The following is a 502,184-nucleotide window of genomic DNA, read 5'->3' on the forward strand; positions in this document are numbered from 1 at the left end:
AATACAATAACAACTTATAGGAAAATATCTGTGGAACCTCACAGGTTGAAGAAACTATCTTAAGCAACACTGGAAACTCAGATGCCTTAAGGAAAAGACTAAGCACTGCACCAAGTGGCACTGTTTACCCTAGTCAAATTCCAAAGACTGAGGGGATATTTGCATGTATGTGTCAGTAAAGGGTCGAGTGCCTCCAAACACAGAGGTATAAGTATAAAAATGGTTTTTTAGCACTGTTCGAAGTGGGAAATTTTGGACATCATCTGAATGTCAGTCAACAGGGAATGACTGAACGATTTATGGTATAACCATTGTATGACTATTATCTAGCAGTTAAAGATGAGTTGGACCCGCATACTACCCCAGATAGATGGCCGTGACAGTAGGTGAAAACCAAGTTGCAGAATGATATACAGCGCGTATCGTTCCAGGTCACAGCACTCTGTCGCGGTCACCCGACTTACTTGTTGTTTGTGTGTTCTGCTGTTTTCTTGATTATTGTCTGATTCTCCCACTGGGCTGTAAATTCTGTAAATTTCTTAAGCAACAAAATCTGTTTTGTTGGCCTTTAAATCCCCGACTCTTGGTATAGTGCTGTACCAAGACAGAAGGTGATTATTACATATATGTTTAATGAAAATTCGTGGTAAACCTCTGGTATGATACAGAAAAATTGTTCAGAGTGATTTTCTTTAGAGAGTGGGGGCTACATGTCTCAAGGCAAGGGTGAAAGCTTTTTAATTTTTACCTTATACCTGTCTGAAGCATTTGATTTTTCACCATAAGTATATATTACTTTCATTTAAAGAGACTAAGTATCAGGGTAATGTATCCAAAACCAGTTGTGAAATTAAAAAATAAAACTTACAAAAATCTGGTTAATGAGAAACAGATAACAAGCAAAAAATTTTCTCCATGAAATACACCCCTTTACATGGCTCTTCTGTGACTGAAAGTGACTAAAGGCTGAACCCAAATGAGAAGCTGTAATCCTGTAGGGGAAAAATGACTGGAAAGAGGCCTAATATACCGAAGTGTTAGTTATGTTATTTGGGTGTATGTATTACTTTTATAAAGAGAAAAAAAAAATTTAAACACTGACAAAAAGCAGTAACTACCATCACTGACATAAATAAGACAGGGCAGAAAATGAGCGTTCTGGAAACATCTTTGCCGTAGGTGCTGTGTCTGCCTCTCTTGAACCTGACCTGACCTTCCCCGGGACCTCTGGAAACTCCATGTCACTGTAAACAATTATTTTACTGCAGTTTCCACCTTATTCTGTATTTTACATCTGTTTTCAATACATAACGCAGTCATTAGGCTTTGCGTTTCCGTAGTAAGTACGTGGTACGTGCTCAGTGTGGAGCTGCTGAGAGATGCGACTCGCATGGCCTTTTCTACACCTTAGCGGTTCTCTACGGGAACTCTACGGTTCGTGCCCTGCAGGTCTTGGATGACATTTACCTCTTTCCCACTCCAACTATGCTTTGTATCTTGTCCTCTCCAGGTCTCTTCCCTGGGGAGTTGTTTTTCTTCTCTTGTCAACAGACTGGTTGAAGCTACATCTTCTATAACCACCATTATCATGGGCAAAGCCTACACATGCATTCTGTGACCATATGTACACTTAACCTGTTTTCCTCCAGTCTCACAGGACCTGGGTCTATTCCTCTTCAAGGCTAGACCGATATTCTGGATCCTTCTCTTGTCCCTGCCCAAACTTACACTATTCCATTTATAGATTTAACCTCCCCTTTCCAGAAGCTTCTGCACCTTCCCTCTTAAGTATATCATGGTCCTGTTTGTCTTAAAAACCAAAAATAATAAAAGATACAACTTTCTCATGACTTGGCATTGCCCTCTGGGTGCCATACTATCTTCTTTTCTTTCAATAACCACTCCAACTATGATAGCATTCTGCATTAATTGAAGATCTGTCCCTATTATATGCCAACCACCATAGCTGACACACCATATATGTTTTCTCATTTAATTTCTAGCTGAAGGTCACCTGGGTGGCTCAGTCAGTTAAGCACCTGCCTTTGGCTCAGGTCATGATCTCAGGGTCCTGGGATCGAGTCCTGCATCGGGCTCCTTGCTCAGTGAGGTGCCTGCTTCTCCCTCTCCCTCTGCCTCTCCCCCTGCTTGTGCTCTCTCTTTCTCTGTCAAATAAGTAAAATCCTTAAAAAATAATTTATAGCTGAGCTTATTGCTGCATTTATTGCTTCATTTCCTACTCATTTCACTCCCTCATTTAGCTTTTCTCATCATTCTTATGCTACTCACATTGTTTTCCAATGTCTTTCTTATTTATTAGCCCATTGGGCTTTTTTTTTTTTTTACTTTTTTGCAGCATTTTTGGTTGTCATTTGTTACTAATTCTTGATGCATCCCCAGCAGGTTGCAATGGGTCCTTTAAAAATAGAGTATTTTTAAATGCATAATAGTATATGATATACTAGAGAACTTCAAATAAAATTTACTAGAGAGAAACTATATTGAATGATGGAAAAAATCAGTGAGTTTATAGCACTGAACTTGAACTAGTCCTCAGACTGCATTTTCCTTTGGCTTCAGATTCTTTAATAAAACATTTTATTTATGAACAACACTTAGCTTTTCCTGCATTCCATCACTTCACCGCCGGCACCTACTAACTTTTACAATTCCTCTTCTAAGAGTTTTCTCCAAACTTGAATCCCATGATACCAATGTCTCTGGAGATACTCTCTTCATATATTCCTGGATCATTCTTGAGCAATCCTTCTTCCTGCCTCTTACCTCGTGTTAGCTCATCTACCCTCAAGGCTTCAACTACATCTTGATGACTTCAAAACGATATCTCTGGCCCTCTCTACTCCCAGGAGCTCTGGATTCACTTTTCACTGTCTACTTGGTATCTCCATGAGAATCCTAAACTCAAAATACCTAGATTGAACTCCTTATAAATCTGTTCCTCTTCTTGATTTTTCTATCCGAGTTAGTAATGTCACAGTCTATCCAATCACCCAGCTTAGAGCACTGGGAGTTGTTCTTCCCTCTCTCTCATATCTGCTTCTGAGACATCAATAAATGGTTTTAATTCTGCCACCTAAATATATCTTGAATCTTTGTAGTTCTGTTACCCACTGCCACCCTCAGATCTTTATTTACTTGTACTATTGGATTTTAGTCTTAACTGTCCTTGGCCACCTCCAATCTAAATTCCACACCAAAACCCAAGTAAGCACTCCACAACACAATTTTCATATCACTTCCCTGATTTAAATCTTCAGGAACTCTTGGGAACTCTGCATCACCTGAGATACTGACTGAATCCATTTTCCTCCAGTTCTGACTTTCCGGCCCCCTATTTTGACTTTGCCCAGCTCATGGTCAGGTGCAGCACTGCCTACAACAATGACCGACACACAGTAAGTGCTTGTTAAAGGCTGAATTGTGTCCCCCTCCCCCTCCCACAGTTCATATGCTGAAATCTTACCTGCTAGTACCTCAGACTGTGACTGTATTTGGAGACAGAGACTTTAAAGAGGTAATTCAGTTAAGATGAGGTTATCAGGGTGGGCCCTGATCCAATATGACTGGTGTCTTTATAAGAAGCAGAGATTAGGGTATGGACATACATGGAGGAAAGACCAGGTGAAGACACAGGAAGAAGATGGTGATCTATGAGCCAAGGAGAGAAGCCTCAGGAGAAACCAACCCAGCTGACACCCCGATCTTGAATTTATAGCCTCCAAGACTGTGAGAAAATAAATCGCTGCTGTTTAAGCCACCCACCTGTACCACCTGTGGTACTTTGTTATAACAGCCTTCCCAAACTTATACAGTGCTCAATGAACTATTTCTGGAAGAAATGAACAACTTTACCGGAGAAAACTATTAATGACTCTTTGGTGACAGACTTTCTCTGAAGCTCTGAAGCTTGCTTTAAGGAGTGTGCAGCAGGCTGGAGCAGGTGGGCCTTTCCAGCTGCCACTTACAATATTCCAGCAGCAAAAGACAGCCCAGCTTTTGCATCTAAGTGTTAAGTGTTTACTCTCCCATTCAAAAAGCTAAAGCATTAGCAGTAAAGTTCTATCTTTAGCAAATTCTTCTCCTCTTTCGAGTGAAGAAACACTTACCACCTGCATGTGTGGTGATAGATTGTATGCAGCTGGGGATGCTTAGAGAGGCCCAGAGGCGGAAAACGGTATTATTCACCCTACAGAATCTACACTCAGTAGAGGTTAGTAAAGTAACAAGTATAAGGCCTAATGTAGGCTTGAAAACCCTCTAAGCTTTGAGAAAATAAAAAGCAGGCCCAACATCATGAAACTGGCAGGAACTCACAGCTAGGTCTTGGGTCTTTCTATTGAACATTAACAACTTCGTGGAACAGCAACACAAAAGAGGCAACTCTGGAACCATGAAGGACTGAGACAGGGACAAAACTGCCCCATTGTCTTGTCTGAACACAAACATGAACATTGTCCAAGCCACAGAAATGATCCAGTAGTCCCTTCCCTTGGCTCAGGCGAGTGACTGCTGCTTCTTGCCAGTTTACAGCTTTTACCTCTATCCAATCTTCCTGCCCTACAGATAAAATGTAGTAATCCACAACAATGCCTAGACATTCCCCAAAGTCACCTAATGCAAAGCCTAAGTCTGATGGTAAGTTATCTCTATCCTCTCTTTACCGAAGTACCCCGTGGTTCCCTTTGTTGCAACAGCAATACCCCACCATGTTTGACCGTCGATATGTTCCTGGTGGTCTGTGGCTGGGAGGCATTGATGTTTTATGTTTATAGATAGCTATATGCGTGTGTGTGTGTGTGTGTGTGTTCACAACATAAACCTGGAAATATAAATAACATAACGTTAATAGTATTTGCCTCTGGGTGGTAGGTTACAGGTTAATTTGATATTCTTATTTTTTTGTTTATTTATATACACTCTGAGTTTTCTATAATGAAGATTACTGCTATGTATAATAAGAGGAAAAAACCATGTAAATTAGAGAAATGACATGCAAGAGTAGAATGGAAAGAAGACTATTTTAATAAGTCAAGAACATCTTGTTCAGAAATGGAATGCAAAAAAAGGAGTTACCAAGGCAAGGGTTGGCTCTCTTCATCCCCTCCAGCACCATATGAAAGCAGGCAGGCACGGCACACTCTGAAAGGCCCACGTCCACTGAACAACCATCGTATGAGGAGGATAAGCACATCAGGCCATCTGAGCCTAATAATGAATTCAAACATACCCTCTTAACTCCATGCTCACAGAGCAGCCTTTTGAGCGGTAATTCAGCTCCACTGGTAGCTTGCTATATATGTAACTGCTGAGTAACTGAACTCTACATCTGAAACTAATGATGTACTATATGTTGATAATTGAATTTAAATGAAAAAAACCCATATTCACATTTTAAGCAGTGATTAGTTTCAGCAACATATCATCTGTCACATTAACAGGTGCTGACAGATACAATTTTATTGTTTTTGTTTCGTCTTTGGTTTTCAGTTGTTTCCTAGTTTTGTAAACATAAAGGACTTATATTTAGCTTAACATTTGTACAAATTTAAATAATAAAGTATTAAAACCAATGTGAAAACGTTCTTAGGACCTGCAATATATTTTTCCTTTAAAATAGACTTATTAAAGTTTTGAGAAAGTGTCACAACTGGTAAATCTAAATGTTGCTTAAAATAATGCCTCCATTTATGTTTAAGAACCATAATTGATAGACTTCACATTTTTATCACTTCAAAAGTTAACTATGGTTTTCTTTTTAGAGCCATTTAAAAAAACCTAATAGACTATTTTTAAGAAAAGTTTTAGGTTTACAGAAACATTGAGCAGAAAGTTTTTAGAGCTCCCATATATTCCCTTCCCACACATACAATTTCCCTTAGTATTAACATCTTGCATTAGCGTAGTACATTTGTCACAATCGATAAGCCAGTATTCCAGATTTTGCCGTGTGGAATCATCTCTCCTTCCTGGAGTTGGTCAGGTCCCGTGCCTTCTAGGAATTTTGGAATGTTGTTTAGTACTAAAAAAGAAAAAGATACTTGAGACTGCTGATATAAGGCACATGTGCAATATTTAAAATGTATTCACTTTCAGAAGTATTCATAAACAATGTCAATTTTCTTTTACTACAATCTTACCATGTCCTAACATCTAGCGATCACCAGTAGTTTCCTGAACTAAAAAAACAAAAACAAAAGCAAAAGGAAAGCCAAAACCCATTAAGGTGACTTTATCTGAAGAATAGAGTCATCTTGCTATATTCTACTTTCCTCACATATAAGGGGGCGAGAAGGACTTGACAGGAGGGGAAATTTCTCTTAAGCTACTAAATTTCCATGCTCTCTGGGGTATCAGTAAGGTTTACCAGAGTAAAAAGCCACATTCTTGGGTGCTTGGATGACTCAGTCAGCTAAGCATCTGCCTTCAGCTCAGGTCATGGTCCCAGGGTTCTGGAATCGAGTTCCACATTGGGATCCCTGCTCATCAGCGAGTCTGCTTCTCCCTGTACCCCTCCCTACTGCTTTTGATCTCTCTCTCTCTCAAATAAATAAATAAAATCTTTAAAAAAAAACCCCACATTCTTGGAGAGTATACTATAGACACAGATTTCAACAGAATTGATATTGATGACATTTAGAACCAAGCAAGTAACCTTTGATTGCAAAATGGGTCTAGCCTCTTTGCAAAAAAAAAAAAAAATGGTATCCTTTACATCTTTTTCCTATCAGATTCCTGGAGAATGTAGACTCCAATCTGATGAATTTTGTGGGGCTTCTATTTGATATATTTGATTAAGCATTATCATTAAACTGGGAGGTGATATGTCAGAAATTGTAGCTCTCATAACGAATTTTTTCAACTACAACTATTTAGTAATCTATCCAGAATAGTAGCAATCCATTTAAGAAAAAACTGATAAAAGGTAAGGTTAAATAAGGAAGCAACATTTTTGTGAAGTCCACATTAATTGGTGGATTTTATTTTCCAAATTTTGATGAACAAAGCACCCATGTTTGATCCTGACTAAGCCCATGCTAACTTGTATCTTTAGAACAGTGACTTCCAACAGGAGATGATCTTATGCTGGGGATATTTGGCAATATCTGGAGACATTTTTGATTGTCACATCTTGGGTGGGGGCATGCTAACAGTGTCTAGTGGCTGGAGGCCAGAAATGCTGCAAAATGTCCTCTGATGCACAGGACAGCCACCCTCCAGTGTTAATAGTGCCAGGGTTGAGGAGCCCTGCCTTGGAGGAATACACCATGAAAACCACACTTTACTTATTTTTCACTAATTTCAGTAAGTATATAGATATCCTATGGAAGGCTCTTCTCAAAACCCAAGCAAAAAGCCATTTCTACATAGAACATTCTCTGGTCAATGTACATATAAGCTGAAAAAATTTTAAAGCCTTCTATTACATTAAAGGGCATACATGGAATATATTTATTGCATATGTTTATTAAGCATATCAGTAAGCATATTTCCCAAGTAAAGCACACCAGTGATCCCCTTGTTTATCTGCTACATAACAGGACAGTATGTCATGATTTACTGCAGTTGATGTCCTATCACAGCGTAGCTGATCAGAAAGATGTAGTTACTTCCTTTTGAAACGATAGCTGCAGCTCTGCCCTCTGGCTCACTTTGCAAATTGGTGCTTCTGAAAGCTTAAGATACTATTTTTACTCTTCTTATTTGGCTGTGACTTGTGTAACTATGTTCCTACTTCTCATTTTCCTTGGTTTGGTCACACTGGTGGGGAATGGGTGTGTGTGTGTGTGTGTGTGTGTGTGTGTGTGTGTTTGTGTGGTGTTTTAGGACAAGGGGAGGGGTTGTATTCCCTCAGACAAGGCTCAGATAATTTCTCTTTCAAGATTAACTTCCCTTTGAAAACCAGAATTTTTAATTTCACAAAATCAGATTTTCCTTTCAGATATGTATTCTTAAATAAATATACAGTCTCTTCCTTTAACCATTTTAAAAACAAGGAAAATGATAATTTGAATATGTTGGGCAAAAAAAAAATATCCATGCTTAAGATCAATTTAGAACAAAATTATGAAGTGCTCTATCTATAATTGGTCTAGATGCAAAAAGAAGATATCATTTTAAAAAGTAACTTAAACATAGTTGTCTCTTCCTAAGAATGAGAGCTGAAGTTGATCAAAGTGAACTAAACAATATATTTTAGAGAAAACATGAATTTATATGAACCATTCAGAAGCAACCATTAGAATATGTAAAAGCTTATTTCAAAAGAGATCACAATAGAAAAATAATTTGACTTCATTTCAATATAACGAAGATTAAAAATTTTAATTTGCCAGGCACCTGGGTGGCTCAGTCGGTTAAGCGTCTGGCTTCAGGTCAGGTCATGATCCTAGGGTCCTGGGATCGAGTCCTGCATCAGGTTCCTGCTCAGTGGGGAGTCTGCTTCTCCCTCTGCTCCTCCCCCTGCTTGTGCTCTCTCTCAAAAATAAACAAAATCTTTAAAAAGTAAAAATTGTAGGGGCGCCTGGGTGGCGCAGTCGTTAAGCGTCTGCCTTCGGCTCAGGGTGTGATCCCGGTGCTCTGGGATCGAGCCCCACATCAGGTTCCTCCTCTAGGAGCCTGCTTCTTCCTCTCCCACTCCCCCTGCTTTTGTTCCCTCTCTTGCTGGCTGTCTCTGTCAAATAAATAAATAAAATCTTTAAAAAAAAAGTAAAAATTGTAATTTGCCTGACACTGGTACTGAGCTTTACTTTAAAGCAGGTATTGTGTGAATAGACATGTTGATAACCGTGTTTAGAGTGCTAAGTCCCATGAGGTCATCCATGTATGAGGCACTTCAAGACTCCACATGCTAAACATGTTGACATGAAGTTTTAGGTTCTACTATGTCACTGTGCATATTTAGACTCATTCCACACGAGAAGAATGTTCAAGATGCCATAGCATGTCACAGTGTCGTAGAATGACAAGATCTATGCCGACTAACCTCCTCTTTTCTAATAGAGATAATTTTCATCAAGTACTAGGTGCAATATTCTCAGTTACTTTATCATTCAAATGATTCATACAATGCCAACAGCATTTCTGCATTAAAGTGCCTTGACACTGGGACTTTTTGGAGATTGAATAAGAGCCTGACGATGTTTTAGTATACCAGGTTTTTAGCTGGTATTTGGAGTCCCACAGTTACATATATTTTTTCTTCTCTGGTGAATAAAGGGAACATTCTATGAATGCCAAGGAGTGTATTATTCTCACCAATGAAAGTTCTTTTTTTTTTTTTTTAAGAATTTATTTATTTATTTGACAGAGATAGAGACAGCCAGCGAGAGAGGGAACACAAGCAGGGGGAGTGGGAGAGGAAGAAGCAGGCTCATAGCGGAGGAGCCTGATGTGGGGCTCCATCCCAGAACGCCGGGATCACGCCCTGAGCTGAAGGCAGATGCTTCACCACTGTGCCACCCAGGCGCCCCCCACCAATGAAAGTTCTTATCTGCCTATTGCTTCGCAGGGAATTTTCTTTAAATTTTATCCTAAAATTTAGCTGACCTCTTGATCATTTGGCCCTCAAATACCAAGTCCTTGGTAATATCATCTGCCTGTACTAATGAGAAAATCAAGAAGCACTTGTGTGTTTACTACCCCTTAGAGATCAGTGAGAGCTGGAAGCACTTTCAGAGATGGTGTAATTTATACCATTATTCACAGGCAAGGAACGTGAGGGTCAGAGATTTTAGTTGCTTAAGTCCTCAGAGCTCTTCTGTAACAGAGCTAGGATTAGAATTTAGGTCTTTAGCTCTTTAAAAGAGTAGTATTTAAGAGGAGTAATACAGAATAGCTGATATCTTTAAAACAAGTGCTCATTTCTATATGAATGCAAGATGATTAAAATAGGCTTAAATGTGTGACATATTTTTAAAAATCAGGTTTCACTATTTTAATAAGCATTGTTTAAGGATTTCGATTAACTTGTAAAAATGTACATGGCAGCCTCAACAAAAAAGCCTATGTTTATCCAATTTAAGAAAGATTCAGATGCCTGCAGGTTTCTCAGAGCAGCATTAGTAGAGGGACTGAGCTTTCTCTCATCTACTTTATCTCCAAATGGCAATTCTAGATTAGACATGCAAAGTCATATCTATCATTTAAAAAGTTAGAATGAAAGTGAAAGTGAACCTTGGTTATAATTTATTTCTGATAATGTATACAACCAGTGTCATATAATTTAAATACCAATGATACTCATTTTAAATATGTGTGTCAATGTTATTAAAATAGACATAAGAACTTTGTATTGTATGTGGGGTCAAAATACACTTTCATGTGAATAACATGAAAAGCACAGTTTCCTTGGTAATCTCTATTCAGAGAAATGGCAGCGGTAGATCATAATCTTCTAAAAATCAGATTGCTTAGTCTTATTGCACAGTGTTTCAGTGAGCACACCGTGACTCGAGGTTTTAGGTCATTTGAAATAGTACACTCCGGGGACTCAGCTTATACTTTCCGAAGAACATATAATGTTGGCATGGACTTATTGGCTATTTATGCTCATTTGTGGGGCATATAAATCTGAATGTAACTGCAAGTAGTTTCTGATTTTTCCCCCTAAAGAAATATATAGAGAATATTTTTCCCATTCTGAATAAACCTTTGGCGTATTTTCGAACAGCCAAGATCTATAGCCACTGTGATATGCCTGACCTGCTATGGCCTTATGAGGCTTAGTAGGGCAGCGCTGTGGGTTTGGAATAGAGAAGTTTATTATTCTTCTGGTACCTCCTGGTTTTGCAGAGTTCTTGGTGGTGTTGGCCAAATCCTACACATTGTCGAAACTATCAAATTAAACATGTGGTGCCTAATCTGAATTCATTCTCAAACAAGACTCTACCACTCTCAGAGTGGTCTGTATCACTCTAACTTCTTTTACTGTTTCTTCCATAGAAATCTGTCAATCTATCTCAGTGTTTCTGTGGAAACCAATGTTGAATTCTTCCATTTTGAATCTTACAAATTTGGAGCACAGATGTAACCAGTATGAAATTATTGCATTCAAGCTTGAACTCTTTAAAACTCCAGGTATTTTCTAAAACAGTGTTTTTCGAACTTTAATATGCATGAAAATGTCTTGAGAATCTTGCTAAAATGCAGGTTCTGATTCAGTAGGTCTGGGGTGGAATCTGAGGTTCTTCATTTTCAATAAGCTGCCAGGTGATGCTGATGCTGCCGGTCTTCTGTAGCAAGGCTTTAAAAGATAACAGATAAAAATCAAGCAGTTGACTTATAGCAACTTATTTTTAGGATATGTAGTTCCATAGCAGTTGTGAAAAAATATTTTTCTCCTACTTTATATTAACTCTTAAAGAAAATCAGATATAAAATGCTGGGGGGCTGCCAAGTGTAAATACACAATGGAGAAATGTTCTTCTTTTCTATCAATCTGAAATTTTGCAGATTGGCTCACACAGGCTAAATCGTAGAGGTTTTCATCACAGTGTCTGCATACTAACATGGAGGAAACTTAGATGAAGCTAGCCCAAGGGTTCTCAGGGTCAGTCCTGATGGAATGGTCATATGGAGACTCTGAGGAAGTCTGGGATGATTTTCTGCACCAAGTTTTTGTAAGACTTTCAGAGGACAACCATTATGGACACAGATACAATTAGGTGCATTCATCTATGAGTTTCTAGGTATATATGGATGTGTATGTATATGTGTGTGTTTACTTCAAAATAGAACAGAAAAGAAGGAGGAGAATACTTTTTTTAAAAAAGAACCTAATGCCATAGGGAAGAACACACAATTGTAACTGGGTTCGCATTTCCCCTCAGCCCTGCAATGGTTCCCATCCTTCATCCATTTGTCATTACATAGTATTGTTATAGCTATTGTTTGTCATCTTGTCTGTACCTTATCACCTGTTTATTGCCTTAGATAACATTTCCTGTTTGTGTCTCACATGGAATTCCATTTCAGTGAATTTCACCACCACGGTTCCATGAACCTGAAAAATATTTAATGTGACCAATGGATTAAATGATCTATGCAGCATACGATTAGTAACTTAGGGCCTGGCAAAACAGATTCACTATTATTTCATCTCTCCTAGACATTTTCTCCTTAAAAATTAATGACATGGCAAGAAAATATAGGAAAAATTAATTCAACAGCTAGTTCTTTTTTCATAGAGAAAGGATATGCTCATCTGTGGGGCACATAATTCCAAGTGTAACTACAAGTGCGTTCTGATTTTTTTCCCCAAGGGAGTTTTAAATAAAATGAATATTTATTTTCCCATTCAGAATAAACCTCTGGCATATTACCAAACAGACAAGCACTTTATAATATGCCTGGCCTGTTGTGACCCTAAGAGACTTAGGGCCACAGTGTGGGTTTGGAACACAGAAGTTTCCTATTCTCCAGGTACCTATTTTTCAGAGTTCTTGGTGGCGTTGCCTAAATCCCACACATCATCAAAACTGTGATTAAACATGTGGCGCCTAAATCTGAATTCATTTTCAAACAGGACTCTACCACTCCCGGAGTAGTTTCTTGTGACAAATGAGTAAACTTGACTTCAGAAAACTGTCCTCACTTGCTTTGATTACTGTCCGTTCATAAAACAGATCACTGTTCTACAACGGGATGTTAAATAGGAGCATATTTCCTATCAGATATTAAACACTACGAGGATTTTTCCTCTTGAATTGAGCAGCTGCATTTATTAAGAGCATTTGTGAGGCAATATGTATACAAGAATAAACACCCCCTATCTGCAAGAGGCTGACTGAAATAATCAGATTAAATGTATTACTTTTACAGAGATTTAATATTGAGTTACATTTTAAGGAGCTCTCAGTGGAGCAAAGGAACAGGTAAGTAAACTCTATTGTTTCTAGGTACTTAGTAGACATAATATACATTTCATTATCCACATGCATAAACCATTAGCAGTAAAAAAAGAAATGAACACACAAAGCATTTGTTCTTGAAGTAATCATGTATGCTTTAATAACTTTAAGAAATGAGCTAGAGAAAACCGCCTTTAAAGACCACATTCAGTACTTCATATGGAAAATTCAAATACAATAGCCAATGGATTAAAAGAAAACCCAACAGCAGCTTCTTAAGCATGATTTATGATATTACATTTAAATAAAAGTAACCTTTAAGTTCTATTTTAGAAATAATTCTTTTAGAATTGCTATCTATGAGGAAATTAAATGGATTTATATTTGAAGTTGATATATGTGTTATAGATCAGAATAGTATTTTCCTGTTTTGATCTGCTATTTGGTAATTCTGTTTGAAATATACTGGTTTTTAATTATACATTTATAAAACTGGAGTTTTGCTGAGTATTTATCTTGCAGAATGCATATAAATACATGTCTGTATTTTACCATGCTAAAATAAGAAAAGTCTGTTTCTTCATTAACTCTTGGTCATCAGTTGCTCGTAGTACTGGTAACATCAAGTGTTTTTCTGACCTCATTACAACATACATCACCTGGGCATTTTATATATTACTTAATTCATACAGATAAGAACTCATACTAACAAATAGGTACACACACACACACACACACACATCTGTATCACCAAGATTGAAAACACTTAAATGGTTTTTATTAATTCATAATGATACCAATGGCATGTGATATGCTGTGCTATATAACCATGGTTAAGACAACCAAGGATAATTTCTCACATTGAAAGAAGCCATATAGATTTTCCTCATTCTAAGCCTCCCTGTGAGATAACATCATTTCCTCTAACTGGCTGATGGGTCAGACGGGTCAGATATCAGAGCATGGAATGGAACTCATGTGCCAAGAAAACTAGGCCCTATACCTTAGACTGTGGTCCTGACTTGTGCATATATGCTTTTCATGATCCATTTTTAATTGCAATAGTAAATTAATATTTGTTCAAATATATAATATGTTGCCATAGGTTTGAACAGAAACTACAATGAGTACTCTGCTTGAATATCCATTTCTAAGTTCTAGATTGGATCTTTACAATACTTCACTGTTTATAGTTATCTTTACAACGCTTTTGGTAAAATAACAGTCCAGTACTTGGCTTTGTGGTGCATCAGTTAGTTTTCTTTTAAGTGATAAAGAATAATACCATTCTATTTCAGACAAATGATGTATATGACCAAAAATCACCTTTAAGAACATGGAAATAAAGAAAGCACTTATAGTTAACATCTAGAAAATACAAAATGATTAGTTTCATTAAAGTTTCCAACTAAATGTAGGTGCCAAAGTAGTCATTTGTATTCTACCCTTCAATTAATTAATAGACCAAGATATGACTTTATGGAACTGATTACTTTTAAAAGTATAATACAATGTCTGACATATTTTAGCTCTGGTTTCTATCAAAATATCTTAGAAATATACTAGCAGCGTGAGCTTATCCTTGCTGGTAGGAAGTACTAATTCATGAAAGATACATTCATTCTTGCAGTGTAGCAGAGTACCAGCTGATAAATCATCCACTCTGGGATTTGATGTCAGAGGTCAAAAGGACTCCTTTTCTTCTAATATTAAATTCATTGTTGTTGGAGAAAGCTCAGCTCTACAATGCTATAATTACAATGACTTTCTAATTTTTCTCTCTTGGTCTGTTGACAATGACAATGGCCAACAAATGATCGAATTTGATTTATGTTCCACATCAAGTCTCCCCTTGCTCTGGTGAGCATCATCTCCTTCAAATAATTTATCCCTTTTGAAATCCCCAAAATATCATAGAAAGCTGCAAGAAAAATCAAGTGTGAAATGTTGCAAGTAGATGACAAATATCATGATGTCTGTAACAAATTTATGGAAAAGGGACAAATTCATGTTGCCTGCCCTTGCCCCTGCCTCTGAAAATGCTTGATTCACTGTGATTTATTTATTCCTAACTCCCTGTCTTTCTCCTGGATGCAACTGTTGCAGACCTGCCTCTGGTAAACTTGCCATGTTCACTAATTGGTTCCAAGAGTTTTTGGTAGATTCATTGGATTTTCTACATAGAAAATCATGCTATCTGCAAGTAAAGATAGTCTTATTTCTTCTTTTCCAACCTGCAAAACTTTTATTTCCTTTCCTGTCTTATTCACTGGCTAGGACTTCCAGTACAATGACGAATAAGAGTTGTGAGAAGACATTCTTACCTTCTTCCCAAACTTAGGGGCAAAATGTCTGGTCTCTTGCCATTAGTGTGATGTTAATTACAGGATTTTTGTAGATAATCTTTATCAAGCTGAGGAAGTTTCTTCTGTTTCTTTCTCTTTTTTTAAGATTTTAAAAATTTATTTGACAGAGAGAGAGAGCACAAGCAGGGAGAGAGGCAGAGAGAGGAGCAGGCTCCCTGCTGAGCAGTGAGCCCAACGCGCCAGTCTCAATCCCAGGACCCTTGGATCATGACCTGAGCTGAAGGCAGATGCCTAATTGACTGAGCCACTCAGGCACCTAGGAAGTTTTTTCTGTTGCTTGTTTTCTGAGAGTTTTTTTTTTTTCTTAATTATTATGAACACATGCTGAATTTTGTCAAATGCTATTCCTGAATCAATTGACATAAGCATGTGATTTTTCTTCTTTTGCCTATAGATGCAGTGGATTATATTGATTGATTTTTGAATATTGGACCAGCCTTGCATACCTGGAACAAATCCCACTGGTGTATATAATTTGACTTATTCATTGTTGTATATGATTTATTAGTATTGTGTTGGGAATGTTCATGTCTATATTCATGAGAGATATTGACTATAGTTTTCCTTTCTTTTAATATCTTTATCTGGCTTTAGTATTGGGTAATTCTGATCTCATAGAATGAGTTTTAAATGTCCTCTCTACTTCTATTTCTTGAAGAGATTGTGATGAATTGGTATTATTCTTTCCTTAAATATTTGGTAGGTTTACCAGTGAAACCATCTGGGCATAGTATTTTCTTTTCCGGAAGCTTATTTATTATTGATTCAATATCTTAAAGAGATATTGGGCAATTCAGGTTGTCTCTTTCTGCTTCTGTGAGTTTTGGTAGTTTATATCTTTCAAGGAATTAATCCATCTCATCTCAGTTGATCAAATTTGTGGGCTTAGAGTTGCTTATAGCATTCTTTTATTAGGTTTTTAATATCCAAGGATCGGTACTGGTGTGTTTTTATGTTTTCCAAAATATTTAAAAATTTCTCTTGAGACTTATTTTTGACCCATGTGCTATTTAGAAGTGTGTTGTTTAATTTCTGAATATTTGGAGATTTTTCTAGCTATCTTTCTGATGTTTAGTTTAATTCTGTTGTGATCTAAGAACATGCTTTGTATGATTAGTATTCTTTTCAATTTAAGTAAGGTGCATTTTACAGCCAAGAATATGGTCTGTCTTGGTGAATGCTCTATGTGAGCCTAAGAAGAATGTGTATTCTGCTGTTGGTGAATAAAATACTCTACAAATGTCAATTATATCTAATCGATCGATAGTGCTCTTTTAGATCATATATATCCTAAAATTTAGGTGTAAGTGGTCCCATTTATTGAGCTTCTCTCTTCTTCCTTACACTATGTCATACTGCACCTTTGTACTTTGGTTCACATTTCTAACCACAACTTCCCTTTGTCTTTCCCCCTACTCCAGAGGCCATTTTTTCTCACTTTGATTACATATTGCCTTGTTTTTTCTTTTTCTTGTTTTTGTATGTGCATTATCATCAAGCAAGTAGTAAATCATTAGGACTTGTCTTGAAAGACTTTTTCTTCCTTTAGAACTCCTAGCATTGTGGTGCACGTAGGGGGCAATGTTCACACGGCAGATGGATATAGCTGCTGGTTGATTGGAATGTGCCAAGATCCCCCAAATCAAGAAAAGAACTGACACCTGCCAGCATACTCCAAGAGTGCTGGTTTGAAAGGCTGGTTGGTGTCTATCAATGAATGTCTCTGGGAATTTTTTCACCAGAGAAAGGCTTGAATGGACTTTTCTAGAACACGGTACTTGTATTGGTTTCCCGAGGTTGCTGTGACAAAGAACCATAAACTGGGTGGCTTAAAGCAACAGAAATGTACTCTTTCTCAGTTCTGAGGGCTAAACGTCCAAAATCAAGGCATCAGTAGAACCATGCTCTCTCTGAAGTCTCTAGGGAAGAATAGTTTATTACCTCTTCTTGTCACTTGGGGTTGCAATTTCTGGTGCTCTACAGCTTGCAGAAGCTGACACTGACACCAGTCTCTGCCTTTTTATCACATGGCCTTTTCCTGTGTGTCTCCTTTGTCTCCATGAATGTTATGGTCTTCTTAGAAGAACACCAGGCACTGGGTTTATGGCCACCCGGACACTATTCAATCCAGTACAGTCCTCTACTTGGGTAAAGAAAAATGTCATGCAGACATATTTTATTGTGGTCTCTAATTCCCTCTCAGGGGGTCCCCACATGCATTTCCTGAATCTAGAGGAAATTCACAGTGAGAGGGAGGATGAAACCCACAGCTGACACTCGGTTTCCTCACCCTGATGTTTGACAATTTTTCCTTCCTGTCCTACATTTCCCAACACTTAGTAGAACATAGCATACAACTCTTTCAGGTTCCTGCATATCCCATTTCCTCACAAGAATTTGTCTTTTTTTGGTGGGGGACACATTCCTATTTAATCTGATAACTGAGACCAGGATATGATGAGAAATTCTATTACTCCTTTAAGAGTAATAGAAATAATAAATATTCATTTTAAGAGGCATTTTCTGGAGCTGCATTAACTTTAATCAAAGGCAGGCCTCTGAGCATCGACATGGCAGTGGCTGCTAGGGAAGACACTTCAGAGCAGATGGGCATTTTAGCCTTCCCGATCCTGCCAGGTAAATCGTTTCCTACTTTGTCTGCATTTCCAGTGGCCCTGTTTGCCAATAGCTTGTTTGTGTGTGGGTTTGCATAATACTTATTACAAAGAAAGACTCTCTGGCATCATGAGAATAATATGGGTTGGAGGCTATTCACCATGAATAAATTATATTTCTTTATATTTCATCCTTTGAATTTTTATCTTCAAAAGATTTCATTATATGATTTTTAATGCTAACATGAGATAAAAATACCATTTTGTAGTTGTTTGGATCAATAAGGTTCTTGGAAAAGAACAGTTGTTGAATGTCAAAGGGAAAAGTTTATTTCATTAGCTAGCTCTGGAGCTGTTATTTCACAAGTATTGATATTTAAGTGGGTCCTAAATGGAAAAAGCCATAGCAGGAAGCCATCTGAATACAGATTGAAAACGTCAAAGTATGTAACTATTATTGCTCTGGTTTAAAGAAAAATCAGGTTGGAAAAATGTTTTCCAGCTACTCCTATGGTTAAAATATGTTTTGATTTCAGCCAGTCTTTATTGTGCTAATTGGGAATACATGCACACAAACATTCTTGTCTCTACAACTCTTTGCATTTCCTCATCCTTTAAGGAAAATAAGGTGTTGATTTTATGATATAAAAAGGAGAATCCAAAGAGTTGGATTTGCCAGGTCCTGGCTTATACAGATGAAACTGCCATTGAACAGAAGAAAGAGCTATCTGGCCAAACACTCAAACTCCAGAATCAAAGATTTGTTCATCTGGAGGAATGTCATGCATCCAACCTTCACCACTGATGCCTGGGGAGTTGATGATGTTATATAAACACTCACCAACACAAGGAACAATGATGTGGGAATTCATGGGTAAAGGCCAAATTAACAGCTTTGTGCTTTCCATTTTAAGGATGAATTCATACACAGCTGATAACATTCAAATCTCAGCTCATGTAATGAGAGCAGAGAAAATGAATTGTTTTGCTTTAAGCGGGACACTGTTTCATTTAGTGAATGCAAATCTTTTGGCTCTTTGATACAGCTCAAGATTCTGCTAATGGAAAACAGTCTGTCATGCTTTGGCATTTGCATTGACATGCACAATATCAGAGAATACTAGGAGGATATATTTTATTTTGTTTCAAATAACTTATTTCATGGTCACACTTAAAATAACGTACATACCACAGGAATGTCAAAAGCTTCAGATGGCAATTTCTAGTAGGGAATAGTCATAAATAAAAACAAAACCAGTGGAACAAGATGCAATATTTTTTCCTTTGTTCATTTGAAAATCAAATAATGTAAATTCTTGGATTTGGCTTTTTAAATATTTACATATGTGAATGAAATGCTGGTTTCAAATAAGATACAACCAGATTACCAAGATTATTGATTGCTACAATAAAATACTGATAATTTGTGTAAGGTTCTAAAGAAGTACATAAATTCTGGTTTTGGCATTTCGGACATAGTCATTGTAGTATCCCTACATACTTCATGACTAGAACAAGATTCTGATTGGCCAATGTCCATAATAAGAAAGAATAATCAGGTAACAAATACATCTTTCTCTTTTTACATTCCCCCACCAACTCTCCAGAAAAAGAAAAAAAAAAAAACAAGCTAGGTTTATCTTTGTTTACCTCCAACAACAATTCAAAAAATATTTATTGAGTATGACTGTGGCTTAGATGCTAGGAACATAATGATGAAAAGGGCTGTCACAGATCCTGCTGATAAATATTTCACACTCTAGCCAGAGGAGACAGATGCCCAAACATGCAATTTCAATGCTTTGTATCAAGGGACATGACATGGACAGCTCAGGTGTTGACAGTGTACATAGCAGGAACATCTACACTGGACTTGATGGGGCAGAAGGCTTCCTGGGGGAAGTTGTGTCTCAAATGGACCAAGAAGGATATGCAGGGGTTAAGCCACATAAAGATAGGCTAGGATATAGTAAGGGAGATCTGGGGAAGAAAGGACTAGAGATAAGAAAGAGCATGATAGATTAAAATGATAGGTTAAAAACCTGAAGTAAAATATCACTTTGTGGGGGGATCAGAAGGGATGGAACAGAGATTAGGAAGGGGAGGGCAGGTATTAAAGGACCTTGTGTACTGCTTACACAAGAGACTTAAACTTGAGTGAAGTGGTTAGAAGGTTCTTGCAGTAATCTATTTTAAGCCTGCATCTTGATTATAAGTGAGGGTTAGCATTGAATAAAATAACTAATTGTTTACGGCTTCTTTTCCCAAAGATTTTAGATATTTTAGAATACATAGAGATTTGAATGTAAGGATTCCTGCCGTAGATTTCTCTTGGAATTGAATGTGAAAAAAATTTTACCACCAAATGTTTATACATTTTTTATCAGAAAATCAGAACTGGAAAGCTCAATGATTTTGCGTTTTAGGAAGGTCAAAACACATTTTGTGTTGCGTTCCTTCAGGGTGTCAAGTACATGTTCTTTTTAATCTTCCTTGTCATTTACATTTTCTTGTCGAGAAGTGTTTTGATATTACTAACTGTCCAGAATTTTCTTTAGAAGAAAATGGGTATAAATAGTATATATACCTTAAAATAGAAATATCTTTTGAATTTCCTAGGTTTTTCATTTTTAATCAATAATTTTAGTTCATACTTTCAAAAGGAGAATTCTTTGATCAAGGCAGAAATCCTAGCAAAAGGAAAATCACACTTAAGTCTTTGAAATTAAAATATAACTGGAAGAATAACTGAATCGCTAATTATTCTTCCCTGCTGTGGGAATTACTAGATAGTCAACTGATAGCACAAAAGAATGGGTAAGTGAGTAGGTATATAAATAGATGGATGGATGGATTGACCAGATGGATGGGTGGATGGATAGATAGATAGATAGATAGATAGATAGATAGATAAATGAATGATTGGACAGATAGACTGATGTACAGATAGCTAGCTGAACTATATCTTGAATATCACCATAATGCTTCTTCCTAATATTTGAGCTCCCTGTGTGTGTGCATATATGTGTGTATATATATTTGATATATGTTAAATACATATTATATTTGGTATATGAACCAAATACATCAGGGGTTTATACCTTATTTAGTCACACACTATGGATGGATGGATATATGTATATATCCCACCCTGCTGCCCACTAATGCTCCCCATTAGCCATTAACTGGCATGCAACAGGTAAAGCAAACAAGCAAGTCCCATGCCCTAACAACCTCTAGCCACAAATTCAACCAAGATGACAAAATGGGAAAGGGGATCTTACTAAATTAACAAGAAAGAGACAGAAGGTGGGACAAGAATTTGTTACCTGGTCCTGCCTGCCCCCTTTGGACATGATTAGATTTTACTATTTAGCCTCAACGTGGGAATAGCAGTTAGGCAAGATATGTAAAATATGAGAAACTGAACAAAATGAATAGGAGACTTAAGAAACTATGAGTTCCCTAGGACATTGTATATATAAGCTTTTAATCGGTTTCTGATGAAATTTGGAAGAAAATAAGAGATTTAATTGTTTAATTAAATTGATGCACAGAAAAAAATGTCAACTTTACTTAGCCACACATTTCATACCTTCAAATATGAAGATATTAATTAATATTAATTAATATTAACTTGAATATATTACATTTAAATATTTTATTATTGTAGACAGTCTTGTAACAACATAATTAATTCCTTCCATTCATCAAAAATCTATAATAAATTATTCTTTCAACTAAAGATTTTGCTCTACCATGATAAAACTATGTTTAAAATTTAAAAACAAATGCTTCTCTCATTCATGTTTACTTTTAAAGGGAACCAAAAAAAGGTCCTTCTGAATAATATATTTCAGAAATGCATAGAAAATTATTCAATGTTAGTGATAATTAAAAAAAAAGAATAGAATTCACCTTATGTTGTCTTATTATACACTTTTTCCCCTATATCATACTAAATGCATCCTCCTAAATTTAATTTCAAGTCTTTGAAAAGATGTAATCTTAAGAAATTAGAAAGGAATTTAAGTTCCAATTCATAAAACATCACCTTCCCACACGGGAAAGGTTGGAAATCAGAGACTAATACCTCTCCTTTAATATGCTAAAGAAAGAGCATCTGAACAAAAATAGTGGGCAGGAGACAGTGTGACGATAAGTTGCATCAAACAATATAATTACCTTCAGCCTTCATAGAATGCTTTCCATTTTTCCAATCTTTATAAGACATGAAATGAAAACTCTCAATTGCCCGAGAGGTAGATGATGAACCCATTTTCCAAATGGGAAACTGAGTCATTGAGATGTCTTTACCACAGGCTGCAAAAAATGGTCAGCAGCAGAATCAAGAGAAGATGCCGGAGGAACAGGTTGCCGTCGTATATGTGTGGCTGCCCAAAACGTGACAGTGGCCGACCGGAGTTATGTTGGTCCATCTGCAGCCTGTGCTCCATTCCGCTCTATGACAGGTACAGCCGATGGAAGCTTGAAACCCCATCTGAAGTTGACAGCACCTCTACTCGCCATTGTGAAACCCGCGAGCTCAACATGAGGAGTGATTTTTTACAGTGGCCTCCTCAGACTTAGGAAGGTAAGCGAGGTTGAAACTACATAGAATGTATTTCAATAAATGAGATCAAGACATGAAGCACAATGAAAGGACAGCTTATGCGATAAGGTAAATTACAGCTTCGCTGCAATGTTTCTACTGTTATTCTACGGAGACATTTATGAGTACAATTGAAAATAAATTATCAAACAATTGGATTTGAAATTTAACTCACATCTCTCTGCTGATGTGAGCCTTGATATACATGCTCTTAAATGAGGAGGGAATAAACATAGTGTAATTTTACTGGGCTTTATATTGAGCACATCTTTTTCTAGAATACAAAAATGTATGCTTTTCCACTGCTAAGAATTTACCAAGCCCCTCAAATACACTAAAACACTAAAGAAAGTGTGATTATTTTGCTGAGTTTGGTATTAGCCAAACAAACAACATGGCTAGAATGGGGGCACACTTGAGGAGAGATGCAGGAAGATGGGGGAGATGCAGGAAAATAAACAACCGCAGTGTTGTTCTTTACACTCGTGAGAATGACGACCAAGAGTGCCAACCCCACAGTTACTGTGCGAGGATCCAGTACATTAGGGACACACTAATATAGATGACACACAGTGTTACCCAGTTTATTCTTGTGATTGGCGGCCTGTGGTTACCTGTCACATGGAGGATGACATTGGAAGAGAGAATGCCACTAGAGTTTTGGGCCCGAGCCACATAGAGGCCTGCGTCTGCCTCACATACCTTCGGAATGAACACCGAATGTCTTGTCTCCTTGTGTAAAACCTGTAAGTGCCCATCTGCAGACAATTTCTGGCCCTTCTTGTACCTGAAGCAGAGAGTCAGTTTTTAAAGTCAGAATCACTGTATATTCACATCATTTCCAAGCTCTAAAAGCCATTGCAAACAAGCCCTTTACCATTGCAATACTGTCTCTCTAGTATTAGCAGGAGCTCTGCAGCTACCATAGATCCCAATGGGGCCACTCATCCTTCAAGCAGAGGTTGGAGACTTGTGGCCTGAGAAGTGCTTGATGGGGTCAGGCCATACTTTTCAAAAAATTGAATTTTTCAACAAAATTGAACAGTTGGAATATTGCACATGAAAATTCAGATATCCAACTATTCTTTAAAAAAACCAAAAAAACAAAAAAACAGAGTGCTTGGCTGGGTCAGTTGATTGAGCGGCTGACTCTTGATTTCAGCTCAGGTCATGATCTCAGGGTGGTGAGATCGAGCCCCTTGTGAGGCTCCGCACTGGGCCTGGAGGCCGCTCAAGATTCTCTTTCTCCGTCTCCCTCTGTCCCTCCCCGCCCCCCACCTCTCTCTCTCCCTCTCTAAGACAAACAAACAACAACAAAAAATTCCAGACCATCTGGTCACAGAGGGCCACCATTTGCTGATGGCAACAATTACCTAGAGTGTGAAATGGCACCCCTCTATTTGGCTCCTGTCATCTTTCAGCTGCTATGGGATTGCAGCCTGTGACTTCTGGGGATCTGTATGAGTGAGACTCATCATCTCATCATATTCACCCCATAAGATCCATGTGAGAATAAAAATATGCTGTTTTAGAACAAGGTACTTATACAACATTTCCTGGCAAAATGAGTTCATTTCATTTTTATGAATTAATTTCATTAGAATTATAAAAGACATTTACATAATTGGATTATTACTGTTAATGACATGTTTCTAAAAGTTTCCCATGAACACGAGTATTTAGCTGTCTCTTTTTAGAAAGTAAACAATTTATTTTATGTATTCTAGATTCTTGTTTACTTATACCCATGTTCCTTCACCTAAGAAGTAGTGACAAAACTGAATCATTTTCTGTTCCCATTGCCTATGTGATAATTTTGCATTTTTATGAGTGTCCTAGGAATGTGTATTTCCAAGAGGTTGCCAGTTGCTAATTGAGCAAAATTGTTATAAATCCAAAAGCAAGATATTTTTTCACAATATTGTGATAATTCTTCAACAATAAATACTAACCAAGTTATTTGTTTTGTGGCTAAAACCAAGAAACACTGCAGACAACATTTTTCTTTGGGATGAACTGATATTTAATAATGAATTAAATATTTTTTAAATTCATAAATATGAAATTCCTGATCTATAAAAAAACCATGCAATTGTAAAAACAATAAAATAAAACAAAAGCACAAAAACACTTGTGCTACAGTGCAGCCTCTTTCCATCATCTGAGAGACTAGAATTTTCTTTTACATAACCAACTCACACTTTAAGCATCGTCAGTGGGCACACGCAATAGTTGAAACTGTTAATGTAATGTCTACTGAAATACTATGATAAATAAATGCTATTTTACTTATCTTAGTTTATGGATATGAATTCAGTCTCACCTATTTGTAACTTTGTCCTCCGATAAATCTACTTACAGATGAAAAATTTCTAAATGTTTAGAAGTAACCCACGTAGGGAGAAAGTGAGAACTACTTTTAAAACAACAGTGATTCAAAACCTGTGTTCTGCAGTTTACTTTCTATTAAAACAAATACGCTAAAAAATAATGTCTCCAGAGAGAAATCCTATTGTTCACAGCTCAGTTATTACACCACCTTTCAAAAATGGGTTTATTACCTGTCACTGGGAGCAACTGTGAAAGAAATATTTTTTTTCCATCTCTCACACTGAAGAAATTTATGGAAAGAAATCTTAAGTGAAACACACAAATATTACAAAAGTGATGTGTGACTTCTGTCGGGAAGAGGGAAAAGATGAAAAAGGTAAATGAAAGAAAAGGGGGAAAACCCAGATCTTATGTTTTTTTATTGAATATGGGATGTTAAGCTAAGAAAATGTCATGCTTATCTAGAAAAAAGCAATAGGAAAGAATTTCAACCCACAATCTTCAGAAATGTGGAATGTTAAACTAATACCAAAAAAACATACAAAAAAAGAAAAAAACACCCCACAAAAGAGCACAGCTAAGTTGCAGTGCTTTTGGAGTTGGTTAAGTTACTATTTCCTGTGGTTTCTTTTGTTTCTTCCAGGTATTAGCCATGCTGTGCCTACAGGGAGGGTTGGGGGATGGTGAAAGGTTGAATCATGCAGAGTTGCAGTGTTGCAGAGTATTAATCAGCTATCCCTAGCCCTTTAAATTAGCGCACACAGAATGCTTTGCTCAGTCATTCAACGTGTTTATGACTTGTCATTATAAGCTACCCACCATGTCAGTGCAGGCTCTGGAAATCCTGTTACTTCAACTTCCAAAGTCACTGGAGAGCCTTCCATGACAGTTACATTAGACAGGAGCCTGGAGAAATTAGGTGCCTGGCCAGCAAGGCTGACCGCAGTGTTCTTTGCTGTTGTACATTTCATCTCCTCCTGGGGGACCATTTGCCTCTGATAGGCCCGCCTGGGGCCTGATGGAAACCCAAGGCCTGAGCATGCATCCTGGGAAGCATGCAGCCTGTCTCGGGTTTTAGGGACGTTATTATCAACATGCACTTTCTCCCGTGTTTCTAGCAAACTTCCCTGAGCCTGAGGGTGCTGCTGTGAAGCTCTCTCATGCACTTCACTCGGCATGCTCTCTGGATGTTTAGCACTGATTCTGCAGAAGGCAGTACTTTTTTCCAGAAATCCTTGGGAGGTTAATGGGAGCTCAGCTTTGAACTGGGAGTAAGGCCTCTCAAAATGACTTGAGAATGTTTCTCTCTTATTGCAAGCATCAGCAAAAGCAGCAGGTGGTGGGATGCCCGATTCCTGGGCCTCCCCGGGACTGCTGGCCCCAGTCTGCATCCTGTGGCTGCTCATGTGCAGGCTGAGGGAAGGGCTGGCGCGCTCCTCCACTTCCATGTCAGCCAGGGCAAGGGGGGAGCCGGGGCTTCCTGGGAGTGGAGGCAAGGAGATGTCATTGGGTGAGACACATTCACATTCTTCTCCTGAAAGGGTGTCTGCAGGCAGGAGCCGGCCTTGGACAGCACCCTCTCTGTCAGAGGGCAGCTGCTTCAGGTGCCGTAGGTGCTGACCGTCTCCTGTTCCACTGATGGCCAAAACACCTGCTCCCTGAGCCTTCGAAACAGAAAAGCCAAAGCTTCGGGTTAGTCACTGAGTTTTTTCCAGGTCTCAAACTCCATCAGATGGACAATCTGAGAAAACCTACAGCGAGTTAAAGCTTAGGGCTTTACACAAGCGGTACAGAACTTGAAATCATCGGTCTGTTTAATCTGGGCCCAGTCCCATGCCCTGACTAAGGAACTGGTAAACTGACCTCCAGTCTCTGAATGAAATGTGATAAACCTTGTGAAACAGAGGTGAGAAAGTCCTAGTTTTCATCTATAATGAAGTGGTTGAAATGGATCAGTGTCTTCCAAATCATGATCTGAGGAATCTCCTCCCACCAGCAAATTCTGCTCTGTTTTATTTGTCTACCCTCAATGGGGACTCATAGTTCCTAAATCTCAGAGCCTCCCTTGTTAAGCAATCCCTTGGACCCTCCTAAGAATAACCCCTCTTTCTTTCTTAGGAAAGCTATTCTTTATTATTATTGTGGTGGTAAAACATGTACAACATGACATTCTAAGCATTTTTGAGTGTATTGTTCAAAGGCACTAAGTACACTCACATTGGTGCAACCATCTGTCATCCTTCTCCAGAACTTTTCCAACTTTCCAGACTGAAACTTTGTACCCATTAAACACTAAATTTCCCATTCCCCCGTCTCGCCAGCCCCTCCTACTTTCTGTCCTTATGAATTTGACAACTCTATGTAGCTCATATGGAGAAAGCCATTTTTAATGACTGGTTTTATTTTCTTAAAGCCCCTTATTTTTATTCTTCTACTGAAAATATCTATTGAGCACCTGTTTCATACCAGGTACCATGCCAGGCATTGGTGAGATGAAATGAGTAAAAGTAAACCCAGTCTCTGCCCTCGGGGAGATAATAGCCTAGTGGGGGAGGTCGATATTAATGGGACAATCACACGTTATGGTCTTTCACAAGAGAACACAAGATATAAAAGAGGAACACCTGCCACTTATCATTCCATGCCATGTGAAGCACACGCACCGTGAACAGCATTACTTCACCTCCTGCTTATGCTGATCTAGTACTTCTGCCCACTGATCCACGTCCATCTCTGGTTTCAGAAGATGCTCAAATATCCTTTCTGGCATAGACTCAAAAGAGCATTGAAGCTGAAAGGGGTCTCATCTATCTCAACCTGTTGTTTTACATCTACTTTTTTTTTTCTTTTGCCTTTCCTCAGTATTTCGGTGCCTTTTTACTTACTTAGCAATTACCAGGTTTTGTCCCATTGCTGCTGGTTGCACATAAGAAAGTGAGGTCTTGCCTTGACTTTGAGTTCTTCATTTTAGATCATTGTCCTGCCCCTGACATATACTTTCTAAATAATTTTTGAGAAAAAATGTGTTTTCAGGTTGAAGATCAGAAGCAAAAACAAAACAGTGTTCCTTCTACTCCTCGAGAGATATGAATTATACTCAGAGTAAGCATAAGCATAGCTTTACAGAAAGTGGTTTCCTTTAGCCATTTAGCACAAGTTTACATTCTGGTTCTAAAAGCAAGCCAGAAGTCCTTGTTATTTTAAAAAAAATTACTACATAAGCACATAGCCAGTAGGAACTGCCCTCCTTCTTTTGGTTTTCCTACTTTGGCTTAGCTCTGCCTTTATTTTCTTTTTCATGGGGACTTTGATCCAACTTCCTGTTCAGTCTAGGAAATCTCTGTGACACTCTGGTAGCTTCTGTCTGAACGCTTTTTCTGAAAAGGTGTTTTCTTTGAAAAGAATTTTATACTTTACTTGTGTTAAGAATCTCTTCCTATATTTAGCAAAGATATGCCTTCACTCAGTATCCAAGAATGCATCTGAATTGGCCCTCCTAGAACGACATAGATGTCTAACTGCTCTCCTCTTTTAGCAGCCTTTTAACTATTTGGAGAATTGGTGCCACAACCTCTCAGTCTGTTTCATTTACTAAAACCTCCAGGTCTTCATCTGCCTTGACTCTAGGACTTTTATCATCCTGGTCACCTTTTGGGAAGTCCCACTCCTACTGGGCTATAAGCTCCTTCACAGCAGGGACATTTGTTGATTTGAGGGTCATCCATGGCCAGGCAACTTCTTAATGACTTCTTTGGGTAACCTATGTCTCTCCAGAGAAGAATAATATTTAAGAATTGTCTGAAAATTTGCAACAAGCTTAGGAGAGAAACTTGAATAAAAATCCAGTCTAGTCTCCTCACTCCTCCCTCCCTTTAGGGGAGGAAATGACTCAACCAGCTGCTGGTTCAGACTGAGCATGCTCAACTCTGACTTTTTGAGGCCTCTCTTGTGGAGCTGCCTTCCAGCAAATGTGTGTATTCACACTGGCTTTAAAGTCTGAAAAGCCCTGTACAGAAAGCCTGTGTTTGTCTAGCTGTGCACCCAAGTGTCGGGGTAGGCAGTTTATCCAAATCAGCGATGAGGTTTTAGGAAACACCCTAGAAAAGTCCAAGGGTTGTTCTCTAAGCCAGCTTTTACTAGTGATTGATTCCTGACTCCTGTGCCTCTTGTTCAGATGGTGTCAAACTCAGAAGGAAACCAAGGAATATTATTTTTTTTTTTACCCCCTACAATTCCTAAAGGAGAAAAATACTGTCCACAGAAAATAACACTACCAGATAATTTTTACTGACAATAAGAGAGGAGTGTTATCAAATCTTTTTCAAGAATCATTTCAACTTATTAATGCTCCCCCTAAATATGTTTATTTCCAGGATTTATTTACTTTCAATGGGAACTAATCAGTGGACCAACATCTCCTTGATCTACACGATATATTTTTGTTAAAGTGATGCTATTAGTTCTTTTTTTGTTTCTATAAGAACCAGATGTGACTATTGAACTTTTAATCTGCTAAAATTTTCTACCTTCTCTATTAATGCCATTGACAAAATTGTTGAACACTGCAGAGTTTAGGACAAACTCAGATGTCTCCCTAAGGCAAGGCACACTGTCTTCCCGGTTGACACTGTTGAACTACCTAACATTCTTGGAGCATTTATACCCTGACCAAACTCCTTTAGTTCACATCTTTCCACCTACTGTAAGAGAGAGATCATGAATGTGTTTATCAAAGGACTTTTTGAAATCGCAATAAATTTTGCCTATGGCACTAACCTAGAATTATCCATTAAATAATCATCTCACAAAGCAAAATAAGGTGAATTTAATACAATTTTTCCTGAGTCAATCCATGTTGGCTCCTGGCACTTCTGCCTTTATCCTCAAAAGCAAATAAGCCTTCAGTTTTTAAGTCATTATAGAATTTTACAAAAATTCCTTTTTAATTAATTAATTTTTAAAGTTCAAATATGATTAACATACAGTGTTATATTAGTAATGCATTGTATGGTAAGAGATGGTAGCTACACTTGTGGTGAGCACAGGATAACATATAGACCTGTCGAATCACTGTTGTACACCTGAACAACAGTACTTCAACTTTAAAAAAAAACAATAAATTATAAAGCAAATGATAAAAAGGACCTACAATAAATATTTTTGATGCTGCCAACTGTAATTAAGCATTATTACTATGTGCCATTATTTTTTTCTTTTTACAGTGATGTAATTTATCCAGGCAGGTGGATCCAGACAACTTTCTCTGTGTGGTGAGAGAGTATTGATTAACCTGTGGGTCTTATGTTCTACTCCATCTGAGCAACTGACCCCCCATATTAGTCTGGTTCTAAGTCTGTGGGGGGAGTTAAGTAACCGATTCTTAAATTTTTAAATTGTTTTCTCTATGATATGTTACCTCCAAACTGGACTCTCAGATAATGTATATTGAAGAGAACTTTGAAAACATAAATTTGTTTTATATTATTTGCTCTTCTTGGCATGCAACAACAAAATATCACTGTGCGGTGCGGGAATGATGCCTTCACTGACTGTGTGTCCCTGGCTCTGAGTCACACACGAGAGGATTGCTATACCTCCTTGCAAAAATGAACTGATTCTATGTAAGTATGTAGTTTAAATGAGCTCAGTTCAGAAAAGGCTTCCAAATTCCCTGCTTTTGTTGGCAGTATTTTCAACCTATGAGAATTAACTAGTACACCTGCATTTTAAACTGGTAAATCATTTCCCAGCTATCATTTCCTTTGTGGCCCAGGAAAGCCCCTAACTTACAGCTCGTTTATATGCAGCAGTTCCTTGTTCTCCTTTGGTCTTGGGGAAAAAGTCAACATGTCTGAAATTCAGGAGAATGGGGCTGCCTGCCCAGTTCTGACATTTCTTTCTGGGATTTGTGGAGGCCAAAATATTTGCTCTCTTTTAGTCTCAGTTTCCTCAACTGTACAATGAGATTTGATCATATGATTGTTAAATCCCTTCTAGCACTTGAATGCTGTAACTCTAAATGTGGGCATTGCAAGCCTGCATCCTCTACCGAATAGTTCTGTGATGTTGTGGGAGTCTCTTTATATTCTGGGCGTCCATTTAACCTGAGGAGTTTTCAGATATTACTATGGATTTAGCTACAGTGCTCACCTTGGAAGTAAAGTACCATCACTAATCTGTCAGCAGTGCAACGGTCACTGCATTTACTAAATTGCCTAATTCCACCTGCTGCATTTGGGGATTTGAAAAATGAAAAGCACTTTATTAACTCCAAGAAAAAATCCTGTGATGAATATATTCTTTAATAGTCTGGTGGAATTGTCCTTTTTTTAAAAAAAGTTTTTATTTAAATTCCAGTTAGTTAACATACAGTGTAATATTAGTTTCAGGTATAAAATATAGTGATTCAGCACCTCCTGGTGCTCGTCACAACAAGTGTACTGGTTAATACCCATCACCTAGTTCACCCATCCCTCCCCCCCCTTAACCATCAGTTTGTTCTCCGTAGTTAAGAGTCTGTTTCTTGGTTTGCCCCCCTCTCTCTCTCTTTCCCCCTTACATCCTTAAATTCCACATATGAGTGAAATCATATGGTATTTGTCTTTCTCTGACTGATTTAGTTCACCTAGCATAATACTGTAGCTCCATCCATGTCCTTGCAAATGGCAAGATTTCATTCCTTTCTATGGTTGAATAATATTCCATTATATAATATATATTTGCATATGTATACATATATTAGGTATATATGTATATACATGTATATGCATGTATATATACATGTACATATATGAGTATACATGTATATGTATGTGTATATATGTATACATATTATATATATACAAACCACAACTTCTTTATCCACTCATCAGTCGATGGACACTTGAGCTATTTCCATAATTTGGCTATTGTAGACAATGCTGCTATAAATATGGGGGTACATGTATCCCTTTGAATTAGTATTTTTGTATTCTTTGGGTAAATACCTGATAGTACACTTACTGGATTGTAGGGTAGTTCTATTTTTAACTTTTTGAGGAATGTCCATACTGTTTTCCAGAGCGGCTGCACTGGTTTGCATTTCCACCAATAGTGCAAGGTGGGGGGTTCCCTTTCTCTGCATGCTTGCCAGCACCTGTTGTTTCCTGTGTTGTTAATTTTGGCCGTTCTGACCCGTGTGAGGTGATATCTCATTCTAGTTTTGCTTTACATCTCCCTGATGACCAGTGATGCTGCACATCTTTCCATGGGTCTGTTGGCCATCTGGATGTCGTCTTTGGAGAAATGTCTGTTCACGTCTTCTGCCCATTTCTTAACTGGGTTATTTGTTTTGGGGGTATTGAGTTTGGTAAGTTCTTTATATATTTTGGATACTAACCCTTTGTCAGATATGTCATTTGTGATTATCTTCTCCCATTCTGTAGGGTGCCTTTTAGCTTTGCTGATTGTTGCCTTTGCTGTGCAGAAGCTTTTTATTTTGATGAAGTCCCAGTAGTTTATTTTTGCTTTTTCTCCCTTGCTTCAGGAGACATATCTAGAAAGAAGATGCTATGGCTGACGTCAAAGAAGTAACTGCCTGTGTTCTCCTTTAGAATTTTAATGGTTTCCTATCTCACATTTAGGTCTTTCATCTGTTTTGAATTTATTTTTGTGCATGGTGTAAGAAAGTGGTCCAGTTTCATTCTTTTGCATCTTGCTGTCCAGTTTTCCCATCACTGTTTGTTGAAGAGACTATCTTTTTCCATTGGATATTCTTTCCTGCTTTGTTAAAGATTAATTGACCATATAGCTATGGGTTCATTTCTGGGTTTTCTATTCTGTTCTGTTGATCTATCTATTTTTGTGCCAGTATCATATTGTTTAATACTACAGCTTTGTAATGTAACTTGAAGTTTAGAATTGTGAGGCCCCAACTTTGCTTTTCTTTTTCAAGGTTGCTTTGGCTATTTGGGTCTTTTGTGGTTCCATACAAATTTTAGGATTGTTTGTTCCAGTTCTGTGAAAAATGCTATTGGCATTTTGATGGGGATTGCATTAAATCTGTAGATTACTTTGGGTAATATAGACTTTTTTGTTGTTGTTGTTGTTACACAGGCTCCACACCCAACATGGAGCCCAATGCAGGGCTTGAACTCACAACCCTGAGATCAAGACCTGAGGGAAATCAAGAGTTGGATGCTTAACTGACTGAGCCACCCAGGTACCCCAGGCAGTAGAGACATTTTAACAATATTTATTCTTCCAATTCATGAGCACAAAATGTCTTCTATTTCTTTGTGTCATCTTCAATTTCTTTCATCAGTATTTTATAGTTTCCAGAGTATAGGTCTTTCACCTCTTTAGTTAGGTTTATTCCTACGTATATTATTGTATTTGGTACAATTGTAAATGGGATTGATTCCTTAATTTCTTTTTCTGCTGCTTCATTATTGGTGTATAGAAATGCAATAAATTTCTGTGTTTGATTTTGTATTCTGCAACTTTACTGAATTCATTTATGAGTTCTAGCAGTGTTTTGGTAGAGTCCTTTGGGTTTGCTATACAATGTATCATGTCATCTGCAAATAGTGAAAGTTTGACTTCTTCCTTGCCAATTTGGATGCCTTTTATTTCTTTTTGTTGTCTGACTGCTGAGGCTACAACTTCCAGTACAATGTTAAATAACAGTGATGAGAGTAGACATCCTTGTCTTGTTCCTGACCATAGAGGGAAAGCTCTCAGTTTTTCCCCATTCAGGACAATGTTAGTTTGGGGTTTTCACATATGGTCTTTATTATAGTGAGGTATTATTCCCTCTGAACCTACTTTTTTGAGGGTTTTATCATGAATGGATGTTGTACTTTGTCAAATGCTTCTTCTGCATCTATTAAAATGATCATTTAGTTCTTATCCTTCTTTTATTAATGTGGTGTAACACATTGATTGATTTGTGAATATTGAACCATCCTTGCAACCCAGGAATAAATCCCACTTGATCACAGTAAATGATTTTTTTGATGTATTGTTGGATTGGGTTTCTTGTATTTTATTGAGATTTTTTTGCATCCATGTTCATCAGGGATATTGGCCTGTAGTTCTTTTTTTTAGTGGAGTCTTTATCTGGTTTTGGTATCAGGGTCATGCTGGCCTCATAGAATGAACTTAGAAGTTTTCCTTCCTTTTTTATTTTTTTGTAACAGTTTGAGAAGAATAGGTACTAACTCTTCTTCAAATGTTTGGTAGAATTTGCCTGTGAAGCCATCTGGCCCTGGACTTTTGCTTATTGGAAGTTTTTAGATTACTGATTCCATTTCTTTGTTGATTATCAGTCTGTTAAAGTTTTCTATTTCTTCCTGTTTCAGTTTTGGTAGTTTATATGTTTCTAGGAATTTGTCCATCTCTTCCAGGTTGTCCAATTTGTTATCATATAGTTTTTCATAATATTCTCTTATAATTGTATTTCTGTGGTGTTGGTTGTTATTTTTCCTGTCTCATTTGTGATTTTATTTATTTGAGTCCTTTCTCTTTTCTTTTTGATAAGTCTGGCTATCCTTATCAAATTATTTTATTAATTTTTTCAAAGAACCAGCTCCTGGTTTCATTGATCTGTTCTATTGTTTTGTTTTGTTTTGTTTTTTTAGTTTCTAGATCATTTATTTCTGCTCTAATCTTCCTTCTACTGGATTTAGGCTTTGTTTGTTTGTTTGTTTGTTTGTTTGTTTTTTCCAGCTTCTTTAAGTATAAGGTTAGGTTGTTTATTTGAGATTTTTCCTGCTTTTTGAGGTAGGCCTGTATTGCTATGTACTACCTCTTAGGACAACTATTGCTGCATCCTAAAGGTTTTGGACTGTTGTTTTTTCCTTTTCATTTGTTTCCATGTATTTTAAAAAATGTCTTCTCCTGGTTGACCCATTCATTGTTTAGTAGGGTGTTGTTTAACCTCCATGTATTTGCGGTCTTTCCAAATTTTTTCTTATGTTTGACTTCCAGCTTCAGAACATTGTGGGCAGAAAAGGTGGTATGTTTTCAATCTTTTTGTATTTCTTGAGGCCTGTTTTATGACCCAGTAGGTGATCTGTTCTGGAGAATGCTCCATGTGCACTTGAAAAAAATGTGTATTCTGCTGTTTTAGGATGGAATGTTCTGAATATATCTGCTAAGTCCATCAGGTCCACTGTGTCATTCAAAAGCATTGTTTCCTTGTTATTTTCTGTTTAGATGATCTTTCCACTGATATAAGTGGGATGTTTAAGTCCCCTACTATTCTTGTATTATTATCAATTCCTTTATATTCATTATTAATTGTTTTATATATTTGGGTGCTCCCATGTTGGATGCATAAATACAATGGTTATATCTTCTTGTTGGATTGCCCCCTTTATGATTATATAGTACCCTTCTTTTTCTCCTGCTACAGTCTTTGTTTTAAAGTCTAGCTTGTCTGATAAATATTGCTACTCTGGCTTTCTTTTGACATCCATTTGCATGATAAATGTTTCTCCATCCCCTCATTTTCAATCTGCAGGTATCTTTACGTCTAAAATGAGTCTCTTGAAGGCAGCATATAATGGGCCTTTTTTAAAAATCTATTCTGACATCCTAACTGTTTTGATTGGAAGGTTTAGCCCATTTATTCAAAGTAATTATTAATATGTATTTATTGCCATTTTATTACTTGTTTTGTCACTGTTTCTGGAGATTTTCTCTGATCCTTTCTTGTCTTTGTCATTTTTGGTCTCTCCTTTGCTTCAAAGAGTCCCCTTTAATACTTCTTGCAGGGCTGGTTTAGTGGTCATGAACTCCTTTAGTTTTTTTGTTTGTTTGTCTGGGAAACTCCTTATCTCTCCTTCTATTCTGAATGATAGCTTTGCTGGACAGAATATTCTTGGTTGCATATTTTTCCCATTCAGCATGTTGAATATATCACGCCACTCCCTACTGGCTGGTCATTTTTCTGTTGAGAAATCTCCAGCTAGCCTTACGGGTTTACCCTTATAAATTAAGAACTTCTTTTGTCTTGCTGCTTTAAGATTTTCTTTATTGCTGTATTTTGCAAATTTAATGGTAATATGTCTTAGTGTTGGCCTGCTTTTATTGATTTTGATGGGAGTTCTCTGTGCCTCCTTGATCTGGAGATCTGTCTCTTTCCCCCAAATTAGGGATGTTTTCAGCTTTTCTTCTTTCTTTCTTTCTTTCTTTCTTTCTTTCTTTCTTTCTTTCTTTCTTTCAGATTCTTTATTTATTTGAGAGTGAGAGAACACAAGTTGGGAGGAGGGACAGAGCGAGAGGGAGAAGTAGTATTTCTGCTGAGCAGGGAGCCCAACATGGAGCTCAATCCCAGAAACCTGGGATCATTACCTGAGCTGAAGGCAGATGCTTAACCGACTGAGCCACCCAGGTGCCCTGCTATTATTTCTGCCAATAAATTTTCTTCCCCCTTTTCTCATTCTTCTTCTGGGACTCCTATAAGATGAATATGAATATTATTATGTTCGATGGAGTCACCGAGTTTCCTAAGTCTATTCTTGTGTTGCATAGTTCTCTTTCTCTCTTTTGTTCAGCTTCATTTTTTTGCAGTATTTTGTCTTCTAGGTCACTAATTTATTCCTCTGCTTCTTCCAGCCTGATGTTCATTATATCAAGCCTATTTCCAATCTCATTTATTGCACTCTTCAACGCTAATTGATTCTTTTTTAAGTCTTTTCTCTGTGAAGGGTTTCACTGATGCTTTCTATTCTTTTTTCAACTGCAGTAAGTATGCTTATGATTTTTGCTTTAAATTTTCCATCAGGCATGTTACTTATATCTGTTTCACTAGATCTCTGGCCATGGCCTTATCTTACTCTTTCATTTTGGGATAAATTCTTCCATCTTCACATTTTGTCTAAGTCTCTGCCACCTTCTGTGTTAGAAAAGACATTATGTCTCCTGCTCCTGAAAGTAACAGCCTAATGAAGAAGAAGTCATGTAGTGCCCAGTGCCTGGCACTTCAGGGAGTGTCTCTGGTGTGTGCTACATGTGCTCTGATGTTGTGTTTTGGCTGCTCTATCCTTCAGGCTTGTCATCTAGAGAGGCTCTCTTGCTTGTTGTGGGCAGTTTTGGTCCCCTGCCTGCATGTGGTGAGTTTTAACTACATGTGCTCTGGTCTGCTTGTGAAATGAAACCAGACACCACCTCCACCAGAACTGAGGCCCTGCAGAACTGTCTGGTTGGGAGACATGGTGTGGGCAGGAGTTTGTACTGGTGTTCAAGAGAGGGGCTGCTGTGCTAGGACTGAGTCAAGCTTGATTGAGAAGGGCAGTCCTGTGAAAGCACAGGGGTGTGGGACTTGGTATAAGCAAGTTAGGCAGCTAGTGTTGGCACTGCACTGCTTCCCATAGACGGCTCTCTATGCTGAGGAGTGGGGGAGGAAAAAGGTGTCATCCAGCTCCTTTGTTCCTGGAGAGGCATTTCCATAAACACTGACTCTCAGGGATTCACTCCACTCCAAGAAGAGTGAATAATCTCCCCCACTGTGTGGCCCAGGTGTTTTTCAGATTGCTGTTTCCATGCTGTCTGTCCCCAGGTTGTTTGCCTGCCTTCTCTCTAGGAGCAGGGCAGTGACCTCTGGGCTCTATTCCAGCCAAGCCTGCTGATCTTTTAAACTCCAGGTTTTGAGCCCTGCTGGTTGCAAGAACTCACAAAATTCAGCCCCTTTTGTTTTCCAAGCTGGTGTCTTTGGGGAAACGTTCTCTTGTGCATTCTCCTGTGTGCTCTTCTCTCAACCTTCTTTCCATCCACAGCACCCTGCCCTCCACAACACCTAAGATCTGTTTCTCCCCTAAACCACATTTTTTGTACTTCTTACCTTCTTTGATATGGCCTCTTCTCTCCCTTTAGTTGTAGAGTTTATTCTGTCAGGCTTCAGGTCAATTTTTGGGATATTTAGGATGATTTGATAGTTATTTAGTTGTGTTTGTGGGACAAGAGGAGCCTAGCTCTCTCCTACTCTGCTGCGATCTTCTTCTGACCAAACACTTCTGGAATTGTTCTTTCTGAGTCAAATAACTTTCCAAGGAAGATCAACACCATTTGGGTTGGACACAGAATTGGACACAATGATTCCCAGATAAGCTTTTTTTTTTTTTTTACTTGGTGATTTTTGATATCTGTCCATATGTTTTTTTGGGAAATCATTATATCTGACCCATTATATAAATGATAGAGACATTTAAACGGCAAATGTGATTGAGCTCTTTAAAGGAAAGATTACTGCCACCGTTTCATTTTGCTATCTGTGCCAACTGCACCAGAATGTATATGTGAGATGGTGTCAGTGAGAGTTCTTGACAGCTATCATTGTGGGCCTTCACTTTTATACTAAATAATAGATGACCTTTTAATTTATATTAAAATAAAATTGATTTCTCAATGAAAATAAACCTTGCTTTTTTATTTAAAGGAATCTGTTCCTTTAATTTTTTTCTAAGAAAAATAAATAAAAGCAAGAAAATCCATATTTACCAGGTATAAATGAGTGTGTTTGCTTTGGTAGCAATGACTTTCATGTCAATTCTTAGTAAATGGGTGTGGTTGACAGTGTAGATAATGTGCAGAATTTAAAAAATAAGTTGAATTTAGTATCTCTTAGAAACCTAGTTAAGAAGGGGCACCTGGGTGGCTCAGTCAGTTAAGTGTCTGCCTTTGGCTAAGGTCATGATCCCAGGGTTCTGGGATCGAGCCCCACGTCGGGCTCCCTGCTCAGTGGGGAGACTGCTTCTCCCTCTCCCTCTGCCACTCCCCCCTGCTTGTGCTCTCTCTCTCTCTCACTCACTCTATCTAAAATAAATTAATAAAATCTTAGAAAAGAAAAGAAACCTAGTTAAGAAAATGTGATGCATTGAATGTTATTCTTTACTATTTCAACTAGTTAGTCTCAATCAAGGGTGATTTTGCTCCCCAGGGAACATTTGGCAATGTCCATGGACATTATTTAGTTATAACAACTGGATGAGTATGTGGGGGGAGGGGGGGCTGCCACTGGCATCTAGTCGATAGAGGCCAGTGATGTTGCTAAATATACTATAATTCACAGGACAGCCTTCCACAACAAATAATTATCTGGGCCAAAATGTCAATAGCACTGAGATTGAGAAACACTGATAGACCAATCACAGTAACCAAAGACGATTTGATATACGACTAAGATTCAATAAAGTGATCAAAGTTTGGCAGCTGTCCTTTGCTTCAGAGTAGAATCAGGGTTTAAATGCTTCAAGACCATCCCACAAAAAAGCCAGTTTGCATAATTATACTTGCTGCCTGGAGATTGTATAATTCCAAGAGACCTTGACATAGATTTAACCTGTGGAAAAGATTATGGAAGGTTATATAGAAGATCTAAGAATTGTACTGACTTCAAGGAAAGACAATCTTTCTCCATGAGATAACTATAAGTGGGGAGATATTTATTTTAAGTTCTCATGTCACAAGAAGTATACTTTATTAATTTGGGGGCAGTTGAAAATAATGTTGACTCTGTTCCTTCAGTTTCTTGGGAGAAAGAGAAACACTAGAAGCAAACTTGGCAAGGCAAAAAGATAGGAGCTAATTATAGTCCAGCATCTATGAATAGAGAGTGAGCAACTTATACTGAAAATCTGTAATGATGTGATTTAAATAATGCTTTTGAAATCATGAAACATTAGCATTTTGTGAATATTTGCAGTTTTTGCTACATGCTTAATTTATCTGTAATACATAGATTTTAAAGTAATTAAAATATTTCTCTACTTTAGTATTTATATTTCAGTTGGATTCTATGTTTTGGTATATGTACCTGGAAATACCATCTTAGAGATAGCTTTAGTGGAATAAGACACAAGCTAATTTCATGTATTAAGGTTTTCCAGTGGGTAGTATAAAACAACAGAACTATAGCTTGGTGGTATGATAGAGAGAAGTCAAATTTGAAATTAGGATTGACTATAACAAGTAAATGGGAAAGGCAGCTACAGGTGGGAGAAATAGAAGTGGTTTGGAGTGACAGTATGGTGACTGAATGGCTGTCCCAATACCACTGCACAATGCTGTGGTCCCACTATTAAATAGGAGGTGCTCGGAGGGAAATAGCATAGGTGGAAGAAGAAGGACTAAGTAAAAGATAGAAAGGAAGTACAGGATAAGGATACTCACATTGCATGTACATTGAAAGATTTGATTCAGATATATAAGAAGGCTTTAATTCACTTTTTTTTCAATGAACAAGGACTCTAACATCAAAACAAAATGAATAACTGAGATCACATAGTTGTCTTTACCTTATCCCTTTCTCCATTGAATAGTGTCTGTTTGTTTCTTGCTGGTTCTTTTAGCAGGTCGATAAAGTCATCATGGAAGTCTTCTAAATTCACATTTGTCTTCAAAATGTCTCCCTGCTGTACAAAGCAAAGGTTAGTGAGAGCCTGGGCCAGGAAAGTTGGAGGTACAGCGCTACACAATAACCACTTGGAAGAAAGCATAGGCAACTTGGAACCTTTCAGCGAATGTATTCCGTAAGAGACTGACTACTCCCATGATGTGATTTATAAAATTATCTTGTCAAGCTCACAGTTCCCCATCTACCTCACTCCTTTCATAAAATTCATTGCCAGTAAAAACTGGTTGTTCAAAAGCCCTGCCAGAACAAAGTCATTATTGCAGTAGGATATACTTGCAGGAGCGTTCTCTAGAGAAAGGAATCATTGTGCATGGCAGTCTAAGTCATTAGGAGAGTCTGGGGGAGCAGTGCTGAGGAAGAAATGTCTGAAGATTTTGGTGGAGAAAAGAGGAAATCCAGAGAATTTACATAAGCAAATGTTTGGGAGACTCATGAAGAGAGGAAGAAAATAACTGGGTATGGTAAAGAAAAAAAAAAAGAGAGAACAAAGCGTTCTTCCTGTGGGTGACGACATTTTGCTCCTGTAGTTCATGGAGCTGCTTTAGTCATGGAAGTACAGGGGTTTGCTGCTGGGGAGCCCCTGTGAGGGCTCAGAAGACCTTGTAAAGGTGAAAGGAGCCTCAGGTACACCAAGTTTAGGACGATGGATTATATCATACCAGAACATTCTCTATTCCACCTGGAACAGGGCCGTTAGATAGGCCTTAAAGAAACAGCACACTCCTCAAAGTGCATGCACTGCTCTATGGACTCAGAGAATTAACAGGGAGAGATTCAGGTTTTAGTCTACTCTAAAACATAAGCTGGTTGGTGTTAGTGGATAAGTTACTCTGCTTAAGTACACACTTGTTATCTAATTTCCAAATGGCTGCTGTTGTGGAAAGAATGCTAGATTTTGAACTGTATTTAATTCTAGATTACACCACTACTGATGGTGAGGCCCCAGGCAAAGCAATTTTTACGTTCTTTGAACTGTACCTCTAAAACAAGGAAAACGGGGCACCTAGGTGGCTCAGTTGGTTAAGCATCCAACTCTTGGTTTCAGCTCAGTTCATGATCTCAGGGTTGTAAGATCAAGCCCTGCATTGGGCTCCACACTCAACACTGAATCTGCTGGTGCTTCTCTCCCTCTGCCCCTCCCCCCTCTCATGTGCTCTCTCTCTCTTCCCTCCCCCAGAATAAATAAATAAATAAATAAAATCTTCAAAATAAATAAAATAAGGAAAACAACATTTGCCTTACCACCATCATGAGGTTATTTGGAAATCACTGAAGTAATACATATGAAAAGCCTTTGTAAATCTCAAATTGTTACACAGAGAGAAAGGATTATTATCACTATTTCAGCCTTGATAGGGTTCCTCGGCCTATTTTTAATAACCCCTACAAAAGAGCCATAGCATCAACCTTAAAAACATAAAAACTAGACATTTATGCTCTCATGCAAATATCTGTACAGTATTAGTAAGCATTCTTTGACAAGCTTTTGTTCAGGCTCTGACTTGTAAGAGCCTTGCTGTTGCCCATAACCCCTGCCAGAGAGGCCCTTCCTCATTTTTATATCCACCCAAATCTAACCTTTTTGAGCTACTGAATGATTCTTCTTCTCTGTAACAATCCTTTGAGTTTTTAACTACAAATGCCAAAACTCTTTCTGGAGAATTTGCTTTAGGCAAAGCACAGTGTTAAATGTTGTGTGGGACCCTGATCTGAACAGAGCCATAGGGTTTCCTCAGGTGCAATCAAGTAGGTGGGTTGGGGTAGTGATGGTAGTTACATGTGATGGTTATAGTAGGAAAGAACACAAGTGTTCTGGGGTACCAGAGAGGCAGGGACACAGCCTGAAAAGGAGTTGCAAAGGAGGCAACATTTGGGTTTGACTTGGAGAGATGGTAAAATCGAGATAAACAGAGAGAGAGGGTCATGTACATGAAGTCTTAGAAGCAGAAAACTCAGGAATGTGGTGAGACAGGGACCTACAATGAATATAGAAACACACTAATTTGGAAAGACACTCCGCCTCTGAACATTGGAGGCCTTGAGTTTCAACTTTATTTGGTAAGCAATGAAGAGTTTGCAGTGAAGTACTTTGAGTGTAAAAACGATAATAGCATTTAGGAAGGGTCTAGGAAGGGTAATCTAGCTAGAGTGTATAACTAGGAGGCTTCTGACTAGAGCAAAAGAGAATCCAAGTGATGGGTTGAAAATGAGAAAAAGATGGGGCGCCTGGGTGGCTCAGTCATTAGGCATCTGCCTTCAGCTCGGGGTGTGATCCGGGGTCCTGGGATTGAGCCCCGCATCGGGCTCCCTGCTCCACTGGGAGCCTACTTCTTCCTCTCCTACTCCCCCTGCTTGTGTTCCTCTCTCTCTGGCTGTCTCTCTCTCTCTGTCAAATAAATAAATAAAATCTTTTAAAAAAAAAAAAAGGAAAAGAAAAGAAAATGAGAAAAAGAGGGTGCAATCCTGACTAAGGGGTGTGAAATGAATAGGGAATGAGGAAGTGGGCAGAGGGAGTGGCAAGAGCTTTCAGAAAAATGGCCATGAAGGTGAAAAGCAGACAGGGATAAGACAGTAAACTTTGGGGGCGCCTGGTTGGCTCAGCTGTTAAGCGTCTGCCTTCAGCTCAGGCCATGATCCCAGCGTTCTGGGATCGAGACCCGCTTCGAGCTCCCTGCTCGGTGGGAAGCCTGCTTCTCCCTCTCCCCCTCCCTTTGCTTGTGTTCCCTCTTTTGCTGTCTTTCTCTGTCAAATAAATAAAATCTTAAAAAAAAAAGAGTAAATTTTGTTAATTGGATCTCACTTGAAGATGTACAACAGAAATGGGAGGGCTGTGTAGATAATAAAGAGCAAAGAGTCAGAGGAAACAGTGATTTGGAAGTCAGGAGAAGAAACAGATCCTTAGAGGGTTGGGTGGAGGTGGAGAAGAAATGATTGTTGTTAAAAAAGATAATATGCATATGGCACATTCATACATTACTGGTGGCTTTAAAATTATAAAATGTTTATGGAATGTAATTTAACATATGTATATTAGAAACATTAACAACGTCATGCTCATTTACCTAAATCTCTGGAGAGTTTATGGGTAGGGTACAATACAAGAGAAAAAAAAATTTTATGTGCGAAGATGTTCATTGCAGTGTTATATAGAATGGTAAAAAAGTTGAAAATCTAGTTTCTTAAGGAGTAGAGATAATTCGGTCACCCCTCACTATTTTGAACAGACTGAGTACTCAAATTTATGACATGGAAATTCATACAGAAAAAATGGTTGCTAGAAATATAATTCTTCCGTGAACTATAAGAGCATCCTTATGTCTCGATACCGACAATGATCACAATAATTATGAGTGTCTTCACATTTCAAATCTTTGGGTTATTCTGTGATTAGGTTCGCCTATTCACTCCATTGTACAGACCAAGAAACTGAGATGCAAAGAGATGAAGTAATTTACCCCAAATCACAAATTCAATAATTTGGAGAATTGGTATTCCTCGGCAGCTGTGTTTTATTCTAAAGCCTATGCTCTTAATTACCTCACTATTCTCTCCATCCTAAGTAACCAGTTCTTTCAGCCAGTTGTTAGAACAGTACTAATGAAGCTAGTTTTCACAAAATACAGACAAAACAATATACGCATTTCTCTCCTTAACTGGATTTGCCTAGGCATTAGATATCAACATATTTTCTTTCTATTCGATAGTCCATCAACTTTTATTTCATGAAGGATGCTAATGATTAGTTTAATACTTCCACGAAGCTAAATGTTCAATAAATATAATACCTGAAGATTTAGTTTTATTTTCTCTGGGGCCACAATTTGGAAGGGAAAAAACCTTCCATTTATTATTTGGGAATGAGAACATAAGGCTACTTAATACAGACTTTACTTTGATTTTAATGGCACACATTTATCCTTTAGGATGTGATCCATGAAAATGTAAATAAGACACCTTAATTGTGTTTAGCCCTCCTTCCCAGCAATATTTTTCTCTGCAGTGATGGAAAAGAAACAGAATTAATTATCAGAAACACCCAGATAATTATGTTAGAAAGCTGTGAAACAAATGTGCACATTATGTCCCTTGAGAATTTCTATTAGAACATCTTTGCACTAGAAGACACTTATCAACACATTTTTATTTATATCACTTGAAAATACATATTCTGGGAAGAAGAAATTACCTTCAGCTTTTCTTCAAGCTCTGTGAGAGAGACACATAATTCAGTGATAGATTCAAGAACCTCTTTGTGTTTTGCCACTATTTTCTCAGCGTATTTCTGCCCGTCTTCAAAACCTGGGGAGGAGAAGGGACAAAATACTATTTCTGAGGTCAAATCCTTATCAGAAAAAAAAAAAAATCCCAGGCATTAATTCACCTCCCCAGCATCTGGTGTAAAGGCTGGTAGACAGTAGGCGCTACCACGGAGCGAGTGCTTATTATTTGACTATGACTAAGCACTTTATATGCCTTAATGTAATTCTCCTTGGATTCTCTAGGCTCTAGTGCATTTTACAAATGAGGAAACTGAGGCTCAGAGAGCCTCTTTAGGTTACCCAGACAGTGACTGCAGGAGCAAGGATTTGAAACCGGGAATACAGACTCCACAGTTGAGACTAAGCTATATTTCACGTTGTCACGGGCTGAATTATGTCTCCTCCAGAATTCGTATGTTGAAGCCTCAATCCCCAGTATCTCAGAATGTTATCACTTTGGAGATAAGATCTCTAAAGAGGTGATTAAGTTAAAATGAGGCCCTGAGCATGAGGCCCTAATTCAGTAGGACTGGATCCCACTGGTATAAGATAAGGGAGAGACACCAGGGTGAGCGTGTGCACTGAGGGATGCCCATGTGAAAACACAGCAAAAAGACAGCCAGCTGCCAGCCAGGGAGAGAAGCCTCTGGCAACACCAACCCTGTCAGCACCGCGATCTTGTGATCTTGGACTTCCAGCCTCCAGAACTGTGAGGAAATGAATTTCTCCGGTTTCAGCTGTCCAGTCTGTGGTAGTTTGTGATGTTAACCCTAGCAAACCAATACACACTTTGCATACTTTTCCTACTGCGTTTACTGTAACATGGCTTCTAGGTCTAGGCTGTGGATTCCTGAATGAAGGAACTAAGTTTTATTTGTCTTTATTTCAGCCATACCTCCTCACACATAATTGGTACTCAAAAAATTTTTTTGAGATAAATTTATTTCCATTACAGTTCTGGGTCCAGTGGTGCTTGGGAGGCCTGTAAGACTTAATACAATATTCCTAAAGCTTCTTACTTATTGCAAATTCTAAAAATTGCATAGCTTCCATACTGAGCAGATGAAGATTCATGCCATTTATTTGTCCAAGGTTTTCACTCAGTGATTCATTTATTCACCGCATATTTGTTAAGCACTTAGTATGTATCATGAAGCAGTAAACTAGCAGATAAAATCCCTTCTCTCATGGAGCTTACACTCTGGTGTAAAAGCCAGACAACAGACAAAAAACTATACAACCTGTCGGTTGGTGACAAGGGCCAGGAACACAAAGTGGGGTGCAGGCTATGCATGAAGGGACGGGAATTTAACTAGTGTCCATCTTTGTGAGTACTTACTGTGTCCTGAAATGGAATAGGCACTCAAATACAGTGACAAAATATGCTTCCCTTGCCCTCAAGGAGCTTATGGTCAGTAGAGAAGACAGATGAACAAGTAATTTCGCTGTAGTGTAGAAAGTACAAAAATAGAGGGAACCATACACAATGCTGTGGAAGCAGAGGTTGCTCACAATTTTTAGTACACTTCTCCAGTAACTGCAGTAAAAGTGAGACATCACAACTGTTTTCATTAATTTTTCAATCTATATGTTATTATTTTTATGTTTCTATCTTTTTCCCTTGGAAAAGCATCAATAATTTATTCTCAATAATTTAATATTAGGTAGTACAGTATATATGGTTCTACACATTTTTGTGGCTACCCATGGATAGAGATTTAAGTCACATGAGAAGATATCCCCCTGGCAGCAATGTGGGCAGCCAGCTGAAGCATTTTGTGATACCCGTTGCTGTCTTCTTTCTGAGCTAGATTTGCCTGGCCACTGAGGACTACCCTTGGTCTACAGGAATAGTATCAGGGGATTCATGAAACTTATCCCTCAGCACCCCCAAGGGCTGTCATCACCCCGGAGGGTTTCTTAAATGAGGGCCTCCTTTAGAAAGATTCCTGAGACTGACAACCGTATTATCTTTCCCGGTCATGGAGAAGAGAAAAGCAGAAGCAGTGAGATGATAATTTGAGTTCTCTTGTTTATTCCACAAGGGAGAGGAAGGCAAGGGAACAGTTCCTTAAATCCACTAACCACACCCCTCATAGAAATATGAGGCCTGTAGATGTCGATTTTAGCTCAACACCCACTTAAAGTATTATGGGAATTTTGCATGGTTTTCAAGAAACACCCTTGTGGAAATGAGGTTTTGTTTTTTGTTTTTTGTTTTGTTTACATAAACTGTTCTGGTTTTATTACCCTGGGGATGATCAGCAGGAAGAGCCGAGAAAAGAGAACAAAGGAGGGTTTACAAAAGATAGTTAAAATCCAAAGGCTTCCATTCCTGCGGGCAGAAGTTCCTTCCTCTATTCCCTACTGTTTACTTTGTAGATACAGAGTCTCTTGCCTGAATAATTGCTGTAGTGAGGACCCTGAGGGCTTGCCATGCTCTGCTTTCTGCTGGGTTAGGTTCACCATAGATTTGTTCAACGGCAAATTGCTGGATATTTTAAAAGAGACCTCACCATATAAGCGCTGAGCCAGGTCATTGATCTCCTGAATCCTTTCTTCTTGCTGAGGCACTGAGGGCATGATATACTTATTGAACTGCTGGTGGAGAATTTCCACAGCTTCCTTTGTCGTGCACTCTGTGGAATATTTTCCAACTCTTACAACTGTGGCACTTGCATCTTCATACCAAAAGTGACACTAAATTAAAATGGGATAAAACATAGATTAAAGAGACACCATCCTTCTAAATTTCTTCATTTTGACCACTGGAGTATCAAATTTCAATTTCCTCAAACTTTATAATCACATTAGTTTGAACTTTCTAAGTCATAATAAGGAAAATGTCAAAATATGATCATAGGCTTGTGCACTAGGGTATTAGAGTTAGATAGGAAAATAAAAGTATGGAAATTCATTTGATTTTCCTGCTTTCTTAGATTTGCCTGAAATATACTTCTTAAGAACATTGCAGACTTACAAGAACAGGAAATATAAAAAGCATATGGCACTAAAAAGAATTCAAATATCAGCTAAAAGAAAAAGAAAAAAGCCCAAATATACAAAATCTTGCCTAAATAATTGAAATAATTAACACTACATGGATAAAGTACTTCCTGATTAACACTCTAATAAATAAATTCTCTTTTAAGAATGAGATTTAGTTTACTGGGTTGAGGAAGTATCATCTAAAGAACAGCAGTTGACTTTTTTTTTTTTTAATAGAAGGTACTCAAGTCATGTTTTCAAAGCACAGTGGAGAATTGAGACAGTTTCTCACCAAAAATACTAAATAACTGTGATGGAAGGAATGTGTCTGACCAAGGCCAGAGCAATTATGATGAGTGAGAAATAGAAACACATGACTCTGTTAGATGCTGGCTTTAAGCGCAGCCACGGGGCCACAGCGAACCTATCGCTCAAACAGAGAAGAATGATCATCCGCATCTTCCTTACTGCGGTGTTAAATCCAGAAGCTGCTGCATCCGTGGTAAAAAGAGACATTCTGTGTCACAGAACAATGCACCACAAAGAACTTCAGGTGTGGAATTTCTTCAATATGAAGTGTGCAACTAGTAACTTTAACTTGTCAAATTTCATATAGTTTATGCATACTCTACCATTTATCCTCTTGACAAAAACAAAAATAACCCCAATAACAATTTTTGTACCTGAAATATCCCAGTATCACATTTCTTTCTAAACATTTTCAAATTCTGTGAAATAAATATGTAATTTTGAATATTTTAAACAGATATCCAGCAATGAGCGTAATTCCATGATGGTTAAACATCTTGAGTTGATGGAGTTAAGGAGAAATGAGAAACTCTCACATGTTGCTGGTAAGAGTAAATTAGTAAAATCTTTCCGAAGAACAATTGGACGATGCAATCGACCTTGTAACACTCATCCCCTTTGGTCCAGCAATTCTACTTTAAGAAATTATCCTAAGGCAATAATCATGAAAAGGAGGATGATGCATAGATTTAATGACAAAATTAACTGCAGTAGCATTGTATTAAAGTGGCGGAGCAATGTTTCAAAACATTATGTATGGACAGCATTACAACAAGAAGAGGATACCTCTTCTGTCATCTCCTGGAGATGTTCGGTCAGGTCCAAATTCATCTTGTAATCCGTCACAACTTTGTCAAACTCATCCACATGTTTTTGTAAATCCTTCATGGTTTCCAAAAGACCATTAACTTTGTTATTTGGATAATTTAAGTAAGAATCGGAAGTTTTATTCTCAACTTTTTCCATTTTCTTTTTCAAAGCCTGTACAAAAAAGAAACAGTTTTAAAAATAAGATTCAATTTTCATTTCTGAAGCTAGCTAGTGATTACATATTGAGAGAAAAACTTGGGGAAATTTTTGCAGTTTCTCCATGTTAATATATTAAAATCATAATGATCACAAGTGTATTTTGGAAAGAATGGGTTTTCTTCCACATAGTTTATTGATCCATCATTAAAATCATATAGAAAATTCCCTATAGGGGCACCTGGGTGGCTCAGCCATTAACTGTCTGCCTTCGGCTCAGGGTGTGATCCCAGGTCCTGGGATTGAGCCCCTCATCGGGCTCCCTGCCCCGCTGGGAGTCTGCTTCTTCCTCTCCCACTCCCCCTGCTTGTGTTCCCTCTCTTGCTGACTCTCTCTCTCTCTCTGTCAAATAAATAAATAAAATCTTTTAAAAAAAGAAGAAGAAGAAGAAAAGAAAATTCACTATATACCAGGTCCTATTCCAGATTTTGAGAATGATATTATGATTTCAAAAAAGACAATGATCATAAAATAAAATATTTTCTTGTCTTCAGGAAGCTCACTGTCTCCTGGGAAAGATATTCAAATAATCTAACTGGTTCATGTGGTAATTGAGATAGTGTAAGGGGTTCTGAGAGCAGTGGAGGAAGTTCCTGACATAGGCATGTGCAAGGAAAGGAAAAGGGGTGTATAAAAGGTGTGTACATGCATGTGCGTGTGTGTGTGTGTGTGTTGTGGGGAAGAATGGAAGCAAGAGGCTGGGTAGGTTTGGTAGAATCCATTCTAGAGCTGCCTCAAGAGATAAACTAACTTATACATTTTACATGAGGAACTTAACAGTTACAAAGGCGGAAAACTACCTTCTGAATCCCAATACTGCAAAAAAGCCCAAGGGTTAGACATCTAGAATTGAAATGCAAGCTGATTTTGTAATAATTGTAGTGGTGCATGCACGCGCATACACACAGACACACACAGATACACCACCTGCACTTTCTCTTTACCTGTATTTTTTCGGCATGTACATCAACTTGTTGAATTTGATATTTAAGGGCCTTCAGATTCCGAGCTTTTTCATTTTTCTTCGTGTAATTAAACTTCAAATTATTGAATTTCTTTTTGATATCTTTGAATGACTCTTTGAGCTGCAGTTCAATAAAAAGAAAGAGGTTATTTCCTTAAAAGGAAGACACTAATATTGACTTGTAATAAATGAAAAAATCTTAACACTTCAAAATATTTATAATCAAAATGTATTCAGTGATTTTTCAATAGGAAACAAGTTTGCTAAGCAAACACATAATAGGAATTTAAACGTATCCCAAAAATATAAATCGTTCTTTATACTTTTTGACATGTAATTTTTTTTAGAGAGGGTGGGGGAGGAGAAGAGGGAGAGGGAGAGGGAGAGAGAGAATCCTAAGCAGACTCCATGCCCAGTGCACAGCCCCATGCAGGGCTTGATCTCAGGACCCTGAGATCATGACCTGTGCCAAAATCAGAGTCAGATGCTTAAGCGACTGAGCTACCCAGGTGCCCCTTGATTTGTAATTTATGATTAGATTTGTAAGTATAGACCATCCTTTGACTTCCAAACAAGACAGTTTTTAACATGTCATAGATTATCAACAACTCTAATTTTCTTATTTGTAGTTATCTGACATTACGTTTCCCATTCATTCTGTTCTCTGTGTGCTAGCATTTGCCCCAGATCCTTCTGCCTCCCGAGGCTCTCTTACAGTATTAGGCATGAATCTATTAGGCTCCAATGAGCTGTTCCTGTTGCAGAGATCAATGAAGGGTTGACATTCAGACCACCGAGGACATTAGTGGGATAGAAGAGGAGACAGACCCACTATGAGATTTAGTAGGAAAAATACTTTACTTGCCCAAATCCAGCTAAAAAATTATTTTTTATGAGCAGTTTCCAGAAGAGATTTCCTTCTTAGATACAGGCCACTAACTTCAGATGTCCTTCCAAACCAGAAAGTAAAGTGACAGTGTCACCACTGATGGCAGTGCTAACTTGTGTATAAACAGAGCATATGGCAATGAACCGAAAGTAGGGCGTGCATTATGACAGCCTTAAGAACACACAGTTCAACTTTACCAGTGAACCAAAGCTCTAAGCAGTCCAGTTCCATTAAACACACCACTTTCTGTGCCCTTTTCCATATTCAAGAAAGATAAACATATTGACAGGCAACTCTCTATATTATCAGCAAAGAGAAGTACAGAGAAAACAAACGTTCTCAGACTATGTGGAAGCATTTAACAGCAAAAAATGAACAATGTCATGGTTGATAAATTTGAGCTATGATAAGAAAAGTCAGAAACACACTAAAATTCTTTTCAATGACAGCAAATAAATTATTTGGAAGGAAATAAAGGCCGTATACATGCTAGATTTTAGACTTGTAATACATAAAAAACGTATCTGCCCTAAAAAAATTTGCTTCTTCAAAATGCTGATTTCAAATTCTGCATATTGTAATAACAGAACCTTGACCGTATCTTTAACATTTTTTGGAGACAATTATCTATAAAGGCCCTAGCAGACTTGCATACATGGAAATTATTATGTTGATGCAATTTTTGCCTCTGACACACCTATACTTAATCAGTGTTGTTTATTGTATATGGTAAATGAAATTGTTGAATACTAGTTTTAAGCTACCAATTAAGCCAACCACAGAGACCATATTAAACATTTAAATTGATAAATCAGTAACATTCTAGAGAGGTGGAAAGAACTATAGTTTCAAAATTTGAAAACTTTTTCTCCATTAGAACTCACACAAATATTTGAGATCATATTCATTTGGTATACTTATGAAATAACCAACTAATATTTAAATTCTTTGACATTCAGTGTTTTAATATGCACATGTTTGATTTTAGTAGGAAAAGACAAATGGGATTGAGATATAAAGGGACTACATCCTGAGTTACTCACATAAAACTGTGGCAGGAACTCTTCCCCCAGTGTCATAATCTGCAACTATAGGTGCAATTACTACCACATCTGAGGGAGGCCCCAGTAGAGGGTTGTTGTTAATGGGTACAGAATTTCTGTTTGGGATGATGAAAAAGTTCTGGAAACGGATAATGGTAATGGTAGTAGACAATGTGAATGTACTTAATGTCGTTTACCTGTACCCTTAAAATGGTTAAGGTGGTAAATTTTATGTTATGTGCATTTTACCACTATTAAAAATATAATTTTTATTTTTAATAAAAATAAACAGAATAAAAGAAAAGGGAAAATATATGTCCTGTCATTAATATGTATCCATTGGAAAATACAATTTTATATTCTTTTTTCTCTTACTGGAACAGGATATACATTACAAACTTCAGTCTAGAGAAAGGAAGAGGGGCTCTGTCATCGATCTGACAATCACTGGGTTACATCTGCTTGTTTCAACGGGAAAGATCAACTTCTATTTGAAAACTATGTGATGAACGGAGAAAGGCTGAGCCCGAACACTGTAATTCTAAACCATGAAATTTTAAATCTACTTTGGATCAAAAAATTTAAGACCGTTAAATGAGCACAATTTTATTTCTGTGGCTTCAGAATGTATGCACTTCCACTGAAGATGATTTATAAGAGCAAAGAGTGTTCGTGGTGCTGTGGGTATATGAAATGGAATCAGCTTCTTTCTGACACATGAGCACCTTTCACAAAGCTGCTGGCACTTTTCTCTCTCGGTCCCACTGGGAATGCATTTTAAATCTTGTGCCTTCCCCAGCTTGAATTGAGGACTATTGCAGATACAAGTGGAAGGCAGCATGAATGAACTACCTTTAGCAACTAGACTTTCAGGAAAACCCGACCATGCCTGCACTGTTTACCTGCACATTCCAACATGAAAACTTCACTTCCCATCTAGTCCCCATACAACTTGTCATCATAGTTTTAAAGGAACTGAGTGCCATGGTTGCTTGGCTATGGGATCATTGTTCCTGCAGCTGTTTCTAACTTTAGTTAGCTTGTCAACAACAGGGAATGGTGGAGATGGCAAGACAAGTGCTCAACCAGAGCACGTGAACAGAAAAAACCCCCACAGCGGGGGCAGGATAGTTCACCCTACTCAAAAAATTTAAATGTTGTTATAATCCATATTACCAAAATTTCTAAAAGTCTTTAAAAAACCAGGAGGATTTTTTTTTTTCTAATGAATAATGTGATTTCCCGGTCTTTCCACTTGTTCGGCTCCTCCAGATTTGTTATGGAGTCAGCAGACTAAGTTAATAGAGCTGTACTTAGGAATAAAATGAAGACTTTAAAATGGTAGTTCTTCTGAAACTAGCAGAACGCACATCTTCACCATATTTCCCAGGGAGCAGTAAGTTTCTCTCAGGGTTAGGAATGCACAAAGCTTCTCTGAGAAGAAGCAGAAGCAAGAAGAGGCTGAGGACTACAAGGCAGGGTTGCTATTCTTAGTCTTGACTAAGTCGGTTGAGGCTGCTTTGGCATAAGAATGTTACACACCGTGAGTCTGGTGCTGGCAAGGCCAACTGATGTGAGGGACATGGGACATTTTAAAACTAAGGAAACACACTGAAAACAAAAGCCTTTCCGGGCCCCAGGGTGGATCACTCAGTTAAGCGTCTGACTCTTGATCTCAGCTTGGTCTTGATCTCAGGGTCCTGAGTTCAAGCCCCACATTGGGCTCCATACCCGGCGTGGAGCCTACTAGAAAATGAATAAATAAATGAAAGATAAAGTGTTCATTGCAACTATGGCACAGGTTTGGCCAGATGCAAAAATACAAAACAAATAGTCCATTTCTCTTCGTGTCTACTTCACGAGCTTCATTTCTTGCTCATCCTTTTGCTCACTCCAGAAATAAGTTTTCTGATGCTCATTTTCCATAACAGAATGCTTCACAGTTATCACCTCCCAGGGATGCTTGCATTTGAAATGAAAGGATCCAAAGATTCACAATTCAACCTGAATTATTTGCTACGATTATTATGGCTAGAATATTAAGCCTAAATCCTGGAGAGACTCCGGGACAAGGCTCCCTTGGCCTCCTTTCACTTGGCAACTGTGCGGCTGTCCTCCTGTGCTCAAGGCCAGCGCTGTGACAGCAGAAGTGGGACAGCCTGCAGAGAGAAGACGGTGGCTCCGTTTGACAATGTGTCTCAGCAATGGCTCTTGTCTCCACCCTGCAAGTTCTGTGTGTTCATATTATGTTTGCTTTATTTTCTGGACATGATAACTATGATTTTAAACTTCAGCTCTCTATCTTCTTCAGGAAAGAGTCACTTCGCAGATATGAAACACCAAAATTATAACACATTTTACCTGCCTATGGGATGGACATTTTCAGAACAAATACATCTTTTCTATTCTCTTATGTATACCCTCTGAATGGACCCATGGTGTGGCCTGGTCGTGACTGGCTGTGACTTGAAGTCCCATGGGCTTTAATTCACTCTGGACTCCGCGTTCCTTGAGGGCTTTTACATGTTTATGGTCCAGTATGCAGTAGCCACATTGGCAATATGTGTTGAATGATGATAGTTTAGTCTTTTTTCTTAAAATGACGAGTTAGGGTTATTGATCTGGAAAATAATAATCCCCCGTACCATAGCACAGTGCAGCCTACCATGTGCACTCTTTATCTGCCTCTTATCCTGCCAGCGGGGCACTCCCCACGATCATTGTGTCAACAGCAAAGTGCTATACGTCAGGAAGTTCGATTTCATTAGTCAGATATGTATCTATTTCCCTTTTCTAATTTGCTGTTTCTCATCTGCCTTGTATCCCTGGAACTCAGATGACCGACTTATCCAAATTGACAAAAAAATTTGTGTAACTGGAACATGAGACTCTGACATATGGAATAGGCCTATATATACACCAAGTCCTTTTCTGCTTCCTTCCTGATGGGTAGGATGTTGCTACAGTGTAAAAATTTCAGGCTGAAGTAATATAATTATATGAAAGCTTCTGTTTGCAAAACTTATTTTGAGAGAATGGATACCAACCCAGTTCTGTCATTGCTGTTTTTTTTTTTCAGCAAAGTAATTGTGACCCATAATGAGACTCCAGTTACAAATTTCCATTAGCATTATGTTAATGTAAAAGTAATTTTTTTGGTCAGGTTGCAGATAGAAAACATGCTTAATATTAGCTTATTACGTTTCTAAATGAAGACATGTAAAAGAATAAGTAATGATGTTCTGTCACGTTTTACCACAGAGAATGTCTGTAATGCTTTGTGTATTAACAGCTTATTTATGCTGCCAGGCAAGAAAATATACAGTGAAATTCAACATTCATGCATACAAATGTATCTTTGTGTGAAATGAGTGGAAAACAACAACAACAACTCCACGAAATCTGGCAGTCTGAAGGCTGTGAAGGTAGACATGGAGAAAATGAGATTTTACAATTTCCTATGTTTTATGTAGTATATGAAGTGAGAAAATAATAATATTTCACCCAAAGATAATCAAGGCACAGAACCATGGTTCTTTGTCTTTAAAGAATATCACATCACATAAAAAAAGAATCGCATTTAAAACATCTCACTTTATTTTGCCTTGAGGTACCGAGCCCTCTGCCAGGGGCCTTTAGTGCAGTCATAACCGTGTAATTTGGTTAGGGCATCATCAAAAAGTAATTTGGGTTGAAATGACCAGATGAACTGTGCTGCTGTATCAGAGCATCCAAACAGCTTGTCAGGGCTATGCCAGGGAGCGCAGAGAAAGGGTACGTGGTGCATCAGACCATGTCGTGGTTGAATGGGCTAAAGCAGTGAGTGACTGGGGACTCTGAGTTTAGCAAGTGACAACGTGTTGGTGCCCAATTAAGCCTGAAGACCAATAGATGAGCTTTTGGCCCAAAGCTGACTCCTCAACACACCATGAATGGTAGCTCTGCAGTCCTGGAACACACCGCTCAAATGCAAATCGTACACACCTCAGGTTTCTCTTCCTAAAAAGGAAGATGTATTGAAGTCGGTATCTTCCCAAATCTATTTCCACCCAGAGTCTGTGGACTTCCAAGAAGCACTTGGAAGCACATTGGAGGCAAAGCAATGTGTTTCCAAATCAACTTAAAAAATAAAATGAATTGGGGAGCCTGGGTGGCTCAGTCGGTTAAGCGTCTGCCTTTGGCTCAGGTCATGATCCCAGGGTCCTGGGATTCAGCTCCGCTTCAGGCTCCCTGCTCAAGGGGGGAGCCTGCTTCTCCCCCTCCCCCCTGCTCATGCTCTCTCTCTCTTCTCTATCAAATAAATAAATAAAATCTTTAAAAAAAAAGCAATGTTTGCTCTAGTTCCCTGGTGGGGTGTCTGACTTCAATGTTTTTATATACAAAAAGGTAGTGTAACATATTGCTTTTAATTTTTTATAATGTTTTAAGTGTCTATGCCAAATATTAATAATGATAAAAATGTCTAGGTGTATAAATATTATCACCACTTGGAATCTACCTGCACTCTGATATTCACAAAACAAACTAGAGTGTATGTATATTTATTTTACTAAATTGGGCTAAAAATATTCCTTCTGATTATCTTCCCATCAGGCTTGGAAAGTCCACGGTGTGGATGCTACACTGACATGCCTACTATATTTCTACAGGAAAGAAAGGAGGAAAGGACCAAAGATTTTCAAAGATCTTTTAAATGTGAAATTGTAAGTTACATCAAAGATTAGTTGGATATGAAGTAGAAACAAATGGGAAGACTAGTTCTCTTAATGTTTCAGATCATGTTAAAGTGATATCTGATTCCTAAATCAAACCCACAAGTATCTGCTTGCTCATTATGGTACAGACAATCCTGGGGTGTCCCGACTGTGACTACAAGGGACATCTGTCATCCCAGCTAGCTGGCTCCCAGCAGAGGCTCATCACGAGGCAGCCTGTAAATAGAACCACTGTGGGAAGGGCTCGGACAGGGAGACCCAGCTCCATAAACGCCAGAGCGCTTCAGGAAGATGGAGACTGAGCTACAGGGAGCTGGGAGCAACCCAGCTCCACCTCCATCGTGGTTTCTGTTAGTATAGAGTTGTGCATCCCTGCAGGGAGAGAGATGTTTGTGGCAAAACAAAAGTTTACCAAGGAAGAAGGAAGAAGAGGAGGAAGGGGAAGGTTAGGGAGGGGAAGAAGGAGGAGGAGGAAGGGAAGAAAGAAGATAACTTTGGGGAAAGACAGGAAAAACATTGTTTGCAAGCCTGCAATTCTAAATGTTATAGCCTTGGGGAGAATAATGTTTTCTTTAATATTGTTTTCTTTAACAAGACCCGAATGAAGTGCTGTTAGCTGAAACTGGAAGAGGCCATAGAGGGTAGGCGACTCTCCGGGTTTAACCCCGAATGAATCTCTAGTCCAGAATGACTCCCTGGAACATGGAGTCTGGGCAGCCACTCTACATACGGTCCTGCGGCACGTTGCTAAAAGGAAAGTCGTCCTTGATGTTCCTGTTTCTCTCCTGGGATCCACGTGGCCTCTCCAGCTCTCTGCCCCTCTCAATTTCCTTCCAGCCCTGCTCCCTTCCTGCACCTGCCCATGGTCTATAAAAGTGTGCCCTGCAGGAAGGAGAACTTCAGAGCTAGACCACCATTCAAGTTTAGTTACTCATACTTTAGTCCGTGAGCTATGTTGTCTGATATTTAACACTTGCTGGGCCCAGATTGTGTAAATTGGGCATAAACAGAACATTCGAGAAGGTTTACCACTTCCTTTTCCTCCACCCGCTTTTCTAATGGACTTATGACTGATGGACTCAGAAACATTTTGCTCTCAATGGAGCCAAGTCTGGAATTACAGTACTCTGTATCCTGCTGTTAATTCTCTGTCAAAATCAGGATCTGTGTTTTGCTATCCTGAGCTATGTTTTCTCCCCAGAATAAGTTTATTTAAATGGAAAGTTGAACTAGGGGAGGGTTATCGTGGCTCACTGCATGACTGGGGGGTGGGGTTTGGGTAGAATTGAGGGAGAGGAGGTGGAATTATGTGTTCGTGAGTCGGTGCATGGATGGAGAGGACGACTTTCATCTGTTATTCCTTTTTCTCTAGAAGTTGTTCTGCCAGTAAGCCACTCCATTTGAGTAAATATGAAACCAGCCACTTGACTTTGGTGATAATCCTTTGTAGCCTCTGAGGCAAAGAGCCTGCTCCCCTGGCCCTTGGCACCCCCTTCACTATGAGTCAATGGTACTTAAATAGAATCTCAGCAGGTCGGAGCTGGCTTCATGGGGACGGCATCACACTTTCTGTCCTGATGGGCCATATCCACTCCAGCAAGCAATTGCTGTACAGGCTTGGGGGGGGGGGCAGGAAGAAAGCAAACAAAAAACCATGATAGTGTATTCTAGGTTTCTCTGTGCACTGACAACATACTGACTTGGGTGCTTGAAATTCACTCAAAATTTCAGAGCCCTGAGACCTTGCTTGGTGGATGAAAGGGCATGGTGGAATGAAAGGTCTCCTGATTTTGTGTGCACACGTCCAGACACGAGACGCGGGCTTTAGGTTCAGAACAGCTTTTGACAATTTTGGTTCTCACCCTGCCACCCCACCTCGTTTATATTGTCCCGTGTGGTGCAGTACTCCAAGCTGCGGGTCAGGGTCCGTTCATACTCCTGGGCTTTGGCGCGCCAGTTCACACAGTCCCCCTCAAGGATGTCCAGCTGCTGCTGCAGGTTCTTTGCAGAAACGTTAGAGCAGTTCTGAAAATGGAAGAGAAGAGGAAGTGACAAAGGGAGTGGGCAAAACAGCAATGAGACGAATGTGCTATTTACCTGCACTGTGAAACTCATAAAGGACACTAAAAAATAGGTTCCTGGCTTACTTTATCTTAAGCATATTTGAATGCAATGATTTCGGAAAGAAGCCAGACACCAACATGTTGGGGAAGGCAAACCGTCGTATTTCCAGTATTGAAATTTCAGTTTCGAAGATTTGCTCATCACACCCAACTCTTCAGAGACACCGTTTATTATAAGGTATAATTTTTACTTCAAAAGGCATAAAATATGCATTGGAAACATTCAGCTTCTGCACTATAATTTTCCTGTCAACTTGAACTTAACCTCAGGTTCATTATGCAAGTGCACCAATCTCTGCTCAGCACAGAGGGTTGCTGAGGCCAAGGCCAGATGAGGGTTGGAGAACAATTTATAATATTATTTGTGCAAAGTGAGACATCTTATTTTTTTCTTTCTTTTTAAAATAAATTTATTAATAAAATAGAACTCTTTAAAAAGAAAACTCCTTCTTGGTAAAAACCAATTCTATAAACAGGGACAGATATTTTGTATTTCTATGTCTTTCAGTTAAAAAATTGAAAAAGAAAAAAAAAACCTTTAGGTTCATTGCGTTCCATATCATTTAATGGAGATCTTAAATGAACTTTAAAGTAAAATTGGCCGTTATGATTTTATTGTTATACATATTGGAAAGAATAAACATAATCTTTTCTTCCCTCAAATTAGGAATTTGGAGAAGGATTTTTTTTTTAATCAGAGTCCCATGTATTATTTATAAAAACTTGATCTGGAAATATTTTCTTCTTTTTTAGGCTCCTTTGTTAAGGTCGGTCCAGTGGCATAAAGCAGATTCAGTGACAAGTGTCCAAGCCTTTGGTGAGGCCAGGAGGCTCCTCCATTATGGGATTTTATGGATAAAGCAGCTTTTCTTGGCCTCAGATCCATCCTTGTTTTATAAAAATGAGTGTCCTGGGCTAGATTATCTCTAGGATACCTTCCAGATCCAAAATGCTAAAGCAGCATTGGTCCAATCAAAATGAAATCTGAGCCACATGAATAACTAAAAATTTTCCTGTAGTTATATTAAAAAGCAAAAAAGAAACAGGTGCAATTAATTTTCATAATAATTTGTTCAACCAAATATCATTATTTTAACATAAATGTAAAAAATATTAATACAATTTTTATACTAAGTCTTTGAAATCTAGTGTGTATTTCACACTTACAAGCACTTCTTAATTGTTGCTAAACTTCTATCAGAAATACTTGATCTGTATTCATATTTCATAGTTTAGAGTTTAAAATGTAGATTCACATATCCAAGCTGTTCCCAATGTACTTAAAAGTTTTCCCATAATTACACTGTCAGTTTTAAAATTTAAATTAATTAAAAATAAATAAAATTAAAAGTTTAGTTTTTTAGTTGCATTAGGCACATTTCAAATGCGAAAAACGGACTGCCATATTAGACAACACAGTTCTACAATTCTGTTTTTTAATTAGCAAGAGAATAGATAAGTATTAAACAAGACTTTTATAAACAGATTTTTCTCTTTAAAAGTTTTTTCTTTCGTTATAGGTGGTAGATACTCACCACAAATAACTATCCTAATGGTTTAATGTATTTTTAAATTTAACATATACTAGGCAATCTGCCTGGTTTCTCTGATATTATCCCCAACTCTCAGCTTTAATTAGGTTCGAGCGATGGTGTTCTAAGTTGCTTACAGGCCGCTGCACCGACGAGATGATGTCCACTCCCAGGGAAAGGGCCAGCTGATGGAGATGATCAATATGTGCCTGCTTTTCCTGAGAGCGACTGAGGTGAGCCTGGGCTTCGTGGGCATCATCCAGATCCTTCGGCTGTGCTAAAAACTCCATTTCCCTTGATTTGTTGAGATGACCCAGCTGGAATTTAGGACATTAACAATTAACATGGATTTCCTATTTTTATGAAGACAGATCTTCTTAAAAGCCTACCTGCTATAACCAATTTCACTACCTGGTCAAAATGCTGCCAAGCCCATCTCTAATTATTAGTGTCATAAACAAACAAACAAAAATGTTACAGTGCTTCAAATTGATAGGGTAAAATGGAGGCATTAACATTGTCAGCTCTGTTAAAGAATATTAAAGAAGAAAATACTCTTTTTGGTCAGAGCCTAAAACCTTTGCAAGATCGAGGTTTGTGATCTGAGTAAATTCAGAGGCTATTTTAAAGGGATATCGATATATCTCCATTTTCTGTTAATAGAGGCTAATAACTTTGAAGCTCTACTGAGCACTCCAAAATGTCAGGTAGTTGAGATACAAAAAAAAAAAAAAAAAAAAAAAAAAGAATTTTTTTCTTCCCTCAAATAGCTTACACTTGAGTTGGGGGGAAAAGTACTTAAGACTCAAGATGCTAGGGGGCGCCTGGCTGGCTCAGTCAGTTAAGCATCTGCCTTGGGCTCAGTCATGATCCCAGAGTCCTGCTCCCATGGGGCTCCCTGCTCAGCGGGGAGTCGGTTTCTCCCTCTGCCCCTGCTCATGATCTCTCTCTCTCTCTCTCTCATGCTCACTCTTTCTCTCAAATAAATAAATAAAATCTTTAAAAAAGAAAGAATCAAGAAGCTAAGATTGACAAATGTGTGAAATAAACAATGAAAGTTCTGGGAATTTAGAAGAAAGACAAATCATTCTAAGTGACATAGGTTTCTTGGAAGCAGGCGCAAGGTTTAAATGGTAGAGGGGAGAGAAAAGGACCTGTCAGGTAATGGTGCCTAAGAGTCCAATCTTGGAGTTAGGAATGTGTGCACTATCTTTGAGGGACAAAGAAGAGCTCAGTTTGGCTGGATCATAAGGAAGGATAGAGACGTAGTGAGAAAAAAGTTAAAGGCCAGATTGTGGAAGGCTTCTAATACCAGAATAAACAGTTTGGCCTTTATTACACAATAATTCATTTTTAATTTCATAGTTTAAAACTGAGGGTCTTCCAGGTATCTGTGACACGTCTTACCTTTTCCTTGACTTGGTGAAATTGGACCACCTTGTACAGGATATCTTCGTAATCTCGGATTCTCACTTTCTGTGTTTGATGGAGATGAATAAGCTCCTTCACTTGTTGAGACTTCTCTTTCACAGGAGCTCCTTTGCTACTTAACTCTTCTGATTCTCTTATAATGTACTGAACTTCATCATTCAGTTGCTAAAAAAGTTAAAAGCATTAAAAGATACCCAGCTTTTAGGGAGCTTTTTACTTTATGACTGACTATAGGAAGATCTAAGTCATGAATCCTTCTCTCACTTAACAATTACTTATTGTCAGCCTCACCCCATCCCTGCAAATCCAAGCTTTCTGCTCTCTGATGCTAAGGGTACATTATTCTACCCCCATCTTCTCAGAAATTAAAAAAGTATATATCAGCAAAGCAAAACACATGTTTCAAAGCTAGCTGGTAACATACAAAGTCCCCTATTTCTGTGGCACACCAAATACTCTAGTTATCTGTTAAGTGAGTGTATTTGAGATATTTTGTGAACCCATGACTATCTCTGATATTTAATACAGACTAGAATCAGGCGGTATGGTAAAAACACCAAGAGAAGGCAAGTCTAAAAATATATTGGGGGAATTACTTGTCCTCTATGATAACAGAGTGATCAGAATGAACTACCAGCTGAGCAACGTGGTAGGTATGCTACTGTAAAAACGGTCATCCCAGAATCCACAAATAGCCATCACATGTAGGGAGGGATAAAGCAGCTTCCTTTTTACCCAGCACTGCTCAGATATCCCTTATAGGAATCCAGATTCTGGGACAGAACTTGCAAAGTGTGGACACCTCAAAAAGGAAGCCACTAAACATCAGGGATGGATCTTCTGTCAAGGGGAAAAGTAATGGAAATGATTTAGGCTAAGGAAATAATTTGCAGAAGAATAGCAGAAAGGTTTTCAAGTTGAAATCAAGCATGGGGGCATCAAATATATGCACATCACAGTGACAGAACTAACAAAGCTTGGGAATGGCCCCTGACTTAGAGGGATTTACACACTCACGCATGTGCAGGGGCACGTGCACACGTATAGACATGAAAGGCAAATAGGCATATAACACAGAGTGTATCAAAGTACCTAACACGTAGGCTAGTTGAATTTTCTAAGCATTTACAGGAAATCATTCACCATGGGCTACAATGGTGTGTTTTTGTGTGGGGGGGGTAGGGAGGGTTGGCTATCCACCATAACAGTTTTACTTTTAAAGAATCTAAAATAGATATTCCCTAAAGAAATCTTCAGTTTTCTGAAAAACAACACTGAGAAAGTGGTGAGCAACAGAAACGCAGAGAGCTTGACTTTGCAGCAAAGAACGAGAAGCCAGGCAGGAGAACAGCAGGAGGAGGTGGGGGGGACGGAATGCATTCACAGTCAGGGCCGGGAACATGACTCATGGGTTTATCTCTCATACGCTGAGGGCTCTCTGAGAGGGAGAACGGGAGAGCACAGCAAGATTCCTGGGAGGGTGGTGGGAACCTGGGGTGCCAGCGGGTGGGGACAGTGACATCACAGTTATAATTCTGGGGACAAAGGGTGGCAGGGCCTCTGTGTCAGAGCTTGTGAATCCTTGCTCTGAGATGTCTTAATCTAAAATGGGTCTATACCTCTTAGGGAATAATTAGAGTGAATATATGTGATAAATACATTAATAAGGAAATCATTTAATGCAAATTAAAATAATCTAAGATGAGAATATATTAAGGACATTTTGTAGCCTGAATGTGTATTATCAAATACAGAACAATGCAGAACAACAGTAGGAAAAATGTCTTTTTAAAGTGGAGTTTTAGACAAGCAATGTTTTTGTTTAAAAAAAAAAAAAAGTAATTCACCCGTCTGTGAAAATTAATTAGGTAAACCTCGACTGAAGAGTTTTTGATTTTTTTTCCCATTCACCCAATTCCATCGGTGTGTTCCTTCACCTGGAGCTGAGGCTTCATTTCGTTCCATTTTTTCTGTAGACCTAAAATGGTCTGGAGGCTCCCCCCAAGGTCAAGGGCAGACACAGGCATAAGTGCTTCCTGAAGAAGGTTTAAGTTGTAAGTAGTCTGAAATAAACATTAGATCGTCATGTGTTTGTTGTCTTTGACACCAGCAAATACATAATGATCATTCCAGTGATGACTGGTATGTCGTCGAACTTTTCCATCCCCATGAAGACACTCACTACCTCAAGTGAGTTTGTGGCTCTAAACCACCAGTGATCAAAAGCGCAGGCCCTGGGTTTCCTTTACTTGTTTTTGGTTTTAGTGTGGTAAATATATATATAACAAAATTTACCACGTTAACTAATTGTTAACTGCAGTTTGGTGGCATTAGGACATTCACATTGGTGTGTATCCACCACCACCATCTAACTCTTTATCATCCCAAACAGAAACTCTGTACCCGTTTACCAGTAACTCCCATTCCCTCCTTCCCTCAGCCCCGCTAACCTCTATTCTGCTTTCCCTCTTTATGAACTTGACTCTCAGTACCTCGTGTAAGTAGGAGCATACGACATTCATCCTTTTGTGACTGGCTTCTTTCCCTTAGCATCATAGTTTAAAGTCTCTTCTATGTTGCAGCATACGTCAGAATTTCCTTTGTTTTTAAGACTTGATAATACCCACTGCATGTTTCCGTACCTTCCTAAGTTGTTCTTTGAACGCTCCCCACTGCTGTTTCACAGGCTTGCTCGCAATGGCGTTAAGTTGCCATGTCATCCGAAGGTGGCTGAGTTCTTCTCTTGCTGCCTTCTGGCTTTCCATAGTGTTCTCCATAAAGTGCACTTCACTTTTTGCATTTAATATTTCATCCCTTTTAGCCTGTTAAATTAATAATCCATATAATGGTTTTTCTTTCCCAGGAGACACAATCTTTTGCACACACTATTTTAGGAGGCAAACACCTGATCGTAGCCAACGCAGAGCATGGTTCTGATATCAGGACATGTCTGGAATGCCTGTGCGAAGGCACAGTGGGGCTCTCAGAACCTATACTCTATGCTTGGATACCAGGTCCTGAGTTCTTCAACAGCCCAGTGGTGTTTGAGTCCCCACCCTCACACCCCTGGCCAGGGTCTGGTTACTTCCTACAGCTTAAGGAGTAATACAATGAGCATCAGGATCCAGAAATGTTGAAGTCAAGATTATTTTAGTGTATAAGTTTTGAAGTGTAGTCCACTATTTATTTTAACACACTCATTAGAATGTGTCGAAGTCTCAGTATCAGGAATATGAGGGGTCTGTTTTTCTCTTTAAACTAGCCCATTGTTTATACTACAATTATTTTAAATTTTCCTTGTGAACAGTGCTTGAAGTTACTCCCTTTTGTGAGAACTGAAATGTACGCCTATATATCTCTATATTTGTAACTCTATTATGCACCAGAATTGCAATATTTAAATTCAGAGCCCTCTTCCCAACTTCTATATGTTCTGGTTGACTGATTGGAAAGCTTTAAATAGTGCTTTTCAACAAGGGGAAATTCAATTGGAGGCAGAAGGATAAGAGAAGTAAACAGCAAGACCGTGTGTTTTCTTTTTTTTTATGTTTGCACATGAAAAATGTGATAGTTGAATATTTGGTTGACAAAACAATGGTTTTTACTTTGATGGCCAGCCTTTCTCAATAAATCCTTGAATTTCTAAGGAGCAAATAAGCCTGGATGTCCATAATTGCAATTACAGCTAGGTATCTAAAAGTCAAGGGATCTTTTAAATTGTAGTCAGAAGACAGTGTCATAAACATGTAACAATATTTTAAAAGACCATCTTATTTTTAAATTATTTTAAATGACATTAATATTTCATATTTATATTTTTGTATCAATTTAGACATAATAAAGTACAGATTAATTACAAAAGAATATAATTGCAGGTCCTAAGTGAGATTCCCCCCATGAATTTGGGGGTTCAGAAATAAAATGATATATGCTGTAATTATGGTTAACAAGATTCTAATATATCATAAAAAGTATTAGACAACTTCAGCAGAACCCATCCCAAATAATATTTTTTAATCTATGCTATAAAGTTAGGGTATCTTTCAACATATTATTAAGCAGCTATTAATCATAATATAACATATAATTTAAAGTAAACTTGGAAATTGCAGCATATCAGTGTCAAGCATAATCACCAGGATATGATTTGAGTGAGGTCTGGAAAAGGGAGAGCACAGTAGTATTTGTTGCTGTGTAGGCAGCAGGATTCGAGAAGAGTGATGATGTACTTGGCAGACTTAAATATTTTGACCACTCAGGAAGATTAAATAATTAGTCCAAGGTCTAGTTAGTAAACACAATACTTATTCTACTTCTGTGTCGGGTCATGGAAAAATGTTCCATAATCTTATCTAATAAGGTACCAAATTACCCATTTTCCATTTGAATTCAGGCACAACGAATGGTGTGTTTTGTTTTCTAGATACGTTGATAACAGGAAGGCAGTATCCTGGATAGCATCCTTGATATTCACAGCTATAAATTAGTCAATTGGCACTTACATCAAGATATCTGCCAGATTTCTCACCTAAATTAATTTGCCTGATCTTGATGATTTTTTTAGATGAACTGAAATTTTTTCAGTTTCAAGCTTGAAAAAATAAGCCACAGCAGCCCAATCAAGAGCAGAACACTCAGTGGAAAAGGCCAGCTGCCCTTCTTCCTTTTTAACAACGAAACTGGTTACCACATTTCAACAATAATGTTTGCTTAAAAGCCTAATGGTCCAAAAAATATGAAGAGAATTTAAAAAGCGTTTTACTTGCTTTACCAATAATTTCCTATTTCAGAATGTCACTGAACCAATAAAGTTAACTATTACGTGAATCTTAATTCTTATCAATAAAGAGGAATTTATTATATGAAAGCAGTAAGGACCTTGGGGTAAAGCATGTGTTTTACACATAATGTCTGAGACTTGATAGATGTGATTCGTGGGTCCTGCCAACACAGGACTACATGACTGGAAACCAAGAGAAAAGTAGACAACAGAAACAAATCCAGGCCCACATGTTGGAATTAGCCGACAAACATTTTAAAATACCCATGATTAGTATGGTCAAGAAAGTACAGGAGAGATGCAGAGAGGACAAGAGAGAGAATTTCACTGGCAATTGAAATCTAATAAAAAAGATCCACTGGACATTGCAGAACTGAAAAATAAATTTCTGAAATGATGTTAGTAATAAAAGGATGGACACAAAAATGTAGTTTGCAAATATTTGAATTCCCTTGTGAATACAAATTAGAGAAGTACACAATCATGAGATCAAAGACTGTAACAAAGTAAAAATGTAAAAGATGATAGATAGATAATACATGTTCTAAATGTTCCAAATGAAAAATAATTAGTTTCTACAGTAAAGCACCTGTATAATAACATAAGAACACGGGCAAATAGCTTAGCAAGTTGTCTCTGATGCTTAAGGATAGCATTAGATAAATTAGCACTATTTAATATTTACTTTGTTTCCATGTAGATTTAATAAGAATAATCTTCAAACAGCGAAGGTGGAGATAGAGTTAGATAAAGAGAAAATCGTAGCTCAAAGTGGATGAGATTAGTTATAGAACCTAACTCTTCCAAATGAATTCAGACTCCAGATTGAGACTCATCACATTTCAGAGTATTGGAAATTGCAGGTGTCAGTTCTCTTTGCAAACTGACAGAAAATTAGAGATGGGCCAGAAAGTTAGAGAAAGGAAAATGCCCTGATTTTCACAAGGGGGAAAAGGATGGGCTACATCATTTACAGATTGGTAAGCCTTACACTGAAAATCAGTGCAATAAGTTTATCGTGGCTCAAGTAGTTTGTGAGCACTTTGGAAAGAATTCTTTGATCACAAGGAGTCAACCTGATTTATGCCAAATTATACTTATGTAATTGATAGGATACTTGGTAGGCAGGCCTTCCTTGGAGCTGTCTCTCTCACCACAGACTTAGGAAAAAAGTTGTGAATTAGTGGTTGAAATGAAGTACTATTGGAAGTATCCATGATTGTTTAACAAACAGGTGAAGTGATGGCTTAATGGATTCAGAAGTCGACTTGCCCCTAGACACTTTTATTAAAAATTTACTTGCAGCCACAGAAGGCCTACTTATCAAAGGTATAGAATTAAATTCAGAAAAGATGGCTAATGCAGTAGATAGCAGGTTCAGAATTAGTTTAACAAGATGGAATCATGGGTGAAGACCAATAAAATGAAATTAAATAGGAATACATATAAAGGCCCACATTTGTATGTAGAGGATAAATGACTGAACAATGTAAGAAGGGAGAGAAGTAGCTCGGTAGGAATTGCAATGAAAACATTAGGGGAGTTTTATTTGATCACAAGCCTAATATGAACCAGCAAAGTGAAATTACTGCTAAAAATGCTAGCATAATGTTTCCTTAGTAAAGAATGATGTCCTTTGTTGTACTTTGTGTTGAAGTTGGACCTCACTTTTTGGTTACATTTTATGAATGATTTTGACAAACCACAGAAAGTTCTGGGAGGGAGAATTAGGATGGAAAGAGAAAAGACACTATCTCATAAGTGATAGGATTTCTCTGTGGTTAGCTACCGGAAAAACCCAGATTAGATACAGCAACTGTTTTCAGTGTTTGAAGGACTTTCATGTGTGAGAAGAATGAAATATTAACACTTTCTTCCCCTGCATAGTTACAGAGGGTTAGAAACAGATATGAAGACAGATTTGGCTTAACATTAAAAAAAAAAAAAGGTTTTTAGTGGCTGGCATTTTGTAACAATGAAATGAGCAGTTTCATTAGGAAGATACGTGAGGTATTAAAGGAGAGGTGGGTTAACCGTTTTTTTAAAACTCTGTACAGAACTTTATATGGATCAGAGGCTGATATAAAGATTCTAGAGTATTTTACAGATACAACTCAACAACTAAAATTTAGAGTACATTTTTTTTTTAAAGATTTTATTTATTTATTCGACAGAGATAGAGACAGCCAGCGAGAGAGGGAACACAAGCAGGGGGAGTGGGAGAGGAAGAAGCAGGCTCCCAGCAGAGGAGCCTGATGTGGGGCTCGATCCCAGAACGCCGGGATCACGCCCTGAGCCGAAGGCAGACGCTTAACCGCTGTGCCACCCAGGCGGCCCTAGAGTACATTTCTAAATATAATGGAGCTTCACCACGAAAAGATCTGCTATAGTAAGAAATTCTTCAAAATGATGATTCACCCTAGATGTTGTCTTTAACCCCTGGAAATTTTGTAAGGACCTTGTTGCGTGCTCTCAAAATAACACAGAACTTTCGGATGGACTTCTACTGAGGTTTCTATGTAATAATGGCAATGTTGTATTCGAATTATAGTCCCTCTTCTTAAGAGTTAAAATAGCCTTCATTAGAAAAGAATAGAAGGTCTAAGACCAAATAAGCATATAAGTGCTCAGCTTTAGCACTGTTCTAGGTTGAATAAAGCTAAAAAAATAAAAAACAATATAAAAAAAATAATAAAAACCAAAACCAAAACCAAAAACAATTTTCTAACCAGCAAGGCTGATTAGCAGACAAATGGACTTATGAATTTATGGTTTTGACTTTGACAAGGAATCCTTGCAGAAGGTGTTAACACATTTCATGCCATTCTTACCATATTTATTAAATTAAGGAACTCAAGCCCTAGATCTTGAGTTAAAAAACTCCTCTTCAAAAATAGCTGCCATTGCTTCTCTGCGGTGTCAGATCGATGCCTGGCTTCAGCATCACCCTCTTCTTTCTGCAGGATTTCAGTTTGGTAAAACTCCTTTAGGTTCTGACACTGCTTCTGTACCTAAAACAAAAAGAAAAAAAGGAGAATGTAAATGAAAATTAAGAATACTTAAAAACGTTTTTAAAGAAAAATAGTAGATTCTAATAGAAGCCTATATAAAAATTGAACAGAAACTACATTTCAGAATTCTTTAAGTTATTATTGAACATTGTCAATTTACTGAAAAGACATGAAAATCTATTTAGGTTGTTGACAAATACGACTACCCCTCAGTAGCAAATTCAGCTGACAAGTTTGTTACCCATTAGCCCTAGGTACCATAGCCAAAACCGTAGTTATGTATTACATATGTGCATGTTCTGCAACTGGGGACAATTTGTGTCAAAGAGTAGTGTGATTCCCGTTAAAGCTGAGTTTTGTAATTCGGAAGGAAGATATACACACACGCACACACACAGACAGGAAATACAAATCAGAAAGAAAGAAATGCAGCCAGTGAAAAATTATTTGTAATTATTAATCACAATTTCCTTCTAATCAGTGATAAACCAGAATAAATACAATTACTAATTTTCTGTGCAGGTATTAAGATGCCTCCGTAAGCTTATCGTACTGAAGTACGTTACTTCACCTGCCTAAAATTATATTTTCTCATTTGCTAACCAATGTTAGCAGTACTCAATTATTTTAAATCACTCTCTTTGATCAGAGCTTATATAAAATCAAATGCACTTGTAGAACTATAGATTAACATGTAATTGGGTAATGTAGAAATAGTAGAAAAATTTTGACACAAGCTTTTATGCATTGTGAGTAATATTTAATGGCCAATAGAACGAGACTCAAAGAGCTCATAACTACCAAAAGCAATCTAAACAGGGTGAGAAAGTTCAGGCAATGGTTAGTATTTTAAAGATGTTAACATCATTCATCACTTAAATGAACGTAATAGGTGGGCCTGAAAACGGTGCTCAGAAATAGAAGTTCTACCCTCATTTCCCATTTTCCATTTATTCATGCTTCTGTTTTGCTGATGCTTGTTTCCTCAGCCTAGAATGAGCTTTCCTTAATTTTCTGCTCCTACTGATCCTTCATGAACTACCGAAAATGCTACCTCCTCCATGGAGGCTCCTAAGATTCCCTGGGTTCCCAAAGATAGTTCTGGGAGAAAAAGAACTGTAAGCAAATTATCGTAACACAAAGATAAGTATACACACAATATTATGGACCTGCTGAGGAGGGACCACCAATTCTACTTGGAGTAAATAGGGAAGAACTTCCCAAAGGAAGCGACTTTTGATCTGTGTCTTTCAGAATGGTCCAGGGTGAGAGGCAGTCGGAGGGGATCCCAGATGGAAGGGTTAACAAATGTGAAGGCACAAGTGTGAAAACATGGCTGATTCAGAGCACGATAAAAGATCTTAGTGTGCGTGAAGTTCAGGTTGCACGAGCTGAGTGGTTAAAGAAAGAAACTAGAGGGATCACCGTGCTGCGTAAAGCTGGCCAGCAGGTTTCAACTTGTTTTCGACCGTAACCAACATGATGTGACAGATTCTCATGAGTCTGAAACAACTGATAGCTGTCACAATGGTTGAGAATCAGCGTGACAACTACCAGCACTTCTGTGGTGTGTATGCTATAGGCTGGGATGTCAATTTGATGGGCTGTCGGGTATGTGCAACTCTCAAAACATAAATTTTAATTCATCCTCCTTTTCCAATGGCTCAAAAAAGCCCTGAATGGAAGAGAGAATGATGCCATTATAGGAATTCCCTTGAATCTGTACTAGTTTATGTTTTAAGGGAATTAATGATAAACTTTAATACTTCATCCGTTTTTGGTAAAAGTTATTTAAAATTTGAAAAAAAAGTTATTTATAATTTGTTTCACAAATTACATTTGTCATATTACCTGAATGTCAGGAGGTAACATGATCACATTTACTTTAGAATGACCATTTTTTGAAAGGAGTGAAGCAGAGAATTATAGGAAGAAGACCAGGCAGAAGACAACTTCTTTAAGCTGAACAAGAGCTGGTGAGGGCTTGAACTGAGGAAGTGATGGTTCAGGCAGAGGGAAAGGGGAATTCAGAAATCTTTTGGGTTGTCCCAAAAGGTAAACAAGGGGTAGCATGACCTTTGATATAGGAAAAGACAAAAGGAAGGAGACTAGGGATTAAACTTCTGCTTTGACATTAACTAGCTGCTTGATCTTGGATACTAACTTCTCAGAGTCTCAGTTTCCCTGATTTGTAAAAGAGGGATAATAGTAGCTAAACATAGCAGTGTTACAAGGATTAAATAAATTCAGGAATGAGGGCACCTGGGTGGCTCAGTTGGTTATCTGCTTTTGGCTCAGGTCACGATCTCAGGGTCCTGGGATTGAGCCCACCTCTGCCTCTTCGCTCAGCGGGGAGTCTGCTTCTCACTCCCCGTCTGTGCCTCCCCACCACTTGCACTCTCTCTCTCTCTCACTTTCAAATAAGTGAATATAATCTTTAAATAAATAAATGAAATCAGAAATGAAAAGAGTGGGGCCTCATACAAAATAAGTGCTCACTGAGAGAGGTCTTAGAAAAGACTTTGAAACTTCTACATAGGACTTCTGAAAAATGATGGGGTCATTAATCCAGTGCCAAGATACAGAAGAAAAACATGTTTGGAAAATAGATAACTGGCAATGTTTTGTTGAGCTTTAGGAGCCTATAGGATATATAGGGAATTAGTATGATTGGAAGTTGAAAGCATTGGTCTGGGGCTTGGAAGTGCTGGGGCTGAGGAACCATTTTTGAGTTATTGGTGAATTAAAACCAAGTCAGGGGTGTGATTTTTGTACAGAAAGTGTATAGAATGCCCAAAAGAGAACACAGGTAAGAGCTCCATGACTCACCACATTTCAGAAACAGAAAACTAAATGAAGAAAAAGGAGAAGGAACAGATAAAGAAGTAGACGAGGTGATGCCACTTATGTGGATATCCAAATAAGGTAAATCTACAGAGACAGAAAGCATTTCCGTGCTTGCCTGAGGCTGGAGGATGGAAGCCAGAATTGACTAAAAATATGCAGTAGGCCTCTATTTAGGGTGATAGAAATATACTAACACCGGAGTGCAGTGATGCCTGCACAACTCTATAAATATACTAAAAATCATCACACTCTATAATAGGTGAATTTTATCCTCTGTAAATTGTACTTCGACAAATCTGTCTTTTAAAAAGTCACGGGAGGTGAGAGTGAGTGAGTGAAATAAATGTGGCAGAGAGATTAACGGGGATGAAGACTGAAAATACAGCATCTCATTTGTCAACTAGCAAGTAGCTTATCAGAACACTTTTGATGGAGGGAAGAGGTGGCAAATGGCAGGACTAAAAAGAGAATACACTAGAGGCAGTGGGGTGAGGCTTGGGGAGGACAAGCAGGCAGAGGCGAGAAGTGTTATCTCCCCGTTCTGAGAGTGCAGGTGCGAAGGGAAGGACAACTACCGAAGGGCAGTCTTGGTGAGGGCAGCACCACTGGCCATGGCTGTAGACCCATGAGAAGGAAGCAATGGAAAAGCAGATGTGAACAATTGGAGGATGGATCTAGCTGAAGCTCGATTCTGAAGAGCGTAGGCGTGTGTAGGGAGGGACTGATGGCTGATTCATGTAGGACACAAATAGAGGCTTCACTTTATTGGCAACTGGGGGATGCCTCATGTCAATAGGTTTGGAAGTCGAAGGAAGTCAAGGTTTTTTGTGTCATATGTGTCAGTCACATACAAGGAAAGGGCATTGGCTGAGATTTAGGGATGGAAACTGGGGTAAGATGTTTGAGAATCACAACTGAATGGGTGCCAACAAGGGAGCACATGGGGACCCCAGCAGAGGCAGAGACCCATACATTGTAACGGTGCCAATCAGCACAGTTTTATGATTTTCTGTAGAAGCATCTGAAAGCTTGGAAATGGAAGCTGAGTAAACAGTGTTGGGTTGGCCTGGTGTTGGGAATTGGCAGGGAGAGTCAGGGTGGACAGCAGGGACATGTTGGCATGGAGAGTGGGCTGGAAATGAATAAGTAGGAGCTGGTGAAGAAAAAAGGAAAGCCTGAGGGGGTCAGAGGGTGACGGACTGAGAGTACCACCAAGATGAGAAGGACAGGAGGCTCTACCAGGGAGGGAAACAGATTTAGTGAAAGCAGGGACGGTGGAAGGACATGAGGTCTTTCTGCAAAAGTGTTTCTTGCAGAGCTAAAGTTCCAGCCCTAGGGAGGCTCTTGGTCCCAAAGGCTAGAGTGGGCCATAGATGCTGAACTAGAAGCCAAGCAGGTGGATATTTGGCAATGAAGACACAGAAAACAGGATTTCTTTGCACCTTGTCCACCATTTCAAGTTCTGAACAAAAGTGTACAACAGGATAATCCTGTCAATTGCAATACCTCTCCCAAATCATGAGGGGTTGCGGCTAAGAAAAACTAAATAAAAGTTTAGGTGACAAAAGGTGGAATAAAGACGTGGAACAGGAGGCAGTGGTCACCTGAGATTTGCAGGGACTGCTCGTGGCCTTCCTCCCGAGTGGTGAGAATTCAGAACATTACAGAATGAGAGCTGACAGAGGAGATGTGCTTAGGCAGGACACTGGTGGTAGGGGGGAAGGGTGACAGAGGGAAGGTGAGGGGAGAAAATGGAATTCGAGCATGCTCCCTAACTTTGGTTGGCTTTACCCCAGAGTGGACCGCGTGGGCTCCACCTCCCGCTAGGCCAGTGCCCGCCACTCTTAGAGCAGCAGAGTTCGCGTGCTCCTAGGTGGCACTCCCACCCTTTTCCATGACTGATGTCATCTCCCAGAGACTGGGACCTCTGAGAGCTGGAATCGTAGTCTACGAGAGGGAATTTCACGATTCTCTAGTACAGCCCTGTCAGAAGAGCGCCTCAGAAGAAGCTCTCCGAGGTAAAGCTGTTAAAAGGCATCAAACAAGACAGATCTGAGATGACCCGAAAGTCTGTAATTTCTAATTCTGTGTATGTATTTTAAATGAGTTGCACTAATTACATGAGTATTCAAAGAGATCCATGGTGGAAGATGACTTGTTTTTAAATAATTTTGTTCTATGTTTAGGATATTGTAAATGCTTGTAGGCCACAGTGAAAAGTGTTCCAACACAACCACTGTGCTTGTGAATATATCTTCTACTCACTTGTATTATTTTTTAGGAAAACAACCTATTCTTTGAGTCTTTGTATGGCGCCTTGGAGAATAAAGGGCCAGTAAGTGAGTACCTGCGTGGGAATGGAGGGTACGGGACTACCCACCGCGGCTTCTACCCCCAGAGAAGCAGGAAGAAGGCAGAGGCCACCTTGCTGCAGAAGGTCAGAGCGTAGGCACCGTACCTCTTCTGAGGACTTTAGAAATGCCACATAAGATTGCAGGACTTGTGACCTGGAGCCGATGCTTTGGCCAAGTATTTTTAATTCTTCCTCTAGCCATTTAGCTTTAGAAGAAAGCAATGCCACTTCGTCAGGTTCAAATTCATTTTTCTCTGTCATAAGTTTTGCAGCTGCTTCTAATTCATGTGCTGTCTCCTATGAAAGCAAAGCACAGGGGGTCAGAAGCTGACAGGGGAATCATGAACATTCACATTTCATTACCTTCTGCACATCCATCTATTACAATTATTAATTGAACTTGTACCAGAACTCTCCTCAATGAAAGAAAGGCACAACTTTCAAAACTTCAAAAAAAAAAAAAAAGTTACCTTAAAATGAAAACCATCTCAAATTATTCTCTCACTCTCTCAGCTCTACTTTTCATTTGGAGCATTCTATTTTTTGCGTCACAAAGAGAGAAGAAAAGCTGTTTGGTAGGAAAAGTTATAAAACAAAATGGCAGAAATGTTTGAAGTAATTTATTCAACAATTATACATGAGGATTACTTTCTGAAATTTAACAATAGCTCTAGCAAATTCCTAAACTAATTTTGTTATACAAGAGATGGCAAGTCTATAGAAATTGTTTACTCCTTGTTTAATTTATAAAAAATGGCATGTCACCGATGCAGTCTTATTTAAATCTCTATCTAGAAGGGGTTTTGAACAAGGGTAGGGAAAATGTTATATATGAAACCTAACGAGCCCACAGGGTTGCTCTTCTGGGTTTTTTTTTGGAGTGCAATTTCTGGCAGGTAAAATCTCATGGAGAGAATGATAAGCAGGTATGGTAGGCATAACATCTACAATTGCCACGGAAAGAGCCATGTAAAATTTTATGGTGAGCCTGAGCTAGGAATCAAGCAAAAATGAAAGAAAAAAAACTTCACTGTCATTTGCAGCAAGAAGGAATTGCTTCCCTGCCTGTATTTAATATGCTTCCCAAGTACTGCACTGAATGAAGCTAATTTTCATTTCCAAATGTTGCTTCCAGATAGCACTCTGGGTAGGAGGAAGCAGGGGAGTTTCTCCCTGTGCCATTTCCTCCCGCCTTCTAAAATTCTTAAAATAAAAAAAATGAAATTGAATTCAGACATATGTTTTATTGTAAACATTTGAAACAATGATTAAAAAAATTCCATGTAAAAAAATCAATATGTCTTTGACAAAGGTCACCCAAATGTGAAGAAGGTCCTCTGGCTGAGAACCGATGGAGTAACAAGGCCATTGCCTACCAACCTGGGTGAGCCTGGAGAGGTGCTAGACTCACCTTTCTAAACATCTGCTGGGGCCGGCTGGGACTCAGTGCAGATGTAGAGCTACCAGCAGGAATGTCTAATCCTAAATCCCAGGGGAAAAGGGTGAGGGGGAGCTAGAGAAGGTGCCAGGATGAGGAGGGTATTTTCTGTCCCTGAACATTGTGCTTGCAACAAGATTGTGTTTTTATTTGCTTCCTGGAATCTTGCATTAACGCATGTTGCTTCTGGGAATTTTCTTTTGTAACTTACTCTAGCAGAAACTCACAAATAGTCTTAGAGAAGCATTCTCCCTGCATCCTGTGGCTTCCCAAAAGGAATTGCCAACATCTCCCAGGCAAGGAAAAGGGGCCAAATGAGTGTTTAATACTACGTTACAAAGTTTCAGTGAGCTCAAATACCCTTATAAAAAATAAATACTTATATACCCACATATGTATAAATAATTTAGATACACATAATAGAAGTTTTAAGTCATTATTTACCACAATATTAATTTAGAATTGCAACCCTCAAGAGAGCTAGCATTAAGTTTTATAGCCATGGAATATAAAGAAAAGAAATCATATTTACAAAATCATAACCATAAAAATAACTCCTATTTAATTTACCTTAGCTTGGTTATCTAGTTCCAAGTATTTACTCAAAATCTTCCCTGATTCAGAAAGGCTGGAACCGATATCCATTGCATTAGAAAGTACTGGACTGATCTTCTGAATTGACATTTCCACCTTTAGCAATAAAGAATATATTGCAGTCTTAGTAATATGTATTTGCATACACGTTTGCATATGTATAGGAAAGATAAATACTACTCTCTCCAATCCCGTTGTACTTTAAATGGATATACCAATTTTCATCTAAAAATAGTTTTAAATATTTTAGAATGCCATGATTAAATTAATAATGTTGCTCTTCATATGAGGTAATACTACTGACCCACCGAGAGAGGGTATATGTTTAAAGACATAAATTTATTAACAGACATATATTTTATTAACAGCAATGAGATATAAACAATCACCCACATCTTCTAAGAACTTATCACCTATATTACCTAGAAAGGACAATGCCCTTGCTAACACATCAGCAGAGATGAAATTTATCTGATTAATTAACTCATAATCATCCACTATAAGTTGAATGGGGCCCAGTTTACAGGCACATCTTGAAGTAAAGATCCAAAGCCTGGGTATTAAATCACCCTCGGGGTTGCTATATTTAGGGACCCTGGGGCAGGACCAAACCCTGTACATGTGACCGTAGAACACAGGGACATGCTTGGGCCATGTAATTGATGAATGTGTGGGACTACGATTTGATTTTTAGTACACACTAATCAATGGAAAAGGACTCTTTAAAGGATTCTATTAACATCCAAGTTATGTTCTTCATCTCCTGGCTCTCCCCAGAGTCCATCCTTCCCACAGGCAAGTTGGCTCTGAATTGGCAGGAAGACAAGGAGCAACAGTTGTCTGAGTTCCTACTGTGTTGTCCACCACCCCCAAATTAGCTTGAGTCTCAAGCTCCAGGGAATGTGGCACCACAGCTGCTGCCATATTTGGAATCTCCCTGGACCCAGCCATCAGAGCAAGTCTCAAATTCCCAAGTTTCTGGATCAATAGCAGGGGGAAGGCAATGTAGATAGAGACGTGGTTATTTAATGTCCTCTCCTGTGAAGTCTACTAGTTCTACTTGTTGAAGTCAGTCGTATGACTCCACTGTAACAGATGAAGGCAGCACTGAAAATCTGAGACCCAGCAGGGGCATCAAGGTTCATTAGCATTAACGTCACTGAGATAGTTTTTACTGTATGTCCCAGCTACACATAAGCAATTTTTTATTTAACCAAATAGTAGCTGCTTGGTTTTATTCCTCTTTGAAAATAGGAAATACATTTCTCCCATACTGAGCCATTGTATCCACTCTGCAGAAAGAGGATTTTCACATGTATGTTTTTATTCAGAATGACCACGTCCTCTGTACTGACCTCCTTCAACAAAGTATGATAATGACAATTTATCCCTGGAAATCCCTAAAACATCATTTTTGGTATTTACGTGGCATCCTTGTGTGGTATGATACCATGTTAACTGAAATTGTGCATCCTGGAAGCAGGCAAGGACCCACATAAAACAAGGACACAGGCCCAATATGCACACGGTTGGGTTCTGTGCAAAGCAAGTGCTGCCTTTGTGTGTGCATGTTCAGGGCTGGCTGGCGTGGTGGTAGGATGACACAGCAAGTCTCAGCAACCCGGGACATGAAAGGTTGCTGAGCAACACTGAACTATAACTCTATGCTGCTCAATGATAAAACCGAATGTTTTTATCATTATCAAGCCAAAGGAGACGTGCCGAGACCCTCCCACCGTGCCCCACGCTGCAGGTACTGTGCTGTCTAGGATCACCAAGGAAGGAGTTGCATCTAGGTAGGAGCCAACGGAGGGCACATTGAAGAGACTACCTTCTTGAGGAGGCCCTCCACCGAGGCAGTTAGCTGCTGTTTCTTAAGAGCAAATTCTTTGTGCGCGGAACACTGTTGGGTCAGATGGTCCACTCGTCTCTGAATACATCCCATCATCTCATGGACTCCGGTCCCCTGAGAGCTGAATGCAACAAGTCAGCCATTAGTTCACTCCGCCCTGACAGAGAAGCCCCAGGAATAGGGAACATTTCAAAGTGGGTCTGCTCTTTCATGATAGGGATGAGTCAAGAAAAGTTATCAAGCTTCAGGCTTTAAGATAACAGAAGCTAAGTAATACCAAATTATGTTCCCTTGTTTAAATCAGTCACTCTTGAGGGAAAAGATGAGTTATGGGTTTTTGCAACCAGGTCTAGTCTTCTTTTGTAAAGGTTTACTTTTTAATATTTCTCTAAGATATTTTGAGAACCCTATGGCAAAAAGCACAGGCACATCTTGAAGTAAAGATCCAAAGCCTGGGTATTTTTGCCAAGTATGTTTGCCAAGAGTTTTCCTGGGGGTGTGATTTGAAAGCTTCATTTATCTAAAGATGCTCTTTGAATAGAAATGTGGATCAGTCAATTAACAAACCATTTACTAATCCAAAAGGGTAAAATATTTATGTAATACTAAGTTCCTTGTTCTCGATGATGACGAATGCTCAAGGCTATATTCATTAAGTGAAAACCAAGTTATCACCAACAATTAGGAATCTAATGTACTTGTTCATAAAAAAGAGACTGAGCCTCACATTGTCATTTTTCACCTCTCATGTGAAAGAAAAAAGTGACACAAAAGCTCATTAAACGCACATGACTTTAGAACAACAAATGACCTTAGAGTCAGATCCCATTTGCTCTGGTCTAAAGATAAATTAGCAAGTTTCCTACCGATGTCCAACATAGGCCCACCAGTCATGCAAGACAATGAAGGGAGGCTGCTGGTGGAATGAGCACCTTTTAATTTGTCCACCTAGCCCTAAGACAGAACCTCTCCGACTACATAAGAAATTGAAGGCTTTAATTTTGTGTCAGTCATTTCCTTCAAATACTAATAAAGATTAACATGATAACTCTGAAATTTAATTACCCAGAGTTAAAAAAGATCTTGGAGTGAGGTATAGATTTCAGTAATTTTACCTCAAATAATTAATTTATGACTCTGTAAAAACGAATTTAATTAGTAATGAAATGAGGGCGAGATCCCATATGACTGAGAGGTAAAGTAACTTCACAGGAATGACAAGAAAGCTGCCAAAGGGGTGAGAGTTCATCAGGCAGCTTGAGAATCTTGTCGGATGTGCGTGGGATTCACGTGTGGCCTGTGGGTACCACTGGAGCCCCAGAGAAGTTTAACTGGGGAGAGAACACGAAACCACTGTGATGAATCTTATTCTTGACACATAATGTTCTACAGATGCTACACTTAAAACAATTAGTTTTGCATTTTAATAACTCAGGGACGGTTGAAGAGTATAATGAAGAAATCAGGAGGGTTTTACAGAAACAATTCTAGTGATACTTGAGTCCACAAATTTTGTAAATAAAAGCAGTGTATTGGTAATACCAACCATATTTTGGTTAGGTTTTAGACTTTGGGACATTATATACTAAAAAAGCACTTGAAAGCCCAGTTGTCCTATGTATTATAAGTTCCAAGCTTTCTGTAGAATATGCAAATCTAAATGAGAAAGACCAATAACACAGAAAAGGGAAGTAGTAGCAATGTGGAAAGAAGGTGCAGAGAGCAGTTTGTGAAAATAAACATGTAAACATATTCTAAAAACAATGATTGAGTGCTACTGTGGCAAGGCAGCATTTTTAATGTTTTAAGTGGTCTCCTTTCTAATACTCATAACTGTCCTATCATCTGGGTGTAATTGTTATCTCCATTTTGCCGATGAGAAAACTGAGGAGGGAAAAGGCTCAGTAACTTGCCCAGGTCACCGTTATTAAGTGGCAGACCTGGGATTTGAACCTGTTCATCTGATCTCAGAGTCCACACTCTTGACACATGACGGGATGAAAGGGTATTCGTCCTCTAAGATTTCACCTTCCCTCGAGTTGACTGTTAATGGAAACAGGATTAGCCTGGCTAGCATGTTCTTTTGAAATTGGCTGGCTTCTCCAAAGCAAATATCTGTCTGTAGTTTGCGAAGTGGCCACTAGAGGGACACTTGTCCAAGTTCATGCTTTAAAAGAACCTTCCAGCACAGAGAACAGAAATAGGGAAACAAAACCAAATCAAGCATTCCTTTTGTGAAAATATTGCTCTTTAGCAACTTACAATTTTAATTTAGATGAATCACAACCAAGCAAATGCAATCTCTCTGTGTCTTTGGAGGACGATTCCTTTTCAATTTTTCAATGACCCTGGAGGTTTGGTCTTATTTTGTGGTGATTTGTGCCTTACCATATATATCTATTGCATTGTAAATTCTTTTTTGGGGAGGTGGCTGGAGGGGCAGAGGGAGAGGGAAAAAGAGACTACTGGAGCCTGATGCAGGTCTCGATCCCACAACCCTGAGATTATGACCCCAGCCTAAAACAAGAGTTGGGTGCTTAACCCACTGAGCTGGGCAGGTGTCCCACATTGTAAATTCTTTAAGGGAAAGGACAACATTCTTTTCATCCATATATCCTCTGTAGCTCTGAGCACGTTGACTTGTTAGTGGATCGATGCATATTTTCAAATTAAATAAAATACACTTTAATCAAAATTTAAGGGAAGAGAAGATATAGATTTAAGAAGAACATATACACAGAGAGTTACTGTATAAAAATGTCACTAGTGAAGTCTCCAATAGTTTTTAAACAATGATGATTTTGCCCTTTGCCCACTTACAGAAGTTTTAAACTATCCAAAGACTGCCCATTTTCTTCTTGGATGTTTGGCATTTATCATTAGGTTGAGTGACCTCTATTTAAAGCCTCAGAGGGGCCCACTGAAGCACCTGGTTTGGCTGTGTGTTCCTGCCTGTCCAGGGTGAGCTCCACTCTTACTTGCGGCTTAGACCCCTTCCTCAGTACAAGGAGTTCTGAATTATCTTGCTTATCCTAGCCCGCTCTGGTTTTCCTTTCCCTGTGTCAGCTAGATCATCTGTCTGATCAGGCAGTAATCTCTTCCCTCTCCCTGATTCCCAATGGGCATATATCTGTCACACCTCTAACTCAGTACCACTCCCTCCCTCCCTCCCACAGTTCTTTCTCACTGAAAACCTAATGTGCAGGTTACAACCAGCCTTCATTCCATTAGTTTCAATTAGAAACATTAAACACTAATTCCAGACTTTTCTTTTGAACATTCCAGAACATTTAAAAACATGTATAGCATGCATATTGGCAATTTTCTCAGAGCCTGAAAAGCAGATGGTTTGATCAAAGGAAAAATATGACCTCACTCTCTGCCAGCAATTCTTACATGAACTGAAAATAAATTACTAGAATTCCATCAGTCACTGAGGAATGAGTCTTATTCCTTCCCAGGAATATTCACTGAATGATAGGGCAAGAACTGAGGGCAGATCACAGAACTTGGCTGGATGAAGTGCCCTATCATTTCGTGCTGACTCTGAAGCCACCTGCTGGTGTACTGCCTCACTGGGTGGGAGAGGGGCTGACAGCAGACTTCTGGGTCTAGCCATCTGTGGCTCTATAATTTGCATTGTATATACCGATTGATCTTTGGGTTTCCTCTATAAGAATGGATTAGATGGCGCCTGTCTGTGGCATGGACATGAAGTACACTAGATTATTCCGATGTTGACTTTGACTTTTCCAAGCACCACAGATACTCAGAGATGACAGACTGTGAGGCCTTCTTCAGACATCTGTTAGAAACTCCATCGTGGGAGCATTTTCTCCCCTACTCACTGAGCCAGTAGAGGAGAGGGAAGGGGGAAGAAAAATCCTTGACTTTTTTTTCTAAAGAGCAGAGACATATTGACTCCTGGCTCAAAAATAGACGGTTCTATTTGTTGAACGGAAGCAGTTGCCCCATCTCTGCATCTGTTGCAAATTGCGGCTGGGGGAGGGGAGCAAATCCCAACGTTAATGTGGTCTAATGATTCTTTCCGGAGGACGGCAAGTTGCTTTCAAACCTTTCATAAATTACTATTGGCAGCCCATCTGGATTAGGAGCTGAACCAGATGGTAAGCACTTGACAGCTTACTCTCTCATTCGAAGGAATCAGCTGATCATAGTTTTCTTTTTGTCTATGAACAAATTATACTCTGAAAATGGAAAAATATATATATTTTCCTTATTTTTAGCTTGCTGCTTCTTTTTTGACAGGGACCTAAACAGTGTCCCTTCATGTTCACAATCTTTATTTTGGAGGAAATAACGGCTACTGTCTAATTTTCATCCCTACTTTGAAAAAAGTGCCATCCATACCGTAGAAGGGAAATAAATGTGTGTTTCTACAGTTTTTTTCCTCTGACTTAAGTTAGTCACATTGCGAATGCCTCACCACCAAAAAGCAGTAAGTGGGGCTGAAACTACGGGTCTCTGGGGTTCTGGTCCAGAAGCATGGCAGGGAGAGCCACGAGCTCCACTCCCAGGAGGACACAAACAGCAAAAGGTGCCCTATGAGAAGGGTACCATAGCTAGGATTCTACCTGAAAAGAAGTTTGGAAAACACTATCGCCAACTGGTGCTGGGGCCAAGAAATCAGACACATCGGGGCAGTTGGGAACCCCGCCCCACCTCCTGCTGCCTCTCTGAGAGCCACAGCGTCTCTGTGGGTGACCCTGACCAGACAACAAAGCTGGAAGGAAGACCCTCAGTTCAGGGGGAGTCATGGCAAAGCTGTTATGGAGGAAAGAGCGAAGAGTAGAGAACAAAGCACAGAAAATAAGCGAAGAACAAGCGAGTACAATCAAAAATTTCAAAACACAAGAGGAATATAAATCCCAACACAACATAGCTCAAAAATCGAGGGATAAATGTACTCTATCTGAAAGGAAAGTCAAGTAGAGCAACCTGAAAATGACCTTAACACAAATACACCTGAGATCATTAGAAAGACAAAGAAAAAACCAACACCCATGATAAAAGAACAAGAAGCTCTGAAACGAAAACAGTCAGAAATAAGACAAAAGTAGATATAAAAAAAGTGAGTTAGAGATCTCAGAAATGAAATCAATATGGTTATGAAAACTAGAAGAAAGAAAAAAAAAATCTACCAAAGAGAAAACCAGTGTGAGGGATTCCCTGAGGGCACAGGGCCAAGAGCTGAGGGTATGACAAGTGGGAAGGCAGTTCAGAGTTCTGAGAGGCAGACCCAGAGGCTCTGACTTCTCTACCATGAGTTAAAGGAGAAGAGAAAAGAGAAAACAAAGGAAAATCAATATTTAAAGAGATAATCACTGAAAATTTTCCATGATTGATGACATAAATCCTCGGGTAAAAGGCACACAGCAAGAACTAAACAGACCGATATTCTCATTTAAGATATTTTGGAAAATATGAAATTATATTTTAATGTATTTCTTTCCAAAAAGTTTTTCTCTTTGCAGTCTTTTCTCCCTCCAAACTTAGAATGATACTATCTACACAATTTGGATCCTGACATTACATGGCAAGGCTACTCTCTGTCTTCAAAGAATCCTCAAAAACACACTTTCCATATTGGCTTAGAATATTCCGCAATGTGCCTGCCCTGAAACTATTCAAACATTTCCCTATTTTCTGGGACTATTTAGGGGGTCTTCAGGTTTACAGTATTATAAACAGCACAGTGATGAGCATTTTATTCATAAATAGGCCTGCCCACTTCTCTCCCTTGCTCTTGTCTGTTTTGTTTTGTTTTGTTTTCCTCTCTAATCTGAGAGAGCTTCCCTACAGTCATCCAGCATACAGATTTCTGCCCCTTTATCGACCTTCCTCTCTAGAGTCTGCAGTTCCAGATCTTCTTACTCTGGGATGCTTGCTACCTCACATTACATCATCAACAGCATAAATGAATACATTCATATTGTAGTGAGTGACTCCTAGACATTTTACCAGGAACCTAATCTAATTACGCCTAGATTTAAGGGGAAGTGTGAACTTTGCATGTTTTCCATACTAACAGTTTCAGAATCATAAAAGCCTGTACAATGTTACCAGGCCAAGATTTGCAGTTATGACATTTACTCAACCCCTAAAAAGAGCAACTTAATACACACTTGAAAATATTTGGAAAGTGGCTGAGTTAACAGCCATCAATGAGAACTAAACTTTGTAATATCCTAAATTTCAGTATCTGACATTTACCATCTAAATGCATCATCAAACTTTTATTGTAAAAAAGTTATTTTAAGTCCTTAAATGCTTGGCTGAACTCCTCTAAATGGCAACCATAGATTATCAGGTGAAGGAAATTTCTGTTTTTGTTTCTTTGTTTTGTTGGAGGGTGGGGATTATTTTTGTTTGTTTTCCACTTGGGATTTTTAAAAAATATTTTTACTTTGATAAAAGCTTTCTTTTAATATCATACCAGCACCATAACATTTCAAATCAAGCCACCTAGTTTGTAAATACTAAGATAAGGAACATTAAAAAAAAGGTTTCCCACCTGGTTGAGCTTGAAGGCTGATCTCAAAACAATGTCATGAGCTGGAAGAGGAGGCGACACTGTTACAAGTCGAACAACTAAAGAATGATTCACAACACCACCGAATGAAAAGTGAATCCATGAGATAGAGCTGACCAATAGAAAGGAATTCAAAAAGTATTGGATAGTAGATATTGATTCTCTTCCTCTTGGCTAGATGTAGAGCCTTCATCCATCTTAGGTTATCAAATTCAACAATGGCCTTCTTAAATCCTTCACTTGACCTATCCTGATCATAGAATCTAGGGATCGTGTCTCCCTTCTGTGAAGAGGTGGACTCAACACCCACTGCCCCTATGGCTTCCTCGTGCCTAGAGCACACTCCCTTTTGTTGCTCCTTGATTAGCCATTAGTAAGGTTCTAGAGATTCAGGGCCAGGTTTATATATCTTTGACTACCCTTGAAGCTTGGTGCTGGTATGTCATATGTGATACCTATTCATAAGTTCAACAACTTTTTAAAAAAACTGAAAGAAAGAGAAACTTTGCAGGGAAGAGGAGACTTGAGTTGAAACCTAGAGTACAATTTAAGCATGCCAGAATTAAAAAAAAGAAAAAATCCATGTGCCCAGCCTCCTCATTATTGGTTAAAGTGGAATGAAAGGAATAGACAGAGAACTAGCCAGCTAACATAGTGGTTCAGACCTGCATTCCGGGACTCACTTCACCTCTTACTACCATGTGACAGGTGGCAGGGAAAGTTACTTAACCTCTCTGTGCCCTAGCTTCCCCGTCTGCAAAACAGAGGCAATGATAATAGTAGAGCTCATAGCACAGGGTTGCTTGCAGGACTAAATTTTTTATTTTATTTTATTTTAAGATTTTATTTATTTACTTGTCAGAGAGACAGAGAGCACACAAGCTGGGGGAGCAGCAGGCAGAGAGAGAAGCAGGCTCCCCGCTCAGCAGGGAGCCTGACACGGGACTTGATCCCAGGACTCTGGGATGATGATCTGAGCCAAAGGAAGCCGATTAACCAACTGAACCGCCCAGGTGTCCCAAAGGACTAAATTTTTTAATGTATATAAAGCACACAAGTGTACAAGTGCTTGCCATTGTTGCCAATGAGTGTTTGAATAGTCTAACTTGCAACTACTCTGATCTTGTCCTCTGCTCCTCTCTCCTGTCACCTTCTCCTCCAGCCACACTGCCCTCCCTTCTGTTACATCTTTGCTGTTGTTCTGCCAGGGCCATTCATCTCCCAGCTATGTGTGTGGTAGCTCCTTCTCTTTGAAGCATCTTTCCCTGACTGCAATGTCCACAATGCTCCCTTCCCCACAGTAACTCTCTATCCCAGTTCACTTCTAGAGCACTCATTGCCATGGAAGAGCATCTCATCTCCTGATTCAGCTGTTGGTTGGTTGTTTCTTCCCAATAGAATATAAACAGCTTGAGGGCAGACGTTTCCCCTACTGCAGTAGATGCATGGGAATACCGGATTTATAAAAGATGCTCAATAGTATTTTTGGGATACATAAATGACTAAATGAAAGAATAATGTTCTGTCTAAAGTTCGTTACCATTCACCATATCAAACAACAGAAGTAGTGGTGGCCAACATAAATGAAAATTGTGAAAAGAGAATGCAAAACCCCAATTAACTCCTGTTTTTATTTCTTTATAAAATATAAATATATGAAGATTAACACTAAGTAAGTAATAATAAGTGTTAGATCAAAACAAACAATACTTAAAGTTATATTGCAGGAAATACTCAGTCAGGATGAGGTTCATAAGCTTAAATTCACCATAACAAGGTAGAATGAAAACTGGTACAGTCTCTTATGCAAAGATAGAGATTGAGTCCACACTGAAGCAAGTTTACTTGTAAATCTTAAGTTAATTTTAGCAAATAGGAAAAGGCGAATGGATATTGCCCTAGATGGCCTTGTACATTTTTTAGTTCCGCATTGTTAGCTATACAGAGAGAAATGAGGAGGTCCCTTGATTTTGCCCAATTATGGAAAACTTCACCCTCACACAAGGTCTCCAACCTAGAACTTCCCATCACCACAGCTTCCTGTGGCTTAAGGAATGCAGAATTCTGCTAGTAGCAGGCCCCCTTTGGCCTGTCTTTAGACGTGCTGCTCAAAGATGATGCCAAGTGAAGCTTCGGAAGAGGTGAGGGGGGCTGGAAGCAGGAACTTTAGCTTCACTGTAAGTCTAAGTTTGACCATTATCAGATGCAGGAACTTGGATCATAACTAAGTGCAAATGTTTGCACTAAAATATCTTTAAAATTAAAGTGTAGTTACGTTAGATGACAGATACTACACTTTGAAAAGATAATAAATTATTTAGCAATGATTCAGAATTATCACCCGATTACAGGGAAAAAATATAACAGCAAGGGAACATGTAAACAGCCATTACTTATTTTGTGAGGCTGCTCAACTTCAAAGGTGCTTGATTCCAGGATAGAAAAACAGTGTGGATCTGTTCCTAATAAGGCAATAGTTACAGAAAAGTAACAATAAAGGTCTTTACTGGGAAGAATCGTCTCAGATAAATGTGAACTTCTGACGTCCTATTTTGTTGACTAACAGGAAAAAAAGTTAGATCTAAAGGTCTCTGAAATTCCTATCTGCCCCAATACTAAATTTGGCCTTTTATTACCTTAAAATAAATGCTTATCTGCCCTATTTCAAATATAACCTTCCCCGGTTTGTAAAAAGGAATATAATAGGGTGCAGCTGACTCTGTTGTGATTATTTGAAATAGCCATGTGACTCTTCGTATTTTGCTTTTAAATCTCTTCGTGAAGAAGGTTAAAAAAAAAGTGAACTAATTGCTAAGAGTAGTGGTTTTATTCAATTTAAAAAAAAAAAAAAGCCCTCCGTTTTACAGAGGAGGAAACAGGTTCAGAAAAGTTAAGTTTAAAAGTCATGGCATTGTTTTGGTCCTAAGAATGCATGAAATAGAACTCTTTTGGTACTAAATCTTAAGTTTCTTATCCACACCTGTTTTCAAATGTCTGATTATGGGACCTTAGTCATTTGTGTCCTCGTAGTGTGGCTGACGTTCAGAAGTCCAGGACGCCATTGCAATGTTCAGGGACATGTACTTTTCTCTGCTGAAATTGGCAGTATGTTTACTCCCATTGCCAATGTTCTAAATTCCACCTTCACTCCAGTGTCAGCAACCTGAAATCTCCTTCTTAGGTTCTGCTTCCTTCCTATGATGGTGACCCACACCGTTGAACAAATGAATCATTAGATGAGGAAAGGAAGCAAGTTTCAAATGTAACGCATGGGATTGAGGTCCGTAGCCATGTGTGGCTTTAGTTTGCCACCAAGCTTCTAATGCATTTCAGTTCAGTTTTTAATGGATTTCTATTCTACGTCTACCTTCTGAATCAAAAATGTCCCTTGCCAGGTAACAATTTCACTTTACCTTCAGTTCCTCCTACAAAATGGAAAAATAGTATTGCTTTGCAAAATATTGTGAAATCTCGGGGCAACCAAACACCTTGGAACTACTATGAAAGCTTGTGTATCTAGGATATTGACAGAAACCATACTGATACTAATAATTATTTTTTAATCTAGTTACCTGACAATTTTAATTCAGGTTTCTTGAAACGGTCCCTAACTATTGCTTCTTCTACTAAGACTCAGTCTGCAGTCTGAAGAAAAGAACTGTAGATGCCCCTTCAAAAAATAACATATATATATGATTATATAATATATACATATAACATGATTATATTATATTATACATGTATAAATTAAGATTGGAAAGGAGGCACAAAGAATGAGACTAGCTCAGTAAATAAACATGTCGACCATGACAAAGTAGGTAGCCAAGAGCAATTACTAAAGCCCTGAAAACAGAATTTGAGATAAAATATAAAATATAAGCACTTCTCCTCTTATATTTAAGTACTGAAGATGAAACATTACCAATTAGGGCAAACAGCATAAAGCTTAAGGGTAATAAATTGTGACCAGCTTTCCAACTCCAGGAGCTAAGCATCAACACTGAATAGGGAGCTTCAGTTTCTGGCCAGAAGCAGGGACTAGATTTACCCTCATGCCTGAAACAACTAGAAGAATAGACAAAGTATATGAAACAATAGTTCTCAGACACTGAACAATAGGTAGCCCAGGACAGTGATGCCTGAGAGAAGGGAAGTGATTGAGATATGTCTTATGATTACATCAGCTTACCACCTGAGAGGCAATTTCTAGACCAAAGCTCAGGGAGGTGGAACCCAAAGAGAGCCCCGAGGTCTTGCTAAGTTGAGGAGACAGGGCTCAGGCTTTGGGAGGCTGAGGCACCTGGAATTTCTGGGGCAGTGTACCAGAGACAGACTTCCAAAGATCTAGGGAAGGGTCTTGGGCTGCCGCCTCATCTACCCATGCATGAAAGGAAACTGCCCAAGGCCAGGGAAAGCACCACAAGTAAAGAGTAGCCTAAACAGAGTATCTGTGCTTTGAGACTCACTTGCAAAACTGACATGGGACCATTCCCCAAATTCCAACTGGAGACCTCACCAACTTAATCCAATCATCACATGACTCAGATCAGTGTCTGACATGTACCCTGAGTCCAGGCAGCTCACAGGATAGTTTCTGCATGGTGCAAGACACATACACATTCTGGAAGACTGGACCTTTAAGCAGGGGAGAAGAGAAAGGAGTGTGCCCACACTTTGGGGCCAGACATGGGTGTTCTGTGGCTCCTGGAGCAGAGCCAACACACCATCACCTGATATATGGCTTGGAGTGAAAGTGAAGACACTTAGTAGCTACAGTTGTTAGTTTTCAAAAGGGGAGAATCATTTGCTCTTCTCATAGCTTCAGCTGTTTGGCTCCTGTTGGAAGACCCTGGATTATTTCTGATCTTGGCTTTACATAGTCCCATAGCAACCATCACAAGCCCCTGGCTAAATATCTCTGACCAGATTCAGACTGTCTTCCGAAAAGAAAATTCCCTAAACCCAAACTTACCAAATCAACACTTTTTAACACATCTAAAACAGAGTAGAATGAAGATTTAAAGAGAAATCGTCTTTTTAAAAAAGTAAAATATGGGGAGGGCACGTATTGCATGGTGAACTGCGTGTTATACGCAACTAATGAATCATCGAACTTTACATCAAAAACCAGGGATGTACTGTATGGTGACTAACATAATATAATAAAAAAATATTTTAAAAAAAGTAAAATAAATAAATGAAGAGAAATAAAGTAATTTTTATCATATTTGACCTATTTAATCATTATTCAAATTTAATGTCTTTGAGTTTCAAGAAGATTGTTGATATAAAAGAACAACAACTGGGTTTATCTCATTTGCACAAATCTTTTTGTCTCCTTCTGTTAAAATGTAAGGCCTGCCTTCATTTCTTCCTAGATAATATACGGTCTACCATCTGCCCCAGCATCTAACTTTTCTCTTCCAATTCTTTTCTTTCTCATTTGTTCCCATTGCATCCTCTTTGTGTTTCTCAAGGTCTTTCTTTCTCATTTCCATCCAGATCTAAACCCACTCCTGATACACTCACCAAATGTGCTCATAAAAACAACCTGCCCTAGCAAGCTGGTTAAGAGGAGGGGGTCTAGGGCCCATGCACTTGGTTTCAAATTCCAACTCTGCCACTAACTGGCTGTGTGACTTCTTGCAAGTTACTTAGCCTCTTTGTGTCTCAGTTATTTATAGAAAGAGAACATTAATAGTTCAATGGTCCCTTCCTTATCTGCAGATTTGTTTTCTGTGGTTTTGGTTACCCGTGATCAACCATGGTCTGGAAGATGACTCTCCTTCTGACATATCATCAGAAGGTCAGTAGCAGCCTAACACTACGTCACAATGCCTACAGCATGCACCACCGCATCTCATCATGCAGACATTTATCATCTCACTTCATCACATCAAGAAAGGTGAATACACTATAATAAGAAATTTTGAGAAAGAGAAATCACATTCACGTAACTTTCATTACAGTATATTGTTACAATTGTTCCATTTAATTATTAGTGATCACTGTTAATCTCTTACTATGCCTAATTTATAAATTAAATTTTATCACAGGTATGTATGTATAGGAAAAGACATATATATATATGTGTGTGTGTGTATATATATATATATATATATATATATATATATATATAGTTTGGTATTCTCCGTAGTTTCAGGCATCTGCTGGGGGGACATACACCCCATGGATCAGGGAGTCTACCCTTGTGTGTCTTGTAGAGCTGCTGTGAGGATTAATGACAGAGTGTTTCTAAGCCTCTTGGCACAGAGCCTGGCACATGGCGGACTCTCAATTTTCAGAAAAGTGAGCTATTGTTATTATTAATAATGTCACCTTTTATTTAGGGTTCTGCTTGGTGAACCACCAAGGTCATAAATGAAAGGGAATTCAGGTACTCAATTTTTTTTCCAGAAAAGAAAAAAGGAACATGACAGATTCAACGTTCATGATTTAAAAGGGAGAAAGAAACCCCACAGAGGTGCTGGGCTATGAAAAACATTGAGAATTAAGCTCTGTTTTTTCTTTTGTCCTTTCTTTCTCCCCTTCTCAGAAACTCATAGGGAAAAAAAAAAAAAAAGCTTTCACATCTTCAGGTCCTCAGGCTCAGAATATGGACTCACTTCTGGATGAGCAATGCTGTATTCAGAATCACTTGGTGACCAAAATTCAATAGATCCTTTTAAGCCATGTCATAATGCAGCAAAACATCAGAAGCAGAAAAAAAAAATCGTGCAACTTATTTTTTTTTAAGAGTTCTGGAAACTGTGAAAAGCTTGTTACACTGAGGAAGAAATAGACTTACCTACAGGAGTCTACTTGGCTGATTAAGGCTTGTCCCTTTTGCAAAGCATCAGCTGTGCAGTCTTTAATTTCTCTGTGTAATTCCTCATGCCTTGCTGCCAAGACAGGCAGACTTAAACCCTCTGATTTAAGGAGCTTAAGGTAAGCTTCAACTCTCCCAAGTACATCAAATGCCTGCCAAAGAAAACATACTTTCATTTTCTGCTTTTCTAGTTTAAAATCTACATTGATGTGTACATGAAATACTAGAGATTAAACCAGTCTATTCAATTTATTAGTTTGATCATAACCAAAACCAACAATCTTAGTCTGAGAAAACAGCTGTGTAGTTTTAAGGCTTCATTTAGGGAAACTGATCATAGCTTAGCTCAACATAGATAAATGTCAACATCATAAAATTAGCAAAAGAGTTTACATTGAGAATGTACCTATACAACACAGTTATAACTGTATAGAATTTGGAGAGCCAGGCTTACTTTTTGCACATTTTGTACTATATACAAATAATGGATGAGATATTTTAAAAATATTATGCAGACTTTCACAACCTGAACGTCTCTGTGATGCTCTGAAAAGGAAATTGCCTAGCAAATTGCACTTTGAACTGGAATCATTATAGAGAAATATTCAAGAATTACCCCTTGTCTTTCCAAATATAAGACCTTCTCCCTGCTGTATCCAAGACATCTATCTGTCTACAAAGATTATAATTTGGTCTGAAGCTGTGCAAAGACTAAGACCAAGGTAATATTTAGCTTCTGACACACAAAACAGGATTATGCAGAAAAAACATTGCTTTGCAAACTGAGATATTGTCTTAAGAGAAGTTTTTGGTTTTTTTTTTTTAATTCCTTTATTTTCTTCCTTTGTTTAGCAGATCAACAGCCAACTGTGGAGGATCAAGTTTATGGAGTTAACAGAGAGTAGAGAGAAGCTGTCCTTTTGTCCATTAAGTCTTAGTTGGCATTAAGATGGAGGAGTATATGATATGAAAGCAGTAAAAGAGGGCCATGGTAATATGAGGAAAACAGAAGGAGAGCAAAGTGCAATGGTCTTCATAGGTGTCCTGAGAGCACATTTCAGACTTTGGGCCTGAAGAGCAGGAGCCGAATTAGGTAAGTTGAAGAAAAGCTGCATGGCAAGAGAGCTCTTGCCGTGTTGCCCTTTGGCACTCCTGGAAGAAGCCACTGAATGGGATGCTCCGTACAAGTCTGGAGAACACTCCTATCCCAGTAAACCTGATGGTGCCACAGTCAACAGGCGCCTTGAAAGCTAGCCTTCCTGGACTGGTGAGTTGGAAGCCAGTGAGCTTGGTAGGAGCCCACCAGGTGCAGTAGGAAGAGTCCACAGAAGACTCATAAGAAATGAAAGTGGACAGCCTTGTGGGTCTAGTTTCCACTGAGACCCGAAGAGGGACCAGAGGAGCAAGGCTGAGTTAATGCTGAGGGAACACAGCTTAAGCCAAAGGTAGAGGCGACAGCCATGGATCTGTGTGAAACACAGCTGCACCTGGCTGCCATCTAAGGGAGTGAGTTTTAATGTCAGAATCAGAACTGGATAAAACTTGAATTTACAAATGAAATCTCTCCAACACTGTCCCATTACTTATATGTTGATATTCTGTAGTCCCATCAATTTCCTCACGTCTCCTGAATCTGTTCTTTCTGATCACTTAAAAGGTTTAACACAAAATCATTCCCCTTTATTTAGATAATAGGAAGTAATAATATCAACTCCAGTTTAATGAGAACTGACTTGTGCTCCTTCTATACTCTGTGTTTCATGTTTACCTTTCATTCAGCCAAAAACATTTTTGAATGTCTGCTGAGATTCAGGCACATTGTCCTGAACGGCTCTAGATGGAAGTGAGAAATGATCTCCATTGGATGACAGGGGAAACTGAGTCTCAGAGAGATTAAATAAATTGCATAAAATGATACTTCTACTAAGTGGCAGATTTGGTCTCTATCCTCAATTTGCCTGGCCCTCAGGCCCCTGCTTTTAAACCCTGGCCCATGGAACCATGCGGCAAAAGATTACCAGGGGAAGCTTAAGAAGGAAGGGGCATTTTCAAGAAGCCCATTCATCTTAGGCGGAAAAAGTGAGATTTTGAAACTTAACTTTTTATAATTAAGTGTCTACCTTTCCTTCTTATAGGTGAGAAAAGATATGGAGAAAAGTTGAGTGATTTCTCTTACGCTGTATAGGACTGGAAAAGGAAGATAGTTTAATTAAAGAAACTTTGAACCTGAAGACTCTTCCTTATCTGATCTCCCTCTTTTTTTCTGCAGTTGGCAATAGAGCCAAATGTGTCAAGGTGTTGATGTTAGAAAAGATTATTTGAATTACTTTCTCAATCTTTCCGTGACACATTGAAATACCTCTTGGCAATAGCCACTGTTCCTGGAATTTTGTTTTATATTTTAAATTTTTATTGCTTCTTTTGAATGGAGTCTCATGTTAATCAAAGTTTAGTTTTAAAGTTAGCCCCGAAAACAAAAATCTGGTGTAGTCAAAATTATCATGAACTCCTTTAAATCCTGCTTAAAATTTAGTGGGTGTGAACTATTGCTTATAGTAACACATATTCACCTTGAGGACTGGAGCCACCGAGCTCGACCAAAGGAAGAAATAAAGAGAAAGTGTATATATGTAGATGTCAGGGCATTTGCTTCTTTCTTCCTTTAAGATAATTCTCCCAATTCCTCATGTGAATGGGGGAAAGAATAAATTCCAAAGTGCTTTTTCTTCTTTTCTCTTGACTCCACTCTGTTTTAGTATTAAGCCACTATAACCTTAAATATATGAAAGTTAGGTCGTGAGGATGTACATGGAGTAAGCATTTAGAAAATATTTTCCCATAATTACTCTAAATCTTGATGGGACACATCTTTAAAAAGTCCCTGAGAAGAGCAGGACCACCTGCTGCCTGTCATTCACCCTGCTTGGGTCTTTCCTTCTGTGGCCCCAGGGAACAGCTGCTACTCTCATATCCTTGGGCATTGGTCTCTTCTTCATAGGAGTTAGATTCTAAAGCTGCACGTACGTTAAATGCATGTGTGAGGTGACTCTACCCCCTTCCTCAATGTTATCATAAAAGTATTATATATCAATAATGTGGGAATAAATCAAAGGGCTAAACAGTCACTAGAAGGAGGTGGTATATCAAGGACCAAGGTAACCCATTACTTAGAATCAAAATAGCCAAATTTTCTTCTAGAGTTTTTTCTCAGAAAGATCAAAGTGTTAGGAAAGCATTGACTTATGAATTGCTCTATGTATCACACTTGACAGAATTATGGCAGAAGAAAAGAGGTGAGTGGTTGCGTTCCGTCATTAGCTCAACAAATTCATTTGCAAATAAGATGAGCTGGATACTGTAAGAGAGCTTATTCTTTATCCTTAATCCTAACCTGACCCTAATGGGAATAATCTAAACCCACAGAAATGTTAAATTAATGATTTTAATGATTTAAGAGGAGTCCCTTTCAAAAAGATTATACTGTCTGTGATTGTCAGAATCCTATGCAAAACTCCTTTCTCTTATCCCCATGCAGAATTTGATGAGGAATCAACATAACAATTCCAGAATGATCTAAATTTCATTGCTCTCACTTAATCTATCCCCAGAACAGAACTGAAAGCTTTTCTATTTACCATAACTATAAGGAACCTGATATACCAGATCCAGCCTGGAAAGAATCTCTTTGTCTCACATATGGTATAGAACAGGTTATTTTTGGCAATGACACTATGACCCCCATATAAACTCCCTTGGAATTAATATTTCCTCATTAGTTTTCTCTTCACATCCCTCTTTTTCTTCAAAGCTGGTCAAATACAGGTTTTACGACTAGAGGCAAAAAGAATATAAGCACAAGGATATTTTCTCCCTCTCAGTTCCAGCCCTTCTTGACAATTTTATATTGTACCACCCAGTTCTTAGGCAGATGAGGAGACCAATCAGCTCTTTTGCCTAAGGAGTTGCTTGGGTTTTTTTTTTTTTTAAGATGCTAATAAAGATCTTTTCTTTTTTTCCATTGTTAAGATCCAAAACAGTCTGGACCAAACCAAATAGAGATGGTATCAGGACATGGCACATTTTACTCTCTTTAAAATATCTATGAGATTAATAAGTTAAGGAAGAACCATGAGTCATCCAGGATAATTATATCACTCTGTATCACAAAGATGCTTAATAAGTAGTATTGTTTGCTCCTAGACTAACTTATTGGAAGAGAATCAACATTAAAACAAAACAAAAAAAAACCTTGAACACAGCAGAACTTTGAAATTTTCCTTTCATGAGTTCCAAGGCTGGAGAATGAGTTTGGTTGGAACATTTATCACTACGGAGGACACAAAACTCAGCTTTTCATTAGAGTACCGAATCCCACTGTCTGCAGAGATTTCCTCTGGGTTCAGTTTACATCAAGACTCAAAGCTTCCATTTCCTTTCCTAAGCACCATCTGAGATAACTTCTTGTGGCTCCCCGTTTGGCAAGCTGATACTTGATTCAGGTCCTGCCCAATCTGCCCAGGCTTTCAAATACCAGAAGGGCAGAAGCCAAAGGGTGATGTGATTTTCAGCTCCCAGTATTTGCTGCTCCCTGCTGGTGCTCCCGCTCATTCCATGCCTCTCCAAGGTTGTCGCTGCTGGGCCCCAGAACTCCCTCCGCGTTACTAGTGTTAGAAGGTGGCTTTGTGGTGTTAATGAGAGATATGTAAAATCATAACTTCCTAAAACTGGTTTTGGCCTCACAATCTGAAAAGCTGAAAAAACATTGGAAAAGGAGTTTTGGATTGAAAATGGCATGTATCAACACGGAATGGAGGAAGTGTATGTATTGACAAACTCTTACTTTTTCCTGAGATAAGCCCATCTTTGAAATGGGTAAACTAGACCCATAAGTAGAACGCTAGCCAGCTAGTCATTGTTTATACTTTCTGGTTTCTTTTATCTAAATTGACCTTAATAGTTTTAGGATGATCTTGGGAATATTAACATTTCCCAAGGGAAGATGTCCCTTTACAATGTGTGAAGCATCTATTTTCGTTCATTTGTTCAACAAACATTTATTTAACTCTATGGAGCATGTATTCTGGTACATGCTGGGGATAGGAAAATGAACAAAGCATTTAAGTCACGTTAGAGTGGCTAGTACAGTATTAAATGCATATATAATGACAAAATAATGGCTGGAACGTAGCGAATGCTTAGCCCTTCTACGCACTAGTCCTGTATTAACTCATTTAGATAGCTCAATGACTCTGTGAGGTGCACACAATTATTATTTCTATTTTTCAGATAAAAAAAGCTGGATGCACAGGGAAGTTAAGTAAGTGCCTAAGGTCACAGAGCTAATAAATGTCTAAGAACAGATTCATACCTCAGCAGCCTGGCTCCAAAGTCTACTATATTATTTTAGAAAAGTGTCATCCTAACAAACATTTTTAAATTTTACTCAATACTCCACAATTCCATTTATTTATTTATACTCCACTCTATCCTGAAAAGATTTTGTATATTTATCGCCACTTGCAGGAACTTTTATTACTGAATGGTATTCCCTGAAGTAGATAAGGATTGTTAGACCTACTTTAGAAAAGAGAACACCCAGGCTCAAACTGTAAATTGACTTGTCACATGGCCAGTCATTTATTCGTTCATTCAGCAAAATTTGCTGAACATTAGGTGGCATGCAAAGATGTCTAAGACACAACCTCTCTCTAGGGAGCAAAGAGAAATACTATGAATAATGAAAAATAAGCAATTAATGCTGCCTGGAGACTTCTTGGAGGAGGTGGTATGGGTGATGGCAAATCTCTTCATATAGCATTACTGCCCTTCTCCGCTGTGACACAGAGATTGAGTTGAAATTTGTGTTCCTCGTGTATTAAAGTAATTAAGCTCTCCTCTTCCAAAATGATCTCATACCAATGACCTTGGATCAATGTAATCTCTTATGAAAATGTAATGTAGTTGGACTTGAAACCCCACAATTTCTAATATTTCACTGCTTTCAATCATTCAAATAAGTATCGAGCATCTACTACCTGAAAGGCACTGTTCTAGGTGTTCTGTTCTGGTGAATGCAAAGTAAAATAGACATGTTTCTTGCTCTCAAGGAATTTTAATTTGGCAAAGGAAAAGAAATCTACCCAGAAATGTCTATGATACAAAGAAGAATGTATTTAATGCCAATGGAGAGATGCAAGAGTTTAATATTTTACGTGGAAGGGAAACCAATAAATACACTCATAACTCACTTAGAAGTCCCTTGATAGCTTTATAGAGAAGGATACTCATGAGTGACAATAAAACTGAGTGTCTTTATTATAAGACTAATTAAATATGGGCTGCGTTGTGGGCTCTTGTGATAAATGTAAGATGTTTAAGGTATTTCTTGTTTTTGGTAAGTTTTCTATTATATATACATAAATAATTTTATGGCCATAGTTTAGTCATATTTATCGAATATTTGCTGTGATTTAAATAGCTTATCCTTTGTTAAAAATAGAGCTACCCTATGACCCAACAATTGCATGACTAGGTATTTACCCCAAAGATACAGATGTAGTGAAAAGAAGGGGCGCATGTATCCCAGTGTTTATAGTAGCAATGTCCACAATAGCCAAACTGTGGAAGGAGGCAAGATGCCCTTCAGCAAATGAATGGATAAAGAATATGTGGTTCATATATACAATGGAATATTACTCAGCCATCAGAAAGGATGAATACCCACTATTTGCATCAACATCAATGGAACTGGAGGGGATTATGCTAAGTGAAATAAATCAAACAGAGAAAGACAATTATCATATGGTTTTACTCATACATGGAACATAAGGAATAGCTCAGAGGAACGTAGGGGACAGGAGGGAAAACTGAAGGGGGAGAAATCAGAGAGGCAGATGAACCATGAGAGACAATGGACTCCAGGAAACGATCTGAGGGTTTCAGAGGGGAAGAGGGTAGGGGGATGGGGTAGCCGGGTGATGGGTATTAAGGAGGGCGCGTGTTGTGATGAGCACTGTGTGTTATATGCAACTAATCATTGAACACTACATCAAAAAATAATGATGTACTATACAATGGCTAACTGAACATAATAAAAAAAATTAAAAATAAATAAAAATAAATAGCCTATCCTTGAGTTCTAAAACCAAAGGTGTCTAAACCATTCTCTCAGAGGGAATACAGGAAGAGAGTAAATTAAAACACCATTTTCTTCTATATCACGAGGTTTGCCTCATCATGATTTAAGTCCTTAATATCTCTTCATATTAAGGATATGTTCAGCCTAAGAAACTTCTCCTTTTAAGGAAAACATTTTATGTATGTATGTATTTATTTATTTGAGAGAGAGAGAGAGAGAGAGAGAGCGAGCATAAGCAGGGGAAGGGACAGAGAGAGAGGAGAGAGAGAATCCCAAGCAGACTCTGCACTAAGTGCAGAGCCTGACTCAGGGCTCGATCTCAAGACCATGAGATCATGACCTGAGCTGAAATCAAGAGTTGGACACTTAACTAACTGAGCCACCCAGGCGCCCCAACATAGAAACTTCTTAGCATGCTATTCAAGATCTTCCTGATCTCCTGACTTCTCCTATCACTTGTCTGTCATCATTCTGGGCTTCCACTCTACATTCTTGACAAAATGAATTACCTTAGGCTCCCCAAACAAGGCACTACTCTGAACCACTCAGTCCACCCCCAACTCCTTCTTGCCCCAGCTTTTCATATTTAGCTCAATGTGCATCTCCTCTAGAGAAGTCTTCCTTGACTTTTTTCCTGGTCCTCTCCTCTGTGTTCCCTAATGCTCTACGTTCACTCCAAAAGTTCTGGGCTTTTCCCAAAGCACACAGAACTTCTGTTCCTTGCCTCTCCTCCACACTAGACTGAGAGAGTCTTGAAGGCAAGGATTGTATCTTTAATTGCTTTAGCTAAAGTACATATATGATACATGAAAACATCAGGTATACAGCACATTAGTCAAATGGAAATGTAGAAGAATGGAGGGAGTTTTTTAAAAAAAAGATGCTTTAGTTCTTTATAAGAGAAAGGGAAGTTGTTCTAGAAAAGAAAAATCTGAGACAGGCTGCCTAAGAATTACGGAACTGGAAATATCAAAGAAAGTGATGTCCACTGACAGCTTAATTTCATGAATTCATTTATATCATCTTAACAAATTCCCTTGGATAATATTTATTAGGTCCTCTACTTGGACATTCTTCAATCTGTACAACAACTTCTACTTAATTGTTTTCCACATCTGGGTTAAAATGTATCTATTTTGAAAATGCAAGAATAGATTATATATAAATAAAAAAAGTACTGAACTCCATCCTTAATTATTTTGTTTTTATCTGAAACAATTATGTTGCTGTAGGCATAACTGGTTTGCATTGCTGTAAATATCTTGAAAAAGCAACAGTATATTTTTAGAAGACATGACACTTTCAGCAGTGATGGCAGAAGCAGGAGAAGCTATGACAATCATTACATTTCAAACTGCTTTTGGTGTGTTGCTCTAGCTGCCCCAGATTTTGCTCTACCTTTGCTTTTAGGTTGACCACCCAAAAACCACACCATGTAGATTTGTCCTCAGTCTTCACAGCTTGCTTTCCCCAAAGAAATCATGTGCCTGAGAACGGGAAGCATGGGATATGAAACTTTATGACCAATCAGCCATGTGTTACAGCGTCAGGTTCAATCATTGCGGTCATATAAATATAGGCTCACATTGTTCTGCCCTTGAAACATATATATTTATCTGTTTGGTTCGAATCACATTCTCTAAACAATGATAAATACTTTTTGGGTGATCGACACATCTTACCCAACTCCTTTTTTGTGAACTTGCTAGAAATATAATAAATAAGATTATCTATAATAAAGAAAGATGAAAATTTGGGGGGATCCAGATGAGTTACTATAATAGGTGCTATGTTCATATTTCATTCCATGTCCTAATAACTTTTAGCAACATCTGGTAATTAGAGAAACTCTTCTTCTATCAGCTATCATCCCACATTGACAATCAACCCTTCTTATATTTGTTGCTAAGTGATTTAGCAGTAACCTCGCCAACACAGTAGATAACTCTAAAATGGAAAAGAAGGATCTCAGGTTCTTAAGTTAATGGCTCAATCTCCACTTGAATCCAGTGGCTGGTTTGTGACCCCGTCGGTAGCAACATTCTGAGGTCCTGTGTGCTAACATCGCCACCTACTGTTCACTCCAGGTACAAACTGCCAGACCTCAAGCCAAAGCTCTAGACACTATAAGAAAAGACTCTTGAGCCTTGGGTAATCATCAACCCCAAGCAGGATTAAAAGGTAATCAATTTCACTCCTGAATCCACAGAGCAAAGGCAGTGGGGCAGTCTTGTCAATGTGGATAATTAGGTGATAATTATATTTTATTGAATTTCACCAATTGAAAATATATTCTAGCTTTTTTTGGTATGTTTTGTTCTCTGCTGTATCCCCGAAATTTACAACAGTATCTGACACACAGAAATTCTTCAGGAAAAATATACTCAAGAAATGAATCCTTAAAGAAGGGTAGTTATTCACCACACTACTTACTTAGAGACTTCACTAAAAGAAATTATTATTACTTTTTTCTAGTAAATAAGAATATCCGTATCTAAAATTGATAAAGAGGGGAATGATTAAGATGAAGGGAAAGGGGGGGAAAGGGAGAATTTCCAGATGCTTGCAACAAAACACCAGCAACATATGATAAAAATCCAGATTAAAAAAAGAAATATATGCGATATGGAAGCATTAACAATAGTCCATTCTGAAGATGAGATTATGACATCCTTTTTATTTTAACAAAATTTTAAAAAAGTGAAAGGTGTATTTTTAAAATCATATACTTCACTTTTTACTGAGCAAATACTCCAGCTGTCACATTCAGTCATTCATATATTACTCATGATACTAGCACATTTTCTCACGCTGGTATTTGGCACAAATATCGAAGGGGAATATTGACCTAGCTTTAACAAATTTAGAGTAAGAGGTTGTTTGCTGAACAAATAACTCACTTATCAAGAATGGAATTGGTTTTCAAAGCAAATATCGTTTTTCAAAGCACTGACTTCCTCTTTCTTTCACGGTGCTGTATGCGTTGGGAGAGTCACTAGTGCTCCTGCCCATCATTACTGGTGTGTCAAGACTGCCTACCACTGACCTCTCTTTATCTGGGCCATTTCTCAGTGTTGGGTTTGCAGCCAGCAACCTTCAGGGCTGAGGAAATGTCTCCTTCTGAGACAAAGAGCAGGCTGGATTATTGTTTGCGATCCAACAGAAGATGCCCCAAGCTTAGGGTTCCCCTCCTGGAACACCACCTGCTGCACATGCTGTCACCCAGCGGGGCCTATTTTCATTGCCCCCCCCCCAACCCCCAGGATTGGGACTTGGGAAACTGATACAACATGTTGACATTTCGATTCTTGTTTTTGTGAGTCATAAAGTCTTTTAGAACTGACACAGAAGTCACACGCGTGCCTTTTGTGAACATCCACAAAACTTTGGTAAATTAGCATGTTAGCTTGAAATTTGGGTAAAATTTCAGATGCCTCATAGTTCTTGACAACATGACTTCATCTAGGGATAGGGATACTCACAATTAGAAAAATCCAGTACACTCAAGGTACAGTGAAGTGAATTTTTTAAAAATTTATTTGAGACAGAGAGAGAGAGAAAGAGAGAGCAAGGGGTGGGAAGGGGGAGAGGGAGAGGGAGAAGCAGGCTCTCCACTGAGCAAGGAGCCTGATGTGGGACTTGATCCCAGGACCCTGGAATCATGACCTGAGCTGAAGGCAGACGCTTAACTGACTGAGCACTCAGGCACCCCAGTAAAGTGAATTTTTAAAAGGAAAATTCAGTGCTTCAGAGATAATAAAAATCGAAAATACCTCTTACCTAGTGTAAGTGGAATTTTCAGACTAGAAAAAAAAATTTTAAGGGATTTTTAAATTATATTAATGTTTAAATCCAGCTCTGTATTTTAACTAGGGTTATTTATATGTGTTATGCCAAAAGTCGGGCAAAATGGTGAGAATTTTAAAAAACATGCAGAATCCACAATATAAATAAAAGAGAAAAATACCACTTACAAGTCTAAGAAAGAGTTTCCTTCTTTAATTTAAATAGATTTACCCACTACATTATTTCATAATTTATTGCTTCTTAATAATATGATAAATATTTCATTTCAAAAGTCATGATTTAAGATCCACTTTCTACACTCTGGCTTCTATTTTTGCTGAGGTAAAAGTATCTATCACCTTCTCACATTGATTCTTAAATTTGGAGTTAAAAATTACTTCCTTGATGCTTTGAAAAGGGAGAACAAATTCTAAACCTTTCTAAGTGACGCTTAGCTATAGAGAATGCTATAGTGTGGATAATATAGAACGGATAAATCCCAACGAAACTAGTTATAATTTAAATGCCATGGCATTTCAAATAATGAAACAAGGAATCTAGAAGTCAAGTCTTGGGGGTTAAGAAATATAACTTCTTAGGATTCGACCTGAATTACTATATGAATTTGAGAAAGTAACCACTCCGTTTCTTTTTTCTTTTCTTTTCTTTCTTTCTTTTTTTTTTTTTTTTTTTTTACTATTACTATTACAAGAGATGTAATTCTTTTTCCCTCAAGGCCCAGAAATAATGTGAAGAAAGTCTCCCTGGGAAGTTACCAGATAATGAGAACAGAGAAAGCAAGAGCAAGAGAGTAAGAATTAAGGAGAGAGGGAAACACTGCAGAGCTGAAACTATAGGGTTGGTTCATTCTGGAAGTGTTGTTTTATTACAGCAACATGTTCTATAACGGTCTTCCTTAGAAACAGCTTTAACTGACTGACAGATGACCCACTCCTTGTGTAGAACGAGGGTGTACTGTACGTTAGAAAGTCTCTTAGTCGAAAACAGGACTGTTGAAGAGGAACTTACCTAGCACCCTACCATTTACTTAGTTCAACAGCTCCAGTAACATGCGCTCTCTCTTTTCTTAAAACAAAGAAACCCCAAACAAATGATTTGCCCGATATTTCCTTAACACTTTTTTTTTTTTACTGTAATTCTGGCACCTCTATTTTGGAATTCTAGTATTCATCCTTTTCAAGTTTCCTATAAGTAAGGAAGGTCAAAATAAAGTAACTATTTTAATATATACCAGGACGTTGTATTCAGATTGTTGATATCATGACTTTAAATCACAATATACCTGCCTTCTGGGAGTTACCCACTCATTTCCTGTCACATTGTCCAGTTTCAAAAACATCAGTGATATTTAAGGTATTAAACAATTCCAACTGGGCAGTTGAAGGTGTATATGAGCTTGGAAAATGTAGAAGAAATTTTCACATAATATCACCAGCTTCAGTTATACAACTGAGGTAAACATGCAGACATTACCACTCACTAAGAACCCCCTGCCACAACCAAATGAGTCAACCAGGAGAAGCTGAGCAAGCACTTCTCCAACTCCAGAAGACCTGGAGATGGTCCAAAGCAAGATTTCCCCTTGGCTGACTTTGAAAAGCAAGATCAAGGCAGGCCAGTCAGGAAGAGGCTCTGCTTCTAGCCTTATGGTTTGCATGCAGAAGGCTTGCAACATTCATGTATCTTTACCTGATAAATGAAAGAGAAGTTTTCAAAGGGAAACTTTTTTTTTCAGTAAAAGTTTCAAGGTGTTTTTTCACCTTGATATATTTCATGATAATTCCCTTACTCTATGAGAAACACTGCAGTGTTGGCACAAGTGTCCCCCTCAAACGGATCGATGAAACTCGATGAAACTTTCATGGGGATTTCTTTTAACATGTCAAAACATAGCGTCCCCTCGTTTTGAGAACCAAATAATGGCCCTGATAGGAATACATTTTAAAAGCTCATTTTCGCTGCTATTAATTTTGAAACTTCATGTGGAATCTAGACTTCTGTGATATGCTCCAGCCTACTGAAGTAATGAGTCTCTTACTGGTCTGCCCTGATTACCTAAAATTACCAACGTGAACTCACACTGACCTTATTAGCGCTGCTAAAAAAACCATTTGCCTTTTTTAACCAAGTTTTCCTTTCTGCCATGAGCCGACCGCATTCTCCTTGAAGCTGATGCAGTTTCTGGTTAGAGAGCTGTAGATGCTCTTTCTCCACGTAGCCCTTGGACAGCAGAATCCCAAGTGCGTCACTCTTCAGCTTCTCAATGGCGGAATTCCATTCCTACAAGAGATCACTCCAGTTTATTTTACACATCTTCCCCTTCGTAAACTCTGATAAGACTCGCAGAACATTTCGATCTGTTGAATGTATCAGAAACCTGTCACTATATTTTCAAATCATGATGAAGTAAATGCTACATTCCAGGTTTGAGTACCAAGATGTAGATAAAAAAAGAGAAGGACAAAGGGAAAGAGGCTAGACAGGGAGTGGGATGATAGCGGGAAAGGTCAGGGCAGTTGGGGTGTGTGATTGATGGAGTGTCCTGTTGCCCCAAACACAGGCCACTTCCCCTTCCATTAATACTGTCTGAAAACATATCCCCAAAATAGTCAACAGCGTTTTTCAGTCTCTTACTTATTGTGACCTGTTTTCATTCATTTAAATGTAGGAAGTCTATCTCCCACAATTCAGTCTCATTGCCAAGGTGGGCAAATGTGTACAAGAAAGGAAGGGAAATCTCATATTTTATGCCTGTTGTTTTCATATGTGCCTACACTTAGAACTGAAATTAAGATCTGTTAGTGTCCACAAAATTAATAGCTGTTATTGTGCAGTATTCCCTACTTCCTGACCTGAGTCTCTCCTCTCAATACTTCATTCTTAGTGGTATATAAACATTTCAGGAAAAGAAAAGAGGTAGCTTTTTACTTTCTGTTACATGAAGAAGAAAAACAGTAAGTAGAGAAGAACGAAAATAAATTTGCAGTAAACCGAACATATTAACAATTTATTGAAAAGGAAATTTAAATTTCTTGCAGAAGAACTGAAGCCAGATTCAGCTTCATAAAATAATGCTTATCTCTAGCATGACAGTCTTTTGAGTGGATTTTCTGGTACTCATCTCAGCTGAGACTGAGCAGTACGCATAGGCTGTTTGTTACAGCATCAGAAATTTAGCGCCAAATTTCAAAAATTACAGTCTGACTCCATCCTGGCTTGTTCCCCAGGGCAAAATGTCCTGTTATTAAGTTACATTTGTTATATTATACTGTGCAAAATAAGTATAATTTTAGTGCAATTTACCACTACTATTTCCATTCATTCATTTCAGCAGACATACTAAATGCTATGCACCTAGCACCATGCTAGGATAGATGGCTTGTAGAATACAAAGGAAGAATAAAATGTAGTTCTTTCCTTTAATAATCTAAAACTGCTATTTTACATCACTTTCATATATACTTACATTATCAGCTGTATGAAATACATGCTGGTCCTATAAACACATCCTGATGACTCAACTAATGGAAAGAGCGAATGTGTGATTCTTCAGCCTGACTACATCAACAGCGGCAGTGCGGAAGAGCGCTATCATGGTTGATCATACGCTCTGCCTTCTGAGAGAATGACCAAAAGTAGTGGGAGGGTTGTTAAAATAAAAAACAAATGGAGACCAGCCCTAAAAATTGCCTGCACAGACAAAAACAGTTTAGTCATACAAACAAAGCTTAATTTAGCTTATTTCGTGAGACTGACTTGACCTGGGTCATTTCTTGTTTATGCCTCTGGAAATTACAAGCAAAGCTTGAACCTTTCCCAAGGTTGATATGAGGTAACCACTGACCAATTCCCTATCATTTAAGAAAATTCTAATATTATAACCAATAATTGTGAAGAGTAAGCAGTCCCTGCTTCCTCACTGCAAAGGCTGCTTTATAATAATATACCCCTGAGCCTTGTTCCATGTTTCGGGGTGAGTGCTGTGGTTTGCAAACTGTCTTTTTGGTGTGTGCACAATAAACTTTTACTAATTACTACTTTGGCGAGTCATTGGCTTTACTTTCTTTATTTATGAACTTTTGACACTCCAGATTTCTCAGTGAGTGTAAAATCAATATTCTTAGGCATGAATATGGGCTACGTGATTTCTCAAGATCCTTCATTTTTTAAAGAGCTATTAGGCCCCCACTTAAAGACAGCTAATATGTGCCATGACATTCTTTCGTAAAGCACTGTAAATATCCCTCCCACTTAAAAACTATTATCTTAACCTTATCAGGAAAGAGCAAATGTTTTTAAAGCAGTACCATTTCTGGCACATGTAATCGGCATTCACTAAACATTAGTCCCCCTTTACATTCCATCAATTTTATCGTGGTTCACTAGCTCCCCAAAATTTGTTCTTTATGGGAATTTCTGTTTCTCGGCTCTAAAATAATGGTAGTGGGACGCCTGGGTGGCTCAGGTTAAGCGTCTGCCTTCGGCTCAGGTCATGATCCCAGGGTCCTGGGATGGAGTCCTGCATCGGGCTCCTTGCTCAGTGGGGAACCTGCTTCTCCCTCTGCCTGCCATTCCCCCCGCTTGTGCACGTTCTCTCTCTCTCTCTGACAAATAAATAAGATCTTTTAAAAATAAATAAATAAAATAAAATAATGGTAGTGAAAGGGTTCTCCAAATGTTATTGACCAGTGTTATATATTGATCAGTATTATGGGATAAACAAAATAAAGCAGGTTTCTTTACTGCTGGCCTTCTCAGAAGCCTTCATATGTTAATGTGCTTTGAGACTCTTAGCTGAAAACGTGGTTTGAAATATACTGGGCAAACTGTTTTGACCATGAAACCATGCGTTTACTGACTATCTCGGGGACCAATGCTCCAGTTGGAACAATATTGGGAAATTCTGTTCTTGTGGCTAAAAGCAGATCAGTCACCTAGGAGTTTACCTGCTTTCACAAGACTGTCTGTCTCTTTCCTCTTTTGTTTTGTCTCTATCCCTCCAGCTACCCAACTAGTCCACTTTCTATTTTTTGTACCCATTCTCTCACTTTCTGTTAAGATCCGTGGGGTATGAATCCTCAATGGACTCAAGTGAAGAAATGCTTAATGTGTTAAAATAGAATAAAGCAGGTAATTCTTTCAAAAAAATTATCATTGACCAGAATCTTCTTACTCATTAGCGGAAGACCATTTAACAAAGAACCTGGGGAAGACCTAGAGAGCTAGGGTGAAGGAAATGGAAAAAGAGTTAGGACATGGAAAAACAGGTTATGGCCATTATGTGCTCAGCCTGAACAACACGAAGCCCTAAGGTGTAGGTATCCTAATCGTCTGCAAGATAGTACTGATTTTTCTTTCTGTATGCTAAGCACTGTGCTAAATGCTTTACACGTATCATCTCATTCACTCTTCACCACATCCCTATAAGGTAGGAACTGTTATTATCCTCATTTTACAGATGGGGTAATCAAGGTTTAGAGGAATTAAGAACTTGACCAAATTCTCAACACTAGTAAGTGAAAGAGCCAGAATTCAAACTCAGGTAGTTTAACCCTAGACCCCATTTCTCAATCAGTATACTGACCTCAGCACTTCAGAAAGAAGAGGTGATGGAAAGTGTTTTTTACAGCATAGAAAGATTAAACCTATTGGCTTAGAATTACGGAGGTGAAAGTTCTATGAAACCTGAATAAGGCCTTGGAAATGAGAAATCTTATAGGACCCTGAGATTTTTTGGTTTAGAATCAGAAGTTTCATTATTTCTAAATAAACAATGCTGTTACATATAGAACTGAGAATTTACAGCCCAAACTCAAGCTTAATTTTGCTTAGCGAGTGGACCAAAATAATAAAACTCTTCTCTATGAATTTCTCGAGAAGGGAAATACCTGTTCTCTAACGGTGTTCATAAATCTGCCTTTAGCATAAATTTTGCAAACATCATTAAAGAAAGACCTCTGGAGTGGAGCCAAATCTTTGAAAACACACTTCAACTCTGTGCTTCACATCACGTTTATAAAAAGTGGGCTATGACCTTGCAAGGAAGCTGTAAAGGACCATTTTGTGGCTCGTATCTTTTCTTATTCTCCATCCTCAGTCTTCTTAATTGCATTTCACATGAACTCTGTGGGTATTAAATGAAGTTGGGTCCATTCAATATTTCTATTCAATCTTCTCAGAAAATTGGTTCTGTTTTCTTTGGGCAATCCATGGGTAGTTTCTGATGCGTTTCTGTAACATTCTGATGATGTATTTCCCCAGTCATTTTTCTTCAGAGATGCGTCCACTATTTTATTTTAACATAAAATGTTCCAGAGTCATCAGAATCCATCAAACTATTTTTAAAAACTTAGCTGTCACTGTTGTCAGGGCTGACAGAACCCAATGGAGAAAATCGCGGTCCGTTTTCTCTAGCCGTTGCTGCCTGCCTGCTAAGTGTTAAGCCTCTGACTGAGTTTCAGTCACTGCAATAAAATATTTCCAGTACCTATCTCTACCAGCTGAAAGCCAAAGCCTGCCATTTCCTTGGCTTTTCAGCCTTGACTGAGATATGTGCATATGTCTGACCGAGTAAAACGTGTGGAACTGTGTGCTCCTGGGCTCGGGGTGTCTCCTCAGGTCACTCCATTTTTTTATTTTTCACTCTCAGTGGTTACCCTTTGACATGACGCCTTTCACTGTTCCATCTGCTGAGGAAACTGAGCTTCTGTTGGATCCCTCGATTGAAAGGGTACTTTTAAGAGGATTAGTGTTGATAGACAAGAAGGTGAAAACGATTTCTTCGGTCTTTTCTATACTCCCAGGTTATCTCTTCAAATGAAGTTATGGATTGGCATAAAAATTATCCAGCAGGTAGTTTCAAAAAGTAGAAAGTAGAAAGATTAACTATTTGAAAAGAAACAATAGCATCACAATATGTTTAATAAGCTTTTATTCACAGGAAAACTTCACTGTAGATGAGGGGGTGTAATGACCCAACGCCATGTGGTAAATTATTTTCACTATAAACTTGACTTCAGAATGTAATTTTTAAGTGGGGGAAGATGGACAAGAAAGAATAAAGGACATATTTATAAACTACTAAGAAAATATCAGCTGTGGAGATGACGGGCCCAAATCACATCTGGCCGAAGCATGTGTGGAACTCATGTATAGTCCGCATAGCATGGCTATTTCCTAGGACATCTCATTAGACACAGTCCATTTCTTGTTCAGTCTCTAAATCTACAGTCCCATTTGGTTCAGCACCAAGGAGAATTAACTCATTGACACAAAATCATGCAATTGTACATGATTGCATTAACAGCTGGTACAAACAAAATAAACCTGGCAATTTTAATCAGAGAATATTTTAAAGTCTGTTTTGAGCAGGAATTTCTTTTTAGAGGAAATTTTTAAGCTTTTAAAGAGTGGCAGTGAGCCCCTAAAGAGCTGAAACTCTGATTATGCCGAGTTGGATTGCAAACTGGGCCACAGTTCCCTCTCCTGCTCTGTTACCAGGCATTTCTACACTGACCTACACAAAAGCAAGGATCTTACTAGAGAGCTGGGTCCCATCCCACTATTGGATAGTGCAGAGTTCAGTGTCCACAGGCCGTTTGAACTTGGCCCTCACTGTGATGCATTTCCGCAAAGGCACTGATTGCAAACAGGAAGAACTGCGATTTTGTGTCAGTTAAGATAAAAGAAGTGTGGTGTTTCACCTCCCAGCCATTAGGCAGAGAATCATAGCTACTGAACCAGGGAGAGCTTGTGGGTAAGAGCAGAGAACTGGAGCTAGAAATACACTTTTTATTCCAAACTTTGTAAGTGGTCTCAAGCAGGGTATTTTGCTTCTCCAAGCCTTACTTCCCTGCAGTGCAATGGCAGCCACCACCACACATACGCATCCGCTTCTCTAGTGAATCACCTATAAACTGAGAGATGAGTTAGCTGTGCTTCAAATTCCCAGATTTTAGGACCTACCAAAATTTGGGGTTTTAGCTGTATTTCCCATTCCTATTGGGATTGGGACTGACAGACTATAGTGGAAATGACAGATCAAAATAATTTTTGAGTAATAGTTGTTTTCTTTTTTCTCTGCCCATTCAAGTATTCCAAACGTCACAGGAAAAACCATGGCTTGGAAGTTTCTTGTTTCCCTTATTCTGTTCAATACATGGCCACCAAGTGGAGCTTGTTGTTCGGCTACTCAGAACAGGGTGCTTTGCTGTTAATACTGAAGCAAATGGATGTGCGGTGGAATAAATTTTTAAAATAAAATAAAATCTTAACAAATTGTACTTAAGAGCAAATCTTCAAAATAATGATTAGAGCAACAATACATTTATTTTTTCTTCCTTAGTTCAACATAGTTTTTGGATGAAAATTTAATTACATGGGAAGTCAGGGAGACATTTTCTGAAGATTTGTGTTTTCCAAGAATTATTATTATTATTTGCTATCTTGTCCTTGTTGTTTTTTTTAGATTTCTTGTTCCTCTTAATCACATTTTCTTTGAGTTAAATAAGTAAGGAGCAGAGCCAGATTTGTGGGCATTGATGTTTCCATTTTTAATAAAAATTAATAAAGTCTAGCTGGCCAGATTATTTGCATCTAACACAATTTGCCTGCAGATTGTGCCACTAGCTGACTAGGTGGTCCCGGTTTATATTAATGTTTTCAGAAGCCGTATTGTTTAATTTTCTAGAGCGTGTGTTGGAGATTCCTTCAGAATCTCAACATATAATTCAACTATGGAGGGAATTATTAGGTTTGGATGTTCACCTCTTGTGAGGATTCTCCTAAATGAAATAGATTAAGTTGGGAAATGGGGGGAAAATCCATATATATTACATCCATAATGAACATCAGATATAGACTAGAACAATGGCTCTTAAATCTGGCTGACTATCAGTATCTCCTAGAAAAAATTTTAAAACACGCTTTCTCACACCTACCCTATATTCATTGAATCATGATTGGTAGGGTGGAAGAAGATGTATTTTTAAAAAATCTGTGGCATTTTATTTGAAATCGGGAACAAACAAATAATACTTATGATCTGTCAAATTTTGGAACTGGACCAGAATATTCCAAAATATTGAATGACTAGGTAACAATAGACCTATAAGAGTTTCTGTGTAATCATACCAATAAATGAGAAAGAATGATTATATAATAAAAGTGGTTTTAACCTTGCAACTTAAAGCTAACTTGACTCTATAAAATTACATTTTACATTAATGACTCCCAAATCTAAAATTTAACTTCTGTTTTTTTAATTACTTCATTCATTCAATAAGTATTGTGTAAGGCTGTGGAAGATACAATGACAAATAAAATATTTACCTTACACTCCTTAAATGATTAATACACCAATCCATCATGAATTTAAAACAGCCCTGCTGCAATGTTGAACATCATTAGTCTTAATTCATAAAGAAGAAATCAAGGCATTTCTTTCTACTTTGTACATTCTTCATGTTATTGTGTCAGGCAAAGGTGCCACTGATTTAAAAAGGGAAGCAGAAAGTTGGGAAAAAAAGAAAAGAAAAAGAAAAAAGCTGAGAGAAAGTACAAAACTCATCCAGTTTACTTCCCAAATTCTTCTATACATCTATATGGTTATCATTAACATTCCTTACAAACTTTTTATAACCATATTTGTAATACGTATATTCTTTATTATAAGAAAAGCCCTTACTCTAATGATGTGGAAGAAATTACTTTTCTTCTAACAAAATCTAGTCAAAGCTAGAATTTCTTCAACTCATCTCCCTTTATTTTGGTTTTCAGCTAATCACTATGTATATGCATGGGATTCTCTCTCCATACTTTCTATATTCAATAATCTATGAATCAGCAGCAAATGATACTGGGATAGACACTTCATAACTCTCCCATACGGAAAATGGTCTAATCTAAAAAGCATTATGTGACTAATCTTAAGAACATCTAACTAATACAACATAGATCATTGTAAGTGCAAATGGAAAACAAAACAGTATTCAGTGGAAGAAAAAAATAAATTCTGATTTGGGAATCTGGGGAGACCTTTTATAGGATCTTAATTATGGGTGAGACCTTCAACTGATGAGTGTAATGTGGGATTGGGGAGAAGGCAAGGGCTGGTTTGAGCAGAAAAGACAGTGTGAGCAAGAGCACGTGGGCAAGGGTGTTTGTTATTATTACCAAGGAGATGAGAAGTATGATCCTAGATCATAAGAAGATAGAACTATTCAATTTAGAAAATTAATAAGTATTTCTCATAGGAAATGATGTCTGAGCTGAGACCTAAAACAAAAGGGTGGGAGTTACCTAGGCAGAAGAGGAGTGGAGGTGGGGTGGGGAGTGAAGAGTGAGCCCATGGGCAAACATCTAAAAGAAAGCTAGTCACTACCAGATAGATAAGAGTGGCCCTAATCAAAGACATAGATTTATGAATAGCACTTTTTAGAGAGAATTGTTGAAAGCAAAGCACTACTCACTAAAAAGCAGTGTGATAAATGAGAATAGGAGAGCGCTAAGGGCAAAATAGAGGGATGAGCCCAGACTCATGTAATGGCTGGAGAATGGGAAGTTCATACCAGAGAAAGAAATAGGAGAAGAAATTATACAAGCAAACCAGGAGGGTTTTTACTAAGAATTGTACGTGACAATCAAATGCAATGAATTGTTCTCAATTTGAGACAATTTGAAAACATTTGAAAATGAACAACAGGGGCACCTGGGTGGCTCAGTCAGTTAAGTGTCTGTCTTCAGCTCAGGTCATGATCTCAGGGACCTGGGATTGAGTCCCACATCAGGCTCCTTGCTCAGCAGGGAGTCTGCTTGTCCTTATCCCTCTGCTCCTCCCCCTGCTTGTGCTCTCTCTTGCTCTCACTCTCTCTCTCTAATAAATAAATGAAATCTTAAAAAAAGAAAATGAACAACAGAGCAGAAAATACTATTGTGTCAATGTTAAAGTTATTGAGTGTAAAACCAGAATACAGCCGTAGGAGAAACCATCCTTGTCATTAGGATATCTGTTGAAATATTTAGGGTGAAAATACATGACGTTCGCAACTTATTTTGAAATGATTCAAGACAAATTATGTGTGTGTGTGTATGTGTGTGTATATATATATGTGTGTGTGTGTGTATATATATGTACATATATATACATATATATGTATATACACACACACACACACACACACACACACACACACACATATAAATACATACCAAGAGAGAAAGGAAATGTCAGAAAATTTTAAAACTGATGAAATCTATTTGGGCTTTCATTGTACTATTCTTTCAAATTTGCTGTGTGGAGTTTCCAAATTAAAAGTTAAGGAAGAATAGGGGTGCCTGGGTGGCTCAGCTGATTAAGCGGCCGACTCTTGATTTCAGCTCAGGTCATGATCTCGGGGTCCTGGGATCAAACTCCATGCTCAGTGGGGAGTTTGTTTGAGGACACCTCTCCCTCTGTCTCCCCCCACCTTCTCTTAAATAAATAAATAAATAAGTCTTTTAAATGTTAAGGAAGAAGAGTTAATACAGTTAATAATAGAAAGTTAAGGAAAAAAGAAAAAGAAACTAAAAAAAAACTACAAAAACTCAATTTTTGAAAGCAATAGGAAAGGTCAATTATTGAGGGTAGTTTAAATAAATACATCCATACAGTGGAATACTCTGTAGCAAAAGCATCAGAACTCTGCCTATGTACTAACATAGAAGAATAAACAAGTAATAAAAACAAGATGCAGAAGGGTGAGCTTAGTAGGCCACTAATGAGGTAAGGAAGGGACAAAATAAGAATATATAGTTGTATTTGTTTAGATAACATAAAGAAACTGGGCAGATAATAAAAAACTAATAACAGTGGTTACTTTTGACACTAGGGAGGGGGATTAGGTAGGTGAAAACAGAAATATTATATTTTAGGTTTTTCTATGCCCCTTTAATATTTTTTAACAATGGCAATATATTGGTCAAAAAGTAAATTAAATGCATTGAAAAACAAACAAATGCAATTCACCAAATAAATAAAATAAAAGAGAAACAGCATATGATAATCTCAGTAAATGCAAAAGAGGCATCAATAATATTCAGTGTCCATTCATGATTTTTTTTTTAAATCCAAAATGTAATAAGGGACAGATGAAAAAACCAAACTAAAACAAAAAAATTTAAAAATTAAGAAACATCATACTTAATGATAAAGCATTTGAATCTTTCTATTTAAAGTCAGGAACAAAACAAAAATTCCCTCTACCACTGCCTCAACGAAACTGAAAAAGAAGAAAAAATTGAAACCTCTCGATTCACAATGCAGTGAATTTCCATGTTACAAGCGCCAGGTTTACAGAGAACTCACCCTATCCACACTATTTGTGCCTGCATTCCCATCAATGCCCTATTACCATCATAAGATGTGCTAGATTTCAGCTTTAGAAGATAAAGTGGTGTTTGGGACCAAAGGGTATTACGTTAACTGAAGTACGCCAGACAGAGAGAGACAAATACCCCATGACTCCACTTACATCTGGCATCTAAAAAAAACAAAACAAATGAATAAACAAACTACAAAAACAGGAAACAGAAACAGACTCAGAAAATATAGAAAACAAACTGGTGGTTGCCAGAGGACACAGGGGTGGGGAATGAGCGAAATAGTGAAGGGAATTAAGAAGTACAAACTTCCAAGAAGAAAAGGAAAAAAAACCAACCACCACAAAGCAGTGCTTTATCTTTATAGTAAGTAAAACTTAGAGGCAGCATTAGGTTTGGGCACTCTGCAAATCGCTTCACTTTTCAATTCCACTCTTGTGTTTGGGTTAATAAACATTTATTTTAAAAATTAGAGGTGGGATCGCGTGGTGGAAAATTTTAAAAAGAAATAAAAACGGGGCACCTGGGTGGCTTAGTCTATTGTCAGACTCTTGGTTTGGCCCAGGTCATGATCTCAGTGTTGTGAAAATGAGCCCCTCATTGGGCTCTGTGCTCAGCGTGGAGTCTGCTTGAGATTCTTTCCCTCTTCTTCTCCCTCCCCCTCTGCCCTGCCCCTCACTCAAGTGCTCTCTCTCTCTCTAAAATATAAATAAGTAAATAAATAAATAAATAAAAGAAAACCAAAAGTAAAGGATAGTTAAGAAGTTGGTAGACATTCACACATTGGTGTGAATCAGATTGCTTTCCACTTAACACTGGAGAATTGCAGGACTGAATCCTTCTTTCACAAAGTTTTGATCATTATTTCTCTGTTGCTTTAGAATCAGGTCTTCCTATCAAATCTTGTTTAATCCATAGTCTTGATGATAATTAGGCAGTAGAGAGAATGACTCATGACCTCCCAGCCAAACTGAAAGTCACTTAAAAGCCACAGCAATTTAGAAGTTCAGCAAGGGCCAACATGGGGTAACATGTTGCTGCCAGCTTCCTTTGTAATAGAGTCATCCACTGACCCAACAAACACTAGGTGTCCCAGACCCCTCTTCTGGGTACTTCAGTAAATCCAGAAATGAATATGCCATGGCCCTGTTTTTAGGAAATTCAGAGCTGTGGAGAAATCAAACTTGTGGAGAAATCAGATATGTGAACAATTGAAATGGAAAAGATGCTTTAATTAAACAATAAGCAATGCTTTGTGAGAAAAGAAGGGGAAAGCAAGAGCCGGGGGATCAAAAAGCTTCCCAGAGAAGGAATCTAGACTGACACTGCATCCCGAGATCACCTGACTAAGATTTGCATAATTTCACCCTTGAGGCTGGAGTGGAGACAGAGCTTTCAATGGATCCTCCCTGCTCAATGTACTGACCTCAAAATTTTGCCTAGACATCTTAAACATGAATGCTACTCTCTTTGTCTTGTTTCTTAGCTAACTTCTGTGGGGCCCAATCTTGAAGTACATACCAAACTCTTTAAGAAGACAGTCAATATTTTCCAAGTCCCTTTTGCCTCAGTGAAGTTCATACTAAGACCCAAAACAGAAGTCACCTGCAAGATATTTCCCCTCCTGCTTTTTATAAAAAAACAAAACAAAACAAAACTAAGTCTATGGAAGATATTATCATAGATGTACTGAAGGAGAAGGAGATTGAGGTGAGGTTTATCAAAAGATGGGGAGATCTGGCCAGCACCAGAGAAAAGGCTGGATGGGAGAGGAGGCATGAGGAGATGGATGGTCCCCTTAGGGCAGTGCCATGTGGAAGTACAAGGCTTCCTCAGGCATGGCTGTGAGTTCCCTTCCAGGACACTGGAAGCTGGGCCATCCTAGAGCACCAAACCACCACAGAAGCAGCAGAGTCACTGAATCTGCAGTCTCCATAAAGGCTGAGACAATGATTGTTCGAGGGAGTCAGAATAGACTGATGAGTAGAGGGACTTCCTGATGCTAAGATGCTACAGGAGCCCAGGAACACTTGCAAAACCCTGGGGTAAGGGAACTCCAATAACCACAGAGATTGAGTGTCCAACCAGTCAGAGGATGGGAACTCAGAATCAGGCTTATGTTGATTAAAAAGAAAAAAAAAAAAGATGTAAAAACAGACAAGCAATGATTCATGCAAAAATATTGTAGTTTGTAGGCTCAGATTCATACTACTACTCAACATAATTATAATAGTCTTTGTCAAAGATTTCAGGCACCCAAATTGAAGTGGTGGGCTGGGATGAGAGGAGAAGGAGATGGGAGGTAAGAACAGACTCACACTGAGAGGTCATTTGACCTGAAGGGAGAGAGGGAGAGAATGAGGCTCTAATGTGACCCTGAAGTCTCTAACCTCATGGCTGAAGGACTGCAACATCTTTAGCCAAGAAAGAAAATGGGAGGGTTTGAAGGGGAAAGTAATGATACTAGCTGAGTTAGAAGTGCCAGTAAGAAGTCTATGTGTAAATCTTCAACAGCTATTTCTAAAAAGAAGACTGGAATTGAGAAAAGACATATGAATTGGAAATTTTTTTTGAAGTCTAGAAATCATCAAGATAAAAGTGATGTTGTCATCATAGGATTAGATAAGACCACGTGAAGAATGCAGGCAACAAGAGAAGAGCCACAGACTAAGCACGATAAGCAAAGGCAGACTGGAGGAAGAGATGGCATTGAGCAAGATTTAGAAGGAGCCATTCCAGAGATGGGAGAACTAGAGAAAACAGTGTCTCAGAGGCCAAGTGCATAGAAAGGGTCCATTCATTAGTTACTTGAGAAAGAGCAGTTTCTCGTAATGCAAGTAAAAGATTAGTGGGGGAGCAGGGGAGGCAGGAGGCAGAAAATGAGGTAGTTGCATTAGTTTCCTAGGGGCTGTTATAACAAGGTACCACAAACTGGGTGTCCTGGACAACAGAAATGTACTCTTTCACAGTCGTGGAAGCTAGGATCTGAAGTCAAGGTACATTGGTTCCTCCTGAAGGCGGTGACAAGAGGACCTGCTCCCAGCGCCTCTCCTGGCTTTGTCAATGGCCATTTGCCCCCTGTGTCTCTTCACATCATCTTTCCTCTGTGTGTGTCTGCCTCTGGGTTTAAATGTCCCCTTTAAAAAAGCCACATAGAACTAGCGTCCACCCTAATGACCTCATTTTCACTATTTACATCTGCCATCAGTCTGTTTCCAAAAGAGGTCGCATTCTGAGATTCTGGGTGTTATGACTTCAATATAGAAATGTTGGGAAGGACAATACAAGCCATGACAGTAGCCAAGGAAAAGGTGGAATATGTCTTAAGGATTGAGCAGCAATGTTTTTGTTTTCGATATTGTGAGACTAAAATGTAATTGAGGGAAGGTGAGAAGGAGTGACTGAAAATTGAAGAGAGATTCAAACTGAAGAGATGGGAAAGGTGGGGGGGTTGCTGGAATGGTGGGTTAGATTTGGAAATGAAAGGAATTGGAGAAAAGGTGGAAAAGAGACAACAAGGGCAGGGAAGAAAAGAGTCAAGCAATTTCACCTTTCATGGCCATGTGACTCTGAGGTTAAGTAAGGCCTGGCTGGGTGTTTTAAAAGAGGATAAAAGTTTTGGACTGATTATTATGGGGAATGGAGCCTGGAATTAACAGATGATAAGTAAAGGAATTCATAAAGCCAACTGATAATAGATTTCCTTTTAAAATAGATCTAATCAGAAAAATTATGCAAGTGCTTCATCTTTTTCTGAAGTAGAAACAGAGAAAATGGGTGGTTGAGTTACTCACAAGTAGCCCTGGTGGCCGTCACTGAAGAGTATAAGAAGGGAAGCCAGGAAAAGTGAAAGGAAAGGAGATGTGAGGAGAGCAGGGTCAGTGATGCTTTGGAACCAGTGCGGCCACAGAACTGGGAAGCTGAAGTGAAGGCCTTTAGAGTGATGAACATCAAGGAGATCTATGGCCACAGTACTGAAAGTCTCCAAGAGAATGCTGAAGTAGCACAGAAAAGTTGTAGGGATTTAAAGTGTGAGAATGTTAAGCCCTAAGAAAATGCCTTCTCTGGTGTCCACTTCAAATAGACTACTTTCGCTATTATGATTATGATAGCAGTATTACCTCAAGTTGTAATAATAGTAACTATACAAATCCATGTTTTGTGGGAATTTTATTTAAGGGCTGATAAATGACAAAGAGGCTGAGGAAGAGAGGAGGAGGAGGAGGGGGTAGATGATGGGGGGAGGGAGGGGGCAGGAGAGAGGGAGGGGAGAGGAGGTAGGAGGAGGGGGGACGAGGGAGGAGGGAGGGGAGGGGATGGAAGAAAATGCATAAAGAATTATTGTAAAAGTCATAAGTAGAAGAGAGAGAGGGGAAACTTTCTCTAAGAGGTTAAATTTAACGAGCTGGTGAAGATTCTGTAAACAAAATGACAGCAGGTAGTTTTAAACCTAGTGATCGTGGAATACAATGTTCTTTATTTGCTTCCTTAACTCATCCCCTTCTTAGATGGGCATAAACATTTCTGAGGGACTTTCTAAATCAAATTTCCCCTGGAAATGAAAGCATATGGTTCACTAAGCTTTAAATTAACCCACAAGTTAAGGCTACACACTGCTTGTGAAAATCCCATCACACTGCTTGCAGGCAAAGGCAGTACTATTTATACTTATTTTGCCTGTTAGTAATGAAATTGTTTCTAATTTATGTTCTGTGAAAAGTGACATCTGCTTTTAATTGGGAAGTTCATTAAGAAATCAGACAAGTAAAACAAATTATTCACTAAAATGAAGACAGAGGAATTGAAATGCACTAATGCAGGTGCCTTTACTGTTTGGGGACTCACTTAATTTCTGCCTTGAGACATTTCAGATCCAGACCCCACTTTATTTTTGAAAATACATAAAACATTATAAAAGAAACAAACTCTGCTTCATTTTATGCATTTTCCTTATAATCATCAGAGATGATATAAGCTGATTTACTGAAGTAATATGTTTTATAGTGGTTTTATCATTTTCTCATGTACCTTCAGTGAAAGAAGTTGGGGATGTAATTAAAGTTCAAATAGCAGAATAGTCAGCTTCTTTATATAGGTTAATATGTGCCACAATGAGAAGAAAAATGATGTATGATATATTTACATGGTTTATCAACATGCAATCATTAAAAAACATTTAAAATACGCATTTAAATGGAGAAATGCTTATGATATAATGCTAATTGGAAAACTCACACTGCAAAACAATACACAACTTTGTATATAAAAACACACATATATAGTGTATTATACACACATACATAGTTTGGGGATACTCAAGTTTATGTATAGTTTATATTTCCTTCCCATTTCCATATATACCCACACAGTATGAATGATTTTAGTTTTCTTTAGTTTTATGTATTGTCTCATTTTTCCAAAATGAAAATGTACTATGTAATCAGAAAAATAAAACAATAGGGACGCCTGGGTGGCTCAGTCGTTAAGCATCGGCCTTTGGGTCAGGACCTGATCCCAGGGTCCTGGGATCGAGCCCCACATCCAGCTCCCTGCTCAGCGGGAAGCCTGCTTCTCCCTCTCCCACTCCCCCTGCTTGTGTTCCCTCTCTTGCTGTCTCTCTCTCTGTCAAATAAATAAATAAAATCTTCAAAAAAAATAAAAATAAAAAACAAAATAAAATAAATAAAAATGAATTGAGAGAGATTGTTAAAAAAAGAAAAAGAAAATAATAAACATATTTTTTATTTAAAAATTTTTTTAAATTTTATTTATTTGAGAGAGCGTGAGTCACGTGTGAGAGTGTAAGCACAGAGAGGGGACAGAGACAGATTCTGTGCCAGCATGACCAAGGCAGGGCTCTGTTCGGTGGGGGTTTGGGGGGTGGGCATGCCGTTCAGGGCTCAATCCTGCCACCCTGAGATCACGACCTGAGCTGAAACCAAGAGACCGAAGCTCAATTGGCTGAGCCACCCAGGTGTGCCCCTAATTTTTAAAGAACCATTTCCTTGTAGTGATTCTATTGATGAGAATTATGCATTTAGAATATTCCAATAAGCTTGCAAGAGATTCTGCTTTACTTCCTTATCTTATAAATATTTTGTAAATCTAAACTTGACTTTTCCTCTAAATAAAGTTTATGTGAGACCTAAGCAGTGGTATTTTTCTAAGGTCTCCAAATAATATTATTTAAAGGAACCTGAGGCCAAGATCACAAATCTAATTTATGAAATCACTCAGCAACAACTGGAAAGTATTTTCAATGACTTGGAAAATCAGATTAGATGATGAATCATGGAAGATGGTTTTAATCTTGAAGCTGAGGAATGTGAATTCTACTATATTAAAACATTGAAGATGATGTTTCTATACATGTCAGAATGCCAAAGATCATTGTTAATCAAGGACTTTATAAACAATATATAGTCATCTGGAAAATTAAGGAGGATATGGACATACATGAAATAGATGTGAAAAAACTCTAAGTTAGTGCCTCTTAAACTTTAATGTCAGTTCAAATCCTCTAGGGAAATTTGTTAAAATGCAGATTCTGATACAATAGGTTTGGTAGTTAAAGTTTGGGATTCTGTATTTCTAAGACTTTCAGATGCCGCCGCTGCAGTCTGGGGCCACCCGTTGAACAACATGGCTATAAGTCTCTTTCAAGCCTTTAAGATGGTAGTCAGTATCCTCCATCTCAAAAGATATCACGCTCTACCCAAAGTTTCATCAAAAGTTCAATAGCTTTCTAAGTGACTTTTCTGTCTTCAATATCACTCCCTCTCGTTCTTATCATTCACAGTTTCCAAGGTAATTTACAAAAATGTTAATCAGTTTAAGCCACTACTACACTTGAATGGTACCTCATTGCCCGTCCTATCTCCAATCCAAATGCCTACAGGGGCCAGGCACATAATGTGAACGAGATGAAGCAAAGGTGGGAGGGGAGGTAGTAATGAGGAATGGTAGGGACTGTGGAAAACTGGAGTGCACATGTCTTTTCTAAAGGAAATAGCTATTATAGGGCTCCTGACAAGTGTTGCTATGTCTGTATGGAAAGGCAAGCCTGACATTGCCAGATCTTCTAGTTTTTTTAGAAGGAGAAGAAAATCTGGGTTGCTTTTTTGATAAAAACATCACCATTTTAAGATTGATGATAGATTTCCTTTAAAGATTTATTTATTTATTTATTTATTTGAGAGAGAAAGAGAGAGAATGAGTGCAGGGAGGGCCAGAAGGAGAGAGAACCTTTAGCAGACTCCTCTCTGAGCTTGGGCCCATGTGAGGTTTGATCTCATGAACATGAGATCATGACTTGAGCCAAAACCAAGAGTTGACGCTTAACTGACTGTGCCACCCAGGGGCCCTGACAATAAATTAAAAAAAAAAAAGAAGAAGAAGAAGTCCTGATGCCCCAAACTACCTAGAATTTCTGAGTACGAGATCCAGATTTCAGTATTGTTTCAAATCCCTCAGGTGATTCTAGTGTGCACCAGCTACAAAGGGTCTGAACTGAACCAAGGTCTAAAGCAGTATTAGCAAGAGGATTTAAGGTCCACCACAGTGGTATGAAAATTACTTTAAACTGAAAACAGCTGAACAATCAGCAGGCACAGCCATATTACCTAAACTTAAACAGAGTCTCCTGAAAATACAGCTACCATTGACCCTCTTCCCAGGGAATTTCCTAATTGAAAGAACACTGACCCTTACCAGCAGGAAGTACAAATTCAGCTGCCATTAACTCTTCCCACTGGGAAGAAGACAGACTGCCCATTTTATTAGCATCAAAAAGCCCAATAGATCCTTCCATACTCATCCATTGAGGCCCTAAGCCCCCCACAATCCTTTTTTGTTAAGTTGATACACATGTAAACCTCAAATTCCGGCTATCCCACAAATTTTCCATTACTGGGACCTCCTATGCACGTATGAAAATAAACCTTGTCTTTATTCCTGTTAATCTGTCTGTTGTCCATTAATTTGCAGGGACCCAATCACTGGAACCAAAGTGGAAGAGGAAAAGTTTTCCTCCCAAAAGAAGTACAAGTTCATTCCTGAAGGCAGTTCTTATATGAGCATCATTTCTGATGTGTGGAAGAAGGAATGATTATGCCTTCTCAAAAGACATAATAAGGAAGTGTTTTTTTACATATTATTTTAATACATCCTAAAACCAACTCTGAGCTCCAAAGTTTGAATTCAAGCCTTGGGGAATCAAATTAATACATGATAAAATCTAAGAGTATTTAAGATCTTAACTAGAGGATGGTTTATAATCATCAATGTCTGCTATTTCTTTATCTGCTACATATGTAAAAGGAAAATATTTTTCATATTTAGTAAAGAAAGTATAATGATTTAACATAATTTATTCATAGTCAAAGGCTATAATAAAAATTCCTTTAGTTCATTATTTCAATACATTATAAATAAGGCATCACATTTATTAAGAGATAGAAAGTTTTCCATATTTCTTATTGAGTATATTCCAGTAAGAAATGATAGAGGTATTTTAAAAATTTATTTTAAAAAACTTACTGCTTATAAAAAAGCAGCTCCCTGCTGCTCAGTTTAGCTGTGGGGAGCAGAAACACCTACTTTTCCTGTGTTACCAGATTATTAATGTGTTTCACTAATGAATCCCCAGCTTGAGGCCTTATTTATACGTAAAATCTCCTTTGAAAGACACATTCCATTTTCCTCTCCTCATACTCACACCCAAACAAAGCTCCCAAAAGTAATATGGTAGTTCTTATTTAAGGCCATATAAAAGTTGAATTGTCTGTAAGAACAAGGAATGAGATGGTTGAAAAAGCACAGATGAAAACTATTTGAACATTTACACCATCCATGGAAAAAGAAAAGCAACATTTTTGAGCCACTACTAAAATGTGGGTATTTTCACAGATATCTTCTAATTGAATTTTCATGCCTCCTCCTTATAGATGAGGAAGGTAAGGCTCAGAGAGGTCAAATGTTCCCAAAGTTACATAGTGAGTGATAGCAGGGATTTATTTGAACCTGTTTTTTCCATGTAGATGTAACCCATTATAACATTGTAATCTATTTTTAGAAAACTTGCTCATCTAGGGGGGAAGAGGTCAGTAAAGGTAGCTAAGGAAAGCATCTAACTAACAAAGGTTTGTAGGCCCTTCCAGAAATCTTAATACTGTAAATAGGACTGGCTCCACAGGCAAAGGACCCATGTCATCACAAGGGCCCTGAGTTTAGAAGAGCCCCGTGCTTGGTTTAATGCTCTGCTGTTGCTCTATTGAAATTTCGATAATTTATTAAGAAAATCCTCCATATTTTCATTTTGTACTGGGTCCTACATATTATGTAGCTGGTCCTTCCTCTATAGGCCAACAAAGTGAGAATAAAGTTTATAGATATGAGAACTTTCCTTAAGGAGCCAAAAGGTGGTTGGGTCTCAGTGTCAGGGGCATATGGCTTAGAATAGAATAAGGGTAGATACAATGACAAGAGATATGCCAGGGGAGAGCTTTCTGGGTATGTTTTCTTTCCCCACCTGCTTGATCAGTGCTTGTGAATGTACCTTTTCCAGGACAGAAGATAGTAGCTCCAGTCCAGTAGCATCCAGAGGGAGGAAACAACATCAGGCTAATACTGGAAGCTACCAGGTAGATAGGTAATATATGAGAGGTAATCAAACTGATCTGTTTCTCAGTGAGCCCTCTCCAACTCTCACTAAGTGAACAGGATAGAATGTACCCCAGGGAAATAGGTCTTGGAACAAAGCAGGATTGAGAGTCCAATTAGCAGGAGGTCCTCCAAGGGATCCCCTCCTTTATATGTGTCTGGGGTAGAGGGGAAAACCACAAATGGTTGAATCTTAATTATAACGATAGAAGCTCTCTGCACTCAGGGGCACCCAGCCCCCCACTAGAAGGGGATAAGTTGGAGCACCAGCTGTCACACCTCTCATGCTTTCCCAGTCAAAAAATTTTTTTTTAAAGATTTTATTTATTAATCGACAGAGAGAGAGACAGCCAGCGAGAGAGGAAACACAAGCAGGGGAAGTGGGAGAGGAAGAAGCAGGCTCATAGCGGAGGAGCCTGATGTGGGGCTCGATCCCATAATGCCGGGATCACGGCCTGAGCCAAAGGCAGACGCCTAACCGCTGTGCCACCCAGGCGCCCCCCCCCCAGTCAAAATTTCTGATATCCCAACGGAATACTAGCTCAGGGGAAAATAACATCTGATGAGCACAAGCAACACACTGCAATACATGAATCAGAGGAAGTAGAGTTAAGGCACTGGACAGACCAAACAGTTAATGTGTGAATAAAGTACCTTAAGATATAAAGAAGAACATTAGATAAATGAAGCAGGTAAAAACAATTAAGAAGCAGAATCAGTGTGAGGCATTGGGCATGAAAAATGGGGTATCGCTGAAGTGAAGAAACTTGGCAAGAGGGCTGAATAACAGAAGAAGTGCGGTAGGAGAGTCAGTGAGCTAGAAGGTCAGGCATTTCAGAAGGGATAAAGGAATAGGAGCCAGCTAAAATTATGAAGGGTAGAAGTAGAACATTAATATCTATATAATAGAACTTGCCAAAGTCCTATTAGAACTGAGGTTAGATGTCAACAAATAATTTCTCCACACTGTGAGATTTTCCTCAGGGCTATGAGAAACCATGATTAGTCCACAGTTACAGGGAATATAACCCCAAATATAACTAAATTATGTCAATAAACCATTTTTGTTTGCTTTAAAGAAGACAACAATCCTGCGCAATTCAGGTCATCTTTTGTGCTTAGCATTTAGGGATTTTGGTAGAATTTTCACTGATAAAACTTGAGTTTGACACCCACAGAATAAACTGCTGTTTAACTTCAATGAAAAAAATTTAATTTCCTAAACAGATAAACCAAATCCTGAAAAATCTTGAAAAACTTTAAAAAATCATCAGTCATAGCAATCTTCTGTAAATGCATCTTTTATCAATCTGGCAAATATTCAGACCAAACACATAAAATACCTATGTATACAACAGTGTTCAGAGAGAAGCCATAAACAAACAAACAAAAGCATCATGATTCCTATGAAATTTCAGTCCAGATAAATGCAGTCTACTGCTTCCCCTGCTTGCCTGTTCCCCCATCCCCTACCACCAAACCCATCCTCCCAAGCATGTAAATATTTATTTATTTGTCTTCCTTATTTTCAGCCCTCATCTAGTAGTGCTGGCCCATTATTTCCCAGAGCTTCAAGACTACCTACAACCATCAACCACTCAAGTTATTAATAATAGAAAGTTCTAAGTCTTGATACTGATTAAAGTTTTCACTGTTCTTATTCAATCTAATACAAATGGACTTTCGTTTCCTTAGAGATCAAAATGGAGCACTTGTAAAGAACTTTGGTAAGTATTTATAGACCCCACAGATACAAATAAGTCAATTGCCAAAGAAGAAGACACAGTGGGAGAGGAGCATCTCTACACAGCCCCTCTTCTCATCTTGCTTTCAGTACTTCATGATTACATTCTGCACATTCCACATACCTACAAGTGGTTGACTGCCTGGTAGCCATTACTTTTTCGCAAAATGAAGACACGTGAAGCAAATTAAGGAAATTAGGAAATGTAAATGAGAACAGCAAGCAAACTATACCTGGAAATCATAAAAGTAATAGCATAATGAGACCTTAGTGTAGAAAAAAAATTTTTTTAGAAAGCTAGCAGAATGTAGGTTTAAGAGCTTTGGGCCTTGGTGTTACATAAGACCTGAATCAAATTCCAACTCTGCCACTGACAAAATATATTACATTGGTCAAGTTACTTTGCATCTCCAAGCCTCTGTGTTTTGTTTGTTTTGATCTGTAAAACAATACCTACCCCTTAGTGGTTTTGTGATAATTTAGATAATGCATCTCTTATACTCAATATAGTGTTTGGTTGATTCTAACTATTCAAAAGAAGATAGTTATTATTATTGTAGAGGCTGTTTTGCTCCTTATTATTCTAGAAGCCCAGTCAGTAGATAGTGTATTAGCTAATGCTATCAGAATCTTTTCTTTTTGTAAATAGTGAATTATTCAGAGAGAGTTTTAGTACTTCTCTACATTACCTACAGAAGCATATTCAAAAGAAGACCATGCATTTAAAAATTACTTTTAATGTGTCTCTTACCTTTGCTTTTATTATCAATTCTTCATGCTTACAGATTAGCTCCTCATTGTCTGAAAGTGATGAACCTAGACTTTGTTCCTGTAAATCTCTTATGGTTTTCTGAAACCAACAAGTAACCTAGGTAAGAAGCAAGAAAGAGAGACCAAATTTCAAATGATTAGAATAAGTAAGTCGAAATTCAGAAATATTTCCTTAAGCTTTTCAAAACTTAAGCTATTTCAGTTTCTTTCTGCATAAGCTCATCTCACGTATTAAATTAATACGATCGGGTTTGTTTTTTCTTCATTTCAATCTCTACATAAGAGAAAAAAAATAAAGTAATCCCCTAAAAGCATGAAAATGATATATCAGTTCAGTAGATTACATGGAATGAAGGAAATAATTCAAAATCTCCTAACAATGAAGAACCAGAATAGATTCCCACAGTCTATAAATCATGCATTATTTTAGAATATAAATCTTCCCTGGATAAGAATATGAATGTGAGTATAGTTACATAAACCTACATGAAGACATTAGACGGCATATGTAGAATTATATTTCCACTATAAAAAGACAATGCAAAAATATTTCAGCAATGCCATTGCTGCAATTGCTGCAAATCTGTATTCAGAAAATAAATGGAGAAGTTATTAAAATTCTACTGATATTATAAATAGCTAAGGGTATGACTCACATTCATTTAGCCTTGATTTACAATACGTGATTTACACACTGTTGAAACAACAAATAACAAAGGACTTGAAAGGAGCTGTACATTTTTAAATGGTGACATAAGTGGACATGGGATCGATGACATGCAGCCTCTGGATGCAGATTCCTTATCCCAGTTAAAGCAAAGACAGTTTTATTCTCAAATCCTACACAGTGTTATCTCCATGATCACATCACAGCTACTAATCCGTAAGAGCCCACAACATGCTAGATGGTTTGCTACTTGTTTCTTGGGCATCATCTCTATTTCTCTCAACAACTCTCTAACAAGTATGATATCATCATTGTAGAGATGAGGAGAGGTGAAGCAGCTTATCCAGGGCCACATAGTAAGTGGCAGAGCCAGGTTTGTCTCCAAACCTACATTATTCCAAAGCACATGCTCTTTTCAATGTGCCCTCCTGCCATCTTAGGTAATCTAAAGTCTTACAGCCCTGGTCATCAGGGGAAACTACTTCAAGCCTGAAGAATGGATCCTGGCATACCATTCAAAATGGTGGGCAATGCCCAAACATTGTACTATGGTTTTTGTTTTTGTTTTTTTTTCCTCCCAGCCTAGGTTGTCTTGCCTGCAACAAGCTCGGGATTTCTCTGAACTTCTATAACATAGAAAATGTGTAAATCAGGTGGTCATAGAGAAAGTTAGGTTAGTCCTGAAGCTCCACATAATAAATGTACACCTCCCTTCCCCCTCCACACACACTACACAAAAGTTGAGTTAGGAGTTACCTAGAATAGGACATTCCATTACCATTACAGGGCTGATATCACAAAGCTGACTGTGAGATCAAATGGTCAATACCAAAACACTTAGCATTTTTCAGCATGGAATAAGCAGTACAATTTGGGGTAAGAGGGTTTCTCCAGCTTTCTGCTAACTAGAAATCTTTGCTAACCAGCATTTTTGGCTAGTATCAGTGCAATTAAAAAATAATGGTAACCCTGTAGCAGTTTTCATATAAAGTACATCTCATTTTTTTTTTCAGAATATTTGGTAACCTGTGCACAATACACACATTAGCCAATCTCCATATCTAAAGTATTATATAGGTATTTACAATTATTTGAAGATAATCTGTCTTTCCGTTATCCCAATTAGAGCTAGGTGATATGTACAATAGGCATATTAGAACCCACAGAGACTATTTTATCAAGAGCTATAAAATTTATTCACTAATTTATTTAATTTTTATAAAAATAGTTTCTCACAAAAGATGCAGTGAACCCATATAAAACCACAACTAGAGGAATGATTTAAAGGTTTCATCAAAGAAACATGGATCATGAATATAGCTAAGTTTAAGAGAGCATTTACTAAGTACTGGGAGTGAGTTTTATTTATTCTTAGCTAACATGGGAGGAACTCAGAAATCTCAAGAATGCTTTAATAGGGAAAGTTAATATGGAATCTGAGTGAATAAAAAACGGATACAAACAGGTGTTACCTAATCTCTAAAAACAGGTGAGAACTCTGAACCCTCAGATAATCCTATTCAATTTTGTGAGTCAAAGACTTGTCATCTAGCACATGCCAGCAGTGATGAAAACCAGGGAGGAGTGAGTTGTTTTGATTTTTAAAAGGTATCTACTGACCTCATTCCCTAGATTTGGCAAATACTATTTCAACCCCCAAAGAATACTATTCCTTTACGGAATACTATTCCCTATAAGAGAATGTAGTCAAAGATCTATGTTGGTATTCTGTGTATTCTGATCACATACCTTCCTGATAAAGCATGCTGACTCTTTAGATCTACACATTTTTACTACCAAAGGCACCCTGGGAGGAAACATAAAAACAAGTTGGCATAAAACTCAGAAGTAAATAGTTCATCGTCAGGGTGTTACATCTCATCACGAGGCATCACACACATGAGCAGCCTTTTAGATCAGATTTACTATGTGGTACTGGGGGATACACACAGAATAGGCTCTCAGAGTCCTTCTGATGTAAAAGCAGAACGACTAAGCTACTGAGAGTATGTCAACCATAATATCCTGCTACCCAATAAATCAGTCATTGCATCCCACAAGTAGCTACTGCAGACAGCTGCATAGATATTCCAAGAGCACTTTTTATAAGTATTTAAATTATATCAGCTGCTGTCCAAGAGCTTGAGTGATAAGTGCAGTAAATGATGCATCAGGACATTCTGTAGAACATGGTCCTTGCAAAAGGATGAAAACATGAGTCAAGGGTTCAGGGGATACAGAAAGGAAGGAAAAAAAAAAAAACATTCAGAGTATGTCCTGGAAATCAATTCTGGGCAGTGATGGGTTAAGGGGAAAATTAGAACATTTTCCCTCTCTCTCTTCTCAGTTCCTACCTTTCAGCTCGAACTAAGCAATGTGTTCATGTTTATCGCACCATTATGACGTGACATTCTAGGTACTCAGTGCCCAGCGGAGGTAGAACTAAGAGAAGGAATAGAGATTTTTTTTTTTTTTTTTTTTGGTGGGGAGAAGAGGAATACCTATCAGAGAGTGAAGGGAGATAGAAAGAGAAAGGAAGGAGCGCCTGGGTGGCTCAGTCGTTAAGCGTCTGCTTTGGCTTAGGGCGTGATCCCGGAGTCCTGGGATTGAGCCCCGCATCAGGCTCCTCTGCTGGGAGCCTGCTTCTTGCTCTCCCACTCCCCCTGCTTGTGTTCCCATTCTCGCTGGCTGTCTCTCTGTCAAATAGATAAATAAAATCTTAAAAAAAAAAAAGAAAGAAAGAAAGAGAAAGGAAGTCAGTAAAGATTCAAAGTAGGAGCAATCAGGAATGTTCAATGAAAACCAAGAGCTGCCTTGGAAATTAAAGAGGAGTGCCAGGAAAACTCACTCAAATGCTGTGTGTAGCCCTGCACTGTCCTGTATGGTAGCCACTAACCACACATGGCTATTGAGTACTTTGATTGTACCAAGTCCAAATTGAGATATGCTCTAAGTATAAAATACACAGCAAATTTCACAGACTTTGTTTAAAAAATAATATAAGTACCTTGTTAAGAATATTAGGATTGATTAAATATTGAAGTACTATTTTAGATATGTTAGGTTAAATAAAATGTATTATTGTTTTTTCACTTTTTATGTGACTTTTTAGTTTCTTAATGTGGCTACTAGAAAATTTAAAATCATATGTGTGACTTGAATTATATCTTTATTGAATGATTCTGCCATTCAAGGATATTCAGACTATCCATGATGGTTAAATATAGACCTAAGGACTGAGTCTTAGTTAAGGGCAATTTAAAATAGCAGAGTCAAGAATGGTGAAATGAGATCTCAGTTGGTAAGCATTTATGGACCACTGGAGGGGAGGACAGGAAGTAGAACTAATGACACTTCCAAAGAAGCTTATTGGTTCAGTAAAGGAGAGATCTGATGACAGCTTTAAGGAAGCAGAGGGAACAACGGGGCCTCTACCTACCTTTTTTCTTTATTTGATTAGACGAGACTTAAGCATTTTTTGCAGGCACAATGACTGAAGATATATGAAGGAGAGTGGATGCAGGAACATACCAGGAAGAGGGGAAGGGTTGGAAGAGAGCACTAACTGGGCAAGGAAGGGCTAGTTTTTGCTTATTGGACAACCCATTTCCACCTCAACACCCTGCTGGGAGATGAGAATGAAGGAAGTAAGAGAAATGAACCCTTTCCCCTTTGGCAGAAAGGGGTCAGAGACTACTTGAGGCAGGTTACAAGTCACCTCATGCAATCTCTACATCCCTCCTCTATGGAGAGATTTTCCTTTTCAGCAAATGAGGAAACACACCCAGCAGGTGTGTTACGAGTTTAGCAACTTGCTTGTCACACAACCAATAAGAGGAAAGTCTCACAGACAGAAATTTCATGGTCAGAATTCACGTTTTCTTGTCTAACGTTTTTCTTTTCATCACCTCCATCTGCAGAACCAGAGGATTCCAGAGGAGAGAAATGGTTCTTATCAGGCTATTTTACGAACATTCTTAAGATAAAAACCAAAATGCAACACCATAGTTAGAGTCTAACACAGAAATACGTTCTGTGTACTACCATGGGGCTCAGTGGAAATACTGCATTCGAGAGCACAGATGTGGGTCAAGCCCATTAGGAGCAGTGCCTGAGAGGAAGAGGCTGGCTGTGGGCAGAGGTGAAAGCAAGCACAAACTGAGAATTCCAAAGATAGGATTAATACATGGAAGGGCAAACAATAGAAAATTCACTCTGACAGTCAAGAAGAAAAACTCAGGCGGCAAGAAGGTGAACTGCTGCTGCAGCCCAACGTGATGCATCAGACTGCCAAAAACTACCAGTCTCTTTTTGTTCAATTTGTTCTACAATCCTAGATCAGATCTTCTTTTCTGAACTTTGTTTAAAAGTATGCTGGAGGAAGGGAGCCAGCAATAAGCAATTCAAACCACCTTAACAGAAATGCTTAAGGGAAGATGAAAATCTCTTCAAATTACTTTCATTTTCTTTTCCATGTGCAGAACAATTCTTGACAAATAACCAGTTACTACTAGAGACAAAACTGATAAAGGAGAGGAAAAGGCATCAGTTATTTATCTTCTTTAACCCAAGACTTTTTGATAGTCTCTCTTACAAATATCGAAAATGCACACATATACAAATGTGTCTTCAATCACAGTGGATGGCCACAGGTGACACTTCTAACATCTACTTTGTTTTTGAAGGCATGTTAGTATTATAACAACTATTTTATCTCCCATAATTTTTTTTCTTTTTTTACAGAGGGAAATTATTTCATATTAGGCCATATGGTCAAATGTGCTCTGTATTTAATTAGGCAATAATAAAACTTCAAATATCCATTTGCTCCATTGGGTGATCACGTATATTAGGGAAAGAGACACTGAAGTTGTGTCATTAATGTTTATAACTGAGGACTTGGGAGCAGGGGAGGAAAGAAGAATTACGGCCAAAAACGTGGATTGGGTTTCTTTTTAGATGCATTCTGGAACTAATTATTGGTTTAGGAATATTTCGACTTCATTTCATTGATTCTAAGAGGATAATGTTCACAATGTTTCTTTTGTGGAATTTGGAAACTCTCCATGAGTTACAGAAGTCAACTGCAATGTATTAGTATCTCCTCAACAAATTATGGAATCCCAGTACTCTCTGTTGATTGGTAGTAGGAAAGCTAAAATATGTTGTTTGTCATGAAGCAAATTTTTTACTTTATAAACAGTGTTACGGATAATCTATTTCCCTGTCACAACTTTATATATTTAATTATTCTGATTTGTGTTGACATATCATTTTTCTTCTCACAACTATATAGCAAGAAAAATGGCACTAAGGACTTCCCCTTCCCAAGACTGGCCTCAACTCTTGTTTATGTTTATGGTAAGCTCTTTACTTTCAACTACTTAATGGAAGAAAGCTGTTTAGTCCAGTAGCGAAAATCAGTATGGTGGATGTTTCTGGGCCTCATTTTATTTCTAGCATTGCCTCTGACTCATTGGGGCAAATCGTCCCAGCAAGAAGAAAGCCTTTATTTCAAGAAAGGAAACAGAGACTAGCCCAGTGTCCCAGCAATGCGCATTTCTGCCAAAAATATCTAAGGCACACTTTTCCCAATATAACCTAGAGTTCCATCGTAAGTGATCTGGAGCTAATTATATTCACTCTGTGTGTGTGTGTGTGTGTGTGAGAGAGAGAGAGAGAGAGAGACAGAGACAGAGACAGAGAAAGAGAGACAGAGAGCAGACATTACAGAGCTACTTAGGAGTGGGACCAAAGTGTGACATTTTCACATTACCATCCTAGTTTCTAAGTCATGCAGCCAAATAGTTTTCATACTGAAGCTTTGGCCTAGATTCTTGGTTGTTGGAAAAAAATGAGAGTCAGAACCTATCATATTGACAGGATAAATAACAGCTAAATTTTAAGGGATGTTGTCATTCCTTGAGGAGGAAAGAAAAGCCAACAATGCCCAGCACCAGCAGCAGGGAGGAAACAGAGCCCAGGGTAGTGGAAGGAGATCCACAGGCAGTCCAGGTCTCAGCCTACAGCTTGGGTAGTGGCAACTAACCCTGCCACAGGACAGGAGGGTTTGAAGATCAAGGATCAATGCAGAGCCCTTCCCGGGGAGCACCCTTATCAAACAGCTTTGTCATCAGTCCTATTACCACAGAGCGTGTCATTTGGTCACAGTGTCTGTCCCCCAGTCTTCTCACAACTGATTAGGGGGCTTAAATCATTATGTCTAATTAAAATGTTGGTAAGCCAATTGAACAGTATGTAGAAATGACAGACTCAGCTTCATGATTACATAATTGGCCATAAGAAGTACAAAAGAGCTAAAAAAAATAGTTAAAGGGTGAAGAAAGTTAGAGAGAAAAAAATTAATTTTAAACTGTATCTTACAAATAAAGTTGACTTTTTGAAAATATTAGGCTGACTACCAAGACATGAAACGGCATTTATTTCCCCTCTACATCATAACGTTTTAGAAAGCTAAGATTACTTAGTCATTTAGAGAATTGGTGTGGGATCTGGCCAACACGTAGGATTTTATGTGCCAGTGATTATCCAGTAAAGCTCAGAAAGTGCCCACCAATAGTATATAGTGATATGGTGAAAATCCGAATATTTATGAAGTACTTACTGCATGAAAACTGTGCTCTAAGCACTTTTACATATATAACATGGTTTATTTTTATAGAAAATGTATAAAAATCTATAGATATGATTACTAATCCCATTTTACAGAAAAGAAAACTGAAGCATAGAGGTAACTAGTAAATGTAAAAGCTAGAATTGATATCCACACTATCTGCACAGAGTCCCTCTGTCAGGACCTGTGACATGCAGTGTCTTTGTGCTGCACTAAGACAACAGTGTCTTAGCATGAATGCATGCTAATCACTTTGCAATAATGGTTAGTGTGCATTCTATGTAGGAGGGGGTTCTATTGCTTTCAAAATCATATGCTTCTCTTGTACTTTCAGATACTTTGCATCTACTGCTGGCATGTCTTAGAGTAAATGCTAGCAATAGCTTATGTGTTAAAACTCTGCAATATATTTTAATCTACGAGTGCCTGGAAAGTTATATATGTTTGTTACTGGGCTAAGCTACTGGATACCAATATCTCCAAGATAATTCAACCTTTATTTTGGTTTTATGCCAGTCAATGTTAGAAAGCTGTGTTCAGAGAGATTTTTTTTTTTAAGATGTATTTATTTTTGAGAGAGCGAGCAAGCAGGGAGTGGGGCAAAGGGAGAGAGAAACAAGCAGACTCCACGCTAAGTGTGGAGCCAGATGCGGGCCTCAATCTCACGACCCTGAGATCACGACCTGAGCTGAAATCAAGAGTTGGAAGCCTAACTGATCGCACCACCCAGGCTCCCCAGAGAGACAGGAAAAAAAGAAAGAAAGAAAGAAAGAAAGAAAGAAAGAAAGAAAGAAAGAAAGACCTACTAATAACTAGGGACTTTTATGCTATTTTATGTTAATTTAAGCTGGTCAACCATTCAAGCTCTAAGTCCTATTTAGAAGATAGCATCGTATAAAGGAGAATATACTTGTACATATGTGTATGTGTGTGCGCACACACAGAGTTTTATAGCTGCCCACCAGGTACAAGACTGGTGTCCTGAGGCTGTGCTTATATGTGCCATCTTTGATGTCATTTTAATTGCCTATTGACAAGGAATATGATTAGATATGGTTACATGATTATGATATACATGGTACTCAAATTATAAAACCTTCCAAATGTGAATTCTATTACCCTTTCTCCCCCCTGCAAAGATTTGTATCTTATAAGTATGTGTGATCTGGATAGTAAAAAGAAATTATCTGCCCTTATGTCTTATACTTAATTCTCTTAGATGTCCTTGACACTGTCTTGTACAAAGAGACCATGAATAACTTAGTTTTAATTTATTTGTTTGTCTCACTTATGCCTGATTGGAGCAATTGAGAAAAATTACATTCATAAATCTTCTTGCCAAGATAATTAATTATGCACGAAATATTCCAAGCTGCTTCTGATTTTCATTAATGAAGCAGATTATCTGCAAAATAAAATGCTCCTGGAGTTGGGAAGAAAGGTCAGCCAGCCACTCATTTTTAAGTGTAAAGCAAGTGCACATTTTTACATCTGAAAAACAATGATAAAGAGAGAACATGCTATGATTATGTTTATCAGAACATGCTATCACATCCCAATTAAGATAGAAAGTATGTGGTTTTCATTTGTTTTTTCCCCTGTGATTGAAATAAATCCTACATCACCATCGTTCTGGTCAGTTAATTTCTTTTCCAAAGGAAAATTAGCTGAACTATATAGTTCAAAGCATTAGGCCATAAGCACTTAGAAACAGAGAAGCACTATATGCACCTTTTAAATGGCCCTTATGAGAGAAGATGTGTCAGATATTCAGACATCCAGATTATTATTCACCAGTAATCTTTGCTCTAATTCTCTACTTAATTTTCCTTTTTCTTAAGTGGTTATAATGATTGACAAAACTGGTATTTCATCACTGTAAGATTTGACAGCTGTTCTGTTCCTCTAAAATAAGTACAGAATTGACAAAAAAAGTCTTTGCCTTCCAATGAAACTTGTGCCTCTGTATCAACTCATAGTTCCACAATGTTCTAGGCTTCTCAGGTAGATCATCCAGGAACATGAGAGTCGTAGAGCCCAAATTACTACCTAACAGAGTCACACCTGACTTGGTGTTGCCGCTGAGGCCACCCTTCACCACTGCATCAACAAAACTTTAAAACAGAACATTCCAAAAAACTGAAAAACTTAGGTAAGAGAATTATGCTTATATCTACCTGAAATTTAAAATACTTCCTTGTTCACACAATTCTCAATACACTAAGCCTGAATTGTTTATAATATTGAGAAACTGGAGAGACCCACTTCCTCATCAATAACATTTTGTTTAAATTGTGTAATAGCTTTACATCGTGACACATGCTAACTACACTTATCCTGATGAGCACGAGCTTCACATAATATACAGAATTCTCAAAACACTGCTGTACACCTGAACCTGGTATAACATTGGATGTTCACTATACTTCAATGAAATAAAAACCCTATGTTACAAACAGTGAACACTATATTAAAAGGATTTACTGTCCTTTTGACCAACAATATACCAATGATTTGTTCAATTTAATTTAAAAAATCAGGTAATAATACAGCATGCATAAGTTAATTCCATTAATTTTTATTTGTTTGGTTAGGTGTTGCTTTAATAAGTGTGTGTGTGCCTGTGACTGTGCTCATGCTTGTATAAAGATCTAGAAGGTGGCAGTATGCCAAATGCTAATAGTAATTATATGGATAGTGATCTCATCTACATTTTTAACAAATCAGCATTATTAAATGACAAGCAGAAAAAATGCAACTTTTTTCTGTTTTTTTTTTTTAAGAGAATGAGAGAGAGAGAGGTGGGGGAAAGAGGAGTGGAGGAAGAGGGAGAGAGAGAATCTTAAGCAGGCTCCACATCCAGCACAGAGCCTGATGTGGGGCTCAATGGTCTCACAACCCTGAGATCATGACCTGAGCCAAAATCAAGAGTTAGATGTTGAACGAACTGAGCCACCCAGCTGCCCCTCTTTTTGTTTTAAACTACTCATTGAATGCCCATTGAACAAGTATGGCTGTTGAGATCATAAAAGTAAGTTTTATTTAATCATACGTTTTAGACTCAAGACAAATAATGAGATTAGCCTTTAATACAAGAATAGTCTTTACTTGAGTATGGTGGTAGAGCTGGGTAGGAGTATAGGAGTGTGTAATATGTTGGGTCTTCACTGTCCTTTTCAGATAGAATAAGAAAAAATGCTAATACTAATATAGCACTTATATGTGGCAGGTACTCTTCTAAGCACTTGGCATTGCAAGACCTTACTTGATGAACCTAACAACACTTTGAAGTAGGTACTACTATATCTATGTTTTACAGAAAACTGAGTCTAAGGGAGGTTAAATAATTGCTCAGTTACTCAGCTAGTAAGTGACGGAGCCAGGACTTTAACTCAGCCAACAGTCTGGACCCAGTATCTTTGCTCTTACAAGCTAGCACACAGAAGCAACAATTACTTTATTAATTACTCCAGCTGTTGTCACTGGTGTTAACAAGAGAAAGTATAACATGGGGTATTTTAAGATTAAGAGCCTGAATTTTATATTGATGGAAATTACTATCTTATTTATTGGCCAATTTTATTAAAAATAACATTTATTTTTATTATTATTTTTACGTTGATTTTTGTTTGGGACTGTTAGGAATGGAGTCTAATTGAAAGCCTATTTCTCTTAACCACAAATACACATTTTTAAAGCTTTACTTTACCTAGAGCAGCCACCAAGAACTAAACGGTATTAAGAGACCTCAACATATATACCAATAATAATGGCAGGCCCAGAGGAAAGAATGTAGACCAGATGAGAAAGAATTCATAGGTTGTAAGACTTAACAAAACAGAGGCAAGACAAGGAAACTAATATTTTGTAAGCTCCTCTTAGAGTGTTAGGCATTGTGTTACATGTTTTATACATGTATATACATGTTCTTTCATTTAATCCTTAGAACAACTCTGTGAATGAAGAGTTATCATTCCCAATTTAAATATGAGACTCATTAAAACAATGAGATACCACTATACACCTATCAGAATGGCCAAAGTCCAAAACACGATCATGCTAAGCAGGATGTGGAGCAACAGGAATTTTCATTGCTGGTGGGAATGCAAAATGGTACAGCCAGTTTGGAAGATGGTTTGGCAGTTTCTTATAAACATACTCTTACTATATATGAGCCAGCAGTGTATTCCTTGGTATTTATCCAAATAAATTAACACTTATGTCTACACAAAGATTTGTACATGGATCCTTGTATTATTCATCATTGCCAAAACTTGGAAGCAATCAAGATCTCCTTCACTAGGTGAATGGGTAAATAAACTGTGGCCAATCCAGACAATGGGATGTTATTCAGCACTACAAAAGAAATGAGCTATCAAGCCAAGAAAAGACATGGCAGAATCTTAAATGCCTTTTACTAAGTGAAAGCAGCCAATCAGAAAATCATACATACTGATTCCAACTATATGACATTCTGGAAAAGGAAAACTATGGAGACAGTAAAAAGATCTGTGATTGCCAGGGACTGGGTGAAGGAGGGATGAATAGGCAAAACACAAAGGATTCTTAGGGAAGTGAAATTATTCTGTATGCTACAATGGTGGATATATGTCATTATACATTTGACTAAACCCATAGAATATATCATACCAAGAGTGGACCCTAATATATACTATGGATTTGGGATGATAATGATGTATCAGTCTAGGTCACTGATTGTTACAAACGTACCACTCTGGTGCAGGATAGTGATAGTGGAAGAGATTGTGTATGTGTGGGAAGAGAGAGTGCTCTGTATTTTCCACTCAGTTTTACTGTGAATCTAAACCTGCTCTAAAGAATAAAGTCTACTTTAAAAAAGCACCTCCTCAATAAAAACACTCACTCCTCCTAAAAAAGATGAGACCCCATAAGTTAGAGGACTCATTGAGTCCTTCTGCAATACCTTACCTTAGTTATTATCAAGACATCTTTCTGATTTCCAGGGATGACAAGGTACCTGGATTTCTCATAAGTATGTGACTGGGTTAAAATGTTCATTTTGAAACTTGAAAACCCTAGAGGTAGGGGTTTGGGGTTATGAATTCAATGCAAAGAGATAAGAGGAAGGTCTCCTGAAGTGCACAGCAGCTCTGAGAACATGGGGTCAGGTCAGGATTAGGGAAGAGAAGAGAGGGACAGGGAGAGAGAAAGAGAGCGGTATAAAGAACTCACTTATGATAGGGAAGACAGGGAACTTTGGAAACGGTTGTCTGATGAACAATCTTGATTCTTGTCCTAAGATTCTTGTCCTAATTTTCCTTGTTATGTCAGAATCCTCAGTAAAAGAATGTTGCACTGGATAATAGTATTCTGGGTAAGGAGCATGTAAAGGTAGGGTGGTCAAAGAGCTAAACTGGGGAATGGCTGAGGGTTGGCAAGCAAAGCACAGCAGAAGCAAGACAGCAGCTGGCAGTAGTCTGGGCAAAAAAGGCTGAGAGTGGAGGTGGGTTGGAGAGTGTGTGGTGACTTGAGGGGCAGGCAATAAAATTCAAGCAGAATGTATTACTGGAGGCCTCTGCATTTGGGTCTAGGCTCTATGACATCTCCTCAGAGAGGTCTTCTCTGATTAAAAGTAGACCAACACAAGACAAATTCATTGCACTATTCGATTTTCTTTATAGCAGTTATCATTGCTCATTTGTTTATGGTATGTCTTTCTCATTACATTAGAACAGTGGTTCTTAACCGGGGGTAATTTTGCCCCCCAGGGACATTTGGCAATGTCTGGAGACGTTTCTGGTTATCATAACTGGAGGACATTCTGCAGGCATCTAGTGGATAGAAGTCAGGGATGCTGCTCAACATTCTAGAGTGCAAAGGACAGGCCCCCAAAATTATCTAGCACCAACTGTCAATAGTGCTAAGGTTGAGAAGCTGCATTAGAAAGGAAATTCCTAGAGGAAAAGGACTTTGTCTTGTGTGTTGTGATTCCCAGTACTTATAATAGCACCTGGCACATGGTAGGTAATTGATAAGTATTAGTTGAAGGGTTGATTATTATTGAAGTCTTCATTTTTCCAGCTTGAAATAAGAACCAGTTTCTCCTGGCCTTATATATGCTCTCAGCTATAGGTCTGTCTCCCATCTGAATTAGAGCAGTAATAGAAAACATGTGAAGAGACTCCTTCTGCATGCATCCAAACCAGGAGACCTCTTCCACATATTTCTCCCTGAAAAGTCCCTCTACTTACTCTGTAGATTCAACATGGGACTGGGACAGTTAGAAATATTGCAATAAATATCCCACCTATTTGAGTTGAGGGTTTGCAAAGAGAGTTCTATCCATGCTTACCCTTAAGTAATTGGAACAAAAGGAGTGCATAGCAAGCATACTGACAACTGACCAAACCCGTGCCTGCAGTTGGGGTAATGAGCTCTGACAAGCCTGCAAACTCACGAACCTCTTGCCCCAAAGTCCTCTAACCATTAAGCATCCAGCCACAGGTCAAGGTTATATTTCTTCCTTCCTATTTACACATTTAGATTCCTTACAGTACAATTTATTGTTAACATAAAGGTTATATACATTCTTCTAAGAACACTGATTGGGGCTGACAGACCTTTCACTGGCATTAGCAGCAATGTACTACAGTTCAGCACCATCATGCCTCTCTAACTTTCAAGAAAGGTACAATTTATATTTCAGAATTTCAAAGAAATGCGTCTAAAAGTAGTAACCTTGAAGGAGGTGAGAAAGAGTTTCCAATAGAACACAGTCATTTTCAAAACTACCCACAGTAGTTTTGAAATCTCCCATTTATAAAAGCAGTATTATGATGAGAGAAAATAAAAATCTTTGCTTTTCCATTTAACTTATGTGGAAAACAACATGGCAGTTTGGACGAAAGACCAAAGAATTTGACCATAACAACTGAGGAACTATCCCAGGAAACAAGCTAGTCCCCATAACAATCAAACTTCATTAGCTGAGGTCAGAACATCATCAACTCCCCTTTGCGTTACCTGATTTTCTTGCTGGTCCCACTGACATATCTGCAGAACCTGACCCAATTCTTGTCGCTGTTGCTTCAGGTCCTTGTCGAGTTGCCGTCTCCTATCTTGTAGAAGCTCAAGAAGGCTGTCAATCTTCAGACAGCTGTTATGAGCTCCCTGAATCAACTCCGGATTCACATTAGGTCCATCACACTTGAATTTTTCTATGAAGTCAGTGAGCTGTTGACTTTTGTTTAAAAGGGCCAGAGATCGTTCTAAGAGTTCTAGAAGAAAATTAAAAAGAAAAAAGAATAGTGATATGAGCAAGCTTTTCTATAGTAATATTCAAACTCTTGGTATAATTTAAAATGTATATAACCTTTATGTTAACAATAAATTGTGCTGTAAGGAATCCAAACGTGTAAATAGAAAATGTCTGTGATACACCTGATCAGATAACATGACCTAAAAATTACTGTAACATTAACTGCCAAAAGATAGGATGTTGCGGTTCAGTGACAGTGTAATTCAGTACAGGAAGCGGAAAGATCGTGGGACTTGGGCACTGTTTCAGTTGGTTTTTAGTGATGTGCTACTCATTAAGGTGCCTGCGACCCTTGATGTGTTCTACGTTCTGAAGTGAATGGACTAATTCTGAAGTATAAAGGCTACGACCCAGGAGTCATCCATGACACATTCCTCTCCCTCGTTATCAATACATGTCAATTCCACCCTCTGTCTCCTGCGTGTGTTTACTGCTCTCCATCCCCACTACACAAAACATTATTTGTTGCCTGGACTTGTGCAGGCACCTCTTAATTGCATCCTTCTCCAATCCACTCATCTATTCTCTATATGTTAACCAGACCAATGTTTTCTAAACACACTATGTCTGTCTCTCTTTCTCCCTCTCTCTCTCTCTCTCTCTCTCTCTCTCTCTCTCTCTCACACACACACACACACACTGGCTTCCAATTGCCTTAGAATTCAGAACAGTCCCCTTGACATGATTTTAGGTCTGGCATGGTCTGGTCCCTTTCAGATTATCTCAATCTCTCTACTCTTCATCCCTCTCTTTTTAACTACATCATAAATCTGACATTCCCTTCTGCCTCAGAACTTTTCACTGTGTCCCCTGCCAGGGACACCATTTTCAACCCCTTCCTTCTCCACCTTTATTTTACTCATACTTCAGGTCTTACTCAGCTGTGAATTCCTCAAGGGATAAACCAGACTGAATCAAATCCTATATCAAATCCTATACCAAATCAAATACTATTAATTGTTCTCATTAACAGCTCTTATCAAAACTATAGTTTTATACTTATGTGTTGGGTTAGTTGATTGATGTCTTCCTTTGCCACAAGGTTCCAAGGCAATATGAAGACAATGACCATGACAATATCTCCAACACTTAGCATAGTGATTGGCATAGCAGAGATGTTCAACAACTTTTGTACAATGCTTGAATGAGATCAAATGTATTAAGAGGGGGGAAGAATTAAGAGAGCTGGAGTGCTGGAGATCAGCGGTTCTCTAGAGATGTAAAAAGATGTCGAGAAAGCATGAGATTTTGTGATGGGAAAGTGATGGAAACAGAAGCCAAGTTACCAGGTTGAGAAGTGGGGACATAGTCATGAAGTCAAGTCAACAAGACAGGGCAATCTCTGAGACATTTGGTGTTAGAGGGGAGAAAAAAAAGAAGAGAGTATCAGCAGGGTTGGATATACCGTCTTTTATTTTTAGGACAGGGAGAACTATGAAGAACACCCAGAGACTAAGTACCCTACCAAGCATCACACAACTAGAATTGGACTAAGGAGTGGTAAAAACCACGTGTTCTGATTAGAAGCTCAGTGTTCTTTCCAGTCTCCCATGGCACTCTACGTTAGCATTCTAACATTCAGCAGTTAACCGCACAGCAATAACGAGGCTGTAGTAGTTGGGCCAGTTGTCTCTTTTAACTTGACACCTTTTTTTGGAGAGATGGAAGAGAGAATGAGGTAAGTGAAGATACTATGAAGAGAGAGTTTGACATGAAAAGGAAAGAATTTGAAGTAGTTTATGTCACATGACCTAGATCTGTCCAATAAAGTATTAGGTGCTGTTATCTGCTCAGAGTGAGGAAGGTGTGATTATGTGCACTGGACAATTTGGGAGTTAACAATGCAAAGCAACGAACAGCAAAAACAACTTGAACCAAAAAGAGGATGAGATCATTCAAACAGAATAAGAAAAGGCAGGGAGAACATTTGAATAAATCTCTCAAAGAAATGGAAACAAACATGAACAAGATGGGAGAGGCAGGGGCAGGGGGAAAAAAAACCTACCTGTCTAGAGCAAGTTCTTATGTAGAAGGGAAAGATAGAATGAAGTGAAGACAGATTATAGAGGGTCTTGTGTAGCAAATGAAGAGTTTTATTTGTATAGCCTATGTGATAATCAGTATGACTGATTCTCCATATATATGCATACATATTTCCTCTGCATTGAAGAGTTTGTTATGATGTGCAAACTTACACACACACACACACACACACACAGGGAGGAAATGTGGGCAAGTGGCAGGGTTTCCACATAGTATTTATTTTCTTCCTTTCCATAACTAGTTCTTACACATTAGATTTTTCAAGTCAGAGAGGGAAGCATAGCTCTAAGTGCTAGACGTGGCAGACTCACCGTGGAACAGGCCAACCTGTTCAGATTCCTACAGAATACATATAATTAGCTACAATTCCCATTTGTCATCTTTATCTGGTTCTCTGTTTCACATCTGCCAGAATAATATAACTACTACCATAGTACCCTTAGGAACAGTCTCTGGCCAAAACTTCTTGTAATCTGTACCCAAGGTAAAATCAGTCTGTTACTGTTACCATGATATTAAAGCGGACAAATTTTTCCCTCAGTTTCCTCTGTCAGTCCTTTGGTTCTTCCTCTGTTGGTTTCTTATATCTTAATGTTTTTATTGTTTATGCTTTCCTAGCAATTTATTCCATCGGTTGATCTACAAAGTGACGTATTTTTCCTCAAGGGTAAACTGTCTAGATAGAATATCATGAACTTCAAGAAATACAAAATCTCTATGGTATGTTTATTTTAGAGATAATATTTTTGCATACCTAAAACACTACTTTCTGACATAACGCTTTGTGATGTGGGGCAAATAGATATTTAATAAATTTTTATTATTTGTTTTGACTGTCATTATATGTAAGAAAGTTTATATTAAAGTAGATTTCATACTAATACCTATACAGTGCCATACTTAAGTATAAATTACAAATTCAAGATGGGTAAATAAGGGATGTACATAACTTAAGTGAATTTGTAACTTGCTAAGCAATCTTTCCAAAAGAGTAGTATCTAAAAAGTGTCAAAGTCACAGTCTTGGCATTGAGATCATCGGTGATATTTCTTCCTAAAACATTTTTAAATATTAATATTCCAAATGTTCCTTAGTGGGATTGTGTTTCCTAAGCTCATTCAATGGGCACTTTCAGATACACACAAAAGTAGAGAAAATAGTATAATGGACTCCAATGAACCTATATCTCAGCCACATTTAAAACATATATTTAAGAACGTTTAAGAACAAATAAGTAACAATATGATTGTTCCTGAGAGGAAGCTTCTTAGGTATTACGTTCATTTCAAAAAGACATTGGAAAACTGGAGGGTTCAATTGTGATCCTTCAGGGCTTAGAATCAATTTTTTCCTCCTTAATGTCCCTGTAGTGCCTTGTTATTGCTCCAGTTTATAGCATTGTATTGTGTCTTACATTGGAATTAAGTGCAAATAACACTCAAAAAACGTCTTCAGGTTGGATGCTACTGTACATCGTGGAGATTCAGATATGGACTAATCCCCACCCTCCAGAGTCTCACAATCTGGTGATAGAGGCAAATACGGAAATGAATCGTTACTACGTGGTATGCTGGGCGGTGTAACAGGGACCCACAGGTAACCTGCCAATACATGTGTACATGCCCCAACCAGACTAGGCCTCCTGAGGAAAAAGTCCTCTACCGCCCCCTCTCTTTTAGTAACTGTAATAGTGGAAGACAATTTTCCTTATCCAGAGCTGTTATTTAAAGGCTGATCTTCATTTCCTGACCCCGAGAAGGAAAATTCATTGAATTCAACCATTTATTCAATGAAAAAATATTTCCTGAGGATCCCCCATGTGCCAACACTGAGCTAGATGCTGAGGATACAGGAAGAACAAGGTGGGAATGGCCCCTGACCTCAGGAGCTAAAACCCAGCAGATTGAATAACTGAATCTCTGAAGGCTGTTCCTCTAACAACCCCTTAGAATCATTTACAACTATGTCTTTTTTGAAGCAAATGACCAGAAATAAAGCTTTATTTAAACTTTCTTGGAACAATTTGAGGTATGAACAGATAAATTTAAAATACATTGTCACACATGAGCATTCTCACATGAACATGTTATTAAACCTCTAAAAGCTGATGTGAAGAATAAACATATTTCTTGCCTTTTGTGTGATGTTCATGAAGCTGAAGAAGTGATTGTAAGGACTCCGCACTCTCAAACTCCTGGGTGTTCTGGAGGAAATCTTCAGCTTGGTCTATTTTAATAGCAAACTACAACACAAATACAAGGGAAAGACATTTGAAAAAATAAAAATCAATGTGCCGCTTAGGGTGATTTGTAGATGATTTTCATGAATTCATGACCTAGCTGACTGTATATGTGTTTGTGTGTTTATATGATGATGTGTGTGTTTGTGTGAGTGTGTGTGGGGTTAGGGTGTTTGTATGAGGTTGTGTATTTATATATAGTCAATTTACAAAGTGCCAAAGAACTTTCTTCTCCTTCCTTTGTATTCCTTTCATACATGGATACATGTCATATATGCAGAAATAATTTAACTTGTACACTGATAAGTATCTGTTGAAATCTTCAACTAAAATTGTTATGTCTATGTAACAAAGCAGCCACTTCCAACATATAAAGCAGTTTGTCAGAAAATAACTAGAAAGTTTGCTAAAAATAAACAAACGAACAATAAAAGTTTGGTTAACCAGTAACCTATGTACTTATAAGTGAATATAATTAAAGAATCCACTTAGAGGGAAGGTTGAAATACAATTAATGTTTTCCTCTGTGACTAGACCTAGAACCAAAAAAACGTAACTTTCAAAATAACACAAGTCTAATCCCCTTTCTACACTTGATCTTAACAAAACGCCTAAGAAGTAATGTCCCTAATTTCATTTCTTATACAAAATAAGAAAGTGATCTGAAGAGATACACACTCCTTTATGAGAAGGAATGAGATTAAGGATGGGGGGGTGAACTTTTACCTTTTAAATCTATAATTTGTAATTTTGTTTGCATTTTCATCAATGATTTTATGCATTCTTTATATAAATAAAAATGTGATTAGATATAGCAAGAAAGAAAAATGAAAAATTTTTCCTCTGTTTCAAAAAAAAAAGGAGCAATTTTGCATTTTAAAACGTGAGGAACATGACCCATCTCTCTGTTTCTCCTCGAAGGAAATATGAAGGGGAGGTATTTGAAGTGATGGTAAAATTCTCAGGGGAATAATCTTAGAAACAAATTTTAGAAGAGGGTAAAACATATTTGGTTCTATCAGTACAGTACATCCATGATTGTAGACATAGTAGCAGTCTAGCTAGACAATAGCTGGTTTGTTCTGGCACGCAGATTCAAAAATGTAATCAATATGTTTACCTTTGTATCAGGTATTGGATAAACTCATAAAGGTGAGAAAGACACAAAAGCTTATCACATGCTTATCTTTTTTTTCAAGTTTTCTCCAAACTATCATCTATGAATTTAGTGATTTTTAATATTTTTATGTAACTATTCAATTAACAAGATCTACTATATTTTGACTATTACAATGGTCACATCAAATCCAGTTATAAATGGCATGGAATGATGAGAAAGAGACTAATGAGCATGTCCTCTTTAGAAATATGGAGTAGGCCTCCACCATCCTGCTAGAACAATCTGGTGGATATCAGCCACTGTCACTTAGGGACAGAGTTTCTAAATTGCAGCATGGTGTCTAATAAGAGAATAACCTGTCTGATGGTTAAGTCTGTGAGTCTGAAACGGTCCTGTAAGAACTATCAACCCTGCAATAAGAAGTCATTTCATATTTTTATGGAACTGCATTCATCATAGTTCAATAAGGGGATCCTATCCACACATCATTTGCATCTCTAATTCATTCCATTTTTAATAGCTTATTTTAAGGGTCTTCCTCAAAGAGAAGTTTCAAAACAAACAAATGAGCAAAACCAACCCTAGGAAGTAATTTGGTTTTTCTCTATAGAACATTACAAAAAGTTTTGGAGTCACTGTATAACTTATAACTATATTTCAACTGTTATTTGAAATTAAAATAAATAAATATGCAAATAATGCTTTAATCAGAAAAGTTTTCCCTAAAGTTCTATTAACTTTTACCTATGGATATTTTCTATTGTCCATTTTTCTTTTTGCATGTTGCGTGGCACAGAAGTGGCAACAGTGGGACACTTTGCAAAGACCCTATTCTCTTCTTTTTTATTATTATTAATCAGTCATGAAAACAGTTTGGCAACACAAGGGGCAGGAAAGGAGTTTGCCTTCAGCTTAGTATTAAGTGACCCACAAACCTGGAAGCAGGATAATACAAGAAACAATATCTTTTCACTAAAAATCAGAGTGGTGGGCTGAATTATGAGTTGACTTAGTATTTCTTTTTACTTCATGCACTATCTGGAAATAATTTCTCATCAGAGAGAAAATCAGCGGGCATTTATGTTACTACCCGTGAGAAACAAATATTGGGCCTAATGTTTGAAGAAAGATAATTTTCTGGGCTCATATGAGTTGAATTTCAAGGGCAGTTGACATCTATACCCCACTTACTAAGACGGAATGAATCAGATGTATCTACAATTTGACCCTGTAGGTGCATTTCACCTGGTTTCTGTTCAGGAAAGAAAACTATGCATGAAACTTTTCCCCAAGATGATCTGTAAAATGAATTGTAGTTAGACTTCTGTATTCAAACTGTGGAAAACAGAACTTAAAAGTTACAATAAGGTTTTTGCTCCTCCTTTTTACTTTTAAATGAGTTCATGATGCATGAGATTGTCTACCCCAGTTTTTATGTTCTATTACTAATCTTCCTTCTTTCATTATTTTGGATTTAAGACCAAAACTTTGAGTTTGGAAATGTCATATTTTTCAAAGCTAGTGCTTTATCATAATGAAGCAGTGCTCTCACATCAAAATGCATGTACTGCCACTTGACAGAGAAGTTCAAAGTGAAATTTCCAATAACTGTCTTACACCAAATACAACAGCTCTTTTGATAATGTTCTTTGAGTCTCGCATTTTGAAATTGGGAACTGGGAAAACATCTCAGAATTCAAGAAAAGTCACAGGAGGAAATGACCTTCTTAGGTCCAGGACTTTTCTTTCCTTAAACTTTTAATGAGTTTAAACTATGAATCCAGCTATATGCCTTAGGAAAGTATTTTATAAAATGCTACACTTACAAGTCAAATATTCTATGGAATATTCTGCAATTTCCTTTTCATAAATAGCAGAAGAAATTCTATCCTCCATCTTTAAGTCAACAAGAACACTTTAGACCAATATTTCCTAATATTCATAAAATCAGGGAAAATTGTTTGATTTAGTAACTATATTACCATCTTCTAAAGAAGGTAATAAATCATAGTGACTTATGGATAAGAGTTTCTATTTTTACTTAACATTTTACTGAATTTTAATTAGCTGTACTTAAGGTTTTTGAAAAATATTTTATTTATTTATTTGAGAGAGAGAAAGCACAAACGGGGGTGGGGGAGGCAGAGGGAGAAGCAAACTCTCCACTGAGAAGGGAGCCCAAGATGCTGGATGCTATCCCAGGATCCCAGGATCAGGACCTGAGCCTAAGACAGACCCTTAACCGACTGAGCCACCCAGGCACACCCTTAGGGTTTTTTTGAAGGGCTACATTAAAAATATTAACAATTTTATGTTTGGGCAATCAAAAATTAAATGTATTGTATATAACTTGGCCATCTTGCCATTTTTAACTGATTGCAAAATCTATTTGTGGAAATAAAACATTTTCAGGAGTGCTGTCTATTTGCTCTGATGTGAAAGTATTTTTTTTAAACACAAACCTCCAAGGCATTTTCAAAAAATTCAGAGGTCAACCTGAGAAGCTCCCTTCTTCTTTCAAGCATGGAGACAAGGGTTGCCCATGCTTCACCTAACGTGTTGGCCATGGCATCATAGACCTGACTCTGATCCTTGTTCTCTTCAGCTGTCTTGTCTGCTTCCTGCAAGAGTTCCCATACCTGATCTTCCAAAGCCTAAGTGCAGGAAAGAAAAGAGTGTCATTCAATGCAAGAACCTGGAATCATATTTTAAACATTGGGTATTTTAAACTGCATGTGGTCTAAGAAGGTTTAGAAAGAATTTATAAACGAAAACTACAACGCAGACAGTTGGATCAAATAGAGATAAGGGAGCAATGGAAATTGTGATAAGCTAGAAAGCATGGCGGGGCTAAAGGCATTCACATTTAAACATTGTTCAAACACTGTAGAGATTTATCAAAGGTACATATTTACATTCCCAGAGGTCCAGAATATTACGTTGATCTCACATTTCAAAAAAAAGGAAAACTAATTGGAACACATCCAGAAGAGAGTGATAAAGAAAAAAAATTATGAAAAATGAACCTCATAAAACTCACTTTATTCTAAATAATTATTATTGTTAATATGCTTGTGAAGTTTAATGTAAATGCCAAAAATAAGTTCTTAGAATATTGATAATGTAAAAATTAGAATATCTATAACTGGTAATACAGATTGTTTGAACAAAATATGGAAGATAAAGAGGACCATGTGCTTACATAATTATTTCATTTAGGAATAGGAGGAGGATCTCACAGATTCTGTTTCATTCTTAAAGTTGGCACCAAAATAATGGGAAAAACTTTAAAAACACAATAGATTAAAAATAATACGAATAAATTCTAAAATATCAGTAGAAAAGGAGACTAAAATGTGATAATACAAAAGAAAACAAAAGGCATAAAGAGCATACAAATGAGGATACAAACAAACAAACAAAAAAACCAAAATGTAGTAATATGATTAAACACCAGTTAACACCAAAAAAGTGGATGCATTACCTTTCTCAATTAAAAGGCAAATATTATCAGGTTAAGCTTTAAAAAAATCAACTAATTTATGTTTACTAGAGACATCCCTAAAGACATAACTTTTGAAAATAAAAAGATGCAATATACCAGGCAAAGACAAAATAAAAGAAAGACTAACAACATTAATGGCAGACAAAATGGAAATGTAAACAAAAAAACACTGGTATTTAAAATGGAATTTTATTTTGATAAATGATGCAATCTATAGTAGATATGTGGTACTTATGAATCTTTATACTTATGGCATCAAAATATTTAAAGTAGTTATATCTAGTCACAATGCAATAGGTAGAAATAAACAACAAGAAGTCCAGGTAATAAAACAAATCTCTTAGAAATTCTAAGATAACACTTTAAAGAATAATTCTTAGATCAACTGGAGAAAAAAAACTACTATTGTAGGCTGTTTTGAGAAAAATAAATAATGAGGCTATTGTGTTTAATAACCTAAGATATCTAGCTAACTTTAGGCTCATATAAAATTCATAGTATTGAACAACTTTGTTTTTAAAGAAAAAATTCATTAATTAAACATTCAAGCCTAAATTATAGAAAAAGAATAATAAAATAAAATAAGAATTAAGAGTTATTAAGTTCAAAATAATAAATTATAAATCAGAGAAAAATATAAGAATTAATTAAAAAGAAGTTGGTTTATTAGAAAGCCAAATGAAACATAAAAATATCTGACAGATACACATAAAAATAGCAGAGTAGATGGCTCCAACATTTTATCCCTCTACAAAAACATTGAAAAAGCAAGCAAAACTGTCTTAATCAACATTATCAGAACTCTGGAAAGTAGTCGGAGGTCAAAGCAACTGGGGTGACTGATAGCACAGTTAAGCATCCAACTCTTGGTTTCAGCTCAGGTCTGATTTTAGGATTGTGAGATTGAGCCCCTCATTGGGCTCTGTGCTCAGTGTGGAGTCTGCTGGGTGTTTCTCTCTCTCTCCCCCTTTCCCCCTCCCACCCCTCTCTAAAATAAATAAATAAAAGCTTAAAAAGAAAGAGGTTTACAGCAACCAAGTGAAAACTGACACCAAAAAGACAACTTAAAAATGGTAAGAAAATTTTGAGACATTTTTGCTTGCTGAAACAGCAAAACTATCAAGAGTGGAAGCAAAAATGAGACTATATGTCATCTGTAAGAAACCCACTTTCAATATACAGGTATAGAGAGATTAAAAGTAAATGGATGGAGAAAGATATACAATGCTAATATTAATCTAAAGAAAATTAGAGTAGCTATATTAATTTCAGAAGAGCAGATTTCAGAGCAAGGAATATTATGAGAGATTAAGATGGGCATTCCATAATGATGAAAGGATCGATCTCCAAGAAGATATAACAGTGTTAAATGTATTTGTGCCTAACAACAGAGTATCAAAATACGCCAGGCGAAAACTGATAGAACTATAAGGACAAATAGACAATTCTACCATTATTGTTGGAGCCTTCAATACCTCTGTCAGTAATTGACATACCAAGCAAACAGAAAATTATTAAGGATATAGTTTAATTGAGTAAACCTATCAATCAACTGGATATAATTAACATGTACAGACTACTATGCCCAACAAGAGCTGAACATACAGTCTTCTCAAGCTCACATGGAACATTCACCAAGATGATGCATGAGATTGTCTATTCACAAAGATAGACCCATATCCTGGGCCATAAAACATATCTGAACAAGTTTAAAAGAATAGAAATCAAAGTATGCTTTCATACCTAATGGAATTGAGGTAGAAATCAATAACAGAAAGAAAGTTGAAAAATTCCAAAACATGAGTAGGTTAAACAACACACTTTTAAATAACACCTGGGTCAAATAAAAAGTCTCAAGAAAAATTGAAAAATATTCCTAATTATAAGAAAGTAAAATACAACTTCTCAAAATTTGCAGCAAAAGCAGTGCCAACAAGAAAATTTATAGCATTGAATACATACATATATATATATTCATATATATATATTCATATATATATATATTCATATATATATGAAAAGATCTAAAATCAATACTCTGAACTTCTGTCCTAGAAAACTAGAGGAAAGAAGAGTAAATTAAATATAAAATAAGCAGGATAAAAGAAGTAGTAAAAATTAGAACAAAAATCATGAAATCAATAGAGAAAATCAATGAAATCAAAAGCTGGTTCTAAAAATCTATAAAATTGTTAAACTTCTAGCCATGTTAAACAAGAAAAAAGAGAGAAGAAACAAATTACTAACATCAGAAATGAAAGAGGGGTCATAACTACTGGACCTATAAACATTAAAAGGATAATAAAAGAATATTACAAGTTTGATAACCTAGATGAAATAGACAAATTCCTTGAAAGACATAATCTACCAAAACTTACACAAGGAGAAATAGATAAATAAATAAATTGAATCAATAATTAGTAACCTTCTAAACAGGAAGGCACTAGGCCCAATGGTTTCACTGGTGAATTCTATTAAAATTTAAAGAAGTTATACTAGAGCTAATTAATTCAGCAAGGTTGCAGTGCAAAAAAATTAATACACAAAAGTAAGTTGTGTTTCTTTTATACACCAGAAATAAACAATCTAAAAAGGAAGTTAAGAAAACAATTCCATTATAATATCATCCAAAAGAATAAAATATCTAGGAGTAAGTTTAATTAACCACGGAGGTGAAAGACTTGTATACAGAAAACAAAAACAAAATCATCACTAAAAATATATTAAAGAAGACCTAAATAAATGAAAAGACATCCCATGTTCATGGATTAGAAGATTTAATGTTATTAAAATGGCAATACTACTCAAAGCTAACTATAGATTCAATGTAATCACTATCAAAAATCCAACAGCTTTTTTTTTTTTTTTTTGCAGAAATCAAAAAGCTAATCCTCAAATTCATATGGAATTATAAGGGGATCCCAATAGCCAAAACAATCTTGAAAAAGGAGAACAAAGTTGAAGAACTTACACTTTCAGATTTCAAAACTTAACTACAAAGTGACAGTAATCAAAATCATGTTGTACTGTCATAAGAATGTACATATAGATAGATCAATGGACTAGAATTGAGAATTTAGAAATACAACCATACAGCTATGGCCAACTGATTTTCAACAATGGTACCAAGACCATTCGATGAGGTAAAAACAGTTTCTTTAACAAATAGTACTGAAACTACTGGATATCCATAATTATAAGAATGAAATTGGACCCTTAACTTACACCATATAAAAAATTAACTCAAAATGGATCAAAATTTTAAATGTAAGAGCTAAAACTATAAAATTCTGAGAAGAAAATAGGGGTAAATCTTTATCATCTTGAATTTAGCAATGATTTCTTAGATATGACCTTGGAAGCATAAGAAACAACAACAAAAAACAGAGAAATTACACTGCTTCAAAACTAAGAACTTTTGAGTATCAAGGGCATTATCAAAGAAGTAGAAAGAAAACTTATAGAATGGAAGAAAATATATGAAAAACATTTCTCTAAAAGGGTCAAGCATGCAGAATATATAAAAAACTCTTCCAACTTAACAATTAATGAAAAATACCTCAACATCATTAATCATTATGAAAATGCAAACCAAAACCACAATGAGATGACATTTCACACCCACTAGGATGACTACAAATGTTTTTCACAAACAGAAAATGGTAAGTGTCAGCAAATGTGTGGAGAAATTAGAATCCTTATACATTCCTTGTGGGAATGCAAATAGTGCAGTTGCTAGAAAACATGCTGACAGATAGATGGTGGAAAGGCTTGGGAGGGGAGAATAAGAAGTCACTGCTTAATGGGTATGAGGTTTCATTTTAGTGTGATGGAAATATTTCAGAACTAGATAGAGGTGGTAGTTGCACAGCATTGTGAATGTACTAAATGGCACTGAATTATACACTTCAAAATGATTAATTTTATATTCTATGAATTTCACCTCAATAAGAAAAAATTTAAAAAACTAATAGATTTAAAAAGGAACAAAATGACATACAAATAACAAAATTATAAAATATTAAGATTAAGGGACATAAATGCACATAGTAAGTTTTGGATTTATTTTTAGGTATAAAAGAAATATTTTTGTTAATAAATGTCAAACTGCGATAAAATGGAAAGTTTCCTTAAAAAATATGTTAAGAAAATTGTCTTAAGAAACTCTTACCACTATTGCCTTCATCATCACTATCATTACCACCATCACCATAGAATAAATTGAATAATTTCTCAAGAAAGTAGGTCCCCAACAGGTACCAGTCCCAGAGAGGTTTTGTGCTTTTTTTTCTCTTTTTTTTTTTTTTTTTTTTTGTCTTGCTTTATTTTAAGCCAAATCCCAGCTACTTTCAAGAAACAGAGGCAGACGGGTGCCTGGGTGGCTCAGTAGTTAGGCGTCTGCCTTCTGCTCTGGTCATGATCCCAGCATTCTGGGATGGAGCCCCGCATCAGGCTTCCTGCTCAGCAGGAAGCCTGTTTCTCCCTCTCCCATTCCCCCTGCTTGTGTTCCCTCTCTCGCCGTCTCTCCCTGTCAAATAAATAAATAAAAAATCTCAAAAAAAAAAAAAAAAAAAAAGAGAGACATTCTATGCTGCTTAATCTTCTTTGGACATAAAAAAGAAATATTCTCATTCATTTTACAATGCTAGTGTGATTCTGATGTCAAAACTTAACAAGATAGTACCAAAAATCATATGAGGTAAAAACAATTTCTTTAACAAATAGTACTCGTGATTATATTATTATAAATAAAATATAAGCTTATATTGTGATTATATTATTCTAAAAAATATACTTGTGATATTATTCTAAATAAAATATAAGCAGATTAAGTTCCACAGTATATTAAAGCATAATAAACATAATTGTATGCATTTGTTAAAACTCAACAAGCCATGCACTTAAAAAGTGAATCTTACTGTGTATAAATTATGCCTCAATAAAATGGACTTAAAAAAAAAAGAATACACCATGACCAAGTTGGGGTTAGTCCAGAAGAGCAAGGTTGGCTCAATATTTGTAAATTAAATTAGTAATATAATACTTTAATAAAAATTAGAAAACTTGCACTGAAAAAGTCTTGGGAAAAATACAGCATTCATTTCTAATCAAAATTCAACTTGGGAGACGAAAAAGAATATTTCCTTAATTAAAAAGAACAGTTATTTGATTCCAAGATTAAGTATCTTCCTCACTGATAAAAATTTGAATCAGTCAAGAGTACTGTCAAGAATTCATTTCTGGGGGCGCCTGGGTGGCTCAGCTGTTAAGCGTCTGCCTTTGGCTCAGGTCGTGATCCCAGGGTCCTGGGATCGAGCCCCGCATCAGGCTCCCTGCTCAGCGGGAAGCCTGCTTCTCCCTCTCACATTCCCCTTGCTTGTGTTCCCTCTCTCGCTGTCTCTCTCTGTTAAATAAATAAATAAAATATTTAAAAAAAAAGAATCCATTTTTGCTTATTAAACATTGCTTTAGAATCATCAGTCCACATGATTAAGGTAAAAAATGTGCAATATGATTGTTCATCTAGCACACCCAAGAAAATGAACTAAATAATTATGTAACTAATTTTAAAGTCCAATAAATAACCTGATTACAAGATAACCAAGAATCTGAGACTTGTCAATAATTCAAAAATTAACTTTATTGAAGTTATAGTTTCCATGTAATAAAATGTATCATCTCATCTTCTCAAAGAACTTTGGCAAATGTATACATCTAAGTAACCATCACCATAATAATTCTATTACTCCAGGAAGTTTGCTTATAGCCCTTCCCAATCAACCCTGTCCCAGGATGCCACTGATACACTTTCTGTCACCTAGGATTAGATTTTCCTTTTCTGGAGTTTCACATAAATGATATCACACAGCATGTAATCTTTCCTATCTGGCTTCTTTCAATCAGCATAAAGTATTTGAGATTCATTCATGCTCTTGCATGTTTTCTTTTCATTATGGAGTAGTATTCCACTGAATGAATATACAATAATTTATCTAGTTACCTGTTGACATTCGGATGTTTCCAATTTTAAGCTACAATGTATAGACCTATTATGAATATTTATGCATAAGTTTTTATATGAATATATATCTTCATTTTGCTAGGTATTTACTTAGATGTTTTCTACTGAATTTTACTTTCTTATTTATGCCATCTTTAATTTTTTTATGAGAATGTTATTTTTATCATTGGGTAAAACGTGATGTTCATTTTTGCAATTATATAAAATAGAACTATTCTGAAAAAAGCAAACCAAAAAAGCTATGTCATTGTTTTACTGGAAACAAGGGACCTGAGTTATTTCCAGTTAGAATTCTAGAACAGTACTCTTCCTTGCACTTTTAAATTACACCCCAAGACACATTATACACTTTAATTGTATTATTGTTCCCAGTTACTTGCTACTTCCTCCTGTAAGAGGATTATATTCTCATGCCTCCTAACATCAGACTTGTTCATGTGATTTACTTTAATGAATGTGAACAGGAGTTTTGTGTGCCACTCTTGAGCAGAACTTTTAAGAACGAATGAGTGACTCTACCATATTTCTTTTCATAGAAGGGAATGTTCCTTCACCTTGGATCCTAAAATAAAGAAGACATGCAAAACTGAACTGTAATTACCATGAAAGCAAGATGTAGTATGAGTAAGAAATAAAATCCATTACTCTGAGCCACTGCTGCTGGGAGACTGTACCCTAGCACTGCCAGATACATTTGCAAAGGTAAAATCTTGTATTATACATCCAAGTTTCTCTCATGCTTAATAAAGAAGGAAAACAGAATTCATAATGCAAAAAAAAAGGAAAAATCTAGACCAGAGCCTGATAATGTCATAGTTAATTCAAAGTCTCAGGCAAACTGGGTTGCATGTGTCAGTGACCTCTTCAGAGACATGTACTGAATATGTGCCAGCTCTGATCTCCTTGGTGTTTAGGCTAAGTGGACAAATGCTTGTCTAAATTGCCAGAAGAATTAGATGAAATGTGTATACGTTCTTATCTAGTTATTGGAAAGCACAGTATCTGGGCATTTTCTTCTTATGTGACAAGTTTTAGATTATCTTGAGGGCTGGCTAGTTTTGTATTGTGCATGTTTTTTTTTTCATTTTATATTTTTTGTCATTAAAAGGGAATGACTTGGCCTTAATTTCTACTTACAATGGGTGTTAGCTCAAGAGTATGTAAGGAGAAGAAAGAGATTATATTAGGAATTTTAAATTCTAAGATACCTCGTTGGATGACAGACTGTATTAAGAGCTGAAAGTAGGAAAACCTGATCATTCCAAGGCAGAGATTTAGGGGAGAATAAGAAATGGGCAATGAATTCATTCTAGAGCAAAGCAAGTGAACACAACCTTTCCGCGATATTTCTCAGGTTTGATAGAAATGTGATAAGATAAATCTGAAAGTTGGTTCTTTCTATATGTAATAGGGTCATCTTTAGAGGTGTTTTTTAGCCTTATTAATTACATATACAATAGTTTCCCTTAATACTGTTCTTTTCCCACTGAAGCGATACCTCATAAATCAGTGATGCAGAGGTTTTGGGGACAAACAGTTTGAAGGACTGCAATTCTGGCTTCCAATATTTCCTTTGGACTCTCCCATGACCTCCAGTGTGAACCACAAAAATGTTCTATTCACTGCAATCCCAAGGCCAGAACATTCTTGCAGAACCCTCTGGGTTTAATTTGGTACAAGTCGCACTTGGGATTTTCTCCAAAAAAGCCCGTAGACAGTCTGCTTTGAGGACTGGCAGAAAACTATCTGCTCCAAATTCTCTTGGAATTTAGATCACTCTTGGGGTACTGGGATCAGAGGCCAGGTACAGTTCAATGCTCCCCAGGGCCTATCAAAACATCATCCCAAATACTGGAAGACAGAGAGGGACCCAAATAGTGAAATAGGCAGGATTTATGGAACAGGGATATTTCTCAGCCAGTTCAAGATCTCAAGATAATGATCAGTTGAAGTATATTTCTGTGAGATTCCTAAAATGGATCATGCTCTGAATCCAAAGCCAAAAATCCACCATCCAGGTGTTTGATGTTTAGGTCTCTGTCTTCTTCAGCCTTGAAGGTCTTAGGAAGGCCATGTGATTCTTTCAGCATTCTCCAAATTTCCATGGTTGCCCATGCACCTGACACCCTATTAGCCAGGCTTCCCTTACGAATCTGGTACTATCTCATATGCTGCCGGCACTCAGGAAATACTGATCTGTTTTTCATGTGGGTTGCCAATCCCCTATGGAGACCACCACTTTCGTCTCTCTTCTCCTCAAGAAAAGCAGTACATCAGTTAGGTAGCCTGAAACATAAATCCATGTAATGTGCTGATGGAGAGGGCTAATGAACTGTGTATGCTAATCATAATGATTTCAAGTCTGTAAAGGAGACACAAGAGACCTATGTGTGGTCTCACTCATATTTAAAACTCTAGCACCTATCATTGGTTCTCAACCAGAATGCCCCAAAGGAGTGTCTGGAAATATGTCGAAGTATTTTTAGTTGTCAGAATGTGTTTGTGTGGTGGGGAGTGGTTTGATGAAATACTGTGCCACCAAATAGAAACCCTACTAAGAAACAATGAATGCCCTGCACATGGTGTGGGCCCAGTGAATCTTTGGGACAGAATGCGTAGGAGAGGGGGCGCCTGGGTGGCGCAGTCGTTAAGTGTCTGCCTTCGGCTCAGGGCGTGATCCCAGCACTCTGGGATCGAGCCCCACATCAGGCTCCTCCGCTAGGAGCCTGCTTCTTCCTCTCCCACTCCCCCTGCTTGTGTTCCCTCTCTCACTGGCTGTCTCTCTCTGTCAAATAAATAAATAAAATCTTTAAAAAAAAAAAGAATGTGTGGGAGAGATCAAAGAGGTTTCTTTCATATTACTCAGCTATCAGAAAGAACGAGTTCTCAACATTTGCTGCAACATGGACGGCACTGGAGGAGATAATGCTAAGTGAAATAAGTCAAGCAGAGAAAGACAACTATCATATGATTTCTCTCATCTATGGAACATAAGAACTAGGATGATCAGTAGGGGAAGAAAGGGATAAAGAAAGGGGGGGTAATCAGAAGGGGGAATGAAGCATGAGAGACTATGGACTATGAGAAACAAACTGAGGGCCTCAGAGGGGAGGGGGGTGGAGGAATGGGATAGGCTGGTGATGGGTAGTAGGGAGGGCACGTATTGCATGGTGCACTGGGTGTTATATGCAATTAATGAATCACCGAACTTTACATCGGAAACCGGGGATGTACTGTATGGTGACTAATATAATATAATAAAAAAATCATTAAAAAAAAAAAGAGGTTTCTTTCACTTTCTCTTGAAAATCATTTCACTTTATTCCTTCTAGTCGAGGCGCCTGGGTGTCTCAGTTGGTTAAGCATCTGCCTTCAGCTCAGATCATGATCTCAGTGTCCTGGGATCAGACCCACGTTGGACTCCTTGCTCATTGGGGAATCTGCTTCTCCCTCTCTGTCTCTGCTCGTGCTTTCTCTTTCATATTCCCTCTTTCTCTCATAAATAAATAAATAAATAAATAAATAAATAAATAAATAAATAAATGTCTCATGCTCTACCGACTGAGCTAGCCAGGCAATAAATAAATATTAAAAAAAAAAGTCATTTCACCTTATTTCACAGGCTGTTAGCGGAGAGTTTAGAGGCCAGTTGCTGCCGTCTGACATCAAGTTTAGGAAGTGCCTCTAGCAAAACTGTCACACGGCACCCATTCGAGAGCAGCAGTTCTCTGTTACTTTTGGAGCAAACCCTTCCATAGTTATTTTAAAGATGTTCTTAGACTGGACCAAAATTAATTTGTCGCCTTATTCCCTAGAATGCCACACCCCCCAGCTTTCCAACAGTGGGAAAACCCCTGACAACACCCTGCAGGTCTTCTCCATCTCTCACTTCTTATTCAGACCTGAAGAGTTCCTTTAAAAATGTCATGGGATTTATGTACTGTGCAAGTGAAACCCAGGCAACCCTAAGGATATAATTCTGAACACCTGATGTCAGCTGGCGCTGCTCCCACCTTCACCCCATCTCTTCAACTGCCTCTCTAGGTTGCTACTGCCTATAGATGGACTTCCTTCTAAAGACAGAAACAGCTCTTCCACGTTGAATACTATCAAAAACTGTGAGATAAAAAGATAGATTAGTATCTGAAAACACACCTAAAAGGGGAGAAAATTCATTTTAACATGTTTTATTTATCAATGCGGTAATAATATTGCAATATAAATAATGTTTATATAGTGCTTGATAGTTTAAAGATTCACATATTATCCAAAGTACTTATAACATCCTCAGTCAATAGGGCATTATAGAGAGTATTTCACTTGAATAGAAAGAGTGCTTTTTATTCTCCATTAAAGCTAAAACCGAACTGTCACTTGTTCAACAACAATACAATAATACTCTCAATGACTCTTAAAGTTCAGAGAAGATAATACCTCCTGGAACTTGAAGTTATTAAAAAATGTATTCACTCATCCATGCTCTTACCCATTCAGCAAGAATTTTCCAAGCATCTCTGAATCAAGTCATACAAACTGTGGTAGCAGATAGGAAAGATTGGGGAGGGGACATCCAGCTATACTTGTTTTGTTTTCTTTTCTTTGATACTTCAGCTTTTTCTTAATACCCACCGACTTCTCAACTCACCTCTGAATGGCTTCCATCCCTGCTAATTTACTGAAATATTCTTGTATAGTTCCATGGTGACTTTACATTTGTCAATGCCAACAATCTTCATTTACTTTTTTGTGATTAATACTGTTACATGCTCCTTAAATTTTTTTTTTCTTCCACTGGCTACTACTGCACTCAGATTTTCCTCCTGTGCTTTGTTTCTCTCTTACAAGTCCACTTTCTCTGCCTAATTTTAAATGTCTAGGTGTTTCAGGAGACCTTGGTCTTTACTCTTCTTCTCATTCAGCAAGTAGAGATCAGGACTGAGCTGGGGATGTTATATCAAAATCATTTGTGTGACTTTTTCAAACTACTTAACTTCTTCCAGAACTTTAGATTTGGTCCTGTGGACAGAAGGGCAAGTGATCCCAAGGTTTGCATGGACCATCACAAAGAGCCACAAGTATTGATTAGATTGTGTCTCCATATAATCCATGGGTGGAAGGTGGAAGAGAAAGAGTAAGAATCATTGTTCAATATCTCTTTGCAAATGAATGCATAAGCTCTTATAATAACAACCACTGTTTATATAATTTATTTCTCCTGATTTTTATTTTTATTTTTTTTTAAGATTTGATTTATTTATTTGACAGAGAGAGAGACAGCCAGCAAGAGAGGGAACATAAGCAGGGGGAGCGTGAGAGGAAGAAGCAGGCTCCCAGTGGAGGAGCCCGACGCAGGGCTTGATCCCAGGACCCTGGGATCATGCCCTGAGCTGAAGGCAGACGCTTAACGACTGAGCCATCCAGGCGCCCCTATTTCTCCTGATTTTTAAACTCTACTGAAAATCTTGACCCAAATATCCAACAACTACCTCAAACTCAAAACATCTAAAACTGAATGAAAAGGCAACCTACTGAGTGGGAGAGAATATTTACAAATGATATATCTGATAAGGGGCTAATAACCAAAATATACATAAAGAATTCATACAACTCAACACCAAAAATACAAATAATCCAATCAAACAATAGTCAGAGGACCTGAATAGACATTTTTTTCAAAGAAGACATACAGATGGTCATGAAAATATGCTCAACATCATCATTCATCAGAGAAATGCAAATCAACACTGAAATAAGATATCTCCTCACACCAGTCAGAATGGCTAGTATCAAGAAGACAAGAAATGTGTTGGTGAGAATGCAGAGGAAAGGGAATTCTCACACACTGCTGGTGGGAATGTAAATTGGTGCAGCCATTATGGAAAACAGTATGTAGGTTCTTCAAGGAACTAAAAACAGAAATACCATATAATCTAGTAATTCTACTTCTTGGTATTTACCTGAGAAAAATGAAAACACTAATTTGAAAAGATATATGCACTCCTATGTTTACTGCAAATTATTTACAATGGCCAAGATACAGAGGCAAACTAAGTGTCCACCAGTAGATGAATGGATAAAGATGTGGTATCTATACACAGTGGAATATTACTCAGCCATAAAAAAGAATGAAATCCTGCCGTTCACAACAACAAGGATGGGCTTAGAGGGTATTATGCTAAGTGAAATAAGACAGACAGAGAAAGACAAATACCATATGATTTCACTTAGATGCAGAATCTAAAAAACAAAACAAATGGGGGCATCTGGGTGGCTCAGTCAAGCATCTACCTTTGGCTCAGGTCATGATCCCAAGGTCCAGGGATTCAAGCCCGATGTTGGGCTCCCTGCTCAGCAGGGAGCCTGCTTCTCCGTCTCCTCCCCACCTGTGCTCTCTCTTGCTATCTCTGTCATACCTCTGTCTCTGTCTCTTAAATAAGTAAATAAAAATAAATTAAAAATCCTTTAAAAAATGAGCAAACAAAAGAGAAACAGACTCATAAATACAGAGAACAAACAAACTAGTGGTTGTCAGAGAGGAGGAGGGTGGGGGGATGGGCAAAATAGAAGACAGGAATTAAGAGGTACAAATCTCCAGTTGTAAAATGAATAAGCCGCAATGACACAAAGTACAAGAGAGAGAATGTAGTCAATAATATTGTAATAACTTTGTGTGGTGACACATGGTAACTACACTTCTCATGGTGAGCATTTCATAATGTATATAATTGGCAAATCACTATGTTGTACACCTGAAACTAATATGCTATTATATGTCAACCATATCTTAATTGAAGAAAAATGAGTAATGAATCAATCTTGTCCACATTGTGTCAGCCAGGGGCACTTTTAAAAAAAGAAAATCTAAAACTGATCATGTCATCTTATCCACCAAATCTATTCACCTGGCTTTCAGGAGCAAAAATAAGGAAGATATTTGTTATTTATTCTTCTCTCCCCCACATGTCCTTCAGTTCCAAGATGTGATCAGTTCCAAAGACCTATGAGTCAACCTCCTATTTATCATTCAAAACTTCTCCTCCCTCTACTTCTACCCCTCACCTCTGTTTGGTCTCTCATCACTTCTCATCTGAATTTCTACAATAGCCTCTCAGCTTGTCCTTTCGTGTCCAGGTTCACTCTTAGCCAATCCATTCTCTATCCTGAGGCCATGCAGATCTTTCTATATCAGAAAAATGACCATGTCGCTAAGCAACTCATGAAGTTTTCAGTGGCTTCCAATTGACTTTAAGATAAAATTCGAAGTGTAAGCATAGCATTTAAGACCTTCAGTGCTTGATTCTTTATTTAATCTTGTTTCTGTTCATTCTCTCATACTGCTCTCCAGCCCTCTGAACTTTCTGTGGTTTCCTGATTCTCCCATGTTCTAAACTTCATGTTTCACACTAGAATGCTCTCCCTTCCTGCCTCCACTTTCCCTGCCCCCTCCCTGTGACTCATCTATGCCTGAGTAATTCTTCATCATCCTTCAAGACAACTGCTCAGGGGTTGACTCTTTCAGCAAGACTTCCCTTATCCCAACCTCGTGGGTTTAGGGTATTTGCCCCTTTATTTATTTTTAAAGATTTTATTTATTTATTTATTTGAGAGACAGAGTGAGGGAAGGATCAGAGGGAAAGGGATAAGCAGACTCCACACTGAGAATGGAGCCCAACATGCAGCTCGATCCCAAGACCCTCAGATCATGACCCCAGACAAAATTAAGAGTTGGTCGCTCAACTGACTGAACCACCTAGGCGCCCTGTATTTGCCCCTTTAAAGTGCTTTCCACTGGGGCACATGCATGGCTCAGTCAGTTAAGCATCTGATTCTTAGTATTGGCTCAGGTCATGATCTCAGGATTGTGAGACTGAGCTTGCACTCAGCCCAGAGTCTGCTTGTCCCTCTCTGTCCCCCTCTGCCCTTCCCCCACTCACGCGCTTTTTCTCTAAAATAAATAAATAAATAGATGGATAAAAATCTCTTTAAAGGAAGTCCTTTCCACTATTATAACAATTATTATAGCAAATCGTTTTATTTTTCTGATTACGAAAATAATGTAATTTCGTATTAAAAATGGGGAAAATACAAACATGAAAACCAAACACAAATTACTTATAATCCCACTCCAGAGATAACTTCCATTAATATTCACATAGCTTTACACACACACACGTACACACACACACACACTCACATAATTAGAATCACATGGTATAGATCAGGGAGCAACAAACTATGTCCCACAGTCCAAAGCCAGGCTGTAAGCTGTTTTTGTATGGTCTACAAGCTAAGAATTGTTTCTACATTGTTTTATGTTTTACATTTTACATTTGCATTAAGTGATTTCAAAACACAATTTCAAAAAATATTATTTCATGATATACGGAAATTATACAAAATTCAAATTTTGGTTTCCATAAATTTTTATTGGGCTACACCCATGGTTATTGTAATGAAACCCATTTGTTTATGGACTGTCTATGGCTGCTTTCACACTATAACAGCAGAGTTTGAACAGTTGCAATTCATAAAGTAATGTGATCCACAAAGCTTAAAATGTTTACTATCTGACCCATTACCAGAAAATTTGCTGACCTCTGGTACTGAAGCTGTGCTGTTCTTCTGCTTTACATTATATTCTGAATCCTTTCTTTTTCTTTTCTTTTTTTTTTTTTTAAAGATTTTATTTATTTATTCGACAGAGACAGAGACAGCCAGCGAGAGAGGGAACACAGGCAGGGGGAGTGGGAGAGGAAGAAGCAGGCTCATAGCGGAGGAGCCTGACGTGGGGCTCGATCCCATAACGCCGGGATCACGCCCTGAGCCGGAGGCAGACGCTTAACCACTGTGCCACCCAGGCGCCCCTGAATTCTTTCTTTTTCATTATTCTGTAGAAATGTTATTTGTAGTGGCTGTTTAATATCCTATCAATAAGGTCATCATTTATTGAAGTATTCCCCTCATAAATATTAACTCTGGCCTCCATTTTTAACTATTATAAGTAATATTGGGCTGAGCTAATTCCAACAATTCTTTGCATTTGACTTCCTGATCTTTCATATAAATCTCTGTGGTTCTCTCCATAAAACAAATTCCAAAGAGTTGAGTGATTAGGTCAAGCATCATCCCACATTTTCAAGGCTCTTGATGCAAGAGCTAAGTTGTTCTCCTGAAAGTTTGTACCAGCTGACTAGCGCTTTCACAATATATTAAAATTGTCTTTTTATGTATCTGACTCCCCCAGTAACCCTTGAAGACAGGAACTTTTTACATTCCCCGTGTGTAGGAGAGGTTCAAGACTCATAGGGACTACAGACACAATGGATGTATGAGGAATGAGTAGCTAGGCCTGAGTGGTCGCTCATTGGTCCAGGCCCATTTCAGCACAGTAGAGCAGTGTTTCTCAATCTCGAGAATTCAGGAACTCAGAGAACAAGTCTGTGGACTCCTAGTTTGAGAAAACACCAGAAAAGTCAAATTGCCGCTCCACTGGAACCAATGAAATGGAAAACACAAACACAAGTGTAAGCATTGAAATCTGGCAGCTTATATTAAATATTTTAAAATAATTATAAAAAATTTGAAATCAGGGGTGCCTGGGAGGCTCAGTCAGTTAAGCCTTCGCTCAGGTCATGTTCCCAGGCTTCTGGGATGGAGCCCCTTAATTGGGCTCCCAGCTCAGTGGAGAGTCTTCTTCTCCCTCTCCCTCTCCCTATACCATTACCCCTGCTTGTGCTCTCTCACTCTCTCTTTCTCTCTCTCAAGTAAATAAAATCTTTTTAAAAAATTGAAATTATTCTAGGCATTCATGGATCTCTGAGACTATGTTGCCAAACAACCAGGGATCTGGGAAGCACAGTTTGACAAACCATGTGACAGAGGAAGCAGGGGATGAGTAGGGACTATGGGTGCCTAACTGTGCCCATGTACAACAGCAAAGAGATCAAGGAGCCCCAGAGATGTTCTATGCTGAAGAACTGTGTAATCAATACATTCCCACGGACAAAAAACCATTACCACCTTTTCAGCCTTGTGCCTGCACTCTTCGTGGAAGATAAGAAGAGGGAAGACACTTTGGCTGACAAAAACCACAGGGTTGAACAGAAAAGGTTGGAGAAGGAGGTATAAAGTAAGAAGAGATATGCTGGATTACAAAACACCTGTAAATCAGGAAGCCTCAGGAAACAGAGGCAGAAACAGGAGGTTAACAGAGCCAGGAAGATTCCAGTCATGCCAGAGTTTGAGGCAAGGAGATTGAAACCAGGAAGGACAGCTGAATGGATGAGGTGAAGCATCACAAACACATCAAAATGATACATCTCACAAACACACAGAGTACTTGATATGCTTCTTGTGAAATCACAATAGCTATGAAGTATAGGTTGTCAAGAAACATGAGTGAACAGTTGAGCAATTACTCAGATAATTTGATTTATGCTGTAAACCAATCTGGAAAATGGTATAAAAATCTTTTTTGCTCAGTGCTTGTTTCTGGATTGAATTGCACTGATATTTTTTGTCTGTGTATTTTAACATTTCTTGGTGAAATTTAAAATTTTTCTTCTCACAAAGAGGAAACAAAATTTGCTCGTGAAAAAAATTTTGACGTTATGCCTAGTCTTTCCAGTATGAAGATGATATTTTAACACCAACATGTTAAAGTATTTGCATTTGACTTCCTGATCTTTCATATAAATCTCTGTGGTTCTCTCCATAAAACAAATTCCAAAGAGTAGAGTGATTAGGTCAAGCATCATCCCACATTTTCAAGGCTCTTGATGCAAGAGCTAAGTTGTTCCAAGAGCTAAGTTGTGGAGGTATTTTTCCAGTGGTGGAGATGAATGTTCCTCAAATGGCTACATTACAAAACAATAATAATGTTTCCTTTGTGATGTATGGTATACAGTATAACAGTGATTCAGACACAGAATCTGTGGCCCACATTCTGACTATGCATAGTAGCTCTGCACATTTTACAAGTTACTTTTTCTCAAGTCTCAGCCTATTATAAAATGGGAACAATAGTAACAGCTACATTACAAGGTTTTGTGAAGATTAAAGGAAATAATCCATGGAAACTCTTAGCAGAGTGCCTGCTATAGACTAAGCTGTCAATAAGTGTTAGCTATTACTTTAATTATGCTTAGGTGTACCTTCTTACTGGGTTTCTATGTATTAAAACCACTGGATAAAGAACATATTGAGATCCTAGTAGTAATAAAAAAATGACCCCATATTCCAAATAGGAAACAAAAAGCTATTTCTGATTTGAAGTGGTTATGTGATATGCCAATCACTATAGACTGCAATAATAATTTCAGGATTGATAAAAGTTCAAAACATAAAATATTTTCATCTGAGTCCAAATAATAGTAAGGCACCTCAAAGAAACATATATGTTAGAATATATTTTATAAAGAATTGTTTTTTCAGAAAAATTCTCAACCACTCATTTTGTCCTTAAATTTTATAGTAATTCCTTATGGTGGAATACTTCCTTTTATGTATGTAAACAATTCATTGTATCACACATGCTTGTATCATATATGAGATGGATAATACAAACATTCACTACTTAAAATGAATGTAGAAATGTAGGAAACTTGACAAAAGTCTATGTTACATGAAGTTCAAGTCTTAGCATTTTGGGTTTCATAGTAAATCCAAGTACCTCAACAAATTAACTCCACTAGTTTCTGAAATCCATGTTTAAGTAAGAATAAAATATTGTAGTCTGGGATTTGCAGTTCCCTTGAGCAGAGAACTGTATTGGTACATCTCTGGGATATCCCTCACTAAAACAAAGTAAACATATGTGAAAGCAAACATGTTCTGTCTTTATTACAACCACATTGCCAATTCTGATATCAAATGTATTCTAAATCAATGTTTATAGTCATATTCTGCCATCTCTTCTAGTGCTAATAATTGTCCTATCAAATTGGTTTCAAAACTCATCATTCATATTAATGACCAATTTTTAAAAATAACCATTTACAGATAGGTGAACTGTGTTTAAATATAAGTCTTTGAATCAATAAATATTTGAGTTTACCATCAATCTAATTTTAATTTTACTGCCAAGCATTTCCTTTATTAATTAATACATTTCAGAGTCAGGATGAAGATGCCAACTGAAATTTCTACTTTACAGATGAGATCTGAATATTGATTTTCTGAAGTTTTCTTAACACCATACATTGTCCTCTCTATCACATAATCTAAGATACCTCTGAAGTAAAGAAGAGTATAAAATTTAGTCTTAAGAGCCACAAAATTTCCTTTGGTTTCTTGAGAGTTTTGAAATTACCAAACTTACCAAAATTCAGAGAAGATTTTAGGGTGTTCTGTTCAAGCCAAGAATAGAACAAAAGTAAGTTAACCCAAAAGTGGGATGTATTTAGAGATTCATATGTGATTTATCTATGGAAAAATAACAAAAGTCATATTGCAATGAACAACACATTGTATTCTAACAGCCTTTGTTACCAGAGGTAACAAATCATAACGTAAGAGGTGTGGGATGTGTGCTTACTATCCTTACCCCTGCTTCAATACTGTGTGTGTTTCTTAATATAAACTACCTCTTTGAGGTACTTTGTATATTTCTACCCTTCACATGAGGCAGCACTGCATGTCCCTCTTCTGTGTAATCCCGGTGAGGACACACCTCTATCGGCCACAAGGTAGGCACAGTAGCTATTGGCATAGTTGTCAACCACTCAGTACCACCATTACCGCAGCCTTCCACTCAGGCAGCTCCAACACACCCTTGAGGGGCTTGCACCTGAAAGAATGGCCCATGACCTCCTTCTCTGTCTCCCCTCGATCAATTCCTTGGCCAGAATTCTCCCCAAATTTCCCTGAACAAAGGCAGCTTATTCATTTGAGTTTCATTGGCAGGTATTAGTACTTGAGACATCATTCAATAGTAATTTGCTATTGGCATCTTACATGCACAGGGGTGGGAGGAGAGATAAAGAAATGAAATTAAACAAGATGAATGCTTCTTTGTTCAATGTTATCAGCTTCTAACTACTTTATAAGATGTTAGTATAGGTCAACAAACACCCTTGAGAGGAAAACAGTGGGGATAACCACTCTGAGGATATTGCAGGGGAAGTCCCTCTCCATCTAAGAAATTAACTAGATGATGTCTATGGTCCTATTGAATTCTGTGGTTCTACAGTACAATAATTCATTAATTTGCTCAACATTTAGTGAGTCTCTACCACTTCCAAGGTATAAGAAGTAGCTGAATTCTAGACACTTTGTATGTGAAATGTTTATTTTCTATCACATTTCAAAAAAAGATTTAATATTAAATTTGAGGTTGGTGAGAGGATAATATTTAAGACCTTATTATAATACAGAAATAAAACCATTGTTTATACTATCGAAGAAATGCATTTTTTCTCACTTGATTGAGCAAAATTTGTTTTTACCATTGAATACCGTATTTCTTCCTTTCCTAGACACACAGACACTAATGCTAAAGTTAAGCCACCATTGAAGGCTTATTGATTCTCTCCTTTTCACCAACAGAATAGACCTTTTCTTCCCTTCAAGAGAGCCCTTCTTTCATGTGAAAAATCCATGACATGTGACTTCGGCAAGGGCCAGCCCTGCTCTTCAGCCATTAACTAGGGAAGGCAATGACATTAGGCTAGCCTGTAAGAGTTATCTATCTCAGCTGTGGCTTGGTTGGTTGGCTCAAGGATCAAAATGTGATTGATCAGGGATGGAAGATGATCCAAGCCTAGAATATCCAACTCCTCCAGAATTTCTGCTGGAGCTTTCTAGAAAGGCTTTTCACCTGAGTTACTAAGTTGGTAGGACATGAGACTGATACAACTGATTGGCCATCCTACTGGCTATATACAGATATCTTGTCCAAAAGATGGAGAGACAGCTTTAATAGCATTACTGTGTTCCTGATTCTGGCCATGCTTGATTCTCCTACTTACACAAATAAACACATTTAGAGATTTAGTTCACATTTTTCATGGCTTCTCCAAACCAAAATTACTTAATGAATACATGCACCAAACTAAAACCTTAAAATCACTTCTGTTCTTGAATTGAGAGTTAGCAAAAGAACTGTACATGACCAATATCATTATTTATCTACTTTAAAATGCATGTTACTCTGGAATATGGATTTTGAACACAACGAAGTATTAATTCCTGAAGATCAGGTCTTTTCCCCAATATCCACTTTCAGACTACCCATTCAGCCCCTCCTTATATTCACAATGCCTAAATAAGACTGTTCAAGTAGTTGAGGGTTAGTAATGAAAGACTTAAAATTTGTTTTTAACATCTAACAAAAATCTTGGTTTTGATGTCTGTAATGAAATGTCAGCTAATGATTATGCAGTGATACCATCTCTGCTTTTGCCAAGTAAGATAACATGTTTCATAACACTTATTTCAAAACATTTGAAATAAACATCATGGGGTGACCGTCAAGTTTAGTTTTTAAATGATTTTTCCTATCTCCATTACTTAATATATGTCTGAATTAGCTCCCATTATTATCTCTACCTGTCATCACTTAGATTATCTGTTACAGTCACACAGTGATGATAATTGATTCAGAAGGAGTACCAGGGAATACATTTTCTTAGTTTAGCCCATAATATCTCAGTGTGGCAGTGTTCACAAGGTGACTGATGTCATCTCCTATATTCTGTTATTTTCTTGAAAGCAGGTATTTTATCAAAATGACTGAGTCTTTTTTTTTTTAATGGCTGAGTCTTGATTTAAAAAAAATAGAATTGCTGCGAAGTCTGATTAAATATCTGGGCTTCAGGCTACCTATATCATTTATTTTAATAAATTGGTATTTTTAGAATGTTTTGGCCAAAGATACACAACCATAGTCCTAGCCATCTTCTTTGCTACCATTAGGGCTAAGCAATGTTCATTCATTTGTTAGATATCTGTGGAGCCCTTACCTTGTACCTGACTTTGTGATACTTTCCAAGGACACAAACAGATGAATGACATGGTGACTTGAACAATGCAGGCTTATGCAAAACTGTATTCCCCTAGCATTTGGTAGAATTGTCCTGGGCACTGACCAGCCCTTTGCAAAGACCCCTGCTACTGATTCTCCCTGTCATCTCTCTGCAGGTCAGTGATCCCAAACTCTAGGCAGTGAACTGTTTGTACCAGCACCACCTGGGGGAGATTTTTAAATTACAGATTTCCATGTCCCACTTCAGAGGATTCTGATTCAATAGATTCGGAGTTAAAAAACAAAACAAAACAGGGGCGCCTGGGTGGCACAGCGGTTAAGCGTCTGCCTTCGGCTCAGGGCGTGATCCCGGCGTTATGGGATCGAGCCCCACATCAGGCTCCTCCGCTATGAGCCTGCTTCTTCCTCTCCCACTCCCCCTGCTTGTGTTCCCTCTCTCGCTGGCTGTCTCTATCCTGTCGAATAAATAAATAAAATCTTTAAAAAAACAAAACAAAACAAAAAGAAACAACAACAATAAAAAACACAACCTGGAAATCTCCATTTCTTAAAATCTCTTCACCTGATTCTGATATACAACCATGTTTACAAAGCACATTTCCACATATCCATTCTTCTGGGGATGGAAAATAAGACATCTATTCATAGGTGAGTATTAAGGCTTTTAAAAGCCCTCTCTTACGGTAGTTTTTCTAACTTCAGATATTTTCTCTATAAAGTTCTGATACCAGTACACAAATCAGGTCTCTCCCTGACTAACACTTGTCAGTGATTATTCATCAACCATAAGATAGAGAGAAACCTACTTTCTATGGCACATCTGGCCCTCCTTCATCTGGTCATTGCCTGCCTGTCCATCCTATCTTTCCCATGATACTTCTTCCAAACCCTTCTTCCTAGCCCATCGTCCAGACGTGCAAAACTATTTACTGCTATCCTAATACTCCCAACGCGTTGGCCCTGCGGCCTTGGTATATGCATGCTTTTTCTATTGCTCAGACTATCTACCCACCCCTTAGACACCTGGAAAATAATCTTATGAAGAATTTCCTGATTTCCTCTTTTTTCCCTATATTTTATATGGGTTTCTGCTAAAGTCCCTCCAAATTTACTGGGATTACTTGTTCAAATGCCCAACATTTGATATTCGAAACTTACTTTTAAATAGTGCTCTCCCTACCCCAAAAAGAAAAATATATATATTTCTTACAATATAGTGAGAACAAGAAAGCAAATATAGTGCAATGTGAACAATTAGTAAATCTAGGTAAAGGATTTTTGTAGGTTTGAAATGTTCCAAAAGGCAAAGTTGTGAAAAATGGCCCACTTTCATGTATGCTCCCTGAGTACAAGAAGCATGTTGTGTTCATCTTTGTATTGCCTGCATATAATCCAGTACCTGCTTTCATTACCTACTGAATGAATCAGTGAGTGAGAGGAATGATGCATTAATACCTTTTTAAAAAATATCTATCTTCACACCTATTTTCAGAAATATTACCAATTCTTAAATGTTTGGGGTCTTCTCCAAGATAACTAGGCTGCTTCTCAGCTTTTCTTACCTTGTGTTCAGGAAGCCACTTCTCAAATCTAGGGTTAGGATTAGCATTCGATTTAGGGTAGGCATATTAATATCTTGCTACCTTTTGATGCATGAGTTAACTTTTATCTAGTGGAAAATAGGTTGCATTCTGGCTGAGGTTGGAGAGTGGGAGGTGACATTGTGGTGAAGATTCAGGACTAGAGTAGGCTGGACTTTACAAGCTCCTGAGACTCTCTGTTTCTAAAGAGGAGAAGGTGACAGAAATGGTAAAGTTTGGGTGAACTGGCTCCCAGGCAAAATTTTTATCAGCCCCCATGCTTCAAGAATTCTCTCCCCCCCCCTTTTTTTTAAGTGAGGGTAGTGTAGATTTTGCACATGCATAAAATGCATCCATTTATTTATTTGGAATTTTAATTTGCACATAGCAGAAATACCTGTAAGTTAAAATGATCAAGCTTTCAATGTTATCCAGATATTTTGAACATTTTCATAATTACTTGCAACAAAAGTAAGTGCCTACCAGTGGCCTATTAGTCCAACTCTTACCACATCTTACTTTCTTGATTTGTGTCTGAATAATAGTTGACCTTTGGGGGAAAAATAACCTCTACTTCTATCTTTTTACAGTGTTTGCTATGCTAAAGAGACACATCATTCCATTGTAAACTAGAGAAACCCATCTTATAAAATGAGCTTCTACCTATATCTTAACTTGGGAGAAAGATGCTTTATAAGGGTGTGAGGTGGGTGGTAACCCCTCCTTTCTATCTTTGGGAGTAAAACACACTGAGTTCCCTACCTCTCAAGTCTTCTCTATGCCCTTCTTTAGACCCTCATTCCCTGTCACCTGCTTTAGAGCATAATAAAGCCCTCCCTTCACCTTGGTGCGATCTTTAAATCTGAAGAAAATGGCAGTTGGGTTATACAAAAAATCACAAAGAAAAATTAGACACTGTCAGAGGTGCAAACATATATATTTGTACTTCAATCTATTTTCAAAGTCTAAAAAAAATCGATTACTTGTCCTGACTTGGGGCAAAAAAAAAGATATTTTCAGATTAAAAAATCCATTCTCAAATTGAAGAATCCTCAGGGCAATCACAAAAAAACACAGATTAATTAACAGTAGCAGTAATAACATGTTTTGGTTTTGTTCTGTTTTGTTTTTTTTAAAAAAGCTAGTTGTTAGAACAAAATGGAATGCCCAGTTTACAGTGTAAGCAGACTTTGTCGACAATGAGATATGGAGCTTCTAAGATGAGCAATCCATGAAAAATGGCTTGCCTCAGGATTCAGTCAAGGCCAGTTTAAGTTTTCCTCTCCCACTTGGTTAGTCATTAAAGTCAGGAAAGTATTTTGGAATTGGATCTGAGAAAAAGACACTCTGGCCAACATCATAAAACTGGTTATTTAAAGAGATGCTAAAAGACACCACTTTCCCTTTGGGTTCCAAAAGAATAGGGAACCAAGGTTATTCTGTGATACTTGAAAAATGCACTCTGTCTTTTTAAGTGTAGCTCTGAAATCACTGGTTTTAAGTATAGCATATTTTATGGACATTATACCACCTCAGCTGCCATGCCGAGCACAAAAAGGATTATGGATTTTCTCTTCAGTGGAGCATTAAATGGTCCCCTGAATAGCAATTTTCTAAAAGAGCAAATATATGTGGCATATCCTGCATATGTTTTCCTGACACGGCAGAGTCTATCTGTAAAATAGACAGTGGAGTACAGGTGGAGTCTCTAATATTTGGAAATAATATTTTTGACCACTAAACTGAAGACAATTAGCTTAGGATACTTGAAAGCAGAGAATAAAAATTTTGGAAACTTTGGAGAAGAGGAGATAATTAAGTCCTATTATTTTGGTCAGTCCTATTATTTTGGTCACACATTTGTTTTGGTGTTTGCTGTTCTTTTTAACTAGAATATTCTACATTTTCAGTTCTGCCTATCCAAAACCTGTTGGGCTTCAAGTCCCAATTCCATTGCTGCCTCCTGTATCAAATCCTTCTATGCACCCCAGCCAAAAGCAATTCCTCCTTCCTCCGGACTCCTTTGTCAGTTTATTTCTTCCTTTCTAATTTGGATGTTACATTTCACCGTATAGTACAATTGTAAATGGGCAAATTTTAAATTCTGTAGATTATAAACTAGGTGAGAGTAAGAACTGTTTTATCCATTTTTGCATCTCCTAAAGGACTATATTCCTTTTTAAAAAATATTATTTAAGATGAAGTAACTGTAAAAGGTAAATAGCAAAGAAATTAAAATCAGTGCTTTAAAATTTGTATTCTGAGAAGATGGGCCATTACAACCTTTTCAGACAGTAATTCCTTAAAAGCAAATTTTAAAAAACAAAAATCCAGTTTCCGTTAGATTATAAAGTCCCTGGAGCCAGATCATGCCTTTCTTCCTGTGGCTTCACACAGCACCAAGTCAGTGTTAATTATTATTTGGTGGTTCAAAAATATAACTGTGTCCAACAAGCCGATGTTACAGTTTAATGGTTCTGTTTACTTACTATTATCAGACAAAGGATTTCTTTTGATCTGAACACTTAATTCAAATCCAAATACTCACAACATGTCCCAAATATTTCTATCAATCTTGATGGGTCTCCCTAGGGACTTCAGGAACCAATAAAATATATTTATGGCTATACTACTGGTAAGTGAAGAACCTTCATATTTAAAAAAAATAATAAATGACTCCTGTAGCCTTGACTTCATATATACAGAACATTAACAATGACAGAGATCCATTCATTCTAAAGACCTATCAACACTGAGGCCTCACCACTGTATACTTAAATTACTCAATACCACACATTTCTTTTTCCTGTGTCAGTAATTCTTGTGTCAGTTTGACTACGTATTTATTTCATATAGAAAAGCTTTTAGCAGTGTTCAGGTAGGTAAAGCTACTCATAAACTATTATATCTTTTCTTTCACTTCCTATTCTCTTTACTTCACACCTTGCTTCATATCAAAAGTGAAATGATTATTCTATAGCAGGACACTACACTTTAACAATTAATATTGTAGCACACACCCAAAAGAAGTGTTAAAAAAAAATAATGACAATACTAGATGCTGATGAGGATGCAGAGAAACTGAATCTGTCGACAATGCTGGTAGGAATGTAAATGGAACAGCCCTTCTGGAGAACAGTTTGGCACCTCTTTATAAAAATAAACATGGAACTACCATAAGACTCAGCAATTGTATTTATCCCAGAGAATGAAAGGTTATGCCCACAGAAAAGTCCATGCATGAATGTTCAGAGCAGCTTTATTTGTAATAGCCAAAACCTGAAAACAACTAAAATGTGCTTCAGTGGGTGAATGGTTAAACAAACTGGTACGTTTATACCACTGAATGCTACTTAGCAATAAAAAAGAAATGAACTACTGATACATACAACTTGGATAGATCTCAAGGGCATTCTGCTGCTGAGTGAAAAAAAAGAGTCAATTTCAAAAAGTCAAAACTGTATGCTTCCGTTTCCATAAAATTCTTGAATGATGAAACAGTAATGCAAAACATATCCATGGTTGCCAGGAATTAGGGACTGTGTGGACGAGAAGGATACGTATGACTATAAAGGGGTAGCAAAAGGAGAACTTTGTGGTGAAAGAATCCTCTCTGTGTTGGTTGCAGAGGTGTTCACACTAGTCTCCACATGTAATAAAATGACATATACACATATATGCACATACATTGTACCAATATAAAATTCCTCATTTTGATATTATACTCTAATTGTATATGTTGTAACCACTGGAGGAAAACAAGTGAAGGGTACTCAGGTCCTTTCTGAACTAACTTCATAACCTCCTGTGAATCTAAAATTATTTCAAAAAATAGTTTAAAAATTAAAAAATATATAAAAAGAAAAAAATAAAATCTTACAAATATGTTAAATTGGATGGAACTCAATGACAGTAAGTATATACGAGGGCCGTCTTGGGCATCTGGGTTTATATTGTCACCCATATTTATTTTTTATGTGAGTTTCACGCTATTTGTCTTCCTCTACTGGACTGTAAATTTCAGCAGGGCAGTGACTTTTGTCTGTTTTGTTCACTGTGGAATCCCAAGAACTTAGATCAGTGCTCTCATATGTAATGTATTCAGTCAAAATCTGTTGAATGGGACAAGTAGAACAGTAGATACTTTGCTTTAGCCTGTATGGGCAAGAACTTATGGTGATAGATGAAATGATGTTCAGTCTCAGATCCTGATCATGAGAATTATGACAATCACACCAAAACACCTTTTTATCTGCTACCTTTCCATTTGCTCTTGTGTTTCATTTACCCAAATAAGTACAGGCACGTGGTTAGTCTGTTGCTTTCATAAGTTCTAAGTAAACAAAAAAATGCTTTGCTAGAGTTGAATATATAACAGCAATGTAAAGCACAAAAATAATTTTTAAAATATAGAGGTCTATTGTATTTAAAGAATAATTATACTTATTTTAGAAAGTTGAAACAATGTTCAAATATGTCACCAATATAGCTCTTAATCTATTTCACAGTGATAGGAAGATCATTTAAATAGATAAGACATGGAAAAATGGCCTTGCGTCCATTAGCAATAATGATTTTCTTGTTATTACTATCACTTATAATCCAAAGAGTTCCAAAGAAAGCACTTGTGTGTGTCAAGACAAATACGTATTTTGTTCTCCTATTCAATTAGATGAGGAGCTTTACAGCTAAAGTCCAAAAGTATAATTTTACCTAATTTTGTCCTTAGCCCTGTATGTCAGTTATGTGACTTCCCCCACCAGGTGCCACAGTGCTCCTTGGGGATGATGCATGCCACCATCGCCAGGGGACCTAAGGATCCCACACTAGAAAACTCCACATTGGCACTGGACTAGACATAGGTCACACTTCCTCAGTAGGTACCAGGGCATCCCCATCATTGGTTGTGAGGTGACAGCACTTTTCGTGGAATCAGGTCTATACTTCTAGATAGGATGAGTCTTGAGTGCTCAGCAAGTGCCAGGAGGCCTCATGATATAGCATAGTGGAAAGATCATGACAAACTGCATTTTAATCAGAGTGGAAGGCCCAGCTCAGCCAGTTACCAGCTCTGAGCAAGTCATCAAACCTCTCTAAGACTCAGTTTCCTCACCTGTAAAGGGAGTCCATACCACACTGGTCCTTATTATGTCAGCAAAAATGAGACAATGTATATGAAAGCAGTTTCTAAAGTAAATATGTATGCTACATAATTATTCTAACCTAGCTGTTGTATTGGTATTTTATGGAAATATATCAGCAGTATAGCCCAGTGATAGGCAATACTTGTTATATTTCTATAAACTGCAATGTTTCCTGATGTCAGACAGATAAGCCATAAATGTTGGTGGAATAAATAAGTATATATGTGGTGTGATTTCAAGGGTATGAAGAAACCCTGTTATTCACGATAAATCTTTTTTCACATGCTCGCCAATACCAACAACTCTATTAGCAGAGAACATTTGTTTTAATTTAAGAGTTTTATTTCTGTAAAAAGGTTGATATTATCTCTCCCCCTATTCCCCTACTCTTTTAAAGAGCATCTAGCCTAGGTGTCAATCACAGACCAGAAAGCTTTTAGGGCCAAAGGAGCTAGAGTATGAGGAGAGAGGAAGCCATTGACAAAATGTACTGGGATGGAAAGGTGTTTGTTCCACTACTTGTATTTGAGTGAAGAACAGTTTATTGATTATTTGAAAGAATGATTCTCTGATGGTGGAATATTTGGCAGTAGAAACTGCCTGGATGGGAAGGGCATGGATATGTGAGGGCAAAAGTACCCTCTAAGTGCCCTCCCAAACTGGACTGTCAGTGGGCCCTGCCACTTGCTGACTGTGTGATCTTAGGCAACTGCTCTGAGTCTCAGTTTTCACATCTGGAAAATTGGCATGATAAGAATGCTTTCCTCATAATAGTGTTATAAGGACAAAATGAGATGATGCATGTAAAGTGCCTGGCCACTATTCTGTCTTCCATAGAAGTCAGGAACTATTAGCATCATCGTCATTCCTAACGATAACTAAAACGTGAGATAATAAATACTTTGGAAAGTACATACTTCCTTTCTAAGCATTCTATCATTATAGGTTATCTCCTCTTCTGTAAATTATACTTTAAATTTTAGTTTATACATACAGTATGGAAGCAAAATGTATTTTTGTCTTAAAATATTTCTCTGATGCAAGAGAAATGAACGTGTCACTACCTAATTCTGGCTGTGAAAAGCTACCTGCCCTTGCCTGTTTGATGGTGTTATCACCCTGATCTATTTGTTTGGGCTGTCCCTAATCCTAACCGGCACACAAACAGCAGAACTAGATTTCTGGTTGGCTCCCAGACTGAGAAAGAAGCGGCAGCTGATGGGCTGCTGAAAACCCTGTGGGCCACAGCTGTCCTGAGTGGAAATAGCCTGTAACTGAAAGCTATACCACAGCCTTCATTTAATGAAGAATTCTTGTGACAACTCTAACTTTCAGGAGTTTCTATGCTAAAACCAAGTCAGTAAAATAGATGATTCTGTTGTCACTAGGAAATGTCAGTAACATAAGCAATGACAGAAAAGAGGCAAGATTAAGAAAACCAACTTGGAAAATGCTGACATTGTACTGAATCAGTCAATTTGGATTTTAAAAAGTAAGCTTTTAGTGTTTATAGAATTAATTAGTAATAGATACATATTCTGAAGGTGGAGTTGGGGTTGCAAAGGGCATAGTGCGGCATTAGACAGCTAACCCACATTTAGCGCGTAAATCCTCATCTTCTATAACAGTGAGGTGATAGATATTGTCTAAAATTGATTAATCAGGGACACCTGGGTGGCTCAGTCAGTTAAGCGTCTGCCTTCGGCTCAGTCATAGTCCCGGGGTCCTGGGATCGAGCCCCACACTGGGCTCCCTGCTCATCAGGGAGTCTGCTCATCCCTCTCTCCTGCTCGTTTCTCTCTCTATCAAACAAATGAATAAATAAAATCTTTAAAAAAATACAATAAAATTGATTCATCAAAACTAACAGCATATACATATCATCTAAAAAGGTAAGAAGTGCTTGCCCCTGGGGAGTAGGTTGATGGTCCTTAAGAGTAGGCTAGGGATTGCTGTTTTTGCATTATAAGCCTTTAGGACTATTCGCCTTCTTTTTACTTTTTTACTTTTTGCATCTATTGCTTTAATAAGTTTTAAAGACAAACTGTAAAAAAAGTAAGTAAAATGAAAAAAATAGACCTTAATGAAATGGACTTATGACCTAGAGAGAGATGTAATATTTTGCTACCGAGTAGCAAAGTCAGAGTTAGGACAGTCTACATGAATTCAGAATCCATGGCTTCATATTTGTGTTACACCGTGATATGTAATCAAATAGATAAAATAGCATCCTTAACATATATAAGCTTGTCCTATAGGAGGCAACTAATAAATGACAGACATTGTTATTATAATTCAATATCATTTAAAATAAATAAATAAATAAATAAAAAGTAAGCATTTTTAGGGGGCAAGGGGGGTCATTTTTCACACCAGAGCCATTTACTAAGGCACCATAAAATCCATTCACAATAAACATGCCAGAACAAACTACCTTTCAAAGTTACAACTTAGTCTCTTTATAATTAAATGTAAATGGAACCAGATATTTTCTTTCTTTCTTTTTTTTAGAGAGAGAGAGAGAGTACAAGCAAATAGGGGCAGGTGGAGGGGGAGGCAGAGGGAGAGGGTAAGAGAATATTAAGCAGGCCTCATGCCCAGCACACAGCACGATCTCATGACCCTGGGATCATGACCTGAGCAGAAACCAAGGGTCAGATGACCAACAGACTGAGCCACCCAGGCACCTTGGAACCAGATATTTTCTTTTCCTTAATTTACTGCCAAACAATTGTTCAAAAAAAGATTTCTTTCTCACAGACTCAATAAAAGATTGCATTTTCAAACAGATGTTTAGGTGTACCCAAAAAGTTCTACCACATTATTTTTCATAACTGCATTTTCTTAATTTTTCCTTCTTGGGTATTTTGCATATAAATGACTCTTCCATGCCAGCTCTGGGAAATGAAGTAAATAATGTAATTAGAAATAATATACAGGTGCATGGATTAGATTATTAACAGTGGTTTCTGTTGTTTGAGGAAGTTTTCTGTACCCTTGGATTTGTTTAGATTTACTACCTTTCCTTAAGAGTTCTGTGGCCTTTTATGTTCCTGAAAAAACAGAGTTCTGAAAGCTTACCAAGAATGCCATTGTGCGTTTTACTGGGGAACTTGAACTCCACCATGCTTGAGTAAAAACCAAAAACAGTAACAAAGAGAAGGACACATTCCCTAAGACCTGATGAAAGCTAGAACACTGGGAAGTTTTTGTACCAAACAGGAGGATAAATAAATACGCATATTAAGGTAGCATTTGTACACAGGATGAAGCTAAAGTGGTGGAAAAACACAGCTACTTCTCGCTTAAAGAATCAGCCCTCTCCCGTGTCCCAGATACTGTTCTTCTCACACTGCTTACTCTCACAGTCCCAAAAAACCACTGTAGCTAAATTAATTTCTCTTTTTTCCCTGAATTTGCCTATCAACATCTTTTATCCAGGGCCTTAATTAATCATCCAATGCCTTGATGTTGTGATGTCACTGTTCTTTAATTGTTCCATGGATCTACCGGGGACATTTTCCCTATGCTATTATACATTATAAATTGCTGGAGGCCAAGGATGTCTCTCACATTTCTTTTGTGTCTGTCTACTCCCCAAAGCCAAGCATAGAGTTAGGAACAGAGTAGACAGGGAATCTAGCCTGGTAGAGCAGAACCATCTTGATGCTACTGTGACTTGGTTACTGCAAATCATCTAAGATCCACAGCCATAATGTTGATAAGAAATTATTGAATGGTTCTTTTCAGTCAGCTGAGAAGTTACTCATACCATCCTTATAACCCTCCTCAGTGAATGGGATTTTACGCTACAGCTAATGGCCGATGGTCATGCGGCATGCCCGGTGTAGGTATGGCATAGAGGCACACTGCTGGAGTTGGAGTCCAGCTCCACTGCCTCCTAGCTTTGTAGCAAATGACTTCTGTGTGCATTAGTTTCCCCATCGGTAAAAACAATAATAGTTAGCAATCATTCAACACTATGTGTGAAGCCCTGTTCTAAATTCCTTCACTGTTTTAATCCCTGAAGTAGGCACTATTATTATCCCCATTTTATAGAAGAAGATATTGAGACAGAGAGAGAATAAGTAACTTTCCTAGAGCTGCAAAACTAAGCAGGAACTTTGGGATTCATATTCAGGCAGGTTGAGCTTACACACTCAACTTCTAAGGTGCACTGCCTGTAATGAAATCTGTATCATATGGTCATGTAAAGGATTAAACCAATTAATACACCTAAAATATTTAATATATCTAATTTATTAAATAACAAATTTTAAAAAGTGGTTGACACAGCACTCACTCAACAAAATTCCACTGTATTATGTTTCCATTTAGGTCATAAATTAGGCTCCAAAACTCTTTTTTTGGGGGGGGGGGAGGGATACAGGGAGAGGAAGAGAGAGAATCTTAAGCAGGCTCTACACCCAGTGCAGAGCCTGTTGCAGGGCTTGATCCATGACCCTGAGACCATAACCTGAACCAAAACCAAGAATTGGACACTTAACCGACTGAGCTGCCCAGGCACCCCAAGGCTCCAAAACTCTCACATGAATTTGGACAAAAATTATTCATATAATAACTTAATATGTGCCAACACAATCTCTGCCCAGAGGGAAGCTTACACCCTAATGAGAACTGAATACCTATGTAAAAAAAAATTAAGCAAACCAATGTTAAAAGCGACACTAAATGATAGGAAGAGCCCAGGAGAGCTGCAGGTAGCAAGCTGCCCTACTATAGAAAGTCTTATCTGATAGGGGTCTACACAACTTCTTTTAACAGGTATCTAACACGACTCCGATGTAAATTACTCATAAACTACACTTTAAACATATTCATTATATAGGCTGTGCTTGAACAAGTACCACATTAGGGTATGAGACTGTACTTCTATAAGTACAGAGGTGCTGAGAAGTGGAGTAAAAACACATGGAGAGAGATGGGCCTAAAATGGGGCTGGAGCTTAGGGAACACTTCTCAGAGGAGGGGGACTTAGTATTCCAAGATGAGGATATCAATAATTTACTCAGAAACTCATCCTCCAGCTCAGTTAAAAGAAGAATGACACAAATCAGAAAAACTAACAGTATTAATATTTTATCAGTTCCACAATGTTCTCTAAGGAGCCCAAATGTTCTGTACATTAATAATTGAGTCTCCTTAAAACCTTCAGACCATTGTGAGCAAGAAGAGCAGGGTATGTGAATACCATTTAAATAATCATTATTCCATTTTTTTTTTTTTTTGCCCACAGTCCTTTTATGCATGTTTCTTTTGTTACTACAAAGAGATGAATGGTTCCTGAAGAAATATAATGGATACATGTACTCATTCTTTCCTTGCTTAATTTATTCATTCTATAAATATTTATTGAATATATAATTCAAGCACAGTACTAGGCCCGAGGGACAGAAATATGATCAAAGTCTGATGAAGAAGACAAAAATGAAACATATAAGGGTTTTCCATGAAAGAGACCAAGGTAGAGATAGATAGGCTACAAATTACAGAAGGGATTCAGAGGAGGACATGGTCAATAGCATAAATGGGGAGCACTCCAGAAAGCTTTCAGAAAGCAACAATAATCTCCTCATAGTCAAATCTAATGGCAAATTCCTCAAACATGCTGCTGCTTCTAAGCCCTATTCAATACTTCTGTCTTGAAATTTCTTTTTCCCCTAACTTTTGTGATATGACCCTGAATATTTTTGCCTCTGACTTTCCATGGCCCCTTTTCCCAATTCCATTGACAGCACCTCTGTTCAAGCACTTCGATGTGGTTGTTTAATGGTCGTTGTTTCTTTTGATTTGAGCCAGAGCCTCTTATTCCTCATTGTGCCTCAGAATTACTGCAAAAAACCTCAAAAACATACAGGTGTCCCAGCCTTGCTTTGATTCTTCAGTTTTGGTACCTAAATATATGAGTCCTATGTTTTCTTTTTAAGCTCCTAGGTGATTCTAGCCAGGTTTAGAACCAGCTAATGAGCCCTTCCTTCCTCTTACTGTTCCATATGGAGATTGTTCATTTTTATCACTCTCTCTCAATGGCTTCCCGAACTGCCTAGAGTTCTGGGCCTGGAAACAGTCATCAGGGTGAGAACAACTGGAATAGGAGGTGGCCATCCCAGTCTTCTCCATCCAAGATACCCTAAGATCAAATCCACCATGACCATTCAGAATCTCAAAACTGCCTCATACTCCTCTTGTCTTTGGTCACTTGTGTAAGACCCTCTGAATATTTCCTACCTCTTTGTAATCTTCCTCTTACTGTGCCCCTCTGTTTCCAAACTTCACGATTATATCGCATGAAATTCAGATACATAGTAAACAAACTCTTCACTAATTCTCACACTCCACTTCTTAAGTGAAAGTCGTCCATTTCTCCTAACCCTGGTCTCTCCCATCCTAACAAAAACCTTCCAGTCAGCATCACCTTCTTGCTTCAGTCAAATTATTGGAAAAATGGCCTATTCTTGCTATATCTGATTCTTTGCTTCACATTTGTTCATTAAACAACTGCAACTTGGTGTCCAGCATCACTATTCCCTGAAACTACTCTAGCAAATGATATCACTAACTTCTAATCTGTCAAATATAAAGAACATTTCAATTCAAAATGGCACCACTTTGGCAATTATGAAATAATATCAGTGGGATTTTTCTTATCCTACAATCTTTAAGATTTGGAATTATCACTGACTTTTCCCTTACTCTTTATGTAAAATAATTTATCTGATTCTATATTTTATAATTTATGAATTCATCAAAGTATATTTCTACTGTACATAATATATGATGCTATTACAACACAAATTTTCAAGTTTAATTCTCTTTACTTTAACACTCAGAACTCTATTCTAAGTTCCAATGTCTATTAAAAGCCTCCATATACATCTTTTAACTCCAGTGATTTTCCATCCGAGTCCACTCTGCATAATGTTATAAAGGTAACCTTTTTCAAACTGAATTTTTATCAAATCTTTCCCCTGCTCTAGGAATCCTTGCTTGGCCACAATCAAATCTAACTGTGCAGCCCACATGTATTGCCTTCCAGCCCAATCTTCATCCACCATACCAGTTAAGCCTCATCTCTTGACATTTCCTGGCAGGAATGTCAGGAAGATACCATGCGTATCTTTCTTTTACTTGTCTCAACAGTTTTGTTAATACCTTTCTCTGATCTGAATGTCATTTTGACTCCCAATTCTTACCCGTCACTTCTTTCGAGATCCAAATAAATAGTCTCTTCTAGTGGGCTGATGGAACTCTTGCATGAGTCATCTATCAGCACTTTGTATAAAGTTTTCCATATATTATCTTTCAATGGCTATATTTTTAATATTAATCCTACCTCTTTAAATAAATTGGAGTGGCAGCGACATATGGTGTCATAAACCATTGTGGGACTTGGGCAAAAGCCACTATTGAATTTGTTTTATCATCTGTTAAATGTGAATATGTCCTACCTCAGAAAGTTGATGTGAGCATTAAATACTTAATGTATTTATTATGATGGCTGACACATAGAATATGATCATTAAATAGTGACCAATATGGCATCTGTAACCTTTCCAAGAGGTAAGAATTTTTCTTCATTTTGTGACATTTCACACCCACAACCCTTTGTGCACCCAATTCTGAGGTATATACACAAAGGAAGTCCTATAGCTATATATTGGGTTACTAAGTTAATGATAAAAGTTCTAGTAACTGTGGGAACATTCCATTTGCAAGTTTAGCTAGTCTTTTGTAGTATAACCTGATCAATTAAAAGAAATCTGTCATGATGACAAGGAGTTGGTCAGGATGGAAATTTCAGGATTGAAAATGTCGTTTAGTATTCCTACGTTAATTAATCTTTTCTGCAAGCCCGTTTTAAGTCTCAGGTAATACAGAAAGCTTTTTTGTCCTGGGAAGAAAAAAAAAATCCAGAATGTATAACTCTTTGTCTTCCTATTCTTGATTAATTATTTAACACTTTTTCCAGGTGGGTGGCTTAGTTCTGGAATGTAGGCTTTACCAAAGACTTCAATCTTAACCTCATTTATGTAAGTAACAATATACAGACCATGATTCTTTCTTTTTCAAGCCCAAAACATTAACTGACAGTAAAAGTTTGTAGATCACTTGGTTATTAAAGATCAGGGATAGGGGTGCTTGGGTGGCTCAGTTTGTTAAGTGTCTGCCTTCAGCTCAGGTAATGATCCCAGGGTCCTGGGATCGAGCCCCACATCAGGTTCTCTGCTCAGCAGGGAGCCTACTTCTCCCTCTCCTTCTGCCTGCTGCTCTGCCTACTTGTGTTCTCTGTCTGTCTTTCAAATAAATAAATAAATCTTAAGAAAAAAAAAAAGATCAGGGATAGTCCTGATGAACACAGATGCAAAAAAGTCTCAACAAAATATTAGCAAACTGAATTCAATAATACATTTAATGGATCATACACCATGATCAAGTGGAATCTATTCTGGGGATACAAGGCTGGTTCAACACCCACAAATCAGTCATGAAATAGGTTCATGGAAAGATGATCAATATCGTTAATCATCAGGGAAATGCAAAACAAAACCAATGAGATACCATGAGATACCACCTCACACCTGTTAGAATGGCTATTATTAAAGACAAGAAATAAAAAGAATTGACACAGATGTGGAAAAAAGGGAACCCTGGTGTGCTCTTGGTGAGCATTTAAACTGGTATAGCCACTATGGAAAAGTATGGAGGTTCCTCAAAAATTTGAAATAGAACTACCAGGGGTGCCTGGATGGTTCAGTCAGTTAAGCGTCTGACTCGGTTTCAGCTCAGGTCATGATCTCAGGATCATGACCTCAGGGTTGTGAGACTGACCCTCAAGTTGGGTTCCATGCTCAGCATGGAGTCTGCTTGTCCTTCTCCCTCCCCCTCTGCCCTTCCCCCTCGATCCCTCCCCCAGCTCACATGCACGCTCTCTCTCAAATAAATAAATAAAATCCTTAAAAATAAATAAAATAAAATAGAACTATCATATGATCCAGCAATTTCATTTCTCTAAAGTCTAAAAAGGCCATCATCTACAAACATAAAGAAAAGCTAGCCACAAGTGAAATATTTATAATGAATCAAGCAGTACAAAGAAAAATTCTTAAGTCCAAGTTTTACAAATATGCTAATGGAAGCACATTTCTGCTTTGTGCTATATATTCATCACTCAAATACAAAACATACAATCTTTAATGATTTGCTAACCAACATTTAGCAAAATTAACCAAGGCATAGTAACAGAATCCTTTTGGCTAATTTTAGAATCTGGATTGCATTTGGTCTCCCACATTATTATCACCATTAAGCAACATAATCCATAAGAAGTCCACTGAGCAATATTTGAGCAATGAAAAAACAATGAACAGCAAATTAATTACATATAAAATTATTAATGAAATATGCAGTAATGCTTCCAGAACTCACAACCAAACATTTCACAGTTTAATTATTGCCTTCTACTGTCAGCCTTTCAAACTAGATTAATACAAGGTTTTCTTTTCATTGTTTCAAAATGCCTATGTAATTCATTTGTTTGAAAAAAATTACTTTCTCAAGTAAAATCACTTGCAATAGTTATCAGATATATGCACAAGTACATTTACACACAATATATTTTTTAAAATGTTACACTAGGAAAAATATTTCTACTCACTCCTATGACATTGTCTAATAATTGCTTTATTAATTGCTTTTAAAAATTTGCTACTGGAAATAAATTGGGCTGGTTTTCTTTCATTTCTTGTCCCTGAAAGAAATCTCATCCTATAATTTTCCTTTTCAGGCCCATATGTATTGGTTTGCTTATAAGCAGACGTCTCCTGAGCTAAAAAAGTAAAATATTTTGGTTTCCAGAAGGTTTATTCTTCTTTATTCTCTAAATCCACCTTGTACAATATGATATCCACTAGCTATTTGAAATGTGGCTCCTTCAAATTTTGATGTGTATGAAGCACATACTGGGTTTTGAAGACTTAATACAAAAAAATTAAAATAGCTCATTAATAATTTTTATAATATTACATGTTATTTGATAATACTTTTGATATATTGGGGTTAATTAAGCATATTATTAAATTAATTTCATTTGTTTCTTTTTACTTGGCTTATTGGGTGAGTTTTGGCAATTTATGGTCTTCAAATAATTGGTTCGTTTCATCTAAGTTTTAGTTGAATTTATATACATAGAGTTGTTCATAGTATTCCCATTTTATACTTTCAATGTCTGTGGGGTTTACAGTGACACCTCATCCCCCACCCCCAACACTGGTCATTTTGTTTTCTCTCTTTTTTCCTTTCTCAGTCAGGCTAGAGGCTTATGGATTTCATTGACCTTTTCAAAGGGCCATTCATTTCCCTATTGTTTTCCTGTTGACAATTTCATTGATTTCTGCTCTTTATTTTTTCCTTCATTCTGCTTGCTTTGGTTTTAATTTGCTCTTATTTTTCTAATTTTATAAAGTGGAAACTTAGATTGTTGATTCGAGACATCCTTTTCTATTATAAGTATTTTATGCTCTAAAATTTATATGTGGCAATTAGAAAATTTAAAATTACATATGTTGACTTCCATATGTTGTTTGTATTATGTATTTGTATTTATTGCTCCTCTAATAAGTGTAACACACTAGCAAAGTGGGTTTTTTCCCCACTACATTAATAAAAGTTTAATAGCCTATGGGATTACTGAGCCAAAGAATCTCAGGCTCTCAGAAAACAGTGAGCAATAGCTTTGGGTGGTTTGGGTTTCTCTGAATTCAATTATGTAAAAACCTGGGATATGTTTTGAGTTGAAAATTAAAATCTAGGAAAGTGTCCTATGAAACTGAATCTGAGAGCTTGTGGTTCTTCAGTGTTCTTTGTCTACTGACAGATTAATTGAGCTTTTTAAAAAGAAAATCAGAAAACCATCTATATAAATATGAGTTATAGAGTTGAAAGATGAGATTGCTTCTTCTAATTTCACTGGCTTGACTCAGGGCCTGAAATTTGTACCATGAAAGTCCCCTTCCTAGTCCTCTGGCCCGAAATCTGGAGCTTTGGTTTACTCACTCTGCCAAGGATTTCCCATCATTGTGTCTGCAGGACCAAACAGTGGGGAGAAGAGAGGGAGGGAAAAAACAATGCAAATTCACTGCAAGCTCTGACCATAATTCCTCTGGTCAAAGAGGGGTTTCCCCTTCTCAGAGGTTTAGGCACCTGCTTGGTTGCCTCCACCTTCTCCATCACAGCCGCCTCTAGGGGAGTGCCTGGGCAGGGAAAGAGAGAATAGAAAAGCAAAAAGCAAAAACAAAAGCCGGGTATTTCCTCCCTTTCTGTCTGACCCATGGAAGCCCTCTTTCTACTGCTTAGATGTGAAAGAGAAGACTCTTCTGGAGCTTTTTCCGTCTACCTCTGGGCATACTTCAGGGTGTCAACTTGTGTTTGAATCTAAGCTGGGCAACACTGGAGGGAGAAAACAACAACACTGCTGTTTGGTGGTTTGGGGATTCTGATCTCTTTCCCTAATCTACCTGCTACCCCTTACTTTGCAGCATCCTCTGTATACACACATTCTGCCAGGGTTTATAGCTGCCTTTAATGGAGATAGGGTGATGTGTGTTTATTCCATCTTGCCTGGAACTGGAACCAGTATTCCATTTTCAGACAATTTTTTAAGACAAAAATTCTAATCTAACTTAAGTCCCTGAACCTCAAATATGTGGTAGGAAGGTGATAGAGGATACAGATGATTTGGAAGACTGGGCTAACCAAAGAATCAGAAGTTTGCCTTATTCTCCTGAAGACTAATAGCTTAATGAACTTGTCATAAGAATGATATAGCCATGCCATTTGAAAAACTCTTGAGTTTTACATATTTATACATTATATCTAGGACAAAAATCTGTATTTAGAAAAGATACATTCTTGGTTAATTACAATATATACTTGGATCTTTTCTAGAGAAGAACAATCTGTTGTCATCTAGACAGAAGAGCGCAAGAGGGACATTTCTATCCTAACATTTAAGCTAACTCAGCAGTACTAAAGATTGAGAGTAGGGGTGAGTGAGTCCTGTGCTACCATTTTTATCTGTTATCCCTCATTGGTATTTCTTAAGCCATCTGAGTTTTGTCCTGTCAGTCCCAATCTCAGACCAAGACCCTTTTTGTGAAAACTAATAAGGACTATGAGTTCTAAATTCAATGAAAAATTTTGTTGTAGATTTATATTTTAAAGAAGTACTGATTTCTAAATAATAGCTTGGAGACTACAGATCTTAAAAAATGCTATTTATAATCCTGACTTTTGACCCAGATTTCAAATAGGAATGTATTTAGTGACAAATAACATGAAGCCCAACCAACATTGGGGTTAAACATCTAAGAGTTTACCTATGTCACAACAAGAAGCCTGGGACTCAGCATGTTCTACAGTATGAAAGAAGCATAAATGGTCAATTTATAAACATATTCCCCTATTGTTGGACATTGTTTTGTTTCCAATTAAATTATTTCATTAAAAACATGTGGAAAGATGCTCAATATCATAGCAAAAGGACTTTCGTATCTGTATCCTTTCTAGTGCTCTCATTTCCAAGGAGAGATTCAAGAAATGAGGTTGCTGAGTCACAGATGTAAGCATTTTACATTTTAATGCTTGCTAGTTTCCAAAATGATTGTGTCAGTCCAAATTCTCACCAACAATATGGTAGAATGTCCCTTTGCTTGAATTGTCATTGGATATTATAAATATATTGAATTTTTAATGGTGCATTAGGCAAATCATGGTTTATTTTTTATTATTATTTAGTTTTGCTTCTCGGGCTATTACTGATGTTGAGCATCCCTTCTATATGTTTATTGGTGGTTTGCCTCTCTTCTGTGAATCATGTGTTTTTTACTGATTTTATTGGTTTTTTTGTTTTTCTTATCAATATGCAGGGTTGTAACTCTTTAACTTTCATATAAACTGCAAATATATTTCTCCCAGTCCATTGTTAGTCCTTTAAATTTGGTCTATGGTATCTGGAAAACTCATATTCATCTCCACGATGAATATCACTTTCTCTGTCAAGCTTCTCCTGAATTCCTTGGCCGTTAGTCATTCTTTCCACACTATACACATAATATTTTTTGCATATCTCTGTGTGCTGAATTATAACTATAAACCTTTTCCTCCTGTCCAAAAAATTATACCAAAATGAAAGTCAGACTAACATTATAATAGATATATTTTAGAACCTGCTTTCAACTTTCTAAAAGTAAATCATTCACAAACTTCAGAATTTACTTTTTGCTTATCATTAGTACAATCACATCATCTTTCATTTTAGAGAACGTTAGTTCCACTTCTCAACTGTCTCCCCATGAAAACTCTTGTTTTCTTCTTTCTGTACCTTTTGTTCAAGAGTGCTGACTTCAAAATACCCAGAGGATGCCACTCCTGCCGTCACCCTCTCTTCTAGTTATCTATTGCTGTGTGACAAACCACTGCAAATTTTAGTGGCCAAAAATACTTATTTACTTTGCTCACAACTGTCAACTTGGACAGGGCTCAGTGCAGAAGATTTGTCTCTGCTCCACACAGTTCAGCTGGGAAGCTTAACCAAGCATGGAGAATCTACTTCCAAGATGGCTCAGATGGCTTACTCACATAAGTCGCAAGTTGGTGGGCTGTTACCCAAGATCTCAGCCAGAGCTGTTGCTGGAAGCCTCAGTTCTTCTCCACATGGGCCTCGACACTGCTACTTAACTTCCTCACAAGCTGATGGGTTCCAAGAGTGACTATTTGAAATTACAGAAAGTAAAAGCAGCCAGTCTTCTGACACTGGGTCTGGAAACTGGTGCAGCATTATCTGTGCTGTAACATTTGGGGCAAAGCAGTCGGACAGTCTGTCCAGTTTTAAGAGAAAGGACACAGACCCCACTTCTCAATGGGAGGAGTGTCAAAGAATTTATGACCACCTTTAATTTACCATAATCTTCCTGCATACTGGGTTCTTCTAAAGTTGTCAAAAAGTTGTCAGTATTTGCTATACCAAGTCATGCTCTATTCCCTACAGAAATATGGAAGATGCCTCTCTTTCTTGTCAATTCTTTGTCACTTGGTGTCTCAGCCTAAAGCAATATGGTGAGTGCCTTGTATTTCCCACAGGCCCTTGAGCTTCTGCCATGGAGTCAAGTTCAACCTTAACTACTGAGCCAAAACCAGGGATAATATAGTGTCCTCCCCCAATTTGTTACTCTACAGTCTCTGTGCCTACAAAATGTTCCACTTACAGAATTCCTTCCCCTCTAATAAATCAACTCCCATCAATGCTTCGTTAAGTATAATGACACTCTGAACTGCTACTTAACCTGAACTACTAACAAATTATTTGTGATATTTACAATATTAATGCGCCTTAACTCCATGTCTGAGAAGCTACTGTCATAGACTCTTTCTTAAACCAACTTCTCTTATATAAATAATATTTTATCAGATTGTCCATGGCACTCTCCAATCTAAAGAATTTGAATTTTATTTAATTCTACACCTCCATACTACTCACTGGAGCTGAACATCTCAGAAAAGAAATACCCCGTAGACTAGAAAAGGGCCAAGTGAGGTTGGGAAAGTCACTAGGAAGTTTTACTGTTTCATAATTTTAAGACTACTTTTTTTTTTAATGGAAAAAGTTCTCCATATTCAAAAGTATAAAAGAAAAATTAAACTGCCTACTAGCTCATATTCCCCTAGGAATAGCTATCACTATTTCACCAATTTTCTTCAAAATAATCAGTGAAAAATATGACAGGTCCTTTATATGTGTAGAACATTAAGACACAGATTCCTTTGAGCCACAGAGAAAAAGAAATCTCGTGTACTGTGGTGGGAATGCAAACTGGTGCAGCCATTGGGGAAGGCAGTATGGAGTTTCCTCAAAAAGTTAAAAACAGAACTACCTTAAGATCCAATAATCATACAACTGGGTATTTACCCAAAGAATACAAAAACACTAATTCAAAGGGATATATGCACCCCTATGCTTACATAGCCAATTATGGGAGTGCCTGGGTGATTCAGTCTGTTAAGTGTCCAACTCTTGATCTCAGTTCAGGTCTTGTCTTGGGGTCATGAGTTCAAGCCCCACGTTGCACTCCACAATGGGTGTGGAGCCTACTTTAAAAAATTAATAAGTTAAAAAAATAGCCAAATTATGAAAAGAGCCCAAATGTCCATCAACTGATGAATGGATAGAGAAGATGTGGTATATATATACAATGGAATATTATTCAGCCATTAAAAGAATGAAATCTTGCCACTTGCAACAACATGGATGGGGCTAGAGAGTATAGTGCTAAGTGAAATAAGCCAATCAGAGAAAGACAAATGCCATATGATTTTACTCATATGTGGAATTTAAGAAACAAAACAATTGAACAAAGGAAAAAAAAAAAAGACAAACCAAAACCAGACTCTCACCTATAGAGAACAAACAGATGGTAACCAGGGGGAAAGGTTGGTAGGGGGATGGGTGAAATGGGGATTGGGTAATATATGGAATTGCTGAATCATTATATTGTATACCAGAAACTAATATAACACTGTATGTTAACTATACTAGAATTAAATTTTAAAAAAAATTTTAATATTGGAATTTGGAAGGTACAAAATAATTTTACCCCTCTCCCCTCAAGATTACAAATCAATTGAAAAATTGACATCAAGGTCAGATCTGAATCAAAATATCTGCTCTCATTACCGTAAAACTGGACCAGAGGATGGGCTGATTTGGTTTTCTATTTTTCTTCTTAAAAATCTAGTCATCGGGACCTGCCTGTTAAGAGAATTGGGTCTGAGGCACAGACACACATTCAGCTGCAATAGAGGGTGAGACTGTGGCCTGCCTCTGCCAGGCAGGGATTTCCAACCAGGTTAGCAGCAGCAGAGTGAGTAAAGAACATGTAGCCCATGGGTAGACAGGGTCTGCAGTGGGAGACCTTGAGGTTGGCTTCCCCATGGCAGCCACTTCTTTCCCTAGTCTCACCAGTCAGGAACATAGCCTCCCTCATTCCTGTAGGGAAGCAGGAGAGATAGGTGAAAGCATCTGAGAGAGTAGCATTTCTGAGAGAGTAGGATTTTCTAACTTTTGGGTCTATAGGAAAATAGAGAAAGAGAGAAAATGGATTTCCTATATGAAGTAAACATTCAGGGTAAAACACTGCTATGATGCAGATAATGTAATATAGGTTAGTCCTCTTCCAATACTGTCTTAAAGGGTTCCATCACATTCTCAACATACATGCTATAAAATTTTCTCTTGGGTGTAAATATATAATTAAGTCACACAGATTTACTTTATTCTTCATTCTTAAAGGACCTTATCAGGAAAGTGAAAAGACAACCCACAGAATGGGAGAAAATGTTGGCAAACCCTACATCTGATAAGGGATTAATATCCAGAATATATAAAGAACTCCTACAACTCAACAACAAAAAACAAACAACCTGATTAAAAAGTGGGCAAAAGACTTGAACAGGCATTTCTCCAAAGAAGATACACAGTTGTCTAAACACATGAAAAGGGGGTTAACATCATTAGTCATTAGGGAAATATAAATCAAAACCACCATAAGATACCACTTCACACACAGTAGGATGGCTATAATCAAAAACACAGAAAATAGCAAGTTTGGGCAAAGATGTAGAGAACTTGGAACACATGTATGTTGCTGGTAGGAATGTAATATGATGCAGCTGCTGTGAAAACCTTTCGGGGTTTCTTCAAAAAGCTAAACACATCCAAAATAACTGAAAATAGATACTCCAATACTTGTATGCCAATGTTCATTATAGAATTATTCATAATAGTTGAAAACCGGAAACAACCCAAGTGTCCATCGAAGTCTGAATGGATAAAAAAAATATGGTATATCCATACAATAAAGTATTAGTCATTCATAAAAAGGAATGAAGTTCTGATACATGCTACAACATGGATAAACCTTGAAAACATTATATGCTAAGTGAAATAAAGCCCACCATAAAGGAAGAATATATGAGTGAGTCCATTTATATGGGGCACCTAAAATGGACAAAATTGTAGAGGCAGAAAGTAGATTTGAGGTTACCAGAGAAGGCAGGAATCAGAGTCATTGCTTAATAGATGCAGAGTTTATACTTGAGGTGAAGAAATAGTGGTGATGGCTGCACAACACGGTGAGTGTAATTAATGTCATATAAATGTATATTTAAAAATGGTTGAAATTGCAAATTTTATGTTGTATCTATTTTACCTCAATAAAAAAATTTTAAATACTACATTCTTAGTTAATACTCAAGCTTAGAGTAGAAAATCATGCCATTCCTTACATAAGGCAAGTTTTAATAAGACTTTTAGCTTTACTACTAATATATTTTGACTATTTCTCATGCATTCATTTCTAGCTAAGCTAATGGAAATAGGACAAAGATTAGTATTCCCTGGGTCAGAAATTTAGTCAGAATCAGGGAACCAATAGATTTATAAGTCAAATCAGAGGTGAAAATTAGTATTCTATACTCAAAAGGGTTATTCTTCACTGAATGCTAATATTGCATATGTACAAATATAGGAGCCAGTGACCGGAAGTTTGTTTGGTTTATGTAAATCCTTTGGACAATTGCAATGTACTTAGTTACAAGACAGATGCTAAGGAAAAATTCTCAGCAACATCCTTAATGTCCTTCCAATTCTTCTTTCCTCCTAGAACCACTTAGAAATGTAATGTCAAGAGCAGCCATAGGCAAATCTTTACCTGACTGAAATCTCCCTCCCCTTTCCCAAATGTCTTCTTTCTTGTTAGAAATAATTTGAGTATGGTTTGAGAATCTAGATGCCTTTTGGGAGTTAATGTTTTTTCCACATGATTATGTTTTCACCACTGAAAATAGGGAAATATTTTTTCTCTGGACATTCCACTGGAATTAAGTACTATACTGCTGAACGGAAAATAGTATCTTCAGGGTATAGACATTACCAACATTAGAAAAACTCATAAAAATTCCGTATTTCCAGAAATTTCCCTTTTAGTCTAAATTACTGGGTTTGAGATAATTTTCAATGGAGACAGAACATTGTTTTTCTAGCAAATTAAATATACAAATTCCTCTGATATATTATTAACAGAATATTTATGCTACTTTTTCTTTTAAAAGCAGCAGGTATATACATATATCATTGCATTTCCCCCCAAATTTCCTTTTTTAGGTGTTTGAGGCTAACTGCTTTTATCATAATTTTTCAAATGAAGAACCTGAGACCAGAGAGGCTAACTGCTATGCCCAAATTAGAGTAGACTCAGCACTGAACCCTACACCCTCTCAACACCCCTTACACAGCATTCTTCTTTATAATTAGAACAAATTGCAGGGCGCTGTGCATAGGAAAAGAACTGGAATGAACATTAAATATTAAACATTATGGGCTTATTGAACTACTAATGTTCTTATAATTCAAAAAGCTCATATTAAAACTAACTTGGATCCAACAATTTTGTGCTACAGGTTAAGTTGTGCCTACACTGATAACATAATAGTTAATAAATTGGTTAAATTCATGATGTATACATCTGCAATATGGAATTTACCTTTTTATTATTTTATTCATTTTTAAATCGTTTTTTTAAAGATTTTATGTATTTATTATTTGACAGAGAGAGTGAGAGAGAACGGCAGCAGGAATGGGAGAAGCAGGGAACCCTCCGTCCTCGGGCTGGATCTCAGCACCCTGGGATCATGACCTGAGCCGAAGGCAGCCACTTAACTGACTGAACCACCCAGGTGCCTTACCTTTTCATTATTTTAAAAAGTCTTGTCAGCAAATCTGGAACAGACTTCAGACTCCTTGATTTCTTTTTTTAAATCAGTAACATTGGAGGATGATGCTACTAAAAATTTCTTTGGGGGGTGGGTGGCTAAGTTGATACTGATAGGTGGGGTCAAGGAGGGTTTGGGAGATGGACATAAAGAGGTCATGGCGAGAGGCCTACGTGAAGCCAGAAGTCCTTTTTACCTGAGACCTCATATTCTTAGATCCACTCACAGAGAGGGAGAATGTCCCCATGATCCTATGGCACGTTATGGTAAGATCCACAAAAGATATGAAACATTGATCTATCTTCTCCCTTCATTTTACAGTTAAAAGGCCTGAAGTCCAGAAGGCTAGTCCATAGCCAGAAGACTGGCATAAAAAGGACAACAGGACTTTAGAATCTCGAACTATAAGCACCTTCTGAGGATGGATCCTGTTAAATGGGAAGCCCCCGTGCCGTCCACCCACCCCAGCGCCTGGATTGATTTAAGTATGAAAATATAAGCATAGTTGCTGTGGAGCTGAACTGCTTTGCCTAAGACAGCATTTCCCCTGGAGTTGTGCAACCCTGGACACGAATAGGGTTGGGAGAAAAGAGAGGGAGCCTGAAAGGCCCAGACTTCCGGGAGCTGCTCCACCACTCACATTTCATTAGTAGACCTGCAAATGCTGGCTGGGCATGAAGTGTTAGTGGAAACAGGGGAAGGGATGTAGTTTCAAGTCCAAGTTAACTTCAGCACAAACACTTGGCAGGTATATAAGGAGCTGGGGACACAGGAGACCATGAGAATGTAAACCTCAGGGGATGAGCAGTAATTCTGAGGAAGTATTGGGTTTCCACAATTCATGGAATTCAGTTTCATTTGTGTAGCAGCTACAGCCGGACTTTGAATTTTTAGCTGAATTACACTAGTTAGTGGTATAATTAGTGCTAAAACACAGGTCTTTTGATTCCTGGTTCAATGCTCTTTCACATCATAATGTGTTCTTTTCGTATATACAAAGGACTTCCTGGTGGCCCAGGATTTCTACTTTGAAAGACAGCCCAGAGCCCAGAACAAGGAGCTGCGTACACAGGAGAATAAATTCTAGATTCTAATGGCTCCCTGCTTCAGTACTAATTCTTTGTCAATTTTTCAGTCTGATATATCCAATTACTTATACTACTGTCCAATCAGAAAACCACTGTCTGTATAGATCAGATGCAGTTTAGATCTGCTTCTAAATCTAGGAAGCAAATATAAAATCCAGCCTAGATGTTCAAAGAAGCCAGAAATACTAAAGCACTAAAAACACAGAGTCATTGCCAGCTGCCTAATCAAACCTCTTTGATCTTAGTGAAGACATTCATTTACCTACAAGGGTTCTTAACTCACAGGGCTTAGAAGGGGACGCCACTTAGGGTTTAAAGTGACTCTGCCTGTCACTGTTTTGAAATTTTTAATAATTTGATATCTAGGTTTGTGTTTTGTAAGTAAAGTCCAATGGGACAACAGAGGAAGTGCTGGGGGATTGGTGCCTTACGTCACATGGGGTCCTGTCTCCCAGAGAGTCTCTGCTATCCTGTCTGCTCCCCCAACCTTGTTCAATGACCTCTTCCATCTGACCTAGTGGGGTCAGGGCACAGCTAGGGAAAGATTGGGGTCAGGCTCACACCCTGTGCACTGAGCCATGGCTGGGGCCCAGAGCCTGTGAGGGTGTGCACTTGGACAGCATGTATCCCATGCCTGAAGGAGCTAGACCTTAAATAGCAGATAAAATACAATGTGACAGGTCAAGAAAAAGCTTTTTCTTCCTTTTTGAACAGGAAGCTCACCTTTTTATTTTGCACTAAGCCCCACAAATTATGTAGCTGGCCCTGACTTGATACCTTATCTGGCAATCCCAAGCTAATGTTATTTTTAGACTCTGAACTAAATAACCACACATATATGGAATAATAACTCTGATTTTACTAAAATTATTATTTGGTTTCAAGAACTCTTAATATTAAATACAAAATCAGATATTTTCAACAGTTCAACAGAGGGAAAATAAGCTTCTATATTATTCTTGCCAGCAGGTATCATTAACAACAGAAAGTTTGGATCTGTTGTTGTGACTTGACAGTATAATGGATGAAATGGAAAAATGATGGAATTTTTTTTTTCACTGAGGCAGCCGGGAAAAAAAATTAGTTATTTCTCCACAGTGAAAATATTATCACTCCATATTTTCTATCACATTAGAGAAAGTTTTTAAAAAATCTTGTTACTTCTCTCCAATGCTGGTATTTGCTCATAAATAACTATATTTTCCATTATCTATATGGCACTATATTACAATGGCAATAGGCCAGTGATGTCAGAGAAATCAAGAGGAAGTATAAGAAATAGCTTTTTATTATTATTTTTTTAATTTTGCATCTGCTTCACATTTAAATATCTTACCTTGAGCTTGGCCAAAAGAAGTTCATGATCATGAAGAAGTTTTTTGGTCTCATCTTGACTGCTACCAATTTCTAGAAGATTGGGCTGTGATTCAGCCAATTGAAGTTGCACCCATTTGCCACACTATAGATAAAAATGAAAGAAAATGCATTTTTAGTTCCTCTTGTTTCTTCCCCTTTACCCTTCTCCTTTTCTTCTTCCTTTTTTCTTTTCTTTTCTTTTTTTTCTTTTCTCTTCTCTCCTTCTTTTTCCTTCTGTTTCAATTATACTGTGAACACTTTATTATTTCCACAGAGATAGGTTTTACTTATATTGAAATATAACAGGTTTAATATACATCCATTCCCTCTCTTTTTATTTTTTTTTCATTCTTCAGGTAAATTCTTTTCTCCTAGCATACTGTATTTAAATTAAAAATTCTCAAATGGGGGCTCCTGGGTGGCGCAGTCGTTAAGCGTCTGCCTGCAGCTCAGGGCGTGATCCCAGTGTTCTGGGATCGAGCCCCACATCAGGCTTCTCTGCTAGGAGCCTGCTTCTTTCTCTCCCACTCCCCCTGCTTGTGTTCCCTCTCTCCCTGGCTGTCTCTATCAAATAAATAAATAAAATCTTAAAAAAAAAATTCTCAAACGAAGAACACACTGAATATTGAATATTACAAAATTACAGAACATGTTACACAATTGTACATTCTCTCTCTCACAAAACTTAATTCCATAAAAATAGTGAAATTGCACCTGGGCAAATAGGATGCAAACTTCACCAAAGGGGAAAGGTCTCATAAATGCCATTTAGGCTGATGAGTGTCTTTACACTGATCTTGCTTGTTCAACTGAGAAGAATAAACAGCAAATGAAGTAACAGATTTTTATCTCATAGTAAAGTAAAAACATAACATTTTCCAAATTTTGTTGTTGAGTAATCAATAAAGTATGTATGAAAATGTCAATAAAATTAGATGCATGTGACGACAGCCGTATGAATGCAGCCAATTTGTTTTCCACATGTAAGACACTTTCACTGCCCCAATATATAATTCGCCATTGCATTTCCTGAGGAATTGCTTTTCTAAGAAACAACAACTGGTTAAGCAAGAGGAACTGCTAATAGGCACATGAACATGGATAAGCAAATTGCTGAAGAGAAATGAAAAAAATGTGTGGCTAGTCCAGATCATGAGTGCCCTAAGACCGTTTGGAAACAAACCCACATGGATCAGACACAGAAACTTCGATTCCTTCTATTCCTTTCTACTCTGAATAGCTTGAGGTTTATTTTATTTGGGACAGAGATAAGTTAAAGAAGCTGTGGAGGGTAATCAGAGGGAACATTCTTAGAAACACAGTCGAGTTAAAATACGTATTTTCAGCATAATTTTAGGGGTTTTTTTCCCCTGCACTGTCAATTGACCTCTGATTCTCCTATAATTTATTCCATACACATTATTCCTTTCCTTGCTCCAAGAAATGTTTCCTATTTGAGGGAAAGAAAAGTTAACTTTTTAGTTTGTTGCTGTTGTTGTTAAAGATTTTTATTTATTTATTTGACAGAGAGAGAGACAGCCAGCAAGAAAGGGAACACAAGCAAGGGGAGTGGGAGAGGAAGAAGCAGGCCCCCAGCAAAGCAGGGAGCCCGATAAGGGGCTCGATCCCAGAACCCTGGGATCAGGCCCTGAGCTGAAGGCAGACACTTAAGGACCGAGCCACTCAGGCGCCCCAAAAAGTTAACTTTTTTAAAACAATGAGTTTGCCTCTCTTCTCTCACTGCTGAAATTTGTAGTTAATCAAAGCATCATAAAATCACATGCAAATTATCAATTTTTGCTCCTTGTGCTTCAGGCTTCTTTCTATGTCCACCTACTGCCTTTGAAAGGCCTTGAGGGGGGTGCCTGAGTGCCTCAGTCCATTAAGCATCTGCCTTCAGCCCAGGTCATGACCCCAGGGTCCTGGGATTGAGCCCCGCATTGGGCTTTCTGCTCAGTGGAGAGTTTGCTTTTCTCCCTCTCCTTCTGCCTGCGGTCTGCCTACTTGTGCTCTCTCTCTCTCTGTCAAGTGAACAAATAAAATCTGAAAGAAAGAAGAAAGAAAGAAAGAAAGAAAGAAAGAAAGAAAGAAAGAAAGAAAGAAAGAAAGAACGGACTCGAGGGCAAGGGAATCAGCAGAGGTGTTGTTTACATGGGACCAAGTCTCAAGAGCCCTGGGAATCACATCAGCAGGAACACTTTGCTTTCAGTGCTTCTAGAGTGAATCGTTTTGCTCAGTATCAAGTGCTGCTTTCCTGTTACAGATTTTCATATTAAAATAAAATGCGCAGCAATTAAGTTAAATTAAACAGGCCTCACTCAGTCCAGGCTTCTAACAAAGGCCAGAGAAATTATTCAGCTCAGGTTGGTGAGGTCCTGAAAGTAACTGGCTGGTGAGCACCAGCTTGTTTGCCTTGTTCCCTTCATTAAGCACTGAATTCCTGAGGTAGTGACTTGTCTAAATCCAAGCATAATGCTTCAGGGGTTTTTGCAAGATATTTCAAAGGAAATAAAATCATGGATGTCTTCTTCAACCTAAAGGTATGTGGCCATCTTTGCAAATCAGCAAATTACTTGACATAAAATATGCAATAGCCTTAAACCTCAAGTGGCTTCAACTTCCTGCTGATAAGGGCGAATTTGACTCCTGCCCTTTGCACCTTCCCTGGCAGGGTCTTCATTCCCCCAAAATGTGATAAGGATTTACTAGTGCCTTTACCATGTCAAAAGCAGTGCTGCGTGTGGGAGAGCACACATAAGAGCCTCCTATTCAGTGTTCCCTGCCCTTCATCATGTTCAAAACAGTGCCAGCCCGTATTTACTGGGACCATCCTCTTCCCTCCTCCATCACATCCACTCTCAAAAATCACAAACATTTCACAGGTCCACTTACTCTCCACCCTGGTAATCATGAACTTGTAGTCCTGAGTACCTTGCCTTTAAAAATCAAATTGAAAGTATATGGTAGAGTTTTTTGGTTTTGTTTTAACTAAGCTGCTGTAGATGTTTTCTGACTAACTGAAAGAGAAACCATAGTAAGTTGCTGAAACTTAAAGGTTTCTCTTAGTTGCCCATTTAAGAAAGCAGTAAGATGTACTTGCTGTGCTATTTTCTATATGCTGAGTGCTGCTGACTGTGTGGAATGTTCTGTAGGATTATCAACACCCTGCAAAAAGCCAACAGTCACAGAGAAAATAGAAAGTTGTCTTACCTTTATGACAGCTATCACGATTTTGGAGTCCCCAGCCTGAACAGCTACTGAACTGACTGTGGTTGTAGAAAACTCCACAGCAGGACTTCCCTGGCTGGACATGGTAGTTTAGAACCAGAATTTATACTCTGGACAGCCTCTGGACAGATGTGTGTCTGCTGGTCATTTCAGAAGGCAATCACTGGGGTTACTTGGATTCATTCAGGGAAAGAGCTCGGCTCGCACTGATTACTCTGCCAAAAGGAAAGAACAGGAGGTTAAAAATAGACAACCCCATTGAGTTTATCACGAGAGGGGAGCGAGAGAAGAGAATGGGAAAGAATCGCCACACCCCTGGTATGGTAACACTAAGTGCCTGATATTTTTGCCATTATCTTAAATGAGGAGGGCAGTTTCTAGCTCTCTGCTTATCAGTTGATGTTTAATAGCAAATGGAAAAAAAATTACATCCTGACAACCCAAATTAATTTTGCCATTGAATCTATATAGCTAGGGTGGACTTTGAAACCAGCCAGTCATGGACCAGAATATCAATCTTTTCAAGATTTTCAAGTCTCCCTTGTGCAAAAAAAAAACCCCAAAATGTACTTTAAAAATAAGTTCTGGTGTGTATTTGGAGATTAAGGCACAAAATTGCTTATAATTTTAGATTAACTCGCTTTTCTAAAATTTATTGCCTTCTGTCAAATGAAGTTGATGTGATATGGTCACATTTTCTCAGAGCTTCAGATTCCTGAGGGACAGTTTAAAAATATTTCAATGAGCAATTATCAATAGATATCTACCATTTCAGGATTTCTTTGTGACTACTTTACTCCACTCACCAGCATTTTCAAATTCACTTATCACAACTACCAAGAAGTAATATACCTTGTTATTACCTTTTAATTGCAGCAAGAAAATGTTTATTGTGTTTAAGGGTTAATACTGTATATTTTACTACAGTTTTTTAAAAAAAGGATAACAATGTACTTCAGGTTTGGTTTTTATTCTCCTCCACCCCCTCTGCAGGAAAATTATAGACAGCTTCAAATCAGAGCCCAAGATCAGCAGATTAATCCTCTTGCTAGAAACCCAGCGTGTGTCACAAGCTGTCTGTGGTATTAAACAGCAGCTGTTGGATTCCCTGTCAAAGAACAGCTGAAAATAACAGTGAAGTTTAGGTCAGAGGTCAGATGCAAATACATCAGAGATATTGACTCCAAAGCTGCTAGAGCCATTGGAAACCTCTGGGACAAAGCCAGAATGGAGGATATAGCAATGAACAGAGTTAAACTAGTCCACTCACCGTTTAAACCCTTAGTTCATTTCAAAAGCATGTTCAGGCTCAAGCCTACTGTTTCAGAAGACTGAGTCAGTACCATTGCTTTGTTTTGCTAAAGTTCATGATAATATTCTTGAGTCAAAGAGGGGAAAGTGCTTTCACAGATACTTTCGTGTTCAGCAATTATTTTTGTTTCCCAGAACATGTCATGGCTGCTCAGCAATCATGTAGCTATGACCCAGGTCTCTGGTCTCAGCATCTGCCTGCTGGCCAGCAAAGTGGACACCACGCCTGGATCCCAGGTCCTGAAATCCACAAACTTTACCTGACACCATGAAGGGAGAGGTTGGTGCAAGCCAGGAGAGTAAATACCAAGAGATGCCAGGATGTAGAAAATATCATAAATGGTTTCATTTCATGGCAGAGACGGAGAACCCACCTGACCTCTTTGTTGAGTTTGCCTCAGTGTCGAAGGCAGTCGAAGCTCCTGCTTGAGCAAGTAGTTAGTCCAAACAAAGCAAAACAAACAGAAAAACCAGTTTTCCGCTAATTGCCCACAAGAACAACCAAGATTTGACAACTGTGCCACATAATATCCACACCCTAAACTAAAATGCGCGAAGCAGTATTGCCTAAATCATTGTGTACATTGCCAACCTGAACAGCAAACAGCGACCTGCACCCAGAATACACAGTGCATTTTTACTCCAAGTTAATCTTCCTGTTAGACACTCAGGGTGTGTCCAAAAAAGAAAAAAAGAAAAAAAGAAAGAAAGAAACACAGTGTGTGTCATAGTTGTATATAGACCCTCAAGAGGCAAAGGGACCTTCTGTCAGCAGGCTGAAAAGGCTGCTAGGAAAAAGGCTAGGAAAAAAGTGGTTCTGTCCATAAGGCCCCACTTAGGATGATGGATGACTGTGTAAAGAGTGTGGAGGGCAGGCCAGACTGTGGCACTGCAGGTCCACACCAAGGAAAAAGGACAAGAGAGATGAAGAGCACAGAAAATATGGCTGAAAGTCTGTTGAATTCCAAGGTTCAAGGGCAAAGGGAATTAGAAATATTTAAGACTTTGTTAAAAGATATTTCCAGCTCATCAGCAGCAAAGGTAGTGCCTTTTTGTGTGCAGATGACCTTTCTTTGTTAATTAGATGGAGTGGGACTGGGGTGTTGCATAAAGAAATTGTTTTCTACATTGGGAGACAGGAACAACAATGCAAACTGCATACATGACTTTCAGTGATTTCTGACTAATGTTTTTGAATTCAAATTCTTGTCTTTAAAACCTTTAAAAGGCTTAAATCACTTTTTTCCTCCCAGTCCCTTGCTGTCTTTTCAACTTTTTAGTCCTTTCCTCTACAGAAGCTCTGTTGTTCAGATCTCTCTATCCACACGTAGCTCATTTTGAACTTTGGCCTGTGTTTCTCCATCTAGCATAATATTTAATTATAAGTTGCACTATTAACTCTGGGAAACAATTTGGAGAATAGTTAGTATAAAATATATAGTACTAAGAAAATTGGTACACTATAATTAGATGGACTTTTTTAAAAGCTTTTTGAGATAGTTTGTTTAAACTCCACCTCCCCTATCATCACCAAAAAAAATAAAAAACAAGACAAAAAAACCCAAACCAAACCAAAACAAACAAAAACACCCAAAAAACAAAGCAAAACAAAAAACCTTACAGGCATTCTCATATCCTTTGAAGTTTATGGAGGCTCTTGCAAAGGTTATTATGCCTTCTCTGTTTATCCCTCTGGGAAATGTCTGTTTTTATACCAGCTGAATTTTAGTGAAGTATCTTCCATGGGGATATATCAAAAAGCTATAACTGGATTCTGTAGAGTTGCAAATAGCACTTGTTTTCCCCAATTTTTTTATTACAGTAAAATACACATAACATGAAATTTACCATCTTAACTGTTTTTAAGTGTACAGTTCAGGGATATTAAACACATTAATTATGTTGTACAACCATTACACCCACCTATCTCTGTAACTCTTTTAAGCTTATAAAACTGAAAATCTATCCCCTTTAAACAATAGTTTTCCATTCCTTCCTCCCCCAAACCCCTGGCAACCACCATTCTGCTTTCTGTCTCTATGATTTTGACTATTCTGAGTACCTCATATAAACGGGATCATACAGTATTTATCTTTTTGTGAGTGGCTTATTGCACTTAACATAATGTCTTTGAGGTTCAACCACGTTGCAGCATCTGTCAGAATTTCTTTCCTTTTTAAGTTGACTATATTCCAGTGTGTGTGTGTGTGTGTGTGTGTGTGTGTGTGTGTGTATACACCACATTTTGCATATCCATTCATCCATCTATGGACACTTGTAATGCTCCCATATTTTAGCTATTGGGAATAATGCTGCTACAAGCACAGGTGTACAAGTTATCTCTTTGAGATCCTGCTTTCAATTCTTTTGGGTATATACCCAGAAATGGAATCACTGTATCATATGGTAATTCTATTTTCAATTTTTGGAGGAAACATCACACTGTTTTCCATGGTGGCAAATAGCACATTTTAATAAAATATAGGTAGCTAGTAGTTTTGGAAACTTTATCATGTGATTTTTTTTAAAGATTTTATTTATTTATTTGAGAGAGAGAGCACGGGCAGTGGGGGGCAGGGGGAGGAACAGAGGGAGAGGGACAAGCAGACTCCCCACTGAGTGTGGATCCTGAGGCAGGGTTCGATCCCGGGATCCCGAGATCAAGACCTGAACCAAAATCAAGAGTCAGACACTTAACTTACTGAGCCATCCAGGCACCTGTCATGTGATCATTTTTTAGCTCTGTCTATGGGTATGACATTAAAACAACACATTTTCTTTACTGGAGTATATGTGGAGTCTGCTCATTTCTTCATAGAGAAGTGTTTGTCTTAATCAATACTATCATTAGTTAAACTTTATAAAGACAAATTAGATAGACCTGACATAAATAAAACAGAATGAGTCTATTTATCCAGGTAAAAATTCAAGGCAAAATTTTCTCTGCTATTATTATTAACAGTAATAATAATAGCTACCATTAAGTAACAGTTATTACATGCCAAGAACTGGGACAAGTGCTTTATACTCTATTCCATTTAATCCACATAAGGCTGGAAGACTTATTTTCCTGACTTTATAAATCACACACACACAGTGATTTACTTATACCCACCACCTCCTGTCTAAACTTTTCTGCCTGGGTTTCAAAGCTATCTATGGCCTGGCCCCTCCTACCTGCTCAATGACATAGACCATTATTACTAGGCCCCAAGGATCATCCTTGGTCTCTACCCTAATTTAGTTTTTCTTTGTAGGAATATCATCCTCTTCCTCGCTTCATCTATCTGAATTGCTCCCATCATTTAAGACCAAGATGAATTACCAATTCTTTTTAAAAGTTGAAATACCTGCTATATTTCTTTTTTCTAAAATTTTACTCTTGTCAAAATTTAATAATTATATGTTTATATTACAAACTTGCTTTGTTTTCTAACAATTTCATTTCTATTAGTATCTTTGTCAACTGGATTTGACATATAGAAAGGAGCCATGTCTTAACATTTTGGGGAATCTTTTCAGACCACCTCGTAAGGTCATTGTAGAGGTTAAGACAGTTGCTTACATAAAGTGCTTGGAAGAGGACCTGGTATTTAGCAAGTGCCATACAGAACACAACACTAGGCACAGAAATGATTCTTATAAATATTGGCTGACTGATTAAATCAAATTATATATAGAAAAAAAGACACTTTTATTACAATCCATCCAGTCAGTATTTATTCATGCAACCAATCGTTATTGAGCATTTGCTATATACCAGGCACTTATGCATTAGAAATATAGCAGTGAGTGAAACAGAGATCTCTACCCTTGAAAAGGTAACATTCCAATGAGAAAAGGTAGATCATAAGCAATAAAATAAGCAACCAACCTAAAAAACACTAAATTAAAGCTAGGGGAACAACAACCAATAGTAGTTTAAGTAGATTGAATCGCATATTTAGAATTTGCCAGAGAAATCAGGGGATACTTTCAGGGTATTTCTTTGCAATACAGAGGTAAACAGGAATAATAAACCGATAGTGATCACAAAACAACAAAATAAATCACATAATATGGCAAAGGCAATGGGTTAGGAGCATGGGTTCTGAAGTCCCACTGCCTTAATCTCTCTGTGCCTTAGTTTCCTCATTGCAAATTGGGGATAATGGGAATATCTGTATCATATCTGTTTGGGGGGAGGATTAAATAAGATAATATTTGTAAAACACTTAAAACAATGTCTGGTACATAGGTGGTATTCTGATAGTCATATATTATTGTTCCTAACATGACAACAACATCTGTTAAGGGATATTCTAAATCTAGTTAACTGCCAACAATTTTGAAATAAATTTTTAAAATTAAAATGAATTAAAACACATGCTCAGCAACCCAAATGGATTAAATATACTAGAAAGACATAAAATATGCATTACCAGGAAGGAAATTATTTTACTATAATCAGACGGTAAAAACATTTCCGTGAGTCATCATTTCTAGAATACCATCTTTACCAATCACTTTAGCCAAAATTTTTCCTAAGTCATTCTTTATATTATTTCATACTCCTCCTGGTACTTCTAGCTTATTTTAGATTATAAGCATTCTCACTTAACTGCCATCTATAAGTAAATGGAAATTGCTCTTTCTCCTTAAAACAGCTTCCATTCTAACCATCAGCTCATTCTTCTACGCATGTATTCACTTGTTCATTCATTGAGTATTGTTAAATACCTACTAAGTGTCAGACACTATTCCAAATACCAGGCACACAGCAATACACAAAGTTCATTCACTGATGAAACTTTCTGGTGGAGGGGACAAAATCAAACAGGAAACAAAAAGTACATATATAACTATGTCAGAATATAATAGGTGTTATGAAAAAAAAATAAGGCAAGGTAAGGAGGAGAGAGTGAACAGGGGAATAGGGATAATATTTTAGAAGGGAGTCAGAAAAGGTGTCTCCAAGAGTAGCTGAGATTTGGTTACAGACCAGAATTAAATTGAAAAGAGCAAAACATTCCAGGCATCTGGGACAGGGCATGCTTATGTTATATTTGAAAAGCATCCAGTAGGTCAGTATAGCTGGAGCTAAGTGAGGCTTGAGAGAAAAGGACTCTGATGGAACATGAGCCCTGAGAAGTAGTGGTGGCTAGTTCATATAGGGCTTTCTAGGTAGGGATCTCTATATTCTGGTTTGCTTGGGGCAATCATGGTTTACATCTGTTGCCCCAGCATAATGTCTCTTAAGGGTCCTTTCACTTCCAAGAATCCTACTTGGATGATAAATTTTGTGGCGAACTTGCTGTTAAGCCAAAGTAAGGACTTTGGATTTCATTCTAAGTGAGATGGGGACATTATTGCAAGCTTCATACAAGGAATGACGTTGTTTGACTTAACATCGTTAAAAAACAAAAAACAAAAAAACCCAAAAACAAAAACAAAAAAACCTCCTTGTGGAGAAGAGTCCATAGGAGTCAAAGTGAAAACAGGAGGTAGGATGAACTCCCTAGTACCTAACCCACAAATGCCAGCACAATGCACCCTTGGGATGCTTCTTTATGGTCATCTAAGTTTCACTTCAGAAGAATAGCATATCCAAAATATCATGACTTCTTTTGACAGTTTTACTCTATCTGTACATGGACTTCCATAGATTTCCTTACAATTAAACATGTTTAATGACATTTAAATCCTTAGCTTCTCCATAAGACCTGGAAGAATAATTATAAACAAGCAACTTCTATATCCAGCAAATTTCCTGTCTACAAATGGTAAGAAAAATAAAACAAAACTCAGGCAAGTCCAAAGAATCCTTAACTTGGTCAAAAGATCAAAGGTGACTGTATTATTATAATTTTAAGCAATAGTATACAAAAAATGATGTGCAAAATATCAATACTTATGTACATCTTTTCTTGAAAATTCTCTATATAGAGCAATGTATGACCTGGGAAACTGTCCCATCCATATATGTGTAGGCTTTAGTTAAAATGAACAGCTATTACTGATTTGGGAAAACTCCTTTCTGAATAAGAGCTGTATATAACATTTCAAGCCAGAAACTGTTCGAAAAAAATCACTGAAAAGCTTTCATGTGCCGTGTTTATTTTTCAAATTTTAAGTCACAAGACTTCCTACTCGTGTTGAGCTGTGCTTTTAGGCTCCCAGTGTAACAGGGTTCTTTCTCTGGTATAATTCCTTTTAACATAATCAAGTGCCCTAAGAGTTACCCTTCAGAACAGTGGGTGGTTATATGAGAAGATAGGAGTCTTAGTCAACTTGATTTTGGAAAATTAGATTTCTTTTGTTTTTCCGAATTGTTGCTAAACTCTAGTTGAGGCTGAGAATTTCCAGCCCAGAGTAATCCCCAGGGAGGCCAGAAAAGCAGAAGTCCTTCCAGCTGCTTGGGAAGCCAGCAGTGACACTCAGGGTGAGCTGTCACTTCTCCAAGGAGTAAGAATTTTTGCCAAGGAAGGAAAAATAATATAATGTAAAACCCAAGGACATGAAAATCAAATACGCTACACAGGATGGTATTACCAGGAAGCAGGAAGTATGTAAAGAGTTGAAAAGAAAAAAAGTTTCTTTTTAAAATGTGAGGTTTTAGTAAGAAACATGAAAACATAAAGAAATGAATATAAATATGTATATATTACACATATAATAATATACATGTGTGCAGATATGTACATTATATACAATAAGACTCTTTTAAGTAGTGTTACAGCGGGCTTTCACAGTTATGTGGGGTGATGTTTCATAATTTACTGACAGTATGTTGGCATCAGTTAATGATAAAGCCAGTTTTAACAAAATTCTGCAGATTCTATTTTTTAAAACTTAACTGCATTTCTAAAAATTTATTGTATAGACTTTAAGACCTGCATCCTTGCTCCAAGTGAGAATGCTTCATACCAGTGTTCACACAGAAGTCTCTTGCTACAAGGGTCTTCATTTTTGTTAATACATCACTCACCCAAGTCGTAGAACCCAACATGAAAGGCAATATGATTGCTGAGAATGTCCGGAAGCATAAAGAAGTTACTAACACCTGCAGGAAAAAAGATATTCATATACTCCAGCTTTTAGGAAAAACAGGAAACAAGATGAGAGAAACTCACAGAAACCTGGAAATCAAAAATGGAAACAAAAGTAGCAGCTCATTTGTGCCACACCCCACACAACTCACACCACCCTAAGCAAACCAGTTTCCTATCACAAATTCCACACTCACAAAGGAAGGACTTCAAAAGCAAAGTCAATTTACTTTACGTAGAGTTTAGATTCTGCTTCTGGCTTGTCCCTGCCTTAAGCTCCTGCTATCAGGGTGAGCCGATGGCCTCACCACAAATGTTTGATGAGCACCTGCTGTGCATTGGCCCTGATGTCCTTAATTAGCACCATCCTCATCAAATTCCTTTAGATTTGTAAAACTTGTAACCACTGAATCTGGCTGGGCCCCTCGGCAACCCTGTACTTCTGTCACAGGAATTGGAGAACGGAGGCAAAAGAGATTCAGTGGCTTATTCAAGTTTATGAACCAAGTGAATCTACAGCCCAGCCCCTTCCCTCTTGGTCTTTTGCTCCAATACCACAGAGAGTAAGTTCTTCTATTCTAATGTGAGGTCAAAAATTATTCAGATGTCCACACACAGCCTTCACTCAGCTAGCTCACACATTGAGCACTTTCTGGAAAGAACCCTGAGTCAGAACCTTACAACAAGCATTCTTACAGGTCAACAACAGATGTACAAAACTCCATCTTTTCCTCCCGTTTTCTGCATTAGAAAACTAAAGATAAAATCTACACATGAAGCACTTGTACAAGAAGGCTTTTATAACATAGAAAATACACCAAGCCTAATATCCTGGAAATGACAAGAACCTTCTTAAGAAATTTTCCAAATCAGGGGCACCTAGGTGGTTCAGTCAGTTAAGCATCTGACTCTTGATTTTGGCTCACATGATCTGAGGGTTGTGAGATCAAGCCTAGCAAGCCTGCTTGGGATTCTCTCTCTCCCTCTCACTCTGCCCCTCTCCCCCATCCCTAAAAAAAAGAAGAAAAAGTAAGAATTTCCCCAAATCAATGTGAGCAATCACAATACAGAATAGTTTTATACATGGGTGTAAATTAACAGCATCATAATAAAACTGCTTTGGGTTTGTGTCATAGTTCTTCCTACCTTTTTTTTTTTTTTTTTGGTTGTTAAAATGAAATTACATTATTAAGGAATTTATACATAGAAGAATGGAAATCAATTCTTCTAGTAACATTCACTATAGGATTGTTAAGTAATTTTATAGGCATTTGTATAAATTATGCATTGATGTTCATTCTTCCTATACTTCAAATATGAAACAAAAATATCTGCTGGGGGTGCCTGGACGGCTCAGTCGGTTAAGTGTCTGCCTTCCACTCAGGTCATGATTCCAAAGTCCTGGGACTGAGTCCCACAAAGGGCTCCCTGCTCAGCTGGGAGCCTGCTTCTCCCTCTGCCTGCTGCTCCCCCTGTTTGTGCTCTGTCAAATAAATAAAACCTTAAAAAAAAAAAAAAAAGCATCTGCTGTACAAATGTCTGCTTAAAATCTATTTCATGGACTTTCAACTTCTCAGATTCCTAATTCTATTTTCCTAATTTCCCCATACTTTACACAGGTATGTTTAAGTATAAATATTCAAAAGAAGATACATGACTTCCTTGGATTTTCATTTTTTTCCATATACTTTGCTGGTATTTAAGAAAAAATCCATGGAGAAAGGAAATAGCTATATTTAGCATTCATTTTGAAATTTGCTGCTATGTTGACTATTCAATCTATATTTATCTATCTTGCCATTTTATTGGATTACTATTATTTATATATATTATTTTTATACTTAAATATATCTTTAGAGATAATTTATATATTACATATTTTATATCTAATTTATATTTTATATTTTAATTGATATATATTTCAATATACATAGACTTAATATAGATTAAATGTAGAGGCATATAGGACCACGGTGTGACTCCCTGAATATCGGAATCCACCAATCTTCACCTTTCCACCTTTTCAATTCATATTTTAATGTAATGATTTCCAACCTTCTTTAAGCTACTACACTCTGTGGTTTAATGTATGAAATTACTAATCCATTACTTCTCCCTTCCTGCCCATAGTATATCATGTGCTAAACTGTGTTGTAATATTAATTGGGTTTTTAAAGGTGTTTTTAAAAATATTTAAATTTTTGTGGAGATATTTGAAGATACTTTGAGGTATCACAAACTTTAGACTTAGAAATGTTAGTATTCCAATAATTTATTTTTTTCAGCCTTATTGAGATATAATCGACATAAGACATGTAAGTTTAAGGTGTATAATGTGTTGACTGCGAAATAATTACCACTGTAGCATTAGCTAGCACCTCCATCACACATATATATATAATATATAGTAACATTTTAATAAATATATATATCTTTTAAATATATATTTATATATATAACATATATAAATATAAATTTATATGTATTTATATATATAAATAGATAAATATAAATACATATATATATATATACTTAGAGTGGGAGATGAGGGGTGGAGGGGCAGAGGGTGAGAGAGAGAGAGAATCCCAAGTAGGCTCCACGTGCAGAGCCTGAGGTGGGGCTTGGTCTCACAACCTTGATATCATGACCTGAGCCAAAATCAAGAATTGGATGCTTGGGGCGCCTGGGTGGCACAGCGGTTAAGCGTCTGCCTTCGGCTCAGGGTGTGATCCCGGCGTTATGGGATCGAGCCCCACATCAGGCTCTTCCGCTATGAGCCTGCTCCTGCCTCTCCCACCCCCCCTGCTTGTGTTCCCTCTCTCGCTGGCTGTCTCTATCTCTGTCGAATAAATAAATAAAATCTTTAAAAAAAAAAAAGAATTGGATACTTAACCAACTGAACCAACCAGGCACCCCTGCAGTGAGACTATCAAGATGTACTCCCTTAGCAACTTTCACGTGTATAATACAGTATTGTTAACTATAATTACCATGTTGTGCATTAAATCCTGAGAACTTATCTTCTAATTGGAAGGTTGTACTTCAAATTAGTTTGGAAGTTTGACCAACATCTCCCCATTATTCTGATCTCCTAGCCCCTGGTAACCACCATTCTATTCTGTTCCTATGAGTTTGGCTTTTTTTAGATTCCACATGTGGAATCTGGGTGGCTCAGTCGGTTGAGCAACTGCCTTCAGCTCAGGTCATGATCCCAGGGTCCTGGGATCGAGTCCTGCATCCGGCTCTCTCCTTCTGCCTGCTGCTCCCCCTGCTTGTGTTCTTTCTCTCTCTCTCTCTGGCATATAAATAAATAAAAAATCTTTTAAAAAAATCAACAAACCTTAGGGGCGCCTGGGTGGCACAGCGGTTGAGCGTCTGCCTTCAGCTCAGGGCGTGAGCGCGGCATTATGGGATGGAGCCCCACATCAGGCTCCTCCGCTATGAGCCTACTTCTTCCTCTCCCACTCCCCCTGCTTGTGTTCCCTCTCTCTCTGGCTGTCTCTATCTCTGTTGAATAAATAAATAAAATCTTTAAAAAAATAAAAATAAAAAAAAAATCAACAAACCTTAAAAAAAAAAGATTCCATATGCGAGATCATACAGTATTTACCTTGCTCTGACTTTTTTCACTTAGCATAATGCCCTCAAGATCCAACCATCTCTCACAAATGGCAAGATTTCCTTCTTTTTCATGGCTAAATGATATTCCATGTATTTATATAATTTCTTTATCCATTCCTCCATTGACACTTTGGTTGTTTTCATAGCTTGGCTATTGTGCATACTGCTATAATAAACATGGGAGTGCAGACATCTCTTCAAGATTCTGCTTTCATTTCCTTTGGATATATACCCAGAAGTAGGATTGTTGGATCATATGGTGCCTCTATTTTTAATTTTTAAAGAAACCTCCATCTTGTTTTCCATAGTGGCTGCACAAATTTGTATTCCCAACAACAGTGCACAAGGATTCCCTTTTCTCAACATCCTTGCCAACTCTTGTTATCTATTGTCTTTTTGATGACAGCCATTCTAATAGGTGTGAGGTGATATCTCATTGTTTTGATTTGCATTTCTCTTACAATTAGTAGTGTTGAACATCTCTTCATGTACCTATTATATATCTGTACGTCTTCTTTGGAAAAATGCCTATTCAGTTCCTCTGCCTATTTAAGTGGATTTTTTTTTTGCTATTGAGTTATATGATTGTGGGTTGGTTTTTGTTTGTTTGGTTGTTTTGGCTATATACTTTGAATATTAACCACTTTTCAGATAGATATATGCTTTACAAATATTTTCTCCCATTCTGTACGTTGTCTTTTCATTTCATTGATTGTTTGTTGTTGTTGTTGTTTTGCTGTGCAGAAGCTTTTTAAAAGTTTGATGTAGTCCCATGTATTGATTTTTTCTTTTGTTGCTTGTGCTTTTGCTGCCATATCCAAATTCATTGCTAAGACCAATGTCAAGGAGTTTTTTTCCTATGCTTTCTTCTAGGAGTTTCATGGTTTCAGGTCTTATGTTTAAGCCTACAGCAACTATGAGTTAATTTTTGTGTGTGGTGTAAGATAAGGGTCCAATTTCATTTTTCTGCATGTGGTTATCCAGTTTTCCCAACACCATTTATTGAAAAGACTATTCTTTCCCTGTTGAGGCTTTTTAGCTTCCTTGTTAAGTATTAGTTGACCATGTAGATGGTGGTTTACTTCTGGGTCTCAAATCTATTCCAGTGGTCTGTGTGTCTTATGATAGTGTCATACTGTTTTAATTGCTATAGCTTTGTAATATAGTTTGAAAGTGTGTTGCCTTTTTTCCTCAGGATTGTTTTGGCTATTTGGGGTTTTGGGGGATTATATAAATTTTAAGATTTTGTGTTTTTGTGAAAAAATTTTGGAATTTTGATAGGGATTGTATTACATCTATAGATGACTTTGGGTAGTATGAACATTTTAACAATATTCTTCCAATCCATGTACATGGATATCTCTCTACTTGTTTGTGTTTTCTTCAATGTCTTTCATCAAAGTCTTGTAGTTTTGAGAGTACAGATCTTTCACTTCCTTGGTTAAAATTGTTCCTGTTTTACTGGTTTTGATGCTATTATGAATGGACTTTTCTTTTTTAGATATTTTGTCATTAGTATTTAGAAACACAACTGATTACTGTATGTTGAGCTTATATGCTGCAACTTCACTGAATTCATTGATTAGTTAAGATTTTATTTATTTTTGAGAGAGAGAGAACATGTTGGGGGGGCAGAGGAAGAAGCAGACTTCCTGCTGAGCAGGGAGCCTGATGTAGGACTTGATCCCAGGACCCTGGGATCATGACCTGAGCCAGAGGCAGATTCTTAACAGTCTGAACCACCCAGGCATCCTCACTGATTAGTTCTAACAGGTTTTTTTGGTAGAGTCTTTAGGGATTTCTTTTATATATATATAAGATCATATCATCTACAAAGACAATTTTACTTCTTTCTTTCCGATTTGGATAACTTTTATTTCTTTATCTTGCCTGAATGCTCTAGTACTATGTTGAATAAGAGTGGTGAGAGTAGGGACCTTTGTCTTGTTCCTGATCTTAAAGGAAAAGTTTTCAACCCTTCACTGTTCGCATGATGTTAGCTGTGGTTCGTCATATATGGCCTTTATTATATTGAGGTATTTTCCTTCTATACCCAATTAGTTGAGTTTTTATCATGAAAGGATGTTGTATTTTTCCAAATGCCTTTTCTGCATCTACTGAGATGATCATATCGTTTTTATTTTTCATTCTATTAACGTGGTGTATCACATGTATTGATTTGGTATGTTGAACTGTCCTTGATTCCCGAGATATCTCATTTGATCATGATATACGTTCCTTCTAATGTGCTATTGAATTCAGTTTGCTAATATTCTGTTAAGAATTTTTGCATCGGTATTCATTGGGAATATTGGCCTTTAGTTTTATAATCTTATATGTCTGTGGTATTAGAGTGATGCTAGTCTTGTGGAATGAGTTTGGAACTATTCCCTCACCCTTGACATTTTGGAAGAGTTTAAGAAGGATTTGGTTTTAATTCTTCCTTAAAAGTTTGGTAGAATTTAGCAGTGAAGCCATTATCTCCTGGACGTTTCCTTGTTGGAGGTTTTTGATTACAGATTCAATCTGTTTACTTGTTATTGACTGCTCAGATTTTCTCTTTCTTCATGATTCAGCCTTGGTATGTTCTGTTTCCAGAAATTTATCCATTTCTTCTAGATTATCCAGTTTGTTGGTTTATAATTGCTCAGAGTAGTCTCTATGATCTTTTGTATATCTGTGATATCGGTAGTAATGTCTCTTCTTTCACTTGATTTTGAGTCTTCTTTTTTCCTTAATCTAGCCAAAGATTTGTCAGCTTTTTTTTTTTTTTTAAAGAGCTCTTAGTTTTGTTGATCTTTTCTATTGTTTTCTGGCCTCTATTTATTTCTGTTCTGTTCTTTGTTATTTTCTTCTTTCTCTTAACTTTGGGTTTAGTTTGTTCTTTTTTTAGTTCCTTAAGGTATAAAACTAGGTTGTTTGAGATCTTTCCTTCCTCTTAATCTGTGCATTTATCACTGTAAATGTCCTCTTAGAACTGCTTTTGCGGCATTCTATAGATTTTGGTATGTTGTGTTTCCATTTTCATTTGTTTCAGGATATTTTTTCATTTCCCTTTTGAGTTCTTCTTTGACTCGTTGGTTGTTCAGGAGATTCTTCTTTTCACTTTTAAAATCACTTTGTCTATCTGGGTTGATAGGTACATGGACAAAATGGGAGGGTGATTTGGCCATATCATCAGTAGCAATGGATCACAGGTAGACTTGGCTGAGGGTCCAAACAGGCTAAATCAAACAGGTGGTAGAACATGTAAACAAATAATATGGTTAAACAGAAAATCTAAGTTACTATTGCAATGTGATACCCCCCTGTCATAATTGGCTTCCACAGACTGGTTAGGCTTGAGAACATCTGGGTTGTGTAATATTAGCTTGAGAACATCTCAAGCTAATATTTGGTTAGTTTTCTGAATTTTCTTCTTCATGGTTGTCAGGCGGCTTGGGTAAATAATGTGGCTGAAGCCAAGGTACGTTTCCATCAAACCCAAGGAATAAATTCAAATTCATTTCTTTACAAACAAAACCTCGAGACCAAGGAACTGAAAGGAAGCTCTTTTGTTTAGAATGTATGCTCCAGGATAAAGAGTAATGTGCATTTTATTTAGAATCTCTCCACAGAATTCTATCTCCTAACTACATTTGGATTTGCAAAATTCGGAGAATACAACAGATAGACAGATCAGCTTGTGGAGAATTACAAGGTAGAAGTCTGTTTTTGTGCCCTCACACTCCGTTTCCTCCTAGTCTCCTCTGCCATGGTGCACACCACCTGCCATGAACCCCTTGCCTCAGTGCCAGCTACTCTTGTCCTTACCTGGTTGTTAACCAGTCCCCACCAGGGAACTGTCTCTTACCTAATGTTTTAGTTGATACCGACTTGAAGCATGGCCCCTTCTAGATGATGCTGTGTTTAGGACTCTTGACAAGAGATGTTTTTATGTTTGGAGAGTGGACCTTCAAAAAACAAACTTGTGGTCTTGTCTACTCTCTCCTCTGCTATCATCATAGCATTTAAGGAAAAGCCCAAAGAGGATCAAATGGGTTAAAAACAAAACAGAATAGAAATTTGATGACATATTAGATTCCATGCAAATATTTTTTTTGACAGATACTTATTGAGCATTTCTGTTGTTCTAGGTATTGATTTAGGCACCAGGGAAACATCAGTGAAGACACACAGGATCTTTGTCCTCAAGGACCTTGCAGTGTAGGAAGCTCAGAGAAAAAAGATGCAATACACAACACTGATCATGTGCCAGCTACCCTCCTAAAGATTTGATAATCTCATATAATTACCAGAAAAACACTGAGGTATTTACTACTAATTTCATTTTACTGAGGAAATTGACCTAGATACAGTAAATAACTTATCCAGAGTTACAAAGTTAATATGACTCAACCATGCCAACCCAACACCAAAAACAGGACTCTTAACCAACAGCGTTAGAATGTAGAGCCAAACTTGTATAACTCCAAAGCCTGTATTCTGGTTTCTGTGTCACACTGCCTAAAACAAATTCAATTTTGAATAGATGTAGAATTATAAACAAATTTACAAAACTGAAAGATTAAACATCTATTCACAATTTCAGGTATGTCTAAGTAGGCTCTACACTTGTGAATTCTCTTCATCATCAATCCGACTATAAGAAAGAATTGGTTGTGATTTGCTACTCTGAGGACCTAAGTTTCTGTCTCAGTCTATTTCATGTCATTAATGTTGATATATCATTCTGTTGTTGTATGTCTTTGTTTATTCCATGGGTTGGGCCTTGTGTGCTTGCATTTTATATGTAAATACACTATGTACTTTATATTTTCTCAGAAATACTATTGTAAAAAGCTCTGTGAATACTGTTCACATCATTATTCTAATAAATTTTCATGCATGTTGTTCCTCCATTTCCCCCTTCCTCTCCATTTTTTCTTATTTTCCTGTTTTGTTTTTTCTCTTGTACTTCTCATTTCCTGCATTCTACATAGTCTTGTTCTGTCTCTCCATGTTGGCTACTGTGCCCATTCAAGTAATACACTCCACAGCTACTACTTCTTCACTTCCCCTTTCCTTTGTTTTAACCATCTGTAAGCATGTAACCTTTTTTCTTTACTCCCCTAAAACTGCTGGTCCATGCTCATCCATGGAGTTTTCTTTATTCACTTAATGCCATCAAAAAAAAAATTATTTCAGTAGGAAAGAGCTGCTTCTACGCAATGCTATTTTTAAAAATTTTTTTGGTTTTATTTAAAAAGCAGCCCTAAAAGTAGTGTGGTAGTGGCAAAAGAATAGACACACCAATCAACAGAACAGAATAGCTGGCCCAGAAGCGGGCCCAGGAGAGTCAAGAACACAATATATTTTCAAGGAAGTATCAGAAATCAATGGAAGGAACAGATTATTCAGTAAGTAATGTTGAGAACATTTTGACATTTGAAAAAACCTATCATATCATCACCTCACATAACACACTAAAACTGCTTTTGGATTTAAGAATTAAGTAAATTCTTTTTTTTTTTTTTAAGATTTTATTTATTTATTCGACAGAGATAGAGACAGCCAGCGAGAGAGGGAACACAAGCAGGGGGAGTGGGAAAGGAAGAAGCAGGCTCCCAGCAGAGGAGCCTGATGTGGGGCTCGATCCCATAACACTGGGATCACGCCCCGAGCCGAAGGCAGACGCTTAACCGCTGTGCCACCCAGGCGCCCCGAATTAAGTAAATTCTTAAGTAAACATAAAACTGCAGAGGAGGATCAAAATTTAAGCTAAAGGAGAAGGATTTTTCTAAGCATTAAGGCAATGTGAGAAATCAAAAAGAGGATTGGTTAATGGATTTCACCATAAAAATGAACATACTAAGATGAACATACTAACAAAATTCATAAAAATAAAAAATATGCAACAAATGAATCACTAAATTCTACCTACGAAATAATAATACACTATGTTCATTAAAGTGATTTTAAATAAAACAAACTAGGAACAATACTGCCATAAGTATGATAAAGGATTATTATGCTTATTATATAAAGAACTTCTACACACAAAAAAGAAAAAATGCTAAGACTCCAAAGGAGAAGTACACAAAAATAATAGATAAGTTTACCAAGTGGAAACACAATGAATAATACTAAATTACTAAATTATTTTCAGCCTCACTGGCAGTTAAGAAATATAAAATAAACTGCTTTTGTTTAAAATTTGCAAAAGACTTTATAAATAACACCTGAAGCTGGAAAGACTGTCATGAAATGAGCACTCTAGCTTTTGATGGAAGCATAAATTTGCCTAACCTTCTGGGAAGCAATTCAACTATATCTATCAAAAGCCTTAAAAAATGGATAAACCCCAATCCAATATTTCCTATTTCAGGAATCTTGAGGATAGATGCTGTCACAATTAAGTGCAAAGACATTCACATTAGCATTGCTTATCATAGCATAAAGAAAGACCAAAAAGAAGGAATGGAATGAAATGTTTTGCCTAATAGTGTAATGGTTAAATTAGGATATCTATTTACAGAATATTAACACAGCCATTGGCTTACACTTAAAAAAAGGGGGGCGGGATTTGATAAAGGGAAAATTTTATGGCCATAAAAGTCAGGAAATAAAGTTGAATGCTAGTATAATCTTGTTAGGTAAAATACAAATGAAATGCATCAAATATGAACTGTATTTTCATCTGTTGATGAATTATGGACAGTTTTTGTTTTCTATATTTTTCTCTATTTCCTAGGGTGCTTTTTAAAAGCAATAGCTATACTTCTTTTTTAAGTTTAGACAATTTTTTTTTTTTTTTTTGAGGGAGAGAGAGACAGGCAGAGGAAGAGGGAGAGAATCTTAAGCAGGCTCCACATCCAGTATAGAGTCTGACATGGGGCTCAATCTGACAACCCTGAGATCATGACCTGAGCCAACATCAAGAATCAGGACACTTAGCTGACTGAGCGTCCCAGAAACAGAATTTTAAATAATAAAGCAAGAAGGCACAGTGCACCATAATCATCACTCTGTCATGAGATAGTAGAAATTTCAGTTCAGGCTTCACTGTTTTGAGTTTACTAAAATTTTCCACATATGAATGTGCTTATTTCCCTGAACCTGTTTATTTTATAAATATATTTGATTGCTGTGATCCCTAGAAGTATGTAACATACTTCCCAAAATGCCACTTCTGCATTCTTTTAAATTACAGAAATCATAATTTGAAAGATGATCAGACAATGACTTTGAAAGGTTCATATACCAAATTTTTTATAAAAGATATTCTAGAATCTTGCAATCCAAAGTGGTTTATAGAATCTTGCAATCCAAAGTGGTATTATTATCAACATCTGGAAACTTGTTGGAAATGCAGAACCTCAGTTCCTACCCAACTTACTGAATCAGAATCTGCATTTTATTTTTTTTTAATATTTTATTTATTTATTTGACAGAGAGAGAGACAGCCAGCGAGAGAGGGAACACAAGCAGGGGGAGTGGGAGAGGACGAAGCAGGCTCCCAGCAGAGGAGCCTGATGTGGGGCTTGATCCCAGAACACCAGGATCACGCCCCGAGCCAAAGGCAGACGCTGAACGACTGAGCCACCCAGGTGGCCCAGAATCTGCATTTTAATAACATCTCCAGTTAATTTATAGGCGTAGTTGGATTTGGTAATTACTGATCTAGAACACATACTCTAGTTCAAACTACATGTTTACAATGTAACTATGTTCCTCCCTTGAAGCTAAATCTATGTTCACATCCTAAGTACCAAAGAGATATCTCTGTGGTCTATGAGCTCTAAACATTTTCTTAGAACAAAAGCAGTCTCAGGGTGCCTGGGTGGCTCAGTCCGTTAAGTTCTGGACTCTTGATTTAAGCTCAGGTCATGATCTTAGGGTTGTGACATTGAGCCCTGCGTCGGGCTCTGTGCTTGGTGTGGAGTCTGCTTGTCCCCCTCTCTCTCCTCCCCTTGCTCACTCTAGTTCTCTCTCAAATAAATAAAATCTTTAAAAAAAAATAAAGAACAAAAGCAGTCTCCAACTACTGAATGGGATATGTTCTAAAAATCTGTTGGTAGGTAAGTCAATTGTTCACAACTTGCAACATACAGTAATATTAATACTAACTAAATGTCTAGGTCACTCTACAGAGTAGATTGTTAGATAGTTAATCTACAATGTAGCTAAAGTGAGCCAAATTGCATGTTAATCATTGTTTTTGATGGGAAAAATTTGTTCCCAGTCCTAACAGAAGAGTCTAGGAAAGCCTGGTCCTGCCATCAATACAGCACTTCCACATAGATGTGACTGCGTAGACAACTGGTAGAGCTAATAGTCTGAGAGTGATGTAGATACAAGAATAAAATGGATAGAAAGACAGGAATGCCAAGGGTTGCTATTGACTCATTCATGTTGTCTCCCAGTCTTCATTTTTACTAAGAATAGACATTGGCAAGATTACTTATCTTCAGGGGTTTGGAGGAACCCTCATCCTGGGATTTCCAAAACAGGCATGGCTTCATCAGTACCAACCTATAACAAAAGTTATAACTGAATTGTCCATTAAGAGTATTTTCTTTGCTTGTCCATTCTTAAAATGTAGTTTTGTCCTACACAAAATAATTTGTTTGAAATAGACCTGAAGAGAGGGATGTAAGCAAATTTCAGTGTACACTTTTTTCATGAGGTATTTAAACCATGATGTTATATTCTCCATATTTCAGACATTATGACTTCATTGAGATTTACTTTCTATAACATTTTGAAAATAAAAAAGGTACATTGATTTATACTTTTTAAATTATACTCCCCCAGATTTTCTTATATATTCTTATTTCATCTTCAGAATTCTTGTTGCAACAGATATTTCAGGATATAAGAATAAACTTGGTAGGCATTTTATACTTAGAAGTGCTTTTAAAACACCCATTTTAGTAGAAAAATTAGAAAATAAACATAAGAATATTATAATGATCTATTAATTCCATATCTAACTTACTAAAGTTCTGCAAATAGCTATTTTTATCTTTAAAAATGGATTATAATATTCCTATAGTTTTGGAGACTGCTTTTCACTCAACAATGTATCATGCATATCTTTTTAATAGACTTCTACCAACTTCACTAGATAAAGTTCTATAACATTTTCAATGGTATAATATTCTTAAAGAATACATTTATTAAAACATTTGGGTTGTTTTCAATTTTTTGTTCTTATGAACATTTATAACTAAATGTTTTCAAGACTAGACCCTTTTTATTAAATAATCAAAGTGATTAAAGTGGAAGTAAACTTCCAAAGATAGCTAAGTTATGATCCGTTGTAGTGGAAGGCTATTTAATAAGGAGTGTGGTTTGTTAACCATTACATTTTATTTAATCATGGTCACAAATGAGCTTTTATGTTTATTGTTCACTTCTTTTCCAGTTTTTCCAACTATTTTTTTGTTAGATACTTTTTGATTCCCGTATCACGGTAATTCTCTTCCTTCCGGACCTGGCAAAAACTGGGTATTTCTTGTGCTCATTTTGATTTGTCACATAAAGGTTTGTGATCATCAGAATACTTTTGGGTAGATTTTACACATTAGATGGAACAGCTTTGTGGATACACTAAGTGTCTAACGGGAAATCTAAAGATGGGGGTAAATACTGTAACTAGTAAAATGAAAATATCAATTGAAAATAAAGGTATATTCTTTTTTATATACATATTTTGCTTATATGTTGAACTGTCACCCAAATGTACTTAACTTCATTGGACAAGGTATAAGTCTTTCCCAATTTCCAATTTTGGCAATTCTAAATTCCAGGTAGCCATTTTGGAGCTGCTATTATTTATAGCACAGTATGATTAATTTTGTTATTTTAAATACAGCTAAATTTGTTCTAATATGCTTTCCCCAGTCCAAAACATATTCACCTTTTAAGTCTTAAAAATGGACTTCTTGGTAGGATCAAAAGAATCCTACCACTGCCTATTGTGGTAAGAACCTAACAATTTCAGACAATGTAGGATTTAAAAGAAACCCTGAATTTCTGTGCCAAACCTGTGGGTAGAATGGGGGGCTATTGACAGAGAATGAGAAGCACAGGGAAAGGGTATTTAGCCTCTGTCTTCTAGGACTCCAGATTTCAGAATAAAGAAGTCACATTTTGTTTTAATCAAACATTTTAGAAAATAATGGTAGAAAAAATTTAAAGCTTTGGAGAACATAATTCGAATAAATTCAAATATGCAGAATTCATCAGATTATGTTATAGAAACCAGGATGACTTAATTCTCCCTAGATTTTATGAACCATCTTTATTAACAGAAACCAAACTTACTGTCCAAAGTGATAACATATCAAAGAAATACATATCAAAATATGCTGCCATTATTAATAGTTTTTAACATCTTTATTGCATTTACAATGTGTGGAACATTATAGGGATTTACAGTAGAGGCCAAATATCCCAGCCCTTAAAAATTGAATAGGAAAGATTGGATGAACCATACATAAATATCTTTGAAAACAAGCATTAGAAACATACATATGATTATAATTTTACAGGCTTATACAAGTAACTGCTATATGTAATATAACAGGCAGGAAGGGTAAAACACAGTGAATAAGAAAGTCACTAGAATGTGAAGTAACTATAGCAAGGTGGTACTAAACAAAAAGACAACACAGAATATATGATTTGTAAAGGCTGAAATGTCCTGCAAAAAACATAGCTATCCTCTATCACAACTGTGAGGTAGAATTCTTCCCATCCCGTTTTCTGGTTCCTTGACCACCAATTGGGGGGCTTTCCCATCCAGATGGTTCTCACATTGCTGTACTCAGGACAGACTAGTAGTACACATTTCTGACTACCCCTTCTACCCCAATTGAACAGAAATAATCTTTTCTGCTTAATTGGTCTTATTTCACCTACTGAAAACGGGTGGCAAAAGTTAGTAAAATAAACAAACCAGTGCTGTTTCTTCTAGCTAATAGATCACCATGCTTGGGAAATGCTTAATCCTTCAAGAAAGTGAAACTAATGCTAAAATTTCAGGCATAGAAACCCGCTGGGGAGCTGCTTTGGGCAGACAGGTATTTCTTTCCTCAAAGAACACCAACTGCCAACTGTTAATAATGCCATTTCTATCACAAACCCACTTCTAATATTTCAAATATGAATCATAAAAATAGTTTACACCTTTCTACACATCCAAAATATAGTGAAAATCCGGGACACAGTATAACCACATAGGAAAAGGTATAGCAGTTTCTTTTAAAACTACCCTACGACACAGAAATTCTAATCCTAGGTATTCACCCAAGAGAAATAAAAGCCTATCTTCACATTAGACTTACATTAAGAATAATCATAGCAGTTTTATTTATAACTACTAACGGTGGAAACAGCCCAGGTATTCATAAATAGGAAAACGGGTAAACTGCAATATATTCATACAATGGAATACAACTCAGCAATAAAAAGGAATGAACTACTAAAACACCTAACAACATGGATATATTTCTAAACCATGGTATGTGAAGAGGCTTCTAGAAAGAATACATGCTGTGTGGCTATATTTACATAAAGATCTAGAACAGATCAATTTGATTCCTGGTAGACAAAAGAACAGTGGTTGCCTTTGGGAGGGTAGAGTGGGTTCAAGGATTGACTAGAAAGGACCAAAGGGTAATTTTCTGATAACATTTTATATTTTGGTAGCGCTGTATGCATTTTTCAAAACTAAGAGATGCATATTTAAGATTTATGCACTTCATTGTATGCTAATTTTACATAAAAAATGTGGTAAGCCCATACTGAGCTCTAGTTAATGATATGTATGCTGAAGTTATTAGTAGGAAAAGTGAAGATGCCTGCAATTTGATGAATTGATGGATGGACAGATATGTGATAATGTAAGCATAATTAATGCTAACTAGCATCTGGGTAATTGATACACTAGCATCTGGGTAATTGATACACTATAAAATTTTAACTTTTTTATATGTTTGAAAAATTTTATACAATGTTTGGAGAAAAATTCCAGGGTGCAACACTTACCAAATAATGCCACCAAGAACTACATTACCAATCTCATGGCAAGATAATCATCAAATTCTTCCTATCAGTGTCAATTTAGAAACTTAAGACCTTGTGAAAAGATATTCCTGAGTGTGAGGTGATCAATCAGCTCTCAAATCTATTCTGTCAGTTACATTTTGATCCCCTCACACTTTAAAAAAATACACATATAGATCTCATATTCTCAACAAATTTGTTGGCTGTGTAGACTAATTGTAAGAGTAAGATGAAGAAACATTCTTAACAGAAAAATTAAGCAAAGACATTTCTGACTTCTAAACTACAAAAGAACTACGGCAACTATAATTAAAAAAGACATGTAGACCCAAAACACGATGTGAGGTTTGATCCCACTGCACAGGCCCCTATGTTCTGAGTGGAAGGGCATCTGAATTACCCTGTCTCTCCAAGGAGGGACTCATTTGGGGGTGCCCTAAAGTGATGGCATGTAACTTGTAAATACTTCTAAGGTGACTCCTTGAGATTCACTAAGACTGGCTTCAGACATCAACAGCCTTTTGTCAGAAGCAGTTTTCCACATGCCTGACTTAAAATCCATTAACAACACTGTGCTTATTATTTTGCGGCTGGTAACTATCTTCAGTTATTTGCTAAGAATTTCTATATAACTATATAGTGATTATATATATATATATATACAGCGCCTCATAAGGGTTCTCTAACAAAAATAATCTTGAGTCTAAAAAACTTACTCATTGCTTTCAAAATACTTAGTCACAGTTCTGGCTTCCCTTTGATCTCTAAGTGCTTCATGTTCTAGTACAGGCTCTGCTTTTCTTGAAGCACATGGACTAGTGTCGTCAAGTTTTCAAGTTTGCTTTAAAATACTGCAGTCATGTTATTTAGGATCAGATCTATGAACGTTTTTCAGTCTTCAAACATTCCCCAGTATTTATGCTATTTCACGGAGCAGCCCTAGTTCTAGCAGTCTATTACAGGGCCAGTCTTTGTTATTGTCACTGCTCAAGTTGATACCAAGACTGCTCTTCTCTAACCATAATAGTACTAATGATAGTTTCAACTCATGCTTGTTACCTCATTATTAGGATACTTTAAACAGCTTTGTGCTTTTGTTGTTTTCACCGGTTGGTGCTGACTATCTGAGATCCACTCTGAATAGGACTTTTACTTACTTATTTATTAATGGCACTGTGTCATGTCCTGTCACCCTCAAAGTAGATGATACTCCTCACTTGTCTTCCATCTTGCTGGTCTATCATCCTGCCATAAAAGAGTTAATCTGTCAGATTTAAAAGTCTTGTTATTTACTGATGAGCTCACCGACTCCACCCTTAGTATTTCCAGTATGTAATTCCAAATGTAAGGGAAATGGAACTCAGAGAGGTGAGCACAGTGCCATTTCCCCCATGACCCCATGCTCGTCATCTGAGACAAGAGTGACATTAAAGAAAGCTATTTTTTATTTTGAAAATATAATTATAATAATAATTCCTTCCACGTTGGATAACATTGTAGTTTTCAACACATTTTTAAATATGATTGTATTTACAGACCCAGAGTAGTTTAGAAATTTTTACAAATGTCAGTAAATGGAAAAGCCAGATTTTGAGTCAGAGATTCAAACTCCAAACTCTTTCCATTATATTTATTACAGTTCTTACTTTGGCTTTTTTATGATCTTTACTATGCTTGCCATTATTTATGCTTCTTAGCTAAACCTAGACATTTCCATGGCACACACTGAAGCTACATAACGTCAGATGTTAAATCAATACTTAATTTTGCCTCATCAAGGTATTTGTTGCCCTTCATACCAGTATATTTTCCACTTCCAACTGAAGCTTTTTATTTTTAGAACTGAAAGTTAACAATGTAGGTTTGCTAATTAGATAAACTGGTGAGGTATGTTCTAGGCTATCTTCTTAATTTTAGGGAATTTTTCCTTTGGGGGTTTAACCAACGATATCTCAACCATGTAACTCTTGTCACTGATGATATTTACTGATGTTAGTTTTGCATACCATTTTCAATAAGCTCAAGATGTGGAGGACTTTAGCAACTAAAGCATGTTTAGTTCTTAGGAACCACAGGGTTTTACTATGGTCCTGTGAGGATGGGAAGAGGACACAGCAATATCCAATTTCTCTGGCAGGGAACTTACAATGTTGTAGAGAATTCTGAGTTCTTTCTCTGACTGTAGACTATACAGTGAGTTACGTTCAGCTAACCTCACAATGATGCTGTTGGTTACAAAAGGTTTACAACAGAGAGTATGGCTTGCTCAGCACTATCAGAAATGTAATAGTCATGTTCACCTTAAAGAGTATGCCACCAACAATAACAACAAACTAAACAGCACACCCCATATTTCAACTGACAGGGTAATGAAACAACACATCAATACTAGTTAACACTCAGGAGCACTGGCCAATTTAAATGCCTACAAAATGAGAGTAGTAGCCAATCTTCTACACAGTAATGAAGCCTAGACCTGCCATCAACATCCTGGCTGGCAGGCTGAGCAGTTTCATCACCATCATCAATGAGTCACCTTAGCAGAATAAGGTCGCCAACAATGAGGACTGGGAATTAAGTTAATTTTATCTGAAATAAAGTTACCACCTTTGCATCTTAACTCTGCTGGGCCAGATGTGTGAAGAACAGATGATAAAACTGAGTTTACAGAGGAGCAAATATACAGTAATAAAGCAAGAGAAAAAAAAATCCCCCAAACCGAAACGAACAAATAAAAAACAAAACAAAACTAGCCCAATTAACACTTCAAGAATTCCCTGAGATAAGCTAGAGTAATGTGGAAAGTTGTGGCATATACCAATAATGGCACATAGAAATGATGGTTCTTTCTCTATTTGTGGGCCAACATTAATTCATGATGTACAAAGAACTCATGCTTTCAAACAGACTGCAGTCACTTCCTTCACATGTATTCTAAGTAAACTATAATGCTATGAAAAAACCACATTAGGGCATTGTTGGCTTTTTCAATCATCACTGTATGTATACATACAGATATACATACAGAAAGTAGCAGCAAAGTTACAAATGAAGAGCAACAGTATTATGTCGAAAGCATATTCAGTTTCATCTAAAATCCTCAAATTACAAATAACATTTCTAGATGATTCCTTATTTTGCTCTTGCTGTAGGCTGGATAGCTTAATGCATATTAAAAATTAACTCACTGGACAGTAAAGTAGTTGATGATAAAACTAAGAGTCCCATTACTTACAGCTCAGTTCCTTTCTAGCAAAGTCTTAATAAAAACATTCTTAGTACTCTGAAATTCAGAATAGATATTGAGTGTAACTACATACCTATATTACCTAATATTTAAGTATCTAAAATACCAAATGACTTCCTTATGAGTAGATTAATTCATAAACCAGTCATAATTTCAGGAAATATGTTTAAAACACACTTCAGACTACAATACAGAGGGGATTATTACTAATGCCTATGACCAATCATATACAGAGGAAGTGAGCAACTATTACATATGAGCAAAAGGCTGGGAACAGGAGAGTCCTACAGGATCCTTTCCCTCAACAGAGATTATAACGTAGCAGGCACAGACATCAAAATAAATAAATGTAGCAAGTGGTTAGCACCATTACGAAGACTGAAATGAAGAATCACAAAAGGTCATGCTCAAAAGTTAAGTCCTGAAAGACTGAGAGGATATCAAATATAGAATTTCCAGAATGTTCTCAGCAGTGGCAGCATAAGAAAAAAGGGAGCAATCAGGTGTTGCCCCCAGATTTTCTGGCATGTTTGACTAGAAAAAAATTAACCAAAATTGCTCAGAGATAAGAAAAGTGAATAGGATGACTTCATCTAGGCTGAAATGTCAAATAGGTAGTTGAAAGTATGAGTCTGAAATTTTGGACCAGATATGGAACACAAAACACTGGGATAAAATAGAAACCCCAAGGATGAGATCCCTCCAGAAGCATTCTGAAGACAGAATCTGAGAGTGCATTTTAGCAGATACACTTTAAGAGTTATGTGACTGCACTCACAGTTATGGCAGAGGATGACATCTTTAAGGGACGAGACACCACCCAGGAAAGGTTGCTCAATGGTGTAAATGTTGCAGACACAGAGAAGGATAAGAAATGCAGATGAAAGAAACAATCATTCAATTCAGGAATTGAGAGCCCACTGAGAACAGTTTCACTGAAGTGCTGTGTAAAACCAGATTGCAAGGCGTTGAACAGTGAGCGATGAGGATGCAGGGGGAATGGATATGGATTTCTCCAAGAGGTCTGGCAGGGAAGAAGGCTGGAGAAACCAGCAGGTTCAGAGGAAGTTTTTTGCATTGGAGGATACATGAACATTTTTGTGGACATGAAAAAGGAACCAGCATACAATTCTTTGCATAATTTTGTATTGATCACAGACTAAAAAATTATTTTTAATCTTTTTCAAAAAATTTTCTGAAATAAAAATAAACACAAAAAGTATGTATTTTACCATTTAAACTTAATATAAACTTAAAAGCACATTTTATAAATTTTACTTCTAAAAGAGCTGGACAATTTTTGTTATTAGACTGCTTCAGAATTTTGTTTCTAGTCTATCATGAGAAATTAAATTTTATTAACAATTGCTATTTTCATTCCAGAAAGATTCCTCTGATATAAAGGATTACACTTAGTAATTAAGTATGCCTTCTTTACCAACCCTCCTCTCCAAAGACAAAGTATCTTCAGGGTAGTTAATAATTTGGATATTTTTCAACCTGAAGAAGAGAACAACTAGAACTAGTATTCCATTATTTTTAAGTTCTTTAAGATCTAAATTGCTCTTCACAATTATTTTTCATAATTAAACATGCTTATTTATTATATTTACATGCTTACATATGAATTTCCTGGCTAAAATACATGCTACCAACATGAAAAAACAAATATTAAACCATCCTCACAATCCTAAGAATGCCCTTTGAAATAAGGCACTCATGTTTGGAAACAGGATATAACCACCAAATTAAATAAGATGTTTAAAAGAAGCCTTTTATTAAGCACAAACAACTTTTAATACATTATCAATACAAATAGGAAAATGTCTTTTAATGAATATATCAAAGATCTGAAGGTTTTCTTCATACTGACACAATAAAAATAATCAATTTTGAAGAATTACAAAGTAAAATTTTTGAGTACACCACTGTCTACTAATAACAATTTAACTATAGTCTAAATTTACTACATCACTTGGGGAGGGAGGTCAACCATTTTTTATATAGAGAATTCCTAAACTCTTATTAGCACCATTCAAAGCTTATTATCAGTTGTTCATCTACAAATTGACAGGTCAGGTAAAGCTTTAAAGCAAGTTTTCAGTGCAATGTTTACAGTTCCTTCTTTTAAGATACTTGGAGTCTATGGTCTCAAAGCAAGTTAAATAATGATGCCTTGGTAGTTGCAAGGTGTTAACATGTAGAAAGAAATGTAAAATGGAAAGAAATGAGGCTTATCCTGGCTGTGAAATGTATCTTAATGTATTGCAGCTAATGCTGTAGTATGCCAACGACATGCGGGATTATGAACTGCAGATTTGTGGGAAGCTGGTAGCTATTAGCTCTCTGTGGTCATCATTTCAGGATGTCTCAGCTGCTGCCTTTTGAGACTAACCAGTTTCATCCTGTCTCTGATGTGTTCTGCAGTGGAAGCCATGTCACTTGGACTCCCAAAATATTGTTCAGTTCTAAAAATCAAAACAAACAGAAAAACCACAATCAGATTAATACAAATCCACTGACCGTAGCAAATGCAAAAGGGAGAAAAGATTACCATAAATATTATATATGTGATATGGCATTAGTTCACTTGCAGACCATACTGCTTATCTCTGAGTAGTAATTCAGTGGGAGAAACATTTTTAAATGGCATAAAATGTATTAAGACATGTTGAGAGAAAAAGATTAGTGGTATCGAATGTCGTATTATATGTACTTATGATAATCTCAATCGATCAAACGATGCAACCAAACAATGAAACAATAAAGGAAACAATGCAACGTTGGAGATATTCTACTTTTCAGTTTTGGGTGCATAAGCATCACAAACATAAAATTTGTATGTGTTCTTCAAGGATAAGGGCTATGTACACCAAATGTCTAAAACAGCTGGCAAGTAAAATATCTGTTTAATGTTAAGGCATCATTTGGGACTTTAACAGATAAAATCACTTAATGTTATCCTACTTGAAAAGATACTATATTCAGAGTCACAGAATCTTTTAGAGTTAGAAGAGTTCTTAGAAATTATCTGGTTAAGCTCTGTATTTTTTAAGATTAGAAAACTAAGGCCTAGAAAATTAAATGACTTAACTAGGATCACACAGTGGGAAAACCAACATTTGAACCGGAATCTTCAAGCAATGAATCTAGAGAGATCATCTGATTTATTTTTCCAGGACAATGTTATGAGAGATAAATCTGAACAAGCTTGCTGTCAAACAAATTTCATATAGCATCAACAGGTTATCATATAAATGGAACAGAATAACAATTCCAAATATTAAAGGTGGTGGTTGTGAAATCTGAATATACAGTACTGACTTATTCCTCAATCTTAAAACCATGAGGAAATACTATATGGACTATTTGTAGAACACAGGAGGAGAAGTCCAAGCAAAAATACTAGTTATAGATGCTCCTAGGCTGACCTGAGTCGAACGGAGATGGTGTTAACAACCAGTTGTGAAGCGTAGAAATGGGGGTAGGGACTCTCTTGGAATGGAACAACCAGAAGGCACCCACCCCTCTAATATTCTTACAAGCGAAATTTATACATTTTTAGATTTTATTCTTTTATATACATTGCAGATATCTAATATGAATTTAGGCTACTTCTGATAGTTCAATTTTGGCTATGATGAAAGATTATCTAAATACAAACTATGAATTATATTCTCTCAAGGGAATAAAATTGTATCTTCCCAAAATCTATTCCAAATAATCATTTGAAGTTCAAGACACAGTAGTAATGGCACTTACTCTGTGTCAGATTTAGGGTTTTTTGTTGTTTTTTCTTTTTTTTAAGATTTTATTTATTATAGAGAGAGTGCAAGTGGGGGGGAGGGGGAGTGGGAGAGAGAGAATCTCAAGCAGGCTCTGCACCCAGCACAGAGCCAGACTCTGGGCTGGATCCTACAACCCCGGAGATCATGACCTGAGGTGAAACGAAGAATAAGACACTTAACTGGGTGACTGAGCCACCCAGGCGCCCCTGTGCCAGATTCGTTTTCAAGTAATTTATATACATTTAACTCATGTAATTCCCCTGCCCCTGTCACCTGAAAAGGTATGAATAATACATCCCTATTTTTAGATGATGGAATTGAGGCACAGAAAGACTGAGTGGCTTGCCCAAGGTGTTACTGCTAGTAAGTGGTGGAGCTGAGATTTAAACCCAAGAAATCTGATTCTAGAGACCACAATCCTATGCTTACACTATACTACAGGGTAAGGATAGAGGCATCCAAGTGATTTGATTTCTCTGTCATCTGAATTAAATATCCTCTGGATTACCTCTACATTATTTTCACTGATGTCGGATCCTCTGGGATGAAGCTCCTTCAGATTCATTTACTGGTCCATTTAATTTGCACGAGATTACTTCCTACTTTTATTATTAACTTTTGAAATGGAAAGGAATGTGGGAATCAGGACCCCATCATTTTACAAATGAAGAAATTCGGATTCCATATAGCATACAGAAAAGAGAATACGTTTGGAGTTGGATCAACCTGAGACTGTATCCCAATTCTACTTAGAAGCTGTGAAATCCTGAGCACCTACTTAATCTTTCTGAGCTTCACGTTTTTACATCTGTAAATCAGGAATAATCATACTGGTCTAGCACTGTTTGGTCAAAAATAATGAGGTGAAGTGTTTAACTTGATGTTTGATGTACTATAAGCTTACTAAACCTTACAACCCTGTACTCCCCTTCCCTGCCCTGGATGAAGCCCACAGGCATCCTACTCCCTATTATCAGAGCCAAGGCTAGAACCCAGGATATCAACCTTCTACAACAAGCTGTCAAGAAGCACCACATTTGACAGCAGCAAGTACTAACTGATACTGTTGCTAAGAGCTGAGTTTGTATTTCTTTTCATTACAAACCAATTTACTGTGGAACTGAAGATGTGAACCAAAGCTAATTTACTTGGCTTTTTAAAAAATAGATTTTCTTCTCTTGATGATTTCACTTTAAGACCTCACCGATAAAAAGACAAACTTATAAGAACATGTACCATACCCATCAGGATAAACTACAGGAACAGTTAATCTATCCAAAAGTGATTTCCCAACTGCTTCAATTTCATCAAATTGCTCCTCATCATTAATAGCTTCAGGCTCTTCTGGACAGTCTTGCAAAATCTGCAACAAATAAAATGGCAACACCAATCAAGAGATATAGAAAGGCAATCAAGCTCATGTGAATTCAGTAGATTGAAGGTGTTTTTATTTTGTTCTTAGCATCTCCATGTACACCATTGTACAAGACTGGTTACTGGTGAAGTTGGCTCAAAAATTTCAAATAAAATGAAATATATAACCCTTACTAATAATATATAATTGTCTATATATATTGTGTCTATAAAAGTCTATGGTGATTTCCAAGAAAAAAATAATACTAGACTACTATTTGGAAAGTAAGTTCAAACTGCACTTAAGAAATATTCCATCATTCATTCATTATTTATTGTACTAAATGTTTATTTAGCAGCTTGGGAAGTGACTGAATATAGATTTTGACCTCAAACAGCTTACAGACTTCAAAAATGAAAGAAAATATAAATCCCAAGCAACATATACTCAGAGTACAAACACATAACTGATGGAATGACCTACACAGGCACTTTATAGTTATTTTAAAAACTGATCTGCTGACTAACCTGATATAAACTGATAAGGTTCTAATTCAAATGCAGGAAGTTCTACAGTCCTTGATAAAATACTGTTTTCCTTAACTATTACCATTTAAATTTAACAAGAGGAGGAAAGGAAGGAAGAAAAAACTGCTATTATAATAGCTAAATCTACAGGCATTGACCCACACTAGTCAATATAGTAGCAAGCAGCCTAGTGAACACTTGAAAGGTGGCTAGTCCAAAATGAGATGTGCTTTAAGTCCAACATACACACCAGATTATAAGAAAAAACACTGCAAAATGTGCGGAAGGGAGAAGAAAAATAAGTATTTATTTTTGCAACTATTTTTGCATTATACTCAATCTAATATGTTTATTTCAGCATTACTCATAAATAGCTTTATATAAAAGTCTAGATTTTCCCAGTCATTATACTATACAGGTTGCTTATAGTTATGATTATATTTATGCTTACCGGTATAAAATAAAAATCAAGAAGAAAGTAATATCTGATAACAAAAAGCTTGACAAACCTTAAGCAGTAAAGAACCTTAAATTGTGCTTATTATAAGCATGATAAAGGCCATGTAGCAAAAGAAAAAGGAACATTAATATTCTATGCAAAACAACTCTCAACCATTTACATTCTTATACGGCCTCACAACTCTAGATCTTAAAATGTCCTTGCAGATATATTTTAAGTTTTTATTTAGATTCCAGTCAGTTAACATACAGTGTAATTAGTTTCAGGTGTACAATACAGTGATTCATCACTTACAACACCTGATGCTCACTACAAGTGCCCTCCTTAATCCCATCATCACCTATTAACTCATCGCCCACTCACCTCCCCTCTGATAACATCTCTGTTCTCTATAGTTAAGTCTGTTTCTTGATTTGCCTCTTCTTTTCCCCTTTGCTCATTTGTTTTGTTTCTTAAATTCCACATGAGTGAAATCATACAGTATTTGTCTTTCTTTGACTGATTTCGCTTAGCATAATCCTCTCTAGTTCCATACATGTGGTGGCAAACGGCAAGATTTCATTCTTTTTTATAGCTGAATAATATTCCATTGTGTGTATACCCCACATCTTCTTTATCTATTATCTATGGATGGACACTTGGGCTGCTTCCATAACTTGGGTTATTGCAGATAACGCTGTTATCATCAGGGTGCATGTATCACTCTGAATTAGTATTTTTGTATTCTTTGGATAAATCCCTAATAGTGGGATTGCTGGATTTAAGGGCAGTTCTATTTTTAACTCTCTGAGGAAACTCCATATTGTTTTCTGGAGTGGTCTTGCAGATACATTTTGAAAGCAGTATTTTTTTTTTAAAGATTTTATTTATTTATTCGACAGAGGTAGAGACAGCCAGCGAGAGAGGGAACACAAGCAGGGGGAGTGGGAGAGGAAGAAGCAGGCTCATAGCGGAGGAGCCTGATGTGGGGCTCGATCCCATAACGCCGGGATCACGCCCTGAGCCGAAGGCAGACGCTTAACCGCTGTGCCACCCAGGCGCCCCTTGAAAGCAGTATCTTAAAAAGTTATCAGTAGTGTTAGAAATTGGGTCAGTAGGGGGCGCCTGGGTGGCAGAGCAGTTAAGCGTCTGCCTTCGGCTCAGGGCGTGATCCCGGCGTTATGGGATCGAGCCCCACATCAGGCTCCTCCGCTATGAGCCTGCTTCTTCCTCTCCCACTCCCCCTGCTTGTGTTCCCTCTCTCGCTGGCTGTCTCTACCTCTGTCGAATAAATAAATAAAATCTTTAAAAAAAATAAAATAAAAAGAAATTGGGTCAGTAGTCACCCTTGGACAGGAGGCAGGGGCAGCAGGAACAATGTAACTAAAAGAGGGCGGGAGAGCTTCTGGGGTGCTGGTAATGTTCTGTTGTTTGAATAGGGTGCTGATAACACAGATGTGCTCACTTTGTGAAAATTCATTGAACAGACTGAATTCAACAAACATTTATGATCTGTACCCTTTTCTGTGTTAATATACTTCAATAAAAGCTTTTCATTAAAACAATCAGTAGGGGCACCTGGGTGGCCCAGCCGGTTAAGCATCTGCCTTTGGCTCAGGTCATGATCTCAGGGTCCTGGGATCGAGCCCCGAGTCGGGCTCCCTGCTCAGTGGGAAGAGTGTTTCTCGCCCTTCCTCTGCCATTACCCCCTGCTTGTGCACACACACTCTCTCTCTAATAAATAAATAAAATCTTAAAAAAAATAAAACAATCAGTAGATAAACAAGTTAAGCCATTTTATATACTTTTACCTTCATCATTGTTAGGCCTATTTTAAACAAAAACACTGACCTGTGGAGTTCAGTGATCAGCTCAGCAAGAGTTAACTATAAAAACTTCCCAACAGAGATACAGTAGAATACTGCCCAATTCCTGAGATTCCTGGTCATATCTCTTCTGTTCTACAAACTAGGCTATATCACATTTACATCTTCAGTTTCTCACTTTTCATACTGTATTGAACACCCCCTACACATAAACTTTCATTGTGAGAGATCAAAACAAAGTTAGCTACATAACAAAGCTCCTCTTCAGAGTGGAAATGTAAGGGTTGGGTGCTATAAATTTTCTCCATGCAGAGTTTAGAAAAGGGATCTACTGAAAATCTGGCCAAATAACACTACACATTGCATTTTTGGTTTCCAGGACTAATGAATTCATTAAATAATAAATTCTAGAATGAATCTTTAAAGATAATATATGGAAAAAGGTTTTATCTATATCTTTATTCTCATTATTTTTAGCTGGGTAGTCTCTACTTTAAACCTTATAAAATTACAAAGTGCCCTTTTAAAAAATTTATGACAATTAGTAGTTGCAGAGGCAAAAAGTCCTTTCCTTGCATAATGAAAGCGATGGCAGTTGTGCCACCCTAAAGATAGAGAGCTCATTCTGGGGGTCAGGCTTGGTAAGAAGAGAAGCACTGTTGAGAGAGGACTCTTACTTAGATGGTTTTGGATTTCTCCAACCACAATAAGCCAGCACTGGTGTGGATTATACTATGAGAATTTGATTTGATCTCTCTAAGACAATATAGTATATCTAAACGAACTTTTAACAATGGGATTAATATAAGCTGGAAAAAAACCACAGGCTAATCACATAATTATAATATTAAAATTAATACATTTTAAACATACACAATAAATACTACTGAGACTACATTTTTTAAAAAGCAAACCTTTTCGGCATTTGAGTGAAATGCTATAGCCATTTCCAGCCTATGCACTCTCTCTTCAGATGCTATTGTAAATTGCTTCCATACTCTGTTCAGTCGAGGAAGTGTGTCTCCAGATGACCGAGATGTGCAGCGCAGAGATTGACACAACACAACTGTGGCCTGTAGCAACTGTCTTCCATAGTCATAAGTGCTCTAAAAAAGAAAAAGTAAACATGAAATTATAGTAAAAGAATTCTGAAAAGAGAGATGGGAAAGTGTGCAGGAGGACTGTGGTTGCAAATAAGTAACACTACTGGAAATCAATACTGAATGACTCCACTGGCACTTACTACTACAAATTAACTGCAGCCATATAAAAAAGGTCGGGGAAGCAATACTTTGAATTTCTAGTAAGTTTCTTTCTTGTAAGGCTTTGCTCTCTTCTGTTTTCCCCATCTCATTCTTGTCAATTCCACAGACCAAAAAGAATGTCTGATCATTCATTACCCAGAACAAATGGGTAAAGATGGGTTCTTTATAGGGTACTTTATATCCCATACAGGAAAGCACAATTGTTCACTGAAAACTCAATTATTAGCAAAAATAAATTAAGATACTTTTCACACACACATGCACAACATCTGTATTGTTACCCTAACACTGGTAAGATAGAGAAACTGGGGTTTCTACTATACCGCTATTAACACACATTTCTTATTAACTTTCGTGAATGAACAGCTGGATTGCCTAAAAAAATGGCATAACATAAAACATAAATCAGGGGGAGCATACAGAACCTGTATTCAGGAAAACATAAACCATCTCAAGTTTATGCAGGCTACTTTTGATGCACCAGCTGACATTTTCTTAGTTCTGTGATATTTCTGGAATAACATAACTAACCTTCTTGGACTTGGAGGGTTAAGTTACATTATAATCATGCAGAAAGCTACTCAAACACTGAGCTTGTAGAAAAGGAAGATAACCAGTTCTGCACCTGTGCAACATCAACAAATTTTCTATGCTTTTCCAGTAAAACTTTCGTTTCCTGAGCATCATCACCCAATCTGATGTGGGTCTTAAGCAGGGCATCCAGAAGTTCACTTAGCCATTCTACTGCCTAAATAAAAATAAAGAACAGTGAAGCTGGATCCATAACTCTTATTATACCAAAACACCATATTTATAAAAAGAAAAATTACTACCATATGATTAATTAATCTATTAGTTATAACCTAAGTTCTTAATAGCTTATTTCATTTAATGAAAGCTACATGAATTAATGACCTTTCCTCCCCCTCAAAATTTTTAAAATCTAAGGACAAGATATATTAAAGAGAAGCACTTTTAAAAAATTAATAGCACATGATTTATATTAATAGATCGCGTGTTCTCCTTAATGTCCAAGCACTGGGTATTATAGAAGACTGATGAATCACTGAAATCTACCTCTGAAACTAGTAATACACCATATTTTAATTAATTGAATTTAAATTAAAAAAAGATTGTATGTTTATGTAATATGGATCTTACTGGAATCTCATTAGAGATTTATGTTATTATTTAAAATCATAAAGTTCCTCTAGGTCAAGCTGAAATGATGTTCTCTGATGCTAACTACAAAAAGATAGCATATGGTTTATCTAGTTGAAAAACCCTCCTGCAAGTTAAAAAAGCAATGTGCTACACCAGCTTTAATCCTAGCATGTAACTAACAAGTCCACAATTATAAATAATAATCCCAATTTCTCACTCAATAGAGGATCTCATTGAGAAGATAAGTCAAATGAGGTCAGTAAAATAACTGGAAATAAAAAACACTTTGTTATTTTAGTAAGATAAACTAGAATTTGACTTAATGCAATTTCTTTCTTAGGACCATGAAAAGTACACTTTTTTTACAGTTAGGTAAAATCAATCTTTTAAGAGAAAACAACTACATCATGTGCCTGATTGATCTTTTACCTGGGCGGCATCTTCTTCACATTTAAACAACTGCACCATCTGAAGCATCTTTAACCTTCGCACATCTACCATGTCTTCACATCTAATAAACCCAAACATAAAGGTAGAACATCATTTCAGTTTCGTTAATATAGAACTATTTTACCATCATCATCTGGCACACATGTTTTGTAGTATACTAAAATACTTAATCCGATACACCATGGAGACTTCAACTACTTTGTATTGATTTGTAAGAATTTTAAGGACATCTATGTTACATCAAAATATCAAAACTTCAAAATACCTGAAAGATACCTAATTACAAACCCTCCTGAGGATAGAATGGAGTCTGTGAAATAATGAAGCAAAGCATAAACAAAGTATTACACTAAAACCCAAAGATATCTCCATTGCCAGTTAGCATTAAAAAAGCCTCAAAGATTAAACGTATAGTTTCTCAAATACTAATTCTGAGGAAGGAAAGAAAACAAAAAAAGTTATGAGGAAGGATACTATATCATAATTAAAGGCTCTATCCAACAAAAAGATCTAACAACTGTAAATATTTATGCTCTTAATTTGGGAGCAGCCAATTATATAAACCAATAACAAAATTAAAGAAACACATTGATAATAATACAATAATGGTAGGGGACTTCAATAGCCCACTCACTGCAATGGACAGATCATCTAAGCAGAAGACCAACAAGGAAACAAGGGCTTTGAATGATACACTGGACAAGATGGACTTCACAGATACATTAAGAGCATTTCATCCTAAAACAACAGAATACACATTCTTCTCAAGTGTACATGGAACATTCTCCAGAACAGATCACATACTGGGTCACAAATCAGGTCTCAACCAGTACCAAAAATTGGGATTACTCCCTACATATTTTCAGACCACAATGTGTTGAAACTTGAACTCAATCACAAGAAGAAATTCAGAAAGAACTCAAATACATGGAGGCTGAAGAATATCCTACTAAAGAATGAACGGGTCAACCAGGAAATTCAAGAAGAATTCAAAAAATTCATGGAAACAAATGAAAATGAAAACACAACTGTTTAAAACCTTTGGGATGCAACAAAGGCAGTCCTAAGAGAGAAATATATAGCAAAACAAGCCTTTCTCAAGAAACAAGAAAGGTCTCAAATGCACAACCTAACTTTATACCTAAAGAGCTGGAGATAGAACAGCAAATAAAGCCTAAATGCAATAGGAGAAGAGAATTAATAAAGATTAGAGCAATGAAATCAATGAAATAGAAAAACCAAAAGAACAGAACAGAGCAACAAAACTTGGAGCTGGTTCTTTGAAAGAATTAATAGGATCAATAAACCCTTGGCCAGACTTATCAAAAAGAGAAAGGACCCAAATAAATAAAATCATGAATGAAAGAAGAGCGATCACAACCAACACTGAAGAAATACAAACAATTAAAAGAACATATTATGAGCAACTATATGCCAACAAATTAGGCAATCTGGAAGAAATGGATGCATTCCTAGAGAGGTATAAACTACTAAAACTGAAACAGGAAAAAACAGAAAACCTGAACAGACCCATAACCAGCAAGGAAATGGAAACAGTAATCAAAAATCTCCCAAAAAACAAGAATCCAGAGCTAGAAGACTTCCCAGGGGAATTCTACCAAACTTTTAAAGAAGAGTACCTATTCTTCTGAAGCTGTTTCAAAAGATAGAAATGGAAGGAAAACTTCCAAACTCTATGAGGCCACCATTACCTTGATCTCAAACCCAGACAAAGACCCCACCAAAAAGAATAACAGACCAATATCCATGACGAACATGGATGCCAAAATTCTCACCAAGATACTAGCCAATAGGATCCAACAGTACATTAAAAGGATCATTCTGGGGCACCTGGTGGCTCAGTCGGTTAAGCATATGCCTTCGGCTCAGGTCATGATCCCAGAGTCCTGGGATTGAACCCTGCATCGGGCTCCCTGCTCAGCGGGGAGTCTGCCTCTCCCTTTCCATCTGCCTCTCCCCTAGTTCATGCTCTCTCTCACAAAAATAAATAAAATCTTTAAAAAAAATAAAATAAAATATAAGGATCATTAACCATGACCAAGTGAGATTTATTCCTGGGCTGCAAGGGTGGTTCAATACTAAGAAATCAATCAATGTAGTGATACACTACATTAATAAAACAAAGGACAAGAACCATATGATCCTCTCAATAGATGCAGAAAAAGCATTTGACAAAGTACAGCATCCTTTCTTGATTAAAACTCTTCACAGTGTAGGGATAGAGGAAACATACCTCAGTATCATAAAAGCCAGGTATGAAAAGCCCACAGCGAATATCATATTAAATGGGGAAAAACTGAGAGCTTTCCCCCTAAGGTCAGGAACACAATCAGGATGTCCACTCTCACCACTGCTGTTCAACATAGTACTAGAAGTTTTAGCCTCAGCAATCAGACAACAAAAACAAATAAAATGCATCTGAATCAGCAAAGAAGTAGTCAAACTCTCACTCTTTACAGATGACATGATACTCTCTATGTGGAAAACCCAAAAGACTTCACCCCAAAATTGCTAGAACTCACACAGTAATTCAGCAAAGTGGCAGGATATAAAATCAATGCTCAGAAATCAGTTGCATTTCTACACTAACAATGAGACAGAAGAAAGAGAAATCAAGGAGTCGATCCCATTTATAACTGTACAAACCGTAAGATACCTAGGAATAAATCTAACCAAAGAGGCAAAGGATCTGTACTCAGAAAACTACAGAACTCTCATGAAAGAAACTGAGGAAGACACAAATGGAAAATCATTCCATGTTCATGGAATGGAAGAACAAATACTGTTAAAATATCTATGCTACATAAAATAATCTATAAATTCAATGCAATCCCTATCAAAATACCATCATTTTTCACAGAGCTAGAAAAAATAATCCTAACATTTGTATGGAACAAGAAAAGACCCCAAATAGCCAAAGGAATGTTGAAAAAGAAAACCAAAGCTGGTGGCATCACAATTCCAGACTTCAAGCTCTATTACAAAGCTACAATCATCAAGACTGATGTTTTGTACTGGTACAAAAACAGACACATAGATCAATGGAAAGAATAGAGAACCCAGAAATGGACCCTTAACTCTATGGTCAACTAATCTTCAACAAAGCAGGAAAGAATATCCAATAGAAAAAAGGCAGTCTCTTCAACAACTGGTGTTGGGAAAACTGGACAGCCACATGCAGAAGAAGGAAACTGGACCATTTCCTTACACCATACATAAAAACAGACTCAAAATGGATGAAAGACCTAAATGTGAGACAGGGATCCATCAAAATCCTAGAGAACACAGGCAGCAACCTCTTTGACCTTGGCTGCACCAACTTCTAGCTACTCATGTCTCCAAAGGCAAGGGAAACAAAGGCAAAAATGAACTATTGGGACTTCACCAAGATAAAAAGCTTTTGCACAGCAAAGAAAACAGTCGACAAAACCAAAAGACAACTGACAGAATGGGAGAAGATATTTGCAACTGTCTTATCAGATAAAGGGCTAGTATCCAAAATCTATAAAGAACTTATCAAACTCAACACCCAAAAAACAAAGAATCCAGTCAAGAAATGTGCAGAAGACATGAACAGACATTTGTCCAAAGAAGACATCCAAATGGCCAACAGACACATGAAGAAATGCACAATATCACTCAGCATCAGGGAAATACAAATCAAACCACAATGAGATACCACCCTCACACCAGTCAGAATGGCTAAAATTAACAAGTCAGGAAATGACAGATGTTGGTGAGGATGTGGAGAAACAGGAACCCTCTTCCACTGTCGGTGGGAATACAAGCTGGTGCAGCCACTCTGAAGAACAGTATTGAGGTTCCTCAAAAAGTTGAAAATAGAGTTACCCTATGACCCAACAACTGCACTACTAGGTACTTAGATAAAAATGTAGTGACCCAAAGGGGCACAGGCACCCCAATGTTTATAGTAGCAATGTCCACAATTGCCAAACTATGCAAAGAACCCATATGTCCATCACCAGATGAATGGATAAAGAAGATGTGGTATCTATATACCATGGAATACTATGCAGCCATCAAAAATGAAATCTTGCTACTTGTAATGACATGGATGGAACTAAAGGGCATTATGCTAAGCAAAATAAGTCAATCAGAGAAAGACATTATCACATGATCTCATTCATATGTGGAATTTAAGAAACAAAACGGGATCACGGGAGAAGGGAGGGAAAAATAAAACAAGATGAAATTAGAGAGGGAGACAAACCATGAGACTTTTTTTTTTTTTTTTAAAGATTTTATTTATTTATGTGACAGAGAGACAGCCAGCGAGAGAAGGAACACAAGCAGGGGGAGTGGCAGAGGAAGAAGCAGGCTCCCAGCAGAGGAGCCTGATGTGGGACTCGATCCTGGAATGCCTGGATCACGCCCTGAGCCGAAGGCAGCCGCCTAACGACTGCGCTACCCAGGCGCCCATGAGACTCTTAATCATAGGAAACAGTCGCTGGAGGCGGAGGAGGTGATGGAATGGGGTAAATGGGTGATGGACATTAAGGAGGGCACTGGGTATTATGTATGATGGATGAATCACTGACCTCTACCTCTGAATCTAATAATATACCATATGTTAATTAATTGAATTTAAATTTAAAAAGATAGCAAACAATGTAAGTGTCCAACAGAAAAGTGAAAAATTATGGAATATTCATGGAAAACATATTTTATAGCAGTGAAAAGACTGGTCTACTCAATATATGAATTATTGGTACTGAATCTCACAGACATAATCTGAGTTTTTTTTTTAAAGGGCATTTTAATAAAGCTTACAAAAATAAACAGAGTTAACACTTTTCATTATATTACATTATCCAAAATAATATCTAATTTTGAATTTAAAAAAAAAACACTCCATCTATGTTCCAAAGAAGAAAAAAAACTCTATTGATCTCTGGGTGTATAGAGAAATAATTCAGAGTATTTTAAAATTTTACTCTGGTCCATCCTGTATAATATACAGACTGAACTTTCAAGGTGACTTGAGCTAACTCAGCTCTGATCCATTCCCTTTGTTCTCATGCAATTTCATGTACTTTAGATGGAAGGGGGAACTCACTACTATCGCAAACACTAATGACCAGTTACCCAGAAGACACTGAGCTCCACTACAATCAATATTCTTAAAGAAGCTGAATAACAATATAGAAACCATTGTCACAAGGCTGTGTTTTTATAAGAACGCCCTTTATAAAAAGCCCTAATATAGTACTAAAATGAATTTGGTTAAAGTAATTCCACAAGGGACGAAAAGGAAGTGATGATGAGAAGTATTTTTAAAATCTGAAGCTAAATAATGTAAGACAATTTAATGATGAAGATGATAACATAGATATATTTAATGCATACTGTCAGGTGTCAGATAATGTGCTTCATAGTCTCAATTATTAGGTTGGTCCCATTTTGGGTGGCAGACTTCTAAACAAACAATGTGGTGAGTGCTATTGTGGAGCTATGTAGAGAGTTCTATGGGAGCAGGGAGGAACGAGTAACTAACATGCCTTACAAATCTAAAAAGCCTTCCAAAAATAAGTATCTTGAGTCTTGAAGAATAAGTAAAAATCCACAAGGTAGAAAATGAAGAAGGAAGTATTCTAAATCATAGATTCATGAAACAGCACGATGCATTCAAGAAAATAAAAACAACTGTGCCTGTATGGAAAAGTTGCAGGAGATAAGATTATGCAGGACTGAATTATGAAGGGTCTCCTACACTATTTCAAGGAGACTGAACTTCATTTGAGAAAACAGGAAATCACTGAGTGAGGTTTTATGATTAGATATGCACTTTACAAAGATAATTCTCATGTACAACAGACTACAGAGGATCAAGGCCAGAGACAGATAAAAGATCTTAAATAGAAAATGTTCAGGATTCAGAGACAGCAGAACTTAAGACATTTGATCAGGCTATACGGGATGAGGAAGAGTATGGATTTTAGGATAAAGCCCCAATTTGGTAGCTGATGGTAACTTTAACATAGATAGGAAATTAAAAGAGAGGAGCAAGTATCTGGACATACTAGGTTTAAGGAATGTGTGGGGCATCCACCTAGAGATACTAAGTAGGCCAACTGTAATTATGGGTCCAAAGCATAGGACAGGAGTCTGGGTCAGAAACATAAATATTCAATCACAGTCAAATAAAAGAAAGTCATTCAAGTAGTGAGACCATCCAGGGAGAACAAAGAATAAGAGGATTTGGCCTCAAAGCAAACCCTGAAAGCCTTGAAATTAGCTAGAGGACAAAAAACCAGTGAAGAAAACTAAGAAGAAACAGAGTGCCAGGATCATGAGGGTGTTTTCAAAAGAAGACAAGGTTGTCAGAAAGTTTCAAGAAGAAAAAGTCAGTTGTGTCCAATGCTATTCAGCGTGATCAAGCAATGTGAAGACTAAAAATATTCCCCAGATTTTGAGCAAGATCAAGCATTTATTACATGGTAATTACAAAGTCACTGGCGACATCAGTAAGAGCAAGTTCAGTGAAATGGTGAGGGCAGAAGTCAGACTGAGGAGGGTTGAAAAGTAAATGGAAGGCAGTGAGGAAATAGTATATGAGTATAGATTAGACCTTCAAATGACTTAGCTGTCAGGAAGGAGAATTCTAGGGCTAGAAGACAAAGAAAGGGTTGAAGAGGAAAGTATAGGCATGTGTGTAATTTTTTTTTTTTAATGAGAGATTAAAGCATTTAAATGAGAGGCGGAGATCAGAGTAAAGGATGAGAGTAGACAGGAAAGACATGAGGGTACTTGGCTTATTAAGAACAGAGCTATAGCATCCTTTGTGATGAGAATAAAATAATGAAATGGGTAAGTCTGCATGTGAGGCTAGAAGGAATTTCTGCCTAATGAGTATTTTCTCTGTGATGTAGAGATAGTTTCTGTGAAGTTTTGTTGATGACCTTAAAATTTCTAAGTGTGCAAAAATTTCATACACCATGCTATAGGGTATATACCTTCATATATTAATTTAATCATTTACTTTGTAATGTTCTCTCAGTTGCTACTGCAAATCGAATTTTCAAAGAATCCTTTAAATTCCTGCCTCAATATGAAATAAAACTAAATAGGCTCTTACCCAGAGTCTGTTGTCTAATTCTTTCAGAGCAAATATGAGTACAATGAATATGTGAATTTGTGAGTCAGAAGTTTAGATGAAGAAACTGATCAATGTAGATGACACATTTAATAGCAACTCTAAACCAAATGAAAATGGAAAAGCAAAATTCCCCAAGAGTTTTTTTAAAAGATAAAAAAGTCATAGGCTATACTGGAGATATGGAACGCGAAGTACTTGGGTATAACTGAAATTTTACTGAATTAAAAAGGGGAAAAGTACCATTAATGGAACAAATTGTCATTATTTGCTAGTACAATTACATACAATAATTACATTCACCAAAACCTACTACATGTCTACTATATTAACAGGTTAGAACTTCTATTTTGTATGGAAAACATAAATTGTATCAGTTCTCATTTTATTAATATTATGTTATTTTAGCAAAAATTAACATTAACAGTCAAACTTTGCCTTTGTTTCCTAAGCTGCATATCTTCCATCACTCCTTGTATGTGGTCCACATTTTCTTTATTTTCAATGGTTACATCCTTTCCATAGGCCCAGGATGCCTGATTGGAGATCTGATCCAGAAGTCCTTGACCTTTTTCACGCAAACCTTGTAATCCTACATCTAAAACAAAAGTTCCTAGATTTAATCTCCTAAACAAAGGAGGTGCTTTCCCGCCCTCAAGTAAATCCTCCCAGCAGATATTATACTTGGATTCCAAGCATGACAGCTTTGTACGTTAAACTACCTTGGGATGGGGGTTTTCTGAACACTTCAAGCAATAAACCCCTTTAAATGTGGTTCAAATTGAGCTCCCTCTCATGACAAAATCTGCCTTAAGAGAATTTTCGAAAGGTGATTTTCCATTGATGATAATTATTTTTGAAAACTGAAAGCAGGAGGAAAGTGTGAGAATTTTCATTTTGATTAGTAATATTTTTCAATTTGTTTCCTCTGTGCTTTAACGTAGTCCAATTTTTAGGAGAACATGGCAAACATTTTGTTCAAAATAACGTATAAGAGTTACAAGATTTCAAAGCATTCAAGCAATGCATCATCACTGACAAAGGATGCTGAATATTTTGAGTTCAGGCATCTTCCAGCTTACACCTAACGAGAAGCAACACTTAGGATAGATTTACAGTACTCCAAACCAGACAAGCACACAGGAATTCTTCTTTGCTTTTTTAAAGGAGAAGTATGGCTCTAGAAAGCTTCAGATGCTTTGAAATGAATTGCATTTGGCAAATTAAATACAAAATATGCATTATGCCTACCATGTGTTAAAATAACAAAGGCTGCAAACAAGTAAAATGCTCATATAAACATGATTTTTCAAACTCGTTCCCTCAAATCCTTTTCAATAATTAATTAATTTGGTTCAACCACATGTCATCATTTTCTACTAAATCTGTCTTAGGTTTCTGCTTCCTCGCCTCCATTCCCCTTTGCCCTCCTATCTTACCCGGAACAACCCTCCCTTCCCATTTGTACGTCCACTATCTTCTCTCCAGTCACGACCTAGGGAAATTCACTGTATTTCCTTCCTACTGTAGTAAAATATAAAAGGCCTTGGTGTCAAGTGAAACGGGACCATCTTCCCCTTGGGAGAGTAGGTAACCTTGGCAATATTCCCAATTTGGAGAAACAAATGCACAGAACCAAACCTATTTATTCACAAGGTTAGGATATAGCAACAACAAAAATCATTGCATAAAACACAGTTTGGGGCATACAGGATTTACCACAGAACACTTCACAGCTAATTACAGCTTATGCATGCACTACAAATAACTGTTCATAGTATATGCAAGACATAGCACCTGTAGATATAGCTGGGTAAAGAAGAAAGGCTAAAGGCCCAACGAAGGAAGGGTGACTGACCATCAATGAAAAATAAAAATTTTAGCATGTATTACACCCTTCAAGGGAATAAAACCTATTTTATACTAATTTTTCCTGTGTTTCCTATAAATAATTATAATTAGTTCAGAATAAGTTGACTTGTCTAACCATAGTAATGATATTTCTAAAAAATGAACCCTTATGTTTCAGCATTTTTAAAATCTGCTTACCAACACTTTTCAGCTTCTCTTCAAGCAGTTTTAAAGTCTGCTGAATCGATGCTCCATCAGCTGGTGCTACATCTACGCACAACATCCCTAATAAGCCATCCAACTGCTGAGACAACTAAAGCAGAGGGACACCAAAGAGATAACCCTGATGTAATCAGCATCTAAAGTGTTTAATGATTAATGAGGTTTATAGCTAATGAGGTTATCACAATTACACCTGAAAAAGACTACGCTGTTAAAAGACAAGGACAAATAATTAGAATACATGTTATCTGAAAAGACAGAACACACAGTTGCATGCACCAGGAAGACAAAGATTTATATCCAGGTCAGCAGAATGTAAGAAAGTATTGAAACTTCCATTTCAATCTATGTTATAAAGCATCAACAGAGAAACAATCAAAATGAAATATAACCAACTAGGTTGGAACACTATTCAGTCAAAAAAGGTTTAGTTGCATGCAAAATGACTTAAAAATGAAAATTTTAAAAAAATCAAAGACTTTTATCATCTCCCCACGAGTAAATTACTTTATTGTTCCAGAAAAATAATTAGGAGACATGCAAACCTGCAAAAATCATGTGCAGATAAGTGTTCAGATCATTTGAAGAACAAAAAAGCAATCAGAGTAAACACTTACATCTTGGGCAACACCATGAAATTCAAGAGCTGCTTGTAAGAGATTTTGCCTAAATTCCAGCTGACTGGCCTGTCGATAGCAAACATCACTAAGTTGTTGCTGCAGTGACTTCAGTTCCACAAGATCTTCCTCATCCCCAGCATTTAAGAGTGCTGCAATTTGCTGATTAAGTTCCACATACACTGCAAACCATTCCTGTTAACAGACATGTTGTAAATTAAGGATCAAATTGGCTCCTGAAGAATCACATTACATTTTCTAATTCCTCTAGATAAACTAAGTAACATATATGATATTATCTAAGGCAAAATTACTTAAAGTGAGGATGAGAGGTCCCCAACCCCCATATCCTTCTACATAACCCCCAAAACTCACTCTTGTCAATATCAATATTCACCCTGGTCTCTAAATGTTTCCTTTTCTTTCTTGTTCTACCTGAAACCTGTCCATCCTCAGAGAAAACTATTACCAGACCATTTCTTCTCCCTTTCTCTCAAAACCCACATCTCTAAAGTGCATGCTGTTGGATGACATCCTTCCAAACCTTTCCCATTACGCACCCTCTTCTAGGGAGTTTGGCAAAGGTCATAGCCTTCCTCTCTGGGCCAGCCTTCCCACTGATTCCCACCGTGTACGCATCCATGCAGCACTCTAAACTTTGTCTCCTGATTGCCTCCCTCACTTCCAACCATCCTGTCCCCACCCTACCTCAGCTACCTACACCAACAGACGTAAATTCTTATCATAATCATATATTACTATACAGCTCCCAAATCTTAACTTCAACAATCTCATTCTCTAACTACCAGCTACTGATCTCCCGTTCACACCCTTTAGGATACTCACTCCTAAAACCCCATGAGATTGCCCAATCCACTAACCTGCTTGTTTCACAGTCCAGCACTGAAGAATCTCACATTCTCACTTCTATCTTTGGTCAGAAGCTATAACCACTTCCTAGAGCACAACCCATGCTCATGCCCTGCTCTCTTCCTTCCATCCCATCCACCTGTCAAGACCTCAGACCTGGTTTCTCTGCCTACTGTATACCTACACCAGAGTAGCAACAAGGAATGGATAACAATGATGTGAACGACTGTCTTTTTAAAATTATAGTATATATAAATATATATACTCTCTCCATATAAAAATATATAAAGTATATATAAGTAACCTCAAATAGGCCTTCAGCAATCCTATCACATTTCTCTATTCAATTCATTTTCCCTCTCATGATTGTTTTCTTCACTCCTTAAATTCTCAACTCCCTTTTCCCCTCTTCATTCTCAGCCAAAAATCTAACTTAATTCACAAGGAAGCAATCAGAAGAGAACTCTCTCATCGTTTCACCTACAAACCCATGACCCTCCCTCTTTGTGCAGCCCTATGTTTTCCCTCCCCACTAAAATTGCAGATGAACTGTCCCCACTTCTAAGACAGCCAACTTCATTTGTGCTATCTCTACCCTCTGTTGCCTACACAAGGCTTTGCCCTTGCACTTATCTTCTCTCTCCCTTCATCAATTCATCCTTTTCAATTGGATTATTTCCACCAGCAAATAAGTTGCAGTCTTATATTAAACAACAAAAATACATTTAAGATGTGTATTTTATATATACATATATAATATATATTACTATATATAAATTAAACTTCAATTAAAAAAAAAAAACTCAAGACCAAGACCATTCCTTAAAGGAGTACTCTATATTCATTCTATCTTCTATTTTCCATTCTCTTTTTAACCCGTTCTAATCATTTGTCCTTCCTGCCCTTAGCAAATTCTTAGTCTTTATCTTATTTAGGCCTTTCAGTTGCATTTCATAAAGGTGACCACTTCCTCCTTGAAATGCCTTTTTCTGTTCTCCCCTCAGACACAACAGCTCTGCCGGCCCTCCTTCTGCTTCTTGTCCCGTAAATTTAGGAGTGACCTGGGGTTCAGCTTTCCAAAGGCTCTTGTCTTCTAAATCAATACTCCTTGGGCTTGGATGAGTTCATCTAGTCCCATGCCATTAAATAACATCTATATGGTGATAATTCCCACATTAATATCCTCACCTTGTCCCCTTCCGGGAACCCGACAGTGATGCCCAAGTGTCTACTAGCTATCTCCATATGGATGAGTATTAGACATCTAAAATTTAACCTGCCCCTGAAGCTACTAATTCTGTACCCTCCCAACCTGCTTCTCTCCAGTCTTCCCCAACTTAAGAGTGGCTAAGGCCAAACACCTGACTCTTCCAAGAGCAAGTCTTGCTGGCTCAACCTCAGGAATGTGACAACTTCTCATTGCATCTACTGCCTCCATTTTATTAGTCTCCTGTCTTCCTATTTTGTCGTTTGTCCCTAGTCCTTATTTTCTATATGGTAGCCAGACATCTTTTAAAAACATAAATCAATTCTCTGCTCAAAAATCTCTCCAAGGATTTCACATAACATTTAAAATAAATGTCAAGGGGTGCCTGGGTGGCTCAGTCGGTTAAGCATCTGCCTTCGACTCAGGTCACGATCCCAGGATCCTGGGATGGAGCCCCACATCTGGCTCCCTGCTCAGCTAGGAGTCTGCTTCTCCCTCTTTCTCTGCCTGCTGCTCCCCCTTTTGTGCTCTCTCCCTCTCACTCTCTGTCAAATAAATAAATAAAATTAAAAAAAAAATAAATTTCAAGCTTCCTTTTGTGGGCTAAATGGACATGATTTGGCCCTTGACTCCCTTAGAAACATTGTTTCGTGTGACTCCTTACCTTGCTCACTGCACTGCAACACCACCAACATACCTGCTATTCCTTTACAATAGCAAGTAAGCTCCTACCTACAATGTTTTTACTTCTGTGTCCTCAATCTGAACTGCCTTTTGCTTGAATTACTCCTTCATATCATTTCAAGGTTTCTGATTAAATGTGATCTCAGAGAGGTCTTTCCTAAAAGCCTTGCCTTACCTGCTCTCCACTCCCTCTTTCCCAATATGAATTTAAGTTCCACATTATAAGACAGTGCTATATACCCAAGAGCCCAGAACATGTGACATTTAGTATGTGCTCAGTTACTACGTACTGAATGAACATATAAAACATTTTATATCAGACACTGTAGATTAGCTGACATTAAATTAACTAGGTAACAGGAATTGCTCTAAATGTAGTCTACTCCTGTGCCTTGTAGTTAAAACTTGGGTTTCTCTAATTTGTCATATTGTTTTATTGCTTGAGCTACTATGAAAATCTTTGAATATCATTATATAGACAATGCAGTCAGATGTAGAAAAGAACAACGGATCTGAAAGACAAACTCAAATCTTTTCTCCTTATAAAGGGTGTCATCTTTATTAAGTCATTTATCTCTCAGAACCTGTTTCTTTCTTTAGAGCAGTGATTTTCAACTGGGCGCTATTTTGCTTCAGAGGGAACATTTTGCAATATCCAGAGAAATTTTTGGCTGTCACAACTGAGAGGGCGCAATGCTGACGCATCTAGTGGGTAGAGGCCAGTGATGTGGCTAAATTACCCTATAATGCACAGGTGAGCCCCTACAACAAAGATCTATCTGGCCCAAAGTATCATAGGGCCAAGACTGAGAAACCCTGTTTTGTACAACAGTCATATTATCTGTCTTACCTACCTTATTGGTTATTGTATAAATTCATTACATAATACTATGTGTAAAATACTTTTGAACCCATACAGTGATTATAAAGGTTAATGGAGATGGATTTAAAGCAGAAAATACTACTTGAGAAAAATATCACAGTAGTGTTCTGAAATAGAGAGGGATTTCATACTCTTCTCTATAGTACCTGTAAATTTAGTTAATGCTCTAAACAAATAGATACAATTCTTTGAAGAAGTAATAGTCATGATTCAGAGAAAAATAGTAAACGAAAGGATTAGCATCCTGGGTCACTATGTCTTACAGTGAGAACTATCCATATCCTATTACCAGGGGTGCTTACTAAAAATACCTAAGCTCCATCCTTGACCTAGTAAATCAGAGTCTGTGGGCATATGCCTCTCTGCAAGAGGCAGTTTAACAATCACTTCAGGTAACTCCTAGGACCACTAAGGTTTAAGAACAACCATCCTGGAGCTGATATTTTTCCTAGTCTGAACCTGTAAAATAAAGGCCCTAGTAACCAGAACAAGGATGCAAACAATTTAAGAACTAGTACGTTTCTTAAAATTAACACCTGAAATTAAAGAAACTCACATTAGGAACTGAGGTTGTCCTAAAGAAATAATCATTCTCCCTAGGATGTGAGGAAAAAAAAAAAATCTGGCATTCACGGACACACACAACACATACACTCTCTCTCTCTTCAAATTAATCAAAATGTTTCTTCCTAGGAAATAGAATATAAAATGTATGGAAACTTAGGTGAACAGGCTGCATTCAGTTCAGTCTTGGCCATCCCCTGGCCTACCTTTTATGAACATTTAGCTGAATAGAAAAAAAAAAAAAATCAATTCCAAGACATGTAATTTGGATTTAGATGGTAGGTAAGAAATGAGCTTGAATGCTCACATACTAGGACAGAGGTAGTCATCAGGATTGACACTGAAATCATGCGGGAACTGGTGGTGAGGCACAGCTGGTGAAATAATGGGTATTTATGCTTAAACCAAGAAACAGGAATCCCTTAATCTAGTAGGAAAGAAACACTGTCAGCTCACTTAATTAAGGCTAGTATGTTTGTGAGGGATGGGTGTTGACTCTTCATGTATATACGTTTTGCTGCTTATCATTAGACACAACACAACAGTGTTCTATTTAAAGACCGAAAGTCAGCACTGTGAGATGGGAGATATGAACAGAATACTAAAGTTTCAGTGATTTATACTTCTGTACATTCCTACGATGTGTTTTTCCTAACAACTACTTATCTCAACCCAAAAGATAAAATAAGATTACTGAACCAAAACACTTTAAAATTTAAGTTACTATAATCATTTTCTTATACCTTCATATATTTTGTTGTGCTTACCTTGTATTAAAAAAACAAACTTCTTTTTGACACTCCTTGACAAAGAACTACATATTAGTAAGATTTTCATTTTCTGTATATTAATACTAAATATTCTAATAAATTTGGGTTTATTTTTAGCTTTATGAATTACGCTTTTATGAAGAATCTAAAATTTAATACTTGACAGTGATTTAATACAAAATGGTATGTCGATTTCTACCCCCATTAAGCAACAATACACTAGAAATCAGTCATAATTTCATTAAGACCTGAACAACTCCAACATATGCTTTAAAGTGTTGACTCTTATTTACAAAGAGAAAATAAAGCTTTTAATAAAATGTTAGAACATCATAAGCTAATATACTCATCCTGCATCAACCTATTCTCAAGGTGACAAAGTAGTGCCACCTATTGGTTAAAACAGTGCAATTCTTATTTGTAAACCTGGTAGAATGAAAAATTTCAAACTATTCAAAAGTGGAAAATGAACCCCATGTGCCATCCATCTTCAATAACTGTCAACTCATGGCCAATTCTGTTTCTTCTATACTCCCATCCAATTTGTCCCCACCTCCCAATTTTGCAACTGACATATATCATTTAAAGAAACGAAATCCATAATAAGTCATCAATGTTCCTTTTCTTTGAGCACCAAGTCCATGAATGCAAACATCAATATATGTGCATATGTCCTCAAATGTTAAGAGTATAAGAATGAAAAAAATGCTATTATCTTAAGCACATCCATGAAATTTAGTAGCTTTGAGAGTGATCTAGTGAGTAAGACAGACTGACAGAGAAAAATATAGAAAGGGAAAGAGAGAGAAATGCAGAGATACAGAGAGAGGAAAAAGAATTTCATGAGTATGAAGAGACCGGTGTTTCAACCCTAGTCCAGCTATCCAGTGATCGAAAAATGTTCTCTCCCAGTTTGTTGATGTATAAAAATAAGGTGATGGCATTAGAAGAATCTTTAAGATCCTTTCCAATTCAAAAGTTCTGAAATTTTATAATGATTTCACATTAGAAGTAAACTTAAGCACACATGAGCTATCCATAAGCAATTTGTTCCTTTAAATTAATTTTTAGGGGCGCCTGGGTGGCCCCGTTGGTTAAGCATCTGCCTTTGGCTCAGGTCATGATTTTGGGGTCCTGGGATGGAGCCCCACATCGTCCAGACTCCCTGCTCAGTGGGGTGTCTGCTTCTCCCTGTCCCTCTATCCCACCCTCGGCTCGTGGTCTCTGTCTCCCTCTCTAGCTCTCTCTCTCAAATGAATAAATAAAATCTTTTAAAAAAGTAAAATAAATTGTTTTTTAAATTTTATAAATAAAAATACAAAAACAAAAATCCAAACCCAAGAACCTCTATGTATACTGTAATTTTATCCATACTATATGCAATATAAAATGTGCTTTTCCTTTTACGAACTTCTTTGTAATAGGTATATAATCCAACCTCGAAGTATAATTACTCCTCTTGACATCTTAAAAAATAATAAAATATAGATAAATCCTGTCTTTAGAACCCTCATGTGTCACATATCTTTATTTAAAGGACTTCGGGGATACTTTCATAACTAAATCCTCTAGATGAAGTCTAGAATATTCTACAGCAAATACTGTGTTCATGAACAAAAAAGGGTGGGATGCCTGGCTGGCTCAGTCGGTTAAGCATCTGCCTTCGGCTCAGGTCATGATCCCAGGGTCCTGGGATCAAGTACTACATCAGAATCCTTGTCAGCGTGGAGCCTGCTTCTCCCTCTACCTGCCACTCCCCTGCTTGTGCGCGCACGCGCTCTCTCTCTCTCTCTCTCTGATAAACACAATATTAAAAAAAAAAAAACCAAAAATGGTACAAATTATAGGATATAGTTATCCTATAATAACATGCTCCAGAACAATCCAAAGGGTTCAAATAAATCACAGTTAGTATCAAAAATATCAACAGAATTAAGTTATTTAAAAAGTACCAAGAGGGGTGCCTAGGTGACTCAGTGGGTTAAGCTCCAACTCTTGATTTTGGCTCAGATCAGGATCTTAGGGTCACAAGGCTGAGCACACAGTCTGCTTGAGATCCCCTCCCTCTGCCCCTCTCTGCCCTCCCTGCCCACATGGGTGCATGCGCTCTCTCTCTCTCAAATAAATAAAATTTTTAAAGATTTTTTAAAAATTTATTTGACAGAGAGAAAAAGAGAGAGGCAGGCAGAGGGAGAGGGAGAAGCAGGCTCCCCACAGAGCAGAGAGCCTGGCATAGGGGTCGATCCCAAGACCCTGGGATCATGACTTGAGCCGAAGGCAGGCACTTAACCGACTAAGCCACCCAGGTGCCCCTTAAATAAAATTAAAAAAAAAAATTCTCCCCCTCCCTTTCCCTCTGCCCCTCCCTTCCCTCTCTAAAAAAATAAATAAAATTAAAATTAAAAAAAAAATTAAAAGTACCAAGAACATTAAAAGATTATAACCTCAGGAACAGGGGTCATAAGTTAAATACAAATTATTCAGTATGTTTTTTTTAGTGTAAAAGGAAAAAACATTATGTTGGACCCTGTGAAATGACTAAAATATACAGATTATTTTCAATTACAGGATTTCATTTTTATATCTCTTACAAGTACTGGAGTGCTCGGGTGGCTCAGTCAAACACCTGATTCGATTTCAGCTCAGGCCATGATCTCAGGGTTGTGAGATTGAGCACTGCATGGGGCTCTGCAATGGGCATGGAGCCTGCTTAAGATTCTCTCCCCCTCTCCCTTCTTCCCCTTCCTATTCCCTCTCTACCAATCAATCAATCAATCAATCAATCTCTTACAAGTACTAATTAGGAAAGTTACAGACAATATATACACTATCTTTAGATGATTCCAAATCCAAATCTTGTGATACCTCTTCTATATTATTCTCTCAGCTAGATTACAAGTCCTATAGAGTACAGTGCATATTTTATCTGCCAATGCTGCAGATTATTAAAGCTGATTTGAGGACTATTATAAAGAAAACAATATAAGGAACTAAACAGAATGGTATGTATTAAAGAGGAAAATAATGTCAGATATTGTTAAAACACATCTTTAGTAAAGAGTAAATGATACCTGGTCAGCAATTCAAATTTATTCCTGAGAAAAGCGATTCAACATTTATTCTTTAATCTCACTTAAAATATACATTTATACTATTCAACTTTTAATTACCACTTCAACTGGGGAAGTTAAAGGGGAAAGAAAAAATGAGATGTTCAGATAATCCATAAATCTCATCTGGGTCCAGAGTTTAAAATTATTATCCATCAATTTTTCTTTTCAGTTCTCTATTATTGTGCATTTTTTTTAAAGATTTTATTTTTATTTATTTGACAGAGAGAGACAGCCAGCGAGAGAGGGAACACAAGCAGGGGGAGTGGGAGAGGAAGAAGCAGGCTCCCAGCGGAGGAGCCTGATGTGGGGCTCGATCCCAGAACGCCGGGATCACGCCCTGAGCCAAAGGCAGACGCTTAACGACTGCGCCACCCAGGCGCCCCTACTATTGTGCATTTAGATCCCAGTGATCAGGATGCATGTTATATTCACCCCTAAACACATAATTTTTTTCCCGATTAACACATAAATCTAATCAGAGTGTCTTCTGATCACTTGCATTTGGCTTTTTTTGTTTTTTGGGTCTTTTTTGGAGGGGAAGGCTAGCTTCTTTTATTACCTATTTATAGAAAAATATTTTATTCTTCATATCATATGCAAGGTTGAATGCTCTGTGTGTGTGTATGTGTGTGTGTGTGTGTGCGTGTGCGTGTGCGTGCGTGTGTGTGCGTGTGTAAACTGATCAATTTTTTAAGCCACATAATCTAAGGAGGTAGAAATTAATGAATTTGTTTATTTTTTCACTTTTCTAGTCAACCTATTTAAATTATCTTCAGAAATAGGAGGACTTGGGGAAGAAAAGGGGTGAACTGATCCACAAAGTAGATGATCACTTTCTCAATAATGAAGAGTTAACTTTAACAAAGCAAGAGCTTAACATAAATCAACTTCCTCCACACAGAAGTTGTTAAATTTTAAGCCCTCTTGAATGATTATGATCTATAATCTGCCTGTAGATTATTTTCTAATTTTGTAACTGTGATTTGTTTGATCAACCCCTTCACAGTTACAAGTCAGAGCCCCTAAACTTAGCACAAAGAATGGAAAGATATCCTGCACCGTCTGCACTCACTCTCCATCAGTTGTGATTAGCACAATTCCGGAATTACTCTCAGGCATTAATTGTACTGTATACTCCCTAATGAAGCAGGGAGATCCCAGGCCTCCCTCTGAGGAATTAAGGATCATAATTTCTGTCTCAGGACTACAGATGTATTTTTGTACTATCACTCTTTATTCTGTCATGGTAATTTTTAAAATTTCACATGAATTTTGTTTCTATAAAAATATTATATAAACTGTATTGGAGCCAAGAGAAAAACCAAACTTGCAATAAATCCATACTCAGTGGTCAAAATGTACTTTATGGCTTCTGAATACTAAACATACTATACTTTATGTCTCTATACCAAAGTTTATAGCAACTTATCCCTTAGTACCAAATACTAATTATGCACAGTAATAACAGCACTGCCACTTGCAGAGAGGAAAAGCACTCACACTGTGCTGGCTCTCAATCTCTTCGTGCTTCTGCTGCAGGGCCTGGGAGGCCCGGATGGAATCTCCAATCCCCCACTGGGCTCGTAGTTGTTCTGATCCAGGCCCTTCAAGCCAGTTCACAACCTATAAATGAAATTGAGACAAAATCTTAAAATAATCAAAAGCTTTTCAAACATTCAATATTTTCTCCTCCCAAAGTTCCTCTAATCTTTTTTTATAATTTTTAGTTTTTATTTTTATTTATTTAACAGAGAGAGAGCACAAGCAGGGGGAGCAGCAGGCAGGAGAGGGAAGAGCAGGCTCCCCACTGAGCAAAGAGCCCAATGATTCGGAGCTCAGCGAAGCAGGTTCTTGATCTCAGGACCCCGGGATCATGACCCGAGGCAAAGGCAGACACTTAACCAACTGAGCCACCCAGGCACCCCAGTTCCTCAAGTATTTTTAATTCAAATTCTTTAAATTCTATTATACAGGCAGTAAATGTTTCTTTTCAAACTACATGGCTATAATCTGACAACTTTTCCAAACCAAAATCTCAAAGAATGTACACTGTAGCACCTTAGGCTTTCAGCTATCTGATCATCTGCCAGGCTAAAAGAATCTGGAATGCTCCCATAAAAGAGGATTAAAAATTAACTTATGATGATAAGAAAATAAGAGAACTATAGGATTTTGTGTTGGAAGGGACATCAGAAATGACACTGGTCAAATTTCTTATCTAACAGTTAAGAAAATTGAATTTCAGAGATAACTGACTTGCCCAAGGTAATATAATCCATTATTAAAAACCTAGGACTAAAAGCCATGTGTCCGGATTCATAGTCGAATGTTCTTCTTGAAGTACTGATAAAACTAAATGAATTAAGTAATTAACTAATATGAAGTTAAAATGCTACTTTTGTCACTTTGAAAATTACAAACTAACTGAGAATTATACTACTGCAATACCCTCTAGGGGTCTTAGGACGAACTAAAACATGCAGACCTACAGACCATCTGAGGTCCCACTGGCACCACTCAGTAGGATGTAAGGTGAGGAACGACAGTTTGCCAGAGCACATCAGGCATTTTTCTTCTGCCATGTCTCTGAAGCAGTCTAACAGTTCAGGCATAAGGTGATGAGATCTATATGGGACAGATGTGGGGGACACTCGGGCATCAAAAGTCCATAGCCCACAGTGCTCATGCATGCTATAGAAGTCCTGAATTCAAGAATGTTCAAAGTTATGCCTTCCATTAAGTATGAACAGTTCTCCCAGTCTAGATCCAGAATAATTTTTACTATAAAAGCGATAGTTGACATTACAAGTTTTACAGGTTTTCAGGGAAACAGAGCTAGACAGTTAAGCAAAGATCAAAGTCTCACGCAGAAAGGGTTTTGCTAACTCCTTACCCACAAACATACATAACATAGACATACACACACACACACACAGTACAAAACTATATGGACAGAGTGAAGTAATTTTAACAGAAAAAATAATATTATCAAGTTTTACCTGTTACTGAATTAAAATAAGGAATTCAACAACAGATGTATGGTTATGCCCTAAATGTAAACTTAGGATAGTTCCTAAGAAGTAAATGAGGGTGTGTCTATAGCATAATGTTACGACCCAGTGGATAGACAGGCTTGCCTCAGAACTTTATAAAAGTATTACAGACCCATACTGCATTTCAATTCTTATCAGGTTAAAATAGATTCCTTTAAAAATCTAATAGTTCATGGAATTTTTAACAGTTATATAAAAGTACCACATCATAGGGAAAAATCATGTCTATTTCTTTTAATTATTTTTTCACATGCCTTGCATTTTCATGTTATACCAGATATAAGTGCCACAGCCAATTCTTAGAGTACAAGTAATTTCTATCCTGTTTTTCACTTAACATGACACTATAAAACTAAAATGATTTTCTATGCAGCTACAGTTATAATTTACAAATCTCTTTTTTAAGAAGGCTGACCTCCTTGCCTGCCTTCTTTCTTCCCTCCCATCTGTCTAACCAACTAACTAATCAACCAACCTATATACATATATATTTTCATATATATACATATGTATTTGTATATATACAATAGCTACTATATATATACAATATATACACTATATATGTATACATATACATATATACATATTTGTACATACATATATACAAATACACACATACACACACTCTAAAAATAAACTTAGGATATATAGAGAGAAAAAAGTTCAAATGTAGTATTTTTTTTTCTCTAATTCTGTATTGTTTTCCTAGGAAAGATTTTCAGTAGAGATCTTGAATTCAATGACAATGTAATGTTAGTATACATTATAAAATTGCTCTCTAAAACACCTTTTTCTCTGTGAACATCCAAGGAATGAAAGTTTTAACTGAGAAAAATCTCTCCAAAGTATACAAACTGCTGCTTTTAAAAAACTTCTGCCAAGGGGCGCCTGGGTGGCACAGCGGTTAAGCGTCTGCCTTTGGCTCAGGGCATGATCCTGGCGTTATGGGATTAAGCCCCACATCAGGCTCTTCCGCTGTGGGCCTGCTTCTTCCTCTCCCACTCCCCTGCTTGTGTTCCCTCTCTCGCTGGCTGTCTCTGTCTCTGTCGAATAAATAAATAAAATCTTAAAAAAAAAAAAAAAACAAAAAACTTCTGCCAAACTGAAAAATAGAAATCTCTCCAGGTATATTTTTAAATATAAGTAGACCAAATACATTGCAAATGTTTGCTTACTAAAAGTATACAATCTTTAGTAAATTATCTCTTCATGTTCTTTGCCCATTTATCTTCTACTTTCTTAACTATTAATATATTCTCAGCTTCACAAGGTTTTAATAATGGAGTGCAAAAACTTAAAAACAAAAAAAAGTCAAAGTATTATTTTGGATTCACTGGAATAGACAAGTGCTTTAATTTTCTTGGCTAAACTGTTTTTGCAGTCCTAAATTCATCTGCAACCCCTTGTTGCCAAGTGCTCTTTGGAATACAAAGGTTGGCTGCTCAACATCTCTACTCTTCCCTTTTAATCTTTTGTGTTAGCTATCTCTGGAGGGGCAGAGTACTAGGATCCTGTTTCTGTTAGCCTCTTTCACAATCATGAGAACGCACTGGGCATGAGTCTCAATTCTAAATTCTGCTTCTGCTCCTACTAGTTAAAAGACTTTGGTCTGTCCATCTTCAAAATGATGTCAATGCTACCTACCATACAAAGGTGCTGTGAGGATTATACCAGTCGTTATATGTAAGACACTTAGCACAGTAGATAAATACTAATATTTGTTACCCTCTTTATTTTTCCCACTTTTCTGAAGAAAAAAGCATAGTTCCTTCTGTGTATTCACTCTATTAAGTTTTTTAATTTTAATTCCAGTATAGTTAATGTGCAGTGTTATAGTAGTTTCAAGAGTATAATATAGTGATTCAACATTTAAAAAAATAATAATTTATTTCTTTATTTGACAGAGAGAGAGACAGCCAGCAAAAGAGAGAACACAAGCAGGGGAAGTGAGAGAGGAAGAAGCAGGCTTCCCGCTGAGCAGGGATCCGGATACGGGGCTCGATCCCAGGACACTGGGATCACGCCCTGAGCCGAAGGCAGACGCTTTATGACTGAGCCACCCAGGCGCCCCTGATTCAACAATTCTGTACATGACTCACTGCTCATCATGATAAGTGCACTCCTTAATCCCCACCACATATTTCACCCACCCACCCTCCTCCTCCCCTCTGGTAACCATCAGTTTGTTCTCTACAGTTAAGAGTCTGTTTCTTATCTCTTTTTTCTCCTTTGCTCGTTTGTTTTGTTTCTTAAATTCCACATATGAGTGAAATCATATGATATTTGTCTTTCTCTGACTGACTTATTTCGCTTAGCATTATACTCTCTAGCTCCATTCATATTGTTGCAAATGGCAAAAGTTCATTTCTTTTTGATGGATGAGTAATACTCTATTATGTATACATGTACACCACACTTTCTTTATATATTCATCAGTTGATGTACATTTGGGCTCTTTCCATAATTTCACCATTGTAAATAAAGCTGCAATAAACATAGGGGTGTATGTATCCCTCTGAATTAGTGTTTTCATATTCTTTGGGTAAATACCCAGCAGTCTGATTGTTGGATTGTAGGGGTTCCTGATCTTAGGGGGAAAGCACTCATTCCTATGATTTCGGTTGTGCGTTTTTAATATGTGGACTTTATTATGTTCCCTGTAGACCTACTTTGTTGAGGATTTTTATCATGAATTGATGTTGTACTTTGTCAAATGCTTTTTCTGCATCTACTGAAATGACCATTTGGTTTTTATCCTTTCTCTTATTGATGTTTATCCATTCACTCTTTATGAAGTTTGTCTCACATCTGCATTTTACAGTAAGATCCCTGAATCTCTTAAGGAAGCCCCTGAATAGTTTTATTCAACATTATTTTAAATGGAAATAAAAAATGGGGGCTCCTGGGTGGCTCAGTCAGTTAAGCATCTGCCCTTAGCTCAGGTTGTGATCTTGGGGTCCTGGAATTGAGCCGCGTGTCGGGCTCAGTGGGGAAAGTCTGTTTCTTACTCTCCCTCTGCCCTCCTCACCCCAGCTCACGCTCTCTCTTTTCCTCTTTTGTCTCTCAAATAAATAACTACAATCTTTGGGGGAAAAAATGGAAATATGAAGCGTAAGTTTTAAGGAAACTTATGTAAATATTTTGAAATCATTTTCCATTTCCTTTATGGAACTCAAGTCTCATTTATTGCTATTTATTATGAATACAGATATAAAGACAAATATACAATGGCTTTTAGTATTTTCTTTTAAAGATTTACTGATCTATTTACTTGAGGGAGAGAGCACAATAGTGTGGGGAGGAGGGGCAGAGAGTGAGGGAGAGAAAGTCATAAGCAGACTCTGACTCAGTGCGGAGCCCAACATGGGGCTTGATCTCACAACCCTGAGATCACGACCTGAGCTGAAACCAAGAGTCAGACACTTAACAGATTGTGCCACCCAGGCACCCCAGCTTTTAAGTTTTTAAATAATATAATTATTTCACTAGAAACATCTAAATTCTGAAACTAAGGATGGAATAAAAGCATCTCAAAAGTTTTTAACTAATTAATAATGCATTATATGTTATTTTTTAAAACCTAAAATATTATTTAAGCATTTAAGCTCTGATTTTAGAATATTCTACAAACAAAAGAAGCAGGTTAATATAAATCATGATACCTGAGAAAAATAACTCATTAGCACGGAACTTTCAAAGAGCCATAAAGTTAAAAGCAAATTCTCAATAAAGCAAAGACATACTCTTGGTGCAAAAAACCAGTTTCATAGTCAAGTACACATATAGTTTCAATGTATGCTGAAAGTAATTTTCCTAGTGTGCAACATCAGTAATATAGACACAGTAAAAGTAGGACTATTTCTAATAAAAATGATGCAAATTGAGGTTGACGCCCCAGTAAACGAGTCTATTTAAATGCATTAATGATGGTAGTTTGCCAAACTAGGCTATAAAACTTAATTTTAATCAGAACATCTTGCTCAGTCAATCTGAATATTAACTTACTGCAAAACCAGTTTCATGCCCAATCCATATCAATGTGACCCCTCAAATGGCTACATTTATATGCAAAGTATAACCTCGGAGATGTGCTCTTAAAATCTACAATGACAAATATTTGCAGAGGCCAAAAATTCATATTACTATACAACATTCTTTCCTAGCTAGGCTGATTTCTAAAGACTTCAAGAGAAAATATCTGGAAGGACGAGGGGTCAAACCGGGCAGAAGGGCATGTTAAGCAAATGTCAAGCATCTGACCTGAAGAAAGAATTGGGGGAACTGGAAGCATAGCCTCCAGCTGTATCCTTATGCAACTCAGAGTGTATCCTATTTTGCATCTATGATACCTTCTACAAAGGAAGAAAAGCACATGGATGATTCTAGAAATAACATTTGTAATGCTGGCTGTAATTACTCCCACAGTAAATAATGAGAATAACGACTGCATATTTCAGTTGAAGTGGCATTGTCTCCCACCTAGAAGTACCTGAAAATCTAATTTTTAAATATAGCAGCAGCAGCATGGAGAACCTCTGCATACGCATGAACTCTAATGCCACTAATTTAACCTGTGGGGAATAAATGATAGTTATAATCGTTATTACTTATCATATAACTCATCTATTAGAGTTATTGATTTCTTTTTTTTTTAAAAAAGATTTATTTCTTTGAGAGAAAGAAAACAGGAGCAGGGGGCAGGAGCAGATGGAGAAGGAGAGAGAATCCTTAAGCAGATTCCCCACTAGCACAGAGCCCAAGGCGGGGCTCTATCCCAGGACCCTGAGATCATGACCTGAGCCGAAATCAAGAGTCAGATGCCTAACTGACTGAGCCACCCAGGTGCCCCTGATTTCTCTTTCATTATGCTTTCAGTGATAAGATAGTAAAGAAGAAATGTGGAAAAATTCAGTTTTCACTAATTTAACGTAAGTCGTGATAATCAACTTTATGATTATCTTTACATCAACAAATTTTTTTCATTTTCCACAAATTTGCAAGACTAAGGACAGTGCAGTTTATGTTCTGTGGATGCTGACATGATCAATACACATTTACTATATAGCTAAATTAAAGTAATCATTCTGGCAAAGGAAATAGATCTTTGCCTTAAATGTGACCTGTGAAAAAGAGAGGGCAGGAACAATTACATAATGAAGATTAATGTTCTAACCAATTAACGTGTAACACTCAAAGACAATGAATTATAATAAAGGTTATTTTTTTTTTAACAATAATCTTGTTACCGTCATCACCATCATAAATATCATCATCATCACCTCCCTTCTCTAGTTTCCTTATCCAACTGAACTGGTCCATCATTTCAACAATGCATTTGCCAATACATTAACTACTTTGTTACTTTTTTTTTTTTAATCATACCCACTAATCCCACGTAACAAGGCACAAATGCTGGATGAATCCCATTTACACATTCTTTGTGCCTGCACTTCAGCATCCAGCCATGAATTGATAAGGTCACACAACAAGCCAGAAAGTTTCCACCATAAATCCAAGATCAACACTACCTAAAAACACAACTACATTTCTGTGGTATTTTACACTTGCACTCACCACAAAGAATACGTTGAATACTCTCCACTTTCATTTTAACCTCACCTTCTTCAACCACCACCACCCACACCACCTTCAAACCTGTACCACTAAGCAGATGACCTTTTCTCTTACTTTATAGAAAAAAAGAACACATCACATAGGAACCCCTTCATCTTCATGTCTGATTTACACATGGAGGCACCTCTGGATACATCCTACCCATCATTTCTCCTGTTATGATGTGAGTTCTCCCTGTTCCATGCTAACACTAATTCCTTCAACACTGTCCTTTGGAATCGATTCGCTTCTAGCCTGTGAGGAACTTGATAGTATTAAATATCCTTTCTCTCCTGTATATTCAACCCCTCCTTCTAAATAGATACTTCCCACCGGTCTTTAAAAACCTCTGACAGCTTTCTATATTACTTTAAAAAGAAAAACAAAACAAAATTATATCTGACCCCTGTTGTGGGTTGAGTTGTGTGGCCCTCCCCCAAATCCATATGTTGTAGTGCTAAGCCTCAGTACTTCAGAATGTAGTCCTATTTATCTGAAGATAGGGTCTTTTAAAGAGGCAATTAAAATTGAGGTTATAAGTAATTAAGTAAAGCAGTAAATAAGTAAATAAATAAATATATATATGAGGTTGTTAGAGTGGACCCTAATCTGACTGGTGTCCTTAAAAGGAGCAAAATTTGGACACAGAAAGGTACAGAGGGAAGATAATGTAAAGATACAGAAATAAGATGGGGCATCGACAAGCCAAGAATCTGGAATTCTTTCCTCAGTGCCTTCAGAAGGAATCAACCCTGCAAACACCCTGATCTTAGACTTCTGGCCTTCAGAACCATGGAAAAATAAGCTTCTGTTGTTTAAGCCACCCAGGCTGTGGTACTTGATTACAGCAGCCTTAGCAAACTAATACTACCCTTTCTCTACTACTTCTAGAAGGGTATCACTATTTCTCATCTTTCCTTCAGAGACAAATTCTCAGAGTTGTCTATACTCAGTGTCTCCTTCATCACACTTCACTGTCATTCTAAATTCACTCCAATGTGCTGCCAGCCTTGCCACTCCATGCTCAACAGTCACCAGTGGCCTCAATCTTGTACATTCTAATGGACATGTTAAGCTGTCCTCTTAGCAGCATTCTACAGGGTTCCCAACTCCATCCTGAAATGCTTCCCTTGGCTTCCATGACACAGAACTCTTCACACCTTTCTCCTCCGTCTCTGGCCAATCCTTCACTGTCTTCTTTTCAGGAATATGCTCCTCTATCTTGTCATTAAATGCTGGAGTTTCTCAAAGCTCAGTTAAAAAAAGCCCTCTTTTCACCTACTCTCAGGAATTTCCTTGGTCAACTCTCACCCACATCAATGCTTTTAATTGCCATTCATACATGACGAACAACTATGTCACCAGGCCAGACTTCTCTGATTTCTGGACCTGTTTGGGACTACCCTTCCATATTTTCTCTCAGTGTCTCAAAGTCACCTCAAATTCAACATGTCTAAGCAACATGCAGAAGAACGAAACTGTACCACTTTCGTACACCATACAGAAAAATAAATTCAATATGGATGAAAAACCTAAATGTGACACAGGAAACCATCAAAATCCTAGACGAGAACACAGGCGGAAACCTCTTTGACCTTGGATGTAAACTTCTTACTAGACACATCACCATAGGCAAGGCAAACAAAAGCAAAAATGAACTATTGGGACTTCATCAAGATAAAAGCCTTCTACGCAGCAAAGGAAACAGTCAACAAAACTAAAAGGCAGTCTACAGAATGGGAGAAGATATTTGCAAATGACATATCTGACAAAGGGTTAGTATCCAAAATCTACAAAGAACTTATCAAACTCAACACCCCCCAAAAAAGTAACCCAGCTAAGAAATGGGCAGAAGACATGAATAGACACTTTTCCAAAAAAGACATCCAGATGGCTAAAAGACATATGAAAAGACACTCAACATCACTCATCATCAGGGGGATACAAATCAAAACCATGATGAGATACCATCTCACACCTGTCAGGATGGCTAAAATTAATAACACAAGAAACAAGAGGTGTTGTCGAGGATGCAGAGAAAGGGGACCCCTCTTACACTGTAGGTGGGAATGCAAACTGGTGCATCCACTCTGGAGAACAGTATGGAGATTCCTCAAAGGGTTAAAAATAGAGCTACCCTGTGACCCAGCAATTGCCCTACTAGGTATTTACCGAAAGGATACAAACATACTGATCTGAAGAGGTACATGCCCCCCAGTGTTTATAGCAGCATTATCAACAATAACCAAACTATGAAGAGAGCCATCTGTCCATTGACAGAGGAATGGATAAAGAAGACGTGGTATTGGGGTGCCCGGGTGGCTCAGTCATTTAAGCATCTGCCTTTGGCTCAGGTCATGATCCCAGTGCCCTCAGCAGGGAGCCTGCTTCTTCCTCTCCCTCTACTCTTCCCAGCACGCCCCCTCCCCGCTCATGTGCTCTCTCTCTCTTTCTCAAAAAACCAAAATCTTAAAAAAAAAAAAAAAAAAGATGTGGTGTGTGTGTGTGCACACACACACACACACACACACACACACACTGGAATATTACTCAACCATCAAAAAGAATGAAATCTTGCCCTTTGTAATGACATGGATGGAACTAGAATATATTATGCTAAGTGAAATAAGTCAGTCAGAGAAAGACAAATACCATATGACCTTACTCATATGTGGAATTTAAGAAACAAAACAAATGAACACATGGGAAGGGGTGGGGAAGGAAAGAGGGAAACAAGCCATAAGCAACTCTTAACAACAGAGAACAAACTGAGGGTTGATGGAGGGAAGTGGGTAGGGGATGGGTTAGCTGGGTATTAAGGAAGGGCAATCATTGTAATGAGCACTGGGTGTTATATGTAAGAGATTAATCACTGAATTCTACTCCAGAAACCAAAATTGCACTGTATGTTAATTACCTAAAATTTAAATTAAAAAAAAAATTCGACATGTCTAAAACCAAACTCATGATTCACCTAAAACCAAATCCTGTCCAGTGTTTCCTAACTGGACAACAAGACCACCCATCAAGTCTTACAAGTCAGAAAAATGATTCATCTCTGATATTTTCTTCTTACCCTTACTCCCACCACTTTCCTTCTTGGGACTTGGCACAATTGCAATTTTACAACTATTTGTGTAATTATGTAATAATGCACCATAAAAGTGGGGATGTGGTCTATTTTTAATCACAATTATATTCTACCTAGCACAAAGTCACACTATTGTAGACATTCATTTTTTGAAAGAGTGAGCAAATAACATATTATTTATAGAAAATTCATTATATGCTAAGCACTAAATATTTTATAAACATTTTCTTTAATCTTTGTAGCAGCCCTATTAAGTAGGTATTACTATTGCTGTTGTCATCCTCAGTTTACTGAGGAGGAAGCTAAGGCACTGAGAAGTTACATTTCCTTCCCAAGAGTAAACAACTTGGAAGTAGTAGAAAAAGGCGGACCCATATCACGTGAGAAACTTGTATACCACTAAGCTATTCTATATTTATGGTTTTCAAAGATACTCTCAAGCTACTTGGCTGAAGTTTACCTAGGTTTAATACTATCTATAACTTATAAATATGTTTCATAGAAAAAGTTATCTACAATTAATGTATGCTTGGAAATCTTCAGTCTATATGTGGCTATCATGAGAAAGACTAAATCTTTTTGCCTGGAATTCAAGATCTTCCATGATCCAACTTCTTCCTTCCTTTCAAGACTTCAAGACTTTTCCACTCTAACACCCTGATGTTCTAGTCAGGGGTCAGCAAACTACTGCCTACAGGCCAATTGTGACTACCCATTATTTTTGCAAATAAAATTTTATTTTAGCACAGCCACACACATTTGTTTATACGATGTCTACACACTACAAGAGCAAAACTTAACAGCCATAGCTATAAGAACTATACAGTCCACAAAGCCTAAACATTTACTATTTGGTCCTATTTTTTAAGAAAAGTCTGCCAACAACGGGACCTGACGTATAGACTAGAGCCTAGTACAACGGAAACGAATATAATAGATACCATTAATCAAGCACTGGATTCTTTCAACAAACCTTTCAAAAGAGGTCTTGTTACCCTTGTTGCAGTTAATGAAAGAAGGAAGGAAGGGAAAGAAAGAGAGGGATGTTAAAAAAGAAGGAAGTCCGTTCGAGGTACAGGTGTGTGAATAATGTGACCATGATCACAGTGAGTGGAGGAACTGGGATTTAGATCATACTTGCTGACCATGCTTTATGATTCAAAGGCCAAAAACTTCCCATGGAGCCTTACTGCTTCTTTTTTCCTCAACAGAGCTTGGAATTTCATGCTACTAGTGTTTATTTATGCTACTCTTTCTCCTGCATAAAATGCCAGTTCTCCTTTAAAACTTAAAGGAGGTGCCTGGTGAAATCTTAACACATTCTTGGAGAAAAAGCTCAACTACTACCTCCTCTGCTAAATCTTCCTAGATTATCTGCAGCCAGGGGAATAATCCCTCCTATAGATGCCCACAACACTTCTGTCATCTCCTTTAACACTTAAGACTTCATCCCCTTAGCTTAATGATAGCAAAAACTAAATGCACCTTTATATTCTATAGAAAACCTAGCACAATGTCTTCTACATTTCATTGCTGGATTTTTAAAGTAAAATATTTAATATTTATTTCTTAATTCAACAGAGGAAAATCAGAACATGGTCTAAATAACAGAAATGTCTTAGTATTGAGTTTTAGTATTTTTAGCCTACTGTTTTTATACTGTTTTCTAAAAATCAACTCTAAAAGGAACTAAAACTTAGTAAGTATTAAATACATTAAAGGTTTCTATCAGCATCAAAAATAATAAAATTTAATATTAAAATTCCTTATATGTCATCATTTTTCTAGGAAAGAAAAACTCTTCATAATGTCTAAATTTAAAAAAAATAACGAGTTATTAGAATAAATCAATTATCAATAATAAAATGTTATTTATTACAAGAATACAGAGACCACAGATATTTTCCAACAACTAGTTACTTTTAAAGTTCATAAAGATAGAGTGAGATGAATGCTCAATGTCATCACTGCAGAAATAATATTGCTTTAATGCAAATACTATTTGTAAAAATGTACATAAAATAGTTTCAGTCTATTTTGATAGGACTCAGGTTCTCTATACAGTATAATAAGGCTTAGTATAAAATCAGTCACACAGTAGAACTTATTTTTAAAAACTCTAACATTTAGAATTTTTTTAAGTTAAATATATTCAAATCAAGCACCTACCTGCATCACCTTCTGCTGAATCTCCTCTAACTGTGTACGCTTACTACGTTGCCTACAAACTTCCTGGTAGCGAGTATACTGTTCTCTCAGTGAATCTAATAATTTCATAACCTGTGGCTGGGCCAGCAGTTCATCATCCATAGGAGACCATGAGACCCCTCCATCTGAGCCATTAAATCGACGCTGCTGTAATTCGGACAACAATTCATGCCCTTTAAGAATGAAAGATACTTATAATTAATATCCATAAAGAAATACAATTGTTACTTCTCAATCTCCTCAATTTTAGTCCCTTATTTTTAGAACCTATCTGCCTATATGTCTTTCTAACTATCTACCAGGTCATAATTACTGAAATGCAATTTTTAAATTTATATAGAAATAAATAGGAAATAGCATATTTTAGTATATTAGTATATTTATATATGTAATATATATTATGAATGTATATACTATATATGCTACACTATTTAGCGAATACATGGCTTTTTTTTTTTTCGATATCTCTTTGTCATCACATTCTTGTTATTGGTGGACTCATTATTCAGGAAATTGTGCCAACCAATACTCTTTCTCTGTAGAGCACAATTACACTCTGGGATTTCTGTCTAGTATGGTACTAACTAGTATAATCTATCTGATGGTACTAATCAATACTAAGCAATATGTTGTAGGATTTCAGTATTAATCCATACCCTTAATCAAAGTATCTAAAACAAAAGCTGACAGTGTAACAAATGTATGATTAAAGGGAGAAAGCTTTATTACTGGTACAAAGTAAAATTTAAATAGTCCCTAAGGAATCCCTACAACATACTAACTGTGAAACATGAGGGACTATACTAGGGTAAGAACTTCATTCAATGTTATTCAATTACAGCAAAGTCATGTAAGAAAATCCATCCGTGCACGAGAAATTAAAACTGCAGAATATGCAACATCTAAAACTGGAATTTTAAAAGTGAATAAATTGCAAACTGTTTTTCCAGGATGATACTATTCCAATTATTACCTAAGGACCAAAAATATATGCAGATACTTAAATTCTCTTCATCTTTACTCAGAAAAATGTCTTAAATTTAAATGACTTTCAAACTTAGAAACAGAATTTTTATCATGATTTGAAGGTATTTCCAATTTCTAAAATATAACCAAAATCGTTCTAAAACTCTCCATTTTTATACTCTCTTTTTATCCCTGCTTTAAGAGTCAACAGCATCTAAAGAAAGAAATTAGTGGCATATAAAGTTAATTTCAAAACACAAATTTAAAAAGCTTCTTAATTCAAGGGCTTCAGTAGCTTTCAAAAATGTTAAATACAAACATGGAATTAAATTTAAACCTGGAGCAAGCCATATTTTTACTGGCAGTCTACTGTACCTGCTCAACACGTAGGAATTCATAGATTACAATTATTTCTTTGTTCTCTAAGGAAGAAAGATCTATATCATACCGAAAACACTTGGCACAATGGAATCACTACAATGTAGATATTCAGAATTTCTTTCTTTACATTACATGTTATAATTAGAACTGTTTTAAAGACTTTTACGAAGTATATATTCACACACATTTTATATATATATATACACACACACATATAAAGCCATTAAGATCAGAAGTCATTTATTTTTTCTTTTACAATTGTTATTACTCTTAATGTTTTCCATATGGAAACATTTCCATTAGAGAAGCAGCACCACATAATGATTTCAAGGACTATACTTTGAAACCAAACTGCTTTGGTTCAAGTCCCAACTCTAACATTCCTAGTTGTGTAACCTGCTTAAGTTACTGAGCTTTTTTGCCTCAGTTTCCCCATCTTAAAATTGGGATGATAATAGTAACCTGTTTTTAGTGGTATGGTGACACAGTTTAATAGTTATTCCATCCAATAGTTATGAAAAGTTTTTTCGTATCTCTAAGCCTTAGCTTCCTCAAGTAAAAAATAGAGAAAGTAATACTAATTATCTCAAGAGGTCATTAAGGAGAATGGAATATGAAAATACAATCTTAGAACCCAAGGAGTATTCAATAATCCTCGTAGCAATCCAATGAAATTGAAACTTAACTTACCTCCATTTCACAGATAAGGAAACAAATACAAATATTTCAAGGGAGAAATAATTTAACAATTTATCATTATTAATACTTTCTAAAAATATTGTAAAGTATATCAACACAGTTAGGTTAAACCAAAGACCAGTTTTAAAATTCCCCTTGAGTTTCTATCACGTAATACATGCTTAATCAATGTTTATTTCATGAACCAATCAATATATGATTGGTTTATTGGATTATGATTATCACCGATAAACACATTTTTTAATCTTACCTGTCTGAAGAACTGTTTCAGGATCAACTGATGGAAGAAAGTTTAAATCCACAGACCTGGCAAACACCACAAGAATAATTAAAAAAAGAAAACAACTATATTTTTATCTAACCTAAGAAAATCCTTTATATATGCATATCAAAACAGGAGCTTATGGTATGGAAATCTGAAGCACACTACTCTACCAGGCTAATACCCTTAAGCATTAAGAAACCAATTAGAGGTAATTAAATACTAGTAGCCCCCCCAAAAAGCTATGTGATAAATCACAAAATACACTGCTTGAAAAAAAGTTTATTATTATTATAGTATTATTTCAAATACATCGAAGGAATCCATTTTAGTATTTTCCCACTGCATATTTATTCCAAAATGAAATGTGTAACTATATAATAACCCAGAAATGTTAACATTAAAAATGCATGGAGCGATCCTCCAATTAACGTTCACTTATCTACAGCAACCTTTGAGAGCTACAAATAGTCTCTGATATTCACGTGCGTGTGCATCCCCAAGCAGTTGTACTCTCTTTCCTGTACTAATTGTGCTTCATTTGCAGTTGGACCATGCTCTGTATTTTTTAAAACACATATGGAAAGCAGAAAATGAAGAAAAGATACAGTACATGGCAAATCAAAGCCTAGGACCTTGCTGCTGTAACTGACAGGTCCTGCTCTAAATCTTTCACTTCTGTTGATTAATCTGGGCCCTCACCTCTTATGTAGCCTGGATGCTTCTGAAGTAATGACATTAAAAAGGTGATGAAAATTTGCAAGAGGAGGGACTTTATTATCTGGGATTTAAAAGAGGGTAAGTAATAACACTTGAGTTCCTTGGGGAGGAACTGGCAAATACAAGATTTTATTTGATACTTCATGTAATCATGCAAACAAGCATTTCCCAAAACACTGAACAAGATATTATTAGATGGAGAAAAAGGGGTCCTGTTGGCATGTAAGTACAGGAAACAGGTTTCTTTACTGCAATGCTTTCTCAGGACCTGTAATCTGTAAATGTTCACAGTCATTCTCAGAGAGGAAAACATGGTAAACAGCATTAAGCTGGGACCATGAACTCATTTTCTACAGGGACTCTCTTAGAGCCTCTTTCCGGAGGAAAATGACTTTAAGAACCATTAAACTTACTCTGCTAGGCTACTCAGAAAGCAAGAGGTTTGGCTAATTTTTGTCAACCAACTCGTGTGACGTTTTCAATTCCTAAACCATAGCATAGAGTGTATGTATTATCTATACAACACGCGTATTTACGTGCATGTCAAAATTTCACATTTTATATTTTTATATGGTATCTACAGGACAATAATATTCCTAAATGCTTTCTGTGACTAACTAGATTTCCATTCAAACCATTTGTTTTCACATTTTCACTTTGTTTTAATCAAGACGTGGTGTTAAACCCTGACCTTCTCACATCCCCTTTACCTTATTATCTCAGTTAACTGGTATGGGACTATACTAGTATTCAAGGAATAACAACATGCATTTTATCAAGGTTCCATTATATTTTTAAGGTCAGATTCAAAAGACATAGGCAGAGATGAGTGCTGATCCTTTCAAATTTCCTAATGAAAAATTACTGTTCTAGTGACCACTTTGTTGAGAGACCAGAAAGGATTAATTTGCTTCCTAAGGAGCTTTTAACCTGGGGAGAGGGATTTGGCTTACCAACAAAAAAATGAAAATTGTTAAGGTTGTGAAGTTCAGTGGAAATCTGTTAAAATGATAAATCTAAATAGTTACATTTAGATAATACAACTGAACAATTACTTCGTTCAGTGTCATCAACACTAAATTCTCCAAGTTAAACTCATAAATATATTTTATAAGGACATAGGAGTTCTAGAAGGTAGACATTTAAGAAGTATTTAGATGAGGTTATAATAATTTTATTTCAAGCTGCAACCTTTTCCATACTCTTCACAAGCAAAGTAGAACTCTAAAAAGAAAATGGTTTCATTTTGAAAACATGTTCTTGCAAATAAATTTTTAAGGTAAAAACATTTTATTCATCAAAATGTCTTTTGTAAAGAAACTTTGATTCAAATCAAGAAATTATACATGTAAAGCAAATTCTCATGAATTAATAAATAAATTTAATTCAACTTTTGTATGCCAATTTTGATTGGAGAATTGCTTACATCTTACTTTTAGCTTGCATTAATAGAGGTATCGTTCATCAGGTTAATCATAGCTTTGCAAAGGTATAATTGCATGACACCAGCCACCTACCTTTCTTTCTCTTGCTGATTTCCTTTATCACTTCCATTGTTAATCAAAGCAAGTTCATCTAGTAATGATGTAGATTCCTTTGTAAACTTCTCAAAAACCTACAATATAAGACTTTGTTAACATATTAAGAATAATCTTAAAAGTTAATGTTTACATAAGGATTTCAGTTAAGATGAATAGAATTAGCCAGGCAGAATTCCCTTTTCCTCTCCTGATGTCACTTCATACAATTGAACCACCAGCGCACAACAACTTAGAGAGAAGACAAAACCCCCTTCTAGAACAATGAAGAGTTTCAATGGATAAGGAATTTTTAAAATTTAAATAGAGTAAGAAATTATTTTTATTTCTCAGACAAGTTTATTTTTCTTCCTGTGTTTTGTGAAGAAACATCTGCACTAGTAACAGTTTTAACTACATGAACATGATTTAGACCATTATTAATCTTCTAATTCCAGTTACAGAATATTTCTTTATGTTCTTCTATCACCAATCCATACTGGTGGCATATAATAGTTCAAGAGTTTTATATATGAGCATGCAGCATAAAAATAAATTAGTTATAACTTTAACATGATTTCTTAAAATATTTCTAAAAAAGGATTTGTGCAAGTCTGTTTATAGTAAAGGGGACACTCACTTGACTGATACCACTGTCCAAATATGATGGAAATTGGTTATCCATTCTGAAATATCCAAGTTTATTATTCTTCAATAAAATTAAGCTTATACAATGACTCTTGAACAACATGTTTTTGGGAAGTCAAAAGTTATATACAGATTTTCAACTCGAGAGAGGGTTAGGGCCCCCAACTTCCATGTCATTCAAAGAATAACTGTAATTTAAACTGAGTTAATTATAAGTTGTTCTTTTAGTCCCCAGTAGTTTGATTAAACAATGCCATAGCATGCAGAGGAATTGACTTCAGTCTGGCCAAAGATACATTTTCAGAAATGAAAACCTTAACCTATCAAACTGCTCTTCAATTCAAGCTGATGTTTAAATATCCTCTCTGAAAATGGTACATCAAATAGATTACCTCTCAGGAAATTATGCTACTCTGTCATTCAACTAAAATATTCACAATTTTGACTAGTAATACTGCTACAAATGACAACAGCAAAAGCAAGCACTTACGAGTCTGAATACAGAGTATTTGCCTTCAAGCATTATGCTATCATGTGGTATGCACTACATTTTATTTTTGTAACAAAGAACAATCTACATGTTAGTTACTTAAAATGATAAAGTTATCAAAATATGTCTTATTTGTATGTAATAACATTTTATCTCACTGTAATATACCAACCAGTCTCTTATTTAACCAGTCCATGTGATCGTAGGTGAGACTCCCACCAAAATCTTCTGTTAACTGGCATGGTTCTATGTAACGAGTCAATTTATTGGCAGACACTAAAATAACCTATAAAAGTAAAAAGAAAAGACCATTTAGTAAGCCAATGTTAATGGCCATGAAAGCAATAAGGAGGTAAATCAGGTTAAAATATGCAATACTGTTTCTAAAATGATGATATATTATCATGTATTGAATTAATACAAGATTAAAATACATTAACAGAAGCATTTAAAATCAATTCAAAAGTTGTGGATACCTGCTAAGAATAAGCTATTATAAACCATATATAATACCACATTTTAAAACATGAGACACAGCTGAGATGAAATATTTTCAAAATTTTATCAATATTAATAGCTTCTTGGTAATAAAAATCAATTCCTTTGATACAATATAATCAGCAAAAAAATTTTCATACAGCCTTAAAATTAGCTAATTCAATAAGGTGATAAGCACAAATAATAATAAATCTAGCAATCAAAAAACTATACCCTTTAAAGTTTCTATAACATTTTTTGATTATATATTAACAAAACATGTCCTATAATACTAGAGTAAAACTCAGGATAACATATACTAATATTTAATTTGAAAATCAAAACTAAAAAGCAGGGAGAAGTTCAAAGAATTCATAAACTTGAAATTTACATATTAAGGTGATAAACTTTTAAAGCTGAACTTTAAAATATTTTAAGTACAAATTATAGAATGACCTAAGAGATCACCATTCACTAAATAAAATTTCAAGAGGATATACAGGAATATAAAAGAAAATATATGTGTGAGAGAAAGATAATCAAATGGTAGTGTTAATGCAAAAATGATACATGAAAATTTTAATCCCCCCCCAAAATGTGCTAGTAAAACAACATGTTTAATATGTCTGGCTGGAAAGAGCACCATTCACACCCTAACAATAACAAAAGCCAGATAATCTATAAAATTAATAACTTTTGTGGAACTTTCTCAGAGAGCCAAGGTCACAGAAAAATCACGGACTCTGAAAACAAAGAAAAGACAGCACCATAGAGGGAATGGTGGAAGGGGAGTCTACAAAGTGGCATGAGCAAAGTTTTTGGGGATGATGGAATTCTTCGGTATCTTGACTGTGGTGAAGGATTTACAACTATATGAATTGGTCGAATCTCATAAAACTGTAGGCTAAAAGGGGTGAACTGTACTGCATGTACACTACTGTTCAATAAAGCTCACTTTTTAAAAAATTTAAAAAAAGATAACAAAAACAACGTAAGAAGGACTTGTGGGCAAACTACTAGAGAAAGAAAGAAGGAAAAGAAAAATTCAGAAACATACCTAATATGCAAAACTGGGTACATCCATACCATATATGAAGTTATAATATAAACATTAAATGAGAGGAAATTACCAAAACTGCAAACTACTTTACTAAAGGGAGGAGGGATAAATCATCTTAGTAAGATAAGAAAAACAAGGTATCGGGGCGCCTGGGTGCCTCGGTTGGTTAAGCCTCTGCCTTTGGCTCAGGTCATGATCCCGGGTTCCTGGGATCAAGCCCCACATCAGGTTCCCTTCTCAGAGGGCAGTCTGCTTCTCCCTCTCCCTCTGCCCCCCTTCTGCTTGTGCTTGCTCTCTCTCTCTAATAAATAAATAAAATCTTTAAAAAAAAAAGTTCATAAAACTATCAAGGAAAAATGGATCCCATCATAATAATTAAAGTTTATAACAAACAGCTATTGATAATAATATATTAAGTAACTAAAAGCCATAAACAGCTATTGATAATAATATATTAAGTAACTAAAAGCCATAAACATTTATACTAGAAAAGAAAGGGTAATGAATAATGAATTAAGTGACCTACTTAAGAAATTTGGGTCAGGGAGTAGTGGGAGAACAAAGGAATAAATCCAAAGGAAACAGAAGGAAGAAGGTGAAAAAATAAGAAATTAATAAAGCCAAAAGCTGTTCTTCAAAAAAACTAAAATAAAATTGATAAATTTCTGAGATGATAAAGAAGAAAAGCACAAAAAATAATAGTAAGAGTGAAAAGAACACAGCTACATTGACAGCAGTGGCTAAAAAAATAATACAGACACAGAACAATTTTGTGTCAATAACTGCAAATTTAGAAGAAATGGACAAATTCCTATAAGAAATCATTTATCAATATTGACGTCAGAAAAAATAAAACACTTATGCCAACGAAGTGAAGTGAATCACTAGACTCTTTCCATTTTCAGTAATCATGCATTAGTGATTATTTTAATATTGCTATTCTGAGGTCATTTGATGAGGAAGAAAGCAAATGATTAATATAAGACATTCTAATTCTGCCACTCCTGAGGTCCTTGAGAAAATGGAATTCCTGAGAAGGAAGATGTTAACAGGGAAAAAGTTATGCTTATGCTCTTCAATTTGAGTTGGAAGTATCAGTTTAAACTCATGATGTATTTCATCTTAAATAAAAACACACACACTATTCTCATACACAAATCTAGTTCTGACCACTGACAAGTTTAGAAAGGATGACCGGTTCTGTAGAAATGCACACCTCTAGCATCTGGACTGCTACCTCCAAATACCATTTCCCTTTAAAGGGAATCAGGGCTCCCTGGGGAAATGGCCAATTCCTGGTCTTGGGGGCTAGAAACATTCATGATGAGCTTAGACCATCTTCTCATCCAGGTATCAACAGATGTATCAAAGACTACTTGGGTTGTGCCAAAAGGCTTGAAAAGGCTTCCAATGGCCAAAGACTGAACAATTTGCATATCAATAAAATAATAAATGCCATATTTTGAAACATTAAATATGTTTAATTCAATGAGCTCATAGTGATACAAAAGAAATGATCATCACTGGACTACACTGGGGAATAAATTTACTTTGTTGAAAGCTAGCAAATACAGGGAAATAGGCATTTATCTGACCTTTCATATACAAACTGTACCACTGAGTAAACAATCAGTGAAGGTAAGTTTCTCATGATTGATGTGTTCCAGTTAGTGAACGAAGAAAGAATAGAACTAGAACATTATCATTTTAAATCTTTACTAAATCCAGGCACTAAACATAAAGGGCCACTAGCATCACAAAAACAATAATCATTACGAGTTTCATGATCAAGGAACACATTACCACTAATGAATAACCATGGAAAACATAATCAAACATGAAGCTTATCAATTGTCTAAATCCAACTATCAATTTATAAAAATACAGAGATTCAAAAAGGAAGAAGAATATGTTAAACTACACCACACAGATGCTTGCTGCAATGAAAAACTATAAGACAAACAACAACCTGGTCTCTTCAAGAAAAAAATACATAAGAAAGGAAAAAGAAAAATTAATATTAAGGAGCTTTATTTAATGAATTAATATAGAATCCCACAACCAATAGTAAGAGAATTACATATCCTTTTCAAGTAAGCATTAAATATTCAAAAACTTGACCATGTATCAGGCAATAAAGAAAGCCTTGGTATATTTCAAAGGAACTAATTGATAATATTCTGTCACCACAATGAAATTAAGTTAGAAATTAATTAATCAAATCAGAAATCGTTAATAAGATTTTAAGACCCTATCTACTTGGAAAGGGATCTCAACCAATCACAATACGTCAACACTATTTGGATCCTGATTCAAATCAATCAATCTGTATATGCATAATTTATATATAAATTTATAAATAAATTTTAAAATATTATTTATGTATTTTGTATATAGCTCAATCCTTTTATTATATTTATTAAATATAGCTACTTGGTTTTAAGGAATTGTTTCTTTTAAGGTATAATAATGGTATTGGGTTATATTTTTTAAAAGAATCTTAATGTTTTAAAGACACATAGAAAATATTTACAAATAAATTCAAATGTCTTCAATTTCCTTCCTATAATATCCCCATTCTTAAGGGTAAGAATGGGGCAGGATGGACCATGGTTTGACAGATGCTGGAACTGGGTTTAGGAATGCTTGGAGTTAACTGTAATATTTTGTTTACTTCTTTAGTGTTCATAATTCTTTATAACAAAAATACTAAAAACCTAAAATACATACATACATATATACATATATATTCTCTTTATATATATATACTCTCTTTTAAAAGTATCTTTTCAGAAAGAAAATGTCCAGCCAGTTTGTAAGTTTTAAAAATCAAAGAACAGATCATTTCAATCTTTTTTTAGATAGATATATATCTATCTACACATACATAGATAGATATATATAGATATATTTAAGATTTTATTTATTTATCTGACAGAGAGAGAGAAAGACAGTACAAGCAGGGGCAGCAGCAGAGAGAGAGAAGCAGGCTCTCTGCTGAGCAGGGAACACTCCCAACTCATTTTATGAGACTAACATTGATACCCAAGGACAATCTGAGAAAAGAAAAGACCATATGACTTGCAAATATCAAGTATTAGCCAGTATCAAGCAAGGCTGTGGAGCAGTGAAAATTTTATACACTACAAGTGGATATATAAATTAGAATGCTTTTTTGGAAAGCAGTTTGGCATTATCTTAAAAATCTGAACATTTATATAACCTATGCCTGGATAATCTGCAAACAGAGAAAACCTCATACATGTTTTATCAGGAGACATGTACAAAAATGTTTGTAGCATATCATTTATAATGGCAAAAGAATGAAAACAACCCAAATATCAACGAACAGGAGAATAAGTGGACTGTTTTTATTCACACAGCAGAATAACATTCAGCAATTAGAATGAATCAACTACATTTACTGCAAGAATACACAAGAACCTTAGACATACAATGAGTGAGAAAAAGCTGGTCAGTGAACATTAAAATCATACCATTTTTAAAAAGCTCAGAACCAAGTGGAACTAATACAATATTAAGTAATAAATATTATCTTTAAATAGCAACTCTACAGATACAAATGTAAAATAACAAAAGATAAACACTCATTTGAAGATTTTCTTTCACATTTAAGTTTTTAATACGCGCGCGCACACACACACACACACACACACAGAATGAGAAAATGAACAAAGGATGGATAAATACAAATAAATACCTTTATTTTGAGGTATTGATATTTGGGTTCTTAGGTTGGGTCGTGGGTATCCAAGTGTTTTAGTATTAAGTTTTGTATTTATATATAAGTTTTTTAAAAATATGTACCAAATACTATATTAAAAAACTGAAAACAGAATCAAGGAAGAATCAAGAGAAGGGAACGACTAACAGCAGGAACACGATGAGATCTCAAGTGCCAAGTGAAGAAAGTAACTTCTCCAAGGCAGCATGCAAGGAGATGACAGGGAAAACAAAGGAAATTCTAGAGATGGTAGTAACAGAAAAGCTGAGGGAGGTTATATGCCTTTTTCCCCCATTTAAAAATTAAAAGAAAAGATATAGAACATCAAATTACATTTTTGGTTAGTTTAGTAACAGCAAACTATATTATGCCTAAATGGCAATTAATGTAATCTCTCTTGTATGAGTTTGGCATATCTCAATTTCACTGTTTTCCTGTTTAGGTAACAGTAAGAGCTAATTTAAAATAAACATCTTAACATTTTTTTAAATAAATATCTTAGAATAAAAACACAGAAAAATGTTATCCTTTTATTGAAAAACTGATCACAGACAGCTTTATCCTCTTTTTCCAATGTAGCTTATTTAGACTAGTTCCTAGAGACAGGCATGATGTTGAACTGTAACTCTAAGTGGAGTCAGGCCACAGGAATGATCTCATCTGCCAGCAAGTCCTTCTGGGATCTAGGCAGATACTTTCACACAGTCAGCTCCTAGGGAGGGCCTTTTCCTTTCTCCAAAGTGCCTAGCAATCTATTAACTAGATAAATACTAACAATGAAACAGAAACATGTATTTACGATATGAGGAAATAAACTACTTTGCTAAATTGAGCACCAATTCACATCGGAAAAGATATTTCCAGAACACTCTCTCCTGGAAAGACAACTAAATAGAAAACATAATGAATGTAAAATATAATGAATGGTCTCTCTGCTCTTCTACTGTGCCTTATATGGCACAATAGTCTATTTAAACACTGAAATAGGAGTTAAGATGGCGGAGGAGTAGGGGTCCCCTTTTTCAGCTGGTCCCCTGAGTCGAGCTGGATAGGTACCAGACCATCCTGAACATCCACAAAATCAGCCTGAGAGGCAGGAAGATCCATCTGGATGTCTACAAATGAACATCTCCAGCGATGAGTCTTGAGGTACGAAGCGGGGAGCCGAGAACGCGCGCACAGATATCGGAAGATAAACGGAAGGGAGAGGGAGCCGCCGCATTCGGGCACCAGGAAGAGGTAGCCACCTGCACAGGGGAGCGGGCAGACTCACGGACCGGCACCCGCGAGAGAGCAGACTGAGACCGTGAGCCGGAGAACGCGCGAGACCAGACTGAAAACCGGAGCTCTAGAGTGCGCGAACCACACTGAAACAGAGCTCCGGAGAGCACGTGGGTGGCTAGAGGTGTTAGAAACACAAAGGACAGAGATGTGCTGGCCCTGGAAGTGAGGGCTGGGACGTGGCTGTGGGGCACACATCCCGGGATGCTGCAGGGTTTAGCAGCACCAACAGAAACAAAGTAGCCAGAACATCAGTGGAGAACAGTCTGTGATCCCTCTATTATGAAACAGAGTCTGAGATTCGGCTACTGCTGCTCTGACTCTCAGAAGAGGCACAGCAAACCACCAGGGAAAGCCGCCAGAGAACATAAGCCTGGAAATACCAGCTCACAGTGTGCCCAACCCCATCCCGCCTCGCAGGAGACACGGAGACTCTACCCAAACAGGGTTGCCTGAGTACTGGTGTGGCAGCCCCTCCCCCAGAAGGCAGGCTGAAAAATCAAGATCCCTAAGGTCCCTATAAAACAAGTGCACACTGCCTGGGTCCTGGTCAATAATTTGGGCTCTGGACAACCCCGCAACCTCTCCTCATCAGAATGACGAGAAGGAGAAATCCACCCCAGCAAAGAAAAGACAATGATTCTGTGGCCTCTGCGACAGAACTAATGGATATGGATATAACCAAATTATCAGAAATGGAGTTCAGAGTAACAATGGTCAAGATGATGTGTAGACTTGAAAAAAGTATTAACGAAAATGTTAATGAGAATATAGAATCTCTAAGGGCAGAAATGACAGCAAATCTGGCAGAAATTAAAAATTCTATAAATCAAATGCAGTCAAAACTAGATGCTCTGACGGCCAGGGTAAATGAGGCAGAAGAACGTATCGGCGAATTAGAGGATGGGTTAGTAGAAGAGGAAGGCAAAATAGAAACGTGGCTCAAAAAAATCCATGCTTAAGAATGCAGGTTACGGGAGATTACTGATTCAATGAAACGTTCCAATGTCAGAATCATTGGCATCCCCGAGGGGGTGGAGAAAAATAAAGGTAGAAGAGATATTTGAACAAATTGTAGCTAAAAACTTCCCTAATCTAGCAAAGGAAACAAGCATTCGTGTCTAAGAGGCAGAGAGGACCCTTCCCAAGCTCAACCACGAGAAACCTACACCACATCATGTCATAGTGCAATTCACAAATATTAGATCCAAGGATACAGTATTGAAAGCAGCCAGGGCAAAGAAATTTCTCACGTACCAAGGCAAAGGTATCAGAATTACGTCAGACCTGTCTACACAGACCTGGAATGAGAGAAAGGGTTGGGGGGGGGGCAGTTTTAAAGGTCTTTCAGAGAAAAACATGCAGCCAAGGATGCTTTATTCAGCAAGGCTGTCATTCAGAACTGATGGAGAGATAAAGACCTTCCAGAATCACCAGTCACTGACCAATTTCGTAACAACGAAACCAGCCCTACAGGAGATATTAAGGGGGGTTCTATAAAAGTAAAAAGGCCCCAAGAGTGATACAGAACAGAAAGTCACAATGTATAGAAACAAAGACTTTAGAGGCAACATGGCATCATTAAAATCATATCTCTCAATAATCAGTCTCAATGTAAATGGCCTAAATGCTCCCATAACGCCACAAGGTTGCAGATTGGATAAAAAGACATGACCCATCCATTTGCTGTCTACAAGAGACTCATTTTGAACCTAAAAATACATCCAGACTGAAAGTAAAGGGATGGAATACCATCTTTCATGCCAATGGACCTCAAAAGAAAGCTGCGGTAGCAATTCTCATATCAGACAGATTGGATTTTAAACTAAAGACTGAAGTTAGAGATACAGAAGGGCACTATATTATTCTTAAAGGATGTATCCAACAAGTGGATATGACAATTATAAATATATATGCCTCCAACAGGGGAGCAGCAAGATACACAAGTCAACTCTTAACCAGAATAAAGAGACATATAGATAAAAATACGTTAATAGTAGGGGACCTCAACACTCCACTATCAGAAATAGACAGATCACCTAAGCAGAAAATCAACAAAGAAACAAGAGCGTTGAATGCCATACTTGATGAGTTGGACCTCATAGATATATATAGAATACTACACCCCAGAACCAAAGAATACTCATTCTATTCTAATGCTCATGGAACATTCTCAAGAACAGACCATGTTCTGGGCCACAAAACAGGTCTCAACCGATACCAAAAGACAAATTATTCCCTGCATATTCTCAGACCACAATGTTTTGAAATTGGAACTCAACCACAAGGAAAAATTTGGAAGAAACTCAAACACTTGGAGATTAAGAACCATCCTGCTCAAGAATGATTCGATAAACCAGGAAATCAAAAATCAATTTAAACAATTTATGGAGACCAACGAGAATGAAAACACAATGATCCAAAACCTATGGGACAATGCAAAGGAAGTCCTAAGGGGAAAAGACATAGCCATCCAAGCCTCACTCAAAAGAATAGAAAAATCTAAAATGCAGTTTTTATATTCTCACCTCAAGAAGCTGGACCAACAACAGAGGAACAGGCCTAATCGACGCACAAGACAGCAGTTGATCAAGATTAGAGCAGAGATCAATGAATTAGAAACCAGGAGCACAGTAGAGCAGATCAACAGAACTAGAAGCTGGTTCTTTGAAAGAATTAATAAAATTGACAGACCACTGCAAGACTTATCCAAAAGAATAGAGAAAGGACCCAAATTAATAAAATTATGAATGAAAAGGGAGAGGTCACAACCAACACCAGTAAAATTGGAAGGATTATTAGAAACTTTTATCAACAGCTTTATGCCAATAAATTAAGCAATCTGGAAGGATGGAGGCCTTCCTGGAAACCTATAAACTACCAAGACTGAAACAGGAAGAAATTGATTTTTTAAACAGACCAATTAATTATGAGGAGATTGAAACAGTGATTAAAAACCTTCCAAAAAACAAAACGCCAGGGCCTGATGGTTTTCCTGGGGAATTCTACCAAACATTCAAAGAAGAAATAATACCTATTCTACTAAAGCTATTTCAAAAAATAGAAATAGAAGGAAAGCTACCAAACTCATTCTATGAGGTCAATATTACCTTGATCCCCAAACCAGGCAAAGACCCCATCAAAAAGGAGAATTACAGACCGATTACCCTAATGAATATGGACACCAAAGTTCTCAACAAGATCCTGTCTAATAGAATCCAACAGTACATTAAAAGGATTATCCATCATGACCAAGTGGGATTCATCCCTGGGATACAAGGGTGGTTCAACATTCGCAAATCTATCAGTGTCATAGATTTTATCAACAAGAAAAAAGCCAAAAATCATACGATCCTCTCAATAGATGCAGAAAAAGCATTTGACAAAATACAGCATCCTTTCCTGATTAAAACCCTTCAGAGTGTAGGGATAGAGAGTACATCCTCAATCTCATAAAAATATGAAAAGCCTACAGCAAATATCATTCTCAATGGGGAAAAGCTGGAAGCCTTTCCCTTGATCAGGAACACGACAAGGATGCCCACCCTCGCCACTATTAGTCAACATAGTACTAGAAGTCCTTGCAACAGCAATCAGACAACAAAAAGGGATATAAGGTATCCAAAATGGCAAAGAAGAAGTCAAACTGTCTCCCTTCTCAGAAGACATGATACTCTATATGGAAAACCCAAAAGAATTCACTCCCAAACTATTAGAAGTTATAAAGCAATTCAGTAATGTGGCGGGATACAAAATCAATGCTCAGAAATCAGTTGCATTTCTATACATGAACAATGAGACTGAAGAAAGAGAAATTAGGGAATTCATCCCATTTACAATAGCACCAAAAACCATACGTTACCTTGGAATTAACTTAACCAGAGACGTAAAGGACCTATATTCTAGAAACTATAAATCACTCTTAAAAGACATCGAAGAAGACACAAAGAAATGGAAAAATATTCCATGCGCATGGATCGGAAGAATTAACATAGTTAAAATGTCCATGCTACCCAGAGCAATCTACACTTTCAATGCTATCCCGATCAAAATACCGGGGACATTTTTCAAAGAACTGGAACAAATCGTCCTTAAATTTGTGTGGAACCAGAAAAGGCCCCGAATCACCAAGGAACTGTTGAAAAGGAAAAACAAAGCTGGGGGCATCACAATGCCGGATTTCAAGCTGTACTACAAAGCTGTGATCACAAAGACAGCATGGTACTGGCACAAAAACAGACACATAGACCAATCGAACAGAACAGAGAACCCAGAAATGGACCCTCGGCTCTTTGGGCAACTAATCTTTGATAAAGCAGGAAAAAACATCCAGTGGAAAAAAAGACAGTCTATTCAATAAATGGTGCTGGGAAAACTGGACAGCTACATGCAAAAGAATGAAACTTGACCACTCTCTCACACCATACACAAAGATAAACTCCAAATGGATGAAAGACCTCCATGTGAGACAGGAATCCATCAAAATCCTAGAGGAGAGCATAGGCAGCAACCTCTATAACATCGGCCACAGCAACCTTTTTCATGACACATCTCCAAAGGCAAGAGAAACAAAAGATAAAATGAACTTGTGGGACTTCATCAAGATAAAAAGCTTCTGCACAGCCAAGGAAACAGTCAAAAAAACTAAGAGGCAGCCCACGGAATGGGAGAAGATATTTGCAAATGATGCTACAGATAAAAGACTGGTATCCAAGATCTACAAAGAACTTCTCAAACTCAATACATAAGAAACAAATAAACAAATCATAAAATGGGCAGAAGATATGAACAGACACTTTTCCAACGATGACATACATACAAATGGCTAACAGACACGTGAAAAAATGTTCAAAATCATTAGCCATCAGGGAAATTCAAATCAAAACCACACTAAGATACCACCTTACACCAGTTAGAATGGCAAAAATGGACAAGGCAAGAAACAACAATTGCTGGAGAGGATGTGGAGAAAGGGGATCCCTCCTACATTGTTGGTGGGAATGCAAGTTGGTACAGACACTCTGGAAAACAGTGTGGAGGTCCCTTAAAAAGCTAAAAATTGAGCTACCCTGTGAGCCAGCCATTGCACTAATGGGTATTTACCCCAAAGATACAGACGTAGTGAAGAGAAGGGCCATATGCACCCCAATATTCATAGCAGCATTACCCACAATAGCTAAATCGTGGAAGGAGCCGAGATGCCCTTCAACAGATGACTGGATTAAGAAGTTGTGGTCCATATATACAATGGAATATTACTCAGCTATCAAAAAGAATGATTTCTCAACATTTGCTACAACATGGACGGCACTGGAGGAGATAATGCTAAGTGAAATAAGTCAAGCAGAGAAAGACAATTATCATATGGTTTCTCTCATCTATGGAACATAAGAACTAGGAAGATCGGTAGGGGAAGAAAGGATAAATAAACGGGTGGTAATCAGAAGGGGGAATGAAGCATGAGAGACTATGGACTCTGAGAAACAAACTGAGGGCTTCAGAGGGGAGGGGGGTGGGGGAATGGGATAGGCTGGTGATGGGTGGTGGGGAGGGCACGTATTGCATGGTACACTGGGTGTTATACGCAACTAATGAATCCCCGAACTTTACATCGAAAACCAGGGATGTACTGTATGGTGACTAACATAATAAAAAATTTAAAAATAAATAAATAAACACTGAAATAATCTCTTGAAAAATCCCTCTATCATGTCCCTTATATTATAATTTAACTTTTAATGATGTGTTATTCATTTGTTCAACGTTCATTATTTAATAGGAGTTAAATTTATTTTTAGAAATATTATTTAGTAGAAACTATGCGTTCTTGTCCTGAGAATAGAAGGATAAATAAGATACATTTCTATAAAGGAAATTAGCTTTTTATTTCTGCAGTATTCCAGAGAGAGTTGTGCAATGCTTTCACAAAAAGTAGTAGATTAAAGTTTTCTGGCTTATTTCTACAGCCTTTGTTAAAAATACTCTAAATCTAAATGTTGTCCCTTTGATGTAATAGCACAGAGAGACAAAGGTTTTACTAGAATATGCCAAACGATTTCCAAATTCCTGTCTTACGTTAAACACCATTATAATTGAAAGGATATTGAACTAGGAGCCAATCACTCCAGGTTTGTCCCCTAGCTCTGCCACAAATTCACTGACGTTGTAAGAAGTCAACCTAAAGGAAATCACTCCAGGCTTATTTCTCCAAACTGCCAAAGGCACCTGCATTAAACTATCTATGATGTCTCTTTAAGCTCTTAAGAGGATTCTAATGAGTTGTCATCCTATACATTTAACTTGGGCCATTCTCTCTAATACATGACCTATCTTGCCCAGTGAAGAGAATTTGCCACTTTCTACACACACTGGTCTCAAAAAAAAAAAAAAAAAAAAAAAAAAGATGTTAAATATTATAAATAAGAATATAATGTAGAAATATATATTTTGTAGTACCTAAATACATTAAAGTCATTGGTAACAGATTTCAGGTTTAATAAGTCAAAGGGAAAATTTGCAATTATTCAGTTACATGTAGCAAAAGTTTACTTGCATCCAAATATTTCTCTTAAAACCTTTATTCCTAAAATCAACTTAAACGTAAATAGTACAGACTTACTTTCTTTTATGACATAAAATATATTTAAGAATATACTATCTCTTAGGAAATATAATTCATAGAGAAAAAAGTTGGCTAAGATTACTATTATATTTTTACTTATGCAAAACAAACAATAAACAAGGGAATATCACAATTATAGACACCTGCATAAAACTCACTTTCTTTATCATTAGAAAATATTTTATACAATCTATATTATAAAATTCACTGATGGCTGTTAGAAGTGAAAATAGATCTGCCATGTAGATATACAGAACTGTATCAACAACGAACGTGTCTCAAAGCTAAATAATGTATGTGGAAAAAAAAAAAAAGTTTAAACAATCAGCAGACTGAAAATCACAACCACTTAAAATTAACAACCTAAGGAACTATCTACTGTGATGAAATATCTCAGTTTCCACTGCAATAATGTCATCTCTACTTAAGAGGGTGAGGGTGAGGGTGAGGAGAAGTGCAGAGGAAGCCAGCAAAACACCAATAACTGATTCCATTTTGTTAAATAATGTTCAAATAAAACGAAGGAAGAAAAATTAAATTAAAAGTTTGCAGTAGTAGTAAAGAATCTTACTGTATGAAATGCCAAATATCTAAGTATCACCTTTTTGAAGTGAGCAAAAAAGAAAAAACAAACAAAAAAAAACCCCATAATCAAAAAACAAATGAACAAAAACCATAATCCAAAAAAAAAAGTCCAGTCCTCCCCAATAGTAATCATCACCAAAATTAAAAGCAGTATTAGAAAATAAAGGTCCAAAACATCACTTATGTTTAATCCCTTTCATCCTAAGATTCTCAATATGAAAAAATGGTAAATAATGCCATAATTGCTAAATATTCCAAAGAAATATTTTCTAAAACTACAGAAAAAGCTGTGAAAACCTTAAGTGACTATTTAATAAGAAATAACACTGTAAATTAGAGCAAAAACATTAAAAATTACAAAGACTCAAATGTGTATTATTGTGTTAGAATATTAATTTAAACATACTACAGCCAGTACTTTATTATTTCCTACAGAACTTTCTTTCATATATATAAATACTAACAGTATCAGTTATTCTAATCAAGTGATTGCTGGAAAAGTGATATTCTTAAAAGCAAATCTCCTTAAAAATCAAACAATCCCTTACCTGGGGAAAAGATGGTACCACAAACTCAAGATTTCATTTCTCAAAAAAATATATAAAACAATACATTTTCCTAAAGTATAGAGCATTTCTTAAGACTGGCCAACTGGCAATATTTCCCCCAAAGTTATGAAAATCTCATGAACACTGTTCATAGCATTCTATTTTATCCTTTTTCCCAGAGTACAATATAGAAGTAGTATATAATGAGCTTGTTTTAAGAGAGGATTTACTAAATTATTAATACTAAAAAATACTGAATTAAAGTGAACTTCATTAAATCATCTTAAATATTAAATAACATTATATACCAAAGTAAAAAGACCAATTTTGACTTTTGGCATCTAACAAATGGCATTCATGATCTTTCACTTTAAAATAGTTATGACAGGGACACCTGGGTAGCTTAGATGGTTAAGGGTTTGACTCTTGGTTTCAGCTCAGGTAGTGGTCTCAGGGTTGTGAGAACAAGACCCATGTTGGGCTCTGTGCTCTGCACAGTGTCTGCTTGAGATTCTTTCCCCCTCCTCCCCCTGCTCTCTCTCTCTCTCTCAAATAAATAAATCTTGAAAGTAAACATGTAAAACAAAGAGATATCATAAATCATCTATAAAATTATCTACCTTCATGTTCAATTTTAAGACTACATATAAATTATGATGAAAAATGGTATTATATCTTCAGGGGCACCTGGGTGTCTCAGTCAGTTAAGCATCTGCCTTTGGCTCAGGTCATGATCCCAAGATCCTGGGATCGAGCCCTACGTCTGGCTCACTGCTTAGCAGGGAGTCTGCTTCTCCATCTGTCCCTCCCCACTGTTCATTCTCTCTCTCAAATAAATAAATAAAATCTTAAAAGAGAGAGAGAGAGAGAGAAAAAAAAGAAAAGAAAATGGTATTAGATCTTCAAAAACAGAGGGGGTAATTATTTTCATAACCTAATTTTTGAAATTTCAACTTTTATACTTTAAAAATAATCAGCTGGTTTGGGGTGCCTAGCTGGTTCAGTAGGTTAAGCATCCAACTCTTGGTTTTGGCTCAGGACGTGATCTCAGGGTTGTGAGATCAAGCCCTGTGTGGGGCTCCGCGCTGGGCATGGAGCCTGCTTAAGATTCTTTCTCTCCCTCTGCCCCTCTGCCCCTCTGCATCCCTCTTCAACAAAGAAACAAAATCAGTTGGTTTATTTTTATAATTTTTACATTTCTTTTTAAGCAACTATAAATGAGAAAAGGTTTGCAAGTCTGGCCTGGTAGACTCTTTTATTGTTCATAAATGAAAGTTCAAATATCATTTAATCACACTATATACTACCCTTATTACCATAATTTTTAGAGTACTAAAGACATCATCATATGCTAAATAATAATTTTGATGAAATGAGATTCGTGTGTTAGAAAATCTACCTAAATCTTTGGAATGGGCAGAAGATATTGTTCCTTCATGCAATGCTGGGCCTCTACCTTTGACTGACTTCCCAGAGACTAGCCAGGGACAGAGGTCAACTTACAGATTTTGTTCAGAAAAAAATGCAAATAATTTACGACCAGTGAAACTGATTTCTGTCTAGTGAAATAAAACATAACCTCAACCTTTAGAATTTTTGGATTTGAAGGACATTAACCAGTTCTGTATCTAACTTGGCAATCTTATCTGTCTATAAAAATCCTAAATTCCTTAAAAGCTCTTTGAACAGCACCTCACAAATTACTAATACCTCATTAGATAATGAGCTGCATATGTCTGATTTGTGTTTACTTTATATTTGCATAAGTCATGTTTTTACCTTTATGAAAATCACGCTATAATATATGCTTTATCTATTCAAGATTGTGATAGAGATCGTATTCTGATTTTTATCTAATTTAATTGCTAGATTCGAAGTATTTTTTGCTATCCGTTTCCATGAATATTCTAATAGGTATAGATACTATTAAATTCTTGAAGAAAAGATTAATCAATTACATTCAAAGCAGTTATCATTTAAAGCAGGAACCTAAACTTCAGATCTACCTCTGAGGAAATCTGAAACCTAGAAAACAAGCACAAAGGGAGCCAGAATAAAAAGGTGGAACTATAAAAAGTTAGATAAAAAAGATCACTACCTAAATAAGTTTTTCAAACTTTTGCCAAGTCCTTTCAAAGGAAGTAAAAACCATAAAATTTTTTAATGGTAAATACTACTTCTTCCTCTATTTTATATGTTAGAGAGGTTAAGACAAATTAATGACTAAACCACAATATTTTAACTAGCACATACCACTGCTCAGCAAGTTTGAAGAGAAAGATACTTGCCATATGGCCTTTCATCAAAACATTTGTGAAGGTTTCCTTTAGTCTAGAATCTAACTTATAGAAAGATTCAAAACTTGTTTCTCCTTTATGGTCACTATTTCATCTGTAACTAGAACACTTAATATTTCCTAATAAAACATTCCCGAAAAACCTAACACTGAACCTCTCACTCTGCAGGCACTCCAATATTTCATTTTTTATCTTACTTAATGCTAAGAATGTGTGTGCAAGATGTGAATTAAAAATGTGTTTTTGTATGTCTTTGCATGCTTACTACAGATTCATATGTGTGTATGTGTTTATATACATATTATTTCAATGTGTATGACTGCTTGTATCTGTCAGCTGGGGAATATTTTTTTCACTAAGAGAAAGGAGCTTTCTGCAAAAACTGGCAAGAGACCTAATAAATGGAGGCAGAGGCACTGACAGACGAACATGAAGGACGTCTCTGGTCTTAGATCCTAACATTAGTTAGGCCTCAAAAAACAAAAACAAAAACAACAAAACAAAAAATAAAAAATAAAAACCAGAATCAGATGCAGTATTAAGAAGAGATAAGAGAAGAGAACAATTTAGAATGGTGGCTGATTATCATCGCCAGTAAATAACACTTTTATTACTCTCTTTATTGAATGACAATAAAGAATAAGGTAGAGATCCTTTAGATTATTAGTCTCCCAATTTGAGGATAAGATTAATACCACTACTACTTCAATTTTATCATGTCATTTGATAAACTACAGATACTATCATCTAAGCAACAAAAGCTTTCAAAGCCACCAGCTATAATGCTGCTGAAGGACAAAAGTACATGAATCTCTGAATTGCTAAAAGGAAAACTGGACAGGTAGATACCTATTTCAGAGATAAGACAACACATAAGGAAATATTTAGGTGAGCAACGAGAGAAGAATATTCAATAGCTAATGAAAAACAGAGAAGTGAACAGGAAGAAAGTCACTTAGAAGAAAAAATTTAGGAAAGATGATGAGCAAGGAAATGTGAAATCATGTGGGAAGAACAAGGTATCATTAAAACAACTACCACATGTTTATTTGATGAATGTTGTCAACATCTGGTAATAAATCTTTCTTATGTATAAAACTATTAAGTAAAACATACTCTTGCTTATAGGAACACCAGTATTTATAACAAAGTTATAGGTTAAAAATATTTAGAATATAGGGGCACCTGGGTGGCTCAGTTGGTTAAGTGTCTGCCTTCAGCTCAGGTCATGATCCTGGGGTCCTGGGATGGAGCCCTGTGTTGGGCTTCCTGTTCAGTGTGCCTCTCCCTCTCCTTCTGCCCCCCCCCAACTCGTGCTCTCTCTCACCTCTGTCGAATAAAAAAATAAAACCTTAAAAAAATTTAGAATATATACAAAAACACAAGCTTAATCACAACAGCCCAAATGATCCAAGTAACACCAAGGAAAATAATTTTTAATTAAACATCTACATTGGATTTAATTATATATAGCTCTAAGTATCAAAAATGGCTGTGTTGAACTGTACCTTAAAGTTGAATATGTTTGTCAGTGCATTAGCCAGCATTTGAAATTACTTACTCTCATCTCATAAGATATTAGGCTTTTTAATAAGTGCCTAGTGCTCATTTCCTTGGAAAATACTTAGCTGAATCTCTTCAATGTCTAAAAGAAAACAATATGGTGATACAAGAAACTTTCACAGTTGAGTTTTAAACATCAATCTATGACATTAGATCTAAGCAGGCAGGAAATCTGTCTTCTATTTTATCCTCTAAGATGCAAGGTGTTTAGTCACTATGAATTCATATAGTATGAGACCCAACAAAGCAAAGCATTTCTGAGCAGATGTCTATGCTTAAGCAGGATGTGATGCGCTCTTCATAAAAGGGATCTTTTCTCTTACTGAGTGTTCACTACTTTAGTTTCTACACCACTGGCCTCTACTCACTTTGCATTCTCTCAGAGCAACATTTCCTGTGCACCCCTGGCATGAACAGCTGACCTCCCCTACCAGTCAGAAGTACTCACTCACCATAGCAACATTCAGGCCTCCTGCTTTCAGACTTTACTCTCTTCCCTCACTATACTTTTGTTTCTCCTCCTTGAGATGCAGTTTCCCATTCAACTATCAGGGTAACACCTTTCCTAATGGAACCCAGCAGTCCAGGCTATCTTCCCCACAATGCTGGCACATCTTTCCACTAAGTCTATATCACAGTCAAGTCAACCAATGACAAAAGTGTGTAAGATAAAAGTGATGAGGGAACGGAAGGCAAGCTGAGGACAAAGCAGAAGCTGACACCCTGCAAACCCCCCCCCCCCCATGGGATGTATGCAACATTCCTCAGGCACTCCTGGCTGCCCTGAAGGACAAAGAAATAGCCCTTACTACCTACAGCCCATTGACAAGTCCTTGAAACAGGCATGGTGACATTCCTGTAGGAACTCAGCTGCCTCAATGTTAATACTTTGCTAAGGGCAAAAGGCAGTCCTAGCGTGACCCTCTCCCCTCCACCAAGATCCTGTAAGTCTACTTTAAAGTAAAAAATTGCTTTGGAAACTTCCTTTATCTCTAACCCCCCAAGATACATGTTGGCAATCATCCCCCAAGCATATGGTCCACCGATATACATCTGAAGGGTCTCATGACTAAGGTTTTATTAGACGGTAATAAATGGCCCTTTCCCAACAGCAGCTAGCCCCCTCAAGGTCCTGGAGACCTTGCTTCCAAAATTCCTTAGAGACTTAGGCTATCCCTAGCCCCCTCCCCACTTGAGGGTATAAAATAGGCCATTCCTCGCAACCCCAGGGCAGCAGCTCTTTCTGCCCACGGGTCCTGTCCCCATGCTTTAATAAACCACCATTTTGCACCAAAGACACCTCAAGAATTCTTTCTTGGTCGTCGGCTCCGGACCCCACCCCACTGAACCTCACTTATATTCATCAAAAGCAGGGGAAAAAATGCAACTCATTTCTGCTTAGGATGTAGAAGGCTGCAAAGAAAATGTTCCAACCCTTACACCACCACTACCACCACCAAAATGATGCAAGTTAATCTAAAAAATGACAATTTTTCTTGAACCCATGAGGGTTAAGAGGATAACCAATGAACCTGCAATCTAAGGACAGACCAGTGCCTTCAAGAAAAGATGGAGCTGGAGCACTTGCTTACCTGGGAAAAATGCCAGACATAATACAAGCCAGGTAAGAATTCAGCTAACATTTTTAATGATGTGCTAAAGGCCAAATGTGAACTAATGCAGAAGTACAGAACCCCTGGGAAGCACGGACACAAGAAGGATTCAGTCACTCATGGGCTCTTCTGAACAGACGTCCTGGGAATCATGAGAAAGACTGGGACAGTAAAGATAAGAAACTTCAAAACAGCCTCTCTCAGAGTACAGGCCTGGGGGAAGCAAACAGCAGCCACCACTGGAAAGGCATGAAGCTGAGAATGGCCCAGATTCTTCAACTCTATCTCCTCTAGAGAATAAAAACCTTCAAGTGCTGAGGGAAAAGCAGCAAACCCAGATGACCTTAGAGTGCAAATACATCCCTACTGTAGCTGGAGGAAGGAAAAGAAAAGCCCTCTATCCTAGTAGAGACAAGAATATATGATGAGCCCAGGCTATCATAGGCCTCCTGCACCTGGGAAAGAGGGCCAGACCCTGCGTCACAAAGCTGCCTAAGACTGAAGCTGAACCAAACAACAGAAAATGCCCCTCTGACAAACACTGAATAACAAGGAACAGCAGTCTTTTTCTAATGGAGCATCAATAGTGCAAAGAGATCTTTTCTGAGGCAAGGTGCAAAGGAAAGACCTATAGGTAAGGGTGGGATAAACACTGGGGAAAAAAAAAGTCTCTGGCAAGTTAGCACCATCTTCAACACAAATTAGCTCTAAAGGAATGTGAAGCCTGTGGTGCACTGAAGAAAATAATAGCAACAACAAAAGCCAAAGTCAAGTCAACTCCTGGCTAGGCTAATTTTCTTGCCCCACTAAAAAGCCTAGCAAAAATCAAGATGCGCCTATGCGTAGGCACAATACTATTTACCTCAGTCTTTGCTAGCCTAAACAAGATGGCCAACATGCAACAAAAAATAACAAGGCATGCAAAAAGCAAGAAAGGAAACAACCTACTGTCAGGAAACAAAGCAAATGAGACAACTAGAGTAAGTCAGACCCAGACAGCGGAAGTATAGGGTAGGGAATTTAAGATAATATAATACATGCTAAAGGTTCTCATGGAAAAAGTACAAGACAACATGCAAGAACGAATTTCAGCAGAGATAGAAACTATAAGGAAGAATGAAATAGAAATGTTACGAACCGGGAATGCAAACTGATGCAGCCGCTCTGGAAAACAGTACTTTTCAAAAAAGTTGAAAATAGAGCTACCCTATGACCCAGCAATTGCACTACTAGGTATTTATCCCAAAGATACAAATGTAGTGACCCAAAGAGGCACCTGCACCCCAAAGTTTATAGCTGCAATGTCCACAATAGCCAAACTATGGAAAGAGCCCAGATGTCCATCGACAAATGAATGGATAAAGAAGATGTGGTATATATCTACAATAGAATATTACACAGCCATCAAAAAAGAACGAAATCTTGCCATTTGCAACAAAGTCGATGGAACTAGAAGGGATTATGCTAAGCGAAATAAGTCAATCAGAGAAAGACAATTATCACATGATCTCACTGGTATCTGGAATTTAAGTAACAAGGCAGAGGATCATTGAGGAAGAGAGGAAAAAAATAAAACGAGACAAAATCAGAGAAAGAGGGGCGCCTGGGTAGTGCAGTGGTTGAGTGTCTGCCTTCAGCTCAGGGCGTGATCCCAGCGTTCTGGGTTCGAGCCCCACATAAGGCTCCTCTGCTATGAGCCTGCTTCTTCCTCTCCCACTCCCCCTGCCTGTGTTCCCTCTCTCGCTGGCTGTCTCTCTCTGTCAAATAAATAAATAAAATCTTAAAAAAAAAAAAAAAATCAGAGAAAGAGACAAACCATAAGAGACTCTTAATCTTAGGAAACAAACTGAGGGTTGCTGGAGGGGAGGGAAGAGGCAGGATAAGGAGGCTGGGTGATGGACACTGGGGAGGGTATGTGTTGTGCTGAGCACTGGGTGTTGTGTAAGACTGATAAATCACAGACCTGTACCCCTGAAACAAATAATACATTATATGTTAATTAAAAAAATAAAAAATTAGAAAAAAAAAGAAACTTTACAAACCAACCCCATGGTATCATAGATGAAGTAAGTTTACAACACATGGGTCAACAAACTCAACAAAGACAAAGAAACAAAGAGTAACTTGAAAATGGATCAACAGAAAATACGCAAACTAAAACACAAAAAGATAAAACATAAAAAAAATAAATAAAACAGAACACCAACCCAGAATGGTGAGAAATTTTCAAATGGTCTAACATACATACAATTGGGATTCTAAAAGAAATAGAAAATCTTTGAAAAGAAAATATCTAAGAATTTTCCAAAATTGATGGCAGACATCAAACCACAGATCCAACAAATGCAGAGAACACCAAAGAGAACAAATACCAAATAAAATACATCTAGGCATTAAATAATAAAAATGCTGAAAACCCAAAAATAAAGTGAAAATCTTAAAGGTGGCCAACAGGAAAAAAAGATATATGTCACATAGCAGACCAAGGATACAAATAATATAACTCTTCTCAGAAGCTATGGGAATGAGAAGTCAATGGTGTGATATACTTAATGTGCTAAAAGAAATCAGTAATGAAACAAAATTCCATACCCACTGAAAATATCTTTCAAAATCATAATAGTAACAACAGGTTTTTTTCAGGAAAACCAAAGCTAAAAAAATTCAATGCCAACAGACCTGCACTGCAAGATACATTAAAGGAAGTCCTTTAGGCAGAAGGAATATATCAAACAAAAGATGAATCTCCAAAAAGAAATGAAGAATGCCAGAAGTGACATAAAGAAAGATGAAATTCATTTTTTTTATTATTTTAATTGCTGTAAATAAACTATCAATGGTAAAAATAGTAGCCATCTATTGTGTGTTTACAGAACAGTATAAGTAAAATATATGACCAGAATGGGAAGTATTGGATATATACTGTTTTAAGTAATTTCTACTACATATTAAATGGTATATTATTTGAAGGTAACAGTCCACTAATTAAAGATGTATATTGTAAACTTAGGGCGTGCACACAAAAAATTTTTTTAATAAGGGATATAAACTACAATGGAGATAAAATGTAAACATAAAAAATAATCCAAAAAAAATCAAAAAAAGAACCAAAAAGTATATAAAATCTATCAAGATAATAGATTTTAATCCACCTGTATCAATAATTACATTAAATATAACTAACTGGTCTTATGAAACACTAAAAGGACAGATTGTCAGAATGGATACGAAAGCAAGACCCAAGGATACTATAAGAAATCCACTTTAAATACAAAGAAATAGATAGGAAAATAGGTAATATGGGAAAAGATACAAAACGCAAACACTAGTCAAAAGAAAGCTGAAGCAGCTATACTAATGTCAAACAAAGTACACTTCAGAACCAGATATGGTATCAAGGATAAAAAGAAAACTTTTAACATGTTGTGGCAGGAAAACTATGACAGAATTGCTTAAATTTGTATTCCATTGGGACTTCTTTCTGATCTATAAGATGTACTTTTACACAAGACAAATGAAGAGAGTAATGTCAATAGGAAAGGACAGATAACTTTTTTCATGGATCAAAACCAAACATATACTAAAAATAATTATGACATATCACACAAAATAGACCCTAACTTCAACTTCAAAATGTCCAGGATTTCCTAATGTTAGCTAAATGTCCTTTTGGTAATGCAATACTTTTTTTTTTTTTTAAATAAAAAGTTCTACTTACTCAAAGTTTATAAAGAGAGATACAAATGAAAACAAGAAAGAATTTGTGGTCTTTGACAAAGAATCATAATTTATTCCACAAGTATATGAATGTCAATTACATACTCGTCATTGCTTAGGCACTGACTCATGACTGCACAAGCACAGCTTAGTATCCAACGATGAGCAAACAAAATACCAGCAAAATGCTGTTTTTAATATTTTTTTGCAAAATGCTATTTTTAAAGATACAACACATTTCTGCTTTTTTATAGAGTATATTTACCTCAAAGCCAAGTCTATCCTTTTCTTTCCAAAAACAAAAATGTGTTACTTTCTTATCCCAGAATTCATCAGGCTTCACTACACAAACAAGGGACACCTCAGCTGGAACAACATTCTATAAAATACAAAAAAAAAATTATATATTATACATGTAAAAAGAATAATTTATTAAAGTTATAAATTACTAGATTTTCATGGTTGGGCTGAGTAAATTAAGAGACCTTTGGAAAAGAATTGAAATAATAAGAAATACTGCACACTTCAAAACATACATGGCAATAAAGAGATACTTGGAAAGACAAGTTGACTCAGAGATTTCAAATAAACAATGTAATATAAGCAGTACATGTGAATTATCTTTGTGTTTTACTGAATCTCTCTAATAGGGATATATTCAGATTAAACTACAAGACAATTTTTAATTGGCCAACTATTACATAGTTGCTTCTTCTATTATAGGAAAAAATTTTTTTCTAACACAATCACCTTGGAGAATTTCTTCAAATAATGTAAAATCAATTTGCTCACAAAATAAATTTCTTACTAGCCATTATACAAAGAAGCCCAGATTCTGCTTGATTATTAACTTGAAGAAGAGGACAAGCTAATCTCTGACAAATACAATTTCACATTTACTAGATATGGTTATTCATATTACCTAAAGAAGAACGGAAGTTAACATCCACTGAGTTAATAAAATATTCCATGTATATTTTATCAGCAAACCCCTTACAGTCTATCTTTAAATTAGATCATTTCTACCACCCACATTGCTAACATCCCCAAAATACTCAGCCTTTTAAAATATCCTCTTAACAGGCCTCTCTTCTTTCTTCACATTTTCTCATGCTCACAGTAAAATTCAAACTCCTTACCAAGGCCTAGAAAGCCCTTCAAGCTCAGGGCCCCACTGACCTGGACCTCACCTCACAGCCCTCCCCTCTCAGCTCACTCCCCTACTACAGCCAGACTAAACTTCCTGCTGTTCCTGGAATGTAACAAGTCTGTTTCCACCTGAGGCTTATGCCCTTGATGTTTTCCCTGTCCAGAGTGTTTTCTGCCCTATATACCCAGGAAGAATGCTCCCTCCACTGAGAGTCTACTCAAACATTCCCTTTTCAGAGAGACCTTCCCTGACCACTGTATCTAAAGTAGCACCATCTGACTCAGTCTCCTTCTACTACTGTATTTTTCTTCAGAGCATTTATCACTATCTGCTGTTACATTATTTAGTAATTTGCCTAATTACTTACTATCTGACTCCCCTACCACACACTTCAAACATTCTACACCAGGAGTCAGTAAATTCTTTCTGAAGGTGTAGATAATAAATATTTTAGGCTTTGCAGGCTATGCAGTCTCTATTGCAACTACTTCAAGTCTGTCACTGTAGTAAGAAAGTAGCTATAAAAAATATAAATGGGGGGGCGCCTGGGTGGCACAGCGGTTAAGCGTCTGCCTTCCGCTCAGGGCGTGATCCTGGCATTATGGGATCGAGCCCCACATCAGGCTCCTCTGCTATGAGCCTGTTTCTTCCTCTCCCACTCCCCCTGCTTGTGTTCCCTCTCTCGCTGGCTGTCTCTATCTCTGTCAAATAAATAAAAAAAAAAAAATCTAAAAAAAAACATATATATATATAAATGGGGGCGCCTGGGTAGCGCAGTGGTTAAGCATCTGCCTTCAGCTCAGGGCGTGATCCCGGCGTTCTGGGTTCGAGCCCCACATCAGGCTCCTCCACTAAGAGCCTGCTTCTTCCTCTCCCACTCCCTCTGCTTGTGTTCCCTCTCTCACTGGCTGTCTCTCTCTGTCAAATAAATAAATAAAATCTTTAAAAAATATATATATAAATGAATGGGCATAGATGAGTTCCAAAAAAACTTTACTTACAAACTCTAGGGGTCAAATACAATTCAAGACCATAAATGGCACAACTGAATAACAATAAATTATGGTTATAATTATTATTAATCAGAAGAAATTAGAAATCTTTTAATTTATTTTTTTTTTAAAGATTTTATTTATATATTTGACAGAGAGCCAGTGAGAGAGGGAACACAAGCAGGGGAAGTGGGAGAGGAAGAAGCAAGCTCCCAGGGGAGGAGCCTGATGTGGGGCTCGATCCCAGGACTCTGGGATCACGCCCTGAGCAGAAGGCAGACACTTAAGGACTGAGCCACCCAGGCGCCCCAGAAGTCTTTCAATTTAAACACATTTTTTGGGCATGTAACAAATCTGGTGCCCCCTGCAATGACTGAGCTATGAAAAAGATAAATAAATTCAACAGTACCAAAGTTATTGGAGAGGCTAGGAAATTCAGGTAGACTGAGGTTTATTTATATATTGACTTGTGGAAGACTATAACTTCAAAATCATTGAATATTAAAGTTGTGGGAAACAAGAAAACCAAACCACATATTTTAGAGAATATTAGTTACTAACAAAGCCAACGCTAAGCTCTGGGATCCCAAAGAACTGGTACTAGTACCTTTTGAAATAAAAGCAATGAATGATTTTGTATGTAAAAACTGTTTGATTAGGAGTAAACAAAAGGCCATTGCAACTTCTGAAAATGTTAACTATTAATAAATCCAAAAGTTGTTAAAATACCTATCAGAAAAGAAATCGCAAGAGGGGATTAAATCATCCACTGATTGTTCTTCAAAACTGCCACTGATCAAAGTCCAGTTCATACAGCAAGTCCCAAACAGGTCATCTGTGACACAGTTGAATGACAGGATGAAAGGAAGAACACAAGGTCATAATTAATGGATTTCTCACCTAATAGTTATTTTAACAACTTTTACCTAGAAGAGCTCATCTTCAGGGTTGGGATATAAAAGTGCTGGGAACATATCTGACAGAAAAAGTGGTGGGATACCAATCTGTGCTCCCTTAAAAAACTGACCCTCCGGAGGCTATATCCTTTCCAACGCAAAGGATTGATTCTAATGATAACGGTTTAGGCCACGCATTTAAGAAGGAGGTAATGGATAGATAATTTGGGGACCACCTCCAATACCCCCCATTGGTAATATACCCTTTGTAAAGGATAAAGCCAAGACTTGGGGGTTAGGCCATGTTAAGTTCCAACTGCAGCTCTTTCCCATGTTAATTACAAGAATCTGGTTAAGTTATTTAAAATCTTTGAGTCTCAGGGTGCCTTGGAGGTTCAGCTGGGTAAGTGTCTGCCTTTGGCTCAGGTCATGATCTCAGGGTCCTAGGATCAAGCTCCGCATCAGGCTTTCTGCTCAGCAGGGAGTCCGCTTCTCCCTCTCTCGCTCTCAAATAAAGAAATAAAACTTTTAAATAAATAAATAAAAACGAAATAAAATAAAATTCGAACTTATACTTCCTTCCACAGAACCCAAAAGCAGCTACAAATTATTTCCCAATTTATTTAAAATTCTTGATCTTTCTTTCAATATCACTGATATTGTGATATTGAAAGTTCACTATCCCACATAACTGTCAACTTCTATTTTCCCCAAACTGACCTGCCAACAACTCCCTTCATTCTATATTTGCTTCATTCTGAGCTATGACTAAGTCAGTGTCCCTGCTAGGAAAGCCCTTTTCACTTTCTTTCAACTAAATTAGATAATCTCTTTTATTTAACTCACTTAACTTCTACATTCTCCTGAAGCCTTTCTAAGGAAACCCAGATACATTAGAGCAATCTGCCACCTCGATAAAATATCACTCGAATATTTTGTTTTTCCATTTCAGATCACAACATCCTCAATACCCTTATAATAAAGCAACAAATGTTTACTAGATAGGTACCTAGTACAAGCAAAGATCGTGTAATCTTTCTGTGAGGAACACAAGGAAACACAAAGACTAGTATCAGACCAAAGACTTTGCAACTGCAGCGTTTAGTAAATGTTGGTTTATGGACTGCTAAAGTTTCCAAGGACACAGCTGACAAGTACATTTCTTCTGGATTAGAAATAAGTAATAAGAGTACCATAAATCCTGGTACTTTTTAGAGGAAAGTAGGGAACAGAAGAAAAAGACTGCTCAGAACCCCGTGAGAGGCGTTTCCAGACTAGACTTACCCGGTCCTGCTCTCTACTTACAGTATCAGAATGGAGTAGACAGGGGATGATGCAGATATCACAGCATGCAAAAGCTCCCAGGTAAGTCCAGCAACATCTCACACTTTTGGACTCGCTGGCCTACTTACTAAATTATTTAAACATGACATACTACTTTTGATCATTTACAAATCTTTAGAATAGGTCTGAAATTTATTTTACTATTCAAAGTCAAATCCCTAAGAAATGAGTTTTAAAAATCCAGTAGTGTGCATTTCAGAGCTCAGTCACTGCTGAGAAGTTTGGGCACAATGAAATAAATGAAATGCATGATCACTTTATCTGCTGCTATAAAATAAAACCATTTCCTAATGGTCAAAAATAAAATTACCTGTAGCATTAAGACTACTGTTTTCACCACATTCCACTGTGATTTTCTGCCATCCACAATCACGGTAAATCCTCTAGCCTTACACTTTTCACTGAAACAAACAAACAAAAATTACAAAGTATTAAAACAGGCTTCATACTTTATTCTTTATAATCCTAAATAAAGTCTCTAGTTTAATCATATGTGGAGCAGCATTAATCTCACTTGGTTTTGTTTACACTGTCATTAATAAAATTTTTAAGGGTATCCTTTTAGTATTTTCAAGCAATTTGATTTTTCTCATTTTAGGAAACACTGACAATTTACAAACTAATTTGGCAAGAAAATTACTCTAAAAGTACAGGAAGTCAATGTCTTAACGAGAAGAAATCAAAGCAACATTCAGTCTCAAGAGCCTTTCAATTTATTCGTTTATAAAATGGGATCCAAGTGAAATATGTAACTGACTGCCAAGTGCATACATACTTCTTGCCTCTCCTTCCTGCCAGAAGTAGAAATGATAGTTTAAAACAGGCAGAAAATAGGGGCGCCAGGGTGGCTCAGTTGGTTAGGCATCTGCCTTCGGCTCAGGTTATGATCCCAGGGTCCTGGGATTGAGACCCGCATCAGGCTCTTGGCTCAACGGTGAGTCTGCTTCTCCCTCCCCCTCTGTGATCTCTACCACTTTTGTTCTCTCAAATACATAAATAAAATCTTAAAAAAAAAAATAGGTAGAAAATAGAGTAAGCTACTACTAAACCATTGGAAATGAATTTCTTGGTGTTCTTTCGGGGAAATTTAATGAGATGAGGTAATATTCGGTCTACATAGTAGTTGAAAACTTGAATACACCATATCAGAACATACACCCCCCTCACCTTCACATTCTCAATTACTTGACCAGCAAAATATTACCCTGAGTGTTAGAATATGTTACTGCTATATATTACATTCAATTATTGTAAACACTTCCCAGAAGCCTACCCTAGTAAAATACAACTACACTAAAAAACTCCATGCTAAAGACCAAACTACATAGCTACTTTATTATTACTATTTTTTTACTTATAAAATGAATTCAATGAAAGGATCTCAACTGCTCTCTCCAATATACCAGAAGAAGCTGCAGTTTTACTTAACAGAGCAAGGATTTGGTAGTGAAACCTCTCCACACTCAAAGTTCTATCAATCATATACATTATAGGAAAGGTAATCAGCAAACCCTTTCCTAAGATTTAAATCCAACAATCCAGGGGATTTTACTAATCCTGCCTTACTTCCTCTAAGTTCTCACATTAGCCTCAAGAGGGTTCTTGCAGAAGTGATATCTAAATCTACCAAGCACCACTAAGGTTACAAGTATGAGGATGGTACTGCTGAGGAGTTGTAAGAACAGGGGCCTCTATAAACAGGGACAGAAGCTGAGCTTCCAAAGAAAACAGGGAACTGTTCAAAAGATGAGACAAACTGAAATATATATCCATACAAAAAACGTGCACACAAATGTTCACAGCAGCATAATTCCTAACACCCAAAAGTAGGAACAACTCAAATGTCCATCAATGACAAACAGGAAAACAAAACATGGTAATCTATATAATGGAATACTATTCACTATAAAAATGAATGCAGTACGGGGGCGCCTGGGTGGCTCAGTCAGTTAAGTGTCTGCCTTCAGCTCAGGTCATCTCAAGATCCTCAGATTGAACCCCATGGCAGGCTCCCTGCTCAGCAGGGAATCTGCTTCTCCCTCTCCCCGTTCCCCCTGCTTGTGCTGTCTCTCTCTCTCTCTCTCTCACACACACATAAATAAAATCTTAAAAAAAAAAAAAAAGGAATGAAGTACTGATACATGTCAGAACATGGATAAACCTTGAAAACATTATGCTAAGTGAAAGAAGCCAGATACAAAAGCCCACATATTGTACAATTGCATTTACACGAAATGTCCGGAATAAACAACTCAACAGAGACAGAAAGCAGATCAGTAGGTGCCAAGGGCTGGGAGGAGAAGAGAATGGGGAACGACTACTAATGGGTGCAGAACTTCTTTTTGGGCCAATGGATGAGAGTGTGTAATGGTCACACAACTTTGTCAATATACGGAAAACCACTAAATTGTATGCTTTAAAAGGTTGGTGTTTAAGGTATGTTAATTATAACTCAATAAAAATGCTGAAATCCTCCATTTTTGGATTTTGCATTTTAAAATAAAGGACTCACTAAGTATTCTTTGGTGGGGGGAATGTGAGGCAATACAATGATCACTTTAGATTATTAGCAAGAGCATATAAAGACTTGCTTGAGGAAGCAAATCTGACATCTAATTGCTAGTTGTAGGATCAGGTAAGAAGGAAATTCTTGGAATTCCTCACCACCAAGACATCTAGGAAGACCACTATAACTCAGGTAGTATACAAGGAACTTAGGTAAGGATACCTTACCAGAAGAGATAAACCTAGGTAAGGTAGCTGGCTACTGAGTGGTCTTCAGAGAAGTAAAAGCAACTCAGGAGTCTCTACCAATGCTTATGGAAACGTGCAGGAGGGGGAGATAAGACACACAGAGTTGTCCAGTAGAAGGCCTTCCCTTTTTGGTACTACAGTCAAGAGAATTGTGCCATCCCCATAATCTGGTACTTTGTTCTCAATCGGCATCTGCTTCTCAGAGATACAGGTTACAACAGCATTTTGTTAAAGAAGTTTTACACGAATAACACATTTTCATTTCAAAGCACACTCTATATTAATCTGTATATTAAGAGAAAGAAAATAATGAAGCTTGCAAATACCATCTGCAGTGATCTTAAGGGCATAAAATACTCTAAATTTATCTTATAGGGTACTTAAAAACAGCCTCAATCATAATTTTCTCACATTTTACTAAGATAATGAAAATACATACAACTGAAAGATACTATTCGAAAACTGCAAGATCAAGTGATCTTTCAACTACATGAAAGGATTGTTTTTCTTTTTTCTTTTTTTTTACTTCTTTCCTACAAGTGGAGTGATAGTTTCAAGTGATTTTTAACATACTTAATTTAGAAGCATGTTCTGTCCTTTATAAAAGGGTATGTTAGAGGAGCTGCCATACTAATATTAATAAACTCCTATTGCTGTTAACATGTTTATAATTACATCTAAAGAACAATAACAAAAAAATCTATTAACACTCTATCTCCTTGTTCCTCCCGCATTAGAGCCTTTCGAGGGTTAGATGGCTCAGTCGAAACTACTATTAAAAGAGGAGAGGGGGCGCCTGGGTAGTGCAGTCGTTAAGCGTCTGCCTTCGGCTCAGGGTGTGATCCCGGCGTTCCGGGATCGAGTCCCACATGGGGCTCCTCCGCTGGGAGCCTGCTTCTTCCTCTCCCACTCCCCTGCTGTGTTCCCTCTCTCGCTGGCTGTTTCTCTGTTAAAATAAATAAATAAAATCTTAAAAAAAAAAAAAAAAAAAAGAGGAGAGGCTCCTTAAAAAGCCCACTCACTTTGATTAGAAACAGACTATCAATGGATTTCTCCGGTTCAGTACATTGTAGCTCTTCACTAATTTCTTTGATTACAACTAAGGGTTCCTTCTTTTCCACTCATAAGCTCTGCTTACACTTGTATTATGGCAACTAATTTCACTTATGCTTTTATTGTAATTACTTGTTTACAATTTATCTTCATTAGATAACATGCTTCCAGAAAGCAAGGATATTATCTTCCTAATATCCTGGCAGCTTTTAGCATAGTGCTTTAAACACAGACGACCTTTAAAAATGTTAGAGGGTACATTGCACATCATTCCCTAGTCAGAAACCAACACTGGCTTTCCTTCTCCTTCAGAACTGAAGCCTTTACCATGGCCTACAAGGTCCTCTATGATCTGATTCTAGCCTCTCTCATCTGACCACAGTTCTAGAACTCTGGACCTCTCTCAAACTGCTCCCACCATACTACCTCCTTGCTGATCCCACAATATGCTGCTCCTGCCTCAGGGTCTTTGCACTAACTGCTCTGTCATAAATGCTCTTTCTTTAATCATCTTCCATTAGATATCTGTACGGCTTGCTCGTCACTTCCATCATCTCTGGTAAAACATTATTCTATCATTTTGCAAAATATTGCCACACATGCCATCCTCTCAACTCTTTTCATGCTGTGTTTTCATAGCATTCATGAACATCCAATATACTGTGATTTATATGTAATATTTGTTGGATCATTACGTATAACGCCCATAATAAGGGCGGGGACTGGGTCTCCTTTGTTCACCCATTTCCTCAGCACCTGGAACAATGAGGAGCTCATATATTACAGGCTCTCACGTATTTACTGAGTGACTAAAGACTTATGATCTTAATGGCTATGTGGTTTTTGGCAAATCATTAAACCTCTGTGTTCTGATGTTTATTCTGTAACATAAATGAGTTTTTCTACAATTAGAAAGAACTGACTTAAGTGAAAAAAATGGAAAGGTAACTTTTGTAGATTTTGAATCACTACAGAATCAATAGTAATCTGATCGAGATTAATCTGGACAAATACTTGGCAGTATTTCTATAAAAGATTTAAGAATGGAGGGGCGCCTGGGTGGCGCAGTCGTTAAGCGTCTGCCTTCGGCTCAGGGCATGATCCCAGCGTTCTGGGATCGAGCCCCACATCAGGCTCCTCCTCTGGGAGCCTCCTTCTTCCTCTCCCACTCCCCCTGCTTGTGTTCTCTCTCTCACTGGCTGTCTCTCTCTGTCAAATAAATAAATAAAATCTTAAGAAAAAAAAAAAAAGATTTAAGAATGGAGAAGGTGGTTAGTCCAGATGATTGTTAAGGTACTTTACAATCCTGATGATGTTCCATGATTCTACAACCGGATGATCACCAAGTTCCCTTTAAGCTGGAAAATACTGAGTTTAAATACAGGTATTTTATCTTTATTGTACTTTGTTTTACTGCACTTCATAGATACTACTTCTTTTACAAATTGAAGGTTTGTGGCAACCCTGCATCCATCAACTCTATAGATGCCATTTTTCCAACAGCATTTGCTCACTTTATGTCTCTGTGTCATGTTTTAGTAATTTCATAATATTTCAAACTTCAAATTATGTATTTGTTATGGTGATCTGTGATCTTTGATGTTCCTATTATAATTGTTTTGGGGTGCCACAAACCATACCTATATAAGATGGAGGACTTAATAAGTGTTGTATGTTCTGACTGTTCTACTTACTGGTTGTTCCCCTGTCTCTCCCTCTCCTTGGGCCTCCCTCATCCCTGAGACACAATAATACTGAAATTAGGCCAATTAATAACCTTTCAGTGGCTTCTAAGTGTGCAAGTGAAATGAAGAGTTGCATGTCTTTTACTTTGAAACAAAAGCTAAAAAAAGCTTAGTGAGGAAGGCATGAAGAAAGCCAACACAGGCTAAAAGCTAGGTCTTCTGAAACCAGTCAGCCAAGTTGTAAATACAAAGGAAATATTTATGGAAGGAAATTAAAAGTGCTACCCCTGTGAACAAATGAATGATAAGAAACCAAAACGTTCTTATTGCTGATATGGAGAGAGTTTGAGTGGTCTGGATAGAAAATCAAACCAGCCACAACATTCCCTTAAGTAAAAGCCTAATCCAGAGCAAGGCCCTAACTCTCTTCAATTCTAGGAAAGCTGAGAGAGGTGAGGAAGCTGCAGGAGAAAGCCTGAAGCTAGCAGAGGTTGGTTTATGAGATTTAAGGAAAGAAGTTGTCTCTATAATGTAAAAGTGCAAGGTAAAGCAGGCAAGTGCTGATACAGAAGCTGCAGGAAGTTCTCCACCAAAACTTCTAGCTAGGATCAATAATGAAAGTGGCTACACTCAGCAACAGATTTTCAATGTAGACAAACAGCCTTCTATCAGAAAAAGATGCCATCTAGGACTTGTACCGCTAGAGAGAAGTCAATCAGCCTGGTTTCAAAACTTCAAAGGATAGGGGCGCCTGGGTGGCTCAGTCATTAAGCGTCTGCCTTCGGCTCAGGGCGTGATCCCAGCGTTCTGGGATCGAGCCCCACGTCAGGCTCCTCCACTGGGAGCCTGCTTCTTCCTCTCCCACTCCCCTTGCTTGTGTTCCCTCTCTCGCTGGCTGTCTCTCTCTGTCAAATAAATAAATAAAATCTTAAAAAAAAAAAAAAAAAAAAACTTCAAAGGACAGGGGTGCCTGGGTGGCACAGTCAGGTAAGTGTCTGACTCTTGGCTTTGGCTCAGGTTGTGAGACTGAGTCCCACGTCTGGCTCCACAATCAGCACAGAGTCTGCTTAAGAAAGACTCCCCCTCCCTCCCTCCCACCACCCTGGGGCATGCTCTCTCATGCACACTCTTTCTCTCTAAAATAATTAAATAAATTAAAAAAAAAAAAACTTCAAAAGACTCTCTTGTCACATGCTAATGCAGCTGGTGACTAAATAGAAGACAATGCTCATTTACCATTCCCACAATCCTAGGGCGCTTAAGAATTATGATAAATCAGGGCACCTGGGTGGCTCAGTCAGTTAGGTGATCGACTCTTGGTATCAGCTCAGGTCTTAATCTCAGGGTCGTGACTTCAAGCCCCACTGGGCGTGGAGACTACTTAAAAAAAATTAGAAAATAAAAAAGAATTACGCTAAAGCTACCCTGCCTATGCTCTATAAATGAGAAACAACAAACTCTGGGTGAAAATACATCTGTTTACAACATGGTTTACTGAAAGGGTTTAAGCTCACTGCTCAGGGGGAAAAAAAGATACCTTTTAAACTATTACTGTTCATTGACAGTGCATCTGGTCACCTAAGAGCTCTGATGGAGATGGTTACAATGAAATCAATGTTTTCATGCTTGCTAACACGACATTCATTCTGCAGCCCATGGGTCAAGGAGTAATTCTGACTTTCAAGTCTTATTATTTGGGAATATTTCATTAATCTATAGCTGCTAGAGATAGTAATTACTCTGATGGATCTGGACAAAGTAAATTGAAAGCCTTCTGGAAAGGATTCACCATTCTAGATGCTATTAAGAACATTCGTTAATTCATGGGAAGAGATCAAAATATCAACATTAACAGAAGTTTGAAAGAAGTTGAGTCCAACCCTCATAAATGACTTAGGGACTCAAGACTTCAGTGGAGGAAGTAAATGCAAATATGGCTTTGCTGTGATGTTCACTCCATTGCAGTGGTCTAGAACTGAACCTGCAATTATCTCCAAGATTTGCCTGTATACACTGAATATACTGTTGAAAGAAAATGTTAAGACAAAGTTTTCAATATTTCCTTCATAATACTATATTATCTCATATGTTAATTATCAACTGTAATAGGTCTAGGTTAAAAGTAAATAAATACTAACACTTGTCAATAGATATTGCACTGTAATTATAGCAGAGGTTGCTGTAGAGTAGTAATTAGGAACACAGGCTAGCAGCCAAACTGCCAGGTGCAAACACCCCCTCTGGCCCTGATTTACCACACGCTCTTGGTCAAGATATCTAAATTGCCCACTCTTTCTATGTCTCAGATCCCTCATACACAACACAGGGATAATGGTGACTGTACTCATCACAAGTTTCTTATGAGAATTAAAAGACTTAACATTATCTAACAGATAATATATTATCTGTAATATATTTCCTTAAATATAAGATATTCTTTTCATATATGCCTCCCAATCATCATCCATAAGTAAATTCTCAGGTCCATTTGAATTTCAAGTTCTAAAAAAGAAAGCAAAACCAGCCTAGACAAACTTCTTATCCATCAAAAGAGTTTCTACTGAGCCACCAACGTCAGTATGCTTATTTGATTTTCCAACAAAATGTAAGATGTTCTGAGAATGGTCAGTTACTAGGTCCAGTCAGCCCACACTTGAGTACACAAAACTCTGAGAAACTGAAGTAGTAAAATAAAATAAAAATAGAAACCCACACCCATAAGCCATACTGACCACTGACTGAGAATGAGGTACAACACTGAGCTATGAAAAATACAAATTATAAGATACAGTTTCTCCCCTCAAGGAGCTCAGAATCACTTAGTGCCTATTTATATTCATAGACATTACAATATTTAATGTTACTAGGGAAACAATATATGCTTTTGAAATTAAAAAAAAATTAAGACAAATAATAAATGTAAAAATAAATAAATATTTGGGCACCTGGTGGCTCAGTCGGTTAAGTGTCTGCCTTCGGCTCAGGTCATGATCCACGGGTCTTACGACTGAACCCCATACTGGGCTCCCTGCTCAGCGGGGAGCCTGCTTCTTCCTCTCCCTCTGCCCCCCTGGCTCATGCTCTCTCTCTCATTCTTTATCTCAAATTAATAAATAAAATCTTTAAAAATAAATAAATAAATATTAAATAAAAACTTAAGAACCATCATTAAACACATCATGGTTAAACTTCTAAAGAATCAGAAACAGCAAGGGCTATAAGTTTGGATAACAACAAAATCTAGAAAGGATTTACATAAAGGAGCTAATAAAATTTAATGTGAAAGGACAGATATAGAGTATAAAGAATACGAGTAAAGGCACCACATATTTGAGAAGCTTCTTCATTTCTCTGCTCTTTTTCAACTATGAAACAGAAATAATAATACTCTTATTATTTTGAAAACTGAGTTAATACAAGTACTTTAAACTAAGTGCCTTGCATAATAAGTGTTCAAGAAATTAGTATTTCTGAAAAGGTGAGTCGAATCATATAAGGTCTTGGCATAGCAGTTAAGAATGCTGAAAGACTGCCCTTGAGAGCAAAGACCTAATATTTCCTGCCTTCACAATGCACGATGTTTAAAATGAATGGCTACAGAATTGAATTCAGTAGTGCAGTAAGAAAAAGAGGAGGTCATAGAAAACTGGGAAGAATGACACTGTCTTTTCAATGAAATTAATCCTGCGCAAAGTGGAAAGAGAATCAGGACAAAGAAGTTAGCTTGGCTATTATTGTACTAGTCCAACTCGACAACTCAGCCATCCCTTGATGTGAACTTCAGTGTATGAAAAGGGAAGAGAAAGGACAGAAAAATAAAAACTACATGGCAAGGAAAGAAAATACTGGCTTAGCAATCCCATTTTAAAACAGCACCTTATAAATTTTCAATACGTATGTGTTGAATGAGTGAGATGATTATTAAAAAAAAAAAACTCATCAAGGGCATAAAGCATGTTCAGGGGCACTGGGGTGGCTCAGTCAGTTAAGTGTCCAACTCTTGATTTCAGCTCTGGTCAAAATCTCAGGGTCACGAGATCAAGCCCTGTGTCAGATTCTGCACTGCACATGGAGTCTGCTTAAGCTTCTCTCTCTCCCTCTGCCCCTCCCCACCCCATGCTTGTTCCCTCTTCCTCTCTAAAAAATAAACAAAATCTAAAAATTATAACAAAACAAAAAGCATGTTCAAAACCCTTAACCACAGTGTTTTGAAACAATGCAATTACAACCCTATTTGCTAAAAGTACATTTCTTAAGGAGTAAAAGGGAAGGCACTGGCTCAAACCTCCATGGAAGTGAGTACCTTTAAAAATAATAATAATAATACAAAAAAAAAAAAAAGGAAGAAGAGAGCCATCCCAGTCACATTCTCACAGACTGTATTGAACATTCCAAAGTCTAAGAAGACAAATAGATGATCAATTAAGGGTGTTAGACTCAAATTCAAATTATCTTCTAATTGTTCTGCAGAGTCCTATAAGCTCCAAGAAGGCTCCTTAAAAGTGGGGAAAGGAGCACTGCAGTGGAAGCGGAGTTTGAGAAGGGAGGATGATGATAGCCAGAAATCACTGTGGACCTCCATTTCTGTTTTATAAATTTGGCTTCTGTGTAAGATTTTCTTTGAAGAAAAATGTCCATAGATTTTTTAAAAAATTCTGAACATACAGAATATATACCTTATAGAATACTAGTAGTTACACTGTCCAGAACAGAGTGGCATGATATATTTCCAGTGTTGAAAGGGAAAAAAAAACAAACTACAACCAAGAATACCCTACCTAGCAAGATTATCACTTAGAATTGAAAGATAAAGAGTTCCCCAGCAAACAAAATTTAAAGGAGTTCATCACCAGCAAAACAGTCTTATGAGAAATGTCAAAGGGCATTCTTCAAGTGGAAAACAAGAGAGCACAACTAAAAGAAAATTATGAGAAAAGTTCACAGGTAAAAGTAAACATATAGTAAAAGTAGTAGATTAATTACTTATAAAGCCAGTATCAAGATTAAAGCACAAAAGGAGTAAAGTCAATTATATCCACAAAAATTCCAAGGGATACACAAAATAAACATAGAAAATATGGTATCATTTACATAAAATATGGGGGGCAGTAAAAATTTAGTGCTTTTAGAATGTGTTCCAACTTAAGCAACTATCAACACAGACTGCTATACATAGGGGATATTACATATAAACCTAACAATAACCACAAATTGAAAACCTATAAAGATACACAAAAAAATAAAGAAAGGATTCCAAGCAGAACACTAAAGAAAGCCATCAAATCACAAGAGACCAGGAGAAGAAAGGAATAGACAAGAATTACAAAAGCAACCAGAAAACAATTAACAAAATGGCAATAAATACCTCCCTATCAATAATTACTCTAAATATAAATTGAATAGATGCTCCAGTCAAGACATAAGGTGACTGAATGGATAAAAATGCAAAAACAAAAACAAACAAAAAACAAACAAACAAAGAAAAACCAAACTGCCTATGACTCAGTTCTGACCTCTACATGCAGACTGAAAATGAAGGGATGGAAAAAGATATTCCAGGCAGAAGGAAACAAAAAAGAAAAAAAGCTGGGATAGCAATACTTACATCAGACAAAATAAACTTTAAAAGAAAGACTGTAGCAAGAGACAAAAACTGGGCATTACATAATGATAAAAGGATCCATCCAACAAGAGAACAGTAACAATTGTAAATATCTAGGCATCCAACAAAGGAGCACCTAAGTACATATAACAAATTTTAACAGATATAAAGGGAGAAACTGAGAGTGATACAATAATAGTAGAGGACTTTAACACCCCACTTACATCATTGGATAGATCATCTGAACAGAATTATTAACAAGGAAGCAATGGCTCTGAATGACACATTAGGCCAGATGGACCTAAAAAATATAAAAAATGTATACAGAACAATCCATTCAAAAACAGAATACACATTCTTTTCAAATACACATGGAACATTCTCCAGGATAGATCACATGTTAGGTCACTAAACAAGTCTCAATAAATTTAAGAAGACTGACATCATATAAAGCATCTTTTCCTACCACAACAGTATGAAACTAGAAATCAATTACAAGAAAAAAACTAGAAAAAATACAAAGAAGCCAAACATGCTACTAAACAACCAATGGGTCAATGAAGAAATAAGAAGACATAAAAAAAATAAATGAAGACAAAAACAAAAACGCAACAGTACAAAATCTTTGGGATGCAGCAAAAGGAGTTCTAAAACAGAAGTTTATAATGATACAAACCTACCTCAAAAAACATGAAAAATCTCAAATAAACACCTAAAGGAACTAGAAAAAGAAGAACAAACAAAACCCAGCACCAGAAGAAAGGAAATGATAATGATGAGGGTGGAAATAAATAGAGACTATAAAAAAAATTAGAAAAGGTCAAAGAAACAAAGAGCTGATTCTTTAAAAAGATAAACAAAACTGACAAACCTTTAGCCGGACTAATCAACAAAAAAAAGGAACTCAAATAAATAAAATCAGAAAGGATGTGGGAGAATAACGGACACCACAGAAATATGAAGAATTAGGAGATAATGCTATAAAAAACATATGCCAACAAATTAAACAACCTAGATGAAATGGATCAACTCCTAGAAACATACAATCTTCTAAAATTGCATCAGGAAGAAATAGAAAATTTGGACAGACTGATTACTAGTAACAAAATTGAATTGCTAACCAAAAAACTCCCAAAGTCCAGGACGAGATGGCTTCGCAGGTAAATTCTACCAAATATTTAAAAAGTTAATACCTATTCTTATCAAACTATTTTAGAAAATAGAAGAGGAAGGAAAACTTTCAAATTCATTCTATAAGGCCAACAAAACCAGATACAAAACCAGACAAAGATAATACAGAAAAAGAAAAATACAGGCCAATATACCTAAAGAACATGGATGTAAAAATCCTCAACAATATATAAGCAAAGCACATTTAATAATACATTAAAAGGATCATTCATCATGACCAAGTAAGAGTTATTCCAGGGATGAAAGGATGGTCTGATATTTGCAAATCAATCGATGTGATACCATAAAGGATAAAAACTGCATGATTATGTCAAGAGATGCAGAAAAAGCATCTGACAAAACACAACATCTTGTTCATGATAAACATTATCAACAAAGTGGGTTTAGAGGGAACATACTTCAACATAATAAAGGCCATATAAGAAAAACCCACAGCTAACATCATACTCAATGGTGAAAAATGGAAAGCATTTCCTCTAAGATCAGGAACAACATAAGGATGTCTACTCTCACCACTTTAATTCAACATAGTACTGGAAGTCGTAGTCACAGCAATCAAACAAGAAAAAGAAATAAAAGATCCAAATTGTTAAGAAAGAAGTAAAACTATCATTATCTGAAGATGACATATACAGAAAACTCTAAAGATACCACAAAAAACTATTTGAAGTAATAAATGGAATCAGTAAAGTTGTAAGATAGAAAATTAATATAAAGAAATCTGTTGCTCCTCTATACACTAATAACAACATAGCAGAAAGAGAAATTAAAAAAATCTTTAATCTCGGGGTGCCTGGGTGACTCAGTCAGTTGGGTGTCTGCCTTCAGCTCAGGTCATGGTCCCAGAGTCCCAGGATCAAGCCCCAAGTCAGGATCCCTGCTCAGTGAGGACTCTACTTCTGCCCCTGCCCCTGCCCCTACTCCTTCTCTCTCTCTTTCTCACTCTCTCTCAAATAAATAAATAAATCTTAAAAGAAGAGGAAAGAAAAGAAAAGATAAGAAAACAATCTCATTTGCAATTGCACCAAAAAGAATAAAACACCTAGGAATAAATTTAACCAAGGAGATAAAAATCCTATACTCTGAAAACTATGACAGACTGATGAAAGAAACTGAAGACAACACAAATGGAAAGATATACCATGTTCATAGCCTGGAAGAATTAATATTGTTAAAATCTCCATACTACCCAAAGCAATACTGATTCGATGCAATCCCTATCAAAATTTTTCACAGAACTAGAACAAATAATCCTAAAGTTTGTACGAAACCACAAAAGACCTTGGATAGCCCAAGCAATCTTAAGAAAGAACAACAAAGCTGGAGGTATCACAATCCCAGATTTCAAGATATACTACAAGCCATAGTAATCAAAACAGTATGGCCCTGGCAAAAAAAAAAAAAAAAAAAAAACAGACACATAGATTAGCTGAACAGAACAGAGAGCCCAGAACCAAACCCACACTTGTATGGTCAATTAATCTATGACAAAGGAGGCAAGAATACACATAACAATTCAGAAACTAGTCTTGTCAATAAATGGTTTTGGGAAACTAGAGAGCTACATGCAAAAGAATGAAACTGGACCACTTTCTTACACCACACACAAAAATAAAGTCAAATGGATTAAAGACCTAAATATGAGACCTCAAAACATAAAAATCCAAAGAAAACATAGACAATAATCTCTTGGACATTGGCTTTAGCAACATACCAACGGATATGTCTTCTCAGGCAAGGGAAACAAGAGCAAAAATAAACTATTCGGACTACGCGAAAATAAAAAGCTATTGCACAGCAAAGGAAATTATCAACAAAACAAAAAGGCAACCTAGGAGAAGCTATTTGCAAGTGATATATCAAATAAGGGGTTAATACCCAAAATATATAAAGAACTTCTACAACTCAACACCAGAAAAAGATAATATGATTTAAAAATGGGCAGAAGATTTGGACAGACATTTTTCTAAAGAAGACATATAGATAACTAACAGACACATAAAAAGTCACTCAATATCACTAATAGTTAGGGAAATGCAAATCAAAACCACAAGGACAAGTCACCCCACACCAGTAAGAATGGTTAGTATCAAAAAGAGAAGAAGTAACAAGTACTGACAAAGATGTAGAGAAAAGAAAACCCTAATGCTCTAGTGATAAGAACATAAAGTGGTACCATGACTGTGGAAAACAGTATGGAGGTTCCTCAAAAAATTAAAAATAGAAATACCATACAGTCCTGTAATTACACCAGGGGGTATTTACCCAAAGAAAACAAAAACACTAATTCAAAAAGATATATGCACTCCTATGTTTATTGCAGTTTTATATACAAGAGGCAAGATACGGAAACAACCCATGTGCCCACTGATAGATGAATGGATAAAGAAGATGTGGGTGTGGGTGTGTGTGTGCACATACATATATACAATGGAATATTACTTAGCCATAAAAAAGAATGAAATCTTGCCATTTGCAACAGCACAGATGGACGACATTCCATGGACAACATGGAAAGGCTATTATGCTAAGTAAAATAACTCAAAGAATGACAAACACCATATGATAACTTCTATGTGGAATAAAAGAAATGAACAAACAACAATAGCAACAACAACAAAACAGATAACTAAATACAGAGAACAAACTGGTGGTTGGCAGAAAGATATGGGTAGGGGTATAGGCAAAACAGGTGAAGAAGATTAAGAGGTACAAACTTCCAGTTATAAAATAAATAAGTCACGGAGACAAAAAGTACAGCATAAGGAATATAGTCAATAATACTGCAATAACATTATATGGTGACCACACTTAACATAGTGAGCACTGAATATAGAATTTTCAAATCATTATGTTGTAAACCTGAAACTAATATAACACTGTACGTCAATTATATTTAAATTTTAAAAAAAATACTAATAGTTGCAAAACAAGTTGTAGGATTCAAATAATAATTTCACCATTTTAAAGAATTACAGAACTAAACACGGCTGTTCTATTTCCTTTCATAATGTATTTTAGTTCATTTCTATGACTTTGTTGCTAAGTCTGGTTTGTTCCTTCGATATGCATATAATGAACACCTGAAGTCTCCAAATCATTTTTATTGGCATTGTGGATATGGAGATAAATAAAACATGGTTCAGCATTTAAGAACCTCACAATCTAATAACAGACTATAATATGACTATAAACTACTATGACACCAAGCAGAAGTAAATATGAAAAAGAATCTAAAAGGGCTCCTCAGAAAAGTACTAATTAAAAAACAAGGTTAAGAATGTGTTTTGCCAGGTGTTTTTAAAAGGGAGGTAGTCTCATTGTCTTATAATCACATCTCATGTAATAGTATTGAAATAAATCTCATTCATTGCATTGAATGTAGATATGCTTCTGACTTAAAATCCTGAAATATGCAATAAAATGATATGAGATTAATGACCTACTTGTGAGGTTTTCATTAGTGCTCATCTCAGTATTTACTTTTTTAATGAAAAGATTATTAATTTATATATTTCTTGTCTTTACTTCCATAAGGGAATCTCCTAATTATGGACTCACGCAGTTTCTGATCCTATTGTTTATGTCTAAGATACACAGTAATGGCTAGAAAACAAAAGATAAACTACATTTAGCTCTCCTAAAATTTAACACTCACGCTGGCCCAAACTTGTCAGTCTTTATTATTCTGTATTAAAACCTATGGTTGACCCTTTATAGAAAAAGGGGCAGTAATGGTTAGGCTTGAACTCCGCACAGAACCGACAAGAGTTATCTGAACTTAAACTTAGTATTCAGGTCAGGCTACAAGTATCCTAACCCTCCCTTTTCTTCTAAGCCCTCTAATCAAGGATCTGAAACAAAAGCGAGCTTAGGGACAACCTGTGTGAAAAAGAATCAGGAAATACCTCCATTCTCAAATGTGCTCGGTTACCTGTTTAAAATAGATATATACCATATAAAATAAGCATGAAGTATAGATAAGAAACTGAATAGTTTCTTCTCATTTTTAGAAAACTTTTTAAAACCTAGTATTACATTCAAAATGTTAACATGTTCATTGCAAAAAGAGACCACCTTGGGGCATGTGCGGTAAGGAAAGGGCCAGAGAGGCATCACTGATGGACCCGTCCTAAGACAGTCACAGCTTAGGCGGGATCAAACTTTAACAGCAGAAGACTGGGAGACATAGCAGGTCCCACAAAAAGTGAAGACATATTACTAAAACAGACAACTTTCTAGACACAGGCTGAGCATAATCTGACAGGGTAAACTTAAAAACAGTCCTGGGATGGAAAGAGAGATGGATAAATGAATACATATGTGATCAAGTCCAATTTTGGTTGGAGACTTCTAAGTGAGAGGCATAATGGTGTTTACTGTACAATCCTTTAAACTTTTTGTGTATTTGGTATTTTTCATAATAAAATGTTGGTGGGATTACAAATTAAAAGCAGTTTTGGGCGCACCTGGGTGGCTCAATTAAGCGTCCACCTCTTGATTTCAGCTCATGTCATGATCTCTGAGTTGTGACATCAGGTCCCATGCCCTACCCAGAGCCGGACGTGCTTGAGATTCTCTCTCTCCCTCTACCCTTCCCCTCTCTAAAAAATAAAATAAAATAAAATAAACTTAATTTAAAAATAAATAAAATAAATGCACTTTTGTATGGTAGACATTTTGAAGGAGAAAAATCAGTTTTTAAGATTACACCTAATAAACTGATCTCATGAGTTGCAATGAAGAGCTCAAAAACACTCTAGCACTCTAAGGAATTAGCAAGTACTGATACAGAGCTGCCAAAGTTATAGGAGCTGTTGCAAGAAAACAGAAGGTTAACAATTCAGTTTTCACAAATATTTGAGGGTCAAAACCTAGCAAAACAATTTTCAAAAATAAAGTATCCAGGTATCTATTTTGACTTGCTAAAACAAGTTCTTTCGTCTTGCTTCAATTCATATTTCTCTATTAGCTGGCAGGTATGTGCAGATATACAGAAACTGATTCATAATTTACACTGGAATAGCATTATACGTATATTTATCCAAGAAAAAGAGAGAGAGAAATTTCCATAGTGTAGGCTACTTTGCCCTCTATTGTACTTGCTGCTCACACACCCAGTGTGAAAACACAAAAGAGGCAAGTGAGACTGCTGGTCCCTTAGCCTGCCTCAGTTACCAAGTGCCTCTTATAATGGGAGCATCCTGCAGGACCCCAAGATTATGACCCAAGCCAAAATCAAGAGTCGGACACTTAACTAACTGAGGCACCCAGGAGCCCCAAGGATTTTTTTTTTTTTTAACGATTTGAAGTAATCTCCACACCCAATGTGGGGCTCAAATTCACAACCCCAAGGTCAAGAGTTATATGCTCCACCAACTGAGTCAGCCAGGCACCCCATTAAAGGATTTCTTTTTAAAACATCTGATCAGCAGACCTCCGAAGAACAATTTAATTAGAGTCTCTGGAGAGCATGAGAATTTTGAAAAAAATCTCCAGATGATCCTAACATGCAGTCAGACTTCAGTCTCCAAATATCACATATGGAAGAGGAAGTTGGGGAGGGAGCTTATTTTTGTTGTTGAAGTGATAGGGAGGCTCAAGCAAAAAGAAAAGTTTGTTTTGTCTTCACCCAAGAAATACAAAAAATTAAAAATCCAAGAATCTTCCATTAAAACATAAACATTTCTTACATTTTTTAAAATAAAAATGTTTTGAACTCTCAATAGCCTTCACTCAGCATATTAAAACCTACAGATTTGTATCTATATAGTGAAATAGCTATTTAAATAAAAGATGCTTTCTACTAAATTCACTTCTCTGTGTTTTCTCAAGTTGCATGGTACACAGATGCTCAGTCTTTGTGTTCCTTAAAAGTTGACAGTGCATACATTTTGGAAATCTATATCACATTACCTAGTACATTAAGAGCATAAAATAATTCTTTTATCTGCTGTTGTGTCCGAAATGATTGATTCTGGTGTTTTTAATTATAATTTCACTAATAAAAGAAGGTGACATAGCAACATACACCTTAATGACAGGAAACATTAGTACGTCAATGACAACATATCAAGATTTTTAAAAAGACACCTTTAGAGTCACCTTGGAATGCTGAGTAGGTAGTCTAAGGTAACACTCAGCTCATCCATATTTGTTTGTTCCAGGCATAATGGAATTGTCAGAATGAGGCCACTCCGTCTGTCCTTTCCTCCTATTAGAAAAAAAAAGATATAAATACAACATGTAATCGATATTAAAGCACTAAATAGATATGTTTGGGTCCAATGTTACTAAAACAAACAGTATTTAAGATATAAGTAAAAAGAACTATCTAATAGCTGCTTATTTTATATATTGTAAATGTTTATAGTAGTATAGCAAAATTATACCAAATTTAGAAAGAATAAGAGAAAAAAATCAGCCCGTGCAATCATCACTTAAACACAGCAATTATCATTTTGTTTAATTTTCTTCCATTCAGACTGCTTCTTAATGTAATCAATTCATCGAGCACCTACTGTACACCTAGCACTATAAGCATTTACAAGCAAAGTAAATTTCCAATCAACCCAGGAAGAAAGGCTTTACATCATAAGAAATAACAGTCTGAAATATGAGTTTATCTGCTAGGCTGTGTGGTATAATATATATAAAGCATTACAAAAAGGATCTAGAAAATGATAAGAGCTGTGATAAAGGTGAAAAGCTTTGTAGAAAAGTTAAGACTTAAGAAAAACAATTGTTGGAGAGGATGTGGAGAAAGGGGATCCCTCCTACATTGGTGGTGGGAATGCAAGTTGGTACAGCCACTCTGGAAAACAGTGTGGAGGTCCCTTAAAAAGTTAAAAATTGAGCTACCCTATGACCCAGCCATTGCACTACTGGGTGTTTACCCCAAAGATACAGACGTAGTGAAGAGAAGGGCCATATGCACCCCAATGTTCATAGCAGCAATGTCCACAATAACTAAATCGTGGAAGGAGCCGAGATGCCCTTCAACAGATGACTGGATTAAGATGTTGTGGTCCATATATACAATGGAATATTACTCAGCTATCAGAAGGAACGAGTTCTCAACATTTGCTGCAACATGGACGGCACTGGAGGAAATAATGCTAAGTGAAACAAGTCAAGCAGAAAGACAACTATCATATGATTTCTCTCATCTATGGAACATAAGAACTAGGATGATCAGTAGGGGAAGAAAGGGATAAAGAGAGGGGGGGGTAATCAGAAGGGGGAATGAAACATGAGAGACTATGGACTATGAGAAACAAACTGAGGGCCTCAGAGGGGAGAGGGGTGGGGGAATGGGATAGACCGGTGATGGATAGTAAGGAGGGCACGTATTGCATGGTGCACTGGGTGTTATACGCAACTAATGAATCATCAAGCCTTACATCGGAAACCGGGGATGTACTGTATGGTGACTAACATAATATAATAAAAAATCATTAAAAAAAAAAAAAGAAAAAGAAAAAGAAAAATGAGTAGAATTTATAAACCAAGTTATAAGAGTATTAGAGTATTCTGTGATGGGGAATGATCTGAGTGAACTTAAGAGGTCAGACAGTGAACTTAAGAGGTTCTGCATTCACAAGGCAAGAAAGACAAAGTCCTGCCCAGCTGAGAAGAGCACATGGGACCTGGCTGTAGAAGCCTGAAAGCCAGGCAGTAGAACACACTAGCATTTCGTGGATGCTCAAGCCCTCTTCAATCTTCCATAAGCATTAAAATCTAACTAATACTTTCATACACACATATCTGCTTTCAAAGTTCCCCATGTGACTGACTTTGACACTGAAGTCCATTCTCTGACCCAATGGACATTTATGGCAATTTTAGAAGCTTAAAACACAGCAAATACTACTAAAGGTAAAAATTCTATATGATCTCTAGAAATCTATCACTAAAAACTGAAAGCTGTGAAGTGAAAAAAACAACTATGAGTGACATGAGGGCAATTCACTATGGACCAACCACAAATGATCTTCTTTTATTAGGTTAACCATATAAATTAATGATATTCAACCAATTTGTTTAATCTGAATAAATGTAATTTCAAAATGTTGAACTTAATAGATAATCAATAGTGACTTCAACTACTCATGGTTTTTGTTCAGGTTTTGTTTTGTTTTGTTTTGTTTTTAATGGATTCCACCCATGGTTTTCAAGCTGAACCTCCCAAATGATTTTGGTTTGAAAAGTTTTCTCTATTATTAAAAAAGGTAAAAATTATTGGTTGAAAAAATTAATACTCAATAGAGACAATCGAGAAGGGTGGGCTAAAGGAAATTTCATTTGCTCCTCAAAAATTGCTAAGTTTTATGCCTACATTAAACCAAATGTGCAAAAAGTTCATATCTGAACTGTAGCATTCTGACCCACTTTGGACTTGTCTTCAGAGGACAGTTCTAACATTCAGGACTACATTTAACCTCATGTCCTCAGCTTTCACTAAGGAACAATAAAATAATTACTAGAGTAAATGAAAAAGATGGTAGAAGCCAAGAGAAAAAAAAGACTTTCAAGATAGATATGGTTGGGGTGGCTGGGTGGCTCGGTTGGTTAAGCAACTGACTCTTGGTTTCAGCTCAGGTCATGATCTCAGGGTCTTGAGATCAAGCCCTGACACTGGCTCCATGCTCAGTGGGGAGTCTGCTCAAGAATTCTCTCTCTCCCCTCTCCCTTTACCCTCACCCCGCTTGCACATGTGTGCATGCGCTCACACCCTCTAATAAATAAATAAATAAAATCTTTTTTAAAAAAGTAGAGTGAAACAACAAAATGAAATGCTGCACATAGATTAAGTGTCATAAGGATGCAAAAATTAACTGATAAAGATTACGGAAGAATAATAGTATCTACTCTTGGCAACAGTGTGGGCAAACAGGCATTTTCTTACACTGGTGGGAGAAACAGAAATTGAAACAATATTCTTAGAGGGTAATCTGACAAAACCTAACACAAATTTAAATGTAAATTCTTTTTAACAGTTCCACTTATGGGAATGTATACTGCTGAACTTGTACAAAGTGCAGGAACGATGAATAAGAATGTTTCCCGTAATACCATTAATATCAGAAAAGAATGGAGGAAACATATGCATCAACTGGTAAAGAAATAAGTTGTTTTTAAAAAAGGAAATACATTAAATAAGGAAACAAGAATACTAGTGGAATTCAAGATCTTATTTTGTCCTTTATAATCTGCATCAGAAAAACATAACAATTCAAAGAGAGATACAATATACTTTTAAAAAAGGATGTTGGTAGTGTAATGATCAAAACAATTACGATAGGATCTAAAAAAAAAGAGAGAAAGAGTAAGATAAACAAAAGTCCAAGTAACCTAAACAAGCAGGCCATAGTACCTATTCCAAAGCATCTGCAAATTTACTCAATGATCCTTAATTCCAGAAAAGCGCTATACCCAATGTACCATGCCCCTGCTCTCACACTAATAAAGTATCTTGCAGCTTCTGATTCGTAGCTGATATGCACTTTAGGTTAATAACCAGAGATAAATTCAAGCCTCTATAACCAAGTTCAGACAGTAAAAAGTGAAAACCATGTAACTGATATTTCCTAACTCCTCCAAGTGCACTGAAACTATCTCACAGGAACATGGAAAACAAAAGCTAGAATGCAGGATATCATAAAAACTAATTCTATATTTCAAAAATAATTATTTAGGTGCCGGTTAGTCAATTATTCTTGGCCCGTATTACTTCATTTTTATATAAAAAGATAGGACATCTACATCGAGGCGGTCATTTTAATCAATTACAGAATAAATACTGGCCTGCCAAGTACCGACAGTGACAGAGGTGGCTCACACAGTTATCCATTCTGATTAGAAGAGAGCTCAGAAATACCTCTGAAACGAAATCTTCACAGAAAAATGCATTTCTGTCAAACTTATCAAAGAAAGAAGTTGAAACAAATTTATACATCAAACACTTCCAATTTTAAGAAGAAAGCATACCTGAAAGGAATGCAAGTTTTTTCTTCAGAATGGGTAATATTACTGAGGCCTCCATTTTACTCCAGCAAACTTCCTCACTTCTGAAAACAAAGAAAGTTAAATGTTAACTACAAGATAATAATTATTTTGTGAAATACATACTTATGATGGCTTATCCCAAGGTGTCTCAATTTCAGCATTACTGACATTTTGAGTCAGATTATTTATTTATTTATTTTTGGGTAAGAATTGTTCTGTGCATTGTATTTTGCAGCATCCCTGGCCTCCGCTCATTAGAATACAAATAGCACCCCCCTTTCCAGGCTGTGACAACCAAAATGTCTCTAGACATTGTCAAATATTCCCTGGTAGGCAAAAATCACAGCCAGTTGAGAATCACTAGCTTAACTATTTTTGCTTGTCATTGTTGTGTTTTGTTGTTTTTTTTTTTTAAGTAGGCTCCACGCCCAACATGGGGCTCTAACTCAGGACCCTGAGATCAAGAGGCACATGCTCTATGGACAGAGCCAGCCAGGCGCCCCACTGGCTTAATTCTTTTCCGGAGCAGTACTCTTGGGGTAGAACAGTGTCTGATACATAGCAGTAATTCAATAAATTCTTGTTGAATAAAGGAATGAATGAATTACTCAAAGAGGCAATCTTTTCTCTATTGCTCTCCTTATTAATTATACAGCTTAATTCCAAATATCTAACTCTTTCGGTTCCACTACTAAATGGCTATCTCTAATTTCTCATATTTTTGCTTCTCCGTATGACATGGTAACACATCTTATCCTCATGTTTTCCTCAAGATATTTCCTAGTACACTGTTTCACAATTTTTGTCCCCACTGTTAACTGTCTCCATCTCTCCACATTCTGAATTTTTTTTACATCTCCAGGGAAAAATCTGATTAACCCAGCAGATCTCTTCCTATCAAGCTATAATTCACTGTTCTTGGTTTAGTTTTCTAGTGTTCAACTGGCTACAGACAGGGTTTATGCCTAAATACAAAATGGGACTATCCATACAAGCAAGGCCTAAGGACAAGACAGTTTACTTAAAAGGGAATTTGAACAGCGTGGGCATCTGGAGGCTTAGCCAGCCCAGTATACTACTAAAACAGGATTTTGAGAAGAGCAAGACATTTAAAAAACAAAACAAAAAAATCAAAGGTTCAATTATATAATCCACCTATACTTAGCTGCATGTCTGAGAGAGTATTCTCCAGCACATTTTATCCTTCCTTCCCCTATCCCACCTCACACCCACCCACCATCACAATATAGTGACAGCTCCTTGCAATACTCCATGAATTTGCATTTTATTTAGTGAAGCCATACTCTTTTAACAGCTTCATTTTTTTCTAATTGAGATATAACCGACATATAACATTATATTACTTTCAGGTGTACAATATGATTCAGTATTTGCATACACTGGAAAGTGATCACAGTTAAGTCTAATTAACATCCGTCACCATAGTTACAAAATTTTTTTCTTACGAAAACTTTTAACACCTGCTCTCTTAGCAATTTCAAATATGCAATATAGTAGTATAAACTCTAGTCACCACAAAGCTTACTCTCTTGAAAATAATTTTCAAGCAAAGTAGAAAATGTGACTCCACATGAAAATATATTACTTATTCAACAAAAATTTGCCATGAACTTATTAACCCATTTCAGATCCTGTGTTATCAACTGGAGCTAAAAACTCAAGTCACAGCCCTGCCCTGAAAAATAAAAAGTCTTTCAAGAAAAAAAACTCAGATATTAAACAAAAAAAGATGTGGTCTTAGTATATGTCAAATAATGACCAATTAAACAGATTACTTAAATGTATTATTTTACAGCTTCTGTGTATACAACTGAAAAAAAAAAATCACCATTATTTCTACCCATCCACAAAGAAAAAATCACTATCAAACTAAATAGGATATATTTTTCTCAAGTTTTATTCTTAAATATTTGTTTGCAATTTGTTCTACATCAGCCCCGGCTGGCCTACAACTACTAGGAAACAGGATGGAAAAGCTCACATTATGTATTTTAAATCTACAATCAGTAGAGGAGCGCCTGGGTGGCTCAGTTGGTTGAGTGTCTGCCTTTGGCTCAGATCATGATCCCAGGGTCTTGGGATGAAGCCCCATGTCAGGCTCCCTGCTCAGTGGAGAGTTTGCTTCTCCCCCTCCTTCTGCCCCTCCCCCCACTTGTGCTCTCTCTTTCTCTCTCACTGTCTCTCAAATAAATGAAATCTTTAAAAAAAATAAAAATAAATAAAATAAAACCAGTAGCAGTTCACACTTCCAGATCAATATCTTAAACTGATGAGTCAGTTACCCAGCTCTACAAAAACCAGACAGCTCAGCTTCATATCTATGGTCCCTCCTCTTAATACCACCTTGTCAGAGACCAGATTTGAAAACTTGATAATGTGGGGGTTCAGAGTGAGTTGCCCCCAGATACGCCACTTGGACAGTCAGATTATTTTGAGCTAAAAACAAAAATAATCAGGGCCCAAAAGACACAGAAATTTTGACATTCCCCCTAATTGCCTAAAAGAACTTAGATAAAGGACCTGCTCCAGGAAGAGAGCTATCACTATAGATAACCACATTATAATATGAACTCAGGGCAGTAGTGAACTTAAGCAAACTTTATCTTTGATTAAAGTTCTCTCTATAACTTACTGTTTCTATAGGGCCCAACATTTGTTACCAAACATTTACTCTTTTTTATCTTCCTGTGAATTGCTCTCCTACCCCTTTCTCGTAAGTTCAGGATGACACATATACCTCATTTTGCCTGGCTGTCTTTAGAATCTCATAATTATGTGGATTCCCTATAGGTAATTAATTTGATTTTCTTCTGTCAATCTGTCTCACGTCAATTTAATTCTCAGACCACCTCCAGGGCCCTTGGGTGGCTTAGTCAGTTAAACATCTGCCTTTGGTTCAAGTATTTACTATAAGCCATGCATTGTTTGTATGATTTATTTGTATTAACTTATTTAATCCTTGTGATATTTCTATGAGGTAAGTATCATTATCAACCCCATTTTACAGAAGAATTAACTGGGGCTTAGACAGGTTAAACATTGCCCAGCATCTCACAGCTAGTACGTGGGAAGTTAGGATTCATACCCAGGCAATATATTCCAGTAATGATATTCTCACATTAAATTATCAACTTACTAGTAAAACAGCTCTGAAAATATCCAGTATTATCTGGCCAAATGAACAAGATGGGGCTCTACACTATATACAAAATTAAATACATATATATATATATACATATATACATATATGTATATATGTATATATACGATATATACATATGTGCTACTGTCTTAATTCATGGTAAGGCACCATAACTTTTGCCTACCATTGCTTCTACAATCAACAGTGCAAATGGCAAGTGATATAAGAATTGTTATAAAAAATTTTGACCTAAGAGACCCCCTATAAGCTGGAAACAAGAGAACTACTGCTCTAGGTTGTCAATGGGATGCTGCCACAGAAGAATTTCAACCTTGAAGGGGTAATACAGATACAGGAACAACCTGGTCACAGAAACAGAACTGGATTTCTAATCAAAATTTTCCTGTGGCATGAGCACAGACTGACTCAACTGCCTTTGGTTCCTTCCTATTTTCTGAGCCTATTTCTTCATCCTTCTTATCAATTCTGTAGTTATATAACAACCTTCCAATAAATCCCTTTTCTGCTTAAGTTAGCTAGAATACCCTTCTTGTTTAGTCAACAGAGAAACCTGTCTGGTATAGGAAGCAAAACCGTAATTCAGAGTCTAGTAGATGATGTATACAATCAGTTAATGCTTCTTTTTTTTTAATCCTTTGCCATTTATTCTGAATGAAAATGTCCATCAATTTACCTTGACACACTATGATATCCAGAAGCAATATTATTTTTTGACACTGTCTCCTGAGAGATGGATGTTTTTTATCCAAACTTTCCATTACTTTACAGAACCATCCCAGCATGACAAAATACTAAGATTTTTTTTAATCAAACGGCTTTTCTTTTTTTTAAGAACATGTTGAAAGTGATGAAAAAGTAGTTTAATGAGAAATGGGTATGTAGGCTACTTCAAATGACCTCATGGATAAAATGTAAAGCAGCCAAGAAATGAAAGCTGCTGGAACACCTACCCGGGTAGCTCAGTTGGTTAAGTGTCTGACTCTTGCTTTTGGTTCAGGTCACGATCTCAGGGTCATGAGAACAAGCCCTGCATCAGGCTCCACACTGGGTGAGGAGCCTGCTTAAGATTCTGTCTCTCTCTTATGGCTAACAGACACATTAAAAAAATGCTCAGCATCATTTATCATCAGGGAAATACAAATCAATACCACAATGAGATGTGGTTAGTCAGAACGGCTAAAATTAACAAGTCAGGAAATAACAGATGTTGACGAGGATGTGGAGAAAGGGGAATCCTCTTAACTGTTGGTGGAAATGCAAGCTGGTACACAGAGTGCAGCCACTCTGGAAAACAGTATGGAGGTTCCACCAAAAGTTAAAAATAGTACCCTACGACCCAGCAATTGAACTATGAGGTATTTATCCAAAGGATACAAACACAGTGATTCTAAGGGGCATCTGCACCCCAATGTTTATAGCAGCAATGTCCACAATAGCCACACTATGGAAAGAGCCGAGATGTTCATTGACAGATGAATGGATAAAGATGTGGTATACACACGCACGCACATACACACACACACTGTAATATTACTTAGCCATCCAAAAGAACAAAATCTTGCCATTTGCAACAATGTGGATGGGACTAGACGGTATTATGCTAAGAAAAATAAGTCACTCAGAGAAAGACAAATACTATATGATTTCACTCATATGCAGAAGAAACAAAACAGATCAACACAGGGGAAGGGAAGGAAAAATAAAAACAGAGAGGGAGGAAAACCATGAGAGACTCTTAACTTTAGTTAACAAACTAAGGTCTTGCTGGAGGGGAGGTAGGTTTGGGGGCGGGGGGTAATTGGGTGATGGGCATTAAGGAGAGCACGTGATGTGATGAGCACTGGGTGTTATATGCGACTGAAGAATCACTAAATTCTACCCCTGAAACTAATAATACAGTATTCATTACCTAAATTGAATATAAATTTAAAAAAATTTATTTTATTTTATTTATTTATTTGACAGAGAGAGAGACAGCCAGCGAGAGAGAGGGAACACAAGCAGGGGGAGTGGGAGAGGAAGAAGCAGGCTCCCAGCGGAGGAGCCTGACGTGGGGCTCGATCCCAGAACGCCGGGATCACGCCCTGAGCTGAAGGCAGACGCTTAACGACTGCACTACCCAGGCGCCCCAGACCATTATTTTTTTTACAAGAAGCTTATTCAATCTAAATATATCTGAGTGTATCATATTCTCAAAGAAGAAAAGAAGCCAATGATGAACATTTACCTGATATTAATTAATTAATAAAGCAAGGAAAATAATTTTCTTAAAAACTTGCTAAATGAAGCAAGTTAAAAAATGGAAGAATTAAACAATTCACAACATGCTTAACAAAAACATGTCATATTTCATATATGGTCATTTAAAATGACCTATTTTGTCACAATTTATTAAATACAAAAGAGGCAGAAAGTCAGAGTTTATAGCAGATGAGATGCCTTGGAGTCAAGTAAATATAAAGAAAAATGTGCAACCATGACTGCATGTTACCTTCAACTAAAAGCAAGAAACACTGAAGTCAATTATTACCATTCCTGGGTGCAAAATAATCCTACCTAAAACAGAGCCCTTATTAAGTACATTCATACTGTTGTGCAGTTATCACCCCATCCATCTCCAGAATTTTTTTCACCTTGCAAAACTGAAACTCTGTTCCCATTAAACAACTCTTCATTTTCCCCTCCCCCAACCCACCTTCCCCATCCCACAATCATTCTCTTCTCTTTCTCTAGGAATTTCACTACCCTAAGTAAATCGGACGAGTGGGAAAATAAATAAATAAACAGAACCGTTTACAATTAGAGATGATGAATTCTGAGAACTAGATATGTAAAGGAGACCAAGTTTCAACTAATATTTTTATCCATCTTCCACTTTGAACATCTCTCCCAAGATCCTGGAGCATTAAAAGAGGAAAATTGGATCAGTCAAATAGGTAAACTGGTATCTTGTCTTCCCAAGGCCAGAGATCATCACTGATTTATCTTTGTATTTACTCACTCATTCATTGTTCATTTAACAAAACTATAATAAGCACCTAATAGATCTGGGCAACGCTAGGTGCTAGATAGACCTGGTATTCAAAAAATATCTAATAAATGAATATATGAATATATAAATAAACAAATGAAGAAATGTATGAAACAAACACCCTACAAATCCTAACATTATCCCAAGTGTAGGGCAATCATAGGATCATATGTGCATGCTTTGTCCTTCAAAGCAGCTCCTCCCAGTTTCTTTCTACTGGGGCAGTTGCCACAGATTCAGCGGATATATCAACTGCTTGATGCTGGAAAAAGGCAGGGCCGTGATGGTGGTTAGATGGACATCAATGGTGCTACCAACGGGCAGCCATTAGAGGGCAGCAGAGGATGTGCTGAGCATCAGGAAACGAGGATTGCAAGCCTTTTAATCAAGCCTGGGCAAATTACACTTCATAACAGATTGTAATTGATGATATGAGTGGGTGCACTGGAACTCCTCTCTCAGTAAGTATAAATCAACCAGTTTATTTGGAAAATTTAGTTAGATTCTTCAAAGAGCTTTAACAACCAGTGAAAACCCATTAGGACAGCCTAAGGCTAACTAAATCATCTCTAATAAATCCAAATCATGTAGACACATAATGGCAATGAACAAAATCAGAATGCTGGCTCCTTAGTCTGCATTTCCAGAAGAAATACTACAGCTGTCCTTAAATTCAGATTAGAAATACCTTCAACTGTTGTTATGAAGTAAGAGTAATCTTGGGAGATGAAAACAAGCAAGCACACATAGAGATACTATTTAACTGGGTTCATCACTCTACATATCCATATATAAAATTATGCAGAAATAAACATTATCCAACTTTATAATAATACAACAGTGAAGCAGATCAAGAGTTGAAAATTTATGTAAGTTTTTGTTATGCCAGTGAATGATTATTAATCTGGTTTTATAATAATATTGACAATTCTAAATGAAAGAATAAAAATTCTTTTGAATAGATTTTAAATAAAAGTGATAAAATAATGGTCAACTTTCACCATAATACACATCTAGCCAAAACTATAATTTCTCTAAATAAAACTGAAAGCTAAAGTATCACTGTATAATATCATTTTTACAAATGTACCAGGACCTAGTTTATTCAGTAAGGGAGGGAGAAAGGAAGAAAGGTTAGAGAAATATTTTGAGTTTGCTATGAAAATATCAATAATCTACCTCAAAAGACAGAAAAAATTCTATATTAAATTCAGTTGGACATTAAAAGTCGTGTAACTAAACCTCTAAAATTCAAGTCTACTGTTAAAGGTAATAAAAGCCCACCACTTAAAAACTCTCTTCAAAAACAATAAAAGCAACTACTCCTACACCTCCCTTCTTGCCCTGCCCCTTTTCCAAAGGAGCCAGTGACACTGTTATCTACAAGGTCAGAAACATAGGGAAGTCGGTTCCTTAAGGATTTCTCCACAACTCTAGCTATTCTACCAAACCCTTAGCAGCTGCAAACCTCCATTTTTTGAAAGTACAACTTTAAAAATTCCTTTACTGTATGAATTTTTCAAATCTTTGGTTCTTCTTGTCTGTGTAGTGATAAATTCTCAGGAGTTTGGCTGCTTCTTCACCAAAAGTAGGGAAGAGCAGGAAAAGGGAATATTGCTTTAGCAAAGTGAATCACACTTGAAGAATTCCAGGAAGGTAAAGATATTTCTGGCAACCCCAGCTATAAAGTACCCCATGGCTAAAGCCTCTTTATACACTTCCAAAGCTCTCAGATGAGCTCTCTATCTGCATGGTTTCTTCAGCCTTCCCGAGCTCCAAGAAGCCTGGACCACTTCCTTCTCCTGGGTAATGAATATGTCCATCAAGTTCACATGGCTGGGCAGGTCTCCCTCCATCACCAGAAGAAGAAGCCCATCCAGCCATAATAACTTTACAAACTCATGGTCTCATTTCTGAATTCCAACCATTCTTCACCTGCTATAGGTATCTCCTGCCCTTCTCTTCATCTCAGGACTTCTCTGGGTAATCTCCAAACCTGTTCTCTCTTAACCTTTACCCTAGGAAGAAGTGTTCTTCCTCTATCCTTGACAAAGACATACACACCTTTCATTGAACTGATCTCACACAAAATCCAATATCCCAGATGTTAAGTCTAATGGATTTGAACAAAGCTTCATTCGTATCATCAGATTCCTATTTCCAAAGAATTGGCATAAAAATTAATTTTTAGTATCCAATTATTTATATGTTGGATACCACACATTCACAAGAGAACTTTTGTTCCACTGAAATATACATATAACACAAACTGAGATTTTGGCGCTATCACATTTTTTGTTTATACAATGTCAACACAAGGCACATATCAAACACCACACTGGAAAAAAAAGAACACACAAATAGGGGCACCTGGGTGGCTCAGTCGGTTAAGTGCCTTCGGCTCCAGTCATGATCCCAGGGTTCTGGGATCAAGCCTCACATCGGGCTCCCTGCTCAGCAGGGATCCTGCTTCTCCCTCTCCCCTCCCTGATGCTTGTGCTTTCCCTCTCTCTCTCAAATAAATAAATCTAAAAAAATATAAATATATGAAAACACAAATAGCAGAGAACCATTATTTCATACATGTTAATAGTTTTTTAAATAAATAAATAAACATCCCCACAAAAACTTACACACAAATGTTCATGGCAGTACTATTCATAACACTCAAGACAATGGAAACACACGTCAATTTCGAATGGATAAACAAAATGTGGTACATCCATATAATGGAATACTATTTGACAAGAAAAAGGAACGAAGTAATGACACACAATATAACATGAATGAACTTTAAAAACTAGTATGTTTTTAAGGTCACATATTACATGATTCCATTTATATGAAATATCCAAAACTGCCAAATTCATAGGGACAGAAAGTAAATTAGTGGTTGCCTAGGGCTAGAGTACGTATGGGGAACTACTGGTAATGAGCATGAGGATTCTTTCTTCAGGTGATGAAAGTGTAAAATCAAATTGTGGTGATAATTCCACATATCAACTAAAAAAATCACTGAATTGTACACTTAAAATGGATGAATTCTACGGCATGTAAATTTATCTCAATAAAGCTGTTAAAAGTAACTTAAAAAATAAACAATTGCCCATTCTGTAGATTAGGGAAATCTGGATGAAAAAAATAAATACTTTAAGTACTAAAAAATAAATACAAAAAATATGTAAGCAGTATGTTCCAGGAAGTCTGTAAAATGAATTGCATATGCTGAGCAATTTATCCCCAACTTCCACTATACTTAAAACACATTGCTATGAAAGAACTTCAGCTGCAGAGACAAATTTTGTTCAACACTGTATATACTGGCTGGGTCAAACAGTAAGAATAAAGATTAAGTGGATTAAACAGAGAGAAGAAAGAAGAGTATAAGCAATAATGTTCATACCACTTTTATGTTCATAGATGCCCAAACTTCCTATCACCTTAAGTAAATTGGTACTAAAAAGGGGACTGAGATTTGCTTTTTTACATTTAACCTATAAGGAGAGATTTATGAATTAATGTCTTACCTCTTAGAATATCTCAAAGTTTTCACACCAACACACATAAAGACATCCAAGATTTGATTAAAGGTTACATAATTATTCCTTTCAATGGTATCATGTTTTAAAACAAATCAAGACTGCTTTTGAGAAAAGTATAAAATGTGCCTTTGAACCAAAACAGTACTAAGACTGTTCTGTAGGCCCTAAATATCAAAGGCTTAAAACTGAATGCAAGTCACTTTAAAGAATCACCTACCCTGTAAGGAAGAATCTTAGTTACCTGTGTATTTCCTTATACCTCCAAATAAAAATAACAATGAGTAACATTACTAGAATGTTCTATAAAGCAGTGTCCTAAACACTCTGCATTCATTGCTTCATTTATAACACACAACAATACTGTTAGAAGTAGTGTTGTCACCATTTAACAGCTTAGTAAACTAGGCTTAGTGAGATGAAGAGAGGTTACCCTGCCCAAAGTCAGGTAGCTCACAAACAGCAGAACTAGCATTTAAACCTAAGGCTGGGTCCAAGGTCTAAGCACATTACTTCTCATGCTCTTGTTTAATATGAATAAAGGTCTTTAACAGCTCTTGAATAAAATTGCTCATTTTAAAAATATAATGACACAAAGGTTATACTTGTTAAGAGTCTCTTATCTTCTAACAACATACTTTAATATCTGCAAATGAAGTGTGTCTGGGATTTACGTCAATAATGGGAGGGGCATACATGGAATAAAATTGGCCATGTGTTGATAACTGTTGGAAGTAGAGGATACGTAAACAGTGGTTCATTTTACTATTCTGTTTTGGTATGTTTGAAAATGTCTACGATAAAATAAAAAGATTCAATCTTTAAACATGCCAATACTGTAAAAGAGGAAGCTACAATCCTTTATAAAAATTTTTTGCATTTAGCAATATTTTATTTCAAAATCAAGACGACACAGGAAATAGACTACACGTAATTTTAAAATATTTACATACTCACCATTATATTCTAAAACCCTTTATGGAGAAAGATCTGAGTATTTGATGCTGAGGAGGAGACCAATTCTGTCAGAAGCAGAAACCAAAATATAAAAAGAAGCAGGCAGGCAGGCAGAATCCTTGCTTCTGCTGCTTTGTTGGCACTGGAGAACTTTTGTTCCCGGTTTCTTCAGGTCTTTCTTATTTTATGACTGGGGTCATTTCTTCAGTGGTCTCCCCCTCCCTCTACCACCATCACCATATCATACTCTGTTTTTAAGTGAATAAATTATTAAGAAAAGGGTTTGTCCACAATAGGCATTCACCATCATGTGTGAACAGCAGTGGCTGGTCAAAGACAGGCAGATTATTAATTAAATATATTGTTTAAACCTAAAACAGAGTCCAAAGGTTTTGCATGCAATATATTTCAACAGTTAAGAGCACAGTTCCAAATTTAATAACAATTTATTTTATTTTAGCTACATAGTCAATAGAACCAAAAAGGTTATTTCTGAAATCTAAAGTAGGTGTTGCATTTGGATTTGTTTGAATGTGTGTGTTTGCCTAGGACAACGCCTGGCACATGACCAATGCACAGTATTTGCCGAATTAACTCCCTTCTAGTGATCCTGCCAAGGCTTTCTCATTTAAGAGTCACCGGGCAGAATAATTAGGAAACAGGAGAAAGAGTAAGAGAAAACAAGCTTAGGTAATTTTAAACTTGACAAAGCACTATGAATAGAACATGCATTTACTTTGAGCAGAATATTAAATTACATAGTTCAGGAAACATCTTGGGACCTGGCCCATCAGGATCATGAATGGAAAGAGGCACTTTATAAAGCCCACTTTACGTTACAACCCATTCTAACTTCTGGCTTTTAGAACTGGCTTATTTAACTTTACACCTTTAGAGCCTAAGTGAGTTTTCATTACCTATATTTCAACACTTGGAAAAAAATCACTAACTATAACATGAACATTTTTCCATTTTCTGAACTATATCTTCACTTTTATTACAATATTCACCATCATCCCCTCCTCCAACTAACTCATTTTCTTACTTTAATATCTATAAATACTTTCCAGCTCCTAGTTCTTTTTTGCAATATTTAGATGGCTCCTGATTCTAGCACCCACATTTTACTGGGCAGATTATGCAGATTATCTGATCTGTAAAATTCATAAAAGAACCATAGAAGACACTCTGGGATTCCTCTAGATAGTCAAAAAGAGGTTTTTGCTAGCAAATATATATATATATATATTTTAGGATTTCATTTATTTATTTTAGAGAGAAAGACAGCATGCATGCATGCAAGCAGGGGGAGGAGCAGAGGGGAAAGAATCTCAAACAGACTCCACACTGAGCGCAGAGCCCTACATGGGGCTCAATCCCACAACCCAAGCTGAAACCAAAAGCCGGATGCTTAAGTGACTGAGCCACCCAGGTGCCCCTTTACTAGCAAATATCTCTAATAATTGAGGCAATGTAATTTTTGCCATCATCTAATATTATACTCTAAAATGTGAGATTGTGACCACAGCAACAAATCAAAATTTTTTAAATGGGAAACAGTGGCGATTGTTTAAAAAATGATCGAGTTTAAAAGGGCTTTCCTGAAGTGATCAGTGCTTCTAGCACAAAAGCACACCACTTAGGTAGGAGGCACCAAAGCAGCACTTCCCATTTTTAATGACTTCAATACTGTTTGAGGAGCTCCTGAAAACAAGCAGAGTCAGCAGGTGTCATGATTAAGACTGAAGTCAGACTGAGAAGGGGTCAAATCCTAACTCTGTCCCTTATTAGCTGTGACAAGTTGCTTTACCTCTCACACCCTGGTTTCAATACCTGAAGAGGGCCCAGCTGCATTTCTGTGTGGGGTGATAGGCCAGAATTCTTTAAATCCTATCCTTTTCACTTAAGCTCATTACACTGGCTTCAGTGCTTAAAATTAAAGGAACCACACCTATCAGCCTTCCAGAGCCCTTTCCTAGGATTGATTCTTACACCTCCCAGCAATCTACCACATATCTACCACAGAGGCAAACTGAGGGACACACAATCCTTTCCCCTACAAGAAGAAATAAAGACATCTATCAAACTATATTTTGCTACAGTGACAGAGAGTGTACTCTTGATTTAGTATTCTTCTTATAAGACCTCCCTAAAACATCATCCTTGCTCACAGAAATGCAAAGGCACAAGCAATCTTAATCTATATAAGGCTACTATAAAAAATGAAATCAGAAAAATTAAGCTGATGAAAAGTACCCCCCAAACAACAACGAAGCAGAAAACTTTAATACACATCCCAAACTGAATTACATCTCTTTAAATGGGCATTTGGAATATGAAAAAACACTCTGAATCAGAAATTTTTAAAAACCTAAAAAAAATGACAAAAGCAAAAAGATATGAAAAAAGAAGTGACTAAACTCAGTTAAGCAATAAAAGAAAAAGGGGTACCTAGGTGGCTTAGTCAGTTAAGCGTCTACCTTTGGCTCAGGTCATGATCCCAGTGTCCTGGGATGGAGCCCCATGTCAGGCTCCCTACTCAGCAGGGAGTCTGCTTCTCCCTCTACCCCTCCCCCGCTGCCGGGGCACACATGCTTGCTTTCTCTCTCTCTCTCCCCCCCAAATAAATAAAATCTTAAAAATAAATAAAAGAAAAAATCGCATCAGAATTGAAAACAAAATTATACAGTGCTTCACAATAAATTCAAATAAAACACACTGAAGGAAATAGTAAAAGAAACGAGAGAATGAAAATGAGATAATGAAGTAAAAGCAGAAAGTTTCTGATATGGAAGATAGACAAAGAAGATATAATTATGCTAACTGAAGCCCCTAAAGAAGAAAAACAAAACACTGGAATGGAACTAATATTTAAAACTATAATCCAAAAAACTACAGAAACAGAAGACCCACTAGATGGCAGGGAAAATTGACCTGCTACCATAAACTCTAGAAAAACTATTAAACTTTAAAAATAAAAGGAAAGGGGCACATGAGTGGCTCAGTCAGTTGAGCATCCAACTCTTGATTTTGGCTCAGAGCATGATCTCAAGGTCCTGAGACAGAGCCCCACATTGGATTCTGTGCTAAGCGTGGAGCCTGCTTGAGATTCTCTCTACTTCTCTCCCTCTGTCCCTCACCTCATTCATGCTCTTCTAAACGTGCACGCTCTCTCTCTCTCAATAAATAAATAAAACTTAAAAAAATAAAAGGAAAAATAAGAAGACCAGGGATTCCAAGCAGAAAGATGAAATAACTTACAATAAGGACAAGAAAATTAAGACTAGTAGGGGCCCCTGGGTGGCTCATTGATTAAGCGTCTGACTCTTGATCTCAGCCCTGGTCTTGATCTCAGGGTCGTGAGTTCAAGTCCCACTTGGACTCCACACTAAGCATGAAGCCTACTTTAAAAAAAAAAAAAAAAAGGAAAAAGGAAAAAGAAATTTAAGGCTGGCAACAGACTTCCTGACAATATACACTGCAAGACCACATCGTAAACATGGTAAGTGTGAACCAAGAATTTTATTTCTAGACAAGCTGTCCTTCTAGTATCAAGGCTACTAAAAAACTTTAAATATGCAAGAACTAGGGAAAACTGTGCCCATGAGCTCTTAAGAAATTTACTAGAAATTGAGCTATATCTAACCAGTGGGTGATTGGGAAACTTCAGCAAAGAACTGATGGTGAGGGTTTAATATATTTATTTGTAAAACTAAAAGCAAAATACAGGCGCCTGGGTGGCTCAGTCATTAAGCATCTGCCTTGGGCTCAGGTCATGATTCCGGGTTCCTGGGATAGACTCCCCCCACACCCGCTCAGCGGGAAGCCTGCTTCTCCCTCTCCCACTGTGTCTCTCTGTCAAATAAATAAAATCTTTAAAAAAAAAAAAAAGCAAAATAAAACTGCAATTAAAGTTTGAAGAGAAAATGCAACTTAAAATGGAAGAGAAAAAAATGTAAAATAAACTCACTGTTGAAGTAAGAATAAGAATCAAAACATGTCATTAAAAACTAACAAAGAATAGTAGAAAAAATAAGGAAATAAACAAAATACACAAGTAGCTGCTGTACCAATAAGAAAAACAACAAATCCAAAATATCCAAAGAATTTCTTTAAATGAAAACACATCATAAAGAAACAAAGAAAAATATAACGTACACAGTATTTATAACATAAAATAATTTGACAATTGAGATCATATTCAACAGTCATTAAAAGAGAATGATTTTTAATATGGCTCATAAAAAAAATAACCTCACTAATTGTTATATACAAGAGATAACCCATAACCTAAAACAAAGCAAATCAGAAAGACTAAAAAATAAAAGGATAGGCAAGGGCATATCAAGCAAATAGAAACAATAAGAAACCTGGAAGAATGATCTTGATACTAAGGAATTCAAGCCTTTAAAAAGCATTAAATGTGACAGAGAAACTGTTTATTGCTAAAAGCCACAATACACAATGAAGATGCATAACACGTAAGAATATGTATACATCAAAAAACAACTTCCTTTACAAAGCTGAAGCTACAGGCACACAAAGATACAGAAAAACAGGGGCGCCTGGGTGGCTCAGTTGTTAAGCATCTGCCTTCGGCTCAGGTCATGATCCCAGTGCTCTGGGATCGAGCCCCACATCGGGCTCAGCGAGAAGTCTGCTTCTCCCTCTCCCACTCCCCCTGCTTGTTTTCCCTCTCTCGCTGCCTTTCTCTCTGTCAAATAAATACATAAATAAAAATCGTAAAAAAAGATACAGAAAAATAGCTTTAATAACATATAAAATCAACACACACACACACACACACACAAACACACACGAAGTTAACTTAGAATATAAGAATTACCGAGAAGATAAACAACTCATATAACATAAATAAGGTAGCCCTTACAGGTATATATCAAGTTTTACAGCCTGATAATAAAAGCTCTACCTGCTTCTCAAGTGGACATGAATGCTGATCACCAAAAAAAAAAAAAAAAAAAAAAAAGCGACCATACTGTAGGTGTTAAAGAAAGCAACAGTATATTTCATGATATAAACAATTCTAATAAAACTGGACATTACTAACAAAATCAAAAGCAATCATGGTATTCTACTTCAAAATTTTAGAACTTTCTACTACTAAACAACTCTTGAGTAAAATCAAAATTAGATTTTCAAAAAATAATATGAAAACGATACATCTAATGCACTGAAAAGAGGAAAATCTGGAACTGTGAACATTTATATCAATAGTAAAAATAAGTTCCTAGTTCAAAATGAACACAGTAAACCAAAGGAAAACACAAGGATAGAAATGATAGATGAAAAATGAATTAATGAGGTAGAGAATTAGAAAAAAAAAGTCTATCTAATTCATAAATTAAAATCTTGGGGTTTTTTTAAATTAATAAAATAGACAAGGTTAATTCAGAAAAAAAGAGAAAGCACAAACGTGCAAAATAAGAAACATATAAAGTAAAAATACAAAAAAGAAGATAAAAATACATGTTACACAAGCTTATTCACTACAGTACATAAAATATTGGAAAATACAATTGCAAACAACCTGCACGTCCAGAGGTAATAGAGTAGTTTAATAAAGAATGGGTATATCCACACAATGGAGTACTATGCAGCTCTAAAAAATAATCAAAATCTCTATGAAATAACATGGATATCCAGTACACATTAAGTGAAAAAAGTAGTGCAAAAGAATGTCTGCAGTATGTTACTTTTTGTGTAATAAAGAGAAAAAAAGAATATATACATTTGTTCATTCTGCTCAAAGAGAAACAAAGGATAAATAAGAAACTAGAGTGGTTGCCTACAGAAAACAGGGGAGAATGGGTACCGAACATGGGAGGTTGGAAAAGGAGAAGAGATGATTCCGTGTAGTTCTGACTTTTGGAACCATGCTAATGTTTCACATATTCAAAAAAATATAGTAAGATCAACAAGGATGAGAGGAAAAATAAACCCCAAAATAGGAATCAAACAGAAAAAAATGTCTCTAATAGCATTTCAAATGACAAACACTGCACTAAATGGCGGAGGGAGAGGGGAGAACTAACCCAAATAACTTCTGAACAAGTATTTTTACTACATACTCTCAAGGCTGTACACAAAACAAAACTGTAAATAAATACTGAACTCCAATAAATGAGTTTGTTTTTACAGTGTTAAGGATTAGTAATTCTGAATTACTTTCTGTGTTTTCTAGGATTGAGCAAATAAATAAGTAAACTGTGTATTCTAGGATTGAGCAAATAAATAATGAGAATCAGACTTCTCACTGTCAAATGGACTTACGAATATGGACGGGGGGAGGGAGCCTAGAATGAAGCCCAAAATGATGACTGGAATATAAAAAATTAATATGTACTCACAGCTTCTAAAACATTTAGATATAGAGGTGTGTGTGCATGTTCCTTGGCTCTGTCCACTGAGAAGGTTCTGATGATTAATTTTATGTGCCAATTTGACTAGGCCACAGAGTGCCCAGATATTTGATTAAATATTATTCTGAATGTTTCTGCAAGGGTGTTTTTGATGATGTTAACATTTTAATCGGTAAAGCAGATTGCCCCCTGTGTTGCAGGTGACCTTCCAATCAGCTGAAGGCCTGAATTAAACAAATAGACTGACCTTTCCCTAACAGGAGAGAATTCCCTAATACACTGCCTTTGGACCTAATCTGCAACATCAGCTCTTCCTACCTGATGGCTTTTGAACTGGATCATCCTTCTCCCTTGGTCTCCAGAGCCTGCCACCCTACTCGGCAGGGTAGGCCTGAAGCCTCCATAGTCACATGAGCCAATTTCTTATGACAAATCTCCTAATGCATATTTCTACTGGTTCTGTTTCTCTGGAGAATCCTAATACAAAGGCCTAAAATCAATTAACATCTCAGTAGCAATGAGCACAGGTGCCTGGATCTTAGTTTCTAAATACTACTCCCCTTAAAAGAATCAGGACTCCTTGAAAAAATGGCATATTCCAAGGCCAGGTAGAGAAAATATAAGATGACTCTGGAAAATCTTGTTGCCAGAATATAAAGTGCTCAAAGATTTATTGATACATGTCAGAAGAACACAGAATAATTCAGGTAAGAATTATCATTGTATGGTAAAACTCATGGGTAAAAAAGTTATAAAAAATAAAATACTTAGGGATTCTCAAGGCATCTCCCCTAAAGATATTTATTAGTTACTAAGGGGGGAAAAAGAAGTTTATAGTGGGGAAACATGGAGGACGCCACCATATCCACGTGATAAGAACTTACATCACCAGTAATAGAACAACAATAGCATGGGCCTACAGATGAGATATACAGATACACTTCTGTAGTATTCCAGCCAAAACTGTATAACCTACATCTCCTCAAGAGGAAACGTCAGACAAACCCAAATGGTGCAATATTTCTACAAAACAACTGACATGTATTCTTCAAAAATGTCCTATCGTGAAACACAAGGAAAGACCAAGGATGTGTTCGAAATCAAAGATTAAAAGGTATGACATGTGAAAATAACACATGATCCTAGACTGGAACCTATGCCAAGAAAAAAAAAAGAAGTTTATTTACTTAAAAAGATGTTATAAAATTCAGCAAAATTTGGGACGCCTGGGTGGCGCAGTCCTTAAGCATCTGCCTTCGGCTCAGGGCGTGATCCCGGCGTTATGGGATCGAGCCCCACATCAGGCTCCTCTGCTGGAAGCCTGCTTCTTCCTCTCCCACTCCCCCTGCTTGTGTTCCCTCTCTCGCTGGCTGTCTCTCTCTGTCAAATAAATAAATAAAAATCTTAAAAAAAAAAAATTCAGCAAAATTTGAATAAAACACACACTCTGTTGTATCAAAGTTAATTTCCTGACTTTGATTACTGTACTGTGGTTATATAAGAAAATATCCTTGGTTTTTGGGAATGCACCCTGAAGTATTTAGGGGCAAAAGGACATAATGTCTGCAATTGCTCTCAAATGGCTCAGAAAAAATAACATACATTCATTGCTTTATAAAAAGCAAATGTGATAAAAAGTCAACATTTGGTGAATCTGGGCTAAAGAGTGTACAGAATTCTTTGAATTATTTTTGCAATTTTTCTGTATGTCTGAAGTTATTTCAAAATTTAAAAATTGGGTAAAATCAAATATTTGATAATAAGCCTTCCTACATCATTCCCCCAACATGTGTGCACCCACACACACATTTTTATAAAAACCAAAACCAAAAACCAAAGAGAAACCTTCAAGTTACTCTCTTCCTATACCCTCTACACAAATGGCCACATAACCTGCCCACTCTACCCTCTTCTCTTCAACAGCACTATTGGTTCAATTACTGTATAACCTCTGAAAGATTTCCCTACTTCAGAATCTCGTCTTTTACACACTTGCAAAATTAATCACCTCACTACTCTACTAGAAAATCTTGAACAGTTCTCCATGACCAACTCTTCTGCCAGCCTTTAAGTTTTTTCCAGATTGTTCCCCTGACTCTCTCCACCTAAGGTCCTTCTCATCAGCAAGAAGCCAAGTGCAGTTCTCAGAGCTTGCAACGCTCTTTCATTGTTTGAGCTGTAGCATATCCTGCTCTCTCTGCTGAAATACCCTTCTCTATCTAGTCGAAGAAATTCCCATTTATTCTTTATTTTTTAAAACTTATCTTAGCTTCACCGTGTCTGTGAAAGCTTCCCTGGCACAAAACTCAGTGTGAGGATAAATAACCATTCTCTCCCTTCTTAGTGTTACTATTTTATCTTCCACCATCTCTATTATCTTATCACACAGTATAACTATCTTCCATTCTAAGGTGAATGGGGACTCCGTGACAGACAGGATTAAGTTATGTTCATTTGTTGAATTAACTTAGAATACAATAGGTCCTCAAATAGTGTTTATTAACATGAGTAATTACATATACAAATACACACAATATGAGAATGCAGCACAGGGGAAAAAAAGAAAGAAAGCCTCAATCTATATGTTGAGAAGTAAAAGTTGAGAAAATAAAAAAATAATAGTAAAACTAATACATATTTCACAGGGGAGATGACATGTGCTTTTGCTTGTTATTTAATACAAATTAGAACAAGCCCTAGATGTAAGTTTTTTTTGCATTCATCTCTGGAAAACAAAAAATCTGAAGTAGTTTAAGTTTTATTTTCTATAGTTTGATGCTTAAGAACACTTTGTTGTTCATAGGCCTTTAAATCATGAACTGAAACTAAAGTAAATTTATGTAAGTGATATAATAGGAAACCAAAAGAAATTTAACTTCCTAATAATTAATACAAGAATCACCCTTTTGGTCAAAGTAGTTTAAAAGCAGTAACTCCTGATTTAAATTCAACCCCATAAAAATCTAAAAACTTCTTAATTTTCTCGATCTAAAAGTAAACTGATTATATAATCTACCACAAAGAAGTTTAAAGAAAAATACTACAAACGTTACACTTGCACTCCTTTACAGTATACACATTATAGGGATAAATGAAACCGCGTTCTAATTTTAAAAGAGAGATGCTCAAATTATAAATGACATAATAATCTATATTAAAACTTCCATGAATGGGGCGCCTGGGTGGCACAGCGGTTAAGCGTCTGCCTTCGGCTCAGGGCGTGATCCCGGCGTTATGGGATCGAGCCCCACATCAGGCTCCTCCGCTATGAGCCTGCTTCTTCCTCTTCCAGTCCCCCTGCTTGTGTTCCCACTCCCACTGGCTGTCTCTATCTCTGTCAAATAAATAAATAAAATCTTAAAAAAAAAAAAAAACTTCCATGAAAAAAATGCTGTCACATACAAAATCATAACTATAGAAATTAAGCACTGTTGTTGACGTCCTTGGTATCTCTTTCTGGTTTTTCTAATGGTCACTCTCTGTCTTAGCATTTTGAGGAACAAGCATGATCTGACCTTTGCTTACCTGGCCCTTCCTGCATGTTTCTATCGTAGCCTATATTTCCAAGCACAAAATTTAGCATCTGTTATTAAAAGTATATGCTCTGGAAGTTCAGGGACTGGGTCAATTTCACTTTCCTTTGACATCTACCCTTTCCCTACAAATGACAAGTACAGTATGTGGAGCACAGAAGGAACTCAATAAATAAGAGAAATGGCTGAATTAGTTTGAAGATATTTAAGTGGTAATTTTCATAAAGATACAGTTTATTTTCTTTAGGAATAAGGAAAGTGATTATTTTCCTGAATAAACACTGATAATCAGACATGTGTGCCAAATATGGCAAAAGGCTTACTTTCCATAGCAATAAAGGTACTTAAAATCTCCCCTCAATGTCTGGGAGTACAGAGACTTCCTCTACAACTGTTCACCAAAGATAAGAGTCCACGGGGTTGGTACCTTTATTGTCTACTAGAAGGACAGAGATACAACCATGGCAACAAATTTTGAAATGAATCTGCAAGTATAAAGACATTAATACACCCATAGGAAACTGTTAGCCTACTGAAAACGAATGCTTTCTCTTGACCTTCTCTCAAGAGTCCTATGATCATGCGGCACGTGGGTGGTTCAGTGGGTTAAGCATCTGACTCCTGATTTCAGTTCAGGTCATGACCTCAGGGTAGTGGGACTGAGCACCACATCAGGATCCACGTTGAGTGTGGAGTCTGCTTATCCCTCTCTCTCTGCTTCTACCACTGCTCACATGCACATGCATTCTCTAATAAGTAAATTACATCTTAAAAAAAAAGTCCTATAATCATGAATTAACTTCTTTCAAAATTCTTATATTCCATAAAGATATATATCAAATAAAGCATTTTACCTATAGCATACACTACATTTAGAAAAACAAAAAATCTAACAATTTGACAGTAATCCAATAACATTCTAATCATAATGCATTAAAATTTTTTTAATATAAGCTACAGCTCTTTTGAAATAGTCCCCTCACAGTCATGTCAGTTTCCATATGAAACTAAAAATTTATTAGCACATTACTAACTGAAGAACAAAGTCAGTGTCATCTTATAATTCTTTGTGTATCTTGCTTATAAAGGTCATATATAACAAAGCAAACTAAGCAAGTGTCCCAAAAATAAAGAACAAACTGGAGCACCTAATTTCTTCCTCCTCAGAGGAAAGGCTTTGTTGTCATAAAAGTTAATTGAATTCTTGTCTTTGATCCTATTTTTTTTCTCTAGTGTTCTCTATTAACTGACCTCTTTTTTCTTTCCTCTTCCTCTAACCTATGTTTTTTTCCTTAGCCTTAACTGCTTTTCTTATCAAAACTTAAAGTCCTGTCAACCTCTTAAGTTAAATACACTAACTACTTAGATGCTACCCATCTACCAATTTTATCATCAGACATTTAAGAATGCCATATTTACTAATCAATGCCAATGTCAGATTTCTCTGCTCTAGTAGCACATTCCTTTTTACAACTAGTTAAGGTACTATATTTTTACTGTGTATCCCAGTGCTTGACAAAAAATAAATACTAGAAGTCAGATTAGTATTATAAATTAACAAACTCTATTTAAATAGACTACATGATAGAATGCTGTATTTTCTGCAGTGTCCCTATGACCATCTTGTAAAAAAAAAGATCAATAATTTTTTATTAATTTTAAGTTACCTACAGAAATGCTTTTTTCATAAAATGTGTTCTCTTTGCAAATCAGATCATATCTCATGCGATTCTTTACACTACGATCACACATGTGAGTCATTTGTAGGATGTACAATAGGGTTTTTAGAAGTCTGCTAAGGTAAAAACACTGAAAGACAAAGTTCAAAACTGCACAGATGGAAGCATTCCAGAACAGAACCTTAAAAGTGACTGAAACCACTGATACTCACTTGTATTTTTTGATAGTCTCTTTCTAGACCTGGGTTCTCAATCTGGCTACATATTAGAATCACTCGGGGAACTTTTAAAAAATATCCACTCCAGGTCAACTGAATCAGAATCTCTAGGGTTGGAACCTGGGCATAGGAACTGCTTCAAAGCTCTCCAGCTGAGTGTAATGTGCAATTAGAATTCAAAACCATTAGCCAGGACTCTATAATTATTAAGACAGAATAAAATATTAAGGTATCATTTAGCACTAACAACATCTCAAAGAACTGTCATTCAACTAATTTAAGTCTTTAAACTAATCTAGCAGTACGACAACACTTAAGTTCATTACTCAACAAAAAGAAAGTCCTCCACTATCACTAGCTGGTGATGCAGATATTTTAACAATTAAAACCATGATGATTGTTTTAGAAAGAATATTGGGCTACTATAATGCAAATATATTATTTCAATATTTTACAGTAATTCTAGGTTAAAATTCTCCAAAACAGTTGATGAGATGCAAATACCTAATAGCCTGCAAGTTACAAGGTGATAGGAAATACCTTGAGAGGAAGAACTGGGGCATTTCAGGCAGAAGAATAAGTTGATCAAGGCCATGGTATAAAGACTGTACAAGTGTAGAATCCATACAGAACAAAGGAGGAAGTTTAGTGTGATGGAGACAAACAGGAATAAGAGATGGGAAGAAAAGCTAAGACTGCATACAGACTGAAAGGTCTCTGAATGACAGACTGGTTAGTCTGTCCCTGTCGGACTAACTAAAAAAGAATGACAGGGTGTTCCACTTCTGAGAAGATGGAGTCGATGTACTTTTTCTCATTCCTCCCACTAGGTACAATTGAAAACCCTTACACATAAACCTAAGAAGTCTGTGAAAGGTGGAAAGAGGAAGGCAGACTGGCTAGGGACCTCAGGACTGGAAAAACAACTCAGTGGTGAATGAATTCCCTGGGTTTTCTTTTGTCTTCATGTAACTCACAGCTGGAGCTAAAATGCTGGCTACCTGCAAACACCAACAGATCAAAATTTAAAAGGCCCATACTAACGCTTGCTCTCTTAAGCCAAAAGACCAAGAAAAGGCAGCCTAGCAAGACAGAAAACTTTTATGTAATAACTGCACTACTGTAGCTAAACACCACCCAAAAAGTGACCCCACTCTTACCCATGTCAGCAAAGCCTGAGTGAGGAGACTAGACTTCCACCCTCAGGAGTATGTAATGAGGTACACCTAGACCTGGAAGCAGGGTGGTGTCACAGGTAGCCAAGAAGGGGTATCAGACGTTCATCTCAGAATGAGCCCTCACCACCCAGTACCACATAGAAAGTGAAGACCACATAGAAAGCTGTTAGAATTATCTGATAAAGATTTTAAAGCAGCCATAATAAAAATATTTCAATGAACAACTATGAACATGCTTGAAACAAATGAAAAACTAGCCTCAACAAACAAAATCTCAGCAAAGAAATAGAAGACATAAGAACCAGATGGAAACTTTGCAACTAAACGATACAGTAACTGAATGAAAAAACTCTTTAGATGGACTCAAGGCAGAATGGTTGGGACAGAGAAAATAACGACTGAACTAGAAGAGAAAGAATATACATTACCCAATATTAACAAAAGAAAGAAAACGGACTGAAAAATAAATGAAGAGATCCTCCGGGAGCCATGAGACAACGAAAGACCTATCATTTATATCACTGAAGGGGGTGGAGGGGTGAGGAACAACTGAAAAAGTACTTAAATATGGCAAAAGACATAAACCTACAGGTTCAAGAAGTTTAGTGAACCTGAAATTGAATAAACCCAAAGAAATCTATGCCAATTCACAACATAAGTAAACTTCCGAAGACTAAGGACAAAGAAACCATTCAGAAAAAAACAAAACCTTACCCATGGGAGAAAAACAACTCAAATGACAGCGATTTTTCATCAGAAACAATGAAGGCCAGAAGGAAGTAGCCCAATATTACTCAAGTGCTAAAAGAAAAGAGTGTCAACCCAGAATCCCATACTCAACAAAAATATCAACAGGGGGAAATCAAGACCTTCTCAAATGAAGAAAAACTGGGTGAATGTCACCCGTAGACATACCTTAAAATAATGACCAAAATAAGTCCTTCAAACAGAAAAATAATGGGAAGTAACCTTACAGTATCAGGAAAGAAGAAAACAGTAAGCAAAAATACAGGTAAATACACTTTCCTTGTCCTCTTGAGTTTTCTAAATTATATTTGACAGTTGAAGCAAAAGTTGTAACTGTCTGATATGGTTCTAAACGTTATGTACAGGAAAAATTTTTAGACAATTACAAACAGGAAAGAATAAAGGAACATAAAAGAAGGCAAGATTTCTACAGTTCATTCAAACTGGTCAGATGATGAAAACAATAGACTTTAATAAGTCATGTGCATACAATGCAATACCTAAAGCAAAAACCAAAAATGATACACAAAGAAATATGTCAAGAGCACAACATATAAATAAAAATGGATTTCTAAAATATTCTCAAGTAATCCAGAGAAAGAAAACAGAAAAATGAAAAACAGAGAAACAGAAAACAAAAACTAAATGGCACAGTTAAGCCCTAACACATCTACAACTATTTTAAATATAAAATCTAAACACCTTCAGAAACATGACAACTATATGATGTCTATAAGAAATTCACTTCAAGGGGTGCCTAGGTGGCTCAGTCAGTTAAGCGTCTGCCTTCAGTTCAGGTCGTGATCCCGGGGTCCTGGGATAGAGCCCTACAACAGGCTTCCTGCTCACTGGCAAGTCGGCTTCCCCCTCTGCCACGCCCCTCCAACTTGTGCTCACTCTGTGTCCGAAATAAATAAAGAAAATCTTTAAAAAAAAAAAAAAAGAAATTCACTTCAAATATTATAAAGGTAGGTTGAAAGTAAAAGAATGGAAAAAGATAAATTATGTAAACATTAACCAAAGGAAAGGAGTGGCTATATTAATATATAAAGTAGATTTCAGAAAAAACTTACCAGAGACAGAGAAGTATATTCCAGAATGACAAAAGGGTCAATCCATCAAAAAGACATAGCAATCTGTGCAGGTGCCAACTACACAGAAATCAGAAGGCTAAAGAACTCAGAACACTATCAACCAACAGGATCTAGTCAACATTTATAGAACACTCCACCAATCAACATCAGAATACTTATTTTTCTCCAAATGCTCATGGAACACACACTAGCATAGATCACACATCAGGAAAGACCCTGGACCACAAAGCAAACCTCAACCAATTTAAAATAACTGAAATTATACAAAGTATCTTCTCTTACAACAACAGAAACAAACTCAATAAGGGAAAGATAAAAGGAAAATCTTCAACTACTTGGAAATTAACACACTTCTTATCTGACTCAGGGTTTATTTAAAAGTCTCAAGGGAAATTTAAAAATACACTGAATTAAAATTATAATAACAATAAAAATATAAAAATACAATGAACTGAATGGAATATAAAAGAAATATACAGTACAGTTGCCCCTTGAACAATGATAGGGTTATGGGCACCAACCCCCAATGCAGTAGAAAATCCACGCATAACTTTGGACTCTCCAAAAACCTTACTAACAGACTACTGTGACCTAAAACCTTACAGATAACATAAAGTCAATGAACACTGGTTTTATATGTTGTATGTATCATATGTTTTATTCTTACCATAAAGTAAGCTAAAGAAAAGGTTAAAAAAATCCTAAGGAAAATACATTTACAGTACTGAACTGCATTTATCAATACTTTAAGATTACATTGTCTGTTTTTAAGAGATGAATTGTTTGTACTGACAAACCTACATCAATACTGTCTTACAGGATACAAAACTGTAGATGCTATGCATATTACTAACACTAAACATCAGAAATTAAGATAATGTGAAACAGAAAGTGGCTTCAAAATTATTACAGTAGGACAGTATATATCACAGTTAACTTATGATATAATATTGCATCTTTCAATTTGTTTACATTTCTCTCAACTGCAAATGGTGCCACCAATGGTGCCATGAATGGTCTGGAAGTGTTTGTGTAAGTTTTGATAAATTTTTGATTTTTATAAAGGATTTGTGTTCATTTTATGATAGTAAGTTATAAAATAGGCTAGTATCTACAAATTATTTTATGCATTCTTCACACAGCTCTTTAATCTTTTTGATATTTCTAGGCTACCCAGGTTGTCCACAAGTTTTTTCACACTGTCACAAATCTCCAAAAAATTTTCCAATATATTTACTGGAAAAAAATCCACATATAAGTAGACCCATACAGTTCAAACCCATGTTGTTCAAGGGTCAACTGTATATCAAAAAATGTGGAACATGACTAAAGCAGTGCTTAAGGGAAATTTATAACACTAAATACGTACATTAGAAGAAAAATCTCAAATTAATAAACTAAGCTCCTAACTCCAGAGAAGAACAAAATAAACCCAAAACAAGGAAAACAGTAAAGGGGAAAAAAGAGCAAGAAGACACAAATTACCAACATCAGAATTAAAACAGGAATATCACTATAGGCTACAGAGAGCAAAAGGATAAGGAAACACTATGAACACCTCTACCCACTTTGATTTCACAACTCAGACTAAATGGGCCACTCCTTCAAAAAAACACTACCACAACTCACTTACTGTAAAACAGATAATATGAATAGCTCTTTAAACATTATCAAGGGAAATGAATTTGTAATTTACAACTCAAAAAAAATCTGAGCCCAGATGGTTTACACTGAAGAAGTCTATCAAATATTTATACGGGAATTAATAACAATTCTAAACAATTACTCCAGAAAATAGAACGGAACACTTTCCAATTCATTTTATGAAGACAGTATTGCACAATGATACCAAAATCAGACAAAGACATGAATGTAGATGTAAATAAAAACTGTTAACAAAATAGTATTCAACAATATATAAAGATGACACAAAATAACCAAGTGGGGTTTATTCCATGTAAAGTTGGTTCAGTATTTCAAAATCAATGTAATCTACCACATTACCAGGGTAAAAGAGAAAAATCACATAATCATACCAGTTTTTCCAGAAACCCTACTCACAAAATTTAACACCCATTCATGATAGAAAGATATCAATAGAGGAGAACTCTCTCAAACTGATAAAGACCTTGTGCAAAGTGTAGTTATCATCATCCTTAATGGTCAAAGACTAAATGCTTTTCCTTAAGATAAGGAACAAGGCAAGTATGTCCATTCTCATCAATCTTATTCAACACTGTGCTGAGAGTTCTAATCATTGCAGTAAGAAAAGAAGAGAGGAAAAACAGAAAAGAGAAAAGAAAACAGAAGAAAAGAAAAAAGGCATACAGATCAATAAGCAAGATATGAGATTTGCCCCTCTTTACAGATGATTCATTTGTCTATGTAGGAAATCCTCATGAATCTATTGGAAAACTTTTAAAACTAATAAATGAGTTCAGTAAGGTTGCAGGATACAAGATATAACACAAAAATCAACTATATTTCTATATACTAATAATACGCCTGTGAACACAAAATACAACACCATTATAATCACTCTGAATAACAGAATGCTTAGGTATTAATCTAATAAACATATACAGGGCACCTGGGTGGCTCAGTTAAGCATCTGCCTTCGGATCGGGTCATAATCCCATAATCCCCTGGGATCGAGTCCCTCGTCAGGCTCCCTGTTCTGTGGGGAGTCTGCTTCTCCCTCTGCTCCTCCTCCCACTCGTTCTCTCAATCTCTCTCTGTCTCTCAAATAAACAAAATCTTAAAAAAAAAAAAAATACAATACTTCCATGCTGAAAACTACAAAACGCTGATGAGAGTCATCAAAGAAAACCTATAAAACATGGAGAGAGGGGCGCCTGGGTGGCACAGCGGTTAAGCGTCTGCCTTCGGCTCAGGGCGTGATCCCGGCGTTCTGGGATCGAGCCCCACATCAGGCTCTTCTGCTATGAGCCTGCTTCTTCCCCTCCCACTCCCCCTGCTTGTGTTCCCTCTCTCGCTGGCTGTCTCTATCTCTGTCAAATAAATAAATAAAATCTTTAAAAAAAAAAAAAAGTTAAAAAAAAAAACAAAACATGGAGAGAGATACCATGTTCATGGATTGGAAGACGCAATATAATAAAGATGTCAATTCTCCTCAAATTGATACATGGGTTTCGTGCAACTCCTAGCAAAATCCCTCTCATTGAGATCCTTTGTACATACAGAGAAGATTATTCTCAAATTTATATAAAAGGACAAAGGACCTACAATAGCTAAAATAAATTTGGAAAAGAAAAAGTAGGAGGATTCAGTCTACCAGATGTCAAGACTTACTATATACCTATGGTAATTAAGTCTGTGGTACTGGCAGAAGAATAAACATATAGGTCAATGGAACAGAACAAAGAACCCATAAATAGAATTATAAATATGCCCAATTGTTGTTTGATGAAGGTACAAAATCAACTCAAGGCAGAAAGACTGCCTTTCACAAATGGTACTAGAGTAACTGGATATACATTGGGGGAAAAAAAAGAAACACAAAAATTAACTCAAAATGGATCATGGTCTTAAATGCAAAACAGAAAACTCTAAAACTTTTACAAAAAGTTTTCCAAAATCTTAGAAGCCAACTTTCAGGATCTATAGCTAGGCTAGACTTCACACCAAATGCACAATCCATTAAAAAAAATTGAAAACTGGACTTCATCAAAATTAAAAACTTTTAGTCTGTGAAAGACTATGATAAGAGAATGAAAAAATAAGCTACAGAGTGGAAAAAAATATTTTCAAACTATCTATCAGACAAAAAACTAGTATCTAGAATATATAAAACAATACTTGAAACTCCCAACAGTTTAAAAAAATCCAGGGGCGCCTGGGTGGCACAGCTGTTAAGCGTCTGCCTTCGGCTCAGGGCGTGATCCCGGCGTTATGGGATCGAGCCCCACATTAGGCTCCTCCGCTATGAGCCTGCTTCTTCCTCTCCCACTTCCCCTGCTTGTGTTCCCTCTCTCGCTGGCTGTCTCTCTCTCTGTCAAATAAATAAATAAAATCTTTAAAAAAAAAAAAATCCAAATAGAAAATGGGCAAAAAAAACATGAACAGAGTTTCACCAAAGAGGATGTACAGATGACAAATAAGCACATGAAAAGATGTTCAATATCGTCCAGCCACCAAGAAAATACAAATTACACTAACAGTTAGACCTTACAATATACCTATCAGAATGGCTAAAACTAAAAGTCAAAAACCAAATGTTGTCAAGAATGCAGGAAAAAAAAGGATCACTCTCTGTATTAGTCTCCTAGAGCTGCTATAACAAAATACCACAGACTGAGTGGCTTAAACAAAAGAAATTTATTTTCTCACAGTTCCAGAGGCTGGAAGTCCAAGATCAAGATGTCAGCAGGTGCGGTTTCTAATACTAAGGCCTCTTTTTTTGGTTTGCAGATGGCCACCATCTCACTGCATCCTGACATGGTCTTTCCTCTGTGAATCCATATCCCTCAAGGATGTGTGTCCACATTTCTTCTTCTTGTAAGGACATCACTCAGATTGGATTAGAGCCCACTCTAAAGGCCTCATTTTAACATAAATTACCTCTGTAAAGGCCCTACCTCCAAATACAATCACATTTTGAGACACTGGAGGTTAGGACTTCTATCAATTCTGGAGGGAACAAAATCCAGTCTATAATACTCATACGCTGCTACTGGGAATTAAATGGTACAGTCAGTGTGGAAAATAGTTTGACAATTTCTAAAAAAAAAAAAAAAAAAGAAAACAAAAACTAAACATGCAACCATACAACCCATCAAGTGCACGCCTGATCACTTACTGCAGAAAAAAGACTGATGCTCACACAAAAACCTATACAAAAATGTTTGTCGCAGCTTTAGTCATAATAGCCAATAACTCAAAACAACCTAGATGTCCTTCAATGAGTGAATGTTTTAATAAATGTGGTACAACCATAGCGTGAAAAAGTACTCACCAAATAAAAAGCAACAAACTGTTTAAATACAAAGTAACTTAAATGAATATCCAGAGGATTACACAGAATGAAAAAAGGCCAATCCCAAAAGGTTTACATACTGTGGATTCCATTTACATAGGATTCTTGAAATGACAACATTATAGAAAGAGAGAATAGATGAATAGTTGGCAGGTATTAAAGAAAAAGGGGTTAAGTGAGAAGGAAGCAGGTATGGCTGCAAAAACAAAAACAAAAAACAAAAAAAAAAAGCAAAAACCAAAAACCAAAACAAAAAAACAAAACTCTTTTTATCTTACTACAAATGGGTGGGAAATTTCACTGAAACCTTTTGCACTTTCTGAAATTCAAATGATGTGCTCTAAAAAGTAAATTATAAGAATAATGATCAAATAGTGGTAGATGGGGAGATAGTAGTTACTATATGTGGAATGATTAAGGAAGGCCAGGCTCTGTGCTAAGCCAGACTTATCCTGGCTCCAACACCTATGCTTCCTTCCACAAGGCTACGCTCAATTCTCCAATGTCATGGAACGTTAAAAACCACAGTGTCCAGCATGATCCTGCACAAAAGATGTAAATTATAAAATAACCTCTCCTCTTCTGTCAACATTATTTCCTTAGTACCACATCTCAGTCAAGTATTAAGAAGAAAAGCAGTAATTATGTGCTTAAATGATTCACACTAAGATATAAGTAACCGATAGAGTTAAATATTCTCAAAATTTGCAAAAGCAGGTTAATTCGAATTGCATTTAAACAGAAATTATATGTTTAAGATAGAATTGACTGTATTTCAACCGTTGTCATCTCTTTAATTCAGGTGCCCCAAAGCATCCATTCTCCACTTCTGATCATGGAGTTCTAGGTATTTTGAAAGTAATTTGAACCCAAAAGCCAAATTACAAAGCGGCAGTAATAGTTTTCATCTCACCACAACTCAAAATGTCTTTCTGGTTAGCTGCCTGTCCTACAGAGAAGAAATATTTGGAATAGAGCTTTTATTTGTCTGAGTAAAGACAATCCAGAATTGGTAAAAATTGTAAAAATCCACGTCTGTCTTCTCAGCTGCCTCTAAGCTTCCCTTTCCCCTGCCTTCTGGGTTCTCTACCACCCCTGGCGGCATCCTTCAGGCTTCTGGTCCCCAGGAGGCAGCTAGCTGTCTTCTGGCTTACCCTATCAAAACAGAAAAGGACTTAAAAAGGACTGAACTCCATCTTTTTTTTTTTTAAAGATTTTATTTATTTATTTGACAGAGATAGAGACAGCCAGCGAGAGAGGGAACACAAGCAGGGGGAGTGGGAGAGGAAGAAGCAGGCTCATAGCAGAGGAGCCTGATGTGGGGCTCAATCCCATAACGCCGGGATCACGCCCTGAGCCGAAGGCAGACGCTTAACCGCTGTGCCACCCAGGCGCCCCTGAACTCCATCTTTTAACAGACTTGTTTCATAGTTTAAGGCATCTAGGAGAAATGCTCGCCTTTGGTTTGATTTGGTTTAACTGAGAGAGTAGGAGCTGTTTGTTTTTATTTTGCTGAGTCCTCTAGAATTGCTTTCATACTGCTTCACGCCTGGGGGAACTGGGTCAAAAGAGTTCATAGGTTACATGAGCTCTACTTTGCCCTCTCCACTCTTTTAACCTTACTTATTCAGAAGCCAAGAATCTCAAATTCTAAGGACCCAGATTCCATTTTCATGGTGCCTACTTCCTTCTCCTGGTTTGGTATACCTTTCTTTCTTTCAGAATGGTGGTCATTTTGTACCTCCTCCTCCCCTCCAATCCCCCACAATCTGTTCTCATGCTTCAGAGTTCTTGGAGCCTCCACTCTTGAAGGGGGACTGTCTGGGGGAAAGAGTGTGTGTAGTTCATGAGGGGCTAGGTTAAGCTCATTAACTCCCAAACATGAAACTCGACTAAGGAAAAGAGCAAAGGGCCATCAAGCCCACCACCTCGCCCATCCAGGTGATAAAAAGTAAGATTCAAGCACTTTTATTTTTTACACTGTAGTTAGGGGTGGGGGTGGGTGGATAGAAGGCGGGAAGTTAACCCATAACCATTGAACAGTACACAATACATGATATCAGAAAAAAAAAAACTACCAATGGGCAACGATTATACATACTGGAGGAAAGCAATGGTAAAGAAAAACGCCTAAAACTGGATGTTAAAATTAATTACAAATATATATACAACTAATTATATTTTAATTTCTGCCTAATTATTATACAACATAAAAATATGAGTATCATAAAAAATGTGTCAGTTGATTAACTTTCAGTTTTACTTTAACGCAACCGCAATCTTTCCTTCCAACCTGCACCCTGCAGCTTCCTTCATTGCTGGCTGTAAATGTAGGATGGTGGCAATTCCTCTTAAAACTTTTAAAAAAACAGGGGCGCCTGGGTGGCTCAGTCAGTTAAACATCTGCCTTCGGCTCAGGTCATGATCTCAGGGCCCTGGGATCAAGCCCCGCGCCCCACTGGACTCTCTACTCAGCAGGGAGTCTGCTTCTCCCTTTATGCTCCCCCCCTTCAAATAAATAAATAAAATCTTAAAAAAAAAAAAAACTTTTTAAAAAACAATTACCAAGACACCACACTATCACACCAGAAGAGAGGCCAGCAACTTAGTGACCCACTTATTGCAACCATAGTACTATAGTTCTAGTCTTTCCCAGGTCCAAACTATTTCTTATCTAGTTATTATAATTATTTCCCCCAACAACATTTTTCATCACAGCTGATGAAGTCCAGGTTACTTCACAACAAGCAGCATCAAAATCTAAACTCTTAAATGGCTCAATAAAAAGATACTCGAATTAATTCATAATAAAAGTAAGCACCAATCAGTTGGCAAAGATCAAATAATTTGGTAACATGGATACAGAAACACACATGTTCTCATATATCTTTGAAGAATATGCAAAATGCTACAATCTCTATGGAAGGCAAATTTGGCAGTATCTATCAAAATTACAAAGGCAAGTAACCAATTCTAGGAATTTATCTTATGGTATGCCCACCTGCCCCACCGTTGTGTATGAAATAACATATACAAACTTATTTATTGCAGTATTATTATAAGGACAAAAAAGTGAATAGCAAACACTTATCTATCACTTAACATAGTGTCAGATGCTGTTTTAAGCACTTTACGTATTTTCTCATTAAATCCTCCCAACAATCCTGTAAGGTAGGTACTATTAACACCTCCATTTTACAGATGAAGAAACTGAGAGGTCAAGTAAAAGTAGCCCAAGATCACATAGGATATGTAGAGCCAAGATTTGAACCCAGGTAATCTTAGCTCCAGAGCCTGTTTTCTTAACTGATATGTTAAGTCATCTAAATATAGATCAATAGGAAAATAGCTGAATAAAATATATGATACATCATCTTAAGGAGTATTACATTTTATTTTTTTTAAGATTTTATTTATTTGTTGGGGGTTGGGAAGCACAAGCAGGGAGAACAGCAGGCAGAGGGAGAAGCAGGCTCCCTGCTAAGCAAGGAGCCCAATGCGGGACTCAATCCCAGCACCCTGGGATCATGACCTGACCTGAAGACAGACACTTCACCGACTGAGCCACCCAGGTGTCCCAGGAGTATTATTACATTTTAATCTCCACACCCAACATGGAGCTCGAACTCACCACCCTAAGATAAAGAGGTGCATGCTTTCCCCAGAGTCAGCCAGGCCCCCTGAGGAGTATTACGTTTTTAAAAAGAAAGTCCTTTAATTCCCCCTCCTACTTTGAAGGTAGACTGAACTCAGTCACTCACTTTGAAAAACGAAATACAGAAAGAGAAAAATAGTAACATTACATTGAAGAAAACTGGCAAACACTACCTTAACCAAGTGATCCACGTTAACATCACCAGTGATGTCACAGAAATATCAAGTACTCCCTCACATGACATGATAAGGGCAACTCAACTTTGTGTATTATTTCCAGAAAACCACAGCCCCATTCTAATCATAAGGAAAACATCAAACAAACCCAAGTTGAGAGATATTCTATAGAATATATGACCAGTACTCCTCAAGACAGTCAAAAAAAAAATGACTGAGAAACTATCAGAGGAGACTAGGGAGACAAGATAACTAAATGCAATGTGGTATTCTGGAAGAAATCCTGGAACAGAAAGAGGACATAATGGAAAAACTGGTGATATCCATATAAAGTTTACAATGCAGTTAACAATAATGTACTGATACTCGGTTTCCTAGTTTTGACAAATGTACCACAGTAAGATGATAACATTTGAGGAAACTGAAACTAGGTAAGGTATATATAGGAACTTTTTGTACTATTTTGTGCAACTTCCCTGTAAACCTAAAATTACTCCAAACCATTTTCTTTTTAAGATTTATTTTAGAGAAAGAGAGTGGGGGGGGGGGGGGAGACGGGCAGGGGGAGGGACAGAGGTAGAGGGAGAGAGAGTCTTAAGCAGACTCTGAACTGAGCATGGAGCCTGACTCAGGGCTCGATCCCACAAACTTGAGATCACAATTTGAGCTGAAACTAAGAGTTGGAGGCTTAACCAACTGTGCCACCCAGGAGCCCCAAGAGGTTTATTTTTTAAAAAGAATAAAATTCTTTGTGTATTGATATGAAAAAAATCTTTAAGAAGAGAAATCTTTAAGAAGAGATGCAGAATATCGTACATAGTATGGAAGAAGCAGTTACATACATAGGTAGAAAAGTACTTATTTGTGTAAAATGGGTGGGAAAACACAAATGTATACATAAAATATTTCTGGAAAGATATATAAGAATCTGATGACACTGGTTGACACTATGGAGGAGAAAATTCAGTAGCTGAGGGACAGGAATAAAAGGAAGACTTTTTAATGTGTCCTTTGGTATCTTTTTAATTTTGAAATATATGAATATATTAGCTCCTCAAAAAATAATTTAACTTTTAAAATGAAAATGATGACAAAGACCTGAACTAAAGCAAAACCACTGGAAATAATATAAAGAATTAATTAGAATTTTAGGAGATAAAAAAGTCTAATCACCATCTATCTGTTAAGGTTATCACATTTCCTTCCTCACTTTTTCCACCAAATTAATTTTTCCTTAATACACGGCAGACATTTCATTCTAGATGAACAAATCTGACCGCCAATTTCAACAGTTCGTCAACTGTTCCTCCAATCTAATCTCTCCCAGTCAAACCTAGCTCTAAACTTAAAAAGCCACCTACTTATTGTGCTATTCAGCATCCTGTATGTTTTTTCTATAAAATAATAGGCACTCATGCCATCACCACTCCTACACCCATAACAACAACACTGCTCAATGATCACAGTGGTCTTTCCACTAAATCTGCATGCTGCCTCCAACTACTCCTTAATGCAGTGTCCCACAAAGCCACTATCAATCAAAGCTGGCCCATGAATAAAACCTATTTGCCACATCTGGTCTCTACTATATTAATCTGTTTGCCTTGATATGTTCCTCCATGAATTTCATGTGTATTTATTTATATATACACCACTATTTTATTCTGAAAAGGGTTAATTAGACTTATAAGAATACATGAACTATAAAAAGTTAATAAATTTAAAAAATAAAAGCAAAAGAATAAAGAAAACATCAAAAACGGTGCCAAGAAAAAGACCAAAAAAAAAAAAAAATGTACAGCATAAAATCACTATGCCTGCTCTGGAGTGGGCCACAAATCTGGCCTTGGCTTTCTAGTAGCCATCACAGAAACAAAAACCCAGTCCACAGTCCAGGAGATAAAACAGAAAAGTACTCAGAAGAGGAACTATTCTGTGTACTTAGACCAAAGAGTAATTTTTATAAAAGAAAGAAAATACTATAGAATGAACAAGATATACAAGATACACAACTACCAGTTTTCAAAGAATTAGGGTGTTTGTGATAGTGCCCATCAGGAGATACCTATGGTATCTTAACAAAGCCCAATGCCACAAAATTGATTTACAAAGAGCAGGCATGAGCTTTAAGAACTCGCTCTGTCCTTTTACTTCGTTTCTTCCTTCAGTGCCTCCGTAAGTATAAAACTCTTTGAAAACAAGAACCATATTTTCTAACACTTACATATAGCTCATGATGCTCTTTACTGTATTCTGTCAAAAAGAAACATTCAATATCAATGAGAATTTACATAGCACAATTCAAACCTACTCTGATAAAAATTCTCTAACCTAAACATAGGAATTCCCACTGCTACCAAATAGAATAAAAATGATAACTGAAGCTTCAAGAAACAGAATTTCTGGACCTTCTATACTATTATTCAATCACAATTTAATTTGTGATGTCCCAACAGGATTTTTTTTTTTTTTTTTGCATATCCCTAGCACAAAGCTAGCAAAAAAAAGCCAAATCAATATCACTGACTCTGCTCAAATAAAATGAAACTCATAGCAAAAGCTTTGGCAACCCCTATCAAAGGAAATACAATATTACTACCTTTCAAGAACATAATCTATAGCTCTTTATAAACCAGCTGACAAAGGCAGGTTCATTTTTTAAATGACTCTGCAAGTCTGCAAGTAGACAATGAATTATAATGCAGATTTTCTCTACTTCTTTCCAAGAATCTGTAGTTTCTGTAAATGTCAAACTGCCAGAGAACAGTATTTCCCAGCTCTTCCATACACACACATATACACACACACACACACACACACTCCACTATCAAACAGGCTTGTATTTCCCTGTATGACCATTACCTACCCCCTCTCCCTTACCTGGTCAAACTGGAAATGCAATGAAACCTAATGAATTATTTAGGTAAAACGATTATGAATACAAGAATTAAAAAACTTAAATTACTACTCTCAAGTATAGCATTAGGATATATTAACCATTCTATATTTGTATTTTATTAATGGAAATTATTAATAAATAAGTAGTCTCATCCTACACTGGTTGAGTTGCCTTTTTTTTTTTTTTAATACATTTAGTATTTCAGTTTCCAGTATGCTCCTCATTTGGAATTCCCTGTATGCAGGGGCACACCCTATTACCCCCAAGAGAGGATAGCTGTACCAAGTGAAAGAACATGGACAGGCGTGGAGGGAGGGGAGTGCCTTCAAACGGATGTCAGAAAATCCAATTCTTGTACCTTTGTTTCATCTGTTAAGATGGGAGACCTGACAGTCTCTATTTGATAGAATTATTAGAATTACTGGAAGGATTAAATGAGGTTAAGATTTGTAAACTGAGTACTAAATGCATATAAAATAGATGCTCAACAAGTGTTAGTTTTCCTTCTGGTTTTTTTTAAGGTAAGGTAAGTCTGCTGAGCAGACTTGTCCAAAGTCAATGGCTAGTAATTGTGAAACACAGCTAAAACGCTAAGGACCTATGTTCTTTCCAGTACACCAAGCAGCATTCAAATGGCAGAACCCAACACCTCATGCTTGTCACAGATGGTCATACTAAGAAAAAAATTAACAATCTGAACACCTATTAGATGCTGAACACTATACTAATCTCTTTCCTAATACCTACCCTATAAAGTGAGTATATTTATCCCATTTTACTGAGAGAAATTAACTTGTCCAAAGTCGTAAAGCTAGTAAGTGATATGGCAGGATTAAATCAAGTGTGTTTACACCATTACTTTTCCCTACTAACCTGCCTCAAAACTGCGCAAGTATTTACAAATCACAGTCTACCAAAATCAAATTTTAAATGGCCTGGAAATTTTTATAGATCCTTCTTTTTTTTTTTTCTTCACCAAGATTTATTTATTTATTTGGGGCTGGGATGCAGAGGGAAAGGGAGAGAATCTCAAGCAGACTCCCTGCTGAGCTTGGAGCCTGCCTGCCCCATGGCCCAGCCGCAGGGTTCAATCCTTCCCAGGATCATGAGATCATGACTTGAACTGATACCAAGAGTCAGATGCTTAACCAACTGAGCCACCTAGGTGCCCCTAGACCCTTCTAATTTGTTAGTGGAAACCATCCCTAGCTCTACCATTCCTTCTCCTTAAATTTGTTCTTCATTGGCTAAAACAATTTACAATAACTACAGTGACAAATTTACATTTGTATAGCATGTTACAGTTTCGTATCATAGATTTGTAAATTTTTATTAGATATAGCTACTGATATTTTTCACATATTAGCTCACATCTCATTTAATACTTTCAAGACTCCAATGAGGTAAGGATTATTACCGTTTCACAGATAAGGAAAAAGAAGTTTGAAGAGGGTAAATAAATTGTCTAAGGTTATACAACTAGTAAGTGTAGGGCTTTATCCTGGATCACTCTAAGAGAAAAGTACATATACTCCTGCATCCACTGATAGAGCTAATCATTTGCTTTTTTTTTTTTTTTTAAGATTTTATTTATTTACTTGACAGAGAGAGAGAGAGAGAGAGAGAGACAGCCAGCGAGAGAGGGAACACAAACAGGGGGAGTGGGAGAGGAAGAAGCAGGCTCCCAGCAGAAAAGCCCGATGTGGGGCTCGATCCCAGAACACCAGGATCACGCCCTGAGCCGAAGGCAGACGCTTAAAGACTGAGCCACCCAGGCGCCCCATCATTTGCTTTTCTTAACTTACTCATGAGAGTCGGGAAAGGGAAGTATGTGTGTGGAAGGATTCTTTCACCAAAAAAATGTAATAGAAAATAAGAACCAAAACTTGATAGAAAAATTTAAAAGGTTGCCTCAGATCTCTTCCCTCCCCCAAGGTTATCAGGGAATTTCTAATAAATGCTTACAGGGCACACATTTTTACATTATTCTAGAACACGGGAAAAAAGGAGCATTTCCCAATTCATTCTTAGAGGTTGGTTTAATCCTGATGCCAAAACCAGGCAACAGTAATAAATATTATATTTATCATTTGTGACTATAAATACTAAAGTCTTAATATATTTAAGTTAAAAACTAAGGAAATGTGAGTATGATCCCATTTGTAAAGGAAAAATCATTGTAAATGTATTGTATATAAGTATGATCTGATATGTAAATGAATATTTATACATATGTACACATAAATCAAAGACACAGTTGGAAATACAAACCCTAAACTGTTAACAATAGTTACCTGAGACAGGAATGATCTTGGAGGTGAAGGTAGGGAAGTGGACAAGAAGTAAAGAAGATTTTTCAGCTTTTATTGACTATACCCACATATGATTTTAATTTTTATAATGTACATGTATCATGTTTGCTACTAAAATACACAAATGAAAAGCACAGCCTAAATATTCATTTGCTGTTATCTCCTCTACTTATTACAATGAAAACTAATCCTTTTATTCACTCATTGGACATTGATTTATTTAACATTCAGGGTGTAGCTCCTATGTATGGGCACTGAGCTAATAAGCACTTGTGCCAGCCACGAGGTACTTAGAAACTTTTTTTTTTTTTAAGTAAACTGTACCCCCAACAAGGGGCTTGAATTCACAACCCCGAGATCAAAAGTCACATGCTTTACCAACTGAGCCAACCAGGCATCCCTAGAGCCAATGTTTTTTTCAAAGATTTATTATTTATTTGAGAGAGAGAAAGAGAGACAGGAAGAGAGAGAAAGCCTGTGTGAGCAGCGGGAGGGGCAGAGGGATAGGGAGACTCTTAAGCAGCTGAGCACAGAGCCCAACGCAGGGCTAGATCTCAGGACCCTGAGGATCAGGACCTGAGCCGAAACCAAGAGTTGGACTCTTAAGCAAATGCGCCACCCAGGAGCCCCATCTTGAGCCTGTTTTTTAAAACCCAAGATGGAACAACAGTTACTTCCTTCCATAAGATAGAGTGTTGAATTTTAAATCAAGTTCTAATTTTTATTATTTATTATTTTTTTAAGTCATGTGTCAGGGGTAAGAAACATTTTCTTTTTCTGGAATTTGTATTGCCTTTCTTTTTTTTTTTTTTTTTAAGATTTTATTTATTCATTCGACAGAGATAGACACAGCCAGCGAGAGAAGGAACACAAGCAGGGGGAGTGGGAGAGGAAGAAGCAGGCTCATAGCAGAGGAGCCTGATGTGGGGCCCGATCCCATAACGCCGGGATCACGCCCTGAGCCGAAGGCAGACGCTTAACCGCTGTGCCACCCAGGTGCCCCTGTACTGCCTTTCTTCTAAAAAAGAGCACCAGATAATTTTTACTGGGTTTTTTTTTTGGGGGGGAGGGGTTTAAAAAAATTCATTTGTATTCACAGTGCTGGGCACTATGTTGGACAATGGACATGCAAAGATGAACAAATAACCTATGGCCTCTACCTACCCTCTAAGGAGCTGATAATTTTGCATATCTATGTCTGATACAGAGTTCCACATAAAAACTGAAATATGTACCTTAGTAATCCTGCACTTGAAAATGAAAATGGCAAACTTCTGTGCTCAAAAATAAAAGTTAATTTCAATTTTATCCAGAATTTTAATGTTTATGAGAAATGTGAAATTATTCAATTATTTTCAGATAAAGGGAATAAATTAGTGGGGAAATAGAGAACATGGAAGCTGCAGGGTAATACAGGTAATAAAACACAATGTCTCAGTGAAGAGTGGGTTCTAGGATTAGCTATGCCACCAAGAAGGTATGTTACTAGGTTTAATCATTCTGACTGCTTCCCTAGAGAAAACAGGAAAACCATATCTACCGTATTAGGATAGGAGAAAACAAAGAATTTATTTTAAAAAGAATAACAAAATTTGGTGAATATGAGACAGTATGGCCACCTGCTTTTTGTTGTTTGGTTTGCTTTTTTTTCCCCCTCCACTTGGTCAATGATTAGCTAAGCAAATTTGCAAACACAATTTAACTTCCGTATGCCTCTTGGGGTGAAAAAAATGCAGGCAGCAGAGTTAGAAGACCTGAGTTTATATTCAAACCCCCTTACTAACTCTGTAAGGTTAAAAAACTAGCAAATTATTTAACCACTTTGCACCTTAGCTTCCCAGCAGTAAAATAGTGATAAACCTACCTTATAGAACTATTTCAAAGACAAAATGAGAAAATACATGTGAAAACATAAAGTTAGAAACTATTATAAATTAGACATTTTTCTGAAGAAGATAAACAAATGACCAATAAGAACATGAAAAGACACTCAATATCATTAGCTGTTAGGGAAATGTAAATGGAAACCACAATGAGATACCACTTCACACCTACTAGGATGGGTATCGTCAAAAAGACAACATTAACAAGTACTGGAGAAAATGGAACCTTCATACTTTGCTAGTGGAAATGTAAAATGCTACAGCAGCTTTGGAAAATAGTTTGGCAATTCCTCAAGAAGTTAAACAGAGTTACCATATGACCCAGCAATACCACATCTAAGTATACGTCCAAGAGAACTAAAAACATATGTCCACACAAAAACGTGTGAGTGTTCATAGCAGCATTATTCATAATAGCCAGAAAGTGGAAACAACCCAGAAGCCCATCAACTGATGAAAGGATAATCAAAATGTGGCATATCCATACAAGAAAGATTATTCAGCCATAAAAAGGAATGAAATAGTGATACATGCATAACATGGATGAACCCCAAAACTATGATACTAAGTAAAAGACACAAAGGGCCACATATTTGTATGATTCCATTTACATGAAATGTCCAAGAAAGGAAAATCTCTAGACAGAAAGTAGATAAATAGTTTCCAAGTGCAGGGGAGGAGGAAGAGAGTGACAGCTAATGGGTATCAGGGTTTCTTTTCAGCATGATGAAAATGTTCTTGAACTGGTGATGATGTTTGCACTACCTTTGAAATATACTAAAACCACTGAATTGTACACGTTATAAGAGTGAATTCTACAGTACATGAATTTTATCTCAATAAAAGAAAACTATTACAGAAATGTAAGTTTCTGCTCCTTTTCATTAGTCAAAATGCTACTTTTCTCAAGAGGCTGTTCCTGTAGCCTCTAACAGCTATGAAAGCTCTTTGAAGTTAGATATTACAAGGATGAATGGTATTTTGGGTAAAGTAAAACTACTAATCATGTTAGAGAAACTTTCTACAGATCAGATTAATTTGGTATAATTTTATTTCTTCAAAAGAAAAGTCCGTATTAATAGTAAGTTTGTTTTTAGGGAGTAGAAAGAGTTTCAAGGAGTCTTTACAGAGTACGTGAAAGAAAGAAAGAAAGAAAGAAAGAAAGAAAGAAAGAAAGAAAAAAAGAAAAGTAAGAAAAGAAAGGAAAGGAAAGGAAAAAAGAAAGAAAGAAAGCAAAGGCCAGAATGTAACACTCTTTTCTGCTTTTTTCATTAGTAGACATTTACTTTTCAGATACGGCCGTGCCCATGGATCAACTAAAACCCAAGTAGATAGAACTTTGCAACCTCTACCATTTTCCAAGTTCCAATCTGCTGTCATTCTGCTAAATCCATCACCAGCTCCTAATCTCCACTACTCTTTCCTATTATTATTCTCAGGGCTTAAAATGCTTAGCAAACTCTTTAAATGTAATCAATTCATTCCCTACTGTTGGGGAATTTTTAGAGTAAGGCCCAAATTTTAAGATTAAATTTAGTCTAGATTGCTTGAATAAATACACAGCAAAATGATTTCCTGGAGTTTGGGACAGAAAAACAATCTATAGAGTTGTGTAATGGCTTCTAAGTCATTTGGGAATTTTTTCATGTATTGGGTCATGGGGTAAAGACAGTCACCAACTTTTGTCCACAGAAAGTATTATGTATAAAAGCTTCCTGGTTCTAGAACAAAGAAGCATTTTATTGCTCAAAGCAAAAGTAAGATATTTTCCTTCCATTTAGTATTGTTATACTAAAATAGCATACCAATGAAAACAGCTAGGTAACAGCAGGACCAAGGTATGTGAACAAAGATAAATTGTTCTTTATTATGTATTCTTCCTTGGGGAGGAGAAAAAAGTTCTTCACACCTAAGAAAATAAGCCAAAATCAAGCCAAAGAAAACCATATGGATTAATATTTTCCAAAATGGGGTTATTTGAGTGGCAACTTTAATTTGAGAATTTGCCAACCTATGCCAGGATGTGTAGCGGGTATATTTGGCCCGGACAAAATGTGCAGAAAGAGGTGACCTGTCGAACAGCTGCTACAGAGTTACTCCCTCAACAGCACTTCCAACTTCTGGGGTGATATCTGTGTATGAGAGAAAGATGTCAAAGCACCAAGAAAACAGCTTGCTGTCAAAGCAGCAGCAAGTCCAAACCGTGCGTCCCAGGGTGAAATCCCACCCGCACCCTCACGAGCCGGCCAGACTGCGGCTCTTTTCTACTATCAGACTACCTAACATATAAAAAATAAACACATAACCACAAATCCTTGCCAACCCTCTCTTCTTGCCCTTTGTGACTCCTCCAAAGGCTGGAGGGATGTTAACATCCTACAGGCCCAGAGGAAGCCAAGACCCACGCCGCGAGGGAGGCATCCAGAAGCCTCCCCGCAGCGCGGGGGCCTCGGACGGCCGTCCCCCACCCACCGGGCAAGGCTGGTCACCGGCCACACAAAGAAGCCGGCCGCCGGAGCTGGACGCTGGGCTCGCCCCGGGGCCGGGCGCCGCCGCCTGTGGTGCCCGCACGCCGGGAGGACGAGACCCGCCGGAAAATAAGGATTAACGCCCAAACCTGTTGCATGATGCGGGTCCCTTTTACCCAGAAATGAACAAGGGCGCTCAGAGGGGAAAAAACCAGAGCGGCCCGGGCTCTGCGGGCCACGGCCGCACCCGGCAGGCAGCGCGGAGGGAGAGGCCGCCCGCGGGGCTCCCACCTCAGGCGCTTTGTCTGCGGTGGCGGCGGCAGCGGGGCGCGGGCGCCCCTCCCTCAGCCGCGCGGCTCCACCGCCCCGCGGCCCGCGCCCAGGAAGAAAGCCGGGCTCCCGCCGCCTCCACCCGCCCGCGCTCGCCACCCGGCCGCGAGGCCTGCGCGCTCCTCCCGCCCGGGCCGCCTGGGCCGCGCGGCTGCCACACTCACCTGGCTGGCGCTGGCGCGGGCGGCCGGCACCTCCGGGGTTGGTGGGGAGGACGCGGGGACGCGAGCGAGGCGCGGACGGAGGCGGAGGGCGAGGCGGGAGGAAGGCGGGCTGGGGGCGGAGCGGGCCTGGACGGCGGCGGCGGCGGCGACTCCAGCCACTCGCGGCAAATCGCGTCCCGGCCCCTCCGTGCGTCAGCCAAGGGGCGGCGGCGCGGGCGGCCCGACGACCTCCCCGCACCCGCGGCCCGACCCGCGTCCGCGCGATCCCGCGCGCGCGCGAGTAGCGGCGGCGCAGCGACCCCGCCCGGCGCGAGAAGGGGGCGGGCCGGGGAGTCCCACAGAGGCTGGGTGGGGGCGGGGCAAGGAAGGGGCCTTCCACGCACCCCCGGCAGACCCTGCGAACCTCCGCACGCGGGGAGTTCCGCGCTGCCCAGCCCGCAATGGTGTGGGTAATGAAAGGAGCACTGGAACTGGAGTCAGGAAACCCGGGCTCAAGGACAGACCCCGCTACTTGACGGCTTGCAAGTCGTTTGTTTTCTCTGTGATCTTCCTGAAATATGTAGGTTTGAGTACATGGTCTTCAAGATTTTCAAAATTCTGACCCCCCACAGTCTGAAGAATGGAGGCGGCTGTGGGGAATGGGTCGTAGTGAGGAAGGACTGGATTCAGGGCATTTGGTTTTCTTCAGGGATCTTTCCATTGGACAGTCCAAAATTTATTCGCAAATGGCCCTCTGATAATGGCTACTTCCCCATCTTCACCAACCCTAGTTATTTTTCTAAAAATGTACCGACTTCAGAGTCCCCGTTCTTCTAATTTTATTGCGCAAATCATTTTTATGTCATTTCCTGAATCCAGTTCAAAAGAGTCATCAGCTTACACACAAGCTCAGGGTGGCCATATGGTCCATCACAGGCCTTCCGTATTACTCACTGCGCCGCTCACTTCAGTATCGCCTAATTCCATTGATAAAATCTTGCCATTCCAACAACTAGGCAATCAAATTTCTCCCCACTAAACTTCTCTGATTTGAAATCCCATGGATGAATTCTTCCTTTACTTCTGTGACTAATAATCTGTCTCCACTATTTCAACCTCTTTGCCACTCTCTAGGTCAAGCCTTTCTAATTTCACCTCTGCTTCTGTTCCACCTGTCAGAGAATGCTCCAAAACCAAAGAGCCTCCCTCTTTAAAATTTTTCAGAGACTGTCCACCTGGGCAATCAGGTTCAAGCTAATTACCGTGGTATACAAGGCCATTTATAACGTGATCCCTAGACCTCTTCAGCTTCAGCTCTGACTTCCATCACATTTCACACACAGATGCAACAGGCTCTGTCTCAATATCTCCATACATTTTCCCCCATCTGAAATCCATTCCTCATTTAACCAGGTGAACTCCTACTACCATCCCCTTCAAGATAATAAATGCATCACTTTCTTTTTGGAATCTTCCCTGGCATCCTCTCTTTCCTCCACACCCACATGCTCACCCTATGCACTTACATTGAATTAAATACTCTTTCCTTTATGCCTTCATGGAAACTTTTATCTCTTCTCTATGATTATCCTTAGTACTTTTTTCTTTTTTCCCATTGATTTGCTTGGTGGTCTTTTGTTACTAGACTGAATTCCTTAAAAGGATAGATATTTTTGTCTAGTTCATTTTTGGTTCCCAGACATAGCAAAGTGCTCAGCACTAAGAAGTTTCCCTTTAACTATTTGTTGAGGGTTGACATAATTTCTTTCAGCAAATAGATATTGAGCATCTACTCATCAGGAGGGAAATAACAGTACAATCCACAATCCCTGCCTTGCTTAACCTTCCATAGTATTCTGTTCTTCCTTTACTAGGTGGCATTCTCTGCTTATCATTTAAAACCCTCTCCTACCACCACTCACATTCTTTGCTTGTTTTAATAAAGCAAGAGCACGCCAAACAATCCATTACAATAATTCCCAAACGTCTCTGCCCTTCCTCTTTCCATATCCTCCAGTTCCTCACTGTATTACCCAGTTAGTAGATAAGGGATAACTGCTGTAACAGAAAAAGAAAAGAAAAGAGAAGAAAAGAAAAGAAAAAGAAAGAAAGAAAAGGAAAGGAAAGAAGGGAGGAAGGAGGGGAGGAAGGAAGGAAGGAAGGAAGGAAGGAAGGAAGGAAGGAAGGAAGGAAGGAAAGAAAGAAAAAAGAAAAAGAAAAAAAACACAGGAGGTGGTAAATCCAGAGAATGAAGTTTGAATGCCATATTTTCTAATAACTACTGAATTAATGAACATAGCTCAATCACTTAAATTCACTAGGCCTCACTTATAACATTCCTTTGGCTCTAAGATTAGCCTTCATTTTTAATATGTTGTTATTAAGGTAAGCATGTCCTTCTTTATACAATATATGTATAAACTGAGGGACTACCAGATCCTTGGAAAGTAGCTGTCCAGCATATGCTTGAACTCCAAGTGATAGGGAACAACTCACTACTTTACAACAGTATTCATCTTTGAACAGTCCGTCTAGTCCTTACATTGAACTGAAATGTGTCTCCTTATAAATTTGTAGGTAGTTATGGGATTGGTAGGAAATACCATTGGATTTAAGTTCCAAAGTGGTGGTCAGATCCCAGGTATAGAACTTCCTAGCTGTATAAACTTGGACTAGCCCAAAACAACTCCAAGGATAAGTTTGTTCAGCTCTAAGAGGGAAAAACAATAATACCTTAAACCATTATTATAAATATGAATACAATGTGTATTAAAGTGCTCAGTGAATCTGAATCTAGTACCGTGTATTGAGTACAGAACAGTCTCATTCCCCTTGCATATATAGTCTTTTAAATGTTTGAAGCCAGCAACCACAGCACATGCCTTCCCACACCATGCTTCCCTCTCATGCTCCCTTCGTCTCCATACACTCTCATCTAAACATACCCTACTGCCTCTTAAAATGTGACATTTGGAACTGAGTCCAATGATCCAGTTATGAAGAGAGGAACAGTAAAGTACAATTTTCGACAATTTTATGATATTTCAAAATTCAGTTTGATATCACAATAACATTTTTCTACTACTGCACACTGTTCATAAATATCATGTTTTTGCCAACTAAAAACAAACAAAAATACCCCCAAATCTTTTAGAAGTCTTTAACACACCTATAGCTATAAAACCATATCTCCTTCAGCCTGTATTTGTGCAATTTGTTTTTGAAGACCAAGTGCAGATCTTTGCATTTATTCCTCTTAAATATCCCTTTGGAAGTTATGTACCAGGAGCCCCTGCCAAAATAGAAATCAGTGAAAGGAGAATAACATTTTAAAAAAACTTTCAGTAGTGGGGGCAAAAGAATCCCAAAGGCAGTTTAAGCAACAAATTCCTAAATTCCTAATTTCTCCCCTACAATTTCCCTCAGGTTTTTTATTAAAAGCCACATTTAAATGTCATCTAAAATTAAATAACTTTTCATACTCATCTTGTTTTATTTTTATAATAAATGAACATTGAAAACATCTTTTATGTGCATATGTTTTCCACACATTCTTCACTGGAACTTCTGAAGAATTCACTGAGGTTAGGCAGACCAAGGCGCCATTTTACTGCAGCTCAGCTGGCTTAGGTAATTTGCTGAACAGTCACTGCACCAAAATTGGCTTCTTGGAGAAACTGCCCCACCCATGGCCCATGCTGAAGGGGAGGCCAAAGGGAGTACTATTCCGCTGTGTAATCCTTGAATCACTGCTGATTACCCCTGACATATAAACAGCCAGGTCACACCCATTCAAAAATGACCTGGAGGAAGGGGAAAAAAAGCTCAATCCAAAAAAGCTGGTCCAATCAGACCAGCTGAATCCAAAAGGAGACACAGGGTGCCTATGGGTGAGTAGGGCTCCGACAGAATAATGTCAGCCAATGACTAAACAGAAAACATCCATTCATTACATATTCAACTCATGCATTCAACAAATATTTATTAAGCATGTCTGGTTTAGGTGCCAGGGATACAGTCTGGACAAACGACACAAAAATTCTTCCTCTTAGATCTTGCATTCTGGTGGATGGGACAGGCAATAAACACAATAAATAAGTAAATCAAAGAGTGTATTAGAGAGTGGTAAGTGATGGATAAAAATTATGCAGGAAAGGGGACTAGAAAGCGTGAAGGGTAGGGTACAGTTTTTAATCATAGGACTAGGAAAGGCTTCACTGAGGGGTAGTCTTTGAGCCAAGGCTTGAAGGAGATGAAGCCCTGACCCTGTGGTAAAGAAGACACACATAGCTGAAGCTGAGGAAACCAGCTGGTAGTGGGGTGATCACAAAGCAGACAATGAAAGAATAGCAAAATCAGGCAATGCTGAGAGCGAGCATTCAAAATCCGTGTGGAAGATTTTTAACAACAAAGTGATCAGGGCATTGCCCCATATGGACTAGACCAGAGCCTTTGCTAATGGGGTCTCACTATCTATCTATCGAACTATCTATCTTTCTATCTATGCTCTTTTAAGTAAACTCTATACTACATGCGGGGCTCAAACTCACACCCCAGGATTAAGAGTCACATGCTCTATGGACTGAGCCAACCATGCACCTTCCCAAATATATATTTTTTTGTTTTGTTTTGGGGTTTTTTTGTACTGTTTTGTTTTTCTTTTCTTTATTTTAACATATAATGTATTATTTATTTCAGGGGTACAGGTCTGTGATTCATCAGTCTTACACAATACACAGCGCTCATCACAACACATACCCTCCCCAATGTCCATCACCCAGCCACCCCATCCCTCCCACCTGTATTGTTTTGTTTTGTTTTAGGTTTTTGTTTTTGTTTAGTTTTCATACAATCTATATTTTTTTATTAGTTTCAGAGGTAGAATTTAGCGATTCATCAGTTGCATATAACACCCAGTGCTCCTTACATCAAGTGCCCTCCTTAATGCCCATCACCCAATTATCCCATCCCCCTACCCACCTCCCTTCCAGCAACCCTCGGTTTTTTAAAACACTCCCCAGGTGATTGGGATGTTCATCAGGATGAGAAGCCCTGCTCTAAAGAAAAGATTCACCAACTGATGCCTTTGGGTTCCAAACACCCTTCAAACTTTGTGTTCCAGAAAGCCCAACCCAGTGTGCATCCCTTGGTTGTACAATTTTTCTGTTATTCCCGGGAAGCCTGATAGCCACAGCTGAGATTTCAGTTTTTCTAATTTGCATATGTATTCTTTACAAACCAAAGGAATAAGAACCAAATCCCAACCCTATTCCCTGAGGGCACGGGTCTGAGTTTCCGTATCTTGCAATCCACAATTGCCTAACATACCACAGTCAAAAAGCTAAGAGATGGTGGTGCTGAAACTGTAGCCCTGGGTTACTATTCTCCATGTTGCAACTCTCACCTTTAGGGACAGAACAAAAACGGAAATGAGGGGGTATTTCTTTAACATTTCAATACCAATATTTGAAAAATTGCCAAAATGTTATATTTAAAAATCTAAAGGTGTGTAACATTTGTTTTAGGAATGTACATGTAATACGTTATTGAATTTTTAAGAAAAATATTTAATGATTTTATTTAAAAAATAGTTTGAGGACTCAATTTATCAGTTTTTACATTTGACATTGTAATTTAAAGCTCAAATTTTCTCTCTTTCACTAAGGAAGTTAAAAAGACCTGTTTTTGTTTTTGTTTTTAATATGCTTTCACAGTCCTGAAGTTATATAAATAACATTTTTAAGGTTTGTTGTTGTTTTTGTTGGTCTTGAGCACCTGTTAGTTCATCTAGGCCAATGTATTTGGAATCCTTTATACAACAGAACTTTTTCCAAGGCCAACATAGTTTGCATTCACTTGTGTCACGTAGGTTTTCATTTCCCCCAGCATACTTTCACAAAATGTTTTTGGTAAACAAGCCAAAGGAAAGAGTAAAAAGTAGCATTTGATTTTTTGTAAAATCAGCAAAAGCCTTTCCTAACGAAACTGAATTCTTTTTCTATTGTCGAGTCATAAACTTTTAAAGCTGGAAGAGACTCCCATCTATTCCAACATCTTCATGTTCCTGCAACCCGGAGAAGTAAAGCAACATACCTGACTCTAGGGTTAGTTAACAAAACATCAAAGACTAGAATTTAGGCTTCCTGACAGAGATTAGTTAAAATAAGCTGAAAGCATTTGAATATTTTCAGGATCGTCTGTCTGTGTGTAAGTAGACGGGGTGCATAATTTAGGCATAACACAGAAGTTTACCTCTTAAGCAATCAGTAGTGCTTTAAAACTATTAGAAATAATAGAAAATGAAATAAAATTTCAGACTAAGGAAAGATTCTAATTTCAGCAATTTACTGTCACTCTTAATTAACATAAGCTTTGTAATAGAGATTAGCAAAGGAGGCTAAGTTAAAAGCAAATTACTTAGGTAAATTGTTTTTTAAATGCTTCTAGCAACATATAATACATTACATAATAAAATACAGTAAATCAACTATGCCAATTTTTATAGTTCTCTCCAATAAATTTTCTTCCAATAAGTACCATTAAATGTCACTATATTTTATTCTCAAATAGGTGTTCCTGAGTCAGAACTCTGCTTGCAAGTACCAAAGCCAATTTCAACTGAATTGGGATGAAGGGGTGATAGATTTTCTGGAACAATACTGTAGATTTTCTGGAATAAGAGTGAGGTAGCTGAAGCACACTAAAGAAAGATTTACATTTCTGGATATTCGAGTAGGCAGTTAGCTAGGTTCTAAAAAGATACTTGGAGGCCAACAACTAGGAAACCATGGCTAGCACTTCACAAGAAGCCAGATCAAACCAGACGGGCCCAAGATGGTGGGAAACATGACAGGAAACCCCTGCCCAAATAAGGAAGAAAAAGTACAGAAACCTTGCTTCCAAGAAATCCCAGCCCCAAGAAATGAATATTCCACCTGCTAATTCATAACCTTCAGTGAAAGATAGAATCCCAACTCCCAGGGTATGCAGCTCTCTCTCTCGAGCTTGCTGTCTCTCACATCTCCAAAGTGTACTTTTGCTTTAGTAAACTTTTCCATTTGTGTTCCTCATCTGCTGCATTGTGTGTCTGTCCTTGAATTCTTTCTCATGACAAGACCAAGAACCTTCTTGGTTCTTTGGGATGAGCTGGGTTGAGTCCTCAGGACCTGGTGGGGGGGGGGCTCCCCAGTTCACCTGGCAACACGGGGATCTCAGAGACCAGAGCAGAGAGCCAAGCAAAGTCAGCATCTTCCTCAGCCCCTTCTTTGAAACCTGTTTCTCTGTGACTTGCCTTCGATCTGTCCAAAAGCAAACTAGTCTGTTCTGGACTATGTGGAGAAGAGCCCCAAGTGGCACTGGGTGGATAGCCTCGCCCTTACAGATAGTTCTTGTAGAAAACTATCAGGAGCAGCTGAGATTTTGGGTCACATGAATGTTCAAACATTGTGAACAGAACAGGTTTGGCCTATGGGGTAAAGGGCTGGGCATCATCATGGGCAGCTCCCTTTAGGGGAGGAAGTCTCCTCCTAAGAAGATTGGGGCATTACCAGGAAAAGGAAGAAAGAATACCAGGCCAACAAAATAATAGGTATTCAATGCAAAATGTGTGCTTCCCTAAAGCTCAAACTAGAAAGATGATTTTTATGAAATTTTTTTACCTACTCAAATATTAAAATTGTAATGTAAATTACTTCAAGTCTCATCATTTTGTATTAAAAACCTATACTCAAGTACCCTTTTTCTGGTTTGTTGATGCTTTTTTAAAACCTTAGCCTAGAAAAATCCTTCAGTTTATTCATGATTATGGTAGGAAAATACAATTTTGCTTGATCAGAACATTTTACTTATTACTCGCATTAGAAGTCGAAAAAATTTAGAACTAAAAATATTTTATTCAAAGCTGAAGAGGTAAAAGCACTTGATTGTCAAATTCAATCAGCATAGTGAAATAGGTCTCATTTACAGAGTATTAGTTAAGTTACAGAGAGTTCTTTAGTTTCTGTCACATGGTATTTCAATATGGGGCTAGGTCCTAGTTATTAGTAAGACAGAAAAGAATGTTAAAAACAAGCTTGGTCCAAGTCATAAGTTTTACTTTGTTTTTCTAATGTGCTCCAGTCATCAGCCAGAATACAAAGGTCAAGAACATTTACCTCAGTCATCAAGCAATGTATTCTGCTCTACGCTACAATCAGAGGCCATAGACTAAAGCCTTCCCTCCTAGCTTCAATTCTCTTGGGGTCAGAAACAGCTCTCTTGTTTATCTACACTTAAAAAAAAAAAAATCCTATGTTCTTGAACAAAACAGGGACAGACCACATTTAAAAATAATCTCCACCCATTGTCAGGCTCCCTCCACTCTGTCACTGTCTCCAGCGGCCCTGGAGAGGTGTGTGAAACTCTTCTGTGACTCCAGCTGCTGAATGGAAGCTCAGGAAAAGTCCCATTGCATCAAGTCGGAGGAGGCACTGCCAACACAAAAGCAAAGAATTGATTTGGTTGTGGGATAAAGTGGAAAATGGAAAGAATTGCCTTTTGTATCAGTCCAACTTTTCCTCTCCTTCTGAATAAAACATCATTATGTAACAAAGAGCCTTTAAACAATTTCTTTCTTTTATAAATTGGCAATTTGACAAACACAGATTGTGTCATCCTGGGTTAGAGCCACTTCTTAGGGTGTGGAGTTACTTGATTCCGGCACTGTGGGTCAGTGTACTCAAAACATGTGACACCAGCTAGGTCCGTGGCTCACAATATTATCTGAACTTTAGGCAAAAAAAGGAAAGCTTGTTTCCCTTTGGAAACTTGAAGAAAGGGAACCACGGAGCGGGCCCTAGTTGATGCTTTTATTCCAAAACCTTAACTTCTGTATACAAATTATGCAAATAAACCAAGAAATATATTCTATCATCATTCTTAAAGGGGGAAAAATTATAGTCTAGACTTCTCCACTTAAATGATGGCAGATTTGGGGCAAGAGCTGTCGCTGCTCAGCTTACCCTCCCAAAAGACAATCCTAGATGTCACATCTGTACAGAAATTGTGCCTAGATCCTTCTGAGGAAGAGTATCCTATGCGGAACGGCATTTGAAGATTGTGTTCCTGGTTGTATCCAGCTGTGCCATTTTAATATCATACGACCAACTTATAAGCATTTTACTTGGAAAAAAAGGTGAGAGTGAACAGAAACATGGGAAAAGATGTTCAATGATTAATTTGTTCATGAAATAAGAATGCAGTGCCAGCACTGCTTTAGGGACCTGCGAACAATGACGAGGACACTGTGAGTTTGCTCTTGGTCTGATTGGGAGATAGGAAATCACCCAAACACTCCAAGCAACATGGTACATACTAGAGTTGTCATTAAATTCTATGCAAAATGCTATCAACAGTCAGAGGAGTCACTGCCAATGTTTCTAGTGAAGACTTCATGGGGGCTTTGATGCTTAAACTGAGGCTCTCAGAATCAGCACTGTCTAGACTGGGAGAAGGGAGAAGAAGCAGAAGAGTGTATACAGTGTCTGTGAGGCTCTGAAAAAAACACGTCCGTGGAGGAGAAATTCAAGTATTCTTGCTGTGGCTGCATGGGCAGAGAGAGGATCATTTAAGGCATGGAAATATGGGCTGGGGGGTAGAAAATTCAATAGCCTGTGAAGCCACGTAGGTAATGTAAATGACTGAAGAAGGCTAGCAGGTCTGGGTACAAATGCATTTGCTGTGAGTGCCTGAGCAGATGGCTCCCTAGAGGACACAAAACCTCTAAAAACTATTGCATGGAATTATACTTACCTTTCCAAATGTGAGAGATTGCCTCTTTCCATAGCCTTGCCAAGATGAGCATTTCAAGTAATATTTTTCATTCATTAAACAAATATTTACTAAGTGCCTTCTATTGTGAGCTATTTGTATTAAGAATTGAGAATACAGCAGTGAATAAAACAAAAATTCCTATTGTCATGAAACTTACATTCTAGTGAGGGGGACACAGACAAAATAGATAAAGAAGTAAAAGGTGTAGCTGTCAGATAAATGCCACGGAGAAAAAAAAAGAGGGACAACCTATAGAGAATGGGAGATAGGTTGGATTTGAGATATTATAATCAGGAAAACCTCACCAAGGTAGCCATTAAACAAAGACCAGAGGATGTGAAAGAGGGAGCAATGAAGACATCTATAGGAAAAGCATTTCAAGCAGAGGAAACCACAAATCAAAGGCCCCCGAGGTGAGATCACACCTGCCTGGGAAGGGTGGTTAAGGGGAATGGGGATAGAGGGAAAGAGATTGTGTAGGAATTTTTAGGGAATTGTAAAGACTAAGGCTTTTGTTCTGAGCAAATTGAAAAAGCTTTCAGTGGTTTTCAGCAGAGGAGTGATAGGTGGGCTTTGTATTTTTAAAGATTCACTCTGGCTGCTGTGTGCAGAGCTGAATGCCTTAGGGGAAGAGTAGAAGCAGAGGTGAGAGGTGGGAGGTGAAAGCTACTGCTCAGGACAGAGGGTGGCTTGGCCTAGGCAGGGGGCAGCAGGAGAGGCAGGAAGTGGTTGGATTCTGGTTATATGTTAAAGGCAGAGCACCAGGACTTCCTGACAGATTGGCTGTGGGGTGTCAGAGAAAAAGAGGGATCCAGGGATAACTATGGTGTTTTTGGTCTAAGCGATTAGAACAATAGCATTCCACAAACCGTGGGGAAAACTGTGGGGTAAACAGTTTGCGCTGGGGGGATGGGAAAGGAGGCTTAATGATTAGGTTTTGGAACTGTTACTTTAAGATAGTTATCAGACAATAAGAATAGATTTAGAATAAGCAGCTGGATTTGAGTCCGGAGTTAAAGGAAGAGGTCTGAACTAGAAATACACATTTGGAATTTGTTGGTGTAACCTCTCCAGCTAGTGAGGTTGGAGAAAAACCAGGGGAGTGTGTTATCCTGGAAATCAAGTAAAAGAGTTTCAAAAAGGAGGGAGTGATTGGGGTGCAGTCGGTTGAGTGTCCAACTTTCAGTTTCAGCTCAGGTCCTGATAAATCAGGACTGTGAGATGAGCCTGGCACCAGGCTCCGCGCTGAGAGTGGAGTCTGCTTGAGTTTCTCTCTTCCTCACCCTCTGCCCCTTCACCCCACCTCTCTCTCTCATAAATAAATCTTAAAAAAAAAAAAAAAAAGAGGGAGTGATCAATTTTGTCAAATGCTACTAATAGGGCAAGTTTATTAGTGGGGGTTCCCTGAGAAACAGAACCAATAGGATGGATGGATATATAGGCAGATAGATATTGTATTACATCTAATGTTGGGGGGGAAATGTCAGTCCTTTGTTCTATTCAGGCCTTTAAATAAATGGATGAGACCCACACACATTATGGAGGGCAATACGCTTTATTCAAAGTCCACCAGTTTATTTATTTATGTATCTATCTACCTATTTATTTTAGTCTCCATGCTCAAGAGTCATATGCTCAATGACTGAGTCAGTCAGTCACCCCGAAAATCTACCAATTTAAATGTAAATCTCATCCTAGAACACTTTCACCAAACATTCAGAAAAATGTTTGACCAAATAGCTAGGCACTGTAGCCCAGCAAAGTTGACACGTAAAATTCACTGTCACAGCAAGTGAGATAAATCTGAGAAATGGCTATTGCATTTAGCCACATGGAGGTTATTGACAACCTTAGGAAGCAGTTTTGATGAAATGGTGGGAGGAGAAAGCTTGACTGAAAGGAGTTCTCAAGAAAATGAGAGAAGGTCCTCTTCTGGTACAAACCAAAAATTCCAAGTACTTCTGGGTGCATAGGACCTGGGGGAAAGAAAACACAGCGAACTATAAGCCCCTGGGGCAGACTGACTTGAAGTTGGCTGCCAGCACCCAGAGAGCAAGTCTACAGGCAAGATGGACAACTAATGGAAAGCAGCTCTCTCATGAAGCTGGAGATCTAGAAGGGGTAACAGTGGTCCCAGGTCACTAGTGGGGTATTTGGCTCCACGCAGAAGAGGAGCTTTCAAAAAACACATCCTCAATTTATTAATATCAACTAAATGAGAGTTATTAATCACTAGGTATAAAAAATACATAAGCAAGCAAATTTTGAGCATATCAGAAACAATAAACATCAGATCTATCACCAGGAGTTTCAGATATTGGACTTAGCAAACAAAGAATATTTAAAAAATTATAAAATGTTTAAAGAAATAAAAGATGAACGAGTAGTAAGAGGCTCTCCTGTAAGACCAGGCATATTTGAAAACAAACCAATAAGGCTTTTAGAAATAAAAGAAAATAGAATTGTTAAACAATCTTTTTTTTTTTTAAGATTTTATTTATTTATTCAACAGAGATAGAGACAGCCAGCGAGAGAGGGAACACAAGCAGGGGGAGTGGGAGAGGAAGAAGCAAGCTCATAGCAGAGGAGCCTGATGTGGGGCTCGATCCCATAATGCTGGGATCACGCCCTGAGCCGAAGGCAGACGCTTAACCGCTGTGCCACCCAGGCACCCCTGTTAAACAATCTTGATTGGTTAAAACACCTATTAGGCACAGCCAAATAAAAATATTGATAAATTAGATGCCAGATCTGAAAAAAATGATAGAGAATGCAGTACAGAAGATAAGCAGATGGCAAATATGAAAGATTAACAGCTATGGAGATAGTTGTATGAGGTTACTAGGGAAAGAGAGAGAGAAAACCCATTTGCTCCCTATGCCTAGCACCAAGCAGGCAAGCAGAAGATAAAACCCACATAGTTCATAGACACTAGCATTGAGCCACAAAATTTTAGATTGATCTGATTTATATTTCCTTTTTGTGGGGAAGTTGCAAGGAGGTTGAGAAAATGGCAGAGCCAACAGAAGTTCCTCATCCCAGTTACCAGTGATAAATGAGATGGTAAACTGTAGAACCACTTACAATGCGCATGTTTTAAGAAAGGACTACAGTCTTCCTGTACACCTGATCTTGCCATGTGACATCAGAATTGTCTTGTGGGCAGTTTTTTCTTCTATGCCTACGAACATAATTAAGTGTCTATCTATTTATAAAAACCAAAATTCAAAGAATTCTTTCAAGCTATTATCTTGCTTTCCCCTTCCATTCAGTGACAAATTTCTTGGGGAAAAAAATCAACTAGACTTGAAATGATTATTTGTTTGCTATTCATTCATTACTTCTGCCTCCCCACTTAACCAACTGAAATAGTTCTTTCAAAGTTAACAATGACTACTTATCATATTCAATGAATTTTCTTCCACTTTCTCCTTTCTGTAGTACTTGATACTGTTAAGCACTCATTTCCTTCTTTTAATCAACATACATTTACTTAGTTTTTACTAATCTCTAACCTAGGCCCTGGAGACAAATGGATCAAATGTCAAGTGGTTTACTGTCTACTTTTCAAAGAAGACAAGTGCACAGTGAAGTGAAATAAAACACTAAAGGAGAAAGTGCAACCACAAATGAGGGAGTGTTCATTTCCACCTGAGGGGAGTCAGGACAAGCTTCACATCTGAGTCTTCTTGGAAGAACGTGTGTTGCCAGGTGAATGGACGAAGACTATGGTGTCATTTGAGGCAGAGAAAGCAAGTGAACAAAGGTATAGAGGCATAAAGCATCCAGGTATGTTGCTGGGACCACAAATAGCTCAATGTACTTAGGGAAAAACATCCAACATTGGCATTAAAGCTCGAATGACAGGGGATGAAAAATCATGGAAGGCTTTGAACCCATTCAAAGGAGCATGGACTTTATCTCATGGGCACTAAGGGGGGTGCTAAAGGGATTCTTTTGTTCTCTTCCTCTTCCTCTCCCCTCCCCTCCCCCTCTCCCTTCATCATCATCTTCTCCTTCCCCTCCTCCTCCTCCTCCTCCTCCTCCTCCTCCTTCTTCTTCTTCTTCTTCTTTCTTCTTCTTCTTTCTGTATTTGCAATTTAGAAATAACCCTCTTACAGGAGATAGACCCTGGATCAGAAGGTTGTAAAGCTGGAGGAAGGAGATCATTTAGGAAACTTTTCAGTTCTGAGTGAGAGAGGGTGGGGATCTAAACTAAGATGGGTCAGGCAGGTGTGAGAGATTGTGAGCTGAGTGCATGACAGTCCCATCAGGAGAGTGAGGAGCAGGTTTTAAGAAGATGCTCTCAGAGCTGAGGAGTGTGGGCTGGTTGGCATCCCAAAAGATGTCTACTCCAGTTGATGACCATGTATGACTTTCTGGCCCTCTTGTTTTTATAATACTGATTGTTTTCCTCTTTATAAAATACCCAACTTTCATTGCAGATGATTTGAAACATCTTGTAAAGTAAGAAAAGCCACCAGATCTGATATAATATCTACATCCGATAATCTAGATATTATAAAACATTTTAAAAGTGTGAGCTATGCATATATGTACATTCTTCAAAAACTGTTTAGTATCCTATATAGAATGTTATATCCTGCTTCTAAAATGTAATTCTATACTAAAAGCACTATTGTGCATGAGATAATCTTTGAATATATCACTTCAATGATTGCAGTGTTTTATCCTATAAATGAACTATATTTACCTACTGATGAACATTAAGATTGGCTTCTGTTTTGCTATCAGATATAATGTTGTGATGAACATCTTTGCACATAACATTAGATTACTCTGATTATTTCCTGTAGAAATTCCTGGGGGACCCTGGGTGGCTCAGTCAGTTAAGCATCTGTCTTCAGCTCAGGTCATGATCCCAGGGTCCTGGGGTTGAGTCCCACATCAGGCTCCCTGCTGGGTGGAGAGCCTGCTTCTCCCTCTCCCTCTGCTGCTCTTTCTGCTTGTGCTCTCTCTCTCCCTGTCAAATAAATAAAATTTTTAAAAAATTCCTGGAAGTGAAATTACAGTGTTAGATTTATGAACAATAATAAAGTCTCTTGATACATATTGACAAACTGTTTTTCAAATACGCTGTCCCAATTGATGTTCCCATTAGCTCGGAGAATTGTATTAATTTTTTTTTTCTTTTCTAAGTGTACAGACAAAGGTTTCTTCTTTTAATTTGCATTTCCAGAATTAGAAGTTAATATATTTATTATAAATTTGTATTTTCTTATTTTGTGAATTGTTCCTTCGTGTTCTTTGACTATTTTTTTATTAGGATTTTTTTCTTGAGTTGTATTAGTTCTCTTTCTTTTTTTTTAAGATTTCATTTATTTATTTATTTTAGAGAGGGGGTCATGAGAAGCAGAGGGAGAAGGATAAGCACAATCCATGCTGAGCACAGACCCTCATGGGCTCAGTTCCCCAACCCTGAGATCATGACTTGAGGCAAAATCAAGACTTGGATGCTTAACCGACTGAGTCACCCAGGCGCCCCTAGTTCTTCATATATTAAGTATATTGATCTTTTTGTCTGACATGCTTTTTTTATGAATATTTACATATGTAGTTTAAGAATTATTTTATAGCTATATGTATTTATTTTTTCCTTTGGAACCTTTGCTTTCCTCTCAAACACTTCTTTTTTGGTGTCTGTGATACTGTTTTATCCTATTTCTTGTTTTTTGGTCTATTTCTCTATGATATCTAGCTGGCATTTCTTCCTTCTTCAAATAGAGACATTTGTCATGGTCTTTGGACTTTTTCGTTCATTGTCCTTACACTCAGAAAGCTCATCTATTCCAAATGTTTCAGTCTTTATAAATATCGACTCTCTTTGTCTAAGCAGTTTTCTGAATAATATATGTACATAGCATCAAATTCAAAAGTACAAAATAATATACAGTGAAAAATAAGTCTCTTTTTCTCCCAGATCCCCAGCCTTTTTATTTCTCTCCTAAGAGGCAACCACTATTACAATTTCTTGTGGAGCCATCTAAGAATATCCTATGCATTTACAAATATTCATACGAATATGAGCAAGCTACATACACTGTTCTACATATTACTATTTTCACTTCACAATAGATTTTGGAGATCTTTGCCTACCAGTACACATGAGACAGCATTGTATTTCATGTGAATATATCATAACATTTCAAACCAGTATTCTAATGCTAAGTAAACATTTCGTCTCCTTCAAATCTACTACAATCGATTATAAACATTATTTTGTACTTATAGGATAAGTACTTAGGACTAGAATTGCTAGATAAAAAAGTATGTATATTTTTTATTTTAATTAATTGTTGTAAAATTTCCTTTCATTTGGTTGTACCAATTTACAGCCCTGCTGTCAATGCTTGGTAATTGTGTTATAAAATTTGGGGGGTTTTGCCAGTCTGATAGGTGAGATCATCTCATTGTAGTGTATAATTAGGTGAGGATTGCTGTCTTTTTTATACATCTGAGAGAGATCTGTATTTCCTTTTTAGTAAACTATTTTTGATGTCCTTTTCCCCTTTCACTCCTATTTTGCATTGAATAGTTGGTCTTTTTTCTTAGTAATTCATAGAAATTTGTTTCTTACATATGTTGTATATATTATGCCTTAGTTTTTACATAGGATGATTTTGTTGTGTTTTATGTTCTGCAGAACTTCTGTAGTTATTATGTAAACAAATATACCATTTCTTATAGTTTCTGAGTTTGTGATATACTTGGAAAGGTCTTCCCATACTGTTATTATTTAAGACAAAATTTTCCAATGTTTATTCTTACACAGAGTTATTTTTAAATCTAGATTTTTGATCTATCTGGAATTTATTTACATGCAAAGTGTAAGGTAGGAATACAAAAAAAATTTTTTTTTACTAAGTGCTATCCACTCTCTGCAACACCGTTTGTTGAATGATTTTACTTTCCTTCCCAATTTGAAGTGCTATTTTTATCACCTTATTAGGTTTTGCAGTCCATTTCTGGATATTTTATTATGTTATATTGATGAATGTGCTCCAACCTATTTTAATTATGATAGTTTTATATTATATAGTAGGCAGTCCCTTTTCACGTCTCTGTTTTGAATTTTTCCTGGCTATCTTTGTTTATGTATTTTTACATACGAACTTTAGAATCAGCTTGTCGAGTTCTAAATTTTAAGAATTCTTACTGTTACGCTGATTGCAGTCAGTTAAATTTACAGATGAATTTGGGAAGAATCAACATCTTTATGATGCAGAGTCTTCCAATCCAAGAACATGTATGTTTTTTACTTGTTCAGGTCTTCTTTTGTGTCCTTCAGTAGTGCTTGTCTTTTATAAATGGTGAACATTTATTTTAAAGTTTATTCTCATATTTCATCTTTTTGTTCTAACATCTGCGATGTCTGTACAAATCACTTTTAAATTGATATCTCTACTTCAAAGTCTTTTAGAAGCACCACACATATATGTCTGGCTATATTTTAGATAGTTCCATTTGAAAGTTCTGCTGTTTTTATTTTATTTTATTTTATTTTATTTTATTTTATTTTATTTTATTTTATTTATTTTTTTAAGTAGACTCCATGCCCTGCATGAAGCCCAATGTGGGGCTTGAACTCATGACCCTGAGATCAAGACCTGAGCTGAAATCAAGAGTCAGATGCTTAACCAACTGAGTCACCCAGGCACCCCTGCTGTTACTTTAAACTCAACAAGGTCCAAATTTGAATTATCATTCTCCACTAGCCAAAGTGCAATCTGTCTTCTTCAGTTTTGTATCTTACCAGTGCCTGGTATAGGGCCATGTGCCTGCACATAGTAGGCTTATATATGTCTTCTGAGTTGAAACACTTGGATGTATGCCTTCTCTCTCTCTTTTCCTCTATTTCTCTCTCTCTGCTACATACACACACACATACTGAGGATGTGATACATCACTTGTAGAGCCTAGTGCAAAGGAGAAGGAGGAGGAGGAGGAAGAGAAGGAGGAGGAGGAGAAGAAAAAGGAAAGGAAGACGAAGAAGGAGAGGAAGACGAAGAAGAAGAAAAGAAGGAGAAGAAAAGAAGGAGAAGAAGAAGAGGAAGAGCCCCTGGTTAAAAAACTAGGAAAAAGTGTTATTAAATGTACTAAAATATAAAGACACATATATATATATGTATCCTCTTCCTTGACAACTTCTTATCTGATGATTTTAGTGTCTAATTAATGATCATTTCCTGATCACTATTACATTTGAGGTAACAAAATGGTATTCTTTCACCTTTAGACAACAAAAATAAGAAAAACTAAATGAAACTTTAAGAAGCTCCAATAACAAAAATGCATTGTCCTTCCTGAAGAGAACGGGAAATTGGCACTCAGGTTTAAACCCAGAACTGAGATTTCGGGTAGAAAAGCAAAGAAAAGCCTGTGAGGTAAGAAACATACCAGGAAGGGGTCTCTTTCTTCTGAGAGCTGTCTGTGCATGTCAGCAAGAATAATAGCCATTTCCTGCTAAACTAAAGCTGTGCTCTTGAACGGTTGGAAGTCCTTGGGCAAATAAAAAAAAGTAAGGACTTGGGACAACAGTCAGCAAACTCTCACCCATGGGCCAAGTCTGGCCCACAGCCTGCTTTTATAAATAAAGTTATATTGAAATAAAGTTATGATCATTTGTTTACATTGCTTATGCTGCTTTCTCACTATCACACCACATTTGAGTCATTCTAACAGATGGAATACCCCACAAAGCCTAAAATATTTACTCTCTGGTCCTTGACAGAAAAAGTTTGCAGACCCCTGGTAAAGACTCTTTGCAAATGTGTGTTTGGTAAGATGTGACATTTTCCCAGGCTTATAAGTAGAAGCCCCAAGCCAGTGAAGAATGACATACTCAGCTGAGAAGATGAAGGCCCGTCAATGAGAAGCAATAAAATCGATGGCTTTGCACTGGCTCTGGTGCCAGTCTGCCTGAGTTCAAATTATGATTCTATCACTTATTAGCTGTGTGACCTTAGACAAGATTCTGTGCCTTTGTTTGTCGTATAATGTAACCTACCTCATAGGATTGTTGTGAAGATTAAGTTAACACATACAAATCTGGACTTCCATCTGGTACACGGTAAGGCTCACTAACAGCTATTATTTTTTTTTTTTTTTTTTTTTAAGATTATTTATTTATTTATTCGACAGAGATAGAGACAGCCAGCGAGAGAGGGAACACAAGCAGGGGGAGTGGGAGAGGAAGAAGCAGGCTCATAGCAGAGGAGCCTGATGCGGGGCTCGATCCCAGATCGCCGGGATCACGCCCTGAGCCGAAGGCAGACGCTTAACCGCTGTGCCACCCAGGCGCCCCACTAACAGCTATTATTATGTTAAGCAATACTGACATAATTTTGTGTTTCCTAAAGCATTTAAGACCAAAAAATGGAGACATATTTATTGCATTAGCGCTCTGATAATCGAGATAAAATGGAATATGTCTGACCATGGCCCAGGTGTAAGGAGAAATTGTGATGTATTTGGAAGACCATAAGCCGAGATCTGTCTGGTTCTGGATAGGTAAGAGGACAACCACCAAATGTCATCTAATCTCGGAAGCAGAAGGAAAACTACAAATTCCATAAGTGAGTGTTTATTTGTATTGCGAAGGTAATGTGAGACTGTAATACTTAGTAATGCTTTTGATCTTTTTCAAAAAATTATCATTTGCTAATTTAAATAGTATCTGATATTTGGTTGAAATCACTGGATGAGTCCAGGTTTCTGTTTATAAAGCTAAAACTATGAAATTTAAATATAACTATAAAAATTAAAATCCATTAATTGTTTGTGGGTATTACTGGCTTTAAAACATTAGAAAAATATTTCCTATGATTTAATATGATAGATGTGCTAATCCTCTGTTGCTTTTGCCTTACTCATTAACCTAAAATGTGCTACACTCTGTGCAGTACAGGATTCTGTTAACTGATTTATTTATGTGTGTGTATGTGTAATTGCATTTGACCTTTTATGACTATAAAATGTTTTTTAAAGAGCTAAAAGCACTTTACATACGTACTGCATCAATTAATTTCAAAACTACATTCTAATGTGGGGAGAGAATTTATGGCTTTTATTTCCATTTAAAAATTTTAAAAATGCAAATTAACACCTTGTTCTTCTTTCTAGTTTCCAAACCATGCTGGCAGCTATTAATGCCTGTAATCAGCTCTGAGCTAGAGTGGGTACCAACCCTATCTAATTGATAAGGAAGCCAAGGCTCTCAAGGATTAAGGGATTTACTGGAGGTTGTGAAACTGTGTAGTGAGTCCTGGAATCCAGAGCTGGGTCCTCCACCATCTCCTTTTTAAAAGTCAAATTTGGGTAGAATTCTCTCTTTGAATCTCATTATCTTACAGGATCTTTCCTTCCAAGGTCTGTCACTCCAGTCCACATGTGAATCGGTTTTAGAGTCAGGAATAAGTTCAGATCTGCTGACTCTCAAACTGAGGTACTTGTCACAGCTTTACAAGTATGTTATCAAGCAAAAAGATGGGTTTATTTTCCATTTCTAAATCTGAACAACTATGGCTATACACACAAACCATATACACAGTTAACTATATTACTCTCTAGGAATTTTTAATCCCATAGAAAATTCATGTATACTCAAAAAGAACTCGTACGTTAGGGAGATTTTTACATGGAAAGTTTGTGAAAAGCACAACTCTGAACTGAGAGACAAAGGGCCTCTTCATGAGTATAATAAATAAGAGACCTGCCACCTGCTTAATATTTTCCTGTTCATCCTTTTCCTAAGTAATATGAATTTGGAGTCCACTGTTTGCCTAGAAACTCTTCAGTGAAGCCTGAAGGATGAAAATGCTGGACATTTTAAACGCAGCAAAAATATGTCCACGGTGGCTGGATATTTAAGTTGGTGTGTGTGACTAGAAAGGAGATAGTTGTTTTCTCATTTGACATTGCCTCACTGCCCCCCCCCCACTACCTACAAATGCTGGTTCCACAGGAAATTAAGGTCCTGAGGTATGCTGTAGCAAGCCATTTATTATTGAACATTTTCAATAAAATGGCTCATAGAAGAGTAAAATAAAATCCTTGAGGGCAAGGATTTCCTTTGTGTTTGTTGCACTTTGATGTACCTACTTTATTTATTTACCTGTTATATGTAAAACAACTGGAGCCCCCAAAACAATGGAATTCAATATGGGATGCAATCCATCTGGGAACAGCCTCAGCTGAAGAGCTGGTCTATCCACTGACCACACTGGAAGACACAAGGGGAAGTTCCAACTATTCAGCAAACTTAGCTTCCAGTTGGGTTAGAGCCCAGCTCTTACTTAACCTATGCAATCATTGCAGTGAAGTTCAGAAGAATGATCTGAACTAAACAACTAAGAAAGTTCTATATTTTTCTACACCTAAAAGGAGAGACAGAGAGCGAGAAAGAAATTATTTCAGGGTTCAGTTTCTTCCAAAACGCTTCAAAGGCTTCACATCCCTCTCAAAATCACCGTCAAGGCCTCTCTAACTTTGGGCTCCCTAGATACAGACACTAAGGTGGAGAGTTGTATCTGGAAAGTTTATTGGGGAGTGATCTCAGGAAATATACCTGTAAGGAAGAAATGCCGAGAAAAAAGCTGAACTGCGGTTGGTTACATATGAGGTCTCAGCCAATTTGAAGGGGAAGTCTAAGCTGGGTGCTCCAAGCTGACAGAAGAGGCCTTGGCCTAGCCATTATATTCCCACATTAGCCAGTCATTAGTCAGGGGCTGCTCCCTACAAGGAGTGCAGATTTGGGGAAGGTTACCAAGGGTAAGGACCAAGGGTTACTAAGGGTAAGGACCATGGAAAGACACACCACGAGCCCACTGGCAGTAGCTAGGGGTGGGTGCATCAACCCAGAAAAGAAGGGTTGGATAGAGGGCCATTGCCTCCACTATAAGTCCCTACATGATGTGACCTCTTCGTATCACTGATCTCATGTCTTCTCTAGCTGCACTGGCCTCCTTACTAGGTCCTGAAACTGCCAGGCACGCTGCCCTCTCAGGACCTTTGTTCTTCTTCTTCTTGTTTCCTCTATCTGGAACACTTTTAAGGTGATCAGTTGTTTTGGTTTGCCTGAGCTGGGACCTTCCTGGTTTTAGCACAGGAAGGCCTACAACCTGGGAACCCTCTTGGTCCCAGCCAGGCTGCAATTGTTGGTCACCTAAACTTCTTCCAGATGATGAGGGAGCAGAAGGTTGGCTGAAGACAAAGCATAAGCTGACACCCCGCAACCTCCCCCTACCCCCTACTTCTGGGTGGGATATGTGATGTTCCTCCAGGAAGTTCCTAGCTATCTTCATGTTAATGCCTTGCTAGAGGGAAAAACAACCTTAACTTGACAGTGGCAAGGCTTCCAGTATCCTGTGAGTCTTCTTTAACATATGAAAGTACTTTCTCAACCTCCCTTTTTCCTTACCTCCCCCAACTCCATAGTATATAATCAGCCACCCCTCATAACCTGGGGCCGCAGCTCTTTCTGCCCACGAGTCATGTCTCCGTGCTTTAATAAACCACCATTTTGCACCAAAGACGTCTCAAGAATGTCTCAAGAATTCTTTCTTGGTTGTGGGCTCTGGACTCCACCGCACCAAACCTCGCCTGTATTCCAAAACCACATCACAGATTCCACATGCTTTACTCCTTCACCTCCATCAAGTCTTTGCTTAGATTGCATCTTCTCTGACTATCCTGTTTAAAATTGTACCCTCTTACCCCCACACACATGCTCTCAATTCCCTTTCCCTGCATTTATTTTTTTCTTGTGGCACTTAATATCTTCTAATATGCTATCCACTTCTTTGTTTTATTTAGTGTAAGAACACAAATCCCATGATGACGGTTTTTGGCACACAGTAGGCACTTGATGAAATAAATAAATAGTTCTGGTATTTTATAGAAAGCATATAGCTCCTGGTTTGTATGCAACATATGCTATCCTTTAATGATTAGTTAAAAATATTTCAGATTGTAATCATTTATTGTTAATTATTTGGCAATTATGCTGGTAAAAGGTCAAATTGATCACAGAATCATTTCTTTGGTAAGCGAATGGAGAAAGGATTTTAAATGAAATCATTCTACTTCGTGCTTGATGGTAATGACATGCTATTTTTACATTTTGTGAAATAACAGATTACTTATTTAGAATTTGCAACTTGAAAAAATAGGCTGGAAAAAAAATGGGGCAATCTGACTGACAGCATTGGCCAGCGTGAAACGAATACCTGGTAAAAGCCATTTCCTACACACATCTGTATAAGCAAATGTTTACACTGGACACAGGACAGCTCGAGACTAAAATTCCAGCAGCCACAAAGTCAAAGCATTAGCTTTTGCTTTCTCATCAGTGTTTCATATTTTTTTTTTGAAAGAAGGGCAGAAGAAGAAAAAGGGGTATTGTTTGTAGAGATAAATATATATTTGTACTTGAAAGAAAATTTTTTAGAAAATATAATATTCAAACACATATTTTCATTTCTATAAAATGTAACAGATGCTTTGACTCTTATTTTTGAGAACTTCGTCCAACCATAGTTCTGTCTGCTCCACAAAGAGTGAAATATAAGAAATATGAAATGATCTCTCATAATATTTTAATTGAACTTTTTTGCTTTCAGTTTTAGTAGACAATTAATATTCCTTCAAACTCCTTATCAGCCAACTTTGGATATGGGCAAATAACTATTATTCTCAAGCCCATGAAGAATTTTTAAAACCAAAATGTAGAAAGTTATCCTTTAATTTTATTTCTGAAATATTTTATCCTAAGAAAATACAGTAAATGAAACCCAACTGAACATAGCCTCAAGATAGGAATTATGCATTTAGCTTTCCATTATTTATTCAAGGAGTCATATACCATGTCATTGAGTTAAAATAGATCCTGTATCCTTGTTCTGTTTACAAAACAATAGAAAGAGTTAATTCACCTAGGTTCTTTACCTGAAAAAGCCCATGATTGTAACATATAGCCAGGAGGCTCACTTTGCTAATCAAACTTTTGCCTCCTAATATCGAAAAGGCAATAAATTCAAATCATGTTTATTGTATCTTTATTGCGATTCTAATAAATTGCAATTCTTCATTGCAGCTCTACTAAAGATGTTCCATTAATAAGTTTACATTCTGGGATGTCTGGGTGGCTCAGTCGGTTGGGTGTGTCTGCCTTCAGCTCAGGTCATGATCCCGGGGTCCTGGGATCAAGTCCCTCTTTGGGCTTCCTGCTCAGTGGGGAGTCTGCTTCTCCCTCTGCCTGCCACTCCCCCTGCTTGTGCTCTCGTTCTCTTTTTCTCTCTCTGACAAATAAATAAATAAAATCTTTAAAAAATAAGTTTACATTCTCTAAAGCTATAAGTTAAACTCCAACATGGACTCAAGTAATAGATGGAATTTTTTTTAATTAAATAAAATTGGTTAAGTACTGTTATGCACTCAATTTAGTCTCTGCCCACCCCCAAGCCACAAATTCATATTTTGAAGTCCTAACTTCCAGTACCTCAGAATATGACTGTATTTGGAGATAGGGCCTTTAGATAGGTGATTAAGTTAAAATGAGGCCTTTAGATGGGACGCCTGGGTGGCTCAGTTGTTAAGCGTCTGCCTTCGGCAGAGGGCGTGATCCTGGGGTCCTGGGATTGAGCCCCACATCGGGCTCCCTGCTGGGAGCCTGCTTCTTCCTCTCCCAATCCCCCTGCTTGTGTTCCCTCTCTCGCTGGCTGTCTCTCTCTCTCTCTGTCAAATAAATAAATAAATCTTTTAATAAATAAAAAAAAATAAAATGAGGCCTTTAGAATAAGCCCTAATCCAACCTGACTGCTGTCCTTATAAGAAAAGGAGATATGGACAAGCAGAGGGACACCAGGGATGTACCAGAACAGAAGAAACACCACGTGAGGACACACGTGTAGGTGAAGGTGGCCATTTGCAAGCCAACATCCTGATCTTGGAGTTCCAGCTTCCAGAACCATGAGAAAATAAATTTCTGTTGTTTAAGTCACCAGTCCCTGGTATTTTGTTATGGCGGCCCTAGCTGACCAATACAATGTACATTTAAAGTATAGTAGTTGTTAACTCTAATTATAACAGTTAAGCCACTTTCCACTTTTTATTTATTTGTTTATTTATTCATTCATTCATTCATTCATTCATTTATTCATATTTATTTTGGAGCCGAATGTGGGGCTTGAACTCATGACCCTGAGATCAAGACTTGAGCTGAGATCAAGGTTAATTGACTGAGCCACCCAGGTGTCCCTACTACTCTTCTAGCCCTTGGTTAAATGCAATTTAAAGTTTTTTGTTTGGTTGGTTGTTTTGTGGACCCTGGCATGGGGGCTGGAAAATTTTTGTTTGCCCCTTGCCTTCACCAAACATCCTTTGTTCCTTCCTTTTATCCATTCTTCCCTCCTTTATGCCTTGCTCTCTGTTTCCCTTCAGTTCTTCCCCTTCCTGTGCTTTTGAAATGACCCACATGCTGCATCCAGATGTCTTTAGATATATGGAAAGGGAAAAAAAATATCATTTTATTTTAAACAGAACAAATAGAGAAGCTGAAAGTTAGGGGGAAATAGATGATACCAGATCTCTTGAAAATAATTGGGGTGGCATTCTTCCTTGTCAAATTCTACGATATTTCGATAGACTTCTAGTTAAATTATCGTTTTTCCTAACTATTTAATGATTTTACATTTCACCACCTTTGAAACCTTCCTCTTATTTTCTTTTCTTTGAAGAAAAAAGTTCTCCCAGTTTTTCTTTTTTCTATAACCTTTCTTTTTTACTTTGAATCTTTCTATTCACATTCTTGACTGATTTTTCTCCATTAGCAATCATGACTTGACAAATAACAGGTACGTAAGAAATGCTTCCTTGATGAATATATAAATATCAAAATACATCCTGCTGTTCTCCACCTCTCACCATCCCACCAGCTGTGGCCCTGCTCTGAGCCTCATCATCTTCTCCTAGGTCCTGGCAGAGGCTCTTCTTTGGTCTCTTGCTTCTGAAGGTCTATTCTCAACACAGCAGCCAGTGACTTCTATTTTATTATTATTTTTTTTTCAAGTGGGGTCCACTCTAGTCTTGAACTCACCGCCCTTAGATCAAGACCTGAGCTGAGATCAAGAGTTGGACACTCAAATGAGTGAGCCACCCAGGTGCCCCTCAGCCAGTGACTTTTAAACTATAAGGTAAATATGTCACTGCCCTATTGAAAGCTTGGCTATGATTCACCATTTACTCAGAATAATACACCAAGACCTTATGATAATCTACAAGGCCCCATGTGACCTGCCCTCACCCTGCATTCTCACCCATCCCTTCCATACTGGCACCTGCTCTTCCTCAAATACCTGTAGGAAAGTCTTATTTTAGGGCCTCTCCCTGTTTCCCACCAACTCCAGAGTTGTACCTTTTCCATTATATTTCTTCCATCTCCATTTTCTTTTTTTCCTGTTCATTACTCACCCTCTGAGGTCCCAGCTGATAAATCCCACAGACCTGTCAGCTCTCATCTTTATTTACTCCCACCTCTTGGACTGTTCTTGGGTCTTCTTGGTAGGCTCCATCTTCTCTTCCTGACCTCAATATTCTGTGTCTTGAGCCTTCTCTTTTCTTCTGTGCGTGTTCTCCAGAACATGAGAGAGAAACTCATCCATTTCATGACTGTAAATACAACATCTGTGTTATGTGCTGAATATTTACAGATTAACGTCTCTAGCCCAAACCTCTCCTCCGCACTCAACACTTGGATATCCAGTTACGAACCTGCCATTCTCTGAACGTCCCCCTTACCATGTCCAACATGCTTTCTCTCAATCCTGGTTGTCTCTTAGCTCTGCAGCTCAGAACAGGGCACCATCACCCACCTAGATGTTTGTGCCAACAACTTGGAAATCATCCTCCATTCTGCCCTCTCCCTATCTATACCCATCCCATCTAGTCTAATAGCAAACCCTGCAATATTACCTCCTTAGTAAATCCTAAACCAATCCACTCTCCACACTTGTTTTCTTCTCCTACTTCTAGGTCTCATTTGTCTCTCTTTGGATGAGAGGTCCCTGCTTCTACTCTTCCTCCCATGTCATGTTCCAGACCTCATCACTTTCCCTTGGACCACTGCCATAGCCTCTTGCCTTCTGGCACCATCTAATCCTTTCCCCACATTGCTGCCAGTTGGGTCTTTTTAACATGTGAGATCCAGAATCTTTAGTATTGCATACAAGGCCTTTTGTAATCTGGTGTTTCTCTGTGTCTCCAAATTTATCTCCCTGTCGCCTGTCACATACACTACACCCTCCCCTGCTTCTATGCTTTTGCTGTGCTGCTCAGGACAACCCCCATTATTCATCTGCCTTACTCTCATTTGCCCTTTAGAAGCTCTGTTCAGATTTTATCCCTTCTAGGAAACCTCCCTTGATTTCTCACATTTAAGTGGCCCTTGGGTTCCCTCTCTAACTTCTGCCATGGCACTTACCACAGAATATTTTCTCTCTCCTGCCAGACTGAGAGATCTGACAGCAGGGATTCGAACTGTGTATAATTGGCACAGAGTCAGTGCTCACTTAATATTTGTCGAATAAATTAACAGATGCATAACATATCTTGAATAAAGTTAGAGAAGTACAGATATCTGGGCACGAAATAAAAAGGCAGCAAAACTGTTAACTCCGGAGAGAATTGTGAAATGGAAGGTCAACTAAGGGAGAATTTTCGTTTTCTGCTTTATGTGTTTAATTAAAAAAAAAAAATGAAAAACAAAACTGGCCTGTTGTACAGGAGTTATGAGACCAAGAGAGCCTGACATGAGAGTTGTCAAACTGGGGCCTAGCCCTTCTCTAGACTCCCAACAAAGTGAATAACCCCAGACAGACCTCTTAACTGATCTGGGCCTCAGTGTCTCCGTGTAAAATCAGGATTAGCTAAACTAGCTGTTCTTTAAAAATCTTCCCCAACTCTAAAATTCTACTATTTTACAAATGGAATGAATTAACAACTTCAAAGTAGAACTTGGAGTCCCCTTCTTCTGTTTTCGGACAATATTTATCTGCTTTTTGGATGTTAAAAACTAGTCTACAATTCTTCAGGACCCATTTCCTATCTCAGGGTGGCACCACAGCCGATTCCTGAGTTTTCCGTCCACAGGATAGCAAAGAAAGTGTTCATTTGCTGTCTTGGCATGCCTGACTTTTTGGGGGGAAAACAGTCTGAACAACAACATGTTTCTTCTGAGCTGTATTCTCCAAACCAGTATTCCAGGAGATGGAAATAGGTCACCTCAGCGGAGGTCAAGTATATTTGGGAACTTGCTGCATTCGAAAATCCTTTTTGGAAGTGTGCAACCTATTTTGGTCTATTGAAGGCTCAGAGGAGTCTAGGAGTGTAGAAACGTGCTATCCAGTACCTCCCTAAGCAATGGGAATGTGGAACACTTTTATCATGGCACACGCATTCATATTCTGTGGCAATTTGTTATCATGGCCCCAACTTGGGAAACTCTGATTGAGAGCAACCTTTCTACTGTTCCCTTTAGTTCTTGGTCGTTCATAAAGTTCCTTGTATAAGCAACCTGACTTAAGCTAGGACTATTTCATGGCTTGATAAGTGCCCCAGACGATTGCTTGCCAATCAGATCATTAGCTCCACCTAATCCATTTTTCTGTTTTAGACTGTCCAATGTAAGAATTTATTTCTATGGCATTTCTTAAAGCTATATACACACATACCACCTTATAAGACTTCCATTTTACTTTCTTGCTTCTGATTATAGTGGCTGTAACTTTTTCTCTATAACATTTTAAGACACATTTGTATAGCTACATGGTTATAGAAATTTTCCAGCCGATCTGGTTGGCACTTAAGCTTTTCTAAAAAATACATTATCTTCAAAATTGCTTGAATTTCTTGTCCTATCACACCTGAACCATACTTTATTGGTAGTTAGACCACTTAAAGTACAGAAGAATATAATCTTTCCATATCCCTTTGCACATAATAGACGCTATTTGGAGAGGTCGGTTGATCATCATTCTGTTGTCAACAGTACACCCCGAAAATCTGTAAAATGTCTCTCTCATGTTTTATTATCTGGACAGCAGCTTCTCGCCCCTCTTATAAGCAGATCTACTAATGCTTCATCAACTTAAGATCAGAGTTGAGGCCTCAAGCTGAAAAATTACAAAGCTTCAATTACTTGTCCTACTTTATAGGGGTTTATTTTTAAAGCAGGCAGAGAACAGTGTTTGGATGGTCTGTGCTGCTGGACCTCACATGCTCAGCGTGACTGCAGACAGCTGCAACCAAAGTTAGCAAGAGGCTGACGGGCTCTGACCTGAGTGTGGAATGCCATCAATAATCTGCAGGGAACGCTAGGGGCTGAAGCCAAAGGAGTTGACAGCTGTCTCCTTAGAAGCATTTCAGAACAATTTCAGTGAGCCTGACTGTAACCTCTTTTTAAAATCTGGTTTCAAATTTTGGAGACCAAGGAGTTGAATGAAGCTAATCTGAATAATGTCATAATAGCTCCATTTAGAACTCAAACAAAACAATACATTTAAAGGAGCTGTGAAATGAATACTGTTTAGGAAGAAAACAAAGTATCATTATTATTGGCATTGTTTTTAAATAACAGACCCAGCTCTAAAAAGGAAATTGTGGCTATAAGACATATGGATAAAATTGACTAACCCAAGTTAAAAAAAAAAAAGTTGTAAGTATTTTAACATATCATTTGCAGTCAGGCCATTTTATAGGTATAGTAATTAAAAAAGATAGAGTATTGGCCTAAGAATAGATCGATTAATGGAAGAGAATTAATAAACCAGAAATTAATGGTATAAGAATTTAGTATCAGATAACAGCAGTAACACAAATCAAAAGGGGATGAGAACATTATTGCATGGTGTCATGCTAACTGGACAGCCACAAAAATAATTATCCACATCTTGTACTATATATTCGTGTTTCTAGGAGGGATTTGTGTATTGAAACTAGGATGTTTTTAGAGCTAAATAAAGAAATAAATGCCAACTTAAACATTCAATAATAGGGAATCGTTTATGTAAATTATGGCACATTTATGAGATGAAATTGTAAACAGCTATTAAAAATTATGATTACTGTCTTAATCTGTTCAGGCTGCTATAGCAGAATATGATACATTGAGTGGTTGATAAACAACAGAAATTTATTTCTCACAATTCTGGATGCTGTCAAGGTTAAGGCACTGTTAGTGCCTCTGTGTCTGGTGAGCGCCCACTTCCTGATTCATAAATGGCTGTCTTCTCACAGCGTTCTCACGTAGTGGAAGGGGTGTGGGAGCTCTCTGGGGTCTCTTTTATAAAGGCACTGGTTCCAGTCATGAGGGTTCCTTATGACATAATCCCCTCCCAAAGGCCTCCTCTCTTCATACCATCACATTAGGAGTTAGGATTTCAACATATGAATCTTGGGGAACACAAAAGATCAGCCTATAGAAATTATAAAGAGTATTTGGCAGTAAAAAAAACCAAAAATGACATAGCGTTAAGTGAAAAGGGTGAAATATAGCACAATTCATGCACCTATGTCACTTAAGAAAACCATTGAAGAAAATTCTAAATGACAGTGGTTTAAAGTAGATAGAAACTTATTTCTCTGCTAAATTAACATCCATTTGGCTGTCCACTGCTCGTATGGTAATAGCCCACAGATACTAATCTTGTTGTTCCACTATGCATGGACCCAAACTCAAAGTGGAATATGAAAACATCTGTGTTTCAAGCAGAAGGAGGAAGGGAAATGAAGGAAAAAAGGCAAAGCATACTTGTGCTGTCTTTAAAGGACGATTCCCAGACGTTACCACAGGACTATTCTGCTTAATCCCCTCTGGCCTGTACTTAGTCAAGTAGCCCCTCCTAGATGCAAAGAAAGCTGGGAAATGTAGTCTCCAATTGATGGTCATCTGTGTTGCCAACAGTCAGAGGCCCTGTCATCACAGAAAGGGAGAAGGGGTTTTGGAGGACGACCCGAAGTCTCTGTTTTAACATCGTTTCATAACCATGTAAAAAAGCAAAGAGGGAAAAGAATGGAAGGAAATAAACCTCTGGAAGAGAATATGTCATGGAAGGAAAGATACCCAATTCCTACTTTTGCTTGTTTGTTGACCTTAAAGTCCCTTCCTGGGTTGTGCCACCAAGAAGAGTTCCTTTTTTCCTGGCCTCTCCTCTTCACATTGTCCTTACTTTCTCTAGCTCCTGTCTTCTGGGTTTCCCTCTGCAAATAGCTAAATCCTATATGTCTTTTCCTCTTTTTATTATGCAGAGCAGTTCAGCTCTGCCACAGTTGATATGGGTTCTGAACAACAAAAAACTCCTTCATGGGTAAGGAGATCCCCTCTTCACAAGGCAATGATATTTTGTTATTTCAGCTTATAGGCCGTGTTTTCCACAAAAGGAAGCTGCAGCAACTCACAGGGATAGTGTTACACCAGTTAATCACTGTGCCCGGCTTGCCCACAAACTTAGAGAAAAGTCGGCTCTACTCCTTACCTGGAGCTGAGGCAGCAGCCTGCAGGTCTTTGGCCCCATTTTCTCCAAGCCATGCTGGCTGGACCAGAGATAAGCATCTGATTCAAGGATAGCCTGGAGAAAGTAGCATAGCCTAAAGATGTAATAATGAAGGTGAGCTGGGCCACTTAGAGAATATATTCTGAAGGCAAGGAGAGAGCTATGAGGTGTTACGAGGCCCAATAAAAATGCAACAATGGTGGGGGGATGGTTGGTCATCGTGTTTCCTTCTGGAGATTCCAGAATTTCTCAGGAAATTTGTGTGTTTTTCTCAAAACTGTTTCCCTAGAAAAATCAGTTGAGCACTTGAGAAATCAGGGACAAGGATTACAATTCTCCTGTGAGAATTAAAGCTCAACAATCAACATGGACACATCCCTGGATCCATGGGAGGTACTGAAGCCAAGTTGAAAGAAAGAAGAGGAAACTTTGACATGTGGAGTCAAAGGTTAAGGCTGCTATTTCCAGGAACAGGACAGGAGCACGCAGAAGCAAAGTGGTCACAATCCGGCCAGTGAGTCCTGCTTGTGGCTGTGGCTGTGTTTTAAGTATATTTTTGTGGCCCCGTCTCTGGTTAAAGATGAGTTATTCTTGTAAATAAAAAAAATAAGTGTATATACATAGTACAATCTATACAAATTCTATGAGTAGTATTCCAAGAAATAAGTTTTGGAAGCAAAATGAGTCCTTAAATTGGCAATTTTCATGCATGACTCTATGAAGTGTTATAAACTTTGCTAGGAGATCTGAATGTTGAATTACTTGAATATTGCCTAATAATGTTCGCTGGTGTTTCAGTGTTTGAATATTTACTGTAGGCTACAGATATTTGTAAATACTATAACAGACAATACAGAGAGAAAAAGATGTGTATGTTGTGGAATACTATCAGGTGAGATTAGAAAAAAGATCCAAGATCTGAATTATCCAAAGCAATCTTGATCTCAAGAGCAAAACTACAGTCAGGTCAAACAGACAAAATATTTTCAAAAGTCCAACTTTTGGACGTACTTTTAGCAATGTGGCCAACATCAATGCAAAAGGAAAGAAAATATTCTATGTTGAACAGGCAACTAATTATAGGTGATCTTTGATGTTACTTTAAGAATGATAATTTTAAATACTAAATATTTGTGGCATTCCATTTTAATTTTTAAAGTTATTTTATTTGACATTTATTTTGTGTTGTCCTTGCCTTCTTCTACTGTATTTTTTATGATTAGGTAGAGATTATCTTTACATGTTTTATATATTTACATGTTAATATATACTTTTAGATGCCACACATGTTTACATGTTAAGATATCAGGGTTATAATAAACAAAAAACTTGGGGGCACCTGGCTGGCTCAGTCTGTAGACCATGTGACATTGGATGTGGCGCCTACTTAAATAAATAAAATAAAATAAATAATAACCTCAATTTATTATTATATCATTTTTATAGAAAAACCTCTGAAAATTTTTGTACATCACAGAAAAATGATTCATTGCTTATTCGTGAACAACACATAAATAAAGCATTATGGTCAATATAGACCACATTTGATTTCAGAATTCCTGGGAATTTCAAGGAATTCTGATTTCTTGTTTCTGAATCCTAATGATGAAGAATTGTTGGGGATTTAGCAGGTTACGGCAAGAGCCACAGAAACAACGACAAAAGGCAATAAGCCACCATGGAGGTGGGAGGTGGAGCAACTCCCGCTGCCCCGCAGGGCATCTTGCCTCACACCTGCAGTTGTTGTGGGCCTTCTGGTCGACCACGTGGCATTCCTGTGTCCTTGAAGCCCACCATATGTAATGACCTTCTTGTTCCTTTCATAAAATACTCTTATCTTTATCGTGACATGTCACCTTACTGTAAATTACTGGAGGTAATTTGAGGGTGTCAAAAGACCCTAACCCACAGAAATTTAGAATTAAAGGATCAATCAGGGTGTGATTGAAGAGCATTAGCATTGATTTTTAAGGAGGTATAATCGATGAAGAAGAAATGATCTTATTTCCCCCCCGAATGAATAGCTTTACTTACATGAAAAAACAGTATAATCCTAGGCTCTGCTGGGTCAGAGCACCGCGCTACCTTAGAAGCCCCGTTCTGGCCTCTGCCTGATGTCAGCATTGGTCAACAGGCTGAGCGACTGCACTGATTTTCCAGGTGGCACTGTAAAACGCCTACCACACTTCCTGGAATACAAAATTACTTCTTTGGTGTGGAGTCACTGTCAGAGAGAATGCCAGCACTTCCAAAACAGAACAAAATATTGAAAAAGCACATGATGCCTGGAACTCAGGAAGGGTTTGACAATGTCACCAAGTGCCTTTCTTCTATTATAACTCACACGCTGTGTTACTATTTGTGTTATCATGCATCTCTCCATAATCTGAATGAGTTATTTCTTTACTCATTTTTTTCTGTCCCTTGCTCTTTTGAGTCATGGCCAAAAGAAATTTTGTATCATAGATCAAAGTGCCCCCAAATGAAAATGATGTATTCATTTTCACATCTCTTCATAATTAATGTTTTTTCTTTTATTGGAAGGGCAATGAACTTCATTTTAAAATTACCTATATCTCAGCATGACTATTTTTCCTTTGGACTGTTAGGCCCTGCATGCCCACAAGATTTGGATGTATGTCAATCTCAGACAACTTTATATTTTAGTATTTCATTTTAATTAAATATGAATACCAGTCTTTATTTTTATGTTATTTACTGTTGAGATGCCAAACTGCACCATACATTAAAAGTAAGATTTCATCAAACTTTTTCTGTAAAGGGCCAGCTAGTAAATATTTTAGGTTTTGGGGGTCATATAGTTCCTGTCAGAATTATTCAACTCTGGGGCGCCTGGGTGGCTCAGTCGTTAAGCGTCTGCCTTTGGCTCAGGGCGTGATCCCAGAGTCCTGGGATTGAGACCAGCATCGGGCTCCTCCAGTGGGAGCCTGCTTCTTCCTCTTCCACTCCCCCTGCTTGTGTTCCCTCTCTCACTGGCTGTCTCTCTCTCTGTCAAATAAATAAATAAAATCTTAAAAAAAAAAAAGAATTATTCAACTCTGACTTTGTAGCATGAAAGCAGTCACAGATAATATATAAATGAAAGAGTGTGCCTACATTCTAATAAAACTTTGCTCATGGACACTGAAATTTAAATTTCATGTCACTTTTGTGTGTTACAAAATATTCTTCTGTTGAATTTTTTCCAAGCATTTAAAAATGTAAAAACTACATATATGGGCCATACAAAAACAAATTGTGGGCTGGATTTGACCCATAGGTCATAGTTTGATGCCCTAGGTACTATGCCAGATTCATACATTCTAGAAATACTTTCAACATGATGGTTTCTATTCACTTTTACTGATAAAGAATGAATATTACAGTGTTAGTTAGTAGTACCAGAAATCCAGTTTCATAGGTAAATCTCCGACAGTTTTGAATTCATTTATTTATATACTCCACTACTGTGTACATCAGGATGATAGGGAGATAATAACTAGCTTTCATTTGAGTCAAAGTGGCTTAGTTAATCAGATACAGAAATAAAATTGGATTAATAATGCTTCCCTCTCATTCTCAAAGGAGACTTGAAAGAAGTAATTAGTGATTTTACATCATCTGAGAAGTAAAATTGCTATATAAATATGGAATTTAATAAGGCATGTGGACCTGGCTTTAATCAAACCCAATTATGAATGTCTAGATTCACACAAAGGAGACTTCAGGGTGATTGCTTACTTTACCAAGAGGCCATGCTTGTATCCCTTTATTCAACAGGCTCGATGAGTACATTTAAAATATAATTTGGTTTGCACACAGCTTTCCTATAGTTTATCACAGAAAATGAAGAACTTTAAAATGATACAAAAATATCTATAAAATTTTCACCCACCCACTCTCTACCATGCACATGCAAAAGCACAAATTAAAGTCTAAAAAAAAATCTATCATCTGGTCCCTACTTCAAAATGATCAGTGGAGCCCTGGAAGGCCTCTAGCTGTCACCCTACAAAGATGTTCTCCATGCATCAAAGAAACCATTTGTTCTACATGAAGCAGAGTTTCTTTGCATATTGAATGTTTACATTTAGAAAATTTCAAAATTCCAGAAAACAAGCCTTTTAGCTCCATTACTTTCTAAGTCTGCCTTCTGGACCAGCCTTTCCCTCTTCTGCTCTCCACTTCAGCCATCGTTGAACTCAAAAACCTTTCCAGCACGGCTTTGACTGCGAACCAGGACTAAACTTCTGGTCACGGCTGATTTGCTCCCTTTGCCTTTGGAAACATTAGTTTTGTGGCTGCGTCTAGATACCATATGTCGCTGCTTGCTGTGAACTGGATGCTTTCTCAGTGGTGGCAAAACTTTTGCTTCTCTTGTATGTTTTTAACATGAATTGTAAAGTGGAAACTCCTACACATATCCAGTGAGAATAAAGTGACTAGTCTAAAAATTTGGGCTGGGTTCCACTTGCTCCTATGTGGTAGCGGAGCCATTAGGGGTGACTTGGGGGTTTTGGAGTCAAATCCTGCCACATATCTTGAGGGTTTAATTCTGGTAGAAAAATCTCAATCTTCATAATTCTCCTTCCATGCTTTTAATTAGATATTTTGTATTTGCTCTGTTGAGTCTGACCCTTTCAATTCTCTTCATTTCTGGCTTAGCTATACTAGGTCATGCCAACACAAAACTGACCCAATCTCAAGTGGGATATTAATTTACTTTCTAAAGGAAAACTAGACTTTAAAATTCCAGATTCCCATAGTTTTCCACAGAGCACTTTATCTGACATTAAAGCTTACCCTTATTAAAAATCCTTACTGGCAAATAATTTTACAGATGTGGAAAGTATCACAGACAAGAAATTTTCCTAAAAGTTGTCAGAGAATCCTGGATGCCTTGAATTTGAGTATCTTGCTTATCCTTTTGAGTTGCTCCTCATCCTAGATTTAAAAAACTGTGAAGTTAAACAGATTTTCCTTAAGGCTGACAAATCTCTTTGGACATTCTGGAACATTCCAAAAAACACTGTTAGAAATAGCACAGCCTTTTTTTTTTTTCCTCTTGAAATTTCTATACTGAGTTTTCATTTTTTACCTTAAAACATAGAATAGCCTCTTAGGTATAATTTCCCTAACTGGAATTTGACTTTTTTTCTTATCTTCTATTTAAAGTGGTATTTCAGATGGTTTCACAAAGGTTCAATTTGATATCAACTATTTAACAGGACTCACTTTTCTCTTTCCAGATGAAGCCATTTCTATAGAGTGAGCTTCAGAAACAGATATAAAAGTTAGATCTTATATTCAAGGCTTAGACCATTGAACCATAGGATCTCTGAAAAGTATAAAGGAAATGATGTACACCATAATATTTCCTTTTATATTTTTGTATTACTTTTGTATGTATTATTTTGTATGTATGTAGGTATTGCATGTATTACTATTTATATTTTTGTAATACTCTTGTATGTTTCTATAATACCCACAGAAAATTTTAATTCATATATTAATGCCATATATATATATATATATATTGAGATTCATAAAATGATTAGATGTTGTGATTCTTACTAGACCAAGAACCAGAGAGGATAATAAATAGACACGTAGCTTTAAAAATTCTTAAGGAAGAAAGGAAACTGTTATGTAGAACTGAGCAGAAACATGGAGATGAACAATATAACCTAGAATATTAAGGTGATAATTGTTCATTGTTCATTGGAAGTCCGAACTATCACTGAACTCTACACCTGAAACTAATAATACACTATATGTTAATTGAGTTTAAATAAAATAAAAATTAAAAAAAATAAATTTAAAAAAAAAGAAGACTAAACTTAAGAAAGGCAAACAAGCACCAGAATTGTGAGTCCTAATTACAATGACATTTTCTAAGAAGTAGACTGAGCAGCCACTCTTCTGTTCAGGCTTTCCATCGATAAGTAAGAATTTCTTAGACACCTACTATGATCAAGGCATCGTAACATGCACTGGAAATTCACTCAGATCTCTGAAGTCAGGATCTAATGAGAACTCCTAATCTGTAAGAACAAAGCATGTCCTACCATTTGTAATAAAGTACTCCTCATTGCCCAGTTCAAAATTTCAAAGAATTTCTTCAGTATATTAGTAAAGTTATATCAACTGTTCATAGAAAGTGCATTGGGCATGGTATGAAATGGTTTAGTTTTCATGTCTCAGTGGCTAAGAGTAAGATGCTTTATTGTGTTCAGATGTGCAGGTTGCTACATCTGGGATTGGAAAGCGTTCAGACATATTGAGGTAAATTCGAGAGGAGAAATGTGTCGTGTCAGAAAATAAAATATTTCTGGATCCATCACTGAGGCATTGTACTTGTTTTCTTGTGCTTTAGTTTTTTCATCTATAAAATAAGATATTTGAATTAAATCTCTAAAAGACCTTCTAGAATTTAATTCAATATATTTTGAGAATTTGAAAATGAAGTTGATTTATTCATCAGGCGTCAGGACTGATATGAACTGAACAACTGCAGGTTCTACAGTTAAAGTGACCAAGAAGCTACAACAAGTACAAAGAGAGGAAGCATAGACAGAAAGAATGCGTTTTTCCAAGGATTCGGAGCCAGGCAGAAAACATTAATAGCAATCCATAACAACTTGGCTAGACTGTGCTTGACCTGAGCTTGTAGGACATGCATCTTAACAAAACAAAACTCTTTTGACAACCTACCCCTTCCTGCCTCAATCCCATTTCCTTGCTTCTCATTCACAGCAAATATACTGAAAAGAGAGGTCTTTATTTGCTGGCTCCATAATCTTACTGCCATTGGGTTTGTGACCTTTTACTTCATTAAAATGGTTCTTTTAAGTCACCAGTGCTTCCCACATTGCCAAACCTGAGGATTACTTATCTGTCCTCCTCCTCTCCTTGTCTCAGCAGGGCTGACACACTCAACAACTCCCTCCTTCCTCCTTGTGTCCTCTTGAGCCCAGTTCTCTCCTGCTGCCTGCCTCAGTATCAGCAGTTCCTGTCTCTAGTTCCTTCTCCTCTTTCTGTTCTCAGTCCTGGAGTGGGATGGAATTCAGTCTTCTCTACCTACTCTCTGTATCTAGATGATCTCATTTGCACCAGGGCTTTAGAAAGCATTTATGTTCTAACGACTTCCAAAGATTTATCTTCAGATCTGACCTCCCCGAAGTTCCACATTTGTAGCGGTCACTGCACGCTTGCTACCTCCCCCCTGGATGCCAATCAGTATATTAGATTCAACACGTCTAAAGAGAATGCTGGAAACTATCTTCCTTGACCATCTCTAGGAAAGCTATTCCTCACGCAGTCCTCCCTGTTTTAGAAAATGATACCCACAAACCTCTGGTTGCGAAGTTCGCAGATCTGGGTATGTCTTAATATTTCTCTCTCTCATTTCCCTCATCCTCACCTCTGCCCCTGTCACCTGATCTTTCCAATAGTCCTGTCAGCCCTACCTTCAAAATAGATCCCAAATTCCCAGACTTCATTCTCACTGCAATCACCCGATTCAACCCATCGCACATTCCCCGTGGAACACTGATCTAACTGGTCTTAACAATCCAAGTGATTTTTTTTCCTACGACCACGTCAAATTCCTATTAGTTTTTAAAAATGTGGATCGTATTCAGCATATTTTAATTCCTCTATGCTATATTATTTAGGAAATAAGTTACGAGTCATCTTTTAAAAACTTATTTTGAAATAATTTTTGATTTACAGATAAGTTGCAGAGGGAGTACAGAGGTCCCACATACCCTCAGCTTCCCCTAATGTTAGCATCTTTTACATAACCCTAGTGCATTATCAAAACTAAAAAATTAACCTTGGTATGGGACTACTCACTGAACTGTGCACTTTATTCGGATTTTACTAATTTTCCCATTAAGTGTCTTTTTTCTCTTCCAGGATCAACCCAGAATATCACCTTGCATTAAGTCACATGTCTCTTTAGTCCCCTCAAATCTACCATATTTTCTGTCTTGCCTTATTTTTTATAACTCTGGCTGACACTTTTGAAGAGTATTGGTTAGATATTTGGAATAATGTCTTATGCCCCTCAGTTTGGGTTTGTTTCATGTTTTCTCATGATTAGATTGGAGTTACAGGTTTGGGGGGAGAATACCATAGAGGTGAAGTACTATTGTCATTGCAGCCTAAGTTATCCTTTTATTTTTTATTTTTATTTTTTTAAAGATTTTATTTATTCATTCAACAGAGAGAGAGACAGCCAGCGAGAGAGGGAACACAAGCAGGGGGAACGGGAGAGGAAGAAGCAGGCTCCCAGTGGAGGAGCCCAATGTGGGGCTCGATCCCAGAACACCAGGATCACACCCTGAGCCAAAGGCAGATGCCCAACGACTGAGCCACCCAGGCGCCCCTACGTTATCCTTTTAAACATAAAAATAACACACACCTCTTGCTTTAAACCTCATAATGGTTTCCCATCACTCTTAAAATCCAAACTCCTTACCATGGCCTGTGAGGCTCTGCTCTCACTATCTGGTTCCTGCCTGTTTCATGAGCTGCCACCTGTACTGTTCTCCTCCTAGCCGGTATGACTCAGCCACACTGCCCTTCTTGTTATGCAAACATACCAAGCTCAGTCCTACCTCAGGGCTTTTGCACCAGCTGTCTCTTCAGCCTGCTGTGTTTATTCCTTTAAATCTTTACAGGGCTGACTCTTGCTTGTCATTCACATAACAGCTAGAATGTCATCTCCTAAGAGACTTCTTTCCTTAATTCTCTGTTTAAGACTACCTCCCTTTTTGTGCCTCCCTACCACATTATTATTTTTTTCTTCATCTCACCTGTTACCACTTGAAAAAATATATTTGTATTTAAGCTGTTCATTGTTGGTTCTCCCTCTAGAAGGCAGAAGAGGAACCCATCTTAGTTGTTTGTTATTATAACTCTAGTGTTTTAAGCAGTGCTTGGCACATATGGATAATCAGTAAATACTTGTTAAATAAATACGTGAATATCACAAAGAAGGAATTTCAGATTTGAGAAGCTAAGACTTTAAGATAAACCATTTCTACATTCTCATTTTATAGATGGACTGAGTTCTAGAAAGGAGAAGGATGGTAAGTTGGTCATTTAAACTACTTACATAGCAGTTAGTGGCAGAGCCAGTGACTAGAACCCACATCATTTGACTCCTACTTCAAGCTTTAAAATAGATTCCATACTTCTTGGATACTTTTGAACAGGATTTTAGGTATGACTTCAGCTATCATTAGTTTCTGCTAAATCTTTTAAAGTCCTTGTGTTATACGTGAGGATGAATTCATTCTACTGTCTCCCTGCAGCTCTGTGCACCTGGGCTGCTAGAAGAGCTTGTACAGTGACAGAAATTGGTGCCATTACAATTTGTACTTTCCAGCCTCACCTGGGTTCTCAAAGCCCTCTAAAGTATTCCTGCTTAGTCCTGCTTGCTTCTCTTCTCCATCTGCACAGCAGCTGCCGCAAACTTTCATAATTCACCTCATTTTATATTTATTGAGTGACTTTACCTTCGATTTCTCATGACAAGAGAAGTGACTTAGTAAACAATTTCCTCAACTTCCCACAATCCTAACTGTAAACCTCTCTTTACTTTCTGTGATATATCTTTTCTTTGTAATCTCAATTTGAATCTGCTCTAAATGAAATTTTCTACCGCAAAAATGCTTTGATAAGGTGGAGCCCTTCTTCCTTCTGGAAAATCTGTTTTCCCTTGAGTTCCATCCACTCCATATCTTTGCATAACACCCGTAGATATGATCTGTATTTCCAGTAGGGATGTGAGGGCAACCTACCTGTAGTTTCAACTCCCGTATTTTTATCTGAACTTCACATTTATATTTCTAACCAGACATAGTTATGGGAGAGATTTGCTTATCATATGGTGATGGGGGTGCCCCAAGCACTATTTTCATACCTCATCTTACTGAGATTCACCTGGAGATATACATTTTTAATTACTGCCATCAAACTAACCAGAAGACGCTTACTAAGAACCTACCACAGGCCAGGCATTGTGCCAGGCCCTTTATTTTCTGCTCCCAACAACTCCAGCGGGATCTGCTTGACTTCGCTCAAACTAACAAAATTAGTCAGAATTGTGATGAAGTTGATGTAGAGGAAAAGATCAGATGGATCTTTTAATTAAATGTTAGAAATATTTGTCTTTTTTCCATCAGAATTTATTATGCATGAAAATTGACATGCTCTGCATTGTTGCTAAACAAACTCGGGAAAGGTTTCTGCGTTGAGGCAAATGAGCACAGTAGAAAAAATATCCGAGGGACAATGCTGTGCTATTGTAGGAATCCGAAATTCATATTTTGTCTGTAGAAGCTGGTCACTTCTGAATGGCTGTGTCTATTTTAGGTTATATGGGAGAGAAAGTGTGTATTCTGGACATTAATAATAAATACTGCACTTCTGATTTGATTGATTTAAAAATGTTCTAAGAGGACAGGAGTTACGATGGTGGAGGAGTAGGGGACCCCTTTTTCAGCCGGTCCCCTGAGTCGAGCTGGATAGGTACCAGACCAGCCTGAACATCCATGGAAGCAGCCTGAGACGCAGGAAGATACATCTGGATCTCTACAAATGAACATCTCCAGCGCTGAGTATTGAGGTACGAAGCCAGGAGCCGTGAAACCGCGCACAGATATCGGAAGATAAACGGAAGGGGGAGGGAGCCGCCGCGTTCGGGCGCCGGGAAGCGGTAGCCACCTGCACGGGGAGCAGGTGGACTTGCGGACGGCACCCGCAAAACAGCAGACTGGGACCGTGAGCCGGAACGCGCGCCACCAGACTTCTCACGGAGCTCCGGTGCGCTCACTGGAACCAGACTGAGACTGGGAGCTCTGGGAGTGCGCGGGGGCGGCTGGCTGTGTTAGAAACACAAAGGACAGAGACGCGCCAGCACTGGAAGTGAGGGCTGGGACGCCGGGTGTGGGGCACACATCCCTGGACAATGCAGGGTTGAGCAGCACCAACAGTAACAGAGTTAAAGTAGCCAGAACATCAGTGGAGAACGGGCCACAATCCCTCTTTTCTGAGATAGAGGCTGAGATTCGGCCACTGCTGCTCTGACTCTCAGAAGAGGCACAGCAAACCGCCAGGGAAAGCCACCAGAGAACAAAAGCCTGGAAACACTGGCTCACAGTGTGCCCAACCCCATCCCCCCCTCGCTGGGGACATGGAGACTCTACCCAAACAGGGTTGCCTGAATATCGGCCTGGCAGGCCCCTCCCCCAGAAGGCAGGCTGAAAAATAAAGAAGCCCACATCCCTAAGATCCCTATAAAACAAGGGCGCACGGCCTGGGACCCAGTCAATAATTTGGGCTCTGGACAACCCCGCAACCTCTCCTCATCAGAATGAGGAGAAGGAGAAATCCCCCCCCCAGCAAAGAAAAGACAATGAGTCTGTGGCCTCTGCCACAGAACTAATGGATATGGATATAACCAAATTATCAGAAATGGAATTCAGAGTAACAATGGTCAAGATGATGTGTAGACTTGAGAAAAGTATTAATGAAAATGTTAATGAGAATATAGAATCTCTAAGGGCAGAAATGAGAGCAAATCTGGCAGAAATTAAAAATTCTATGAGCCAAATGCAGCCAAAACTAGAGGCTCTGACGGCCAGGGTGAATGAGGCAGAAGAATGTATCAGCAAATTGGAGGATGGGTTAGTAGAAGAGAAAGCTAAAATAGAATCTGGACTCAAAAAAATCCATGCTCAAGAATGTAGGCTATAGGAGATTACTGACTCAATGAAACATTCCAATGTCAGAATCATTGGCATCCCCGAGGGGGTAGAGAAAAAAGAGGTCTAGAAGAGATATTTGAACAAATTGTAGCTGAAAACTTCCCTAATCTAGCAAGGGAAACAAACATTTGTGTCCAAGAGGCAGAGACGACCCCTCCCAAGCTCAACCATGACAAACCTACACCAAGTCACGTCATAGTGCATTTCGCAAATATTAGATCCAAGGATACAGTATTGAAAGCGGCCAGGGCAAAGAAATTTCTCACGTACCAAGGCAAAGGTATCAGAATTACGTCAGACCTGTCTACACAGACCTAGAATGAGAGAAAGGGTTGGGGGGGGGGCATTTTTAAAGCTCTTTCAGAGAAAAACATGCAGCCAAGTATCCTTTATCCAGCAAGGCTGTCATTCAGAATTGATGGAGAAATAAAGATCTTCCAGAATCGCCAGTCATTGACCAATTTCGTAACCACGAAACCAGCCCTACAGGAGATATTAAGGGGGGGTTCTATAAAAGTAAAAAGGCCCCAAGAGTGATACAGAACAGAAAGTCACAATCTATAGAAACAAAGACTTTACTGGCAACATGGCATCATTAAAATCATATCTCTCAATAATCAGTCTCAATGTAAATGGCCTAAACGCTCCCATAAAGCCACAAGGTTGCAGATTGGATAAAAAGACATGACCCATCCATTTGCTGTCTACAGAGACTCATTTTGGCCTAAAGATACATTTGGACTGAAAGTAAAGGGATGGAATACCATCTTTCATGCCAATGGACCTCAAAAGAAAGCTGGGGTAGCAATTCTCATATCAGACAGATTGGATTTTAAACTAAAGACTACAGTTAGAGACACAGAAGGGCACTATATTATTCTTATTCTATATATTCTATATATTATTCTATATATTATTCATATTCAACAAGTGGATATGACAATTATAAATATATATGTCCCCAACAGGGGAGCAGCAAGATACACAAGGCAACTCTTAACCAGAATAAAGAGACATATAGATAAAAATATGTTAATAGTAGGGGACCTCAACACTCCACTATCAGAAATAGACAGAGCACCCATGCAGAAAATTGACAAAAAAACAAGGGCTTTGAATGCCATATTCGACGAGTTGGACCTCATAGATATATATAGAACACTACACCCCAGAACCAAAGAATACTCATTCTATTCTAATGCCCATGGAACATTCTCAAGAACAGACCACGTTCTGGGTCACAAAACAGGTCTCAACCGATACCAAAAGACTTGAAATTATTCCCTGCATATTCTCAGACCACAACACTTTGAAATTGGAACTCAACCACAAGGAAAAATTTGGAAGAAATTCAAACACTTGGAGACTAAGAACCATCCTGCTCAGGAATGATTCGATAAACCAGGAAATCAAAAATCAATTTAAACAATTTATGGAGACCAACGAGAATGAAAACACAACGGTCCAAAACCTATGGGATACTGCAAAGGCAGTCCTAAGGAGAAAATACATAGCCATCCAAGCCTCACTCAAAAGATTAGAAAAATCTAAAATGCAGTTTTTATATTCTCACCTCAAGAAGCTGGAACAGCAACAGAGGGACAGGCCTAATCCATGCACGAGGAAGCAGTTGACCAAGATTAGAGCAGAAATCAATGAATTAGAAAACAGGAGTACAGTAGAGCAGATCAACAGAACTAGAAGCTGATTCTTTGAGAGAATTAATAAAAATGACAGACCACTGGCAAGACTTAAACAAAAGAATAGAGAAAGGACCCAAATTAATAAAATTATGAATGAAAAAGGAGAGGTCACAACCAACACCAATGAAATTGGAAGGATTATTAGAAACTTTTATCAACAGCTTTATGCCAATAAATTAAGCAATCTGGAAGAGATGGAGGCCTTCCTGGAAACCTATAAACTACCAAGACTGAAACAGGAAGAAATTGATTTTTTAAACAGGCCAATTAATTATGAAGAGATTGAGTCAGTGATAAACAACCTTCCATAAAACAAAACTCCAGGCCCGGATGGTTTTCCTGGGGAATTCTACCAAACATTCAAAGAAGAAATAATACCTATTCTCCTAAAGCTACTTCAAAAAATAAAAATAGAAGGAAAGCTACCAAACTCATTCTATGAGGCCAGTATTACCCTGATCCCCAAACCAGGCAAAGACCCCATCAAAAAGGAGAATTACAGACCGATTTCCCTAATGAATATGGACGCCAAAATCCTCAACAAGATCCTGGCTAATAGAATCCAACAGGACATTAAAAGGATTATCCATCATGACCACGTGGGATTCATCCCTGGGATGCAAGGGTGGTTCAACACTTGCAAATCTATCAGTGTCTTAGATTTTATCCAGAAAGAAAAATTCAAAAATCATATGATTCTCTTAATAGACGCAGAAAAAGCACTTGACAAAATACAGCATCCTTTCCTGATTAAAACCCTACAGAGTGTAGGGATAGAGGGTATATTCCTCAATCTCATAAAAACCATCTATGAAAAGCCTACAGTAAATATTATTCTCAACGGGGAAAAGCTGGAAGCCTTTCCCTTCAGATCAGGAACACGACAATGATGCCCACTCTCGCCACTATTATTCAACATAGTACTAGAAGTCCTTGCAACAGCAATCAGACAACAAAAAGGGATCAAAGGTATCCAAATCGACAAAGAAGAAGTCAAACTGTCTCTCTTCGCAGATGACATGATACTCTATATGGAAAACCCAAAAGAATCCACTCCCAAACTATTAGAAGTGATAGAGCAATTTAGTAATGGGGCGGGATACAAAATCAATGCTCAGAAATCAGTTGCATTTCTATACACGAATAATGAGACCGAAGAAAGAGAAATTAGGGAATCCATCCCATTTACAATAGCACCAAAAACCATACGTTACCTTGGAATTAACTTAACCAGAGACGTAAAGGACCTATATTCTAGAAACTACAAATCACTCTTGAAAGACATTGAAGAAGACACAAAAAGATGGAAAAATATTCCATTCTCATGGATTGGAAGAATTAACATAGTTAATATGTCCATGCTACCCAGAGCAATCTACACTTTCAATGCTATCCCGATCAAAATACCGAGGACATTTTTCAAACAACGGGAACAAACAGTCCTTAAATTTGTATGGAACCAGAAAAGGCCCCGAATCGCCAAGGAACTGTGGAAAGGAAAATCAAAGCTGGGGGCATCACAATGCCGGATTTCGAGCTGTACTACAAAGCTGTGATCACAAAGACAGCATGGTACTGGCACAAAAACAGACACATAGACCAATGGAACAGAATAGAGACCCAGAAATGGACCCTTGGCTCTTTGGGCAACTAATCTTTGATAAAGCAGGAAAAAACATCTGGTGGAAAAACGACAGTCTCTTCAATAAATGGTGCTGGGAAAATTGGACAGCTACATGCAAAAGAATGAAACTTGACCACTCTCTCACACCATACACAAAGATAAACTCCAAATGGATGAAAGACCTCGATGTGAGACAGAAATCCATCAAAATCCTAGAGGAGAACATAGGCAGCAACCTGTACAACATCGGCCACAGCAACCTTTTTCATGACACATCTCCAAAGGCAAGAGAAACAAAAGATAAAATGAATTTGTGGGACTTCATCAAGATAAAAAGCTTCTGCATAGCCAAGGAAACAGTCAAAAAAACTAAGAGGCAGCCCACGGAATGGGAGAAGATATTTGCAAATGATGCTACAGATAAAAGACTGGTATCCAAGATCTACAAAGAACTTCTCAAACTCAATACATGAGAAACAAATAAATCATAAAATGGGCAGAAGATATGAACAGACACTTTTCCAATGAAGACATACAAATGGCTAACAGACACATGAAAAAATGTTCAAAATCATTAGCCATCAGGGAAATTCAAATCAAAACCACACTAAGATACCACCTTATGCCAGTTAGAATGGCAAAAATGGACAAGGCAAGGAACAACAATTGCTGGAGAGGATGTGGAGAAAGGGGATCCCTCCTACATTGGTGGTGGGAATGCAAGTTGGTACAGCCACTCTGGGAAACAGTGTGGAGGTCCCTTAAAAAGTTAAAAATTGAGCTACCCTATGATCCAGCAATCGCACTACTGGGTATTTACCCCAAAGATACAGACATAGTGAAGAGAAGGGCCATATGCACCCCAATGTTCATAGCAGCATTGTCCACAATAGCTAAATCATGGAAGGAGCCGAGATGCCCTTCAGCAGATGACTGGATTAAGAAGTTGTGGTCCATATATACAATGGAATATTACTTAGCTATCAGAAGGAACGAGTTCTCAACATTTGCTGCAACATGGACGGCACTGGAGGAGATAATGCTAAGTGAAATAAGTCAAGCAGAGAAAGACAATTATCATATGATTTCTCTCATCTATGGAACATAAGAACTAGGAAGATCTGTAGGGGAAGAAAGGGATAAAGAAAGGGGGGGTAATCAGAAGGGGGAATGAAGCATGAGAGCCTATGGACTCTGAGAAACAAACTGAGGGCCTCGGAGGGGAGGGGGTGGGGGAATTGCATGGTGCACTGGGTGTTATACGCAACTAATGAATCATCGAACTTTACATGAAAAACCAGGGATGTACTGTATGGTGACTAACATAATATAATAAAAAAACATTAAAATAAAAAAAATAATAAATAAATAAATAAATAAATAAATAAATAAATAAATAAAAATGTTCTAAGAGGGGAACCTGGGTGGTTCGGTCAATTAAGCATCTGAGTCTTGATTTCGACTTGGGTCATGATCTCAGGGTCATGAGACAAAGCCTTGCACCCAGCATGCAGCCTGCTTCAGATTCTCTCTCTTCCTCACCCTCTGCCCCTTCCACTTGCCTGCTCTCTCTCTTCCTCTCTGAAAAAAAAAAATGTTCTAAGAATGCTTGAAGCTGGTACACAAGAAAGGTACAAAAATCTAAAATTACATGTTTACTTTGTGATTTCAATTCCATGTCTTCACTGAGAAAGTCCTAGTTGTTTTTTTTTTCCCATTTCTGTCAAATAAAGTGCAAAGAAAACCTTAAGATGAGAATTCCTAGGGTGCGAAGCTGGCTCAGTTGGTAGAGTATGCAACTCTTGATCTCAGGGTTGTGAGTTCAAGCCCCATGTTGGGCCTAGGGCTTATTAAAAAAAAAAAAAAAAAGATTAGAATTCTTGTTGGGAGGGCTTTTTCCTCCATGAAGGATTCTCCTTGTTCTAGTGAATGAGTATCATGTTATAATTCAAGAGAAAAATATATTAAGGTAGGAGAACATGTGATCAGGTAGAAAAGGAACAAGTTAATTAGTTCAGTGGTACAGTACTTACCATAATTCAAGAAAATGAAGGGGATAGATTAATGTCTAGTGTAGACTGGCAAAAAAGTTTTATGCTGAGATAGCTTTAGTCGTGGAGGTCTGAGGTCCGGCATTGGATCCCAAGTGTAAGTATAGGCTAAACAGGGAAGATCAATGAGTGATATTTGCTTGGGTGTGGAGTTGGGGAGTGATAGCACTCACCCAGTGTATTTGCCCGCCTGAGTCTAATGGTATTACCATCATGCCAAAAAAGGGTTCAGAGTGTAAGATGAAAATATGGTTCCTAAAAATGAAAGGAAAACTTGGTCTTTTAGCCCCCACAAAGTATGTAAAACATTGGTTAGATAAAAGATGAGGGCTGTTATGGGAAGAGATGATTGATAGCTCTTGAAGGAAATTGTACACTCTAGTAATATTTGAAATTTGTGAACTTTGATATAGTTGAAATAACATGATACAAGAGGCTAATCATCAAATAAGTAATGAGATACACATAAATCAAAGCAGGGAAAGTATACATTCCTATTTTCCAGAGATGTGTAAACCAAACACCACTGATTAGTTCTGCTAAATCCAAGATTCAAAATCTTGAATGCAAACATCATATAAGCCTAAGGTTTGAACAAATACTTAATGCTCAGGCTCTTTTTCCATTTGCCTTTTGTTTTTATGCTGATTCCAAGTAGAGCTTTTTCTATGACTTCTATACCAGTCAGGAAATCTCTCTACCTCCCTCTTTCAGTTTAATTTAGTTTCTTTTATAAAACAATTCTGAGATGAGATGTAATAGGAAACAAAGAGAAAGTAAATGAAATTAAATGACTAATCACCTAACTAAATTAGAGGCTTATTACTCTGACTGGCTGAATCTATTTTAGGCAACATTCCCTTCCAGTTGGTTAATACCTGTCCATTTATGAGGAGTTCAGTGTGTTTTGCAAAACAATGGTGCCACAATTAAACTTACTCTATTTATTTCACAGCTAAGTAAAACCATTTAGGAAATGGATGGCCTTTACCATATTTTATGGCTTACTTTATGTGCTTAAACTGGCTATTTTCTTAAAACGGGGAGATTATAAATGTGTAGGCACATTACACAACATTTGATGAATAATGTTTCGAGTCATCTCTAGGACTCAGACAAAATTTGTTCTATTTGTTCTGTGAAACTTTTTAAAAAGTCAACTTACTAAAGATGACAAGATACCCAAGCCTAGTAAAATTACTTCTGTGCTCAATCTTCTCTACATCATTCATATCTTGAAGGGAGAAGGCACACATCCAACTTTTGAGAGGTTATAGTTTTGCTGTGGAAAGTATGTTATTTCAGCCTCTTGAAGCAAAGAAAGCCTCAAGGAGCACGTGAAACCACAGCTCTGAGATGATGTTTCTTAGGGAAGAAATGGAAATGAGTTCTCCTCAAATTACTTGATTATTCCTCATAATATCAACATACTGTCGCTAATTTAGGAAAAAATGTATTAACGAATTCGGTTAAATAAATATTTCTTGAATATGTACTTCAACATGTTCAAGGTACCAGGCTAAGTACAGTAGAGGAAGACCAGGATAAACAAAAGACAGACTGCGCCATCAAAGAAGTCACAGACTGGTGGGGGACTTAGACATTTATATGAATCTGTTTCTCTGCCAAAAATGTGATTAGGGTAAACAAAATATAACCAGAGAAGTAGGATCAGAGAACCATCTTACTCGAGATAAATTTACCTAGCAGGAGGCAGACGTGGACTTTGACTCCTGGTTTTCCATTTCAGAGGTACATTTTCACAAATCAGAAAATACTTTTTAGGCATATATTAGTGCTGAAAGGAGCCCCATTAAATGGAAGTGGGGAGATGAGGGTTAGGCTTTTTAGAAGAGGGAAACAATGGAATTAGAAGACATTATGCCAGTTTCATTATTTACTGGGAACTATAATTAAAGAACAATTACAATTTAAAGTTTATTCATTGGGGTGCCTCGTGGCTCAGGCAGTTAAGCGCCTGCCTTCAGCTCAGGTCGTGATCTCAGGGTCCTGGGATTGAGCCCCATGCTGGGCTCTGTCCTCAGTGGGGAGTCTGTTTGTCTCTCCCCATCTCCCCTCTGCCCCTCCCCTTGCTCATACTCTCTATCAAGTAAATAAGTAAAACATTTTTAAAAATAGTCTATTTATTTATTTATTTATTTATTTATTTATTTATTTATTTATTTTTAAGTAATCTCTACCCCCAAAGTGGGGCTCCAACTCATGACTCTGAGATCGAGAATTGCATGCTCTTCAGACTTAGCAAGCCAGGCACCCAGGGAATAATTCCAATTTATAAGCAAGAAAGTGGTAGTAGACTATATACATATAGTATTTTGTTAGTTCTAAGGTGTATGTTTTTGCATAGTTTAATACTTCTGAATTCAAGATTCGACTTACAATTAACATTTATACTTAATGTAAAGCTGTTGTTAAATTGATGTTACTTCTCAGAATCTATGACTATTTTTTTTTTTTAAAGATTTTATTTATTTGTCAGAGAAAAGAGAGAGAGAGAAACAGCGGCAGGCAGAGGGAGATGCAGGCCCTCTGCTGAGCAAGGTGTCTGATGCCTTGCCCGATCCCAGGACCCTGGGATCATGACCTGAGAGCTGAAGACAGACGCTTAACTGACTGAGCCATCCAGGTATCCCGCAGTGACATCATTTTTTTTTAAAATAAAGACTTATTTATTCATTTTAGAGAGACAGAGCGCGCGCGCACACACATGCACACACATACACACACACAAGCGAACGGGGGCAAGGGGTAGAGGAAGAGGGAGAATCCCAAAGCAGACTCCACAGTGGGAGGGGGGAGCCCGATGCAGGGCTTGATCCCAGGACCCCGATGATGACCTGAGCCAAAACCAAGAGCTGGCTGCTCAACCGACTGTACCACCCAGGCGCCCCTATAATCACTGGCATCTTAGATGAAGAAACCTTGCTTCTGCTGCCCACTGACCATATGATCTGGGCTTTTTGAGTCTTATCTCAACTTTCTCATCTATAAAATAGGAATGGCAGTACCTCAGACTTTACAAAGATTAAATGAGATAATGTATGTAAATCACTTAACAGTGCCTGCTACACGCTAGACCTGTGGCTAAATGTAGTCATAATTGTTGTCATTTTTATTGCTGCTGAGCTTTACCTGTTCACACACTAAGCATCTTTCATGGCGAAGCACCTGTAACTTTACTCTCTGTCAGAATCTCCTCATCATACACAAACCATGACCATATTTCAGTCACAAGCCTACATCTTGAAAGAAAAGGATTTTGAAGGGGGTTGGAAAAATGAGACAAATTAGAGGGGAGGGTTGCCAAATGTTGAAAACCTTCTTTGGGAATGTAACCTCTAGGAGAGGAGCTACTCTGAAAGCACACAGATGCATCATGAAAACACATCAATTTTCTATTCTGTGGAAGGGTGAGCAAATTGTGGCTTCTCATCACTGAATTCAATAATGACAATAATATGATGACAGTTATCTGATGACAATGGCAGCCATGAATGAGGAGAAAGTCTTAGAAGAAAAACAATTATAATTAGACCACAAGAAGGGGGGAGGAAGAATGCAGAAAGTAGAGGGCTACATACGGTATTGTCGAGGTTACCTAGCAACAGGGTAACATTTTTTTGTTGTCGTTAGAAAATGGCAAAATAGAATATCAAGAATAGGATGCAACACTGAGCTCAGGAGGGCTGAAATGCATGACTATTATCAGTGAGGTTATAATTACATTCACAGCAACATCAATATAAAATGATGATTTGTGGCACATGCTTCAGGGAATTGTTGCAAAAACAGGTGTGTGTGTGTGTGTGTGTGTGTGTGTGTGTGTGTGTGATAATTTTATAGCCATGTCTATAGGAAGGAGGAATAACCGAAATATAAAAATTTGGATGGTAGGGGGGAAAATTTCAGGTACCACTCCCAACTGGAATGTGCAAGACAAAAACTTTAACTCAAGGAGACATTCTCTATAAACCAGATGTGAGTTGGCGAAATGTAAGGTTTTTCCCGGTAATATTTACATTAGAGGAGGCGACTTCAGAAATGAATTCTGCGAAGCCGGAAGGTAGAGGGGAAGGGATTTCGGCACCTGCAAGACAGATATTTTTGAAGCGGAGTCTCTGCAGCAGCTGAGACGAGTTTACAGCATGTAGACAATCTGTTCTCCCGTCCAAGGTCGGTGTGCACAGATGACAAAGTGCCCTCCCTCAGAAAAGGCTACTCCAGTCTGCCGCAGCGGCTAGAGACCAGCGCCCGCTCGCTGTCAATCCAAACCAGCACGAGGACAATTATTCAAATCAGTCAATTAAAAAACAAACTTACATAATGTATTTGCCACCTAGCTTTGTTCTATTTTCCTGGCTGGGTTCAAAATCAAGGGAGTTAACGTTTTTAAAATGCAAATATTCATGTTTTTACTCTTTGAAGACCTCGCTATCTAGACAATAAGCAAAGTTCTACCAGGTGTAGTTCATGAAAGCTTTTAGAAGGGAAGCTTTTGACAAATGCCGGCGTAAGTCAAAGGAGATCATGAAGAGAATGACCCCCTCGCCTCCATAGGTACTCCGAGAGATCTTTGAAAGTGCCAAACCAACATTCAGTGGTGGGTTCCCAAACCTGCCGCATTCAGGCACAGTAGAAATAAGCAAATGGCCAAATCATTCAGGAAGAAAGTGAACTATGTACTCTCAAGTTCAGCCTGGGGCTCAGCCCCAGGGTCTCCTGAGTCTTACAACCTTCACCCTCATTATTCTTTGGTGCTTTCTTCACGGTGTTAAAACAAGTACAACTGAATTCTCTTAATTCTTGTCCAGGAGGGCACTAGCCACACACCCTCTTCATCAGCCGGGATAAATAGCTACCCTGTTTTCCCCAAGCAGGTCTAGCTCACCGAGTCTCTACATCTGGAAAATATTGTTCGCTGCTTCAAGTATCCCTCCAACTGTGCGCTGCTGGCAGGAATTCCTGCTGCTCAGACTTTTGGTATTTATTGGGAGAGCACCGAATCCTGGTGCAAGGGTGCCCAGAGGGAGTCCTGGAAAATCCTTTTGAGCTTCACAGCTGGGCTCCCTTTCCAGACTTTGCAGCTGGCATTCTGTTTGGGCAGTGTGCCTTACTCACCTTCTGTCTCGGGATGGAGAAGCCAACTCCTCTGTGTTGTCTTCGGATCTTCCATTTCTTCTGCCAGTTTCTGCCTTCATGAGAAGAATTCTTGAGTTGATTCGTTCTTAAAAGCTTTCCAATTACTATCAATTCATTAATGCTTGGTCCTAAGTATGGTAGGTTTCACACACACAAAATTATGGATTAAATGGGTATCGTCTAACTCCGAGAAAGTGGCATTGTTAAATTTAAAACAATTTTATTTGTAGGAGCTATGAAAAGAGAATTAAAATTGGATTTTTTTGAGTATTTAACTGAAATTTTAGTGGACCTTAAACTCATTCCTAAAACTCTTCCTGATGTCAAAGTTCAGAAAGGTAGTTAGATTTTATGAGGGACAGCAAAGTTGTCCTCCCAACATCTTGCTTAACTCCCTCATACTATTCTGAGTATTCTTGCATTTTCAGGTCCAGGGCTTAGCCACGATATAGCTAAACCAATCAGGGTAATCGTTTACCCTTGACACCTTTATTGTGCAGGGAACTCAGGCCTAAGTAATCAGCACATGATATTTTCCTTGTTGGGTGGTTGGGGGAAGCGTGTCTCTTCTCTAGTTTTAGATGTGAATGTGGAGGAGGGGCTCTGGCAGCCATCATGGGAAGCCCACCTGGGGGCAAACCTGGTGTATGAGGCAAGGTAGACTCATAGCACCATTTCTCACAGGGTGTGTACCCTGACTGAATGTCGCCTCAACCTCCACACAATTGCTGAACTTCTGAGTCAAAAATTCCCATTTATGGGGGCGCCTGGGTGGCACAGTGGTTAAGCATCTGCCTTCAGCTCAGGGCATGATCCCGGCATTATGGGATCGAGCCCCACATCAGGCTCCTCTGCTATGAGCCTGCTTCTTCCTCTCCCACTCCCCCTGCTTGTGTTCCCTCTCTCGCTGGCTGTCTCTATCTCTGTTGAATAAATAAATAAAAAATCTTTAAAAAAAAATTCCCATTTATGGTTTAATTCAGTTTGGGTTGAGTTTTTTGATACTTGCATCCAAAAGAATTTCAGCTGACATAAATTAAGCTGAGTATCCACACATTTCTTCAGCCTTCTGAGGTAATTCTTTCTTTTAAAACCATAATCAGGCTCCTCTCCTGGGAGACTGCATTTTCCCACTGCCTTGAGGATGGCCGGGGTGTGATTCTTTCTGTGGTTCTCTTGTCACCTTGTCTCCTAGCTGGGGCCACTCTCATCATCTCAGTTTTCTTTCTCTTCTTCTCTTTAGTTTCAGGATGACGACTCTGCTGTTTCTTGCAACTACAATCCCAACCCAGACGTTCCAAATTAGTGATTATAATTACCTCTACATTTAGGGAAGGCAGACTATTATTTAGTTACGGAGAGAATTCTTGTCTCTCCATAACACCTCATTGCCTGAATATTCTCCTGCTCCACCCAAACACCTTTCCAGCACCAAGTTTTGGGCCTTATCTTGCATAAGCAGAAATTCATTAAAATTCTTTTCCGAAGAAGTGGACAATTGTCCCCAAAGAAGTTGTAGCCATCCTCACTAATAAAGAACACACTTCAGTTTTCTATGCTATTACATATATAAATACTAGGCAAGAAGTAATGAATATGGCTGAAATTTTTCTAATGCCTAACACTACTTTCTTCATTTTAAATAATAATGAATAAAATTTGGGGAAACTAGTAGAAGGTATGAATTATGTTCTTGTTGCCTGACTTACAGCATAGTGCAATGAATACTCAGAGGTTTAATAAATATTCTTTACTATTTAGGTATGAAGTCAGTAAAAAAAATTTCTTATTTTATTGGGATGCTCTTTTGGATATAATTTAGCAGACAATTCTTTCTCTACTTTCTATTACATTATTTTTTTCATTAAGAAAGGCTTTAGTTAAATCTCCCTACTCATCAAAAGTGCCTTCATTTGATTTATTTTGCATTTCATCAGTGAAGGTCTAAGCAAGCAAACATCATTGGGGAAGTATTTGAGTGTGGAAGATATGATTAATATTGTGCTTTAATTAAGTTACATTGACATTCATAATTGATCTCTATCTAGCTAATAAGAACTAATATTTTCTTGGCTAAAGAGCAATATAAACTATAGACAGACAGTGATCAACTACTAGTGCTTGGTTTTTGCATTTCAGATAAAATGGATCATATTCTACAGGGAAATTATAGAACTAATTGTGAAGAGTGATGATGTTCTGGAAAAAAAAAAGATTCTCAGCAGGCGGTAATTATAACAGTTACTGATAGATCTAGAATTTTTAAGACCTAAAACTTTCCATGAGTGGGTTGCATTTTTACATTCTGATTTTCTCTTCAAGAGCCACCATGATTAAGCGCTTCCAAAATAATTCAATGTACAACATACAACGTAAAGTGAGAGGATCAGACGCCATTTCTGCTCATGGTGGCGATCATTCCAATAGGTCTACTTCTAAGCATCAACAGAACTCAAGTCAATCCAGCCCCAATATACAGAGCATCTCTTCCTTTCCCTACAGCCAATAATTAATTATAGGCAGTACAAACAGGTGGATTTACAGGAGAGTGTGGGGCTTCCAGGCTCAGCACATTGTGCTCTCATGTCATCTCTACCTACCCCCCACCACGCACAAATGTATCTGTTTTCCTTGAATCTTTGCTAACATATTTTTATACAAACACTCTCTACCTTGATCAGTTTGTTGCAGACACATGGCTATTTTTGTTCCTCAAACATACCAAACTTGACCTTGCTTCAGGGCCTTTTTGTAGCGTCGCCCCTGGAAGTCTCCCTGCAAAGCTTACAAGGCTAACTCCTATTCAGGTCTTGGAGCAAAGACCACAATCCAAGAGAATCTTTGCCTAATAATTCATTCTAAGGCTGCTCACTTTCCCCACTGACAATCACGTCATCCTCTTTTTTTTTCTTTTTCTGTAATTAACCAAAATCATCTTTGCTTGTTTAGTTGTTGTCTCCTCTCTTACATTCTAGAATTCAGTTTCCCCAAAGCAGAGACCTTATTTGTTCTTTTTCCTTCTATATCCCTAACCTCTAGAAGGTACTGAAAAATATTTGATGAATGAATAAAAAAAAATGAATGAATGAATGGAGGTAAAAATGAAATTAAGGAGAGAAAAATCACAAAAATGCATCTCTAGAAAGGAGGGAAGGGCATTCCAGCACTCAGTCTTTAGTGATAGTGAAAACTTTATAAACTTTATAAAAGCAGAAGTGGCGTCTGATCCTCTCACTTTACAAAGGAGGTTATAAGAAACTCCTTCTCCCTCAGTGCTGCTTTCTTTTCCCACTTCTGCTTTCTTGAGTTACTGGCCAGTTACTTTGTTGCAAGGATGGAGCCTGGGAGATTCACCTCAGCCCAGGAAAAACCCCATCAATTAGGTTTCTCTTTCTCCTCAGTATTTTCTAGCACCAGAACAAATGCAGGAACTACTCAACCATAAATCGATTTGTAATGGGCAAATGATCGGAAAACACACAAAGCTTACAGAGCAGTAGCCTTCCCATTTAAGATTTCTGGAGCATCTACTGCTTTTTCAATCTCCTGCACTTGTACTTTTTAAAAGGGAATATATTGGAGTATTCTTTTTGGCTGTTAGCTCCACTCCTTGAGGTGTGTAAGTCATTTTTAATATTTATCTAGAATACCTATTGTTTTTAGGCAAGGAACATAAGTGTGGTTTGCTCTTTTACCTTGATTTCTTTAAATCCCAGATGTTGTAACACCAAGGAAATGATCAGATGTGAGTGCTTGCTTGCACAAATCACTTCTCTCTGCCTGTACATGCTTTGCACGCTCAGGGTTTATACTCATAGGGACAGGCAGCAGAATATGGGGGAAACCCTGGGAAAGCTCGCCAGAATGTGGCAGGAATAGTTGAACATGTATGTGTGTATCTAGGAACATTTATTTTCTGTCTTATTGCAAAAAGCAGTTGATACTAAAAGGCACAAACTCTCATCTTCCATCAGACCACCAAAATAAAGGATGGCGGGAACAAAGAACGGTGTCAGGAAATGTGATTTCTCTGTCTGAGTGATTCATCCATTTATACACCCATTCATTGAGCATCTGTTTATCCAAAGCAATGCTCTAAGCATGGAAATGCAGTTTCTTGCCCACGTCCTACTGTTGGAGGAGGAACTGGGAGTGAAAACTAACCAGGGTAACTGTAGAATCCATGAACAAAGATATGTCCCAAAACTGTCAGTCCCGTTCACAAAGAGGACCTCAAAAGTAGCCGAAGAGAACCCCAAAGGCTCTGAGTCTACATCAGTGCTTCTCAAACTTGAATACGCATGAGCATCCCGTAGGGAATCTTGTTAGACTGTGGATTCTGATTCAGTAGTCGGGGTGGGGCCAGAGATGCTGCCTTTCTGACGCGCTCTCCGTGATGCTGGAGCTGCTGGTCTGTGCACACTTTGAGGAGCAAGGACTTCAGTAAGGAAGACCTGCTCTGACCGCATTGGCTTTACAGTCACGGATACGCTGTCCTCTTGTGGCTCCTGAAGTAATTGCCCCCCTGTGCTAGCATTTTTTTTTTTTTTTTTAGGTTTTATTTTTAAGCAACCTCTGCACTAAATGTGGGGCTCGAACTCACAATCCCTAGATCAAGGGTGGCATGCTCGAATGGCTGAGCCAGCCAGGCCACCCAGCATTTTTATCTCAAATCAAAGATCTGCCATCATTATGTAACGATCCCAGGTAAATGCTTTTCAAACCTCGATTTTAACACTTTCAGATTTTTCCCATATTCACATATCACTACACATCCCCTCATAATTTTTAACATACCCATGTGTAATCTCTTCTCCAAGCTAATTATTTTAATTGGTTTTCTTTTCTGTAAATAGTTTTGTTTTCAAAGGGAACTTATATTATCACCTCAATTGGAAAGACCAATATTGTTTATCCCAAAGACAGGGTAACTGTAAAAATAATTGAAAGGAAAACAAATCAAAACAAAACAAAACAATGCTTAAAAGTTCAGATAGATGTCCTTCAAAGTTCTGAGCCTAAGTCTTTGTTAAAGGGACATTATAACAAGCGTTAGAGAGTATTAAAGACTCCTAGCACTCAACTGGCATTTGCCTTGATAGTATCAGGAGGATTGAAAAGGAGCTAAATAGAGATTGAGTCCTATGTAATTCCATGTGGATATGCACCACCTAAATAATTTCTTAGGGAACTTGCTGTAGATAATGTGTAAGAGTCTTGTTTATTTCCTGCACGTTCATGTCATTTATACTTGAGAAGTGCATTTATAAATCTGTGTTAATTGGTGTCACAACAGGATTGGTCTAAGGCAAAGCATGCGTGTGTGGGCTGCTCTTACCACCCCTTTCTGCATAGCCAATGGGGTAGAGGCATTGTGGGCTCCGAAGTCAGAAATACATGGTTTATTTCTGGGCCAATTCACGGTCAATTTTCTGGATGTTACTAGAATTTCCACCTATCATCATAAATAACCTTGTATCATTTCAGAAGTAGTAATTGAGCTCTAAAGTATAAATCTTGGAGGGAGTTAAGATGGCGGAGGAGTAGGGGACCCCTTTTTCAGCCGGTCCCCTGAGTCGAGCTGGATAGGTACCAGACCAGCCTAAATAACCACGGAATCAGCCTGAGACGCAGGATGATGCATCTGGATCTCTACAAATGAACATCTCCAGCTCTGAGTATTGAGGTACGAAGAGGGGAGCTGTAAACCGTGCACAGATATCGGAAGATAAACGGAAGGGGGAGGGAGCCGCCGCATTTGGGCGCCGGGAAGCGGCAGCCACCTGCACGGGGGAGCGGGCGGACTCACAGACGGCACCCGCGAGAGAGCGGACTGAGACCGGTGAGCCTTGAACGCGCGCGCCACCAGGCATCTCCCGGAACACCGGAATCCCGGTGTGCTCACGGGATCCAGACTGAGACCGGGAACTCCCGGAGCGCGCGCGGGGCGGCTGGCGGCTGGCGGGCCACCTGCACGGGGGAGCGGGCGGACTCGCGGTCGGCACCCGCGAAACAGCAGACTGAGACCCTGAACCGGGTGCGCGCGCCACCAGGCTTCTCCCGAAACTCCGGAATCGAGGTGTGCTCACCGGGCATAGACTGAGACCGGGAGACCCGGGAGCGCACGGGGCGGCCGGTGGCTGGCGGCATTAGAAACACAAAGGACAGAGACGCGCCGGCCCTGGAAGTGAGGGCAGGGACGCTGGGAGTGGGGCGCACATCCCGGGACGCTGCAGGGTTGAGCAGCACCCACAGAAACAGAGTTAAAGTGGCCAGAACATCAGTGGAGAACGGGCCGCAATCCCTCTGTTCTGCGACAATGCAGCCTCTGCTGCTCTGACCCTCAGAAGAGGCATAGCCGGCCGCCAGGGAAAGCCGCCAGAGAACAAAAGCCTGGAAATACCGGCCCAGAGAGTGCCCATCCCCATCCCCCCTCGCAGGGGACACGGAGACTCTACCCAAACAGGGCTGCCTGAGTATCGGCGCGGCAGGCCCCTCCCCCAGAACACAGAAGGCAGGCTGAAAAATCAAGAAGCCCACAACCGGAGGCGCCTGGGTGGCGCCGTCATTGAGTGCCTGTCTTCGGCTTAGGGTGTGATCCTGGCGTTCCGGAAAGGAGTCCCTCATCGGGCTCCTCTGCTGGGAGCCTGCTTCTTCCTCTCCCAATCCCCTGCTTGTGTTCCGTTCTTGCTGACTGTCTGTCTCCCTCTCTCAGATAAGTAAATAAATAAAATCTTTAAAGAAGAAGCCCACATCTCTAAGATCCCTATAAAACAAGGGGCACGGCCTGGGACCCAGTCAATAATTTTGAGCTCTGGACAACCCCGCAACCTCCCCTCATTAGAATGACAAGAAGGAGAAGCCCCCCCCAGCAAAGAAAAGACAGTGAGTCAGTGGCCTCTGCCACAGAAGTAACGGATATGGATGTAACCAAATTATCAGAAATGGTTTTCAGAGTAACAATGGTCAAGATAATGAGTAGACTTGAAAAAAGTATTCAGGAAAATGTTACTGAGAATATAGAATCCCTAAGGGCGGAAATGAGAGTGAATTTGACAGAAATTAAAAATTCTATGAGCCAAATGCAGGCAAAACTAGAGGCTCTGACGGCCAGGGTCACCGAAGCAGAGGAAAGGGTTAGTGAATTGGAGGATGGGTTAATAGAGGAAAAAATAAAAATAGAAGATGGTCTTAAAAAAATCCACGCCCACGAATGTTGGCTACGGGAGATTACTGACTCAACGAAATGATCCAATGTTAGAATCATCGGCATCCCCGAGGGGGTGGAGAAAAACAGAGGTCTAGAAGAGATATTTGAACAAATTGTAGCTGAAAACTTCCCTAATCTAGCAAGGGAAACAAAAATTCGTGTCCAAGAGGCAGAGAGGACCCCTCCCAAGCTCAACCATGACAGACCTACACCACGTCACGTCATAGTGCATTTCGCAAATATGAGATCCAAGGATACAGTATTGAAAGTGGCCAGGGCAAAGAAATTTCTCACGTACCAAGGCAAAGGCATCAGAATTACGTCAGACCTGTCTACACAGACCTGGAATGAGAGAAAGGGTTGGGGGAGCATTTTTAAAGCTCTTTCAGAGAAAAACATGCAGCCAAGGATCCTTTATCCAGCAAGGCTGTCATTCAGAATTGATGGAGAAATAAAGACATTTCAGAATCGACAGTCACTAGCCAATTTCGTAACCACAAAACCAGCCCTACAGGAGGTATTACGGAGGGTTCTGTAAAAGTAAAAAGGCCCCAAGCGTGATACAAAACAGAAAGTCACAGCCAATACAAACAAAGACTTTACTGACAACATGGCAGAATTAAAAGCATATCTCTCAGTACTCAGCCTTAACATTAATGGTTTAAATTCTTGCTTTAAACGCCACAGGGTTGCAGATTGGATAAAAAGAAATGACCCATCCATTTGCTGTCTACAATAGACTCATTTCGAACCCAAAGATACATTCAGACTGAGAGTAAGGGGATGGAGTACCATCTTTCACGCAAATGGACCTCAAAAGAAAGCTGGGGTAGCAATTCTCATATCAGATAAACTGGATTTTAAACTATAGAATATAGTTAGAGATGCAGAAGGGCACTATATTATTCTTAAAGGAAGTATTCAACAAGTGGATATGACAATTATAAATATATATGCCCCCAACAGGGGAGCAGCAAGATACACAAGCCAACTCTTAACCAGAATAAAGAGACATATAGATAAAAATACATTAATAGTAGGGGACCTCAACACTCCACTCTCGGAAATAGACAGAACACCCTGGCAAAAACTAAGCAAAGAATCAAAGGCTTTGAATGCCATACTCGATGAGTTGGACCTCTTAGATATATATAGAACACTACACCCCAGAACCAAAGAATACTCATTCTATTCTAATGCCCATGGAACATTTTCAAGAATAGACCATGTTTTGGGACACAAAACAGGTCTCAGCCGATACCAAAAGATTGAAATTATCCCCTGCATATTCTCAGACCACAACGCTCTGAAATTGGAACTCAACCACAAGGAAAAATTTGGAAGAAACTCAAACACTTGGAGACTAAGAACCATCCTTCTCAGGAATGACTCGATAAACCAGGAAATCAAAAATCAAATTAAACAATTTATGGAGACCAATGAGAATGAAAATACAACAGTCCAAAACCTATGGGATACTGCAAAGGCAGTCCTAAGGGGGAAATACATAGCCATCCAAGCCTCACTCAAAAGAATAGAAAAATCTAAAATGCAGTTTTTATATTCTCACCTCAAGAAGCTGGAACAGCAACAGAGGGACAGGCCTAATCCACGCACAAGGAAGCAGTTGACCAAAATTAAAGCCGAAATCAATCAAGCAGAAACCAGAAGTACAGTAGAGCAGATCAACAGGACTAGAAGCTGGTTCTTGGAGAGAATCAATAAAATTGACAGACCACTGGCAAGACTTATCCAAAAGAAAAGAGAAAGGACCCAGATTATTAAAATTATGAATGAAAAAGGAGAGGTCACGACGAACACCATTGAAATTGGAAGGATTATTAGAAATTTTTATCAACAGCTATATGCCAATAAACTAAGCAATCTGGAAGAGATGGAATCCTTCCTGGAAACCTATAAACTACCAAGATTGAAACAGGAAGAAATTGATTTCTTAAACAGGCCAATTAATTATGAAGAAATTGAGTCAGTGATAAACAACCTTCCAAATAACAAAACTCCAGGCCCGGACGGTTTTCCTGGGGAATTCTACCAAACATTCAAAGAAGAAATAATACCTATTCTCCTAAAGCTATTTCAAAAAATAGAAACAGAAGGAAAGCTACCAAACTCATTCTATGAGGCCAATATTACCTTGATCCCCAAACCAGGCAAAGACCCCCTCAAAAAGGAGAATTACAGACCGATTTCCCTAATGAATATGGACGCCAAAATCCTCAACAAGATACTTGCTAATAGAATCCAACAGTTCATTAAAAGGATTATCCACCATGATCAAGTGGGATTCATACCTGGGATACAAGCGTGGTTCAATATTCGCAAATCAATCAGCGTGATACACCATATCAACAAGAAAAGACTCAAGAACCATATGATCCTCTCAATCGATGCCGAAAAAGCATTTGACAAAATACAGCATCCTTTCCTGATTAAAACCCTTCAGAGTGTAGGAATAGAAGGTACATTTCTCAATCTCATAAAAGCCATCTATGAAAAGCCTACTGCAAATATTATTCTCAATGGGGAAAAGCTGGAAGCCTTTCCCTTAAGATCAGGAACATGACAAGGATGCCCACTCTCGCCACTATTATTCAACATAGTACTAGAAGTCCTTGCAACAGCAATCAGACAACAAAAAGGGATCAAAGGTATTCAAATCGGCAAAGAAGAAGTCAAAATGTCTCTCTTCACAGATGACATGATACTCTATATGGAAAACCCAAAAGAAGCCACTCCCAAACTATTAGAAGTTATAGAGCAATTCAGTAACGTGGCGGGATACAAAATCAATGCTCAGAAATCAGTTGCATTTCTGTACACGAATAACGAGAACGAAGAAAGAGAAATTAGGGAATCCATCCCATTTACAATAGCACCAAAAACCATACGTTACCTTGGAATTAACTTAACCAGAGACGTAAAGGACCTTTATTCTAGAAACTATAAATCACTCTTAAAAGACATTGAGGAAGACATACAAAGATGGAAAGATATTCCATGCTCATGGATCGGAAGAATTAACATAGTTAAAATGTCCATGCTACCCAGAGCAATCTACACTTTCAATGCTATCCCGATCAAAATACCGAGAACATTTTTCAAAGAACTTGAACAAATAGTCCTTAAATTTGTATGGAACCAGAAAAGACCCCGAATCTCCAAGGAACTGTTGAAAAGGAAAAACAAAGCTGGGGGCATCACAATGCCGGATTTCGAGCTGTACTACAAAGCTGTGATCACAAAGACAGCATGGTACTGGCACAAAAACAGACACATAGACCAATGGAACAGAATAGAGAGCCCAGAAATGGACCCTCAGCTCTTTGGGCAACTAATCTTTGATAAAGCAGGAAAAAACATCTGGTGGGAAAAAGACAGTCTCTTCAATAAATGGTGCTGGGAAAATTGGACAGCTACATGCAAAAGAATGAAACTTGACCACAATCTCACACCATACACAAAGATAAACTCCAAATGGATGAAAGACCTCGATGTGAGACAGGAATCCATCAAAATTCTAGAGGAGAACATAGGCAACAACCTCTACGACATCGGCCAAAGCAAACTTTTTCATGATACATCCCCAAAGGCAAGAGAAACAAAAGATAAAATGAATTTGTGGGACTTCATCAAGATTAAAAGTTTCTGCACAGCAAAGAAACAGTCAGAAAAACTAAGAGGCAGCCCACGGAATGGGAGAAGATATTTGCAAATGACACTACAGATAAAGGACTGGCATCCAAGATCTACAAAGAACTTCTCAAACTCAATACACGAGAAACAAATAAACAAATCAAAAAATGGGCAGAAGATATGAACAGACACTTTTCCAATGAAGACATACAAATGGCTAACAGACACATGAAAAAATGTTCAAAATCATTAGCCATCAAGGAAATTCAAATCAAAACCACACTGAGATACCACCTTACGCCAGTTAGAATGGCAAAAATAGACAAGGCAAGAAACAACAATTGTTGGAGAGGATGTGGAGAAAGGGGATCCCTCCTACATTGTTGGTGGGAATGCAAGTTGGTACAGCCACTCTGGAAAACAGTGTGGAGGTCCCTTAAAATGTTAAAAATTGAGCTTCCCTATGATCCAGCCATTGCACTACTGGGTGTTTACCCCAAAGATACAGACGTAGTGAAGAGAAGGGCCATATGCACCCCAATGTTCATAGCAGCAATGTCCACAATAGCTAAATCGTGGAAGGAGCCGAGATGCCCTTCAACAGATGACTGGATTAAGAAGTTGTGGTCCATATATACAATGGAATATTACTCAGCAATCAGAAAGAACGAGTTCTCAACATTTGCTACAACATGGACGGCACTGGAGGAGATAATGCTTAGTGAAATAAGTCAAGCAGAGAAAGACAACTATCATATGATTTCTCTCATCTATGGAACATAAGAACTAGAATGATCAGTAGGGGAAGAAAGGGATAAAGAAAGGGGGGGTAATCAGAAGGGGGAATGAAACATGAGAGACTATGGACTATGAGAAACAAACTGAGGGCTACAGAGGGGAGGGGGGTGGGGGAATGGGATAGACCGGTGATGGGTAGTAAGGAGGGCACATATTGCATGGTGCACTGGGTGTTATACACAACTAATGAATCATCGAGCCTTACATCGAAAACCGGGGATGTACTGTATGGTGACTAACATAATATAATAAAAAATCATTATTAAAAAAAAATAAAGTATAAATCTTTGACGAGGGTAGTAGACAAGCTCTATTTCCCTTCAGATGATTAATCAAATTAATTCTGAAAATCCTTTCCCTTTACCAATGAATGGTTCAGGGTGGGCAAGCTAAAGTCAACATGGGCCAATGAGATGCAAGGAGAGACTAGCTGATAATAAAAGATAAGCTTTTTTGTCCTTAACAGAATGGGAGGAGGTAGCTTTCCTCTCCTTTCAGACATAAGTGAAGTGTGATTGCTACGGTAGTGTGACCATAGCCTTCCTTCACCAGTGAAGGTAAGTCAGCCTAGGGTAACCTGTGGATGGCAGAGCAGAGAGAAAGAATCTAGGTCCTTAATGACATTGTTGACTGCTGAATCGACCACCCCCAAGGCTGCTCTGGCCATTGTCCTGTGTGAGGTAATTGACTTCCTTCCTGTTTAACCCAGTATAAATTTGGTTTCCAGAATATGTAATCAATTGCATTCTAATTGACGCAAGGAGGATACAGCAAAAGCACGAGCCCTAAGCTTTGCAACCCAGCTAGGCAACCATACACATAAAGAAGGGTAAATATCAGAGCATTTCAGTATAGGTAAATGATGGTATAATCATGTTCTGATACTTATTAAGCACCTGGTGTGAGCTAGGCATTGTGCTCATGTTTTATATACATTATCTCATTTAATGATTTTAACACATCGAGTAGGTAGACGCTGTTATCCCAATTTTAGAGCTGGGGCAAATAAGGATCATACAACTGTGTACCATCACCGGTGACACAGTGAGGGAACAGAGAGTGTGATTCTAAATTTTATGCCTTGTCCATAATGCAGCTGAGAGAAGGAAGTTAGGTAGAAGTTGATGTAGCAGATTGGTTGGCCCAACAGTGGAAATAGAGTGGCTTTGAGTTCAGATAGCCCAGGCATCCACTTCTCACTGTAGTACAATCTTGGATAAGTTACCTAATTTCTGAGCCTCAGTTTTCTTATTTGAAATATGGGATAATTATATGTACCTCACATGGTTCTTGGTAATATATTTTTTTAGATAATGTATTTATAATGAGACCTTTTGAACAGTACCTGGCATATGATTGAGATGTGGGAGGCGTTTAAAGAAGAGGCTGTCGAAATACGACACTTACATGTTATTTCATGGAAAGCCCGCCTGTGTTTGGGTAGAACTGATACCCGTTTTTGAACTGTTTTTATTTTGAAATATTGTTGATTCCCAAGAAATTGCCACCAATACCCACTGCTTTTAGACGGGGGTGGGGGGTAGGGAGAAGGGACAGAGGGAGAGGGAGAGAATCTTAAGCAGGCTCTGCCCCCAACACAGAACCCAACTTGGGGCTGAGATTGTGGCCTGAGCTGAAATCAAGAGTTGGATGTTTAACCTACTGAGCCCCCCAGGTGCTCCCTGCCAGTACTTATTTTTAAAGGCCTGTGATGTCAAGCCTTACCTGCGTGTCCTGCTACGTGTCATTCTTTTGCTTAAAAACTGTACTTTTAATCGAATGACCTTTGTAAAATGGAAATGGAAAATGGAAAGTTCACATGTACCTAGATTCTGATTTTGAAACAGTAGATATTTGAAAATCGATAGTTAAATCAAGGTGGCCAAATCTCAGAACTCTCATACATTCATATATATATACTCCCCCCCACCCCCCGCCCAGTAATCTCTGCACCCAATGTGGGGCTCTAACTCACGACTGCGAGGTCAAGGGTCACGTGCTGTTCTGACTGAGCCGGCCAGGCGCCCCTCTGTACTCTTCCATTACAGGCGGAGCAGAGGTCTTCTCATTTAACTGGTCAGAAAGCTGAAGGCAGAGGCCGGTAGGAAAGGATGAGAACTCAACAGAACTCTCCGCGGTCCCAGCCCAGGCTATGCACTCCCTCCCCGCTGCTAAATAAAGGAATTTTCCACTCACACCATTATCATTTATGAAATTTAATCTTCCACAAACTCTGTGAAACGGACTTTGTGCCTTTTACCCTGCAGGAACTTCTCACCCACTCTCCTAATCCTGCCGAATTTGCCCACTCTTCAAAGGAAACTTCTAAGTCCTGGGAAACGCTTCTGTTTTCTCAACTGACTACTGCTGCGACAGAATGTGTGTTGCTCCCTTCAGTGACTCAGCACCTTGGGGAGAAAAACTGTTCTGGAGGGAGTGTTAAGACAGGCCACACTGCTGTTTACAGGAAAGAAAGAGATCAAATCCTGACTACAGGGAAGTTGAAACACCGAACTCATATACTGAATGGAAAAAACAACAGATGATGGAAATCCCGTGAGCACAAGATAAAGGAGAAGGGAATTCTCTTAGGTATGCACAGGGCAGGTGTGCAACACCGCTTGTAAATCTGGTGCCATGAGCAAGGGGGCCCTGAGTGAGTGATCCCACTGCCCTTGGGGGGCAGGCCTACATGCCTTGTTCTGATTTTTGGCTATGTCTTCACTTCTCTGAAGTTGAAAGTTTGTAAGTAGTCTGTGTAAAGAATGGATGCAAGGTAGAATTTGAACTTGGAAAATTGCAGAGAAATAAGAAAAAAGTCATTCTTCCCAGCCTCTCTGATTTATCCACACGAACCCAAAGCCACTGCCTGTTCCCTGAGAAGTAGTCCATTTTAGGTTGTTTGTGTTCTCATAGCAGATCTTGTCAGAGCCTGGAACTTGGCCTCTGTCATTCTTCTTGAAAACAGGTAAGGTGGGGGAATCTTCCATTTGTCACGTTTTCGTCATGTCAGCAGCTCTTGAATCACTGTAGATTGCTCTAGAAAAACAGATGAAGCAATAAAACTCTCCTCCTTTTTGTCTTAATTTGAACTCATAGCCACAAGTTCACATCATGAAATTGCTTTCATTTATTTGTTCATTCATTCGTTCATTCCTCCTTTCCCCCTCTTTACATGTGTTGAAGGAGAATATAAAAATGAAAAAAAGGAGGAAATCAGTGCAGAAGAAAATTAGAGATCAGCACACCAAACGCACATCTGGATATTTGCAGATTTGGCCTGGAGCTTCACAGCAGCTAAAACAGAGGAGTGTGTGTGTGACCTGTAATTTTTAAGTTGGTGATACAAATTACAGTGTCTGTAAGATTAAAACAAACCTGTTGTTAGAAAGATCATGGTGATTTTTGACTTGGGAGAAATTTCCTCCTAAAGTGTAATAATGTCGTGAGTAACTGTTCCAATAGCACTTCTACACTGAATGCAATAATGGGTTTCACAGAGTTGGTGCTGATAAGCTTTCTCAAATGCAAGCTGATGGTTTTGTAGCCAAATTTAGCTCAGTAAAGGCAATTCTGTAAGGAGATCAACAATTATAGTTGAAGGATACAGCTGTAAGATTTGGTGGTAAAATGCGTTGTCCCAGAGAAATAGATAGACTATATGACCATCTGGGATTTTTACCTGAATATTTTGTCTTTTTACAGTCAAGCTGTTTAACTGTTTTGGACAACAGAGTTCAAGGTTACGCTCTCTGGAGAGACGCTCGAGTATAGATAATCTCTGACGACGATGAAGGACACTCTATCAGAGTCGGTTCACCTGGCGGTAGAATTGACATTTTCTTATGAAAACTAAGGAGTCTAATCCAGACAAAGGCCTGGATAGGAGGCCACCTACCTCTACAAAGAGGTAGCAGTGATTGTCTCAGACAAAAACAAGAACAAAACAAACTCCTTTCCCTTCAGTGCTGGAAATTAGGAGAAATTTATTTTAGGAATTTTTATGTTTTACTAGGTCTTAATTTTTGGAATTTAAAAGCAAGATATAGCCATTTCAAAAAATTAAGAAATACAGAGAAGCATAAAGGAGAAAATTAAAATCACTTTCCTTCCAATCTCTAGAGACAGTCAGCATTGACATTCTATTTTCTTTTCTTTCTTTTTTTTTTGAAGTACGAAAGTGGGATTTTTCTGTGTAGCACTTTTTCTTTTAATATTATAGGCATTTTCCCATATCATTAAAATTTATAAAATCATTACTATGTTTTATTATTCCTTTTTTAAAAAATATTTTATTCATTTATATGAGAGACAGAGTGAGCGAGACAGAGAAAGAGAGCACATGCTGGAGGAGGGGCAGAGGGAGAGGGACGTGCAGACTCCCCACTGAGCAGCACTGAGCAGGGAGCCTGCCGTGGAGCTGGATCCCAGGACCCCGGGATCATGACCTGGGGATCATGACCTGAGCCAAAGGCAACAGGATTAACCGACTGAGCCACCCATGCTCCCCTGTTTTATTATTCCTTGATATCTTATTGCAAGGATAAAACATAACTTATTTAGTCATTACATATTTGGGTCCTTTCTTTCTTTTTCTTTCTTTCTTTCTTTCTTTCTTTCTTTCTTTCTTTCTTTCTTTCTTTCTTTCTTTCTTTCTTTCTTTCTTTCTTTCTTTCTTTCCTCTTTCTTTTTTTGTCAGACACTCCAGTCAACAGGGAGCACATATCCCTTCAAATCTGTATTTTTGTATCCTTTGGGTAAATACCTAGTAGTGCAATTGCTGGATCATAGGGTAGTTCTATTTTTAACTTTTTGAGGAACCTCCATACTGTTTCCCAGAGTGGCTGCACCAGCTTCCATTCCCACCAACAGTGCAGGAGGTTCCCCTTTCTCTGCATCCTCGCCAGCATCTGCTGTTTCCTGTGTTGTTAATATTAGCCATTCTGACAGGTGTGGGGTGGTATCTCATCATGGTTTTGATTTGTATTTCCCTGATGATGAGTGACGTTGAGCATTTTTACATGTGTCTGTTGGCCATCTGGATGTCTTCTTTGGAAAAATTCCTATTCATGTCTTCTGCCCATTTCTTAACTGGATTATTTATTTTTTGGTTGTTAAGTTTGATAAGTCCTTTATAGGTTTTGAATACTAACCCTTTGTCAGATATGACAATGAACACACCAGTATTTCAAATAAAGGTGCTGGGGGCACTGGGTGGTGCAGTTGATTAAGCGCGTGACTCTTGTTTTCTGATCAGGTCATGATCTCAGGGTTGTGAGATTGAGCCCCAGCGTAGGGCTCCACACTCAGCATGGAGTCTGCTGAGAGTTTCTCTCTCCTTCTCCCTCTGCCCCTCCCCTCATGCCCCCCCCCAAATAAATAAATAAATCTTAAAAAAAAATAAAATAAAGGTGCTGGATGAAGGGGAAAGGGGAAAGCCATCTAACACATTTGAGTTCTGTGTAGTTTGCTAGGGCCGCCATTATGAAGCACCACAAACGGGGCGGCTTAAAGAGCAGAAATGTAGTGTTTCACAGCGCTGGAGGCTGGAAGTCCAAGATGAAGGGTAGGTCCCTTCTAAAGGCTGTGAGGGAAGGGTCTGTTCCCAGCCTCTCTCCTTGGCTTGTAGACAGCCGTCTTCTCCCCGTGTCTCTGCACTTATTTTCCATGTGTGTCTCTGTACAAATTCCCCATTCTTTTAAGGACACCAATCGTATTGGATGAGGGCCCATCCTAATAACCTCATTTTAACTTGATTACCTCTGTAAATTCCTTACCTTCAACATATAAACTTTGGAAAGGACACTCAAAACAGTTTCCAAAGTAAGCTTCATTTTTACTTTACTCTTTGGAAGAAAACCACTTCATTAAGAAAGATAAGAACCACACCCGTTCTAACTTTTAAAGCAGCCCGCGTGGCATCAAAGGCAAGTGCGCACAACGTGAGCTTTCTGTGAGAGCCGCAGTAGCCGGGGAAGGGGTGGATGTGGGGGAAAAGACCTAGATGAGATAATAGAGCGTCTGCAGGGCCACTTTCTCAAATTCTACGGTTCAAACGGTCTGTCTCTTCATCAAGTAATTCTTCGATGAGTCCTCAGGTGTTCGTTATATTCTTAAGTTAGCTACATGAACATTTCACAAGACATGCAAAACCCGGTAGGCTTTTGATACTGATACTGTTTCAAGTCTAAAGGGACCTCACCGCCTTGATAACAGAGAATAAAACTGAACTTCTAATGTGACCCAACAATGGCTTAAAGAGAGGAGAAAATGAGAAAACTGTGGCAGATATATTTTCTTTCCTACATTTTAAAACTGAAACAATAAGCTAATATGTAACTGTAAATGTAATTGGCAGAAGGAAGTAAGCATTCTAGAAATAGGTCGTATAAAGGACTCAACTATTTTAGGAATATATAGGACTGGGGATTTAGGGCAATGGAAGCCCAATGGATCAGCAATGACTGAGAACAAATATCCCTGGGTGGGGAAATGGAGCTTCAACATTACCGAGCCTCTCCTATCCTTGGCCACTCTTCTCAGCTACCAAGTAATAGAATTATGATTCAAGATAAGACATCCATGGGTTTACAGAACTGCAGAACTTGAAGAGGCATTAAATGTGAAAGTAGCAAGCAAAGAACTACTGACAAAATTGTAACTCAAGAGCTGAGTTCTCATGTCTTTGAAGATTGTTCTAAATTTTGAAACTGATACAAGGCAATGAATCAAGTTCTACTGTTCTTGCTTTAGTTCCCAATCTACAGGCTCAGAGCTGATCCTGTCGAGGCCAGGAGCATGAAAGATCGAAAGGCTCTTCCTGAAGATTAGATATCCAACTTGCCCTGGAGTGAGTGTTCACAGGATGGTGTCTAGATCTGCCTGGTTTGTACAGGAGTTCAGCATGAATCAGTCACTACCTGGGAACCATTTCCCTGGAACTCTGGCCAGTGGTCATCAGAAGCAAAGCTGAGGACTGAGGAACGTTCAGAAACGAGAGGAGCCTGGAAGTGGAACAGCCCTTGCGAGCACATTTGTCCCGATAGCTTTCAGTCTGTTGTCAGATTTGGAAATTTCCAGTTTGAGGAGTTTTAACGTTTTCGGCCTTTATAGTTGAAATATGGTTTCCTCCTCTTCTAAACATTAAAGCATGATGTCACCAGTCTTCTAGGCCTTTTAAGAGCAAGGCAGAGAAGTTGATTTTTGGAAATGTTTCCACCCTGAGTGAGATAGAATTGGACAGCAGCAAAGCATAGTTCTTCCTATGTATTTTGTGTCCAAGTTGACATCGACTCTGATACGTGTAAGCACAGAGGCTGTTTGGGAATCTTGTTGCCTCCAAGGCAACCTTCTTTTCAGTTTAGTAATACGCCAAACGCATAGACATCATTTCCTGGCCTTTGAAATGATGATATTTATAAACACCTCATGATTTATTTCAGATGCACTCAATTTAGTGGATGGGTAATTTTAATCTCCTCACCAGAAGACACAAATACAGAAGCATCTACCCGAATTTTAGTTTTACAGTTGTGATAGAAACACACACAGAAGGGTCTATAAATAAAGGGCCATGAGTAACTCCCTGTCATAAATATTTTATTCTCAAGTTTATATTTCTCTCTCTGTCACATAGACCTATGATGTGTGGCTGAAATATGCATCTGTAACAAACCTTTCTAGCAGATACTTGATATGAGTAGTGAACATGGTTTAGTAACTCAGTTTTGTTTTTGTTTTTTTATAAGGTAGCAAGCACTTAGATACTTGAAAAATTGGTCCACTGCATTCTTAATATATTTAAGAATAAGAATGAGTTAACTATCACCTCCTGCTTGAAAATCAAAATTAGGATGTCTTTCCCCCAGTAATTTATACCATGCTATAAATAGTATTTGCTAATAATAATAACAAGGAACTGACCTAGTTCCTCTTCATAGCCAAGAGATAAAAGGTAACTGACTTTTCAATTACTGAGTACTGCTCTTGCTATCAACTTGTCTCATTTCATAAATATATTGAAATAATGTAAATTCCAAACCTAGGGAAAAAATTGGTAAAATTAGAATTTCTTGGCTTTCTTATCAAGACAAGCACGAAAGTATGCTAATACCATATCTGGCTCCTTGGCATTATAGCTCCAGAGGAAATATTTGGATGTTTTCAATTAAAACCCAACAAAAGATAAATTGCAGTGTGAATGACAGAGAAAATCGAATGCTGATTTTATTACAAAGAACCCATTAAGGAGATTCATTAAAACCAGGAACTGATGGCCTCTTCTGGCTCTGGGAGACAGAAAGCATCTACTGCCACTCAGAAAATGTTTCACAGCAATAGAAAATAAATTCAAGTACAGATAATACAATTAGACATCTTAGGGGATGTTTTGAAATCTACAGGACTTGAAATTGGGGTTTGGTGTTGAACCACTTTTATCTTTAAAGGTCAGAAAGACCCCAGATAATAGCCAGGTTATAATTACTCTAATCCAAACCATGGTGGTGAGACCTCTCCACAGTCTTCTTTATTGATTAAGATAGAATCCTTAACGAAGAATGTCCCTCTGATATGTCTAATGGTTTTTGGTACCTAATATGTGATGAGGGACACATCCCTGGGGCTCTTTCCCTCTGGTCCCCTCTGCTTGTCAAAGTGTTTCTTCTTGTTCCAAGGATGAAACTCACCATTTCTAGTCCAGAGAACATGGCAGCCCTCTGGCAGTAGCCACTGCCCACCAGCATGGAAACAGGCTCTCTAGTAATTTCCCTTAGCCCAGAAAGCCTACAGAAAGACAGGAACTAATGGAAGGGAAGTCCAACACGAGAAATAAATTGCTGTTGCAGTTCAAGTCCCACCTTCCTAGGGCTCCTCATGGGCTGAACCACCTTCCTGACTTGTCATCAGCTTGTCTCCATGTGGTCAGGCACAGGTCAGGGCTCTTGCCTTTCACAACCTCCAAGTGTCAAACCTAGAGAAAAGAGGGAAATTTTCTTTTTACCTCAGTTTAATTTCTGCTCCCTAAGTCTTCCTTTTCTTTCCCAGGATGAATTTCTTCATAGTATGATTGACAGTGGAGAATATCTATCTTATAGGGACACCAACACCTATAGACAGAAGTGAGACCTAGCTCTGTGTCCCCAGAAAGAAAACCACATCTTGGATGCTTTTTCCATCATCGGAGTTGAATGACTTTGCCTTTGGTTAACTTGATGTGATATTAACTCCCCGTTCTCCCCTTCTCCCAGCCCCCAGCAACCACCCTTCTACTTTCTGTCTCTATATATTGACTACTCCAGGAACCTTATGTAAATGGATTCATATAATATCTGTCCTTTTGTTACTGGTTTAGTTTTCTTAGCATGTTTTTTTTTTTTTTAAGATTTTATTTATTTATTTGACAGAGATAGAGACAGCCAGCGAGAGAGGGAACACAAGCAGGGGGAGTGGGAGAGGAAGAAGCAGGCTCATAGCGGAGGAGCCTGATGTGGGGCTCGATCCCAGAACTCCGGGATCACGCCCTGAGCCGAAGGCAGACGCTTAACCGCTGTGCCACCCAGGCGCCCCTTCTTAGCATGTTTTTAAGATTCATCTATGTTGTAGTATGTATCAGAATTTCTTTCATTTTTCAAAGCTGGATAATATTGCATTGTGTACACACACACACACACACACACATTGCTGATCCATTCATCTGGTGATGGACACTAGGGTTTCTTCCACCTTTGGTTATTATGAATAATGCTTCTGTGAACAAGGGCGTACAGATATCTGCACATGTTCCTGCTTTCACTTCCTTGGGGAATATGCTCAGAAGTGGAATTGCTGGATCATATGGAATTATCATTTTTTTTACATTGTTATGTTTAAGGTTTTTGAAGAACACCATGCTGTTTTCCATGATGGCATTGTATCATTTTTAATAAAAGAAAAACAGCTTTATAGGTATATGTCTGCACATTCATGCAAAGTATTTCTGAGGGATAAAGTCCTAAAGTGTAGAAGAGGAATTTCAGAGCAAAAACATTCTAATAAATATTGCCAAATTTATCTTCCAGAAGACTGTATTAATTTACATTCCTATCTATAGTACTGACATTCTCTGCTTCATCACACTCTTACAAATTTTGCATTATCACATCTTTTAATCTTTGCCAAGATGATGAGTGAACATTTTAAGCTTGCTTGGATTTGTGTTTTTGTAATTACTAGTGAGGGGAAGCATCTTTTTGTTTTCTGCCCATTTACATTTGTTCATCTGTGGCTTGCCTATCTATGTCTTTTGCCAATTTTTCTTTTAGGTTGTCCTTTTTTTTTTTGAGTGATTAAGAGAGCTCTTTGTAAATTAGAAAATTAGCACTTCGTCTTTACAAATATTATAAATATTTTCCCAGTTTTTGCCTTCTGACCACAATTATGGGAGAATTTATAAATACTTTCGAAGTTTAAATATTATTGTGTTATATTTACAGCTATTTTTATGAATTTGGGGTTTCATTTCACATTTATAAATGCTCTCCTGATTCTAAGATTTATTAAAATACTAATTCTTATTTATTTTCAGTATTTTATTATCTTTTCAAACTTAACCCATGGATCTAACTAGAGCACATTTTGGTATGAGGAGAGTAGAACTTTGTATTTTTTTCTCCAAATCTTTAATTAGCTGTTTGAATCCTTTTTTCCTCACCGATTCAAAATGGCAATATTGGCATTTACGAAAATACCACATGTTACTGTTTGTTTGTTCTATTAATAGGCCTCTCTTTAACTGGGCTGGTAACATACTATTTTATTTATTATGGCTTCACATCACCGTTAAACACGTATTAAATCTAGTCTTTCCCTGTATTACCCCTATTTTAATGTTGTTGTTGTTGTTCTTGGCCATTTTCCCTTGCATGTTCTTTCAGATAAACTTTAGAAGCACTTGGTCAAGTTTATTAAAATTCTATTGGGATGTCGCTGAATTTAAGGATTAATTTAGGGAAATCGACATCTTAAAATACCGAGTCTTTTTATCCAGAAACAAGACATTTTCATCTATTTATTAAAGTCATTTTAATTTATGGGTATCTCTTGATTACTCTCAGTTGAAAACAAGTCCTAATTTCAAGGTTTTGTTGAGAGCCACCTGTTCTGCTTGATTATCTCCTTTGTTTTTCTTAACTGCTTTTATTCTCCTCATCTATATACAAAGTGTAACTCATTAGGAATTTGGAAGTAAGAACTTTAAAATAAACATATCAAATTAAATTTCTACCTGAGAAGAACTGAGACAGGGAGATAGCAATGGTTTAACCAGTGGCTCTTCTGAACCGTGTGCCTCCTTCAGGTTTAAAGATGGCCCTTGGTCCATTTTGGGGCAGGGAGAAAATCAAATGTGCGGAAGGGAAAGAAGAAAGAAAGAAAAAGAAAGAAAGAAAGAAAGAAGAAAGAAAGAGAGAAAGAAAGAAAGAAAGAAAGGGAAAAAGAAAAGAAAAGAAAAGAAAAGAAAAGAAAGAAAGAAAGAAAGAAAGAAAGAAAGAAAGAAAGAAAGAAAAAGAAAGAAAGGAAGGAAGGAAGGAATAGGGGTTAAATCCTGAGTTCTTGTAGAAGCAGAAGTTCCATGTGTGGCTTCTTTATTTTATTTCGAATGCTGTGAATTCTTAGAAAATGAGAGGTACCCATGACTACAGGTGAGTAAAAAGTAGCTCTAAACTCAAATAAAAATGATATTTCGTGATATGGAGCATGCTGTACAGACTTCCGCCCGCTGACAATATTCCAAAATGGAACAAAGAGGAAATAGAACATTTTTTAAAAGTGGAATAAAATTTGGATTAATGAAATGTGAAGAAAAAGAATCAATCTCCTATGAAACTACTTTCAGTGCGTTTATCAACACTATGATAGTGTAATACAAATGATTTTCATTGTATCTCTTTTAAAATTAATACAATTATTTTATACTGTACAATTTATAGTAGGAGTCCAAAGAATTAAATACATGTTTTTTTATAGTAAACATACAGTAAATTTATAGCAAAAGGTCAAAAAATTAACCAAATATATTTTTAAAAAGAATGTCAGGATCACCACTAGAGGGTACAATAAGCAGTCTTTTTTCTAGGTATTTGTGCAGAAGAATATTACAGAGAAATAAAAGGCAATTTAGAATCACGGTACTTGAAACAACCCCCACAGGTCATCTGGAAGAGAAATGGCTTTTGGAAATGTTCATCAGATTTGACATGTAACCAAGGACAGATGCTATCAAGTGGTTTTCAAGGGCAGTGTTTGTCTTGGGTAAAAGTGAGTTTATCAAGAAACACAGAAATGTTTCTGAAGTAATTAAACAGGAAAAAAAAAATAAACCTGTCAGGCTTCCATGAAACTGCATCTATCTCACTCAGCAAGCCTGTTGGTTACAGCTTCTCCTGGAGTGATGTTACTCTGGAAAGAAAAACTCCACGAGGGTGTAGAAAACAAAATGATGACACAGTCTTTATAACCTCAGCAAGATCCATGCTGGCAGTAAAAGAAGGAGACAGCATTCTCAACCCCGCGAGCGACGATGGTGTGAGCCAGATGCGGGGAATATGAGCTCCTCACTTCAGATATTTCTCCAGACTAGTGGAGCCCATGTTGTGAAAAGTAGACACTTTTCTCATTAGAATTCGAAGAAGAGCAGTTTTTTTGTTTGTTCAAGTTGGATCATCTCACCCAACGTACCACTTCATCTCCTGTAATGGTTCTTGAAAAAAAAACCCTTTCTTTAATACAGGATTTCCCCTATTTTCCATTATAAACATGTTCTCAGCCTTTCACTTTTGAATATTGTTCTGTGTTCCAGAATAATGTGCTTCTTAAAAGAAACACATCAAGCTTTGCAATATAGGGGAAAATAAGGCAAGCATATCTCCTTGTGAGGAGGAAAATTTAAATCTTCTTTTATTAACTATTTTTTAAAGGTTGTATTTATTTATTTGCCAGAGAGAGGGAGAGAGAGAGAGAGAGGGAGGGAGTGAGCTCGTGCACAAGTAAGGGGGAAGGGCAGAGGGAGAAGGAGAAGCAGACTCCTCGCTGAGCAGGGAGCCCAATGTGGGGCTCGATCCCAGATCCTGGGATCATGACCTGAGATGTTTAATCAACTCAGCCACCCATGCGTCCCTAACTATTTTTTAAAGTATAATATGGCTTAATAGGTACCTAGTGCTTTACAATGTACAATGTACCTTTACAGTAATCTTTAATCTAGCAGGTAGATATTTTTATTCACTGTTTCTGAGTGACCAGAGCCTAGGAGCTGGGAAAGGCCTTACCAGTGTCTCTCAGTTAGAAGAGTACGGTGCTGGGAGAATGGACTTTGGGACCCCTTCTTAATCCAGTCCTATCAGTGCCATACTCTGGTCTCCATTCATCTACAATGACTCAGTGTCAAAAATCTCCTTAGTGGCACATTTACATTACATTTCTCTGAAAGAACTTTAAGACTTAATGTGAGAAGAATTTTCTGTCTGTGAATGTGCTTGTGTTTGTGTCCAGGTGTCAGTAATGAATAGTTTCGATTTCATAGCTATTTTAGTTCCCCAGGCCCATTTCATCACCCGGGTGTGACACCCCAGGCAGTGTATCACTGACGGGTTATTATATTTCTCCAGTGGCTGAAGTCCCTTGGCCTTCATCACAACCTTACCCAGTCTTGTCTTATTGGTTACCTGGAACAACATTCTCAGTATGTATAAAGTTGTTGAGTGTATGCTTAAATCTCTCCAGCATTTGTTAAAGCATTAGAATAGTTGTCCATGATTACTTACATTACTCAGCAATTTTAATGCACATGCATTGGATACAGAAAAATGTTTACCACTTTTTATGTTTCACTCTACTGAATAGCAATGACACGAGATGTGAATTATAGAAAAACAAAAATGCCGTAATGACTTCTACACACTATCAACATATTCCTTTCTAAAAATATTTGATTTACATCCAAATCTTGAACTTAATATGGCCACTGGACCATTTCTGAACAGATTTTCAATATGGTGTTTACAATTTCACATGAACTTGATGTGGTGAGGGTTTCAAACCTCAGTAATTTCTCTTCAAGATTTTTGTCATATCTATATGCCATCTGTACTATTATTTACTCTCTCTACATATGTATATATAATCATGAAATCAAATTCGATTCAAATTATTTTTCTAAAATGTGTTCATATAAATGTGTAACTTTAAACTTTTAAGACTTTTAAAAATAATCTATTTAAAATAATCTTAAATACCAAAATTGATATGTGTACATATTTTGTGAGGCACTGACTTAGTAGAAAGAGTTCTGAACTAATAGTACAAGCCTGGATTATGGCATAAACATTACCATTTTCTAAATTTGATCACTGAACAAATCAATTAATTTCCCTGAGCCCGAACCTTAAAAAATCCTGAGGATTAGGGGCGCCTGGGTGGCACAGCGGTTAAGCGTCTGCCTTCGGCTCAGGGCGTGATCCCAGCGTTATGGGATCGAGCCCCACATCAGGCTCCTCTGCTATGAGCCTGCTTCTTCCTCTCCCACTCCGCCTGCTTGTGTTCCCTCTCTCACTGGCTGTCTCTATCTCTGTCGAATAAATAAATAAAATCTTTAAAAAAAAAAAAATCCTGAGGATTAAAGAGCCAAATGACGTAAAGATCTTTGCATATGCGATATACTTAAATGTTAGTTTCCGTCCCTTAAAGGGAATTCTGCTGATTAAAGACCATATCTACCTCAGTCAAGACAATATGACTTGAGTCTAAATACCTTCCTCTCTGTGTTAATTTTTATCCACGCGATATGCAACAAAGTGCTGAGAAAAGACAAACTATTTCAGAGAGACCAGGCTACTGATGAAACCAAGTGAGGAGGTGAGTCCCCATTGTATGTTTTGTACGGAAGTTCACACAATTATTTATCATATTCTCTTTGGAACCCTATTGTTTTGGGGTTTTTTTCAAGGCTGCAAGAACGGAGGCCTATTGAAGAGTTCACCTCAAGGGGCAGTAGGGCTATTGTAGGCACTCAGAGATTTCATCGAATGCAATGATAACTAATGGCATTCAGCGAGGTGGTGCCAACTAGAACTGGAAAACCAACCTTAGTCTGTCAGAGGCTGGGTGGTCTCTTTTTCTCTGTCTCTGTCTTATTTCTGCTCCCTTGGGGTTTTTTCCTCTGCTCACAGCTTCCTCTGCTCACTCATCTTTCTCATGACTCCAAAATGGCAGTGAGAGGAAGCCTGTCCAGCTTATATATTTCAGTGAAGCCAAAGGTCTCTGGCTAACCAGTGGATCGGCTCCCTTGGGAATCCACTTCAGGAACAATTAGCTATGAGGGAGGGAAGACTTATTTCATTTATTCAGTCATGAATATGTAAGTTCCTTCCTCCCAAAGTATTAATATTTTGCTAGGTGAAGATCTATGCATGATTTGAAGATTGATGCTTTTCTATGATACATCATCTGTCTGAAAAATATCCGGTAAATACAACACACTTGGCTTGTTTTAACACCTCTGTTACCTGGGTTGTATTGACTCTCAAGTTAAATCAATCATCCTTTCCTGGCCAGGCCATATTCATTCTTTAAATTAAGAAAATACATTTTTTAGTGAAACTGGATTTGTGAATCAGAATCCTCTACCTGGAGACACGTAGCCCCATCAAACATTTCTGATACTGAGACGCAGTGTTAACACTTATAATAGCCCACTGTCTTTGACAAGTGTTGTGATGAATTACGTTATTTCTGAAGGAAAGAATCAGTAGTTATTCCCCTCTTACCCCCAAATGTTGGTATCCCATTATGTAGATCTAGGCTAATAACACTCAACACCATTAATTAAAGAAGTGAAAATTTGTATTTTCAGTACTATTTTATATACTGAGCGAGTTCAACACAAAGTAAGTTAACTTTCCCATGCAAAATTTTGTTGGACCCTTGATAAAGACATAGGTCTTAAACCCTGGCATGCCTAAGAATCAAATTAAAGACTCTTGGCCACTAGGTCTGAGAGAACGCCAAGAAAACTGTCTTTTTATTTATTTATATTTTTTATTTTTTAAAAGATTTTATTTATTTATTTGAGAGAGAGAGAGAGATTGAGAAGAGCAGGGAGAGCAGCAGAGGGAGAGGGAGAAGCAGGCTCCGCCGTGAACAGGGAGCTCCATGTGGGGCTCGATCCCAGGACACTAGGATCATGACCTGAGCCGAAGGCAGACACTTAATTGACTGAGCGACCCAGGTGCCCTGAAAACTGCCTTTTTAATGTGCACCCCAGATTTTATTGATGTGAGTGGCCTGAGAACCACATTTTGAGACACAGTTTTGAGAAAACTGCTCTGCGTGGAGGAGAACAATCGAGACAAGCTCCTCTGGGGCTGATCTGGTTTCAGCTTTTGCAAAGGCATCATCACATCGTGTGCTTTCTATTTGGGACACCCGAGTGCTAGTTATACCAGCATAAGTCCCACTTACCTACTTTGAAATCATTATGTAACAACTGATTTTCAGAAAACAGGATGTCTCCGTGCCTAAGGAGAGAGCCTGGGTTGTACCTAGTTAAGCATAAGCAGGGCAATCCCACAGTGGGATTCTGGTGTTGGTTTCCTGTTAGTCCGTAACCCTTTGACACACGTCGCCTCAGTGATGTTTCATGCTTTCAGAGTATACCGTGAAGTAAGAAGCTTTGTTCCACTTTGAAATAGGTGTTTGCCAAGGGAAATGTGTCTTTTTGAAATTGGGTACATTTGTCTTGGGTGTTAGAATACATCATTGTAGCAAATGGTTATAGAAATGCTATGGTAATCTTTGGGGCTATTTTAAAATGTCATACCATATGATTTTTGAATCATAAAAACTTACAAGTGATACCAGTTCAAACTGAATATTGTATGACTAGAGTACTTAACGTATTCTGAAGCCCACAGGGATTTTTTTCGCGTCACTAAAGGAAAAATGTGGGAAAATTGAAGGCATGAGATAGTGTAAGAGACTCTAAGTTGTTTATCATAAAAATCTTCTGGGTTTTAAATGGAATTTCAAAAGATGATTGTTCCAACCTGAAAAAGAATTTAGAAAACAACAAAGGCAAACTTATTTCCAAAGTTTAATTTGTGTTTTACATCTAATGCTTCCTGCATGCTTGTTATAACGCCTCTATATTCTTTACCCCTGTGTTTAATGCTGGCCTTAGGTCCTTAAAAAGCTTTTTTTCTGCTTTAAATCTTCTCTTCTTAGCCATGGCAAAATTGTTTTTGTGTTTTTTATTTTTCATGGTTTAAATCTCTGGACCATGAAGAAAGTTAGATTCTGAAAACTTGCTTATTTTTCTTGATTTTCCCCTTGGAGATTCACATTATCAGCCATTACACTTTTTCCAATCAAGTTTTCAGAAGCCTCTAATGATTTTAGATCTGATTTAACTCCTAATTGCTTCGCATACTCTTAAAGGAAAGCATCATTTATCTTCTATAACTAATTAGACCTGTATACGAGGTATGGCTTTTCAGGGTATCCCTGCTATAAACTGTTTTTTTGTTTTGTTTTGCTTTGTTTTTTTTCAGCTTCCAGTCTAAAATACGTCTCCTTATCATATAGTTTCAGCCCAGAGCTCCTCCCTCTTGAATCCTTTCCTGAGAATCTCCTGCCTACTTCGGTGTTCTTTGCCTTATTTTTCAATCTCTAGTCCTACAGTTGTCCTATGGTAATGTGACTGCTGACCTATCTCCACATTGGACAGCAGCCCATAGCAGGCAGGGAGCTTATTTTGAAATCCGGGGTGCCCAGTGCATTGTCTACTGCAAATAAAATGCCAAATAAATATGTGAAGAAATATATCTTTACATATTAGATTCAAACTATGTGTTTTGATCCATATAAACATTTAAAATTTTTATTTTGGACAAGGACATTTGAATGAAGAAAGTTTCTCTTCAAATGTAAGAGGTTGTACATTTGTTTGAGAAATGGATTGCCAAAGCCTTTATTCAAATATAGTTGCTTCTGGTATCCTAGAACATGGTTTCTCAACCTTGGCACCGTTGACAATTTGGGTCAGATAATTCTGTGTTGGGGAGGGGGGAGGGCTGTCCTGTACATCCTAAGCTAGTCAGCAATATCCCTGGCCTCTACCAACTAGAATCTAATAGCATCCCTAACCCCACTTGTGACAACCAAATATGTCTTTAGACATTGCCAAATGCACTCTGAAAGTAAAATTGCCCTTGGTTGAGATATACTGCCCTAGAATGATGACTTTACCAACTTCAGGTCAATTGGTCAATCAATCTTAAATTTTAGTCCCTTTTTATACTTCCAATTAGCACACAATGTAAACTTAGAATTTATCCTTAATATTTACCTTAAATCTTTTTAAACCAGTCTTCCAACATGTATTTCAATTATACATATTGTTGTAGTTGTCTATTGCTTCTTAAACAAACCACCTCAAAACTTTATGGCATAACACAAAAACAATTTTGTTATATACGTAATTTTGTGAGTTAGGGATTTGGACAGGGCGTAGTAGTAGTGGCTGGAGACGCTTAGGACAGCTCCTTTGGGCCATTTGTATGGGACTTTGGTTCTGCCTGTTGGTTAAGTTTCTCCACTTTTCTCCATGTTGCTTCTGCTGGGACTAGAATGTCCAAGATGCCTCTTAGCTTATATGGCAGGAGGATATGGACCAGGGTGGCTAGAAGCGTGGGGCTGGCTGGACATCTATCTCTCCATGAAACCAGCTGTGCTTACAGTATGGCAGGCTTAGGACAGTGAGACTTTTTACACTGTCCCCAGAGCAGGTATTTCAAGAGACCTGGATAGAGGTCAGGGACCTAGCATAACAGGGACACCCTGGTTGTAAGACTGCTTATGACCTAGTCTTAAAAGTCCTGGGATGATGCTTTTGTTATATTTTATTATTTAAGGAACTCAACTAAGTCCAGCTCAGATTCAAGGTGAGGGGAGTAGAGAGACAGGGATGAATAGACATTACTTCTCTTGAGGGGAATGGAATATATATACAGGAAGGGAAGAATTGCCATCTTGCAAACAAGCTACCAAATCTGCCCAGGCTTGTGGCAGCTCAATTTCTGGAAATGGACAACAGAAGACAAATAGTCCAATCAGATTCCTAGGATATTTCTTCACTTTGGATAACAGCTTTCTTTCCTCTCTGTCTTTTGTTGACAATTAGAATTTGGGGTCCTACTATAAAGACCTCCCATTTTGGAGAAGGCATGCTAAGCTGTTCATTTATAACGTTTTGTTTTAGTTCTTCTGGATATCTTTCAAGAAATAACATTTGTCATCCTGGGGGGGGCATAGTAAGCTGTAAATTTTCCTTCTAGAAGGATTCAGTTATGATTTTTAGCTTGTCATAAACAATAACTATAAACACGTATGGGTCTCCAGAGTGGTTTGGTGGGGAGGGGGTACAGAAGGAGACAGGCCTGGGTGTAAATTCCAACTGCACCACTATAGGGCCTCTGGTGAGTTCCTTAACTTACCTCACTCTCATTTCCTTCTCTGGAAAGTGAGTGAAATAATGACTATCTTGAAGGTTTTTATTAGGTATTGTTGGGACACAGTTCTCCACAGGTCCATGTTTTTGCACCTCTTAGAGGCACTAACTGCCTTTCCTCTAGACTATCTTATGAAGGTTGATTGTTGGAGGATAGTGACACCCCTGGGACAGAAGGCGGTTTTCTAAGCAGGATAAGACAATGTCTACCTCCTGGGCGGAAGTCAGATAAGCTCATTGTCCACTATAAAAGATTCAGATTTTGGGACGCCTGGATGACACAGTTGGTTGAGCATCTGACTCTTGGTTTCAGCTCAGGTTGTGATTTCCGGGTTGTAAGATTGAGCCCTGCACAGGCTCTGTGCTCAGTGTGGAGTCTGCTTGAGTTTCTCTCTCCATCTCTCTCTGCCCCTCCACCTGCACTCTCTTTCTCTCTCTCAAATAAATAAATAAATAAATCTTAAAAAAAAAAAAAAGGATTCAGATCTCGCCTGGGTGGCTCAGCTAATTAAATGTAGGCTCTTGATTTTGGCTCAGATCACAGTCTCAGGGTCGTGAGATGGAGCTCCATGCTGGGTGTGGAGCCTGCTTAAGATTCCCTCTTCCTCTGCGCCTCCCCCTATCCTTCTCTCCTAAAAAAAAAAAAAAAAAAATCAGATTTCCTAAGCTTGAAGTTTCTTAGTTTCTCAATTCCATATGCAGGAGTGAGGTGGCCTTCTTGTGGACATTCAGGCTTAAGGAATTTATACAAATGATTTGTTTCTGACCCAGAAGTCTGTGCTTTGATGTTGAATCCTAGGACAGGGAGGGGATCAGCAGAGTCTCAGTGTTTCTCCCACTCACTCTGCTCCCTCTACTCTTGTCTCCTGCACTTTCTAATCAACTGGACCTAGAATGGGGTCAGTTTTCTTCCACTTCCTGTGTTGATGGGATCTCCATTATACAAAACATCATGACAACGATTACCAATCTAGTCTTTCTAAAGGAGATATAAAGTAATTTAGAGAATCCTTTTGCTCTCTTCTTCTCCAAAAAAAGTTCCTAAATTTTGGTGTCAAAAGCTGAAAGTTAACACTATTTTTATCCTCTTTGCATTCTCATTTGAACAATTCTATATCTCCTTTGGGCAAATTTATTGGCAGAATGAAAGAAAGATTAGTATAAGGAAGTGTAAAACAGAAAATCTTATGAAGGTTTTTTAAAGTCCTCTCAAAACTACTGCGGAGTGATTCCTCTTCCCCACTAAGGAATCGTTCAGTACATTGTGGTTGAATTTGGTAGTACTCACTTTGCCCAGAATGCTTCTTAGTGGTAATTAGCTATTTTAAATCCTACGTTTCTATCTCTTTAAAAAGCTCAGGGTCTTCCATACCAGGTAAAGGAACTGAATAGAAACCTATTGAGCCTTCACCAACACATTCCTATATGCATTTGTACATACACAGCTCCCTCCAGCCATATCTGAGAGCTGGAAGATAAATCTTCCTCAGATTCTCAATGTCTTAAGCACAGCTTAGACTGGTTGAAAAGCAGCTGAAAGAGAGAGCACACTGTCTGGCGATGTAAAAAAGTACATTTTATTTCTATTTTGACAAGTGTCACTTCAGAATTTCACCAGGATGAAGTTGGATTAATTCTCCCCATTTACGTGTGGTATTCAAAGTAAAATTCACATTAGGAGTGAAACTTTCTTTATGGACTCCAAACTGCATTCTTTTTCTGGGCCTAAAGTAAATCAATTCATTTTTTCAGGGTGGAGATGGGGGAGGTCAGGCAGTCCCTCCACCAACAACATTGAATCACCTCTCCCTTCTCTTCTCTGGTAACCAAAGGAAAGTCATCTGAGTACTTATTACTGTTCCCAGTTTATCTCAGTTCAAAGTATTGATCATTTACCAAGCAATTAGTATGGGCTGAACATTGTGTGGAATATTCAATAAGTATCTGAAGCCTATAACCTTGTTGTGTCAATTTGACCCTTGAACGGAAAACAACATAAGGCAAAATAAAAAATGTGCCCAAATATACAGTAAACCAAAAAAGATGAAAGTGTTTATCTATACAAATACTTGCATCCAAAGTTCATAGCTCCCTTACTTGTAATGGCCCCAAACCTAGAACAACCTATATTAGTCACTGATTGCCCTGTAACACATTTCTCTGAAATTTAGTGACTTAAAACAACAAGTATTTGTTATATCATAGTTTCTGTGGATCAGAAATTTGAGAGCCACTTAGCTGGGTGGTTCTGGCTCTGGATCTCCCATGGGATTGTAGTGAAGCTGTAAAGGGGCTGCAGTCATCCGAAGTGTGGACTGAAATTAGAGGATTTGCTTCCAACATGGTTCACTCACATGGCTCTTGACAGGAGACTAGTTTCTCATTCCATGGGCTTCTCCATACGGCTGTTTGAGTTTCCTCACAGCATGGCAGCTGGCCTCCCCCAGAGAAGATGACCCAATAGAGAGCAAGGAGGAAGTCCAAAATCCTTATATGACTAGTTTCAAAAGTTACATCACTTCACTTCTGCTTTATTCCATTCATTAGAATTGAGTTGCTAAGTCCAGTCCATATTGGAAAAGACAGGTAATTAGACTCCACTTCCTAAAGAGGGTAGTAGCAACGAATTTTGTGGACTTATTTTAAAACCATCACACAACCTATATGTCCATCAACAGGAGACTCCCTAAAGAATTTCTTTGCATATCACACAATGGAATACTACTCCGCAATAAAAAGGAATGAAGTTTTGAAACATGTAACAACATGGATGAATGTCAAAATAATTGTGCTCAGTGATGGAAGGTAGACACAAAAGAAGACATACTGTAGGATTTCACTTATATAAACTGCACACTAAGCTATCTAGAGAAAATAGATTGGTGATTGCCTAGGGACTGGGTTTGGGGGGGTGGAGTGATGAAGGGAGGGAGAGGGGATTTCAAAGGAATACAAAAAACTTTTGGAGGTGATGGATATACTCATTATCTTGTTTGTGGTGGCAATTTAGAGATATGTCAATATGTCAACATCATCAAACTGTAGGCTTTAATATGTGCAATTTATTGTATGTCAATTATACTTTAATAAAGTTGCAAAAAATTTATGGTAAAGACAGAAAAAATTTTAAGTTCACATCCCAATTATATTTCCTAGAACTTTATTTTTTAGCTCTGTGTCTTTAGTCACCAAATGTAATTAATAAGTCTGGGACTTTCATTCATCGCAAGATAGTTTTTGGCGTGGAAGGAACGTATTAACCTCTCTCACATCTGTGTATTCTTGTAACTTAGCATTTATCAAGGCATAGTATAACTGAGTATTGAGGAATTAAAAAATAGCCCTAGATTCCAGCTAGGCCATGCTGTTTTCTTGCAGAACATAACATTTTCGCCAAAATCATAAGAGATCCCTCTGTGGCTAATCCAACTAACGGATTAAAACAAAAATAGGGACCCTCCATAATCCCTCTGAACACAGACAAAAATAACAATACCGTGCTAATCATAAACATGGTCATATACCCCCCCCCCCTTTTCCAGCTTATGTGAATGACTGCTGCTTCTTTACCAATGACCAATTCCATGCCTCCTTCCTCCTAGGTAAAAATTATTAAAATACCCAATCATAGGGGCGCCTGGGTGGCGCAGTAGTTAAGCGTCTGCCTTCGGCTCAGGGCGTGATCCCGGCATTCTAGGATCTAGCCCCACATCAGGCTCCTCTGCTGGGAGCCTGCTTCTTCCTCTCCCCACTCTCCCTGCTTATGTTCCCTCTCTCGCTGGCTGTCTCTCTGTCAAATAAATAAATAAAATCTTAAAATATCCAATCATAGAATTGCTCCCAACTTTCTGACAGCACCGAATCTAGAGCAAATTCCTGTTTCCTTGAACCTTCCCCAAATTATCTAACATCCTACGACATGTCACCCAAACACTCTTTGAGATTCCCTTTTGTTCTCCATGGTGTAAAGTCTCCCTGCTTGCAGCAAATAAGAAACCCAGTTTGGTTTGAATACAGGTATATTGCTGGTGGTGTTTCACTGTTGGGCATCAAAGCATTTATATATTTGATGTTTCTACTAGTCACTAAAGACTTAGAGATCTGGGACTTTTATCTATCATCTATCTATCTATCTATTTATCTATATGTATCTAACGATTTTGGCACACCCACCACCACGCATGGTGCCTGACTAGGTACCAAGTACATGTTTGTAAGAGAAATGAATGAATGTGTATTCTATGATTGAAGGCATGCCCTTTAACAAATAAAAGAAGTTGTTTTACCAAAACATATTATTTCTCATCAAAGTGTTCTGCCAGTCGGCCTCTGACTGAGTTTGCTTTTACATGTGAAGGCACTCCGGTGGTTTTCATGTTATTGCCTTTGGCCAGTTCCCACCATCAGCAGAGCTTATGTCTTTGTTTCTGAAGTGACAGTGGCTTGTATTGTGCCTCCACAGCTCCTCATGATCCTTACCATTCCCAGCATGCACAGCTACATAGCCCACCAGGTGTGAGGATGCTGTTATCCCAACTGTACGTTACCAGAAATAAGTCACAGTGGGAAAGCAGATTAGGACAGTTTAAAGTGTGGGAAAGAAAAGCTATGAAAAACTAGAAAGAAAATTGATTTCTAACTACAGTTAGACCTCACACTTGTTTTGACTTCATGGATGAATCAAAGCCCAGTATAGCTGTCCTTTCTCTCCAGGATTTGTTGCTATCTGTAGATTTCCAGAGCCCTCTCAAAGGTAATCTTACGGATCTTCCTGTTTTGTGTTTCAGTAACACCCTATTCAAAGTAGAATAAAAAGTGCTAGTTCTCCTCACGGCCCTTATCTCAGTTTTGTCCGGTGTAGCAGAGTGGTTAAGTACTCACGTTTTTGCATCAGAAAGTCATGGATTGGAATCCTGGATCATCAACTTCCTGAATATGTGATTTTCATGTCATTTAACCTTCTTCAATCTTAGTTTTCTCACCTGTGAAAAAGGGATATCAACAGTAAATACACTGTAGACTTGTGAGTATGAAATGAGATAGTATATAAAAAACCTACCTTGGCAGAGAAGTTATAAATTGTAGCTATTATTAATGCAATTAGCTCATTATTTTTCATTAGCATAAATTGCATTTATAAATCTAAGGTGAAAATTGGATACTATATACTATGCAATATTATGTTATATAATACATTATTATTTTATATATTATAGCATATAAACTAAAATATAATGGTTTCTATTACAGGATTTAGATGAACTTGTTATTTTAGTAATAAAAACTTTGCAAAACCAGTTTATGTATGTTACATCCTGCCTGAAATAAACTTCTAAATTTAGAAAAATAAAATATACTCTTTGTAATACCTATCGCAGGGGGAGTTTTAGTGATTAAACTGGAAGACTTTCAAGGCTCCCTGTTGTCAGAAAGAGAAGAGTGCATTTGATAAACTGGAGCCGAACTACCCAGCCGAGCTGCTCTCATATTCCTAATCCACAGAAACTACAAGACATGTAAACCGAAACAAAAAGACAAGAAGGAATTCTGCTTCCAGTCAGATTTATCCTCTGTCTAAAACAACCAAAAAAGGAAGGAAAAAAAAAAAAGGAAAGGAAAGGAGGAAGAAAGAACAAATTAAAGAAAAATAGACAAACGGAATGTATAAAAAAACAAAAACAGTTTTCAGTTTTTAAGATGCTGGACGCCAGGCGCTCAAAGTCAGGGGCCGCTAAGCGGCAAGAAGCAGAAGCGCCGTGACTACACTGGCTTGCTGCCCGCAGAGGTCTGGGCTGCGGCAGAGACGGCTAGAATCTGGCGGACTCCTGAGTGGGGAAGATGAGTCTGAGTTAGGACACCAAGGCAGCTAGGGTTTCCAGGCCAAGAGTCCTGGAGAGCAGAGCACCGAACAGAAAGCAAACCTCATGTGCGCCTTGGTGGCTCCATGGGTTGAGTGGTCAACTCTTGATTTCAGCTCAGGTCAGGATCTCAGGATCGTGGGAGAGAGCCCCACATCCGGCTTATGCTCAGTGCTGAGTCTGCTTAAGATTCTCCCTCTCCCTCTGCTCCTCCCCCCTGTTCTCTCTCTCTCCCTCTGTCTCTGAAATAATAAATAAAATCTTAAAAAAAAAAAGAAAAAAGAAAACTTTAGAGTTGAACTGCATGTTCCCCTCCTGTATCCAGTGAGTACTGATTGGTGCACATACCTAATAACAGCTGCAAAATACATGAAACAAAACAGTGAGAAATAGACAAATCCAAAATTTTAGTCAGAGATTTTAATACTTTTTTGATAATTTATAGAACACATAGGCATAAAGTCAATAAGGATAAGGAATATTTGAACAATACTACCAAATTGACCTGAAAATTGAGGAAGGCATCACCCAACAACAGTGTGACACACATTATTTTAAAGTTCACATATACATTTGCCAAGATAAAACATATTCTGGGCCTAAACCAAGTCTCAGTAAATTTAAAATTATTAGACTCATACAAAGTCTGCTCTTTGGCCACAATTAAATTGGAGATAAAAAACATAAAGAGCTCTATCAAACATTTGATAACTAAATAACACTTTTAAATGACATATGGATAAAGTTTGTGTTTTAAGTAGACTCTACGCCCAGTGCGGGGCTTGAACTCACCACCCTGAGATCAACAGTCAGATGCTCTACTGAGCCAGCGAAGTGCCCCTGGATAAAGTTGTAAAAATCAAGAAAAAATACAAAGTATTTTGAATGAAGATGTTACTATCAGATGTGCTAAAGCAGGGTATACATACAAGCAATCAATGACCTCTGCTTCCATCTTAAGAAACTAGAGAAAGAAGAACAAATGAAATCTGAAGCAAGAAAAGAAAGGAAATAAATGATATAGAGAGACTGAAAACAATAGAGAACATCAATGAAATAAAAAGCTGGTTCTTTGACGAGATCAATACACTTGATAAAACTCCTGCCAGACTGATCAGGAAGAAAGAGAAGACACAGATGATCAATATTCAGGAAGGAGAAAAGTGACATCACTATAGATTATGCAGATAATAAAAGGATAATAAAGGAATATTATGAACAGCATTATACCTATAAATTTTACCACTCAGATGAAACAAATTCCTTGAAAGTTACAAACTACCAAAACTTATTCAAGAAGAAACAGACAAACTGAATAGCTTTTAATTTATTGAAGAAATTGAATTTGCAGTTAAAATCTTACCTAAAAAAATAACCAAACAACAAAACTTCAGGCCAAGATAGTTTCACTGGTGAATTTTCCCAAACTTTTAAAGAAAATATAATACCAGCTCTACCCAAACTCTTCCAGAAAATTGAAGAGGTGGGAATACTTTCCAACTCATTCTGTGAGGATAAAATTGCCCTGAGATCAAAAGGAGATGAAGACATTACACACAAAAAAATTATAAACCAATATTCCTCATGAGCATAGATGTAAAAGTTCTAAAGAAACATTTAGAAATTAAATATACCATTATATAAAAAGGTAAATACATCAGTAGAATGCGGGGTTTAATCCCTGGAATGAAAATTTGGTTTAACATTAAAAAAATCAATCCATGTAAATTATCATATTAAAAAACTAAAAAAAAGAAAAACCATGGGATCATCTGACTGTAGCAAAAACATTCGGCATGTTAGTTACTGCTCTTCCACGGTAACAATGATATGAATTGTGAGATGTTGGCAAGAAAGCATACACTCGGCAGGACTATGTGTGTGTGTGCGTGGGCATGCACGTGTGCACATACTTCACTTTTTGGTGTGTAAGATGCATATATCATGGTCCTTTGCCTTCAAATACTTCAGACTGTATTTCCTAAGAATACAGGTGTTCTTTTACATAACTACAGTACTGTTATCAACTTGAGTAAATTTAGCATTGGTGTAACACTTTTACCTAACGTAGCATCCATATTCCAATTTTGTCACTTGACTCAGTAATGTCCTTTATGGCATTTTTCCTCCTCCAGAACAGAATCCCATATATGGTCAGGCAGAGCATTTAGTTGTTGTGTCTCTTTAGCCTTCAGGTACCTGAAACATTTCTACATCCTTTCATTGTTTTTTATGATACTAACATTAAAAAAAAAAAAATATATATATATATATAGTCACCCCTCACCTACCTTTTCTAAATGGACTATCCTCACTGGGGGTTGACTGATTTTTCCTCATTACTTGATTCAGGCTATTTTTTCCTCCTAGATGGTGTTGCATCCTCTGTGTGTCACAAAAGCAGGCACACGATGTCCTTCGGTCCCTCATAGCTGAGGTTAATTTTGATCATCCTCTCAAGATGTTGGATTTCTCCAAAAGGTAATTGCTGCTTTTTACTCTTTACAATTAATAAGTAGTCTGTGGGGATGCACTTTAAGACCAACCATGTAAATGTCTGATTTTTTATCAAAACTTCCTAGATTGAGTATTCATTGATGATTCTTGCCTGATGCAATCTTTATTATAGAATAATGATTTTCAACTCCAGGACTCCTGTGTTTACCAGTGGACATTCTGCTTTCCACCGTATGCAACAGCTTTCATTTCCCCTGCTTATTTGTATTGGTAAGAACTAATACATTACTATTTCTTCAATGGTTTGGAATTCATTACTTCATTATTCGCTGGTTATTTCCCCCAGAGTGACCCTGCAATTTGGCACCTGCGTCTGTGTGATGCACCTCATCGTTCTCTACTTTCTGGCAATATGTTCCAGGCTCATCTTTAATCTACCTTGCCCCAGCCCTGGAACCAGCGATTTCTTCAAGAAATGTTCCTTTTAAAGGAGAATGGCACTGGGGACCAAAACGTGGGTTCTAGATGATAGCCATTATATTTTGATACTTCTCCTAGTAAATAAAAACTATTTTAGCACTACTGGAGCTGGGTTACCTGAGTCAACTGTTGCCATTTGTTACTTCCCCTCTATTCTTCACTGTTTTAAAAAGCTTAGTTATATTTATAAAATAATACATATTCACTGTAAAAAGGAAATAAAACAACTGAAACAGATATGAAGAAGCAAAACAACAAACCAAAACCCAAAACACTTCAATTCTCACCAACCTGCCCTTATTTCATATAAACATTTTGGCTTATCTCCTTCATAACTGCGTGCTGAGCTAAGGCTACAGTGGGCGTAATCTGCTGACTAGATAAAGTGTCTTCTTCATTCTGCTTTAACAAGAAGGTTCCTTTGTCTGATCTTGGGGCAGGGAGGATGGCTACATGGAAGGGTGGCAGTGATTTACCCGTGGGAAACTGATGGCAAGGTATGCCCCCAACCCCCACCCTATTTAAGTAGGGGTTTATGTTTCTCAGCTATGGACACATCCTGATACACAACTGTTGGAGAAAGGGACTGAGTATTTTGTATTTGAAGGAATGAAAGGCTAGGTGACTTAACTCTGGGGGCTTTGAGGGGGGTAAGGAAGTTGGCATGCTTTAACTCCATTAGACAGGTGGTTAAGAGAGTGTCAAGTTCTCCAGAGATGTACAGTGTTGGTCTCATGTTGAGGAGCCCTGGGTGATCAAAGAAGACACCGTGGCACAGCCTGGTATGAAGACGGTGCCGCACTGCCCACCGGTCTCTCTGTAATGATTTTCCGCTTACCACGTACTAAGGATTCTTCTTGTTCTTGAGCACCAGAGAGAGCCCCGACAGGTCATCTGGTCACTCTCATAAAGGGGCCTCTAGTGGCTGTTATACAACTTACAGAAGTCTCTCTCTATGGCACTTGATTAACTTCTACCATTAAAAGAAAATAAAATATAATTGAACTCATACAACCATAATTTTTCACCACTTACTAAGTACCAGTCACTGTGCACTATAGTAAGGATTCAAATATGGAACAAATCTACCTTATCACGTTTCATTAGTATCATTGTCCTCACAGGTTTGGTACAAAGTGCTTTTGGAATACAGGAAAACCTGTATCCAAGTCAAAGGTGCAGGAGACACAAATTGGGGTGACTTAACAGTTCCTGATGCTCATAGTGGCTGAGCTTGATCCATCTGCCATCCTAATTAGTCATATAATTTCTGCCTGGAATTTGAAATGAGAGCATGGATAGAACTATTGGTCATAAGTCATCGTGAGGCAAGGCTCTAGAGAGAAGATCCAAAAGCTCTTGCTGCAGTGTCTTGGGCTATCCTGCTTTCTGTTCTCCCCAAGGCTGAGTTATTCAGGTCTTCCTGAAATTTCTGGAAGGCATCCAGTATCCTTCTTGTCTCCATATCTTAGCCACAATCCATTTCTGTCCCGTGCAACCTATGAAATTTACCAGGCACTGGAGGTTTCAGAGTAAAGGAAGCATTTGAACTGAGACTTGAAGGATAAACATAAATTTTCTAGATAGACATTTAGGCAGAAAATGTAGATTTTCGATTTCCATGTTGGCTATTTGTCAGAGCCTGGACTATTTTCCTCCAGAATAGTCCCTTGGAATCTGATTGGTCAGGATGAACAACAGGGACAAACACTACTGAAAATAAACATTTAAAGAATCTGAGAGAGATTATTATGTATTAAAAATATCTTTCTTCAGCAATCCATCTACTTCAAGTTCTTGAGCAGATGAAAGTAGAAATGTATATTCTTGGTGTTGCCAGGTTAATACTAGTTATTTCATGCCAAGAGAAGTTTATATACACAAATTACATATTTTTTTAAAACACTATATTCTACATATCTAAAAATGAGGAAATTTAAATCATTTAACTGGAATACTCAAAACTGATCATTTATTTGCAAACATGACCTGGAAACTCAATAGAATACAGTAGTCTCCTAAATACAGTTAGTAGTCTACTAAATACAGTTATTATAGAATGCTTAGGCAAAAATTTTGGCTCTAGTGAAGCTTATAAATGGATGATTACATTACGGTCTTATTTGTTTATTACAGAGATTAGGTAAGCATGGAACCAAATCAATCAGCTGATTTATTTACCTTAATCAAATAAGAAGTCAATTAAGTTGAAGGGAAAAAAAAGTCAATCATTTAGATAAAAAATAAATAAAATCAATGTTGAATTAAAAGTTCCTTTTTGAGAGCAACTAGGTTGGCATTGCTAGAAAGAGGTGCAGAATTGAGGATAAAAAGATGAAAAGTTTTTATCTCAGAAACTTTTTAGCAAAATCCTTTTGGTCTGGTCATTCTACTCAGAGGGCAACTGAATATTTCTGCAGAGGCTTCTGGGGATTGGGAGGAAGAAGAGACAGGATAGTGGAAAGGAATCCAGAATTTTATGTTTTCCCAGGGATACAATGGAGCACGTGGGAACTTGCTCTCCTTAGGAGTGTAACATCATGGTAGGAATTTGCCAAGCTAATCTAATTTTGCCATGTAATTCACAGATTTAAACACATCATCTCTCTTCAGACTCTCCAAAGAGACCTAAGGATTTACAGCTTTTTCTGTCTGAAGGACTTCGAGTATTTTCTGACCTAAATTCTTGGTCTATTGGAGATTACTTTGACAATTTCTTAAATTTAGGATTTGTGTGTCTAAAACCCCACAAGACTAGGAGCTAACAAATGCTCAGGAGCCTCTTACCAGCGGGGTGCCCGAGTGCTTTGCTAACAGAGCAAGCAACTGTACAAATCTCACATCAGAATCCCATCAGAGAAATACAGCAGAGGACCAGGCGAAATTAAGTGAGACATCAGCTATCCATACTCAAATAGATTATGCTGATAGAATCAAGAAAAGTATTTGTCTTTAAATATTTAGAATTTTGTCTGTGTAGACATAAACCAAAGGAATCCATCAGCATGGCTTATCTTCAAAGCTCTCACAAATAATTAAAACCCAGGTTAGTGACGTAGATATCAAACGATTTGGATATAATTTTGTTTTGAAATTTTGTTGGTTTTAAAATTTACTTAGGAAGTCAGAAATTGATAATATATGCAGATGGTTGGAAATCCAAAAGTACCAATAAACTTAACATTAAAAATAAATCTCTGACCAATCTCCATTTCTTTCTACTCAAACATAATCTTTTGACATTTTAAGCTGTTTCTATTCTTTTTTAAAAAGTTTATTTATTTAAATAATCTCTACACCCAACGTGGGGCTTGAACTCACAACCCTGAGGTCAAGAGTTGCATGCTCTACCCACTGAGCCGGCCAGATGCCCCTGTTTCTTCTATTCTGAAGTCTGTATTTCTAAATGACAAACATATACTACTATTTCTTCAAGTTGTTAATTTTAGGCATCCTGTATGACAGATGTTGGCCTACCAGAAGAACTGTCTGAGGCAAGAGAAAATGATGTCAAACTGAAATGAGGGATTAATGGGGAACGAGAGTGGTAAAAATAGTGTTTGAGATCTGGGACCCAGTCACGCCTAAGTTTGCTTCACCTTTGAGACTTTACAGAAGTGAGCAAATAACGAGAAAGTCCCCTCTGACTTAGACAAAATTGAAATTGGTTTCCACTCCTTATAATCTAATGTGTCCCAATGAATGCGTTGCTGGTCTATGGGGTATATGTAGGATTTGGGTAGCAAGAGCTTGCCTTTATCTAAATGGAAATAAAATATGTTAAAACAAAATAAGGTATTGGAACTTTTATTCTTATACAGAACAAACATGATTCAAACTGGTCAAGCAAATCATTACTTTCATAGAAATAAAAGGTTGAGGGATTAAACAGGGGCAACTGGACCTAGGTGTTCAGAAAAAGAGTCTTTAGAATCTGTCTCACTCTGGCCTCTCCTCTGTGGCTACGTTGTCCGCAGGCAATGTCCTCCTGTGCGGTGTTAAGATTCCGTCCGCTCTAATCGTAAATCCTATCAGCCTAAAAAGCCCTGAAAGAAAGAGAACTCTTCCTGGGTTGACTCAGCCTGGATCTTATACCCATCCCTGAACCAAATGCTGGGACCCAGATGACGGGTAGTGGTGGAGCCAGCCCTGGGCTCACCACAGGGCCACAGTCAGATAGGATTTTGAATGGAGTTTGAAAAAAGCACAAGTCAAATCTGGCATAAGAGGATTAGATGTGGAAAAAAATCTGAACAAGGATAAACTAGTAAATGATCTTATAGAAAAGATATCAAGAAAGTAATGATAAAGTGGTAGAATTAACAAAGTAATGGCAAAGAAAAAAAGATAGGGGAAAGCAAAAATGCCGAGCTGAGGCACCTCCCGTGTTGAAGCTATAAAGAAAGGAAAATGGGTTTTGTGTTGTAAAGATTGGCTATCCTTTCCTGGACATGTGTTGAGACCATATGTTGAAGGCAGACAGTGTTTTGATTGAGGTTAATTTCTTCTAGAAGAGGCTTCTCTCATCTACCCAGAAATGGACAGCAAAGGAAATTTATACATTTACGGATCTATCCAAGAAGCATGCCTATGAATAATGGCCAAATGCGGAAATTGTGAACTAAATCACCATTTATTTGTAATAGAGAGGGAAAATATATTCGTTGAAAGGAAGGGGTGAATATTTTCACTGCTCTGGAAATAAAGTTCTGATTAATTTATAGATTTAAAAGGCCACTCTGACTCAGCCTCATAATTTGAGTAATAAAACTCTTCTAATGGCTTTACAACAGATTTATAAAATAAATGAGCAAACAATCAAACCACAGTGCTTGGCAAATACAAACGTTTCTGTTGTCAGCAATTTATTTCACCAATTGAGAGATTTAGCCGTGAATTTGGGTGGCTACATGCCTCATATTCCATGAATATATTAGCTTGACCTTCATAAATGCATTCTCTATAGTAGATTAAGAAGGGCATGTCCTTAATCCGCTGAAGAAAAAAATTATTCTCTCTTCTTTTTTATAATAATGAACAACTTTTTTGAAGTTCCATAGAGATATATATTATATAAATTTTTAAACTCTCTAGGATATTATATTTAAAAGAGTCAGTGTTTCACCATTTACTATCATTTTAGTTGACTGGAACAAATTTACACAAGTGTCCATTAGATGTTTTATGTATCTGTAGTTTTAACTTGGAGACTCTTACAAAGGGAGATAAGATTATTGATTTATAATTTACATTTAAAAATTATAGACCAGAAAGATCATTTAATTGTAGTCTATAGTCTGTAGTTGTTTCCTAGAAGAAATAGGCCCAGACTGTCAGAGGAGCTGTCTACAGGGAGGGAGAGGGGTCCTTTCTGCTCATCGGGCTCCAGTGGGGTTGACCTCATCCATATAGACCTCAAATTCATTCCATAAGTAAAAAGCTAATTATACATTATGACAGGGTGATGGACTTCTTTGCGAATCTGATGGACATTATGACCTCTCCCCCCAGTAAAATACACATATTCTTGTACACATAGTATATACAACTTATTATTTTTTATTGAAGTATAAATGACCTACAATATCCTATTAGTTTCAGGTGTACATCATAGTGATTTGATATTTTTATACATTACAAATGAACCCTATGATAAGTCTAGTTACTGCCACTGTGTAAAGTTATTATAATATTGACTATATTCCCTATGCTGTACATTACAAACCTATGACTTATTTGTTTTATAACTGGAAATTTGTACCTCTTAATCCGCTTCACCTATTTCGTGCCCTCCACCCCTCTAGTCCTTCTTTTCTGGTAACCATCAGTTTGTTTCCTGTACCTATGAGTCTGTTTCTGTTTTGTTTGTTCACTTGTTTTGCTTTTTAGATCCACATATAACTGAAATCATATAGTATTTATCTTTCTTTATCTCACTTATTTTACTTAGCGTAATACCCTCTAGGTCCATCCATGTTGTTGCAAATGGCAAGATTTCGTTCTTTTTGATGGCTGAGTAATATTTCATTGTATAAATAAACCCCGCATACTCTTTATCCATTCATCTGTAGATGGACACTTATGTTGTTTCCATATCTTGGCTCTTGTAAATAATGCTGCGGTAAACATAGGGGTGCACGTATCTCTTTGGATTGGTGTTTCACTGTCTTCGATAAATAGCCAATAGTGAAATTGATGGACTGAATTTTTTTTGAAGATTTTATTTATTTATTTGTCAGAGAGAGAGAGAGAAAGAGAAACAGGGGGAGTGGCAGGCAGAGGGAGAAGCAGGCTCCCCTCTGAGCAAGAAGCCTGATGCTGGACTCCATCCCAGGACCCTGGGATCACGACCTGAGCTGAAGGCAGATGCCTAACCCACTGAGCCACCCAGGTGTCCTGATTGTATGGTATTTCTATTCTTAATTTTTAAAAAGATTTTATTTATTTATTTTATTTTTATTTTTATTTTTTTTTAAAGATTTTATTTATTTATTTATTTGACAGAGATAGAGACAGCCAGCAAGAGAGGGAACACAAGCAAGGGGAGTGGGAGAGGAAGAAGTGGGGCTTGATCCCAGAACGCCGGGATCACGCCCTGAGCCGAAGGCAGACGCTTAACCGCTGTGCCACCCAGGTGCCCCTATTTATTTATTTTAGAGAGAGAGAGCATGAAGAGCAGAGGGGGAGGGAATGAGAATCTGAAGCAGATTCCGCACTCAGCACAGAACCTTGATCCCACGACCACAAGATCATGACCTGGGCTGAAAACCAAGAGTCAAATGCTTAACCAACTGAGCCACGCAGGTGCCCCTCTGTTTTTAATTTTTTGAGGAGACTCCATACTGTTTCACATAGTGGCTGCGCCAATTTACATTCCCACCAATAACGGATGCGGGTCCCTTTTCTCCATATTCGCAACAGCACTCGTTATTTTTTGTCATTTTGATAATAGCCAATCTGAGCAGTGTGAGGTGATATCTTATTGTGGTTTTGATTTGCATTTCCCTGATGATTAGTGATATCGAGAATCTTTTCAAGTGCCTGTTGGCCATCTGTAAGTCTTCTTTGGAAAAATACAAATCCTCAGCACATTTTTAAAACCAGTTATCTGTGTGGTTGGTTTTTTTTTTTTTTTTAAATATTAAGTTGTGTAAGTTCTTTACATACTTCAGATACTGAGCACTTTTGGGATGTATGATTTGCAAATATTTCTCCGATTCAGTAAGTTGTCTTTTCATTTTGTTGATTGTTTCCTTCCCTGTGCAAAAGCTTTTTAGTTTGATGTCGTCCCATTTGCTTATTTTAGCTTTTATGCCCTTGCCTGAGGTGTTTGCTAAGTACTTTTTTCTTAAGATGAATAGTAGGTACATATGAGTTTGCTTAATTTGTCTCTGTTCCTTTATGCATTAATTATTTTATAAGAAAAATTAAATAAAAACTAGCAGCACCCATTACACTGAATAATTAAAATGTAAAAAAATAATAAGAATTTATTGATGAAACCTTTACCAACATTGTGGACTAAGTTTGCTAGACTACATAACATAATTCATAAAAATGTTAGATAAAAAGTATACTTCAGAAATTGTGAATATCTGATCAAGCTCAAAATAAAGAAAGGGAAATCTTCAGGTGCCAGACATGAAGAGAAAAGTCAAAGCTAAAGCAACGAGCAAAGGCGGAAGCCAAACTAGAGCTGCCGGCTGAGACGTAGCGCTCCGCTAGGTAGGAAAAGTGGCCTTGTCCTGAGAAGATACAGAAAATGGAAATGAAATCACTGGATAAAGGCTGGATCTTGGAAGAATTGGCGCATTTGTTAATCCTGCCCATTGACTGAAGATAAATAGTGAAGACATTTTTATTTGTCCTGTGCCTTGTATTAAAAAGAAAAGGCGTACATTAAGAATTATAATTCTAAGCTTGCATTATACCCAGATATGGGATATAAATTCGTAATACTTCGTAGTTCAGGAATTCACCAGCTAAGACACTGTCCTCAGAAAAGAAACTCAATAATAATAATAATAATAATAATAATAATAATTTATTCTAGATAGGAGCTCACAATAACAAATACATATCACATAACACTCAACAAAATCGGTTGAGTAAACATGAATGAATGCAATAAGCAAAACAATTATTATCTTGAGATTTGCAGATAATAAAACAATGAAAAAAATAAGAATAGGATTGCTCAAATTGTTTAAAAAGGTTTTTTAGGGGTGCCTCGGGTGGCTCTTTTGGTTAAGCAACTGACTCTTGATTTTGGCTTCGGTTATGATCTCAGGATTGTGAGACTGAGCCTCACCTTGGGCTCCCTTAATGGGTGTGGAGTCTGTTTGGGATTCCCTCTCTCCCTCTCCCTTTGCCCCTCCTCCTCTGCTCTCTCTCTCTCTCCCTTCTTCTCTAAAAAAAGAAAAAGAAACATTTTTTTAAAAAAAGGAATTGGAATTATTATGAAAATAGATAGCATAAAAAAAGAAAAGAGATTGAATTTTTTTTAAAGAACCAAGAAGGATGCCTAGAAATTAAAAATATAATCACACAAATGAAAAACTCAAAATACAGATTAAACAGATTAGACACAAGTGAAGAGCTAATAGTAATCTGGAGATGAAAAACAAAGAAATTATTTAAATGCAGCACAACAGAATAAAGACATTAAATGGAAAGTAAGAGAAATGGAGAATATTATTTAAAAAGTACAACACATTGAATAGTGAGAATTTTCCTGAAGTGATAAAAACACATGAATTCACAGTTGAAGAAACCCAAGTTGTGACCACAGTAAATAGAACAAATTCACCCAGATACATGGTGAAACTACAGAATACGAAAAGAAAATTAATCTCAGAGAAAACACAGATTATATATAAAGGGATAAAAATTTGACAGAAGTCTTCCCATCAAAAGACGCTAAAAGGTATGGAACAATATTCTCAAAGTTTTTAGTAAAATTTTCAGTCAACTAGAACTCTGTACTCAGCTTAACTATCAAACAAGATAAATAAATACATAGAAAATATATTTCAGGAAGAGAGAAATTAAACCCAAAAGGAAGGAGTGGAGTAAAGAAGCAGTAGTTAGCACTTGCCAATTGCAGTGGTAAGTCTAAAGGATCTTCAACTAGAAATAAACAATAGAAATGAATAATTCGGTCGAAAACCCTAGATAACAATCTAGCAAGGGGGAAGTTGTCAGGGTCACAGTTATCCAAGGTCCTTGTACTGTTTGGAAACAAGACAGAGGTTTTGATGAACCTTGAACTTGTTAACCAACAAAACAAAACAAAATGAAACAAAAACAAAAAGTGTAGATATAAAATGTACTCCTTCTAAGCGAGTAAAGTAAAAAACAGAAATAAAACATCATCAATTCAATAGAAAGATACAAAGAAAACACATGATTAATAGAAAAAATAAGATGGCAGAAATAAGTTTCTCTGTTAAGGCAACAAATGCAGAATATGTCTTTAAAAAATAGAGCTCTTTACTTAGTTTTAAGTTTTAGTGATGTACTCTTATAAGAATATTTCTAGGGGTGCCTGGGTGGCGCAGTTGGTTAAGTGGCTGCCTTAGCCTGGGGTCATGATCCCGGGGTTCTGGGTTGGAGTCCCGCTCAGCCGGAGACTGCTTCTCCCTCTCCCTCTGCCTGCCAGTCCTCCTGCTTGTGCTCTCTCTCTCTGTCCAATAAATAAATAAAATACTTAAAAAAAGAAAAAAAAGAATATTTCTAAGACAAAGTAAAACATGGAAGTTGAACGTAAAAGGAAAGGTGTGTCAAATTTCAATGACAGTAGTAGTGTTAGTATCACACTAAGTAGACTTTAAGAACAAAGGCTTTATTAGGGCAAAAAGTGTTATTAGTTTTTTAAAAGCAATTTTATATATTTACTTGTTTATTTGTGATGATTTAATGTACCTATACCTTGTGACATGATCACCACAATCAAGTTAATTAGCACTTTTATTGTTGGAGTAGGTTTTACCAGGATGCCTGGAGGCCAGCAACCAGGAAGCCATGGCCAGCTGGGAGGAAGTCTGAGGCCTGTCCAGCCAGCGGCTCTAAAACATAACCACAGGAAACTGGATTCAACCAGAAAGGCCCAAGATGGCTGACCAGGTAGGCTGAAGTTCACATTATTCTTTCATTATACCACATTAACATTCTAAAATATTCTTCCTGAGGGTGCTGGGACAGGAAACACCTGACCAAATAATTAAGAAAAGCCAGGTAACCCACGTTGCTGAAAGAGACCACTGGCTTCCAAGAAATCCTGCCTTAAGTAAGGAATATTCCACTCCTTTGTTAACAACTGTCAATAAAAGACAGAAACACAAACTCCAGTGGGCACAGCTCTCCCTTGGGTTCACCTGCTCTCACATCTCGGGAGTGTACTTTTTGCTTTCATAAACTTTCCTGCTTGTACTGCTCGTCCACTGTGTGGTGTCTGTCCTTGAATTCTTTCCTGGACCAAGAGCCTCCAGTGACATCATTTGGACAGGATGGGTTAAGGCCTCAGGGTCCGCGATCTCAGCAACTTCATTACCTCACATAGTTACCATTCGTGTGTGTGTGTGTGTGTGTGTGTGTGTGTGTGCGCGTGTGTGTGTGCATGTGTGTGCGTGTGTGTGTGGTAAGAACACCTAAGATCTACTAACGAGGGTTATTCTTTAATGATAAAAGAAACATTTTGATAGAAGTTATAAGATGTCTGAGACAATATGCACCCAAGACTACCTCTCCACCTTGGGATAATTTTTACAGACTTAGCGAAGATTTATTATATTTAATTACTGATATTTGCTGACTAGTTATTTGAGCGAGACATTGCATCGTGGCTGCTTTTCATTGGTCTTCCTGATTTATTTATACTACAGTTTACAAGGTCTCATCTGAGATTTTGGACTTAGAGCTGTCCTTTGGATTAAAATCATCATCTAGTCCCAAACCAAGAATAATATTTCACCATGTCTATTTTAATTACCTTTCACATTCAAGCCTTTAATTCATTTTAATGGATTTTTGTGTGCACTGTGAGATAGAGAGAAAATTTCTTTTATTTTAAAATGAATATCCCATCATCCCAGTACCATTTACTGAATGGCTTATTCTTTTCCCAACTATCTGCAATGCTAAGCCTGTCACATCATTTCCAAATAGATTATAGGCCTGTTTCTGAGCTCTCTTCTCTGTTGCATTGCCAATTTACCAATCATCCTTTTGCTGGGTAATAAATCTTAATAAAACAAATCTTTGTCTACTTCCTCCCTCCCTCCTCATCTGCCTCCCTTGGAACATCTTGGCAATCCTTGGCTTTAGCGTTTCCATGGGAATTTTAAAATTTGTAAGATTCTTAGAAAAATCCTTAGGGAAATTTGAGTGTAATGCATGCAATCTATACATTAACTTAGAAAGAGTTGGGACTTTTAAGATTTGAGTTTTCTTATCTACTAAGGTATCCTTTTTATTTATTTAGATATCTTTTAATGGCTTGCCATAAAGTTTTACAATTTTCCCCATAAAAGTTTTAAACCTATTTTATTAGATTAATTCCCAGGTACTTAATGTTTTTATTGCTATAGAAATTGGACTCTTTTTAAAAGTATGCTTTCTAACTTTTTGGGTTTTGCTGGCATTCAGAAATACAATTGAATTTTGAATATTGATTTTATCCCCAGTCACTTTGCTATATTCTCTTATTAATTTGAATAATTAAAAAACCTTTGTATCTTCATATCTATGAATAAACAGAATTTGGCATCCTCCTTTCCAGTCCTTATAGCTTTTAAAATTTATTTTCTTCCCTTAATGTGCTGACTAGGACAGGAAAATATAGGTGGGTTAGAATGGGGTATCCCAGTGTGCAAGAACAGAAGTACCATGTTGGATACAAGTGGTTATAGTAGTTCTTTTCTCAATACTGACTTTTAAATGAAAAATTTCTAAAATTCCTCCGTTAAAAATAATACTACAGTAGTTTTTGCTAGGTACTCTTTATCAGATAAGGAAGTATAATTTTTTAACATGAATTTTCTAGTATCTAGCTGAATTCTAGCCAGGGAGAGAGGGTGTTGGGGTAGAGGTTTTAGCCAAAATGCTTGGACATTCTTTTTTTTTTTTTCCCCGAAGCACCACACTTCTCTAGCTCTTAGAAATAGGTGTCATTCTTTGAAGGGAAAAGGAGGTCAGTGACTGAACTGTTCTTATAATTTGAAGTTTCTGACTAGCCCCCCTGCGAGGCACTGGATTTCCTAGATGCTTAGTGGCTGAATGATTGCTACCCAGAATGTTTTGCAAGAAGCAGTATGCCAGGGATTAGAGAAATGAACTTTCAGTGGGCAATAGAAATGTCAATCAACAACATAGTGGTGGAAAATGCTGATAATTGAGAAATACTGTCAACTGAATGAAAATCTTAACTGCTCAGTCTATAGGCAAAATGCTTCACTGCTCTAGAGAAGGCATATATTAGGGTGGTCAGTTACTAGGGTTCATATATCAAATTAATAACCAAGCTTGGAGAAATACTCCACCTAGGCGTGGAGCATGAAAAAGAGATTACATCGTGTCATCCACCAGGGGGCAATAGTGTGATGCTTGGAGCCCTCAAGTTCCTGAATGCTAGTGCTGAAGAGTTGAATTGGGATCCAAGCAATAGCACCATCTTGGAGCTCAAGTAAGGTGAGTATTCTTCCTCTCCACTTGACCTGGGGCTCCCAGGTAAGATCGTCAGTCCTAGTCAGGGGCAGGGTGTGTTACAATGGGACCATAAATTTCATCACCACTCTTTGCTGGTCATTTTTCAAACTCTTGTCTGGGGGAAACAGACTCATTAGTCAGTCAGGCTGCACAGAAACAACCCCAAGTTTGTCTCAATTGTGAAGAGAAGCATGACCTGCAACTGTAAGGGAAAAACCAAATCACTTTCTAGACAGGACTTGTAGGGCACAAGATTGAATCCTCATGATTGCTTCCTAGGGAGTTCGCTTTCTTCCAGCTCCAAAGTCTGTGAGTAGGGTGGGTGTACCTGAGAAGAATTCTGCTCCCCCAAAAGGGAAAAAGGAGAGGAGAATGAACAGATATAGTGAACTTTCTTCTCTGAAAAGAACCAGAAAGATTTGACTGGGACCCAGAGCGTTTAATTGACCAGATGTTAGCGTTTTAGGCTGGGAGTGAAGGTTGGTTCTTCTAATCCCTACAGACTGTGGGAAGCAGGACAGGAAGATCGAGACGGGGTGAGATGGAGTATCCCAGTGTGCAGAAACAGAACCACCATGAGTATTTTGTTTCCTTTCCTAGAGCATGGTGGGTAAGAGATCAAAGTGTCTATTGACATCATTGTTTGAATAATCCTAAAATGTAAAGGCATTTAACCTACTTAGGCTTTAAAGCACGTCAATTACTTTAGCATTTCAGCATTAATTTTGTGTTCTAATGCTTACCCATTTCTCTTGGTTGTTTTTCCTTCTACCTTTTTCAATTCCTCAGTAACAAGTTGGAACTTGGTCATGGTGGAAGGACTTTTAAAAAGCTCTAGTTTGGTAAATAAATAAGGAACAAAATTTGTTGCAATTGGATAGATAAGAAACTACATGATTTGTGAGGCTTAGTGCACCTTTAAAATGCAGGCTTCTGGGGCGACTGGGTGGCGCAGTCGTTAAGCGTCTGCCTTTGGCTCAGGGCGTGATCCCAGTGTTCTGGGATCGAGCCCCACATCAGGCTCCTCCACTATGAGCCTGCTTCTTCCTCTGCCCCTCCCCCTGCTTGTGTTCCCTCTCTCGCTGGCTGTCTCTATCTCTGTCAAATAAATAAATAAAATCTTAAAAAAAAAATAAAATAAATTGCAGGCTTCTCATTAAAAAAAAAACAGGAAAAATTTGCTGTTAAGGTACTAATATATAAAGCTTTTCCTTCTAAAACTATTTCATTACTGTAGTGATCTGAAGGGACACCTGCACCCCAATGTTTATATCAGCAATGTCCACAATAGCCAAACTATGGAAAGAGCCCAGATGTCCATCGACAGATGAATGGATAAAGAAGATGTGGTATATATACACAATGGAATATTACATAGCTATCAAAAACTGAAATCTTGCCATTTGCAACAACATGAATGGAACTAGAGGGTATCATGCTAAGTGAAATAAGTCCATCAGAGAAAGACAATTATCATATGATCTCACTGATATGTGGAATTTAAGAAACAAGGCAGAGGATCATAGGGGAAGGGAGGGAAAAATGAAACAAGATGAATCCAGAGAGGGAGACAAACTGTAAGAGACTCTTTATCATAGGAAACAAACTGAGGGTTGCTGGAGCAGAGGGGGTTGGAGGGGTGGGGTAACTGGGTGATGGGCATTGGGAAGGGCATGCGATGTAACGAGCACTGGGAGTTATATAACACTGATGAATCACTGACCTCTACCTCTGAAACTAATAATACATTATATGTTAATTAAAAAAAACTGTTTCATTACTTAAAGATACAATAGAAATAATCATCATTTTCCATAAAGAAAAATTAAAAATTTGAATTTTACCATTCATCTTCATATTGTGCAGTGCCAATTTTAGTAAGTATTCAACTCATGTGGAATCACCAGTATTTCATAGTTACATGTTTCATTTCACTCTTGCCTGAGCAACTGAAACCACAAAACTGTTTGATTCATTTCTTGTCACTCACACCTTCTGCCAACACTCTCCCTTTAGCTTACTGATGAGTGAGGAAGAACTAAAAGGGAGAGAGACTATGGATCGTCCTATCATTCCCTTTTCTTTTATGTCATAAATTTCAGCCAAGTAGTATGAATGAGAAAGAATCTGATAGAGTTCTTTGGATATTTGTGTTTCTTAGATACCATTACTTTCTTTCTTCATTTGAAGCAAGTTCTGATGAAAAGCAAGACCTCTTGGAGCTGTCAGGGTCCCCGCTTACTCAGTCTGAAATATGTTGGTATAGAATGAGCACAGATTTCAGGCGATTCACGATGTATGGGAGTTCAGCGAGACCAAAGCTAGTACAAGTTAAATTTGTTTTGGAAACTACATAGTAATTACCAGCCCTCTATGTAAATGTTTGGCAAAGTACCACGGACATGGTCACACGCATCTCCTCTGCTCCGCTGGCTCACCGAACTTCACTTACAAAACACAAGTTCACAGATGAAATTTTTGAGAATTAGAGGTGGCAACAGCAGACCTTTCGACTGTAGGGCACTTCTGAGAGTGGGACTTTGTGCAGCTGTCCTTCTTGCCTGCTCATGAAGCTGGCCCTGACATTGTCTCTCCTTCTGGTGCTTCCAGATTCCAGCCTGGCTATTACTTACTATCTGGGCTACTAAAACCTGAGCTGCTCTCGGAGCTGCCCCTTGACACTGATCTGCTCAGCGTGAGCATGGAGGTAGAGGCAACCATGGAGCGGGTTCTGTTTGGGGTTTGGAGGATGCGTCTCTTAGGGATGTCTTGTCTTCTCCCAGACCAGAGAAAGGTCTGAGGCACAGAAGAGGTCATGTAGATGACCCGGAATGTCACAGTTGGCACACACCTCTGCATGGTTGACGTCCCTCACATAATCAGGAACTGTCCTGTCAATGAGAAAACACTGAACTCTGCCGGAATATCATACAATTCTTGTCAAGGTCTGGCACTTCCATGGCCTCACTATCGCTTTTATGACAACTCCTAATTCTGCATCTTTAGCACAGGGAACTTTTCTTTGAACTTCAAACCACAGCTCCACCCACCCACATACTCTCCACTGAAATACTTCCTTGGCACCTCAAGTTCAAAATATCCAACTTCAAACTCATTGCGCTATTCCCCCAATACTCTTCTGTTCCTTCTTCAGGAATTTCCCTTCTGGTGGGCGGCTTACACCATCCCAGTCTCCTCTTTGTCTTCACATCCCTCCTCTTCAGTTGGTCACCAAGTGTTCAGAGACCAGCTTTTAACCATGTCTTGAATCCAGGCCCCTCTCTTCCTCCCCACTGTCCCAGCATAATTCAGTTCTTTATTAGCTCTTTCCTGTACTTGTCTCCTGTCTCCAGACTCACCCCTTCCCGCATGTCCCCAGACTGCCAGTAGACTGCCTTTTTTTATCTTGAAAAATACAAAACTTATAAAATATTTCAAGCATTGAAGAAATCTAAACTAGTTTATAGTAAAACCTGTATACCTACCACCAAGCTTTGCTAAATCTTAATTTGCCAAATTTGCTTCATTTTTAAAAAAGATTTTATTTATTTATTTGAGAGAGAAAGAGAGAGAACGTGAGTTGGGGGGAAGGGCAGAGGAAGAGGGACAAGCAGACTCCTTGCTGAGCAGGGAGCCAAATACTGAGCTCGATCCAAGGACCCTGGGATCATGACCTGAGCCAAAGCAGATGCTTAACCGACTGAGCCACCCAGGCGCCCCTTACTATTTTCTAAAAAGAAATAAACCATTACAAACATAGTGAGAGCCACTTGTATATATCCTTCTGTCCCATTGCCCTCCCCTTTTCCCCGGAGATAACTACATTTGGTGTTTATTCTTCCTGTTTTGGTTATTATATGTTTACTACACATGAATTTTTATATGTAACACATGGAGTATTATGAATTTCAAAAATTTCACATAAGTGGTATCACACTGTGCTTATTCTTCTGCAACTTTCTTACTTCACTGAACATTGTGTTTTTGGAGTTTAATCATGGCAAAACTTGTCATTTCAGTAATTTATTTCAATATTTCAATTTTAGCTTTAGTCCCTTAGCATTTCATTACTTGAATGTACCTAATTTGGTTGTCCAGACTTTGTGATCCTATGGAGCTTTTCACCTTTCACTATTACAAATGATAGGACAATTCATGTTCTGACCCATATTTCCTTGTACAAATTTAAAAGTTTTTCTAGAGTATAGCCTTGAAAATGGGATTGGTGGGGCGTGTCTCACTTAACCACACATTGCCACATTGCTCTGGAAAGTGGTTGCACTGATTTTCTCTAGCAGTTTCACTCTCCTGTTCAACAGCTCTGTGTACACTTGGAACTGTCAGCGTTTACATTTCTTTTTGTCACACTGTTGGGTCTGTAATAGTATACTCTTGTCATTTTAATTATTTTCCCTAATTATTAGGAAATATATATTACCTTTTCATATGCTTATTGGCCAGGCAAGTGTTATTTTCTCTGAATTGTCTGTTCATATCACTTACTTTTCCAATTGTTGTTGCTGCATTGTTTGTTATTTATTGGTTATAGAAATTTGTGAACTTCTGTATACTAATCTTCTGTTGGATATGTGCATTGCAAATATCTTCCCATGATTTGTCTTCTCATTTCATTTCTAGTTTTTTTTAAAAGTAGATGTAATGTAGCAAAATCTATCAATTTTCTTTATGATTCTTGATATTTTTGTGTCTCTGTTGTTGAAGAACTCCTTTCTTATTCCACGGTGATAGAAAATTCTCCTACATTTTCTGCTGAAAAATGTAAAACTTTTGCTTTTTATATTTAGGTAAAAACTTAATCCATCTGGAACTTTTTTCATGTATGACAAGGTATGGGAATATGATTCTATTCTTTCCATGCAGATATCATTATCACTAAGAAGGAATAATTCCCTAATATGATTGATTATCCAGTCAATATTAAAATCACCTCGTATCATTCATGGTGTGTTTTCCTATATGTCCATCAGTCTGTCCATTAGTCAGTCCTTCTATTCATCCATCCAACCATCCATTCATCTCATTGATGTGATCCACTAGGATTTAGACCCATCCCTTTTGTTTCCCCGCGAAGGATCAGAGGTTTTCTGATGGAGATATGATTTGTGTTCTGCCTCCTCTAGGCTTCTTTCCTCTGTAGTCTTTATCTGGTTCTCTGTGATGGTCTAGGTTCTGGGGTTAGCTTTGGGAGACTTGGGTATTATTTCCTAATACATCTGCATCAACGATTGCAATATTCTTTTTTTTTTTAAAGATTTTATTTATTTATTTGACAGAGAGAGAGAGACAGCCAGTGAGAGAGGGAACACAAGCAGGGGGAGTGGGAGAGGAAGAAGCAGGCTCATAGCAGAAGAGCCTGATGTGGGGCTCGATCCCACAACGCCGGGATCACACCCTGAGCCGAAGGCAGACGCTTAACCGCTGTCACCCAGGCGCCCCAACGATTGCAATATTCTGACTCATAGTTATGCTGTAGGCAGGGGTTATAGGTGCTTTTACTTTCTTTTCTTGTTGATTTTTGGAGACAACGGAGAGAGATTTGGATTTAGGTGTCCCTTATAATTCAATATTCTGTAGAATTAGTTTGTCTAATCCAACCCCCACCCCTCCAAATGAGAAACTACTCCTTTTTGTATCTTACTCTTTTCTTTCGGCTTCTTTGTCTTCTTTATTGAAGTACATCAGTGAAGTCTCATGGGTCCGTTGGGGTTGGCAAGGTTATGATGAAGTAATTCCATATGGACTCAGTTTAACATAACTTTATTTCTTCATCACTGCCATATTCCACAGGCGTTGGAGGCAAGCTCTGCTCACTGTAGGCATTCAGAGACAAAGGCTCCATCTCCCATGCTCGTCCACAATTATGGTGGCAAGAGAGTTGTACACAGCCTCCTGAAACTACTGGACATGACACTTTTAACTTTTGCTCATAATTTATTGGTCAAAGCTATCACCTAGCCATAACTAATCTCAAAAGTGAATCAGGAGAGCTGGCAATAGTCGTAGTGATAATGATTATCTGTATTTCAGTGTATATATCGTTAAGTAGACTGTATTTGTTTATATTTTTAAGGCACAATTTATATACAGTGGAAGGAAAAAAAAATCATCCTCTGATGAGTTTTGACAAATGTGTAAACCTTGTAACCCAAACCTTCATCAAAATATAACATATTACCATCACCCCAGAAATTTCTGTTGTGTCCCTTCCCAATCAATTCTGACACTAACCTGCAAAGGTAACCCCATCCTGATATTTTTATCAGCATAGATCAGTTTTGCTGATTATGGAACTTCATAAAAATAGAATCATATCATATATACTCTTCTGTGTCTAGTTCCTTTCTCAGAGGATAATGCTTTTGATATTCATCTGTGTTATTGAGAGTATCAGTAGTTTGTTTCTTTTTATTGCTGCGTGCAATTCTGCTGTATGTATATACCATAATTTGTTTATTTATGTTCTATTGATGAGCCTGGGCTTCTCCGGTTTCTGATTCTTATAAATAAAATTTCTATACGCATTTCTGTAAAGATATTTTGTGGACATGTGCTTTTCTTTCTCTTCATTAAGTACCCTGAAATGGGATTGCTGGGTCAAAGGGTAGACACGTTTAATTTTTAATGACATTTCCAGACTTCTTTCCAAAGATGTCACACCATTTTACATTCTATCAACAATGTATGAGACTTCGAGTTGATCCACATCCCTGTCAACATTTGATATCATCAATCTTTTAAATTTGAACCATTCTGGGAGTTTGATTAAGTGGGATTTTATATTTATTTTATTCCATCTAGAATTTGCTGTGCTTTTTCAATCTGAAAACAAGCTTTTTATTCATTTTGCAAATTCTATCAGTAGCTCTTGAAATAGTGCTTTTTTCCCATTTTCCATAGCTTTCCTTAAAGCTCCTACTAGACCTATGTTTAAAATTTCCATTCTATTCCACGTGTATAAGTGTTCTTTCACATTTTCCAGCTTCTTACATCTCTTTATTGCATTCCAGGAAATGTCCTGAAATCCGCCTTCCTTTTTACGATTTTTTAAAAATCAACTGTGTCTAATTTGTTGTTTAACACATCTATTAAGCTTTCTCTTGTTTTGACTCCTTTACCTCTGACTTTTTCTATTTTACAATTTACCTTTTTAAAGTGTATTTGTTATGAAGTCTCTATCCTTACATTTGTTTTTTTCTGCCGAATCTCACTCAGAGTCCATTGTTTCTCCACTTATAAATTTGGGTCTTGATCTCTACATCAGCAAAACCTTATCTGTAGGACTTCTGTGTAGCTTGGTTTGTTTACTTTTGCTTTCATAGAGGTTTTGTAATTTTTATGCTAGATTCCCCAGGATGTCACTGGTAGGGACCTTTTTTTTTTGGCTTTCGTTCCCTGACCTGAGGTCTTTGGACATTACAGACAGTATGCATTTGATTGCATACTCACAGAAGGGCTGCCCTAAAGTTAAAAATTCTTGGGAGAAATTTTATTCTTTGCAGGACCTAGGAAGAGACAGTAAACCTGCTTTGTCATCTTTCTGGATTGGTGCTGTCCTGTCTATCCCTCTGAGGTTGAAGTCCTTCCAGAATCACAGCGGTATGTGGGATCTCACTTGCAGCTCCCTACCTTGATGGAACATCCTCTCTGATGTTCCTGTCATCATTAGATCCAAGTTCCACGTTGCTGGGATTTATGATTCCCTGTCTCCTATGGCATAATCACTACACTAGATTTCAATTCCTCCTTCATTTTTGGCTTCTGGGGTTTTTAATATTTTGTTGAGAGCACAGATCTTCATTTAAATAGATATTTATTATGTCTTACTCTATTTTTGTACCTGTTTATGGTAATTAGAAGGGTTTAGAAAAAGGTTTTTATGGTACATAACCTCCACATATAGCACTCAACGATTCCTCCCATTTTTATATGCTTACACTGCTCCTTCCATCAATAAGCTGAATCTCTTTTGCCTCCTTCTGAGTTTTACCAATAGGATGTGGTGAAAATAATATTTTGGAACTTCTGAGCTAGGATCTTAAGAGTTCCATCAACTTTTGCTTTCTTTCCCTTGGAGCCCAGCCATCATGCTGTAAGGAAATGCAGGCTAGACTAATGACTGATTAGTGTCCACAGGAAAAGAAGCCCTGGGGGCACGAGAGGGCGTCTTTGGACATACCAACGCTGGCCCAGCTCTCAGTTAAAAGAAGGTACATTAGTAACCCTCGCCGACGTCATGTGAAGTGGAATGAACCAGATGAGCCATGCTAAATTCTTGACTGACAAGATCATGAGAAATAACAAATTGTTGCTTTAAGTGTTTAAGGTGATTTTAAGGTGATTTGTTTCACAACAGATAATGACTACCTGCCAGAAAACATAAAGGATCTTTCTAACATGCAAATCTAATAAATTGTCTTTGATGCATCTCATACCCGTTGTATAGTGGAAAAAACAGACATATAATTTAAATATGATTTAATAAATACTATAATAAAAGCACACACACAATGCTATGAGGGTCACCAAGCCAGCCCTGGGGAAGGGGAAAAAGGGGCCAATCAAAGAGAGTTAGTTATTCATAATTTTGTGTTTGACTAACTCTCCTGTTTCTTTTAGACAAGTGACTATGTCTCATCATTTTTGAATGTCCATGGCCTGGTATGGTTTTGGGTACATAGCTGGCATGGGATTGGTGAATGAACTTAATGTGGTCTATTTTGGAAAAACATGTTCAACCACATTGTTCCTAATCTCAATTTACTAAAGGTACACAATTGATAGAGCATTAAAATAGATTTTCCATGACTCAAGATTTTGGCACCCATAACTGAACAGTGACATGTGCGATTTCAAGTGCCTTATGAAATAAAACCTCTAGCATTCTTTCTCATCTTCTGGCTAGAGTCTCAGATTTCAATGTAAGTATGCTCTTCTTTTAGCTAAGGGCTTTAGGCTAGCCCAAATACATCTCTCCATTCCCAGGGGAAGAGTATCTTTTTAAGCTGTGGTGAGTTATTTCACTGGAGTATGGATGGGTTTTATATCTTTCCAGAGAACTTGTTTAGGTAGAAAAAAGAGGAAGAGGTAATCTTAGGTTGTGAAGGGAGCTGCTGAAGATGATCATTCACTAACTACAGTTTAGCTGGAGGGACTGGTCCTGGTCCTCTTGTTAAAAATGAAAAGGAGAAGGGGCGCCTGGGTGGCTCAGTCATTAAGCATCTGCCTTCGGCTCAGGGCATGATTCCGGCATTATGGGATGGAGCCCCACATCAGGCTCCTCCACTGCGAGCCTGCTTCTTCCTCTCCCACTCCCCCTTCTTGTGTTCCCTCTCTCACTGCCTCTGTCAAAATAAATAAATAAAATCTTTAAAAAAAATGAAAAGGAGAAAAGTAGATAGAAAGATAGTGTATATTGTTACACTATACAGTGTATATTTTTACACCCATACATTTGCCCAACAAGGGACAGAGTATTCATTTCTCCCAGAGTTTAAAATTTGTTATGTTATTAAAGTACTCTGTATACTTGTTCCATAAGGACACAGACTTGTTCTTGGTATGTTGGTTTTTTAAAGAAATTATTTAAGCTAATTAATTTTTAGAAATCATGGTAAAATACATAAAATTTACCATTGTAATTATTTTTAAAAAAGATTTTATTTATTTATTTGGGAGAGAGAGAGAGAGAGCACAAGCATGGGGAATGGCAGGCAGAGGGAGAGGGGGAGGGAGCCCAATGTGGGGCTCGATCCCAGGATCCTGGGATCAGGACCTGAGCCGAAGGCAGATGCTCAACTGACTGAGCCACCCAGGTGCTCCGCATTGTGATCATTTTTAAGTGTACAGTTCAGGGGTATTAAGTACATTCACAGTATTGCGCAACCATCAACAACTTCTGTCTCCAGAACTTTTTTCATCTTGCAAAACTGAAATTCTGTACGCATTATACAACAATTCCTCGCGTGCCCTCTACCCAGCCCCTCTAAACCACCATTCCACTTTCTGTCTCTCTGAATTTGACTACTCTGAGTACCTCATACAAATGGAATGATGTAGTATTTTTCATTTTGTGACTGGCTTAGCGTAATGTCTTCAGGTCCACCCATGTTGTAATGTGTCAGAATTTCCTTCATTTTTTTTAAAGCTCAATAATATTCCATTGGGTGTATATATCACATTTCATTTATCCATTTATTTATCGATGGGTGCTTGAGTTGTTTCCACCTTTGGCTGTTGTGAATAATGCCGCTGTGAACATGGGTGTATAAATATCTGTTGAAGTCTTTGCTTTCAGCTCTTTAGGTACATACCCAGAAATGTAATTGCTGGGTCATATGGTAGTTCTATTTTTAATTTTTGGAGAAACAGCCAAACTATTTTCCATAGTGGTGACACCATTTTACATTCCTAACAGCAATGTGTGAGAGTTCCAGTTTTACCACATCCTTGCTAACACTGGTTATTTTCTGTTATTTTGATAGTAGCCGTCCTAACAATGTGAAGTGGTATCTCATTGTGGTTTTGATTTGCATTTCCCTGGTATATTGGTTTTTATGACCTTCTTTCCAACATTTGTTATTACTTCTTCTAGAGGAGCCAGATGTCTCAAGACAGAAAGTTAAGGACATTGGAAAAAATGATAATCCCTCTATACTAGGGAATCAAAACGGATTTTGGTGTCTGATGGTGAAAACTTGGGACATATATATATTATATTTTAATTTTAATACATGTAAAAGAGAGGCTCCGAGTTTCCCTTTATGGCCCTTTAAAACTGGAGTCCCTTGCATAAAGAGGTATGGTGCTGGTAGCCTCCAGAGAGTACCAGAAGGCTCTGGATTTGTTTGCCTCAGGCCCTGGCTTGCAGACCTTGGAGGAGGTTTAAGAATAGTGGGTTACCTGGGTCCTACTTTCAGTCCCATTGATTCTCATGACTACATAGAATTCCTAGCTGGAGAATTTGAGGAAGAAAACAGTTTCAGGGGTTCCTGTTAATTCTGCTAGGAGGCCTGGGATGCAGTAGCAAAAATCACAATTGTCTCATAACCTGTGAACTCAGTTTAACCATCAAGAGAATAACCTAAAAAACTGAGGGCTCTAGGATCACATTGAAACTATAGACTCTTATTACAGGGCTAGAAGAAAGGAAATATTTATATGTGCTAGGCATTAGGTTAGATATGTTTCACATAGGAGTTTATAAGTTATGTATTACTTTATCTTATTAAAAAATAAAGGCTAGTAATTTGTCAAGGTCATATAACTAATTAGTGCTAGAAACAGAACTAAAATCCAGGTTCAATTCTAAACCATGCTACCTTTGGAAATGTCTATTACGCACTGGGCATAATTATGGTTATTTTTATTATACTCCCTTTAATGACTGAAAAGAGATCATCTTTGCAATTCATAGGCTAGATTACTTCAGTATCCTTGGAAGTATTATGGAATTTTCAAAGACTAAATACAACCCAGTTGAGAAAGGATGCTGATTCTGGCTTGCTGCTTATTAAAAAATGAATAGCTGGATGTTCTATGATTTACTTACAAATGCTTGAGCTTGTCCAAATCACAGAAGTAGACTTGGCATGACCTCGTTTATCAGAATCAGGGTTCAGAAAATGTAGACCCCAGAAAAATTAGGATTTTTATCTTTCAAACTCTTTGTACAGTGAGCTGAATATAATAAAGCAGTGCAAGCCAAGAGGTAATTATACCACTGTTTATGAGTTTCTGTTCTAATACCATTTTGTTTACTTCACTCACATGTTGGCCAAAGAAACATTTAGAATATATTAAAAATATAAAACCTGCCCTATAATAACACTCAATTGCCTGTCATATGATGACAATGCTCAGGGGCACCTTTTATCTAAGGATTTCACAGTGCTTTATATGCTCATTAACTCACAACCCATCTGTTTTATTCCATTTTATAGCAGAGAAATGGAGGTACCACGGAAATCACACAATATGTTGGTGCAGTAGCTTAACAGAATTTTTCAGATTCTGAGTATTCGGCCTGTTCTTACTATGAATTCACCAGATATGGTGAGCAAGGAACATGATAGCTCTACCAAATGCTTTTTATGTATTAACTCATTTATACCTTTAAGAATTCTATGATGTAGAAGCTTTTATTATGAGATGGAACAACTGAAGACTAGAGAGGTTAGGTTATTTGCTGTTAATTTACAGTACGTATTGGAGCTAGGATTCAAACTAGGCAGAGCCCAAGTTCTTACTCATTGCCTCACACTGCTTCTCAAGATAATGGAATGTCTTGTACATTTAAACATATTAGAACTTAATGATTCTAGAGAAAGCAGTCATTTTGTTCTGACATGTATAAAGCTATGTATCAGTGAATTAATCAGGGTTCTCCAGAAAAACAGAACCAGCAGGACATGTGTGAATACAAATACATAAGTAAAGAGAGAGAGAGAGAGAGAGATTGGTTTTAATGAACTGGCTTACATGATTGTGGAGGCATTCAGTGCTTGTTAAGTCCAAAACTTCAGGGTAGGTGGGGAGGCTGGAGACCCAGGGGAGAGCTGCAGTCTGAATCCAAAGACAGTCTTGGCAGAGCTTCTTCTTGCTTGGGGGAAGTTAGTCTTTGTCCTAGTAAGATCTTCAACTGATTGTGTAGGGCCCACCTATATTATGAAGAGTAATCTGCTTTACAAAAAGTTCACTGATGTAAATGTTGGTCTCATATAAAAATCATATTCATGGAAACGTCCAGAATAATATTTGACCAAATACTTGGATACCATGACTCAGACAAGTTGACCCATAAAATTAACTACCACAATCAGATAATATCAGGGGGCAGTTTTCCTGATGATAGCTAAGCCCTCATCTGATCCTCCAGTCAGAATGGAGCAAAAGTTTCAGTTTCTGGATATAAATTAGCACTTAGAGCCTTGCCTTTAAAACTTCTCAGTCTGTGTGAGGTAGAGGGCTATTCCAGGACTGACTGTCTAGGTTGGCTTTACTTATCTTGAGCATACTGTTGGGGATCTGACCCTGCTGTCAGGGGCCATTTCCCCTCCACTAGTCATTTGTCACAGCTTTGGGTTATGAAGGACCTTCACTGTGGATTAGCTCAGTCACCTGAATCATGTATTGGTGCTCTCCTCCATTTGACCTTGCCTTGGAAACTCACCTGATTTTGGTTTCTTGTCCTCTGTGGTTGGTTCTCTCTACTTCTCAAGGTGACTAATCCAAGAAATCTAGGAATTTTAAACCTAATTCCTAACTTCCATGGGAACAAAGGAATCAAAGCTAAATTGTTAACTCTTTAAAGTTTAGGTCTTCTATTTTAAGAACTCCCTGGAGTTCATGCTGGGCACTCACTGGTTGTTCGGCAAACTGATGAATGTATTTATAACTGTGTTTGGCTAACTCCTTTGGCTTTTCTCTCTGTTTCCTCATCTATAAAATTGTGATAATATTACCTCATTTTCAGGTGTACTGGTAGGTACACATGAGAATATTCACAGTGAAATGCCCTGAAAAGTAAACTTATCATGTGTATGTGACATCTGTACTTTCTAGAAGCAGTTCCTTCCCTGTAGCTCCAAAGCAGTGACTTATACCTTGGTCACCAGAACAGTCACAGGGATACTTCAGATCACAGAGAAGAAGGAAATTCTGACACTCGTAGGAAGACGAAGTGATCAGAAGGAATGATTTACAGTGGGGGGGGGGGGGATGCAGCTCTTGGTGTCCCTTAGATGGTGTGTTATAGGTGCTCATATTTTGTCTCCATGGAAGACTGCTCTGTTCCATGAATATGCGGATGTACTGCCTGGATTCTATTTAGGAACAAAATAAATTAGTTAAGAAATTATAGACATTTGAGTGGTACAAGTGGGACAAAAGTACACGTACAAATGACATTGCAAGAGTATCAACTTGAAGTAATATTTCTTAGCCCACAGATAAAGAATGCATTTAAGTTGGCCATCACAAACTCAAATTTATTAACCATATTAAATGGTTCCATAAGAGTTAAAATAGAGCCAAAAATTTATAGGAAAATAGCATGGGAGAAAAAAATCAAATGAAACATTAAAAGGAGGCATGGACCCAGCTATGGATTAAATTAAAAAGTAAATACAATTAACATTTGTATTTATTGAGCAGTCAATGCTATACCAAATCTGGTTCTAAGCTCGCTATATGTGATAACTCATTCAATTTTCATAACAATCATATGAGGAAGATGAGGAAACTGAGGCACAGAGAGATTAATGCTTTTGCCCCATGTCCCACAGTTAGTAAGAGGTAGAGACAGAAGTTGAACCCCAGCCAGGCAGTTTGACTCCAAAGCCTAAGCTTTTTTTTTTTTCTTTTTTAAGATTTTATTCATTTATTTGACAGAGAGAGGGAGAGAGAGCACAAGCAGGGGAAGCAGTAGGTAGAGGGAGAGGAAGAAGCAGACTCCCCACTGAGCAGGGAGCCTGATGCAGGACACGATCCCAGAACCCTGGGATCATGACCTGAGCCGAAGGCAGACACTTAACTGACTGAGCCACCCAGGTGCCCCCAAAGTCTATGCTTTTGACCAGTAGGCTAGATTAAGGAAAGTGCTTTGTGAATATCAAAGATGCATACAAAATCAAAGCATTACAGTCATGATTATGACTAGAAGGTACATTAGAGATAATCTCTCAGAATCTTCTTCTTGCACCCAAGGGAACAGGACTGGTTAACTGACCTGCTCAAGTTCCCAGGTGAGCTCATTTGCTGTATCTGTGGCATCAGTATTGTCAGCACCCCTGCACCACCCTCGCCCCATTATATTGAGAGCACGGATTCTAACAACAATTGTGTTGCAATTCTGTTTCTTGCCAATGCCGTCAGAAAATTGTTCAGTGCCTTGAGAGAAAGAAAATGTTGGTAAACGAGAAAGGAGTTAGATAGGTAAACAGTAGCAGAAGGACAGCAATCTCTCCATTACTGAGCCTGCTTCTTGGAGTAGATTTAGTCCTAAGATCACCTCATCTGTGTAGCTTCTTGACAGTGTGGGCTTGGATGAACACCTGCATATTGACAGACAGCCTCCCACCCCCACCTTGCTCACCTCCTTTCCAAGAGTTGTGTTTAGGGCTGTCTCCAAGGGCTGCTTTCAGTATTTATTTTAACCATCATGATAATGTTATATGGAGAGAGGCTAAAAACTTTAGTTCAATAAACTGATGTTTTGAAAGCCTCCCTTCTTTACTCCAGAAATGCCTCTCTATCTTGGACTAACTCCAGTTCCAAATCCCAAATAGTGATTTAAAGAACATAGTGATTAGGTATAACTTGGATATCCCTGGGTCTCCCCAGCCTGTTGGAATAAATGGGATCACTGAAGTGTTCACATCCACTTTTTTTTTTTTTTTAAAGATTTTATTTATTTATTCGACAGAGATAGAGACAGCCAGCGAGAGAGGGAACACAAGCAGGGGGGAGCGGGAGAGGAAGAAGCAGGCTCATAGCGGAGGAGCCTGACGTGGGGCTCGATCCCATAACGCCGGGATCACGCCCTGAGCCGAAGGCAGGCGCTTAACCACTGTGCCACCCAGGCGCCCCCACATCCACTTTTTAGTGACGTGGTGCTGGGGCCTTGCTTGGTCAGTTCCCCAGCTCCCAAGGCTTTGGGGGATCTCCCACGCATGTTCCACATGTGGGGCACTTCTGTGACATCTGTGCTCTGCTGGGCTCAGGTGTCCAGTGCTGGTGGCCGTCCTTCAAGTGTCTGGGGTGGAGGTGATGAGACTACCTTTTCCTCGGAACGAAACCCGGACACGGGATGTCAGAGCACTGTCATTTGGTGGCCAGTGAGCTACAGGGCTGGGTACAGCAGCCTCCTCTCTGCCAGAACTGAGCTTGTATTCAGGGCTTTGGGCAGGGGGGCATCCTCACTCAATTCTAAGAAGTAGAAACTCTAAAAAAAGTGCCTCCCTGGTCCATGGAACCATAGATGGTGATCCACAGGTAGGCTTCTAGGAGTCTGAGAATGTCCCCGGGATTGTGTCAGAAATTGAGTGTTGGGTGCATATGTAAATTTTTCCATGGACAGGGTCCAATACTTTCAGCAGATTCTCAAAGGGGTCCATGAACTGTCTCTGCCACACCCCCAAGGCATTGTTGTCAGGTTAAGCTCCTCACCCTGGAAGCTCTGTACGCCCTCCCTGGGGGGCTCTTTAGCACCCCCCCCCCAATTTAGGGCAGTGAGAGAAGGTTGTTTGCTTTGCTCTGCAAATAGGTGTTTCTTACAGCCTGTTTCCCTCCAGCTCCAAATATGCTCAAATATGCCAGAACCCAGTAGAAGACTGTGGCTCTGAAAGACGACCTTGCTACGTGAGTTTAATTAAACTTAGAAAAGGTAAGTGCACATTTTATTGCCAGTCCTCCTGCATTTGTAGCAGAGGTTGTATTACCATTTTAAAACAGCCTTGGGGGGGAAAATCCTCTTTCTCAGAGAGAGTGACAACTTATTCTGGGGAAATAGGAGTGGTAACGGAGAGTGTTGATTTAATTAATTTTACTGCCTATCTGTATCGCCTGGGAACAGGTAAAATAACCAAATAAAATGGTAACATTTCATCTTCATGAGCCCCACAATCAAGTCAGAAGGAATTTACTAAACTGTGGAAGCCACTGTGTAAGGCACAGTTCAAAGAATACAAATGAGAGTTTGGGGTCTCAGAATTCAGAGGCACACCTAGCGTGGTTCTCTCTGAAACCAAGCTCCAGTGGGATTGTGGGCATTGGTAAAGCAAGAAGCACGAGGTGGTCCTTGACTTGGGGGAACCCCCATAACAGGGGGCGGTGGAAAGGGGTAAGGGGCCAGGAGGACATTTGGGGGGAGGCATTAACTCTGTAGGAGCCTCAGTACTTCTTTAACTTGCATTGATTCATACTGAATTCCACCATTTTCCTATTTTTTTTCCTCCAAAGTGTTTCACCTAATTAACAAATGGCCTGTTCGTCGTTTCCCAGAATATCCCATTTCATTCAAGTGTCTTTGGGGATGGCAGGAAACTGCTCCCCACTTCCTTGCGGGGGCAGCAAGACCACAGGCTGTCTTCTTCCCTGGGCAACTATTGTAATGCTTCTCGTCTGCCCCCCTGAGAAGGAAAGGAAAAGGGCGTTGCATTCAACAGGTGCTGAATGAAGGTTTCCCCCAGCTACTGTGAATACAGCCAAGTACATCTGCAGTTTCTCCAGACCATTTGTTCACCTCAACTAAAGCAGTGTCCCCACTTGTCCAAAATGACTTCTGATCTCTCTAAATGCCAGATTCCTCCTGCCCCCGAGGATCCTGACTCATTTTAAATTGTCAAGTTCCAGCGTTGCCTAACGCTGAGCCTCACTACCTGTGTTTGCTTGTAACAAGCAGTTTTACTTACTTCTCTAGCTGAGAGTGGGCCAGCAGCCTGTGGGAATGAGACACAGGGTGGGGAGGCCTGCAGGTGATCCCCTGGGGGCTCGGTCCCCAGAAAGCGCCACAGCTGAGACTCCGCCTGCCCTGAGACACTGAGCCACTGAGCTGTGCTCAGCCCAGCCATTATTTGTTGGTGCAGACCCTGCTCTCCTCCTCCAGTGCCCACCCTCACAGATGACGGGCCTTAGCTTTCAGGTGCGAGGGAATGAAAACATGTGCGGGAGGCCTTCCATTACCTGTTGATTTCTCTCTCCTGTGCCTCATTTGGGCAGAGCTATGTGACGGGACAGCCAAGTTTTGGAGCCTTCGGAGAACAGGATTGCTTTTCTGTCTGTAATGCGTGTGTTTCAGCTTTGTCTTACTCAGTGTTGCAATGGATGCAGAAAAGGGAGTCACCCTACTTTTCTCAGAGATACTCGTGGTTGGAGCACGAGGTAATTAGACATCAGGGGCACCCCTAAAGGAGAAAGCCCTTTGCCAAAGGATTTGTTTTTGGCAAGCAAAATGGGGCAAAATTCAAAAGAAGCAAGGAGAAGGTAGGGCAAGCACCCCCTCCTTCTCCGTGTCTCATAAAGTACGATCTCTCTCTGTTGCACGAAATAGCACTCCAGCCCGGCCGTTGTCTCCAGCACTAGCGAGCGTGTGTGGCCGTGTGAGGATCCCCATGTGGCTCACTTTACGGGATCTGATTATAAGGACGTACCTTCTCAGAGCAGAGATCAGAGAACATTATCACGTGGGGGCTGGCAAAATTCACACTCGGGGCTGATAAAGATCATTTATAACCTACTTGAGACTTCAGCACAGTCATGGTTCACAAGCATCCATGACTTCCTAGAATGAGTATCTCTAGTCATTATTTATTATTTATTAAGTATGTGGGTTCATATTTTCCCATCCTCATTATCACCATGATATGCAAAAGTGGACTAACGTACCCAAATACTGCTTTTTGATGTGAAAACCTTCCTGACCTGAATTCAATACGTTGACAACTTCCTATGGTGATTTTTGGGGTCAACCACACAGGAATTTGTATAGAGAGTGGACATTTATGTAATTAAAATTATTTTGCTCTAGCATCGATGGCCTAACAGATTACTCTGTACTGCTTCAGGAATTTCATGTTTAGATAAATAATTTTAGGATATTTACTTCCAGCGTGTATGCTTTTCAATCAGAAGTTTAGCAACACATCGATAACAGTTTCTCCTCAGATTTCATAGTGCCATCGTGCCAGATGACAGCTCCACAGGGTCTGTAGGTCCACCCATAGGGGGATTAGAGCATTTCCGAGGAAAAACAGGACATCATTTAACTAAAATATTCTCTCCTCCCCCACCACTCACATACCTTTCAAAGTTGGTTGGTTTGTTTTGTTCCTTGGGCTTGGAAGATGTACTTTGCTCTCAAATAATAGTGATAGGAGGCACCCAACTCCTCTTGCCTTCATAGTTGTGGTCCCTCTTCAGCTGTAAATGATCAGTGTGTCTCAAGCCTGGCTCTTATTAAAATCACCTGGATAGTTTGTTTATTTTCCTATCAATGCCCAGGACTCACCACCTGAGATCTTGGTTCAGCTGATGTGATGCTGAGACCACGGCTCCGATAGGTTTTTAGAATTAATTAATTAATTAATCTTTAAAAATATTGTACTTATTTATTTGAGAGAAGGGGGGCAGAGGGAGAGGGAGAGAGTCTCAAGCAGACTCTGTGTTGTGCGTGGAGCCTGACATGAAGCTTGATCTCACGATTCTGAGATCACAACCTGAGCTGAAACCAAAAGTCAGATGCTTAACCAACTGCCCCACCCAGACATCCCAAGAAAATGATTATTAAAAAAAAAATAGATTATTTATTTGTGTGGTATGAGAGCGACTTATCACATGTTCTGACGCCATTTCAATGACATCCTCAACGTACAAACAGTGTGCAACCCCTGAAAGTAAGAAGGGCAAACATGCTGTGGCCGAGCTGCGACAGTGGAGGTCAGAAAGACTAAGAATGGCTCTGGTGTGCTTGCCTCCGGGGAGCAGCCCTGAGCTGCCCTGGGAGCTCTGTCCTCGTTCTACACACAGTTCTAACACTCTGGCTGCGCTGGTTCTCCAGGCGTGGAAACTTAGGAGGCGAGCAATGACTGCTTTGCCACCTGACACTAAAGAAAACAACACACCAAAAAGTAGATGGTGGCACTCAGAGAATATTCTAGTCTGGGACTGGCTAGGATGAGGGCAGGTAGTTCTCCTCGCCCCGCAGCTCTGGCTCTGGGCCCATCGTTCCTTCTCGCCGGGACTGGGGGTGCGGGGAGATGGCGGGGTGAGCGCCTGCCTGGGCTGGGCTCGCCGCCGGGCTCGCCCCTGAGCTGCCAGGAGCGAGCTTGCCCTGGGCTGCCGCTGCGGCTCGGCTTGGCTTCTGTGCCGTAGTTTTTGACGCCTATAACATTTCATAGTTTTTAATGACTGAGGCCCTCGTTCAGGCCATTTTTGTGGCCTCATAACGGCCTCTGGTCCACATCACTTTCTCCAATCCCTCTTTTTTATTTCCACCAAAAAGAGCTCCCTAAATGCAAATCTGATCATTTTACTCCCAGTTAATATCCTCTAACGATCCCACAAGCTGCAGGATTTCATGCAGACGTCTATACGAGGTTCTTCACGACTGATCCACACGCACCCCCAGCCCACGCCTACCCTTCCCGCCTCTCATTTTTAGCGGGAGCAACTACGCACAGCTTCCTCCAGGCTCTGTATTTCATAGTTCTGTGCTTTGGCTCGTGCCGTTCCTTCTTCTGGAATGCTCTTTCTTCTTGCCATTTGAGCTGTCTTGTCCTGCAGGAAGTTTTCCCGGGCATCTGATCACTCTGCCCGTGTGTCACCCCCACCCCTTGCGATAGTTGTCTTCCCTTTGCTCTTATTATAGATATACATACATTTACATGTATATATTTCTTTATTTCCCTGCTCTTGTTATATATTGAAGTACTGTTCATACGTGTTGTCGCCACTGTCCCCCTCCCCCTATTTCTTAGCACGTTCAGCAGCCCAAAGGCAGAAACGATTCTTACCCACTTCCTGTCTTTCCAGGGTCTGAGCCTCCACCATAAGTGGCTCTTCAGTGGGACTAAACTGAGAGATCTTTCCTATGATACCATGCAGATGTCATGTCTCAGCAGGAACCTCTGTAAGGAGTTCACAAGCTCTGTGTTTCTACAAGTGGTTCCCAGGACTTGGACAAGAAATTGGTGGCACTGGCGACAGAACAAGGAAGGCGGCTGTCTGGGATGAATTTGCTGCATCATCTCTGTGGTCTCGGTTCCTCATCTGTTTCTTGAGCATGAGAAGTGCCTGCAATAGTGTCATGCCAATAATATGACAGCTAAAAATGTATTCAGCACTTACTATAATTGTGTTTACTTGATCCTTACAGTAAATTTTGGTATATGCCAGACAAGTAGTATCGCCCCTTTTTTAGAGATGAGGATACTGTGTCTCAAATTTGCTTAAGGTAATGTGCCCAGTAAGTGTAGGCTCAGGGGACTGTTATTTGGGAATTCTTATTTTTAGCCCATTGTTCTTTCCATAACTATATGACATTGTCTACCTATGTGTCATGAATGACGGTTTTAGTGGTAAACTTCAATCATCAAGAAAGAATTATAACCAGTATATCATGCTTAAGAAGGGAGGACAATCAGTAATAACTTCTAGAAAGGGTTCTATGTAAAGATTTAAATAAAACCAAGAGACACTTGGTTCTGAAAGGACTAAGATTCATGTATGTGAAAAATAAACTTATGTTGACACCTGATCTCTTGATTTATAAATCAAGTATTATAGTAGCCAAATTTTAGTATCATAGTAGGCTTCTTAGAATCATTAGATGGATTCTTTGAAAGGTATTCTGGTATATTCTCCTCTGTTTGTATAAAGTCATGCTTTCCTAGTCCCTAATAATAATGGGTGCATTTTAGAGATCACACTCTGCAAGCCACCTCAGTAATATTACTTTTCTAGAATGGCTACTGAAGAACTAGCTTAAGTCTTTCATAAACACCCAGAACCTCTTTTCTCTTATTTCTCTTCTTAAATTGGAGGTATTTTGATTCCTCTATTTGTCTTGAATACCTAGAATCATATACTACAGACTATTTGTTTTGTTTTGTTTTTGTTTGTTTTGCTTTTAAGTAAGGGTTATATGTAGGGTTTTGTTCGCAAGGGGGAAAAGACAAGCAGATTCATTTCTAGGACATTTGAAAATCTTTACTGTTTGCCTGAAAGTATTTGGTTGTTTGGAGATGGAGTTCCTTGGAGTTTTAGCCTGAAGTATGGTCTACCCAATGTAGTCTTTGGAAATGTTTACTGCTTTAATGTGGACTTGTTGCGTGGCACTGCATAGACCCAGGAGTCTACTGACATCCTGAGGCCAATAAAGCTTTCTTTGATTTTATGAGCCAGACTGTTCCCTGTCTTCTCCATGTGACCCTGGGTGGAGGAATTGGGGGAGGGGTGGGCCTGTTAGGATGCAGATTTCTGGGCATCACTCCCGCCCTCTTGAATAATAGTCTTAGGGGATGGGGTGCAGGAATATACATTTTAACGAATTCTCCAGGTGTTGCTTCTCCACACTACCTTTTCAGAATCTGCAGTCCAGGTTGTACTTTGTACCTCAGTGAAGACTCAGCCGTTAGTTCAAGATTTTTTTTTTTTTTTGCCTGTAGACAAAGCAAAATAACCACCCTATTAAAAGCCTTGCTTTCTGGTTTGACCGGTGGCACTTTTTCCACTCTTGCTCGGTGTTTGACTTCCGAACTGATTTCAGTGCTCCACTGCTCAGTATATTGATTGCAAATGGGCTCAGCCATGTTGCGAAGTGTAAGCGTGAGAGTTGAAGCTAGCCTTTTGTTTTAACAAAGATGTGAACTTGACTTCCAGCTCTAGTGATACTGCATTTCAGAAGAGGCTCCTGTTATCAGGAGCTACAAGGGGGAGCCTACTGATCTGTGTCTTTTAGAGCCAGAAATCAAAGTGCAGAGTGTTAAGTCACTAGAGGGTTTTGCTATTTATTGTGCAAGCTTCGATGTTAACATTGTCTCATGTGCCACCTGTTTATATTTACTGGAAAGTGAAATAGTTATTGGCATCCA

The 502,184-nt window shown here is 37.7% G+C and overlaps 3 protein-coding genes and 1 long non-coding RNA gene across 31 annotated transcripts; 1 reads left to right on the forward strand and 3 right to left on the reverse strand.

Annotated features, from left to right (window-relative positions):
• Window positions 1-10,189: 10,189 nt before the first annotated feature.
• CCDC141 (coiled-coil domain containing 141) lies at window positions 10,190-215,474 on the reverse strand. Of its 11 annotated transcripts, XM_048214373.2 has the most exons (28): window positions 214,635-215,474; window positions 211,234-211,308; window positions 202,938-203,170; window positions 199,708-199,830; window positions 149,669-149,860; window positions 145,981-146,089; window positions 141,510-141,763; window positions 127,184-127,300; window positions 104,757-104,951; window positions 91,706-91,878; window positions 78,324-78,465; window positions 76,469-76,588; window positions 74,566-74,757; window positions 69,081-69,260; window positions 64,112-64,291; window positions 63,407-63,532; window positions 61,446-61,634; window positions 60,176-60,355; window positions 58,259-58,408; window positions 49,717-49,857; window positions 48,533-48,727; window positions 46,966-47,149; window positions 44,377-44,489; window positions 40,072-40,188; window positions 25,613-26,457; window positions 23,165-23,249; window positions 11,929-12,022; window positions 10,190-11,263 (listed from the first exon to the last, which is right to left on the reverse strand). In XM_048214373.2, the coding sequence occupies exons 3-27, from the start codon at window positions 203,037-203,039 to the stop codon at window positions 11,933-11,935; spliced, it is 4,494 nt and encodes a 1,497-aa protein (XP_048070330.1). In that variant the 5' UTR covers window positions 203,040-203,170; window positions 211,234-211,308; window positions 214,635-215,474; the 3' UTR covers window positions 10,190-11,263; window positions 11,929-11,932. The 11 variants fall into 11 exon arrangements, with proteins under 11 accessions (XP_048070330.1, XP_057172426.1, XP_026348210.2 ...); XM_057316443.1 differs by lacking the exons at window positions 10,190-11,263; window positions 25,613-26,457 and having other exon boundaries at window positions 11,954-12,022; XM_026492425.4 differs by lacking the exons at window positions 10,190-11,263; window positions 11,929-12,022 and having other exon boundaries at window positions 13,000-23,249; window positions 40,072-40,185.
• Window positions 215,475-216,507: 1,033 nt separating this feature from the next.
• On the reverse strand, window positions 216,508-373,469 carry SESTD1 (SEC14 and spectrin domain containing 1). 17 transcript variants are annotated; one of them, XM_057316455.1, is made up of 22 exons: window positions 373,203-373,438; window positions 372,252-372,372; window positions 328,759-328,838; window positions 328,576-328,662; window positions 324,874-324,982; window positions 306,794-306,884; window positions 302,367-302,480; window positions 278,766-278,879; window positions 277,456-277,553; window positions 275,207-275,262; window positions 272,872-273,083; window positions 260,446-260,568; window positions 250,855-251,049; window positions 250,214-250,328; window positions 248,603-248,762; window positions 241,009-241,090; window positions 240,041-240,163; window positions 239,065-239,256; window positions 235,246-235,367; window positions 232,612-232,684; window positions 228,127-228,214; window positions 216,508-223,429 (listed from the first exon to the last, which is right to left on the reverse strand). In XM_057316455.1, exons 3-21 carry the CDS (start codon window positions 328,811-328,813, stop codon window positions 228,164-228,166), a joined length of 2,172 nt encoding a protein of 723 aa, XP_057172438.1. In that variant the 5' UTR covers window positions 328,814-328,838; window positions 372,252-372,372; window positions 373,203-373,438; the 3' UTR covers window positions 216,508-223,429; window positions 228,127-228,163. The 17 variants fall into 17 exon arrangements, with proteins under 17 accessions (XP_057172438.1, XP_057172487.1, XP_057172477.1 ...); XM_057316504.1 differs by lacking the exon at window positions 328,576-328,662 and having other exon boundaries at window positions 372,312-372,372; window positions 373,203-373,433; XM_057316494.1 differs by lacking the exon at window positions 328,576-328,662 and having other exon boundaries at window positions 373,203-373,433.
• Window positions 372,891-373,655, forward strand: LOC113248224 (translation initiation factor IF-2-like). Its single transcript, XM_026489585.3, has one exon. The coding sequence runs from the start codon at window positions 372,891-372,893 to the stop codon at window positions 373,653-373,655; it is 765 nt and encodes a 254-aa protein (XP_026345370.1).
• A 5,072-nt stretch (window positions 373,656-378,727) lies between these two features.
• Window positions 378,728-400,229, reverse strand: LOC113250708 (uncharacterized). 2 transcript variants are annotated; one of them, XR_003314173.4, is made up of 3 exons: window positions 399,981-400,229; window positions 399,480-399,677; window positions 378,728-381,649 (listed from the first exon to the last, which is right to left on the reverse strand). It is a non-coding gene; the product is annotated as an uncharacterized LOC113250708 (long non-coding RNA). The 2 variants fall into 2 exon arrangements; XR_007188495.2 differs by lacking the exon at window positions 378,728-381,649 and adding an exon at window positions 392,163-394,233.
• Between the last annotated feature and the right edge of the window lie 101,955 nt (window positions 400,230-502,184).

Source organism: Ursus arctos, unplaced genomic scaffold, assembly GCF_023065955.2.
Source record: "Ursus arctos isolate Adak ecotype North America unplaced genomic scaffold, UrsArc2.0 scaffold_1, whole genome shotgun sequence".
NCBI classification, from domain to species: domain Eukaryota; kingdom Metazoa; phylum Chordata; class Mammalia; order Carnivora; family Ursidae; genus Ursus; species Ursus arctos.

What these genes read in the sequence shown, in the direction of transcription:
- CCDC141 (XM_026492424.4), bottom strand. Translation starts at nt 203,039, where the DNA reads ATGTCCAGCCAGGGAAGTCCTGCTGTGGAGTTTTCTACAACCACAGTC. An exon ending in TCGTGATAGCTGTCATAAAG is followed by an intron (nt 199,831 to 202,937) that starts GTAAGACAACTT and finishes TTTTATCTATAG; the next exon opens with TGTGGCAAATGGGTGCAACT. An exon ending in CACGGGACAATATAAACGAG is followed by an intron (nt 49,858 to 58,258) that starts GTGGGGTGGCAG and finishes ATTGAACTGCAG; the next exon opens with CTCAAAGAGTCATTCAAAGA.
- SESTD1 (XM_044381371.3), bottom strand. Translation starts at nt 328,813, where the DNA reads ATGGAGGCCTCAGTAATATTACCCATTCTGAAGAAAAAACTTGCATTC. An exon ending in AAAACTTGCATTCCTTTCAG is followed by an intron (nt 328,663 to 328,758) that starts GTATGCTTTCTT and finishes TTTTCTGTGAAG; the next exon opens with ATTTCGTTTCAGAGGTATTT. An exon ending in AATCAGCAAGAGAAAGAAAG is followed by an intron (nt 275,263 to 277,455) that starts GTAGGTGGCTGG and finishes GGTGTTTGCCAG; the next exon opens with GTCTGTGGATTTAAACTTTC.
- LOC113248224 (XM_026489585.3), top strand. Translation starts at nt 372,891, where the DNA reads ATGAACAAGGGCGCTCAGAGGGGAAAAAACCAGAGCGGCCCGGGCTCT.